A 513671-nucleotide genomic window follows, 5' to 3' on the forward strand; every position below is an offset into this window, starting at 1 on the left:
ATGTCTACAAAATAAAGACAACACACCAGACCTCAAAAGACAGTAGAATTAGAAACAAGACTGTCCAGTTGGTAATGTACCTTTAAAAACTAAACAAAATCTATTTTACAACAAAGAAGAAACAATAGGGTCAAAATGAAATAAAATGAATGCCTTGTTGTTAGCATGTCGGCCTCACAGTCAGGGAATCGAGGGTTTAAATCTCCATGCGTGGGTCTTTTCCGGGTTGTCCGGCTTCCTCCCACTTCCCGAAAACATGCACATTAAGCCAATTGGTTTGAATGAGAGTGTGAATGGTTGTTTGTCTATATGTTCCCTGTGATTGATTGGCGACCAGTTCAGGGTGTACCCCGCCTCTCTTGCACAGTCAGTCGGCTCCAGCTCACCCATGACCCTAATGAAGGAAGAGGGTATATAAAATGAATGAATGAATAAATAAATGAAAAGTCAGTTTGGAAGCACACAGCTTTAAAAGGTGTGTTTTTTAATGCAAAAAATATACATCAAGTTTGCAGAGCTCAATGCGTATGACAAATAGTTCCAGAGTCACATTTACAATCATAGTTATGTATTCACATTAAGTCCAATGTCCACTCAATGTTAGCATTAACACAAGAAAATGTAAAAAAAAAACAAAAAAAAAATAGACAGAATAAAACCATAGCAGAGTTGAGGCTGCTTTTCCATTGCATAGCACAGCTGCAGTGGAGACTCTTTAGTGCACAGAGGCACAGCAACAGGGTGAACTAACATTAACATGGGCATGATACTGCTTTTGACCCGCCCCTAGCTTGATGAGCCCACCCTGTGTATACACCCACCACTTCACGGAGGTCAGCTTTGTAAAAATAAAAAAAAGCAGGCTTCGCTATACATCTTAACAAGATATTCCAACATAAAGGCCAGATTTTGGGCCACACACTATTAATACACTGTTGTGAGACAGCTGATATTTATTTGAAATTGTGGAAAAAGAGTAATAGGAGATCTTTAACATTCTTATGTTTTCATTTTTGTTGTTTCTTGCAGTGTATCCTTAGATGTTACAATGATGCAGCCGTGACAGATCTACCAATAAACAACTGGCAATGGTTTTGGTACCATTCTTTATTAATGGCTGTGTTCTTCAGCAAAATTGTGAGTGAGCCCACTCCCTTGGCTGAGAAGCAACCCCACAGATGAATGATTTCAGGATAATTTACTGTTGGCGTGACACAGGACTGATGGTAGCACTCACCTTTACTTCTCCGGGCAAGCTTTTTTCTGGATGCCCCAAACAGGAAAGGGGGTTAATCGGAAAAATGCCTTTACCCCAGTCTTCCGGAGCCCAATCCCTGTACCTTTTGCCAATTCCAGTCTGTCCCTGATGTTTTTCCTGTACAGAAGTCCAAAAGTCTTCGCCCCACTGTACGTGCAGATGCACTCACACCTGCCTGCTACCATTCCTGAGCAAGCGCTGTACTGATGGTACCCCAATCAGCTGAATCAACTTTCAATGGCTGTCCTGATGCTTGCCGGACTTTCTTGGGCACCCTGAAGCCTTCTTCACAACAATTAAATCTCTTTCCTGGAAGTTCTTGATGATCTGATAAATGGTTGATTTAGTTGCAATCCTATCAGCAGCATTATCCTTGCCTGTGAATCCCTTTTTGTGCTAAGCAATGATGACGGCACCTGTTGCAGGTAACCGTGGTTAACAGGGGAAAAACAATGATTTCAAGCACAACCTTCCTTTTAAAGCTTCCAGTCTGTTTTTCTCACTCAATCGGGATGGCGGAGTCATGTCAACACTCTCACCTGTGTTAACCAAAAATCACTGACATGTCAGCTGCTCCTTTTGTGGCAGGGCTGAAATGCAGTGGAAATGGGTCCACTTTCATGACTAAGAGGGACTACCTTATTGAGGAATGCAACCTCAAGTCAGTGAGAGTGGCTGAATTTAAATATTTATTCGGATTGTAAAGATTGCGAACACGGACAAAGTGTTTTTTAAGCACTTTACAATGTTTCTGCAGTGAAAAAGCTTTAGGGATAACTGAGTTATTCAAGCAGGCAGCTCAGGTTACTGATTGCACTCAAGAGAGCAGAGAGCAAGCACTGGTTCTGACCACACCACCTGATCCTGCGTGCTGTGGATGTGTCACAGGAGGGATGTCTGTATTATTGGTTTGGAAAGAGAAATGTGTGTGTAAGGCAGCTGAATTACCTACGAATGTTTCCCCTGAGTTCATCACACAGTCTAGCTTTCAATGGGTTTCAAAGGCCTACTGTGCCATTAGAAATGGTTGTTTTGGTCTTACTAATATGAAAAGATTGGCCTCACTTACCATGTGAAAAGCCCCTGGACAAGCCTGCTCACGATCCCACGCTGAAACACTAACACATTGATTAGCTTTGCAGTTCACATCCACTTCAGGCTTGCTCAACTGTAAGTTCTCATGGGAACTGGTTTTTATAGATAGTAGAATATGCTGGAGTACAAAGGCTACGCTTAATTTCTTGTTGAGTGTGTATTATAACATTGTTGCGATGAAGCACTCGAAGATGGGTAAATATAAATGGCACAGAACCTTAAAGAGGCTTAAATAAAGCACCTTCATCTCTGCATACATAACTACATCCAAACTTGCTTTGCATATCGCGCTCACTGACTTTTTTTAATGAGCCAGATTAGTCTTTGCTGTCATGATTTGACTAGACAGTGCACAGTCTGAGCAGCTTGGGCTGAAAGCACAGAGAATATTAAATAAACTTGCACATGCCTGTTTGCTGCGGCTGTTTTGCTCTGTTTTTTTTTTTTTTTTATTCATGCACTATTAATGCGCTTGTGTTTGGCAAGAAGAACAAATATTTCCAGTGAGCAGGGCGACTGATCATGCAGAGAACGTTCTATTTGTCCTTGACTATACAGAAAGTCTAAGCTACACTTGGGAGGAAAGAAGTATACAATACTCTGTAAACAACTTTTACTTTGTGTGTATTGACAGTGCATCCATCCACATACAAAGCACAGCGTAACAGCGTAACAATATATGATGAGCTCATTTAGAATTGTTGTTTCATAAGGAAAATGTGGGAAGTGAATTCATGCATTCCAGAGTTTAACTGCCACCTTCATAAAAAAAAACTTGAGAGTAAAAAGAAGTTAACCCCTCCATTGCTCGGTCGCAACCACGTGACCTAGAGGCAATTTGCCTCACCACTTCCGGGTTTGGTACAGGTCAGACAGTCAAGAAGGCCACCGTTCAGTTACCACAGAGACGTGCAGATGTCAGAGTTTTATAAAGGCTTCGAGCTGAATATACAAGCTAGATACCTTCCAAAAGTAGCTGAATGTGATGGAGTGGATACATAAACTCCTAAGACGAAATCATTTTCTGATCATTTCAACAATTTTCCCAAAAACACCGAAGTCGACATTTCAAACTACAGTCAAACCTGTCTTAGCGGCCACCTGTGTAGAACGGCCACCTGCCTATAGCGACCACTGAAAAATCCCCCGCAAAAAATTTGCGTGTTATAGACCCTGTGTATAGCGGTCACCTGTCTAACGCGGCCAGCGGCTACCCATTTTGTATCCCTTGGTCGATATCTGACCGCATATAGCGGCCAAAATGCCGACTCATGCAGAAGCTTCATGCACGAAAAAGTTTTGTTTTTTAAGCAATGAAGCCGCCGTGTGTAGATTTTAATTACTGAGTCCTAGCTCAGTCACAATCATTCACAAGATCCACACGTCAGTTGTTCCACATAAAAAAAGCCGTCTTCTTTGGAGCTTGCTACTACAGTGACACCGTTTATTTCCTGGTGTGAGACAATGTGCATTGGTCAATACTGTAACGCCGCTTGTTGTGGGGAAGAGACTCACGTCGCCGATGCACTTTAATTGCTTTATTAACAGCGGTTTATTAACCTAATAGTTCTTTACAACTTTTATCCAAAGTCCCACAGTGCCCTCTACTGGTCAACATGTAACAGTATAATTATATGTATCTGCAAACACAACAAGCTTCTAATCACAGACATGTTATTATGTGCGCGCACAAATTCAAAATGGCCGCCAACCTGTCTATAATGGCCACCTGCCTATCGCGGCCACATTAGCCGTTTCCCTTTAGTGGCCGCTATAGACAGGTTTGACTGTATTTGGTGACCCACACATTCTTCTACAAGTACAACAGTATGAAGGCACATCCTTTCTCTGGTTTTAAGGCCATGAAAGACAATGTTGGACTTGTTGGGTACATGTGCGAGTACTGTTGATTCATGCCGTGAGATCTTTGTTCATCAGAGTGTGTTTCTTGCCTAGGATGAGTTGATAAGTCTTCGCAGAAATTTCAAAGCCTTCAGTTGCTTGTTGCTGACAAGCATTTTTGCTGTCACATAAACCGGGTTTATAGTTTGTTATTGTGAGACAATTCTTACTGCATTTACCCTCTCCCATTGCCATGATCATTTTCATGTGCCTACAATATTTTCACTTTGGTTTTAGTATAAATTTTGCTTGTTGTTGGTCCCTGCAAACATGAGCATGTTTATGCACGGCTCCAGTCGACGAGAGCGACAGGTTCAGCAGCGAACTTTCTCTGCATTTTTTTGCAGATGCAGCATTTTTGCTCTGATTTCACTAATAATTGTGAAAGTATGAAATTGTGTACACACAAAGGTTAAAGGGATGGTTGGTATTTTTGACATGAAGTTGTATGGCATCCCCATCATCACTGTAGTCCATTAACAGAGACTTACCATCCACTTGGTCTCCTAAGTGTCACAATCTGGTAAGCACTGGTTGCTGTCGGAGGCTTGACCCCCAGTATGCAGAGACGAGGCGGTGGCATGCAAATAAAAATCTTTAATAATGCAGGTGCAAGTACTCACAGTTGTGCAAGGATTAACAAAAGGCGACAGAGGAAAAAGGCTCTGTGACACAACACTCGTGCTGTAGTTGCAGCAGGTATTCTCTCAAGTGACAGCGCATGCGAGGTGACTAGAGGCAATGAACCAGCGCCGTACTCGAGGCGGCGCTGGGCTTTTAAACCCCACAAATGTTAAACGCACACAGCTGCGTAGCAACCGCCTGGGGTGAAGCGCCTGCAGTTTCCTACCAGCCGGAAGTGCCGCCCGCCAAAGTAAGAGCGCAGGACAGGAAGTGCTCGCTCCTGTCCTGCGGAACATGACACTAAGTCCAGTTCTGGTCAGATTTCTTTGATGAAGAACGTAGTTCCACTTTGTTGCTGGGGACAATTAAGTAAAGATTTTGGCTTCTCAAAACAATACGCGTTCAAAAGATGAACCACGTTCTTCATCACAGAAATCTGACCAGAACTGGACTTAGCAGATCAAGTGGGGGGAAAGTCCCGGTTAATGGACTACATTGCTGATGGGGATGTCATACAACTTCATGTCAAAAAATACAAACTATCCCTTTAATCTCTTCAGACAAAGACAACTTATTACAGATAACTTTAGCCATATTGGACTGAGCAGCCTGCATGCCTATTTAGTAATCATTTCCATTTTTGGTTCATAAATTTCCTAGCTTCAAGTTCAGATTACACTTAGGTTTTGTGGTTGTCATCACACTCAGTCTTTACCAGGGGTGTCGCACAATGTTGTGTCACAAAATGTCACAAGACTTCTCATTTAGATTTCTGGTACATAAATTGATCACACAATAAATGAAACTGAACTTGATCATTTTGCCGGTCTCAATATATTGCCACGTGCATGCGTGTCTGTTTTCCTCGTCGCTCGCCTGCAAACAGGCAGGAAGAGAGTTCACACTGTGCATTGCTAAGCCCCCAGGTGCGTTTGTTTCATAGAACAAAGGCATGAACCCTTTTGTCAGTCATAGAGGCTCTTTATCTGTGTGGAGGCGGGGCCGGTAGCATATGCACAGAGCGCAGGAGAGTGTAGCCTCGTGAGGAGCAATGCAAGGTCAAATAAATTAGTAGATTGCAATATATAGTATTTTTTTTTTTATCATTGTACTTTTCTTAAAAGTAATGTTAAAATTTTGTGTCGTCTCGTTCTCGTAGACCTGATCTTGTGTATCGTCTCGTCTAGTGAACTGAGTGCCTCATGACGTGCGTAGTAGTTACTCTTTTATCACTGCTACTCTCCAGCCGTGGCATCAGAGAAAAACGAGAAGAAGTCAAAGAAACAGAAAAACATACCTGCCACATTAATCCTTCGGTTTCTCGCTGAGCTTGAATACTCGCAAGATATGTGGAGGTCCTGTGAGACACACTGAGGTCTCATATGAAGTTTTGTGCGACTTTAGCCTTATTTTTCCAGAAAATTGCGGTCACATTCAGAGTGTTATGGCACTATGGGGTTGATTTTAGAGACTCCACTGGACGAAACAAGCTTATCATATGTAAGCAAGAAAAAAGCTAATTTTCCAGCATCATTTAATTCCCCATAGAATTTAACAGTTAAAGCAATACAAAATAAATTTAAAACAATCATGATCTGTGCCAATTAGTTAAAACGACTCAGATTTGAAACAGCGGGTGAAGAGCAGATTTGCTGCTCTTGTAACCTGAGGTGGCGCCGTGCAGACTAACCAGTTAATGAGTCATTAATGGACTAACAATAAGATGGTAGCCTGGTGACTGGATATCATCCGACTAAACCTGTCTGATCTCTCCAATCCCATTTCAACCTGCTGACATTCTGCACCCACAGCATGCTGCCAGATAGACACAGAGATGCTGCTTGCACTCCTGATATACAAGACATTGATAAGCCTGTTTCCTCTGCACCTCTCACTGGACAACATGCATAATAACAAGACAACAGTAATCATTCTGTTCTCTATGAATAATGCAATCTCCCTTTAGGCCAGTCAGTGTCTGTTGTCCGTACTGTATTACGCAGCATATGGATGGACATATCGGTAAGCACAAACATGATATGAGGATGGATCGATTACATTCACATACCTCTTATCTTAAATAAATAATAGCGTCCTGAAATACTACACATTTTGTTTTTAACTTTGAAATCTCAACCGTCGAATACAATACTATAGAAATGAAACTTCGATATACTTTAGAGTAGTGGTTCTCAACCGGTTTGGTTGGGTCACTCTTCAATGACAAGAGGAGACCAACATTGCGGAATTTTTTTAAACGTAATCTGAAATATGTCTATCTAATATGATATATCTAATATGAGCCCAAGTATATCTCAAACGGACCTGAACCCAACTGAGCACCTGTGGTGTGTCCTCAAGCAAGACGTGCAGGAAAATCCACCATCCCAGTGTTGTCATCATTGAAGAGTGGAAGAGGATTCCAGCAACAATAACAATAACAATAACAATAACAATAACAATGGCTGTGGGTTGGTTATTTTCAGAAGACATTAAAGCTGAATCCAAATTCTATTCCTCACCCCAGTGGTCCCCAACCCATGGGTCATTTGGTACTTGGCCGCACAGGAAAAAAATAATTTCCATTATTTAATTTTTTATGTTTTATTTTGAAAAGTGGCCGGTTTCTCTCTGTTACATCCGTCTCACTTGACGCATGTCCATTGTGCGTGCGCTAACTTTCTCTCCTGCCGCACAGATAGACTACTACTGTATTTTTACCATTTTTCTTTCACCTCATATTTGGTGTCAAATGCTGATACTATGTGGGAATGCGTAAAGGTAAGTTTGATGACTTATTGAGTGCTAATGTGCACATTTGTCTCAAGTTAATTCATGCTAGCGATGTAATCATCTCTCTGGAAAAACTTGGCTGGAACTTAAACTGGTGGATGGTGGGTGGGCATTCATTTTGTGCTTATAATTTGATGTTATTCATGTTTTAGTTTTACACAATACATAACAAATAAGATAAATTAGATCGCTATAATGTAGGAACCCCCTCCCCGCCACCCCAAGCCGGTCCACGGGTCAAAAAAGGTTGGGGACCACTGCCTTACCCCTTACCTTAGCCCTCAACCCTAGATTTTGCGTGTTCATCACAACCAAGCGGTGTCCCAATTCTCCTTAAATCAAGGGTTAAAGGGTAAGTGGTGTACAGTAATAGAAACCAAGTGTGCTTGGGAACCAGACTTGAAAAGTGCGGGAAGGAGGGGTCTACTCGGATACCACACTCCAGTGCCACAGCGGAGACCGAAAGAAGCATATAAATGTAAGTAATTAAGCATAATTATTGATTTTCACAGCAACGTCACATGTTTTATTAGATATTCACTCATTTGCCACTCCACCTAAATATTCATCATGTTTTGAATTGTTGGCTGTCGCTAGTTACTGTATAACTAGCTAACACCGATATCTAACTTCATTGCAATCTACTGCATTTCATAAATGATTCGATAGCGACCACATCAGCCTTTTAATTGTAGGTTGTGTTTTAAAAGTTGTATTTTTAAACGTTGCCGTTTTATATTAGCTATCTAATCGCTCATGTAACGCAGCGCATCGTAGTGTGAAGTCTGTTTGCTGTGAATTATAGTCATCCTAGCCCACCAACAATTCTCATGGTGAGGTGTGTTTATTGTAGTCAGTATGGATGGTCAGGAAGTGAGCTGAATAAACAACATGGCCATGTGTGGACAACACAGCAGATGATCAAAGTTGATTCAACTTTTGGAATTAATGTTGTCCCATCTATCTTTTTTTTTTTTTTTGTTTTACCATAACTCTATATTTGTTTTCAGCACACTATTACTATTGATGATTGTATTTACAATGACTTCATAGCTGTAGCCCATCAGTCATGCATGTGTGTGATTCCTGCAGGAGATGCTGAGCCAACTGAAGTTGCCCATCTGCTACACCACACAGCATTCCAGGACCTTTCAAAAGCTGCAAAGGACAAGTCAAATGCAACAAAATGCCATTCTGGACTTTCTCACACAAGAATCTGAGAGAGAACATCAATGACAGAGAGAGAGAGACCGAGGCCAAAACAGGGAGTGTCACACTATGGTGACACAGGTTCGTTCCCTTTTAAGTTTGTCTGCATTATGCTGTTTCACAACACTGTCTTGTCCCCTCATGCCTCGTATGCTGGTCTTGCAGAAGCAGACACCTGAGCTGGGCGGAGCTACTGGAATCCTGCAGCTGTTCTTCATTAGCACCCTTTATTAGCCTCTCCGCTTCTCCTGGCCAGCGCTGGATTATTCCTTCTATCAGCTCCTTCTGCCGCATGTTTGTTCTGTGTTCTGGACTCACCTCTGTTCAGGTACTTCAGCTGCCGTCCTGCGGCCCAGTAGCCCGTCCAGCTCCTACGGTGAAACCAGCCGAAGATAGTTTTGTGTCTCTAGAACAGGGGTGTCAAAGTCGTGCCATGGAGGGCCGAGACACTGCAGGTTTTCTTTCCAGCCAGTCGCTAAAGCAGGTGATTTTAATGATCAACACCTTCAGTTTGAGGGAAGGAGCTCATCAATTAAATCACCTGCTGAAGAAACTGGTTGGAGAGAAAACCTGCAGCGTCTCGGCCCTCCATGGCACCAGTTTGACACACGTGTTCTAGAATATCCACGGCGCCTTTCCTGCTTTGTGCGCCGTCACCTTCAGTTGCTGTTTTTTTTATCATCTGTTTGGACTTATTATTAACCCGCTCTCACTGCTGGAATTCTCCTGTGTCTGCATCCTCGGATTCACCCACATCGCCTTTCCCCGGCGTGACAGCGAGGTTTTTAAACCTTGAAATAATGCTTGATAAGGTTTAGACATTTGTTGATGTTCACCAAGTTTGTTTTATTATTTCTATTTCATATTTAGGTATATTTGATACATTTTCTATTTTTATAAATGTTGCTGCAGTGCATCTGATTGTGAGCTGTTATTTATTCGAGTTTTTTGGTTGCCTTGCAATAAATGTCAGAGTTTGTAAAAACGTTTGCCTTTTATTTAAAAAAAAAAAAAAAAAGGTGTCTGGGGTCGGCTATATAACAATAAAATAATGTAGAAATGTATGCACCTTACTTTATGGTACAAAAGATTTATTATGAATAACTTCATTATCTCATCTGCTTATGTCACAGCCAGGAAGCAGTGGAGGGTGACGACGTAATGAGAATCAAGTGATGTCCCATTTCTTAGTGGCTTCTTCCCCTTGGCCCTCGGTTTTAAAAGGTAGGGGAAAACATTAGGATTTAGTCTATAGTCTGTACTGCTATACAAGCTGTCCATCCATCCATCCATTTTCTATACCGCTTCTCGTCTTTAGGGTCACTGGGGTATGCTAGACAGCTGACTTAGGGCGACAGGCGGGATACACCCTGGACGGGTCGCAGGGCACATATAGACAAACAACCATTCACACTCACATTCAATCGCCAATTAACCTAACATGCATGTTTTTGGAATGTGGGAGGAAACCGGAGTACCCGGAGAAAACCAACGCACGCACGGGGAGAACATGTAAACTCCACACAGAAAAGGGAGAATCAAACCCACGTTTTCCCGATCTCCAGACTATTACTGTGTTGCCCAACATGCTAACCACTAGACCACCGTGCGGCCCTATACAAGCTGTATTACTCTAAATTTCTATAGTCTTGTCTAAAATGTTTGCTGAAATGTGAGGGGTATACTCACTTTTGCGATATACTGTATATATTTAATGTACAGTATGCTATGTGATGCAACCTAGCATGTCACGCTTCAATTTGAACACCTCATTTGTGACGTTGCATACACCTACACACAGTGTGATGCAAGTCAATTCGACACGTTACCTCGTCAAATTCAATTCAATTCTGACACCAAACATTTTTTCCCCTTTAATGATGATAGGCAATGTCCAATAAGTGTTCCGTGGCTTAATTAAAGTGTGTCAAAGAAGCGCTTAAGCAAAGCAATCACAAGAAAGCCATAAAGTTTCTAAAAAAATGAGTAAGCAACCTTGATATGATTTGGTAATGTAGCACTGCGTATATAAAATTGCAAGGTATTAGCAGTTAATAATAATTCTGCCTTAATTATTCAGCAGAGTGCCTTTCAGTTGTGGGAAACCTTAAGAGACTCTGGAGACTTGTTCTCGAAATGGCTGCAACCTTAAATGCGTGCTGACTGACTATGATTTAGTGTGCATCTTTTCATTGAGCTCGCTGATCAATTAAGTGTGACTGTGGACCACAGGGGAATATTCTCACTTGTGTCCGCCGCATTAACAGCCACTGCAAGTTAATCACCTTTTGGCAAAAGGGCTACTTAGCTACTTGATGTCCTATAATCCTTCATACTGCGAGTCAAAAAAATACTGTTAGGATCATCATTTCAGATAGCTGGGAACCATTTTAGGTGACTTACATATCTGAAAATCAATTTGTGTCTTAGCGATTTGATTGGTAAGCCTGAAGGCTGCTTCCTCTAATTAGGTAGAGTAGCTGCACAGGAAAAGAAAATACATTTGTGATGTCATGTTGTCTTTGATGGACATCGTTAAATATTAATGATAGTAATATGCTGTGGGTATCATGGAAGAACAGGATTATCTTAGATCTTTTAGATCAAACAACGCTGCTCAAACTTGAAGCTATCCATCTCAGTTAACAGGAGATATTCCAAGATGCCATAATGATGAGTATAAAGATGTCTTTACGCAGATGCATGATTGGAAATATGCCGCATAACACCTCCAGTAATGCACTATAAAACGTCACTCTTCCACCACGGGAGCCTTTTGTTGATTGGGGAGGCCATGAGTCGACTTCATTACACTCAACTAGTTTGTTAGTCAGCTCACGAGTGTGAAAGTCCCCTTGAAATTTGGTGGGGAAACATTTGAAGTACCCAATCATGATTCCACTCTTGGTAAAGCGAATAGCACATAATCAGCTACAAACAACCTCTTTGTAGTCTCACGGCTGCGATCAAACACATTGCGCAGCCGTTCTTTGCCAGCTTGTGATGCATGTGCCACGGGGTGTGCAGGGTCTGGAGGCCAACGCACGCTCAGCCTTTGAGGAAACACACATTTCATTATGATCCAATTAGTGGATTTTATGCTGTAACTTTCTTTTCCTGCCTGCATTATTCCACACACAATCAGAGGACAATGACAATTCAGAAAGGGAAATAAAGGAGACGTTTTGGATCTTGTTTTTATTTATTTATTTATTCCCAAAAGAGGTTATATTCATCATGGAGCTCAACAAAATACATAATCTGCAGAACTGAATCCCACACAAAAAAGAACAAGAAAATAAATATTACAGTGCGTAAAAATATGCATTTTAATCAGGTAAGTATGTTATATACAGGTAAAACATGAATTCACAACAATAAATAAACATAATTAATGTATGCTTGCCTCTTGTATCGCCAATATTATCAGTGATGTATTCATTGTATTGTATGTATTATTGAAATATCTGCTTCTAATTGAACTGACAAACCGTCAAATTACACACGTGCGTGTTTTCTGTGCTCTTAACAAGGTGCTGTGCATGTGCGGCGATAATAGCTAAAGTTGTGTACAAAAGGTCGTACTTATACTAGGCCAGTGGTTCCCCATTACTTTATGTCATGCCCCCACCGGGGGACATAAATGTTTTTCGGTTACCGATTTATTTATCTGTACTGTACAGACTGAACTCGAAAGTGAAACCAGCGAAAATGCAACAAAGTGGAGAGCAGTGAAGCACACAAGCGTATTTAAGAGTCAAATTGCATGCTGAGTACAACAAATTCATACATGTTGGCAGGTCTGCACTGATATTGAAAGTAGTAAGTAGCCAAAGTAAGTATAATACATTCTGCTGTTTCACAACACACAATTCAGTGATCACTCTTGATGAGCATAAAGGTTTGTGTCATCATGTCACGCAACACAATGCTTCTTCCCTGGTTCAGGGGCTGTCCACATGGAAACGTTTCCAGTTCAGGTGAAAACGGCAAAGTATTTGACCATTTCAGCCTTTCATCCATACGGAACCGGCGCTCTGGGTGGCTTGACAAAGTATTTTTTGAAAACGGCTTCCAGAGTGGGAAAATCTGAAAACGCCGGCTTGTTGTTGCCGTGTAGACAAGCAAACCGCTACTTTTTGAAAACGATGACGTCACCGTCATGTGACCAAAAGTGACAAGCCGACAAAATATCTGAATACTTCGACAGGCATGACTCACCCCAGTTGACAATCTTCTGATATTTTTTAGTTTTATACTCCAAAATGACTTGCAGAAGTAATTCCGCTTCGTCGTCAGCCTAGACGAGCTTGGGAAAGTGGAAGACGATGGACTTTATGCGCATGCGTTCTTTCTTCTTCTATAGTTTTGGTGTCACATGGTTGTGTCAACCCAGTAAAAAGTCTCAGTCAGCAGACTAAAGCAGCGTGGCTGAAAGCTTCCCCTTGTGGCGTCTGCAGGCATTACTAGTCAGTCATGAGCGACTTCTCTAAGACTCAACAGACGGATGAAAGTTAAGCTCCAATGAGTTTAATTGAAACTTTTTCAGCCATGTCAACCTTTCACCGCACTTTTCAACCATTTTAGCCTCTTACATACAGTATAAAATGTTACTTATACCATATGGATGATTTCAATTGTGTTTTATCTGTGTGTGTTTTTAATCAACTGATTTTGACTGTTGACTGTTTTTAGCTCACATTTAGATACTTCGTGACTTTAAAATTGCGTCATAGGTTTCTTCACAGTTCACATTTTATGCAATATTGATGCTAAACTAAATAGAACTAAATATGCTTTTCCATTTGCAGCAGTAACAGTTCGATAATAACACTTAACTTAATGAGTAACATGCAACTCAACGTTAGAATAACACTTCCATTCTTTTGAGACGTCGTCTTGGAATGTCTTGAGTGTCGATGGGAATTTTTCTCCATTCATCCAGAAGAAAATTTGCTAGGTCGGCGTTGACAGATGTTGGCTTCCAATCTCCGTCCAAGTTCTACATTCTATTCTTGCAAACATGTGAATCTGTTTTCCACCACATGCAAAAGAAGAAAGAACTGTCCATACCAGTAGGTGGCAGTAGTCTATTTGCCCCAAAGCACTTTAGGATAATGACTTAGGGTACCTATGGCTGCACGAGCTATTTTTTTAGTTATAATATATGCAGTGGTTGTTGATTATTTCCAAATAATCTTTTATATAGCAGGCTGATCATTATTTTGGACAGTATTTCCGACAGTGCGACAGTAAAGTAAGGGAATGAGACCGTTAAGGACACTGCTTAGAGCCGAGCACCATGGGAGACTGCTTGTCAGAACATACTTTTAATGACTGCCTTACTACTCACTTTAAACCCACAGACTCATGCCAAGCTGTTAGCTATGCCAGATTTTGTGACAGTAAAAGTTTTAGTCATTTCTTGGCAGGTATGCATATGTAGAAAGTTGCGCTGAACAGGAAGTTTGGCTGGTCTGTATTTACGGAGGCCGTCATCTCACACATGCTCTGCTAAACACAAATGGACGGTGTTGCCTTTAGGCCACTTAGAATTTGCTGTACAATAACAAAACCCATGAATTGAGTGTTGTGAACGTACATGTTGATTCACTTTCAAAGTTTAAAAATAAAGAATAATTACAATAAGTTCGTGCTGATTACATACTTAGAGTGGACGTGCATCATCATATACTTGTACAATTCATGGAGACAAGATCAACATGTATCAAAATGATATAAAGAGAAGCTCACGTTACAAATCCTACCAGCGGTCCGATGTCAAACCAAAGCACCAGGCTCCGTAAGGCAGCAAGACCCACAAACAAGAAGCAGTTGAAGGTGGCTGCAGCGAAGAGCTGCTGAAATTGGTGCCCGCCAGAGTGGTTGTGCAGACGAACCATGGTCTGTAGCTAGCCATCGAGCTAAAAGCCTCAAGTGCAAAACGCTGGACTGGCTGAACAAAGTAAGTTGCAAAAGCATCTCCAGAGAGGAAATTCAGAATTTGGACATGGATTCCAGACTGCGACCCACCACCGCCTTGTCACGTCGAAAAGCCAACATGATATCTGAATATTTCGACGGACATGACTCGCCTCAGCCAACGTTCTCCTGATATCTTGTTGTCTTATACACCATAATGACTCGCAGAGGTTATTTCACAAAGACGACGGACTTATGTGCATCCGTTCGATCTTCTATGATTTGGAGTGTCATATGGTTCCATCTGCGTGCCTGTTCACAGCGCCACACTTCGGTGTGCCTTGTGTATTGCATTGTTTTCACTCAGTGATGCGTTCCTGTGTGATGCAACTATCTACTAATCCGGCACAGTGTGGACGCGACTTTTTTTCAACCCGCCCAAAAAAAAAAAAAAAATCCCAACAACGTTCCCGTGTGGACAGGGCCTTAGTTTTTCCAAAACAACCAAAAAAAAGGCAAAACATACATCATGCACAAAGTTAATCAATCAATCAATCAATCAATCATTTATGTAGCACAACAACAGTTATCTCATGGCACTTTACACGCGGAGATCACATTCATAAATGAAAAACAGAACCAACTGAAACCCCCCTTGAGCAAGCACTTGGCGACGGAGCCAAGGAAAAACTCCCTCTGGGGAAGGAATCTTGAACAGAACCCAGGCTCTGTGGGGCGGCCGTCTGCCTTGAACGGTTGGGTTGAGATATAAAAATAGAGTCGAGGGATAGACAGTAGATCAAGCCAGAAGTCTTAGTCTTAGTCCAAGGAGTGTCATAGAGGAGTGTCTCTGATAGTTAACCGTCTGATGCTGGTCGAGTTGAAGTCTCGTAAAATGGGGAAGCTCACGCACCGTGGCGTTTTTGTCAAGTTTTTGTGACTTTAGAGGGCCCCGTTAGTGGTTACTTTCCAAAACTTAACAAGCGTTTGACCTCAGGTTCCTGTGTCGTTCTGTTTTCGGAATCATTTCCGTAATGGTTTTTAAACGTTCTTCCTGTGGAATTGGTGTCGTTGGTTTTAGATAGTATTTCTTTCCATACATAGAAGGCATACTTTAAATGTTTTGAAATTATAACACATCTTTGAGTCATCATTTGAGCATCGCCAGGCCGAGTGTGCTGGACAAACGTGCTTTCATTTTGATATATTCCATACATTCTGGTTGTAAAAGTGCAAAAAACACAATTATTGTTTTCGTTGTGTGTCAAATGCAACTATATGAGCTTTTTACTTGAAAAGATGTCATAGTGAATGTGTTTCTCAACGGTCCCTTTCAAATGCACACAGTAGACTTTAGTTTGTCTATTTGATGGTAACCTTGAGGTTTGTATGAGGGTTTTTTTTTCCATCAAGGGCTGTACCTTTTCTTGACAATTGCAGGACACACACAAGCATACAAGAGAATATAGAGTACGGTATATATTTTTCCTCTTGACTTGGACTGTCCTCCGCATGGGAAGCCATTAGAGAGAAAAGCTGACAAGTCGGAGTAACAGAGGATGGCAGGCCTCAGTTCAGTGCATCTGATTCCATCCCTGACAGAGCAGCGAGTGGCCCTCACTCACAGTTGCCCCCAACTCAGTCAGCCAAGCACGGCTCCAACCTGAGCAACAACACAATATGCTCGGATGCTAAGATGCACCCACAACAGTGCAATCTTATCCTAGAGGGGACAGGGAGTTATATAAATGCTAAACATCGCTACCTGTCACTGAAACGCCGGGACAGCTTCCTGATAATTTCCTGGTTGGATCGATCATGTAGCATTTGATGAATGAGACTAGCAGAGAAATCCTTAGAGGTCTACGGCCTAAAGTTGATATCTTGCCAATTTGATGCATACAACTCATCACTAGAATGTGACGCTGGGGTGTTTCCTCTGGGAATATACAGTGGCTTTGTACGTAAGTATACAGTACATAAACGTAATTAGGCTATGATCAGATGCATTTGAAATGGAAATGTTGTATTTCACCACCTTTGAATAACTGTTGGGCTGTCTGCGGAGATCAAATACATTGGTTTTGGTGCCTTACTGTTTCCCAAGTGTATTAGCGCGTGTGTAAATGTATAAACGAGAGGCATTAACTTAAATTTCTTTGTAGAAAGACGCCTTGTATTCACTTACAGCGCAGCCTTGCCACTTCCAATATGGCGGGAACGTTGACGTAAGGTTTACGTGTATGGTTTTGACAACACTTCCTGTTTCCCAGCGTGCTTTGATGTACTGTTGTTGTAAATGGCTGCTAAGTTACACGTTTAGGGGTCCCATAGTTGTTGATTATTCAGCATTGTTTGTTGGTAGTGTCTTGTCTGTTGTTATCTACCTACTACGTTGCTGTGTGATGATTTTTTTTTTAGCTCTTTCTTAGCTATTCCCCCGCGATTTCTATAGAGCAACGTTGGTGCTAAAAGGTCTATGTCAGCCTTCAATGTAGGTAAAAAAAACGATACTGATGTTGGCCGGTACACATTTTTATACCAATATCAGGCCGATACTTATCGGTGGCCATTATTATCGGACAACCCTAATAAATATGTATATACGCTCACTAGAAGGCGATTACACTTTTCCAACAAGCTATCAGAGCTTTTTCCTGAGGAAGGATATGGCGCATGTACTTCATATAGGCTACAAATAAAAGGTAAGCGTAAATTTTCTTTTCTGTTAGTGAAATAAATGGGACGAAGAAGTATTAGGGAAAGGGAACCGCTTCTTGAGACGTCATCTGTACTTCTGTGAAGAAGGTGTCGGACGTTTCGCGCCTCATCCGAAGAGCTTCGTCAGCGAACTAATAAGTGCTGGTAGCCTAGGCCTTAAATACAGTAAGAGTGGGCGGAATTGGTGTGCCAACACCCTCCTCCTATTGGTTCCTTACACTAAGCCTGGGCGGAGTAGTGGTATAATCCTCTCCTGCTATTAGCACCTGTGATAAAAGGGAAGTGTCGCTCCCTGAGTTGGGTATGAACGACTCTGATACTGGCTCGTTAGCATCTATTGTTCTGGCTCGGCCCTGGCTCTACCTCATTTGCAAGACTAAGAGCTGTGGGTTTTGGTCTCAGTAACCTGCTGAACACAGGGTCCAAATTAAACCTCAAACCACCATTCTGATTCAATGATGGGTTCTGTTGTTTGACAAAAATAGCTTCCTTTACTCCTCTTTCAAACCATCTGTTTTCTTTGGCCAAAATCTTTACATCACTGTCCTGAAAAGAGTGATTGGTTGTTTTAAGGTGTAGATGTACTGCTGATTGAGGACCACTCGAATTGTCCCTGCGATGTTGATAAAGCCTTTTTTGGAGCATTTGCTTAGTTTCCCCAATGTAGTGCTCTTTGCATTCCTCATCTTTACAGTGGATGGAATAGACCACATTGCTCTGTTTTTGGTTTGGACCCTTGTCTTTAATGAGCAACCTTTATTAACTAATCTTTGAATGCAACTGCTCATTTCTCATAACGACACAGTTAAAAGTTTGATTCAAATATTCTGCTATTCGAGAAACCAGTGTTAGGTAAATAGATTTTCAGACGTGTAAATATATATATGATCTTGCCCTGTCATTTATCTTTCTTTCAATAAAATACTGTAAAAATTGGCATATTTCAGACTTAGTGTGACATGGTGACTAATCATGATTAATTAATTTGAAAACTGTGATTAATCTGATAAAAAAAACATTTTAATCATTTGACAGCCTGAATTAAAAGGCATCACACATTTCCTACAGCTCATCCTATCTGCTCCAAAAACAGAAAAAACAGAAAACACCGGGCTTCCTGCTTTGAGCGCACAGTGCTAACTAACAAATCACCAAACACAAATCAAAAGCCATAAATGATCAGTACTGGACTATTCTTGCCAGGATGCCGACACCTTAGTGTGAGTAAAAGACGCCAGTTTATTATTGCCCAGAGTTCATGAATCGGGGCAGTGCAGGGACGGCTGGGCAGCGAACGCACCAGCAGGGTCAGGCAGGGAAGAAGATGAAACCCACAGCAAAAAGTGCACACAAACAGATGGTCAAAAAGAGTGGCAAAAACACGAAGAAAACATTTGACTTGAACATTGAAGAGAACCGGTGTTACCACGAGAGAGCTGTTAGCAATCTGGTGACAATTCCACCTCCAGGTGGGCCTTTAAGGGATGCCATCAAAGATGATGCAGTGATGAAGAGCCACCAAAGGTGTTATACAACAGGGTGCTGCCATAAAGGAATGAAAGGGAGGAAGGAGGAGGAGGGTAAGGAGGGATCTGGGGGGGGATCCTGACAATACTTATATTTAGTGTTTAGATTAACTACACTCTTCACTTCAACTATGCGACACAGAGCACAACTAACGCCTGTGTGCACAACTTCATCAAACACGACAGGCCGCATGTTGCCATATGGAGGGAAAGAAGGTAGTGAAAAGATTATTAAATGAGGGAAAATGTCTGTCGAGATGGGTAAAGACACATGGTTGGATTGCTTTTTTTAAGCTAAGCTCCTTCTGCTGTCAACATGTTTACAGCCTTATCACCTCGGATGCATAAAATGTATTATTTTCTTAAATTTGTCATCAGCTCCATTCATAATAAAAAACTGTTTTGCATTCAGTCTTTCCACTACTATTGCACAAAAACAACCACATCAGAATAATAGAGAATGTTTTTCATAAATAAATAATATGCAGCATTCGGGGCAGCGGCGAGTGTACGTGCGAGGCGAGACTGCCTCCGCTAACTGCTTCATAGAATAAAAATCATAGCAAAATTGCTTCTCGATTCATTTCTCCAAAGTGGATGCAATTACGGCAAGTGTGACAAGCTGCACATGGTGTAATCCCAAATGTTATTAAGCAATGCATACCGGTAATCAAGACAAAGGGAGCACACAACACATTACTGTTTCATGTTCAAGTCCATTTGGCTGAAAGGAGCTCATGCTTGCATTCCTAACACACACACACGCACACACACAGACACACACATCACCTAAAGCGCCACAGCTTGGCACATACTTATCTAATGACCTTGTACATGTAGGTAAGATATATCCCCATTTGACACAGCTAATTGGTGGACGTGTCAGCCGATGTTTAGCGGCTTAGGAAATCACATGTGCCCATTGATTTCCCACCGCCACCACCCCCCCATCAGACAGTATACGGCTTAATCCAGTCTACAGCCCCATTGTTGTAAATCCTCAATAGGTTTTCAAGCAGAAGAGGAGGAGGAAGAGGAGGGGAAGAAATAGAGAGGACACGCGAGGCAAAGACAGGAGAGAGAAAAGCGATTAAAAGACACTTGGGACTCGGAAGGTAAATTTAAAGAATGCTGGTTTGGGAGTGTTGATACAAATAGAGCCTTTACAGCTGTGATCCTCCTGTGGTGTTGTAGCATACAGTATATAATGGCAGGAGGCTGTCATGGAGCCAAATGCCTTCACACGCGACCGTGTCATGTGACATGAGGTGCTGCGGTGGCAGCGCATCTGCTCGTCTTCCCTCAATGAGCAAGATAAGAGTTGTGTGCTGCCATAACACGTGTTCTATTGCTAAGCATGCTAACTTTTGATGGCCACAGCATGTACGTACACTATATCAATGAAAAATGCACTCACTGGACAAAGTATGCCATCAATAATAAACATGCATCAGCTACAGTGTCAAGCTTTAAGGAAGAAGTTGAGAGCAAGAAGCTGAGTTTGAGCCAAAACAAGAGAAGAGTGCAGCAACAAAAAAAAGCTAGACAGAATGAGAACTGAAAGAAACTGCAGTAAAGACTGCAAAGGACAGTGAGGGCTATGGAGACTACAAAGACCATACCTGCCAACGTTTGCATTTGAAAATAAGGAATCCTTTCCAGAAAATAAGGGAAATTCCACCGTTGCACCATTAAAAAAAAAAAAAAGTTAAAATATGGGAAATTTAGGGGAAACTAACAGGAAAAGAATGGCAAAGTTTCACGGGGAAACGGGAGGGTTGGCAGAGCTACGGGGTGGCCGTGGCCACCCTTGGTCACTCTCCGGCCACCCCAGGGGCCACCTCCACAGCTGGGGGACAATTTTGACAAACGTGGTTCTGTGGTGCAGAACAACAGTTCAGCCTAACCGCCGTTTCTGCTTGGACGCATTTCACTGCAGCACACAACTTTTCGAGGCAGAGCAGAAGAGAGCTGCCTATTTTGTTTTGTTTGAGCTGTCAATAAAACCACGTCTTGCATGAACCGCAAGTGGTGGGTAAGTTTTCCATGTAACTTTGGTCGGTTCCGGTCAGGTTTTCTCACTATGAGAAACTTAAATATGACTTAAATACTGAAGCGTGATTCAGCACATAAATCTGTTAATATTGGAAGCTCTCTGTAGCAGCATGAGTGGGCATGTAAACCAAGGAGTCTAGTGTTTAAACAGGAGTGCCGATCGGCATCCACTGAATTGAATTAGGAATTATTTGTGAATTATATTAACTACTTTGTAAACTTTGAGTACAGCACTGGCCACTGTTTTCGTCCCAACCAACCGACTGTCGTGACCATCGTTAAGGACAAAAATGACCGAATGCTAATGAAGGCTAGAGGGGTCATGGATTCCGTGTGCTGTTACAAGAAGACCTGGGAGGAAAGAGGAGGTTATCCTTCCAGACTAGCCAGGGGCAATATTTGAAGAGGGCAGGACAACCGTAGGGATAAAATGAAGATGTTTTCTTGTATTTAATCTTTGTATTACTGTGTTTGATATGTCCTTCATGCCTTCTGTGTACAGTATGAGTGACTTAGTAGTTAATTTAGGTATAATTCAGATATAAGTTCTGACTTACACCAAAACTCAATAATCGCTTGTTTATCGTGGTAAATTGGTTCCAGACCCGACCGTGATAAGCCAATTTCTGCAAAGTAGAATTCCTTCCTTATAAATGGAATGTTTTTGTAGTTAGAGGATAGAAAACCTGTTTACTACCCTCTAAATATGGGTTTTAACAATATTAGAGCCTGCTAGACATGAAATAACACCCCTATAGTCACCGTTACACTCATTTACCCAATATAGTGGATATAATCAGAGGAAATAAGCCATTTAAGACATAAACTAAACTTGTGTGTGTCGCAATAAATGTATTCCGGACGTGTGAACAGGAAGTGATGTCCGAGGGTTCAGAGTTGATTTTGAGCTGGATTACGGCTCAAACTCAAATCAGTTGTTATTGTTCCTGCGGTGAAATAATTCAAACCTAGAATAAAAACCTTTAAAAAGCTGCTCCGGCACTCAAGTCTGGTGCTTGTAGATTTCACCTACTGACCGGAATTTGTGTGCAACCCGAGGACCACCTGTATAGAGAATAATCACACATAAATTTCCTTGTTTACTTTTGCAACATGCAGGTAAAAGAGTTTAATTGGCCCCTGTGCATTTAAACAAAGTCCGCGCTTCGACTGGCAATGATTGGATTTCACCACTTTGAAATATAGCTGTGTGTCACTGTGGGGGGAAAAAAATGCACCAATTAAATAAAATCATCACTGTCATCATTTGACAAGCCCGAGTAATGATGCTCCCAGGTGAAACTTTATTTCAGTGTTGTATTCAGGCACACAAGGCACCCCGTGTAGGCGACACAGCGACTGCTCCAACATTGAATTAGTCTCATCAATAGCAGACACACTCATCTATCTATTCATAACACCACGCTGCTGCAAACAAACACTGGACTTTGTTTTGTTTGTCAGAAGTTTGTCCTTGGCAACAAGACCATAAATTGTCGCTACATATTCACTTAAGATAGAAAGAGTTAGCATCAGTAATAAAGGAAATGGTTATTTTAAAAGGGAAATAATAGGTTCATTAAATGTAGCTATAATTTTACGTTTTTTTTACCTGTATATAGTCGTCCCTCGTCACTTGCGCTTCAAATTTTGCGACTTCACTCTATCGTGATTTTTCTAAAATATATTAATAAATCCTGCTGTTTCGTGGTTGAATATGGCCTATTATTAGTAAAAAAATATGCACATTGAAGCAAATGTTACATATTTTTTTGCCAAAATGAAGCATTTTCAAACATAACAATGGCTAAATGAAGTAAAATAAAAATATAAAGCATTCAGAAGACACATTAAAAGTCGTTGTGAATGATATGTAGTATTCTACACTGGTCACTATGAGTCAGTAATGTTAATGTAATGTTATTTTCTGTACTATATTGGGTAATATGAGTGTCAAAGTGACTATAGGGTTGTTATTTCATCTCTTGAGGGCTCTAATAATGTTAAAAACTGTATTTAGGAGTTTTTCTATGCTCTAACTAAGAAAATATTTCATTTATAAATAAGGAACCCTACTTTGTGGAAATTCACTTATCGCAGTCGGGCCTGGAACCAATTAACCACCATAAAACGAGGGATAGGAGTAGAAATAGTAAATAGTAACGAGTTGAGTAATGAGTAATGAGTTGAGTAATGATAAAAAATATCAAGCTAAACCTACAGGGTGAGGGCGTGTAGCATTTTGAAACAATATTTTTGCGGCAATGGTTTTAGCATTTGTGGAGCCACCTATTAGTTACGTTCAAAATGCTTTCGGGAACATTTCTCTACATGTTTTAGGAAGATATCCTCAAATTTGTACGGTGATTGGATGAATGTTACAGCAAAATAGCTGCTAAGCTTCACTCCTGCAAAGATTTTTTGTTCCTTGACTTTCATGACTATTTTTTTTATCAGCATCTGTTTATCCATCCCTTATGTTTCCTGTTGTTATGGATGAGCTGAAACCGTGAGACATTTCAAGTCAATCAAATTTAGGGAGTTAGTGGTGTGGTCTGTCAAACGTTGTAAATTTGGGGCTTAATAAGAGCGCCACCATGTGGTGCATTGCATGGAAAGGTACAGTAGTAGCGCCGCTCAAACAGTTGGGATCTATGTTTTTCCACATTTTTATATTTCAGGAAGAGTATTACATAGAAAATTGGCAGAAGAAGAAGATTAGGCCTCTTGGAGAATAATGTGTTGTCTTTCAGCAAACACATAATAACAGCCTTTTCCACACTGAGTCTATCAGCTCTTCCCCAGATGGATACGTGAAACTACGTCTTTTTGCAGTAGATATAAGCCTCATTGTGAGAGTTTTTAATATCAGATGATCCCCTAAAAGAATGCATTGATTGTGTGCTATTTCTGCAGGGAACTAGTTGCCCTTTCTGAGAAACACGATTCCTTTTTCAAAACACATGTATCACTGCTTGGGATAGTGGCACCGGGACAATGCCTCAGTGTTATTAAGAGTGGCAGTGGTTATTTCAAAAACTGGACAAGTACCAAGAAAGCCTGGCTGCCAACCAAGCTAGATATTTCTTTTGTTGAGTAATTTAAGTGAATAAACCTTTTAGGACATTGTGTACAAGGTGTGATGGAAATTCCTCTTTGCAGCCGCTCAGACACACTTTCTGCAATATCCCTACGATGCTAGTGTCGTTGCCATGGAAACAAACTTTTGCCCAGTTCTTGTACAAAAAAAAGTGGCCGCACTTGTCAGTCTTCACACTCCAACCCCCGCCAATGCACAGCATCGCATGCAACTTAAAAAGCTCCAGTTGCTCTGTCAAGTTTAAGGCTTTAGTTGTAGTCTCGCAGCTGCATGAAAACCATGCCTACATGCCTTTTTGCCACATTTACATGTGTTACATACATTTAGTGTGATCATCACCGGAGGAGTCCGCCATCTATGGAACTTGAGGTTCATCTCTCCTTGTGTTAAACACAATTGTGAAACACATTTACGTTCTTCTCACGATCGAGAGTGCCAAGAAGGAATTCCAGTACTTACACATACTGACTAACTGACTAAAAGTAGACTAAAATGTTTTTAGTTTTCTTTGGCTAAAACTGGACTAAAACTATCGCATCTAGAAAAGACTAAAATGTGACTAAAACAAGAAGCATTTTCATCCAAAAGACTAAAGCGGTCTTTAGAAATTTTGCCTCTGCATTGTCCCGCAATTTGCTGTGGCAACGCGTGTCATTTATTTATTTAGTTATGGTACACCTGAAAAGCATAAAGACTAGCTTGCGCACTGTTTACGCTGTGTTTACACACTTGGCCCGTGACCAAATGTGGTGCGAATTGGCACAAAATGACCACGCTCCCGTACGACTTATTCTGACCTTGTCAAGTATTGTTTACATTTAGTGCACAACAATAGCACGCACGACGTGCATTGTTGTCCATGGGTATGCTTTGTCACCACCACTTCCCGCATCCGTGAAGCAGTCGTGGCATTATTTGGTTTGGCTGTGTCCCACGTGATGTCACGCAACAGCAGGTATCAACCCCAGCTTCATCAATTCCTCTATTTGCAAGGGACCAACAAGGTGCTGAACTCCAGAGAAGAAACTCTCATTGCAGAAAAGAAAGGTAAGTCTATAGAAAGAGAATGCGCGAAGAGCAGGAAGGAGGCAAAAACTAGTAAGAAAGAGGCACTGACAATGTGGGAGAGAGAATTGCTGACTAGACGACATCACTTTGGGCATTATGATTACTGATCAACAGAAATTCACAGGGAAGATCTAGGAGGCGACAGAAGTTACTTGAGAATTCCCCCAGACTTACTCTAAGAGCTGGTGTGTCTCATGTTAATAGACACACTTTGATGCACCCCCCCCGCATTGTTTAGGCATAGGCTGCGGTGCGTTCACGTTGTGCTCATGGCTAGTTCACGGAAATTATACGTGACACAATTTTGAACATTTCTACATTTTTTTGCGCACTGGCACGTAGCCCTGCACAGTTTACACATACAGTACTTAACAACTGTTTACAACCAATTTACTCAACGGCACGCCATTAGCACGCAAGATTGCGTACCACTGCGGGGACAAAATGCGTGTAGTGTAAACCAGGCTTAAGACTAAGACTAAGGGTTTACCATTTCAACCTGAGCTACTTTAAGAAAATGTGGTTAGAATGCGTTGAGGTGGCTGTAATGTGTTGTTGGAAGCAGTGTTCACACATCTGGCTCAGGTGGAGCGCACGTCCAGCTTTAATCCTCTACCAACTGCAAAGCCTGGCCTCACCAGTGCACTGCCTGGAACAGCATGTCGCTGTGCGTTTGTGTGAGTGTGTGGCCGAGCAGCTTAGACACATTCCTCAGCTGCCTGTCGGTGTGAGCGGCGTCAAGTCATAGTGCATCAATCAGCAAGCCACACAGCGACATCTTCTATGCACAGCCTGTTGAAAACAGCTGAGAGAGCATCTCTAACCCTTGAAATAAACAATCATTTCATAAATGTCATCTGAAAACAAGCTTGGCGCTCTTGCATCCATCTCTTAGCCCACATACTGTTTTCATTCGTCTATAGTTGTATAGTTTCCAAATATATATATATATATATATATATATATATATATATATAGGACAAGTGTAAATAGTCCAGCGCGAGAGTGAATAATTACACTCTGCGTGTGTCCTTTTAGAGAACACGTCATGCTGATAACACAAATTGATTGTCTTTTGAAGAGGCAGACAAGGGGGAGGAAGAAATAAACTCTAATTTAAAAATGCATTCATTTGCATAGGGCTAATTTCAGGGTGGAACATACAGAAAATAGTCTTGCTCATGCGAAGAGTGCATGAATTTGTTGTGCATCTGCTTCCTCCACCTTAAAAAAAAATGACAGCCTTCCAGAGGCTTTTATCCTTTTGATCTTTGATCTGAAATATATTGTCTGGTATAATAAAAAGAGGCACGCACGTGATTGATAATGCATGCATGCTCTGCTGGCTGCTGGCGTGTTGCTTTGATCTCAGTCAACAGTGAATGAGAAGCGCTGATAAAATGTAGGCCAAGCGTCGCTGTGCTGGGTTTTAAAGGGAGCGAGTGGAGACTGTGACACAAACACACACACACACACACACACACGGACATTAACAGAGATCACAAGACAGATTCAAATGATGCTGTCAGTCAAAGTCTTAGCACCTGCATCGGCCGCCCTTTGAACCCATTGGGGAAAGACCAGAAGAGGCCACATAGATGTTATAGGACTTGAGGGTCCAATGCAAACATCTCCTTTAGTAGATACTACAGTATATAGAGATGAGCTATAGTTCTTTGACAGCGATGGCCTTTCCATATACTGGGCCTTGAGACCAAACAGTCCTTGACACACATAAACACACACACACACACACACACACACACACACACACACACACACACACACACAGGATCTCGCTTGAGCTCACTCTTCCTCACACTGCACTACTAGAACATGAATGTATTATTCATTTAGCAACGAGCAGGATGTGGGGCCTTGTCAAGAAGTGAACCCACCACAGAGTGGAGCACAGGGAGTGCAGCTGAAGGGGGAGGGAAAGGAGTTATAGTTGGAGATTACAGTCACCCCTCGCCACTTCGGGCTTCAGATTTCACGGTTTCACGCTATCACAATTTTTTAAAAATATATTCATAAATCATGCTGTTTTGTGGTTGAATACGGCCTATTATTAGTCCAAAAATATGCATATTTCAGAAAATGTTAATACTTTTTTGTCTAAATTAAGTATTATCAAGCATAAAAATGGCTAAATGAACTAAAATCCAATCGTAAGGCATTCAAATGACGCATTCAAAGACGTTGATGGTATGTAGTATTGGGTCACCATCAGTAATGTTACTGTTATGTTCGGTGAGACGCACAAGCACCAGACTTGATCGCTGGAACAACAGGCTATTACTGCAGGTTTGAATTTTCTCACAACTGCAGCCGTAACCCATGCCAAGCTGAAACTCAACGTGGATTGGTGTCCGCCCTTTACTCTGCTCCCCTAGGGAACGCATTAATAGCAACACACACAAGCACAAGTCTTATTTATGTCTTAAATGGCTTATTTACTCTGATTATGTCTACTATATTAGGTAACGTATGGACAAAGATGAGTGTAAAGGTGACTATTGGACGTTATTTCATGGCTAGAGGGCTCTAGTAATGTTAAAAAACGTATTTAGAAGGTTGTTCAGTTTTTTATGCTTTAATTATGGAAATATTCAATTTATAAATAAGGAATCTTACTTCGAGGAAATTCACGTATCACAGTTGGGTCTGCAACCAATTAATTGCAATAAACGAGTAATTACTGTACATCATAGATACACCTTTTAATCAATCAATCAATCAATCAATAAGTCAGACTCTTTTGTTCCTCTTCAATCTTTAGTCTCCATCTTACATTTTGAAACACAGCCATGTTGTTCTGTTCAAGCAAGACTCTATCAAGGTATGGTTGGATGAGTTTTGGTATGGAAGAACATGAGAACCCTGACCCCAACTCTATCAAACACCTTTGGGATGAAGGAGAAGAGAGATTGTGAGCCAACATTAGTGATCTTTCTTCTGGATGAATGGGCAAAAATCCCTACAGACATTCTGTCAGAGTGGAAGATGATAGAGCTGCATAGGGGGCCACCTCATATTTTCTTTTATTTTCTCCCCATCTCTGGTACAATAGACACCATCCCATACTTTTGCGTGTGTGAGGTCAGTGGTTCCCAACCCCGGCTGCAAAAACCCTTGTCACTAATACACCTGACCTACATTACTGCTAAGAACTTTGAATTAGTGAGTAATTTCCACAGGTGATCGGCGGTACACTGGTGCTTGTAAAGTTGGACTCAGCCAAATGTGCGAGTGTAAATAGCACGGCTCGGTAATTATCTACATTTCAACAACATGAATTTCTAGCAGATATGGCATGAAGGAACGGCGCATTCACGATGCTGGTGAAAGTTTAGCAACAATCCGGTAATGGTCTGACTAGCCAGCACTGCTTAAGAAGAGGCTGATTGGTGATAGGCTGCAGCTGCTAGTCAAGGAGCTGGTGAGAGAGTTCCTCTGCAGAGCTGAAACGAGACAGCAGAGGGCAGCAAACCAGGCAGAATGCAAATCATGACAGATTTAGAGTGCATGAGAAAGTGGAAAGGAACATTTATAGTATGGTCATATGCTGTATATAGCATAGTGCCCGGCAGCAACAGAACCAATGTTGTAATAACGAGGAAACTGCTTTTTCACAGCCAACCGTGTGTACGATAAATTTTTAAACAATACATAGAAGGCTTCATTAATTCCGGCAATACTTATAAAGCACCACTAGCGATGTCTGTCATGTGTTTTCAAAGGGTGAGTAGTTTTACTTTATTTTGGTTTTATTATACAGTGGTTTTCATCGCTTTATACTTGCATGACAGGAATGTTCAACTGTCACTTTAAAAGTTACTAAATATTTTATGATGGTGACGGTTTAAATTAATTCATTATTTATGGGGAACCAAATATTTTTATATTAGAACACCTTGCAAGTGAACTATCGTGGACTGACGTAATGTACTTCTTTCCAGTGGGCAATCCAACCAACATCTTCTCTCGATCTTTCACCAGAACCTCCTCAGCTCTCCACGGGAGACCATTGCTACTAAAGTAAGGCTCTTTCACAGTTCTTCCACCAGCTCAACATTTCAACTCTCATCTAGAAGAAATTGGCTCCTGTCGCCAATCTTCAACAGCAATCTGACTATCATTTTGCGCTCTCTCAGGCTGTCACTTTGAGGCATTTGTAGATGAAAGTGCTGAAACATTTGGTCAGAATGACGCATTACTCGGGAGCTGAACTGAAGAATCCTTGTGGGAAGGGGAGCACGAGTGAGCATGGGAGTGAAGGGAGGGATGAGGACGTTTGGAGGGGGAGCTACGGAAGAGGAGCGTGGAGAATGTAGAGAAAGTTCTATCCATTTTCTATACCGCTTCTCCTCACTAGGGTCGTGGGTATGCTGGAGCCTATCCCAGCTGACTTCGGGCGAGAGGCGGGGTACACCCTGGACTGGTCGCCAGCCAATGGCAGGGCACATATAGACAAACAACCACACACACTCACATTCATACCTATGGGCAATTTAGAGTCGCCAATTAACCTGACATGCATGTTTTTGGAATGTGGGAGGAAACCGGAGTACCCGGAGAAAACGCACGCACGCACGGGGAGAACATGCAAACTCCACACAGAAATGCCCAACGGAGATTCAAACCCAGGTGTTCCTGATCTCCAGACTGTGACTGTGTGGCCAACATGCTAACCACCAGACCACCGTTCAGCCGAAATGTAAAGTTGTAGTTGAAAAGGAAACTAAAGATGGCCTTTACACTATAAATGAGCTGAACCCGAAGGCACAGTTGAGTATCCAAGCTACTGTATGTGTCGGTGGACCAAATCATGGACCAGAAGTCTTAGACATTTTATGTTACTGTTGTTGAGCTACACTGAATATTCGCATTTAATATTTTGCATTTGGATTGTCTCTTCTGCATACAAAATCATATTAAATCCCGAATTCCCCAGCACTAAAATATGCTGTATGTGGAATACAAACATTATACCAGTGGCATGCGGTCTTGGGAGGCATAAATATTAGTATTAGTATTATGTCAGACTGCTGGGAAGTAGCACATATCCCACTTTTTATAGGATGATCATACTTTTGTTTGTAAAGAAACAATATGACCATCAAATTTGCTACATTTGACGATACAACAATACGCCAATTTCAGCTTATAACAATGCATGCAATCAACATGCTCTTCTTTGAAATTTTGCACCAGATCTGATCTGCTTAGTTCCGTTTTTTTTTTAATTGACAGTTTCTAATGACTACCAGTCTCCAGCCAGTGTGTTTAAAGTGACATGGATTGAGTTCCATCATGTAAAATAGTTGTCCACATTACAGTGCAGCCAGTGAAGACAAAGAGGAAAAGAAATAGGAAGAGAAGCATCGCTTAAACTTTGAGGCTTCACTTTCAATCAGGCCTGCTCCTCTGACGCCTGACATTTGGGCTAACAATGGCCAGCCCTACTGTGAGTAAAAACAGGGCCCGCAGGAGAGCCTGGCCCCTAACCATGTGGCCACCCTGACCCATCGCCACTGAGAGCGAGGGCATGTCAGCACAATCACATTATGTTAGATAAATGCCCAGCCACCACCCAAATGTGTATGGCTCCTTTATAAAAGAAGGCTGCCACATGGCCCAATTTGGGAAAACTTGTGAGTGTGAAGATAACACTGTGTGTGTGTGTGTGTGTGTGTGTGTATTAACACATGCATACAATGCCCTTGAGCAAGGCGAAAGACAGCTGCACAGTGGTAAGTTTGAGAAAAGGCCGAGTGAGCATGACTTGTCCACAGTGCAGGCTTATGAAACACTGGCTGTTGGCCAGAGAACGCCTTGAACTATTACACCACACAACTTTTATAGCCTCTTGTTATTTGACCACAAATGAGAAGGACGTCAGCAGGCTTAGCTCTGTTACTGTTCATGCTTTTCAATATATCACTGTAATGGATTTACAGTGTTCCCTCGTTTGTTGTGGGGGATAGGTTCCCAAAATAGCCCACACTAAGTGAAATCCGTGAATTAGCCAACTATATTTCTGTACAATGATTGCACACGTTTTAAGGCTGTAAAACCCCTCACCGTACACTTTATACACTTTATACACTTTTCTCAGACAGGCATTAACATTTTAGCACATTTCTCTCTTCTTTAACACTCTAAAAGTTCAAATTTCGTTTGAATTTTAATGATCAATTTACAAAATTGGACACAAGAAATTAAGTGACTCACGTGTATTTCACTCCTCTGATCGTGGCTTGTCCTGGCGCTGTTCGGCTGAAGCGTTTTTGTATCCTAGTTAAAACATATTCCCCCTCATCATCCTCCATGAACCGAAGATTAATTAACAGTATTCCAGGTGCCCTACAGCCGCGTCACTTCTGCCTTCATTCAGCATGTATGATCGCTAGCAGACAATGGTCTTCAGCCAATCAGAACACAGTGGGCGGGTTTTCCCTTAGCCAATCAGGCTATCTACTGTGGCTCTATATTTGCTGAGACAAACTGGAACTCTCACATGAGTATACAACACCCTCTACTGGTAGCAGTAGTAAACACAACAACAGACTCACCGCTAGATCACTCTAATACACCACAAGGACGCAGAACACAATGCGCGTTCATAGGCTGTTACAAAAAACGTGCACAATTACTAAAAATCTGCGAAAGGTGAACCGCGATGTAGCGAGGGAACTCTTTGTTACTGTCCGGTATGTTCTACTTCACTTGGCAATGGCCACAAATACAGGGACAAAAGAGGAGCGGCTTGCTCATCTATACGGAAACGACGAGCCGCCATTTTTTACACAATACTACGTTATCCTGTAAGGCTCATTAAGTTGGCAAACTCAAATGATTTGTCGCCTTATCATTCCGTCCCCAAACAAAGAATCCCAAGTGTTGGTGATTCAGTCTTGTCATGTTATTAACTGTTCAACTGTGTTCCTAATGTGTCTTTATTACAAAACGGCCTTGTTTGCTAGTCTCAATTCCTAACCAAAAGTCATTATCCCCCAGTTGTCGCCACCAGTTGACTCTGGAGTTCTTTGCAAACTAAAGTCTGCTTTTTTCATTGAGTACGGATGCAAAATAAACCACCATGGGGCCAGAGAAAGTTGCAAGAGCCAGCGCTTTGCTAAAGCTGGGGACAGACTATTGAATTCAAGAAATAACTCATAGCAAAGTACGAAGGCCTTTTCTCCTCCCTCTCCGGTCCTCGCCAACAAAGCGTCTTCAATTAAAGTAAAAGTGATGTTGAATGTTCAATTATCTCTTTCATTTCTCATTTATACGCATTTCGCATTGTTTTGTGGATGTAATTGTTCTACATTAAAAGTGTTAATATTTTCGAGTGTCTGGAACAGCTTACTGAATTTACATTGTTTCCCACAAGAAAAATTATTTCAGTTTTCGTACGATTCGGTTTTAGATGGACCCTTTAGAACGGATTAATAATGAAAACAGAGGTTCCACTGTAATGGAAATACAATTAATCTGTTTCAAGGTCAAACTGTCACCAATATAAAGCCTGTATTATGTGTAGAGGTCATTTTCAATACCAGTCATACGAACCAGACAATGCACCAGTCCTGTCCTCTGTTTGCTGTGTTACATGTCTCTTGAATATACTAAACTGTGTCACACGTCTGTAGTGCCATCAGCATCTTGACTACACAGTATATACACACCACACTGTGGATCCGGATCAAGGTTTAACGTTATAAAACTGTACAATAGTGAGCCGAATAAAAGCACACTGCCGGGTGTAAAAGTAGCTTAAGGTGACTGTTAATGCCTGTAACAGTCAAAGCAGGCTTTTTGACAAACTCCAGGTATAAGCACAAATGGAAAAGCATTATCAAGCCTCCAAAGGCTGTTTGACAGACTTTTGCCTTCAGAGCAAACTGCGACTATTAATCTCACTGTGAGAGAGAGAGTTGTTGCTGTTGTTGGCAGGTGTCATAAGCCAAAGCCTGCAGGTTGGAGGCTTTCACAACTATGACTCTGCCACCCTCCCCAGGCCGCAGATTTCTATCTTTGCCAGCGCTGTTATTAGCTCGTTATAACTATATGCATTTAAAAGCTAATCCTGAATACAACAGGATTTCATATTTCATATTTGCTTGAGGTGGGCACACTTAGGTAGTGACTCCCCCGCAGGACAAACTTCTGTTTGATTCCTTCAGCTAGATGTGTGGTGCTCCATGGAAGACATCCCTACTCTGGGAATAACTTCATCCCATAATGACTTCCTGTATTGGTAGAGTCCGACTGGATTTCTTAGTTTGTGGCAAGGCATAGAAAGCCTGCATAGTCCCCTGAAGCAGTGTAATTATATCTGAGGATGACATAAATGTCCTTTTAAACACACACACACACACGGTAACATATACGTATATGTTCCAAACCTGAGGCATTTCAAACCAAGCCCCCAACCGAGTGAGCGATTTCTCTAAACTGCACCCTTGGGCCAGTGAATGACTGGAAGATGACCTGTCAAGAAGCGTTGGTTCACTTCCCACTGCACAAGCAATCCGTGGGCCCACAAGCATGTGAGTGGGGAAATGGGTGATAAAATCCTCATTTTCCTGCATTGCTCAGTCATTTGTCTCCGTCGTGCAGGGGGACGGCAGGGGGGGTTTGCCAGTCCTACCAAAGGCAGTGGACAATAGAGCTGAGTCACGTCATACCTTCATCCATCATTTCCCTGTTATTCTCACAGGATGCTTCCTTCTTTTTTACACTTTGCCTCTTATTTCGTATTCACACTATTTGTACCTCGCTGGACTTGGGCGCAATTCCCCCTTCCTCTCCTGGTCCCCGCTGGACTGCGCTCACACTCAGCATTCATGCTTCAGCATGTTTACTTGTTGCATCGTATCTGTACTGCTACATTACTGCAATTTTCCTGACTTTGTGGACTATTTCCAGTCTTAGTTTGACTTGTTTGGATTATTTTTATTGTGCAAGATGATCACTGTCATTAATTACTTGCGAGCGGAGCAATCGCATAATTTTTTTTATTGAAATTTTGTTAATTAATTGAATAATTTCATTTAGTTTACTGAGTCGCCCACATGTTCACGTGCCTGTTTTACAGACGCCAGCTGATGCAGGTGCGCAAAAGTACGTTGGTAAACCTCACTCCCTGACACCTTAAGAGACACGCTGGACATCATGTTGACAGGTCTGGATTTTAGCTTGATGCCTAGCTCTCTCGACTCGTTCGTTGGACCCTGGTTTGAGCCTTGGGCATGCGCGGGGCGGACCAGACAGGTCACACATAGAAACGTGTCATGCCCTGTCCCACCTCGTCATACCGTACCACACCGGATCGAGTGCCTTGCTTGAGCACAGATCAGAGTACACCAGCCAAACTTGGGCTGCTTTACGTGTAAAGTGGGGCCTAGCAGGGTACGATTGGCGTAGTGTAGTGGTTCTCAATTATTTTCTGTCATGCCCCCACTCGGGGACAGAAAGGTTTTCGCGCCCCCCACAACTTGAAATACGAATGACAAACTGATAATATTGATTTTTTCATCTGTACAGTACAGACTGAACTCGAAAGTGAAACTAGCGAAATGCAACAAAATGGAGAGCAGTGAAGCATACAAGCATATTCAAGAGTCAGATTGCATTCCAGGTACGACAAATTCATACATGTTGGCAGGTTTGCACTGATATTGAAAGTCCTCCCTGCCTCTCAGGCCCCCCCGCCCAAGGGGGCGCGTCCCACTATTTGAGAAGCACTGGCCTACTGTGAGTATGTCCTTACAATTTGACCACAGCCAGTAACGTAGGTGATGTCAGAAGAAGGAAACACTCAGCCGACATATGCAGAGGAATAAACTACGTGAAGCAACGTCTACACAAAGCTGCATGCTCAGCTCCCCACACTTTCTTACTTCATTATTTCTTTTGGCCACATGCTGATCCTCTTCCCAATTTCCAGTCGGGAGTTGGCAGCGCTAGACATGCAAAATGAGAGGATGTTGACTTGTGTCAACACACCTCGAACTCACTCACAGAAGAACTGTACTGCACAAAAATCCTAACTAATATAACCCAAATTACAACATGTTCAACAATTGTATTTACGTAAAACATGAATTTCAAAATGGGATGCAAACACAGAATGATGATGGCGTTGACATCAGCATTATGTTGCATTCTCACAATTGAATAGCACTCTGGAGAGAACAGACCTCTGCCAACGTCTAACAATCTTAATTTGGATCAGCACCAAATTGTACACCTTCATCCTGCTTATGCTTGACTACATCATTAAGATCCATGCATTATTCACTAGTGTGGCTAATTCTGAATAAATAAGGGAGGCAGCATGATGGTGGGATCAATTTGACAACTTTCTCTTTAGAGTAGGGTTTACATGACAATAGTCACGTAAACTGGAAAAGAGTAGTCCAGTGGTCTGCCATTTTTGTCCAATCAGACTTCAGTTTTTATGTGTTGCCATATCAATGCAATGCTCAGGGCCTTCAGAATCAGAAGTGCTGGCCAATGTCACTTAAACACTATTAGTAATGGGGCTGTTCACATCTATTGCTCAACATGGGCACCTGCAGTTCAACACCTTGAGGAGAAACCGGAGTACCCGGAAAAAACACATGCACGCACGGGGAGAACATGCAAACACCACACGGAGCTGCCCAATGGAAATCCGAACCCAGATCTTCCCGATCTCCTGACTATGTGGCCAACATGCTAAACATGCATGGCAAATATTGCCTCATCATTACTTTTTTGCTTTTGACACTGGCTCTCAAGGTGTCCAATGAAAAAAATCTGTCCGGTCCACTGAAGGCCGAGGCACCAAATGCACCACGTGCCACTGCCAAACGGTGCCTTCACTCACCAACGTACGTCTTTCACCATGAAGAAGATGCTTTAAAAGAGAAAAAAATACATTTCTTTCAACCTGCTAAAGAAGATGGACAGTTGCCAACACATTTCTCATGAGGAAGAGGTTGGTTCCTGATATGAAAACCATATCAGGGAGTGGGTTCTTCCCTCAGAACTGTCCATTAGTGTAAGTCCGTTTCTGAAAGTCAACGCTTGGCTGGAGGAAGAGCTGTCAGTTATTTTGCTCTCACACTTCATCAGGTGATGGAAAAGAAGCTCCAGGTAAAATCCTCAACATCTCTGCTTCCTTCTACACAGCCTGAGACACCTACACGGATCTGAATCTAGTAAAGCGTAAAGCTCATTCACTAAGTATGTGTGTGTGCGTGTGGATGACTCAGCAGCATTCAGAGCTCCATGGAGACACAGGCTGCCTGTTGGCGCTCTGCTACCTGCCTGAGTCGATGCGTCACTATCCCACCTGAATGCTGCAGACAGGATGAGACCAAGGATAGGAGAGAGAGAGACTGCAATTGTCTCCAAGCACAAACTGTTGCTCTGTATTGTCTTTGTCCATTTTAGTCCTTTTAGCAAAAAGAGCATCCTGACATCTTGGGCTGTTCTCCAATATCTCATCGGGGTACAACAAGTTATATTGCCAAAAAAACATGTTATTGACTGGGGTGAACAGACATCCTTGTTTGCCCCCAGGATGTTATAAAAGATCATGGCTGGGATCATTTCAGTCAGCATTTATTCTTCCATTGGACCCTGACTTGTGTTTCTCTTTTGGTCTTGTTTCCCTTTGTTGCATCTCATTCACCGTTCCTGCAGTTAGTGAGTCCCTTTCATCTCCATCCACCTTCTTTTCCTCACTAGGGTCACGGGTATGCTGGAGCCACCCTGAACTGGTCGCCAACCAATCGCAGGGCACATATAGACAAATAAGAGGAGGAAACCGGGTACTCCGGAAAACCCACACATGCAAACTCCACACAGAGCTGCCCAACGGAGATTCAAACCCAGATCTTCCCGATCTCCTGACTGTGTGGCCAACATGCTAACCACTAAGCCAACGTTCGACCGTTTTCATCTCCCAGTCTTCAAACACTTATCACCCAGTTTTCATGCGATCATGCGGCCAGGTTTATAAAGCAGTCATTATGGGCAGAATCACTGATTAGTCACTTTTGTTACTCGCCCAGTTTTAATGTAGTGATTGACTGGTCAATATGTGGCGTATGAAGGGCAGCGCCCCTGAATATTCACTGGTGTCACCTAGTCTTCATGCAGTCATTGGCCAGTGTACATGTCATTCATTACGGACAGCACCACTGATTAGCCACTTTGGTCATAATTTTAATGCAGTCATTGTCCCGTCTACTGTTCATGTCACTCTAAGACAGCGGTGTCCAAACTACGGCCCGCGGGCCAAATGAGGTTCGCTATCCATTTTTAACTCGCCCACATCAGTCTAAAAATATAATTGACTATGGCCCGCGCATAATGTGTACTTAATAGTTTTGTACTTCTTAGTTTAAACACTATGTGGAGCTACTGTCATGACGAAGACGGAGCCTCCACGAGAAAAGCGATCAAGGAATGCAAATTGTTCAGGTTAACCAGAAATGGAGGAACCAAAATGACGCAAGATTGCAAGCGAGAGCTATGCGTGCATATGCATCCTTGAGGCTGAATCAGTGGGCGACATTGCTCCCCTTGAATCGGGCGATGGCTCAAGCCGGGAGAAGGTGTGCCGAGGCCGGACGCAGGCTGGTAGGTGCGATGACATCGTTAGCCTGAACACAGGGGCTTTGCTTGGAGCTAATTAGCGAAGCGTTCTCACCGCAGGTCAAGTTCGTTTTTTTTTTAACTCATGCGACTCATGCCTCGTTCACGTCTGAACGGTTAGCTCACATACAGTATATCCCACCTATTCGTCATGAAAAGGCGTGTTTTGGCAAGACATAGGGAAAGGTACTCACAGGTGTAGGCAAAATTTGAAATCTGTTCGTGACACTGCTCAGGTCAATATCCTGGCACTCCTGGCTCCGACATCCACCCACACGCTCCTCGGAAAGATGCAGCCAGTTCCCCGCAAACCGCCATAGCCAACGCATGTGATGCCGTGTTTTGCGTGCATGTGCCTCACTTCCCTACCCTGCAGTAGTTGTTGCTGTAGTAGTACTGTAGTAGTCGTAGTAACACTGGCAGTGTAAAACACTGACAAGCTGCATGCTTTCAGGAACAAAAGCACCACATGTCCACTTTTTTATGTACAGTAAAATGCAAATCATTCAATGACTCATACATTAATAATCAGTTAGTACCCGGATGCTTTACAGTTACAAACCAACGGTTTATAGTAGAACACGTCTTCATTCTTCATTTAGACCAGACGTGTCCAAATTGTGGTCTGGGGGCCATTGTTGGCCTGCGGCTCATTTTTTTATTGGGCCGCAGCAAATGGTACAAATAAAAATAAACAAAAAAACACCGCAAAAATGGGAAAAATAGCGCTAGTGGCACTATGTAAAGAGAAAAGGTTTGAATGTTGACACTTAACAAAAAATAACACAAAGCTTTCTCTCTAATACGGTACATTTTGTTTAACATTTTTGCAAAATATAACAAAAATATATAAATACATCAAAGTGGCCCACCATCCTTTGACTTTTCAGTATGTTTGGACACCCCCGTTCTAAGGGCTGCATGACTGATTAGTCACTTTCATTACCCAGTCTTCATGCAGCCATTGGTATAATCCACTGCTGGTCACTCATAAATATAAATTCTTACAGCAAACCAATAACACTTCCTGTGAAGGACACTGTTCATTAGAGGTCAACTTTATCACATTATTCATCAATCCAAATTTCTATTACCAAAAGAAACAGCCAAACAATTGTGTCACATTGGATTTGTGATCGCAGCAAAGGAAGGACAAATAGCTCTATTCCAGTCCAGCTGTGAAACTATTAAACTTATTAGACAGCAGATTGCACGAACTGAAAACCTCAGAAATGAATGAGGGATGAAGGCGGAGCACAGTCATGATGCAAGGAACGTCGCCTTTATCCAAGCCTGAGTAACACAAGTGAGAGAAGCCATGGACATCTGGCCTCGACTTTCCCCTTGACAGAGATGTCACAGGGACTTATCCTAAATCAATGCAGAGGACAGTATGCACTAAATAATATCCTTGGAATCAAACACCTGCCTTTCATGCTCTACCGTGTTTTCTACTTCCTAATCAGCAGCACTACCACTATTACTGTTAGTTAAACAAGTCAGAAAAGTAATCTGTGGTTTGGATCATTATGCATAAGTTCTCATTAGGTTTAGGAAAAAAAGCATAGTATATACACTGATCAAAACTTTAAGACTACTTGAAAAATTGCAAGAATTTACATTTTGCACTGTTGGATATTAAGGAGGTTCGAAGTAGAGCTTCAAAACGCAAAAAGAAGAAATTGGAGTGAGACAAAGTTTTTTCTGAGTAAGCAGTTTATTAAACAACCATACTGAAATAAGCTTTTCATCAGCTGATCAAAAGAGACCATAGCGGAAAAAAAAAAAATCCCCAACTTCCCCTAAAATAAAAATCAAATGTTCAAAAAAGGGCCCAGTAAAGAATAGCTGCACCATTCTTGTTAATCACTTGGTTTGGGCATTCTTGATGCCAGTGTTTCCAGGAGGCTTGTGGAAATGTTTCCTCAGGTGGTGAAGATGGCTTCATGGAGGGCATCCACTATCTGGAACTGATATCTATTTTAGTAAACTTCCCTTGCCATCCATCGTCAAAATGTTCTCAATTGGATTTAGATCAGGGGAACACACAGGATGGTCCAAAAGAGTGACATTATTCCAATGGAAGAAGACCTCTGTCAGGCGGGTAGCGTTGTCCTGTTGAAAAACCCAGCAATTACCACACAAACAAGGGCCATTTGACACCCCTGCACAATCTGACGCTCCATTGTTCTACTGAAAGAAAAAGTACCCCAGATCATGATGGCACCCCCTCCTCTGTGCCGTGTGGAAAACGTGGGATCTCCCTGGTATGCCAGTAATGTTGGAAGCCATCAGGACCGTCAAGGTTAAAAATGTTTTCATTAGGAGATTAAAACTTTCTGTGTCCCATGTTTGGTGCTCTCGTGCAAACTCCAATCGGGCAATTTTGTGGCATTGAAGAGGCCTTTGAAGACGTTTGTTCTTAAAACCCTTCTCTCGCAGCTGCCTTCTGATGGTTATTGGACTGCCCTCGCACCAGTAACAACCTTCATTTGGGCCAAGGATCGTCCTGAGTCCTGACAGACAGCCAATCTGATTCTGCTAAGGGCCGGTGACATTTTTTAGGGTCTACCACTTGACATTTTTGTTCCATAACCCTCTTTTAATACATTTAAAATGTGTCCAACCTCAGCAGCAATGGCGTGTTGTGAGAGGCCTTGCTTATGCAGCTCAACAATCCAACCCCGTTCAAAGAGAGAAATCTTTTTTGCCTTTACCATGAAGAGACATCAAAACGACACTGAATACACATTTTTACCGACATTTTGGCTTTTAAAGGCTGTGGTCTTTAACTTTTGATCAGCCTATTTCAGTTTAATGGTTGTTTGCATTAAATTCCTTACTCAAAAACTCCCATTTTTTCTGTTTGCATTTTGAAGCTCTACTTAGAACCTCCTGAAGATCCAACAGTGCAAAATGAAAATTCCAGCAATTTTTCAACTGATCTCAAAATTTTGATTGGGAGAGTGAAGTTATTAGTTTCTTACCTAAGTGACCTTTGCTGTCATGGATGCAACACATGGTAGAGATGTAATCATGATTATTTGTGTAATGTCTCAGAGATGTAAATATGTAATTAAGAGTGACTCTGAGGGTCAAAGCTCTGTCCTATGTGGACTTCATCACTTGTGACACTATGGCCACTAGAGGGCACATTGAGGTCACCTTGGTGGAGATGGACATGAGCATAATTAGCATTGGGTCCCAAAAAGAGTGATGGAATACACAGAAGTGCAAAAGTTTGATACAACTGATTGGTATTAGGTACATGTAAGCTTGTTTTGCCTTGTCTAAAGTAAAAGTCTAAGTAAAACTATTTCATTTGAACCACAGCAGGGTGCCTGAAGACTGAGGCCAGCTCAGTTTGTGGTCCTGCACCCCTGCAGCTGCTGAGACAAAGTACACCTGCCACTGACTTCAGTCCAATTTAGTTGTTTTTTCGACAGCAAACAATAACTCTTGTGACCGTCTGACTTTTGCTTGCTTGTGATGACCATAACATACAAGGTCAAACGATTTGGAGACCAATGAATGGCGCTATTGTTACTTACTTGAGGATGAAAACGACACGCCGGGAAGCAAGATGGCTGCAGGGCTTCTTTTGCCACTGTGTTTGTATACTTGGAGATGAAGGCATTGAAAGTTCTCTGCTGTGTTGACAAGCACCAAAGGTTAAATATGGTGCGTGTGTGTGTGCGCGTGTGTGTGTGTGTATGTGTGTTTCAGAGGGGGCTCATGAATTATAATGTGAGCTGTCAGAGTGAGCTTGTCCTCAGGATAATAAGTGGCCAGTTCATGTCAGGACAAGGTATCTTGGTGCTTTATTACAATCCTGCTAAGATAAAAGCACACAACACATACGTGAGTTGAACTGGCCCCCCCCCCCGCAGTAAAGCACAGTGAGGCAATACCATATTAAAGTCACAATATGCGTCGTCTGAATACCTCAAATAGATAAAGCGTCAGTCAGCACAAGACCACAGTACACCCAAAAAGGGAACATGATGTTGGGGGGAGGTGAGAAACAGAGATGGAAAGAAAGGTGCAGGGGGAGGGGCAGTTCACCCTGGGGGCTTGGCGTGGTGCAGGGCAAGACGTGAAGGTCATGTCGCTAAGCATCAGATCAGTTGGGCCGCTAGTCTGGGTGGGGTTATGTGATCAGGTATGTCATCTTTGTTTGTGTACAATTTATGGTCCACAGCAAGTACTGTGCATAGTTTCACTTCTATCAGAAATACTGTAATGAGAATTGAATTAGTCTGTTCCAGGGTCAAGCTATGAACATTATTTACTCACAAGACGATGCACGAGATTGGGTCCTCGAGAACGAGACGAGAAAAGATTTTAACATTCATTTAAAGAAAAGTACAATGAAAAAATATGACTGGACAAAAATGTTTTTATTTAACCGAGTCACAAAACAGTGCAGGTGCATTTTTTAAAAGTTTATTATCCCACAGATTGACTCTCAAAGTTATTATCATCAACATTTTTTGAGACTATTAGTTATTAGTATCAACATTTTAACTTTTTCTAGTTACATTATGCCTTTTTGATCTATTTTTCCACTTTTGCTGGGTTTTGTTTATTTTATTTCTTTAAAAGAGCCATGTTCCACAGATGGCCCCTGTGCCACACTTTGGACACCCATGCGTGTTTTGCTGGAAGGCGAGGTGCTGCCAGGCTACTGAGACGTGTGTCCAAGCTTTGTTGGTCAAGGGCTGGGTTGCATTGAGGAGGGGTTTTTACAGCTTTCAGGCGTGCATTGCAAGGTGTTACGGGGTGGAGCTCACACCCGCTCGTCTGCTCGGCATATACTTGACCTTGGTTGATGGCTGGTATTTAATTACCGAACAAAAGCATGATGCAAGAAACACTTAAATGGCACCCTTACTCGCTAAATATAGCGACCGTGTCGGATCTCTTCTATGTAGGAGGTGTGTTATGAAGCAGAACCAGTGATCCCCGGTGCTTGAAAGTTGACTCTCAGCCAAATGCAACGACCGTCAATAGAACCACTCTGTGACTAAGGGTGCAGACAAATCCGAACGTGGGTCTATGTGGGTTGATCTGACAAATCTTAAGTAAAATTGATCAAATGTAGACTTACTACAGCTTCTGCCTGGATATCAACAAGTAGCAAGCAGCTGTCCAACTCCGATGGAAAAAACAGCCACACGTCACTCGCTGACGCTGTAAACAACGTAGGTTTTATTGCAAGGTATGCCTAAAGCATTTCTTGTGTGCTTCCAATAATGCCTTACACACTGCCACTTCCATACTACCTTATTATTATCATTCATAGTAGCAATGCCACAGCTCAGTCTGATTGGCTTCTGGCTGCCATGTTCTCGCGATACAGCTTTTCTCCAAACGAGAAATCGGGTCATATTTTAATCACGCCTAATCTTTACTGTGTTAAGTGTTTGCTGCTGTATAATAAAGGACGGGCATTGTAAAGGTGAACTAAGTTCATGCATTGTGCAATTAACATAACATTATATGAGTACAAGAAGTGTAAAGAGACGTTTACTGCAATAAACTGTACTCACCAGAGACAGCAGAGGGAGACTCTTCACATTATATGTAAAAATAGCTTTTATTCTGGTGAATATTCATTTAGACTTTTTCCAGATCAGGCACATTCAAATTTAGAGGTTTTATTGGAAATATGTTTTTATCCTGGGTGAAATACTACACACTCTTGTAACGTGTTCTTTGAGTGTGTGTGAAATAAAAAGTACAATAGTCTAATCACATTACAGAGAGCTAGAGTTACTAGAGTGGATCATATTGAACCATCAGAAAGTTCTGCTGTGACTCAGAGAACAAGTGGGATGCGAGGAAAACAACAACATTGATGGCAGAGCAAAGCAAATAGATTCTCTCTGGTTGCTTGACATCTCAAGGCTTAACGCAATATAGAAAAAAAACATTTATGATTGTGTCCACGCTGGTGTGTGTCTTTCAGTATGTGTATATATGCGTGTGTGTCTGTGTGAGACTAAACCTGTCAGTCCTCTATTCCACCATTTCAATATATAACCATTCCCCAAAATGCCCGCTTTACTCACAGGTCAATTTCCCTGCAGTGTGAGTGAGAAGACTCCCAGGGGAGAAGAGAATGAGTCAAGGCGTGCAGGCGGCTAGCCAATATCCACTCAAGAACCATGCAGAGACTCAATACCTGCTCACACAAATACTTCACCTCCTTACCTGAGGGATACCTTGCACCTCACGTCAACCGCTTTCCAATTGTGTCTCCCGAAATACACTACATGCTTTGCATTCTTTATCATTTTATAGTGTTGTAATTTTTCTGGCTCCGCTCTAAGTGTGTGAGAAGTCAGATACGAAGAACTTTTATGAGCAATACTGCTTCCTGCGGAGGCTCACAGGGGTACAAAAGTCAAGCATGGTTAGCATGGAAGGTTTGAGCCAACACATTTGTAACAGAAAAGTTGCACACGGAGAAGCTGAATAAAATGTGAATTTAAATACACTGCAGAGTAGACCACCAGCAAATGTCAAGTAATTGACAGACCCATAAAAATGTCTATTTTTGACCCCACCCCCAACCCTCCTGCTAGCGTGATGTTGACATTCTCCTCCGATTTTGGATCAACTGTTGGAATTATTAGGTTAGATTCATCTCCAGAACCCTTCTCTTCAATTGCCATTGTTCACTCGCAACACAGTCTAGGTTTAAACCCTAAATATGCCTCACATACTTGTTATACACATTTAAAGTTAAATTTATAAAATGTATAGGTACTCACCACTCTGGTTTGTGCAAGTATCGCACAGTGGAAGGGTGCACCAGCGCTCGTCCGTTTGCTAATTCTTCCTGCAGGTCTGACCAGGCTGAGAGCTGTTCTCTCAGAGAGTTTTGGTGGTCTTCCTGATCTCATCTTGACCTCTACAGGTCCCCTCATCTGTTAATTACACCTCGCACTGTGAAAACTGCAAGCTGAAAGCGCTTTGCTATCTTCTTGTAGCCCTCCCTGGCATTGTGGGCATCAACAACTTACACAGCTTGAGGAGAGGAACCCATGGCTGCTGAATGTTTGCACAAGGTTTGTGGAGTCGCCGTGTTTAAGAAAACATGAAATTGGCAACAGCTGGCACTCCCTAATGATAATTGTTGACACATGCTGATAATTGTTGACACTAATGAGCAGGTAAAGGTCTGCGATTTTAAAAAGAATCTGACACTTTGGAACTTTCAGGGTGCCCCGACTTTTGCACATGCCAAAATGATATTTTTTTATTTTTGTAGTTTTGTTCAAATGAAACCAAATGTAACTATGCATGAATGTTTCCTCATAATAATGTCTTTTTTCGCATATACCTGAGAAACTATAGATATGAATACAATTTTTTCAATATATAAATATGCTGTTTTTAAAGGGGTGCCCTGACTTTTGCACACAAAACTACTACACTAAATACTAATGATTAGAATTTATCATTCACAGTTTCAAAGTTTACAAGTAATCAAAGTAGTTTATGTCATTCAATAATTCACAATTCAATTGAATATGGCAATAAACATAATTACACATAATTCCTCAATAGTTGTGCACATAACCTGAGTACCAGTAATGTCAGTCAAAATAGCTACGTAACGTTCATTAGACACACAGTTCATGCATTACGTCCAGTTAGCATTTGCTAGCAAACATTAAAGATATTGTATACAAGAAATGAAAATGATTATGCAGAAGCCAATCCAGCCTGACTCAAGGCAACATATTAAAAAGGTTTCAGCAGTGGATATCGTTTATTCTAGTCTGACGATGGCGTTCTTCCGTTTGAAAGGCTTGAATTTGAGCATCACTTTTCTGTCCACTGACGATGGCTGTGGTTTAAATCTACATACGGTAATAATTTATTACCAAATTTAAGGGGAAAGTTTAACAACCACAATAAAGCAGTATCCGAAGTACAAAAACACATACAACCAACGATAAAGCCCCACTCACAGTGACAGGTTGTCACCGCTGCGCCGAGCGGGGATTGGAACACCAGTAAAATTAAAATCTCTGAGATTAAACACTATTAATGCACAAAATAATTTGCCTAATTTGAGGGGGGGGGCATAATGTATGCTAACTGATGTCATATGACATCTACAAAATGACGTTTACGTGATCAACAGGTAACTTGCACTGGCACCCTTATAGACTAGCAGGCTGGAGAAGGCGTGTACTTAATCAATCACTGCTAGCCCAGAACCAAACCTTGTGGTATCCCTCCCCAAGACCTCTAGGTCTGCATGCGCCATTTTACGTTCTCTTCTAATGGGAAAGGTAAGTGATAAGAGATAAAAGTATGGTAATGCACATTTGTAGCACATAGTAAAACAGCTGTCACATGTGTTTCGGGAGCACTGACCTACCACAGGGCGTCATGTGCCTTCCAGGACCAGAGCTAGTCATGTTCACACATTAGCGTGTGTGACCTCCGCTAGATGACAATGTGAGATTGAGCCTCAGATCAAACAACATGTCTTCCTTGCAGCCCATGGCTCACACACAAGTGGATCTATTTTTGAAGCACTGTCCTAAAACGCACGCATAGCAACACACAAAGCTGACACTTGCCCTCAAAGCCTGACGACGACATAACCATGCACACAAAACTATGATGAGTATGTCGATGTTTGGGAACAAATAAGGTAGTCACTGCCACATAATAACACAAGTCAAAAGGCAGCCCAATGAATTCATTGGGTTTAAGGAAAGGACAATGATTACAAATGACTCATTTGCAATACATACATCCATCTGCTTCGATTCACTTGGCTGCACGTCTTCTCATTCACTACGCATTACGTGAAGGAGTCACGTAAGAATAATTTCACAACATAGTTTCCGAACAGCGGCCTTGCTGACGTCCTTAACACAAGTGGAAAAAGTCTTCTCAAGCTCATGAAACCTTTTTTTTTAACATAGCCATCACAAACCTACGGGACATGGACAGTGATGGATCGATAAAAGGCAGTAAGCAGCAGCCCTTCCGTATTGATGACATGAACTTCAATAGAACGTCTGATGAAGTGATTTGAAACAAAGTGATGGCGAAAATGGTAATGAATTTGACGACGCTGATGAGCAGGGCGCCACACCTAATCCCACCGAGGCGCTGGCAACAAGGGCTGGTGTTTATTAACGATGCTCATGAGGCGACAAATGAAGCATGAAATGACTATGTTGCACACTGTAGACATGTTGTAGGTAGCAAGTAGCACACGGCGAGGGACTGGACATGAAGAACAAATAGCTTCATGGTGAATGAATGTTCATATTCTAAATAAAAATAAGCAATTTCATGGCTGATGGTGGTAAACAGTGCGTAGAAAGATGTTTCTTTACAATGAAGAGTAGTGGCCAATAGGATTACTATTTTGCACATTATTTTGTGCCGGTAGTGCTGCACGACTAAACTTTATGCGCACTTTCATTCTTGTAATGCCAGCCAATGCAGCCTCATCCATGGCTGTATGACTGCATGTAGCATACAGACAAGTTGTGATTGCGTGCATTCCACTAGTTCAAGTGCTGTAACCTTTACTGCAAATCATTAATTCATGACACAAAAATGAACACTGGAGCAGTGACGTGCGGTGAGGTTCACGGCTGGTGAGGCAATTACTCCTTTGGAGGGTTTTTTTTAACGTTACAATACAGGTTGCTAACTAGGATAAAAAGAAAAAACAGACAATAATTCACTTTTCTTAAAAGATTTAGTTTTAAAATACAGCAATCCCTCGTTTATTGTGGTAAATTAGTCCCAGACCTGACCGTGATAAGTAAATGTCCTTATTTATAAATGGAATATTTTTGCAGGTAGAGCATAGAAAACCTGTTTATGACCGTCTAAATAACTTTTTTTATTTGAGCCCCCACAGTCACATTTATACTCATATTATACAATATAGTAGACATAAGAAAAAATAAGCCATTTAGGACATAAATAAGACTCGTGCTCGGGTATGTTGCTATAAATATGTTCTCTAGGGGAGCAGAGTGAGTGGCGGACAGGAAGTGACGTCGAGGGGTCAGAGTTGGGGTTCATCTTACGGCCGCAACAGTAGCACGTGTTTTTATTAGGGATTATTGTGCCTGTTGTGAAATAATTCAAACCTGCAGTAAAAGCCTGTTGTTTCAGCAATCGAGTCTGGTGGGTAATTGTGTCCCAATCTCCTGACTTTGTGGTAAACATGCTAACCACTAGGCCACCGTGCGGCCCTCGTCCCATTTATTTAGTTTTTAATAAACATTTGTGGTGTGTGAAGTACATGCACGCTGTCCTTCTCCAGGAGAAGCCCTGATACTTTGTTGTAAAAGTCTGATCATTGTTTGTTTTGTCTGAAAGTCCAGTTTGGAGCCGTTTTAGAGCTTGACTGTATAATCCTCCATCTTGGCAGTCAAATTCATTCATTCATTCAGCAAAGCATAAAAATATCTTTATTACACTTGACTTGCTGCTAAATCCACTCTAGCTTGTGGCGCTGGCTTTTCCTCTCTAAAGAACAGGGATGTCCAAACTTTTTCCATCGAGGTCCACAGACTGAAAAATGAAAGGATGCGAGAACCATTTTGATATATATGTTAAGATGTTATATATATTTCAAGAAAAAAACTGCATCTCAGCTTTATGATATAGGTGAAAAAGTGTATGACAGTAGTAGTACGAACTTGCTCTTTTTTCACATATTTGCTGTTGTTGTTTTGTTTTTTAATCTTCCAAATATTTCAAATTTCTTCTTAAATAATCTTCATACATTTTCTTCTTGTAATATTATGATTACTCCCATAATATTTTGATTTTAATCCCATGATATAAGATTTTCCACAACCTAATTTTCCAAAATTCACAACTTTAGTTTGTTTTGTTTGCTTCTCATAATATTATGTTAAAAAAGTATTTTTTCTTTAACATTTCAACTCCATGCTACTAAAATGACATTATTTTTTTTTATTATATTACAAGTTTATTCTCAGAAACTTTTTACTTTTTTTCTCACTTTTCTGCTGTTATGTTTTATTTTCCAACTTTCTTTCTCATAATTAAGACTTTATTCTCATAACATTTCATGGGAATATTATCATAGTATCATTACTGCAACCTACGTTTCCAAAAATTACAACTTGGTTAGGTTTGGTTTTTCAGACTGTATTACATCTTTTTCAATATTTTTTACTTTAATATTTTATATATCTTTACGCTACTAAAATTACATAATTTTTCCTAATAATATTAGGATGTTATTCTGGCAAAATTACAACCTTTTCTAATTAGATTACAACTCTTAATATTTTCACTTTATTCTTGTAAAATTACTGCTTTTTGTTCCCATTTTCGCTGTTGTTGTTTCTTTCGTTTTCTTGCTAAATTATATTTTTAGACTGTGCCGTGAGCCCCAGCCACACTTTGGACATTCCTGCTATAGAAGGATGGCAGCGACAAGCACCTTCCAGCTCACATACGCCCCCGCCCCTTCACGGTAACGCGGAGTACTGTGCACCTCAGCGTGAGACAGTTCTGTGTCATTTATTGTCCGATTAGCAAGAATAATGATGTTACACTTACATTGAAGACATCACACAGGCTGTAGAAAGTCCTGGTGTATAATTAATGTTTCTGCAGAAAATGTCATTCAACTCTGATGGTAGGCTTGGCTCTCGCACTAAGATGAGAGGAGAGACTCACCGCCTCATCTTAGGTTTCTGCTCTGGATTTCATCAGGAAATGTGAAAATTGACAAATTTTTACTTATGAAAATGTTGAAAACAAAAAAAAACTAAAGTGAATATTTATTGTATGTTATGGTCATTGTTTTTTTTTCCCATAATGACACCTCCACTGACCACACGTCCCGGCACTGGAGTCTTTACCCCTTGGTAATTGCTGTGCTGCAGTGCTGAAGTCAGAAGGACAAAGACTGAGAGTAATGCTGCCATCTATGGGCAAGAAAAGGCTCCCTTTCCTCCATAAGAGTGCACTACAAGCCTCGGAACACAAATGTGCTGCTCATTATGAATTCGGAGCACATTCAGACGCCTCCTATAACACAAGTAGACCTAGGTGACCTCCAGGCCACAGCTGATTGGCATTATGCTGCCCTGATGCCACTGGCCGCCTCACCTGGCAGCAGGTAAAAAGGCAGTGGGCATCATTCAGAGGCCCCCGCATCCTGTCACACACAAACACACACACACGCAAGTCGTTCTTTTCTTGCTTTCAGGGGCATGACAACACAAACTCGTGCAATCAAAGCAAGGTGTGCTTGATGAAGATGATGGCCACATGGCTCAAGGTGTGGCTGAAGAGCCTGATTGCTTGAGTGAAAGCAGCTAATTGGAAGTTTAAGGTGAAATCACACAGGAAATTGCCTGTGTTTAATTTATGCTCTTAATGATTTGAGACTGCAGAGTATCAATCTCAGGTACCGTAATGGAAAACACACAGGCAATTTTCAGCATTACATGATGTATTAAGTCAAATATTACATTTAGCGCATTCATGCTGACACATTGTGTCAGTATTGTCAAGTTTCACTCAAAAGCACCATCTGAGGCTGCGTTTGTGACAGTGATATAAAGGCCAGTCCCCATTCCTAGTTAATAAAAGCCACTGTTGACACAGGAAGTCTATCAGAGGGCACCGTGATAGAGGTTTAGTGTGCGTTCGGGTGATCCACTCATACTCACGCTTCCTCTTCTCTCTTTGTGTGACAGACAAAGCTGATAGTACGCCATCTTTCTGTTGAGATAGCATCATTATACAAACGGCACCCTGCCATTATTGACACTGCGTTTGTGTCAGTGTGCGAGTGACAAAGACGGAAAAAAATACAGAGAAGGGAAATGGAGTGTGTGTAAAACCACTGTGTGCACCACATCTGCATTACTACCTCGACCCTCACAATGAAGCCTTCACCAGGAAGCCCTGCCAGGATGCCATTCACGCTATGCTACACCAGTTGGTACAGTTCAGTTTGCCATAGTATGGTTGTCAGGCTAGCAGGCCTGAGAAGGTGTTTCTATAAGGCCAGATCTACATAATCCATACTGCTTGCCTGTAATTCCAGTAATGACTAACAATCATTAACTTGTGTTCACCTCGCTTAAAGTTTTGAAGCCCGATTGACTGTCGAAGTTTCCGTTGCCAGACAAACTTTTGCATCTCACAGCACAAAATGATGTTGGGTTCTAGACCGCAAAACAAAGTGCAAAATCTCAATGCTTGATGAAAAAACATTATCAGTGAAACATAAAGACATAAACTAGGGATGTCCCCATCCTGAAGATCGGCTGCCGATCCGCTGTGTTTGTGAAGACTGGATAATGTCGGCTTCTGCTGTGAGATCGGGTTGATCCGGTTGCCACATCACGTTCGTAACTCTGAGCCACACTCCAACATGGTAGGAGCTGTAATGCGCCTCAAAGCTGGTTGCCACTCGACTCGGGCCACCCGCAAGAAGAAGAAAACACAACACCAACATGCAGACTCGTCCGCATGTTTAGCACGCCCATTCTTTCCAATTTTATCTTTTATTGGATGGACTTTTATTGGATCAGGGATCTGACTCACAGAGGTTTGTTAGAAAGGCCAAACAATATTGTTGGTTATGCTGTATAATAAAAAAAGTAAATACAGCAATACTTTGGTTGCATTATTTGTAATGCTTTGAAGAGCTATTTTCATAACCATATTCAATGCCACGAATGTATGTTTGTAACAAAAGCTTATTATTAAAAAAAAAATAAATAAAAAAAAATCAGTATCGGATCGGCAAGACTATAAAAAAAAATCCGATTGCATCAGAAGCCAAAAAATGTGGATTGGGACATCCCTCACATAAACATGTACAAATTGTGGGTAAAAATGGTGGTACTCACGGTGGTTATCATGTATCATGGACATCTGGTGAATGAGATGTGTTGAGATGAGGTACATTCAGAATGCACTGAGTCTATAATACAATACTTAATATAATTAAAAGGAATCAAGACATCCACCTGGAGTTGTGATATATGCTTATTCCATTTAAAAGCTGCAAAATACTCAAGATACATTTTTCCAACTTCAGTCCTAACATGTGAGATATTAAGAACTAAGATATTAAGCACACGTGGAGTGACTGAAGAACTTAAAATTTCATAAACGTATTAAATAGGCAACTAATTTATGAAGAAGGGCCTTATAAATAAAGCCTAAGCAATGATGCTCTCTTCCCAGGGCTAATGAAGTCCAGCTGACATTCTGGTATCGTTGACAACGGTGGGTCATAAAGCCATCACTCGTAATAAACCTACAGTATAATGTGTTGGAGGAAGCATGCATATAAATCACATCTCCATCTAGTTTATATTACAACGTTCCTCTCTGTCTGCATTTTCAATAAAACTGCCCAACTTAAACTCGGTCTTTAACTTAAAGACAACAATGCCAAAACAACAAAACACAAATGATACTAATCTTAAAGGACCTTTGTCCACTGATGCATCAACAGTCACTGAACATTCAACCCTGAAGGAAACAAACAAACCCATCGTAGCGAGTAATTGTTATAGAGTTAATGAAATAGCAATTTTAAAATCCCAGCATGATGCTTTTTATAGGCCAGAAAAAGTGGACATGTTGGAGAAATACCAGGCATAATATCACAAAAACAGTTCAGTTCGGTAGTGGCCAATTTATATTACGTTTCCACTGTAATTTCCATTACTGGTCCCAATGTAATTTTTACACACTGTCTAGTCACTATAGCTGTACCGTACCATACCCAACTGCAGTGGACTGCTCGGTATGCTATTTTTCATAAACTCAAACTTGCTCCTTCACTACAGCTAGATGTAGTGACACTTCCTGCCATGATATCACCTTGCTCAGAGCTGAGAGCACTACCAAATCTGAAGCACAGGCGTGCACCGAAGAACCATAAAGCCACACAGAACACATGTTTGCCCCTTCTGCTGGTCACAAGAGAAGAATTCCAGAGCCTAAAGACAGAATAATAAGGCATTAAGTCTGGGCTGAGAAGTGTAATAATAGGACTGACAGAGGGAGGGGGTGTGGTGACGGGCAATGCTACAATAGTTTCCAGAGGAAAAAGGAGAGCGGGGACATATGAGGGGAAGGAACAGATGATAAGACTGGTGGCTTATCCTGGTTAGTGGGGCAGGATTAAGTCATGTGCTACTTTGGTGAATGTGCTCACATCATCATACAGTCACCCTCTAAGAAACACCCATGAAAGGGCTGAGAGGGGTTAAGGGGTTGTGTTGCCCCCTGAGAGATTCTTACTTGGATTCAGTGAATTTATAGGATGTTGAATACAATCGACCAACACTATAATAAATCAGAAAGTAGAGTTCACACAGTGACACTTTTTCTGTGCCTTCATCAAACAGTGGCTATATTGAGGCATCTTGCTTTGCTTTTTATGGCCGTAGTTCTCAAGTGCTCACCCCCTCCTCTGGTGTCAACCATGACAGTGTAGGGTCCATGCACTGGCCCACCTTGGCTCACGTGCAGTGACAGGCACAGATTCAGACCCGACACCTAGGTCAGGCCAGCCTGCTGTTATCTCTACCCTTTGGATGCCCACTCTCTGTCTACAGTCTGTGGATGCTGGATGAAGAGCAAGTGGATCACTCACATGGGAGGGGCCAAACAAGTGCAGGAAGTCAAATAAAAATCAAACATATTCATTTTCTACTGCGTATCCTGTTCAGGATCACGAGAGGCGGGGTTCATGCTGGGCTGGTCATCAGTCAATCACAGGGCACATATAGACATACAACAATTCACATTCACATTCCTTCCAAGGGCAATTTAGAGTCTCATATTTTCCCTAATTTGTGTAAATTCTGGTGGAAAGACCAGAATTTGTTTTATTTTTGCAAAATTTTCGCACAGAACGATGTCAACAAAGAACCAAACAAAGAATAATAGGAGTGTAAAGGTAACTACAGGCGTGTTATTTCATGTCTACAGAGCTCCAATAATGGTAAAGACTGTATTTATAAAGGTTTTCTGTGCTGTAACTACAAATATGTTCTATTCATTAATATTGAAACCTACTTTGCAATTCACGGGGGGTCTGGAATTGATTAACCGTGATAAACAAGGGCAAACTGTATTAGCAGAAGAAATGTGGATTGACTTACTGCCAGTTTGGGAACTTCTGGTGTAAACGTCACCGCCTCCTCCCCCCAGGAGAAGTGACAAAAATTGTAAAAAAAAAGGTAAATATTTCAACATTCGAGTACATGTCTAAAACAGGAAATATGCCTGTCAATGTTATTTTTCCCAGCAAAAATAAGATTAACATGTGTTTTGGTGTCATGAGCATTTGAATCTAATTGTGACATCATTATTCTTGCTAATCGGACAATAAAATGCAGGTAAAGGTCACTAAGACGCTACCGTACTCCACCTCACTGAGAGCCTGAGCTGGAAGGTGCTTGTCACTGTCACAAATTGCCACAACAGTAGTGCTAGCTACAACTAGCCAGCAAAAAGTCTAATGCAATTATTCTCTTCTTATGCTTGTTGTCTTCGTCGGGAGCAACCTGTATGATCACCAAAAAAAATCCAAAAAAGGAGTCAGTGCCTCACTAACCATGAACTTCACCACACGCCAGAGGCACACACACACAGGGTACATAAAGGACAAGTATTTGATCATTTCAGCCTTTCATCCACACGGCGTACTAGTTACCCTGAAAAAGCATTTTTTTGAGAATAGCTTCCAGAGAGGGATTTGACAACTGCGCCTTGCCGTGTGGACATGCAAATCACTACTTTCTGAGAATGATTTTGCCGCCCCGTCACATGGACAGGAGGGACTGGTTGTGTACTGCTGCTGAAAAGCCAACATAATATCTGAATACTTCGACTGGCCTGACACCCAGTAGACATTCTCCTTATATTTTTTGGTATTTTACATCAAAGTGATTAGCAGAAGTAATTCCACTTTGTCATCAGTCCCGACAAACCGGACCTCGCCAAGCGCATGTGTTCTTTCTTCTTCTATAGTGTTAGTGTGTCACGTGGTTCTGTCTGTGTTTACAGCACCACATGTAGGTGTGCTTTTTGTATTACATCGTTTTCACCCAGTGATCCGTTGCCGTGTAGATGTGACTATTTATTTATTTGACACCGTGGACGAATTTTTTTTCAGCCCGCCAAAAAAACCAGCAAAAAACCGAGGCGCGTACTTGTGTGGACAGGGCCAAAGACAACCATTTGCACTCACATGCATACCTATGGACTATTTAATCTCCAATTAGTATAACATTCTCATTTTTGTGATGGGAGAGGAAGCTGGAGTATGAGAAGAAAACCCATGCAAGCACGAGGAGAACATACAAACTCCACACAGAGATGTTCCAACAGACATTCTAATCCTGATCTCCAATCTGTGAGGCCGACTTGCTAACCACTAGACCATCATGTGGCCCACCAAGCAAATATTTAATATTATATATTAAAAACTGACCTTTTACTTTTCCCCCCCGTCTTCAGGATGTCTTGTCAATGTGTCCATCCTTCCTCAGGAAGCTGTCTGTGTATGTGTGTTCCAGTTCACGTTAACTTTGTTTGATAGCAGCCTAATCAATTAGTGAAGGAGCTCTGTGGGAGTTTGTGCAGAAACGGAATGGCAACTGTCATTAAGGGAGTCACACACTCCAATTAGCCTCACTGGCAAGTTCTCACATCCACAAAGCCAAGTTGGCTCAGGAGGGAGAAAAGGGGAAAAAGGAATACAGAAAGAGAAATGGAAAGAGGCGCAGGTTGATGTGTGGGAACGTCTTCCAACTTTTATCTGACTGCATGTGTCTTACTTTACGTGAATTGATCCCCATTAAGTCTTTCCAAAGGGCAGTGCTTTGTCAAAGTCTGACACCTCCTCTCACTGCCTGACACATCCTCAGCTGGAAGGGAAAGAGCGGACGCTAAAGAGCGTGGGGCAGAGCTGCTAAAGCATATACAACATTAGACGACATGACATCTGAGAAGTTAAAACTCACACATCAACTCGAACAATTACCTCTTAGACAGCTGGATTTAAATCAAATGAAAAACACGTGATAATTACACTATGTGGGCTGCAAGAGGGAGGGAGCATTAAGGTAACCCCCTCTTCCAACAGTTGTATTTAACTATTGCTGTCAACTGGCCCAATAAATAGACTGGAAATCAATAGTGGCGCTTATGGAAGCATGAGTAGCAATTTTCTAACCTCCACTATGCTGTTGATTCCCCCAATCAAAGCTGTGCTGGTCACCATGACAACCACAATCCTAGGTCTTTCACAGCAACAAGGCGGAGGTGCAAGGTTGAGAATGGAGCAAAAATCTTTTTCAAAGTCCGATGAGGAAAAAAAAATAAGATGACAAGCACGTGATGTGCACAAAGAAATCCTAATTGTCTGGCTGGAATAAAGCTAAGCTTCCTTGAGACACCAACCACCACCACCGCATCAGGCCTGTGTTTATCTCATTTCACACCCATACTGCATTCAATAAGGGACGCTCTTCTTATTTGCTTTTCACCCATTGTGCTCCCCTATCTGATATATTGGCGAAATATCCCTCATATTTCGCGAAATCAGCCAATTTAATTAAAGGGTGTGTCTTTCTAATAAAAGCCAAATGGCAGACAGCAGTGGCTGGGCTTTTCAGGAGCTTGTTTAATCAGTGGAGGACTGAATGGGTGAAAGCAATAACAGAATGAATAGAGGCTGGTATTTGTAAAGAAATGTCAAGGAGGGAGAAGAGATATGAGAGTCAGTGGCTGAAAAAACTCAAATATGGTACGGGGTTCAACATAGCCAATATGTGCATCATGGCCGTTGGGTCAGAGACGACTAATCCCTGGTGAGGAAGTGGAGTTAAGAGTGGGAGGTGTTGACTGAGTCACACATACACACACAAGTTGACTGATGGGAGTGAGAAGATATACACTTGCCTGAATCCATCCTCATAATTACATCACTGGACGAGCGGTCAATGGCATTTTTTTGTAGCTTTTGATGTATTTATCAGCAAAAATTTGTCAAAAGACCTAAGCTATTGATCTGAGGGTCAAAACATGTCTCACTGCCTTCATCACCAGGTACATTACACTACAACTCACGACGACTGCCACTTAGGACTGTATTTGCACCAGACACAACTGTCATGTGATAATGCTCACTTTCGGCACTAAAAGAGAAGTGTAAATCTAACATAATGTTCATTATTGCACTTGTAGTTGGTGTCCAAATGCATTGCATCATACTGCAATCAACAAGAAAAGCTTACCTGTCCCAGCTTCGACAACCATTTTAATTTCTGCTAAACTAGTTGACGATGGTACTGCGGGATGTGTGAAAAAGCAGCAGAAGAATAATAAGTGAAGGAGAAAAAGTAAGTAAGACAAGGTTTCAAAGCGTACCCCACCCATACCATTGGAGTGCAGTGGCGGCTTCTGGTCTCTGAAACAAGGAGAGCTCATTGGGGTCTGACATATTTAATATGATTTTAGCAACAGTCTGCTGCCATTGTGGCTGGGCTAGCTGGAAAGCTACTCCTCCCACAAAGGTAATATGATTTAATGAACCAACAAACGAACAAAATTCAGTAACACTGGGATTATGTAGTTTACTTACAATGTAGTATGTACAAAGAGAGAAAATGGCAATAATTCACTCCGGAAGAGACTGCTTTGACTGGACCACGGCAAAACTTACTTTCTTGTTGTGAGCTTCAATGGAGACTTACAATGGGCAGCGTCTGTGCTGGTGCCGATGGACGAGAGACCACGTCAGAGAGCAAACTCACTCAACAACTGTGATCAGTGAATTTCTGTGAAGTAGGATTCAATATTTATAAATGGAATATGCTCAAAGTTGGAGCATAGAAAATCTGTTTTATACCATTATTAGAGACATGAAATAACACCCCTATTGCATCCAACTTATTTATTCTAAACTAGAGAAAGGGTTTCAAACGGAGTGAGGAAAGAAAGTAAGAAGCCAAAAACATACCACTTCCACACAGAATGAGAGGATAACTTTTTTTTCCACTGTATCAGGTCAGGCATACCATGGCTGACTACATGCAATGTTAAAGTATTGTTATGTAATGTCATGTCTCATCAATGTTTTGTGTCATTACTGACTACATATGACTTTCATCCATCCTTCTTCTATGCCGCTTATCCTCAGGGTCGCTGGTATGCTGGAGCCTACCCCAGCTGACTTCGGGCGAGAGGCGGGGTACACCCTGGACTGGTCGCCAGCCAATCGCAGGGCACATACAAACAATCATTCACGCTCACATTCATACCTATGGACAATTTTAGAGTCTCCAATGAACCTAACATGCGTGTTTTTGGAATGTGGGAGGAAACCAGAGTACCCGGAGAAAACCCACGCACGCACGGGGAGAACATGCAAAATCCACACAGTGATGCCAAAGCAGAACCCAGGTCTTCCCGATCTCCTGACTGTGTGGCCAACATGCTAACCAGCCACCGTGCGGCCATATATTTATATTTATATTTATATTTATATTTATATTTATATAAGGGGGGAAAGGGAAAGGGTTTGATCGCCACATTCAAACAGGGTGGAAGGGTTAAGTGTGTGAGTACTGTGATGCTGTGAGCTGTACCTCTATGCGCTGACCTCAGGGGTTATCTGGAAGGTTCCTCTACACCTTGCTGCTCGTGCAAACCAAAGCCATCACCATGGTAACAGTAGCAGGGACAATATGCAGCCTGTATTGCTTGTGTGCATTCGCACACGCACCTTCACATGACCACGCGGATGGACATGGGTTCACTAAGCAGAACGGCATGAGAATCAGAGGAATGAACACACACACACATAAACACATTAATACATGCTCACTTCACTATTCATCTGTCCTCCACTTCATTTATACCTCATTTCCTTCGTTTCCCTCTCTTAATGAAATCACAAGCACGACACAAAATCAAGCCTCTGGGCCTGTGTAGCTTTGGAAGAAGGACACACACGAACCCATTTTCAGTCGTTATTAGCATGCTGTGACAAGAGACAGCAATCGCACACACTCAGTCACATCACAAAGACACTCATGCCAAACACAAAGACACACAACCTGCAGTCTCATCACCACCGGATCACCTGGATTTATTTCCGCGATGGCAGGGGTGTGCCTGTGCAACTTGACAATAAATCAAGGCATCAGATGCTCCAGAGACAAATCAAGATAATACACTCAAAAACCCAGAAGGACGATGAGTGGAGAAGATGAGGGAGAGGCTCTTCAGTGGTGGCGGCTAAATAAATAAATGGATGGATGGCTAACAGAAGCACAGAGGGGAGCAAAAATTGGATGGATTTGACATGCTCCCTCTTCTTCACTTCTGCTCCTCATGCTTTCTTGCTCGGGGCTTCTCATCCGTGATTGGTCAGTGAGCTCTGCAAGAGACAAGGAGGGACAGGCGAGAAGAGACGCTCAGTTCAAAACTTTACATCACGACAGTGTAAGAAATCATCAAATCAAGAACTCGATGCGGTTCTGTAAAGGAAGTCTGGAGAACTGAACAGAATTGCTACAGCAGCACACTTCTATGTAAAACGTGAATGACTGTAGATGGCAAATAGTTCTTAAGGATTTGATTTAAGTCTGTTTGCTAAATGGACCACAAAACCCAAGGGCTTCTAACTGTCTTTACTTGTTATCTGTCGTTGGCAGCAAAGTGATGTGACAGCACCAGACAAAGGTAAATAATGCAGACTAAGTAGGGTGAAAGAGAGTGAGTGTTAAAACGTTATTTTGTAAGATGCACTCCTTATCTTTGTTTTATGCATATTACAATTTAGAATCAACTGAAGTGGCATTCTGTTTTTGTTCCTTACTCTTGTGAATTATAATTTACTTTCAGTAAACTGTTGTAAATACGAGTCGACAACAGTAAATGTGCATTTGTTAACCTCCAAGGACATGATCAGAAGCTAAGGAATCCAACATGATTCCTTGAAATAAACATTGTCTCATCATGTTAGCGAACTGGAAAAGCAAAGTAAGTGCTAACACGAGAGGTGTCGAGGTTGGTCCACAGATATTAAGGAGACAAATAAGAATGGTTGCTATATGCTGTGATAAATACGGCTGTCCTTATTACAAGCCAGTGTCCCATCCCAATAATATTGAGGCTGGTAAAATTGCACATTGTTTGAAACTCCAACCCATCAAGTTGGTGGTCAACCAGTGTCCAGAAACCGACCTCAGATGTGCCACCGTGAGCAATAACCATTAAGAACTGTTTGCGCTAGTTAGTGTAGAATTTTAGACTTTCCGAGGTAATGAGAGCTGAGCCGGTCCCTGCAGGGTACGACGAGGCACCGTCTGTGTCAATACACATACAAACATACAATCACAGAAGGAGACACAGGGTGACAAGGTTAGTGAAGCATTAGCTTGTGGCTGCTGGGTAGGCAAGTTAGTATGCAAACTACCTCGATGCTCTGCTGGCAAGCAGATATGCTGGCGGGCAGGTTAGCTGCTTACTTGCCAAGTGCATCCGAGGGCATCACAGCCTGTGCCGCTGAATTGGAGATGAGCGGCAAATGTGACAAGGGGATTTAGCTTTACTGTTCCACTCACGTTCTGAAACATAAAAGGGGAACAGTGCATGTTTGCATACGTGCTCGCAACAGTGTTTGTGAGAAGGCGACTCTGTTTGAGGGTGGGTGTGCACAAACGTGTGTGCATGCGCCTGTGAGTCAGGATGTGTTGCTGTTGCCACGCTCATCCGCAGCAATTTGATGGGACATTATGCCTCATGCATAGTGTATGAAGTCGTTCCAGAATTTCAAACTGACCCCAAGCACCTCCCACAGTACCCACAGCTCAATATGATTCCTCGGGACCACATTTGGACCGTCGCCAGCCACACTTGGATAATTTAATGACAGGAGAAGCTTTTTATGCTCGACACCTCGGGCAGGGAGGGCAGCCAAATATTCTAGCTCAAGGTGTGCCCTGGATTTAAGACTACACTGCTCTTCTATGTACATACTAACACACTCCAAAAGAACTGCAGTGACGCTATAATAATAATAAAAAAGTTTAGTTGAAATGGACTTGAGGTCATTTTAATTCAACTAAACATTCATTTTAGACACAGTTTGCGAAAGGAAGGTGGCAGAACACATGACATTCTATAGATGCACATACACTACAGCGAGAAGCCTTTGCTCAACCCAAGGCCACGGTCCTCATTGAATTGTACAATGGAGCAATTGAAGAGCAGTGGCAATGATAAGTCAGTTGATGTGTGGTATGACAGTTCAGTGAGGTCATTTTACAGGCCTTTTCTTATTCCTTTACATTGGTAGGTTGACCATATTTAGGCTTCCAAAAGGGAGGGGTGAATATAGTGCACTGAATGATGGTGTTACATTACCACTATACAAGACAATAAATTATGTCTTTCAAGTCAAGGTAAACTGATGCAGATGCTTGCAATGATTAATGTGTAATTCAGCCAATGACGATATCAATTTTACAGACAATATGCTAAAAAAAGATATCAAAATACCAAAATGCATACTGTGGTAATAAGGTTAAGTGGTCATCTGGTCACCCTGGTCACCACAGGGTTAAAAAAAAAAATCGACATACTAATTTTTATGCAACTCGTTTTAGAATGGAGTTCTAAGATCTCTTATTGATGAACCCTTCACCCCAGTAGTGTAATGGTACGCAGCTGTCTCACGTGGATTTCTGGCCAGGATGCCACCACCCAGCCGTTGGACATGTCCAGTGCCAGTCCCAAGCCCGGATAAATGGGAGGGTTGTGTCAGGAAGGGCATCTGGTGTAAAAACTAAGCCAAATCAAACATGTGATTGGCAAAAGAAAACGCCAAAAAAACAAACCCCTCCTTCCTGATTTTATGTGATATTACTAACTTGGCATGGCAGCACAGAGTGTGTTTGTTTGTCAAAAATAATGCTTCTTCTTTCATGACGCATTTACAAAAGGCTGCCAGGTTAATAATGGTTATTATTTTCATCATAACTACATATTATGGGCTACCGGGACCACCAATTGGCCGTGTTGAAGGTCAACCAAGCCATTTGGTGTTTCCTGTTGTACTGGTCACGATTAGTGCAGCCACGCAGCTTGTTTAAATGGTCTGAGGTGCATGACAAAGAGTTCAAGGTGTTGACTTGGCCTTTAGTTTTCCTAGATCGCCATCTGATCACGGATCTGGAATGTGCCAGATAAACAAGGACACCTTCAGAAGGCCATGCTAAGACCTGGACTCCAGATGGTTAGGGTAGCATAAGTGGGATGTGTGCAAGATCAGCTATGTTAAATCCACCAGCTCTTGTGTATTGTTTAGTATAATTTACTGTAAGAAATGTCTATATTATTTGTAAAAAGGACAGTCAGTCGGAATATTATTTTTCAGACACGTTTAAGGAGTTGCATGTGACAGTATAAGTACATTGATATGCATCATTTTATCATCAGCTTTACGTGATTTACTATGGAATATTCCATTTCTATCTGTTCACTTTCGGACACATTTGAGAAAAAAAGTGAACATAAAATTTTACTTTGATATCTTTCCCTGAAATACAAAGTTTGGGCTACTGTTAGATATAAACAGAACACCTTTTCCTCCCACGCACACAAAATAGACACAGCAAAGAAGGATCTTTTCCACCTGCTAGTTTCTATCCAATTAGCGAGCAGCGTGAGGCGTCGGTGGATTGTTGCGTTGGTTGACTAGAAATCTAATTCAAACGGCAGACAGTGTCAAAGCAACAGGATGCACACACAGGCTGTGTTCACACTTCCCCAGTCATCAGCTAATAGGCAGCATACAGACAGCTCAACCGCACCTGAACACACAACTGACGACATATAAAGAGACACTGACTCACATATACACACACAAACATGATAAAAAAAAAAAACACTTGCTCGCTTGGCCCTTTCTTGGTGAAAAACAAAAATAATAGACAACTAGAAAATCAATAACTGTCTTCTCTGCTCAGCGCAAACGGCACTCAGTTCACCTTTCTCTTGGGAGGCCAGGAGACAGTTGCCAGGCAAAGACTGTCAATCTGACATAATTGTGGAGTTATGGATGCCTTTTTAAAAACACAAACACACAAGGTCACTTGTTACTCTCCCATCTCGTGGGTCAACTAGCCAGTCACTCTCCTGTTCAGTGAGTAGGTTACATGCACGGGACTAACTTGTTTTTTTTTACAATACAATAAAAAGAACATCCATCCATCCATTTTCTATACCGCTTCTCCTCATTAGGGTGGCGGGGGTATGCTGGAGCCTATCCCAGCTGACTTCGGGCGACAGGTGGGGTACACCCTGGACTGGTCGCCAGCCAATCGCAGGGCACATATAGACAAACAACCATTCACACTCACATCCATACCTATGGACAATTGAGAGTCTCCAATTAACCTAACATGCATGTTTTTGGAATGTGGGAGGAAACCGGAGTACTCGGAGAAAACCCACACACGCACGGGGAGAACATGCAAACACCACACAGAAATGCCCAGGGGAGAATCGAACTCCTCTTCCCGATCTCCAGGCTGTGACTGTGTGGCCAACATGTTAACCACTAGACCACTGTGCGGCCCTAAAAAGAACATATATTTTAAAAACAACGATTCCATACGATTCGATACAGTGTACAAACAATATAATTTTATACAGTGTACAAATGATCTATGAATTCTATGTAAGTGGCATTCCTACAGTATTTTCAAATGTGTACAAGAGCACATCATATCCCCAAGCATGCTGTAAGGCACTGGTAAAAATAAACAAACAACAGAATAACATGTCAAATGTATTTATTTTTAGATATGAATCAAATAAAGACTGAAAGAACATCTTGTTGTTTATGGGATCAATATAAAATATGCAAATAAAAAACAGAAGTTTCAGCTTTCAGTCAAATCAATAATAAAAAAATAAAAAATACAAATCCCTTGTTTATCACGGTGAATTGGTTCCAGACTCGACCACAAGAAGTGAATTTCCGCAAAGTAGGATTCCTTTATAAATAGTTTTTTGTAGTTATGGCATAGAAAACCTGTTTCTTCTAAATATGTTTTTTTAACATGATTAGAGCCATCCAGACATGAAATAACACTCTTACATTTGTATTACCCAATACAGTCGATACAGTATAATCAGCCTCTTAAGACAGTTTACCTTGTAGGGGAGCAGAATCATCATGGTATATTACCAACTATCGTGGGATCACACCCCTCAGTGTGGTTTTCGTCCTGTTCATAGAACTGTGGACCAACTCTACACTCTCAGCAGGGTCCTACCAGTCATCCTACCAGTCAACATGTGTTTTGTGGACTTGGAGAAGGCATTTGAGTGGATTTGTTCCACATTGCTGAGAGTAAGTCGGACTCGATTCCAGTGAGGGTTGGACACCAGGGCTCCCCGTTGTCACTGAATCTGGTCATTACTTTTATGGACAGAATTTCTAGGTGCAGCCAGGGCATTGAGGAGATTGGTGGCTTCAGGATTGGGTCTCTGCTTTTTGCAGATGATGTGATCCTGCTGGCTTCATCGGGCCGTGATCTTCAGCTCTCACCGGATCGGTTCGTAGCAGAGTGTGAAGTAGCTGGCATGAGAATCTGCACCTCCAAGTCTATGATTCTCACCCGGAAAAGGGTGAGAGTGCCATATCTGGGTCGAGGATGAGATCATGCTTTGGGGTCTTGTCACGAGTGAGGGAAGGATGGAATGCAAGATCGACAGGCGGATTGGTGTGGCGTCTGCACTGATGTGGACTCTGCATCGGCCCATTGTGGTGAAGAGGGAGCTGAGCCGAAAGGCAAAGTTCTCAATTTACGGGTCAATCTATGTTCTTACCCTCACTTATGGTCATGAGCTTTGGGTAGTGACCAAAAGGACAAGATTAGGGGTGCAAGTGTCCAGAATGAGTTTTCTCCATAGGGTGGCTGGGCTCTCCCTTAGAGATAAGGTGAAAAGCACTGTCATCCGGGAGAAACTCGGAATAGCATCGCTGCTCCTCCGCATTGAGAGGAGCCAGATTAGGTGGCTTTCGCATCTGGTCAGGATGCTTCCCCGAAGGGAAGTCTGGGCTTCCCTGCTTAGGCTGCTGCCCACGCGACCCGACCTTGGATAAGCGGTGGAAGATGGATGGATGGATTATTATTATGTTATTAATATTGTGCCTGTTGTGGGATAATTTAAACCTGCAATAAAAGCAGGTTGTTTAAGTCTGGTGCTTCGGTGGTGGTCTCACCAAACAATTACTGACACCTAGTGGCCAATGTAGAATACTACACAAATTGTGCTCTTAATGGCTTATACTGTATTTGTATTTTAGTGCCTTTAGCCATTTTATTCTTTAAAATGCTTAATTTGGTCAAAAAATATCTACAATTTGCTTACATATGCATTTTTTGACTAATATTACGCCGGAGTCAAACACGAAACAGCAATCGTTTATTCATTAATTAATGTTTAAAAAAACAAGATAAGTGTGAGGGAGTGATGTTCGAACCGCGATGTAGCAAGGGACGACTGCAGTGCAAAGCTTCCCAAACAATGACATATACTGTGTTAACTCGGAAAAGTAAACAATCCCATACTCAAAATGTCATAACAACAGTAAGCGTGCACCATTTCAGCCTGAGCATAGTGTTTTAAATAAACAAGTTACAAACCAAAAAAGGTAAGCAGCAGCCCTAGAAAAACGGCTCAAATATTCATCTCTGTTGACCTCGCTACCAGTGGACTTCAGCGCTGCACTGCACTTTACAAATGGCGTGGCTTTCGTCAGGTTTTACGTCCTTCTTGTAAAATCCAAACATGCTCCAACCTTTAGATTTTTGTTTTGTTGATGTGTTGAAAATCTTTTGCGATGACTAACTAGTGCAAGTTCTGGCGCGCTGCTACTATTTACAGTACATCCACTCTTGTATTCAGCCAAGGTAAGCTACAATCATTTTGCCAGCAGCCCAGGCTCTCGCATTGTTTAAGAGACGTACTGTCAACCGATTTCTTGTCTCGCGACACCCAGTGCATGTCTCTACAATCGATTAATCTAAGGATTTATGGCTGATTCTCATCGATCCAGGAGGCTGCTCCCGACGCAGCCGTATCTCTCGCCTGTCAAACCGGATATCCGGTTGCATCAGTTTATCATTCACAACCCTAGTTGAAACCTAACCTGTTTTTTTTCTTCTGACTGTAGTCCACTTAAAAGTAGTCATTACCTGAGCTTGTGTATGAATGACACTGCTGATAAATTACTGCCAATGAACATGAACTATAAATATTTTTGCCTTAGTCATGACTATGGTTGGTGTCATCACTGAAGTCATCACTTGCCTGTGACATTACTGTGCTTGGTGACACGTACAGTAGAATAGTGAAATATGCAAGCATGTGTGAATATCAGTATACACATGCATTCATGCACAGACTAGCTCAGACATTTCTGTCTCTATCTCTCTGGGTTCCATTCCACCTTGCTTTGTCATCCATCATCTCCAAGGCGACCATCCTGTGAAGGCACAGGCCACATAAAGATTAGCTGTTCTCTCCTCCGTGTGCGCCCCCATCCTCAACAACACGCTGGTTGAAATCTATACAATACTCCCAGCTAAACATCTCATCCCTGCTGATACTTTCCACTTCCATGTATTGTGTGATCAATTCCCTCCTGCCAGCTTTGAACTGCTATGCGTCATTCTTCAATTCTTCCTCTACACGCTTTATTGGTGAAATGTGACTCAGCAGGTGAAGTTGTTCATTTACTCGCACAGGTCGGATTGGATTAGTGATTATCAACATCACTATCATTAACACGGTAGCTGCTTAGGCATGCTTGCATGCAACATTGTATGGTTTCTTAATAAAAATCCTTGAGGTATTTGGCCCTGGCAACTTCAAGTAAGCACTTTCAACAGTGATGACATGATCTAAGGGAGCAATATTGACTACAGAAAAAACAAACAATAATAAAGTGAATGCCTTTAAGCCGCTGTTCGTTTCCCAAAAAACACCTCTATTGAATATTGCCACTTTCAACACAAGAAAAAATGAATATATTCATTGTTGTCGGTTTCAAGAGAAAAAAACAAATGTGGAAATGGTTTTGAAATCAAACAAACAAAATTGGGAAAATTTGCAAAGAAAATTATGTAATGTAAACCATTCCACAATTGTATTGGTAAGTGACTGCTCTAAAAAAAGTTTTGATTTCCAATTGAATATTCAATAGTAACAGTGTTCACAATAAAGGCAACTGATGCGAGGCAGACAAAGTGGTCAAATAGAGGTATTCTCTCGTGCAACGTTTTTTGTCTTGTGTACCCCCGGAGCCTTTTTGTCATACCATGAGTACCCCCTCACTCATACATGTTGATAATTCTCCAAAAGTAAAATGTAACACCATGCCACAGGTTATTGTTTCCCTTGGGAAACTAGTTGTAGTGCACACGTGCCATTTCATTGGCTGGTTTAATATAAAATGACTGAGAATATTTACTATCTTGGAAATTAAATATTTCCACGTACCCTGAACAATTTGCCCGCATGATTCCTTTTGCATCATTGCTCTAGTGTAAGGTCCGAACCTCATTTTGCCTTAAACTGCATCAAATAGACAAGCTTATATGAATATCAAGTGTAATGAAACCCTGCACATCACCCTATTGTTTCAATACAACACAATCATCTTGGCACCTAAATTGCATATAAAAGAAAACTGGACCAAATTTCACATAAATAATAAAAGGTTTGTTTGACTGTACAAACAATGAAACAAACACAAGAGGCTTATTTTTAAGTTAAACAAAACTACACCGGTTTCTCTGAAAATAAAATAAATAGTAACAATTTAATAAGTGTCTCTTTGAAAGACAAGCTGCAACTGTACATCCTTTAAAGTTTCAGATTTTCTTGTTATGGTTGTAGCTAACATTGGGGTTTGCCTGAATTTGTCAGAATCTGAATTTGTCATATATATATATACATATATATATATATATATACTATATATATACATATATATATAAAGGGCTGCTCTAGTGTATGATTACAGAGCTACACTACCAACTACTGGTATGAAATGAAAACAGTGTTTTACATATACAGGAGGGTCATTCTTGCAACGTTGCAGTGTAAACGCAACTGCCGCCAAGGACGTCACCACACTCAAATGTAGATTCATAATTTGAACAGTGCGTAGGCTTCTACCTTTAGAAATAACACTATATATTCATGTAGAATTCCACCTGTTCCACTCACTTGTTGCAGCAATATATTCTGTAATTATTGTAAAACCAGAGTGGTACTTAATGGAGCTTCTCTGTGGCCAGAACACACTCACACACAGGGGCGGACAAATGCTTCCTCCAGGAGACTGATGGGTTTAAGTGGGTTAAGTGTGTGGAATAAAATGGCAAGTGTCTCTCACATGCTGTAGGCCCCAATGGATGATTTTTAAAAGGCACAGCAACAGCATTTGCCTGCCGCAAATGGTGGGCAGTCGAGCCTCGTTGAGTGTTGTGGAGGAGGGTGATGACACTTGCAGTAAGTGGTGGTCTGAGAAACATTTATTCTTCAATGTGACTTTGACAATAGGGGCTTTTGTTAGAAGTTGCAAGAGAATAGATGAGGAGAGGAAATGCCTTGTAGTCTTTCACTTTCGATGAAAATTGCTTTGCTGCAGAAACAATTTCTCAATGTAATATATAATTTCTGCAATATATGTGTGAATGTCTGGTCCGTGTCTGTTTTCAGTAGAAACTAAAACAGGTACAAAAATGTCCCAAGAACATTCAGGCTCTCTCAAAGTATGCTTTATGTGTAGCAAAGGCAATTTGAAATTTGAAATTGTGTTTGCTGAGAGGAACCAATAAACACGTTGCTATATTTGAATACTGTTTTGTGTTTCCATTATCTTGTACTGTTGAGAACAACATAAACTCTGTTGGCTTACCATTCAATTTAAGTTATTTGGTGATTGGTAAAAAATATCAAAACAATTTAGCAATTTATTTACTAGTATTTTTATATTAAGACTGCAATGGAAGACAAAACATGATGTGTACTATACTTAAGTCTGTATTAAAATCAGCATACTGATAAAATAGGGTTGCCAAATTTGAACTTTTACAGCCACTTGTTTTCCCTTGTAGTGTCCTTGGGCTCCGCTAGCTGACTAATCTTTATGTCAATGGAAATGTTTGCTTATGGTATCACAAGGCCAAATATGCAAGTGCACAAAAACATAGTATACACTTTCACAATAATGCACACAATAATATGCATACTGTATAAGGTGTGGTAGTCCGTCTAATGTCACACTGAAGACACTAAATGCCAATCACAACCTCCCGATAAGAGAGCCTTTACCCTGCATCCTTAAGCACACCACACACACATACAGTATAAGGTCCCATATGCATGACAATGACCCAGACTGGCACTGACGGTGAGGGATGGGGGTGATAGCAGAGAGCAGGTTCAAGGCCTGTTTGCATATATATGTGTGTGTGTGTGTGTGTGTGTGTGTGTATGCAGGACTCACAAAACATAAAAGAACTGTTGAGTGACATAAGGATGGCCGGGCTGCTGTAGATAGTGAATTGGGTGAAATTCAAGTGACAGAAAGAAAAAGTGTGATAGATAAAGTCTAGTGATGCTCAAATCAAGACAGTGTCAGAAAACAGCAGATAAGCAGTATGCTGGTTCCATTGGCAGATTTTTTGACAAATGCAGAGTGACTTACAGAATTGCTGGGTTGCACGTGACGTCACATTCGGTTGCAGTCATTACGGGCTCAAGCAGATGGGGGCGTCAAACAAGTGTATTCGTAGGTAGATGTCAAGTGAAGTCAAAGTGGAAATGCCACATACATGCGCTGTTCTCGCATGTGAGAATCGTTCAAATAAGGATCTTGGAAAAGGTTATTACTAAGATTGTCCATCATAAAGGGAAAAAGTTAAAGAAACAACCAAAAAAAAAATACATTCTGAGAAAAGTGGCTGCTGAAACCGTCTCTCATTGAGTGGAGCCCAGTATGAGCACACTCGAGTTTGCAGTGAGTAACAGCAAGCAAAATTTATTCTAAAACCAAAGTTAAAGTATTGTTGGAACTCCAAAATGCTCATGAAAAGAGGAAAAAAGAAGCATGACATCACTATAGATCCATAATTTCCTTATACCGCTTCATCTGAATTCTCCAACTACAGTATATAAGTGCCCAATTATTCAGAAACAGTAATAAAGTTACACCCACAACATTCTTGTCATTTACACTGGTGAACAACGTAACAGGGTCGTGATCATGCTGTTTATAACAAACCATCCATCTGTTTTCTATGCCGATTATCCTCACTAGTGTCGCGGGTATGCTGGAGCCTATCCCAGCTGGCGGGGTACACCCTGGTTGCCAGCCAATCACAGAGCACATATAGACAATCATTCACACTCACATTCATAACTATGGACAATTTAGAGGCGCCAATTAACCTAACATGCATGTTTTTGGAATGTGTGACGAAACCCACGCCCAAACGGAGTGAACATGCAAACTCCACACACACGGAGATACGAACCCAGATCTTCCCGATCTCCTGACTGTGTGGCCAACATGCTAACCACTAGGCCACCGTGCCTTTATAACAAACCAATTATTATTCATGTTTATACACTACGACCCCTTTGAATAACAGCGAAATGATGGCGAACACAAGAATATATTTCAGACTTACTGATTTGGTGTAAGAACGCATGTGTAAGAACCTCAACCACACATAACAACCACAAGTATCACCTTGAAAGACAAAGAAAATAATTATGACATTTTCATTTTCATAACTGTCTGCTTTGGAAAATACTTCAAAGCATGCACAAGAACAGAACCTTTAAACTGTCAAGAGGGTTTAGCAAAGCGATGAGCTTTTGTGTCGACTTAACATTCAAATTACTGCTGTGAAATAGCTATAATTTATTTATATATTATATAATAATTTAAATAACAGATCTGCTATGTGATTTGTACAGTCTGCCTATTTAGTGTCTCAGGATAAAAACCGTTGGGTTTCCTGCAAGGTAATAATACTTCCGTTGACTTACAATGACAGTATCATAAAGGGAATGTGTGTCCTTTCAATGCTATCAATCCAACAGTCACTGTAAAGCAGCTCAATTAATAAGGTTCTAGAGTCAAACAGAACTCCTGGACTTACTGCCAAGGATTGCTGTTAGACTAAACCTGCATTGACCCTCCAGTGATCAAAACTGCATGTTCAAAGAAAAGCCAAAACATTACACTGGTCCGAAGTGATGGGAAAACTACACATTTATAATATAGTTTTTGGTTATATTTCTACGGCTATATCCATAGGAGGCAAATAAAATATTATGGAATTAATGAGGAGCTACACACTGAGGATAAAGGCAACTTCATTGGAGCAGAGAAAATTATACTTCATTATTGAGTCCAAAGATTGAGCGCTCGTCATGTATAGTGGAGCTTAAGTGCTCCATCTTGACCCCACCTGAAGCAATACTGAAACTTTTATAAGTTTGCAAGTGTTAAGCAGCTGGCTCAGTATGATCTATTAATAGACTGGCCAGCTTTGTACGTGTCCAGAGGGGTCTTGAGACCCATTGAATCTAATATTACACTAAGGCCATGTCCACACGAATACGGATATTTAAAAAATGCATGACGTCGGTTTTTGAAAACTCTGGCCATAGTGGAGATTTTCAAAAACTCCATGGCTTCATGGTTTGTGTGTGGACTGGTAAAACTAAAGTAAGCTTTTTGGTTTGTATCGTAAAAAATGTGCAACGTTATCTCCTGTTTGTAAACCTTATTTAACAACAGAACATAAAGTTAGTGACTCATGGGTGTTGGGTGTCATTTCGTGCAGCGGTAGACATGCATGCGTGCGCCCTCTAACACCGGTGTTTGATAACAAACATTCATGGCCTTTCCTGGACTACAGGTAAGTGCGGGCTGATTTTTAAGATAATGTACATGTCATTGTACATCTAATATATCACTATATTGATGAACACAGGTGTTAATATAATGCACAACCAATCAGTTGGTAGCTTTTTGAGGCTTCTGGTGAATGTGTTTTGATGTGGATTTTTTTCCCACTCATGTTGATAGAGATCTTTTGAGATCTTTTGAAGTACCGGAGTGGGGGAAATGCCTGTTTTTGTTTTTTCTGCCCAAAAGAGCTTAAAACTATGTGTTGACTAAAATCTTTGCAGTTCCTCTTTAGCGCTAATCAAGTGTCAGATGCACTGATGTGGATGTCAACAATTAAAGCAAGAAGATACAAATACTAACCATTGTGAGATGTTTCAACTGTCTGATGAGGTAAGCTTTATTTGTTTATTTTTGCTTACCTTGTATAGGGTCACAGGTGACTGGGAGCCAATGTTAGCTGACCTTGGGCCAGAGGCGGAGTAGAGTTCCAGCCAAGCTTTTTTGTACGCTTTGTTGCAATATGTGAAGTCTTATTCTAGGCTGTGTGATTGTATGTGTGCGGGGCACAGCACCTGTCATGTTTGCCAAATCAAGTCCTGACAGAGCACCATGACCAGCAGTGCAGATCAGAACTAATGCACTGGCTAATGTGACAAAGTATGCATTGACAGGCTGTGGAAGAAGTCTTAATAGGCTAGATGGATGCGTGGAGGATGGGAAGTGAGAGAAAAAATATATCAACAGTGACAGCAGCAAGAACATTCTAAGGATGAGTGGATGACATGCAGGGTGATGTTGGACAGGTAGACAAGAAAGAAAGAGATATAATTTAATAGGAACCACAAATAGTGACCATTTTATATTTACTCGGTTATATCTTAAGTCGAGCAACATTTTTGCCTTTTTTAGTTTGAGCCCGGGATAGAGCACTCTTCAGAAGTCTAAAGGTCAACTTGAAAATCCAACCATTTTCAAAAGATTAGTGTGAGCCAGTCTTGAAAAGAGCGATATCATCTCATAGATTATCCTCATATAGAAAGGTTGAAAAGTTTTAAAGGATAAAATGTTTCAGATTTGGCTTCCCAGACCTTTGAAATTTTTAATGGAACTTTAATCATTTATCATATTTATCATATGTATATAACAATACAATGTCCGACAGCCACAACAAATACAGCCACAAGACAATTCCTGGAAAATATCAGGAATATAGTTTGGTACAGTATTTGTGATGAAGGGTAACTTAATGTGACAGCTGCAGTCTTGTTTCCGCCAAGCAGTTCAGTTTCTGCACATTTATTCTATAGGGTCCCAACATTTCTGACCTGTACTGCCCCACATAGTAGTGCAATATGCTTTGCTGATGGAGCTGGACACACTGCTTTGCGTTGATTGGTTGAACCATACCAAGGAACTGAACTGAACTGTACTGCTCGGTGGATATGAGGCCAATCACCATACTGTAGGCTACTTCTGTGCCGTATGGACAAAAATATATACATCTGTTTTTTTTATGTTTTTTTTTTTTAAAGCTCTTGACATGCCGATTACAATGTTAAATACTCTTGAGAAATTAAAGTTTATTGCTTTTTATATGATGTACTTGCATTATTATGCCATATCATTAACGAAAAAATTGTCCCAAAAAACGTTGTCAATAACGTTGATTATCGATAATAATTTGGAGGACAATTATCGTCCAGCAAAATTTGTTATCGTGACAGGCCTACATACAATAGATATGTTTATGTCACACTACAATATATTTCGCAATATCTAAATAGTGGAATGGAAAGGACATAAAAGGCTGTACTGTGACAAATTGAAAAGAAACTATTTTTGGTAGAAACGCAGCAAAACAGACAACTGCTTGCCTTTTTCAAATCTCAATCTGAATGAATCGAAAACCCTCACAAAAAAAAATTGCTTCACTAAACATTTACGAGAGCTTTATCACAAAGAACCATTCCAGCGGCAAATGGATCTTTTAAAGAACTTTGAAAAGACTGCTTTTATTGTGTTTGCCATGATTTTACGGGCTATTTAAACAGCCAAATTCACCAACTATTTTTTTGTTCCTTTTAACCACTCCTTATCAGTGGGTCCTGCCATTGTTATTGTCAGTTTGATGGAAAAATGGGTTAAAATAAGCACTTTGTAGATAAGCTGTGGGTAGGAACACTAACAGTAAAAGCATCAACAGAGAGAAGAATGCTTCTTGAAGCTTTGAATTGCAAAATTGATTTCAATAGACTAATAAGGGTGTAATCTTCCTATCAAAGTGCAAACAATGGACGGCTTGAGATTTTTAAATCTGTCCAATGCTCAATTCCCCTTAAAACTAACACAGACTCTTCATCAAAAGATTTGCAGCAAAGATTGGAGGGATTTTCACCTTGTTCAGATATCAGTGTCACTCTTTTCATTCTGGTTTGAGTAATCACCTGCTTTCTTTCTGTGCCCTTCAACAAGTAGTTGGAAAGAGAATAAAGCTCCAAACAATCCTACACTAGCTAAATGTAGTACAAGGAGTGAAAGGTGTTTTTTTATGGATTTGTTTTAATATTAACAGTGATTAACTTACTGTTACACTTGTATAAGTTAAAAAAAGAATTGTTTATGCCATTAATAAAGGTTTATAATGGTGACAATTTGATATTTCCATTGTTTCTATGGAAAAAATGCTTTGAAATTCTAACAAATCGAACAAATCAGTGTCTCAAAGGGAATTGTGTGCTACCTCAGTATACTAAACCACAATATACCTTTATGTGTACTAAACTATCATGTTTGTCTATATGTGCCATGTGTTTGACTAGCAACCAGTCCAGGATGTACCCCCAATAGGGACAGGCTCCGGCTTCCCTTTGACTCTGATGAAGTTGTAGTAAATGAATGAATGGACAAACACGAACACTGAAGTAGGTGGCAAGTTTTCTTTGTTTTGCTCACACCTTGACACCCACACAGAAAGATTTCACCTACCTTCTTGGCTTGCTGAACGCAAGTCATGTACTGTTTGGCCAAGCTGGAGCAATGCAGAGTCTGCTGAGGATTTTCTCTGTAACACTGGAGCACCTTGGCCTCCAGCTCAGTGCACACTGACGCAGTATGCCGGGGCCTGCACACATATACAGACACATCCATAGAAGGTAAATGTGTGATTCCATGACCGCTGCCAACAGAGAAGGAGTCCTTTCAATATTTCAACCTCCACAGTCCCAAAGTTGGTTCACTGATTGTCTTAGAAAAAGTTTCAGACACCAATGAACATTCTTAACTCAAACTTTGATTTTTACACAAGGAATGCACAAGCACAAAAATATTCAGAGCGGCTAACCAACAAATAAAAACACACATAATGTCCAATATGTACCCTGCGATTGGTTGGCGACTAGTCCAGGGTATACCCTGCCTCTCGCCCACACTCAGCTGGGATAGGCTTCAGCATACCCCCGCGACTCTAGTGAGTATAAGCGGCACTGAAAATGGATAGATGTGGATAATGTTCAATACATAATCATTATCTGCTAGGGCTTTCATGATACCACTTGCATATGTCCGAAACCGAAACATTGTGTATTGGCCAATATCAATCTGATACCTTTTTTTTTCCAACTTTCCTGTTATAATCATACATTTATATGCATGTACTTGACTTAATATAAACATCTAAAAAAAAACCATGTCCAAACATGTTAAAATAAATTCTCTGCTCAAGTTATTCAACAATACTGCTGCCGCTATATATTTCAACTTTAAACAGACATAGATTTTACTAGTACTTTTGATTGGTCACCAGACCCAGCAGCACTTTTCTAAAAGTCCAAATAAAAGTGAGTGACGTGAGTCTTAAAACACATTAATAAGAAATTATAATCCCAGTATATGAGATGCTTTACACAGAATGTAGCCTTTACATCGGTGACATCACAAAAAAAAATGAGTTGCAATGATGACCATAACTTTAATCATTATACTGTAATTTACCAGCAGTGGATTGTCTTAACATTGAATAGTTGGCTCACTGAGGAAGGTCTGAATTTGACACATAGGACTGTAGCGCACGTTTCAAAATTCTTCATACTCCTTACCGTGATGCTTAATGCAAATGTTTTATCAAACTGAAATGTCCAATGCTGCCGCCTGCGACACTGGTGGTCTTCTTTGCACAAAAACTAGCTGACTCAGCTGTGTTAGCTAGCTCCTGCGCTACAGTGCGTTGCAGCTGCTACGTCTTGTGCTAGAGCAGCGGTGTCAAACTCAATTGCAACGGGGCCCAAAACAGCCGACTTCAGGTCGTGGGCCAAACAAGACTGCTTGAAATGCTCTGAGGCCGTCAGTGTATCCTGACTGATGATTGGATGAGCCAGGAAAGAGAGGGGGAAATGAATGCGGATATACGACTATGATTGTTTTACCGTGGTTGTTACTGATTGGTAACTGATTGGTGGTTGATGTGATTCTTGATAGACCACCTTTTCGTCATTATTTCAAGGTCTGGGCAAAAGCTACAGTATTTTATATCCACACAAAAACATCACAATCCACAAGATGTGTAACCTGGAAGAGTTTGCAGCTGTGGAATGGGCGGATTATGCATTTCCCAGCATGCTTTGTTGTAGTTAATATGATGATTTTTGACTGTCTTATGCCTCTTTAAGGTGTTCATTTGTACAGACAGGGTGTAATAGTTTTAAAGTGGTGTTGTTATTAGTCGTGTACAGTTAAACTATTGTTACTTTGAGTCTGAATCTGGCACTTTTACCAACAATGGTTGTGCAATTAGTGCTATACATAAAACCGTGGCCACTTCAAGGCTAGGATGCTGCAGGAAAAGCTGAAATTATTTTATTGCGCAGATCATCATAGCACGTTGTTTGATGAGGTCCACGATATGGGTCAACTTAATGGTGTTTTCCAAACAGCTCTGTGATGTGGCGCCATGGGCCTTGAGTTTGACACGTGGGCTATAGAGCTAGCAGGTCCCACACTCTGGAACGCTCTCCCTCTGAAGAGTTTAAAATCTATGCTCAAAACACATTTGTTTGCACTGGCTTTTAACACAAGCTAAGCTGGACATTTTTATGTTTTCATTTGTACTTTTTACTGTTTTTAAGCTATTTTTTGGTTGCTTATTTTTGTTTTGGCCCCTTATGTTTTAAAATTTGTATTTATTATGACATTTTTATTACCATACTGTTTCTGTTACACTTGTACAGCACTTTGCAGCTTTAGTGGCTGTCCTAAAGTATGTGCTCTATAGATAAACTTGACCTTGTTAAACTGAACTTTTAGTTTGGGCTTTTGGATGAGCTCAATAGGGTTATCTATTTTTTTTCCAATATCCAATTCAGTAAATTTGGCCAATTTCGGATATATGCCGATAAAAAGTATCAGATCAGACCATTCTTATTATCCAATGTACATTATGGTACTCTGTTTGTTGCTTGTCATCTTTTCCCTTGTTATGGACATACAGGACAGACAATGGTGGGGGCAAGTATATATACCAACCTTTAATACAACGGTTCTGCAATGAATCTTTATTTGATGAGATTTATGTTTGCCTTTTTATTTGAATTGGTTTGTGATATGTGTTGATTTCTGTTAATGGTCATTTATAAGGCAATCATTTTAGCTGTGCTGTCCTGAGTCATACATAGATGGGTTGCTAATGCCTCTTGGATTAAGGCTTGTGTAAGTACAAACCTTGGTAAAACATCTATTAGGGAAGGGCGTGTCAGCAAACATGTCATTTCCTAAAAGGTGTTCTGCTTTCTCAGCTTGTGTGAAGCACTGTCCAGTTAAAAAGACAGGAAGCACACTGAGTGTTTAATTTGAACTAGAGGTGCATGGCTTCATTTGATGTGACAGGAAAGCGTTATTTCATTTTAGCCAACATTTCTTTCCATGCTGAACAAACACGCACATGCAACGTAAAAGGAAGCTCGACTCATGCCGTCACATAAAGCAATTTCTAAATTATACATCCTTCACATATGAAAGAGCTCAGGTCTCCCTGCATCCACTGACAAATACACACAATTAATTTGTTAGCATGCATCCGTGAATTGTGAATTATGTCTGTGTGTGCTTGTGCGCAAGATAAAGTATACGCACGGAGAACTAGACGAAATTGCTCTGCAGTGGCATGTGTGTTGTATAGTCTTGAGTGTTGGTGTGCATCTGCAGGTGTGTGTGTGAGTGTGCAGTGGAGGGTAGCGAAACAGGATTAAATTAATCATTGGAGGAGAGAATATTCATGAAAAGAAAAGTGAATGCAACCTGAGTGAGGGTGAGGGAGGAGGAAGTGGATGGAGGTAATGTGACAGTGACGTATTAAATGACAAAGCTTACAGCTTGCTCAGCTCATAGAAAATGTTGCCTCTGCTACATTGGTTGCATTCTTTCATACAGCTCAAGACATCAAGACAGTTAATTTTTTTTTTGCGTATTCTCACAAGGTCATCAAGGACACTGGTCTGGTGCTATGCCATACAGTTATATATGACTTGCCTTTGCATGCTTCTGCGATGTTGGACAATCTATGAAATAAAGAATCAGACATTCAGGTAAATATTTCTGAATAAATGATGCTGATGATTTTTACATACCAAACGGTAATAAAATGGTTGGGTTTGCAACAAAATAGTCTCACAGTCTCCAGATCTGAATTTAATGTAACACTCATGGGAGCACTGATGTTTAAGACAGTACTGTCATCATCAAAAAGCCAAATGATGAAATGTAGAATTAAGCATTCACACTTGAAAGCCAAGAACAGGCGAGAAGGTAATAGCTATAACGGTGTAAAACTTAACCCCTTAGCGCTCCAGAATTTTTGGGCGAAAATTCCAACATTTTTCTTTTTAGGGACGTATTCACAGTTATGGATATCTCACCGTGGGGGTAGCACACGCGCAAGATGTCTTTTTCGCATCTCACTGCACACACTGGCCCCCCTGCCCCTTCCACTGTTCATCCAATCAGCAATCAGAACACAATGTAGTGTAACTTTTCTCAAAAATGAGAAGATGAAAAAATGACAGAGCTCGGCATGGAAACCGCAAGAAGGAGGCTGAAGAGCGCTTAGAAGCCGCGGGTTGCTGACTCTTGGTCTAAGTGGTACTGACACTGAGAAATAGCAGTTTGAATACACTTGAATGCACATTTTAGGTTTGCTTATATTTTTTAAACTACTTTTTTTAAACTACTTTTTTAAACTACTGGAAGACACAGTGGGGCGATAGCTTAGAGTCTTTACCAAATAATTTGCCAAATCTTGTGAAGTGAAATTTACACAGCTATAGCAGCTCACAGACGGCGTGGCTAAATATGTCGCTCCCTTTTTCAGTACAAACTCATCATCACCTGAGGCTGACACGCTGCTGAGCTCACTCTCAGACTTCTGTTGAAGTTTGAATGTTTGTTGTGCATGCGAGAGAATGAACGTGTAGGTACACACAGTATGCTACACTCCCAATACATCAATAACACAATACTACAGTACTGTGAATGTTGTTCCTCTGGCAGAAATCCAAATGATTTGAGACTCACCTCAAAGGCAAATACAATAGGCATGTGATTGACCAAATAAAAGGTTACGCCGTGATAACTAATGTTGCATAAACTGACAATTATGACAGTTAGCTTTCCAAGAGTTTATATACCACATGACTATAATTACACTGCTGCTTGATGTTTGACTTTAAACGCTGACAGTTGTTCAGCATTCTGAATGAATCACTAAGAAGAGGAGATAACGGTAACAATAGCCCCAAGGTAATAATCCAAGCTCAAGCAGAAAAAAAACCTAATTCTTTTCTTTATTCATGAAGAGAAACTTTCTGATAGCAGGAGTGTTCTAATAATGGAATCTGAAGCAGAAAATTGCCTCTGCTAATCTTCACCAACTGCCTCGTTTGACTGAAATTAAAGGTGAGCTCTTATTAGAAAACTATTAGCCACCCCGGCTTGTTTGACAGCAACAATTTTGCATCAAAAAGAAGAAAAACAACACTCAAAATGGCTCTCTGCCTATGACGCTTTGCATAAATATGTGCAGAGTTGGGGAAGAAAGATTAGGCTCAAATCATTAAAGTTTCCCATTCTTATTTGTCTCACCTTGGCAGCGTGTGGTTTTTGTGAAGAAAGCTCATGTTCTAAGTTGCCACAAAGCGTGACATTGGGGAATAAAGCAATAAGAGGAAAAGGCAAAGACTGTTAAGGCATAACATTTTATTATTCTCTCTCTGTCTAAGTTGGTGTTGTTTGTGTATGAACGGTTATTAATGTAAGAAGACAAGGATTTGCTCTCCTTAAAGCAGAAACCATGGCTTTATATTTGGAGTTTTTAATATTACACTGAGTGGAGGGGAAGAAAAGAGAGGATCAAAGATGTCATGGCTCGGGTGAGATTAAAAGGGATTATGGTGCGTGCATCTTTTATTGTTAGAAGCTTTGTATAGAAGTTAGATGATAGCGCCATAAGTATAACATTTGCAACAATACATGTCAGTTATCACAAACTATACTTGCCAAAACCACATAACATCTAAAGCTAATATTTCGTAAAGCTAGAGAAGCCGCTAAGATACTGTTTGAGGACAGACATCCAGTACATTAGGTGTTGTGATTCCTCAGGTATAGTATTACTTCTCTTACTCTTGCCAAGATAATAAAGCAGTCCAAATTCCCAAACATGCAAAACTAAATAATTACTAAATCTAATGATGTGTTTCAAATAGAATACTTCAGTCCGTACACTTTAATACAGTATACTGATCACACTGTGTGCTATATACTGTAGATGAGATGGTGACTATTCAGGGTGGTAAGTGTCCAGCACTGGGCGCTCACCATTTTGACCGTTTTGAGTACAACATTTGGGTACTGACAGTGCACTGCATTTTGCTTCTCACTTCTGAGTGTGAACACAATCAAAAGACCGAAGTGCGTGACTTGAGACAGATAAATCTCAAATATATCTCATACACTCCTGGTCAAAAGCTTAAGACCAGTAGAAAAATTGCAAGCGGTGCATTGTTGGATCTTAAGAAGGTTCCAGATAGAGCTTCAAAATGCAAATGGGAGCCAGAGACAAAACATTTTGAGCAGGACTGAAATAGGCTCTTCACCAGCTGATCAAAAGTTTAAAACCATAGCTCCAAAAACCTCCACAAAACAAAAATAGAAGTGTCACTAAAGCACCAGGCATGCTAGATGCAAGTGTTTCCAGGACCCTTGTGGGAAAGTTGCTCCAAGTGGTGAAGATGGATTCATGAAGGGCATCCACCATCTGGAAGTGATACCATTTTTGTAAACTTCCCTTGCCATCCATCCCCAAATGTTCTCAGTTGGATCTAGATCAGGGTAACACACAGGGTAGTCCAAAAAAAAGGATGTTACTCTGAAGTCCTTAATCAGGCCTGTATTGTGAACTGCAGAGTTGCTCTGCTGAAAAACCCAGTCATTATCACACACACACACACACACGAGGGCCCTCAGTCTTCAGGCATGCCTACTACATCTTCACATCAGCATCCACCTTTTGGCCCCTGCGCATCCTGAAGCTCCATTGTTCCATTCAAGGAAAAAGCACCGTAGATCATGATGACGCCTCCTCCACTGTGTTGCGTCAAAAACATCTCAAGTGGGATCTACTTGTCATGCTAGTAACCTTGGAAGCCATCAGGGCCGTCAAGGTAAAAAAAATATCCTTGTCAAAGAATAAAACTTTCCTCCACTTTTCAATGTCCCATGTCCAAACCGAAAGGGACATTTTGTGGCATTGAAAGAGACTTGCCTGTGAAGACGTTATTGTTTGTTTTTGATGCCTTTCCCTCGCAGATGGCGTCTGACAATGCAAGTACGATTCCTCTGACTTGAAAATCTGACTTAACATGAAGCCAAAATAACGACCGTTTATGATTATGAATCTTGTGTTACCTTTGCCATTTTCTGTTCATAACTTTGTTTCATATGAATGAAGCTTTGTTTTTTTTTGTTAGTACATTGTTTGGGATTACACTAAAATAATTTCGACCAGAAACGATAACACTTTCCCTGTGATAGACCCATAAAGTGGGCATGTCTCATGTGTAACTTCTTGGGATGACTTCTTCAAAGTGAATTTCGATTGGCAAATTTGAAATTTGGAGGTGGAATCTCATTTTCAGTTTCCTTTGTCTGTAAGATCTCAAATGACAATGCCACTCCATCCAGATCAGACGTTGCATTCAAGACACAGTCAACCATGCGGCATTTATGAGGGGCAGCTCCAGAAATATCACTGTTGAACCTAAGTAATTTGTGCCAAAATGTGTTAGGTTTATTACATCATCATCGTCATCATCCTTTCAGTTCCATCGTCTCGCTGAAGGTTGGAGGTCATGGTTCGCCAGTAACACCGGTTTTTAGCGGCTAATTTGCAGTCCAGATGGCATTTATTGTTCCATGTAGTGATGTTATCAATCCATGTGCGTCTTGATCTAACTCTTTTCCTCTTTCCCTCTATTTTTCCCTCTAGGAGTTGAGTTTCAAAAAGGCTGTGTCTGACTGGGTGTCCAAAGAGCATGTTTTTCCTTTCCATAATCGCCATCAAAACTTTCTCTGTTGATTTACCATTTTTAGTACTTTCTTGTTGGTTTTTCTTTCTTTCTAGGATACCGTTACCATTTTATGTACACACATTTCAAAAGATTTCAATCTTTTTGCACTTGATTTAGTAGTGTCCTTGTTTCACAGCCATATAATTAAATATATATTATACAGCATTTAAGTATTCTAAACATTCGGTTTTAGGCTATTTTCCTTGACGTTAGCACCGAGTACATATTACTGAAAGCCCTTTTACAGTTCAGAAATCACTACGCAGCTTGAAGTGGCTAATAGATTTATGCTAACTAAATTCATGATCAACAATACGTGGAAAATATGCGCATCTGACGAAAATGATGGAAGTGTGCAGCAACAGTTAGTTTGTCTTTGTGGATGTAAGGCTTGAGGTGGACTAACTATTTACATTCACTGGCTCATTGCCAACACAACAGGACAATATTTATCAAATTTTAATGTGCATTTGGGATACTGGGAGGTTTGTGAAGGTGAGTTGCATTCTTGCTTATGTTTGTGACTAGTCTAACATTTGTCTTCATCAAGTCTGCAGCTATAACTGAACTCATAACTGAATGTTTATATCAGTGGAATCTCAGCAAAATAAGCTTTCTATTAATGTATAACACGTCGAGGCACGCAAATAGGGGGCAGCATAAAACCCTGGTTTCATCATGAAAATAGTAGACGGTCGGTAAGCCCTCAGAACACTAAGTGGTTAAGCAAAGTACATGCATACAAAGCTATTACTCTTACAATAAAGGAGAAAAGAAGGTTGGTATCGTTATCGGCTGATATAAAACATTACGGTACTGGACATGAAAAAGTGGTATTGGGTCGTCCCTAGTGCTACTAATGCCCTGACACTGATCTTAAAGGTTTGAGGCAGGAAACTTTCAGAAAGAGCAGTCAGATAGATTAGAGATGCAGTGGTATTGATGACAGGTCTGCTTATGAAACATGGCTCCAAGAGCTCAGCTTTACACAAGCAGCAGCACACTTTAATGTCGACAGGACATTTTGGATTTTGTTTTCTAGGCTATTATTTGGTCATTTGTTGTTGAGAAAGACAAAAACATCTCTAATGTTACTGTAACAGATAAAATGAATGAAAAAGTTGGTCTTATTTCAGGTTTTAAGTTAGCTAGTTCATTATTTAAATACAGTAATGTTTGATAGTTCCCGAAATTATAAGTGAAACAAGTCTAAACTAACTTTTGTTCTCAAACGGCAACGGCATTTAAAACTGGCAATATGAACAGAGAGCATTAAAAACTCCATACTACCGACTGGAGTGTAGAGCAGAGATAGGAATGCAGGAGGACAATTTGCACTGTTAGCCTTGCTGATTGATCCCCACCAAACTCACTTTGTGGGACTATGGGGAAGCGCGATGGAAGGGATAAGAGGAGGGTTTCATTAAAACAGGTGACATTCACGAACAAGATAAGGTGCACATGTGTTTGTGTGTGACATCCATTTGCTGATAACATTTCAATCAGCAGAACTTGCGGTCGGACGACTCACTCAAATTGTGGCTGACAGGAGGGCGAGACTATCTGGCATCACTTATCATCACTCGCCTTTTTATTGTCAGTATTTCAATTTCAGGTGCCTTACATTGAATTTAAAAGAAAAACTTACTGCTTCCTGTAGAAAGTTTCTTAAACCCCAAATATAGTATACAGTATATTGGAACGTTTGCCATAAATGTACTGTACAGAGATGGTCTGTTGATGTATTAGTTAAGCTGCAAAATATGAAGTCTAAGTTGACCTATATTGGACCATTTTTCTTGCTTTAAACAAGAAAATCAAAGTTTATTTTTCTCTTGGCAGATTACAGTATTTTGCACATATGAAGAAATATATGAGATTTTAGTGCATACTGTATTACTTAAGATCGGCAAATTGGTTGAACATATGTGTATTCTTGACTTGTCAGATATTTAATCTTGCTTGAGTATTTGCCCTATTATTATTGTCAATATATACAGTTTAGTGTTTATGCTATGCTTTTGCAGGAGCGTGCAGGTTATAGACAGCAGACCTTGAGTCAGTTGAGGGGAAAAAAAATACATATCCGTTGTTACTGCAGGACCATAATAAAACCTCCATTTCCTGCACCAATTGATGAAAACTTGTGTTTTTACTGTCGTGGTTCTGTGAAAACCACACAAAACATTAACTCTGACCTTCCTTTAACTACAAAAACCTGTGCATGTGTGTGTCTGTGCGTTTCTTCTTTCCAAGGCAAAGTGGTGAGAGAGTGTGCACCATGCTGCAGCTTTCTGTCTCCATAGCAAACTTGACCAGTGTCTTCCAGTGACTAACCATCTTTACTTTGGGGAGGGCGAGAACAGGGCAAAGCTTATATTATATGTGTACTTGCACGGTTCAGACCTGAACTGCTCAAGAACATATTCATCAAACACACAAAATAAAGTTGATATAAATTCACATGAAAGTGCCTTTTGTAAGTACTGGCTGCCAGTGGTTACTTAATGTTAAACCTCACTCAAGACACCCACCCTTGGTGTATTTGCGTTCTGTCGTTAGAGAAGTCACTTCAAGGCACTTCAGAAGTCAAAACAAGTATTTTTAAGAGGATTTGTGAATTTTGCGATCTCCAGGTAAGCCAAGATGCAGGTCTGGTACTGTGTGTTGGGGGAATAATCTGACACCACAATAAAGACACTGGATTAAGTACTTTGGAATATTACACATTCTTTACCATGGAGGGTACAATATGACAACAGAGTTTAATATTCCTTGTCTTTACATCAGGCAGAGTCCGTAGTCATCTTGTTGTGCTGTTCTAAAGGGTTTACTGTAACGCTCACCGGACAGTACCACCTCATCTCAGGTGCGTGTATGTGACTTGATTGGGGGCAATTGGTTTTCCACTTCAAAATAGTATGCCGAGAATCTATGAAAACCACACTGCACTAAAGGATCATTTGTAAACAGACACACAAACAACTAGGCATAGTCCGTATTGGTCCGATACTGGCCAAATTTACTGGATTGGAAATTGGGAAAAAAATATACAAACTCTCCTTCGTGAATCACCACCTTATCGTGGTGGAGGGGTTTGAGTGCCCGAGTGATCCTTGCGTCTCCCAAGGCAAACAGGTCCTAGGTGACGGACCAGACAAAGAGTGATTCAGAGGACCCTATGAATAAAAACAAGAGGAGGGACCACACCTCGCTTGAACGTGGGACACTGGGGCCTCACCCTTCTCGCATGCGAGCGCCTGGTGGTCTGGCCATCAAAAAACACACTAACCAGGGTAAACGCTAACCAATGTTCCACTGTATTTACTTCTCAGCACATGGCTGTTGGCCACGGTAAGAAGAGGAGATTTGAGAGGTAACTGAGGCCAGCAAAAACGCGGAACACTGCAGCAAAGGGGATGGTGGAGTATAATTGCGTCCAGCGCAAAGGCACGATAACAGTAAGATAACGTGTTTATTTTGGTCTTTTGTAGCCATGCACCCTCAAACGTTACATGTGATACAACACTGACAAATCTGCTAGTTTACAGTTTTACGTCACTCATACACTATCAGTTCAGCTGTTGAGCAAAACTTCTTACTTACACAACAACTTACACAAACATGCTTTTATATATTTTCTTCTAATAAACACAAAACAGATGCTCTGAAAAGTCTAGGCAGACAAAAATAAAGACAAACATCTAGAACATTTGACAAAGAAAACAGAGCAAAATAAAAAAATAATTGGGAAGTGAAAATGACAGGAGTATAAATTGGAGTTGGCACCAACATAATGCGAGATAAAAAAAACTATAGTTACACATATAATACGGTAGCCTCTTCTTAGCCTTCCACAACTTGCTCATCCTTCAGCACCGAGTAAATAGAATAATTACTGGCTGGTCAGTGTACTGTGAAATGACAGTGACCACAGCACAATGAAACGCTGCCCAAACGCTGACAGAACATGACAAGCACACAGCCACCTGAATACAAAGCATGTCTGTATGTGTGGATGGGATTGTCAAAGTTTGTGTGCGAGCGCTGCAAAATAATAAATAATCATAAACAGCAGATTGTGCTCTTCCTTCAGCAAAATTGTGCTGAACTGATCTTGTAACCTCTTCCATACAACAGTTGACAGTAAGCAACAAAACCTGCTTAACGTAATCATGTGGACAAAATTTAGGCTTGAATTGGATTCAATTGACTGCAGTGGAACACACTCACGAATAGTAGAGGATATCAATACAATGCAAAAATGGCAAAATAAACTTCCTGTTACAGTTTTTTTTTTTCTAGCTATACATTGTGTACAACTAGATGGAACTAGAACATTATGAAAAAAGATTTTACATTTATTAGCCATGTGATCATTATTGTCATATAAGGGAAAGGGGAACATGAGCTGGATTGGCCTGTCTCTCATTCCAAATGATGGTGAGACAAGGCGTTACAACACGGTGTAAATTGGCAGAGCTTGCAGACTGTGGCAGCGCCAGTTTGGCATCATTTCAGTGTTGAATGAAACTCACATGCTTTTTTTTGTCAGCAGGTGAGCTTTGAGCTCTGCCATCCCAGAGGAAAACATGTTCTTTTTGGGACATCATGCTGCTTCTATTTTCCCATCAGCAGACTGTAGCCTCTGTCTGATTCAACCATTAAAAGAAAGGACCAAGACTGTTGGTGCTGCTGCTGCTTACAGCTATAATTACGAGATATGAATGGGAATGATAATGATCCCAAAATCAAAATAATGACTGTTGAAATGAGAAAGGGTTCAATATGTATGTATACATTTTGGCACATGGATTTGGGAATCATGTCAGCTTCTATTCACAGAAAAGAAAGAATATTCTTCCCCAGCTAATCAGCTTTGCTTTCTCTGAACAGCGAAAAGAAGACAATGGTACTCTCGTAATGTTCATCATTTCAACCCCAACCCCAACCTATTAATTTTTTTTTTACTTAATTATTCTCCAAAGAAAAGTGAAAAGTAATATTCTTAGTGTGATTGTGATTATAATTACCATTTTTGTTTTGTTTTCATGCTCAGATAAGTGTCCAATATAATCATTGATCATGGGGGATTTGGGGATGTTGGGCTTTTTGGGTGGAGGCGGGATGCAATGTGGCCTCTGCGGGTGGGCTTGGCTTGGACTTCTCTGGGTTCTGGATGGGCACGTCCGGCTATTTGGTGTCTCAGCGCTTTTACATGGCCCGCTGTGTCGCTCTGCTGGAGAACTGTTCGGTAGGGATCCCAATGGCCTACTGGTGGCACTCTGGGCTTGTGGCTGCTTCCCTCTGGGAGCAATCTGTTGGTGCCATGCAATGTGGTGGTAGCCATATTGATGGTTGATGCACCGTTGGGTGTCATTCTGGTCTCATGATGTCGTGATGTGTGTGGCATGATGAAGAGGACTGTGTGAATTTCAGTTATAATTGAACCAGCACATTTATTGGTACGTGCATTAATCACATGTCTTTATGAGTTTTGCCACTCGGCTCCTTGTTGGAGCGCGCCGGGGGGTGCTGGGACATTGGTTGATGGACGTGTGCATTAGCGGGTTGGGGAGGGATAGTCGGGTTCACCTGCGTGGTGCGCTTTGGCTTTGCCCTGGGAGTTTGCCTGGAGGCCGGGTGCCCCTTGCTCTTTGTGAATAATGTATATTGAATAAAGGAAGTGAACAAATTCATTAGTGATTGCTGTGATATGGAAAGGGGGTATAATTGGATATGCTCTGATTCTTCCTACTGCTTTCAGACATACTGAATTGTGGAACTGTCAATATAAGATGTATTCCAACGTAACGTTGTATGCATGTTTGAAATAAACCAGACTAAACTAAAGGTCCCCTGACTGCCAGGGGGTTAAAAAAATAGGTAATTCTAAAACAATTAAAAAGGAGAGGCCTAACATGATTTTTTTTTCATAGGGTCCAGAATTCCTGGCTGCACCCTTGCCTAGCAATCAAGCTAAGGCTAAAGCTAAAGCTCACGGAAGCAAAGAGCCAGACAGCAGCCTGCTGTTAGCGCTTGTGAACAGTGAAAGAGCAAAGCAACTACAAGGAAAATGATGGCGTTCCAGCCATTTTCGGTCGCTGTGCCATTTATTGTCGGTCAGTGGCTCAAATCAGATCTGCAGTATAACCTGTTGTGAAAGTTTTGTTTGTTTTTAAAATGTGAAAAATAACAGATAAAAAGGAACTGATATAATTATAGTTTGGACAGCAATTTTCTAAACTTTTCATTTATATTTGAGAGAACTACATCACGTACAACACGTTTATGTTGTTCCACTGATATTGTTTGATGTTTTTAAAACAAAATAAGACTGGAACATTGTATGCTGTCAGTAATTTTTTTAAATATCAGTATCGGCAAAAATCAACAGGTCAGGCTTTTTTAAGATCAGTGATCGGCCAGAAAAATGTAATCGGTGCACCCCTAGTTTTAACAGCCACGGAAGCTATGAATTTGCCTCAACATGTTTTGCAAATAATGAAACCTAAAATGTTAAAAAGTACAAGTTACCGCATTTACCTGACTTTAGCCTCAGCTTTGGTGGCTGCCTGGTTGTACTGGTCAGCTGTCTGTTGGTAAGTGTCAAGGTTCTGCAGGAGAAGATATAGGCAAAGAAATATGAGACAAACTATATTCTGATGCAATGTACAATTCTTTTGACTACTTCTTAGGCGTCAGACTCTTGTGTAAATTAAAATGACCACATTTACATGTGTTTTATATAATGACATTTTTTACCGCTTTTATATTTAAGTAAAGATGATAACAAAAATGCATTAAGCATCCTCGAAAATGTCACGCTCCCTAAATTAGGGACCTTTGAATTCTCAGCAAACCTGAATGCTGATGGCCAGCTGATATGCCTCAATGCTTTATTTCATGTGAGGAGAGTGGCATTTAAACAGCAATTACTGCACAGAAAGAGCCCATGTCATGAGGGTGAGGTCATATGCAGGCCTCCTCTACGCTACTAATCGGTGGTTACAGTGCTTAGTATACTCCATTGTGAAGAGGATGCAATAACAAGGAAAAAGTCAAAGTAATTTCCCATCTACTATAGGATTTCAAAGGCTATATTTAGCACGGACTGACTAAAATAATACAGCCAATATTTGATCATGTTTATTGTGCATTTCAGCTGAGCTTAACACAGCAGACGTCCCATTCAAACATTTCTAATCTTGCTATTTCTCTTACAAAAAAATTACACTGTTATCGAGAGACCATGCCAAATGATCGAGATGCACACATTTCTGAAAACGACTGTTTGAATACAGTAAATAGAATACACATGCATGAATTTGGGACAGAAGGCCAATGCCATCGCAGCAATCATCTTCTGCTCGTTGGAGCCCCATTAGGACGTCACCTTAATAAGCTGCTTTTTTGATCTAACAGGCTTTGGTTTAAACTAGAATGAAGTTTGTCTAAAACGCTCCCAACACAAAGCAAATCTCTCGTCACCCTTTCATACACAGTCTCTGTGCAGTAGTCACCATTTTAAACCGAAAGCTGTAGAGCTAGTGCTTTTACTTAATTATTCTCCATACTCCAATAGAAGGGGTGATAGCGGAGAAAGATAATTGAAGTAAGTGAGCAGGGAAAGAGATGGGATCAACATAAACTGCTTCCACTATCCCCTGCCCTCCATTCTTCTCGTGCCCCCGAGTCATTCTCATACCTCTTTATTTCACACTGATCCACATGCTTCTCCTGATCCCAATGTCTGGTGTTGTATAAAAGTGAAGTCATTTCACAGATATATTTTCCTTAATCCTACATGCAGGTAGGCACTGCCGTGTAATAATCTGGCCTTGACTATTGTAGAATGACCCTAGTATCACGATAATACTGCTCTTCAAAGAAAAGACAGAAATCCCAAATCCAATGGGAAGGAAGGAGTACTGACAATACAGAGGATGATCAATACAGATGTTTCTATCATACACCTGTAATAATGTTGTGATGTGGTGTTGCTGATTGGTGGCACTACATGCAAAACAGAGGACAAGAAAAAAATAACCCAGAGGAGAAAATAAATGAGCTGAAAACACTTAACAATAACCATCAGTGTGAGCAGCAAATCACTTAATTCTCTGACATTCAGCAAGATGGATTTCTCTTTGGCAGATAATTCACTAATACATAGGGTGGGCTCTTTGAACAAAAATGGTTAGCCAGGTTTTAATGACTTACCCTTTAACCTCAGGTCAATTTCGGGACTATAGAGCGCGGCATTTAAGCCACACCCACTAAACTGAAAGAGAAAAAAAGATTTGTACATAGGCCACACCGATCTACAAGCTGCAGGTGTCCAAGTCAGAAGACGGAGTATTTCGTACACAGAAAGATGTTAAACAAAAAGATTTTTTTAAGCTTTTAAGTAAATAAATTCTTTTTTTCAAACAGTGCGTGTAACACAGCTGGTTAAACAGTAGCCTACCAGAAAAGTCATTCATCGCTGTCCTCGCCCTCCTCCTGGGAGCTAAAACCACTAAAGTCGTCCTCTTCAAGTGTTGAAACCGAGCAACCCCACAACTCCCTCAGCACACACGCCACCGGTCTCTCTCCTACTTTCATTGTCGCTACCAGCATCACCCCCGCCCTGAGGCAAATCAGCCCCCAAGCCCGTGCTACCCTCCCCAGCACACAGCAGTCCAGCCCCCCAAAACCCGCCGGCGACAGTGGACCTCATGACACCACTCCACGCTGTTAAGATCCACTGGCAGACCAGAGAAAAGCCACTAGATCAATCGCCTTCAACCTGAAAGCCGCGCATCACTTGCACCTCTACACGCGTTCTCCATGATGAGTAGTGATGTGCGATCAATACTGAAATACTGATACCTCCGACACCAGATATTTAGACTCTAAAATCGATTCTCACATCAAAATATCGCTACTTTGATACGTCAGTCATTTGAGGACATGTATATCATTAACAGGAACACAGTGGAAAGTAACTAAATTATTGAGACCTTGAGGTATGCTATGATTTCAAATACACTACTTTTTAAATTTACCTGACACGTTAGGTGTATTTGTACAAAGTATCGTTATCATTATTGCTGATACCAGCCAGAATTTTACTCAGTATCACTGTATAAGCCACAGGGTTCAAAACGTGAGAAAAAAGTAGCAGCTTACACACAGGAAATTATGATACTCAATTGCTACCCTTGACGGGGGAAAGCTTAGCTGAACTTGAAAAGCTGTGGACGCTCTGGGACATCCAATTTTCAAAAATTAAAAAAAAAAAAAAAAAAAAAAAGATACCAAGGGAACTTAAACCCATGGGTACCTCACATCATTGAGGGTATTCATGTGAGTGGGTCACTTGGAAAGAAAAGAAAGCAGATGAGTTCAAGCTGAAAGGAAGTTTGTATTTAACAAAAATGACTAATAACTAATATTTTGCCGTTTTGAAAGGCTTAAAGTACAGCTGGATATAGTGTTTGACTGTAGCAAAAATTTTTTAATCTATTTCAAGGACAGAGTAACAACCTGTGCTCCACTCTTTGACATCAGAGGAGTGGCAACGCTATCAGTGGCACACACACACACACACACACACTGAGCCCTTCATTTGCACATGTGGAGACAAAAGCCCAATGAGGAGAAACAGCAAGAGGGAATGATAACCCTCAAAAGGGGCGAAGCAATAATTTTGGGGTTGTTGGATAGGCGTCATGAAGGGGATTAGTGTGGGTGCATGGGAGAAGAGTGTGTGGCTGTAATCTTGCATACATGCAGGTGTGTGACTAAAACGGTGTTTGTGTGTGAATAGTTGTGTTCAGATGACGCTTGCATGCATCTCCAGGAGACACTCCAGCGACTGTGGATTGAGATGAGCGATGTCAGGATGCGGAGGGAGGGGCTGTTTCACGCTCCTCAAATGGACGAAGGCAGATTCATTTTTTACAGAGGCAGCAGCCGACAAAAGAAGGGAAGAGAGGATTAAAAGAGAAGTGAGACTTGTTTACAGAGTCACAGGGTTGTTGCCACAGGAAGACATGGTGCACCTTTTAGACAGATTAGCGAGTCTTCCACGCATACACATGGAGGAGCTCCAGTAGGGATTGTGTCGTTATGTTTTGGGGGTGTTTCGTTCCTGGGGTGTCTATTAGTGAGTAAGCCTGTATGTGCTGGGGAGAAACTGATTGGTCACTCTGTTACAATTACTTCTGAAGGAACAGTTTACACACACGCATGCCACAATCAACACAAATATACATACTCATTTGTGTTTGCTGCAGATCCAAAGCCCATCTTTCACCTTTAAGCAAACCAACAAATCTACTACGATCATTCATTGCTTTGGCAAACTCAACCCACAGTGTATTTGTTTCTCATTCACACACACGCACGCACGCGCGCGCGCACACACACGCACGTTGCAACTGTTAACACAATGTTGATTAAGGGGATCCTCTACGAATCTAGCTCCTCTTACTTTTGACCAAGTAAATATGCAATGTGTGCCTATGCGGAAAAAGAGCTGCAAAGTGTTGTTGCTGAAATGTGGATGCTATCACTGGAAATATGCATGGGTACAAGAAAAAAAAAAATGTTTAGCTGGTTTTTTTTGGCATTTTAGCATTTATGTATGTGACCTGAGAAAGTACATCACACTTCAATTTATAGATGGCCATTAATTTCAGCTAAATGGAAATTATGAACAGCAATGATAGGTGGGGAAAGGCGGCAAGGGCAGTAAAGAAGGCCTGGATGAATTAAGTGCTGGATTGGAAAGAGAAGGGAAGGGAAGAAGGGGGATAGATAGATGCCTGTTCAGAAGAGACTGCCTGTTTAATGCACAGTCCATATAGGCTTTTTATCTCTCACATTCAGTCCTTCTCTTTCTCACTCCCTCATCCGCATGCAGGTCAGCTGCAAGTAAGTAAGGGGTGAAAAAAATGTCTAGGAAAGGGGATGGTGCCAGCAAATGCAGAAAGATAGAGCATCCTCCACTCTTCTGCCAATCATTCTCGCCCGTCAAGCACTGCAGGTTGCATGCGGGGGCCCTTCCATTTAACTTGACTGTGTAGAAGGTTTTTCTTCGTGGCCTAAAGGAGGCTAGTGCCAGGGACCAGATAAGGTCCACTCTCCACCTGATGAGCCCTGCTGGAGGGAGGGACGAACAGATGGGGAGTGTGGTGGTGGTGGGGGTAGGGGTCATAATTCAATATGGCAAAAAGGATTGAGAATTTAAGCAACTCACCGTTTAATGCGCTTAAAATAAAATAATAAATTGTGGTCAAAGCACAATTAGTAAAATGACTTCATTTCTTAGTTATTCGGCAGGTAAACATAACAGCAATAGCAATAATACTTGTAATAACACTAAAATGTACGAGTATAGCTCACCCTCTTTGTTTATCATTTTCTGTGCTTCTGTGCATTCTTGTTACTTGTCCACTTTTTTCTTCTTTTTTTTTTGCTTCACTTGCACTGATTTTAGCCTCCTGCATCTTTTCCTTTCCTTTGGTTTCCATCCATCACTAAGAGCATAAAATCACACACCAGTCCCAACCTTGCACCTCACAGTCTTAACAAATGTACCCGGTAAAATGGAAGCAACATTATTAAAACCACTGTGGCTTGTACTCTGGCTTTTACCGGGTGCAAAATATGAATGACGCATTAGTGTTCAGGTAAAAAGACACAGGTCATAATTTTTTAAAAGCACCCAACAAAGCATGCCTTTTATTTTTTATCCCATCTAAGTGAAAATACTTCAGGGTCACTGGCAAAAGGACATAAAAAAACAGTAGATGTGATTAGGCAAGCAGGCTCTCCCAGACGGTGCTATGAAATGTCTCCGGAGTTGTGGTCTATCAGCATTGAGTCAAGATTCATTTAGCTACTAAAACTTTCAGTTCATTTACATTTGTACATTGCTATGTAGGCTTGACATTTCTAGGAGAGTAAAGAGTGTCTTGTGTCTTTGTGAGATTTTACTCTCCAGGGAGTGTGAATAATGTCCCTTTAAATATTGTTTTGACACTCCTGAGGTGTGAAGACATCTGCTATGTGAATGCATGCACTATCTTGTCTGCCTGTTACACATGTCAACATTTCATACAGCTATGGTCTTGCTCTAATAACACAAACTGACTTTTTAAATGAACCATCTATCGAACGTTTGTAAATTTTGAAAATAAACAAAATGTACAATAGGGGTTGAATCATTACCTCTGGCTAGCTAGGTTATGTTTTAGTGTTTATCTCTTTGTTTGTATTAAAAAAAACTTCAAAACTTCTGAATGGATTTGGATGAAATTTCCAGGAATTGTCGGAAATGGGATATGGAAGAACTGATTACATTTTGGGGGTGATGCGGATCACCGTCTGGATCCAAGAATTTGTTATTGTTTCTTTAACATTGCGAGATAGCACCATTTTGTGCATATACACTATCGGTTTTAGAACACTCCAATTTCTCTGGAGGAAAAACCTACTTTTTAAGTGTTAAGATGGTCTGTCTCTCTTCCATTGTAATTCCATTTTTTTCTTGCCATTTTTGTAGCAACAAATTACTTTCTCCAGTACAATGCTGTTCAACTAATGTTCACGAGGTTATCGTACCACAGTGTGTTATGAAGACTGTTTTTATGCAGAGGAGGTAGTAAAGTACTCCAGAACTTGGAACACCTGTAGGAATTAGTTGCACCAACTGCCAAGGCTTGATCAACCTCCAATTTCTGCAGAACAGCTTTAAAATGCCGACCCATTGTGTGGTCCCTGAAACAGGCCTTTTTGAATAATTCTAATATACACATTATTTTTCAGTTTTGGGTAATCTTAACTTTTCTCTGTAACCTCGAGCACTTCACTACCTACCTTTGTACCATTTCAAGCTATTCATTGGACTTGAACAACTTGAATTTCAGCAAATACTATAACTGGAAAAATTGGGGTGTTCTAAAACTTTTGATCAGTAGTGTAACTCCACAAAAAATGGTTAGAGCACTTAGAAAAAAAAACAGGACAAGTTTCCAACAGGATCAACAAAATATCGACTGATCCAAAAATAGGATAAGCAGCATAGAAAAATGGCTGGATGGATGGAAGATCTAAAAAATGAAGTATTATTATTTTGGTGTGAATCACAATATGGGGGAACTATGGCGTTTGACAGAGGTCTGCGCTCTCCGAGTGCTTCTCTAGTTTTAAATGCAACTGTATGTCATGTGTAGCGCACTATTTATCTGATAGTTTTGCTTAAACAACCTGACTGTTTTGTTTCCAGGTATATGTAGCTAGACCTTTTTTTCCTGAACAGGCACATATTAGCAGTAAGACGAAAAACATATGTATTATAATACGGATGTGTTAAGTGAAACAAGAGTTCAAAACAAAAGAAATTGAATTATTGCAGAGAAAACACACAGGAATGTGGATTACAACATTGATGTATTAAGAAGGTAAGACTCCTCACATTAACAATCTGAGAGACCGCTCATGTGCATTGGTAGGTGCTGCTGTTTTGGACAGCAACAAAAGCTCTTTAGTGTATGTGAACAAACGTTATTGCTACTTTTGTCCTGAGGGGTAAAAGGAAACATCTTGTACCCGGAAATTAATTCAGACAGTGTCTGTGAGAGTGGAGGCCACAAGCTGAGGAAGAATGGATGGAATGGAAGCAGCGGACTTAAATTTCTTACCTTCTTTTCCAGTATCTCAAGTTGATCTTTGTAGAAGCTGGAAATGCTGGCCAATTCTTGTTCTTTCCTCTCCAATTGTCTGGCCTGTGAAAAAAAGCAGGGCAAAGACAACAAGTAAGAACCTGAATCCTTGAATAATAAGCTGAGATGGGTAAATGTTTACTATTTTCACGATTCTGAGGCTCTCTGACACTCAAAAAACAACAACAAAAATTCTTCTGTAACACATTAATCCTAATCCTACATTAATGGGTAAAATTACACTACACAATGCATTCTCTCTTAAACACATCATGGGTAAAGCCTAGGTCACAAACGGACGTACGACTTTTTGGCCGTGCGATTTTTGCCGTTCCCCAGATCTCTGCATTTCGTTTTGTTCGTGGAGAACATAGTCGTGATGACCGTGAAAGAGTAAGATCTCGACATGCGTTGGCCGCACTAATTACCTGTGTGGGCTGCATGTGTGGCGCAAAACACACATAGTCCGCAAGTGCGACGTACAAAAAGATTTACATTTTGCCCAAACCTGAAACCAGCAAAACATACGAAAGACACACGTTGGCCATACGGATGACGCACAAAGACGTACGAAGTGCGTAAGTTTGTCTTGCAACTTGAAATAAAAGTAAGCGCCCGTAGAGTTTGTTTGACATGACAAAGAGCCTCTGCAGCCGGTCTACAGCCAGGCTACGGCTCGAAAATCAACACGCCACACGAGCACTCTCCGTGCATTTCTTGCATTTGTTTGCACGTAGACCGGTCGTAGGAGCCCATACGACCGGTTGTGACCTAGGCTTAAAATTACACCACACAATGCATTATTTCTTTGAAAAATCCCTCTCACCTACTAAAAGAAATGATATTTTAAATCTCAAACTCCTTACATGCTACCACAATTTATATATACATATTATATTTTACCTGACAAAAAAATCCCAAGCCCAAAAAGTACAGTAGTATGCCTGCAAGTTCTAAGGTATTTTACCAAATCCAACTTTCTTTTAGAAAATGTTTCTCGTTGCAATATGTTACAATTAATGTCATAATAGATACTATACTTTCCTAAGGCATAGCTCTTGCTGTTTTATATCTTGTGTGTACCACATACACTATATATGAAGATCAGTTTTCGGACAGACTTATATTAAATTATAACTCACATGGGCTAGATTCCTTAGTTACATGTACATCAAGTGCAATGATGGTTTGCTTGGATGACTTTATCTCAGAAGAACTCTATAGCCCTGCCCTCAACCCATCTAATACATTTGGGATAAAGTAAAACAGAGGAATGCAAGATAGGCCCTCTCGTCTACCAACGGTGACTTCTGACCTCACAAATGTTGATCCTACAGCTGTATTGTGTAGCTCTCTCAATATGAAATGAATAAATATGAGTGAATATGTGCATGTATTGAATGTTACAGAACTTACAAAACTACTCGCTCGACATGTAGCAGTGGCAGCAAAAGCTGTCAGGGTGATGTTGCCGTTAAGATGAGATGGAATGCTTTAACATGGTCGCTGAGCCCAGCTTTGACAGGCAGCATGATGGCTGAGGAAAGAGCTGTTGTTTTAGGCCATGGCATAGCAGCATGCAAGTGGAGCAAAATAGAGGGTCATTATTGTTCTCTGTGAAACACAGGCATAAGTCTGACTAAAGACAGAGTTGTGCATTCACAGGGGCATTTTAATCTGTCTTTTTCTATATGAAGCTACAACACACAAGGATAAACACTGATTTAGGATTGTTGGATACAACATACACAGAGAGAGAACATGGAGCTATGGGTGTTAGAAGAAATGCCAGAAAGACACTGCTAAAGTATATTTTTACATTTACATGAAAACTCACACAGCACCATATGGCCTATAGATACTTATTTTACCTATCCTCTGTATTTTATTTATGTTACATGGTTAAAAATAGTCTTCATTTTAAACCAATTAATCATGACTGTGTGATTTTAATGGCATAAACATTCAGAATTAAAATGTCCACTACTCATCTGTAAAGCTGTGTATTAATATGGTAATCATGCATACTCTGCCATTCCTGAACAAACTGGATGTAAACAAAGAAGATGATGGGGGAACCAATGTGGCAACAAGTGTACAGAATATTGTAATAAAACTTAAAATGTTTATAATAAATGACAACAGTAACTGGTGTGTGCACTCTACATGGCAATTGTGATATACATTCACATGGAGAGAAGGTGCTTTTTACTGATTTATCTGCTCTTTGCTGATAGGGTGAATACAAGCACATCCAGATTGACATTACACTTATTGTAATCCAGTCTTATCCTAACTTAACAGGCATATGCATCCCTAAAGAACACATCTGCAAATCCTCATCCTGTGCTGCTCACTGCACTTTTTTTTTTCTTACCGCAGCGGCTGTTTGATGCTCAAGGGCCGTGTGTGTATGTGTGTAAAATCACCTCTGCCAGCAGCACAGATGATGTGCAATTTTCTGGCTGAATACCTCCCAAAGTGTTGTTGTGTGGAATGGTGGTGGAAACACACTTACAGCCTCGCTTTAATGCACAATGAAAACATGACATTTGAATAGAGTGTGTGTGTGGGTGTCTGTGCGCATGAGAGAGAGTGAGCGACAGAAAGTGGTAGAGGGAAAGAACAAGAAAAGGTGAGATTAAAAAAAGAGAGCGACACCAGCAATGGCAATGTTGCTTACCCAGGCATCTAAATCGGCAGGCTAGGAGAGAAAGAAGGAACAGCATTGAGTGAGACAGCAAAGGGAAGGCATTGGGATGATAGAAATGGTGGAAAAAAAAGAGACAAGGGAGCATGAAAGAGAGGTACAGTTGTCCCTCGCTACTTCGTGCTTCACTCTCATGGTTTTTCAAAAATCCATTCATTAATACATCATGTTTGGTGGATGAATACGGCCTATTATTAGTCAAAACATACAGTATGTATATTTAAACAAATATTTGGTCTTTTTTGCCTAATTTAAGCATTTTCAAGCATAAAAATGGCTAAATGAGCTAAAATACAAATATCAGGCAATCAGAAGACACATTCAAAGACAACGATGTAGTATTCTACAGTGATCACTAGGTGTCAGTAATGTTAATGTGTAATGTTTGGTGAGCCACACAAGCACCAGACTTGATCGCTGGAACAAAAGGCTCACAGCAGGCACAGTAATCCCTAAAAAAAAACCACGAGCTACGGTTGTGGCCATAACACTCTGCAAGCGGAAAGTCAACTCTGAGCCCCCTACATCACATTAAACAAATTTATAGCAACACACACAAGCACGAGCATGTACTTTTATTTTATCTACTATATTGGGTAATATGAGTGTAAAGGTAACTATAGGGGTGTTATTTGGTGTCTAGAGGGCTCTACTAATGTTAAAAACATATATTTCAAAGATTGTAAGCAGGTTTTCTGTGCTCTAACTACAAAAAATATTAGATTTCTAAATAAGGAATCATATTTCCCAGAAATTCACTGATCAAAGTTGGGTCTGGAACCAACTAACTGCGATGAACAAGGGATTATACATTAAAAGTTGAGGAAGAAGTAAACATGAAGCCGGAAATGGCTAAGGTGATGAGAGAACACAGATTTTATGTTTGAAAGTGGTTAACTTTTATCTTTGAGATGGATGAAGCACATCTTTGACAAGAGTCCCCTTTGCATTCAGTGCTAAGAGTGTTTTATTGTTTTTACTTCTTAATAATAGCTTGTTTTCCCTTGTAAGAAAGTTTAGAAAGTTAAGTTAATTAGGAAAAGTCGAGATGCTTCTGTAGCACATAAGAAATATTATGTGACGCGGAGTGCGCAGGAAAACAGTATATAATGGATCCCCAGATGCAAAAGACAAAAGAAGTTGTAGGACAGGCTTTAATAGTCTCTGTTACCAGTAAGAACAAAAAACAACGGTGCGATAAGAAAAATCAAAAGGGCACCGTGACAAAAAGGGAATAACTGTACCAGGCTTGAAGGAGCTACGGGACATGTAGCAGAACTGCTCGGGAGATGACCTTGGAAGCGTGGTGTAGCATAGTGATCCAGAGGAATAGCTGAGTGCCGAAAACAGCAACAGGTGAGTATAAGTAGGTTAGTTAATTGATGAGCAGCTGCAGCACATCCCACAGCTCCGCCCCAGGCAGGAGGGACCAGGGTCTGAGTGCAAGACATCAGCATAAGTAAATGCACCATAAACAGAGTAACAGTCAACAATGACCAAAACATACCAGTATTGTCACAGCAAGGTGTGACATATTATCTCAAACTACACAGCAAATCAGAAGACATCAGAAGTCCTCAGAAGTCCTCTTCTTATGTCAAACAGCAACATGTTATACTTGGTTTCCAGATATCTGATGTCTGTCTAACCTTCCAAAATTTTACACTGAATCTTCATTGCATGCACACATACATGCACACATAATGCCACGTTAATAAAAGAACAAAATAATTTGTCACATTAATTCTTAATGTGGCCATCTCGTTGGCAAATCGGTTCCATTACCACCCACACACGCAAGATGTTGTGGGTCTGAGTCTGGCTTTGCAGCATGTCAACCACCTACAACCCCACCACGTTTAACCTTCTGTCTTGCTTCTCTTTGATAATCAGCTTTGAACTAAACCCTCACATGTGGGAGAACAATCCTATCCTTTTAAGTCTGCATACTTTAGAGACAAGTAAAATTCAAGTAATACAAAGTTAACAGGATCAAATAAACAGCCCAGACTTGATACTCAATATGTTGCCCTTACAACACACCTGTTAAATGGAGGCAAGTAAAGCCAGTGTTGACTATTGAACTAATTTATGGATCAACTGTATAGCTAAAAGGCCAAACATCTAGCAATAAAAAAAAAATCCCTGTGCTATTACCATCTATGTGCATACACAGCTAACAAGCCCCAAGACAGTTGCTGGTGATTGAACGTCCACAGCGCTTTGTATCTTTGTATCGACTTACATATTCTGTATACACTGTGCATCACTTCATTTTGTACAGGCACAATGCCACTGGCCTGAGAACTATTCTTCAAGAACTGTTATGCAGGTCTTACCATATAATGCAATAAAAAGAAATTAAAAAGGTCTGGGTTAATGATCTTGTTTATATACCTGCTTTGCTTACAATACTTATAACAAAAAAAGCAAATAAGAGGAAAAATTAGACGAGTACAGCACTACCACACGTTGGCCACACACACAAAGTGCTCCCAGTCCAGCTGTACACATGGAACCAGAGGGGACAGAATGGAGCAGAATGTGACTTTAATGTTGCCATGCCTCATAAAATTACCATTGTATTAAATGTAAATGCACACAGCCAGGATATGTGTGAGGCATCTGTGTCACTGTCTACGCCAGTCCAATTCAATTAGCGGCCGTTGGGCCACATGTGGCCCAGCAGTCATGCCCAAGTGGCCTAGAATGTGGGTCATCCAGAACAGCAAAACAAACCTGAGAAAAAATTTATTTCATGAGCCCTCAGACCATTTCTGTGAAAATTCCCGCCGTAGTGTATGACCATGAATGCAACACGCTGCATAGCCTAGCAACAGTCAACCTACAATGCGCTGCTGTGTTGTGAAAGTGAGTAGTTTTCAGAATAGGGCAGCGTAACTGCAGAGTTTGCTAGCAACACCAACTTCCCTTCATGTTTCTGGGGTTTTATCAAAGAACAAAACTGAAACTGTGAAAGAATGTATGCTGGCCGTCATAGACAAGGTGATAAATCCGTCCTTTTTCTATGCCGCTTATCCTCACTAAGGTCGCGAGGGTATGCTGGAGCCTATCCGCAGCTGACTTCGGGCAAGAGGTGGGGTACACCCTGGACTGGTCACCAGCCATCACAGGAGGTGATAAATGACAACAAAATTAAAGCGGGTGTGACAGTAGCACTTAAAAACGTACCCCGGTCAGACACTTCAAACATTCATTTGGTGGGTTGAAATTCTTGCTACAGATTAGGGATGTCCCGACCGATCTTCAACATCGGGATTGGCTGCCGATCCGCTGAATTTTGAAGATCAGCTCCGTAGCTCGAGAGGTAGTTCCCCCTCACTGTGCCTGGACTGGTGTGCCATTGTGCGGGGAGCTCGCAACGGAAATGCTGCTCTAACCGCTGGCTGTTTATACTAGGGACCGTCAATAAATTACTGTTGTGTTGAAGAGAGTTTGTAAAAAAAAAAAAAAAGACATATTCTAAATCATACCACAAATTGATCTACAACCATGTCAAATGATTAGTTTCCAAAAAAATCAGATCGGATTGGAAGCCAAAAAATGTGGATCAGGAAATCCATACTGCAGATTGTGTTTGAAATGCAGTTAAAAGACCCAAAGAAAGCTGATGTCATGTCCAGAGCAGTGGATTAATCCATAGACAGAACTGATACTGCATATATGTCTGTTTTTTGACAGGAAAGGTTTCTGAGAGGACATGGCAAATATTTAAAGACATTTGTCTGATACGAGAAGGGGAAACAATTATTAAATTTTGTTTGCTTTTTCATTAGATTACATTTTGTTCATTTACTATTTGTCATTACCACCCGATTACTCAACGGTGGAAATTTCTGGCCCAGCCAGAGTAGATGTGGGCATTTGTTGATTTATTTGTGAATATTCTGCTAATCTTAAACATGTTGAATTCTGGTATATTTTCTGGTTGGTTGTTTACTACAGTACAATTACAACAAATGCTGAGCCAAATGAGCATTTTAGATTTGTGAGGCTTAGCCTCTACCCAGTGCTATTCATTTTCCTTACCTAATGGTAATGCTTTTGTAATGATGAGGGCAAATTCACACAACATGAGATGGACGCTCTATCAATAACTGAGAAAGGGACATACAGTATACATTATTTTCTAACGTCTTACAGATGAGGGCAAGTTAATGGATGCACTTTCTGTTTTGCTAAGGTTGCAACATCAGAGTCACTGGATGCACTCTCGTGTCAACAAACTTGTGCAGTTTCCCAACCCAATGTGTGTGTTTGTTTCTGTGTGTGTGTGTGTGTGTGTGTGTGTGTGTGTGTGTGTGTGTGTGTGTGTGTGTGTGTGTGTGTGTGTGAGAGAGAGAGAGAGAAAGAGCGAGAGAGAGGCAATGAGAGGGATACAAGATTGGATGTTTTCCTCCCCAACGCTAGCTCACATGGTGACAAATCTATTATCTAAATACTGAATTATGCAAATGTTACATTTGAATAAATGTTTACATTGGGGAGATTTTGGTTTGGTTCTCTACTGGGGAGTCAGGGAAGCACAGATGAGGAAAAATGGCCGGAATGATGATTAGCCAGGAGAATGTCACTGGCAGCACAGTTTGTGATGTCAAACCCTGCTTTGGCTTTTTAATTATTTTCCCTACTGTGTTCTTCGTCTACTGTATACAGGATGTACACATAATTCCGCAGTCAACACGTGTGATTAAGTACTAAATACTGAAAAAGACATCGATGATTCCAAAATGTCATTCAAACTGGCTATGAGTGAAATTGAGTTATGGGGGGGGGGCATTTTAAGACATTTTTTTGTCCAAAAAAAACCATTACTTGAACAGTGTTTGATATGACTATTCTGAAAAAAATTATGAGAGAAGTGTATTTTTGGAAGTACTTTTCTATTAGACTATTATTTATTGATTTTTTTTTAGAAAAACTCAGACGTTGGAAATTAAAGGAAACACAACAAAAACAATTATAGTATAGAATCAGACAGTGACCGATGAGAAAAACAAAAACTGCAGGAACGCTGCCTTTTCCATTCATTACGACTTATCATTTCTACACAAAGGGCTGTTGTGCAAAATTATAGTTGTTACAACTCCACTCCTCCAACTCATGAATTTCAAATGGCTTTCGCTGTGCTAACTTATAGACTATAAACAGCAACAGACGGTCAAACTGTGATGTGTTAGGGTGAAGCCACTGAAAGCCACAAGCAGGCTGTGGTGACTAGAAAGACACACAAGACATGATCTCACATCCCAGACCACCAACCAGGGTAGTCGCCTACATTTGCTGGCTTGATTGTGCACTCTAACGACTTGACCGCTATTTGGTAAAGAAAAACAGCATGGGCTAAATCTAAAATGTAGGTAGATGAAGCAAAAAATGATTAAAATACTCATATTACTTAACTTTTAATGGGTGTTCTGGTATGCAACATTGCATGGCACCATGGCAATTTGCGTGCAAGCTTCTGGGAAACATTATTTTTCATCTGAACAATAGGTCTTGCCCTGCTGTCTCATTACATCACCACCGCTTACTGATGGGAGATGTATTCCACTCCTACGCGTTTGTCCTTTGAGCCGACAAGATTTGTGCCGGGGCGCTCCCTCCTCGTCACAGTGCCGCACCGATCGAAATCTCGTCAGCCGGTGAGGACTCTCCTCGTCAGCAAATAGCATGTGATAGAGTGTGTGCGTGTACAAAGGGCTTAGCGGCATTAACATGATGAAAAAATGTCACACCGGTGATTAAAAGAGATGATAACAAACGATTTAACCATGTGTGAATGTGTCTGGATTACTGTTAAATTTTATGTGTGCGTGCAAACGTCCCTACACAGTGTTAAACAGCACCATTACTGTGAATGGCAATGTCCTAAATGTGTACCTCAATCTCTGGCGCCGTCTTTACTAACAAGCAACACAGGGTATCTAGCTGAATGCCTGTCAGATTCAGCCATCCAAATCTATTATACGGTATAGCGTGCTAGATAGCCCATCCCTGACGGAGCCACTCTTTGAGCCCTCTTGCCAGATGCTTCCAAGTGCTTGCCGTTCCAGACACTGCTTACTATATGACGCTGCTATGTTCTCTCTATAAAGGCAAAATTAATGCATTTATTACCCTGCCCAAGTGTGGAAATATACTGTGCCATCCCTTTGTGTTAGCATGTACAGCCACATTCCCACCACGCAGTAGAGTTCAGTTGGGTTCAGGGTCAAATGTGAACTAGAAATAGGGATAATAACCATCAGATTGATTAACTGATTGATTGCGTGGAATTGATAGTTGAATTGAGGCAAAGGCCAACAGTGGCACTGTTAATTAAAGGGTTAGTTCAGATTGTTTGACATGAAGTTGTGTGACATCCCCATCAGCAGTGTAGTGTATCAACAGTCACTTACCCCCCACTTTGTTTGTCTTCCTCCACTGCGGAACACATACACAACAATGGACAGGCGAGAATGCGTCGTGATACAAACGGAGAGAAAATAACACCGAGCGACTAAGAGGTCTGACATTTTGTTAGCAACGGTTTTGTGATGCAATGTATACTCTTTTGAATGCATATTGTTTTGAGGTGCCAAACTCTTAACTTAAGAGACCCCAGCAAGTAACCGGAACTATGTTCCTCCTCACCAAAATCCGACCATGAACTCCGCTCACGGAACAAAGTGGGGGGGGGTAAGTCACTGTTGATACATTATACTGCTGATGGGGATGCCAGACAACTTCATGTCAAAAAATCCCAACTATCCCTTTAAGTCTAGTTTTGTCGACTAGTTTGTGGAAGAGGGGTAAGACGTCAGTCCATGCAATCAACCATTATGGTACAATTCATTTGGGCATTCATCAGCCTTCGATTTTTTGTAACAATGTCATCACTGCTTGTTGTAAAAATGACCATTCTTGAAATAAATATTTCTACTGTATACACGCTGAAAAACACACAAAATGTAAAAAAAAAATAGAATAATACTGAAATAACGTGAACAGTAAAAATGCTGGATATTGGCATTTCTTACAGATATCCAATATAACAATACTGTCCAGCACTAATTTCCTCTTCCAATATCAATTAATCTTGGTATAGGTAGCAGCTCTTCCCTCAAGCTAATGTCAGGTCACATGTGTAATGAATGAACACATTATGCTTCCTTTACTATGATGCTAATTTAGGCATTTCCCGAATAAACTGGACAAATAAGACAAATGCTGTGATATGCAATAAAAGTTAAAAAATGCCGTATTTATTTTAAACATTTTGCCTCAACATAATAGTCATGAAAGAATTATGACTAATAGTCAACTAAAATAACATGTTCTCCTACGATCAACAAGGACAGGTTTGTCGTAATAAATTCACCAATAAGAATCCAACTAAATAATGATGGCAACGATTCCATTTGGAAAGCTTCACATTTCTACGTGGCGCAAACATCTGTATAAGAACAAAGTAAAGTGTAAAGTATTCTGTCTAGTACTCTGGTCTACTACAATCAGTGAAATTATAAAGTGGGCACATTCAGCACGTCTCCGATCGCTTATTATTTTGCTGAAGGTACGCTCGTTGTGTGCAACTCAGTGATTCTTGCTGAGATGTGATATTAGAATATATGTATTAAAGGAAGACGCCTTACTCCCTCCTCACATCGCTTAACAGTCAATGCAAATTGCATGTTTACAATCCAAAGGCAAAACTTGGAAATAATTGCAGACTGCAAACATTCTGAGAGCTTGTTGCTGTGTGGAGTACAACATGACCACTCACGCACAGATACTGTATAATTATCAGGAGAAAAAAAATACTGATATGAACCAATATTTAATTTTTATGCCAATATCGTCCGATAATGTTAGTCACCCGATATTATTGAACATCTCTAATCAGCGGTTTTAAACAATCTTGGGAATTATGTCAAAAGCCCATCCTTAATCTGAACTGGTGTTTTTTCCTACCATGGGGTATGCAGATGGAAATAGCTGTGACAGCTACAGTATGTAAGTAGTGACATTATTCCAGTATGGCCAAGTGTAACTTGCAAATGAATGCAACAAAAACGTGACCCAATAAAACTACAAATACTGTAGCTTTATGATCTCTATCCATTCCATCAACCATTCTCCAAAGACCAAGGTATACTTAATAACACAGTATTCTTTCTATATTATTCCCATCACACAGAATACCAATCAACCAAATGGAGTGTTAAGTCCCAAACTGCTGTGCTTGACAACAGCAGGCTAAAATGTGCTATGGTAAGGATGGTTATTTTGGTTACAACTTTTGACACTGAAATTAAAAACAACAACAACACAAAAACATACTGCCTATTATGGGTATTCATCATCATTCTACCACTTATCCTGTTCATGGTCCGGAGCAAGATGGAGCCACTCCCAGCTGACTTTGGGTGAGAGGAGGGGTACATCCTGGACAGGTCACCAGAAAATTTGGAATCTCCAATCTCCAACATGTATTGGCGGTTCTAGCTTCAATGGAACACTGGTTATATTGCATTACCTATCAAGTAAGGTCATCCAATCAAACTATCACACTCACGGTGAGATGAGCACAAAACTGGGAAGCCCATGTGCACACTTCTCCAACATGCTCATGTTCTCATCTCACTCTCACTATCTCTCCCGAGACTGTGGTTCGTGTTGATGACCCTCTGTTCGTTTATGCTGTGTACATGAGTGTTTGCAAAGCTGCTATTAGCAAAAGTTAACAGAGCACTTCCTTAAAGCAAGTTCAAGTTCAACTCTGACCGTTTTCTGTGCAGCTCAGGCACGCCATACCATGTTTGAGACTGTTTAGTTAAGTCCACTTCATGTGAGCAGTAAAGGGGCGCCTGTTTCCCGCATGTAGAAGGCACTCATCTGACACACATACCATGAGCAAATGAGCAGTGACCAATATAAATATGAATTCCCCCCACCCCTCACGCTCCTTATCCTTGCAGCCCCCCATCGAGAATGCTGCCCTGGGCAATTACCCATGTGGCCCATAGCTAAACCGGTCACTGCTAACTTGCATGGACTGTGGGAGGAATCTCACACAGAGTGTCCAACCCAGATTCAAATCAGACATCATATTCAACCAAGAGAAAAAAAACATATCCACAGATATTTCTGAGATTGTCTGAGCACGGTTGAAGGAACACATCCATCTGGTACAAGAGAATGAACCCTCACTGCAGCTGAAGTAATCGAAGCAGACAAAACAGTCTGGTTCAGTGCATGAGATGGTGACTATTTATGCCAGATAATTCTAGTTTGTTGGTTTGCATGAATATGCACTCATTATTGAAAAATTTCAGTGTAACCAGCTGCACTCAAGTATGCTTTTCTTGTGTTTGTGCATTGCAGCAAACCTAAGACTTTTCAAATGTGTGGCGTCATCTCTATGCTTTCACCCAGCGTTTTATCATCTTTCTTTTGGACAGTGTTAAATGCTTTGATCTCAGGCATGGCTCAAAGACAAGGACACAAGGACAGGTTGGCAAAGGACAAATGAAAAGATGAGCCGAAGATGGGGAGAAATGAACGCCGGGGATAAGGCATTGTCAAGTAGCACATGTTGCTGGGCAGCGCAAGTTCCCAACCCCTTTATGACTATAACGTTTCAACAATGCCATCTAGTGTCTATGTAAGGCAACACATCATTAACAGCCATGCAGTGACCCCTCATAATGTAACTTTTTGCTAAATGTTGGGATGAGATGTGTTTGACTGCACAGCCAATTCATTTCCACCCCCATCTATACAAAGCTGTTTCCAACAACTAAAAATAAGCTGAGTGACACTGATATTTAGCAACTTAACACCGTGTGACAGAAGTATGACAGTATGCAATTTTTGTCAACTGCCCACACAACAGTATGGCTTACGTGTGTGTTAAAAGAAAATAGGATGAGCGAGAGAGAAGGTACAGGATGACCAAATGGGCATGTCACGTCTCATCACAAACTTCATCTCAGACCTGACATCTTTTTTTTTTTTTAAACGTCTGTAAACATGCTGCAATTTCAAGGATGTTTTGGCTTTTTGCCTTGTTTGCATTATGCAACATTTCATTAATGTTTACAGCTATATCACAGATCTTTCTCCTGCAATGAATTGCAACTCTTACATGTCAGAGTAAAGCTGTTATAAAAAGGGTCATTATTAAAAGACACTTCTTGGAGTTATACTTAAAACTATTCACACGCTTTGACACCATTTTTCATTTGTTGAATGGGTATATTTTAGCTGGTAATGACGAAGAGAAGTGGCAAAAGATGTGATCACGCAAATCCAGTCATCCCTCGCCAATTCGCGTTTTAAATTTTGTGTCTTCACTCTATCGTGGTTTTTAAAAAAATATATATACATTGAAAAAATATGTACATTGAAGCACATTTTATGTATTTTTTGCCTAAATTAATCATTTTCAAGCATAAAAATGGCTAAATGAAATAAAATACAAATATGCACTCCCCTCCAAAAGTTTGGGAACACATTAAAGCATTCAGAAGAAGTATTCAAAGTAGTGGTATTCTACACTGGTCACTAGATGTCAGTAATGTTACTGTAATGTTTGGTGAGACACACAAGCGCCAGGCCTGATAGCCTGAACAACGGGCTTTGATTGCAGGTTTGAATGATCTCACAACAGGCACAAGAATCCCTAATATAAATCCTTCATTAAAAACACAGGATACTGTTGCGGCCGTAACCCTTGCCAAGCTAAAACTCAACTCTAAACCCCCGACATTACTTCCTGTCCAACCGCCACTCAGCTCTCCTAGCACCGGGACACATTTACATAAGTATATAAGTATATATATATATATATATATATAGGATATATATAAGTCTTACAGTATAAATGTCTGAAATGGCTTATTTTCTGTTATTATGTCTACTATATTGGGTACAATGTGTGTAAATGTGAGTATGGGTGTTATTACATGTCTAGAGGGATCTAATAATGTTATAAACCATATTTCGAAGGCAGCAAACATGTTTTCTATGATCTAACTACAAAAATATTTAATTTATAAATAAGGAAACCTACTTTGCGGAAATTCACTTTTCATGTTCTGATCTGAACCAAATGACCGAGATAAACGAGGGATCACTGTAACAGACGATTGTGAGGGTGGGATTTACAGCAGTTATTACTCATTTATTTATTTAAATGAACACCAAGCAGGAAATATTTCTGCAAGATTTAGTCAAATTAACTAATTCTGAATGTTCCTTTCCATTTATGTAACTCGTAGAGCAGCAGAGAAGACAGAAATGTACGTATTTAAGTGGGTAGAATTTCCCTTTTAATTTTGCTATCACTTTAAATAACAAAATTCCATCGATAGATTAAAAAATGAACTTCACATCCAACATATGCATGCAGTACAAAAAATAATTACGAACCACAAGGTTCATAACAAGGGGGACTAACAACTCTTATCAACCTGTCAGGAACTGTAAAACAGATGCGTGTTATTTGCGTCTTTTCCTGTATAGGCCTACCGTATTTGTGAGAGTCGTTTCAATGCTGAATGCTAATTAAATTTTATTTGCAGAAAGAATGACACCTCTGAGAGGGAGAGAATAGTTGCGGGAGGACAGCAAACACGGGAGGTGTTAATGGAAGTGAAGAGAGGAGTTCGGTGTTGTTGTAACATGTCGTCTATTTAGGGATGTCAGTCATGAGGTAGCTTGTACAACTACAGGACGAACGGTGCAATCTCCACAGACTGTTAACGAGGCAGGGTGCTTTCTTCTAGAACTTATTATACATTAGGTGAACAGGTTTGGAATAATTCACCACTTATTGCAGAGAACTACCAAGAGCATAGTTTACACTTGTACGGTGTTGTTTATGACCGTTGTGCTCGCTTAATTAAAATGGTGGAGAGAAATCTTTGACCATTGTTCAGATTAAAACAATGATTTTGTTAGTCCAATTAAGTTACATTTATTCACAGAGCACATTTAAAAAGGCAGTATGCTTTGCAATGAAAATATTTACAAACATAAGCAGCGATGTAATTCTCCGTTCCAAGTGTTAATGTGAGATATCAAAATCTAGTTCAACTGCAAAGGCAACACTGTTTTCCACTGTGTACAAGTAAAGTAAAGTATAAATACTACTACAGTACACTAATCAATGTTGTGAATATATTGTGGATTTGACCGCATAAATCTGACATCTTATTCTTATTTACAATGGGACACTCCACAGTCCAGTGCCACTAAAGTTGTCCCATTCAAAATGTAATCATTTTCGCCCAGCCGGGTCCAGCCCGAAGAAGCCACACGGTATTTCTCCCCCATAGACCCACCACCCGCCAGGTCAAGCATAAGGGTCCGGTGCTATGTGCTTTGTGTGGTGATCGAGGGTGGGCGCCTGGGCGACCTGGTCTTTGGCGGCTAAATCTGGTTCTTGGGACATGATATGTCACTTCTCTGGTGGGCAAGGAGCCCAAGGTTGTGCGGGAGGTTGAGACATTCCAACCAGGCATACAGTAATTGGACTCACCACGACCCACAGTTTAGGTTCTGGAACCAAACTCCTCGAGAGGGGCTGGACTTTGTTCTACTCTGGAGTTGCTGTAGGGGAGAGGTGTCGAGCTGGTGTGGGCTTATTAATAGTCCCCTGGCTCGGTGCCTCCATGTTGGAGTCATCCCCGGAGAACGAGAGGGTCACTTCCCTAAGCCTTCGGGTTGGTGAAAGGGTCCTGACTGCCGTTTGGGGGTACGCACCAAACGGCAGTTCAGTGTACACAGCCTTCTTGGCGTCTATCAGAGGGGTGCTGTAGAGCACCCCACCTGGTGACTCTGATAAACTTATTGGGAGGAGTTCGGTGAGGCAATGGAGCACGACTTTTGGTCGGCCTCAAAGAGGTTCTGGCAAACCGTCCGACCCCTCAGAAAGGGGAAGCAGTGCTCGGTCCACACTGACGGAAGCCTGCTGACTCGACTGAGGATATAGTAGGACAGTGGATGGAATATATTGAGGCCCTTCTAAATCTCACTGACATACCTTCCATAGAGAAAGCACAGTCTGAGGACAAGAACGTGGACAGTTCCATCACCGTGGCTGAGGTATCTGGAGTAGTCAAAACACTCCCCAGTGGCAAAGCTTCGGGTGTGGACGGGTTTCGCCCTGAGTTCCTCAAGGCTCTGGATGTTGAGGAACTGTCTTGGTTGACACGTCTCTTCAACAGTCGGGAACAGTTCCCCTGAATTGGCAGACCGGGGTGGTGGTCTACCTTTTCAAGAAGGGTGAGCGGAGGGTGTTTTCCAACTATAGGGGGATCACACTCCTCACGCTCACCGTCTATTCCAGGGTGCTGGAGAGAAGGGTACGACCGTTAGTCGAACCTCAGCTGCAGGAGGTGCAATGTGGTTTTCGTCCCGGTCGCAGAACACTGGACCAGCTTTACACCCTTGCAAGGGTACTGTTCCTGACAACAATTAACCAATTGTGTGTATACTGTATACCTGTATATACACTAATGCATATATTGTTTTCATCTTTTTTGTTTATTTTTTCAGTTGCTACATTTGAAATATTTAAAAAACACATATATAACATATTTTCAATGATGATATATATTCATTACATAAATGGAAATCAACATCTATGAAAAATGAATAATAAGTCAATTTCTAAAATTGTCATTAAAAGTCTAAACAGCAGAGGGTGCTGTTGGTCAACAAAAGAGTTGGAGCAAACATAAAAATGTCCACTCTACCGATTTTAGAACGTTGCCTTAAAAGCATATGAAGATATGTAAAGTGTCTTCAGAAGTTTTATTACTAATGTATAAGTGAAGCCGTACTGTTAAATAAAACAGTTTTTTAAAGACATGTTTTGAAAGTGTCGGTAGTTTTGTCTGCAGTATTTAAGTTTTGGGGCTATTTAGCAGCGTAAGTCAAACTCATTGGGGAGCACGAGCCCTCCTCAATATTATGTTACAGACAGTGCGACTCACCAGCATCTTAGCCTTTTCGTGCTCTTCCCAAGCCTTCCCTTTCTCAATGATGAGCGAGGGGCTCAGGTCATCCAACCCCACGGTGGCTGCAGTCTCTCTCTCTCTCTGAGCAAGTCTGGCCAATTGCTCCTCCACCAAGGCCTGCTGGTTCTCAAAACTGAAATCAGAGAGATAAGAGTAGTGCAAGGTAAATGTCAAGTTTTATTAACTACTTGATTATTGTTCTACATAAATGCAGGAACACTAAAGATTTTTAAAGGATATCTGACTGATATTTGAGGTATCGGGAGGGGGCAAAAATTAAAACCATAGAGCGACACATTGTTTTCAGGTAATTACAGATCTGAATTATGGGAAGTTATTTTAATGAGAGCAGGTCACAACTCCAGTGGCCCAAGATAGCATATGAGGATATCTGACTGATATTTGAGGTATCGGGAGGGGGCAAAAATTAAAACCATAGAGCGACACATTGTTTTCAGGTAATTACAGATCTGAATTATGGGAAGTTATTTTAATGAGAGCAGGTCACAACTCCAGTGGCCCAAGATAGCATATGAGCCCCAAGCACAACTGATGTCATGGAATAAATGTTCATTAGCCAATGTTCTTCTTCATCCATCAACTTCACAAGTATCAAGATTCCACACAATTTACATTAAATTAAAACGGTGACAACAGCACTCACTTTCTACGGATTTCCTCTTGTACTTCTGTGGTAGAGGCTCTGGGTGATTTTAAACCTGGAAAACAAAACATACCAGGAATATAATAGTTCTTCCTATTATACAAGTAATACACTAGAAAGAACAACAAATGAACAAATGTAGTAAAGTTCATATCTTTGAAGGCAACATACTTGATGTTTTGTGGCTGTCTTGCTGAGACAGCGGTTTCTTGGAGCTGCCGGACCCCTGGGCGTCCCTCATTCGCCTGAGAACATCCTCTGAAAGCTAGAAAACCAATATGTGAGGTAATATACGCTCATCTAGCACAATAATGGCTACACAATATTAGGGAGGAAGTAGGTAAAGATGCAATTTCCCTTATTTTTTTCCCAACATTTTCATACATTTATAATGCAAATGTTGACATGTACAGTCCCAGGACGTATTCCCTGAGTTTGTAAACAATTGATAAAATACATGAATATATACAATATATTTTAACAAGACCACAAAAACACACATATACAGTATTTGTGAACATAAACATGGAATATAACTAAAAGGTATCAATCGCTTCACGCGAGTATCGATCCAATATCCAATACATCCTTGTATCAGTAATGTCTTAATTTGGATCGATCGGCCCACCTCTAATGTCCACTTTACTTTCATTACATTGTAAACTAGACACAGTAGTGGTGTCAATTACAATGTCATGCGTGTCAGTAAAGGGGTGTTTGTGTGCCTATGAGTAAGTTCAAGTGAGGACGCCCACTGGCCAACAGTTATTATTAACATGAGTAACGTAGCTGATCAACAGTTATTAACATCAGTTCAATAGCGTAGCTGACCGTTAAGTGCGGGCTAACAAAAAGACGACTTAAACGAAATAACGTTAACAGTTACCTTCACTCCTTCAATAACCGTGACCTTCTCCTCTTCGTCCAGTCCGAATGACACTTTCCTCGCCGCACTGCCATTCCCTCCCATGTCGAAAACGTTGTCTGTCCCACCTGGGTGTTTTTAGATTTAATTCAGCTTCGTTTTCTGGCAGTGAGACATTTGTTTGACAGCAGGCTGGACTCGCCGGCCGAGACCGCTGATCAAAACGGTCCAATCAAGGTCACTGTGACTGTGCAGTATTCTTAAAGCTGATTGGTTGTATGAAAGAAATGCTGACGTTATACGTGTTTAGTAGAAGTGGTCGATGGGAAATGTAGTCCAGCTTCAGTCTGATACTAGCACAGTATTGTAAAGCACAAAGCATGTGTTTATTTTAATTAAACATCGTATTCTATTTAAAGTTGTTTCCGAAAATGTCTCAATATCTTCCACAGCATTACTATGAAAACAAGATATTTTAAAAAAACATTAGCAGTTCATGAATTCTGATTTTTATTCTGTGTGTGTATGTGTATGTATATATATATATATATATATACACACACACACACATATATGTGTGTGTGTGTATTATATATATATATATACACATATACATCAGGGAATTAATACTTGTAATCAAATAAACAGATAAACACAAAATTCTTCACACATGTCAAAAGATGAGAAATAATGTGCAACACTAAAAGCTGACTTCCCAGTCTCTTAGTCATACAACACTGTTCAGCTGAATATAAAACACTATAAAGTATAATTAAGAATGCTGTGGGTTGTTGCTCCATAATAAATTCATCGAACATAATCTTGTGGTATGCCTTCCACATACAGGTTATGGTTTAATGCACTGATCTTGCACAACACAAACACTTTCCAAGCAAACACACCAATCCATGATAAGTTTTTGCTATGACTCATAATTACCCATCTTAGACAAAATAGCTGATTCATTTCCAGCTTGAATAAAGGAAGAAGTTTGGCATCAGTAAGACATTAAAACTGATTGACCGATATTTATACTTTCATTAGATCTGTACATCATGTACAAGTAGGAATGTCAGGTTTCAAAATAAATAGAAGAAAAAAGGATTAAGACCATGATTGAGAATTTGAGCATCGCTCAGTGGCGAGTCGCTACGAGTGGTGAATCTGTTCAGCTGACTTTCATTTTACACTGCAACACAGAACACCAACATTTTTACTTGTTAACACATCAGCAATTAGTTCAAAATATAAAATGTACCAGTCGACAGCACAAAACCTTGCCTTGTATATCGGGACATGACAACAAAGGGCAATACGCGGTAGCAATGTACTGAAACAGTTCAGTGGGAATGTACAGATGATAATTGTCTCTAAAATCATGTTAAGACTTAAAGACTTGGGCTCTTGAAATGAAAAAAATTTTCCTCACTGAGGACAAAGTGATTGCTGTTGACAAGCAGAATGAGAGAAGACGTGTTCCAGCAGCTTGAATGTGGAATACAGCAGCAGTACGCGCTGGAAACAGTGTTATAAAAGCGGTTGATAATCACAGCCCTCCACGTTGATGGAGAGAAAAAGTTCCCTCCTCCCTCGTCCACGTCAACACTCATCCACCCGGTCTCCTAAAAGAACCAACTTTACCTATTTCTGTGAGTCAAACTACTTTGGTCAAACACCATTTTTACACACGTTCAAGTCCAAATGCATGACGCTTCCCCCAAAAAAGGAAATTAGACGTTAATAGGTCTCCACCGATCAGCTTCGATGCTGTTGATGCTGCTGGACCCATAGGGTCCGGAAGCAACATCATCTAGGTATGCGCCAACCATTCCTGTACTGCTGGGACCAGACCCATCAAACTGGGTGGAGGAATAGTACAGGCCCTGGTCAGTGAGCTCCTTACGACCAAGAGTTGCAGCAACTGTCGGTGGTAGATTGACGTCAGTGTCATCTGGCTCGTCCACCTGTGACTTGTAGGAAAACAGGATCTTGGGTTCGGAGCTGCGAAGGGAAAGGGATAAGAGGGCTTAAATTAATTTGAATTAAACAATGGAACACCTTTCATTTCAGTGATTTTTCCTTACATACCCAAAGAATCCTTTGAGGAATGTGACATATATGAGTGGCGCAAAAGCAGAGAAGTACAGGAAGGTGGTGACATCCACACAGCTGGTTCACAAGGACACAAAGACTTATGATTCAACTGTAATTAGCAGCAACTTCAGTTACGATACACAAGTAAAATATAGACAGAGTATACACTTCCGCTAAAGAAGACCATTTAAAATGTATCCGATTTGTACAACTACAGTACCAGTTCCACTGTATGTATCAATTGTTAGTAGTAGTAGTAATATTAGTATACTGACCAGAGTCCCTCAATAATGTCTGCACACAGAAGAGCACTTCCCAGGCCTTGGATTAAGTTCAGTAACGACAAGATGGCAGCATACATATAGAAACTCCTCTTAGCTGGATAGAGGAAACATACACTGTAGCAATATTGCACTTCTACGCAGTAAAAAATAAATAAAACACTGACTGAAGTTACTTCACTTTATTAGTTAAAAACAACATTAAGCTGATGCAAAAGTATCGTAATTTAAATAGCATAGCGTCACATCTTTTGAGTGTAGAAAGTCCAGTTCATACTTAACGAAAAGAGGTACAGTACCCATAATGTTAGAGATAGTTGTCGATATGATGTAGCACAGTTGTATATTCAAGTATAATGTCTAATTTCTACTATATGTATTAAAACTTACATGGCAGAGATATCCTCTCCCTCACTGGCGTTTTAGGCAAGATCACAATCAGAGAGTACACCTGTAAAATACATTGTCAGTAAAGTATCAAGAATTATGTGTTTTTTCCCTTTTTAACTAATGGTACCACTGGTTACTAACCAAGAAGAAAAAGGAGGAGCTGGCCAACCAGAAGTGTCGTCCTCCATGGCCGTAGATGTTGAAGTCCTCAGCGGACAGGTGACTGTCAGGGTACAGGATCTCTAAAGCGCCCTATAAAAGGTCAAAGTTTTTAAGTTCTTGTACATTTGATTATTTTTGCTTATGAGGAAAATAAAATGTATGTGTCATTTAACAATGTCATTTCTTGCGCTTCTGAAATTACCTGTGTGATGGAGTATGCCAGTGCAAGCACAGCAGTGATAGCCAGAACGCGCTTTATACTGGATTTGCTCTCCAGGTGACCTGATACATGTGAAAGGAAAACTGCTTTTGAACGTTTTGGGGGAAAAAATGTGTGTTAAGATATGTACTATAAAAACAAACTATTAACTAACCGAAAGCCAGTCCAAGAATGACAACGCTGAGTTCAATTGCCAATAAGAAGAAGCGGGAGATTTCCCATAAGACCTAAGTAAGAAAAAAAAAAAAAATAATCATGGGACAGCAAAGATCAGGAGATCCCACTGTGACAAAACAAATATACTGTAAGTGAGAAAACATCATGTGTTTAACTTTTTCAAGAATTACATAACCAGTACTTTCCAGTGCAACCGTTTCACTGCTCACAGTAGTGTACATGGATCCATCTGGTATGTGAACAATGTCAACTATGCCTTTTTTCATTTTATGCATTGGCCTTACAAAGTCATGCTGAGGCTGACATCAGGCTCTCTGCTGAGTATTTCATAAAACAAGTGACTGTGTATATCGTAGCGGCTGCTTCTAATTCATATTAGAACAGTTCAGTTTTTCAAGAGATTGTTGGGGGAAGAAAAAACATGTTGTAAAAACTGCAACGTTCCACTCTAACATGTCGACAGATAATGCACAGTAAGTGCCAATGAGTGTATTTTTTTCTTTGCATTTTTGTGGTTATGGGACAAACACCTCATCCTGTTTTGATCATATATATTGCATTTCCTCATATAGTGGCCAGATTTGTTTATTTACATAACTGCAGAGAGTACAAGGTCTCTATTAGAGGTAAGGCATTAATTGGTGGTTGGTTAGTAGAATAAATCAATTTTTTATACTAATGTTAACTATTGATAATGATGAGAATATTGATATTTCCACATATAAAGACACTTAGTCAAAATAACATATTATAATATTATATTGCAATATTATGTTACAGCTTGCAGCAGCGCAGAACTGGAATGCATCATACTGACAGCGGTTTCTAGTATTTTGGCTGTCTCGGTATAGCTAAAACTATTGGATGTAATTGGCCAGCGTAGGCATGCCCGATCTTGTGGTGGGTTAGTGTTCAAAGCAACTTCGATTTAAACTTGCTTACTTTGTCAATAATGGTGGCAGAGCTGGATGAACTGACAGTCATTGATACAATGGCCCGGGTGATTCCGACTGCTGCTACAACAAATACCTGAGAAATACACAAACATGTTGGGAGACGTTAGAAATACTTTGCCATCAAGTAAGAGCAACATGTTCTTGAAACAGCGCGACGTGTGACCTTTGAAGGCCTAAAGAGGCAGATATCATGTAGAATGAAATGCGTTAAGAGTCTGCACGGTACATTATATTGTTAGGACACACCAATCGAAAGGGAATATGAGCAAAAGACAGCAGCCACTGTAAAGTAACTGACCGTTTCACGACTCATTCAAATTTACTGTTGATTGATTGAATGAATGAATGAATGAATGAATGAATGAATGAATGAATGAATAAATAAATAAATAGTCCTACCAGCAGGTAAAAGGTGATGAAGATAGGGCTTGAGGTGAGTCGAATCTTGGCCCTGGCTGAAGGCAGCTTCCACATCAGGAAAACAAAGAAGGCCACATTAGGCACAAGAAGGAGAAGGTCCCAGAAGCGCACCCTAGGAAAAAGGTGAGAATTTGAAGACAAACATGACTGGCATTGTCAGGACATTTGATTTTGTTTCACCTTCCCGTTACTGGCAATTACCTGGAGTCACCAACATCCTCATAAAGAACTTGGAGACATTTGTGAGGCTTGCTGATGTTGGCTTCCGAATCAGGAAGCCAGGTAGGGAATGCGGATGTGTTCTCCAGTGATGTGGATGTGACGCTGCCATTGTATTGAGCAAACCTAACCACAGCAGTCACTGTGGCTAGCATGTTTTTCCTCCTGGGAGAGGGGTTTGGGAAGGCAGGGAAAGAAATGACAAAATCTTAATTTCTTTAAGATCTGAGACAACTAGAAATTGGTTGTAAAATGCTAGAAATTCTACTAGAAAGCCACATTTAAAACAATATAAATACAACGAGGACTATCACGCTGGTTACCCCAGAGCATAAGAACACCATGCAATTTCGACATTGTGACCAAAACACATGCATGAACATATCTTGTACCTGGCAGGTACGTCACAATACTGTATCGGCTTTAAGACAAACATGTAACGACTCTGGTGACAGAGTATATAAGAAACGTGAGAGTTACAAACGTAAAAAGAAAAAATATCTTTTGCAGCATCACTGGGAGTACTTCCTGCGGTTAATATGGGTTTAATGCTACGGTAACTTGTTTATCATTCCAGGTATTATAGTTGCCCCCATGCGTCTGTTTATTTGTTATGTTTAGTTGGTGTAGTATTCTTACCCCACGCCGGTGGTTGGTGTTCCGCGTAGTGACACCACCCCTGCCATTTCAACTGCATGTTTCTTAATATGAAGTAGTCTCTATAAGTTATGTATATTAATGTGTGTACGAAATTTACACGACACGGAGCCGTTCCAAAAGCTTCACTAATAGTACGCTCAAAGTTACAATCATTTTACAAACAGTGAGTCCAACTGTTGCTGCATTCGCTGAGTTTTAACACAACACCTTTTCAGGGAACGTTACCTGTTAGCCGACGTTGCTAGCTATCCTATTGACCAATGTCAGTGTACTTTGCAAAGTGACATAAATCCCTTCAAAACGGTCTTTAAACATCCATAGATACACGAGGGGTTATGAATGTGATGATACCGACGGGAAACCACTGGTTTTGTTAGTACGGAAACAAAAGTGAAAATAGTCCAAACGTAGTGACGCTAATCAAGTACGTAATCCTACGAAATAAATACCTTCACAGAAGACTCGAATTCCCTTGTCCGACTGAAGGTGACTATACGTGGTAAAAATGTCAACGTATGACTCACATAGTGTCATACAAATGAGATGGGTCACTAAACTGTTCAATATCTCGAGACATCTCTGACGAGCTGCGTTAACAAATACCACGGATGGTCATCTGACATCTCGGCAGCCTTCCGGACGCGGAGCACATCTCGCGAGATTATATTATGTCTCCACTCGAGTGTTCTTGTGCGCATGCGTCACAATAAATAACAAAGCGGACACACTTTACATTATTTATTTTCCAGACATATAAATGCCTACATTTTGTTGTTTCTAATGTTACAAAAGGCAAACATGTAAAAATATAATTTCTGCACTATTTTTTAAGCCGTCAGGTATTTTTACATTTACTGAGTTGCATTGCGCCATATTGAAAGCGGTTTCTTTTCTTTTTTTTATTTAGCGACATGAGTCAAATTGTACATGCCAGTATGATGCGGTGCATTTCTACACCACTTCAAACTAGCATCATAAAAAACATGTGTTTAATTAATTTCATATTTACTGACCGTATTACTCTATTATATTTCAATATTATTAATTTACATTCATGCTTACTTCATTATATCATTTCTAGCTCTATTCTTGAACTATGTTTCAAAGAGAGGCGTATTCATTTAATATTCACTTCCTGTAATCACCTGACAGTATCATGTAATACAGTGTTATGTTACACCATTGAAATTAACAAGCATAATAATAAACATATTGTTCAATTAATTCCTCTATGTCAGTGTTTTTCAAATCTAATGAAATAATGTGGCAATAAGTTACATCTCTAATGTTTGCTTTAAATCTTTCTTCCCCCCCAAGAATAGCTGATTTAACTTGGGAATTCTTTACGTATCATCTTATAGTTTCATACTGTTCTGCTTTGATATGCAGGCCACATTTATGCAGGCACTCTTCTGATTTCCTGCTAGTTTTCTTGATGTAAACGTAATTTTTGACACAGCTCTTAGACCCTATTAGATTCTGCATTGTGTGTGTTGCGGATTTGCAAAGTCAATCGACAAGGTTGAAAAGAGATCATTATGAAATGATGGTGACACGTGCTTTGGGGTGTCCTGACATCATCCTATAGGCCAGGTGCACAGGTTCAGTCAAGTTTACCTCACAAGTGTGCACAAGCATCTTTCCGCCCGTGGAGCTGATGTTATAGAAGCTCAGTGTGTGGCTGCTGAAGCTCAGCCTGACCTCCAGCCTGCACGACACAGTGGTCCTCATCAGAGGCACATCTCGACCCTGCTCGAAGGCTGTCAGCAAGTTGTTGAACCACATGAGGCACCAGGAACCCTGGCTGCTTTCCAGAGCTGAGGAGATGCCACTTCGCTCCAGCTTCCCGCTGTAGCACAACCCGATGATCCAAGGAGCGCCGTCTAGCTCCACCTCCCAGCAGTGGTCGCCTTCGGAAAAGCTCTGGGAGCTGAGGACCTGGAAGAAGCTTGTGAATCTTTGAGGAGAAGGAGGGTAGGGCTGCTTCTTAGCACTGAACGTCACAGTCTTCAAGTCCTCCGAGAGGACAAGGTTAGGATGAGCTGTCGTTTGGTCAAAGGTCACCTCAGATGGGTTGAGAGTGTTGCGGAGGGAGCGCTGAATCACACCGAGTCTTTCCTTGATCTCAGAGTACATGTCTTCTAATTTAGGAACGACACGAGCCGGGTTGACTTTTGACTCCACACGGTCCTGCTCTTCTCCGATAGGTCTTCCAATCATGTGCACAATGTGTGGGTGAAGATCTTGAAGGTCTTCTGTGAACTCGGTTTCATCTTCTTCAGCTAAAAGAGACTGGGTTCTGAGCAGGACGTGTCTCAGCTGCATGGTCAGCTGAGAGGCCTGGCTGACTCTCTGCTTCATGCTAGCTTCACCTGGAGAAAGCTCCTCATCCATCAGCTGCATCACCTGCACACTATACTTCTGCAGCAAGTCATTCATCTGCTGCAGATGTTTGGATGCTTTTTCTCTTTGCAGCGCATTAGCAGCAGTCAGCTCAGCCTCCTGTTCCTTCTCTCTCTTCAACGCATCCTCCGCCATCTCCAACTGCACGGCTAACTCTGTGGCGTAAGACGCCAGTTTCAACTTCGTCAGTCCAGTCTGAGGTTTGGATTCATGTTCCTCACTCCCCGAGCTCTGCTCACTTATATTTAGTCGGCCTCTGGTGTTCCATTCCTCCCCAACTGGACACAAGTCATTTTCATAACATTTAGCCGGCTTGGCTTGAGCTGCAGCGGCTTTGTAGGACTCGACAATGCTGCACATCTTGGAGCTTGTCACAACTGCTTGCTTCCCTTGGTAGTCAGCCTGGCACTCTGGGCAGCTGTGATGGTCCAGCCCCTCTCCCATTGTCTGAATGCAGGCATGGCAGTAGATATGACCGCAGGGGAGGAACACTGGCTCAGAGTACATCTGCAAGCAGATAGGGCAGCTAAGAGCTAAAGCTAAGGCCTCTGTAGGATTCTTCACAGAAGGATTTGCGTCCGCTTGACTTGCCGACATGTTGACACACCCTGCAAAAAAACACACATTATTCAACTTCGGCAAGACTTCAATCCAATGAGCGTCTAAAGCAGCAGCCCCCAACTCATTTTTTCTACATTTTAAAATACAACCACTAAAAAAAAAAGATAACAGCAAAAGTGAAAAGAAGACCAAAAAGGCCATCACAACATAAAAAGTTGAAATGTTAATGCTAATAAGACAAAGCTGACATGCAGCATGTTTTTTTCTTTAAATATGCATGACTTCTTTGCATGTTAAATTGGTTTCAACCTATTTTACCGACCCTCGCATCCTTTGTTCTCCGGGGAAAACGTTTGGACACCCCTGATCTAAAGAATGAACTTCTCAAGGTTGATTTCTTTTTATGCCGCTACAAAAGTAGGCTTATGATGGCCAAGTGTGACAATAACCATAGAACCAGAAACGGTCGAATGACTTGGGTAAGTCTCTGTCTGTCTTGGCTGCTTAGTATAATACAGTCCAACCTCGGTTTTCATACGCTTCAGTTTTTGCATGATTCGGTTTTCGTCAAAAAGTTTCACAAAAAAATTTTGTGAAACAGACATATTGTAGAATACCAAACTAGGCATTTTCAGAGTTGTTTATGGGTCTGTCTATTATTTGCATTTTTTCGCGATTCGCGGGGATCTGGGAACATCACCGTATTCGCCATGATCGAATATCAACAAAGACACATGCTTATCATTTCAGGAGCAAGTCACCTTGCAGAAAAGGAAAAAGTGTTTGCATGCTTTGAATGGGAAAAAGCAGCGGCATTTAAAAAAAATGAAATCTTCATATAAAGTTTCTGGACCTTGACATTTGTTTCTGTTAAGACAAATGTGGGATCGGAAATGGCAGTTTCAATGAGACAAATACACGTGTCTGTTTTTTTTTTTGCCATTTGATGCTATTTTAAGGAACCAAGATAAAAAAAAAAAAAAAAAAATTACAGACGCGTCCACAGGCAAATGTTACCTAGTATGTCTATTCAGCACCTCCAAAATGTACTGAAACTAAAAACTAAAAGGCAGACTTTTTAATACAGCGCTGTATAAATCGGTCACTTAGTAGGAGGAAGTGCTTTTCGAGAAGGCACATTGCGTTTGTAGGTCTGCGTCTGATTACCTTGATAGTAAGTTTCGTTTTCCGCGCAAAAACTTGAGGCTAGCCTCAAGTCCAAACGTTTTTATTAAATCGGCATAAGTCATGTATAGTGGTCGTTTGAAGTATGTTTTGTGTTTTGCTTTCTTTCTCTTGTGTGCAATTTCCACTCGAAACTTAATATAGAAAACTTGATGATTTTATGATATGGAAACGCATGTGCGCGGGTTTTGACGTCACAAAAGACATTTTAAACAGCCCCCCCCCAAAAAAACAACAAAATCCACCTGAGCAATATCAGTAACTACAGCGCTGCTAGTAATTTAGCCTGAAATTCCCATGGACTTAACGAGTAAGTAAGACGAGTTAACCTGTTTGGATTTATTTCCTCTGCCTCGACGTCGCAGCACATCATTTCTTAAAAAACGGCTCTACATGACATCTACTGCATGTGTTGTTTAAATGTGTTTAAAATCCATAACGACCGATTTTAAAAGTGTTACTCACTGATTCAAAGAAGCCGGCCTGTAGTGTTGTCAAATGTTCTTGTAAACAAGGAAGTCTGCACTCATCTGTTCGACTCTCATATGCCCCCTGGTGGTCACTCCATAGTAAACCAATGAGCAATGTAATAGCTCATAACGTGCAAATTCACATAAAGCCTACAGAATAAAACGACAGTAATCCATTCATATTAAACCTTTGGGGTTCCACCGGAGGACAGAAGTGTACTCCCAAAAATTACCATAAAACAGATTAATTTTTTTCTACTTTTTTGCTTAACTCTCTCAATCAACTTGTGTTCTAATAAAATATTTTTACTATTTTAACCCTCTAAATTCCCATTTGATTCAATGATGTCCGTTTTTTCTGAGAAAAATCCAAACAAAGTGAGTTATTTTCACGAAGTGGAGCTCAAGTAGCGACAGCAGAGCAGCTTGTTTGTAGTTCCAAACAAATTTGCTTTGCTTTTTCATGGTGGTAATGATTTTTTGCCAATGCTTGATGGCCATCTGAGTCGTCATGGTCCATTGCGTCATTAAGCCCCGCCCCCACCGGAACCTACCAGACAAAACCCGGTAGGAAACACCTACAATGTGAAAATTGTCAAATTTCATTCTAAACAGTAAATATGACAAATTGGGCAATTTTTAAACAAAATTAAACCCTGAAATTAGAAAATGCATGTTTCTATTGGGATTTTATTCAATGGGTTTTTTAATAAGGTAAAAAATGGTACCCATAATGGAAGTCAGTGTTTTTTTTTTCCAGTAGGAAACACTACCACCTACAATTAGAAAATTATCCCATCTGTTCTAACCAGTAAATATGACAGATGGGACTATTTTTCAACAAAATGAAACCTTGAAATTAGAAAATGCATGTTTATATTGTCTGTGCCCTGCGATTGGCTAGCGACCATTCCGGGGTGTACCCCACCTCTCTCATAGTCAGTTGGGATAGGTTCCAGCATACCCCCGCAACCCTAGTGAGGACAAGCGGCATAGAAAACAGATGTTTATAGTTTGTAATTGCAATGCATTGAAAAATGGTGCTTATAATGGAAGTCAATGGGATTTTATTGCCTCTATAGGGACTCGAAAGGGTGGGAAATTTGGAATCTTGACTCTGCAAAAAAACTAACAAAACATCAAAATCAGTTTTATTACTAATTTTAGGTATTGTTAAGCCTGATCTTTGACATAGAGCCCCAACCCCCTAATATTTATTATATAGGAAATAACTTATTTTTCCAAGCAAAAACTGTGATATCATTAAATCGAATGGGCAATTAAGAGGGTTAAAATACATGTTTGGTATTTTTGATTAGGAGTCAAGTTGATTTAAGATATTTGAAAAAAAAAAAGTAGGGACTATTTTGTCCTTTAGGGACCCAAAAGGGTACAAAATTTGGCCTGGGTGTCTGGTTGACCAAGGAATAAATTTTAAATTTGAATTTTTGGATTTTTCATGGAAAAAAAAACAAAAAATCAAACCATATGGAGTAACACAACCAAAGTTGTAAGCAAAAAACAAGCAAAAATGTACCTGCAAAGAAAGAAAAGTCCTTGGGAACCCCTGATGGTTAAAACTGATTTTATTTTAGATGCATCCATTTTGTATGCAAAACCAAGTAACCATCTGCAGTGTAGTCGATGTACCTCTGTAGCATGCAAATTATGCAAAAAAATAAATATAACAGTGTCATTAAAGAATTGAAAAAAAACATTGCTGGTTAGTTAACTCTGTGTCAGCTGACAAGTCACTACATAACCACGTCCTCATTCACAGTGTACGAACATTTCTAAAGCTGGTAGTGCAGTACCTAAAAGGAAAACATGAAATGTGCTATTTAGTAGATCAGTAATGATCAGCATAGTATTTGTGTAACTTGTTATCACAGTCCTTTTGTATTAATTCAAAAAAATACCAGCACGATTTTACAGCTATTCCCCTGCATCCTGAATCAGCAATTCTCATGCATACAGTAAGTCCTTTACTAGCAGGGCATTGATGATAAAAACACATTCAATAACTCAAATGGAGTACAATAGTAAATGCCAAGACAAATATACAAAATAACATGTCGTATTTGCATCTTTACAAGCCTCCCAAACACACACACACACACACGCACGCATACAACAGGACGTGGTCACATCAAAGCTATGGGAAAGTGGTCCCATCACATAAAATACTCAATAGGAGTTAGATTTGGAACTTCCAGCATTCAGGGAAGAACTAAAGTTGATTCTTTATATATTTTTGGTCCACACTTTGAGCTGTCAAGCAAAAATAATTTCATTCAATGTCAGTGCTACATACAAAAATAAATGCAATATCTGACTTGAACAATTGCATATTTGCCTGTCACATTGGACTGATTGTAGGATTTGTTGTGTTTGAGCATCGGCCAGCCAGAGCAGTGTAATTCATGCTTTAGCACTCAAATGCAACATCTATGATTATCACTTATTTTGTCATAAGCAGGAAATATTGGCAGTTCATTCAGCACCCACACCACAGTTGCTAAAGTTAATCAATGGCATGATTAGGCATGCTGGGAAAAACATTAAGGCAGACAATGGCAATGCATTTGGGCAAAAGGTAAGGAGGTACGGTGTGTCTACAGTAGTGTGTCAAGGTCCAGTTCTGCCAGAGGTTCCTTCCAATAGGAGACACTGCTGAACTCAGGACAGACCAAAGCAGAAGGCCCGCTCCCGTCAAGCTCAGGGAAGAAATGATCCACCAACTCACCGAGGTGGCAATACCTGCATGAAAGATATAACAAACCAGATTCCATCGATAGCTGTTTCCTAGTTTTTAATGCTAACACAAGATTGAAAACCTACGAGGACTTGTTTGCTTTGGTCTTCTCTTGGATCATCTCTCCTTTTGGATTGACAGTAAATATCTTGCTGTCAGACACCCCGACCTGTGTGTAGGCGAAGGCATCCTGCAGAACCAAAGGGTTAGAGTTATGCAACATTTCAGCATGTAACTGCAGGATCACTTGAAACAATGTCTAAATATATCATATTCCCTTTTTTAGTGGCCCCCGTCTATTACATGGCTACTTAAGTCGATAAAGCCCCATGTGTCACACTAGCCATCATCACTACAGAACACATCATGTGCAGGCAGTGCAGAGTGACGTTCGTGTGCAGGCAGTGCAGAGTGACGTTCGGAGTTTTACAGGAAAGCGCTGCTATTGCGTGGGGCATTCTGGAGCGAAGACTACCAAACATTTCAACTCAAACTCGAATAGATTTAGCAAATGGAAAGACAAAAAGAACAAGCTAATGTCTGCCGACTCGAAGCAAACAAGCTTTAGAGGGGAGGGAAAAAAGTTAGCAATGGAGCATGGAGCTCTACCCTTCAGTGTTTCATGGAGGCCATAATATAAAATAATATCATTTATGCACTCTAATATTTCTGAATTAAATACAGTATATATTTTTAATGAATAAAATATGATTTTATATTATTAAAATGTAATCAAATGTATAAATAAAGGTCTCCCTCTAATTATAGCGTATCCCTAATTGAGTAAATAAACACCCATCGCCAATATGAGAGGAAATACAGAATTTCGACTAAATAAATCATTACTCCCTGTGACATATGAAGTTACTTGCCTCCAACATTCACATTTTCTCACATCCTGCATAAAGGAAGTGAGAAAATACCAACTAAAACCCCTGACCAAATGATATTTGTGACAACGGTGGACTTCGATTTCAAGTAACCGTAATTGTGAGAAACACTGGTGACTAAGAGAGCATGCGCAGGAGCACATACATTGGTCCTGTTGCCGAAGGCTGCATAGAAGGGTTGTCTCTTTGGGTTGAACAGGTCCCTGATGTCACTGAGACACGCAATTTTAAACACCTCTGGCTTCTTCTCAATCACCTCCCTGCACAACAGACAGATGACAGTTGATCATCACAATGACACATTGCGCAATACCTTCAGAATCAAATGGAATGAGCATCAAAAGAGAACTCAGGAGACCAAGAGAAGTGGTGCTGATGGTGCACGTTCTATTGGTAGGACACTATAAGAGCTAACGGTACCTGTGTAGTGCTGAAAACAGACTGCTCGGTGCTAGTAGTACTGGGCCTTTAGGGAGAACAGTGCCTTTGTCGTTGACCCACTGTAGGTAATCCTTAGTGATGGCGGCCATTCCTATAGCACGAGCTGAACAATACAGGAACTTGTAACCATTTCTGTAAAGATAGAACAGCCATTTGAACATGTATGTACTTCACGTCCACATGAAAAACACAGCTGAATGAAAGCGTTAATGTTTATATCATCTCGCTGTTTTTGGCTGAAGTACAGTAGATACCCGCTTTTCGCTATTCACGTTCTAATAAAGCCTGGCTATGTTGCTATGTCTGGGAGCTGCTGTACATAACATCGATTTGCTTGAGCTTGATAGTTCTACCCTTGCTCACCCAACACAAGCCAACAGGAGGTCATCAACCCCACCACCCCATTCAGCATGCAAGTAAAAAAAACACATGTGGAACACACAATGTAACCGCACCACACAGACTATGTGGGTATTGTAATAAACCTAACTCTTACATACTAATATATATATGCAAAGCAACACTGGCATTCATAACCCACAAGGCATGCTGGGTAACTTCATGATATACTGTATATGCAAAGCAACACTGGCATTCATAACCCACAAGGCATGCTGGGTAACTTCATGTTGGGGAAGTGTGCGCCTCCTTAAGCAGGTTTAAATTTGCCTCTAACTATGTCCTGTGCAACTCAACCTTGACCGTGTGCTGCCTTTCAATTTCTACCAAATAACGGCCTAATTGTGGAGATTAAAAGCTGAAAAGGCAGCTTTTCCCACAAATATAAACTTTTTTTTAATCAAAAATCCACATATACGAGATATGGCGGGATCCACTGTATTTCCAAAAACACATTTCACATACTGGTGAATTTTGTGGTAGAGTTTGGCAATGCCTTTGTGTGTCCAGTCTTTGCCAAACTGAGGCAGGATGTGACCTAGAGCATCAGACCTGCAGGAAACAAAGATGGTTTGAACACAAGTCACCTAGGGAGTCCATATATGTGCATCAAGCAAGTATTTACTTTGTGATGGTGCCATCTATGTCTGATATGACGATGCGATCATCCCAGTTCCACAAATAGATGGTGGCCTCACAGCGACAGGTGCCCTGGTACTGAGTGGTCACACTAAAAAGCACCTTATTGGCTCCGTCACGCAGATTCAAGTTCTCCTAGTTAGAGAAGTAAGCGTGAACAGGGGGGAGCAACGTGTACAGTATTTACTTAAAGTGTGTGTCTTCTTACAATCTGTTTGGAGGTCAGACGTAGAGACTTGCGGTACATCTGGCTGATACACTGAGCGGTGCGAAGGGTTTCTGTTGACAAGCTGGAAGGAAGGAAAGGTTTTCGACTAAGCCCTGCCACCTCATCACTGTCCGCATCATCCAGTGTGGCTCTGACGGAAAGAAATTCAGCAATATTGGCTGCACCATTTTCCTAATAGAAACACTCCTGATGATAAAGGGCTGCATCATAATAAACTACCTCAGTTAGAGATGCTCCGATAGATCGACCACCCATTCGTTTTGGACAATTTCTGTTATCGGCATATGCTGATAAATGCCTTTCAAAGCCGAAGTTGAAAAATGTACAGTTAATCTATGTGATCGGTTTCGGAATCGGCAGCATAAAACCCTGATCGGAGCATCCCTAACCTCATCACAATTTTGCAGTCGTACCTAATGAAGTGCCAAGTGCATAAATATATGATAAATAGCATAGAACGGTGTGAGGATTAACATACTTGGCAGTGGTCATATCTCCAACAATGATCTCCTGGCCTTCCTTTGAGCGCTGCTGCTATGAAAACAAAACAGTATCTTGAGAACAACCACAACGGTTGGGTGGTAGTGGCTTCAAAGAAGTCCAACACACACAAATAAAGTGTAACTGATTTTGTGCACTATCACATTTATTTTTAATGAAGATACAACTTTAGCATTAACAACCTTATTGATGTCGAAGTCTCGCCTCCTCCAGGAGAACCACCAGCGTCCTGACTTTTTGGGCATTTTGTCCTTCACCAGCCTCTCGACTGTACTCTAAGAATCAAAAACACAATGGAAACATTTATCCTGTGACTATTTTCCTCCTTTCAGTTTCATCAATGATGTGTTGTTGTGACACATTATTCAAGAGCTCAATGATCCATCCATCCATCCGTTTTCTATGCTGCTTATCCTTAGTAGTGTCATGGGTATGCTGGAGGCTATACCAGCTGACTTCGGGCGAACATTCACACTCACATTCATACCGATGGACATTGAGCTCAGTGATAAGCTTCATTAATTACATCAGGAACAAACCTTAGGTAGATTCTTTTGGAAAGCTGTCATAGACAAGACCATTGGAGCTGCCACTGCCCAATTATAATAGCTGTTAAGGATAAATGTAAGCAAGAGATTAAATATATATCAGTGAAGTGGGAAAAAAAAACATTTAAGTTTAAAAATCTTACTTGGAGTTGATGCAAATTACAAGACTTGGGTCCTCAATGATGCCTGGATTGTTGGCAAAGTCCTGGTATGACACAGAGTGCTCCAGAAACTTCTCTGAATAAGTAACACAACACTGATTTGACACCTTCCTTCCAATGCTCACTAGATCACTGACCTGAAGCATACCTTTTGTGATTTGGCTTGTGTCACCCACTTGTCCACAAAGGGACATGCTGACCTCTGTGGCGTGGGAGGCAGAATCGGAGTGGTATTCAGTACCGCTGTCTATCGCGCCCACAGACTGTGGTGACTGGCTTCCTGAGCAGGAGCCTTGATCTGCTACATGAGCAGAGGAACCCTCTGCTTCACTGCTGGGACAACACACACAAAGTCATGTAACTATTCATCACTTAGCGCGACCATAGATTGCGGTTTTGCTGCGGGGTAGGGGTATGAATGCTTGACTTATACCCATTAGTTGAAACCCACTTCGGGGGCTGCACCCATTCTACGCAGGCTATGGATGCAATGTCTTTGGAGGTACCAACAAAAGCTTCTTTTTTTTTTTAAATAGGCCTTTGTGACATTTCCCATTTGCGTCACTTGGATAAGAAAGCACACAAGGAAAGTAGTGGTGCATCTTCCAAAAAACAGAAAACAAGCTGCCATGGAATTGGGACAGCCATCACATGCTGTTTCCAAAAGGATGCAGCCCCGTCATTTGGACACAGCTATCATCTATCTAGTCTTCTTACCTCTTTGGGAAGTAGAGTGCTGCAACCTCAGGATCCAGCGAGGTCAGATCATCCAAGTAAATGTCTGTTGGTCCCAAATGGTGATTACGCCTGTCTGTGAAAGAACTCATAAACATGTAGTATTGTAGTTTAAGAAGAATATAAACGATCGTTTGGAGAATGGCTCACTCTTCTTCGGGTCTCGTTGCTCGTGTTTGGTGGATGTCTCTGGGCAGCTTGCTAACTCTTCGGCAGCCATCCAGCTGGCCCCGTTGTCTTTGGGCTCAGCTTTTGCCACCACGGGTCTGCCATCCTCCTCCCCTCCCTCGGCACAGGGGTCTATCCCACTGTCGCCATCACTGGCAGGAGCACTACCAGCGGAGCCTTGTTCACTTAACGGTGCGAGATTAGATGCTTCTGCACAATCTATGCTTCTGCTGTCTGCATCATTTGTTTGGATTATAGCATCTTCACCTTCTGTAATTGTTTGACTGTTATTTTTACTTATGTCATCCGGGCAAGCTGCTTCACTCACACTGCTGAGATGCTCAGTTATGACTGAAGCATCTTCCTGAGCAAGAGACGTAGGGGTCCCTACCTCTGTTGATGTACAAGACTTTGAAAGTTCACTATGGCTTGAACCGGCAAAGTGAAAAGGTGTGTCAAAGGTCAGAGGCATTTGTGAGGAGTAGCTCAAGCTCAAGTCTAGAGACTGAGTCCTGGGTTGTGGTCTGACCACAGTTACCCGGCCCACTTTGCCACAGCTGATCACAGGTTCATTGCCCAAGTCAATGGAGTCTTGTCTCTGAATAGTACGAAAATGACAAGAGCTGGAGTGCTCGATCTCCACTGGTGTCCTCTCAGGATGCCGTGGCTGTAAAGAGGGAAGGCAGCTAAAGAAACTTTACAATGACAGTTTCAAATGTAGGGCTTTTACGTGTGAGCCCTGCGTTATACCATGGGAAAGCCTCCCCAGTTCCACTGCATCGGCAGCCCAGGGGACTCTTGGCTTTTAACCAGAAGCTCAGAGTCACTCTTAGGAGAAGATGGCCGACTGTTAAACACACTGCTTGGATAAGAAGAAGTATGTATTAGTGACGTCCTGTCTACGTCAGTGGAGTCAAATACAAAGAGATACCGCACTTTTCTACAGGTGACTGGTCCCCGTCTGAGTGTGGATAGGCATCTCTGGCCTCCAGCTCCACTTCATTTGGCTCCTCTGACAGCGAGTAGTACACAGACTTACTTTAACACACATACAAAACACAGTGATCATCACAGTGAAAACAAGCATACAACCATGCAGACTGTAATTTTCAAACGCTTTCATTCTGGCATATTTCCTTCATTGGTTGTAGATTTCTTTTGCAACCAACTACACTAACTTCCTACTATACGTCCATCAAGTGTGAAGATGATCAGAAAAAAAATGCAGAACACTTTAAATGTTTTTGTGTGTTACATGTTAGACCATTGCCATTGACCATGATACTTAAAAGGCTCTCAAACCAACAACCTATGTAGCAAATAGCAAGGGTTTTTGCAAAAAGGAACAGACAGAGCACTGTTCCCAAGATGACTACAACCTTTGCAAAGGATGAACTGTTAACATGTTTCTGCAATCAGCAGTGTGTGCTCTGACAAGAACGAGTTAGTCAACACACTGACACAAAAGACAGATCTCTGTCATGCAAATAGTCCGCTAAAATTCAGTGCAACATAAACAGCACATATCATTACATGTAGTTAATAGAGAATGGCTAATAGGACGGGATCGTACCATGTGGTGGAAAACACATCCATCAGCAAAAAAAAAAGCAATTACTTTGCTTTAAAAAGTGAAAAAAATATGGAATTTGCTTTTCTGAGTTAGCTCACTAACCTGACTTGCAACGGTGTGACATGTTCATCTTTCGCCGGACTCTCCTGCCTGGTGGTCTGATCACTCTCCCACTCTTTGTCTTTCTCTCGCTCCTCTGAAGATGAGCTGGCCTCTTCTTTTCGGTGACTGTCTGAACGCATGCGTTTACGGCGGCGTTTCTTCTTGCGTGCGGTGGAGGATCCTTCAGGGTTCTCCTCTGTGCCCTCCGCGGTGGCAAAAGAGATCGGGGAGGTGCAAAGATGGGCCGGGACTTGGGACTGTGAGGGTTGGATGAAATTATACAAAAATAGCCAAGAATCCATACCTTCAATGATATTTAGGTCAAAGTCTCTCTATGTTTGCTGATCTTACCTCCATGTTTTCATGTTCTTCAACAAAAAAAGCTTCGCCGTTGTCTCCTAGTTTCATGTGCAAGTCCACTGATTCTCCATTTATCTCGATGTCCACCTACACAACAGCCAAGAGCATCATAAGGGATTAAAAGCAAGAAACAAGCTGTATATCAGAGAATATTAACGGACTCACAACTTTCTCCTTGGAGCGCAGCACGCCCAGCTTTCCAAAGCGGACATGAAAGGGTGAACACTGGAAAGACCTATCAGGCTGACGCACCACAATGACATCGATCCCCCCAGTGAGAGTGGCAGGGTTAAGGCCACGATACAGCTCCTTGACCGTCACGAAGACAGTCTCTGCCAACTGGCCCACAATATTCATGGTTTGAGACTACAAACCAAAAACAAGATGGAAAAAGAGTGAGGATGTTGTTTATGTTGTTTCACGTGTCTTTCATTTACAGTTAATAAAAGCTGCTTTCATAATCTCTCTGAACAAAGAGTCATCCCTCAAAAGGATGATACTTCTAAGCAATAAATACCTTTGGAATTCCATCATCATCATAATCATAAATAGTGATTTACTAAAGTTCAGGAAAGAATTAACTGTGCCTATAGTCCGATTACATACAGTACACTATAATTTAAAGTCTAATCTAAATCTAAACGGATATGTGAATTATAATAGGGCTGTCGATTAATCTGAAGCTTGTTGTTTCTATTAATCGAATGATCCATGTGGCCCATGACGGACCACATCAATATGAACCAACACAGTTAGACGTTTGGTCCACAACACATCAGAAAAGTGGGAAACTGTTTCCCAAGTCAAAGCCAATGTGTATGAATTACGGCTGTCAAAAATAACACGTTAACGGCGGTAACTAATTTATTTAGTTAATTCCGTTGCATTTTTATAGTGCATTTTTATAATTCATGCATGCGCACCAGAGCAAGCACGCTTCTGTTATGACGACGCACAGTGGAGCGTACAGTCACACTGTCTAACACTGTTTTATAACTTCCCGAATACATCCACAGCAGTACAATTCCAACACCATATACTGCATGTATCTCCAACTCACACACGTCTCTAGTCCGTTCATCCTGGGAACCACACTTCCACATTGTCATTACAAGAACGCGAGATGCATTCTGGGACTCTAGGACTGTGTGTGTGTAAATAAACAGGAAGTTAAAGAAAAACATGAAGTGGATATTCTTACCATTCACTTCGCAACTCTTAATTTGGATGCACAATTTGCTACATTTAAGCATGCTGGAAAATACACCGAGTACAAGCACATTTACCTTAAATTAGGTCATGTCTCTGAACGCAACCCCTCACTGCTCATAATAACACGGTTTAAAGTGTGATTCACATGTTCTACTACTATTAAAGGGACAAATAGATTTGTAGACTTGTGTGGTATCTTTTAGTTTGATTGACATATTCAGTTCATTTGGAGCTGTTAATACATACAAACATGTATAATTGTGTCCTATCATTTATCTTTCTGTTCAATAAATACAGCAACGATTGGTATATTTCACACTTAGTGGCAAATGGTGATTAACCATGATTAATTCATTTTAAAACTGTGATTAATTTTTTATTTAAGTAATATATCTCAGATTTCAGTACACCAGAAGGACCAACTCGCCTAATCCTGTCCTGTCCTGTATTTTCTGTTCATTAAACACAGTAAAAATGGCCATATTTGAGACAAAGTTGCAAATGGTGATTAATTACGATGAATTAATTTTAAAACTGTCATTAATCTGATTCGCGCAGCATGGCTCACGTGGTAGAGTGGTCGTAAAGTGGTCGTAAAGTGGTCGTAAAGTGGTCGTCTCCCAACCTGAAGGTTGCGGGTTCGATCTTCCACCCTCCCGTGATCTTGTTGATGTTGCGTCATCAGTAGAGAAATGTGCTAACAGTGTCAAAGTGTTTTGAGTGTCTTGGGGGTGGAAAACCGCTATACAAGAGAAAGACCATTTCAAATGTTTAATCATTTGACAGCACCTAGTATGACTTCGGGCGAGAGGCGGGTACACCATGGACTGGTCGCAGCTCACGAATATGAGGAAAGGAAATTAAAAATATTCACATTTGAGAGGCTGAAATCAGAGGACAGTTACATTTTTTAATTAGCTGTCAATTGGATAATCGATTCATCGATGAATTGTTGCAGCTCTAAATTATATTATTGAATACGTAAAAGTGGTCCTGTTCATCCATACAGTAACAACTCAAGACTGCAAATATGAAAAGAATGGCACATAAGTTCGTCTAACAATTGAAATTATAGACCACATTCTCCTCAACAAGTCACAGCGGGCCAAATAAGTGACTCCACAAATTTGCCAAAGGCTACTGAAGCTACTAGGACTGGGATCAGCACTTTGTCATCCATTACATGCTCAAGAACTTTTTTAATTAGCATTCATTCCATTAACACAGAAAGTGAATTTGATTCTGCAACAATGCATAACCCGAAACTAGCGCTTATAGAGACAGCTAGTTCACAAAACAAATGTAGATCTTCATCATGTAGATGTTCTGAAGAAGAACATGACAACAACAACCTGGAGGCAGTATTAGTCTGCTCAATAAACTCCAGCATTGAAACAGGAATTCAGAACATTCAAATTCCTTTAGTTTGTTATAATCCATCCATCCATGCATCCAATTTCTTCCGAATATCCGAGTCCGGGTCACGGGGGTAGCAGTCTCAGTAGGGAAGTCCAGACTTCCCAGTGTCCAGCCACCGCTTCCAGTTCCACCGGGAGGTCACCAAGGCGTTCCCAGGCCAGCTGTGAGATATGATCCCTCCAGCGAGTCCTAGGTCTGCTCTGGGGCCTCCTCCCGGCTGGGCATGCCCGGAACACCTCACCAGGGAGGTGTCCAGAAGGTATGTGTTATAATATTGTTAAAAAATATTATCAAGTGATTCCCTTCATATTGTCACCAAGACAATACCAAACTACAACAAACATTAACACGTTAGCATGATGTTTGGCGGGGACTAGAACACAAAAATATATTTCATTGTCAAATTATTCACAAATAATATTCCACATGCTAAGTGTCAGTACTCATATTGACAGGTATTACTTTACAGACCACTTTAGCGGCGATATACCATAAGAAATAACAGAAGCAACAAGGCAACCGTTTATACAGCATCACATGTCGTGAATGGCTAAAAGTCAAGTCTTACCCACAGTGAAGGGTGCAGATGTCCCTTCCTAGCCAAGCTGTTTTTCCTTGACCTTCCCTCTGCCATACCACTCCACCATTGAAGCCTCACACACACAAACACACGTTGTTTCTTGTGTGCACGCCAGGCTCTGGTTGCCCAGGCAACCCTCTTGTATATTTTACATATTACTCCTCAGTGGTAACTGTTTCTCCTCATCACCTACATCACTCCAAATTAAGACCTGTGGAATTAATTATATACCCCATTCACGTCACCACTTTGACAAATTTCAGTGGCAATCTATCGTCTATGGTCACATCGCTGATCCATCCTGTGCTGTGAGTTACACAGAGGCCAAATGAACCATCTATGCGACAGGGACCTGGCACATTCAAATACTCTCGCTTCCTCTATGTTGCACAATTCAACGCTGTCCAGTTCATACTTCCTCACTGGTGCGGCACATGACAGCCACTCCAGTAGTTTCTGAAAGGCTTAGAAAGGCTTAGATGGGCTATTCAAACACCCGACGCACACAACTGACTCAGTTTCTGGGCTCGACCACAGCTCTCCTGACCATCAGAGATGAAGGATCTACAGTATATAAGGTGTCAGGGTCCACCAAGTTGAAATGATTGTATATATATTTATTACAAAAAAATTGGGAGGAAGTCAAGCAAATAATCCACAAATTATAATGGATGCTGCTGGATGTGGAAGAACACCACTTCAAGAAGTAAGTCAGTCAATATACAACAATATAGTAATCTGGTCAAATGTACATTACTATGACAGACTGTTTTAGCTGTGGACCTAAATAATCGTGTAAGGGGCTCCTCTTCTTGCTCCTCTTTTGGGATTTTAGTGGTAATTGAGCTCAGTTTCTCACTTTTCCCATTTAGACTGATAGTCTACAGAAACTGCCAGGTCAGCAGTACTGTATTGTATTGTATTGTGGAAACAAAGCGAGCAACTGCCTACTTTAATAGTAATGAGAAGACGAAATGAAGTATCCTGAAAAGGTATGATCGGTTTCAAACTCTTAGCTGGTTACATTAAGCAACATCATGTGATTGCATGTGCACAAGTCAACCTGTGCAAAAAGGAGCAGGAAGAAGCCATATAAATATTAAATCATATCTTTGACATGCTGTCACAATATTTTCTTTGCTTACATTTTGCCATTTGAAGTTTGTTCACTGTTGTCTAATTAAAGAAAAGAGAATGGAATGTGTACAAATGGATTCTGCAGTGATGAAGGAAAGAAAAGAATGAAAAAGAATTGGAAAAAAAATATTAATAAGCTAATATGAGTTATAAAAAAGAAACAATAAAAGGGGTGTCCAAAGTGTGGCTCGTGGTGCATTCTAAAAATATAATTTAACAAGAAAACTAAAAAAAACAGCAGCAAAAATGGAAAAATCAGCTGTAATTTTACAAGAATTAAGTTAAAATATTAAGAGAAAAAAGTTTTCATCTAACAAGATAAAGTAATACTAAAATAATATCCATCCATCCATTTTCTATGCCGCTTATCCTCACTGGGGTCACGGGTATGCTGGAGCCTATCCCAGCTGACTTCGGGCGAGAGGCGGGTTACGCCCTGGACTGGTCACTAAAATTATTTTAAAAATGTAAATGTCGTAATATAATTTAAAAAAAATAATATTTTAGTAGCATAATGTTGAAATACTTTTTAAGTCACACACTATTATGAAAAACAAAACAACAAATACAGTTGACATTTTTGAAAAATTCAGTTGCGGGAAAAAATCTTAATAAAGTCATAATTACAATACAAAAATGTATACATATATATACACATACGTCTTAGCATATCGCTTACAAAATATCAAAGTGGCCCTTGAATCTTTTCATTTTTCAATATGTGGCCCTCTGTGGAAAAAGTTAGGACACCCCAGGTATACATCAGTAATAGTTGGACGTTCTACATATTATAGGATGAGACTATGCGAGTACCCAATTTACTGCCAATGTACTTCATAATCAAACTGGTTTTCGCGTAAATTAAAAAACAACAAAAACACGTACCGTACTACAATCTTGCTGACTGCGGTGGAGTTACACCCCCAGTGACTACACCTAAGCAAATGACACCCTATTACAACCGAGATATTTAAACTGTCCAAACTACACAACAAACTGGTGTACTGTTTGAAATAGTATAGTCATTAATATACGCCCTGCCTTTAAGAAAAGAACAATGTTATGACTACTTTACCACTTTTTCAAAGGTGAGGCAACGTCAACCTCGTCTTTCAACTGTAAAGAGCACCGAGACCAAATTGAAGACATTCTGAACACCGTCACTTTACCCTGTGACTATTTAACATCTTTAAAGTAGAATGAGCATGAAGCCGTAGATTAATAGCGCTAGGCAAATTGCAAAAGTGCAATAAAACTCACTTTTCGAAACGATTTTCAGAGTGCTACGCCGTCAGTCAACCATTCTGGACGCTTCCTGGTGTACTGCGCATGCGCGTGGTAGTAACAGCCAATGAAGAGCCAGGGAAGAGTGAAGGCCCGCCTACGCTTTAGATGTGTAAACAAAGCGCCTGTTTGAAGTTTGTCCTCTTGATTGACATTATCTCTGAAAATAATGACGTCTTCAAGATTAACGACGCAGATAAACTGTTTATGAGACCAAAGAAACCACTCTAACGAAAACAATCTGAAAACAATATAAAATTAAAAGAATATGCCTCTATCAAATTCATGTAAACATGTCGAAATGCTTGCTTTGTGTCACTTATAGCAAAGAAAGCAACACCACCTATAAAACTCACAGCAGACTGACTTTGATGGTGTCACAAAGCAATCGTTTGTATTAATAGTAAAGTATAATCATAAACAATATCACTTCGGAGCATCGTAAAATAATAATAAAGTGTGTAGAGAATTATCTACATAAATGCATGCCAAGAGATTTCCATTTTCAAAAAAGTAAGCGGTTTTAGTCAGCAGAGGGCGTTACTGCATCTGCAAAAACAGCCTTTTCTCTTCTCCATTAGGGGAATTTTCAAAAACAACGGAAAAAATCACACATATTGAACACTACACCACACGTGAATATACATGTCATTAAATTATGTAAAAATAAAATAGAAAAACATGCATAAAAAAATACATACATGAGTAACATTGTTTGGTAATAAATAATAATACCATAATAATCATAATAATACCCTCACTGAATATTAAAAGAATAAACCGTACAAATAGAACATACAAGAGTAAAAGATAAATACAGACGTGGCAAACATAGAGCGATGGCAAAAAATGAAACTAATAAACAAGCAATGAGTTTTTGAAAAGTGTAATATGTTTGTTGAACTTGCTAATGCTGCAACTAAAGTGTGGCTAACATTTCCCATCATGGAAAACGGAAAAGAGATGTTGCAGCCGCAGCATAAATCAAGGTGTTCCTTGCAAGCTCAGGTCCCAATGATGGCAAAGCAAAGTGCCTATTTAAGGACTCTCCTCATCTTCAAAGTCAAACACTGATGCTGTTACAAAGTCTCTGCATCTCCTCCGCTACAGTCCACCATCACACCACCTCCTCTAAATATTTAGGCCCTTTTCTCTAAATAAGGCAGCCGTATGGTAGTTCCTGTCGTGTCTGCCTGCTCCCCCCACAAACATCCCGGGTAGTGTCTCTGTGGCAGTAGCAGGCTACAGCCTGTGCATTCTTTTGCCTTGTATGGAGAAACCGCCTGGCCTGAGATGTCTTTGTACGCCACAGGGCAGCCTCTCCATTGGCCGGGCAAGAAAGGGGAGGGGCCTGATGAGAGACTGATTGTTGAAACTTTTTCAGTGGGACTGCCTGCTTCCCTTCCCGCACTACTGCTGTGTCAGGACTGGACTAAAAGAGTTTTGAGGGACTCACACATTTTTCTACCTGAAGACAAGGTGAGAAAAGTGGCTTTTTCTCCTGAAACATTAGGATCACGCATGGAAAAGTTGTGCCTGTGTTTACTTCCACCTCACTGGTAAATTACACAGGAATTCCTACTTGTCTTTTCAACCACTTGGTTTTGGAATTCGTTGACCTTTGGCCTGCAGAGCTGAAGTCACAGCAAGTGATGACAGGAAGGTAGTTTAGCAATATCAGCCGCGTGTGAGGGAGTGTGTGGGTGTGTTGGGATGAAAACTGGAGGAAATCTAGTAACAGTGGAAGCAAATACAAGATGAGGTGCATTGTTGCGCTTAGGGTTTACACAGCATAGCCGATGCATGATTGATCATACTGTGTTCTGAAAACAGTCTCCTACTGTGTTTCACTACAGACAAGCAGATAACTCAATTAGAGGGCCTCAAATTGGACTGTTTACATAGGAGCTGGCGTGCACACACACACACACACACACACACACACACACACACACACACAGGCGATGAAAGTCTATGCGGATGAGAGACAAGCTTATCTGATTGAGGCTTTTCATGGTTACTTACAGGATAACTTGGAAGTTAAATCTAGTTTGTCCTCCAGACTGTGAAATGGAGAGAGGAAGAAAGTCAAGAAACGCATGATTTTATTGACATGCATCATCACCCACCGTATTGCGACATTTCATGTGTTTACACAAACCGCGACTTTATGTTTACACAAACCGCGGCTTTACTTGAAGGCTACGTGCATGCCGTTACTTGCAACTGCTGTTATTACGTAGTTGCTGAAAGTCATTAGATAAGAACACCCTGCTTGCCAAATCGTGCAATTTACAGCTGGTCCCTGCATATTCCTGATTTAGCATTGGAAAATTAAAAATAGATCTTTTTTTTTTAACAAAATAGGCTGCTTTTCTTCCGCAGAAAACACATTTAATTCACCCTAAGTTGATAATACCTTAAATTCCGGTGTATAAGCCGCTACTTTTTTCTTAAACTTTGGACCCTGCAGCTTATACTTGCGGCTAATTTCTGGCTAAATTGTAATCTCGTGACAACTCTTTTACTTCAGAACTACTACTAATTGTTGAAATATTGTGCCACTCGCAAGTCAGTGAGGAAACGGTAGCTCTTTTTCTGGCAGGAGCCAATCACGAGCTTTCAGTGCACTCAAAACAAGCTTGTCAACACACTGGATATTGCAGGAGGTTAGTATATATAAGAGTATAACAATATAACAGTCTGACTCACGCTGTCGTCCTACAAATAACACTAAACTTATCACACAGCAACTTAACACCCAAAAGGTATACCTGACAAATATACATGCACCAATACGAGTTTAAAATGGAAAAAAACAACTTAAAGTTTTCCCATAATGCATTGGATCTGAGCAACGCAATAATTGGGGTGCTGCAATGACGTCAACCTACCTCTGGGCTCCAGGCTTCTTTGGCTCACTCTGGTGGAAAGAGACAGCAGTGCAGCGCCGTCCACCATTGTCTATGCCGCTTGTCCTCTCATGAAATGCTTTGCTCAAACAAAATGCATTATGGGAAAACTTTTTTAAAAATGTTCATTTTAAACCCGTATTGGTACATGTTTGTATATTTATTAGGTATACCTTTTGAGCGTTAAGTTGCTGTGTGATGACACCGTGAGTCAGACTGTTATATTGAGTGATGACCTCCTGCAATTTCCAACGGGTTGACAAGCTTGTTGTGAGTTTTTTCATAGCTTATGATTGGCTCCTGTTAAATAGAGAGCTACCTTGTCCTCACGGACTCGTGAGTGCCACAATATGCCATTTTATGATGTGAAAACGTGTGGCTTATACACCGGTACAGCTTATATATGTACAAATCTGTTTTTTCCTATAAATATAGTGGCTGCGGCTTATACACCGGAGTGGCTTATACACCAGAATTTACGGTAATTTATAAATGCGTAAAATGTACAGCAGAAATGCACCACTGTTTAAAAAATTTCACACATTTATGTCTTTATCCTTCAGTGATAATGTTTTTAATATTTTTCTGTCAAGCATTGAGATTTCACACTTTCTTCGGCGGTCCTTGAACGTACCATAGTTGCTGTGAGACTCAAAAGTGACATTTATAGACAGTGTAACCTTCTCTGACGCTGCCACATCTTAATAAATCCACCAAGGAGGAGACAAACTGCAGTGTTTTTTAACTTGAACACACAGCTATACCTTTTCCACTCTAAACCAGCTAAATCCCAGGAGACATGCAGACGTGGCTTAGAGCAACGCCTTCTCTAGCCCGCTAGCCTCCACTGCTAGGCTAAAATAGGCATTTTGAAGGGTGACTCAATTACTCGTTTGCAGGCGGTACTTGGAGCGTAACGTACTGTATTAGCTCATTGTGAAATGTGCCTTGGACTTTGCAATCGGGCTCATCAATACAAGCGGCTCAAAGTGACCGCAAAAAATCAGAGATTTATCATTTATGGCTACGAAGTGCACAAGTAGCTTGCCTCACTTATCCTTGGAAGCGGCGTAAAGTAGATAGAAAGAAATATAAATATAAAACAGTAACGGTTAATGTGACTTATTTACAAAAGTCAGTCGTTTCCACTTATATGTATTGATAATAATAAGTGAATTAATTCATCAAAAATAATATGCAAATCATGAAAATAAATAAATAATGAAGAATATGTGAATTAATACATCAACACTTTGTTTTTTGAGTGAAGAGTTTGTAATGCTATCCATAAAAAAATCATTTAGAAAGTGCTACACCAGTTAGCATCCCATTTGCTAGCTAGCAAAACGGCAACCAGAAGTTACGTCACCAGTGTATGATGTCATCAGTGGTTGACTCTCAAAAACACAAAACACGATTTTATAGTTTTTGAACGTATCATTTTACATGTATAAAACAATTCCAAATTCATACAAATGACGAATGAAAGGGCTAAATGAACATTTAAGGTTACTTTACTTTATTTAATGTTCACTGAAGACTACTGTTCCCAAAGACCCGATGAGGCAGCGAGACACCCCACGGACATCATTTTTCTGTTTTGCCATGAGTTATTTCTTCAATTCAATAGTGTTTCTCGCCTACTTCATAAAAATGCTGGCTCTTGCAGCTTTCTTTGGCTCCATTTTGGCTTGTTGAGGTAAGAAACTCTACTGAATTCAGGGAACAACTCAAAACAGGAAGATGGTGGTGGTGGTGGTGGTGGTGGTGGTGGTTGATCTCGCTGCCACATTGTGTCTTTGGGGACAGGATGTCAAAAATCACATCTTCTGTGGTGGTAAAAGTAACCTGAAATGTTCATTTATCCCTTTCATTCGTCATTTATATTTATTTATATGCATTCTGAATTGTGTCAACCTGTAATTGTAAAATTATACTAAACTTTGCTCTTAATATTTTTGGCTTTCAGGAACAGATTTATTGGATTTACATGATTTCTTACGGGAAAAACTGATTCGATTAGCGTCTGTTTCGGTTAGAGTCAGATCTTCCGGAACAAATTAATGATGGTAACCAAGTCTCCACTGTTTTTATTTCCTAGGCCACATGGTGCATGTTCTTTTCGGGTATGATGCCCAAGAACATCCATGTTAATTGTCGACTCTACATTGTGTGAATGTGAGTGGGAGTCATTCCTCATGTCCCTTGCTGTATTACTTTGCACGGTATAAAATAAAGAGAGAGTGCAGGGAAGATACGGAGATCAAAACAGGAAGGGCCTTTCTCGGACCAGTTGTGACTAACCTTTGTGGTATGTGTTTTGATGCCGTGGTTGTTATTATTGATGGTTATTCATGAAATAATAAGTGAATGTACTGCTTGCATGTTAAAATGAAGTATACATATTTTATCTTGAGGTGGACATTTAGAGAACGTGATCACTCCTTGGCTGTAATAAAAACGATTCGCTGTTTTCACAGATGATAAGGCACTTCACCACATATCGAGCACGTAACACGTATAGAGCTACGGCACTGGGGCGTGTTTCATTGTGCAGGCGTACCAAATGAAGCAGCCGGAAAGTGTAGGGAGTCCAAACACTAATATAATGCAGTAGTAATGCACACAATATGTGCAGTTAGTTAAAGCACTGGCAGTGTGGGCGTGTTTTGATTGATTTTTTTTTTAAACCAAAAATCTGTGAAAGCACTGTATAGATCAGGGGTAGGGAACCTATGGCTCGGGAGCCAGATGTGGCTCTTTTGATGACTGCATCTGGCTCTCAAACATGTCTTAACACGATAAAAATGTATTTTATTTTTTTTTTTGTTCGCTCACCTTTAAAGTACATTACAGAAATCCCAGTGTTAAAAATAATGCTCAAAATATAAAACTTTCTTATGCGTTTTAGTCCATCCATCCATTTTCTACCTCAATGCGGGGTGGCCAGTGCCAGCTGTCCTTCCGATATTTTCCGGGTCAGACACCAAAATTCGATTATGACTGGATAATGCGGTAGCCTACGCGCATCATTGAGATGTCAAGAAGTAGGTAATTCTGTAGAGCCGACCCTTTTGACGAAGAAGATGGTGGAAAGAAAAAGATACGGAGTACGGTGCAAAACCACGCAGCACCAGAAGTCGCAATAATGGTAAGAAGTATTTTATTTATTATTGGATAGCTTCAGTATAACAATGTTAATAAAAAGAATAACTTTAGAGACTTTAGAGATCTTGCTTAAAAATGCCCACATTTAGTTGTATTCAATGTTAAAAAATATTATGTGGCTCTCCCAGAAATACATTTTAAAATATGTGGCTTTTATGGCTCTCTTAGCCAAAAAGGTTCCCGACCCCTGGTATAGATCATTAATATTCCATTTTAATATCATAACATTAATATAATATTTCCCAATAAAATTGGATATTAATGTATTGTATTAATCATCATAGTCATTATTAGGTTTTTTTTTTTTACAAAAAAATTATTATCGATTTAATTTTATTTTGCAGCCATACTGTATCTTTTCGATGGAGTCACACAATCCATATTCTTACCAGAGCATGGATACGCACCTCTTGATGGGGTAGCCATCTTGTTCCAGCTTGAAATGGAACCCAGCAACGTAGCTCAGGGACACACAGGGCATGATGTCATCCTGGGGTGACTCATCTGCCGAACGGACCTGCATGCTCCATCCTGCACAAAACAGCCGCTGCCCCGAATTAGCCTTCTTGGTATCAACAACAATCACACTGAACACACACACACACACACACACAGTGTGACAGACATTATATGAGTGACAGGTCTATTTGTGGTGGCGTAGATACAGTGGTGACATGTCATTTTCACACCCATCTATGGAGCCCTCTTTTAGAGAGAAACTGAGAAGATTGCAGGCAAAAAAAAAAAAAATCAGAGAATATAAAGTACGACTAAGACTATTACTGTAATTTAAACTGTTTTTACACAACACGCCAAAATCCCACTTAAAGCAAATGCATATGAATGAAGCATCGCGCATGTCCGCAGGCCTCCAGCCAACTGCAGCCATGTCGAGCAAGCGTGCCAAGGGGAAGACGACGAAGAAGCGCCCCCAGAGGGCCACCTCCAACGTCTTTGCCATGTTTGACCAGTCTCAGATCCAGGAGTTCAAAGAAGCCTTCAACATGATCGACCAGAACAGGGACGGCTTCATCGACAAGGAGGATCTGCACGACATGCTTGCCTCTTTGGGTACAATTGCAACTCACCATTTTCCATTCGTAACACTCATGCAGTTCTTTCAAGAGGATGACTGTCATGTTGTTGGCATCAGGGAAGAACCCCTCTGATGAATACCTGGAGGGCATGATGAGTGAAGCGCCAGGACCTATAAACTTCACCATGTTTCTCACCATGTTTGGAGAGAGGCTCAACGGCACCGACCCCGAGGACGTCATTCGCAACGCTTTTGCCTGCTTTGATGAGGAAGGATCTGGTGAGTCTATACGTTGTAGATATTAGAAACAATAAAAAAAAGCATCACACATTATCACAATCATTTGCTCCAAATTGCTGCAACACCGTCTAAAGTACAGCAGTGGTTCTCAGTTATTGTCTTTTTTTGTCCTGTCCAGCCATTGGGGAAAATAGCATTTTTGATCTAAATGCCCATACATGCTAAACAGATATGCTCTGCCAAGGAAAAGTGAAGATACTCTTCTCCTATTACATAGATTTTACTTGACTTTATTTGATGTTTATTGCTGTACAAATTTGACTCCGGACCGGAGCAGGAGGGGATAGAGAAGAAGAGGAAAGAAGAGTGGGGAGTGCGGGCACAAGAGAGAGACAACAACAACAGCAACAACAACAATTGAGAATGTGGGGCGATATGCTCCTGAAAATCTATTTTTCAGGGAGTAGAGGTCGGCCCTAATTGTGTTATCACCTCAGATGTTCCCTTTTTCTCCAAGGTGTTATCCACGAGGACCATCTGAGGGAGCTGCTGACCACCATGGGCGACCGCTTCACGGATGAAGAAGTGGACGAGCTCTTCCGTGAAGCACCCATCGACAAGAAGGGCAACTTCAACTACGCAGAGTTCACCCGCATCCTCAAACACGGAGCCAAAGACAAGGATGACGAGTAGAGTGGAGAGAGGCGAGGATGCAAGAGCCTGCCCTCTGCACGCGCACCACAAATCAATTTCCAGTTCCTGCTTTTATGAAACCTGTCACATGTGCCAGAAAGGGAATACAGTGTTCCCTCGTTTACCGCAGGGGATGGGTTCACAAAATAGCCCGCAATAAGTGAAATCCGCAAAGTAGCCAACTTTATTTGTTTGCAATTATTATATATTTTTTAAGGCTGTAAAAGCCCTCACAATACACTTTATACACTTTTCTCAGACAGGCAGTAACTCTCTCCAAGTTCAAATTTCGTTTGAATTATAATGATCAATCTACTAGTTTGGACACAAGAAACTATTAAGGGACTCACGCGTATTCACTCTTCTGACCGTGCCTCACCCCGGCGCCATCCGGCTGTCGTGTTTTTGTATCCTTGTTAAAACATATCGCTCCTACCGTCGTCCCACTTCATTTAGCCGGTTAGCTTCTTCTTCTATTGTTTACTGGCGGTTAGCAAGCAGCTCACACAGTTAGCCAGCTTGCTAGCGACTATTGACCACAACAGGAAACGGCATGAAGGAGATTGATTGACAATGGTCTACAGCCAATCAAGACACAGAACACAATTGGTCTCCCTTAGCCAATAAGGACTGTTGTGGCTCTGTATTTAGCCAGCTATTGTCTACTGTGGGTTGCCAATATGCTTGTACAGGCATATAAACACATGGATGACGTGGAGCTCGTCTTCAACTCTCACATTAGTATGCAACACCCTCTACTGGTAGCAGTAGTAAATACAATAACAGACACACACAACAGAGCGCCAATAGATCGCTCAAATGCGCGTTCATACGCTGTTCAAAAAAATATGCAAAATAGCACTTTAAAAAAATCCGTGAAACGTGAACGGCAATGTAGCGAGGGAACACTGTACATGTAAGATTCATTGGCAAACACAGTATTCCCCAATGGACTTACTTTGTAGGTTATCATCATGAAGCGTTGCATCTCATGGATACAGGTCTACTGGCGGCCTTCAAGCAGCTTTGAGATGCACTTCACACCACGTGTGTGCAAGGACAATCAGATTCATTGCTCAATACCAGCTCGTTTACCTCTTCCTGCCATTTAGCTATACCACACTCCGTCAGAACGCGGAACCATGTGACATTTCAACGGATCGAGAAATGTTATTCCTATTGTGTATTCATTTATGACAATCAAACATCGGGGTGTGTCGTATGTGTGCTGGACGGGGTGGGTTCTAAGCCCATCAGCTGGCTGTGTGTATGTGTTCAGGATCAGCAATGTGTGTTGTGTGTTGCAAACTGCAAATTGCTCAGGTGAAAACAGTAGGTTTATTCGTCCCCTTGACCACAGCTTTGGTTTCTTCCTGCTCAAATGATTGTGAACTTTGTGTAGTCTAAATCCTAGCAATGGAAGCACGCATTGGCATTTCACATCTTATGCCGAAGGTTATTGTTAAATGTTACGTGCAGTGCAACTTTGTAGCTTTTATAAGGTAGAAAATAAAATGTTCCTGAGCTGAACATGTTTTCATCTTTTCATTCAGGATTGTTTGGGATTGCATTGATTGATGGCAGCAAAACCACCACATTCTCCATTGGAAAAAAAACATACTGAGAGAATATAAGTCGAGGGTTGAAGTATTTCATTTCCAAGGAAGTAGGGGAGCTGGCGGCAGACCAGAATTTCGTGGAAAATTTCCCTTACTTTCAAATGCAATTGTTGAGAGCTATGACAATAATGGCACATTGAAAGAATAAGAAGGTAACGCATTGTCTCCAAGTCAATCACACATTCGGGATTTATTCATAGCTGTTTTTCACAGTGACGCAGCATTTGCAGTTTACACAAGTTGCTGAGGTAGTGCAGCTCCTCCAGGCTGCCACATCCACGTTCGCTGTCTCCCAACCTGGGGCCCGTTGCACGAAAGTAGGATCCTGACATCCAGGATGAATGACTGAGCTGAGTTCAACCAACCCAAAAGAAGAGCGTCTCGGCTTAACTGGTTGAACAAAACCCAAGTCAGGATGAGCGGAAATTAATCAATCCAGGTGAAATCCCAGATCGGTGAGCATACGCAATTTCCTTAAAATAGACCCCACTATCAATGGCGGAGTCGCTGATTCACCACGGCAACGACAGCAGTGTACTTTCCCCCGAAGGAAGAGGAAATCCTCAGAGGTTTACGAGAACGTAAAAGAGCAAATAAAAAAAAAACAGAGAAAACACAGCAAACTATTGCAGAGGCGGTCTACGCTGATTTATGCTTAAGTAGCGCACAAATACACACTCACGGCTCCGCTGAAGACATAATTAAAATCCAAATAGTTAATTATGTTTGTTGATTGTTTAACAAATCGGGAGCAACAGTGTAGAGTAATATCTATGAACTCCTTATTGCTTTATTAGCACATCGCCATTACTCGCTGGGAACGTCAACAGCACGTATACTTCTGGTTTCCCCTCAAGCCTTCTGGGTAATGTAGAACACATGACCCCATTAACCCACACCTCCGAAAACGTCGCTGCGCTGTGATTATGAATCAGTTTAAATTTGAGGTGAAATTGACTGCAGATGTGAGTGAAATTGTTTAAATATGACTCCAGACTGTGCAACTCTTTTATTGTGTAGATGTGTATTTGTATTTATATTTATATGTGGGAGACTGTAAATGATCTAATAAATGATCTAATGATTGCAATATCATGTAAAATCATTTATCGACAATGATAGAAATGAATGACAAATGTTAAAATAATGAGTGGGTGTAGTTGAATGTGATAATGCGTAGTGGGCAGTGGAACAATTATTGGTTTCCGTTTATGTTGGCTGCTGACTGAGATAAGGGATGAGATGAAATGGATCCTGGACCTGAGCCTGGTCTGGAGCAGGCTAGCGTCACACAATACATTTCCATTGTACCTTATGCCAGAACATACCCAACTTTTGTACAACCGGATCACGGATAAGTTGAGCGAGGATAACCAAGATATCCCGGATGAATCCCTTATCCTATTCTTGTGCAACGGGCCTCTGGAAGAGATACCAGGAGACAGGCCAAAATAGATGGAAGAGGAGGGTAATAACCCAGCATCAGGACCCCTATTTTATGGTCAAACAGATCACCCAGGAACCCCTCCGTAACATCACCAGAGTGCCTTCCCAAAATGCTGTAGGGAGTCCATACAGGCAAGTGGAGGTCTTACACACTACGAATCCAGAATGCTTATTCTTTTTATTTTCTCAACAAATTTCACTTGGACATTAAGCTGGCAACCTAGAATTAGTCTGCTGCGAAAACAAGTCATCCAACAGTTACACAGAAGCAGTCAAACGTTTGGACACTAGCTCGTGCAAAAGTGAGTCCAAACATTTGACTGGTTCTGTTTCCTTTCAAGGACAACAAAAAACCAAAACATGCAGAATGTATGAAAAACTGAGCTTTTATTTCATTGAAATGCTTATACAAAACACACTTAAGTTTAAGGCGTATATTGCACAAACTATTAAGCTCATGTACAATACAAAAAAAACAAACAAACAAAAAAAAGGGCACATAATCCCTCACTCGAAGGTTTAAGGCACAGAAGCCCGTCATACTGCTAACGGTCAGTCATGGTTCACAACATGAAGATTTTGGAATGTTTGGCAGTGAAGAAATGACAATCTTTGAGATAAGTATCATGTCATTACCAAACTAAAAACATCTCAAACTTGAAAATATTTACAGACGTTACAATCTTAGCCAATTGGAATGTCAAGCATCTAAAACATACAAAATCATGCTACCTAAAAACATTCAGCCTATTTTTTCCATCTCGTCTCCAGAAACCACATAGTAGTAATTGTACAAAAATAGCACTTTCACTTTAATACTCAGTTCTCTACGTAAAACCTAAACCCGATGTGACCTGTGTAAAATGAGGTATACATGCACATCAGATGACAACGTCAACAAAACCTGAAAACGAGCGACAGTAATGAGATTTAAAGTGAACGTACTGGCGGAGAGGAGGACCAACGTCTAAAATAACATCTACACCCATGCGTACATCATCTCCGGCTCTTTGCATTTGCAACCTCAATGGGGACAAACTGGCCATGGTTCAAGGACTATGGTAAACAGGTTACAGACCTCACGCTCCTGCTACAGTATTTCTATGAAGTTCAGCCACACGCAAATATATTGCAGTTTTTCCTAAGACAGTTTCATGGAAACTACGATTTCATGAATGAGTTGACATTTCTAAAGCACAGATGAGGGGAAAAAAGACCCTTGTAAAGACATTTGGATTTCGAAAACAAGACCAATACTAAAGACTCCCTATTGGCTGGAAATATAAGATTTGACTTAAATGCGTCGCTTCAGTCAACCCCCCCTCCCAAAAAAACAGCATGATGTCATCGGGCGGCTCAATTTCACACCAACATTGATGTTGGTAAGATCCAATGTGACCTCCTTTTGTTCTACAAGCCCAGCAAACTGTACACTACAGATTAAGACAATAATACGGTTGAAAAAGAACCACAACAGTGTGGTTCGCAATGACAAATAATTGGAATCCCTTTGGCTAGAAAATAAAGACAAGGAGATGGTTGAGAGAGATGAACGGTAGCAAGAAAAAGCAGTCAAACTGCTTTGTTAAACAATTCTCTCCAGCTCAACCCCGTGGCAAAAAAAAAAAAAAAAAAAACATAAAATGAAAGCAAATCACTTGATTTGTAAAAATGAGGACTATGTTGTTAGTGTGATAAGGAATAAAAACTAATGTAACTAAAAAGGAAATAATACATTTTGTACATTCAAGAAAAGTTGCTACTGAAGATGCAAACTGTGCTGTTGGAGACCTTTACACGCAAAAATGCATAAAAACTGGTGCACTACAATGAACCTGGAATGTTCATTGAATGGCATGAAGGAGTTGCTACCAGCAGCTGCTTGATTCTAGAACACTTAAAACAAATACAAGTTGCATGAACCAGCAGCCTAAAATAAACCAAAACATTCAGAAATCTAAAACAAAGCCCTCTATTTCACAGGCACATGCTTCTTTTCATAAGGAGTGGTGATGAAAATACATTCCTTTTTTTTTTTTTTTTACAGCCATAAAAAAGGTAAGCACCCAGTTCCATTCACTGTGTGCAGGCCGTGTGTTGTGGGCCCCACACTGCGCTGGTGATGGGAGGCTTCACCACTTGGAGGCGACTGGGCTGCCTGGTGTCGGCATGGACCATGCTCCAAACGCTTGGCACCACCGCAGAACTCCTCTGTGTGCTACTGCTGCTTGTAGCGCTGGTGGGGAGGTGGGGAGAGAAGCCAAGGTGAGGCGGGACTGTTGACCTTGAGGACTGCAAGAGCTGAGGAGCTGCAGCTTGGCCGGAGGTAGAGACTGGGGAGGGACCAAGGGGGGGAGACACAGGCGGCTGAAAGGCCACTGGAAAAAATTGGGATTTGTGGAACGGCAGGTAAAGAGGGACAGTTCTTGGGGCTGTGAACGAGGCGATGGTTGGAGTGGGGGCAGATGGAACAAGCCGAACCTCTGGTGGTGATGCCTGGCTTGTGGCGGTGACGGAGGTAGAACTTATTGGTGATAGCACCGGAGCGGGCCTCGTCATGGGCAGTGATGCACTTTGAGGACTATTTGAGCCTGGAGTTGCATCTGGAGCAGCAAGATTTTCACAACTGAGCTGCCCAAACATCGAGTCGGGCACTGCAACCAAGGATGGCACGTGGGCTGGGATGACCTGCTTCGGGCTGGACGCCCGGACACCATCCTTTTCCAACGGACTCCAAATGACTTTGGTCATGGACAGGGGAGGCAGCCTCGGGGCAGAAACCAAGACTGAAGCTGGAGCTGGTACAGGTGTCACTGTAGTGACAGTTGGTACTGCCATAGCCTTCTCCATCAGACTCTGCACTCTGCAGGGATCCAAGACCTGCTGACTGTCCTCAGGTGGAGGTGTGGGGCCCATGTCACTTCGCGCCTCGACCTTGACAGTCTCTTTGAGGGTCTGACTCTCTTGGATCCTATGCAGGTTCTCCTGCTCTGCTGCCCTCTGTAGAGCTGCATCAACCAGAAGCCTCAGATCACTAAAGTCCTGGGTGGGAAAGAGCTCTGGGGGAGTCGGGGGAGGTGTGTTGAACAGCCCACCGGTTGGGCTAGCTGACGTGTTGGCCCCCTGCTCCTCCGCCTCCCTCAGCAGACTTTGCGTGTCCAGCCTCATCAGCGCCTGAACTGAGCCATCCTTCCCGGGATAGCCTGCTCCCGTCAGTATAGCAGTAGCGGTGTTCCCAAGAACACTGAGGTCCAAAGAAGGAGTAGAGCGAATGACAGACGGGCGCTGTTGAGAGGAGCCGGTGGAAGAGTGGCACTCGGGGGAGCTGCTGCCACCCCCAGTGGAGGAGTGGCCGTCACCCTTGGCGTTAAACTTGCGGGATATTGTGAACTTGGTGGGGTCTTTGCCATCTTTTCGAAGCAGGTCAGGAAGGAGGCGACGGCGTGCGTTGATGAACCAGTTACATATCTGAAATAGCGGAGGGATTTCACACATAAATACACGTGACATCATCTTACATTGAGCACCACATTCTTGGGATCTAAATAACGGACTAATCGATAAGAACTGTGCTGTGTCTTGAAGCAATTGAGGCTAAATGGTGTGTGACACTTGGCTGCAACCACCAGACGTGCTGATGCTTCGTCTCGGCTAGTTTGTGGTCATGACATACACTAGTTACGGGAAGTTGACTCCGCTATGGCACAACTCCCCCGAGCAGGATTATTCAGTTAAACATGACAAGCATTAAAAAGGAGTTCAGAAACCAATAATTGCAGTTCTTTTTTTGCCCCTTAGGTCAATCATGGAAATGTAGTCAAATGCCCATTCCATTTTACATTTCTATGCAAAATGTGCGGTACAACCTCCTGAGACAGATTGCAATGAAGAAGGCCTGAGCCACAGAGCGGCCAGGCAAAGACAGTACAGTGAACTGACTACGTAAGGAATACTGTACTTGTGGCTTGTGCATCTGTGTTGAGAGGAAATTTAAAAAAAACAACAACAACAACAACAAAAAAGTCTACTGATACCATAACACCTGGGAAAGGGCTGGATAAGCACTCATGGAGTCTGAAAAACATCAGGATATCCGTAGCGTTGTCTCTTACAGTACAGTAATTATACAAATACACATGAAGTCACTATACCATGTCTAAGCATGGACAGTTGAGTTTTAGATTCCAAACTGATTAAGCCGACCATTTGAAATCTTAAGCAAAAACAAACATTTCCAGCTGAAGCATATTTTATTTTTTCTATAAACATATTTTGAAAAATATTTTTTAAAAATGTATCTCATGACATGTGACAGGTATTACACACACACACACACACACACGTGTTTTGCCATGCAGATGCTAAGGTAAATGGCAGGTCACATTCAGCATAATGGCAAATGATTAAATAAAATATATTAAATAAAATAATTAGGCTGAAATTGTTTTTTTCCCCATTTTCGCCGAGCTGAAAACCTCCATTGCGGCCAAAGGATGAGTAGTTTTACTTATTTTAGTTTGAGTGAGTCATAACGTGGCTTCCTCTAAATGGTGTCTGGTTGACTTCCTGAGGTTTATTAAAACAAAAAATTCGGTAGGTTCCTGCCGATGCGAGTGCACGCACGTGTTTTCAAACTACATTTTAAGACCTACCATTCATTTTAACAACTTCAATAACTATGGTCGAATGAAATGGAATGAATAATTAAGATGGTTTTACGCTTGTGTGGCAGTTAAAATGTCACTTAAAACTTTTGCCTGTATACAGTTTTCCCTCGTTTATCATGTCAATCAATAAGCGAAATCTGCAAAGTAGCCAATTTAATATATATATTTTTAAGTCGGTAAAACCCCTCACCACACACACACACACATTTTCTCACATTTCTCCCTTGTTTAAACACACAACACCTTTGTTTGAATTTTAATGATCACCTTACAGGTCGGACACAAGAAATTCTTAAATGACTCACGCATATTTCACTACTGTGACCGTGCCTTTTAGTCCTGGTGCCGTTCCGCTGTACTGTAGCGTTTTTGTATCCTTAAAACATATTGCTGGAGTATTCCTCCTGTTGCAGTCCTCCTCCTTCGAAACGAAGATTCATTTACAAGCTAGCAATGACGCAGGAGACATGTCAGGGCGGCATGAAGGAGATTGATTGGCTGTAGGCCATTGTCCATCAGGACGCAGAACACAGTGTGGTGCAGACAGATGAAAGAGGGAAGAGAGACACTCAACTTCCCACAATGCAATTCTTCTTAAAAGGGTCAGGTTGTGTCTCTAACAGTTCAAAAGGTAATTAAAAAAATAAATCAGCGAAACAGCAAATCTACAAAAGGTGAACCGCGATAGTGAGGGAACACTGTACTGAATATTGGGGAAAAAAGGTGATTGTTTAGTTTCCATTGTCAATTTTTGTTAAACTGGAGGTTGATTTTCAAAATGAATCGTTTGGTTATAACACATATTACATATAACACATAGATAACACATATTCAAAAGGACATATGAGGGAACAAACAATATTTTTTTCCAAAAATAACAGTGACTGGAATAAATCAAACTGAAATTTCCTACCTGCAGCACGGAGAGGTTGGTCTGGCTGGAAAGACTGAGTTTCTCCTGCTCGGAGGGGTAGGCGTTGAAGCGGTGCTCGTACAGCCAGCTCCTGAGAATCTGCACCGCCTCTTTGGGCAGGTTGCCCCGACGACGGCGCTTCGCAAAGAGTCCCCTTCCTGACAGGTTGAGCGGGGAGCCGTCATCACTGTCCGACATGGCAGAAGAGTGCTCCTGCTCCATATGATGCTCTTCTTCCAATGCTGACACAAGGGACGGGAGATAAGATCAGTCAGCACAGCCATGTTTGTAGTGCTGCTTCCATGTGTAGTTGCTCTCATTTTGTAGTCCAATACAATGAAATGTACAACATTACGGTTAAATGGTGTACAACAGCGGGAGGTGAGGCAGCTTGAGAAAATGAAGAAAAACATTTTGCAAAGCTGCTAAGATGAATGCAAAAAAGCTCTGAAAAAAGTTTGGGTGAGTAGGAAAGTCCACAAAAAATCTGTGGTCTACAACTCTTGACAGCTTTTAAAATGATGCACAATTAGTCGAGTTTCATCTGTGTTGTTGGCAGTTTTGGGTGGCCAATGGAGGGGATCTTACAGTGGCCGACGGTCACAAACCCACAGCAATGTCCAAAAGCTCCCAACACAGAAATGGTCCACACCCAAAAGCACCATAAAAGGGAAAATACCATCACAAAAAACACACTCAAAATAAAAATTTGCTGTATAAATTGGTTGCTATATTTTAAAATATTACAGCCAGGTGTTTTCAAATTCCGCATCTTCCAAAGTCTGCCTGCTTTCTCCTGGGCAACCCTCACTTCGCAGCTTTTCCCTCATGTCTCATGCGGATGTTTTTTTTGGGGGGGGGGTCTTGGCCTTTTTGCAGCATTTTGCATCCTGTAGCGTTTATGTGAGTGCAAATTTTTTCTTTTGCAGCATTTCCCCGTACCATCGGTTTTATACAAAACAGCTAAGGGTATATGGAGGGGAAAAATGGATGGCTTTAAAAAAACAAAAACAATTATGGACAGAATTTTTGCAAAACTATGTGAGGGTACAGGACACACCTCCGGTCATAGCTAAAATCGGGTGGAAATGCATCATTTAATTCCCATCTTCAGCATTTGCGCATCCCTTACTGCACAAATGTAGAGGTATAAAGTGATACTGTAACTATAGGAACAAGTTTTCAATTCTGTGACGGTGTTTCGGCTGGTCTTTTGGAAATAAAATGCTAACATCCGGTCCTAGCTAGTGTTGCGGGAAACATGTTTTTCAGTATTGGTACCTGAAAATGAAATACATTGATTAGACATACATTGGATTCTTCCACTTGTGTGCACCGCTTGTCCTATAAGTAAACAGTCGTATCAGAAACCCAAATGTGCTGCTCTTAATTTGAAGTTTCAACGCAAACATCTGCTACTAGCTGATCTTGACACAGCACCACGTGCTTGCCAAAAGGTAGCTCACATATTTTTGACGACATCTAATCTAATTCCCAATCACAGTGTCACCATTGGGACTTAACAACTGATAATGGCCACTGAATCTGAGAAATGGTGTCATTAGTGTAACGACTTCCTGAATGGTGGAAGTAGCTTCAGTTTAGAAAGTTTCGCGAAATAACGCAAAACTTCTGCGAGATCTCGCAAAAGGTTCTCTGGCAAAAATTCGATTTTTTTTAAGCCATCATTTTTTTCTCCATGTCCTATCCGGGGCTCCGTGGTTTTAAGCTATTTGTGTGTTTTCTGTTTTTAATCATTTCTGTATTTGGACGTTGCTGGCGTTTGCCCCCGTCGGCCATGGTAGGATCTCCCTTGAAAATGGAACATGCCTGATCCCACGGGGTGGGCACCAGAATGCACTAAATGTCTTTCTCTGTGGCTGAGTGAAACCTGACCCCTGGGGCAGCGCCTGTCTTCACAAAGGAGATTGTGTGGTGTGTGCATATCAACATCACAGTAGCTGCTAGCCCAAGAGTCCATTGACCATGCGAAGAAGCAGCAGAAGAAGGTTGTTTTCACCTCATGCCAGTGACCGCAACGATAATAATAATTAAAAAAAACTCAGTGTAATGTTTTAGACTTAGAGTTTCCTTTTTCACCCCTTCGTGTTTTGGTGGATAAGTGTAACTCTTACATGTTCTGCTTCTTATTACTTCTTGTTGCAAGCAGTTTGCAATTGTAACACCTCATTGTCAACTTTTTGTTTACAAGCGCATGCTCCTTTCCAATGCGTCTGCGATTGGTAAATCTCCAGTCAATGAAAGCGTTATCTTTAAATAAAACGTTTGATGAAGATGAATAATAAAACCACACACAAAAATCTCAGCTTCGCGCGAGTCTTTTTGACCGTTAGCAGCACCAAGTTTGTGTGCTACCACGTTTCAAAGAAATAACAGTTTGACGGATAACGTTTGAAAATCACACACGGTTGGGTGGTTTTAGGCACAATGGAGGCAAATATGAATCCCCAAATAGACACCTTGTTTGTGTTTGCCTCTGGAGATAACTAGCTGGCTAGCTGTCCCTCCACAATCACACACAAACACGCTGCATTTTGGCTGGTGACGACAAAAAACTCGCATTCCAAGCAAAACCAACAGCAAAGACACATGATAGCTCACACAAACATACATATGGACAGTGTAAAGCGTTCAGATAAATGAAAAACATTTACTTCGCTTGAATGCTTTCATTCTTTGTTGATGGCTGTTGAGAGCACGCAGCTGTCCAAGTTGCTGCAGTGGCAAAGCGTGCCCGCGAGACAAACGACGGTTGACACAACGGCACTTTCTTCACACACGCTCAAGCCTTTCTTTCCTTCTTCTTCCACAAACTTAAATACCTCGCTGTTGTGGCTCTTCTTCCGCGCGAAAACCTTTGCCAGTTCCCATCCCAGTATCTGCTTTCTTCCGAGGATAAATGATTCCTTTTTGATGTGGCTTGGTCTTTTACCTGCGTTCAGCAACACCAGTCCTTTGCCAATCTTGACAGTCGCCGCTGGAATGATCCCGCCTTATCGACAGCTGTCAGCCAATCGCCACTCTCCATTTCGCCTCTTTCACGTCGGTCAGCCAATCACGGCGCTCATCTGGACAACAGCCAAGCTCTATGTCATTGTGACTGACGAAAGGACCATTCCATTCAAAACATGAAACACATGAGGTAGGAATTGCGTCTTGTTCAGCATAAAAGCCCGCTGCTAAATTAATACTGTTTATTTATAAAACCATTGCTGTGATTGCATTCATCTTCGGATGACACAGCCACACACTGGATGGCTTTACGTAACACTACCAAATGTTATATAAATAGTAAAAGACATCGACTGCACAATATCATTATATCGATTGGTGTAATATCTAGTGGACGTGTCTACTATGTTCAACCTTAAGTGTTAAGCGTGATTCCTTGTGATTTACAATAGGTTGATGACATAAAAAGTACCCTAATCTTTAACTTGCCTTTTCCTCAAGAAATTGATACTGGTATGGTATGGTTTCACTATACAGAAAAGTATCAACCATTTTTTGAATCAAAGCAATAAAAGCTTCAAACAAACAAATAAATGCAGCAATGACAGACCTTTTGAGAAAGTAATATTTTCATTTTATTGAACCTTATGCCTTTCCATCAAACATCTGAACAACCTTGAAATAGTATAAATAGATCTACAGCATTGTAAACAATTATATCCTTCTGTCTAACTTATATACAGTGTTACTTTAAGAAGCACGGGGGGAAATTGCAATATTAATTTTAATATCAAATTATGATTTCCATCTGCACGTACAGTATACTTTTATTAAGAGTAAGATTAGCGACATGGTTAATAGGCATTTTTAAGAAAAACACACCCACGCACGCAGACAACCCACATCCGACAGATTATAATACAGAACACTCAGTTTACTTAATTAAAAGTGCTTGCTTGATAAAATATGTCTTTAATGTGTTTCAGAAAGGTTTTTTTTTGTTTTTGCTACATCATCTCTTGTGGTGAGGCTCTCCCCCTCACCCCTCCAAAGCAAAGATGCTAATGAACTTTTAGTTGTTGCAAGCAGGCCTTTGCAATACTGTATGCAAGTGGTTGAGGTATACTATCGCTATATATGAGTGTGTTTTCTTATTAAATATGTGATGCAAACTGGAGTGGCGACAAAAAGACATATTAAAATTGAATGGATCGGAGAATGCGTTAAAATAAGAAAGCCCGGCTTCAGTCAAGCCTACGTGGGGTCATTATTAAAGTGATTATCAAGAGGACCAACGCACCCCAGAGTGCAGTTGTTTTGGAGCCTACTCAGGAAATAGATGTAGGTGTGTCCGACAGATATCTGCAGCCAGCCAATTGTGTATTGGAAAGAGTCCTTGTTGAAATGTATGAGATCTATTTCCCCCGCCACATTATGTGGTAATCTAACTAGTGTTGGGGAGTGCGGAAAATGGCAAAACAAGAAGATATAGTCGGTGCATATACAGTACAAGCTCTTACTGCACATTATAATGCCAACAAAGCTGGACTGTCACTGTTTTTCCTGTTGGATTTGCTCATACAGGATACAGCACAGTCCAGCACAGATGAAAGGTATAAGACAGCCACACTGTTTGCTTATTTCAAGAAAACTCATGTAACTTGACAGACATCTCTTTCCTAGCAGTCAGAAATCAAATCAAGTTGACGAGAGATTCAAAAGCGCACACAAACGATCGCTAGGTGCTAACGATGCTGTTCGCCTCAGTCAAAAGGAAGAGGCATTCACTCAGGAACAGGCAATTGACACCCTTGAGCCTTTGCCCTGCTCATCCCCAGCAGGCAAACAACAGCAAACAAAAGCCAACCATTAAATGGTGAGCTCTTACCAAGGAGAAAGAAAAGTGCTCATTGGGGCATTTCCAAGTCAAAGCCCCGGGCTGCATTTTTGGGCTAAAAGTGGCGGATGATCAAGAAAGTAAAGCATGAATTGACATTGCAGCAGTTTGACTGAACCCATTAGACAGAGGAAGTGTGGTTTGTATACCATTTGTGGAGATAAACTAGGACTGGAAGACATGTAAACAACTGTGGTGCTTTGTTTAAATGAGGGCTGTGTTGACTTGAGGGATGTCAACTGTATGAGTAGTGTGAAATTCTGCTGTGTAATTACAAGACGTGGAGCAATATTGATTGTAGTGTGACAGAAGATCAACTTTCGTGTTGTTTGATGGTGTGAATACAGTATCTTATCTACCTCAGCCAAAGATTATAATGACACTGGCTTTGAAAGAGCACCTCAAAATGATCTCAAACAAATCAGTCTTGTTTATTAAATAGTTAAATTAAATAGTTTTGGGCAAGTGACCATACACACCCTTTTATAAGCAAGCTTGCAGCAAGCACTACCTCCTGCTGACATTTAAGATGAATTTAACTAAGTGAATTCATCTTTGGCGTTGCAGTCTTCCTGCAATATGCAGCACTTCAATATATGATGCAAGCACATCTGCTCATGAATGTCATACTTTCATTAAGTAGGCTTTTTTTTTAAATTAATGCGTACAGGTACTTTAGATTTATATGTTTTTCATGAGGGGCCAGTAGTACTTGTTGCACAGAAATCTACCAACTAACCATGAGTGATAAAGTACGTCGCCAGGAAAGAGTATTATCCTTCATACTCATACTCTAAAAATCTGAACACAGATGGAGAAGCATTGTACAAATAATTGCAACCTGCTCAGTGCTTCAACACACGGACATGTGTGTTCATTGAAACTCATTAAGAAATCAACCTGTATAAATCCTTACCTCGCTCTTTGACACAAAACATCACGACAGACACATAAGCACTAGGAAATATATAAATACCCCTTCAGACCTGACTTTCATTTTCATCATATCACAGTTCAAAATACTCATAATAACCTGATCTGCAGTAAGTATGTAGGAGCTTTTACAAAAGAAAGGATGAATGAAGTAAACAAATCAATATAAGGAAGACATACATACATGTTTTTGTGTGTGCATGTAGTTTGTATGATGGCCACAAGGCGGTGTTGTGCAAAGCTACAAAATGGCCAGTCTGGGGACAACTGAACTGTGGCCTCTAAATACATCTTATAGCCAATGTAGAACACATTTTTGAAAATATTTAGAGGATGTGATAGTAATACAGTTGTTAAATGCATTGTCTATGATATATATTAGTAAGGACAAGGTTATTCATTGGCAGCTTTCATAATACTGTTTGTAAAGTACACAAAAGTTAATGTGTGTCATTTTCTGTTTGATATACAGTATATGAATGGAGTTGATGCCTTCAGGACCAGCCTACAAACTGTGCAAGTAAGCTAAAATCAACCCCCACTCTGGCCATGGGGAATTTGGCTTCTCCTCCCCCACTCTATCCCACTTTGTCATTTGCATTGCAAAAGTGTCCCTCTTCCCTTTGCAGGTATTTTTCAGCCACACGTATCCATCCTATGATCTGACCTTACATTCCTTTCTTACTGTCGCTCTCAAAGGCGAGTCTGTGCTTCTGGGACGTAGATTTCAATGCTGTCTGCACTCTCGGTGGCAGAGTTCTGGCGAAAAGAAGCGGCCTTCTTGGCAGCCAACAGACGCTTGCGAGCCTCTTGTCTCTGCTTCTCCGCCGAAACCGAAGAAGAGGTGGAAGAGGACTCTGTGCTCTTCTCGCGGCACAGCGAGGGCCGTCCTTTACCAGCCTTCTTTGGCGCCTTCTCTTCGTCCTGTAATGATGACACACAACAAATAAGGAGGAAGCGTGATGAGAAAAGAGAAAAATCACAAAAAAACACAGAGACAAAACATAAAGTGGGTAGACGGGACGTTGACGAAGAAGACAACAGTGCTGATCAACAGCTGGCAAAATAGGAGCGAAACAGTCAGTTTTTAGACATTAGGTGGTAACATGAACTGATATGGACATGAGATCAAACGTGAAGCACAAGACATACACAATGCAAAGCATCATAAAGGAAAGGCAGTACATACTGCACATACAAATTCAGGATGGCCATTCACACATTTCACATCACAGAACGGTCAAATGATTACTCATTTTGCAACCAACCTCACTGTGCTAATACAGTAAATACACTCTTTTTGCGCGGTCTACGTTCCAGGAGCACAAGTGAATGACGAAAAACTACAAGTAATTGAGGCGTCCAGTTGGAGGTGCCCATAAAAATGTCTGTTTCACACGTGGCTCGCTCCAACTCCTCCAAACATTCCCGCTAGCTTGACGTTGACATTCTCCTCCGATTTCAAGTGAACAGTTGCAATAAAAGTTCGATTAGATTCAACTCCAGAACCTCCCCTTTGCTCTTTAACTGTCATTGTTCACTCGTGACACAATCCAGGCTTAAGCTCTAATTATGCCTCAAACACTTATTAAACGCATTTAAAGTATAAAATGTAAAGGTGCTCATCACTAATAAATGAAATAAATAAAATTAGGACTGTCAAAGCAAGTGCTTCCGTAGCCAAACTTTTGCGTCTCATAGCACACAACTATGGTGCATTCAAGGACTACAAAACAAGGTGCAAAATCTCAATGCTTGAAGAAAAAAAAAACATTCAGTGAAGCATAAAGACATACTGTAAACCTGTAAAACTTGCGGCCTTTCTAACAGGGGTACATGTATGTTGTACATTTTAACCGTATTATCACGTATTTAAAACATATTGCAGACTTATAGTGAATGAGATGTCTTTTCTGTGGAAATAATGGCCTATTTTCAGAGGAAAAAAAAAAAAAATTGACCAATAAGCCTCTAATTTGCAGGAATGCTGAATCGCATATGTATGGGGATCCACTGTATACATTTTTGAAAACAGGAAACACCAGGAGTGTGCCTTCCACAATTGCAGCTTTATACAGTATATGCCCTGTGTGCTCTGCAGGTGATGTGTGCTGTGTGTTAATGAAGTACCATGACACCTAATGGTATCAGTCATAGCTAGAGTAATTACAGCCACCTACTGGCACCGCCTATTGTTTTTTTTCCCCCGACGGCAAATCGGAATCTATCAATTGGGCACAGTGTCTGCACCCATTTGAGAAAATATGGTATAAAGGTGTGGTAAGCACTTTAACTTTTCCATTTGGTTTAGCAGTTGCCATTTTAGGCAGTGAAGTAGCTGGGCCTGAATTACTTCTGCCCTCTGGTGGTTGTTGCCAAGTAGTGCATTAAATGTGCAAGACGCAGCGACAACGGAACATAACGTTTTGATACAAAGGCAAATTTGACGTGATAGACAGAATCACAAAACATTATGCCCATCCCGTATAATACAAACACACACCTGACTAAACAAGTAGTTACAAACAGTAACCAACACACGCACAAGCACACATATTTGACAGAGAAGGAGCAAGAGTGCATTCGGTGACCGGAGACAGTACATGTTAGCCATGCTCCACTGCAGCTGCAACACATGCATGCTCAAAGCAGGGCTTCACACTTAACACACACCAACAACTGCCCTCTTTGAGATGAATTGTTCCATGCATGCCTAAAGGGATCTCTGTCCAATTTCTATTGGACGTACACAGTATATCCCACAAAGTGACAGGGTGTCAAAGAAGAGGGGGGAAAAGAAAGTGGGAGAAATGGTGGTGGTGGTGGGAGGAGAGAGGCCGGTTTCGGCGGCTTTCCTACCCCAGCCAGGGCACTGGGCAGCAGGGGTGGGAAGTACCTTCCGCTCAGGGGGCGACTGGGCAGCCACAGACAGCACAGGGTGCCAGTCATTGGACTTGAGATGGTAGAGCTCATCAAACTTGAGGCTGATGTCCTCAATGGAGAGCTGCAGCAGGTCCCAGAAACCCGCCAGGTCCTGAGGTGTGGGCCGAGGATTGGCATTCACATTCTGTCCAAAAGAGGGGGAGGGGCATGGAATAAATGACCATCAGAAATAAGGAAGTTATATTAGTTTGTATGAAATAGATTAGAACACAGTGAACAGAAAACATATAAACTCAGTCCTGGCCTCCTTACACTGGCTACCTGTTAATTACAAGATCCAATTTCAAATTCTTCTTTTGGTTTTTAAATCACAGAATGGTCTGGCTCCTTTGTATTTATCCGACTTATTGTCTGTTTATGTTCCTGCGAGAACAATGAGGTCCAGCTCACAGTTGCTTTTAACCGCTTCAAGGTCTAAACTTAAATCTCAGGGTGATAGGGCTTTTTCTGTTGCAAGTCCTAGACTTTGGAATACCCTGCCCCTAAACATTAGATCTGCACAAACGCTGGAGCATTTTAAATCCTTATTGTTACCTAAGTGTTACCTTTATGGACTGGCTTTTAACACAGGTTAGCCTGAGCATTGTCTATACTGTTTTATTAGCATTATTTTTGTGTATCGTTTTACTGTGTTTTTAAAAAAAATTGTACTGTACTTTGGGGACCCTGTATAAATACTGGCACGACACAGAGACGGCCAGGTGGCTGGCCCACAGTGACATCAGCTCTTTTCCATCCTCTGACTGGTTGATCAGAGCACTGTTCAACTACGTAGCCAAGTTACGGCCACAATTACTGAGGAGGACAAATTGACATATTTGGTGAGTAGATGTATTTTATTTAAAAGTTTTAGGTTCGTCGGTTAAATAATGATTCTGAACTGCTCCGAATGATGTTTTAGTGTAGATGTTCGGACTTGTCTGCACCCTTAATCACCGAGCCATTCTGTTTACGGTCGTTGGAAGTCAACTTCATGGCACACCTCATGCTTAGAAGCGATCCGTGTTGACAATTTAGTGACTTTGTCTCTATATTTAATGAGTGGGGTGCACATTAAAAGTGTTTCTTGCGTCATGCTCTTATTCAATAATTAAATACAAGCGGTTGATAAAGGCGAAGTAAAACCCACTAAAAGTGGAAAAATAGAGAAAAAAGGCATAATGAAAGCAGAAAAGCCCAAAAATGTTGACGGTAATAACTAATAACAACACAAAGATTTGTCTTTAAAAATATGTATAACATTTTCTTTTAGCCTTTTTAGAACAATTATAAACATCAAAAGAAGCTCCCCTGGACATTCCTGATGTAAATAGACAAAGACAGGTAGATAAGCCAAAGCAGTGAGCTGGCGTTGTTCAACTACAAGCTGGAACTATTAATGCTGCACTTCAGCCAATAAGGAACTTACATGTACTACCTGGCAGCTATATAATGTAAAAGTTAGTTTTTCTAAGCAGCTAATTGGCATAAGTGGCAACGGATATTGGCACAGGGGGCTGTGGTTTGAATCGCAGTAAAAGTAAATGGCAACTTATGGCAATATATAGTATATTATTATTACCATTTTCAAAAAATACTAGCCCTCACAAGAAAAATTCTGTCTGGTCGAGTCCCCACTGAAAGCTCAAGTACCAAAAGCACCGCCCGCCACTGGATGCAACACACTTGAACTGTGATCCCACTCAGATATTTGGTACACCTTCCATACTTCGCACTAGAGGGAGCCATACTTACAGGCTGAAAAGGGTCTCAGCTCTTAATGGCCACACAACACACAGCTGTTGGCTTGAATTATTATTTTTTTGCTGCATGAACTGGCTGAGGACACTTGTGATCATGATCAGTGGTCTATGCCATCTGACATTGGGGTGAAGGAGAGGTACAATCAATCACAGGAGTGACAGCAGTCTTCAGTTAACCAGTTAACCCATGTTTTTGGGATGTGGAAAAGAACCCACACAAGCACAGAGAAGCCATTAGCTGACACAAAATTAAATCAAGAACATTCTAGCTATGAGATAGCGGTGTGGGATGCTGATTTAAGTATCATGAGTTGCAGTTGGCTTCGTTTTCCATAAGGCCGCCACGTCACTCGAAAAGAATGGCTTAATGGCTTATTATAAGCTACTTTTATTTTGTGCTGGTGAGCCACCAAGTGCCTCCCCACACAAAGTCCAAGCCTTTATATGTATCAGAACAATGCATGTTTGACAAAAATCGGAATAAATGTAATTCAACACTGAGTTGGCATTGGTTCAATAAGTACGGGCGTTGGTGCAAAGACAAAACCCACCAAGTTTTGTTCACAAAGCCCCCGGAACTGCTGGAACTTCTGGGAAATTAAGAGCTGGGCACTTCCGACTGCACTGCGGACCTTGCCCAGTACTACACAGACAAACATATAAAAGACAGATAAACACATATATGTAAGTATAAATGTTATAGACAATGTAGACAATACAATCAATAGTTACTGACAATGAATATTTCTGAATATTGAGGTCTGCCTATGCAATTCCCTGCTCAAGCGACCTCACTGGTGGGTGGGAAGGGAATATGTAATCGTATTTGAGCAATGTTATCCTCTTTGAAGTCATCTAAGCTTATATAGATACTCAAGGCCTTGGCCAATCAGCAGTGCTCTGTCAAAACTAGGACAAACATCTGCTCTGACAAAATTCTGACTGCAATCCAGTGATCGGTCAGGAAAGTTATGGCAATGTGAAAACAGATTTAAGACTCAACTTGGATGCACGGACTGCATGGCACGATCAAATGTGTTTTTGCGTTTGTAAAACAATAATGGGGAAAGACGATCTTGTCCCATGCTCACTGTACATTTGGTTAACTTTGTCATGTTTTGAAAGGCTGATGTTGACACACTAATTTAATCTGGAGGTTTAATCGGGTCCAGGGTAGATTTGTGTAATTCCGGGGATTATAGGCGTTCTTGTGTGTGGTAGCCCCAGGTATTACTGCTTCATCCCCTCCATGCTGTGTTTGTCTGATCGAGCGATTGTATGGTCTAAGGCCGAACTCGAGACCTGAGCCCTGACCCACGTGACAAGGTTAAACAGCAAGTGATCGCTGCAAGGGGGCTCAATATTTGGGTTAATTCAGAGGGTGTGCACGTGTTTGATTTTAATAGATTTTTGTTTTTACTGCAGTATTTATGATTTAAATTTCTCATGACACCAAAACGCACGTTAATCTTATTATTTTTGCCGTGCAAAATCATATTGAAAGGCATATTTCCTGTGTTAGATGTGTGCTCAAATGTTGCCATATTTAGCCTTTTTTCCATTTTTCACCAATGAAAATCAGTCCTGTTCCTGGAGACGAAGGAGGAAGTACTTTAATCACTTTGAGAACCCTCCCTCTCGGAAAGTACATTTTTTGTTGATTTTCTGTTGTTGTTACATATTTTTTGATATTCTACCATTCATTGTGCATTCTTTTGTTCGAACACTTGAGCAGGCGGCGTAAGTCTGTTCACATTTTCAAAAGATGCCATTCTCCGCGTCAGATTCTTCGGTATTATGTTGGGCACATTTTGACAACAGTTGTTTTGATAATGTGCCTCAGATAAAGGAAAGTTTGAGACTGTATGTGTATTACCGGAAGGTGCTTCTATCATCAGCTGTTCTGACTATCTTTCCTTGACCCAAACCGAGAAAAACACAAGCACTGGCGCAGAAGGAAATAAACAGTAAAAAATGTAGAAGATGTTCGACCGTGGAAAAGCATGCCAACCCAGAGCGACTTTGTATATACGTACCTAAAAGTCCATATGCTTATTTATCAAATACAGTACTAATCTAGCAACACAGGAACAGTGTACCGGTAAGTCTCGTATTGGAGGAAGTGTCCATGCTGTGTCAAAAAACATCCTCAGAGCTTTGTTTAACACACAAAAAAATAGTTTTGATGCAGCAAGGAGGACATTGAACAAACAAACCCACATTATCCTAGCCATGAATACAACATGTCGGGCCAGCCTTACCCTCCTCTGAGAGCTGGTTGTCTTTGGTCTCCTGATCCATCTGTTGGCACCATCCTTCCATGCGTCCCGTTTCTGCTTGCAGTAGTTTCAGGAACCAGTGGCCATCTCTTCGACATAACGTGCCCCCTCCACTAACACTTTGGGGGGTACTGCTGCTGCTACCATTCCCGCTCTCCAGCCAGGGTTCTGGGGGTGGTAGTGATGAGGGGTCCAGAGCTGGATCAAGGCTTTCTGAGAAAGAGGAAGAGCTACTTCGCGTGGTGGAGCGGTTGAGGATCTGCCTTGGAGGTGGCGGGGAGGAAGCTTCACCAGTGGTGTCGCCGTTGTCTAACGAGTCCTGTCCGGGAGGGGAGCTCAAAGACTGGCTGGCACTACTGACCATGACTTTCTTCTCAGTGGGTTTAGCCTGACTAACGTTGGGTTTGACAGGGATGTCCTGCGTATATGAGTCGGTGTCTTGTTTGGAGGCCATGCTAGAAGGATGAGTGGGTCTGAAACAAACGGCCAAGAAAAATGGTGAAAAGAAGCCCTGTAGAACTTAAGAATACAAAGATTAAGTATACAAAGTATACAAAAAAAAAAAAAAAATCAGTGGACAAAAAAAACAAGCACCAGTATTCAGAATTGTCTCTCTAGAGCGCTCATTAAGTGATCACTTTCCAAGAGAGCCATGCTTTTAAGTTTAAGATGCGTTCGAAGCTAGAAGGGCATGAATTATGTCATCGACATGAAAAGCTCTCCACCGGTAATTCAGTCAGATGATAAAAATGACTGAGAAAAAAATGAGAGAGAAAGCAGTGCAAAAGGCCATACTATGGGAAGTGTTGAAAGCAAAAACAGACACAGAAGGGAATGTCAAAATGCACAAACGTTACGGCATACAACACAAACTGGGTAAGAACAGTGTAACAGATGACAAAAAGAATGAACAGAATTCATATAGCAGCCTGTGCTGACGACAAGGGTCGCGTCACCAAAAGATTCATGCAAGACAGTAGCATCAGGCATTATTTAGAAAAGCATGCAAACTATAAGGTGGGATAATAAATGACACCATACTGACATGAAATCATACCACTGCATTCCTGTTACATAATATGGATAGTATTGAGACATTATCGCTTCAAAGGGACCGTAAGCAACTCGCTCCAAATTACATGCAAGCATGTTTAGATGAGTTGCACAGTAGGCTCAAAAGTTGATTTTCCCTTCCTCGAGATGTAATAGTGTCTCAATATTTATCCATATAATGCATAAAAGTCAGTTGTTCACAGGTGAATTGGATTTTTGTTCAATTTCAAATGCCAAATGTTATTAAAACATGGAACTGTTTATCACAAATGTAACCAAACCATACGCATACCAGGAATGTGTTTTATGAACAGACAGATTTGTGTGTGCAGCTATAATATAAATTCCTCACGTTGTTACAAGGACAGGAAGAGGACTTACTGCCACCCGTCCTCCACCTGTACTCCGATGGACTGAAACTTGGCAAGTGGTGGGGTCTCCTCGCGTGGAACTTCTTGTATACAGTCAACCTCAGAACAGAAAATTAACACAATTCAATTATGTGGAATCATGGCTTACTTAAATGCACAAAGACTGTGTTAAAATGAATTTTTCCATCTGTTACCAACTTCAAGCCTATTTCTGTTTGCTTTTCTTTGAAAATGTCAAGTTGAATTATTATTCTGGCTGCGTGTTGTTATTGTCAGACACTGGAAAATTGAGGGAGGGACTGTTGTTTTAGGACATGCAGAACAGGAAGAGCCAAATATGGATTGTCTACCCCCTACATCATAGTATTTGGACAGCTTACGTAAACATTTGAGCCGACTACATGAGATGAATATTAAGGATGATGGGGAATGTGTTAAAAATGTGACCTACCTGGATGCCAATGGACGAGAGTTTCCGTCTGGGCACTGGAACCACAAGAGCTTCGTCTGTGTCCGAGTTACTCAACCCTGACTTCATGGATTCATGCTGGACGATCGAGTTGCTTGTTTCAGTGGAAGCGTTGGCGGTGGTGGGGGCGAGCGGCTCTCTTGGGGTGGCGATAGGAGTGGGGATAATGTGTGGAGGGCGAGGTATTCCCCGTGCTAGGCTGTTGGCGCGGGTGCTGTCAAGGCTGTCGGATGAGTTGCTGTGTGCGTGGCTAGACTGGCTGTTGACCTCTGACCTTTGTTCCAAGTAATTGTCCTGTGCGGATTCCGTGCTGCTCTGTACTGTTACAGAGATGTACGGTTTGGAGGTTGTGCGTGGCGGCACTGGCGGGGGAGCGGCCTTCTTACAGGTTGTGATGCATGAGACTGGAGGACAAAAGAGGGGGGGAGAGACACAAGCAAAACACATTAAAGAGTGAAATCAGAACATTCAAAAGTCTACGTTAACATCTTCAATAATTCAATAACATTCTCAGGTGACGTCACAAATATATTTCTAGACAATGCACTTATTAAGGTGATAAAGCATGTTTGTTTTGTTTACTTTAGACTTTGTCCTACTTTCCACCAGTACGGAATGCAGCATATCAATAAGGGTAGGTTAACATGACAACAGCCTACTTCAGACTGGAAGGTTTTCCAATCCCTGTTCGCATTGACTTGAAAATTCAACTGAAAACAATGTAATGCACATTCCAGGCCAGTAGTTGGTGATATCACATTGTAAAAAAACATTAAGCTCATGTGTACCAATTTCTAGCTTTTTACTATGTATGGTATGAGTGTAACAAAATATCAATATAGCAAGCTATTGTGATATTTAACCTTATAATGACTTATCAATAGTCTCACTCAGAGTATTACAAAAAAATTAAAAATGGCCGCTATAAAAAAGTCTTTCACAGTTCGTCCTCAGTGAGTCGAGTCACCATTTTACATGTCATCTAGGTGGCGCTCCTTGCAAGAGTGGCAGAAAACTGGGCAGAAGTCCCAGAAGAAGAGAATGGTCATTGAAAGATTCACACTCACATTCATACCTATGGACAATTTAAATCTCCAATTAACCTAACATGCATGTTTTTGGAATGTGGGAGGAAACCGGAGTACCCGGAGAAAACCCACACATGCACGGGGAGAACATGCAACTCCACACAGAGCGGAGATCCGGTCTACCCAATCTCCTGACTGTGTGGCCAACATGCTAACCACTCGGTCACTAATACTATACTACACTAATTATTAGGGTTGGGTGATTAATTGAAAAATAACCAAACCGACATTTAGAGCTTGTAATCAACGTAAAACTGCTGTGTCGGTTATTTTGTTTTTTCCCCCTGAAGTTACACGACAGGCAGCCAGGGGACGCAAAGCATCAAGGCTGCCACAACCCCGACAGAAGAAGTAAACACGTGACACTACCCCATCCAGCCTGACTGCCAGTGTTGCCAACATGGCAACTTTGTCGCTAAATCCGGTGACATTCTAAAACCCCTTGACGACATATTTTCTCAAAAGCGACCAGCGACAAATCTAGCGACTTTTTCTGGCAGTTTTCTGGTATTTGGCGACGTAAAAGTGAAAGCACATATTGATCTGCTGTTTCTGTTCTCACTGAGCAGCAGCAGGTGCTGCTAAGCGGCCCGCCCCGCCCCAAAGCAGTCAGTGCACAATCAGCTCCTGTGGCACACTGACAGCATGTTTAGTAAAAGCATCGTTATGATTATGGGACATTTTTTGTCATCCAAAATATATACTTGAATGTCTGCTTGACACCTTGCATTCTCACTTCTCTTTTCATTTTCATCAAGGCAAGTTCTCCATCAAATTGTTAGTAAAACTATAATAATCACATGCATGGGAAATTGTGTAATAATACCATGAGGTTATATTCATATTTATATTCATATATATTGACAGTTACAAGTGTTATAACTGCAATGTGGCCCTCAATGAAAACGAGTTTGACACCCCTGCTTTAAGTGATTCCCAAAGCTTTCTTGATATCTACAGAGTTTGTATCCGTACCAGTAGATAAAGATAAGCAACCAATTGAAGTTATGCAACTGACACAGCATTGCTTTACATTCAGACACAAAAGGGAAAGACTGAAGAGTTATGCAGCGTCTGGGGAAAAAAGGGTCTGTAGTAGCCTACTTTCTTCCAAGTGGCCATAGAAATCCCATCATGCTCCACGCACACCAAGACCAAAGTGTGATGCTGCCAAGCTAAAACCACCAGCCCAAACGGGGAATTTTACAGCACCATTAGAAATGCTACAGTTCACACATGAACCCTCGGACCGAGTCTTTATGTGACACGGCAGTGGGAAAGTCATGGAAGCTGTACAAGACCACAGGAGCGTTATTACATTTAGGTTTTGTGTTATGTTAGACACACTGCTGTTCCCTGATATGGGTTTTGTGTCACATGTGAAAATAGGTTAACATTTACATTTATAAGTAGCTTTTTATTAACTGATATCCACTTTTCAAGATATTCCAGACTACATAACAGAGACAGAGACCGCCGCAGAACAAGTTGTCAATCGGGGCTGTCATAGCCTTAAAAATAGAAGTCTCTACCTCAATATAAAAAATAAGTACTGTGTATCTTGTGGCTGTTTTACTCCAGATTCCCACAAGTGCGAATGTCATCATTACCGCTGCTGCTGTCCTACATGTTTGCTGAGATACAGATACTGGTAGAGTGAAATTTTGTCTTCATGGACCTTGTGCCAGTAATGCTGGCACAGAAAAATATTTTGGAATGTACAGCTGACCAATGTGATGAGCTACACCCTTGAAACACAGCAGCAATGTCTCAATTACCACTTAAAAGTGGGGATGGGCTTTGGACGTTCTGAACACCTGCTTCCATGTCAGTGTAGTACTGATCAGAGTGATGCTGCCTGGAAGATTTGTCATAATGTGGTTGTAGCTCATATAGGCCTTCTTTAGACTACAGTTTGAAGATTCAACAAACAGAATCAAAAGCACGCAGACTCCAAGTGATCACAACAACGGCGGTTAGCAAGGAGCAGGAGTGATGTTGGCTGTGTGGCAGTATTTTTCATTCAAGCCTGAAAAAGAGGTTGCGGCTGAGCTGTGCAAAACTTGTCATGCACAAGTTTCCCGTGGTGGCACACAACTGGGAAAGTTTAATATCACAAACCTCATCGGGCATTAGAAACCAGCGTCACAAAAAAACGGCAAGATTTTTGCAAGTCCACGGCTCCTTCAAACATCCACCGCTGTTTGAAGCATTTGCAAAGCGCAAAAAAATGGTGAGTAATGTAGGGTTTTAACTGCTTTATTGAGCACCACAAGCCACTCTACATTATGCTTATTATGGGTCTGTTCTCATACCTACTGTTGCTGACTATTCTCTGAGTAATATCACTTGATCAAGCCTTTCTTTTCTAGCATTCCACATGACAAAACAAGTAATAAAAGTATGTATGATTCGTGCTGGTAACGGATTGTTGTCAGAACCAGCCAATATTCAAGGCTGCTATATCGGTATTGTGACGGAAGTGAAAACGTTGTAACGGGATATCCCTACCAGTCAGTGCGATACATCCCGCAGAACGCACAACCATTCACTGATCACAAATGCAAAAATAATACACATAAATCTAAGAAAATGCAATCAACGCATTTGGAAACACTTTTCCAAACTGTACAAGAAAACCCAACATGCAGTATTTCACAATTCCTTCAACCATAACTTTATTCCGAGCACTGCCACACCAACATATAAGTGGTAACACAGGTTTATTGAAAAGACATGAGATGCTGCTCCCACTAGGCTTGCTGCCCTCCAAAGATCAGCCAAGAAGCCAATGAGCGGAGACAGAATACCATTGTGTTGCAAAGCAGTTACAATAAAACATACTCGTCTGTGAAAAGCAAGAAAGTTGGCTGTAATTCAGACTGTGTCTTGTATAACTTAGCAACACAGACCTCAACTGCTGTGCAAACAAAACAAAAATGTCTGTTCCGATGACAGATCCGCTCGCTATGCTGGCAAAGCTTTACAAAATATTACCACAAAAAATAAAGCAAAAAGATGGACGTGTGGCTAAACACGGCTGCTTCTTATAGAGCAGAAGTCAGGACAAAGTAGAAGGAAATTCAAGAACCCCAACAACCAGATGCTTTGTGCCAAAATGAGTGGAATCTGCAGCACTGAGCAGTGCTGTAACACCAACTGGACAGTGGTGCTGTTGTCCACACTGTGCCCCAGATAAAAATGTCATTTTCAAGGCAGGAAAACAATTAGCAGACAGACACTTGAGCATTAAAAATGTCCAAAAACTCAACTGTTACTTAGCAGGGTTCCAGACCAACATTCTTTCTTGAGGAGCACAGTGACCCCTAACTTACAATTTTAGGAGCGCAAGCAGAAAATTTAGGGGCACACAGCAAAACACACTTACAAAGTAAATATTCCAATTTCCTCTCATTTTGAAAGTATTACTGGTAAATACTCAAACAATAAATGACAACTGTCTTCTGTATCCACCCTGTTTCTGTCCACAGCTTCTGGGAGGCTTCATTGGTGGCATCATATCCATTAGAACGCCAATACCACCCTCTTTCCTTCTTCTTTGGTGTTGGTCTCCTTTCTTCCTCTTTAGTAAATGTGGGTCGGCAAACTAGCTCATTTGCGCGTCACTGTCAACCGCTAGGCTGAAGTGTGGAGCACAAGTTTGTCAGCAAAAAAAATATTCAATAATAATAAAATAAAATCAGCAAACTAATTGGTAAGGTTGCCAACCTCTGGAAAAATAAATAAGGGACACCTTGATAGATACAGGCATCGTGTCCGAGTTGAACAGTTATAATAAATACTAAGTGGTGAAGCAAAAAATTCTTTGGTGGGCTACTCAACTGATCAGACGGCGAGCCAGTGGTAGTTCACAAGCTACCTGTTAAGATCCTGTGATAACGTCACTGTTTTAAAGCTGGACACACTACATGTTTATGTTGAACAACGAAGACACACAACGAGTGTTCTGAAGACAAGACATAATTATTATAATGGTGACGAGAGCGAGGTTGTCAAGTGACACTTTTAAAAAAGTAACTTAGCATGTGCCCCATTATGTGACAGCCGTCGTAAGTGACCTAAAATGTCACTGTGGTAAAAAAGCAAACAAACAAACAAAAAAAGTCACATTTGGAGTCCGTGGACCAGAGACTAGACGGATAACTATAGCTAGCTAGCTGCCGCCTGAGAGACAGTGGAGCCAGGCAAAATGTGTAATGGTAGAATAGTCGAACTTCAATACGAGTCAACATGAGCAATCACACACGCTGGCATCGACGGGCTTGGACTGTGACAAGCTGTCGGCAACTGACTACACATTTGACAGATTATTTTTCTTTTCTCACCGTAATAAGGGGCGTCCCTGGTCGACTCAATACGGAACGCGTACTTTTATCTGATTGCACATGCACGGGTAGATGAAAAATTTATTCGCAAAGTCTCATATTTCAGTCGCAGTCTGGAGCCCTGATTAGGCGTGTTGTCAGCAAAGTAATGACAGATTTTTTTTTTTTTTTTTTTTTACACATGCAGTATTAGCTACCAAGTGTACATACTGTAGTGTAGTGTATTTTAAAAAACTAAAAATTGCATGTGAATGTTGAAAAGTGAAAGTGAAATGCCCAAAAAATTACAAATGAAATACTGATTACATCACACAAATACGCCTCCAAGGGACTGTGAACAACATTGTTGATAACAGAAAAATCACATAAGTCTGACTTGATGCTTTGGAAGTGCTTGGATTTTCTGGTGACATTTCAGGATGCTTTCACTCAAAAGCTGAATATAGTGTATATAAAAACAACATTTTCCCAGTCCACTCTTTTTAGCTGCTATATCTCAAATGACTGTTGGGAATCTGACCTGTTATTCTTGTGCTATTAGAAAGTTTTGCATTCTTATGTTGTGCAAAACACTGGCACAAATGTTTGTCATTATCTCTCAAAGATATTTTTAAAATATGCAAACCAAGTTAATTTCAAACTTGTTTAAGACAACCGACAACAGTCCGCAAGTGTGGGCTCTTAAAAAAATCTTTATGGCAAAGGAAACTGACAATTTTGTCCATTCTCTGTACGTCCGTTGTCTGAAATGCCGCTGTCCTTATGTTAGCTGGTGTTGGACAAAACACACGAACAATGGAAGACAAAAGATTGATTGTGTCGCCCTATTTAACGGTTTAGCATTGCTTGCCAAGTTGTCTGCGTGCCTGTATTGTTTAATTTAATAGCAGCCACAAGACAAAGACCACCTTAGCTGAAAGTATGCCAAACTCCTTTGTCACCAACATGATCACCCCATTAGATAATAGCATTGTGTGTAAATCATACACACAAACAACCAAGCAATTAACACCAAACGGTAAATAAGGAAGTTAAAATCAGTGTATGAGGCGTATTAATATAGTCAATGAGCACTCTAGCTCAACAATAAATATTTCAGGGGACATAAAATTTGTGAAGTTGTAACTTTTTTCAGTTAAAAAAATGGATGAGTTGCATTATCTTACATTAGCAACATTAGCTTAAAATGTCAGGTTATGCTAGTAAATATAAATATAAATATCACAGCATGTTAACTAAAACGGATTAACAATCGTTTGCAAATGTAAAAGTGATAATACGGCGGTCAGACACATTCTTACCTTGGTGTCAAACAAATACGAAGCAGTTGTCTGTAGAATAAAGTTGACATTAATTTAGGTTAGAAGTGCCCGGAGTGACAGAAGACGTCTAGTTTGTGTGCCTTTTGTTTGAAGCCTGAATGTGTCGGAGGGGGCGTGGTGGCATTTGACTGGTGCATTCACTGCACCTCGGACAACTCTGTTTTCTGCGCGAAGGCGACAATGTAATGATCAATATGAGGACTTTTAACGTCAATAATCGCAACAATAGGAAATTTGTTTATTCCTTGTTGAAACAGTTATTTCAAAAAAACTCAAGCATAAGAAAGAGCCTGACTCATCCACCCTTGCTTTTTCGTATTTATTTCGTATTATTATTATTTCTTATCAGTTTATAATTTAATCTGAATAAATATGGAGGTAACAATTGCTCCAGTCGTTATTACGTGCGGTAGAGAGCGCCACTACGTGGATGATCTCTGCTACACTCTCAGTAATGTCAGGCTGTGGGTCAAACTGAATACAGTACACTTGAAGGCCACACTATTATGGAAGCAAATGAGATCCAACATGAGAGCAGCTTCAGATATTCCATCTTTAAAAAAAAATCATGATCCAATACGATTGACTCTCTTTATGTTTACTATTGTGGTTGGAGGTTGCAGCTGCAATACTGTACATTACACCGAGAGCTGTTTTCAATATTTTGCCACATTCCTTTACTTAAAATAGGAAGAAAAAAAATTCAAACACCTCTTAGCATGATGCAGAGCCAGTGCTAATCAGAATGTAGCATTATTTGTGCAAAGGCTTTTGTATTTTATGTCATTAAGGTGCACATGCATTGTTTTCCAGATTACTGTAGAGAAAATTCACATTCATATTGAAACTTTCATGTGGATTCCTAATAGACTGGGATTAAAAAACTACAATTCATATTGACATAAGATGTTTGAACATAAAATTAGTTAAGCTTTAGAAGGCTTTTTAAAAAATTAACGGTCACACGAGTGTAAAAAGAAGTTAACCATTAATGTTTAATGCTACAACAATACAAGTACTGATGACGTCTGATAATAACACAAATATTTAACTAAATACTTTTTTTTTTGTCTTTTTAAAAAAATATACTGTATACTATATATCATAGTGGGCCCCTGCATCCTTTGATATTTCAGTATGCAGTCCTCAGTGGACATAATTTGGACATTCCTGCTTTAAATGCTTAAAAATATGAATACCTTAATACATTTCACTTGATTAAGTCAAATGTAAAGTAGCCTACTTCAGAATCAGGCCTTGTAGTTCCCCATTAATGTCCACAAGAGGGAGCTCTCTCTATCTACTAGGCTGTATATTCCACTGTCCATGCATCACATTGATTAGTTGATGCAGATTATATGTTAAATAAAATAATGAATGTGAATAACACCAGAGAGAGCCACCGGGTGGCTAAGTGGAGGGGAATAGTGCTTGTGGGGAGCGCAGGGACAGGTTTGACATTGTTACCTGTGTGTGTGGGTATGATGCGTGGTCTGTCTGTTCCCAAACGCTGAAGAAATATTGCAAGCTGTTTCTCCTTTGGGGCTTTGTCCAAGCCATTGGCTATCAGGTAAGAGCCAAACTGTTCTTTCCATGTCTTCCACTGTGTAGAAAGGCCGTCTAGCATGGGCAAAAGAGGCTGCATTTGAGCTAAAATACTGGCGTGTGCATTTTATGGAACACTCTCCGAACCATGAACTGAAATCTAGTGTCATCAGTTCAAATAAAAATGGTTATATGATATCATCTCATCTTTATTCTGTCTTTATGATGGTTATCAGGATACCTTATTACCTTACTGGAAATGTACAGTCTGTTTTTGCAGCCAGTGACTCACCAGTGCTGGTGCTATAGGTGCGAACAGTGGTGTCAGTCGGAGGGAGCGAGCCTGAGTCTATGGAAGCCACATCATCATCTTGAGAGCAGCCCGCCTGGATGGCTCTCAGGTAGCTGTGGCTTCGGGAGCGGAAGCAAGTGGGCATGGGCAAGTCTGGAGGCTCCGGGTTATCCTGAGAGTGGGAACGTGAATCTCTGTATGTGGAGTCGGAGCTACGGTCCTCATAAGGATGACTCATGTCAAGGTCCCGTAGCTGCACAGAAGCAGATGGAAGAGACAGGTGTAAACATTTGGGTTATTTTAACCCTTTTAAAAAAGACTGACACAGGGCCAATTCAAATTATTTTATTCATTCATTCATTTTGGACAGCTTATCCTGTTCAGGGTCGCGGCTGAGCTGGAGACCATCCCAGCTTTTGGGTGTGGGGTGACGTGCACCCTGGACTGGTCACCAGTCAATCGAATAGAAACATATCCTCCATACAAACATTAAAATTCACATTCACATCTATGGACAATTTAGAGTCTCCAATTAACCTAACATGCATGTTTTTGAACTGTGGGAGAAGACCATTCAAGCATGGGGAGAACATGCAAGCTCCACCCAGATTAGAATTATTACAGATGCCTTACTCAACCCTTGCAGCGCTTTGCAATCATTCCATATTGCATATTTACAATCCCAAGGTGAAATTTGGAAATAAATCCAGACCGGAGACAGACTGAGCTAGCAAGATTGTTGCTGTGTGGAACACCACGTCATCGCAATATCATTATCGGCAGAAAACCCATACCGATATGAGTCAATATCTCATTTTTATGCCAACATCGGCCAATAGTATCGATCAGCCGATATTATCGGATATCCCTGTTTTTGTTCATAAAAATCTTTGTTGAGGACAGACAACGGAAACTTCAAAGCCAAACACTATTTGTTTTGTGATGCTGGTTGACTTTGAAGTTGTTTTATTGTCAAAGCAATTGTTCCCATAGCTAATAATGCAATGTGAATTCATTTTTTCCAGGCCGAAATTGTTGCCATGATAAAACCTTGATTAACTGTACAATGTTTTAAACAGGGCTGCAACTCACGATTATTTTAATAATTAATCGGTTGATTATTTTTTCGATCAATCAATGAATCGGATCAGAAAACCCCCAAGTGTTCAATTTCTGCCTCTTTATTCAGAAATAGAGGACTTGAACAGAGCAAATAAGTGCACAAACACCAGGTGGCCGCTTGACCATTCTGTTAAAATAATGTTAGATGATAAAAAAAATCTAAATATTTGTCAAATACCTTCAGTAAAACAATAAATGTACACAAAGATACAATCATGATGATTTTCTTCGTCGATTCATCTGAAGCTTGTTGTTTCAATTAATGGAGTAATCGGTGAGGCCGTAGACGGACCAAATTAATATGAAGCAAACGCCTACAGTTAGTGGTGGGGTCCGCAACATGAGAAAATATCACTGTTGTCCATAGTCAAAGCTGATATGTGTGAATATCTTGTTTTGGTGAAAACACAACGATAATAGGTCTGCTTTCATGGATGACTAAGGAAAACCACGTTCACATTTGAGAGGCTGAAATCAGAGTATACTTACATATTTAAATAAAAAACGATTAATCAAATCGTAGTTGTGGATTAATTGGGTAATCGATTAACCATAGATTAATCGATTCATTGTTGCATGACTAGTTTTAAGTAACAAGAAAATAACCATGATAAATGAAATGAAATAAAACAAAAAGTAAACCCACTCACACTTATACAGTTGGCAAGAAATGTACAGTTTCATGTCCGGTTGTGTGCTTATCACATTGCCCCTCTTCGCCATCACTGCTACCCTTCTGTGGTGGCACCACCAAAGCCAAAGAAAGGGCTAAATACTTGTGTAATTAATCCTTTGGAGCAACAAGCTGAAGTCTCATGAGACTTGCCGACGGCATGATGGTGTCTTGAACTAGTTTTGTTACATTTTGAGACATATTTTTCCACCAAATTTCGTTTGAACTCCAAATTGTACCACTTTTGACTCATTTCTGTTTGGAGGTTCCACGGTATTTCAAACAGCATATGAATACATGGAGATGTAAGCAAGAGATTCGCTTTAAGCATCTTTACAAACCACTTGATTTAGAGCAAGAAAGTCGGCATGGAGGTACGTTCATGAAATATTCATCTGGTACTTTTTATTAAGTAAGAAAAAATATCTCCTAAGCAAAGCAGAGAGAAAAAAAAAAGAGCCTCACGAATGCAATTTTGGTACTCACTTGGCTTGCTAAAAAACACATTAAATACACTCCTAAAATCATAAACCAGTTAAAAATTGCATGACTTTATATTTTGGATCTTAAGGAGGTTTCAAGTAGAGCTTCAAAATGTAAAAAGAAAAAATAGGAGTGTGACAAAAAAAATGGTAAGCAATTTATTGCAAACAACCCTTGTACTGAAACCGGCTGTTCATCAGCTGATCATAAGTTTAAGACCATAGCTCAAAACGCATCCCCGAACACCTTTTAAATAGAAATAAAATGATCAAAAAAGGACCGTCAAGGTTACATTTTTTCTCATCCGAGAGCAAAACTTTCTTCCACCTTTCAAAGTCCCATGTTTGGTGCTCTTGTGCAAATCCTAAACGGGCAATTTTGTGGCATTGAAGAAGACTTTGAAGATGTTTTTTGTTCTTAAAACTCTTCTCTTGCAGATGCCTTCTGATAGTTATTGGACTGCAGTCGGCACGGGTAACAACCATTTTGGCCGAGGATCGTCTTGATGGACAGCCAATCGGATCCTCCGGCGCATGGTCGGTCACATTTTTTTGGGTCGACCACTTGACTTTTTTGTTCCATAACCCTCAGAATCTTTGAAGAGGTTTCAAATGGCTGTCTTACTATGTCCAACCTCAGCAGCAATGGCGCGCTGCAAGAGGACTTGCTTATGCAGCTCAACAATCTGACTGCAATCAAAGAGAGAAAGCTTTTTTGCCTTTGCCATCAAGAGATCATGGCAGTGTGAATACCTGATAGAAAATGAATTTTTTTTTGCCAAGATTTTGGCTTGAAAAGGCTGTGACCTTAAATTTTTGATCAGATGATGAATAGCCTATTTCGGTTGTTGGCAATAAATTGCATCCAAATTTTTTTTGTCTCACTCCCATTTCAATTTTTGCAGTTTTAAAGCTCTACTCACAATCTTCTTAAGATCCAACAGTGCAAAATGTAAATCTGTGTAATTTTTCAACTGGTTTTAAAATTTAGATCAGCAGTGTATAGCAACCCACTATCCTTGTTTTGCTACGAGCACTTACCTGTCCCACGCAGCTACGTCTGCCCAAAGTGCTGCAGGCATGGCTAAAGTCATCATCATCCCAGTGTGGCACAGGCGAGCCCGTACCCCCAATGCAGTCTAGGTTGTCCACGCTGCGGTTATTGGCGAGCTCTCTGAGAGATGGAAGACAGCTGCAGAGCAAAAGAAAGGTACTAAAGTCAAATAGGAAGATGAGACAGTATAAGAGGAAATATTAAAGTAATGTTGATGTTAATATGCGATGGATGGAGAGGCAGTACTGGATATGTATCGGGGGAGAAAATCCTCGCCATATGGGAAATGGAAGAGAAATACAATGAGGATGTTATTGTTGAGGTGTCCCTTTCATTTCCTCTTAAAATGGCCTCCTTTTTCCATTTCATTTGCCCCTTGCAAACACATATACATCATTATATATATATATATACATCAGACATTGTAAGTTTTATTTGTAAATGTACTGTTACTTTACCCTAAAGCTCAGCTGTCACGATAACAAGTACACTAGGTTCCCAACTTACGAACACAATTGGTTCCAGACGACCGTTCGCAAGTCGATTTGTTCGTAAGTCCAACAAAAGGTAATTTACCAATGATATAGGTACTACATGTACGTGTATACATATACAGTATACGCGTATGTATGTAAATATGAGTTTGGATGTAGTAGTAATATTAAACGAGGATAATTCATGAAAAAAACAATAATAATAAAAATAATATAATAATACGTAATGATAAATGTAATTTACCTTTAAAGAGGCGTGGTCGAGCATACGTAGTTGGTGGTAGTGGAGGAGGAGGAGGAGGAGGAGTTATTGAAAAAAGGACAAATCATCGTCGTCGTTAGACTCTTCTAAAAGAGGTAGTTCAGGGGAAACTACTGAGGTGGAAGGAATTGGCGACGAAGGTGCAGACGAAGGTGTAGGCATTGGTGGCGAGTCACTTGGTGACGACGGTGCAGGAGTAGCGGATCTACGATAGAAGAAGCTTTCAATGGAAGTTTGTATGGTCTTCCTTTTCTTCTCCTCGTAGATGATACGGTAGCACTGTAGAGCGCCATTTTCGAACAAATTCAAATGACAAAATATCGCAATTTTTGACAAAAAACATGAAAATGTAGAGAACCCAGTGTACTATGCAGTGAATAGTATCGGCGAAAAATCATATGCTCCTCTTTTAAAAGAATGCAACTAAAATGAATTATTTTCAAAAATAAATGTTCAAACAATATTTATCAGACATGATGCATATTACAAATTAAATTAATTGCAATAATAATAAATTCAATAATGCATGTGAGTGCTCTTCACGGGGACTCAAAGATGCGTCACATGACTTTAAAAAAATCCAAAAGAAAAATATGAAAACACCAAATTTTGTATTAAAACTTTGAAGGTGGACCGTTTTTTTTTTTTGGGTTAAATTATAATATTCTTAAGTTAAAAAAAAAAAAAAAAAACGTGTCAACTATAAGCATACTTGTGTTTTTTGTTTAAAATAGGAATGTAAAGAGTGGACATGTTGTTACTGAATTCTCATGTCATTTCTCGCTTCCATCATAGCAGCAAGCTGCTATCAGTGCATGCAAAGCTGGTGATGTCAGGTGGTCGCATGGTCTGCTCGCTAGCCATCATGGTGCCAAAGAAGCAAAAGAAGACGGTTATGCTTAAACAAAAGATAACCATAAGAGTTTTTGACATAGTCTTTGTTCACATAAGCTGCACATTATGAGGACAAAAAGTCCCACATTGAACAAAGTACACCAATTTCCACCTAAAAGTGCTGGGTAGATGGTCTGAACAAGCTTGACGGCGGTGGGCAGTTGTGATTGTCAGCAGGGCTGATGTTACAAGTGCCTGACTGGGTGGGGAAGTGCAAAGCAATACCACACCCCTGAGATGTGTCTTATAAGGCCTATCACTGACCTGCTCATTGACCTGCCCAGCTGGTGGAGGGAGGACACACTGTGGAGGGGAGACCACAGGGTATCCAGCTCCCCGTGCAAAAAGGTATAATCCAGGGTTCTGCTGCTCACGCCACATTGGAGGGATCGGCAGGGGGAGTAGGGTTAGTCATTCATGCATGTTTACATTTCTATACAGGAGGGAATGAAGATACCTAATCCCCTTATCAGCATGGTATCTCCTGCCACTTTCTGTACACCAATAAAACACCATCGGATCTCATTTTGAGACTGCAAAGTCCCAAAATTGAGAACAATCAAAATATCAGATAAGTATATATGCAATATCGAATGTATACATACACAATACTGTATGTAAATGTTTTGTTGTGTATTGTATTTATTTACATTTACATGATTCAGCTGCATGAAAGGAGGAGGGAGGGATTCAATCGTGAAATTAATATGTAGAAATAAACATACTTCATAAACCTACAGGCAATTAGGTGGGAGCACAATTGTGCTCCACAAATTCTGCCTAGCAACAAGGGTCATGAGCAGGAAAAATAATGCAAAAAACACTGCAATTCTGTGTGTGCTAAGATTGTATTTCAGTTGTGCACTTTTATGATGAGTCATGCACAGCAGGGGTGTCCAAAGTGCGGCCCATGCGCCATCTTTATTTTTAACTTCATTTAGATATTACCGGTACACTAATTTGTTTTGTCACGCACAACACAAAGATAAGATGTTTTGTTCAGATAGCTTAGCACTTAGGTTCCCTAGGGGTACACCAAATCTTGCAGGGGGCATGTGAATAAAAATGAAAAACAGCGCGACTACAGTTGCGCTTCACACAGAGTTAGCTGATGCGCCTGAACGCCTCACGTGAACAGCCGTGAACAGCGTAGGGAGGACAGTGCAGAAAAACGGGGACAGAGCATGAAGTTGTTCAGTGTTCTGTGAGTGTTATATAAACAAATAAGTATGATTGATGATTATGTTTTGCATTAAAAGTGTTTAATCTTGTAGATTTAATTTGTATTGTGTGCTCATGTGTCCATTTAGCTCAGTAATAAGGCTCGTATTAAGCTAATTTCCTTAGATATTTTTGTTTGTTTTCATAATTATTTACTGTATAATTATTATGTTTATGTGTAATGCGAGTTGCATTATTCTTTGTATGCCAAAATAGCATAAAGATAACAGTTCACCACGTCTTGTCACCACTAAATAATAATTATTATTATTTTTCTAAAATATTCCTCATGTGGTGTATTTGTGGTTCAGTGCTTTTCCATTGGAAACAATATGAGTGGAAGTAATAACAGCAAATCACACTGTACTTTTGCTGGTAATGTTGCCTATTTAAGAAGTGATCAAGTGATTTTTCAAATGAAAACATTACTGATGCAGTGTAGTTCTAACTAACTAACTACAACTGCAATACTGTGATAAACATATTAACATAGTACATATTGATTCTTCAGCGATTCTATACAAAATTAGAATATATTATTCCACAATCATGTTCAGACTAAAAAAAACTATTTCATCTCAGCGGCAGATGTAGCTGGAGGCAAAATCACTTTCTACTTCAGAGGGTTGTTCATGTCCTCCGGCAAATGTTTTAAAATTCTGTGTGGACTTTACAAAACATGGCAGCGCTGTCTTGCTTCCATTTTCACAATATTGTCATTGCGATAAAAGATGTGTTCTCATCACACTCCACCGTTTTTCCAGTACTGTCCGACTGTGCCTTCATCACATACGGGGCAGCATGTCTGCTTTACCAACATGTATAGTAAGCACAATGACTTATCTCTGGTGGGGGTCTGTACAAGAGCAGCTCTTCTGTATGTTATCGGAGTTAATGCAGCATCTTTAACTGTGTGTGTGTGTGTGTGTGTGTGTGTGTGTGTGTGTGTGTGTGATGCCTGCATTTGTCACACAGTGCATGTGTGGATTGTGAATACATGATATCAGATGCTTGTTTCCAGCCTTCGAATTGTAAAGACGTGCTTATCAGTGTTAGATGCAAACCTCACTGCACTTTAGTTAATACAGTACGTCATGGTAAATTGATTTTTAAGTGCCCTTGCAGTATCATCCATTTTCCCAACAGACTTATCTTGAGTGTCTGCCTTTTGTCAAAAGGGCGTTTGCTATAAAGAGCTCATTAATTTGATGTTTTTTTAATTAAAATTCACAGCGGGACTTCATCGCAAATGTTTCAATGTCAAAATAAACCGAAATGCTGTTGTTAAACATGTAGAACAAAGAGCTTGTCAAATGCTGTTGATTGGGATATAAAATCTGCGTGTAACGGTGTGTTCAAAGTGCGCCCCGGGGGCCATTTGTGGCGCGACATATTCTAAAAATAACATTAAAGATTTAGGACCATGCTGATCAGCAAAAAATTATAAATGTATGGAGAAAAAAAGTTAGCATAGCTTAGCATTCAAATATTGAGCGACAATGGTTAACAAATAGAAAATATTATAGAGCACCACCCAACGTAAGATTTCTATCACCGCTGCATATTAATATAGATAATTACCAAAATAATTGTTTATGTTTCTGTAATAGTTACACCAGCATGTCGACGACACTTACTTCTTGTGTAAAAAGAACTATTTAGTTGTTCGTTTGCCAAATACATAACAATAATATATTTGTTTTTTTACATGTTTTTTTTATAGATTTATAAAATATTAATGTTTTTAAGACAGGTGGTCTAATAAATTGGCTAAGTGCTGCACAACGTGGCCCACGCATCCTTACAAGTTTGGACACCCCTGGTGTATACTGTACTGTGTAACAGTAGATCGTATTGTAACACTTGATGCCCAAGTGAGTTTTCTTACTTGCGTGGGGGTAGCTGGTCACTCAGAGAATGCTGCGTGGCCCTGAGGTAGCTCTGGCGGCGAGCGGCAGTCTTTGGTGAGGGTTTGGGGCTCCCCTCCGAGTCGTCGCTGTCCTCCATGTCCGCCATGGCTTTCACGTAGCTCCCGCTGCGCATCCGCCGACACGGAATTTCATTGGCACCCCCGCTGCGACCTAATGAGCTACTCCAATCCCCCTACAAGCAGCAATAAATGGATGAATTTCGTCTCATCGTTTACAACGCCCTTCTCTCATTCAGAAACGCTCCTTATCGTAAAGGTTTTTAGATAGTATCGTATTTTCCGGACTATAAGTCGATCCGGAGTATAAGTCACAGCAGCCAAAAATGTACGATGAAGAAGAAAAAAACATATGTAAGTCGCACTGGACTATAAGTCGCAATTTATTTTATGAAATCAGAGACCGAGAACAGACATCTTGAAAGGCAAGTTACAGTATAGTAATAACGATAAAATGGAGAAGGACTAAAAAGGCATCTGTTAATGTACCGTGAATAGGTGGTATGTTAACGTAACATTAACGGTTATTCAGATAAATATAGCCTAAACAACAAAACATAACTAGTTTACTTGCAGCTTGTACTATGATTTTCCTTTTGGGGGCATTTGTGTTCCGTCTTTCTCAGTTGTCTTTATCCGTTGATGTCTACATTGTAAATTTTCAGTGGTACACGCGTGATAGGAGTAGCAGATACTGGCAACCAAGCCTAGAGCGCCCTCGTGTAAAACAAAAACATATATAAGTCGCTCCGGAATGTAAGTCGCAGGACCAACCAAACCATGAAAAAAGTGCGACTTATAGTCCGGAAAATACAGTAATCGTGTTTAATGGGGGATTTCAGGCCTCACTCACCCGTCGTCCAACCTGCAGGTAGTTGCAGGTTAGCTCCTGTTGGCATGACCTGGATTTAAGCAAGGACCTGTCTAAAGTGGCTGAGCCCTTCTGGATCACTTGTCTTGGCTGGCCCATAGTCAGTGCAGACCAGGACCCTCCTTTCATGAAGTCATTATCATTCATAACCATATGTCCTATACCTCCAAGTCCGTTTCCTCCTCCACTTCCAGGTGTCTGATACTTCATGTCGCTGCTGCTCTTGGATGAGCTGATGGTGTTGTAGCCACTGGGAATATATCTGGTCTGGCTCTCATGCCCAGTGGGACGTCCCATGGTCATCATTGCCATGGTGTTGTGGAAGCTGCTTATGTCACTGCTGTCCAAATCATCTGAGCTCCAGTACCCTGACATGTTGGAGCGCGGTCGTCGTTTGGCGGTTGCTTCTGCTTTAGTTCCACGGTCTTTACTTTTGGACCTGCGGGTATGCTTTCCTCCATCGTCAGTGCTCGATGAGCCCCCACCACTGCCTGTGGAGCGTCCGTTGATGTTTCCTTTCATGTTGTGGCTCTCCAGTGACTGAGACTTGGCAAAGAGCTTCTGCACAGAGTGCAGCATGTAACGAATGCGGCCAGGACTGTCCGTACGCTGCTTGGCGGCTGCTAGCGCAGATGTTCGGTGGAACTGTAACGTGCTGAAGCCATCCCGGCCTCCAGGTAGCTGCTTGTCAAACTGCAGCAGGCTGGCTGGTGTTTGGTGCTTGGTCATGTGATGTGATATTGTAGCAGAACCGCTTGTAATCAGAGATCGCCCACTCAGCTCGGCCATGCCCATTCCTGCTCCCATGCCCATGGACATGGACGCACCCAAGGTCCCTGTTCCAATTCCACCGATACTCTCTGCAGGTGGAGAGAAGTCCGATGGGTCATAGGAGTTGTAGTGAATCCTAGGAAAGGTGCTGCTGTTTGACAGCTGGTTGTTGAGGGGCAGCAGGCATTCTGCTGGAAGGGAGCCTGGGTTAGCGGAAGGGTAGAGATGGGGGTCCATAGTTCCATAGTGGTCCATTGTAGGGCTCAGCAGGTAAGGACTGCGTGGCATGGTGCTGGTCTTCTGAGGGTAGAGGGCCTCTACGTGGCCAGAGGAAGGGTCACAGGAGTCAGACAGGTGTCTGCTATGGCTGGTCCCCAGCCCTTTCATGATGGCAAGGAGGCCCCACCCTCTAGTAGACCCCCAGACCTAGCAGTTGACTCCTAGACACAAAAAAGACACAGAGGTTAAAAATCAACACAGGACTGTACAAAACACAGTGAGACAGTCGCGCATTCAAACTTAATAGTGTCTATCAGCTCATCCTTGTGCTTAGTTGCACAACCCACCCACGAGCCAAACCGGGCCACAAACAAGCTATCTGTAGTGCTGCGAGGGAAATATTGTATGACGGATGTGCCAGCATTTCACTGCTTCCCACACTGAGCATCTGTGCCGAAAATGAACGGAACGACAATGTATGAAACAATGATCATCTTAATGGGTCAGGGCACAGCGTACAGTACCGTGGCAGTTGACATGAGACACGTGCATGTGTCACCTATGTGGGACTGACCAGTGAATCTCTACTTCCTTTAATCATCTATCATTTCTTCAATCAGTGTTCACATAATAAATGGATGGATTGTATCTTAAAGGAAAACAACTTGTCATTTTGCCCATCATCCACAATCCTTATGTGAGACATGAATACGTACATGTCTTTCTCTTTTCTGAGAAATTCTGCAAATTTAAGAGTTAAGTTAGTGAGAAATAGCAATATCCACACATACACACATAAAAAAGATGTTTTTGTGATTGTGTCAGTGAATGCACCTTGGTCTCTCGTGACAATGAGGATGTGTTGTCCCCACGACGAGCTGACTAGAGACGTGTTTGTGAGTTGGACATACATACTGTATATCAGGGGTCACCAACACAGTGTCCGTGGGCACCAGGTAGCCCCCCACGACCACATGAGGTGCCCGCAAGCCTGCTTTTCATTCAGGCTTTCAGTTAATAATGAAAGAACACTGGAGAGAAAAGTACTCTGAAACATGAAATGTGAGTTGTGGATACCAGCATTTTGTGAATGTTTTGGTAAAACAAGCATACACTGTATTTGCTTTGTTTGGCTTGAAATAAGGTATGAAAATCATTTCTACAAAAATGAGTAGCTCGTGGCCATTTTCATTTTCTAAAAGTAGCTCTCGCAAGAAAAAACGTTGGCGACCCCTGACGTATGTGTTGTTGGAATTATAGTGCTGTTGAAGTGTTCAGGTCAGGATAAAGTTGCGAAAGAGAGGCAGACCCTGTGTGATTCTGTGGGGACGCTATTGCGGCTCCTTCAGCCGTCATAACAAAGATGTGGTTTGACGTGATGCGCATGCATGAATGATTTTAACGTAATTAATTAAACACATTAATTACCACTGTTAACATGCTATTTTGGACAGCCCTAATAATAAATACTGTAAATATGACTTAAATAGTTGGTCTAACGTCTGATATTTCTGGGAAGAAAAAAAGGTCTTTTTAGTAAAAAAAAAATCACTTTTGACCCTAATTTCAGATAATTAATTCTGCTGAGGTTTCCACTTTTTGTAGTGTACTCATTCAGCAGTGAAGTAGCAAAATTATGCTATAAAAGAGAACAAGTGGACTGTTGCTACTAAAGAAGTCTTCACCAGTGGGTGGTAAGTGGCAGACTTGCCACTCCTGGACAAGGAGTGCAATGTCTTGTCTAGCACTGCACAGAGTTCTTATGATGCTTATCATAGTGGGTGTAGTTTGCAGTAGGATAGAATTGCACTGCATTACACTGAAAGATACGGTCTAATGTTTGAGCAATTTCATGTAAGTAATTCCATCCATCCATCCATTTTCTATGCCGCTTCTCCTCATTGGGGTCGCGGGGGTATGCTGGAGCCTATCCCAGCTGACTTCGGACGACAGGCGGGGTACACCCTGGACTGGTCGGCAGCCAATCGCAGGTAAGTAATTGCGGTACCCAAAATATTATTAGCCACTCTCTGTGTGATGCGGAACAATTCAACAAGATTCAACAATCTTTTACAGGTGTACCTAATGTTGTGGCTGGTCAGTATATTGAGTGTACACGCCACTGAATTAGTTTATTTATAATGAGCCTTCAAACAAAGTTGCTGTTAAGTCCTACTTAAAAAAAAAATTAATTCAATAAATTCCAGTGTATAAGCAGCTACTTTTTTCTTAAACTTTGAACCCTGCGGCTTACTGTATACGGCGGTGTGGCTAATTTATGGCTACATTCTAATCTCATGACATGTCCTTTACTTCAGAACAACTACAAATTGTTTAAAAAATTGTTTCAGAGTTTAAAATGGTAAAAAAACAACTCTTTTAACACTTCCCCATTATGCATTTGACCCTAATGAGGAGAAGCGGTATAGTAAATGGATGGATGGAACATACAGTATACTGTATACATTTGAGTGAAATGATGCTGCGTTAAAGCCTGCCTGACAACATCCTTCAGAACAGAACAGAATTTACAGGGTATGGGGACTAATTTTCCTGAATTGCTATGCTCCACCTTTACAGAAGAAGAAACCTAAAGGAATTGAGATAATTGCAAGCTGCAGTCCACCATTAGTCAGTCAATAAGTAATGAGACGCCAGAAAGCTCATTTACCAGAGTAGGCTTTATTCATGGCGTAAGGTGAATCATTTTTTCGGGTGAAGTAGCATTTGTCGCACCAGCTCCATCTTGCTAAAATAAATTGTGCCCACATTTCGTCTGTACATGTATAGCAATTAGCTATCCCCCCCCCCCCCCCCCCCCCCCGCAAAAAAAAAAAAAAAACTACTGTAAATTATATGCCTGGCTGTCAAGTCTCCATTATTAGCATGCTGCAGGCACACGCTCATTTGGTGTCATTAACACAGCTTCTCTGAGTGCCATCTCCACTGATAGGGTCAAATCCTCTAAATCCTTTTACACCACATTAGCTAACTGCCTCATATCTCATCGCAGCACGCCACTCCAATAGACTTAGGACACTTCAATGTGTCACATTGTGTGTGACTGGTGCACTACTGAGGGAGGCTGGGATCCAAACTGCACACTGCCAGTCAAGTTTGGACCACCTCAGACTAACTTCACTGTTTTGGAAACGCTGAATAAATGCAGATGTTATTTAAACATTTCGGCATGGGAAAGTAAAGCAAAATATATTATTTTCATTATCAGTTTTTGAATATATGCCATGAAAAAATATTCCAATTTAACAAGTTGCTGTATGAAACATCCCACTTCATGTAGCTAAATAATAATAACCATAATATTAGAAACATCTCTCAGAAGTGCAGTTAATTATATGCCACAGCAAACTACAAACCCAATAATAAAGATAAGAATAATTGAATATCTTCCTCTGGATATCATTAGGATGCTCATGTGTATGCAATGTTGTGGCGTGTATATTGTATTGCATGTAGGATACAAAGTGGGATTCCAAAGACTGTGGGACATTCATACTGTATAAACGATCGATTACCATAACATGGACATACTGTACACTGTAAGTTAATGATAAAGAACACATAAGATATGAATTTATTACAAGCAATATGATTAAAAAAACCTTTGCCAAGACATCTGCTTTTATACATCTGGCTGGTCCTTAAACTTATAGTCAGGTGTGACTTATTTATAAAAAATTTTACATAATTTCTTCCATGACTATATACTGTATATATATATATATATACACACACACACACACACACACCACACACACACACACACACACACACACACACACACACACACACACACTAGGTTCTCTACTTACGATCCGATTTGCGAACATTGGGAGACACGAACGCAAGCTGACTGGTCTATATTTTCATGTATTTTGCCTTGTAGTAACTCCATATTTATACTGCTACATGCTTGACCAGTAGAGGGCACTGTGACACTGTTAATGGGACCAACAGGAGAGGAAGACGGGAGAGAGAGGAAGGCTAAGTTGTAGTTGTATGATACAAGTACAACCCGGACAGAGCGTGTGATTAAAGTTTATGAAGGGTTAATAGGCCTGCTTAATTCTCTCGACCACGCCTCTTCAAAGGTAAATAACGTTTATCATTACGTATTATAATATCATTTTTATTATTGTTTTTTTCATTAATTATCCTCGTTTAATATTACTATTACATCCAAACTCATATTTACATACATACGCATATACTGTATATTTATACACGTACATGCAGTACCTATGTCATTGGTAAATTACCTTTTGTTCGACTTATGAACAAATCGACTCGCGAACGGTCGTCTGGAACCAATTGTGTTCCCAAGTTGGGAACCTAGTGTACTTTGAAAATTGGAGTATATATACACTACCGGTCAAAACTTTTAAAACACCCCGATTTTTCCAGTTATTTGTTTAAAATCAAGTGGTTCAAGTCCAATGAATATCTTGAAATGGTACAAAGGTAAGTGGTGAAGTTACCCAAAACTGAAAAGAAATGTGTATTTCAGAATTATCCAAAAAGGCCTGTTTTAGGGACCACAAAATGGGTCAACAATTTAAAGCTGTTCTGCAGAAATAGAAGTTGATCAAGCCTTGGCCGTTGCTGCAACTAATTCCTACACGGTTTCCAAGTTCTGGAGTACTTACTACCTCCTCTGTCTGCATAAAAACAGTGTTCGGAACATACTGTGGCACTATAACCTTGGGAACACCAGTTGAACAGCATTGTGCTGGAGAAAGTAATTTGTTGCTACAAAAATGGCAAGAAAAAGGGGAATTAACAATGGAAGAGAGACAGAGCATCTTAACACTTAAAAATGTGTTCTGAAACTTTTGACTGGTATTTTATATGTGCGGGTGAAAGGGCATATTTAATTAGAATCAATACGCTTTGTTTAAATTAGTATCTTAATATTTCCTTCTTAAAAAACATCACCGATTTAAAGTGCACTGAATAATCTTTTTTTTTCTTAAAAAAACAGTGCAAGAGCCACTATTCAGGCAGGTGGAGTCATGACGTCTCAGTGCCAACTTGAAATAGAAAGCAGTCACAGTGTCGGTGATGCCTGACAGAGACATGCAGACATCAGAAGGAAATAATCTAGGTCAAGCCTCTGCACACAAGAGTTTGAACTACTTTGTGTGTTCACGGCTCAATGTGCTTACAAATGCATGCAACAATGTGAGCGTGTGTGGTGTGTGTGATATTACACCCTGCGTGGAGCGTCTGGTGGCAGCCGTGTGCACTGGGAAGCTGCAATCTGTTCCTTCAAGGGGGTGGTGAGGGGCATTTGGCATAGTGTCCAATTCATGACCTTACAGTAGAACAATTCTCCCTGCTCACCAAAGGGGGGCGATCTCACTGAAGAAAAGCTAGACTGTTGGTTAGGTCACATTTCACCCCTTCCTGATGTGTCAAAGCAAGGTATCAGACACACTCAAGTGTATTTCCCTGATAGGAATTTGTTTGTTTCCAGTCCATTAACTGACAAACAGCATTACGGATGCTAATGATGAGAAGTGTGTGGATGTCACACGCTCACAGATTAGTTTCCTCCCAGTGAAATATCACCTCTGGATGTTCCCCGATAAAGCTCAGTGGCTCATAAATATGTAAATAACGAGTTTTCAGGCTGGAGTTGTGCAAGCTTGATGCTAATTTGTCCAACATCCTGCACTGTGGGAACGCTAAACCGGTTTAACCCTAATGAGAGCTGTTTAGCATCACCATCACCTGCTTAATGTGCCAGAAATAGATCACCTGATTTTACGTCTGCAATGTTTGGACTTGTCTCTTGGTTTTTGTTACATCAGTATGATTAAGATGTGAGCTTGCGCAAAGGACATCATTATCTCCTCTGAGGACTGGTGTACAGCTCCGTCAGCCAGAGTCGAGACCATCTGCTGCACATACTCACAAGCACTGCCCTGCATGGAACATAGGGGGCAAATCTGCATGTCTTTGTGTGGGCTCTGAATTATTGGTTTCAAACTTAGAGAAGAAGAGAGCGAGAAGCTGCCAGAGCGAGTTTGATGCCGGTGAAAATGAAAGCAACCTAGAGGGAATGAGGCGGTGTGAACAGCGGCGGAGGAAGATGAGAGACGTGTGCGGAGACATGCAGGATGAACAAAGGGAAAGGTTACAGAGTCGGGAGAGTTCAAGTCTTTGTAAACACGTTAAAGAAAGCAAAGTCTGAGATGGGAAGTCTTCTGATCGTACAAGAGAAGGAAAAGACGACACAATTAGTTACGCAGATTTTCATGTAAGAGGTGATCAATTGTCTTTTTTTTTTTTTTTTTTTTTTTTTTTTCCCCTGTCCTGTCCAGCCTTTAAAGCAGATAGAATTGTATACCTAAATGCCGTCAAGTGCTCAACAGATTTACTCTGCCAGAGAGAAGTGTGATATACACTTCCCCTGTCATACAAAATTTATTCGACCTTGATGCTTGTTATAAAGCAAATTTGGAGCGCCCGGACCGGAGCAGGAGGGGACAGAGAAGAAGAGAAAAGGAAACGGGGGGGGGGGGGGGGGGGGGGGGGGGCGAGAGGGGACAAAAACAAAAAAAAGAGAGACAAGAGACAAGGACAACAGCAGCAACAACAACAATTGTGACAGAACAACAGAAACATACAGAACGACATCAGCAAATAAATGTCCGTGACAACTATAAAGACGAACAAGGATAAAGGACAAATCAATATCAACAACCAGAATGACGAAGCTGTCAATGACAATCAGACATAATAGCAGTCATGAAATGATGACCTATGACAGTGATCACAATGACAATACTGCATTGAAACAGTCGCACACAATAGCAGTCATGAAATGATGAATTATGATAGTGATCACCATGATAATACCGCATTGAAACAGTCACACATAACTGTAGTAATGAAATGATTATCCATGATAGTGAATAGAATCAAAGTTACTGTAATGCACATCATTGTAAAAAAAAAAAAATACATATACACACATATATACATACATACACATACATACATACATATATACATATATATATATATATATCTATATATACACATATATACCGCACATACACACATATATATATATATAGTCATACTGCTGAAATCACCGTCGCTGTAATAAAACCAACAACATAATAACACCCTGGATAACTCAGTGAGTAATGTGGGGAAGTACGTATGTACTGTGAGTGTGCATATGTACAGGTATCTCTGTATGTAAGGAAGACTTCATATATATATAAAGGTGCAGGAATGTGTGGGCGTGTGATTGTCACTGAGAGTGCATGAAAGGAAAGGGGCCGCCTTCCACCTCCCAGAGAGCCCCGCCCCAAATAGCAAGGCCGGGCCCCGGCCGCCAGAAGGCCACCAGGCCCATAGGGGCAGGCAGCACAAAGATCAGTGCCCCAAGAGCCAGCCCAGAGAGCCCCCCCCCCCGGGAAGACCAGTAAGGGGCCGAAGAGAGGTAATCCCAGCCAAGGACAGGGCGCCAGCGGGCCGGAGGACTGCCAACCCCCGAGACCAGCGAGAGATCACACCCCACAAAGGCAGACGGGTACCGGGGGCCACAAACCGGCAGGCCCAGAGACGCCTCCACAGCCGGAAAGAAGCCCGCCCGCGCCGGAAGCGCCAATTCCCCCCCACCGCCACCCCCACCCCCAGGGAGCGGAGCCCGGCCCGCCCCGGGCCAACCCCCGCCCGACCCCCGACACAGGGCCGCCCCGCCAAGGGATGCAGGAGGCACACCCTCCACCCACCCGGCGGAGGCACGGGCGGCAGAGATGTATCGCCCAGCACCTGACCCCACGGAGCAAACCCCTGTATGCCCCCCCCCCCCCCCCCAAAAATAAATAACTAAAATAAATAAATAAATAAAAATACACACACGCACGCACATACACACTCCTACGCACCCACACACACGCACATAAACACTCCTACGCACAAACACACCCCTATGCGCACGCTCATACACACTCTTACTTACTCAAGCGCGCACACACACACACACACACACACACACACACACACACACACACACACACACACAGTGGTCGACTGCCCGACACCCGGAAGCCCCACCCTATCCCCCGTTGGTAACCCAAGGAGCAGCGGAGCCGGGGACCCCGGGGTCCCAGACATACGATTCAGAACCCAGGGGCGGAGAGCGCAGACCGCCGGGGAGCAGGAAGACACCCGGCCACACACCCCCAGCGGTAGGACGCCGCCAGCGAGGCAGACAGGGGAGTCAGCGAGGAGGAGAGCGGGAAACCGAGCAGGCAGGCGGGAAAACGGGCGAGCAGCCAGGCGAACCACCACACAGCGCCAACCGAGACCCGCGGGCCAGCAAACCCCGAAGAGAGAGCGGGAGCACCACACCCCAAGCCGCAGGGAGGCCAAGCACCAGCGCCGAGAAGGCGAGACCAGCAGCCGACCAGCCGACGGCCCCCACAAACCACCAGAAGCCAGACCAGCCACATGCCACCAGAGCCGACAGCGCACCACCCGCGCACCGGAGCCCCACCCCCGACAAGCCCACAGACAGACCGGGGGAGGCGAGGACACAGACAGCGGCCCGGCAGCGCACAAAGCGCAACGGCGACAGACGCCCAAGCGCCCGGCAGAGCACGACCCCCCCCAGCGAGCCCGGCCCCAGGGCACCCGCCCCCCCCACCCCCACCCCGCCACCCAGGCCCACAGTACCCGCAAGCATGACCAAGCCCCAACCCACCAGCCGGCCCGGCGCCCCAGCAGCCGCCACAGCGCAGCAACCACCGGCCGCCGCGACAGCACACGGGCCACCCGAAGCACCAGCACCGCCCCCCGGAGACCGCCGAACCCGCCCCAAGAGCGCAGAGGCGCCCGCGGCACGTGTCAGTCCAGGGGGGGCACCGCAAGCCGCCCCCCCCGGCGCAAGCCCCGGCATCAACAGGCCCCAGAGGGCCACCCCAGGGAAGGGCAGGCGAACCAGACAAGGGCACCCCACAGGCCAGGCCGCCCCGGGCGAGCCACCGCGACGGCCAGGCCCCCGGCCACACCGCCGACCCTGGCGGGCAGACGCCGAGGTGCACGAGGCACCCCAATCCAGCCCGCCCCACCCGTGTATGTGATAAGGTGTGATAGTGTCTATGATGCAATTAAAATAAATAAATAAATAAATAAAATAAAATAAAAGAGGATGGTGTATCTGTGTGCATGTATATGGAGTGTATGTGGATGATAGCTAATGATGCAATTAAAATCGGGGGACAGCTGCCGCTCGGAGGGCCCCTCACCTGGCCAGCCCCCCCAAACCCTAAGTGTCTACTCTGCGATTAAAATTGGGGGGCAACAGGTCAGTGGCACAGCAGGAGCAAAGGAGCCCCGCAAGGCAGCTCCCCTCCCCAATCACGCCCGACCGTAGGCCACCCCCCAATGTCCTATATATATGTGAGGTGGTGCAGTGGCACAGGAAGGACGGGTGCCCCACACCCCAACGCCGCCCAAACCGAGCAGGGGGGGGACCAAGGACACATGACCGACCGGCCGCCCACCACAGCCCAGGCTCGGGCGTGCCGCAGGACACACCACAGGCCCTACCCGGCCCGCCAGGATGCCCAGTCCGGCCCACCCAACCCCCCAGAGGCGATACCCCCAGCGCCCCCCCAACACCGGAGCCCCACCGGAGGTAGCGTCCACAGCGCCACCCCCAAACCGCCAAACACCACGGACAAGCCACACGCCCCCAAGGCAGATCCGACCGCCACCAGGACAGCGGGAGCCGCGCCCACGCGCCCCCCGCATACCACCACGGCCGGCAAGGGAGCAACACCACGACGACCACAAGAGCACCGGACCCCACATAGAGCGGAGCACGGCCGCACCCACGAAGCACGCAGGCCAGAGGCGCCAGGGAGGGACAGAGAAGCAAGCACCGCACGACCGGGCCCGCGAGAGGAGCGGCCCCCGCCCGGCGCCCAAGCAGATGCCCCCGCCCGCCCCGCCCACCGCCACGCCACAGACCGGCCACCGCCCCACCCCCCGCCCATCCACCAACACGCCAAGGGGGAAACCCCGGAGGGAGGGAGACAACCGCCGGCCCGGAAGCAAGGACCAGCCTGACACCAGCAGGCAGCAGGGACCGCCCGCCAGCCCCCCGCCAGCCCGACCCCCAAGCCCCCGGCCAAAGCCACCCCCCGACCGCCCCACCCCGGAGCAAGCATCCTCCCGCCGATCCCGGAAAGCACCACGCAGATGGACACCACGCCGCCCGCCCCCACGCGCAACCCGCCCACGGCCCCCACACGCCCCACCCACCGAGCCACAGCGGCCCCGTCCCTGAGGGGAGAAAGCAAGGGATCCCCCCCACCCCAGCACCACGCACCCCCCACCCCGAGCCCAAACCGCACATCCGCGACCCCCACCTCCGCGCCCCCCGTCACCCGGGGGACAGCCACAGGCGCCGGAGGATAACAGGCAGCTCCCACCTATCACACATACACCACACACATAAATCAGCAAAATAAAATAAAATAATTAAAAAAAAAAATAAAATAAAAATAAATAAATAAAAAGGGGCAACCCAAACCACCCTCCCACCCAGGGGAGATGGCTCCGCGGGGGCAGCTGGGCTCAGGCACCCGCGCCCCCACCAGGGGGAGAGGCCGGCCCCCACACCCCACACCGGACGGCCCCACGCGGCAGCCGAGCAGGAGGGCCCAGGGCAGTCCCCGCCCCACCCCCAGAGGCAAAGGAGGCGAGGGAGAGCCAGCGCCACCAGCCGCACACGGGCCCCCCCAGCAGCAGTAGGCGCCCGGCACCAGCAGGATGCAGCACCCCATCCACCCACCACCCCGGAGGCCAACCAACGCCGCCCCCTGGGCGACCCCCCCGACCCCGCCCCATCACCCAACCCGGACCCCTCCCCACCCCCACCCACCAGCCCCCCCAGGCAGGCAGCCCAGCAAAGAAGACCCGGGACACCAAGCCCGCCACCGCCCGCCCCCGAGGTACCAGGCCCACCCAGCGACCAGGACCACACCCCACGCCAGATGAACGAGACCCCCAGGGGCAGAGACAGATGCCCTCACCCCCCTGAGAGTCAGGTCAGGGAATTAATTATTGGTGCCCATATAGACTGAAATTCTGACATTTGTTCTTTAGATTCAGCAGACATTCTCTCCATAGCTATATGATCTAACAAAAGATTTTTGTAAAGAGCTATGTTCAGTTTCTTCCTTGATTTCCAATTGATGAGAATGGTTTTCTTGGCGATGCTTAATGCAGTGATGAGAAGCTGTGTTTGATTTGTTTCTACATCAATTGTGGAGAGATCGCCCAGCAGGCATAGTAAAGGAGAGGTAGGAATGGAGAACCCAAGTGCCAAAGATAGGTACTCACACACTCCGTGCCAAAAATTTTTAATGGGAGCACAGGTCCACATGGAGTGTAAGTAGTCATCTATTCTATGGTCTGAGCAGTGTGTACAGATGTTAGAGTCAGTTAAGCCCATTCTAAACATTCTATGTCCTGTGTAGTGTACTCTATGAAGGATTTTAAACTGAATCAGCTGTAGGTTGGGATTATTGATTAACCGGGAAGCATTAAGACATATTTGCTTCCAAAATTCAGGGTCACAGCTTGTAGATAAATCTGAGCTCCATTTGGAGATTGGTACTCCAATTGTGTTGTCATTTTTTGAAAGTAGAATATATAATTTAGATAATGTTTTAGGGGCAGATATTTTTAAAAATTGGTCAATAGTGGTATTGCTTTCCCATGATATGGTCCTGAAACTTGCTTTAATTATGGATTTAATTTGTATGTATTCAAGAAATTTGTCATGATTTATTCCATACTGTGTAACAAGGTCGTTAAATGAGATAAAGTTGTTTCCTATAATTATATTTTTCATACAACTTATTCCTTTTTCGTGCCATGTTGGGAAATTTAATGGTTTCTTTTTAAGCAAGATGTCAGGATTATTCCAGACGGGAGTGTATTGGCAAGGAGTGAGCGAGAATTTTGTTATTTTTAAAAATTCCCACCAAGCTGTCAGAGTGTTGCTTATATTTATACTTTTAAAACAATTATTTTTTCGGAGGATTTGGCTAATGAAGGGCAGGTTACAAATTGGGATTTCGTGGCTAAGTGATTGTTCTATGTCTAGCCATAAATAATCCAATGGGTTAGGGTTGATCCATTTTAAGATATACTGTAACCTGTTTGCAAGGAAGTAGTTGGAGAAGTTTGGGAGTTCTAAGCCCCCATATTCTTTAGATTTTTGTAATGTTTTGAGACTTATTCGTGCTGGCTTATTTTTCCAAAGAAATTTATTTATATATGAGTCTAATGACTTGAACCAAATTATAGATGGTTTAGTGGGGATCATGGAAAATAGATAATTAACCTTGGGTAAAATCATCATTTTCACGGTGGATACTCTGCCTGTAAGTGAGATGGGCAAGGTTCTCCAACGTGCAAGATCATCTTCTATTGACTTCAATAGTGGAGTATAATTCAAGCGGATCAGGTCTGACAGGTTGGAGGAAATGTTAATACCCAAATACTTAATGTTCCCTGAACACAGCGGTATAGAGGGGGTGCTCTGGAAACCAAAGTTAATGGGCAGTAGAGGTGATCAATTGTCACTACTGCAACATTCCATTATTTGCTTGAGCAAAGACACAAAGGCATGGGCAAGATTATCAATCAATCTAGTGTTCTTCTGGGTGGCACACATTCCCTTAGACACACCAAAACCTCGTACAAAAATGTTTCACAACAAAGAACAGGGTGGAAATATACTATACAATATACAATAATATAATATAAACTCCATCGTGTCTCCCATTTTCTCCTCTTGCAGGTGTGATGATCAAGAGTCCCAATACTTTAGTCCATATGCTGTACGTGTGACACATATTTAATAAATGATGTGAGACTGAAGCAGTCTAACCTTGTCCTAATTACACCCTATCTGCTCCTTCAGTGCGTTGCTCTGGCCTATTTTCACAGTTATAAATTTATCACCCTCCCCTTCTGTTGTGATAGATAACCCACACTCATTTTAGGCCATGTCTGAAAACTGCAAATCAGAAAGGAAGTCAGAAAAACATGGTGGCACAGTGTCACTACCATTGCCCCAAAACAATATCTGCTGTTCAAGTGAGCATTTAAAAAGCATGATAAGTTACTACCAAAGGAAATGAAATATTTCAAATGTGATATGATTTAGAGTGGAACTTCGGTTTTCGTGATTAATCCGTTCCAAAGGGTCCTTCTAAAATCTAATCACATGAATACAGAAAAAAAGGTTTCCCATAGGAAACAATGTGAATATTTAACCTGTTCCAGACACTCCAAAATGTAAAGACAAAACACTTTTAACAGAGAAGAGCAATATAGTTTTACATGCAGAAAACAATGCAAAATGCAGCTATCGAATATTTTAGTAATTGAGTGTCCTCTTTCGTGCCTTGTCGTTTTTTCTCGCCTCTTTAATCTTCCCACTCCTTCAAATAAACAGCCGCTTATTCTTCTACGTGGGTGACGTAAGTGCGTTACGATTCCTTGAAGCGGAATAAAAATTCTCTATTATTTTTTGTAATCGCGGTACTCAAATTAGTGGAGGAATTATTTCACCCCTACATATAAATCACAAATGATGTCACAGAGTCACCCAGCTGCCATTGTCTACAATTTGCAACCTTCTTTGGCTCCATGGTGGAGTTATTTAGCAGCCTCAATCAATAAAAAAAGCACAGAGATTGAACCCACAGAGTTACGTAGCGCTCTTGGACGCCTCATCACAGCCGCATTGATAAAACTGGGAGCGCAGTGATTGACAGATCCTGCTCCGACAAGAAGAAGATGATTTAAGAATTCCGCATGAAAACCGAGTTTTCCGCTGTGTTCTGTTTTGCAAGGTAAAAACAGCTATGTGTTGTTTGGGTAAATGATAAGTTTGAACCAGATTTGCATCACAATCCCTGACAGCAACAAAGAGAGACAGCACATTATGAAAGCACCAAATTACTATCAGAGTCTAAAGGTGAGAAAAGGAAACGTTATCTGGTCAAGGGGTATTAAATGCATTAAAAAATGTGTAAACCCCCAGGATGGGTATCTGGATTTTTTTCAAGATCCATGGCAAATCATAGGGATTCATTCAAACGGACATGAGCATGCACGTGCACTGCCACAAGCATATTCTTAGGAATGCACGTATAATACAATGCTTGAATGCACCATTCAAGATAATGTGCAGACACACACTTACACATGTGTGCCTCAAATGCTAAAAGAGTCATTTTTCTGAGGCAAAAGCAGGTGTTGTTCCATTTTAAAATGCAGCATTAACTCACACTTGATTGTAGTTGGAAGCAAAGACCGGCGAGGTGTTTCTCCAGCTGACCTTCACAGCACGTAAGAGTTAAATGAAGGTTTATGAACGGTGCCTGTGGTTTTATCAAGAGACCTTGAAGGTTTTCAACATGTAAGAAGCGCTCATGTCTTACTCCTAAGCCTGGGCTCAACGCGCCTTGCCTCTCATGTATATGAGCAGTCATCCACAGCCTGTTATGAACAACCAGGCTTTGACCCATCCCACTAGGATAAGCTTGAAACCTAATCCAGTTGAAAATGCCCTTGGAATGACACACCCAGGACTACAGACTGCGATGCGACTAAGGTCGACTAAAATATGAGACATTGCGAATGAAATTATTCATCTACTCGAGCATGTGCGACCAGGTAAAAGTACGTATCCCACATTGAGTTGACAAGGAACGTCCCTTATTAACGTGACAATCATAAATAGTCTGTGAAATCAACTGACGACAGCTCGTCACAGGCTAAGCCTATCGATGCCAGCGTGTGTGAACGCTCATGTTTGACTCACATTGTAGTTTGACTATTCTACCATCTTTGTTTACACATTTTGCCTGGCTCCACTGTCTCTCTGGCAGCAGCCACATAACTATCTAGCGAGCTAGGTATAATTATCCGCCGAGTCTCTGGTCCACAGATTCCAAATGTGAGTCTTTTTTTTTTTTTTTTAACCACAATGCCATTTTGTCTTTAAAACAAACCAGCAATGCGGTTCATTCGGAGCTCGTTCATGGGGTACGTGCTAACTTCCTTTTTGAAAGTGTCTCTTAACAACCTTGCTCTCTTGCCACAATTATAATGATTACGTCTTGTCTTAAAAACATGAGTTGTGTGTCTAAGTTGTTTAACATAAACACGTAGTGTGTCCAGCTTTAAAATGGTGATGCTATCATGGGATCTCAAACACAAATAGCTCACCTCTCCTTTGTTTTTGTCAAAGTAATTTTAATACTGTAGTGCTGGAAGTTGGATACAACTGCGCTATCATAAACCTGGACACTCAGTTTACACTGTTTTATCTTAAGAAGGACAGATTTATATAAGAATATTTTTTTAAGTGTTAGAATATTCTGTTACTTGTGTTTTTTCTTACTAAAAATATATATTATGAAACAATTAACTTCCCATGTATTACTTTTACTCTAAAACAGCCATGAAATTGCCAACAAGGTGTCCCTTATTATTACAGAAATTAGCAACCTTACCAGTTAATTTGCCAATTTTATAATATGATTATTGAATATTTTGGTTGCTGACAAACTTGTGCGCCACACTTCAGCCCCATAGTTGACAGTAACGCGCAGATGAGCTAGTTTGGCAACCCACACCAAAGAAGAAGGAAAGAGGGCGGTAGTTGTAATGCATATGATGCCACCAGTGAGGCCTTCCAGAAGCTAGGGAAAGAAACAGGGTTGCTAGAGATGACAGTTGTCATTTATTTTTTGAGTATTTATCAGTAATATAGTGGAAATGAGAGAAAATGTGAATATTTACATTGCAAGTCAATTTCGGTGTACCCGCCCTAAATTGTCTGCTTGCGTTCCTAAAATTTTAAGGGCCACTGTACTCCTAGTAAACAAAGTTAGTCTGGAGCCCTGACACCAAAGCCATAGTTCATTCCAAAAGATCTTCCAGGCTTCACCCCCACAGAGGAAGCAGTGACGCAATGAGATTGCCGTCTGCATGTGAGGGGTGACCATGTGACAGGAAATAGAGGACACCAAGTGGCTCATCCCCTGTATTCATGCCTTTCAAATCCCCATGTGACGTCACAATAATACCCTAATGGCCGTCTGTCAACCTATCAACCTGTCAGCTGCACAGGGTGGGGGCTGTTGCCATGACAACGGTAATAAAGCCAGCAGGACAGGTCAAGATGGCACATCAGATACGTTTAATATGACACAAAGAGCTGTCATATACGTTATCAGCTCTACAGTATAAACCTTCTGCTCGAATGGCTTTTCTCCCTTCTAATGTCATATGGAGGCTTACTATTGAGCACAGACACCTGCATTGTACTGTAAATATGTGGTTTTGTTACGTTTTGGATTTTACGTCTGTGTTGTGCTGCTATGCACCGTCCCCTGTGTCTTGTCATTTGTTTCTTGTTTTGCTCTTCCTGGGTCTGCCCTGCTCACTGTGTCTGCACCAATCAGGTTGCTTTGGTCTCTTTATTTATTACATTATATGAATTTATTTATTATATTTGATACACAGTATCCCTTGTTTGTCGCAGTTTATTGGTTCCAGAGATGACCGTGACAAGTGAATTCTTTAAATAGAAATGGAATATTTTCACAGAGCAAAAAAAAACCTGTTTATGACTTTCTAAATACGGGTTTTAACATTATTAGAGCCCTTTTTGAGATTATTTGCTTGAGGAGAATAATATCTGAGTGATGGACAGTCCACCTTACCAAAAAAAACCCACAATGTTTAATAAACAAAAATCTGCATAAAACAAACATATTACCTAGTCTCATGTTGATAGGTGTATTAAAAACTTTAAAATCATATTTCAAAGGTACACCTATTATTAGGGGTGTCAAGAGACACCCAACTCACGAGACGATGCACGAGATTGGGTCCACTAGAGCAAGATGAGACGAAATAGTAACATTGATTATCAGTAAAGTACAATGAAAAAAATATGACTGGGCAAAACAATGCAGGTTTGTTTTGAAATGGTAATCATCCCGCAAATTGATTTTTGAGACCAAATAAACCATTGTTATAATATACTGTATAATAATAATAATAATAATAATAATACAGCTCACTGTTTTTCTTTTATCTGCTTGTACATAATAACACACAACAGGAGGAGCAAAATAAAGTTCAACACAATGATATGTGGGCGTTTCGCTTGTGTGCAGGAAAAGTATAATGCATCAGTCACATCACTGCGGTCTCATTCAGAGGAGAACTCCACTTTGATCACCCTGTTGCTACAATTTCTGCCTTTACTGATCTGATGATCCCCCGGCAAATGTTGCCTGTCACACTCAAATTGTGAAGTATGAATTTTCCACGGTGAAAGTCGTGTGATTAATTTATCACTGGATTAATTACACAGCGTGGAAACAAAAGCCAGTGTCAAACGTAACCTCTGGATCCATTTCTAGCACCTCTAGCAGCGCCTATTGTGAGTGGGATTTCACTTCATCCACCATCCCAGGCAGGGAGACTCGTCCCAGGAGCCTCACCGGAGGCATGGAGAAGAGCGCTGTGATTGGAGCATTTTGTTATCGCTGAAACACAGCCACACAGCCGGCAGGACCCCCGTTTGTACAGGAAACTGAATGCGCACATAAGGGGGTGTGCATGTGTGTACACGTGAGAATTGTAATTTAATGCTAATTCTTTTGTAATGCTTCTTTTAGTGCGATGACAAGGACAGAATCACGTGTGTGTGTGTGTGTGTGTGTGTGTGTGAGGAAGGATCAACATGAAAGAATGAATGACCGTGGCTTGACATTAAAATGTATTTATTTATTGAGGGTTTTTTTTCTCAGGGATAATCCCTAAAGTAAAAGTCAAGCAGCGCCACTGATTCGGCTCAAAATGCAATCAAAGCATTCTCAAGAGAGCGATGCATTTCTTTATGTCTGTTTTTTTGTACAAGTTGACCATACTCATGTTTAAATATTCCGTTGGCCCTGAAAGCTTACTGTGAAGATATGCAAGAAAAATACTGAATGATGGATGCCTGTCGAGGACATGCATCCGACACACATATTCAGACCTGACGAGTAAATGAGTGCTGAGCACAAATAAATATGAATCATTTTTTCCCCCTCATTCTTGCAGCGCCCCCTCGAGGATGCGGCCATGTGGCCCATATCTAAATCTGCCACTGCATGCACAGCAAGCTAGTCTGTCCTCCTGTCCAACTTGTAGTTAAAACCGTCTTTTGACGCATGTAAGCAACATCGGTGGACACAGTACAGTCGTCCCTCACCACTTTGCGATTCAAATTTTGTGGTTTCACTTTATCAGTTACCACAGTTTTTCTAAATTATAGTAATAAATCATGCTGTTTCGTGGTAGAATACGGCCTATTATTAGTAAATAATAATAATAATAATAATAATAGGCATATTTAAAGGGATAGTCCGGATTTTTTGACATGACATTGGATGACATCCCCGTCAGCAGTGTAGTACATCAATGGTGTCTTATCCCCTCGTCCATTTAAGTAAAGAGTTTGGCTTCTCCAAACAAAATGCGTTTAAAAGAGTAATACATTTGCATCTTAAAAATGCCCCCCTGAAAAAAATCAGACCTCACAAATCGCTCTGCGTTATATTTGTCTCCCGCCGTGTCCCTGTGCACTGTCGCCTCTCCATTCTTGGGTATGTGATGAAGACGCTGGCATCTTCTTCTGCGACGGAGCGCCGCGGCCACCTTGTTTACATGTGTGTTCCAGAGCGGAAGAAGATATCACTGTTGATGGGGATGTCAGACGTGGTCATGTCAAAAAATCCGAACCGCCCCTTTAAGCAAATATTACGTGCTTTTTGTTACGTTTTTTATGCTTGAAAATGGTTAATTTTAAAAAACGTAACAAAAAATAGCTAAATTAACTAAACTAACTCGATACAGATCATGTGGACGGAAGAATCACACTTGACAGGAAGGAGGAAGTGGGAGAACGTGGAGGAGTGTAGTGTACAGAAGGTTGCACATTGTAGGGAAATTTGTTTTATTTGTTTAGATATTTGAGCTGTCACAAAAGCAAAAAATATTTGTGTCAAAGTGAAAGTTATGCTTTTAAAAAAAAGCTGTTTTTCTCCCTGTTCTAGTTGGGAACTGATATTTTCCAAAAACTTACCTATGTACTACTGCTGATTACTTAAAGAACAGAAAAAGGTAGGAACAAACTTTCTTTTCTGATGAAAGCCTAGTCTATCTTTTGGAAGGTTCCATGTTTCTATAAACATAGAACACAATAGTCTGTGTGCCTTGGAAGATCAGTAAAAATGGTCTAAAATGGCAGGTACTGAAGGGGCTGCCTTCTGAAAAATGGCTGGGATTGAACACCTTAATGTGTAATGTGTTTTTCCCATTTTCCTCGTAAAGTAATACAAATCTATACTCTCTTATTTCACCATGCCTTATAAAATGCATGCATTTTAAAGTCAAGTCGCCACAAGCTTCTCCAGAACCTGCTGAAAAATTCCCACATCCTCCTCAGTTATTGACATCGCCTCAAGCCCTCCTTGTGCTCGGGATGAAAAATTTCTAAAACAGGAAGCCGAGAGGAAGGTTATGTTTGAAATGTGAATTTGACTTTCTCATCCTAGCTTCTCATCCCCTTTGAAGTCCTGTCAGTGCGTTTGCAAGGAATTGCAATTAGCTACTGGAATATGATATACAGTTGAAGGTTACAAGGTGCAGGGCTGCCGCATTGTTCACTCATGTTTATGCATCATTAAAACAAAAAACAACACCAGCAAGTTAAGCTCAAGTGACGACTTACATTGGTAGCTCATTTCTCAGAAGCCTTGACGTGAGCGTGAGTGGAGGATCCCTGAAAGAGACAACATTGTGTTATGAACCTACACCACCTTGTCATGCTTTACTTACAAGAAAACACACATAGCTGAGGATAAAGCGTTGTCATGCACATTAGCAACTGTGCTCAAATAATCAGATCGTGGGCTCAAGTGCCTGAGGGTAAGCTGTGTTCAGGTTGAGGCCAGGATAAGTCTACTTTTACTCTTCTCTGACCTACTTTCTTGCACTCTTCTCCTTTCCCACATCCCACAAAGGCACCACCTCACTTTAGCACATTTCAATCACAGCAGGCTCCCACTCATCCATATTCTGGTCGCTTTTATAACACCTGCAGTGTTCTAGACGCTATGACAATGTTGAATGAGGACTGTCGTCACCCTGAGCCTCAGCAAACACTCCCACCATGTGTCCTGCATGATAACACCACTGTGCACACAAAGAGGTTAGCTCTCTGGTACAAGTTCATGTGTTTATGCATCGGTATCTGTGCGTGTGTATCTAGCTCTGGAAAAATCTAAGAGACCACTGCCAGGGTCCACTGTATTGTCATTTATTAGTATTTATTAGCAGAAAATGAAACATGGTAAAAAAAAAACCCAACAAAACAAGATCATGAACTTTTGATTTGCATTTTTACTTTTAATTACCGTAATTTCCGGTGTATAAGACGCACCGATGTTTAAGCCACACCCACTAAATTTAGAGAGAAAAACAGATTTGTACATATATTAGCAGCACCAGGCTATATGCTGCATATGTCCACGTAATAAGTCCGTAAGGACAAGTCCATGAGGACCAGGCAGCTCTTTACTCTGACAGGAGCCAATCACAAGCTCTGAAAAAAATGAAGACGAGCTTGTAAACCCATTGGAAATCGCAGGATGTCGTTACTCAGTCTGGCACACTGTGTCATCTTACAAAGAACGCTACAATCATCACACAGCAACTTAACACTAAAAAGGTAGCTAAGAAATATACAAGATACACGATACAAGTACCAATACGAGTTTAAAATAAAAAAACAACAGCTATTTTAACTTCATCCCAAAATGCATTTTGTCCCAGCAAAGCATTTCATTGGTTATTCGTTATTGCGCTGCTATGATGTCAGCCTTCCGCGTGGCTCTGGGGTCCTCTGGCTCCCTCTGGTGGACAGAGGCAGCATTGCAGCCAGTTTATGTTTTTAAAGCTTAAATAGAATGTCTTATTTTTTTTTAAAATTACTAAGACAATTTTGACTTGTTCCATTGGCAGAATTTTTTTGCTTGTATTTTTGTTTTTACTTGTGCTTAGAGGGGCACGTTTTCCAGTGCAGGGGTGTCATTTCATGTCGAGAGAGCTCTAATAATGTTAAAAAACCTATTTAGAAGGTCCTAAACAGGTTTTCTATTCTCTATGAAAATATTCCATTTATAAACGTTCAAACGCTAGAGCCCCTATTATACCAGCGAACCATGACAGACAGCACTTTAAAGAATTCACAAATAAATATTGGGAATGGCATAACCCTGATTTTTAATCTCTGCTTCCATGCGTCTTGGCACATAGTTTAAATTTGAGGTGGTCTCTTAGATTTTTCCAGAGCTGTATGAATATATATATAATATACGTATATCTGGCTATTCATCTAGTCGATCCGAAAGAACATACAGTGGGCCAAGTGTACATTGCATCCAAAGCAAAAGCAGAATATGAACCCAATCGTTACTACTCAGTACATCCAAAAGTAGAAAAGGCCCATACGTCAATAAAGGTCTCCTGCACAATCTAGCACAATAGCGCACCAAAATGCATAAGAATTCTTATTTTACATCATTCATCATTCCAAAGAGACATTAAAGTTGCTGAAAAGTATAACCTTGCTCTGGTTTGGTTTAATTTTATTTGAACATGCATGCAGGTTCGAATGGAATACATCTCATGAATCATTTCACAGTTCCACATGTCCAAATAATTGATAATTCTATTCAAATAAGCTGCTTTATCCTGCATGAAAATTGCTGGATACTCACTAACAGTAGTGTGGAAATCACCCAGGGCCACAGTAACACTATGGTCCATAAAAAAATGATGGGAAATAAACAACAAAAAGCAATGCAAATGGCACACAGGAACCACTTTGCCTAAAAATACCATGCGCAGCACAGCAGATTTAGAGATACTAGATGTAAATTATCTCACTACATGGAGATATGGAGACCTTTTGCACCTTTTATTATTATTCCATACTGGTCTTCTAACCTTGGGAAGCAAACAACGTGTGATGTACTTTTATTTACACAGCTAAATACCGTAAATTTTGATGTATAAGCCACGCGTATCCATGTATCCACGTCATAAAATGGCATATTGTGGTGCACACGAGTCCGTGAGGACCGGGCAGCTCTTTGACACTCAAAACGAGCTTGTCAACTCATTGGAAATCGCAGGAGGTCAGTATATATAACAATATAACAGTCTGACTTATTGTGTCATCTTAAAAACATTAAACTCATCACACAGCAACTTAAAACTCAAAAGGTATACCTCAGAAATATACAGACATGTACCAATACAAGCAAAACATTTCATTTAAGGACAAGCAGCATAGCTGCTTCTGTCCACCATAAGTAGCCAGAGGACCTGGAGCCCAGAACCCAGAGGGAGGCTGACGTCATTGCAGCATCCCAATGAATGTGTTGCTCAGACGCAATGCATTATGGGAAAACTTTTAAAAGATTCGTTTTTGTTATTTCAAACTCGGATTGGTACATGTTTGTATATTTCAGAGATATACTGTTATACATAATGACCTCCTGCGTTTTCCCGTGGGTTGACAAGCTTGTTGTGAGTGCACGAATAGCTTGTGATTGGCTCCTGCCTAAGAAAGCGCTACTGTTTTCTCACTGACTTGCGAGCCAAACAGTATTTAAACAATTGGTAGAAGTTCTGAAGCAATGGAGACGTCACAAGATTAGAATTCAGCCATAAATTAGCTGCACCACTGTATAAGCCCCTGGGTTCAAAGTTTAAGAAAAAGTAGCGGCTTATACAATGGAATTTATGGTATGTTTTGTCTAAACTGACTGATGAATACATTGCTGTTACTACAAGTCCCACAATGCACTGCAATACGTGGTTCATTGAAATGACACAAACCAGTGGTGGAAAATGCTAATTTTATACAAATTACAGTAATAGTTCATTTCTAAAAAAAAAGCTCTACCTGTATTTCATCAAAGTGCATTCCAGGTATCAGACCGACACACAACATGTTACCATATTTTTATTTGGTCTCTCAATTGTGTCTGTTAAAAATGCAGGCTAATTCGCTACAGGTTTCAAGCTTAGCCACTGGAAATATGGTGGCCTATAAAGGACAAAAAGCATCTCAAAAAGCGTTCATGAACTTGTTATGGATGGTCCAGTCTAAACAGGTTTATCCTATTTCTATGCCGCTTATCCTAATTAGGGTCGCGGGGATGAAGTAATTATTCGGTTTGAATTACACTTAAGACACCAAAAGACAATCCGACTCACCAGGTTGATTTTCAAAACAACTTCTGTAGGTTTTCGTTATTGATATTGTGTAGTTCAAATTAGTTTGTTAATTTTTTATCAATTAATTTTTTCAATGTATGCACTGAAGCTTTGGTAACTTTTGATGAGTCGGGCCTAAATATGCTTAGAAGCTGCCTTGTGTGAAAGTCTTGAGACATTTTCCTTAAACCAGTCAGAAGGCACCACCAATTTAAATAGAAAACAAAAAAAGAATCAAGAAAAATATAACTATACTGTATTAGAAAATGCCATATGTCTCTTGCCATATTGTCTCTTGACCACACCATTACATGTTTTAGAACCGCCTTACAATTTGCCTTGTACATCCAAAGCCAATTGTAGAGATTGTTCAAACACGTCCTCCTGCTTTCTGAGAGTGCTGTGACCTTTGAAACAAAATGTCAAGAAACACAAACACGTACACGATCCCCACCTCTTAGCTGTGTTAACAATGCTAAAGGTCAGCAGCTTCACAATCTATATTCAGAAAACAAAACTATTTAATATAAATACAGGCGGTCCTTGTTTTAAGGCGGTCCGTGTTATGGTGTTATGAACGCACTCCCATAAATTATTACTACAGGGCAAATAGAAAAAGAGAACTAGTTAGTTAAGAATACGTAGGCGTACACTGAGGACGGATGTCACTTTTGTTCTTTTTAGTTACATTTCTAACTTGAATGTCCATGATGTCTCCCAAGCGTGAGTCAGACTCTGCAGGAGGCAGCGTTCCATAGAAAAGTGAAAGTGAAAAATGAAGTGAATTATAATTTGTAAAATGCTTCGAGGAGAAGTGGAGAAATCTACAGTGTCTGCATGCCACTCAAGGATAAAGAAGGTATTCTTGAACATGTGAAAGGATCTTCTACTATGAAATGGACAGTGATAACTACTGTAAGCAGCGTAGCGGTCTCAATTCCTTGCAACATGCCTTCCAGTGTGCAAGACAATCACAGGTAAAAAAGTAAGGAAGTTTCATTTATCCATCCATCCATTTTCTGTACCGCTTGTCCTCACTAGGGTTGCGGGTATGCCGGAGCCTATCCCAGCTGTCTTTGGTCGATAGGCGGGGTACACCTTGGACTGGTCGCCAGCCAATCGCAGGGCACATATTGACAAACACGTTTCATTGAATTCTTATATTTCCTATTTTTTATTACTGTATTTCATATATCCTTTGTGTGTTCTGTGTACAGTGTGAGTGACTTAGATGTTAATTTAGGTATAAGTTCCGAATTACACCGAAACTCAACGTACATCGCAGTCGTAGGAATGGAACTCGTTCGTATCTACAAACTTACGTACACAGTACATACAAGTAGTTCATGAAAATATTCTAATAGGATTCTCCGTTCAGTTATTCCAAATTCTGTTGACCACTAGGATTTCTTCCCAGGAGAAGTGGGAACTCCAGCATTTCTAAACTCACTCACTCTTATAGTGCAGATGAAGAAATATGAAAGACACTTTAGGGACCTTGGGGGATTGAATTTGGAGTTGGCTTCAAGAAGCAGCCGCTCGCTTCATCACCCGCTGCAGATACGAAGTAATGTAAGGCTGCACTTCACAGCTCGGTTGGGCCAGAGGTAAATAAATTAGAAATGAGAGCAAGGAATCAGACTGGAAGGATCTGCTGATTGGACTTAAATCTTCTTTCATGGGCCAGGATGAGGAATATTTTGACTTTTTTAGGAGATGTTTCACTCCAGGAAACGCAAAGTCCAAAGTATGCTCTATTATTATCTGTTATCTTTATTATTGTTATGTTTAAATTAATGATACACCCTCACTCGACACAACATTCAGTATACCTGCACATTCTAATGAGATAAAATGCAATAATAAGTAATGCATTACATTATACTGTAAGGTATTTATTCCCTAATGTGGCTCAAGCAGGCAACTCAAGTATTATAAAAGCCTCTCAGAATGATGGAGTGCAATTCTACAATTTAGTGCACTCATTCTACACTTAACTCCAGACTATTTTAGGATAGCAATATATCCAAAATTGAACAAGTAATCAGGTTTTTGTTTAATAGAAATTCCTTGTAGTCAATTTTTAAGCATGGAATCCAATTACTCAATGACCTGAAGTCCACTGTGCCCACGTGCATGTTCAATTTCATATAGAATATAATAGTTAAAGGCTTCCTCCAACATGGGAAGAAAAAAAAAATCTGCAAAGAGTATTTTAGAAATCAGTCAGGGCTGCTCACCAAGATGAAGATGATAACGTCTCCTTTCAAGCAATTTATGGTGTTCAACGAGCAGATGGGAGGCGACTTGAGTGCGACCGAAGAGGGAGTCTCGCAATTAAGGCAGCGTGACAACGTTTTTGGAAGGAATCACATGCTCATTTAAAAAAATCTCAACATGTTATCATTATGCTAATGACCGAGGAGCTGGCGGCAGCTCCAGCAACTGGATTAATTGTAGCTACACTGCAATAATTGGATGTGTGTGTGTGTGTCTGTGTGTACGTGTAACATTGAAATATGTGTCCTGTAACATGTTATTACATGACAAGAAATAAATTGCTGGTTAGGCACTCATCAAAGGATGCAATACAGAATTGGATGAAGAAAAAACACAGCATGTTGTAGAATATATGCAACATTTTCATTTTTTGTGTGATTGAACAGTGGCCTAGTGGTTAGCATGTTGGCCACACAGTCAGGAGATCAGGAAGACCGTGGGTTCGAACCTAAGCTGGTCATCTCTGTATGGAGTTGGGCATGGGTTTTCTTCCTCCCACATTCCAAAAACATGCATGTTAGGTTAATTGGAGACTCTAAATTGTCCATAGGTATGAATGTGAGCGTGAATGATCGTTTGTCTATATGTGACCTGCGATTGGCTGGGTGTTACCGCCTCTCGCTGGGATAGGCTCCAGACTACCCCACCCTTAAGGATGTTTTGTGATGAAAAAAGCATTAACAATACAGTTGGAGTCATGTAGTGTATAAATAACACAACAAGACGCGAGCCATATTATACACTAACCGAGGCAAAATTTTGGCGTATTTTTTATATATTAACCAACAAACGACAGACGCTAAGCGAGGTTCCATTGTATATATAACCTTACATGGGTTTTAGCTTGTTTACAAATGTAAAAATATCAACATGGCCTCTGCATGCTTTGACTTTTCAGTGTGTGGCCTTCAGTGGAAAAAAAATGTGCACACTCCTGTTCTAAAGGATGAACTTGACATTTACGCTTTCTATGGTTTATCTTCTTAAATGTAAGCAGAGAACTCCTGCAGCTGATCTGACACCGGAGTTGAGCGTATGCTCTATGAACCTCTCGGTCTGACATCCACAGGGCTAAAAAGTTGCACAGCGGCATGAAATGAAAGCATATTTTTCCCCAAAGTTGCCAGTTTACAATCTCTCCCATCTTTAGAATTTTAATGAGCTCACGTGTTGCAGACATTAGAAACAAACCACCGAATCTCGAGAGCAGCAGTGCTGAAGCTGAAGATCATTTGATTTCTGATGGCAAACTGATTTTGTTATCATCTGTATGAGCCAAAAGTTTAATTCACATCACCACCATATTGATACAGCTGTGTATCATATACAATACTATGCAGAAGTATTGGGCCACTGCGAGCTTTCTTCTTTTTAATAACCTTTCTCACATCAGTAATGTTGCCGTTGTAAAACAGTAACAAGTACAAATACCAAACACAACATATTTCCACAATTTCAATGAAATGTAAAGCATCCTCACTAGGGTCGCGGTATGCTGGAGGCAATCCCAGCTAATTTCAGGCAAGAGGCGGGGTACATCCTGGACTGGTCGCCAGCCATGTAGACAAACAATCATTCACACTCACATTCACACCTATGGACAATTTGGAGTAACCTAACTTTTTGGAATGTGGGAAGAAACCGGAGTACCCGGAAAAAACCCAAGCATGCACGGGAAGAACATGCAAACTCCACACAAAGCGGAGATTTAAACGCAGGTCTTCCCGATCTCCTGACTGTGTGGCCAACATGCTAACCACTGGCCCAGGCTTTCATTATTTTACAATTATTTATCTCACAACAGGCAAAATAATAACATAACAGTCATCATCATCATAACATGGGCTACTGTTGTGGCCGTACTCCAGCTAAAACTCTGATTTCTGTCCACACTTTCGGAAGACATTTATTGAAACACACACAAGCGTGAGTTTTATGTCTTAAATGGCTTATTTTCTCTGATTATATCTGCTATATTGGGTAATGTCAGTGTGAAGGTGACAATAGGGGTGTTCTTTCATGTCTAGAGAGCTTTAATAATGGTAAAAATCGTATTTAGAAAGTCATAAACAGGTTTTCTATGCTCTAACTACGAAACTATCCAGTTTATTAATAATGAATCCTACTTCGTGGAAATTCAATTATTGCGGTCGAGTCTGGAAACAATTAACCGCGATAAATAAAGGATTACAGTAGTGCATTTGTACAATACATATCTGGAGCTTTTTTCCTGTGTATAAACATCCTCTTCAGCATGGCATTCTCAGTTGAAAGTGGACTTGTTAAAGAAAACTTTATCCTAAGCAGGGCTCTAGCAGGGCAAATTTAGCCCCCTTGATTTTCAGTCTGCTGTAATAAGCCGTGTTTCATTGTTTACTTCATATATTTTTTGACATTTAGGTATTACTTTTGTGTCACTTTCATTGCTTTCTTGAATCTAGGACTAGTAGTCATGGTGATGTGTTGCCATTGCCATTTATTTAAAGTAAAAAAAACAAACTATATGATGACGTTATGTGCAGTGTTGTGTTTGCTAAATGCTTCTTCACTGAATTTATTGTAGATCGGGGGTTCCAAAGTCCAGCACGGGGACATTTGTGGCCCTTAGCTAGTTTTTTCTTGGGTCGTGGCATATTCTAATAAAACAATTAAACATGGGCTACTGTAGAACATCACCAAATAGGCTGAAAACATGCTGTGGATCGGTCCAACTACACCACCTTTGGTTGGTGCAGCTCACATCTGTTTGTCCATCCACATACACACACACACAAATATATGCAGTCATTTTTCCCAAGAAAAAATCAGAATATTTGGTGTATAGTAAAAAATATACCAGCAGGTGGTGCCGAACAACTTCTCCTAAAGTGAGTCAAAGGTTTCCATCCTGTCACCCAGTACACCCAGCAGTGACCCGAGTCATCAAACAACTGTTGAGCAGCTATGAAATCCTTTTTATTGCAGTCTACCATCTGTCGTTTTAATAATATTGAAAACATGATTTAAAAAAGAAATTCATTTTGGCTTAAAAATATTTTTCCCGAAACATAGTTGTTTTGTATTCAGGCATTTTATATCATTATATTTGTGGCTTCAATCTATCATTTTTTTCCCAAAATATATTGCTAAATCATACTGTTCGCTGGTTGAATACGATCTACTATTAAAAAATATGCATATTCAAGCAAATTTGACATATTTTTTTGTCTAAATTAAGCATTTTCAAGTATAAAATTGGCTAAATTAACTAAAATACAAATATAAGGCATTCAGAAGATGCATTAAAAAAAATGCTGTGAATGATATGTAGTAGGCGTGCCACAAGATCTCGTGTCACGAGATCTCGTAAGATTAAAATGTGAAAAGATTTCTCGTTTAGAAAGAAAGTGTCCCGTGTAATAAATTAATTAATTCAAATGAACTCAATCATTTTATTGTGTGCTTGCGTGTCAACAGGCTTTTACTGCAGCTTTGAATGATCTCCAATAAAAATCTGTAATAAAAACACGGGCTACTGTTGTGGCCGCTAAAACTCAACTCTGAACCCCCGATGTCACCTCCTTCCGCCACTCAGCTCCCCTAGGGAGCCAATTTATAGCAACACACGAGCATGTGTCTTATTTATGTCTTAAATGGCTTATTTACTGCTGTTATGTCAACTATATGGGGTAATATGAATGTAAAGGTGACTATAGGGGTGTTAGTTCATGTCTAGAGGGCTCTAATAATGTTAAAGAATATATTTAGAGGGTCGTAAAAAGGATTCCTGTGCTCTAACTACGAAAATATCCGATTTATAAATGAGGTATCCTACTTTGCACAAATTCATTTATCACGGTCGGGTCTGGAACCAATTAAACGTGATAAACGAGGGATTAATGTATATGGTAATTCATTTTTGTGTGTTTGTGGAGTGTATTACAACCACTATTCGGACTGTGACGCAGAAGACCTTTGCACGTGCTCACTAACACTCACACTGATGGATGGAGCACAATATCTACATAATCTAGTGCTTTATTTCTCGCCAAGCCTCCAGCTAACTGAGATAATCGATGAAGCTGCTTTAATGTGGAGTGCCTCTGGAGGAAAGTGGTCATTGTGTTGTTTGTTTCTGGAGGTAGCAGTCTATTCATTATTTCAATTCATTCAAGTCTTAATAAGGATGAATTAGTCTAGCAACACTAGTCCCTTGTCTCATGCACTTAGGTTTGCAGCACTCACCCTAAGTGTGATCAATAAACTTACTTTGCATACTGTACAGTCGTCCCTCGCCGCTTTGTGGTTTTACGGTTTTTCAAAAATATATTCATTCATAAATCAGTTTTCATGTTTGAATACGGATCTATTATTAGCCAAAACATAGGTATTTTCAAGCTCATGATACCTATTTTTTGCATTCATTTTTTTTAAATTAAGCATTTTCAAGCATAAAAATGGCTCAGTGAAACAAAATGCAAACATAAGTCAATCAGAAGACAAGTCACTAGGTGTCAGGAATGTTAATGTGTAATGTCTGGTGAGCCAAACAAGTGCCAGACTTGATCGCCGGTTTGTATTGCAAGTTTGAATTATCTCACAGCAGGCACAACAATCCCCAATAAAAACACAGGCTACCGTTGCGTCCGTAACCCATGGCTCTGAACTCTGAACCCCCCGACGCCACTTCCCGTCCGCCAGTCACTCTGCTCCCCTAGGGAACACATTTATAGCAACACACACACGTGTTATTTATGTCTTAAATGCGTTATTTACGCTGATGTCTAGGGCTGTCTTCATTTGAGGATTTTCATCGTCAAATCTGATTTGTTATATTGTGCCACAGCTAATGGCGATGCCTGCAAATAAACAGGTCTCATCAGCGACATTTTCCACCTCAAAGAAAAAGGCACTCTGATAAACAAAAAACATGTCAGGTGTGCAACAACAGTACCTTAATTTATTTGGCGACACAGAAAGCAAGACGAACAAAACCAAAATTTACGGTCGCTGTCGTGTCTTCAAGTGCAAGTGGGCACACTACACATCAGAAAAGTGCACATGAAATAGGAACAACTTGGCTTGAAAAACAACAACCAATTAGCAAGCTAATTTCTTGGATTAAAATCCACAGTCAGGATATGTAATGTCGTTGGGGTAACAAGCTGTTTTAAAAGATACACTGTTGGTTGTTGATATATAAGAAGCTGCTGACACAAGCTGCACATCATTTTCTTGGTGCCATCTTTAACCTTTTCAAAATATTTCCACACTTTGGATGATTTGTATTAGCCCTCATGAGCCAATGTCGGCCATAATCACAGCGTTCAAAGCTAGCACTCACCTCAGCTCCTTTGGCTTGTGCCACTGAAGTGGGTGATTTTACTCACGCGCGGTAAGTACAGGTCTGCTTTCAAACACACACGTCATTTTCAATTCCTAACACAAATTTTGTATCAAAATAGGCAATTTATAACAAAAACAAAGACATTCCATGTAAAATGTATGCTCAGCAGCAGCCGCGGGCACCCCCATGTAGTCAGAACGGGCCAATCTTGATCACGTGACATTTTCATATTGTAAAGATGGCTGTAGAAAAGTCAGCCTTTTATTTGAAATAGACACGGGGGTCTTGCAGGCAGATGCTAAAACACCGCGTGAACACTTCCTATTTCTCTCCGTCTACAGACTACAATACGATTTGATAATCGAATCAGAATCAACTATTCTAAGACTTCGCTAATTATGTCTACTATATTTGGTAATATGAGTGTAAAGTTGACTATAGGGGTGTTAGTTCACGTCAGGGCTCTCATAATGTTAAAAGCCATACTGAGAAGTATGTTGTAACTGTAACTATGAGAATATTCCATTTATATATAAGGAATCCTATTCACAAAAATTTGCGAGTCATGGTCGGGTGTGAAACCAATTAACAGCGATAACCGAGGGATTACTGTCCAGTGCGACCCCTCCTACACACGAGTCACACAACATTAATCACTGTGTCTGTCATACCTGCTTGAATTCAGGCACAAATAGCCATTAGGTATATGCCATTCATGCATTCTGCAGTGTTACGTTTTAGCCACTCGAGAGAATCCACACGTCTCAGCTGTGGATAGCCAAGTGGCAGACGGTGTAAATAGAGACTGCTGCTAAAATACAGGCTGACAGTGAACGCAGCATGCTTGCTCTGCAGGACCTGGCTCCAAGGAGACAAGCACGTACACACAAACACACTGAGCATGCTGTTCATGCACGGATATTGCTTTGCACACACTCCTCGACACACCTTGCAGAGGAGCAAGTAGTCAGCACCTGTCACTCCCCGGTGTCGCTCTTGGACGTAGATGACTGTAAAAGTGAATTATATGTGAATTAGCTATATTCTGTGTGCACATAACAAAAATGTAGGACCCTGAGGTCTATAATGGAACAAGTGCAGTCGTGTGATATAGAAGCATTTAGCACCTGACAGTTTTTGTAACCGCTTTTGCATTGAAAGTGATCATGTGACATTGTGTGGATGAAGGTTGTCAGATGAAAATGATCATCTACTGTATATTTCATTTTTAGTTGATCGCATCTGTCTGCCAGTCATCTACTAAATATTTGCCCTCTAATTATAACAATTTCACATCATATCCAGGCTATTCTGGCTAATGCATTTGTTGGAAAATATGCCTCTAAAGTCTGTCTTGCAATTCTTTTGAGAATTTTACATATCTCAAGAGAGATCAGGCTGTGCTTTGCATTTTCATTGGCTTTTTGTGTATTTGTGAAGCCACCACAGAAGGCTATCATCCATGCATCCATCCATCCCAGTGGCGTTTTTAGATATGGGCCACATGGGCAATTGCCCAAGGCGTCGTTCTCTAAGGGACGCCTCAGGATTCATAATTTATTTGTGCTCAGCACTCATTTGCTCATCAGGTCAGGATATGTGTGTCAGATGGGCATCCTCTACAGTCGGGATACCGTCGTCCCCATACTACATAAAACCAAACCAATGAGAGACGATGGCATATTATCATCACAAGTCGACATCTCTGTCAGTGTAAACAAGGAAATGAGGATGCGAGTGCGCAATGCAGGACGCATTGGAATTATAATTGTAGGTACACCTTGGACTGGTCATCAGTCAGTCATACAAACAACCATTTGCAATAAAAAATGGATAATAAATAATCATTTAGCGTTTCCAATGAACCTATCCATCCATCTTCTACTGTATGCTGCTTATCATCACTAGGGTCACAGGGGTATGCAGGAGCCTATCCCAGCTGACTTCGGCGAGAGGCGGGGTACACCATGGACTGGTCGCCAGTCAGTCATACAAACAACCATTCGCACCTATGGACAATTTAGAGTCTCCATTTAACCCAATCAACATTGATTTCACATTTTGATTGGTATAGTCCAGTGATGCGCTCATGAAAGATTTGAAAAAAGAATAATAATATAAAATAAAAATTCATATGTGTCTACTGAACTGTGTTATAAATGTATGATTCCAATCGTTTTTAACATTTTGTTTAATAAAAATCGCTAAATTTGCACATTTCTTGATCAAAAAAAGGGCGATAAGCTGAGATGAGGCTGTGGCAAATCTCTCCTCTCGGCTTAAAAGAAAACTGCACTTTTTGGGGGAATTTTGCCCATCGTCCGCAATCCTTATGTGAAACACGAACACACGTCTTTCCATTTTCTGTGCGTCTGAAAGAGGGAAAAACCAGCTATCACGAGTCAGCTAATGGGACCCACCTATTTTGACGATAAAGCTCTCTAAAGAAAACCTCCAAAAATGCAGACAATGTTCCATTTCCATAACATGACCTGCATATTAACCAAGCTACAGTGTGGCATAACACCAAAGAATTACTTTTCATAGTGACACAGTGCCTCCCACATTCTAAGTGACTGTTTTTATGAAGCTCTTATTTTGTCCTTGAAACATTTAGCACGAGTGCTACATGCTAATGCCACGAGAATGGCTTAGTGTTTCACTGTCTGCCATGATTAGTGATAGCAAACGCTCTCTCTAAGTGGCTGTCGATGAAAGTAGCGTTCGTTGCCGTGGGCCCTTGAGAATCAATGCGCCCAGGAAGGAAGCTCCAGTAACGCTTAAAATGACCAAAATGCAGCAAAACCCAGCTTTTTTTGACAGCAGAACGAGCTAGATTTAATAAGTCAAACACATTAAATATATTTTATGCTATGCTGAATGAATGAATGAATTTGACTGTCAAGATGGAGGAGATTATATCCAAGCTCAACAGAAGGGGATCAGACTTTTACAACAAAGTATCAGAGATTTTCCTGGTGCGCTTACACTTGATATAAAAATAAAACATACAACCACAAATGTTTTTCCTGTTATAAAAATAAATAAATAAATGGCCACAAATATTAGCATGCCAAAGATGCTAATGTTTTTAAAACTCTGGCATCATTGGGATGCCAATATTTTTGGCCATGACTGCATTTGAAAGTTTTTAATGAAAGTGAATTATTATTAATTAATATAAAAATAACTCCAAAGGAATCAGTGCCTCACCAGCCATGAACCTCGCTGCACGCCACTGGTAAGTCGGTGGTTGGCTGACTTACTGTATAAGCTTCCCACATATCGGTCTGGATGCTACATGGCTGTGGGCCAATGCTCTCTTGTTATGTAACTGTCAGCAATGAGCCGAGCAACAACAGGTTACAGCTGCCAGCCGAGCCGAACGAGATGACTTCACGTCAGCGACGCTCCGTGGAATGATTTGGTCATTCTGCCCTCTAGCAAGGTTGCAGAATGGCAATGCGGGTAGTGTGGTAAATGAGCCTGAGGTTTACAAGTGGCACGTGAGCAGCAAGAAAACAAAGAACTGCAGCAAAGAGATTGGAGACTGTGGGGTATAATACTGCAAAGTGAAGAAGTAAGGCACAGCTCCAGTGTGAGCCAGGGCTTTTGAAATACTGTAGTAGCCCACTGGCCAAATTCAGCCCATGAAAGACATCACAACGACCTGTGAGTTCAGTTCCAAACATGGGAGAGACATTTATGATGTTTGACTAGCGCGTCGTATGTCCTTAAAAACAGTAAAAGCGATCCTGTCATATAACAGATCTTTGACTAGCTTTTTTGCTGTAAGTTCTTAAAAACAGGAGGGGATCCTGTGACATGAACAATCTGACTAGTGTCTTTGCAAGAGGTCCTAAAAAACAGCAGAGGGCTCATATCGATGATATTTGACTGTCATCGTTTTTTGCAGTAGCATCTTAATGTGTGTTTTCACACCTTAATGTGAAGACTTTCATTTACGTTATATACAAAACAAAAATAATAGTGAAGGGATTAATAGTAAAGTGAAACGTTTGGATCCCTCTGGTCCTTAGCTTACTGACGGAAGTTAGTTGAATAGGCCTGGTAAAAGCTAACATTACCATGTGTTAGTATAGTTACTTGTGTCATTTCAAACTGTGTATCTATTGACCAATGACTGACCAGCAGTGGTTTACTAGTATGTCAGCCAAATGGAATTGGCTCAGCACGAGTGGAACTTCAATACTGGAGATAGTACCTAGTATTACCTGGGTTTGGAAGTGGAAAATTGCCAATACAGTGCAATGGGAAAGGAGCAACAAAAGAGTGTGGAATTTTTGTTTTGAGAATCCGAATTCCACATGTGAAATATGACATCTAACATGTTTCCTTATACAATATATATTATACAGTATATACCATATATCATTCTTAATGGGTGTCATTAAACTCTCTCCTGTCTTCCGTGCAAAATGACTCTCAGGAGAGTTTTTTTTTTCAGAACTCCAGTGGGAGCAATAGATCTATACATGAAGCTGAGAAAGTCACATTCAATTATGGCCCGCCGAGACCCACGGCATTACCAATGATGCGATTACCGCTGTCTGGAATATGGCCGATGGTACTGTCAACAACCTGGCTATGGCAGTAATTCTCAATTTAGCATCGTGTTTATTAAGTTAGACCAGTCGCTTGCAGCAAAAAGTCAAACTTCATTCCCTCTCTGCCGCTGTGATATTGTTAACGTTGAACACAGCGTCAGCCGGCATGGGCTGTTCAAAAAGAGAACAGCGCAGAAAGGAAAGTGGGTTGGGGAGATAAAACTAACTGGAACAAATGGTATGCTGGCAGCACCTGGCCAGATGTCTCCAATTCACAGGTGGCAATAGATGGATGGATGTTGCTGGAGATGCTTTCATGAGACGAAGGAATTGGATTTTTTATCAAGCTAAAGAAGACGGATGGCCGCATAGCAGCATGTCTCATGACTGTGGCTAGCAGCCCTGTCAGTGAGCTACACGGAAAGAAGGCCAACCTGTCACATTTAACAGACAAGAAGGAAAGATGTGTTTGAAAGTGGAACAAGAACATGGTGGCCTACTGTAAAAGCCCATGGGATGTTCTCTGATGAAGAAGGACCACCTAAACTGACAGCAGTTTGCTGCACTCAGTCCTAACCCATCAGGTTAGCAATGAACTACATGTAAAGAATGTTACATTTTATTAAATTCCTGTGAAACTAGTATGACCCTTTGTGGCAAGAAAACCATTCACAATGGGACTGTTACCCTCGTTCTTATTACTAACGTCTTACTTCACCCTCCAGGAACCGGGAAGTAGCCTGCTATCAAACTAACCCCACAATTCTTTCACTTTTGTTAAAAGAAGGAAGGAATTACTTTAGAACTGAACTGAACTGTAAGAACAGTAAGACACAAATACAGCACTTTTGTTACAATACAGTGGAACCTTGGTCATCGTAACATTTAACAAATTTGTATTTTATCCTTTGGCACGTTGAATCTTGAGGTTAGCACGCTCACAACTAGAAACCGGAACCAGAGTCATTGTCTCCCCGCTCCATTGCTCATCTATGACGTCATAACCGGCTGACTCTGTAGTTCTTTGCCAACTAACACAGTTAGCTGCAAAATAACCCACCTCGGAGGCAAACAAAGTTGCAAGTGGTGAGAAACAATAATGAATTCAAGAAATTACTCATAGCAAAACACAAAGGGGTCGTCCGTGCGGCTCTCTCATCCCCTCGCCTTTGCCGCATCGCCGTCTTTATCAACAAGAATCTTCAGTCAAGGTAAAGGTGATGTTAAATGTTCCCCATCCCTTTCATTCGTCCCATGCATTTTGCATTGTTTTCTCTATGTAAAACTGGTGGTGTCTGGAAGAGATTAATTGGATTTATATTGTTTCAGTTTTCGTACGATTTGATTTGTGACGGACCTTTTGGAATGGATTAATCCCAAAAACTGAGCTTCTACTGTAATTTATTGACCTTTTGCTACTTGAGTTTCAATGGAACACACGCACACCACAATGGAACTCGTATAGTCCTGCCCATTTCAAATCTTGTGTTCCCCATAACCAGGAAATAGTCTGCTCATAAAAAAATGGGCTGATAAACAAACAATTGTTCAATTTTGTAATTTTTTTTAATCGTTTTTGCTATTTGAGTCACAATGGAACTTTTTTCCACACTAAGAATGTAAATGTTTGAGTCCTGCCTGTTTAAACATCTCACATCATTCCCTAACAACCAGGAAGTGGCCAGCCAACTAACAAATGGACGGAGAAACAAAACAATATGGCACTTCATTTTTTGTATTTGTATTACCCACAATTTCCTCCACCCCAGAATGCAAATGGTAGAGTCCTATTTGTCTATTCCATTCTCCATGAACCAGGAAGTAGTTAGCAAACTAACAAACAAAATGAGAAACAACAACACTAAAGCACTCCGTGATATTTTCATTTCCATGTTTGAAGATACTCTTTGCAAACAGGTAATGGCAGGTTATTTCAAGGGCGTTTGAAATGAATGAACAGTTCTGCATACATGCTATATTTATGCCCTGATATGCTATATACTGACATGCAATTAGCATAATAGCCTCAAGGTCGTCACGGCTCACAGTCCCTCAAGAAAAGCGGTGTCAGGAGTGGGTCTTTATGCTCAGTTGACCCAGAAAAGAGCATGGAGCTCCCATTGTAAGCACTATAATTCAATAAACACAGCAATCCAATTATATTTATATGCTCATTTTCACAGAGATAATGTCCACATAATACACAGCGGGAGTTATATACTATAATGGAGGAAATTGGGCTAGAAGGCCATGGAGGGGAATCAAGGCTACGCACAAAACGATCTCAATATGCTTTTTCCCCTCAGTGTGATTCTATAAATTCTGCACGCGTGCCCTGCAGTTAGCCGTGTTATCCCAGCCTCTGAAGAACTGCATGATAAAGACATCTGGACCGTCTTCAACCACTGGCACAAACATCTGCCAGAGCACTGTGGCAAGATTGTGTGTGTCCAACTGTGCATGTGTTCCTCCAAGAATACACAAACAAATATTAATGCATGCTGAAAAATGACCTAATTACCATTTGTTATCGTTTTCATATTGTGGGAAGAGACAGATACCATCTGCATCACTGCTGAATTTATGTATAAGCACATCAGTGTGCTCACTTCTGCCCCTACTCTTAAATATGCTTTTACAAACTAATAACCAATCACAGGACATATATAGACAAACACTCATTCACATCTATTGACAATTTAAAGTCACCAATTAGTAATGTTTTTGGAATGTGGGAGGATTACCTGGAGAAAACCCACGGACACACGGGGGAAAACATGCATGGAGATTCGAGGTTTTCGATCTCCTGACTGTGAGTCTAACAGGCCAGCCATTTTTGATAGCACCATATTGCAAACATGATATACAGTACAGTAGTCATGCGCTCTGCTCTTTGGCCTTACATGCGCACTGGTAAAGGCTGCAGTGCCCCGTGCCAACCTGCTCATCACAAGCATTTAGTGTCTCGCTCAAGGACATTTGCGTGTGGTCTCTGGAGGAGTCAGGTGATCTTTCCAGGTTAGCAAGCCAGTTCCATTTTTATTACAAGACGCCCATGATGGTGGTGTAGTATTTCTGTAGTCATTTAAATATGCATTAAAATGAAACCCACAGTGACTCTGTGGGGTTTTATTGTTTTGGTATAGCAGCGTGATATCATTTTTACCTTCTATGATGTTTTTATTAAACAACTAATTGTCCTCATAGAAAGTGTTGCAGTACGATTTACAATTGAAGCCATAACTTAGATTAATATGAATTTCTAACTTTAGGCAAGTGAAGTCATTTTTCTACATATTTTCATCTCTGGGTAAAAAAAAGTGGATTTTTGTGCCCATGATTTAAATAAATAGGACTGTTGTTGCTTGGGGCTCTCCTTTAATTTTCCACTTCACATCCTGAGTCAGGCCAAGCAAATAGCACAAAAAAACAACTGCAAGACGGCCTGTCGCTGCAAAATCCAGTGTCATTGCTATTACTTGTACCTGCAACTGTCACTGAATGTAATTTTGTAATTTTTGAAGTTGTGTACGACTTCACTGATTGAAGGAGAAAAAAATGCCTCTGTTCTCACTGGTTGATTAATGAGTAGTCATGTGCATTTTCCTGGGAGCTGAGGTTGATTTGCAGGTGAGGAACATGCAGTTACCATGAACACCAGCCTATTTGTGCTCCTGCAACAAACAAACCCATATTTGTGGACCATTTGGAGTGATCCCAAAGGGAGCTCAGTTGCAGCCCGCTGTATTGTTGTGACCCATGCTTTGTGTCAGCATGACGTGTACTCCTCCACTAAACAGGCAACACGTCAGCCTTGGGCTTGACATGATTGCTTTCTTTCAACACCCACTGAGACTTAACACATCACATTTAAAATGCAAAGTAGAACTGAATGTGTCAGCCATAACTACACAAACTCTACTAGTCCCTCTTTAATGTAAATCACAGAGGTGATGTGCTGTTTCTTTGAAGAGTGGGTCCGTGGAAGTAAGCCTAGTCATCTGTGACTTGTCGCTGGTGTGTGTAAGATGAGTGAAACACTTTTCCTCTCACATTTTCTCTCAATCTAACATTCCTCACTCCCCATTGCTGCTGTAAGTCTTGACCCTAATAAGATTTCTTCTTTTTTCTTCGCATTGTTTTGCTGGGGAAAAAAAAAGTCTCTCAGTCCGCCACTCTGTTCTTTCAATCTGTCTCACCGCCTCCTCCCGATCCCCTCGCTTTCACCCTGTGTGGCTGCTGAAAGCTCTTTAAAGACGCCCGGGGGCTTAACCACTTTAACATTATTACACGAGCCTGTCTCACTCAAACCAATCCCAAGCCAATTGAGAGGCTTACGACTTTGCCACAGTAGCTTTACTAAGAAGAGGGAAGCTGCTGGCCTACTGACGTGACCAAACACCACTTGGCTAAGTCATGGAATTGTGCCGTATTTTGAGGCTATGGACTTTAAATGAAGGCGGTGTGTAATTTCCATTTTCTGCATTTATTTCACTGCTTGAGGGCAGTCTTGTATAATCCTATGATTAAAAATTCTGTTTGTAGTCCACATAATCTATGCTTGCATGAGTCACCATGGTGTACACAACTTACATGCAAAGTTTGCGATTTTCAAACATCCCCCATACTTTGTCTTCAGGGTAGAATTTACTGAGGACTTTGTGTGGATTTTATTACACTAACTGCTTGTAATTTGCTTAGTAGGCATCGGCTGTTTTAAGTACAGTGGATCTCAAATTTAAAAGGAAACAGTCCAAAAGTTGAACATGAAAAGAGGCGAAACTGGACGAGATGTCATTCATCTTGGGTACTTGATGACTTATTTGAACTGTTCTGCCAAACTGTAATGATTACTTAACCTGCCTGATCCACCCAGCTCGATGTGAGTCGATAGCACTAGCCATCGAGCAAAAAACCTGAGCTGTCAACTCGCTTAAGGCGTCAGGGAGTGAGGTTTGCCAACGTTCCTTCACCAGCTGGCATCCATTCCAATTATACAACGTACGTAGTAAATGATTCTTAAAAACAAGAATTGGGTATAGGGGCGACACGGTGGCCTCGTGGTTAGTCAGGAGACTGGGAAGATCTGGGTTAGAATCTCCATTTGGGCATCTCTGTGTGGAGTTTGCATGTTCTCCCCGTGTGTGGGTTATCTCCGGGTACTCCGGTTTCCTCCCACATTCCAAAAATATGCATCTTAGGTTAACTGGAGACTTTAAATTGTCCATAGGTATGGATGTGAGTGTGAATGGTTGTTTGTCTATATGTGCCCTGCCATTGGCTGGCGACCAGTCCAGAGTGTACCCTGCTTCTCGCCCAAAGTCAGCTGGGATTCATTGGAAACAACGGAAACACGAACCCCCTCTTGGAAAACTGTTTTTGCCAATCTGTATTGCACAGGATTATATCAAGTCACTTTGAAACTCAATTAATGTTCATTTTGTAACTCTGGTCGTGCGTGCAACCTGGCTGTGCACAGTCATGGGCGGAAATAATTGGCAACATAAGAATGCACACATTTTGCCCGTGTGCTTCATTTCAAGTTAATGTTATAATGTGGTTCCCTTGATGATGGCGATGCACAGTTGACACGGTGGGAAAACAATCATGGAAAAACAGGAGGTACACAAATTAAGTTAATACTTTCCCTAAAACACCTACGCTAGAATAATTTTCCAGAGACTTGCAAGGAGCTCAATTAAGACATGTTGTGTTTTTTGTTTTTCATTGAAAGTGATGTGAGCGTCTTGCATCCCTGGCAATAACCCGTGCAAACTAAGTCAGTTTCAAGCTTGATTTTGAATTGACTGACTCTGAATCAGGGATTTGAAGCCTCAATTGGTGTTGCTGGTTGCAGAGTGTCCAAAGGAGGAACAAGGAGGGATAAGAACTTCCCATTGGTCAGCATGCACAATGGTGTTTGTCTATAGGCACCTGTGTCTCTTTAGGTTTTAAGGTACAGATAATAAGGGAGCCTTTGCTGTTGTTTTGACCACCAGCATTCAAAGTCTATAGACAGAAATGCTGTCTTCTTCTTGATTATGACAACCTGCGACAGTTTGAATCTGCAGGCCTTACATGAAACAGCAAACGTACCGTCTGATGAGTCAAGTCATGGCTCTGGCATGTAAGTTGTTAGCTTTTACTTGATTTTGTTGCAGCTGATTGTTATAGTGCTTCTAAAATTGTTCAGCGTATGCTTAGCTTTAATGTACAGCTCCAGTTTCATAGGCCGACTGCATCATCCCTTGTGTCGATGGATTCAACTTAGAAGGGAAACATCAATATATCACTCAAAAAGTTCTCAGCAGGCAAATGCCTATTAAAACTTCCAGGACAGTGCACTTTCATCATAAAAAAATGACAAAAATTGGTCAGAATAGACTGGGTCCAGTAGACATGTCAGCTCAATTTGTTTGCTGTTCAGCAACTCCATGCACTGGAACCAAATGCAAGTAAGAGGCAAAGGGCACAGTTCCAGCAACAACAGCCATACATTATTTTCGACACTGCAGATCCTGTTCAGGGTCACAGGTACGATGGAGCCTCTTTCAGCTGACCTTGGGTGAGAGGCGAGGTACACCCTGAACCGGTCACCAGTCAATCACAGAGCGCATACACACAGTCCTCTGGTTACGTACAAGTTCTGTGCCTAGACTGTGATGTAAGTTGACTTTTGTAAGTTTTATGCCTAAATGAACTCCTCAGTCACTCACACTGTACACAGGTACAGCCCGAAGAGTTCTGCGTTAAACAGAATCGTGGACGGAGTCGTGGAATTGGCCAATAAAAACGGAAGTTACTGTTAAACACGGAATCTCATGAAAATTGACATCCTGTGAATGAACAAGGAATGTTTGTGTGGGGAAGTATTTCCCGGCGGACCACTCGGTTGTGGCAGAATCTCATCACAAACACTAAGACCCTCCCCAAACTAAACACGTTGATACAGCGGCCCAAAAAAACTTTGAAACTCCTCTCTTACGGAGCGTGAATGGAAGCTGGATGGGTTAGCTCAGTTTAGCCGAGCATGCGGCTGTGCGTGCGTGTGTGTTTACACCGTATTGTCTTTTCCCGCTTGTTAATGTAAGCGAGCGTTTTACGATGCCCGCTAACGTTGTGCAAGTTATGGCTGAAATAAGACGAGAAGCACATTTCTTGCACCCAGCTCATCTTAACCAACAAAAATAAAATAAGTGTAAAAGGTAAATAAAAAAAAAAATTAAATTAAAAAAAAATTGATTTCATAGGGCCCTACACAGCGCACATGAAGGACATAAAATACAGTAATAAAACACTAAATACAAGTATTAAATTAAATGGTAATCAAAAATAAAAGTCAAAGTACTGATACTAACAAGTCCACTAAGCTGCTTGGTTTTCACTGTCACTTTCACAGGATCAGATCTAATTAATATACTCAAGGATACTGCGGCGACCTGGCAGTTATGTGTAGTGTTAGCGTTTTGTGATTTCCGACTGTCACGATGTGACAGGCTGAGTCCTGACAGTGTGTGTGTGGCGGAGGGTTGGGGGTTAGTAGGACGACGGCGTGCGGAGAAGACAGTTGAGTTTGCTGATGTTGTTTTGGCATGGTTGCGGTCAACGGTAGCAGTAAAGTCGTGTGGCGGTGTGTGAGCCGCACATGGTGTACTCTTACGCTGTATCTAGTTCTCGAGCGAGTCTTGCGTTTCCGTACCAAAATTAAGTAATTTATTGGTAACTACAGAACACCGTAACCAGAGGACCACCTGTGTAGACAACACAACCTTCACATTTACTTTCACACGTAGGGTAATTGTAGACTCTAAATTATCCATAACATGCATGTTTTTGGTACTATGGGAGGAGCCACCCGGCTGTGAGGCAAACATGCTAACTACAGCAATAAGAAAAGACAGATAAAGGAGCCAGAACTGCATTGTTTGCATAAAAGTATGGCTTGGACATATAAAGAAAGTGAGGACTGAGTGTTTAGAGATGTTTTGTGGAACGACACAGACCTTGTCTCCTGTTTTCATCAAAATCAGTGTTTGTGATGCTTGCTGTCAAACTAATATGCACAGAATGCTTTAAACTACTTGTAATCTTTTGGGCTGCATTCAACGACACCTGCTAATGATGTACACAGATGTACGCAGACCACTCACCAGTGTGGGAGTCAGGATGAGCCAGTTTCCTGCATCCTCTTGCTATTCTAGCTCTCCATCTCCACCCCCACCATACATACACACTACCTACTAAGCACAGAAAATAACACTAATGCAGTCAGTCCTCTTATTTGTGGGTAGAGGTGCAGTTGTTGGTTTTAAAAACAATGTCAAAACAGTATCTGGAGGTTTAGTAAGAAAACCAAATATACTGTTTATACAAACATGCCAGTTGTCATTCTTCTCTTTGTATTTACTGTATATGGTTCTCTCAAAGACGTGCTTTGAAAAAGTAAACTTTAAGGCAACATTTTTTTAAACTTCATACTTCCCACATCTATTTTACAGTTTCAGGATTCTCTCCGCCAACAGCCCAATTTAGAATTCTACTACTTGAAGTCATAATTCCTCTTTGACTTCTGAAAAATATTATACTGGGTTAGCTTGCGCTGGGATTTGCAGTTAAGTGAAAATAAAACATTAAACACAAACTCATCTTCAGGCCCTCCTGAAACGTTTAGGTCAGTGGTCGGCAACCCACGGCTCCGGAGCCGCATGCGGCTCTTCAGCCTCCTCCCATGACAAGCAATGTGAATTTTTTTAAACACCGAAACAGAGGAAATGTCCGTTGTCAAAAAGAGTTTGAAATATCAGACACACCGCTCGTCCGTGAATGCACCTACACTGCGTTCTGACGGCTGATTGGATGAGCAAGGGAAAGGGGAAGGGGGCGGTTTGTTCAGCCAGTGAGACACGAAAATGACGTCTTGACAGTGTGCTACCCACATGGGAAGCTATCCATAACCATGAATACGTCCCTAGAAAAAAAAATATGAGAAGAAAACTGAGAGTTTAATTCTGAATGGACATATTCCTTTGCCTTCATTGCCAAGGACGCTGGTCTACATGTGGCAAGAAATTAGCAAACAACAGAAAATGTAACGCTGAAAGACATTTTCAAAAAAAGCACTCAGCTTTTTCTGAAAAGTACCCACCTGTAGATGGGAGCGACTTTGGAACTACTACGGAAGACTGAGCATAGCAAACATACTTTGAAGAAGTGGATGAAGGCTCCGAACTGAACTGCAGCTGCTTGCGTTGTGACGGCACTGGAGATCGTAAGGAGGAGGAAGCCATTCACAGACGGAGAATAAATGAACGAATCGTTCATAAAAATATCACACCATCTATTCTCTGAATTTAAACATAAACATGAAATTATTATTAGGAATTATTCAGAAAATGAAAGAAGTGTACATCTACATGTAATGCAGGGGTGTACTCACTTTAGACAAAAATGGTTGTGTTTTGAGTTATTTTGAGGGGACAGTAAATTTACACTGCTATCCAAGTTACACACTGACTACTTTAAATTGTATTAATGTGTCGTTTGTTTAGTGTTGTCACATGAAAAGATACAATAAAATATTTGCAGAAATCTGAAGGCTGTACTCACTTTTGTGATATGCTGTATAATATTAGCAAAAGCATAAAAAACATATGTGAAATCAAATGTACTGCATATATTCAGGATGTACAAGACTGTATCAAGGCACAGATCTTGGGAGGGTACAAAAACATTGAAATAAATAATAATAATAATAATAATAATAAATAAACCTGCAAAGATGCATACTGAACTCCTTGGACTGAATGCCAAACATCAAATCTGGGGGAAAACATGCACCATTCATCACCTGACCGATGCCATCACCTACAATGAGGCATGGTGGCAGCATCATGATGTGATGATGTTTTTCAGCAGCTGGTCAGGACCAAAAGCAGGATAAATGGTGCAGACAGTGCAGACAGATCCTGCTCTGACCGGGGAAAAGGTTGTGCTTCTAACAGGTCAGCAACCCTGGGTCTGGGAATGTAATACTGTCATCATAATATGAGCTTAACAGGCACCCAGGAATGCCTCGTTCTGACAGTCGCTATTGTTTACAAGCTTTGACTTTTGTTCCAACTAAATCATGCCGCTAACGAAATGTGCTTTTGCTGTTTATTAACCTCCTTGTGAATTAGAAGACAAGAAACAGATAGCTTGCCATCACAGAAGTATGCGACAGCCCGCCCCCGGCTGCAATTATTTATTTATTTATTTTTTTACCAGGCCAGATGGGATACTCAGCTAACGAAAGGCAGACACACAAACATCTCAACACCAGATGTGCTCCTCCGTTCCCTCGCTACAGGCCACTGGACTGCACGGCTGCACGTAGAAAACGGCACGATCACATGCTGCAAACGCTCCACACGCCATCGTTTGTCCAGCACATCATTAGCACTGTTTCCATCCACTAAACACCCAGACATGAAGCAGACGACAGCTGGTTTAAAATGCTGAGCCTGAAACAGTCACCCATCACATTCCCGGAAAGGCTAAAGCGCACCAGGACTGTGGGTCCTTAATAGATACTGCACTTTACGGAAGGGATGAAACGTGAGGCTGTAACAAAAGAGATCCACAGATGGAGGAGACAACAACAAAAGAGGGAGACAGGCAGACAGAGAGTAAGTGGAACAAGGTCAGCTTGATGAGATGGCAACAGCAGGATGCTAGAGAAGCACATGAGGGACTAGGATAAAACTGGGATGTGACCCAATGACCTTAGGTGTGCTATTGCTGACGGTGCGCCACTAGATGGATGTGTTACTTTGTGACATATAGAGCAGGATCGCCAAAATTGGAGTGCTTTAATAAAGCTTTGGCTTGACGTGCTGCGGTGACGTGGTGATGATGCCAAAGCTCCAGTTGTGGCCAGATGACGTGGCCTTAATCTGCCCCTTGGGGTTTATTTACCATTTAGACACGTTAGCCTTATTGCAACGCACAACCACAGAGAAGAACCATTCAAATGTGTGCTTTTATTATATTTTGCATTTGGTGATAACACCACTTTGTTGGGTTTTAGCACATTTTAGGATAACATTTGCGGCAAAGGTTTAACTCGGCCAGAAGACACATTTTGTAGCATTAGTATTATAGCATTGCAGGCATTGGTGAAGACTTTATCTAAATCCGTTATTCCTTAAGGAAGATTAATGGCTTGAAAAGGTTTGTCAGTGTTATATTCTCAGAGGAAAACGTTTTGGTTGATTTTAAAAGAATGAGGAAAGGATAATATTATACAATGAATCCAATGTCTACACCGGTGTCATAAGAACATCATTATTGAATTGGGTTTATCTTTAAGCAGGTCTGAATCTTGTACAAGTAAAATATGAGTCGTACAAATGGTGTTGAAATATGTTGAAATGATTCCACCCACCATTGGAAATGACATTTATTTTCAAACTGTACAAACTTTGTCATTCCGTTGTGTCGAGTTATTTCGATTGTGTTGGTTTTGCAATAAATATATTTTGATTGTATGTTATGGTGAACTAAAACAATGTGATAATAGACATTTCCTGTGCACAGCTAGCTACTGTATCTTTCGTCGCTATGGTGACCCCAGATCACAGGCTTTAGGTGACATTGTAGCAACTACATACAGTATCTATACTACATACAGTATCTCTTGTGGTATTTTAGCAATAACACTGGTAACACGAGTCATTCATTTGTTCCAGAGGACTCCCAGCTCTAACCGAAATGGACCTTGACTTAACTTCCGGTTGCCTTTTTTTTTTTTTTTTAGCTAGCTAATAGGATGCTAACAAGGAAGGACATGGAGTGTATTAACCACATGACAAGACATGCTGCATCTTGTACGCTAACCGCTAACTGCTAATGGTAATGGTTGAACTTTATTTGAACATAATACACATACAGATAATACAATTCACAGTTCCACATGTCCAAAGCAAAGCTTATTTTAATCCTTCCCGCCATCCGTTTCACATCAACAGCAATACATTTATTCACTTCCTGTCTTTGCCAGGTACATACATAGGAAAATGATACAATAATGTAATTGTCAATTTTTTGTCACCATAAATAATTCATACAACCATCATAATAAATAACAATCAGTATAAAAGACATAACAGAACATAGTTACAATAATGGGTGAGTACTGACAATGAGCTCACAAGACTGAAGAGTAACGAGTGTTGTGGTTAGACGTAGCATCTTGCACACAGTGGTTCAAGACTCTTCTTCCTCGTATTTTGCAAACATCAACTGCTTGTATTGTTTGTTGAAATCGCTCATCTCGGTGCATTGTTTGAGCTCCTTACTCAACTCGTTCCGTAATTCCACATACTGAAATGCTGTAGGATTTAGCGTTGGTCTCGCGTGTAAGTGTTTTACGTTTAGTTTTTCCCTGAGGTCATATTTCTCCTCTCTTGTTGAAAGAAGAATGCACACAAACCGAAGAAAAATTGTGGTGTACATTTTTTATGTTAACTGAAAAACACGATAACCGGGGCGGACGCTAACTGGGGCGGACGCTAACCGAGGTTCTATAGCATACAAAAAAATCTGCTAGAAGAGGGGAAAAATAAACTAGAGGTCAATTAGGATGAAGCAAATGGTACTAGTGTAAAAGCACCAGAGGAATTCATTAGTTGAGAGCAGGGGTCGGCAACCCGCTGCTCTTTAGCCTACTTGTTGTGGGAGCGGAAGCCGGTGTGTGCTTGCCTGTGTGTAGTGAGCTACCAGCAAAATGTCTGTTTTCAACTATTTCATGTCTTAAAGCAACACACCATGCACACTCATTTCAACAGAATGCACCCCTGTTCGCATTAATCTGCCGACCATCGGACAAAGATTCTTAGCATGTATGTTGCCATATTCAATGTGCGCCCCCCATGCGAACTCTGGAAGTGATGTGGACTGCCTCTAGGTCACATGGTTGCAACCCAGCAATGGCCAAAAATATATAGTTGTTCCTTACTGCTACATTAAAAGCCAAATATTGCTTTCCCTTTCTCATGGGAGTAGTTTTTGGCACAACATCTAAAGGGAAACCATTCCGTACCTTTCAAACACTGACAGATGCAGACCAAAGCTCACTTCCTGCACATTCTTTTAAAAAACAAAAAACACAGGTGAGAGCCTTATGACGGATGACTCCCCTGCAGAGTCCTAAGCCACTGTCATTGTGAGGAGGATGCAATATTACGTCATGATTTTAAAATGATGTTATGCTATGTGGAATGGTTGCATACAGTGAATTTTCTGTAGATCACTTTGAATTACCTTGTGTACAAACTGGGATCTATAAATAAATTTGCCTTGCCTTTCCATGCTGAGGTTGCAGCAAAACGGGATAATATATTCATAGAACAATGTATTGTTACAAAAACATTTCAAGTCGAGTAGCAACACATTTGTGTATAATGCATTTCATGCACGGCAAGCAACTGCAGTCAATTAGCATTTGTTTCGCCAAGAAAGCGCTTCAGCCATCAGCCCACAATACTCTTTTTCTCAACAGTTTCTTCTGGGAAAAATGGGAAACAAATGCATATCCCCGCTGAGACTGATACAGGTTCATTTATATTTTCACTTATTTTTCTTCTTATGAAGTAAAACGGGCCACTTTAACCTCCTTAAGCTCCAACAGTGCAAATGTAAATTCTTGCAATTTTTCAACTGGTCTTAAAATTTGCATCAGGATCGCAGTGAGCTAGCAAACTTGTTACTGTGTGGAGCGCGTCATCCACTGATCTGTGCTAATAAATCTAGATAGACCATTGGTCAATGACTTGTGAAGCCACGCGGCCGCCATATTACCACTCGCAAGAAACACTTCTCGGACAATGACTTATGTGAGAACTTGTGAGTTGTTAAGTCTGTTGTTAGTTTGTTACCCACTCGCACTAAACGCAAGGTTAGTCTTCAGACTAACCTCGCACAACAGGTGTGCTTGAGCTTAGTCATAAGGACTCGGGTATGATCATTTTTTTTGCAATTCTGTCGATATCGTACCATACCTGAGTCATTACGGCTTTACATAGGAGGCCTTGGGGGATATGTAAACAAACAACCGTGACTAAACTACTAAATCATTTGCGGTTGCTTGCAAATATAAAAAAATACGGGTTTTTAAAAATGAACCCCCAAATGGAGACAATGTTTATTTATTATTACATATTATATTACATATTATTCCTGTGTTTTTTGTTAAAATATATTTCTATATCAGAAAAGATTTCTATTTCATAACACAAACAAAAAAAAAATCAGCAAAATGTTAAATGATTTTAAAACTTGTCCAAAGTCACTCTTTTATGATTCATATTTTGTACAGACGAGAGCATAGTGAATTGTATGAAAGTCAGAAAAAAAAAAGTAAAGGATGATGAACATGGATTTTAGTGGAAAAGAGGGACGGGATATGCAGTAAAAATTAAAATCTCTTTCTAGAGGAGCAAAACTATGCATTGCTATAGGGGAGTGCTGAGCCAGGGTGCAGAGTAGAATTTTGTCCCAAAGGCAATGAGAATTGGAAGGGGAAAAGTATATTTAATATAGCCAAAAGATAGAGAATAACGTATCAAATCGTTTTTAAGGGACAAAGGTTGCGGAACTTGAAGGAATGGGAGAATCTCCCCACTTTTGAATTTAAAATATAGATGTTCTGCGAGCCTCTTCATCTGCTTTGTACACTACGTACGCTGTGCCAATGTAGTCTGCTACGTACGAGATGTGAGTGGTAAGATGGCCTCTCTGTGGCTCTGTGGCGTGCGACGTATGGTCTATCCAGATTTATTAGTACCCATCAGTGACGTCATCACTTGCGCGCCAATATCATTATCGGCAGAAAAACCAATATGAGCCGATATCTCATTTTTATGCCAATACCGGCCGATAATATTATTTGGTTGATATTATTGGACAGCCAAAGCCAAAAAAGTATTTATTATTAATTATGTGAACTTAATTATGTCAAAACTGTATGTTAGCCTTATTTTCTTGCTACAAAAGAGATAATTATTTATTGGAGTGAATTTGGTATTGCCCCCACCAAGTTAGAAGAATACAAGAAGTCATACTAAGCGAAAACTGAGTGATATAATCCATCTGTGCGAGTGGGTGTGCACTGAACAGGAAGTGTCCATGAAAGACGGACGATTGTGAACCTTTCTGTATTTGTGTCCATTCCACATCTGATTTTCTCCTCTTAGTAAAGCTTTGCACAGCAGCAGTAATGACGGTTCCTAAGCCCGCTCATCAAAGCTAACCTTATTTTAGTAATAGGTCCTCATTGGAGACTCACAATGTGTCTATGATGTGTCTCATTTTGGGTTTTCCACATGGTCCAATTACTGCTCTAATTGAGGCCAGCCTTGTTAATTAGCACATATGATAAATTAGTTTCCTGGAAGAGGACGAGAATGCGAGTTGAGGGTGAGGAGGTTATGGTGCGATAGAAAAACAAAATGTGACTGAAGGGGAAGAAACTAAAATTAGGCAAGTAAACACCCCTCCAAAAGGAGTTAAACGTTCACATCACGCATGAATAATCACACTGGTATTGTGTGTAGCCTACCTCGGTGTCAGGCTAAGCCGAAGGGTGAGCGTTATGTTATTAATTAGAAGCGCTTGCACCCATTTGAATGTCAAACAGTCCTGCTCCCATAGCGAGGACGGTGCTGTATGTGTGATATCGTTGTAATCTTGTAAAAAGTCCTTTGGTTACAATCAATGTTTCAGAGAGTAAGAACAGACATGCAACATACCCAGTATGATGGGTTGAAATAAAGGTTACTAGATTAGAGAACTGGAGGAAATGGAACTTTTATTATTTTGTTAATTGTAAGTGTTTTAATTATTAGTTATTTTAATTGTTACTTAAATTATCCATTTTATTAGTCTTTTCTGAATTCAGTTGTGCAACATGTTGTTTGCTTAATGAAAACAAGCAAAGTCAGCATTAGCTCATCTTATAACAGGGATACTGTTTTCACCCACATTTGTTAGTTAGAAAACAACAGTTACATTTTTAATAGCAGTTGCAAAAGCACCCCAGTTATTAATGATAACTGTAACCCAAAGCAATATACTGTAAATAAACACAGTGACTCAAGATAATCCACTATGTCAGGTGAACTGCAAAAATGCACTGGTGAATCACAGAGTAAAGAGCATTTTTCGTGATCCATTTTCACTTTCATACTGAGCATAAATGGACAAAGAAATGGGTATTTTGAATGGGAAGTTCAACACCAAAGTTATTTGGATCTACTGTCGCTGTGAGTCGAGTTGTCACAGAGTATGTCGACTGCCAGAGAGAATTGAGAAGGTACTGAAGCACTGTCGGCATTTTTTTCATTGTCATTTATACAGTGGTACCTTGGCATACGAAAGTCCCAACTAACGAGTGTTTTTTTTAGATGCAAACCATCTCTTGACTGATTTTTTTGCTTTGAACTGCGAGCTAAAATTTGGGTTATGAGCTGCTAGTCAAAAGCAGGCATAGCAGAGGACACCTAATTGAGGGCTTGTGTCAGTGTGACCAGGACTGAAGACAAGAATGGGTCTAAATAGCATTAAGCAGCGTTAGCATTAGTAGCACCCTAGCTAGTCACAGGGAAAGATTTTCAACACATCATCACAACATCCGTACTTTATACCGATCAAATGTATCTTATTTTTTAACTTTGACAGGAGCAACATCAAATTTAAAAGTACTAAATGAATACAGACCATCCATCAGTACGAGCATGGAGAGGAAACCACACAAATATGCACATTAGCTCTCAATAACGTCGTCAAATCTTACCTTTTTGCATTCCCACATAGTATCCGCATTCGGGACCAGGAGGTGGGAAAAAAGAGGGCAAAATATAGTATAGTAGTCTCTCTGTGAAGCGTGGGAGAAAGATAGATGGAGCTTTCAAGGACCATCGAACACAGTGGGACAAGTCGCCGCTTGCATTAAACATGCAAAAACTAACTTGGATGTCAAACTCATTTTGCCAAAATTGATATTCTTTTACATACCATTTGATGTAACTATCCATCCATCCACCCATTTCCTATGCCGCTTCTCCTCATTAGGGCCGCGGGGGCATGCTGGAGCCTATTCCAGCTGACTTCGGGTACACCCTGGACTGGTCGCCAGCCAATCGCAGGGCACATATAGACAAACAACCATTCACACTCACATTCATACGTTTGAGCGTCTTTGTCACATACACGTGGACACACAGGCGACAGTGCGCAGGAATACGGCGGGAGACAAATATAACGCCAATGTTTTGTGAGGTCAGATTTTTTTGAGAAGGCATTTTTGTGCTACAATCTTTTGAACGCATGTTGTTTTGAGAAGCCAGAGTGACTTTATTGTCCCCAGCAACTAAGTGGAACTACGTTCTTGATCACGGAAATCTGACCAGAACTGGACTTAGATTCAAGATTCAAGAGTTTTATTGTCATATGCATAGTAAAACAGGCAGTTATACTATGCAATGAAATTCTTATTCTGTTCATTCTCCCAAGAAAAGAAAGAAAACACAAGAAAGAATAAGAACATAAGAAACATAAATACCAATAAATTAAGCAACAACAACAGAAGAGACATTAATACAAATAAATAAATAAATAAATAAATAATAAAGTGCTATGAGCGTGTGCGTGTGTTGCGTGCAGCGTGTGTGAGTGCTTTGTTGAGAAGCCTGATGGCCTGTCGGTAAAAGCTGTTTTCCAGCCTTGTGGTCCTGGACTTCAAACTCCTGTAGCGTCTGCCTGACGGTAGGAGTGTGAATAATGAGGAGACCAAGTGGGTGGTAAGTCGCTGTTATTGGACTACAATGCTGATGGGGACGTCATACAACCTCGTGTCAAAAAATACAAACTATCCCTTTAAAATGTCCATTTATACAGCATTTTTTAATATTGGCTTTCATTATCGGGGAAAAAAACCCATACCGATGTCTACCGACATATACCGATCTACATTTTTATGCAATATCGGGCTGACAAATCCATCACGCTCAGTGAATGCACTTGTGAGGTTGTTGAGTTCGTATCAAAAGTGTGTCAAGTGTTTTTTTCAAATTGTGATTTCTGATAGTATCTTATTTAGAGTCTAGGAAATAATTATGGTCATTATAGTGAAAGTACTGTACGGCATGCTCATGAAAATTAGGACTCAACTCTGTCTTAGCACATTTATCATGAGAAAAACACATAATTATGTGTCATTACAATTTTCTTAATCATTTCATCACTTTGTCCGAGCTCCCTTTGAGTGGACTTATAACATGAAGCAACGAATAAGAAGGCTATATGATTGCTGACTGCGATTTCTGTCAAAATGAGCTGCTTATATCTATTTGTCTTGTCCAACAGGCAAGGAAAGAAAGGCCCTGTGGACAACCCACTCAAGACTAAGCACCAGATGGTCTCGCAGGATGCGGAGCACAACACAGAGCTGTCCACTGCTATAAAGACAAGAAGGAAAGGAGAGATGATTCATCGATTTTAAGGGGAAAAGGAGAATGGGAGCGTGTCGGATTTGGAGAGAGAAGTATTTGCACCAGTGAGACATCATGCCGAGACGCGAAACAAAATTGAATGACTCGTAGATGCTTTTTCGTAGCACTTTTCTGCGCAACCTGCTGTCATTACATGTTGCACTCTGAGGAATTGCATTAGGGCTATCAAAATGACAGCAACTACAAATGTAGACCTAAATGGAAAAAAAAGAGATTTCTTCTAAGAGAGCACCACTATCACCACTAATCATGAGTGGGTTACCGTGCACCAAATGCATTTGACAGCTTGGTGCTGAGGTCATCTCTCAGCTAAATTTCACTGTGAAATACAACTCAGTGGTGCTAAAAATAACAGGGAAAGGCAGTCATATTGTGGGAATAACCATAAAAGTCTTTGACAGTGCGAGATAAGAGAGAGCTCATAAATAAATTACTTGAGAAGAATTAGAATTAGCTTCACACGATCTTTGTAATTATTCCACCGTAAAACCAGGTAGGAACATTTTTCTCTGGTCGCATGAGCGCTCGTTAACGTGAAGGGGGAAATGTGCAAGTTAGATGTTCGCAAAATGCAAACATAATAGTGCTTCAAAACAGTTAATTATTCACTTAATTATATGATGCCTAACTATGGTGAACATACTAAAATAGAAGCCACATCCACCATCATTTGGTTTCTAATCAGACGTTTCCAATAATGAGAAGAACAGAGGTGGGAGGGCACAATTAAATATCCTCTGTTCACTGAGTCATCATATTGTCAAAGAGCAGAAGCATAATTCATTACTCTGATGCATTGTGTTGTGTATTCTAGTTTGGGTTCCAGCTGCGGGCGATGTTGTTTGTGTGAAATGCTCAAATGAGTTACAAAGAGACATAATGTGCTTGGTTAAGTATCTACTGTAAAACTAATCCAGCTTTGGGTCCTCTGAGGATGTGCAGTTTTCCACTTGCTTAGCTTTGAAACGATGACATTAGTTGACAAAGAAAATGTGTTAGGTTTGGAAAATGTGTCAGAGAAATATAAACATCCAAGTCCAAATAAAGTCAACATAACTAGATGGCTCTCTACAATTTCGCAGCTTTACTCGATCACGGTTTTCAAAAATAAATCAATAAATCATGCTGTAGAATACTGCTTTATAATGGTCAACATACAGTATATGCATATTTAAGCAAATTTTATGAATTTGTTGCCTAAATTAAGCATTTTCAACCATAAAAATGGCTAAATTAAGTAAATTACATTATTAAGGCATTCTAAAGATGCATTCAAAGACTCTGCGAATTATATGTAGTATTCTACACGGGTCACTTGGTGTCAGTAAACGCATTGTAATGTTTGGTGAGACACACAACGCCAGATTGATCGCTGGAAGAAGAACAAGCTTTTGTTGCTGGTTTGAATTATCTCACAACAAGGACAATAATCATTTCAATAACTGATTAATCGGTCGATTATTTTTTCAATTAATCGATGAATTGGATTTTTTTTAACACATTTTTCCTCCTTTTTATTCAGAAATAGAAGATTCTGTGAAAATAATGTCAAATAATAAAAAATCTAAATGTTTGTCAAATAGCTTCAGTAAAACAATAAATGTACACAAAAATACAATCATGATCATTTTCTTAGTCAATTAATCTGAAGCTTGTTGTTTCAATTAATGGCGTAATCGGATATCTTGTTTTGGCAAAAACACAGATTATAGTTCTGTTTTCATGGATGACTAAGGGAATTTTAAAATATTCACATTTGAGAGGCTGAAATCAACGATATTTTGCATGTTTAATAAAAAGACGGTTAATCGATTACCAAAATAGTTGTCGATTAATTGGGTTATCAATTAACCATTGATTAACTGTTGCAGCTCTAATCCCTAACAAAAACATGACTGCTACTGCCGTAACCCTTGCCAAGTTAAAACTCAACTCCGAACCCCGGACGTCATTTCCTGTGCTCCCACCATTCAGCTCCCCTAAGGAACACATTTATAGCAACACACAAGCACGAGTTTTAGTTATGTCTTATTTAATCTTATTATATCTACTATACTGGGTAATACGAGTGTAAAGGTGACTGTAGTGGTGTTAGTTCATGTCTGGTGGGCTCTAATAATGTTAAAAAAACATATTTAGAAGGTTGTACACAGGTTTTCTATGCTCTCACGACGAAAATATTCCATTTATGAATAAGGAATCCTACTTTGCAGAAATTCACTTATCACGGTCAGGTATGGAACCATTTAAACGCAATAAACTAGGGATTACTGTAAACGTCTCGGATGAAAAAAGACAAGTAAAAGTGAGTTGTCGAGTGCCTTATTTGAGAATATGTAAATGCTGAGAATTCATGTTAATGTGCTTCAGCATTTTCACTCATCGTTTGTGTGTATTGCTATGATGTATTAACCAGGGTTACAGTCCTCGATTCATTTCTTGCTTTGACAGTGGTTCGCTCAGTATACACTACTACTCAAAAGTTTTAGAACACCCCAATTTTTTTAGTTATTTATTGAAATTCAAGTCGTTCAAGTCCAATGAATACTTTGAAATGGTACAAAGGTCAGTGGTGAAGTGCCAGCGGTTAACAAAAGGTAAGGTTACCCAGGACTGAAAAATAATGTGTATTTCAGAATTATACAAAAAAGCCTGTTTTGAGGACCACTAAATATGTCAACAATTAAAAGCTGTTCAGCAGAAATGGAGGTTGATCAAGCCTTGGAAGTTGGTGCAACTAATTCCTACAGGTTTTCCAAGTTTGGAGTACTTACTACCTCCTCTGTCTGCATAAAAACAGTGTTCGGAACATACTGTGGTACTATACCCTTGTGAACATCGGTTGAACAGCATTGTGCTGGAGAAAGTAATTTGTTTCTACAAACGTGGCAAGAAAAAGGGGAATTAACAATGGAAGAGAGACAGAGCATCTTAACACTTCAGAATAGGTAGGTAGGTTTTTCCTGAGAGTGTGTCAGTTTAAACCAGAAACTACAGCAAAAATATGTTAAAATGGCTTTTTTTTCCCATGACTACATGTGAGACAGCAGTTCAAAAAGCATCAACGGATTAACTCTGTGCCCTTTTTGTGGCTTTTTGCTGACATTTTCAAATCCAAAAGAAGCATCAGAGAACAACAAGAGAAGAGGTGGACTCACATCCAAGACACCAGCGTTTTTTTTTTTACTTTTTACTATTAACAATGCTTTTTTGTGTGGCCATTAACAATGTTAAAAACTTACAAGTGTGAGGTGCATCTGTGCCACAATCAGTTGAGAGTGTTTACAGTTTACAGTTGCGTTTTATATTGTTTTGGTACCGACAGTAGTTAATGTTTTATTACACTTGTATGACAATTAAGAATGTTACAGTGGTATCTAAAAACTCTATTATGACAGTTTGACGTTTTTTTTTCTATTGCAATTTACTTATTATGGGGGGAAAACATAATTTATTTATTTTATTTATTTTTATTTTCAAAATTGTATTTTGAATTAGGATATTTCCTGCACCCCAAATAGAACCAACTGTTTGTATCAAATATCAAAATAAATGTTTTACAACTGACCCCAAACTTGACAAACTATTTGTGTCGCATTCAGTGAACATGTGGTTTAAGTTGGAACGTGAAGGTAGCGACAGAAATAAAACAGCAGGAGCTTTAAAAGCTTTGGGAGGGATTTGTGTCCAATAAGCCATGCAGAGGATTAAAGCATGTTAATGCAATGCCAACACAAAGTGGACAAAGTGGACAGAAACACACACACACACACGTCAGCACAGTTTGGAGGGCAACGCATGTGAAACATAATAAAAGAAATACGCTACGTTACGATGAAGAATGAACCACATACCAAAGCAGACAGAACTAAAGACCTCCCCGGAAAACAAACTGTCAGCCTGCTGTTTGCAACAGTCAAAATATCACCACAGTGGCACATTTTATAATAGCTGGTTAGTAAGGTTACTTAAAGATGATAAGTAATGGTTCTTATGTTCCTTAGATAATAGTTAACTAAGCATTTAAGCTCTTAGTGGGAGCACTGTGACTGAGAGGTCATGTAATAAAAAGCCAATTAAGGTAACACAATGCTCCGTGCTGACCACATTCACTTAAAGACTGGAGAAAAAATGCAAGTCAGAATGTGTTTTGTACGGACTTATTTCCAATATGCACATCTCAGAGTGTATGATCATTGAAATAAGTCTGTGATGGCCTAATGCAGATAAAAAAACGGTGTGAGACAACAATTTAGATAAACTGTCTGCTATTTAACAAGATGGCACTTAGTTCCAATGTATTTTAACACAGTGAATTTTGTAGACATGTAATTGTTTTGCAATTGCAATGGCAATTGTACCAACCGATTTAGAGTCCAAACCAGATCTTATGGGATTACCTCACACAGGTAAGGCTACAAAATTTTTTTTCATTGTATTTGGCCACTATAACAGAATTTGCTGACTTTGTGGCGAATACTTTGAAGTCCCACGCATAGTACTGTGGATTTCCACGGTGAAACCAGCCGCCAAACAACAGAGAAGTCTATCCTATTGAACTAAATTGTCCTGAAGTAATTATTCCGATTGATGTTAGTTGCTCAGCTAACTTTTCACATACTATGTAGGTTTCTCAAAGATAAAGAGCCGAGGCAGCAGTGGGAAACAGCTATCAGATGTGCTATCAGATCCGAGCAAGTTTCATCAGTCCATGATCAAAGACCAGGTGGGCTACACACCAGTCAGACTAGATAGGACAGCTCTAGTCTGAGAGCTTGGTGCAAGATCCACTCAATTTATCCTCTAAAGGAGGAAGCAGGTCCAGACAGGTATCGCTGGTGGCTCTTCAGTGGTGTCAAATGACGACCGTTAGGATACAATGGAGTGGGGCCTTTGCCCACCAGTGATGTTGTTTGGGTGGTATCGCCTTCGTTAGCAACCCATTCAGATGCAATGATGCGTGTAAAACTATAATTGTAGAAATCTAAAAACGTTTTTTGTTGTAACATTTTCGGCTTTCTGGAAAGAATTCATTGGATTTACATTCTTTCTTATGGGAAACATTTATTTGGTTAGAGTATGTTTTGGTTTGAGTCGAACCTTCTGGAACAGGCTAATGACGCTAACCAAGGTTTCACTGTACTTTCATTTGATGACATTTTAAAAATTAAACAACTGGATTGAGAAACTACAAATGAAATGACATGCCAATGAATTGAAACCAAATGCTAGTTGCTGCCATGATGGCTCAAGCACACCCTTGTGCTTCCGGAGTGAGAATGTAAATCTGCTGTGAAATGATGAGCACTGAGGACAGAACACAGAGGACACTCATGATGTCGAACATTGCAAACTATGTTGTGCCAGCATTTACCCCTCTCCAGGCTACAATGTGCACGCCACGCTGCATAGCAAAAAATGCCCTTTCATCCATGCCACAAGTACTGAGCTTATATTGAATTCAAAATATTTATCATCAGATATGCTGACATTTTGTTTCCGATCAGTCCTTTTTGCCTCTGTACATAAAAGTCCTGAGAGATTTATTAGCCTGAACAAAGGACAAGTTGTGCCTGCCACAGCGTTTGTACATACTAGCATATTCAGTGTGGTGATGAGTCGAAAGCCTTTAGGTTCCATGCTAGTTCAATCTACACAAAACAAGGTCAAGATGAGCCTTCTCCCTGTGGTCAATGAGCTAATCCTCCTTACTGTATCTCATATCCTGCTCCAACGCTGAGCCGCCCACACTGTCATTTGCATGGTCCCATTCACAATGAAAAAGTGAAGAAAAGAATAATAATGTAGATTGGATATCACTTCCCAAAGGTGCAAACACACCATACCTTATTAGTCTGCTGCCCAGGTCAGAGAAGAGTTAGGTCAAAGAGGAATAAATCCTGCAACACACACAAAATAAAACATCTTTAGTAATCAAACTAAACACAATAGTGTGTACAACTACTGTATTCATCCATTCTCTACCGCTTTTGTACACAATTTGAATAAGGCTTTTTATAGCTTAGTCATTTTAATTTCCGCTCAATGTCCTATTGTGTTGGGGAAAAAAAAGCCATGTTTGATGTCATCTTAATTTGTACAAGTCAATTACCGACTTGAGATATGCCAGCTGTACATCAGCACTTTTAATTACATAACACGGATTGGAGTGTGCAATTTTCTTCTGAAGGTAGGTTGTAAGGCACTTTGTTAACCGGCAGCATTTTTTTTCACCACTTATATAACTTTTGATGTTACTAAGTGAAGTTAGATTGTCAAAGGAAGAAAAACAACAAAGGTCCTTTATCAGTGCCACCAAGGCTGGTAGGCTCTGTATTTTACAATTTATATGCATTAAAATCCACACTATTACGAAGTCACACTTAAAAAAAGATGTCACAACAACATTAAGAGAAGAAATGTACTGCATTTTACCATTTTATCGAAGTGTTTTGTTTGTTCAATATTCAAAATACTTCATTCAGCAATGTTCTTTTTGCAGTGCAGTGTATTGAGTGCAATGACTCCTACATTGGAAAGACCAAGAAACCCCTACACAAACGCATGGCATATAATAGGAGGGCAATTTCTTCGGGCCCAGTGTCAGCTGTTCCTTTGCGTCTCTACAAGACGAGCTAACAAACTGTTAGCGATGTCCAAATCCTGGATCGGGAGGACTGCTGGTTTGAAAGAGGTGTGAAAGGCCCTCTCTCAACAGAGGAGGTTTGTGCCGTCACTGTTCGTCTACTTTTAAGTGTCCCAACATCTCTCCCCAAGGTCGTCTCATTCCACTGGAAGTGTGGCCACTGACAAGCTGTTTTGACACCAGACAGGCGAACAATCTATTGTTATGCAGGACGGTCATTCACCAGCCACGCCCAGCAACAACCACAACAACAACCCTATTGTGACCAAGAGACACACCCACCACAGACATACAGTACAGTAAATAGGGAGACTCCACACTTAAACATGTTGAATTGAAGATGCCTTTTGGACAAAAGGTGAAACATTTTCAATAAAGAAGTGTCCAGTTGCCTTGACTCCCCAAGTCGATATTAATATCAACAGTCTCTTTTTATATGAGAGTGTCTTCAACACATCAAATGAAACAAGCAAAACCCCTGGGACCCCGCTGCAGCCTAAAGTGTAATTGGTTGCCTGCTGCCGCAATTGAAAGTGTGTGTTATCAAGAGAGTGAAGCAATAATGAGGCTTAATATACTAGAGCAGTATTGTACCGTCAGTGTAATCAACAAGACCAAAATCAACATTGCATTGAGACAAATTTTCACAGCTCAATTCAGATAAATTATACAGCACAGGTTTACTGCTAGGTTCATTCAACTGTCTAATGTCTATTTTGCCTCTTAATGCATTCTAAAAACCTAAAATCTACTGCTGTCGAATGACTGCGCTAGGATATAGGAGTATAAATCAATTTGATCAAGCTTTCAGCACTGCAAAGAAGCAATTTTGTTTCCTTGTACTTGCAGAGAAGCAACGAATGCCCCTTCCAAAAGGGAGTTTGGAGTCTCCATTGTGCATTAACAGCTTTGTGTTGCACGATTTCAACAAACACCGCAAGAAATGTTGATCCGTGCGCTAACAGAACATGAGTGGTGAGCAAACGGTCATAGTCCTAATATACATTCACTTGAGTTGCAATCAGTATCAGAACATCATCCATCCATCCATTTTCTATGCCGCTTATCCTCATTAGGGTCGCGGGTATGCTGGAGCCTATCCCAGCAGACTTCGGGCGACAGGCGGGGTACACTCTGGACTGGTCGCCAGCCAATCGCAGGGCACATATAGACAAACAACCATTCACACTCACATTCATACCTATGGACAACAATTAACCGAACCAGAGTACCCGGAGAAAACCCACGCACGCACGGAGACACGCAAACTCCACACAGAAATGCCCAACGGATGATTGCCAACGAAGATTAGAACCCAGGTTTTCCCGATCTCTTGACTGTGACTGTGTGGCCAAAATGCTAACCACAAGACCACCGTGCGGCCATCAGAACATCATGTTTTGCGTATTTTGTTGGCATGAACAGTAACGGTAGCCGTGACAAAGTGAGATGTTTGGCTGCTCTACAATATATGTAGAATGAATATGATGTCCTAAGGTACTTTCAGATGTGTAGTCAATCAACACAAGACACTTAAACAGAAAGACCTTGACAATTCACTCAGCCGGTGTGGTGCAAAGCCAAGGCTCAGTGCTGTCAATACCGCATTGATCCTTGAAAGGGCAATGTTTTTGTGTTCTGAAATTCACTTCATGACAGTCTTTTTTTGGGACTGTTTGAACTGGAACCCAGGGGAGCTGCTCCAGACAAGAAATGAAATTTAAAATAAGATTTCCTTCTTTTTCATCATTATTGGTTACGGGTACCGCTGGGCTCGCATCAATATTGTTGTTTGCCTGTTTATTCACAGTCATCCCATAGTCACCGCTGACAGCTGTTATTTTTGTAAAAAGACAGAATGTAAACAGAATTCTACATGGGAATTGCATAAACATTATTCTTATTGTGGTAGTGCTAATTATCAGGGGCCTAAGTAACACAGGAAGTTAAACACTAACATTTGTATGAGCCTACTCTCTCTCCCTGGCTGATTTCTCCTATTTTTTAAAAATATATTGCCCCTATTTTACTGCCTACAGTATTCGCCGTAGTTTGTGTGGTGCTGTAAAGTTGGGGACATTTATTTTTCCCATTTTCCCAGGAAATGTAAACTTTTTAAAACCTACTACAAGCGTGCAGCTTTACAAGTGCTTGAAAATCATTACCTCTGGCATATATTCTTGTGCTGCCATGTGACATATTTCCCTGCCTTATTGCATGGTCTGACCAATTTGTCATCATTGGCTGGCTTTTTAGTCACTGTTCATGCAATCATTGGACAGTTTTACATATCAATTGCTATAGCAGCATTGGTCGTAATATCACACAGTGGTCATTAGCACACGCTTGTGTTGCACCCCATTCTGCAGCAGATTTAGATCAAAAGGCTACAGTTTCCTCACTGACTCGCGAGCAGCACAGTATTTAAAGAATTAGTAGTAGTTCTGAAGTAAAGGAGACGTCACGACTGCGATTGGCTGGCGACCTGTCCAGGGTGTACCCCGCCTCTCGCCCAAAGTCAGCTGGGATAGGCTCCACCATAGCCCCGCGACCCTAGTGAGGATGAGCGCCATAGAAAATAGATTGATGGAGGAGATGTCACGAGATTAGAATTTAGCCATAAATTAGCCGCACCTTTGTATAACCATCAGGGTTCAAAGTTTAAGAAAAAAGCAGCGGCTTATACACTGGAATTACGAAGAAATCATAGATGTTCATAATTCCTAGCTGGTTACTCTCTACTGTAACGTGGTTCAAGAAAGATTCATGTTAAAGTGTACTAAGCACTTATTCTTCCGTTTTCACAGCTTTACATTTAAGATAGCTTTGTGGTTAGCATGGCTTCTCTGGCTAACTTAGCAATTCTTCGTCCTCCTCCAGGGATGATGATACTTGTTAGGAATTTAGTTTTTATTTGCCATCTTGCAGGCGAGGATTAGTAACATAAAAGAGTGGCTCTGCACTCTGGAAGAACATAGTTTAGCAGTGATAGCTACATTGCGCTCCATTACATTTTGTAGCCAGCTAACAGATAGCCAGTGGGGATTCCGGCTGGATCGGATTTCTCCGCAGTTGGCATCGGCAAATTTCGTATCGGCACTCGATATCGATACTGGATCGGCTCCATCCCTAATTTTAACAGCAACATCATGCTAGGTTCGCCTATTTGCTGAAGACAGGCCACGTAATAAAACTGTAAAAAAAAAAAAATACTACTATTTAAAAAAAGAATAAAAATGGATTGATGGCAGAGCTCTAGGATTTATTTTAGGAGGTGTAGCGAAGCCTGCTTTTTCTTTTTCGTATTTTTTTATTTTTTTTTTACAAATCTGAAATGGTGGGACGGGGCGGGTTCATCTAACAAGGGGTGGGTCGGAGGCCGTATCATGTTCACAAGGAAGAACGCTTTTCATTCATGACGTCATGAAAACCTGGAACTTCAAAACTGACTGTTTACACGCCTCTTCTCTCGTAGGAGGTGCAAGGGAAACAAGGGAGGGGGATTTTGGTGGTGGTTTGGTTGTCTCGGGACACATAGACTGTTATAATATAATTAAAAAGTATATTTTGCATAATAGGGAACCTTTACTCCATGTATAAATGCCATACAGCTAGAGTGAATACTGCACTATACGCTCCAACACAGCAATCATATCCACCTCATATCCACCCAAAGGAAGTCGTGTCACCATAATCCATTTAGGATGTATAGGATTTAACCCATTATCTTGCTTTTTCTATCCTTTCAGTAATGGAGTGCTGGAGAGCTTGGTGAGGCTTCCACTCAGAACATGCAAGCACCTAATATGATATAAAAGGACACTGTCTTTGGAAAGCACTGAAGATTCTCTGGTTTAGTCCTAGAGGACATAACCCCCGGCTCAGACATCACATAGCATCCTCTTATTCTGTCAGTGGTAAGAGACTGTAATTGCACATCCTTATCTTGTACAGATATCTTCCTGGTCATCATTCCGGGCAGCTGACGCTGACTCTAGAGGAATACTGCCAGACACTTGGTTTAGTTCAGCTTTGCTATCTGTGCCACTTTTCGCCGCTCTACTTCTTGCTCCACTTTTTGCCTCCTAAAAGTTTTTGCTGCGGCACACTTATCACAACATTACATTGTATTTACACAAATGTGGCCCTGAATTTACTGTTCACAAGACCTCTTGCTTCGTTCCTGTTTTGTATACAAAACCATAAAACGTTTCTGGAGTTTTTTGGAGGTGCGTTTTTTGGAGGTGGCGTTGTAGGCGGCATAGGTGGATCCCATTACGTGCAGTAAAAGAGACACCTCGAACTGTCTCTTTTTATCTCTTTTTATATCATTTGAACACAGACAAAAGAGAAAGACATACAGTATGTGTTCATGTCTCACATAAGGATTTTGGACAATGGGCAAAATTCCATAAAAAGTATTTTCCTTTAAAGCAGGGGTGTCAAACGCGTGCCCTGGAGGGCCGAGACGCTGCAGGTTTTCTCTCCAACCAGTTTCTTCAGCAGGTGATTTAATTGATGAGCTCCTTCCCTCAAACTGAAGGTGTTGATCATTAAAATCACCTGCTTTAGTGACTGGCTGGAAAGAAAACCTGCAGTGTCTCGGCCCTCCATGGCACGAGTTTGACACCCCTGCTTTAAAGGGACTGCATGCAGCGGGTTCCTCCAGCTGGCGCCAACATTCAAATGTACTGCCAGTATTACACACTGCCTTTAATGCTTTGAGTATGTATGCTGTGCCGACGTAACACAAGCATGTGCAAATGCTAATTCTAGCAGTTTGGCAAAGTTTAGCTACTAACGTAAGGTATGACTCCGAATTGTTGGTCGGTTCTCTAACACTGCTTTTGTGTATGCAAGCGCTACGGACGTGTACGTGTATACATGCATGTACAACAGTGAGTGACAGCCATGAACGCCGGTTATTTTATTCGGGCGGAAAGAAAATGTACGTTTTTTATGCAGTTTAATTCGTAATTGTGAAAAATATGCTTTTTTTTTGTACAATCTTTTTTTTTAAACCACTACTGGCAACACATAAGAACGATGTTGTTGTTGGTGTTATATTTTGTGTTTGAAAAAATTTTATTTGGAGCGAGTTGCATACCAGGGTGTACCCCGCCTGTCGCCCGAAGTCAGCTGGTATAGGCTCCAGCATGCCCCCGCGACCCTAAAGAGGAGAAGCGGTATAGAAAATGGATGGATGGATGGCTGGAGTTGCCTACCGTCCCGTTAATTATGGCCTTTTAATAAGCTATTCAAATTGTTCTTTTTTCATGGCGGAATGATTAACAGACATCTTTAATAACTTTTAAAAACAAGAATAGGGTGCACAAGTTTGATTTTGTAGTTTAAAATGAAAATTCTACTTAGAGGCTCATACATACAAATATATTGATCGTATTGCTGAATGTTCATTTGACAAAGCCATTAACATCGTCTTAGTGATCATGATTGACTGCAGCTGGGAGTTTCAAAAGGAAAAAGAACAGTTCAAAGAAATCATGAAAAGTCCCAAAGTGTTATAATTACAGTATATGACATTCATGCAAATGATGTGGATGAAATTTTTATTTTGCCCTCAGCCCTCTTTGTCATGGTGTCGTCCCCGATGATCCCTGATTGTGAGGACGGTTGCAGTCGCAGCAACAGTTTGTCAGCGCAGCTCTACCTCAGTGAGTGTTTCTGCCAAATATGCATATTTACATTTTACCATTCCCACAAACCCTGCTGCGATAAATCCACACGTAAAACACCCAGCCATCTTTTACTTACCCACTATGGTGCTTCCTTCATTGTCGTTTTCTGTTGACTTTTCTCCATCATATCCAGCCTCCCATTTCAGTGTGTCCAGTCAATAACTGTCCTTCCCTCCCTCGTAACTGTCTGTACACAGCTTGTCTTCCTCCCGCAAGGCCTCTCCATCAGCACCTCCCCCTGGGTTCTGAGTGGGCCGTGTTCCTCCCCCCAGGAGTCGGAGCGCTAAAATATTGATGTGGCGCAAAGAAGGCGACCCCCATCAGACTGTGGGGGGGCGGGGTGATGCTGGCCAGGACCGCAGCCAGGAGGAGTTGAAAGTGTCTGAACTTAAGTGAGAAGGATGGATTTAGTTTGGCTTGGCAGACACAAGTGAAATGATGTAGTGTGACGGCGTGCGGAAGCTTCACATGTACTGGACATTTAGCTTTTCTTCATCCGAATAGCAGCCAGTGCTGTTTATTATACACCCCTCCCCCGCGCCTTGCTCTCCTTCTTCTGCTTTCTATGCTCCTCTTTCATCTCGTTTGGCATCAGTTTTCCTCGTATCCAAGCACGCGCACACACACACACACACACACAAACACAAACACAAACACAAACACACATCTTCTTTTCCTTCTCCCTGTCTCTTGAAATGGAACTACCTAAGTGCGAGGGATGTTACTAATTCCACTGGGTGACTTTTAGTACTCTTTGGAAGGTGACCTTGCTAAAGAGAACTGTATAAATTGCCATGGAGACATAAATCCAGCTCAGGGATACTCTTGGAGAAACAGTGAAGGCTGGGGGAAGGGCGCACAGCAAAATAAAAAAGGCGAGACACGACTGCTTGCTTTGGTTAAGGTTAATCTCTACACCAGGGGTCGCCAACCCTTCAATAGTGAGCTACTAGTTGATCTTTGGGACTTTGACGGTCAATCGCGAGAACATTTAAAAAAAAAAAGTATTATCACTTTGACGGTCAATCGCGAGAACATTTAAAAAAAAAAAGGATTATCACATCACGGCCCTCACCTCCCGGAGAGCGAACAACAGGCACGCATTTTGTGCACTGAACACGCCCGTACGCCTCACCGCTATCCTGGCAGCAAACCCGCAAGCCCCAGCAAGGAGCCCAGTCCCCAAAACCCGGCCGGAGGTACACTAGTACACAGGCTTGCCTCATACACCGACTCGAGAGGAAGGGAGTGACAGAGCGCATGCAGCGATGTGCCTGCGCACAGAGCAGTAATTATTGCACATTGATAAGGAACAGTAATTATTGCACGTTAATAAGACTCAAAATCTGCCTTTTCTACCTCAAATTTAAGCCACAAATATGACTCCGTAGACCTGCACCTCCAAAAAAATCAGCCCCTCTCTGTCCTCAATCTGCATCGCTCGCTCACTACACAAAGCCAACAAGCCAGATAGTTGTGGTTTGCTCATGAAGCCGACGTCACAAGTCCAACCCTGACCAAGAGCCACAAAAGCAGGGGTGTGGGGATGCCCAAAGTGGAGATGCCCAAAGTGCGACTCAGGGGCCATCTGAGGCCCGTGGCTCATTTGTTATTGCATCACTGCAGAAACAAAATGAAATTTAAAAAACTGCAAAAATGATAATGAAACCAACAACCAATAATAACACAAAGCACATATTATATATATACTTTTTTTGGCATATATATATATATATACACAGTATATATATATATATATATATATATATCCCACTGGGGGGGGTAAATCTTCCGGTTTCCTCCCACATTCCCAAAAAATTGTCCATAGGTATGAATGTGAGTGTGAATGGTTATTTGTCTATATGTGCCCGTCGATTGGCTGGCGAACAGTCCAGGATGTACCCCACCCAAGGTCAGCTGGGATAGGCTGCGGCATACCCCCACGACCCTAATGAGGATTAAGCGGCATAGAAAATGAATGAATGAATGAATGAATCCAGACACTCTTATTCATCAGTTAATTTATCAATCAGGAGTTGGGCTTCACCCCGGAATCTTAATTGTATATCTTACAATTGTGTGTTCCAACTTTGGAAAAGGCATCTTTTACACTGGCGTTACCCAATATAGTAGGCATAACGACAGAAAATAAGACATAACACAAACTCACGTTAGCAGAGAGATCCTTGTTGTTTTTTTCTAGACAGCGTACTTCCTGGGGTGGCTAATGTCTCATCAAAGTAGTGACTAGTGTAGAATACGACATCTCACGTCTTTAAATGCATCTTGTGAATGCCATGTTCATTTCGCCATATTTATGCATGAAAATGCTTAATATAGGCCAATGATAAGTCAAATGTGCTAAAAAAAAATGCATATTTGTTTGCTAATACTAGGCCGTCAGCCATGAAACTGCGATAATTTATTAATTTGTCTATTTTGAAAAACCGTGATATAGTGAAGATGCGAAACTCGAACCGTGAAGTGGCGAGGGACAACGATAATAATAATAACGAATTGGATTTATACAGCGCTTTTCTAAACACCAAAGCGTGCACACACACTGGTGCAATAGCAATATTTATCGCTTTTCTATACTAAACAATTAGAATTATTCATTGTGCAGTGACGTGTGCTTGAAGACAGATGACTGAGCGACAGGTCTTATTTTGTATTTGTTTGTAGTTTCCGCATGTAGTAGACAGAAATAACAACACTCTAGTTATATTTATATTGCCAAAACCCTGAGGGATATAACTTAAAAAAAGGCCAATGCTAATGCTAATCCCCTGGCATTTTACATGATGCATACAAACCCCAGGCGTATCTTGTCTTTGTACTACTAAGCGTGTGATCTCCTTTTTCTAATGTATCTGTACATATCTATAATATGATTGATAAAAAAAAATGCAATGATTAATGTGGAAACAAACCAAACAAGAAACCAAATATTGCATTTTGCACGCTCAATGAAACAACAGAATCTTGTCGTTGGGGTGGATGACTCTCCAGATACGCAGAAGAAATGTTCCTTCACAAGCAAATTTTTCTGGCTTTCAGCCACGGAGGGAAGATGCAATCAGGCCTGCAATGCGTCACTCACGCAGCCCTAGGCAGAGATAATCACAGCTGCCTGTCAAAATTAGGGCCATGCAAGTTTCTGCGGGCACCGATTCAAAATGTATGTAGATGTGTAACATTTCAGCATAAATACAAATCTTTGTCGGCCCTCTTAGAGCAGTGAGCCCTGCTGCTTGTGTCCTCTAAATGCCACCATGAGGAGAGAGCATCTGGATGTTAACCGCTGTAGTATATCATTTACACTCAATTGGACCACACTTGTTATTGAAAACCAGATGGTACAGGAAAAAACAACTTTCTACTTTTGATTCACAACAAAACTTACCATTAATACATCCAAATACACTATTTTGCCATCTGTTTTAACACTAGGGTGCACATCCCTTTAAAATATACGGTAAACAGACAAGCCTTCGTATTTATTCAATTATAATTACTGGCTCTTTATGTCGGTACAATCGGCTCCAATGTGAGTTTTTTTTCAATCAAGTCATAACAGATCCTGTCATTAAAATGCTGACATGGTTGAGCCGTTGAGCAGGGTAAAAGGTAGAAACATGCTAATTAGCTTTTTCGCTGCAGGAAACTCCTCAGACCACACGGCTGGCACACAGCTGCATGCGACAGACAACGCTGGTGCCGCCATATAAATTGTGCTGCGACTTGCGTAGTTTTTGAGCCGTTTATACGCCTGGTGCGCTCGATTCAAAAACTGGTAATTTGCATGCATTACATAAGCAGTCCTCTTGTTCAATTTTATGTGCATAGTAAATGTCTAGAGTAAATTCATACCCTCAGCGTGAGACAGTTCATAATTAAATAGCACGAAACGGAAGTGTTTTTCGCAGGAAGATAAAAACATGAACAAATGATATTAAGTCTCCATAATAAATGCTTGAGGTGACTTCTAATAATAACTCTAATAATGCTTCACATTATTAGAAAGTGTTCAAAGTCATCCTGTCGGCAACTAAGCTACATATAGCAATGAATACTGGCAAACATCCCGTTTATTCCACTGATCTGACGCAATCTGACACTAACATGGTACGTCACTTCATAATGACTCTTCCTCATGAGCTGAATGGAGTTGACTCACAGGCCGAGAGCCGCACTTGTCGACTTTTGCAATGAGATGAATGAGCCTCAGTGTGACCTCTCTGTGACCTGAAGGCGCTGGCTACTGGGGCCACAGCTGATACGCAGCATTAGGACATCACGCGGAGGAAAGATTACTGCCTCATTAGAGAAATGGGTATTTAAAGCACTACCTGTCCAACTACTTTCCACTTGCAAAATAATGATATGGTTGACATTTTAAAAATGACCAAAGAGGATAATGTCTTAAAAAGGAGTGCTAATGCCACTTTTTCAATGCATGGTAGCTACTCTGACTTTCTACTTTTCCAGGTTTTATTTTTAGTACCTGCTCATCATTTTGTCATTACTGTGTCATTTTACTTTGATAGCATCCACTGCTAGAAATGCCAGTCACACGTGCTAATATTAGGTTACCCTTTTGCTGTGCCTTAGTTCTGGATGCTGCAGTATTATACTTCACAGAAGAGTCGGGTATCGTTTACATATCATCCAATACCGGTGCCCAGTCGCCACTTTTGAAACGGTGCCAATACTTATGTTTCCGGGTTTACAAAAAAGTAAAACCCATTTTGTCCAAAAACAATGCCTTTTTATTTTTACTGAATGTTGTGACATCTAAGTTGAACAGAATAGTGGAACCTTGGTTAGCATCATTAATTTGTTCCAGAAGTTCCAGCTCAGACCAAAACGGGCACTAACCGAGTGTTAGTGTCAGTTTTTCCTGTAAGAAATAAAGAAAATGTAAACACAATACATGTTTTATAGTTCTGCAATTATAGCTATGCATGCATAAAACAATTTGAAATGCATATAAATACACATAAATGATGAATGAAAGGGATAAATTAACATTTACCTTTGCTGAAGATGTGATTTGTGACGTGACGGTTTCTAAAGACACGATGTGGCGGCGAGGTCAAACACGGACACCACCTTCTTGTTTTGCCGTGGGTTAGTTCTTGAATTCAATCGTTTGTCAATAACCCAAAATGGAGCCAAAGAAAGTTGCCACCATTTGATAAAGAAGGTGAGAAACACTACTGAATTCAAGAAATAACTCGTGACAAAACACGAAGGTGGTGTCTGTGTTAATTTCGCTGCCACATTATGTGTTTGGGAGCAACTCACATCTTCACTGAAGGTAAACGTAACCTTAAACATAACATGTTCATTTATCCCTTTCATGCATCATTTATATGCATGTAGAACTAACTATAAAAATGTGTTTAGTGTTAACATTTTTGAGAGTCAACCTCTGATGACATCACAGACGGGCGACTAGTTAATAGGATGCTAACAAGACATTTGACGTTAAAACTAAGAACACAGTTGGACTTGCACTGTATTAACAACACGACAAGACGCGAGTCATATTCTATGCTAACCAGAAAATGTGCGCAAACCGAGGCAAAATTAATCTCAATGATATGTGTATCGTGGGAATTTGGTACGCCTCTGTAACGAACCGAAGGTTCCATATCGAAAATCCCCATTACGAATACCTGTACTGTTACACCTCTAGCGGCGACAGTAACTTTGTCTGAAACAACTTTGGCATTTCAGAGTCCCGGTTGCTCCAGACAAAAAGGAAATTGAAACTAGTTGTTGAAGAGCTGCTGGTTGGCTTCCTGACTACTGACAAGGTGCCCTTGCAAATGATCAAACACTTCCAACCTCAGCACCTGTGGTCACTGTTTGAGCTCCCCTTCACTCTGATACTGTATCTCTCCCTGCATTCCTGCATGTATGGTGCCTTCTGCTGTGTCGTGTGCAACACAATATACAGTACAGCGGATCCCCGCACCTTCGCCATTCAGCAATCACGGCTCGGCAATTTTTTTTTTTTTTATAAACCGTTTTTCTCGCAGACAAAACATCTCACTCACCCTAAATTGGGAATAATTTAGAAATACTTAATACAAGCGAAATGTACAGCATACATGAGGATAGTCTTTGTACTTCACTGATAATGTCTTTTTGTCGAGCGTTGAATTTCGCACTTTGTTCAGCAATCCTTGAATGCGCCATTGATGTGAGACGCAAAAGTGAAACTAATATTCTACACTTTGACCCCGATTCCATTTGATTAGCTTACATTATCATTCATTAGTGGCGAGTACCTATACAAGTAAGGATGTGAGGCACATTGACAAGAGACGGGGCAGGGTTCTGGAGCTGAATTTTTGATGTGTTGTTGATTCGAAATCGGAGAACATCAACATCAAGCTATTAGGAGGAGTAGAGGGAGCGAGGCGTGTGTCAAAAATAGGCATTTTTTAATCTAAATTACTTGCAAATTTTTACAATTTACTGGTGATCCCGCAAAAAGCTACTGTGTAAACAGTATACAGAGTTTAAAGTCAATTTCTCCTTATGGGATAATAAATAGTATAATAAAGATGTACATTTAATGTATTTTTTGGAAAAGCTGCAGGATTTTCAGTCCTGCTACTCACGCTCAACTTGGGTTCTGACTCCACTTGTGACGGTGTTTGTTGTTTGTGCACAAGAGCAAAGCATTGTCATATTCTCTACCGAAGACAACGTGGAACACGTAGGCAGACTACCCACTTATTCCACAGCCATGCATTTCAAATGTGAATGTTGCCCATTGTCTTATTTTCATGTAGTACAGTCTGCAGCAGGATATTCTGCTTCAAAAGCTTGACAAAATGCCTTCCTGAATAATTGTTTCCATATTTGCCAAGAGTAATGACTTTTTGTCTTTATTGCGGCATTTTTTATTTTTGTCCAAAATACCCTAAAGTGCCTGTGTGATTTCTCTTTCTAACTGCCGCTCAGAGATATGGACAGCACTTCCCAAAGGACTGTGATTTGCACAATAAATATTTATCCATCCTCTGTAAATATAACTAGAGAAGCACTCGGAGAGCGGCGACCTCCGGCAAGCGCCATAGTTCCCCCCATATTGTGATTCGCACCAAAATAATTATCTTACATTCTTCGGATCACTCTTTGATATTTTATAGAACTTGTTGGAAACTTGTCCTGTACTTTTTTCCCCAAGTGCTCTGGCCATTTTTTGTGGTGTTATATGCACCAATGCCGAAAATGGTCCTATCTCGCAATGTTAAAGAATCCAGGCGGTGATCCGGATCACCCCCGAAATTGAATCAGGTCTTCCATATCCCATTTCCGACAATTCCTGAACATTTCATCCAGATCTATTCAGAACTTTTCAAGTTATTTTGAACACACATAAACAAACAAACAGATAAACGCCATAAGCTGCACTTGCACAAAATCTTCTGCTCTACACAGAAGAAACATTAACTTATTGCTAACTTATTACCCACTCTACATACACTTGACAAATGAAACTAGTTTACTAGGTCACGTGTAAAAATATATAGGGTTTGCAGGGTTATAGAAGCAATTTGAATGCATGTGTACTCACTGACTTCTTTATACATTCATATCAAGTGAGTTGCATTTAAAGAATGCATTGCTTGCTCCAACAAGTGTAGTGCATCGGTGCTTTAACTAAAGTCAGCTGTTATCGCACAGCAACCCCTGGAGGATTAACCGCCAATCCCTCTTAAATCTGCCTTCCTCATAAAAACCGTGACACAAGCTCTTGCAGGGATACTGTTGGTTGCAGGACAAACATTTACAATAATACCAACGGGCACTGTCAGGGCCTCATCATCACTATCAACTATCAGCGGCGTAACTCCACTAGCTAGCTCTCTACCCAAGGGTTCAAATGTCAGACTGTCACAGCAATTTGCTTAATCCTGTTGCAGAAATCCCGCTGGAAGCTGGGATGATTTAAGCGTCTCTTTTGTTGTTACGGAATTTGCTTTTCTTTGTTACTTTTTTCCCCAGTATATGTGAAATATCATGTTCAAATCAATATTTTCAAGTGTTGCAGAAGGTATCTAATAATAATAATAATAATTATAATAATAATAATAATAATACATCCATCCACTCATCCATTTTCTATGCCACTTATCCTAGCAGGGGTATGCTGGAGCCTATCCCAGCTGACTTTGGGTGAGAGGCAGGGTACACCATGGATTGGTCACAATAATAATAATAATAATAACAACACAACAATCTCATGGAATTTTTCACAAAATTGGCCTAACTATCGTAGTTGTGGGGATAAAAAGAATGAAGCCCGACAAAAATAGACAGGAGCTGACCTCATAGCACTTTGCCGATAGATGATCATTTGATCATTTGTGCACATCGGCAAAATGAGTATGCTGCAAACGTGCGGCAGTTTCACAGCTGAAGCAACAAAATCCTGCTTTGTTTAATGGAGAAACAAAACATTCTTTCTCATCATCCATTGGTCTCCTCTCCTCCTCTCCTGTCCTCCGCCACTCCCATTCGGTCTGACAGCAGTGCAGGCAATGAGGTCGGCATTTGGCCTATTTTTAAAGCATGAGGAAACGCGGGACCTAGATTTGCTCTGTCACTTTAGAACATCAAGGACTGTCCTAAATCACATATAGGTGACTTTCCAAAACCATCTAGCGGGAAAGCACATAAAGTACTTGGCTGAGGGGATCACAGGGAGTGCTACTTTCTTTCTGTACTTTGGATAAGGTCAAGTGGGGTTTTGTATTAAATATGCAAGGGACATTGGGACATGTGGCCAATGAACGAGCCAGAATAAGTGCAGACCACAATGCCGCTAAGAAGGTCAAACGTTTTTTACAGCATATTTGATGTTGGCTGTTAGGGTGTTTTTAGACTGAGGTGTGTATGCACTTACTTGCAATGTCAATGATTTCTCCTACGGCCTCTCTGACCCACAACACAACCTGTTCGTCCACTTATTTATTTAAATCCAACATTATAGCTGACACGGGTTGTTCCTATCAATGTTAATGAATTCAATGTGGCATGCTTCTAATGGAATAATTATTACAAATTGAAGCTTAAATCCACAGCCAACATGACTGAGGATTACTGATTCATTTCATCCATCTGAGCATTTGATAGACACTTTATCAAGGTGTTACACTCGCCAACTATGCACATGATGATATGATCAAATCAAAAAAAGTGGACCAAACACAATGAAGTGTAAGCCCACGGATAAAAGAGGTGGGCATGGGCCCAGCACGATTACTCACGCACAAGCAATCAATGAGATTCCTCCTCCCACCAGCTATTAACGACAACACCCACCTTGCACAATAGAAATGAACAGCTTTGAAATGATGCGAAAGCATCGTAGCCCGAATAAGCGCAGAACAGTAGATATCCAGAGGATGGCGGGGTAGAATTGCCCGTGCGTGTTCCCTAAATGTCCTCACATGTCAAATGGAGTGGACAATGAAGACAAACACACACAAGAAACCATAAGATCAATCAGTTCAAGCTGTGTGCTTAATGTGCTTCCATTGTTAAGTCAATTTTCTCCCCTTCCGAAAGTCAAGTGGTTTTGTCTCACTTTGCAAGGTGCAACCAGTGACACCCTTACAGCAAAGAGACACCTTTTCACCAACAAGCACACACACACACCATATTTAACAATATATATTAACTGTGTGATGTACAGTACATTATTACAGTGGCAGTCAATACTTAGACCCAAAGTCCATTTGTCTTCTGTACAAACAAATAGACATTTGCCATTTAATCTTCTGTGTAATGACATTATCTTATGTGGGCCACATGCAAGCTGCTTGTATGCACATGATATGCTTGTAAGCCAGCACATACTATGAGTGAAATCAGGTCATGGCCATTAAATATATGACATGAGATTATAGTAATAGATATTGTAAAAATGAGTAATATAGTGTATTTGAATCAAAGTTAAGTGGTTCTGTGTATCTTAATGATCTATCAAGCCATAGGGGTTTAATATTCTTGTCTCCACAAGACTAAATCATATAGTACTAAAAGGAAAACTGCACTTTTTTGGAATTTTGCCATATCATCCTTATGTTTGACGTGAAAGCATGTATTTCCCTTTTCGACGTGTCCTAAGCACTGGAAAAACTGCTAACATTAGGAAGCTAAGAATGCCTGTAAGGGGGATTCGCCATTTGCAGGGTTTCACAGGACATCACATCCGGTTGTTGTCAGCCCTGCCTCAAAAGAGATGGGGGGCCTAGAAGTGAAGAAAACCGAGGCAGCATAAACATAATAATGTGGCATGTATTAGCTGTATGTTGGCATGTATTAGCTGTATGTTGGCATGTATTAGCTGTATGTTGGTGTAACCCTAATTGTCACCAGTCTTCCTTTCCTGTCATTTGCATGCAGGATACTTTTCAGGGCTACTAATTGACCCCGCGGAGAATACTGTATCAGTCGATATATACAATTCGAGAGAGAAAACCTTCCCGTTGCAAGAGGGCAGAGAGGCCTCGTGTCTCACATCGCCACACATTACATGTGGAAATAGTCTGCAGCGAAAACATGTTTGTCATTTCCTACATGCTGGGAATAAAAGCTATACACGCTAATGATTCTGTAGCCAGCTGTTCTCTCTCTGAACTTGCACGCATATTGCACTTATTGCTTGGAAGCTGGAAAGAAAAATAGGAAGAAGTGTTGAAAAGTATTTAATTGATCACAGAGGGATATTTGAATAATTTCACCAGAGGCCTGCATTATTGTGTGTGTGGTTTAAATGTGTTTTGCATATGAAATTAGACTTCTTGGATTGTGTACGTTACAAGGTTTTTAAATATGGTTTAATTGTATGTGATGTTGAAAGTTTCCAAAAATAAATTATAGTTGCATATGCAGTAATCCTTTGTCTATTGCAGACCCGACCACGATATGTGAATTTCCGCAAAGTAGTATTCCTTATTTATAAATCAAATATTTTCGTAGTTAGAGCATAAAAACCTATTTAGGACTTTTTAAATATATATTTTTTGACATTATTAGAGCCCTCTAGATATGAAATAACACTCCTATATTCACCTTTACACTTGTATTAACCAATATAGTAGACATAATAAGAGTAAATAAGCCATTTAAGACATGCTCGTGTGTGTTGCTATAAATATGTTCCATTGCTATAAATGCATTCCCGAGGGGAGCAGAGTGAGAGGCGAGAAATGACAAGAAATGACGTCGGGGGCAGTGGCGGAGCTACGGGGTGGCCCCGACGGCTGGGGGACAATTTTGACAAACGCGGCTCTGTGGTGCAGAACATTAGTTCACCCTAACCGCCGTTTCCACTTGGACGCATTTCACTGCAGCACACAATTTTCCGTGTGGGGGAGCTGTCAATAAAACCGCGTCTTGCATGACCTGCAAGCGGTAGGTAGGTTTTCCATGATTACTTAGGTCGGCCCCGGTCATGTCTTCTCACTATGTTAACTTTGACTTTAATTCTGAAACGTGATTCAGCACATACATCTGTTAATAATGGAAGCTCTCTGTAGCAGCATGAGAGGGCATGTGAAAGGAGTCTAGAGTTAACAGGGATGCCGATCGGCATCGCCATGATGGGCCACAGAATCCATAAACTATGTATTGGAAACATGTCCTTGGCACACTGCTCAGCTATTAACTGCTTTAATAGATGGTCCAAAAGCAGTGGTGGAGCTACGGGGTGGCCAGTGGTGGCCAGTGGCCACCCCTGGTCTCTCTCCGGCCACCCCACTGGCCATCTAGACAATTCAGGTATCAATTTATTGCCACCCCTATGTGAGTAATGGTCTCACTTTGGCCACCCCAACGAAAGATTTCTGGCTACGCCACTGCTTTGGGGGCCCAGAGTTGAGTTTCAATTTGCTGTGGGTCATGGCCGCAACAGTAACTCTCTTTTCATGAGGGATTTTTATTGGGGATTATTGTGCTTATTGTGGGATAATTCAACCTAATAAAACCAAGTCTGCCACTTGTGTGAATATTTGAGAACATTGCAGTAATATTACTGACACCTCGTGGCTGGTGTAGAATACTACGTCAACATCTTTGAATGTGTCTTTTAAATGCCGTATATTTGTATTTTAGTTAATATTGCCATTATTATGCTTGAAAATGCTTAGTTTAGGGAAACAAATATGTAACATTTGCTTACATTTCCATGTGTTTTGAATAATAATTGCCCACATTCCACCCCAAAACAGCATGATTTATTAATTAATATATTTTTGAAAAACTGTGTGTGAAGAGTAAAGGCGCAAAATTTAAACCGTGAAGTGGCGAGGGACGACTGTATATATCAGGAAATCTTGATTCATGGCTGTACAATATGATGTGGAAGTGAGACGGTGCACGCTCCACATCTAATAGAATCAGTCCAATTCATCTCAACACACTTCGGCTGTTATGTATTTGTGATTTGTGTAAAAGAGGGAGAGAAGGAAGATTAAAATGTAAAATTTTAAAAAAGCTTCTTCTTGCCTAATTATTTCATTTTTCAACCCGGTGGGGGAATGGTGGCTCTCACTGGGGTTGTTCATGGTGGTGTTACTTTGGACAGAATGAGTCTCAATCAGTTTAGGTTTTTTTCAGAGTAATGACTTCTACAAAAATGGGATTACAGTCGTCCCTCTCTACATTGGGGTTTGAACATTGCTCCCTCATTCTATTATGTTTTTTTAAAAAAATAATTAATACATGATTGCTGTTTCGTGGTTGGCTACGGCCTATTATTACTTAAAAAAAATATTCAAGGAAATTTTACATATCCTTTGCCTAAAATAAGCATTTTCAAGCATAAAAAATGTTCTAAATGAATTAAAATACAATTTAAGGCAATACAAGATGTTGAACTGCCACTATGTGTCACTTGCAACATGCACCAGACTTCATTGCCAGCGACAGGCTTTTATTGTCAGTTTGAATTATCTCACAACAGGCCCAATAATAACATAAAAATAATTATCATCGTAGTCATAATCATCATAATAATAAAGGCTACTGTTGTGGCCGTACTGACTCCAGCTACAACTCAACTCTGAATCCCCAACATGTCTTAAATGGCTTATTTTCTCTGATTATATATACACTAAGTCCCCAACCAACGAACACAATTGGTTCCAGACGACCGTTCTTAAGTCGAATTGTTCTTAAGTAGGGGAAAAGGTAATATTACCAATGATATAGGTACTACATGTACGTATATATATACAGTATATACGTATGTATGTAAATATGAGTTTGGACGTAGTAGTAATATTAAACGAGGATAATTAATGAAAAAAACAATAATAAAAATGATATAATAATATGTAATGATAAATGTTATTTACCTTTGAAGAGGAGTGGTCGAGCATACGTCGTTGTGGTGGAGTTGGAGGAGGGGTTATTGAAAAAAAAGGACAAGTCGTCGTCGTCGTTAGACTCTTCTAAAAGAGGTCGTGTTCTGTGGGTGGTGTAGAATTAAGCAGGCCTACTGACTCTTCATAACTTTAATCACAAGCTGTGCCGGGTTGCATGTACAGCTACAACTTAGCTTTTCTTCACGTCTCCTCCCCCTGGTCTTCATCGTCTGTTGGTCCCATTAGCAGTGTCACAGTGCCCTCTACTGGTCAAGCATGTGAAATATGGACTTAAATATACATAAATATGGGCTTATAAGGCAAAATAGATGAAAACATAGACCAGTCAGCTTGCGTTCGTATCTCCGAATGTTCACTAGTTGGATGTTCGTGAGTTGGGGACCTAGTGTACTGTATTGGATAATATTAGTGTAAAGGTGACTATAGGTGTGTTATTTCATCTCTAGATAGCTGTAATAATATTAAAAACCGTATGTAGGAGGTCGTAAACAGGTTTTCTATGCTTTAACTACAACAATATTTTATTTATAAATAATGGAAATTCACTTATCGTGGTTGGGTTAGGTACCAATTAACCGCGATAAACGAGGGATTACTGTACTGACATGAAATGAATGACAGGTCTCAGCCAGTCATGGTGTTACTGCCTTCAGAGTGCCCAAATAAAAAGCGCACAAGTAAATGCATCCCTGGGTGAAATAGGCAAAAAACGTTATTTCACCTATCAGATACTTAGTTTGTACACACACGCATTTTTTTTTATCATATTGACATACATGCTAGGAAAAATGAAACACTTTATGTAATATACTCTGAACTAATCCTATTTTTTTATTTTGCAAATCCCATCACCCCTCATCACTGAAAGTTAAATCTTAAAGTGAAAAACTGTGTAGTTAGGGTTTGTAGTTAGAGTTTGCCTTCCTGCGTGAAAATGACCTTATCTTAACCTCTCTACAGGCATCTGCTTGGAACATAATGATTGAGCAACTGACATCTTGATCTTCCCTCATTGAGAAACATCTTCTCATCCGAGCCGTGGTCTCATCATTATGTACAGCAATGGGCCTGCTGCATGCCATGAACAAGGGGGCTCGTTCCTGCCGCCATCATTCATAGCGGAGAAGGGAAGGATTAAGATCAATGAGGAAAAAGTCGACGAGAGTGTTCTGCATCTTAATGCAGGCCACAGTGTGGAACAGCCTTGTTGTTCGGATGCAACGGCTAAGCAAGCTGATGTGGGTGGAAAGAGGGGGGGGTAAAGGTTGACGTGACGAAAACCTTGTGTCGATTACACAGAAATACCACAAGGGCACAAATTTCCAACTCAATCATCTTCGCTTTTCAGTCAATATTAGCGTGTGAGGTTAATGTTATATCATCAGCATAAAGTAGAACAGCATATTTTGTCTGTCAAAATCATTCAAAATCAACAATAATCTGGTTTCTTAGTAGCTAAAAGGACATACTTGGTCATTATACGCACATTTTCCATGATACAGGAAAACAAAACATATTAAACTCCATAAATCTGATTTAATGAGATTTGACAGCGATATTAGTGCCCAGGCATCTTTACTTAGATGTGATGTTGAATTTAAATACGTGCTTAAAGGCTCCACCCCACATAAGGCACACACACACGTATTAGTTATGTGTTGTCAGCTAATGATAGTGATTTGGCAAAGTTTAGCTACTAACATTAGCTATCATTGAATGTATAGCCCATCATAACAAGAGCATGTCTGCAAATTGATTGTCGCTTCTCTGGTACTGCTTTTGTGTATGTGCACGAGACAGCCGTGAGTGACAGCCATAAACGCCAGTCATCTTATTCGGGTTGAACAACAATTTTTATTCCATTTTATTTGACAAGGCATCTGGAGAAGGCATTCGACCGTTTCCCTCGAGGAATGCCGGGAGTATCGCTCCCTGTGTGACAAGTATCTGAGCTAGGTCCGAATTAATTATGCAAAATTTCCTTTTTTGATGTTATAACAGTAAGATGTGTCCCTAGAACAGGGGCTGGCAACCTTTATGACCAAAAGAGCCATTTTGCCCCCTCGCCCACTAAAGAAAATACTCCAGAGCCACAAAACATCAGCTTAAAATATCTTTTAAATAAATAACTTTTAAAAGTTTGAATCTTTCTTTATTTTACCAATTACAGCAACGGAATGCAACAAATAGAAGTGCGGTGTGCATGTGTAACAGATTCCAACTAGTGGGGTTGTGTTAGTACCTTCCTTAAACCTCACCCCGTCTGAAATGTGCAGCACAGCCTGTTTCTTTTAGCTCGCTGGCTATGGCGAGGAGCACGACACTGGTGAGCGACGCTATCACATCCAGAACAAATTACGAGTCTCCCACGTATCTGACTGGCTGTCAGATTTGGAGGGAATTTTGGGGTGTCAATGTAGTTCAGAGGAGAAAAGGCGGACGGTGTCACTCAAGTACTCTTGCTAGTATCAAATCTTGCTAGTATCGCAGATGAACTTACATAAATATCTGTGTCAACTAATGTAAACCTACCTGGTACCAACAAGTTCCCATGCCACTGCTTTTTTGTTTACATCACTATATTCTTTTTTTTTTTAGAAATGTCAAATAGCTCCAGGAAATCTGACACGGCAGGTATAATTTTTTCCCTCCTTAAATGCGAGAGCGTACCGAATAGCATCCTGTCTTCTCATTGTTCGGTCAATGAAACTGATTGGTCCTCATCCGGGCGACAGCGATGAAAAGTTGAACATTTTTCAACATTCTGGGATCGCGTCGCAAGCCAGCGTGTGAACGATGACTTGCACGAGCACAACATTTAACACACACAAGTTCGGCGTGTCGCTTGCCAGGACAGAGACTCATTACAGTCTCATTAGAGACCATTATCACCCTGTCTCGCAGGTTCCATAAAAAATGAATGGACTGGAGGCGACGTCGCCACCCGTGTGTGGAGCCTATCAGTGGACCTACAGTACGTGGTCGCTCGTTCGAGCCCGTCGTGTGCATGGCTGAACTGCAGAGTTGACCATTGTTACACTGATAGGTCTAGTTTGAAATGAATGACTAGTTTTCAGAAAGTGTTGAGTGTTTGTTTTGAAAATGTCTTTCAGGGTTTTTTGTTGTTTTTTGCCACATATCAAGCATATAGGAAAGCCGGCATCATTGGCAAAGAAGACAAAGGAATCTGTCTGTGCGGAATTAAAAACTATTTTCTTCTGAGATGTTCCACTTTGGGGTGGTATATTGATGGTTCGTTTACTGCGGGGAGAAAAGACGCGTCTGTCACAACTCAACCAACGCATATGCAGGCAAACACTGGCTCCCCTCCCTTCCTTGCCCTCATTCGATCGCCAGCCAGAACTCAGCCAGAACAGTCTCACAGAAAGTCAAATTTAAAAAATGTGCATTTTCCCCACTCAGGTGTTTTATTAAAACAAAATATTCAAGCATTGAGATGGGAGCCACAAAAAAGAGGCTGAAGAGCATGCCGGTCCGGAGCTGCGGGTTTCTGACCGCGGCCCTAGAACCTGTTTATGATCACCAAACGTGAAAAGAATCTATCATCTCCCTCACTTGTTTGCTCCACTTTTGAAGAGGTGCTCAAATGTTCCGGGTTTTCATGACGCCATGAAGGAAAACCCTCTTATGTAACTCGATGACACTACCCCACCCCACTTAGACACAAGTCCATACAGTCCAATACAATATCTGCCATTATGAAAATAAAAATGGTTTGAAGTATTTTCTCTACCAGAAAAAAAAATCCAAGTCATATTGTTTTGAATGTAGATGTTCAGCATTCCATTACATTGTTAAGTAGGCCTTGGGAAAGCCCTTAAATACCTCAGGGGCTTCTTATTGTTAAAGCAATAAAGAATATAAAATGTGGATAAGTGCTTTTCTCTAAGTGCTTCTTAATGTGGAAAATTACATTGCAGTGAATTTGTTCCAGACCTGACCGTGATAAGTGAATTTCCACAAAGTAGGATTCCTTATTTGTAAATTGAATACTTTCATAGTAAGAGCATAGAAAACCAGTTTATGACCTTCTGAATACGATTTTAAACATTATTAGAGCCCTCTAGACATGAACTAACACCCCTATTGTCACATTTACACTTTTACTACCCAATACAGTAGACATAATAAGAGTAAGTAATGCATTTAAGACATAAAGACCTGTGCGCCTGTGTGTTGCTGTAAATGTGTTCCCTACTGGCGCTGAGTGGCAACCAGACAGGAAATGGTGTCAAAGATTCAGAGTTGACTTTTAGCTTGATGTGGGTTATGGCCTTAATAGTAGCCTGTGATTTTATTAGGGATTTTTATTATGTATTATTGTGCCTGTTGTGAGATAAACCTGCAATAAAATCCTGTTGTTCCGGTGATCAAGTCTGGTGTGTGTGTCTCAACATTACTGTGCAATACTATATATCATCATTCAGGTCTTTTAAATGTCCTATATTTGTATTTTTGGTAATTTAACCATTTGCATGCTTGAAAATGCATAATTTAGGGAAAGAAATATGTAAAATTTGCTTCAATCTGCATATTTTTTGGACTAATAATAGCTCGTATTCAACCATAAAACTGCATGATTTATTAATCAATATATTTTTGAAAAACTGTGATAAAGTGAAGCTGGGAAATTCGAGTCCCAAAGTGGCGAGGGATGAGTGTACATGTTCTTTTTCAATGGCTGAGATTATTGCTACAGGTAATGTTTTTAAAAGAAAAAAGAGGTAGAACATCTCAAACCAGGTATTAGCACATCTGCCAAAGTTTAATAACAACAGGAATGAAAGTGACACAGAAGTCAAGGGAGCAATGAAGGTTGCAGACAATGGCACTTTGGGTTGTGACAGAAACTAGACTTCTCTATCACCACAGATGCCTCAGTCCAAATTTTGCACCTGACGGCACCATGAAGGCATCTGTTGGTCAATTAGCAAATACTGTGTGGACTGCATACACTGCAGGACATGGCGTCAACTCACACTTCCAGGTTTCAGCACTACGTAGCTCTGTGCTGAGCCACTTGTGTTCTGTCAACCTTTTTACATGCAGTTATTTACATCTAGTGGACCCATTACAGGTACTGTTTGGCTGTTCCTACAATATTAGTTAGTAACCTACTTTCTGGTCAATTAATGATGTGTAACATTAGGACAAAAAGGACAAACTCCAGTGTCCTCTTTCTGTAATTTTATTTGGATCGCTATCAAAATTGGATAGGTTACTGCTCAGCACATGCATAACCCCTACACAAGGTTTAATCAGGTCTGTAATTTTGCCATAGCCAAATACGTTTCCAGCTTGACAGAAGTAACAGACAAGGATGATTACATAAGCAGTCTGGCTTGCAAAGGGAGAATAATGGTTCTGCCCCTCGATCACCTTCTTTATATTAATCATAATGTTAGTGGGCCACCTGGATTTAAATAATTCCGAAATCATGCAATAGTCACCACCCTTGTGACCAATCAATACAGTATATACACACAACACATAGCCAAAAAACACCATATCATTTATCATGTGCTACTTTGAATATGCCAACCTTATTATTACTATTCCATCGTAACGTCAGCTGCTGACGAGGTGAACCGAGCGTCCGTTCTTGATCCTGCCACCTTTGGTTCAAAGGAGGCATCAATTGATGTCATGGTGTCTACCTCATGCCAGCTATTAGTCAGTCTCCCTCCATTGTTTGCTTCAAATAAAACGGGAACATCTTGCAAGTAATAGGAATAGATAAAAGCAACCCAAAGAGCTGAAGAGAAAGAAAAGAAACAGTGACAATGACGGGGATCGTTCTCTAAAACAGGGGTCACCAACGTGGTGCCCGCGGGCACCAGGTAGCCCCCCACGACCACATGAGGTGCCCGCAGGCCTGCTTTTCATCCAGGTTTTCAGTTAATAATGAAAGAACAGTAGAAAGAAATGCATTCTGAAATACAAAATGTGAGTTGTGGACACCAGCATTTTGTTAAAGTTCTGGTAAAACAAGCATATTCGCTTTGTTTGGGTTTAAAATAAGATCTGAAAATAAATGTTACAAAAATGAGTAGCTCTTGGCCATTTTCATTTTGTAAAAGTAGCTCTCACAAGGAAAAATGTTGGTGACCCCTGCTCTAAAGCTACACATTGAATTGTGACATGATTTCATTTGACAAATATGACAAAAAATACTCGCAGTCAGTTCATTATTTATCATAAGCACGTTCAGACTTTACTTAACATAATCCGCTATACTGTATTTGTGATCCTATCGAGCTTATTTGAATTTTCATGTTGACCTTTTTTTTTTTTTTTTTTTTTTGCTATAAGTGCAAACTGCTGAACAGAACGGAACACTGTTCTTGTCGGTTTCTTTCCCGACATTGCTGATGATACACAGTAACTGCTCCGGAATGTTATTAAAAAAAGTAGTGCTATCAAATCAGTGAACAAACACCCTTCACCTGAAGCTACCTGCACCTGTCGAGAATACCAAGAAGCTGTGATCTAGTGCTATAAAAAGCTCAGAGAATGCGCAGTACAAAAAGGGTCTATGAAAATTTGGTTTCTCCGACAGACGCGGTGCTCCAATACGAGGGATGACGACATCTCCGGTGAGGATGTTTAAATATAGACGTCTGTTTGTGTCGCTTGAGAGTGTGTTCATTTATTACTTTTATTTGAGATGTTTTCATTCCCGGAGTATCTGCCTTTGTGATGCTACTTTAAAAAATATTTTCCATTAAAAAAATTTATCTGAGACGGCACAATATCTGCTATAATATGACAACCCTTCGGTATAAAAACCAGTGAGACGTTCATCTAATACCTTGATCTATCATGCCCTATGGTGGAATCGCCTGACAAATAGGAATACAACCTCCAATGCTGCAGATATTTAATACAGGACTACCCAATACATTATACATGCCCCTGTGGAATACAGCTTCCTTCTTAACCTAGTCAGGCCACAGATAAAAAAAAAAAGATTAGAAATGGCCCGGCCTTGAAATCCCACTGTGGCTCTGAGTTCTAATCTGGTGCTATTTCCTGTGATATGAAAAAATGGAAAACAAACCTCCATAACATAGCAAAAGACTACCGATTCCAACATCAGGCAGTATTTATTTCCTAAAATAAAATTCTCAATTCTTATTCTTATATTATTCTAAAAAAACACAGTGTTTCCCATATGTTCATTTAATGCCACAAATAAATTTGGACCACCACAAATAGATTTGGAGCTAACTGTTTTCCCTCGCTCATAAACATATCATAACGGGATTATCTGTGAATGTAGCTTGTCGTTAAAACTGCACAGTAGAGTAGTAGCATAATACATCGACACTCTGCTTCTGAAAACACCTCATACACACCTGGTTTGCCAGAGAATAAAAAGATGTAGCAGGAGGTATCAGTATTTAGTAGGTATTCAGGGTCTTCCAGACTGTTTTGTTCTTGTTGTCTTGTTCTTCTCAAAGACTAACCTCTCAAAGGACACAAAAAAACTACAAAAAGAAGCAACTTAAAAAGGTAATTTGTAGTTCTAAACATTTGTTTTGCTTTTCATGTTTTTTCCTCACTTTTTGTCTCACATTTTGCTATTACTGCTGCATTTAAAATGAATCTGCAAATAATACATCCATCCATTTTCTATGGCGCTTATGCTCATTAGGGTTGCGGGGTATGCTGGAGCCTATCCCAGCTGCCTTCGGGCGAGAGGCGGGGTACACCCTGGACTGGTCGCCAGCCAATCGCAGGGCACATATAGACAAATTCCCACTAACATTCCCACTAACAAATATGGACAATTTAGAGTCGCCAGGTCTTCCCGATCTCCTGACTGTGTGGCCAACATGCTAACCACTACACCACCATGCGGCCCGCAAATAATACAGTCATGCTGTATTAATTTAGCCTGTTTGTGGTTGTTGGATAATGCAGTAAAATACATTATGGTACTATGAGCTGTTCTTTTCCTTCTTCATACTTTTCTCTTCCCATCCCTCTCACACATATTGACTTTGTTTTCATCAGTCCAAAGACATATAAATACTTTCTGGCTAAATCTTACATGACGTTACTGTGCTTAAATTAGTTACCAGTGGTTTGTGCTTTGTTGCAGCTCTGTCTGTGTTATGTTGATATTAGGAAAGGGTAACAGTATTGGTCAAAGCCTTTGCACATGACTGGTTATTAGGGATGCTCCGATAAGGGTTTTACGCTGCCGATTCCATTACTGATCATTAGGAGTGTCACGAGATACGCAGCTCACAAGACGAGGCAATGGACGAGACGAAATTTTAACATTAATTTTAAGAAAAGTACAATGACAAACAAACTTTTTTTATTTAACCGCATCACAAAACAATGCAGGTGCGTTTGGAAATGTGTATTGTCCCACACATTGACACTCAACAATATTATTTGAGACCAAATAAACCAGCAATGTTATGATAAAATATAATAACAATAAATAATAATAATATATCCAGAAAATGCAATATTTCCTTTTATATGGCATCTTTTACTCTGTAAATTTGTGGAATTGCTGTCTAACGTTTGCAGCATTTCTTGAAATGCTGGCTTTTCAACGCTATTAAAGTGCAGCATTTCTTTCTGTGAGCACACACATTTTGTGCTGCTCCGTCTGTATTTCATTTGCTAACCAGATGTGTCAGTGTGTGCTGACTGTCGGGACGGAGGTTCTGCATCTCGTTTTGTAGTTTTTTTCCCAGACGGGAAAACTGGGTTGGGTGAGCAGGTTCGTTTTGTTGCCTTTGATGTTGCTACCACTTTTGAATAAATTCGGCATACTTGCTCCTTCGTGTTGATGGGCTCACCTTGCTCATTGTTAATATTCCCACACAGGCTTGTGGTATTTGGCTTTGCAAGCATCTTTTTCTCTACTGACTTCTGCTATGTTACCTTGCATTGCTCCTCACGAAGCTCCACTCTTTTGCTGCGTGTGTACTCTTGCAGTCCCACCTCCTCCCACAGATACAAAGCGACTGTATGACTGACAAGAGGTCCCACTTTGTTCGCCGTTGCTCTATGGAACGCTGTTGCTCTATGAAGCGTCTAGGTGCTGAACCAATGCACAGAATGAACTCTCTTCCTGCCTGTTTGGAAGCGAGAGACGAGGAACGTCACGTTTTAGTCTCGCAAGATCTCGTGACACCCCTACCGATCATCCATGAGTGAGATAGACTGAAACCGATACCGATCACCCAGAATTCCTGGCTACCCCCCTGCTATTGGCTATATGATCAGAAAAAGGAACTATAAAATCACCTTCATTTTGACAAAAACATATTTTACTTACTTTTTTCAAGAGAACACACTGAACAAGAGAACATACTGTATCACTTGTGAAACGCAGAGGATGAGACGCCATCTTTAAGGAGCTAATCGATGTGAGAGTACATTGTCTGGTGGAGCTTTTCATGCCGGACTTCCAGGTAGCACTAGAAATGCTCCAAGTGAGTCGGTGTCTTCCACCGCTAAGAAAGGCTGGTCATCTAGTCCGATGAGTTAATTATTTTTCGGGTTGCTTAGCCTTCTGGCTGTCACGCACATACGGGCGAGTGTTGACTAAGTTAGTCGCTGTTTGACTGACTGTTGCTTCACCGTGAGCCTCAAAAACTCACCATACTCTGTTAAGTGCCATATTAAATTAAAGCTTTATAATGTGCTACCCCGGTGAAATATTTTTTGTGGCATATGTTGCGGAATGCATACTTTACATCACTCTCACAGCACAGCAGACATGTCGGGTTTGCCGCTGCATGCCTGTGCAGTGTGAAGGAAAGGGGGACACTACCCAAGACATTAGAGCAGGACTCTACACTGCACACAGGGTTCTCACATGCTTTCCGACGAAAATCGGCTGATACTGATCGGTGGCTGATGGATCAGAGCATCCCTACTGGTTATGTCTATTACTGCATTCTGACATTATCACGGACAAAGAAAAGCTTCCGAAGTAGGGAAATGAAGCAAAAGTCAGTCACAAACAAGCATTTTATGACATGACCTATACATGAATATAGTATGAGAGGTGCAACTAGACATGGCTATGGGCCTTTGTGCATCTTTGTGTGCGTGCAAGAAAGACAAGCAGTTGAGGGCAGAGTGCTGCTTTGAGTGACGAGATGTGATGAGACACAGTCTGAGCGAGTGCATAGTGGCAGGACACAGAGAGAGAGAGAGAGAGAGAGAGAGAGAGAGAGAGTGTGCGTGCGTGTGTGTGTGTGTGTGTGTGTGTGTGTGTGAAATGGATGAGAGAGTGAGAACAAGAGAGGCAAGATGGACTTAAATGGCTATGAGTAAGCATAACCTGTTATTTTTTTCCTTCCTTTTTTTGGTAAGCAAATTGAGGCCACTAACACAGCCTGCTTTTCAGGTCACTCAAAAAGCTGTGCTAAAATGGAAGCAAGACCTAAATCCTTTATTAATTTGATGGAATGACAGATACTTAAAGGATCCTCCTGTTGAAAGTGACTACACTTTATTTTTATTATACCTGTGGGACAACCACAGCAATTAAACTGATTTAGTGTATTATTTATGGCTTGAAGTTGTGGTCTGACGGTTTGTAATCTGAAAATACCCCTTCTCCCTCTCCTCTTGAGCTAAATATCAGGATGCTCCAGTTGGCACAAGGCAGCCATTTTTTATTTGTAACACATGCAACATCGCATGCTTTGCTGAATTATTCACCTATCACTGGGCATAATGTTTACACGAGCTATACAACAGATGTCAGTTGTTATTGTCATCATTGTTGTGCCAATCTAGGTGAAGAGTCCAGCTGGTCCCATGGCTATTTAGAGAGGTGTCAATCAATACAATGATTGTTCTTCTTCTTGATGACCAACAACCAGACGGCCAATTCTCTTTTAAACTGCTGCTTCTTTTCAGATACAGCTTTGAAAACATACTGACTGACTGCATAACCTGCAAAGTGTCGTATCAGAAGAATTTAAAAACTCTAACAGTGCTTCGGCTTTTTGGTCTCCACAGCACAATCAGAAGCATTTTTAATAATGAAGTGCTGTACTATGATGTTTGAGGAATAAAGACTAGATTAAAGACTAGATTGGGTTTACAGTTGCCCTTGAAATCATTCAACCCATCCATCCATTTTCTATGCCGCTTATCCTCACTAGGGTCGCGGGGGTATGCTGGAGCCTATCCTAGCTGCCTTCGGGCGAGAGGCGGGATACACCCTGGACTGGTTGCCAGCCAATCGCGGGGCACCATTCACACTCACATTCATACCTATGGACAATCTAGAGTCTCCAGTGAACCTAACATGCATGTTTTGGAGTGTGGGAGGAAACCGGAGTACCCGGAGACAACATGCAAACTCCACACAGAGATGCCTAACGGAGATTCGAACCCAGATCTTCCCGATCTCATGACTGTGTGGCCAACATGCTAACCACTCAGCCCCCATTGTAAATTCTTACTTTTCAAAATTTACAAATTTACAATGGAGGGCCAATTAAAAAAAGATATATATAGCTGTGTCAAGCCATTCTAATTGATTGTTTTTTGTTGGGTTGTTGTAAACAACTGCAAGTTTATAAAGAATGCAGATCAAGGGTTTACAATGAGCGACTGTAAGGGATATTGTGTCAACATTAGATATCATATACTACTAGAAATAATTGCACTCCCCAAAATAATTAAAAATGTATATCTGCCAACATCATAAAAACATCGGTTGTCATTGTTGTAATTCATTCCTTCATATTCCTACAACATTTGGTATTAATCTAAGTAGCAGTATGCTTATTACTGTGTTGGTGGTTGCATTGGTGAAAAACCACATTGCATCATAGTGTAGATATTTTTGCATCATGACTAAATAGTATCACAAATTTCAGTTCTACATTACTGCAAACTACAACCACAATAATAAAAAAAACACTGTATTGATATTGTCATTCAAAACTGAGCGTTATTATCTTTCTTATTATATTTAACAGGCATTTGAACGCAACGTTTTCTCCTGTAATTATTTGCGCTTGAATGTAACAACTGTTTTACCTCGGCTGGAAGCGTCCTCAGATCCACTGGAGCGAAGACGACGACTTCAAGCAGCTTTTTTATCCTCGTACTGCAAATAACTTCCCTAGAGGCTGTGTCCAAGACGTGCTGGCACAATGATGAACGGCGGCCGCTTTTATGGCGAAAACCGGCATTTGTCCTTTACTCCTCCGCTGAGTTTCTGAGAGGTAAGAAGCGAGACCGGCGCTCCACAACGGACTCTTCTTCCATTAGCCACCTCACCGGAGACGGAGAGGTAAATGTGTGCTTTGGATGGAGAGAGAGGAGAGGAGAGGAGAGGAGGGCTGCCTCTGTCTGTCTCTGTGGATGCTGCTGCAACCTAATAACGAACTATACAGAGCGAGAGAGAGAGAGAAAGAGAGAGAGGATAGAGAGACCTTTAACAAAAAAATTATTGGCGCCATTTCCGGTTAAAGTCAAACTCGTATGTATGCTAATTCATTTCATGTTTTTCTTTTACAATTCAGCCACTTTATACTTAAATTAAAATGTATGGTTATGCATATGAGCAAAAAAATCCAAGTGATCCTCTAGGGCAGAGGTGGGCAAACTGCAACCCACGTGCCACATGAGGCCCTCCAAACGTCTTAATCAGGCTCACCTGGCATTTTCAAATTACTTTTTATTAGGGCTGTCAAATGATTAAAAAATTTAATCAGATTAATCACAGTTTTCATATTAATTAATCATGTTTAAACACCATGTCACACTATTTTACCTTATATTACCTTATCATATTATCATGTCACCTTATCATTTTCCCATGCATTTTAAACTAGCAAAGAGTACATTTGGAATACAGGAAATGAACAAATGTATTGCAATTGATGAGAAACGGACGTGGGGTAGGATTAAATAAGATTTGCTTCTTCCTACTCCTTTTTGTACATGTGGAACAGTAAATTGTACTATGTGATGTATTCCAATGTAACTTGTATGCATGTTCAAAATAAATTAAACTATTACCATTATCTTGTCTGAAATCTGCAGTTTTTACTGCATTTAACTGAAAGAAAGATAAATGACAGGCCAGGATTATACATATTTGTATGTATTAACAGCGCCAAATTCACTTATAATATAAATCAAGTCAAGAAATGGCCCACGTGTATGAAAATCTATTTACCTAACACTGATTTATTTAATGGAAGAATATTTGAATCAGACTTTAAAGGTGTTGTCATGGGCAATGAGGAGTTGCGTTCAAAGACACCACATCATTTAAGTTCAATTGAGATGTTTTGAGTGAATTTTCTGGGATTTCCCAGCACACTTAACTTCAGCAAATTGTACTTTTGCATTAAGAGTTACAAGGTGAGTGATAAGAATATCCACTTATTGATTTTCATTGCATTTCTGTTTATTTAGACCACACATACACTCATAATAAAGATGTTGTTGTGATGTTCTGAGTGTCAGTGAACTTCTCGCGCGCTTTCTCGAAGTGGTTTTGCAATGAATGGACTAGAGACGTGTTTGTTTGGAGTAGGATACATATATGGTGTTTGAATTGCATTGTGTTGATGTGTCTTATGGGTCAGACACTGTGTGACTCTGTGGGGAGCCACGCTGTGCCGCTGTCTGTCATCATAACAAAGATTTTAGAATAACTGTTTGCATTGATGTTTTTTGATGGAATTAATAATTGAGAGCCTTAATATAAGTTAAATTAATTATCGATTAATCTAATAATTGAGTGAGTGATTACAAGTCGTTTATAGAAATAGTGCTTTATTAAATAATTACTTGAATGAATGAACTGTTTGAAGCATGTCATAGGTCAAACAGAAATAGTACGAGCTCACACGTGGTACAATCAGCGAAGGCCACGCCGTACCAGAAGCTAGATAAGGGGCACAAAAACATAGTCTAAAGTTAAGCCTTGAGACAGATGGGGAGAAGCGTGTGCTGTTTGTGCAGGAAAAGTGTTTTCGAGTCAGTGAAGGTTCCCACTATCACCTGCTTGCGTCACACAGCTTCGTCTGTAGCTGCAGTGTGGTATCCGAGTAGACTCCGCCTTCCCCTATGTTTCAAGTCACACTTAGTTTCTAGAGCTGTACACCCCTTAGCACTTACCCTTTATCCCTTGATTTAAGGAGAACTGGGACACCACTTGATTCTCGTGAATGCGCAAAAGACTTTTGCGCATTTTTGCAGACTTTTTAATGTCACAAAATGACGATGCGCAAACGGGATGAAATTGACATTATATCGTCTTTTATACACAACAGGCACAAAGAAAGTATTCAATCGTGTAGCAAATGACACACACAGTTAGCGAGTGCACACTTGCTAGTGCCCCACCTGTCCCCACTGGGACAAAAAGACGGAATGACTGACAGGAGGGTTCACTCACTCCATTCATTCCGCGATAGAACCAACACGCCCAGGTGTTGAGACAAATGCACCGAGTGAAACCTCGTCATCCAGCTTGTGTGGCAGAGAGAGAGGAGGAAAACAACCATACAGTATATCGCCATTATATCGAGGCCAGCAAAATGATTGACTTCATTTCTATTACCGTGTGATTAATTGATTTATTGATTATCGTGATGCAAAAACTACACAACTGTTACCATAAAACCTGTGACAGACCTACCAAGCAAGAACCCTTTACATTTCGTGCAAATTCAGATGAAAATGTATTCAAATGTGTATTTTGTTTGTCGTACAGTGTGTTTTAAGGGAGGTGTGATATTTACATATACAGTGCATACCTGTCTGTATAGATTACTTTCCTATAGATTCCTAACCAACTGTGTTGAGTGAGTACTCATCAAGTGTGCCACGGGAAATTATTCATTTTCACTTAATGTGTCCAAAATGATTATTTATTTACTACAAATAATATCTTCCATTCAATGGCAGGAGGTGCATAATTAACCTGAGCATCCACTTGTTGCATACAACATGTTAGTTTGGTGGTGTGCCGTGAGATTTTTCTCAATAAAGGTTGGGAAACACTTAAATTATACTGGGTGATGTCAGAGTTGACAAAGATGATACCCATCTGTTCTTGTCAGGCTGCTCTCTCTCACTGCAACTCTTGTCCCCGTCTGCTTTAAAATCTTCATGACATGCCAACAACACTCTGAAACAGAGAATTATATCCAGGCCCATAGACAGCTCTCTGCGCAGCCTAACTAGGGCAGCCACTGCCCTTGTTCTTGCTGCCTACCTTTCTTTTATCATGCCAGGCCATCTCAATTCACTTTGGGACAGACTAAAGATGAGCTCCGATTAGTGTCATTGTGCTCCGATCATTGCCCCTAACTAGGCCGCTTGACAGCATATACAGGAAACATTCGTCTATGGACTAGAAAAGACAGCGAGGTATGTAAAGTGTACCGCAGTACCAACTAGATTTAGTCAAGTGAATGCAGCCAAACGACTGCAGGTGCATTTCTGTTTTATAGGCCTGTTTCCTCCTGTCACATTTGATCTCGCTCATCCCTGCAAGGTGAAGGCCAGGGAGAAAACACAAGCATTTCTCTGAATGGCGCCATTTACTTTGATGTTCCACATATATTCACTCAGGCAACTTCACTCGCATGTTCCAAAGCCATCACTCTCTCTGTCTAAATCAAATACCCGGCCAGCATTTTGGTGTTACACTGGTTGTGATGACTCCTTATGGAGTCAGTAGCTTCAGGTGAGAGGCAAGGACACTTAACACAGCTGAACACTTCATATTTCTTTTCCTTCCTTTGACACTATCTTGATCAATCTCGATAGAGAAGTAGCTAGCCTGATGGAAATGTCTGGAAGTGCCTTGTATTCAGATCATGTATGCTGCAACACGAATCCTGCAGATAAGCCCGGCTCGTTCTGCATTTGAATCAAAGCGTCTCTCTCGGCCCCTCTTCAGGCAGCATCTGTGCTGTGTGACAGTGGGATATGATGGAGGACTGACTGCTTAATTCAGAGGGAAGGTGTGTCTGTGTATTAGAAGGGGTTAAATGTACACAGAACACGCACACGACTGTATTCACAAGTGATCAAATAATTTAATAAGCTTACCTGTGTTCCTACATTATTTGCTTTACACAACTGATGTTCAATACTAGATCAGTAGAAAAGAAATTCAGAGAAGGACATTACAATGGGTGTACTGTGCAGTGCTATACAGTTTCACAGAGTCATAAAAAATACTAGTATGGTTTCTGATGGGATGCTGGCACTCTGTAACAATGACTGGGTGGCATAAACATCGGCATGACAGTGGCCTGGGCTAATTAATGCAATGTTTATGCATATAATTCCTGCACCTGCATGATCTACTTCTCTGACAACATGGATTAACAACATGCGGCTGGAAATAAAATAACAGGCACAGCAGCTCATTAACCATGAAAACAAAGTTACAAAAGTGACTCAGTATCTACTGTAAATGCAGTCAAATTTCGTTTTTTGTACACCCCAGTTTGCATAGCATTCAGTTTTTGTCAAAAATGATTGCCAAAATTGTGCCTCGATTTTCATACACTGTCTTCGTTGTAACATACAAGTAACATGTTGGCTTTTCCTCTCCGTGGAAGGACGACAGTGACAAGCACCATCCACGCCCCGAACCCTTCAGGATGAAGCAATTGCTGCAAGCGCCTCCATATATGACATTTCTCTGTATTTTATTGTCTAGAAGCTAGGCAGGGCTTGCGCAGTAAGCCGAGAAGAGGCAGCTTCATCTTAGGTTTCAGAAAATGTGCAAACTGAGCATTTTTTATTAAAGAAATGTGAAAAACATTTGGGATCATACAGACAATACATTTAGAATATAGTTATGGACAAATATTGATATTTATTTTATGGTATCATTCTTCATTTTTAATTTTTTTATAATGACAGATGAGCCAGAGCCTCATTTCCTATGCCTGACTGCATGTCGCTGAACTGGAATTATTATTCCCTGAGGTCTTGCCTATCAATAAGATCATGTATTTCAAACAGATGGCTACGCAGCTATTCTTGATTTATTTTGGGTATGTCATTCAGGCAACGCATATCTTTAAAACGTCTATGGTTCTCGCAGCTTACCGGTAATAAAAGTCCACAGATCAACATGCCTGTTTCTTTCTGTTAAACGTTACAATGGGAACAGCCTGTCCACCTGTGTCAGCTGCAAAGTGTTTTTCTCTACAGGTAATTGGATTTCAAATGTGGTGCTTCCCTGGAAGTGGTAGGGACATGGTCAAGCAATGAGCACACTACTCACAGATGAACTTAGCTGTGGAAATTGAACCATGGTTCCTTTGCTTTAGGAACAATCAAGCTGGAATGTCATCTCAACATTCAGAAAGGTGCAAAAGGCTTCATCATCTGTCTTGGTTATGCATCAGAAACATGGGCACATTAGTACAGTAGCCCACATAAGCTAAAGTCATTTTAAAAAGCTTATTTTCATGAATCTTTCACACATAACGAACAATCAGCACATTGCACCAGCACCTTACAGCGAGTGCAAGTTGAAAGTCACACTATACCACAGCGTGTTTTCTGCAGTGAGATGTTTGTGGTATATGTACAAGTAGTATTATCAAAACCTCTCACGAGTGGTACAAACAGGCTCGGAATGCGTCTTTATTTTTTTCTGTCAGCATCACAAGTGCTGCACTTGGTGGTAAATAAATCCGTTTTTGGTGCAGGTGTTTTACTTGATCGGCAATTGCCTGCAAACTCTTTCACAATGTATCACAATGTATCCAAATAGATGACGGTGTTTTTGAAAACACCTTGAAAAAAGTCTTAAAAGTACAGCTTGAAAATTGTCTCAAAGGTTGGGCAACTTTGCAAAAAGGAAGAGTTGTCATGCTAAATTGAAGATACAGCTGGTCCTTGTGTTACGATGTTCCGTGGTTATGAACGCGGTCCCATAACTTATTAGTGCTTTCCAAAAAGAAAAAGTGAAGAAGTTACATGCACGCGGGGGAATATGGAAGCAGAGTAATATGTAGTTGTGCGTTGCCATTTCAATTTGACCTCCATTATGTCTCCCAAGCGTGAGGCAGACTCTTCTGGAGACATCAACATTGGCTGCAAACGCTGCGATCATCAACAAGGATAAAGATGGGATTCTTGAACATGTGAAAGGATCTGCTCCTATGAAATGGACAATGATAACCTAGCAGGGTATTGATCTAATTAACGTCTACTACGTTACACTCTTCTGCACTCTGTGTGTATGCTAGTGGCCCCGCCTCCACCCACCGAGGCACAGAGACCATATGACTGACAAAATGGCTCACTCCATTCATGTCGTTGTTCTAAGGAACCCTCTTCCCGCCTGTTTGGAGGTGAGAGACAAGGAAAACAGGCACGTATGTACATGGCAATATATTGAGGCCAGCAAAACGATCAAGTTCATTTTCATTTATTGTGTGCTTAATTTATTTATTATCGTCCCCAGCCTAGTGCCCACGTGACTTTTTTTTCACGTTTTAATCTCGCGAGATCTTGTGACATCCCTATTTTTTGGTCATGCGACGCATATGTGCAATTTTTGTTGCTACAAAACTCATAGATTTTGTAGTTTGCACATGTTGTATATTTGCATGGTGTCACACTACCTGCTGTAACTCAGACTGAGCCCCAGATACCAATCCAGAAAAGTCTGTGGTCCCTTTTTATTGCCTTGAAAACGGTCAGAATACAGCATTTCTGTGCTCATTATATAAATAATGAGCAATGAGCAAGGAGGGAATTGGCAAAAAAATGGTCCAAAAGACTTGTTTAAACTGTGCTGTTCAAATTGACACAGTTGCATGTGAGCCAATTTCAACCGTAAACATATGCATGCCGCGTTCATATTTGAACAATTATAAACTCACTGACCGAGTGGTTAGCATTTTGGCCTCAGTGTCCAGAGAGTCAGGGTTTGAATTTTGAATTTCTCCTCTATGTGGAGTGTGCATGTTCTCCAAGGTACGTGCATGCATGAATATTCCCGGCTTCCTCCCACATCCTAAAAACATGTAAGTTAGTTTAATTAGACACTCTAAATTGTCCATCAGTATGAATGTGAGTGTCAATGGTTGTTTGTCTATACGTGCCCTGTGATTGGCTGGTGACCAGCCCAGGGTGTACCCCACCTTTCGCCTGAAGTTAGCTGGGATAAGCTTCACCTCACCCATCACCCTAATGAGGACATGTGGTATAGACAATAGATGGATGGATAAACTCACTATCTTCCAAAGCTGCCGCTAATATAATGACTTTGCCATTCAAAGCTGCTGTGTCTCTCAGGGCTGCTTTGTGCTGATTCTGGATTCTGGTTTTAGCCAGAGTTCTTTGTGATCCCTGGAGAGAATGTGAGCAAATGCGACTTGAAGCCAATGACAGGATCACAAAGGAATTTACAGGCCCTTGAGAAAAGCTGTTGGCAGAGAGAGGAGGTTACTGCCTCAGTCAAAACCAGGAGAGCTTTTAAACTGTATCGTGCTCCATTGTACATCTAAATGGAATTGGGCGCGATGTCTTTGTTTAGTCTGATAAAATGTTGTATTCGGCACAAATAAATACCCTATGTATTACGATTTGAGATAAACATAATGGGAAATGACACAGCATACTGTATCATTATAGTAGATTATGAATTGTACTCTATCCTGTGAGAAACCATTTTTCCGCCTCTATAGCTCAGCTACAAAGGGCAATTTCCAGTTTCAATCAAAGCAAATGGGAACAAACAGCAGATCATTTGTAAGAATAATTTTATTACAACAGTCACTAAACCAATTTCCCTCCTGCGGTGCTGTGAACAAAATTACCCGCCAAGTTTAATGTAACTAGTTTTATTTGTGCTGAGGTATCACTTCTGCCACCATGATCTATTTTTCTCTACAACATATTGCACAATTTATCTTCCAGCGCTGTATCGCTACATCTGTAAATGGCTTTCCATGCGACTTCAGTAAGCAACCATTTCAATTTCTTTGGTAACGAAACTGCAGTGGCCTTGTTACCACACAGACTGACAATAAACCCAACGCTGTGAATATATCTACAGTAATAAGCTATTCTGAACACTTGAATTCAACAAAGTGGGTCCAACCTGCACAATCATCTGCATCTCTGACATTTGCTGACAAGATAGCTTTGACACCAAAAAAAGAGGACCGACCTATGATAGGCTCCTCATGAAATTGTGTGAACAGCAGGCAAAGGACTATCAGCTCCTGAAATGCTGCATAAAACCTTGTTGACCTTTCTAGTTCTATTTATTTATTTATTTCAGGAATTGTCCAGAAATTAAACATGTTAACACAATTTCATGATGTACTATTCATCGTATCACCCACACAGGAAAACCACTATACTATACTGATTTCCCTGCTAAAAGATGCCCTAATTGTAAAGAACATGCATTTGCATGATGATCAGCATGCAAGATGTGGCAAAACGTCACTGCCCGATCCATTTTGTAGTTACAAAATAATGATAAAATAATTAATAATGTAATTTTGAAAACTAGTTACTGCCCGTGGAAGAACACATTATGTGCGGATTACCGCCCATGCGTACAGCGGGTTCTTCTGGTAGCAGTGCGCCGGAGAAAAGTAAAGCCACGACCGTGGAAGTGAAAATGAACATAATAAAAAGCTGAGTAGAAATGCCCACCAGTATTGGCCGCACGTTTGGTCTCAACACTCCACTGTCGCGATCATCATTAAGGTTAAAGACCGTATTGTAAGTCGAGGTCGATCAACAAAGAGACTACTGTCCATGCCAAAACAACATGAGCAAACCCAATTGTCCTCTCTGCATGCAGCCGTCCTCCTCGGCCCGCATCCGTGCACACACTGACAGGACTCAGCCTGTCATGTTCACGGCCTCACAGACAGTCGGAAATCACAAAACTCTTTAACACGCCAGGTCACTATAGTATCCTCGAGCATGTTAAAGGATCTGTTCCTCTGAAAGTGACAGTAATAACTAAGCAGCATAGTGGTCTTACTATTGAGATGGAAAAGTTGCTAATGCTTTGGCTGGAAGTCCAGACTCAACGCTCCTCCTGCCTCCTTTATTTCCTCCTCCTAATAAACCACAGGGAAAAAGGTAAGATATTGTTTTCTCTTTTTTATTACAATATCATTATATATCATATTTCATTTAATTCTTGTCTTAATGTATTTTACATACTTCATGTATTCTGTGTACAGTGTGAGAGTCTTAAGTCATAATTTAGGTATGAGTTTTTTAAGAGTTTTTATACTTCTGCTGTTGCTGTTTGGTGTTTGTCGAGCGGATGATTGAAGTCTTTTCAGTAATAAGGAAGAAGCAATTCATTTTACTTTTTTTTTTTTAACAAAGAGCCTCAGTAGTGTGTAGAAGAACCATACACAGCCACAACGGCCTGGTCACACAGTGCTGTGGGGTGACATTCCACTCTAAGTTGTTACTCTATCGATGCCGTTATCAGTGTTTCCCCCATTTTCTACACACTTTGACCCTGCCTTCTGTATGCAAAATCTGGCCAAACATTCCACCTGTTCTGCCTCCAGTTCCGGTGTTGCCGACGCCATGAGCCCGGATATTGGCTGTGTTCCTTACAAATTGGGCGTTTTTAAAAAATGAAAATAAACAGGCCTTCCAGTGGTATAAAATGTATCGTAAAAATAATTGTTTTGATGCAGAAATTATCTACCAAACATGTTTGTTTTATGTTTACATATTGGAATGGAAAAAAGGGAATTTGTGTAACGAGAAGCTTCAAAAGATGAAAACCTGTTGTCGAGTCTATACTGGTGTCAACATATGGTGACATGCAACATGCATTCATTCCAAGGAAGGTCTTCATATCACACATCATTAGTCAAACCCTTCCATTGCTTCTATTTAAAACACGCCCTTGAGCCAGTGGCCAATGTAACACAGCCACAGATGGTTCCTTAATGCTAGCATGGGCATTTAGAGATGACGGGGGGAGAAAATGAAATCAGTCAAATGGAAGCAACTGAAGGAGCTTTGTAGTGCGGTAGAGGTAGTGACTGAAAGATGAGCCTTCCTGCACGGAGATGCCATGACGACATTCTGAGGCCCATTGATGTGTTGTTCGTCTACAACTATCACCTCATGTTGCAGCAGGATAATGCATGGCCCCATGTTGGAGGGATCTGTAGTTCTTGCAAGGCCAGCATACTCACTGAACATGTCACCTACTGACCAATGGTGGTCACACCAGATACTGGTTTTCGGACCCACCCGGAACACCCCACCAATACAGTTAAACTGCACATTTTGTATTGGCCTTTTATTATGGTAATCCTAAGGCATACTTGTGCAATAATAATGTGGTCTAATTAGCATCATGATATGCCACACCTGAAAGGTGGATGAAATCTGAATTATGAACGCTCACTAGCACAGATTTAGTCGATTTGTGAACAAAATTTGACAGACATAGGGCTTTTGTGTAGACAGAAAACATCTTTTGATCTTTGAGTTCAGCTCATGAAAAACAGGAGCATAAGTAAAAGTGTTTAAACTTTTGTTGAGTATATATTCACTTCCAACAAATACAATGTGAATGCCTTGAAGACAGTGACACAGTTGCTAAACTGGGATAATTCTACCCTACACCAACTCGGTGTGATATGGCATGCTGGTCACCATAACACTGACACACATGAACAGTATGACCTTTTACTGTACTATATGTGTCCGCCTGGATATATGCCCTGTTAGCCAGGCTCATACATACACATACGCTATGAAAATAATGCAGGACATCATATGGACCTGCAGGCTCTTACAGACTTCAGTGCACATTGGCCATGCCACCTCCTGTCTACTTGTGTTAATGCTAAACATAGCATGCATACTGTGCACTATACCCATTATCACCCGTCTCAAACTGACTTGTATGTTCGCATTCCCTGTTTTTTTTTCCATTTTGACCTCAACATGACCGTGGAGCCACTTTACTGTAAAGAACATATCCACCCAGTTTTTCATCCTGCCAAAGGCACTAATTTCACGCAATGAGCAGGCAAGAGGCCAAACTAAGAGCTTGTAAAAGTGACGGCTTTGAAACTGTTTGGAGGAAACTCACTCCAGGGTCCCTGGCTTGCTCCACAAATACATACCTGTACATACAATACAATCCCATTTACCTGAGTACTGTGTGTTTGGCCATTTTGGTTGGCAAACCCTAAATTTTAGGGTTTAGCCAGGTTTTTGCAGTAGTATTGCACAAAAAGGATGTACGTAACTGCTGGAGGGCACCGTGACTTGATCCAGAAATGGTCTGAAATTACATTTTTGGCCAAGTTTTGTAATTGTTTCAGCATTGCCTCAAATTACACCCCCTTCAGGCACGCTTGGCATTGCCTGTCTTAGTACACTTGGCTTTCTGGTTCAATAGAGAAATTGCATAATATTCTGTTTTTCCCAGTCGTTTTTGGCTGTTTCAAATGAATGGTGACATCAAACTAGACAAACAACCTGAATATCATATTTATATATATTTTTAAAAAGCCCCCAAAGTATAATCTTTCTTTGCAGATTATACAGTATAATCTTTTATAATCTTTTCTATTGTAGAAGCTCTGAGATCGAACACAAAGCCCTCCAGGATGTTGATCTTCCTCTGATTTCAAAAGACCATAATTTCCGGTGGATAAGCAGCTACTTTTTTCTTAAACTTTAAACCCTGCGGCTTATACAGTGGTGCAGCTAATTTATGGCCATGTTCTTATCTCGTGACTTATCCTATCTTTCGCGTATACTTAAGTACTACTACGAAACGTGCCGCTCGCAAATCAGCGAGGAGATGGTGAGGAAACTCTTTCTATGGCAGGAGCCAATCATGAGCTACAGGGGATCTCACAACGAGCTTGTCAACCCATCAGAAATTGCAGGAGGTCATTACTCAATATAACAGTCTGACTCACGGTGTCATCTTAGATAGAAGGCTAAAATCATCACACTGCATCTCCACACTCAAAAGGTAGGTAAGAAATATAGAAGTACCAATACGAGTTTAGAATAAGAAACAACAACTATTGTACCAGCTTTCCATCATGCATTGCTTCCCAACAAATCAGTTCATTGAATTGCAATCCTCTGGTGGACACAGACAGCTGAATGAATCATTGCAGCGCCCCGGCAGCCATGGCCAATGAAATGCTTTGCTGGGAAGAAATGCATGACGGGAAACTGTTAAAATAATTCTATTTTAATTATTGTAAACTCACATTGGTACTTGTATTGTATATTTCTTACCTACCTTTTTGCTGTTAAGTTGCTGTGTGATGACTTTAGCATTCTTTCTAAGATTACACCGTGAGTCAGATTGTTATACTGAGTAATGACTTCTTGCAATTTCTGATGGGTTTGACATGACTGGCTCCTGTCACATAAAGAGCTACCTGGTCCTCACAAACTAGTGCGTGCCACAATATGCCATTTTATGACATGGACATCTGGAAGCTGATACTCCGGTGTGGCTCATATCTGTACATATCAGTTTTCCCCTGTAAATTTAGCGGCTTATACAGTGGAAATTACAGTATATTATATTGGACCAAGAGGACAGTACACTATAAAGAATGCGTCGTCTAGGCTGAAACATTTCAAAGACATACATTTAATGTTACCAACAGAAGTAATTGAGCAGAAACTGAACTTTTATTTCGAGCCAAGAATGGCATTGCATGCTGTTTCCCCAAAAGTGATGATCATATGGGAGACATTTATGTTCATGGAGCTATGTGTTTGTAGGAACAACATGAGTGTCAGGTTGCCTCTGGGCCCTTTTGCACTGAAGAAATGCACATTGTGCTTTAAATAACAAGGGGGTTTAAATGTTTGAAACGCATCTCAGTGGTGCAGTGTTGCTTGGGTCACCATTTATTGAGCAATTGTTTTGTAAGCACAACACCAAACTTCACTGTGCTGTTGCTAATGAAAGCACTGTGTTGTTGTTATGTTACTTATGAATAACATTGTTCATAAGTTTAAAACAACTAATGAAAGAGCACATTTTAAAAAGTCAAACTTCTACTCCTGAACCGCTGCACTCAAGAGTGTTAACATTTGGCAAAACAAGCACCCCTACCATGTTGCCTGTGCCATTATTATTTTCACAAAAAGACCACATGATGGTGCTGTTGTTATACCCCAGAATTTACTTGAAATTTCTCCCACAGCCGAATGCACTGTACAAAACACCCACTGTAACCGCCATCAAGCAAAATGTGTACTGATTATAAAACTTTGAGGATATCAGTATTACATGTATGGTAGCATGTCTTCTGGAGGATTTTTCGTATAACCCACAGGGCAGTAATTCTCAACTGGTGGGTCGGGACTAAAAAGTGGGTCCATTCTGGGTCAGTCGCAGACAGCTAGTCAAAAATTATGCATAATAATATTTAATATACAACCAATGTCTGACTTGTTTTTGTTCTTATTTTGAAGTAAAATTTAGCCATATTCTAGTCATCTTCCTCTTTGATGTATACTCACTGCAGTTATAAATGAAATATCTGATTTTGTGGTCTTATTTGATGTAATTCTGATATTTGATTTTAATTTATGCATCATGTTCATGCATGCAATTATCATGTTTCTCTTTTTCTTAACGACATGTATTTAAAAATCCTTTAAAATGTAATTTGGGCATGTAATTATGTGTACTAACGTTGAAAAAGATGTGATTTAAATAAATAAAAAGTGGATCGCGACTTAATGACTATTGCAAAATGTGGATCCCTGGTTGAGACCATTTGAGAAGCCCTGCCGTAAGGTTTGCCACAAATGTACAGTCACGTGAAAGAAATATTCACAGACTATGTATTATTCAATGTTGGTTTTATTGTGCGGTTTTGTGTAAAATGTAATTCGCTGAATAAACCAACTATTGAACAAGGAGACTTTGTGAGACAAGTCACACTGAGCATTGCCTGTTTGGTGTGCTTGTTTCATATCCTTGTATCATGACGAAATGAGGCATTTGTTTATATTTTTGGAACTTAGCAAACAAGTGTAACATCCTTAAAATAGACCATGTTCACTTGAATTCTTGAGAAACGTAGAACCTGATATTTAAATAGAAGCACAGATTTGTTTTCTGTCAATCAAGGTAATCACCCAAAAATAGCAATCAAAAGCAATTATTTTAACTGCAAAAGTTCAACCATGTATCACAATTGGCCACTGACATTGAGGTGTGTTTGAGTGATTATTGCTGTAGTACATTATTATCTCACAAAAAACCTTTGGATGTCTATGAGCAAACATGAATTGTTCATGTGTCACCAGTCTGGTGCTGCTCTGCTGCCCTCTGCTCTTTTCTTGTTGCAGCACACTGCCGACCTGAGCTCATGCACACCTGTATGCAATCAAGCCATGAGTACTTAATGCCTGCTTGAGTGTTTGTTCCTTGCCAGTTTGTCTTCCCATGTTTGCTCATGTTACCTTGTACCCTTGTACCCTTGTACTCTGGTCAACCCTGACTTGCTTCCTGTGAGTACCTTGTACTTCCTGTTGACGTTTTTGCAACAGTGATTCCTTGTTTGTACTTTGCTCCTGCTAGTTTTGTTGCAGTGATTTTTGGTTTGTGTTTTTGTATTTTTCCTGCTCTCCGTGTGTGCAGCGCTTTTCGTTCCTTTGTACTTTGTCTATTTCTGTTTTTTCCCATGGCTAGGCCCGGAGGTTTTTGTTCGGATTTACCCTGTGGACATTTTGTTATTGTCAGTTATTATGTCCGTTATTTTGTACCTATTTGTTAACACGGAAACGCGCGTCTCTCTGCATTTCGGGATTCTGCCAAACGGCTACACGCCGTCCGTGACATCATGTTTGTTAAAGAGTACTGGCTTTGTCCTTCTGATTTACATTGTATGTATTAGATTGGGTAGGTGTGCCTAATCTTGTATTCAGGAAGGTACAGTATAGCTAACTGATAAGCAGACTTTTGAAGAGCTAATGTAAATGAATGAGAAAACATTTGTTATAGTTCTTCTTTGGTGGCAGCCATGCTTTTGTGGATCTCTTATCCATGTAAGGAGAGTTATGCACTGTACACCAATACACACCAATAGGTCTTCTTGTGCTTTGAAGTCAGGAGATGATCTATAGATGCAAAACACTGCTTTTGTCCTGATCAAATTCAAAGCAGGGGCCTCAATATAGAGAAATCGTGACATCTAGTGGTCACATGTCTATTCTGCAACTAGTTGAATGGGACGAGCTGAGGACCGCGATCCACAGAGGCATCTAAAACAAGCAACTACATGAATAATTGGCATCCAATGCACTGGAATTATTATAAATTATGTATTAAATTATTATGAAATCACTTAAATCCTGCTGACCAAAAAGATGGTGTACTTAAATACAGACCTATATCTCTAAAAGTGATTTTCATTTCTAGAATTTCTTGAGGGAAGACCGCTGCGACGCGAAAGAACATTGCAACGGTTTCCGCGCATGTAAACACTGCAACACATACACAACAAAGGCCAAGCGGCAGTGATACGAATGGAGAAAAAACAGTGTGGCCATCATCTTCATGCTATTTTGTGGCCATTTGTCATGATATAAAGTCTGAATTGAACAGTTATAATAAAAAAAACTACTTGACCCTTTGGTGAGCTATTCAAAATCATCTGGCAAGCTAGGGGACCCCTGTGATGGTATCACCATCATAATGTGTTTATGTTCATTACCGGTAAACTACGACACACAAATAGTGTTTTGAGGACGAGACATAATTACTAGAATGACAACAAGAGAGCAAAGTTGTTCAATTACACTTGAAAAAGTTGGTACATGCCACATCCACTTGTAGCTTCCTTGTGGGACAAAAACTAGCTCTGAACTAACCGCATTGCTTGTTTGTTTTAAAAACAAAATGTCACTCTGGTGTCTGAACACCAGAAGCTAGATGTATAACTTTAGCTAGCTAACTGCTGCCAATGTAAGATACCACCAGTAAAAGCTAGGCAAAGCCTGTAACCAAAGATGCAGGACAAGTCGGACGGCAATATGTTTGCTAAGGGAGTGATCGAACACACTGGCATCAATTGGCGTAGCCTGTGGAAAGTGGTCAAACTGTTTTGCAGAATTGTTTTGATTCTCGCGGCAATTCGGGACCAAGTGCATCCCTTGCCGGCTCAACACAGGTGTTGGCAAAGCCTACGTGACACAGCAGACATATAGGGTTTGTCGCAGTGCGACAATCTTCTTTTGCGATCAGCTTAGCCATTTATTGGCAAATCCCGATCACGTTTTTTTCCTTGGTGTAAGGAACCAATAGAAGGAGGGTGTTGGCTGCCCACTCTTACTGTATTTAAGGCCTAGGCTACCAGCACTTATTAGTTCGCTGACGAAGCTCTTCGGATGAGGAGCGAAACGTCCGACACCTTCTTCACAGAAGTACAGATGACGTCTCAAGAAGCCTTTCCCTCGTTTTTTTTTTTTTTTTTACGGAAGTCAACCAGTACTGATCGGTGGCCGATCGATGGGAGCATTGCTAGTAGGGAGGAGCCAGATACTCGTTTTAGACAAGTACCCATTAAGGATAATGCCTTTTTGCAGAGTACCAACATGAAACGAGTACAGCTTGTCATTATCGTAATCGTGATGAAGGAAAATCCTCAATGGGTAACTATTGATGTATTCACGCTTTGTGGTTGGCCAGTCACACACAGCGACCGGACCTCCGTAGCCAACTTGTATCGTTACGTACGCGGTGCTTTTGACAAGAGAGAGCAGAAAACGGCTCGTGTCGCGTTGGTCTCTGCCTCCCCTCCGGACGGGTTTTTTTAAGATGTCCCTCAGCTTAGTTCGTATCTAAAGTTACTTGGTAAACTTGTTTTGTTACGTACGTGTTGCGTCATTCACTGCCGGTGGTTTTTTTTTTTTTTTTTTTTTTTCTCTCGTCTGCTTGCTTCTAATTTGGCTGGTGACATAAAGTCAGTTGAAAAACTTTGCTCGTAGTACTGAACGCAGTGCTTTTGAAAAAACTACAGTTAACAAGGCTGACAGATTATTTCCCTGTTTGCCATCACTGGATGTTTGCATGAATCACCAACTTCACACAGATCATTTAAAAATAACTCTTACAGAATCTTACAGAAAAAGTCTTACAGATCACTTGCACACATACACAGTACACATATATCTGAATAATAACCACATATAGCAACTTCTGATCAAGCTATGCCAATTTCAGACTTAAAATAATGTACTGATTTAAGCCCCACCCATTTTTGGTGAAACCACACCCAATTGCGGTGTATGCCCCGCCCACTCTTAGTACAGATATGGATACTGACACTTTAGATGGGTGAACAGATACAGATAGTGGTGTACTTGCTCATCCCTAATCCCTAGTTAATTAGTTTCTTCTATTCAACCCGTGATAATTTTGCTCAGTTACTGGCCTAGATAGAAAGAACATTTCTGTGGTTCAGCTTCTCTCTGTCTTGTCAACTCCTGGGACTTCAACACGTGCTTCTTATATCGTATGACCCACCGAGGTTTCAAACTCTCGCAATATGTGGTTCTCAGGAAAACACATCATGACCAAAACGGGACCAAACAAAACATGTGGAACTGTTCAGCGTGTCAGCCCTTTCAGCATTTTAACATGTGAGTGTAATCGGGGTCACATTTAACCAGCTTGCCAGACATGGAAAAAAAAAATATCCAAATATATAATTGGAAGAACAATTGCTCATTCAGATGTGCGCATTGTGTAATGATCAGCTATTATGATGATTGATGTGAAATCACGAAACCACAGAGAACACAAAGTTCTCCTTCTGGAAGAAGTTCTGACTTTGGCAATTCATTGTTGTGTCAACTGTGTTCAGCAGTGTGCAGGACATGTTTTTATATTTGATTCTCCACAGCCAGTCTGATAAGCGCTTACACACAATCAGTACCGCATACAGACAGCTTATATCCTACAGTACATTGCTGCTGACTGAGATTTACTGTGCAAGCACATTGTGCTCTAAAAAGATTGAAGATTTGTATTGTGGTTTTATGCTAAACAGGATTTCACGGCATAATATCATGAAAAGGGATAACCTAGACGATGCTTCACTAGAAGCATCAACAACGAGGGTATGCATTCACTGTAAAGGATGGCTTGCCAACAACATCATTTTATGCCATCGTTTTCTTGTTCATCATCAACTGAAGCCAAATGAGTCACGTCAACAAAACCGAGCAATATGGTTTAAGCGCTTTTTTACTTTTACGACTAATAAAATGACGTAAGCATGATGTGGGGGGGGGGGGGGGGGGATTTAAAAGAAGGATGGTTTTACAATTCCAAGGAAGTCAAACATTTGGGAACATGTAAAAAGTCACGCGGCATCACTCCAATCTGGCACGCTGATTTTACTGCACCTGAATAAACAATAAATGCTAAGCACAATCACACACTGTTGTGAGGTTGTATTTGCTGAGGCATGCTCGCATTAACCATCAAAGCCACATGCCGTACTGCAACAATCAACTTCATTCATGCGCTGTAACCATAACTACAACTTGTCTAAACATGAAACTAATATTAATACTGACCCAAAAATGTGGCCCAGAAATTCAAGACCACACACACAGGAGCACAAGCACGCACACAATGTCAGTCCCAGAGACCCTGCAGGAATGTCGCCAAATGGATAGCCTTTTTTTTTCTCCCCCTCAGAGTGACACGCAACTCAAAACAAGCCTTAAGTCCTCTCTTGAAAGACTCAGGAATATCTCATGCAAGAGAACATCTGCGGTGGAGACAGATGCCTCCGTTTGGTTAAGGTCGTTTATACAAGCAAACATCCAGATCACAAGCTCATCTTGAAAGGTTGCGTCGCTCAGGAAGTGATGTCACAGCGACAGATCTGCACGCTGATAAAGCCTGAGAAAGTCCAACAAGCCCTGCGTTGATTAGTGACCTCTTTCATTCTGTCACATAAGAACAGGAGTGATTATTCACACATTCATCACTAAGCCGGCACACTATGTCATGAAGCCCCTCACATGTGCTGAAAGTGTTTGGATGTGTTCCAGGAGAAAGAAAGAAAAGCCACATTAGTCACCAAAGTGAAAGTTGGTCCCTCCTTGTGATAACAAAAACAACCTGCAACTCACAAAGTGAATATAGGCTTGTGAGTCAGAGAGGTAGTTTGTGTTTTCCCATACTTTTAGAATGAGATTAGTGTGAGTGTTCACGATGAGTCATGGTGTATAGACTCAGCAGAGGTTCTGTGCGCCAGTGTTGGTCTGAAGTAAATCACAAAGGGGTCCGGTTTGCTCCCACTCACATGGATTTGGGGGCAGGAAGGGGGATATGTCTGCATTTCAGTGTCTGCAAGTGTGTTGTTGTACAGTATGTGCTTATGTCTACACATTATTTAAGGAACCGCGGCATGTTTATACGGCTGCTTAATGAACCCACTTGGGTGTGTTCTTCAAACTTCCTGGCTTGTGCAGTCTCACTCTCTATCTCTGTGTACATTTCCCTGTCTGGGTTGCTCTGTGTGTGTACCTATGTGTGTTTATGTCTGCATATTTTGAGTGCGCCATATCAAATCTCCAACATCACTGAGTCACAAGACACAGAGCAGCTCCCCATCTCTTTGTTGCTTTAGATGGACAGCCCATCTGGTTTCCATGAAAGGGGGATCAAAACAGAGACAACCCGCTGTGGCTCACTTTCATCCTTCCCATCAGCAACTTTACTGTCATAATTCTGGTCGAGAAACAGACTCAATGGGTCTGGACCTTGACAATGAGAAAAAACTATACAAACAGCAAGGAGAAACCATTTTTTCTCATAAATCAGCAAGTAAGTCTAAGTGATGTATCACCAAATTGTTAACATGTTTACATGACTGCCCTTCTCACATTGCAGTAATGCGTGAACACTCATGCAGAGTTCAGACACTGTATCAGCACCAAATTGTAAGCATTGGTTTGGCTTTTCTCATTTAGAATCACGTAATTAAGTGATGGAAGTTCATTTGTGATGTTATATCAAAAGTGCAAAAAATCCCATCTTAACAAGTTCATCGCTTGGCTCAGTAGTTTTTGTGTCCCTCGCCACATTGCGATTTGAATTTCCTGGCTTCACTCTATCATGGTTTTTCCTAAATATATTCATTAATAAATCACGTTGTTTAGTCAAAAAATATACATAGTTAAGCAAATGTTTGCCTAAATTAATCCTTTTCAAGCATAAAATTGTCTCAATGAACTCAAATACAAAAGACACTAGTAGTATTCTACCCTGGTCACAAGGTGTCAGTAGTGTTACCGCAATGCTCGGTGAGACACACAAGGATCCTAACTGATCAGAACAACAGGCTTTTATTGCATGTTTGAATTATCGCACAACAGGCACAATAATCCTTAATAAAAACACGGGCTACTTTTGCGGCTGTTACCGTTACAAAGCTGAAACTCAACTCTGAAACCCCGACGTCAGTTCATTCAGGTTCCTTAGGGAGCACATTTATCGTATCTTATTTATGTCTTAAATGGCTTATTTACTCTTATTTTGTCTACTATATTGGGTATTACGAGTGTAAAGGTGAATGTAGGGGTGTCATGTCTAGAGAGCTCTAATAATGCTAAAAAATGTATTTAGAAAGTTGTAAACAGCTTTTTTATGCTCTAACTATGGAAATATTCAATTTCTAAATAAGAAAACTTACCTCATGGAAATTTGCTTATCACGGTTGGGGTCTGGAACCAATTAACCCCGACAAACGAGGGATTACTGTAATCCTGTTCAATAACAGAAACATGTGGCAATTAATTTAAAACCTCCTTGGTGGAGATAACAGTAGTTGATATTAGTAACTGAGCTCAAAACAGGAAACTAATAACTTTTTTTTATGGCTGAAGTCAGCACTGCAGTGTAAACAACAGAAGGAAACAATAAGTCTGCAACCAAAGAAATGTCAGCACAGAATCTTGAACAACAGCACAATAGAGTAACTGAAACAATAGGAAGGAAGACTGAATATAAATGTTTTAAGTTTGAACATAAGTGCGCTACAAAAGGGGACGCCGTATTTAAAAGGGGTATGGGGCCAATGTTTACGTTTTGCGTAATAATTCGGTTTAGCGTTACTCCAGGATGTAAGGACGGTTAGGGGAGGTAGTTGAGGCATAGCCTCACTTGTCATGATGAAAAAAAAATGGCGCCTTAATGGCTAACTACACATCATGGCAAGCCACTCTCTATTATGATGACAGACGGCAGCACAGTTAAGCTCCCCTCAGTCACTCAGTGCCTGACCCTCTTTTTTTACCTCAGGTCAGAATAAATTCATCCTAACCTGCAACGGCAGTGCAATTCCAACACCGTATGTTTCTCCTGCTCCAAACAAACATGTCTGCAGTCCATTCATTACAACAACACTTCCTTATTGTCACGAGGCAGAGCGCGAGATGCGTTCATGGACAGTCCGAACATCACAACAACGTCTTTCTTATGCGCGTATGGGTGGTCTAAATAAACAGAAAGGCAATGAAAATCAGTAAGTGGATATCCTTATCACTCACTCTGTAACTTTTAATGAAGAACAATATGCTGAATTTAACTGTGCTCGGAAATCCCAGAAAATTCACTAAAAACATGTGAATTAACCTGAAATGACGTGGTGTCTTTGAACGCAACTCCTCATTGCTCATAACAACACCGTTAAAGTCTGATTCAAATATTCTGCTATTAAAGAAACCACTGTTAGGTAAACAGGTTTTTGGACATGTGTGCCATCTCTTAACTTGATTTAAATTTTAAGTTAATTTGGCGCTGTTAATACATCCAAATATATATAATCCTGACCTGTCATTTATCTTTCTTTCAATAAAATACAGTAAAAATGGGCATATTTCAGACATGATAATGGTAATAGTTTAATTTATTTTGAACATGTATCTAAGTTACATTGTAATACATCACATCCTAATTCACTAGCCCTACCCCCCATCTGTTTCACATTAATTGTAATACATTTGTTCACTTCCTGTATGCCAAAGGTACTCTTTGCTAGTTTAAAATGCATAGGAAAATGATAAGGTAATATGATAAGGTAAAATAAGGTAATATAGTGTAACATGGCAATTAATCATGAACAAATTTGACAACCATGATTAATCTGAAAAAAAAATAGTCATTTGACAGCCCTAATAATAACATAAAATAAATCGTACTATTTGTCCACTAAACTGTATTGTAGCATTCTTATAGAGCCACGCAGTTCGGCACTCTTTTAAAGTTTTATTGCCAATCTTAACCCAAACAGGAGTGCTCAATTCCCACACAGGTTAGCTCGCACACTCGTTTTCTCACACAACACACATCCTCTTTATGCACTCATAACATTAGCAGCATGGTGCGTTCACAAACATCAGAATCTAGAACATCACCACCACAACACCTACAGTTTGTTACACTATCATGAATGTATTTTCTGTAAGATTGCTCAATTTGCAGATTTCCTGATCAAATAGAGGGCATAAACCTTAGATGACGACGCCGTGAGCGTTGTTTCTTGGCTTCGTGCACAACGACTGAGTGCACCCTGACTTGGATCATGGCATCTGCGTGTTTCTATTTGTCAGCATGTTGCCAACAATATAATGTTGCAGAAACATTTATTATGCACCATGACTTTCTACAGCCTGTGTAATGTCTTTAATGTAAGTGTGACAATGTTATTGTTGCGAATCAGGAAATAAAATACACAGAAATGTCGTACGGGAGGCACTTGCACTACTGTTACATCCTGAAAAGGGCATGCATGCATAAGCTGGAAGGTGCTTGTCAGTCCCGTCCTTCCAGTGAGGAAAAGTCAGCATTTTGTTTTTTTTAACTTTACTGAAATACACAAACAGTAATGCCGGCTAGAGGTAGACTTACAAAAAAGTCAAGATATTTCTATTCTCTGCTGAATGAATGAATGGGTGATTTTGACTGTCAAGATGGAGGATTATATACCCAAGCTCACCAGGAGGTGGTCCGACTTTTACAACAAAGTATAAGAACTTTTCCTGGAAATAGGGTGAATGTACTTCATATGCAGATATAATGTAAAAAAAACGCAAATGTATTTAAGTTAATACAAAAATATCTGAGTAAAAGTATCTGAATAAAATCGCGGTCATTGCATACGTGTGTGCAGTAATGAGCTGTCTCTTTTTATCTGTTTTAATATTTTTAGAACGCAGAGAAATGAGAAAGGCATATGTGTTCATGTCTCACATAAGGATTGTGGATGATGGGCAAAATTCCAAAAAAGTGCGGTTTTCCTTTAAATGGTCAGACTGTTGAAGACATTCCTTTGAGGAATTCCGAATACATTGTGAGAACATAAAGATGAAGAACGCAAGAGTAATTGATTTTCAGCTGGAGTACCTGCTGGATTAAAAGAAATACAACGCACCCATCCCATCATAACAAAAATATTCATGGCACTCTCTTGAACTGAAATGAAGCAGCAGTATGAGGCCAGTCTAAACCACCCGACTGAAGCTCATTTTTTGGCAGTCAGCCGAGGGAAACAAGCAAAGGGCCTGTCAATCTTTTCGTTCAAAAATGTGATGCAGGCTGACGTCGGTTTCAAACACCATACGTTGTCCCAACTCCAGATGTTTCAAAGAAAAAAAAAAAAAAGAGTCTTGAGTGTATAGCACTACATTCCGCAGGTCAAATGTGAAGGCAGTTAGCCTTCTGCTTGGGGCAAGGAAGTCCCTCCTCCTGGCTCGTCTTTGATTTGAGTCAAAGGCTGGACTGTCTGCCTGAAGACAATCACTCAAGGAAGGAAATGAGAAACCCTGAAGCAGACTGGGGAACTCTACCAGGGACAGTGGGGAGGAGAAAGACACACTTCTTCTTCTAAAAGCTCCTGGTGTTTTAAAATAGAATGAAAGAGGCCGCATATGAGGGGCTGGATTTCTGTTGCTCTCTAATAATGGACTGCTGACATCTGCATGGATGTGCTTAAATGCATGACAAATTCCTTCGTTACAGCAACACATGCCATCGGTGTTTGTGCAGAGTGGGTTGCTCTCTTGGGCGATATTATGTCTGAGGGTGTGTTTGGGTGTGTGATAAAGCGGGCTTGGACTGTGTGAATGTGAGAGAGAAGAAATTGAAAAGCCTCCAGGGGGATTTCCTCCAAAAGGGAAAGCTTTTTTCCTCCTCCCCCTTCTCCAACAACTTCTCCTTCCCTCCCTTCTTGCCTCTCCCTCTCTCTCTATCGAGTTCACCCCCAACTTGCTTTATACACTCAGAGAAACCGGAGATACATGAACAAGGAGGCACAACAGGCAGCTTGACAACTTGTTTTTTTTCCTCCTTTTTTACTGTGCTGCACTCTCGCAGTTGTGGAATAGTTTATGAGGAAACAACGTGGCTTTTGTCAGCTTTCCATCAGGACTGTCATGTGGACATACTTGAACAGATGACAGCCTCTCTGTTGCTACACTAAACATGGCAAGACTCTCAGCGCAGATCTCAGGGAGCTTCTCTGGAGAGGATTATGATAAAAGTCGGTGCCTGACAGACGAGAAACTGCAGTGAAGATGGTAATGTATATGCACATGTTCATTGGGCTCTTTGTTGTTGAAGAATTTCAATGCTCCACTGACCTAGTGTGAGAAAGCATGAGTGTCTGGTTAGGGCATGTTTCTCTTTGTCTTTGTCAAGTGTGTGTTTGACCTTGTTTTTAGTCTTTAACACAAATGAAGCCCACCCAAGGACAACACCTATGTACAGTGCTGCAGAAAAGTTTATGTCACTTTACAGACTATCAAACTTTTTGTTGTCCTGAGCACAGTTGGTGGTTTCCCACCAGCAGCCCACAGCATCTCAAGCTGCTGGAGTGTGAGAGCACCGACAAAGACAACGGCACAGGCTCTGTTGTTAAGCTTCTTCAAGTCCTTCACTTTTAAAAGGCTTCAATTCATGCGGACGGGCCAAATTCTTCAGTGAGTGGAGAGAGGGCTTTTTTGTGTATGAATGCCTCTGCAGCTTTGCAGTTCAACAGTTCACACAGCAGAGGAAGAGAGGCATCTTATTCAAAACAACGCGCTGCAAATTTAAACAAAGTTGATTTCAGTAACATATTTCAGCACATATGTAAAAACGGCATCACGCATTTGCTCTTCTTTCACTAACAACCTTGCATTTGACTTTGATCGTTCACGTCAACCTTACTTTCAAAGTTTAATGTGGCCTCTTTTGAATTCATTTTGTATTATTACTGAGGCAGCAACTGTACAATCTTCGTACAAAGTCATATTTAACTTTAAAATATGTACTAAAGCCCCAATACAGAAAGCTTGCAGACCCATAACATCTGTCCAAGCATGGCAGGTAAATTATAGCTGTAGAGAGAGGTTGTTAAATAAAATGATGGTGTGGTTGTGAATTGTTGTCACTGCACTATGTCCTTCCTTTACATCTGCTGTGGCACCGGTTTGACCAGTTTTTACAGGCTCAACTGTTTATAGTAGTTGTTGTTTTACACTGACCACGTCTCAGTTGAGATGACAATAGTTGCACCAAGACCATGTTAGGAAAAATAGCTACCGTACACTAGTGAAACATATCTTTAATATGTTGGACATGCTTTCCTTCAGCAAACATCTGATTCCCAGTGTCCATGTCAGATGAAATATTCAAAGTGTATCCAAAGCTAATGCATATTATGAAAACGTGTGGTGAGAATGGCTTCTTTGCAAACATTTAAATCAGGGTTTTAGCTGCGTAATGCAAAGTGGTGACAATGGTAGATGCTAGTTACAACGACACTTTCTAGTGTCATTTCCAGCTCAGTTATGTACAGTATATTCTTTAAATGTGTAATAACTATCAACATTGGTAGATATTCAATATTCAACTACAAAAAACCTGAATATCACAGTCATGTTATTCGTGTTTTGTACAAAACACACTCCTTATACGGTGCAATACCTTATTCATAGGTGTCCATTGCTCATTAGTCAAGTGAATGCTACAGTATCTCACTCCCCTGCCAAGAGCCAGTCATCACCTCTTCACTCCTCATCATCTGAGCTCCCTTTGGCAGAAAAATAATACTTCCTTGCCACTACTCGGTTTGATTTTCGCCAAAACTACCTACTGACAAATCTGCTAGAAGCATCTGCTTGATTTTATTGACAAGCGATGTACCTTATGCAGCTGGATTCATTTTTTTTATTTCTTTCAGTAAGTAAAACAAACACAATCCTGGCGCTGCGGGCAATAGTTTCACTGTGTTTATTGTCTCGGTTTCACAAAAGTGGGTCAAGTGCTGCGCAGTGTTTTTTTCAAAACAGAGACATTGCTGAGTGCATAGATGATATATGTAGCAACTGGCTTTCTAAGTCTGTGTCCTGTGTCTGAAAGTTTCTGTTTGAAAACAAACACGACAACAGTATAATGGGGTCCCACAATCTTTGTAACTCTATGAATTGGTTGCTGGTTACAGTATGTAACAGGTGCCAGGTAGCTTAGATGTGCAATTAAGTAAACCTCAGTGCCCGACACCTTAACAGCCGTGCTGGTCAGCAGGTTGGGAGCCTGACCTTTTTTAGACTAACTGGATGGCGCCCTCGACTCTCAATCAATGGGGATGTGCGGTTGCGGGATCGAGCCCGCACATTGTCCACGCGCGTTGACCACTGTTACGGTTGCTTAAATCTCAAAACAGCAGAGCAAGTGAATCATCTCTGTTTGGCATGTCTTTGGAGCAGTGCCTTTTGTGTTACAGTGGGTTTGGTTTTGTGTGGAAAAACATCCCAGCAGAACTGATCTGCATTCGTCTTACTTGCATTTAGTTACGCTAAACAAATGCACACACATTGTTTGAAGTTGTGGAAAGTTTGGGAACTTCAGGAGTACACCACACAGTCCTGTCAAACACATGCTGAGCAAACAAAGCCGTTGAGCCTTAATGGATATCATAAGGATTTACAGAATGTTACGTTTGCTGTTCAGTTTCAAATGCTTGGGGCTTTTATCTTAGTTAAATACAAAGCAAGGATATACTGTGTAATGATAAAAGCCATGATTATTCCACCTCATTTTGCGTCTGTTCTACACCAACAGGGAATGTCAACTGGAGTTGACCTTAGAACAGGGGTGTCCAAACTTTCTCCACCAAGAAGAAAAATCATAGGATGCCAGGGGCCACTTTGATATTTTTATATATATTTTTTTGTTTTATAAAAAGACTAAGAAAAACTTATTTACGTATATTTTAAGCCAAAGCTTTATGTTATTAAGTATTGGTATCAGCATTTCAGCTTTTTTCTTTACATTGTGCCTGGCTCTATTTTTCCCATTTTTGCTGTTTTGGTGCTGCAAGCCAATAAGAAACAAGTCGCAAATAGCCCCGGGCTCCACTTTGGACACCCCTGCTTAGGCCTGTCACGATAACAAATTTTGCTGGACAGTCATTGTCCTACAGATTATTGTTGATAATCGATAGCATTGTCAGCATTTTTTGAGAAAATGTTTGCATTAATTATATGACATAATAATGAGTGTGCATCATATCAAAAGCAATAAACTTTAAGTTTTCACAAGTATATAACATTGTAATTGGAATGTCAAGAGCTTTTAAATAAATTAAACAAACAAAAAAGACAAAAAAAAACTCAATGAAAATAAAATGGACTCTCAGTCACTTAAATAAAAATCACAATCGTAACCAAAAACAATAAAAAATAGACTCTGTTCCTGTTAAACACTCCACACATGCAGTTGTGTAGCATATTGTTAATATTTGAGCTGGCCCACATATCTGTGGTGGCGGAGTAAAATCCAATGTTTCTGATGTCCTTCAACATGACTTCTTTCACTCGGTTATACAGTTCAGGAATTGCTGTTTGTGCCATGTACATGTACGTTCTCCCAGGCAATTCGTACTGTCTGTCAAATATTTCTAACATTTCCCAAAATGTTAGAAATTTGTCACACTGTCTGTGCACGCGCACCATTTTGCACTGTTTTTTTTTATATTTACTTTGCCGATCAAACGCCTCAGTCAGCGTTGACTGTCGGGACGAAGTCTTCCTCGTCACCACTTTCGAACAAATGTGACATATCGGTTCATCAGTGTTCATGCACTTACTTTGTTCTCCACTTACTGGGACAGAGATGCTGAATGGCTGAGAGGAGGGTTCACTCTCTCCGTTCATTCCAAAACACAAACAGATGCAGAGTGAAAACTCTTGTCCAGCCTTTGTGGTAAACGGAGGCGAGGAAACAAACACGCATGCATGCACATGTCAATTTATCGAAGCCGGCAAAATTATCGACTTTGTTTTTTAAATTATCGTTCCATTAATGAATTTCTCGATTATCGTGACAGGCCTATCCCTGCTTTAGATATAATATCACAGGCGTGACATAGGTGGGATGCCATTTGTGTGTAAAGGTATTTCACCATGCAGGTTTAACACCTGATGCTTGATTCTATTGCCCTGTTGTGTTATCATATTTGCCGGAAGTACCGTAATTTCCGGTGTATAAGCCGTTACTTTGTTCTCACGATGTGAATCCTGTGACTTGTACAGTGATGCGGCTAATTCATGGTTAAAAACTACATTATTTCCCACGATCCTTTAGAGTGCAGCTTCAGGACATAGTGTGTGGATGAGTGAAGTGGAAGCTAATATCACATTTTACAATCTTATGCGGCGATCGCTGACACATCTTGTGTAAGTTTGAAGAAGTGTGGAAGTACAACAGCTTCCGTTTGGACCACCAACAGTCCACTACGACCAACGGGTTTTGAAAGGCTGGACTACTGCGTGATGAAGAAGATAGCACAAGCTAAATGGCAAGTAACTTTCCTCGAGACAAAAGTGACACCAACAGCAACAGTGAAAGAGACAGAGTCTGTGACGAAGGAATTATGAGACTGTTCAATTGTGATGCTGAAGAAGACTACTTTAGTGGTTTTAATTCCCAGGAGGAGGAGGAGGACGGCATTGAATGACTTTTTCGGGAGGCTATGGTTTAACTAGCCATGTTACGACACACTGTTCGGCACAGTTTGAAAAAATATATAATCCAAAAGTTTTAAGTCTTTCTGTGTCTGTAGACTAAATAACCCCTGTTACGACACCTGTGGACATCTATGGCTTATAGACAGGTGTGGCCTATGTATGTACACTTTTTTTTTTCTCTTGAAATTTAGTGGGTGCTTCTTACATACAGGTATAGTCCAGAATTACGGTACTGCATTTACTCGATTATAAGACAGCATTTTTTCCCTATAAATCAGCCTGAAAAAGATGGCTCATCTGTGTTATACAGTACATATAAACAAACAGGTAGCGTCCAGCGACTTCTCCCTGTGCACAATCGCGCACTGATCTTGTGTTCTTAGTGCACAGCCAATCCTTGCAGCGCAACAAAATCAAATTCAACCTGAACTGTAAATATAATAAACACGGAACAATTTATTCTGTACCATTTTGCAATGAAACTCCGTGAGTGACAGGCGACACAAGTGGTAACAACACAATGACAAACACTGTCCAATCAATGATGAGATCCTGTTGGTATGTATTTACTTACGCAGTCAATCAATTCATTAACAGCGCATTACATGTTTGTTTTGCAGGTTAGCGTATAGCTACTGTTGCAGGGGAGTTATTATTCACTCTGTTATTACAGAGTGAATCTGAAATATAACACTGCAATAGATTGATGTGCAAGTGCGCACAGTTTTGGACACGTTAGGCCGCTGTTTCCCTGCACTGAAATTAAAGCATGAAATTGTTAAATTAATCTTTTTTTATCCTGACTTTGTTTTAAATAATATTTTCCTGTTTTTGTCTCATCACGGTCGTTTTTAATTCGGGAAGGTGCACAGTCATAGCAATATCCCGCTTCACTGGTTACTGTATAAAAGGCGCAAGCATATAAAGATTGGATGTAATGTTGTGGCACTGATGAGGCAATTTTGCAGGATCTCTGTGTGAAAGAAGCTATGGTCTTGGATGGGCTATTTATCACATATATGGATTTAAGTTGTCTTCTCTGAACCGAGTGCCTGTCGGCTGAGGTTAAAAAGAGTGGAACACACACACACACGCACACACCGTGACTCCCTTCCAGTCGGCACTTGTGTGTGGAGGAAAGAGTGGAGGAGGCAGGCTAACATGTTTACATGCTCATGCTCATGGACTGAGTAAAAACAAATAAATACTAGAGATGTCCGATAATATCGGACCACCGATTGGCATAAAACTGTAATCCATCCATCCATCCATTTTCTATGCCTCTTCTCCTCATTAGGGTTGCGGGGGTATGCTGGAGCCTATCCCAGCTGACTTCGAGCGACAGGCGGGGTACACCCTGGACTGGTCGCCAGCCAATCGCAGTGCTGTGCACAAAAGACGTCATCAAACCTCAAAACTGCCTCTCAAGTGCGTAAACAGACGTGGGTGGCTAGTAGCAAACTGGCTTGCTCCTTCCATCCGTCCATTTTCTAGATATGCCGCCTATCGTGGTTGATTTTGTCAATTTATCGAGGGCTCATAATTATCGACCTGTTTTTTTTTTTTTTAATTGTTCGATAAATTGATATATCCAATATCGTGACAGGCCTAAATACAGTTGAAAATTTGTCTGTGTAAACAGGTGTGAACGCGTTTGCAAGCTTGCTGTTCAGAAGTGATGGGAATTTCGGGGAGCCGGCTCACGAACAGAGCCAGCTTTTCCGCTCCTAAACAGCCTCTCGGATTTTTTTATTGCTTAAATTGATTTCTTCCCAAAATACATGAATTGAATTGAAATGAAATGAATTTCTAATGTAAAATATAATTGTATCACATGTTTACATTTATGTCTTTTATTTATATGCTCAACATGGAACAGATTGCTACAAAAAAGAAATGCTAAAATACAAAAACAAAGACGCATCTCAATTAGACAGTGTCGACACATACAGCACCACATATTTTAATTAATAATGTGTGGCTTTAACAGGAAAGAAGACACACAAAAAAGACATATTTTTCACTGCAAAGAGTCTCGTCGTCAAGTCGAGAGTCTAAGAGCTCTATTGTATGCGACTGACTGTTCAGTGAAGGCGTGCACATCACAACCAAAAGAATAATGGACGACCACAGTTGTTGTTTGTGTCTTGCAGTAAAGTGTACATTTCCTGCACCACAACTGCGACCAGCTGAGTATTAACTAATTAACTGCATGACTTACCTACATCATGTTTTCAACTCACGCACACAAAATGAATAGCATTCAACATAGTTCCATAATGACAAGCAGTTGGCGCCTGTACCGAGACCACGAACTACTGGCCTGGCATGTACATTGCAGCATGTTCATTCATGTTTTGCAGGTTTGTTCTGGAAAATTTTGTCTTTATATTACACTTTGCAAAAATGTGTTTTTGTTGTTTAAATCACAAAGGAAGCTACTGTATGTGATCACCTTCTTGACATAACAGCTTCTTGTGGGGTTTTTTTTTCGATATGTGCATGCATGTCAGTTTAGAAAACTCAACTGTCATATCCCATCAGCCCGTCGTTGCCATGCTGATAGTATCTGTCGTCACGGCTGAGTTGCTGGTGTTGTCATATTAGGCCCTTACACACATGGGCTTGTCCATACATGTAGACTGCACGGGCTTGTGTTCCTCACGAACATTACTTTGGAGTCCGTTTGTTACCAGGAATACTGAGGGGGGAAAAAATCCCCCAAAAAGTGATGACATCTGAGAATGCGTTGTGAGTCTCAAGCGCAGCATCCATTTAGTTAATCTCTGCAATCACAGCATGGCCAGCTTGCCTCTTCAAACCTTTTGTCTCTTTATGGCTGATGGCAGAGCAATACAAATCTTGACAACTTGTTTATACTGTGGCTCAAATCTGCTTCTTTGACCCAAAGCCAGAGGCAATATTGAGAAACAAAGACTAGCAAAGGCTCCAAGGGGGGCCTTAAATAGCAGACAAGACAAAGAGAGGGTGAACTTTTATTGCAAATAATTGTTGTCCGCACCAGCATGTTAAATCAGGTTACACAATGATCTTTGCGGGAGACTGAATGCCCTTTAGAACTAAATCACATGCTGCACGGGCGATAGTGGGCAGAGTGGGAATCCCCCTGTGTTGAATGTGTTGAGGAGGCGACTGTGGAATTTGACCATCAGCTTGCCAATCGCTGCTTTCCCGACAAACAAGATAACGGGCAGGGATAGAAGTCTAATGGAACGCTGTTCTCTGATTGTTTTGTGGGAGCGAAGCTGTGAGAAGTAGCAACTTTGTTTCTGTAAACCAAATGAAACTAAACGCTGCACAATGGTGTATTGCAATTTTCCCACAAGGCATTGATACAGGGCTGTATCAAGGGATGCTGGGAACTGTTTGTGTGTGGTTTCTAAAACATGCATCTAATTAAATTCAGGTTTATGTCACCCTCAGGTTTGTGTCAAATAGTACAAAAAATGTTTCACACAAATATGGGCAAGAAAGAGATAATCTGCCCAAAAGTTTATTTTTTAATAATTCGCTATTTGCCAGGAGCCCTAGGAACTGTCTAATGGCGGCCCTGGCCAATACAACTCATTACAAATACATTGAAAAATCTACAATTAATCCATGTGATCAGTATCGTATCAGTATTAGCTGATCTCATTCATGGATGATTGGTATCGGAATTGACAGCATAAAACTGTGATCGGAGCATCCCTAGTACTTACTTTAATTAATTACTTTAATTTATTAGTTGCTTTCTGTCAAACAAATTCACACACAAACCAGCCAACAGGGGTGCGCGAAGGAGAGGGGATGGTGCTTGGTTTCATGAAACAAAAAAGACGAATAATCCATCCATCCATTTTCTATACCGCTTCTCCTCATTAGGGTCGCGGGGGCATGCTGGAGCCTATCCCAGCTAACTTCGGGCGACAGGCGGGGTGCACCCTGGACTAGTCGCCAGCCAATCGCAGGGCACATATAGACAAACATTCACACCTATGAACAATTTAGAGTCGCCAATTAACCTAACATGCATGTTTTTGGAATGTGGTAGGAAACCGGAGTACCCGGAGAAAACCCACGCACACACGGGGAGAACATGCAAACTCCACACAAATGCCCAAGGGAGAATTGAACCCAGGTCTTCCCGATCTCCAGACTGTGACTGTGTGGCCAACATGCTAACCACTAGACCACCGTGCGGCCCAAAAGATGGATAATGACAGCACAAAATAAATATTAATATTTGCTTAGGTTAAAAAAATGCTGAATTTCCATGTTTCCTCATCAAACACAAGACCGAAAGCTAAGATGACGCTGCCGCGAGCGTCTCTTCTCAGTTTAGTGTGTAAGGCCTGCCTACCATCTGAGTGCACTCAGTAAGTGCACTGAGTTGGGTCATAGCACCTGCCAGCTTGTTTGTCAGCATGATGCCAATAACATAAAGTTGCAGAAACATTTATTATACCCCGTGACTTTCTACAGCGCGCAGGGTTTCCCCTAGGATTTTTTTAAGCTGTGGTGGTGGGCTGCGTGGGAGGGCGCACTGCCGTCGCTGTGTTGTGCTGCCGCTGCATCTGCAATTTTTTTTAAATCATGGCAAAAAAACATTTTTATTACTTACTTATTAACTTATATATTTACCTTCTTTCAACAACATTTTTTTTGTGGCAGCAGAAGCACCAGCTGGAGAGCAGCAAGTTAAATGCATTAAAGATATTTTTATGCTGTGCTGAATGAATGAATACATTTGACAGCCAAGATGGAGGATTACATATCCAAGCTCACCAGGAGGTGATCACACTGTTACAACAAAGTATGACAGCTTTTTCTCAATAAGAATAGAGTGCATTTACATCATATACATCATATAAAAAGTAAGACCACAAATGTTTTTCACTTAGCAAAAAATAAATAAATGGGACTAAGAAATATTGGAAAATATTCTTTTAACCAAAGCAAATTTTTCTCTTCTTTTTCTTGTTATCCTCTTAATGAACAAGCTGTATTAACATACAAAAAACTCCAAAGGAGTCATTGCCTCACCAGCCAAGAACCTCACCGCACGTCACTGCCTATCGAGGTCTATTATCACGCAAATTCACAAAGACAGCTCATCTAGAGGATTGTGCAGGTGTACCTAATGTTACGGCTAGTGTATATAAGGCCTTAACAAGTAACAATCCTTGCGCATACTTTGCATTGTCCACACTTGATTTGTAGTTCAGCATTGCACAGCCTTGTGTGATTATGATTAAATGATTATGGTGACTCAATACTGTATCAAGCACTTGGTCGTTAACGCTCAGAAGGGAAATGTTCAATAAGTTCAAGTTTTTTGGCATGTCTTGGGGAATTTTTCAAATTTGTTGTACAAAAAAAACACCAAGGCAACTCCCTTGGATGCCTGGGTGTGACCTGCATTCTAGCAAAGCTACCCTTACTAAATCTTAGTGACGGTCTTACTCATGTGAACATCACTAGCCAAACCACCCACAGAGACACAGAGAGGAGGTCCACTCTGCGGGGGAGAAACATCTCAGGTTTTAAACGTCTTCGTTTGAAGGCAAATCTGACCCACAAAGAAACTTTTAAGATGAAAGATTTAAGCTAAACAAAACAAAAGTGCAAATGCTTTAAAGAAATGTTATGACAACAGTAATGGTCAAGGCTGAGCCACGCTGAAGAGCTGATTTCACTTTGAAGCAGGTTTGAATACGTGTAGTACATTCATCTATATTGGTAAGAAAACGCGTGCCGAACAGTACTTTGATGAGAAAGAAGCTTCTGCAATGGGAAATACAGCAACATTATATTGTAATGTTTTATTACCTGTGACATCAGGCTCACATACTGTACATACAGTAGAGTCTAGCATCGAAAAGCTGCAGTCAGCCTTAAACAGCTGTGATGCATTACTGCTCAAGAGCGAGCCTCTGAGGCAATTAGTTCTCCTTTAGATAATCTATTGTTACAAAAATGTGCACAAAAAAGGAAACATTCTTTTCAACTGAGGACATGCACTGTCTACAAGAGATACCAAACCCTGGGAGATCAAACATCACTGTTAATTTTACATGCATGACTTTATGAAGCTTTTAAAACAAAAGCATAGATTATACAGATGGTAAAGCAAAACTGAATACTTTGCTGAACAGTTCCATGAAAACCAGTTATGACCTTTGCTCCCAGTGTGCCACGAATGTCCAACACGGTCACAGCATCATCAGTATGCCCCACAGTTTGAGGTCTTTGAAGCCGCTGTGCCGTGTTTATTCTGGTTCAGTCCCTGGTCTTGGTGTGGCTGTAAGGCTAAATGAGGAAGGGGGTGAAAACAGGCTCTTTTGTGGGGCTGGGAGATTAACACAGCAGGGCACTGTGAACTGATTGTATGAATAGCAGGCATGCTGCAGTCAGCGGGTAAACTGTGTTTAGATCCAAAAAGATTGTCAAGACCTAGTTTATAAAATGTAATTTTGATGTTGACATGAAATATGCACTTTGAGTGGTGACACATTTGACCAGACCAGAAGCTAGGCGGATACATTGTTGCCGACTCGTCAGTAGGAAAAGTAGCTGTTGGCTGTCTGAGAAGTCATTAGATGATGTAATCGGCTAGTTTGCATATTATTTGCATATGATATTGTAACAGATCCTGTAGGGAAAAAAAGCATAACCTCGTAGGAGAGACAAAAAAGTCAGTAAAAACACCTTAATTACTTTTAGAATTTTAACTTTTAGAACTTTAACAAAACAAAATGGAATATTTGTATAATATATGTCAGGGCCTCTTAAAGTCTCTCAAAGCATCGTGCCTTGCGCATGCTTGATTCATTTGCACTTTGGGTTGAAGAGCTCCCCAGTGTTGTGGGGGTGGACCTCTCGGCAGTACCCGCTACTGTCTCCAACGACGCAGGAAAGTCGCCAGATTTTTTTTATTATTATTTTTTTATTTCAAAAAACATAATTTGGAGCAAGTTGCATACAGTTCCTTTAATGCAGAGGCTTCCATGCTGTTTCATTGAATCTCCAATGGTACCCAGATGCAATAGTTTAGCTTTTGTGTGAAGGATTTTCTTCTTTAATGGATCAGCATTGCTTCTGTGAGATCTGATTATGTTATTACATACTTAGAGTAGTGTGACAGTAGTTGCAAGATTAATGCCATTGGCGCAGTGCAACACCTGTTTCAAATACAAACTTGCTTTGTAAAATTAACTCTGCAAATTAACTTCAAGACATTACAAATTAGAGATTGCAGGTCATCTGCGTTGTGTCGAGATAATTTTAGACATTATAATGAATCGCTAGCATGTGTTTTACGATTTCAATTGCTGCACAGATGGTCCAAAGGCCATTAAATAAGATCTGGAACAAGCTGCACATGCTCAGATTTAATCATCTCTAGATACTGTACAGTTAAAATGGTATTTATTAATGTTGTTTAAAAATAAAAATTAAGTTTTAGGGACTATGTAACTATCTGCTTTTAGACTTCTATTAGTTAGATATATGTTAGATCTGATCTTGAAGTATGAATTTATTTTGGGTTCCTGTTTTCTGTTCCTGTGTACTCATTCTTAGATGGAGACTTACAGTACATCACTGACCTCAATTTTGTTTTTGTTGTCCAGAACCCAGAATCTCTGGATTCATCCATCCAGAGTGCCCTCTCGGCCCTCTACCCCCCTTTTGAAGCCACAGCGCCCATCGTCCTCTGCCAGCTCTTCCGCACTATCGAGGAGCGTTACCATGGCGACGCCTTGCAGTGCCTGCTGGATTTTCTCATCCCCTCCAAACACTTGTTGGAAAGTGTACAGCAGGCAGCATGTGTAAGTATCAATACCTTCGTTTGTCTGTCTGTCAGGCGAGTCATCGGAGGACAAGAGTAACTCTAAAACTTTTACATTTCCAGGCTGGATACTCTGATGTGGTTTTCCGCTGTGAGGGCTGGCCTCTCTGTCTCCATGACAAAACTGTCGTCCAGTTAGCACCTGTGAATCCTTTGCTGCTGCGTCCTGGGGACTTCTATTTTCAAGTGGAACCTTTTGGCGATCAAGCAGCTCGTATTGTCCTCAAAAGTCTCCTGGAAGAAGGATGTCGGGAAGTGGAGGAGACCCCAATTCCTGAGACGTCCTACCCTTGCATCTTCACTGAAGACTGGCTGCAGGACATCAATGAAGGACGCCACGGGACTCCTCTGTCTCGCTGCTTACTTTGCACTGACCAAGGAGTAATCAAGCTGCCGTGGGAAGAAGTAGCCATCCCAGAGTTTTTAGACAAGCCAAAGGTTATGACCACTTATCGGGAAGCTCCCACTGAGCCAAAGGTCATGTCAGTTCCCTGCAGTTATGGAGCATCTACTCTGCCGTTGGAGGAGAGGATTATTCCTTTAAAGGGCAGGATGTCAGCATCTTTGAGGCCTGTGGACTGTTCTTCTAAAGTTGTCAGATTACATCATAAACGAATGCCCAAATCCTTTCCCAAACCTTTAGTCAAACCTGTGGGGTGGGTGTCACCTAATACCTGGGACAGCCGGAACTATCCAGAGAGTGAAGGTGATTATGTTGACTTGGTGGATGTTGCTAAGGAAAAGCAGTTTGTAGCGAAGCATGGAAACCATCCAAATCTACCAAATTCTGTTTTGATCAAACCGGTCAGAGCACCACCATCAGCTCTTCTTGGGAGTAGCCTTTTCTGTGGGCACACCCTTCAGTATGCAGAGGAGCCTTGTACACCATGCAGCCAAAGAAATCTGGGGGATGATCCCTCGGAGCACGACGTCAAGTGCCGGTATAGAGACTCTTACCTGGCAGCACTGAGTAACCCTGTTACTTTTGAGAAAGGGAATGTTGACCTCCTTGCAGCACTGGAGGAGGACAGCCTTTGTGAAGATTTAGACTTAAGATCCGAGGCTACATTTGAAGACCAAAACAATGTACTTGGACAGTTTAGTAACCACTGTAAAACACCCATGTCAGGCCAATACAGACACTTCTGTGAGCCAGCAACAGAATTCATTGGCTCCCATCACAAAAATCTTCCCACAACCTCTGAAGCAGAGGACATGGTGAAAGACTCTCCCATTATTCTGAAATCAAGCCCTGGCTTAAATAACTGTCATAAAGTTCACACCGAACATATCTCTCAGGAAACACAGCTCCCTGAGTTACCTCTGGATAACTGTGATCATCAGGACAATGAGCCACACCAGAAGGTGGATGTTGTGAAACCCCCGGGAAAACACAAATCTAGGTCTCTGTCTGCTGTGTCTGACACTCCACAAGGGAGTCCACTTTTCTATAAACACAAGAACAGGAGCCACAGTGATATTTGTTCAGAAACCGTTAACAGCATGATGCAGTGCAACAAAGGCGAACTGTTGGATCTGGTGACTCCAAAGACGAAATCGTCTATAAAAGGTGAGGGGTTAAAACCATGGAGTTCTTTTTCATTTTGGCAGTGTAAACACTAGAAATGCTCCTGAGCATTTGCTACAAATTGGTTAGATGCTCTTATATAAGGGGTATGAAAACACACAAGAGTGTCACATACAGAAATGAAAGAAAGATAAGGGGACCACTTTGATATTCTTCACCTTTTGTACAGTAAACACACTAAAACCAGAAAAAAACAGCCTAGCATTGTGTTACAGGTGAAAAAGTAAATATTAGCATATAAAACAAAGTATTTATTCCCTAGAAAACTGTCTGATATTGTTTACTGTGTATTCAAGAGATTTATACATCCAAACCAACAACTGCCACCTAATGATTGAGAAGAGAGCTCATCTTCCCGTCACTGATGCACACCAGTCACTTGGTGAAGTTCAGCTACTGTACAACACATTGACCTGCCTGAAATAAGTGGCTCAAAGGTCAGGCAAGTTCGCAAAGTTGAGATACTCATTTTAAGATAATGGTAGCTATGATTGCCCAAAATCAACTGGGGCAGGCCCCAGCTCATCCATGACTCTATCCTATAATCAGAGTTGACTTTTATTCGGGACATTATGGTAGTTGTTAGAATATGTGTGATGTTTTTAGAGCTGCAACAATTTGATTAAATCGATTAATTTGATTAGGAAAAAAGCTTCAATTTATATTCCGTCTTTGTTTAATGAGTGTAACAAATAAAAATGTATATTATCTGGACTGCACGGAATGACTGGAACTTAAATTCCGTGCAACTGCTGTGATCGAATAGATCCTTTTATTTTCCGCATTAATAGAATCGCGCAATTGTACAATAAAAACGGAATCTACTGTTAAACTCTGAATCTCATGGGAATTGAGATCATGTGAATGAAATGCTGTAGTTGTGAGGAATTCCCTAATTGCCTCCTGAATCCTGTTCTGAAAAACATGGGTTTTTTTGCTTATATTTTTCATTATTAATGCTCTCATGTTAGAAGTGCAATTTCAATGTTGATGATGTGCATTTAAAAGAAAAAAGCCTAAAGGTTCGGGCAAACAGGATAATATTTTCCCTAAAATACACATTGAGGTTATGAAGCAGTGATCCTCAATAGGTGGCCTGCGGGCCAATGCTTAACTTTGGTCCACCAAACATCACACAAATAATATAAACTACAAGTATTTCGTCTAACCAAAGAAGTGCTCGTTCATGCAGTACTTTCTCTTCTCTGCAGGGGGCATAGCAAGGCCAAGCATACTGTACGCGTCACAATGAAGCAGCAGAAGAAGACTACTCGCATTTTACAAACATGGCGCTATCATATAATATTAGTCTAACACCAAGAAAGGCTAAAAAATACTATATACATATACTGTATATTTCTTCCTGTTTGTTTTTTTTTCAATACCATTTGGTCCTCACAGTGTCTGCCAAGATAAATTCTGGCCATTGGACAAATGTAATTGAGGACCCCTGCGATAAAGTGTGTTTTATCCAATTACTTGATAATCAAATAAAAAAATCTATACATTACCCGATTACTAAACTAATCGATAGCTCTAGCACTAGATGTTTTATAACAGTCAACATTTCAACTTTTTCTCATTACATTTTTCTTGTGATCATTTACAGCATTTGTTTTTTTTCGGTGTGACGCTAATATCCCATCATAACGTTTTGACGTCGTGAAGTTAGAATATGCCTCAGACCAATAAAGAAACAAGCTGCGGCACGCAAATAGCGCCCGCCTGGGACTTTGCACACCGATTTCTTTCATGCGTCGCTAAAGGTCACATATCACAATCGAGGTTTAAATGCCACAAGCTATTGTCAACACATTTTCTCTAATCTTTTGTAATTCGGCTGCATTTACGTCATCATAATAACAGGAAATAGCCTGCTGCTACCCATTGAAATTGGAGGTCCCAAATGCACTGATGCTCTGCAATTTACTGCGCAGAGAGATAGCATAGCATGCCAAAAGAAAGATTCTGGGTCCTCCGCACCCACTGGCATGCACGATCCCTGACTTCCCGAGAGAAGGAGCATGCTCAGATCCTGACTGCAGATACGCATGTCATGGGCTATTAAAGTAGCAAAGAGAGAAAGCACAGACAAGCCTTTGTTGGCTCAGAGGAGAGGCCAATTAAGATGTTTGAAATCAAAGGCAGGCTTAGTAGCCAGGCCGCTGCGGTGTTTAGTTACAGAAACCATGTCCACATTTGAAGAGCATTACACATGTAGCTGGACAGGTGTCTGGAGTGGCTCTATGGTTAAAGAAGGCTTTCAAGGGTCATGCATGGTTTAGTAAGAAAGTGCACAATTCAGGTAATTGGTAGGGTAGTCGCACAGCTGGCCTTCATTCTTCTGGTGTGATCGATTGCAACTCAGTGCCATATTCTTAGAGTTCACGTTTGTACTAAAGCTGTATACTGAAGCTTGTTTTTAAATTACAACTCATGGTACATGTTTTTAGCCAGCGACGGAATTGAAGTTCTCACACAATACGGACTGACTGAGAGCCACGACTTGACTGCTCACACGGCGCCTTCAGATCATTGCTGCTCCACTTAAGTCCTTTAGATGTCAGTAGCGTGTCAGTATGCTCTTAACTGTGGATCAGTTGAAACTGCTAAAAACTTACACGGACAGTTTACACACAGCAACTCCTTTCATAAGTTTAGCCGGCCGTTTCCACATTTGGTACAAATTATGCCCTGATTCAAAAGTCAGTGCCCATCTCCCAATCAGACTTGAAAAGGACCGAATGGATAACGTTGAACATCCGGACATGACTTGTCCGACGTAAACTGCCAGATTGGTGTTTGAACACGGTGGGGTCTCTACTGTTTCTGTGTAAATTCCTTATCATTCATGTGATGGTAATCCTCAAAAGATGATTCAAAGGCAAATGATGCCTCTAGCAAGTGATTGTGGTTGATAATGATTGGTGGTTGACAAAAGGCTTGTCAAAACTAACCACTTCTGACCATTTTGTCTCTGGTGACAGTGTGGCTCCAGCTTAAGTCCTGGTTTAGATCTCAGCCTTTTCCAAAAAACAAAAATGGATAGAGTTATTGGTGCAAAACTGTGGGTTTTAATGTTTATTATTAACTGCTAATCTAGTGGCTTAAAAATACATATGTGTTTGTTTACTGACAGATTCCCAGTCAAGCGGAAGTGAAACTCCCTCCACTTCAGATGGACCGTATGTGAGACCTCAGAACCTAAAGACCCAAGATATGTCATCTTCTCAACTTCTATCTGTCAGTTCTAACTCAACTCCTCAAAGTCTGGGGTCCAGTGTCCAAAGCGTCAGTGGTTTGCTTGAGCTGGGTATTATTTGTTTGCCAGGTACTTTGCATTCATTATAGGTTCTCATAAATAAGAGCAGTATTTATCATTCCAACTCTTTATCCCTAAGGGGAGATTATGTTGGCACCTCCTATAAATTATTACATTTGTTTAACTTTTTTATGGATCTCTTCACCTCCAGGCAGTCGGGACAAGACTGGCAGGGCAGTAGTGGAGCTTTACTGTGACAAGGAGTGGACCTCAACTCAACTATCAGCACAGAATCTCTGCAGGTTACTGCTTTATCTCCACTCCATCCCCAGGTACTACACCCAGTATCATAGCGTGAACTAAAAAGGGGATAATAATAATAATAAAAGGGGAACTACACTTTTTTTTGTTATTTTGCCCATCATTCACAATCCTTATGTGAGACACGAACACACGCCTTTCCCTTTTCTGTGCTTTCCCTTTACTAAATTGTGGAAAAACTGCTAGCATAAGGCAGCTAACAATGCACCCACTGGGGATTCACCTATGCTGCCTGTAAACTTCAAACAACGGTTTATCGTTTTATATACCATACAAAACCATGTAGTAACAGGCACATTCATGATAACATGTAATGCTTATAGTATTTTGCCGTATTTTGGTCATTTTCAGCATTAACTGAACTTCCCTGGGTGCATTGATTTCACAGAGCCCACAGAACCACAACAATAGCATAGGAAGCATGTTTGCTACTGCTAATCATGACAGACTTTCTGAGAGCCACCACCGCCGACGGCTACTTTTTACTTTCACTCCCCCCAGGCAGAGAATAATGTTGCTGGGTGCTAGGCAGATCCAGCTATCGTGAAACACTAACCCAGTCTCATAGCGGTATCATGTAGCACAAGTGCTAAACTTTTCATTGGCAAAATAAGAACACAACAAAGCAGTCACTTACAATGTCCGCTCTCACTGCCGACTGATTGATGGCTGTGTCTTTCAGCACAACGCTCGTGCTCCCCGTTGAGCTGGTAAATTCAGCATAGTCCTCAGGTGAAAAAATACTGAGAGCAAACGAGCATTGTTTAGTTGGTAGCTTGTGGAATCTCAGAGTCGACCAACCTTTTGGTTTATTGCTACAGTACAATTAACCTTCTACGATACATGTGCGAGGCACGATTTATAACCAAGCATTACGTTTTCCAAACAAAATGAGTTTTTGAATTATCAGTTACAATATCAGCACTTCAAATGTCACATGAACATGGGTTCATGTGACATTACATGTTATTAGTGAATAACATGTAATGTTGACAACCTTTTCAGTGTTTGTCACGGGGTCCATCAGCTACTGTAAATGGTCTATGTGACTAATTAGGTTTATTTTTAAAGTGCCATTGTAGTGTGTAACAATTGAATTACAAGTACAAAGGTGAAAATGTGTGTTCTGTAAATGTGGAATACAAATCCCACTATTGAGTTTCTTTCAAATAAAATTGACTTCCAACTCATAAGTATTAAAGTATGACAGGCATTGTTGTGTTATTCAAATACTAACTGCAAGGCGCTGAATGCTTAACATTCTGATTGTAAGCGCATGAAGCCTGCTCTGCGTTGACTAATGTGGTGGTTTTGTAAGCGTTGATGAGACCAGAAGAGGGCAGTAGAATGTAAGGTATTGCATGTGCTGTAACTGCAGGCAGTGAGCCTTGGTGCATCAACTGTCCAATCACTGAAACATTCCATAAACTGAGGTTTTATGGCCAACCAATACAACAATAATTTATGCTGTCCTTTCTCCTTGTCAACTAACTGAGAGAGGTCTACTGACACTTCAACACTTTTATGTTGATGCTGGCATTCACAGTCTTTGAAGTTCAAGAACCAATTGCACTTGTCTGCTAGTCACCACTCCTCTGTTAGGAGCCATAGCACAACAGTATGCAGCCAGGCCAGCTGCCAACTGTCTGGTAAGCAGTCCCGTGACAGTCAGCAGACAAATCTAACTTTCTGTAAGCCTGCACAACAGTAAACCAAAACGGGTCCATTATGACGGCAGCGTGACGGCATCAATGTGTGGGATGTAAGAATGTTTGACAGAGATAAAAACATAAATACTCATTTGTGTGGCGACATGATGAAAGGTTCGAAGAGCCTCACACGCAAAGACCGCTGCGATAAAGAGAACGTGTTTAAATGTGCCCTCACTTGACTCATTGTTTTGTTAGGAAAGATGTGCGAGAACTTGGACTGACTTTGGTCATTGATGCCAGGAAGAAGACTCCCCCGCCTGACCTCTACAAGGCTCTCCTCATGGCTCAGGTTAAAATAACAACACAAAAGTGAAGCCTCACAAAACACAACAAGTTAATAGATTACGGTTACTGTCTGAATAAAAACATACTGTATTAACGTATTTCTGATTTGCTGTTTTGCAACATATTTACTCGGGAGTTTTATATTGCACTGAAGCACAATCAAAGAAAACATTCAGTCAAAGTTACACTTTAAAGACAAAAGTTCTGCAAATTGGTTTCCACTCCTGTATGAACGTTTTCTTAAAATATTTTTGTGTTTTCGGAATATATGTCTACATTTTTGTTGCAAAGCCTTTAGTTTAGATTAATTAGCATAAGAAGCTTTTGCTACAAAAATGAATTGGTGGAACTGAATGTGGTTATATGGAAAATAGCTTTTCAAAGCATTAAAAAAATCGCTAGCAAAGTATTGCTGAATTTACTTTTTTACTACACAGCATGACCAACAATGTTGTTTGGCTTTTGTAACAAACCTCTGTGAGTCAGGTCCCTAATCCAATAAAAGATCCAATAAAAGTCCATCAAATAAAAGATAAAATTGGACGAAATGGGCGTGCAAAATACTTTTAAGGTAGGACTAATCATTTTACATGGTTATAGATCAATTTGTGGTGTGATTTAGAATATGCAGGTATATTCCCCCTAAGGAAGGTCCCTAGTATAAACAACCAGCAGTTAGGGTAGCACTTCCTGTGCGAGCTCCACTCACAACACAGTGAGGAGGAACTACCGCTGTAGCTATGGAGTTGAATAACCAACCTCCAATATGAAACTAACCACGCACATGTCTGCATGCTGGTGTTTTCTTCTCCTTGCGGGTGGCGGGAGTCGAGTGGCATTACCGCACCTACCATGTTGGTGTGTGGCCCAGATTTACGAACGTTATACGGTGACCGGATCATCCCGATCTCGTGGCAGAAGCCGATATTATCCGGTCTTCAAAATACAGCGGATTGACAGCCGATCCCAATCCTGAAGATCGGATCATCTCTAATTAACACCAATTTAAAGATAATGAGACAACACAAGCCCCTTAGTCAATTAAATGGGTGTCCAAATACTTTTGGCCATATAATCAAAAAATAAACAAAGCAAGTTGTTTATTTGGCAGTTTCCTCAAATGTTTGCTCGTTTCTATTTACTACAGGAGCAAGCTCTCCACGCTGTCCACAGCATCTTGATGCTGGTGGACAAAGACACATCTCCACGTCCAGAAAAGCAGCCCGGTCTCCAGGTAGGAAACGTCCTCTCAGATGAGTATCTCTCCACCTGTTTGCCTAAATGTTCTTGTTGTCCTTTTTAGATGGACCTGGTGACGTCGATGAAAGCCCTCTACAAAACAGTGGAAGCTTGCCAGTTGACCCCTTACCTGGGAGGAACCTTCACCTACAGCCATACGGATTGGCTGCAGTTCCATCAAGTACGCATTATTCTTTTATGTCATTCTCAAAATATCTTAATGAGGACGAAGGTTTGTTGCTTCCTTATGTTTTCAAACAGTGTGTTGACCAAAAGTTGAAAGTAACAGGTGATTAACTAATATCATCCATTTCAAACACTTCCAAGAAATAAATAAGCAGAAAGAGGTCAGGGATTTATTACTTTGACAGAATGCAGATGATGAGGACATGCGGTATGGTTCTAAGGAATTCCACAAGGAAGTACAAACCAACATTTTGGATGGAGCTGATGGTGGCTGCTGTTGATACAATATAATTACTGTGTTATTTTCTACTAAATATTGATTTTATTCTACTCCAGAGACTGATGTCTTTCATAACTGACCTACAAGAGGCTGACAGTTTGTTGCAAAGAGCCATTTCTAAAGTGAATGAGAGCAACATCCTGGACACTGCCCAGGTAAAACATCCAAAAGCCTACTCTGGCATATTTTTTGGATGTGTGGCATCAACAAGTTTTCTTATTGCTGCAGGAAGTGCGGCGATGCATTCAGGAGCAGGGAGATTTGATGAGGGAGGTGCTGAAGGACACAGGATTGGTCACGCTGCAGAGAGAAGGAGGGGCGGTACTTGCCAGGCTGAGAAGGGAAGAGTTCAGATTTCCACAGTCTGAGGACTACAGGTATGACATTAGGGTTTGTGTCTGTGTCGCAGCTGCATTTCTTGAGGTCGAAGGTGTGTGTGTGTGAGTCACAGGAAGAAAAGCTCTGACTTTTGTGCCACCTTCTGGTTTACATGTACAAATCTCAAAATCCCAAATACCGGGTCAGCCAAAATGACCTGACACATTTGTAGGTTAAATAAAAGGCAAATAAAGTAAAGAAACAAGAAAGTGTTTATTTTCGAAAGGTACATATAATGCCATTCTGTTTCATTATGTTTTAAAAATTAAATCAGTCAGATGGGATCCATTATTGTCCACACACTCAATGCAGATCCAGTTGCTCTGAAGTTGGTAACCCAGAACAAGATCGTGTTTCGAGCTGGTACGGGATCATGTCTACCAAGATTGAAGTGTAAACGGAACGCTCGTTGTGTTGCAGTTACAGATTCGTTTTTTTTGATAAACGTTTCCACAATGAAAGCGCGATGCTCACCAGTCCAATTCATGGCAGCAACTGAAAAAGAAACGAAAAACAATTGCATTATAAAGAAACAAAGCAAAATGGCCTTATATGAAAAAAATGGCATTATGTGTACTTTTCGAAAATAAAAACACTTTTTTGTTTCTTTACTTTATTTGCCTTTTATTTAACCTACAAATGTGTCAGATCATTTTGCCTGACCCTGTATAAGACAACCCGTCTTTTTCAGAAAAAATATCGTCTATTACAGTGATTCAGAACTGTGCAGCTGCACATTAGTGTGCTGTAAGAGATCGTCAAGTGTGCCACAGAAAACTAAATCTAATTTCACGGCAGATAATTAACCTTCAACAGGTTCGTTTGTTGGTGTGCTGTGAGATTTTTTGAATGTAAAATACTGTATTTGCCTTGACTCAGTTTAAGTTGGTCTGGTCTAATATTCTGCACTGGATAGCCGCAAACAATGCACATGTATTTTTGCAGATATGCTCTGGAGTCAGTGACACTTCTGTACAACCAAGTGGAGGAGAAGCTCCACATGTTGGTGATGAGATCAAATGAGTCACTTCAGCAGTTGGAGTTTCTTTTCGTTGTCAGAGAGATGGAGGAGAAAATCAAAGAGGTACTGCCAGTAATGTTCACAGCATGTGGTAAAACGCCAGTGATACAATTAAGCTTAAAAGCAGTATTATGCCCATATTACGCCATCCAGGCTGCTATGTGGTTCAACGAAGAAGGTGAACATGGGCTGAAGGTCTTTGTCAAGAAGGATAACTTAGACACGGAGAACATCTTGCCGCAGTTTGACACGTTCTTCATTCAAGCAAAGGTATACAATAGATAGCTACCATTTACTGTTTTCTCTTCTATTTGCCTTATGCCAAAACATATATACATTTTTGGATTTTTATTCCAGGACAAGCAACAGTATGCATTGACTCTCGTGACTGAAGCAGAAAAAATTGTGAGCACCGGTGTCTGTAGTCCTGTGACAGACGTCTTTCGGACTCTCATCGATAGTTTCAAGTGCAATATGGATGACTTTATGTCACGGGTGGTGCAGACGCACAAAGAACTGGACACACTTGTGCAAGTGTACCGTTTCTGTGATGAGGTTTGTTGCTCTAACTGCTTTATTTCCTGTCTCTTATTTGAGTGACATGAACTACATTCACTTTGTTTTGCCACTCTTTCTAGGCATCTGCCTTGGCCAAGGAATGCAGTCAGTTTTTGGAACAGGTCGAGCAGGGGTGTTACTTGGCTCAGGCCAGTCTCAGCACACTTCAGATGTATGAAGAGAGATTAGGTGATGAATTCTCCACCCTGCATTTCCAGGCCTTGAAATCTAAGGCCTGTTCTTTAAGATCGGGGGCTTCGGGAGCGATGAGTGTGTGGAATGCAGCTTGGGTCCGGTGCCAAGAAGTCAGGCAGCGTCTTGAGAAGATGCAGAAGAAGAAGAAGACATGCAGAGATAAGAAGCAGAACCAACAGACTGCAGCCATGTGCACTCATGGGGAGGCTGGAGTAATGGAGAAAAAGACTCTGACCCAACAACCAACCTCTCAGAAGGATGTAGTTGATATCACTGAAACCGACAATGCTGCAGCTGTATGGTTTAAAAACAATTTGAAAGTGTCCTTGAAAGGGAATGAAAAAAGAGGACCTCACGCGCTGAAGTTGCTACCACTAAGAAATGAAGACTCGCATATTAGTCCCCATAATGGCAAGTGCCAACTAGACAATAAATGGGGAAAAAGAGGACATCAGAGCGAGATGGATCTGAGGAGCACAGTCTCAGTTCAAGGGGACGATGACATCCCAATGTGCCAGAGCTTGGGTCGGTCCCTGAGTGAGGGATCATGTGTGCGCACTCATATGCCATTTGCCGTTGGCTTTTCACCTTTAAATGGAAGACAACCACTCTGTCAGAGCAACAAGCAAGCACTGGAACTACATTTGGAGACTCTTCAACATCTGCCCACTCCCCTCACTGAGAGCATGTCGAAGAGTAATGGTAATAATGAGGAATGTCCCACCAAAGAACACGCAGCCTCTACCCAAAGCCCTGAAGATTTAAAGGAGACGTTACTCATCTCAACTGAACACAATGGCAGCAATGTTTTGTAAGTTATGCTTAATCCACCCTCGATTTAAAGTGTAACGGTCATATCCAGGAAACTTAAGTCATGGTTTTCATTGTTTCATTGACCGGAAACTTGATCTCTCTCTCTCTCTCTCTCTCCCTCTGGGTGGTAATAAAATACTTTATCTTTTCTGGTGTGCATCAGGAAGCTACGTAAGATTATGGAGGAGCTGCTGTCCACAGAGAGGGAATACGTAAAGGCTCTCGGCTACGTTCGAGAGCACTACTTCCCCGAATTGGAGAGGTGCGATGTCCCACAGGACCTCAGGGGCCAGAAGGGGAGCATCTTTGGGAACTTGGAAAAACTGCACGACTTTCACCACCATCATTTCTTGAGCGAGCTAGAGAACTGTTTGAACGAACCCTTCAGGGTGGGACGCTGCTTCCTACGACATGTAGGTGTCACGAAGGGAAAGAGTACAGTAGATACCTGCTTTTTTCTTGGGAGTTCTGTTCCGGACACACCAGCAATTAGCGAAAATCTGAGCGTAATTTAGACATCAATAATCTCCTGCCATTGTTCCCTTACAACATGATCCAGGTTTAAGCCCTAAATATGCCTCACACACTTATTAAACACATTTAAAGTATAAACTATATACTGTAGTGGGTACTCACCGCTACGGAATGATAATGTACACATGGTTTATTAAGCTGTGGCAGCATTAAAACGTTTTAGAAAGTTACAAATAAGTTTCACTTTTACTTTGCAGCACGCAACAAGGGTGCGTTCAAGGACTGCCGAACAAAATGCGGCATTGCAAAGTTTGGCGAAAAAACATTATCAGTGAAGCATTAAGACAAAAACATGTAAAAAATGTGTGCTGGTACATGTATGCTGCACATTTGACCTGTTTTATCATGTGTTTATGAATTACTTCTGGCTTACCGTGAATGAGATGTGTATTCCTTGGAAAAAAACGGCCTATTTTCGGAAAAAAATAAATTAAAAAGCGGGTATCCACTATCTATTTTTCACATAGGCCCTGTACAAACAAACATTCTCATTTCATCTGTCAGTGATGTGTTGTTTTGAGCCAAAACTGCAATAACTCAAGCATTTTACATCACCAACATTCTATTACTTGAGCTTGAGTGTTGCTATCATAAGATTGGAATGCCATAAAGTACACTGAGTAATGTGTCCGCGTGACGCACAGTGGTACAGTGATAACAGGTTTATCTAACAGGATTCATTTATTCTCCTTTTTTTTCCAGAGAGAAAATTTTGCTTTGTATGCCCTTTACAGCAAGAACAAACCACAGTCTGATAGTCTTCTCATCAATCATGGAAAGGCCTTCTTCAAGGTGAGTACCATTTTACTCTTAATTCTGTCCTTCTTTCAAACTGCACTGTTTTTTTTTAAACATGAGGGGGATAATGAATGAATTAACAATGTTATTTAAGGATTTGTGAAAGACTCAGGTTGCACCTGTTTCAGCTTATCCGCTCCATGATAGCATGCAAGCACAACATCATTTTCACCATCTGTTAACCGCTGCTTGTAAAGTATTGCTGGGATTATTTCATTGACTGATCAGTAATTCTTCATATTTTGTTACACTCAAATAGTTCACCTAAAGGCATTTCTAATATGATGCACGTTTTGGACTGCACTGCTTGGAATAATACCCAATAAATTCCCAGAACAGCGGGCACAGAGAGCACAGCACCTTGCCTGAATCATAACAGCACCTGATTTGTTGATGTAATAGTATATAATAGTAATATTGTCACGCTCCGCTTGACAACTTGGACTGTGTTGGTTGTGTTGGATTTCCTTATTGAAACAATCTCTGCCTCTCAGTCAACCAGGCAGTAAACATACATAACAATATTAATTGTTTGCATTATTATTTATTATTCATTTGTCAATTTGTATTTTTATTTTTGTCAGATTTAATCTTATTTTTATTCTTCCTATTTTGTTTTAATTTACCCTTTTTTTTAATACATACACATGCATTTTTTTCTTTTGTGACATATTTATCGACATCGTACAACCCTCCTTTCCTCTTATGTATTGTGTTTTATAACCTCCTCACATATGTAAATATGCACTCTATATGTCCATCACTGCTGTAAATACACACTCTGTTTAAAAAAAAGTAAAAAAAAAATAAAAATCTAATCTAAATCTAAATTGAGCATTTTTATCTGTATAATAATTTGCATTTCTCCAAGTTTGCCTCGAGTTTTGAGCGGGTCAATACCAAATATGTAATTATTTTATTTTTTTTAATCCTTTAAATGCCAATTTGATTCGATGATGGCACTGTTTTTATTTTGAAAAAAGCACATACAATAAGTGATTTTCCATACAATATAAATGTTAGGAGGCTGGGGATTTTTTTTAAGATCAGGCATGAATATACATGATTAGTAATAACATTGATTTTGATGCTTTGGTTTTTTTTTTTTGCAGTGTCATATTCTGAATTTACTACACTTTCAGGTCCCCAGAGTACAAAAAAGTCCAGTTGACTTCCATAATAACCACATTTTTTTAACACATTACCCAATTAATCATACATTTTCTAATTTCAGGGTTTCATTTTGTTGAATTTTTTTTTTTTTTTTTAATAAAATTGGCCCCAGCGTCTGGTTGTCATATGAACAAATTTCAATTTTATATTTGTTCATGAAAAAAAGCCTTCTTGGGAAAAATCATTCCATATGGAGTAACACAACCAAAATTGTGAGCAAAAAATGAGCCAAAATTTACCTGAAGGGACAAAAAAGTCCCTGGGGACCTCAGAGGGTTAATGCATTTTACACACTAGAGGTTCTTGTCAACTTAACATTAGCCTGCAGCCCCCAAATAAGTTACATCATGATAAAGATGCCTGTAAATTGTCAGCAGCTACTTCATTGACAGTTCTCTTTCCTTCTCTGTGTCTTTGTTTGCCAGCAAAAGCAGCTCAATCTCAGGGACAAAATGGACCTGTGGTCTTACTTACTAAAACCAGTCCAGCGGATCAGTAAGTACAGCCTGCTGCTGCAAGACATGATGAGGGAGTGCAGTCCAGTACAAGTCAGAGAGCTGGCCGAACTCAAGGCTGCCTTGGAGGTAGTTCACTTCCAGCTTCGTCATGGCAACAATCTGCTGGCCATGGATGCTGTTCATCAATGTGATGTAAGAAGAACCCCACTGTTTTTGCTTACATATCATTAATAAACAAATCTACAGAGTAATTGCATGAAAAATCTCGATTTATCTGGGATGTGGCAACTTTGATGAAAGACCTTACAATTGTTCCATCTGTGCAGTGAAACGTCAATAACATGTCCCATCACAAGTAATTTCATAGGACATTTTCCATCTGTTTCATGAATAAATGGTCTCTGTTCCAAAATAGAGAAATCCATTTTGATTGAATTTTGGTGTGATTCCATCAATGTCCTGCAGGTTAATCTCAAAGAGCAAGGGCAGCTCATACGCCAAGACGAGTTCTCAGTAACATTCCGAAAGAAAAAATGTTCCCGTCATATTTTCCTCTTTCAAGAACTCATCCTCTTCAGCAAGACCAGGAAGACGGATGTCGGGAATGATACATACATCTACAAACAGTCATTCAAGGTACAAGCACAAACACGTGGGCACTGATTTTAAAAAGGTGAAGTAATGGAATTTCACTGACAGGTGCCAGAATATACAGCTACTATAGAGTAACAGCAATAGAGCCACTTTGTTGCTACCACTTCCCCTATTGCAACAAGTTCTCCTCTATTACGTGTGTCTGTGTGCGTGCTCATGCTGCAATAACAAAACTTCTACTAAACTCATGCATATTGCCCGAAAGCAGGGCTGGGCATGACTAATGTCCTAGAACACCATGTCCACTCCATACATGTTGATATTTCAACATATGTAAATTCAATTCATTTTTAATAGCTGTTATTAGGAACACTGCTGTTCCATCCATGAATGCATCACTGCACTTTTTATGACATTGCCTAGTAAATCCAAACTTCACAGTTCTTCTCATAATAATGAGCTTCTTGTTTGTTTGTACTCAGACGTCAGATGTTGGCATGACCCAGAACACTGGGGACACTGGTCTCTGTTTTGAGATTTGGTTCCGAAAAAGAAAAACAGAAGACACATACACACTGCAAGCAGTTAGTCGGGAGGTGAAGGAGGCTTGGACCAAGGACCTGGAACGGATTCTCTGGGATCAGGCACTACACAACCGGGGTACTAACTATCATACATTCAGTACAGACTTCCATGACGTGCCAGTGCAATTATACAAGACTTAGTGTTATTCCTTCCATTTGCATGTAGAGGTCCGTATGCAGGAGAGAGTGTTTATGGGAATTGGAAATAAGCCCTTCAAGGACATCCAGCCCAGTGATGCAGCAATTAGTGATAGAGCCGTCGACTGTGGCCTCATAGGAAGAGGTAAGCTAACATTCAGTACAGTAGATCCCCACTTTGCACAGGAGTTACAATCCGGGACCACCAGAGAATAATGGTCTAAAAATAAAAATGTCTATTTTTAACACACGGACCTCTTGCTAGCTTCACATTCTTGTCCAATTTGGCATCAACATATAATAATAGTCAATAAAAGTGACTAATGCAATTATTAGATTAACATCCCCTTCTCTCTTTAATTACCATTGGTCACTCAACACAATCTAGGTTTAAGCCCGAAACCTGCCTCACAAATTTAGTAAACACATTTCCAGTATAAAATGTATATATTCTTACCACTAATGAATGATAATGTAAGATGACCGATGAGCAGATGGAATCAGGGTCACGGTGTAGCCTTTAGCCTGGTCGCCTGGCTAGCGCGAGAGGACAGCAGGCTAGAGAAGGCGGTTCTCTAAACCGAGTCTACATAATCCTCACTGTTTGCCTGGTGTAATTCCTAGTAATATATGATCATGTATTAACTTATGTTCAGGTTTATGTGCAGGTTTTAAGGCCGGATTGACGGTCAGGTCAGAGCAAGGGGTTTCGTAGCCAAACAAACACTTGCATCTCACCGCACAGAACTCTGCAGTGAATGAAGTGCAAAATCTCAATCAATGCTTGACACAAAAACATGATCAGTGAAGCATAAGGACATAAACATGTAAAGATTGTGGGCTTTCTAACAGTGGTGCGGTATACTAGGGGTGCAACGATACGCAGAATTTACGGTTCGGTTTGATATGTTTGTGTTACGGTTCGATATTTTTTCGATACAAAAAATAAATTACCTTGCCTTTTTTAATTTTATTTAAATTGCCAACATTTTTCACATGGTATGAATGTGGGAGGCGGAGCTCAGTGGCTCTGTGCTTGACAATGCAACCTAAGCCAGAGTAGTTGATCACAGATACACTGAGCTTTCGGCACAGAGCGGCGTCAGAAGTTGATAAAATAAATGTGAAACTGCGTATTGCTCGATACAGGGGTCACAGTTCAGTATGCATGTATATTGAACGGTTCCATACAGATACACGTATTGTTACACCCCTACTGTATACTGTACATTTTACCTGTTTTATCACGTATATTACTGACTTATGTTTTTTTCTGCAGATAAAAGGCCTATTTTTGGGTAACAAATAAAAATCATTTTTGAACAATATCCACACATTTTCTGGGCCCTGAATGCTGACTCGTGAATGGACAGGGATCCACCATAAATGCTTCAATGAACGCCTCTATTCACCCAAGTATTTCAGGCACAAGAGGCTACAAACTTATGAGTGGTATTAATGTTGGCTGAGCAGTTTGTTCCTTACTGCTGCTACAACATTATTTCTGGTGCTGATATACTTATTAAAACAAACTTAGTATCCCACGATGCAGGGTTGAGCAGGGCACAAAGTGCAAGGAGAGTCCACTTTCCCTTGCTGCTTGTCGAATTGACTTTTTCGGGCTGTGGGTAAACATTTCTTGAGCAACTTGCACAACCTCCGGGGCCGCTGGAATTGGATGGACGACCTCTTCTTTGAGTATCAGCCACAGATCCTGTAGCGATGGGTTTTGCGTGACAATTCTTGATCGTCTCAGCGTCAACTTGACCGCGTCTTCCTTTAATGGTCCTCCACCACCTTAGCACTTGAACAACGGACCTCGAAACTTCGTAACGTGCCGCTAGCTGGGCACGTTCATGTAGGGTAAGACGTCCAGCCATTTTTTTAAACAAAATCATTGATCTGAAATAATTCCCATACATCATGGAACATACACAAAAAAATTGAGAAGAATATTACAACATATGAATAAATGATACATATTTTAAAATGGGGAGATACTTTTCAATCACCCTGGATATGTTGAAAATCAGTACGTTTTTGGAAATACAGTCATCCCGCACTACACCACTCTATTGTGGTTTTTCAAAAATGAACTGCTCCGATTAGCAGACAATAACTGGAGTTGCAGTTGTTCCTTAGGTAAATAAAAGCCCCGGCTATAATTTGGCTGATTAAAACTCATGTGTTGCTTTCCATAGAAAACAAAGTGTTGTCCTATGTGGAACGATATGGACAACACAATGGCCTTCCTGGGGCACGACCAAAATCTGCTGGTTCAGGGAGTATTTCATCCTCCTCATCGTCCTCTGGAAGAGGTTCCCTGTCCCCTACGACATACCTTTGTGTGCCAAAGCGGAGGGGTCTTGCAAATAGCTTCGAGGGATACGTTTCGCCACCAGGGGTTCTAGCGGAAGACGATGTGGATCATGAGAGTGCGAGTCACAACTTATTGTGTAAGTTGTTTAATGCTTGTGTTGGGGAAGATTTACTCGCCACTCCCTTCATCATGTACTGACCCAGGTCTTCTCTTTCTGCAGTGGACAGCTCTGAGTCATCAGGTGAAAGTGTCAGCGGCCTTAGCAGTTCTGCTCACAGCTACCGCTCAGTTCATGAGAAGGAGTCTGAAGAAATGTCTTCAGTTTGCACTACCATGAATGTGAGGGAGGCAGGTGGGGCCCATCGAACAGGACTGTGCGCATCCCCTGCGAAAAAACAACCAACAGTTGCAGCTCAGGTCAAACCGCACAACAAGGCTGAGGACCTGCTCTGTGGCAATGTAGGTTATGTAAGTTATGTACGTTGTACATAAATATCAGAGGTGCACGCACTTTTTCAGCATGAAAGTTAGTTACAAGTCGACATGATCAATCTCTTACTATAAACCATACAATATATATATATAAAATCTAACTGGTAAACTTTGAAACTATTATACTAAATATTATTGATTAGTTTTTCACATTCACAGTTTCAAAGTTTACAGGAAATCAAAGTAGTTAATATCATTCAGTAATTCAGTAAAGAATCAAGAAGGGAGCTTGAAGGAAAATGTTCCTTATGTGAAACATGAACACATAAGAGGTGTGTCTGAAAAGTAACGGGACTGGTGTCACAAACAATTTCTTTGAAGTCCAAACAACAGTTTACATGGTTTCACCTTTAAAGTAATCCCCCTCAAGTCTAATGCACTTTTCCATCCTTCTCTGCCACGCTTCTATGCACTGCTGGAAGGATTCTTCTGGAATGCTCCTTAGCTCCGTTGTTACAGCCCTCTTGATGGCCTTCACGTCTTCAAAACGGGTCCCCTTGCTGACCCCCTTAAGCTTGGGGAAAAGAAAAAAGTCACACGGAGCAAGGTCAGGTGAATAGGGAGGTTGTTCCAGCACGGTGATGTTCTTGTGGGCCAAGGGCATTGTGAGCAGGGCATTGTCATGGTGAAGCAGCCACAAGTTGTCCTGCCACAACTCTCGTCTCCTCTCGCGAACTGAGGGAAGCAAACGCTGCAGGACCTCTCAGTGGACATGCTGATCGACCGTCTGGCCCCGTGGCAAGAACTCACGTTGGACGTTGCCTCTCACATCGAAGAATGTGATCAACATTACCTTGACTTTTGACTTTGACGGTCTTGCTTTGAGATGAGTTGTGTACAAAAAAATGCATGTAAAAAATGTAAAGGTTGCAGAAAGCTGAGATTAGTTACACACTCCAAAGATATCATGCTCGATGATAACACAATTTGCTAATCCCTCTTTTGCCCAAAGCCCACCAAGTCCCGTTACTTTCCAGACACACATCGTATTTCTAGAGTTCCTTCCTAGATGCTACTTAATTGTTGGTTAAAACCAGAACAAAAGCTGTCTGTTACATTTCCTTGTTATGCCAATTCATGTATGTTGGAATACGCTGCCATACTAATAAATTATTCTTTGTTACAGAACGTAAATGTTGCAAAGTCCACTGAGGTTTGAACAATCCCATAAGGTATAGTGCCACTACGAATTAAGTAAACAATTGACTCTGCAAGTGTGATTAACTCAACTCACTCTTTTCTCCAGACTGACAGGACCCAAAAGAAGTTTGAATCTATTTGGTAGCAGCGAACACTGCAAGCAATTCCACTTTGTAGATATTGTATATGTCTCTTTTAATCTCACCTTTATCAGTAGTGTAGTTTACACTAAATGTCTCATCATTGACAAGATATGGAATGCACTCCTTACACAGCGTTGTATAAATACAGTAAATGTTAACACGTTTGCAGAATCTTTGCAATATTTATGTTCTTGTGTTTGCTCTGTATCAGTAGTTGTTAACTAAACACCAATTGAAGAATACAGTTCAATAATAATAATTCAGACCCTTGTCACAAGCTACATTTATAGGTACTACTATTACAAAGACATATTGTTTTTTTTGCTAAATCTATTCACATGTACAGATGTATATCCAGCCTACATATGTCTTTACCACACTAATATGTTACTGATTTGAGAAGTATTGCTTTCTATTTGACACATTGTTTGCAATGATGATGTTTACTTTAACCTGTATTTTTATTCACATGTCAAATGTTTTTAGAATAAATCAAACTTACAAATGAACATAATGCGAATATTATTTGTAATGTTTATATCAAAGTTGATGTTGTATCTTTAATGTAAAATAGCATGCTTATTTCAGGGATTTTGGGCATTGACATACTGTTTGTGGGCATACCTTGAGGTCAAGGTAAAAAAAATTATGTGTTTTAGTTCTTGTGAAAGATATATACGGTAGATTATATCTACAAAAAACATATATTACCTAAGTAATATATTACCTATATAAATAAGTTTTATTATTATTATTATTATTATTCATCCATTTATTTTTACTGTAAGAAAAACTAATGCCCTATTTTGAACTAATTAGTAAACAAACATTCAGCATAACCACAATCAAAATAAATCATGTGGACATACTCCCAGTAGTTTGTTTTTTTGACACTACAATAAAAAACGCAGTACTTACTTCAATGGTAATCCTCCCTCGATTATTTTTTTGTTCATTTTTATTGATGTGGAAGTGAATCGTGATGATGGATGCTACACTAACCAGCCAAGCCTGCCTTGGCAAAAGCCTCCGGTCATTTCCACTGTGCGGGTTTGGACAGAAGCCCGGCTTTGCTTTCAGTGCACATCACTGAATTCACTTGTGTGATGTCATGCTGAGAGTGGAGCCAAGACTCATGATCTGTTACTACAAGTATACCCACACGGTGCCTCAAACCATTTCACTGCTCATTTCTACACAGTTGATTGTAAGTTCATGATCTTCAATTATGATGGCATGCCCTCTGCTGGCTCTCAACAAAGATGGTCGCATCTTTTCCCTCTCCTGTCTGTTATCGTCTCTGCTTTGCTCCTCATGTCTCCTTTTGTCCTGTCTCATACTTTTAAGAGCACTGTTCTCCAAATTTAAATCATGGTATTGATCAACTGGTCTCTCCGTGCAATTGACAAAATCTTCTTGACAAGAAGCTCGGGTTCCCGTCGGGTTTGACTTACACTAAAACTTAACTTACAGTCTAGGAACGGAACTGTTGTTTAACTAAAATCTTTGCCCGGTGCGTGATGATGAATCATGATCAACAAATTAAAGGCAGAATAGAATCACAAAAATCAGTCAATCATCTTCAACATCATCTTCAAAAAGTCAAAAGTGTTGGCAACACTGGTCCTAAATTTATTTGGTTGATACCACAATGTGCAGTACAGTATCGCCCACCCCTTAGCAAACAAAATATGGGGTGGGTCGTTTGGGAACGAGCGAGCTATTTGAGTTACGGTGGGATCCCTGAAGAGTTTTTTAAAAGTAAAATATTGAATCTTTTCAAGTGTCAAATTAATGCACTGATATCAATAATCGGTTTAAAAATAAACACAGTATACTTGGCTGAATTATAAAGGCGGTCCATGTTATCAAACGAAGAATGACTAAAAAGAGCCGGTATGCATATCAGACAACCACAACTAGTCTATGGCGCGGGTGACTGAAAAACGCATCCAGGGGAATGCGCTTTTTTGTGGGGGGGGGGGGGGGGGGGGGTCTCGTCACGCCCACAACACACTGGCATGAAGTGGAGGAGGACGAAGAGTACAAATAACACACAGATGACCGCAAACATCACTTCATTTCTCCTGAGCTGCTCCCCTCACGACACTCCTACCCACAAACACAGCCATGGCTCAAGGTAAGTCACAATGACAACCTGTTCTTCTAACTCATTAGCAGCTAAACCACCTAGCTATTTTGGAAATGAATATACTGCTGAAGTCTAATTGTGTTGATTGCAATAATTATTATTCTCTAACTTACACTCTGTAGCCTCACGATGAGTTGTTTCAGCTAATTTAGTTAGCAAGATAGATAAATAGGGTGATTATTGGGCGTTATTGCTGAACTACTTCAGCTCTGTCTGGGTGTCCCGCAGACATACATCACCTCTCGGAAGATTTGGGAATGTTAAAAAATGTTTCACCGTAATGTTTGAACTTTTTGCTCCCCTGGAACCTCAACTTATAATAGCAGCAGAGCAGCTGGAGCTTACTTCCCCCCTCCATCCTCCGTTAAGCACTGCTATCTTTGTGGACACAAGCTTAGAAACACTTGAAAAAAGCCCCTGGGAAGGATTCCAACCCTCACACTGACAAATCAGTCAAATCAGCAGCTGAAGATGAAGCAGCTTTCCCGTCACTAATATTTCATGCCAAACATATGTGGTTTTATTATATTTAATGGATGGATGTGGTATAAATTAGCAAACAATAGCATTGTAATGTAAGTGGTATAAACACCAACGTATAAATATAAATGCATACCACGTACACTAAGTTTGCAACGTCAGTTAAAAGTTAAGAGTATTTGTATTAAGTGAGTCCTTGAGTTCTATGCTGGGATGAGCGCCCTATTTGTGTAGTGCGTGTGTACTTGGCGAATATTTTTTTATTTACTCACTTTACTTTTTGAAGTGTGACACAGTGAGCCTCTGATTTCTTATTTTTTTTGCATGTTTGTCACACTTAAATGTTTCAGATTGTCAAACAAATTTAAATATTAGTCAAAGACAACACAACTGAACACAAAATAACATTTTGAAAGGACTCTTTCATTATTAAGGGAGAAAAAAAAAATCCAAACCTCCGTGGCCCTGTGTGAAAACGTGATTGCCCCCCATTAAAACAGAATTTAACTGAGATTAATTGAGATTTATCAGTCTGGAAAAGATTATAAAGCCATTTCTAAAGCTTTGGGACTCCAGCGAAAAACAGCCTGCATGGCAGAGTTCCAAAACAAAAATCACTGCTGAACAAAAAGAACATTAAGGCACGTCTCAATTTTGCCAGAAAAAAATTCCTCAAGACCTTTAGGACAATACTCTGTGGTCTGATGGAAGGTGTGTGTCCCATTACATCTGGCGTAAAAGTATTGCCGCATTTCAGAAAAAGAACATCAGACCAACAGTAAAATATGGTGGCGGTAGTGTGATGGTCTGGGGGCTCTTTTGCTGCTTTTTCCACCACCAAATTTTGTGAAAGAATTATTTTGTTTGTTTTTCATAATATTATGACTTTAAAAAAAAGTATGTTATGCTACTACAATGTCGTTATTTTTCCTCATAATACTACGTTATTGTTGTAAAATTACTAGTTTTTCTTGTTAGAGTCCAACTTTGTTTGGCTTAATATTTTGATTTTATTCTTGTAAAATTACTGCAAGTTTTTCAATTTTTTGCTGTTGTTGTCTTTGTTGTTGTTGTTGTTGTTGTTGTTGTTGTTAAATTATATTTTTAGAATGTGCCGTGGACCGCAAATGACATCCTTGGTTTTGATGATGACTGAGCTAATGTCTCTTGAGATTGATGATTAATTTTCTGGCTACTTTTCTGGTACTTTTAACTTCTGTTTGACTGTTTGGCTTCTTGTTTGACTTCTGAGGTATATATTACCAGTATATTTAGTATGAAATCCACTTATGGGTAGTTTCACTGCATAATGTCAACTGTTTTCCAGCAGTGGGTGATTGCATAAAGCTTCCAATTGAAATGTTTAATTGCATGGGTGCGACTCAAATAGAGGAATCTTCACAGCAGAGTTTGTGTATTTATTTTGCCCAAATTTCCCTAGCGTTTTGACTGTAGAGCTACAGAAGCTTGCTTGTTTGTTTTATTGCCTTATAAGGTGAATTTGGGCCTTGGCTGTTCCTAGTGAGGCTGGCTTCCTCATTGTGGGTAACGTCCCACAGATGATGTCCAGTGTCAGCCTGTCTATTTCATATTAGTGCTGCTGCTAGTGAGTGAGATGTATTTATTCTGGCTTTACTTGGGAGCTAATCAACATGACAGGTCTGTATCAAGTATGCAGACCTCCATTGAGGGGATGATGACTGTTTCCCATTTAATCATTAGCTTGCTGAATTTAGGTCAGACACATTCTTGTGATATTGATCTTTGTAATTGTTTCCACATCGTATGATCTTAGAATGTGCTTTATGGGATGCCTTAGACATGCTTTCACATCAATATAAGGGTATAGTTGAAGTCAGCCCAGAAAAGAAAGGGGCTACCTTTGTTGGACACAATAGATATAATCTTTTTATGAGAAGATGGCTTCACACGTCACAGTTGTTATAGTGCCAATGTACTGATCATTACTTTTATTCTTTATTATGATATTTGCACAGATCAAATAGATTGCCCTTCTGCCAAACAGCAGTGCCAACTCCATCCTAATTTTTCCCAGGATAAGTCCTGTTGTCATCTTTAAGGCATTTGCTCCAATTTGTTGCACTGATGTGTTCAATTAGGGAGCAAACCCAAGTCATTAAAAGTGAAAAGATTCCCCACAGGCTTCAGTTAAACCAGCAGGAAGTCGTCATGGCTTAGTCTGTGTTTTCTTTGGTCTCCTGTGACATCATGTTTGTGTCAAGAAGCTAAGACGAAAAATGAATGAGTGACCTTCCGACATGTCATGAAGCGGCCCGTTGTTACAGGAGACGAACGTTAAATAAGAGTACCTTCACTTCTTCAACAAACAGGAAATGGGAGGGTGGGATCGTCTTAGTCACAGCTCACCCTGGAGAGAAGGAACAGCTGTATGTGTGTCTGTGTGCTTCTCAGCATGAAAGTAAATGATCTCCACCTTCATGTCTGAAAGAGTCGTAAGACCACATAGTGATAAGGAGCTTTGGAAAGTCCCAACTAAACCTAACCTTTTTGTTTTTAGGTAATAGGGCCAGAAAAAAGTTGGAATGTAGTGAGAATAAAGTCATGATGCTACAAGACAAAAGTTGTAATGTTATGACAAAGTCACAATCTTGGGAAAATACAGTCAGAATCTCGGAATATTACAAAAAAGAAATAAACAGAAAAACAGTCATATTATTATGAGGGGAAAAGGGAGACTCTCATGAGAAAAAGTTTCTTTATTCCAAGAATAAAGTCATAATCTTGTGAGGAAGAAAATTGTAATAGAATTTTCCAGACAAAAAAAAAAATCACAATCTTCAGATAATAAAGTCTATCTACAAGAGTAAACTCTTGTAAGTCAAAAGTTGTCATGTTAGCAGAAAAAAGACATGTAAAAATATGAAAAAAGTACAAATGTTAAGAGAAAAAAGTCTGTTGCAATATTGCTGGAAAAAATATTCTTGGAGTAAAAAGTTGGATAAATTGTAATATGAGGAGAAAGACTAAATAGTAATAATAAAACCAAACCATTAGTATGATTTTCCTTCTGCTTGTTTGAAAAGACATGTAACAGCGGTCATCCAGCCCTGCACACCGCCCAGGCTCGATCCCCTGACCACACATCCCTACTGATAGATAGTTCAGCGCGCTAGCCAGTCGGCTAAGGGCCCAGGCTCTCCACCCACTGGCCAGCATGTCTATTAAACATTGAGGAGTGAGCACACTGCTGCACAGATACACGAGCTGGCATCTGTTACAGACACATGATCATTATTTCTCATTTAAAAGTTGTGATGGGTGAGGTCATGCTAATTCACAGCCAAAACACTTGTAGGCAACAAAATATTGTGCAAGAGCATTGAAAGCATGTTATGGAAGACTGGCAACGATATCATGACATTATTGGAATATCAACCATCAAGAGTACATACTAAGACAGATCACGGCCACTAGCAGGCAAAAATGCATGGGTTTGGTTTGTCATGATATGATATTATATGTTATGTTTGATCTCTTTTCAAGCGCTGGACATTGATCGCTGGAACTTGGAGTGTGAGTTCAACAACACAGACCACTATACTGAGCTCAACGGTGTGGACCGCCTGATAGTGAGGAGGGGCCAGCCATTCACCATCAGCCTGTACCTTCGCTCAGGAAGCTACCAACCAGGACTCAGCTCTCTGGACTGCATTGCAGAGACAGGTGGCCCACTTCAATGTTTTACTTTTTCTTTTAGTGTAAATGATCCTTTAGTCACTTGGTTGTGTAGGCTTCTTCATTCCTCTGCATGATGCTTGAATCGAGGTACTTTTGATCCCCTAATTCGGGGGTCAGCAACCTTTAGCATCAAAATAGCCATTTTGCCTCCTCTTCCAGTCAAGAAAAATGGTTTGGAGCCGCAAAACACGACACAGCTTTTGTACAAAGCTTTTGTACAATTGTACAAAAAAATTGAACTGACAGAAGTGCAGATTGCATGTGTAGTAAAATTAAAATAATTTAAACACTGAACAATGTAGGCTTTTTTGAGGCTTTCATGTGTTTGTGTCAAATTTTAAAAACAAACAAACAAACAAAAAAAAAACGTAGCCAACTTTAACATAAAAAAGCCCATCAGAGCTCATCCGTTTAATTTCTAGTCTATTTATTTATTTCTTTTTTTCATTCGTAGAATTAAATTGTGATATTTATTTCACACGATTCTTTCATTTACTCTCCATCTGCGATTGGCTTCCTCCTCCGTATGATCTCCAGTGCAGTCACAAAGCTAGCAGCTGTAGTTCAGTTTGGAGCCTTCATCCACTTCTTGAAAGTATGTTTTGCTCTGCTCAACCTTCTGTTGTACTTCCGAAATCGCTCCCTTACGCCCATCTGCAGTGGGATACTTTTCAGAAAAGGCCGAGTGCTTGTTTTGAAAATGTCTTTCTGTGTTACCTTTTCTGTTGTTTGCTAATTTAAGCACACGTGTGGGTAAGCCAGTGTCATTGTCAGTGAAGGCAAAGAGGGATGTTTTTTAGGGACGTATTTGTGGTTATAGCTTACCGCTATGTGTCTCACTGACTGAACAAACAGACCCCTTTCCCTTTCCCTTGCTCATCCAATCAGCAGCCAGAACGCAGTGTATATGCATTCACAGACTAGCGATGAGTCGGGTATTTCTAAATCTTTTCGAAAACGCACATTTCCTCTGCTTCGGTGTTGAAAAAAAACACAGAGCTCGGCGTGGGAGCCGCAACAAGGAGGCTGAAGAGGCGCGGGTTTCTGACCATTGCCCTAATTATTTGGTAGGCGCTAAATGCCCTTTGAAAACAGGCCAAAATGAGCATCTGAAATGAAAAGTGACCTATTGTGGCTGTGTCCTGTTAGGATGTCAGTGGAATGCTAGACACTCCCAATCCTTTAGCTACATGTTTCATGCTGACACATGTTTTTTTTTTTTTTGCATCCCATTGTTATTTGTAAGATGAAAAAGAGGAAATGAGATGTGGTGCTGATAGAATGGAAAAAGAAACACCGACCTTTTTATTTTGGATGTAGGGTGTTCTGTTAGGTATTCCATTGTTCACTTCATAAATGTCATTCATCAAATTCTACTTGTCATGTAACATACTTGACACTTCTCATGCCAAGAGAGATAAGACAGCTGTTTCTTGCCAACAAATCCAACAGTTTAAGCAGGAAGTGTTGTGTGCCAAGGGGTTGTGTGTAATTACTGATAACACAATCTACTACTTAAAGTCAAGTATGTTTTAATGTGTTCGTGATGGAACTTGATCCTATGATCCCATTGGTTTGTGGGCAGTGCTACGCGAAGGAGATGGTCTTTTGGACAGATAAAAGCACGGCCAGTTTGAGGTTACTCAAACTGACCAGAGCACATCCTGAGCATTGGCCATCTAGGGACACATGAGTCCCAAATCATTTGGATCATAATTAGGTTCCATTTCACTGGTAATGCAAAAGAAGATTCAAATTGAATGTGGCTGCTTTGAAAAAGTTATTTTGAGGTTTGTTGGCTAGACTCTCAAATATCAAAAAAATGTTGTGGCTTTAACTATAATCACTTTTCCAGGTCCACAACCTTCTGAGCAGTATGGCACCCGGGCCTCCTTCGGTCTGTCTGCCAGCATTGATACTTCTCGCTGGAGTGCCGCCGTCATTAGCCCCCCTGGAGACATGGTGGCCCTGTCTGTCTGCGCCGCCCCTGATGCACCCATAGGACACTACACCCTAAGCCTCGGGCAGTCAGCACGGATTGATTTTATCTTACTATTTAATCCCTGGTGCTCAGGTGGGTAACCAGAACAGCTATCAACTTGTATCAACTTCTTTCTAGTGTCCAGATAGATCAAATAGTTTGGACTTAAGACAAGAGGACTTAAAGGGATAGTTTGGATTTTTTGACATGAAGTTGTATAACATCCCCAGTGTAGTCCATCAACAGTGACTTACCCCGCACTCGGTCCCGTGAGACCAGTTCTGGTTTGGTGATGAGAAATGTAGTTCCGGTTAGTTGCTGGGGCCACTTAAATAAAGAGTTTGACTTCTCAGAACAATATGCGTTCAAAAGAGTAACACATTTGCATGGCAAAAATGCTTCCTCGAAACAAATCAGACCTCACAAATCACTCGGCTTTGCTTTCTCTAACGTCATATTAATGCGCGCTATCGGCTGTCCATTGTTCTGTGTGTAAATTTGCAAAATTTGCGTGCAACTAATTAGCGCAATCAATTGGAAATCTGACTATACTAGAGGGGAATGTTACAATGCAATAATACAATAAAAACTAAAATGATAATAAAAACTAATTTTGGTCACTGGTTGGCTGGTCACTAGTCCAGTTGCAGCACTAAAAGTCTACTTTAAAGAGGCAAACATAAAGGAGCATTTCCTTTTCAACTAAAAAATGTTGCAAAGTGGATGAGGTATTTAGTTAGAGTATTAGTGCATGAAAAGCACATGGAATGTGTTCTTTGTTTTATTTTGTGTTGTCTCTTGGCAACAGGAGATGTTGTATATATGAACAACAAGGAGAATTTGGAAGAATATGTTTTGTCCCAGGATGGAATTATCTTTCGAGGCGATGCCAAACATCCAATAGCGACTCCATGGAACTTTGGCCAGGTACCAACACTCACACAGAAGTCGCTAGCCGTACTTGACATGCGCATACCCTTGTAGGGCTCTACGATTTCCGCGTTAACGGAATCGTGGACGGAATCGCAGAGTCTCCTGGAAAGTGACATGAAATGAATGAAATGATGAAGGAACGTTCGTGTGGGAAAGCATTTGAATCGTGGCGGATTGTCATCACAAACTCTAATCCACCCCCTCCCGAGCTAAATATGTGAAAATGGTGGTGAAAAACTTGGAAAGTCCTCTCTTACGGAGCTTGAATGGATGCCAGCGGGATTAGCTTAGTTTAGCCGAGCATGCTAGTGCTGCTGTGAGTGTGTGACTCAGGCTGGATGACTGTTTACACCATTACCACTTTAATGTAAGCGAGCGTTTCACGTTTTTTCGTTTTGAGTGAAAAAGACAAGAGGCACGTTTATTCTTGCACCCAGCTTGTCTTAACCGTCAATAGACATTCTCTACACACAAAACACACTTCTGGCTTTCCAAATAAGAGCACTGCCGCTTCTTGTCTTAATTGTGTAAACAAAATAAGGATTGTCGTGTTCTTTTGGTGTAAGGTAAGGGTGTCGTGAAAAAATATTACATTAATAACGCGATTGGAATTACATCTGTGACTACATCTTCCTTAATCACAAGCACGGGCATTACAGTTTGTGGAAGATTTTGTAGCAATATGTGCAGAGGCTGACATCCCATTAGAAAAGTTAGCTAGGCTACATCCATTTATGAATTACTAGGCAAAAATGACCAATGATGTATTGCATCAATAAATGTAAGGATTTTTGCATTTAATTAATGGACATTTTATTCACTAACGCAAAAAACACACACTCTATGCTGGTAAAATAAGGGTAAAAGGTAAAAAATGGAATACAAAAAAATTAAAACAGAAAAAACGGAATGTGGGTCGCACGGTGGCCTAGTGGTTAGTCACACAGCCAGGAGATCGAGAAGACCTGGGTTCGAATCTCCGTTGGGCATCTCTGTGTGGCGTTTGCATGTATGTGGGTTTTCTCCGGGTACTCCGGTTTCCTCCCACATTCCAAAAACACGCATGTAAGGTTAATTGGAGACTCTAAATTGTCCATAGGTATGAATGTGAGTGTGAATGGTTGTTTGTCTATGTGTGCCCTGCGATTGACTGGCTTTTGCCCGAAGTCAGCTGGGATAGGCTCTAGCAGCGGCCCTAGTGAGGATAAGCGGCATAGAAAACGGATGGACGGAAAACTGAATGTGGGCAAAAATAAAACGGAATTCATAGGGCCCTAGCCTTGCTTACACCATATAAGTTCTGCAATATCACCCTTCAACGTAAAATAATTATTTTGTTGCGTGACATTATTGAAGACATCTCTGTATGATGCTGAAATATTTAATCGATGTTAATAAATCAGTTTGCATGTGATCCAGTTAGACCAGTGTATAATTCAGTGGTTTGATCCTGGCATGAGCAGCACGTAGCTCATGAGATTACTGAGGCTTCATGTGCTTCAACTGCATCTGTTCAAAGGTTTTCCCAAGCATGCTTCTCACATATGTTGTTCTTTGGGTATTCATGACCAACAGATGAAGGGCTGAAATAACTTTTGTATTTTTTTTTTATTTTGCAGTTTGAAACTGGAATCCTCGATGTGTGTCTGAGAATTCTGGATATGAATCCTAAATGTCTGCGTAATCCAGGCAAAGACTGCTCAGGCCGGAGAAATCCCATCTATGTGTCCAGAGTTCTCAGTGCCATGGTGACTAAGGAATTGCTTTTCCCCATCATTATTTCTTTCCATGCTTTGTGTTGACACTCCTTTTGCCTTTCAGGTGAATTGTAATGATGACAAAGGGGTTCTGCTGGGAAACTGGACAGATAACTTTGAGGGGGGTGTGAGCCCCATGCTCTGGAAGGGAAGCGTGGAGATTCTGCACAACTGGGACACACAAGCTTGTCAGCCTGTTCGCTTTGGACAGTGTTGGGTGTTTGCTGCAGTCGCCTGCTCAAGTAAGATAGGGCATTGTGGAGCTTGGTATCCTATCACAGGGAAACACACTTTTTCACTCTTGCCAGCTGTACATGTGAACAGTTGTGTTGTTTTGTAATACTCGTGTGGTTTCACCCTGTAGTTTCCAGAGCGCTTGGCATCCCCTGCAGAGTTGTCACCAACTACCACTCGGCTCATGACGTTAACAGCAACCTGGTGATCGAACGCTACATCAACGAAAATGGAGAACTCATTCGATCCAGAGAAATGATCTGGTATCCAATGAGGAAACTTGTATAATTAAAAAGAATGTTAGCTTGATAAATATAGTAAATACTGTACATGAAGTGTCATATTTTCTATTATTATGTCTACCATATTGGGTAATACGAGTGTAAAGGTGACTATAGTGGTCTTCTTTCCTGTCTACAGTAGAAGGCTCTAATAATGTTTAAAAAAACATACTTAGAAAGTCGTAAACAGGTGTTCTATGCTCAAACTACAAAAATATTCCATTTATAGTCAGGAATCCAACTTTGTGGAAATTTACTTATCGCCGTCAGGTCTGGAACCAATTGACCGTGATAAATGAGGGATAGCTATTGTTAAATGAATACCGGTGTCAATCAAAGCTGAATTTTAGATGGAATTCTTGACTATATACAGTACATACAGTAGAGTTTCCAATTTAAAATAAAAGTTATCTGTGTTATCTGTAGGAACTATCACTGCTGGGTGGAGAGCTGGATGATCCGACCCGACCTTACTGGTTCTGATTATGACGGCTGGCAGGCCAGTGACCCCACCCCACAAGAAAAAAGTGGCGGTAACCGAGTCCTTTGTTTACCGAACCTGTAAAATATTTTCCTATCAATGCAACGTGTCAGAATGCGCATGTTTGTCTTTGCCATGTGGTCATTCACTCAGGAGTGTACTGCTGCGGGCCCATCCCCGTCAGGGCCATCAAGGAGGGTGATCTCATGTTCAAGTATGACGCTCCCTTTGTCTTTGCTGAAGTCAATGCTGATGTTATCACCATTATGAAGAAAAAAGATGGCAGCACATCAGAGGTCACCTCTACTCAAGTGGTGGGAAAGAAGATCAGCACAAAGAGCGTTGGCAGCGACAACAGAGAAGACATTACTCATCTTTACAAGCATCCTGAAGGTAAGCAGCAGTCACACGTGTATGATGAATGAAGCCTATTCAATACATACACTTTTATGTGTCTGTCTTGGCAGGCTCTGATGAGGAGCGGGAGGCTTTTAAGAAGGCCAACCACCAAAACAAGCTGCTCCAGCAGAAGCAAAATGAAGGCCTGCACGTGACCATCAAAGTCTCTGCAGAGATGAAGAAGGGCTGCGACTTTGATGTGTTCGCTGTGGTGACTAACAACACGCAAAGCGAGAAGAAGTGCCGCCTCCTCTTTGGATCCTGCGCTGTATCTTATAATGGCTTTCAGGGAGGGAATTGCGGCTTCAAAGATTTGCTCAATGTCGAGCTCTCAGCCGGTGCAGGTGAGCAAGCATCGCCGCTGCAACTTTATACGCGCTGTCTTTTGAAAACAAAGCTGCTTAATGCAAAGACGTCTAATACAAGGGATGTAGCTAATATTCTGCTTATATATCGAGAATAGGAATGGTGCAGAACTCCACAAAAACCTGTAGGCGATGATAATATCTGCCTTCCTTCTGGAATCTATGAAGTTTGTACAGTGATGAATTATGATTTTTAAAATCAATCCATATCCACCATAAAATCTTTTTTTTTTTTTGCCAATTAATAATGCTTCAATTTGGTTGACGCTGTGCGAGAGATATTAATATAGCAGTATGTTTATATTGGTTGTAGTTTGGGTTGGTGTCGAACAGCGCTGCATCTTACTCAGACCTGTTTGTCCCATATTTAGACTAGGAGAGTATTACATACACATATGGCGCAAACTACAACCACAATAATAAACATACATACATTCATACATACATCAAACATACATTCTCCTGGGAGGGACAGTCCCAATATTAGTGCCTGCACCTCTTATATTGGATCTGGTAAGAGTTTGCAAGTGTACCTAATGCTAAATGTAAAATGACATTTTTAGAATGTGCTGAAGGCCAATAAAAAAAACTTCCACTGGCTGCAAATGGCCTCTGGCCTGCACTTTGGACACTCCCGATCTAGCGCATTCCAATGAAATATTTATTACTGAGAAAGTATGTAAATGATTGATTCATGTCTCTAACATAATGTCGTACATTTGTTGGCCACTTTATTGTGTCATTTCCAGCTTAAATATACTCAATCACCTAATCATTTTTTAAAAGTGGGTATATGAAGTGTATATGAATAAACCGTATACCGTAAATGCTGTAATTATACCTGCAAAGAGAACAGAGCATTAATTGAAACAGGCAAAATTAGAGGCTGTTATTTCTGAAATTTGAAAGCTCATTTTATACCGCATATATGCAACTTCATTTTTTTTTTACTTGAGAAAGAAAGTGCTTGAGAAAGTGGAAATGAAAACATAGCTTTCTTTGAACACTCAATCATTTATTAACAAGTACATATATTGCACAACACAGCAGCAACAGAACCAATGTTGCAATCACGGTAAGGCCAGCATGCGTACGGCTGATGAGTTAATTGTAAACAAGAGTACCACAAGTGTAACACACATTACGTTTCACACCAATGGCTGAATAACATTTTAAAGTGCATACAGAGGTAGATAAAACTGCTCGATGCTGACATGCATGATCCTACATGATACCTCAAATGCAGCTAATGCCATCTTGTGAATTTAATAAAAGCTACATCAGGTTGCCAACAACCACAGCTGGTAATGCCAGTGTTTTTTGACCAGGCACTAATTAGCGACTCCGAGAATTTACTTGTAGACCACACACCCGGCAACCATAAGAGACACTGTGGTTAACTGAATAAGAGGCGTCAATGAGAGGATTTATGGTATATTGTATGGTTCCCTTCCAGAGAGGAAGGTTCCACTCAGGCTCAACTATTCTAAATATGGCAACCTGCTCACTGAGGACAACCTGATCCGCCTGGCAGCTCTGTTGTTGGACTACTCCACCAGCAAAGCAACTCTGGCAGTGAGAAATATTGTGCTGGACAATCCAGAAATTAAAGTCAGAGTAAGTGTATGAATGTGTAGTAGTGCAGAAACAAACCCTTTGGATTGTAGTCATTACTTTGGAACACAGAACCCCTCTCAATCACTGCTGTCTTCTGCAGATCCTGGGTGAACCCAAGGAGAATCGTAAGCTGGCTGCTGAGATCACTCTAAAAAATCCTCTGCCGGAGCCGTTGGAGAATTGCTGCTTCAGCATCGAGGGAGCCAATCTGACTGGGGGTAGCGTCATCTCTGAGAGGTTGTATATGTTCCTCCATGTCCACACTCTGTCAGGAATCACTTTCATATTCCAATTTGAAATCTATAAAAAAACGTGATGAAAGTGTTTCTGTCCTCGTCCATCGTCAATTTGTGCTGTGGTCGCGTGGACACGTTTTCTTTTTAAGGATGTAAAGTAGGGAACAAATCTGCATAAGTGAACCAACATGCCAAACCATTCCTACCCCGCCCAAACTGTGAGTAGTGAATTAATATGGCAGAAGACTAAATTGTGTTAGAGTATTATAGGGGGCATACATAATTCATCATATGGATTAGTTGTGCAGATGTTGCATAGCCATGCGAGGGAGCTTCTTGTTAGCTGTGCGCTGTTCGGTGGTTGATTCAATCTGGATTGAGTACCAATTTTATGTTTTCAGAATCGTGTATATTGCTGTTTTGGTGACAATGACTTGATTCCGCCAATGTCACCATGCTGTCACTGCAATACTCTCTGAATGAGAAAAGGCAATTGAATTGAGGCAGTGGAATGATCGCGTATATAATATCATTTGTAGCTGCAGGGAATTAAATATTAAAACGATACTTTTATTAAGCAAAGTGCTGATGATGCGTTTGCTGGAAGACTGTTAATTACTTTCTGTGTATGTAAATATTGTAGGCATGGCAGCATTTTATGTATAGTTGTGTCATATGTAACATAAATGTCTTGATAATAGGAGAAAAACCACTAAATGTATTCATTTTCTATGCCTCTTGTAACTCACTAGGGTCGCAGGGGTATGCTGGAGCCTATCCCAGCTGACTTCAGGCGAGAGGCGGGACTGGTCATCTGCACATGTAGACAAACCAAGCGTTCACACTCGCATTCAAACGGAGATATGAACCCAGCTCTTCTTACTGTGTGGCCAACATGCTAACCACTAGGCCATCGTGCGTCTGAAAATGTGATAGTTAAGTCGAGCAGCGTTAGCCGGCGACCTAAAAAGAAAGAGACTGTCAAGTCACAGTGCAACACATTTCTTGAGGTGTCATTTTGAGGTTTTAACCAACGTACTACCACAACCTTACTACTGTAGTTGCCATCTGTTACACACGCACACTGCACTTACGTTTGTTTGAAGGGTATAAGCTGTTATGTTTTGCGGCTTTCCAGACTGTTTTTCTTTAGTGTGGAAGGAGGCAAAATGGCTCTTTTGACTAGTAAAGGGGTGGCGACCGCTGGTCCAGGCTGGAGAACGCATTTCTCCAACCCACGTCTACACACCACTTGCCCCTTGTAATTCCAGCCACGATGTAACAATCATACGTATATTAACTTTCGTTCAACTTGCTGCAACTTCAGTGAAGCATAAAGACACAAACTTGTATGCTGTACATTTTACATGTATTATCACAAATGTATAAATTAGCACTGACTTATGTGACAAAAACAACATATTCCATCCATCCATCTTCTATGCCGCTAATCGTCTCTAGCGTCGTGGGTATGCTGGAGTCTATCCCAGCTGACTTCGGGCGAGAGGCGGGGTACACCCTGGACTGGTCGCCAGCCAATCGCAGGGCACATATAGACAAACAACCATTCACACTCACATTCGTAAATATGGATGATTTAGAGTCGCCAAGCATGCATGTTTTTAGAATGTGGGAGGAAACCGGAGTACGAGGAGCAAACCCACGCATGCACGGGACTATGTGGCCAACATGCTAACCACTCGGCTACCGTGCGGCCGTATATTATATTATATTATATTATATTATATTATATTATATTATATTATATTATATTATATTATATTGAATCCTACTTCACAGAAATTCACTTATCGGAACTAATGCACTAGTCTAGAACTAATCCGGAGAAAACCCACGCATGGGGAGAACAAAACAACATATTTTTGGAGAAAAAAAATATAAAAACATTTTTTTACCATAAATGAAATGTGCGGGATCCACTGCGCTTTATGATGGCTGCTTTTTTGCTCTGATATGGGATACATTGTTAAAATGACTGAAGAAAAGACCATTTATGGTTATTTGTTTACCTTGAACACATTCAGTACTGTACATGATCAGTTTCCTAACATAAATGCAAGTTTCCTTCTTCACTAGATGAAGATTCAGGATAGAGTGTGTTTAGTTTCTCTTATAAATACTTCCTGCCTCTGCATTTTAAACACCATTGCAGTATAAAAAGTTTGATGTGCCATGAATGTTATGTTAATGCCGATTTGTCATCTAAATATTTTCGCTATGATAAGCCTCTAAGGAAGCCCTGAGGGTGTTTTTGGAACTAATATTTATACTTTGCCCCACAGGCTGAGCGACACAGTGGCACCTGGGGAAGACGCCAAAGTGAAGATGTACTTCACTCCCACCCACAGTGGGCTGAGAAAGCTGGTGGTGGACTTTGACAGTAGCAAGTTGTGTCACGTCAAGGGCTACAAAAATGTCATCATTGGAAAATAAGGACTTATGATTATTAAATAAGGAAGATGGGAGCGTGTGGCCTTATAGCTCTTCTTTGCATTTTCTTTATAGCATTGATGTTTTTTATTTTCATCTAGAGCAGTAAATGTTGCAATGTGACGAGCATAGTTGAACTTGTGTGAATATTTTTCTATCTGACCCACCACGTAACCACATACAGTACTTTCAAATGTTTGGCATTATTGGTCGTATGTATTGTGATTTTAATGATCTACAATGTACAAGTGTTCTAAAATGTATTTTCTAAATGTTAACATGCCGTGTGGGTCCAATTTTTATGAGCACAAAGTTTTGAAGGAAATAAAAATGAATTACAGTACACAACTATATATTAGCAGCATAATATTTCAATATTAAAGTTGTTCTTGGTAAGAAAGCATCCAATAATATACTATGACTCTACAGTGCTGGACCCCTGAACCAAAACAGTATTGTACATTACAACCAGGATACCCAAAGTGGGGTACGCCAGTTGTCATTATGGGTACGTGAATTAAAATGAAAAACAATTAGCGCGTAATTCTCACAATTACGAGCGCACCTGAATGCCTCACAGGACAGAGTGTACCGTCATAGCACAAAGGAGGAGACGCGGCATTAAGTTTTTCATTGCTCTGTATGAGTTACATGAATAAGTAAGTACGTTTGATGATTATGTTGTGTATTAAGAGTGTTTAATCTTAAAGGTTTGATTTATATTGATGTTCCAATTCCCGCACTGTGTCAGGACGAGAGAGTGCTGCTTGTATGCGGGTTTGTACTTTGGATACTGCTTTAGCACGTTTGCGCCACTCTCCCGTTCAATTTGGTATGAAATGAATATGCAGATTTAAGTCATAGCGATTGCAAGTGGACAAACGTGAAGCTCAAGTTCAACCCATTCAAAGGCTGAAATAGAAGATATGTAGGACGAATACTTAGATACTTTATTCATCTCCAAGAAAAATTCACATCTATTTATCAGTGCTCATGTAAAACTTGTATCAAAATATGACCATGGACAATGCGGTTTTTTTTAACCACAATTACTTACGATAAAATTAATTAACCGATTAATCATGTTCAATATTTCAATTTAATGAAATGTAAAAGTGGTTTATGTTGTTGAAGTGTGCAGCAGTAGGGGGGTACATGGCTTCAAGTCAGATGTCTGAAGGGGTACGCGACTGTAAAAAGTTTGGGAACCATTGCATTACAGTATACGTGTTGTATGTTAATAATGTGTGACAGGACCGCCCCCTATTGGTCGGGACTAATAATAAACAAAGAACAAATTTGATCACGTTTGCATTAACGGCTATCAAAGTTCTCATTAAGAGCTACATCAAACATTGCTCTTATGTTTGTAATAAAATAAACATGGCACTAATACTCAATGTATTGTTGCAGGTCTTTCGTGGAAAGCATGCGCAGATGACAAAACATGTAGAGAGATTGACACAAAGTGTTTTTTATTGTATTGACATGGACAAAATGCTTTGAAAACAAAGAGATATAATATCACAACACATACATTTTGACAAATATCCTAGGCGAGCTCTAAAAAGCTTGGAAGCCCTGCAGCATTGGTAGATACAGTGTCAGCTATTTGTTGCTCTTTTTAATACATTTATCTATCCATCAGATTTCCATACTACATATACTTTACCGCCAAATTTGTATGGGAAATGTAAAATCAAATAATGACCCTAAATTGACTCACTTTTAAGGGGCCCTATTCTATATATTTAACTTTTCAGACATATCTACTGTACATGTTTAAAATGTTGAAGTGTCATGACGTTCGTGTGTTTTTATGCCGCTCCTAAAACGGTTGGGCACGTCAACGTCACAAGATTCCCCCCATGACCGAAATTCTCATGTCACAACTTTACGAAGTCTATGTATGACAACTTGCCATTTGTCACTTTTTCGTGAAAAGTAAGGCAGCAATGGGAAGATATTTTGTTTTCTGGGGAGCTAAAGACCTACTGTACCTCATGGTCACTGCTCCTCCATCCAATTATATCCAATTTTTCTGTACTGTTTGCTGCGAATCATTAGCACGTAACCGATTTGAGGGTGGCGTGTCTATGCAGCTCTCAGCGGTGGCGGCGGGCTGGTGCCGACTCTCAACCCCTGAACAATCATCACAGAGTAGGAGTGGCCGGGGACCAGGCTGCAGAATTCGAGAGTTTCGGCCAAGAGAAGAAGAATGCAGATTTAGCTTGTACACCACTTGAGATTTATGGAGTATTTTGTTAAAAGAAACTTACTCAAGTGCCCCATTGGGATCCAATGTCATCTTAAAAGCCCCTGAAATGAGCATGATAGGGCCCCTTTCATCTCATTTCAGGGAGTATAATTATCATCATTAATATTTATTGTACATCGCCCTGCCCGTGTAGAGTAACAACACATCCCGTCACTTTAAAAACAATGCATGGCTACACCCATGTGCACGGTTAATAAAAATGTGTCCTTTCCTGGACTCTACAAAGCACATACAGTAGCACATACTGTACAAACAAATGGTGAAGTACAAAGAGCAGTAGTGGGCACTGCCTCACCTCACAGTGATGATGATGGCCTCTCCTCCTCAGTCATGAACATGCACACTAACTAGCAGACTTCTTCCTCTTACATAGAGCGGTCAGTCGTCTTCGGCTTCCTGTTTCCGATGATGGCGGTTGTGCTCGTGTCGGTGGACCGCGTCTCTATCTGACCGATGCCCCGATCCAGGGAATCGGATGTCTGACCCTTGACCGGGCTCCACGTGGAGGTGGGCGCGAACGCGATGGTGCTGCACCTCGGAGCCACTGAAGTCGATGACGCGGCACTCGTACGTGCCCTCATCTGACGGTTTGACGCTCGACAGGCACAGCTTGTGAGAAATGTTACTGCCGGCCACTTTCACGACCTACGGGGCACAGACAAATGTGAAAAAAAAGACTTTTCGTAGCTCCTGTTACAGGCACTGACTGGTACTGTTAAGCCTGTTTCCCCTGAGCAGTACATTACAGTTAATTTCATCTTTGCAGTACAGTGCATCACTTTTATGCAGGACAACAAATGATCTGTATCATTCTACTCTACTTGACATCCGTCCATTAAAGTAACAAAGGCAGGCTAGGGCTTTAACTGTGTATGCAGTGATATGCCATGCTGCAATCAGATAAATAGGCACATAACGATGTGTCTGGTGTTCGGTGTAAAATTCTTGTCAGATGGCGTCATTACTTCCAACACAACAGAATGCATGAAACCTCCCACCCCAGTCCCAGAATTGCGGCATTCCCTTTTCCCCAGGAGGCCTCCTGCCTCCGTTAGGGCTCTGATACTACATCCCAAGGCAGAATTTCAGCATGATAAATTCACCCTTCCCATTCCGTGCCAGTTTAGTTCATACAGAACCGCGACGTGGAAAAAAAGGCTGTGTAAAAGGGGATAGAGCAGTGCAGTGATTGGCTGTTGATTGGTCGACAGATAATTGTCACTTCCATGCAACAAGAAAGCAAAAAAAGTGCTTTTTCTCAGGCACAGAAAACAAAGTACTGAATATCGTCCATGGCCTTTGGTTACTGTGTCATATTCCTCTTCTTTGTAGAATTACACTGTCTCATGCTGCTATGGGCAATGGGCCTAATAATCGATTAATCAATGTTTGGAATTAATTGCTGATAATCCTGTCTTGAAGTTATTGAGGCACTAATTGTCTGCAACCAGGAGAAGAGCTATTGACTCAGTCCCAACTATAGTTTGCTGCTTAAAGAAGACAATATAATGTTCGAATATGATACAACATGATGTTCTGGGTTTGAATCCAAGCTCTGGTTTTTCGACGTGCAGTTTGCATGATCTCCCCGTGCTTACACGGGTTTACTCGAGATACTCTGGTGACCTCCCACAGACCAAAAGCATGCATGTTAGGCTAAGTGGAGACAGATGTGCCCATTGTGGCTTTATGTGGCTTTAATGTGGCATTATACTCACACTAATTTTAGTGGCGTCTTTGAACGTCTCCTCCAGAGGTACAACCTGCAGAGAAATATCGATAAAGTCAACGACAAAAGGCAGATTGAGGCTGAACACGATATGTTTGTGGCTTTTAGCTCAGATTGTTGCTTCTGCTGAACTTACAAGTATTTCTTCAAGCTGATCTTTTGGGTTTGTTTGCATTCCTACATTGCATAAGCTCTTTGCTCTCAATTGGGGTGAAGATACAGTATGTGCAATTGCATTATGAATTATGCATGGCTTAGACAGATATTTTCAAATTCTATTTCTTTCCACTGCCTCATATAGGGTCTGGAAGCACCGCAGGGGAGCACAAGTGCCCCCATCCTGGGGCGGGGGAAGTCAACCTGTTCTCCAGTACTGGCAAATGCTATTTAGCAATTATCCCTTCATTCCTGTGGCAAGGGGATTTTTGTAGATTTCCCTAAACCTCATATACATGACAGGCACTAACTTTAGAAAATGTGTTACAGTAATTCCACTTAATGGACTACACAGCATAACGTTGACATTCAAGCTCAGGTACAAGCTGCTTATTGAGTCTTTCATCTTTTTGCATTGTCATTTTGTGTTACATGCTTCTACATCAGTGCCCTCCAAAGTGTGGACCGGGGGCCAATTTTGGTCTACAGCTTGTTTTTCTTTGGCCCTACACATAATGTAAAACTACAATTACTTCATTCTTGATAATATTTATTACTGGATGATACAGTTATTTGCTTTGAGAGGCGACAGTGTGCAGGGATACGGCGGGGGACAAATATAACACGGAACGATTTGTGAGGTCCGATTTTTTCAAGGAGGCATTGTTGTGATGCAAATGTATTACTCTTTTGAAAGCGTATTGTTTTGAGAAGCCAAACTCTTTACTTAAATGACCCAGCAACTCAGCGGAATTACGTTCCTCGTCACGAAAATCCGACCAGAGCCGGAATTGCGGGACCAAGTTGGGTGTAAGTCACCGTTGATGTACTACACTGCTGATGGGGATCCCATACAACTTCATGTCAAAAAATTCGAACTATCCCTGTAAAACTACAGACACACAAAATGTGTTCCCAGTTGGGCTTACTAAAAGCACGTCTGAAGCAAGTCTAAATGCCAACATCAATGCTAGATTTTGGACAACCCCCTTCCTATAGACTATTTAAAATCATTGAAAAACAGCATAATACGGGTGCGCAAAAGTGTACAGTTAATAATGCTTTGACTGAACAAATTATTTTAACTATAATTGATCTTGATGTAGAAAAACTGTCATGAAAACACGACTGACTTTGGAGTTTCCACTGTAGTCGTAGTATTATTCCACCAGCAAAAAAAAAAAAAAAAAAGAATGCATTTGCATCTTACATCATTTGTGATCTGTGCAGGCTTCTCACGCCAGTCTCTGTGGTCCTTGACGTACCACCACTGGATCTCCAAGGAGGAAGGAGAACCGGCCCCGCGGAAAGAGCATGCCATCTCTACATCTTCACCGCTCCGTGTCGTGACGTCGTGAGGTACCTCTGTAAAAAGAGCTGGGAAAACAACGAAATAAATGCTTGGAAAAGTGAAGAGTAGGTCAAACTTTAGCAAAGGTAACAGCATTTGACAGAAGTACGGTACGAATAATAATAATAATAATAGCTTGGATTTATACTGTGCATTTCAAGTAAAAGTAAAAGTTAAGTAAAAGGTGTGTTTTGGGGAGAGACCATCAGAGAGGTGATACTAGATCTGAAATGTGGAACTACTGCTTATTTCCACATTTTTACAGTCCTTGCTAATTCAGTATGAGAGCTCTCGTAATCTTGCAGAACTACTCTTGAGTGCAAAGACCTCAGAATCTCTACAGCCGGCGAGTCACAGTATCTGCACTTGACATTCAGCACGGTGAACAGCTTATCCGGGGATGCGCACACGTTCCAAAAGCAAGTCGGAGAATGGAGAAGCTGTAGCGAGGGATTTGGTGTCGTCTGACCTACTCAACCCTGCAGAGTCACGTCCTTGATGGAGTGCAACTCGCAGCCTTCCTGAGGTCTCATTTGTCAGGACTAGTGGTGTTTTTTGGTGAAGTACAGGTGTGACAGGACGCCAGACAAGAGGGCTAAAGTGCGTCACATTATTTTACCCCAAAAATGTTGAGAGTATGTTAACAGATTAAACTGGATTGAAGGATAAATGAAAGAAAATTGAGACAACAAAGAAATAAGAAAATCAAATGACGACGGAGCCACTAGTAGGTAAAACCAGAGGGCAGACGAGGGACTGATTGATGGGATACAAGAAGAAAAGGCATGTAAGCAAGGACCTGATTGGTCAGATACATGGAATAGAACGATAGGATACAACAAACGGAGGGTAGGTACAAAAACAATCTGAAAAACCCTATGAATACCAAATACAGTATTGACCTGACATAAGACAGCCCCTCTTTTTCAGGAACTGTTTTTGGGACATAAACATTTAAAGACAGAATCACAGACAAAATTAATTTAAAATAATGTTTCAGGTCTCCACCAATGTACTCCGTCTCACATCCAAAGTTTCCTTAAGAAGTCATCTCATCCTCTGTAACCTTGGCGAGTATAATGTGTTTTTGCCTAAATTAAGGTGATTATATGGTTCCTTTTTTCATAAATGTAGGCCCGATAGGATGGGGAATTCTTTGGTTCCGGCAGCCATTGTTCTGCTGAATAACTCTTTGTAATTTTGGTGCTGTATGTATTGTTTTAGTTTCTAAAATTAATTTAGTTATTATTAGTATTATTATTATTAATTTAATTCATTAATTATTCATTTTTATTAGTAATTACCTATTTTTGGGCCCTCTAGCAGTCAGGAGACCTTGGAATTCTCCCGACTTTCCCCCTTATATGGCAACCCTGGCCAATAGCACTCATCATAAATAAATTGAAAAATGTATAATTAATCCATTATTATTGGTATCGGCTGACTTCACTCATGGATGATCAGTATCGGAATCACCATAAAACATAAAACCCTGAGCATCCTTAAGTTTTCCTCTGTTTGCTAACTTGCCCGACCATTTAGCTGGGGTGGATCTCTGTGTTTCCACGGCACTTGTGTGTGTGAGTGACAGGAAGAAAAGCACTACTCACTTCAAAAGTCGCTTGGCCACCCTAGATCTTTACAGCCCAAATATAAGACGACTCGAATAAAACTCCAGTATTTTCAGATGAAAACAGCAATTAATGTACATGATGTCAATATCTGTGTTCCTCTACTCCTCAAAATGTTGTTAAAATATTATTTCTTATTGAAGGCCTCCCATTAAGAGTTTTTTTGGTTTGTCTGTTTTATTAAAAGCTGCTTCAAGTTTGCCTTGAATTGTCACCTGGGGATAAATAAAGTTGTTTTGTATTTGAAAACCAAGAGTGGAAAAACCAACAATCAAATAATATTAAAATCAACCAAAAAAAACCCATCCAAACTCCAAAAAGAAACCATCAGTCTAAAATTAGACTGTGACAAAATGGCACAGCAGTGATGAGACAAGCACAAAAGGATCATTAGACAATGTAAACAAGGACTCTTTCTATATAAAACATCTGAGACTTCAATGACTTCGAACAATCTGACAGCCTATAAATAAACTCAACAAAAATATAAATGAAACACTTGTATTTGATCCCATCTTTGATGAGCTGAACTCAAAGATCTAAAGCTTCGTATGTACACAAAAGGCCTATTTCTCAGAAATATTGTTGACAAGTCTGTCTAAACCTGTGTTGAGATAATCCATCCACCTCACAGGTGTGGCATATCAAGACGCTAATCAGACAGCATGATTATTGCACTGGCGTGCCATAGGCCGGCCAAAAGACAAGGCTACTCCAAAACGTGCAGTGATATGGTACAATTTCACATATGTCGCAAGTGTTGAGGGAAGAATGTCCAACAGAGCTGTTGTCTGTGAATTGAATGAACAATAAGTCGTCTCCAAAGGTGTTTCAGAGAATCTGGCAGTGCATCCAACCGGCCTCACAACCACAGACCACGTGTAACCACACCCACACCAGCCCAGGACCTTCCCATCTACCGTCTTTACCTTCAAGATCGTCTAACACCAGTCACCCGGACAGCTGCTGCAACAATCGGTTTGCATAACCAAATAATTTCACTACAAACTGTCGAGAGAGCGTCTCAGGGAAGCTTATCTGCATGATCGTCAACCTCATCGCATTCTCGACCTGACTGTAGTTCGTCACCATAACCGACTTCAGTGGGCAAATGCTCACTTCCGATAGCACTGTGGAGAGGTGTGCTCTTCATGGATTCATTTTCACTCTACAGGGCATATGGCAGCCAGTATATATGGCATTGTGTGGGCGAGCGGTTTGCTGATGTCAGCTTTGTGGACTAAGTGGCCCATGGTGGGGTTATGATATGGGCAGGCGTACACAACAAACACAGGTGCATTTTTAATTTAAATGCAGAGAGATTCCTAGGCCTATTTTTAGCCAGCAGACTCACCGGACATGTCAGCCACTGAGTATGTTTGGGATGCTCTGGATCAGCGTATACGACAGCGTGTGCCAGTTCCGTCCAATATCCAGCAACTTCGCACAAGCATTGAAGAGGAGTGGACCAATATTCCACAGGCCACAATCAATAACCTGATCTACTCTATGAGAAGCAGATGTGTTGCACTGCCTGAGGCAAAAGGTGGTTAACCCCCTCACGCCCCCCTTTTGTTTTCTTTGCCAACGTCAGTGACATAACACCTAGCAGTAGTGCATATACTGTACTTGTATATTCATATTTCTTAGCTTCTACCGTTGTTACGGTATAATAATTCCACTTCCGTTGTTGCGCAACCTTTAATAAGTGTTTATGCGAGCGGGCCTGTGTCACGACTGCATCTCGCCAGCTCACTAAAGTGTGTGTGTGTGAAGAAAAAAAAACTGTTTGGCCTGGGGAGAAGTCGTTTGGTGCCCCATGTTGGTTTGCATGTATAAATCTCTATACCCCAAATGTAATACGATCTGTCATTTTCAGGCTTTTTTTTAGGTAAGTATATTCAGCTCAGTATAGTATTATTAATACAAACGCGGTATGTTACGTGTCTACTGTAGTCCTTGAATCGTGGCAACACCCATTGCACCTGCAGCATCTTTTGAGCTGTTGTTTCTTTAACTGATTCAGCTGTTTAAAGTTTAATTCCTGCAGCTTAATTGTTGTGCGCAAAAAAAAAAAAAAAAACCTTACCGTCTATAGCTCTGCTTGTCGGTTGTTTGTGTTAAACTGAAATTACTTTCTCCTCTTCAAGCCTAATCCCCGTGTGGCTGTATAGCAATTGCATGGCCTGGAAGCACAAACCCTCAGCTTTTCAGTTTACACTAACTTGTGTAGGGTTCAGACATAAGCAGAAGGTAAGCTAGGTTCAGTGTGGATGTGGCACGACTTCTGATATCTGGTCAGGTTTAGACACTTAACAAAAATGAATGCATTTTTATAGTCCACTGGTTTCTGTGCATCTGTGCAGATCATCCACTCGAATGGTCTATAACAGGACTTAATAATGCAAATAATGAGGCGGGCCTTCCTGGTGGGGCGTATTGAGGTGTTGGGGGGCAGTGAGTAAAGTTAACTTGGACATTGTTGTCATTTTTTGCAGTTTTCGCAGCTCATTTTATTCATTTATTTTGATAATTTTGTGATTGTATGAAGAATGCTGGTGCCAGCAACTCATACAGTGGTTTGTACAGACAAATACATAAATATGATCAGTTTCGCAATTGAATTTAAATTCAGGGGGCACGTGAAACAATTTCTCTCCCCTAGGGAACCACTGGTCTACAATAATGGGCCAGGACCTCGTCATCTCTCATGTTGTGCTAACATTACAGGTCACAATTATGCGTAGTGCTCGTACAAACTATTGACCGTGCAATGTTCATACAAACAAAAATATGGAACTCGTAGAAGTCAAGACATAAGCATTAAGATTTTTATATTTCTATTCTTAAATCTAATTTCTTTTATTTTTCTCTCTTTCCGCCACCTTGTTTTTTACTCCAGTCGATGGTCTTACGCCTTTAATTCCGTTCCTCTCCTCTCCCTGCCATCATCTCTGAGTGGGCAGTCTGTCTGTCGGATCTCTGATGTGTGACATTTAGAGATTCTTCCCGCACTCACATATATATATACAGTATATATCTGCTGGAGCATTGCCCAGTAGCACTGGCAAGTGTTGAGCACCCTGGGGAAGCGTGCGTGTGTATGTGCATGGTGCATATATTCAGCAAGCATGTAGCATGTTTGGCGTAATGCATACCAATTTCCTTTTCCACTGCAGTGTCACATTTTTCTGTAAGTTGTAATATTAGGAAGTAATGAGGTGATAGCAGCTCATGTAAGGAAAGGGCGTCCCTCTTAAATTACTGTATCATCCATGTAACAGTCAACCCATATGTGGTTTTACAAATGCATGCACTCTGTATATACATATTTGATAAATGCATTGACCTGGTGAAAATGGACGAAAACATGGGAAAAATAGCGCACCGACAAAATGTGTTCCGGAAAAGACTGCAAAAAGAAATCCTTCCAGTTCTTCTAGACTTGGTAGGGACGCTTCTTCTCACGTAAAATGTCTTGTGAGCCAGATACTGATGGTCAGAGGGAAAATTGCTTACTAAACAAGGTTGGCTAACCTGATGTGATCTCTTCTTACTGTGGTTGGCTGTGTCATTCACAGCAGAGAAACTGTTCCCCTGTCCCTGAACCGTTTCCTCCCTCATGGCAGGTACATTTAGTGTACGTCTTCCACCCCCACCGCCATCACAGAATCAGTCAGTCAATCTGTCTACAGACAACAGTGCAGTAATTGCAGCCGATTAGGTTGCTATCTGGTCGTCCTGCTGTGGATAGCCACAATCTAATCATCAGACTTGTTTTCTGTGTCTGTCTTCCCTCAGCTGTCACCATCATGAAATCTTTCTGAAGTGGAGCTCATCTCTTTCACAGTCGGGAAAAAATAAGGACACCCCTGGTGTGACTCTTCCACTCCTGAACCGCTGCACACAAAAAGGTGAAACCGCTGTAATTTTGGGCACAACTCATGAGGGGGACCAAAATATAAATTTCAGTCATGTGGAAAAAATTAGGGGGCACCAGCACAAGCATGATGAACACCATTGATAATGTTGCCTCTTAATCTCCACGGTTTGTTTCCTCTTTTGCATCCTACCATCACGCTCCGTGAAATGTGTGGCCTGTCAAGCCAGGCTAAATCCAAGTCTACTCTCCTGTGAACTGTGGCTTGCAGATACCTTAAATCTTTGTCATTATGGATTGTGTCGGGAACTATAAAGCTGCCATATAGGCTTGCTTGACTGACCTTTAAAGTATATATTTTATTTGCCAGAAGCTTCCTCTAACAGAGATGGAGGATGATTGTTCTATGCATTTTTAAAGTGGCCCTTTGCGGTATTTTTCGCTGCACTGCATATTGAGCTCTCACACTGAGCACCAGAAGAGACTGCTTGCTATCCAAAGACTCATTAAAAATGAAACACGGAGGAGCATATAAATATATAAACAAATACGCAACTCAAGCCCAAGAGAAATAAACCTTCAAATATTTTTTCTCTTAACCACCAAATGTGGTTAAAGTTCACGTCTTGGGCAAAATGAGTTGCTGAATCCAGATTCAGTGGCAGTGTGGGGGGGTCAAACGTTGTCGTTGGCTTCATGAGAGAAGACATATGTACCGTATATGTAGGTGTGATGCTTGTGCCTTTGCCACTTTGTGTGATTTTAAAAATAAGTCTGCTCAGAGTGGCGCTTCTAATATTTTGCTCTACTCGTGTCCGACTTGACATTCAATGCTCCACATACTGTAAGTATTTTGATACATTCGGGGATACACATTTGCTTCTACTTTCTAGACAAAAAGAAAAGGGATTTTTTTGTCAATAACATGGTACAGTGAAGGGGTTGCCAAGCAGGGGTTATTTGGTAATTTTATTAATCATACAATACACAGTTGTGTGAAAAAGTGTTTGCCCCCTTCCTGATTTTTTATTTTTTTGCATGTTTGTCACACTCAAATGTTTCAGATCATTAAACAAATTTAAATATTAGTCAATGACAACACAACTGAACACAAAATGCCGTTTTATTATTAAGGCAGAAAAAAAAATCCGAACCTACGTGGCCCCGTGTGAAAAACTGATTGCCCCCTCCAACTAATAACTGGTTGGGCCACCTTAGCAGCAACGACTGCAATCATGCGTTCGCGATAGCTTGCAATGCGTGTCTTACAGACAATGCAGAATTGCTGTAATTCAGCCACATTGGAGGGTTTTCAAGCATGAAGCGCCTTTTTAAGGTCATGCAACAGCATCTCAATAGGATTCGGGTCAGGACTTTGACTAGGCCACTCCAAAGTATTCATTTTGTTTTTCTTCAGCCATTCAGAGTTTGACTTTCTATCAGACAATTGGACGAGCAGAGAATTATTTCCATCTGCGGGGCAGTATTTGTCCCACAAAGTTTGCCGGTCATCTGCAAAGGCGAATGCTGTCTGTTAGAAATTAGAACAAGCTTGCTCCGTCTCCTTGAGTGCTCCAGCAAAAGCCTTCAACGCAATGAGCAGTTACGTGTAGTAGTTACATTGTGTGTTCCACATGCGTTACTTGAGTTATTTTTCTGTTGCATTTAATGGCCTTCTGTTTGTTTGTACAGTGTGAATAATATATATTGGCCTACAACGGGTTGGTTTTAATATCTTTAATGTACCAAAAATACGAAAATGGCCCCTGCATCCTTTAATATTATTGTATGCGGCTCTAACAGAGTAGTGCTAGCTGGAATAATTGTACAAATGCATCTTATAGTTAAATGCCAACATTTGTCATGTGAAAAGGTGCCACCTCACGGGGCCAGCTGGTAAAATAAGGATCATTAACTTAATGACTCCATTTCAGTATGCCTGTGGGGCACTGACGAAAAGAAACGATTCATTGAAAAGAAAAGAAAAAAACAGACATAAGCTAACACTGTAAGGTTCACCAAGGTGAGCGTAAATAACCCGTGAACAGAATACCTCTGTGAAGAGTTATTTCTCTAATTTGATGAATGACTTTAATAATCAGGGAAGGCCTGAGGGAAGTGTGGATGAAGTGGGAAACGTGTGTAATAAATAGACTCACTGTGGATATTTATCTCAATAGTAAAAAATTCAGCATAAATACAAATAGCAAGAGTGAGTTATTCAGTACCTGCATAAAGTAAACCTCTTTAGACATTTTCACCCAATGCTAATAAAAAAATATACTGGAGATATGGTATGAAGATGTTTCCAGTGTTGGCCCTCACTTACTGTCACTGTATGAAAACATTTTATCACCCTGGCTTACTGTGACAAGACTTTTTTTTCCTGCGCTGAAGGTACTGACAGCCCTTGCAAGGGAGGAAAACATTACTGATAAACAAAAATAAGTCTTGTGGGAATTTGCCAGAAAGTCAATAACATTGCATTAGGTTGAGATTCAACAGCAGGGCAAACAGACAGCAAGCTCCTTGGGGAAATAAATGGATGCTGTGAGCCCTTCAGCATGCATTCAAGGTGGAAGGTAAAAATAATGAAATAAGAGCGGAGGCGCTAATCATGCAAGCAGCTGTCTGCCTGTTGCTGCAGATATTCCAAGCCTGTGGGGTGAATTTTTCATTGCCCTGGGGACGCCATACACACAGGTTATTTCCGTTTCCTGTTGGTGTGAGAGAACATGTAGAGGCATACCTCGTTGACAACTCCTACCTGGGATGCAGTAGCATCAGCCCTTGAGAACTTTTAAAACAGCAATTTCCAACTGATGGGTAAGCCAAACGTAAGTTTACAATATTGAATATTTTGAAATGAATTTAATTTGAAAGTCATTCGTGTGAAATTAGCAGTAGCATTATACCTGCAATTTGCCCATCATCCACAATCCTTACGTGAAATAACAACACACATCTTTCCCTTTCCTGTGCATTCTACATAGTGAAAAACTGCTAGCACGAAGCAATCTAACAATGCACGCAACAGGATTTACCTGTTTCGCCAACAACATTTTATCCTTTCACATGCTGTGACCTTGTAGTAACTGTCATATTTATGTTAATATGTAATATTTACAGTATTTGGTCAGTTTAAGTATTATCGGAACTTCTATCCATGGATCAGAAACTGGGTGGTTACTATAGCTAGCTGCCTGTCCCCAGAGAGACAGTAGAGTCAGGCAAAGTGTGTAAACAAAGATGGTGGAATAGTCGAACTTCAATGTTAAGTGTGAGCGATCACACACGCTGGCATCGATAGGCTTAGACTGTGACAAACTGTTGTCAATTGACTACACAGTTCACAGATTATTTTTCATTCTCACCGTAATAAAGGATGTCCCCAGTCAACTCACTGGGGAACACGGACTTTTATCTGGTCGCACATGCACGAGTAGATGAAAATTATATTCATATTTTACTCACAAAATTCGACCATTTAGTTGCAGTCTGGAGCCCTGACGACAGATCAGTGCTGCCAACTTAGCGACTTTGTGTGAGTAATCAGACCCCTCTAGAAACTCTTTTTTTAAAAAGCGACTAGCGACAAATATACTGAAGAGATTTTTGGAGGCTCTCAAAAGGGTGCGATGTCTCCTGGCAAAGGTGTAGATGTGCGTGTTCAACGTATGAACACGGCACTTTTTTCTGCTGTTTAGTGGATTTATGAAGCTGTGGCATGTCTATTAGCGAGTTCAAGGACCACCGAACAAAGTGCAAAATCTTTATCCTTGATGATGAAAAACATGATCAATGAGACAAAAACAAACATGGTGGGCTTTCCAAGAGACACTCTCACATTAACGCACGTATCTCTTCTCAACGAGCAGTGGGTGCAGCTGTAGGCCCCTCCCCCATCTCAAACCACTCACAAGCGGCTCTGTCTTGTTTATGACATGAAAAAACTGTTGTGCTTTTGTTTGTTTTTTTTACTCAACGTTATTCCTCTCCCCTGCAGTGTCCATTACAATCACATGCAAATGCCTCATTATACAAATTACACGTCACGTCCTCACCCACTCAACCAATTACTGCCACAAATAGATTGCAGTCTTGTTGGATGTAATGCATTATGATATTTTGTATTTACGTTCAAATAAATATAGCTCGTCCTTCTCAGCATGCTAACAGGCCTCTGCACAGCCCCAGCACCATTGAACGGTGAAAGCAATGCAAAGTGCCTCGGTTGGCCGTCCTAATTAAGAGGACACCAAGCTGAGGACTGACAGAGAATCCCAGGCACTAATGAAGCGGTACAGGCCCCCACGCAGCGTGAGTGATACGTTCACAAGGGGATAACAAGATGAAAGCTGCCAGGGAGACCACTAGCGCCGCAGTTTCCTCCACTCAGAGAGGAAGGGCGACAAACCGAGACCTACCGTATCATCACTAAGCGTTTGCCTTCAAGTGCACCCTCTTGCAGAAGCTCAAACATACAAAAGGTTTCTTTGTACACCCTCCTGTCCATACTGACCAACCCATCCTGCTGATTTATCTTCACACAGGAGCAATAAGTTTTGTGTGGAGGCAATTTGATTTACACTTGAGCTGAAGTGGAAACTGAGCTGCAGGAGCTGAACGGTCCTCAGCTAGATGCATTTATCTGCAACAAATGAGCCTGGCCTGAATCTAACAAGCGCTCCAGAGAGCAGCCCTTTTTTTAGCCTCTGTATGACAGCCCCTCTGCTTTGGTGATTTATTACAAAACAGACTTTTTGGATGTTTTTTGTATTTGTACTATAAAAAAAACTCAGCAGCATCCCTTACGGGGGGATTCGAATCTTGGTGAGCCGCTGGCGGTCATGTCCTCCTTTATGAGCAGGTTGAGACACAGGAGAACGCGATGATTACAGCCAGTTACAATGGACTCCCTGAGGAAGAAATGTACCTAATTGATTTTCTAACCTGCCCACCACTGTGAATCTATTTGGAGCTGCTGCAACACTGCACTCTTTTATGGTGATTGAGCTAACAGGAGATGGTTATAAGCGGCCTCATATTTTACACACAATATATGCAACATACCACACCTAAATGTGCTCCAAGCTATCAGGACACAAACTAATGTGAACAAGCAACCAAGCAAAACTCTAGACTCTCGGTAAATACTGTATAGTTCATGTTTTCACCTATCTCAACAACAAGTTAAAAAAAACACATAGGACTTCTGAGTTTGTGTTGTGTACGTGTTTGTGTGCAAACATTTCTGTTAAAGCTGTAGTCTTGAAACAGTTTTTATTCTCCCACAGCTCATTCTAGAAAAAACCCCAGCAAAAATACAAAAAGCAAAGCAAAAAAGGCACCATGTTAAGAGAAAAGCCTGAAATGTTCATACTAATAAATAATAATAACACAAAGCTTTGTATTGAAATATATATTTTATATTACATTTCATTTATTATATTTTAGCCTTTTTAGTGGCCACCGGCATTCTTTCATTTTTCAATATGCAGCGCCTTGGTGGAAAAAAGTTTGGACACCACTGCTGTAAAAGAGTGCTGTTATTGTTACTATAAAAAAGTGAAACGTTATGCAAAATTAAACGTTTAAAATCAAGGTCAAGGTCATTTGTTTGACTAAAAATGCCCTTTTTGCTACCACGCACATCCAATGTTAGGCCAATTTGTTTATTTTAAGTCAAATTTATACTGAACTGTGAAATCTGGAAGCAGATTATTTTGCTTATTTTAAATAATACAACTCAGATATTAAAATTCAATCGTTTCCACTTTTTGTGGTGTAGGGTTTCATTACTTTGTTTGTAATGTGTTAACAGGAGAGTTGCACAGATTTGTTATCACTGGACTCATAATGTTTATATTTTAATTTAGCCAGTTATTATAGCAATGGCACAATCATTTTTCTCTTAAAATGATTTTTACATCATGGGATATTAGTCCTGACACAATATAAAACCACAAAATCCTTATGCATGAACAATGCGTGTGGTAGTCAGATTTTCATTAGTTATTAAAAGTTATTTAAGCTATTAGTCGTGGTGATTGAACATCAGCATACAAAACAACAACAAAATCCCAAAGCAGGCAATCAGAATCCTCATTAAGAGTGTATAATATGCATTCAACATTTACAGCTTGCACCAGCAATTAAAACCATGGAAACTTACCATTTCCAGATAAATGATTATCCAGCTCAACGTGTCCAACAATGAGAGCTACGTTAAGTTGAACATAAAGTCCCACGTAGTGTACCAGCCCCACTATGGCTCTCATTGCTTCAAATATGTCGTGCGGTGCCGTGGAAATGTCACATCAGGTGGAGTGCATCGATAGAAAAGCTCCGCGTAGCACAGCAACCGTCAACAACATGAAGCGACACGCTGCGGCACTACTGTGCTCTGGCGGTGGACGTGACGCGCACTGTGAGCGGAAGGAGACGCTGTCAGGAGACAGGTGCAGCGGCTCTCAGCGATAGCCAATTGAGCGGCAGGATCGCCTACCGTTTAGCCGCTGAAAGGAAGAGGAAACCAGAGATCTGTTGGCATATGCAAGAAATAAACTTTATATTTAAAGCAATGTATATATTTACATGCAAATCAGTTGACAAATCCACTTTGAAATGGAAACTACAACTACGAGGTACAATTTCACTGTCAAAATCAATGACACCTGATTTAGGCTGGACTAGTTAATGAAACCTGGGGCAAAGAAATTGGAGAATACATTGCAGTTTGATTTTGTTTTATTTATTTAGTTGAATCCCCCTAATGAATGACGCACTACTGTAACTCACAAGGTTTAACAACAAGAATGTTGACCCTTAGAGGCCACCATACTTGTTGCCAATTGGGACACATATTAAGCATGTTTACCTTTAGCATTGTTCCATTTGCCATTATATTGTACCAAATCAACATTGGTTACGTTTATTTTATTTTCTATATATTTGCAGAGAACAACAGAAGTCCATTTAAGGATACATTCTCCTTGTAGTATACAAAGTAAATATCCTTATTTACACAACGGCATGTCATTTCGATCTCATGGTTAATTATGTGACGCCTTTTTCTTTGAGTGAGCGCGCCACAGGTTTTGATTTTGTCTTTTTATTAGGGCTGCCAAAATAACGTGTTAACGGCGGTAACTAATTTATTTCATTAATTGCGTTAACACCATATACTATATGTATCTCCATTTGCCATACGTCTCTATCCAGTCATCTTGGGAACGACACTTCCTCATTCTCATTACAAGACCTCGAGATGCATTCAGGGACACTCCGAACACCACAAAAACGACTTTATAATGCAAATGTCTCTGTGTGTAAATAAAGAGGGTGATAAAGAAAAAGACTATTATTAAACATTTTATTCTTATCACTCACGTCGTAACTCTTAATTCGGATGTACAATTTGCCACATTTAATACACTGAAAAATACTCTGAAAACAAGTAAAGGTACCTTAAAGTACATGATGTCTTTGAATGCAACTCCTCATTGCTCATAATAACACGGTTGAAAGTGTGATTAAAATGTTCTGCTACTATTAAAGAGACTAGAGTCAGGCAAATACATTTTTAGACTTGTGTGGTATCTTTTAGCTTGACTTCAGTTCATTTGGAGCTGTTAATACATACAAATATATACACTATAATCCTGTCCTGTCCTTTATCTTTCTGTTAATTAAATACAGTAAAAAAAAATTGGCATATTTCAGATATAGTGACTGTTTATTGATTTATTTTAGAGAAGGCGATGGTTATCATATGAAACTGGCGAGGAGTGATTACATTACAGTCATTTGATTCCTCTCGTCTACAGTCATGGAAAAAATTATTAGACGACCCATGTTTCTTCAGTTTATGGATCCATTTCAATGCCAAGTACAACTAAAAGTACATTTGTTTGGACAAATATAATGATAATAACAAATATAGCTCATAAGAGTTTAATTTAAGAGCTGATATCTAGCAAATTCAATGGTTTTCTTGATAATAACCAAAATCACTTAAGTTCTTACATGAATAGTTATAGCATTGTACGGCCAAAAAATGTAATTCTTATGAGCTATTTTTGTTGTCATTGTTATATTTGTCCAAACAAAGGTACCTTTAGTTGTATCAGGCATTAAAATGAACAAGAAACTGAAGAAACAAGGGTGGTCTAATCATTTTTTTAATGACTGTACGTGTGCACCCCTCAATTAATAATACAAATATGCAGGGTAAAGGGTGTTTCAAATTTTAGCTGTAAAATTTAGCCCACAGTTACTTTGGACTGCAAAAGTAGTAAAATGTCAAAATCACTCCTACTTTCATATTGCCATTTGTATTCTGAAAGTATACTTTAAACAGGAAGGTGATTAGAGTGCTGTCACGTCCATTTTGATTTTGGTATTGGCCAGTCAGATAAATGAGTCAATGAAAAACTAAAACAAGACAAGGGATTATAATTGATCTCACTCGTTATGTGTATCCCAGTGGGAAAATGTATGTCTTCTAACTGCAGAGAGCACTCAGTAAAAGAAAACATCAAGACCGATTCAGACAATGAATAAAGAAGTATAAATAATAAATAACAGTTTTTGTCAACCTGGTGCATATGAACCAAACCACACGAGGCCATTAATCAGTTTGTTTGCTCACACGTAATGAGGTAATTACCTGTAAGCACCTGCTGTATTCTAGTCATGCAGCAAACAGCAAATGATTTGTTGTGCATGCCAGACGTTCACAGGTCCAAGTTCTTGCCTTTCCTATACAGTAGCCCCATTTGAAGTATGAACATTCCACTTGGTACTATTTTCATTGTCCTACCATACTTTGTCGAGACGTTACGAGGCATGATGATGATCGGACACCCCCCGTCCCTTGTAGGCAATATAGTCGCCTTGTGCTAATTATAAATCTTTATTGTCGAATATCTTAAAAACTTTAGCTGACCTTTATGACTGTTTTCTACCAGTGATATTCTTCAATAGCCAAGTCAGTAGCCTGATCTAACCCAAGTAGACCATGCTTTTCACGGAGAGGAGGCTAAAGTCAAGTCAACAAGACCCTCAAGGTGGCTGCAGTGAAGGCCTGGCAAAGAGAGGAAACTCAGAATTTTGTGATTTCCATGGACTTTAGACTTCAGTCATTGACTACAATTTTATTTTCAATCAAGTCTGAAGCATGTGGGTTATATTCACTATTATGTGACTAGTTCGCTGAAAATGACTTGTAATCTGCATAAAATGGATAATTCCCAAATTAATTAAAGCTGAAAGTCTACACTTCAGTCACACAGTGACTGTTTTATTTCAAGTCCATTGTGCTGGCATATTAAAACGTAATCATTTAACTTGCACTTACTGTAACTGTACTTAGTTGTAAGCGTAATTAACTATTCTCCCCACACAGAATTGTATAATTATAATAAAAAAGCTCGTGGGGACTGTGAGGTACCCTGCAGACGTGCCACGTTTGGACAAACTGTGCTGTCAGTAAAAGGAACAAAATACAGGAACAGCCTACCATCAACAATAAGATTCTCAGACAGACACAATCTTCAAAGCCAATCTCAAAAAGTGGATGAAACAAAACCAAGCCTGTGACCACTTTTAGCCTTTTTTATATTAGATATTTGAATTATGAAATATGCTATACAGTCGTCCCTCATTTGTTGTGGTTAATTGGCCAAAACAACCTTTTTAATCCAATGCCAGATCCTTTACATCCCCAAAAATTAGGGGTGTCCCAAATCCGATATTGATATAGAATATTGGTCCGATATCAGCATAAAATGAGTATCGGATTATGCTGGCCTGCATAAATTCTCCGATAATTAGCACACCGATATAAGCAGCCCATTCCAGACTCCGCTTCAGCGCTTCTATCTGGCATGCAGACCCCACGTGATCACAACAACAGTGCTGACAAGGAAGGAGCAGGACCGATGTCGGCCAAAGAAATTGCAACCGAGTGCAAAAACCACCATGCACAAGTCCCCTGCGGTGGCTGAGAACCAGGAAGTCCCAACCGACCAATCGAACAACTGCATTGCACATCCAAAGCAGCACCACAAAACAACGTCAGGATCCTCGCAAGACCACGGAGGCGAAAAAAAAACCCAACTCCGAAACATCCGCAAAGCGTGAGAAAGTGAGTTGTTTTTTTCATACCGAGTGTTGCGTGGGTTTAAGTAACATCACCTGATCAAGCTTTTTCTAACATTTCAAAGTGCGAATGATTCGTGTTGATATCAGATCAGATTGATATTGGCATCAATATACCGATAACACCAATATCATCCTTAGTGCGACCAAAAGACCAACCAAAAACAAGTAATTCATCATCTAACCAAGACAGTTTGGACAACCCCATGCTTTGTGGAAACAGGTCGTTAAAGATACGACTAGAGCATACCTCAACCCCACATAACACCTTTGAGACACGCACGGTGTCCTAGTGGTTAGCATGTTGGCCACACAGTCAGGACATCGGGAAGATCTCGAATCTCTGTGTGGAGTTTGCATGTGCTCCGGTTTCCTCGTTCCAGCGTTAGGTTCTTTGGCGACTCTAAATTGTCCATAGGTATGAATGTGAGTGTGCATGGTTGTTTGTTTGTCCTGCGATTGGCTGGCGACCAGTACCCCCGCCTCTCACCCGAAGTCAGCAGGGATAGGCTCCAGCATACCCGCTACACTAGTGAGGATAAGCGGCATAGATGGATAGAAACTAAAAATTGTGAACCAAATCCTCTCATTCAACATCATTAACCTCTCCTGGATTGGGCCCAAAAGAAGCCATAATATGTCCCAATACTTGCATCCCCACAGTGTGCCTTAGTTGTAAGACTGTCAGATGTCCAACGCTGTTGTACAATGTTGATGATGGACAGTGAAATAAACCGTCCATGATTTACACCAAAAGCACCAGACTGAAAACTGTTAAAGCAATCAATTGTTTTCACCTGATGAAATGTCATTTACCCACCCAAGATCATTTATGAACCCTGGACCTCAACCCTACAGTTCTCAAATGGACCAAAGTGTTTTCACACCCCACAGGATTCCTATCTTTGTGATGAGACAGGTGGTTGGCCAGCCACTCTCCTCTGTCTCAGTCATCTTGTCGACCGTTTAGGAAAAATTACATGACGGCCAAAAAACGCGGCGTCATTTCTTGGTTCACTGGATATGGCGTTGCGCGCCAGTAAATCTTCACTGTTCATTTCTGGCACAATTGGCACAGGCTGGGGATGAGAAGCGAAGATGTCAACTAGCACCAGCAGCAGCTGCGGCACATTAAGCATCTCTCTGCAGGCCACCTTCCTCCTGATGCTAATGTAGCCTGACAGAAACATGCAATGAATAGAGATAGATCAGGTTGTGGTGGTGATGAATGTTTTGGGTATAATATGTGATAAAATGCTAGAAGTGAAGTCATATGAGTCTACTACATACAAAGCAACATTTGGGTGATTTAATTATGGAAATAAAATGTAGTTTTCTCTTAAAGCAAATGGCTCAGCCTTCAGTAGCTTTGTGATTACATCTGCCTCCATGCCGTGTGCAGTCAATGGGGCACCAGACAAGCAGCTTCTATTCTTGCTGTCAAGCAAAGTGTTAATATGCCCTTTTTACAGCAAGCCTTTTCCACAGGAGGAAATTAAATTAATTCTTAGCAACCTTTGGCATTTCAGCACAGTGGCCACAGACCGTCGCCCACCATTTTTTTTTCATCTTCTCTCAATTTTCATCTGCACTGCAGGCTCAGGTGCTCTTAGTCCACTCTCCTTCCTAGACAGTTAAGTGACTAACCCTTGGAGGAGGCGTACAGTAGCCAGGTAATAAAAATGAGGCTTCATTTGGACTTGCAGGATTAAATACCCTATTCATTTGGATTATCTATGCTACTGACAGATTTGCCTATAAAACCACTTTTGATTTGTCCGTATGCATGCAAATAGATAACTGTCAAAAAGGCGTGATTTAGTCCATCAGAATATAAAAGAAGAAGCGTTCTTCGAAGGTGCGTGCATGGTAGTGGGTTCATTTCCACAGACTGTTGCAGCATCAGTCTTCTAACAGATGGGCTTTTATTACAGTTTCATGGGAAGTCGTGCAAGCTCACCCAATAAACCAGCATGCTCCCCTCTGGCAAATATGAACAAGTGCTCTGCTGCAGTGCGCCCAGATGTTAAAAATCTCAACATCATCAGGGCAAGAAGGATGATTAGTATTGTTTTGAACACAGGCAAGTCAAGCAGTAATGGGAATTTCTTGATATTGGAGCTGAAAGGTTTTATAAGAGCACAAATGCAAATCTTTTTACTTCTGTCATGTTTAAAATAGATTTCATTCACCTGACAAAAAGTCACAAAAAAGAGACATAACAAAGCTGTGCTGGAGTTGTGCAGCCTATTATTAGTCAAAGGATATCCATATAAACATATACATGTTTTATATACATACAAAAGTTGTTTATATACATTTAAACAACTTTTATGTGTGCCTAAATTAAGCATTTTCAAGCATAAAAATGTTTAAAGGAACTAAAATACAGATATAAGGCATTCAGAAGACGCATTCAAAGGCGTGATATGTAGTATTCTATATTGGTCACTTGGTGTCAGTAATGTTAATGTAATGTTTGGTGAGACACACAAGCACCAGGCTTGATTGCCAGAACAACAGGCTTTTATGGCAGGTTTGAATTATCTCAGGCACAATAATCCCTAATAAAAACACAAGCTACTGTTACGGCAGTAACCCATGCCAAGCTGAAACTGAACGCTGAACACCAGACATCACTTTGTGTCCGTCCCCCGCCGGGGGACATTTACAGCAACAGAGTCTTATTCTGGTCTTAAATGGCTTATTTACTCTTATCTTGACTATATTGGGTAATACGAGTTTAAGGGTGACTAAATGGGTGTTAGTTCATGACTAGAGGACTCTAATAATGTCAAAAAACATATTTAGAAGGTTGTAAACAGGTCAACTACAAAAATATTTGATTTATAAATAAGGAATCCTACTTCACGGAAATTCACTTTTCAACCAATGAACCGTGACAAACGAGGGATTACTGTACTGTATATGTGGAAAAGATCTGTTTGGTGCTTATGCTAATATGTATATTTTGATTACCAAAATGAACCTGCAATGAGATAATTGTCAAAGATGATTCTCGAAGCTTGCTCAAAGAAGCCTTGTAATTTCAATACATTTAAAGTATGCCTCGTCTGTATGGATAAAAAAATTGTTATATTTCAAAATACTATCTATAACCAAAGACACAGATTCAGGCTTCTCAGAGGATCAAGTTTACATTTAAATTGTTTTTGCCTGAGTCTCTGCTTTGGGGTCCTAATTCTCAACCTACTGACCCATGGCATTATGTCTACTATATTGGGAAATATGTGTGTAAAAGTGACTATAGGGGTGTTAGTTCATGTCTAGAGAGCTCTAATAATGGTAAATTAATTTAGAAGGTAGTTAGCAAGTTTTCTATGCTCTAACTACAAAAATATTTCATTTATAAATAAGGAATCCTACTTTGTGGAAATTCACTTATCACGTTTGGATCTGAAACCGATTAACCGTGATAAACGAGGGAATTACTGTATCGGTAAATTCAGCAGCCTCTCTGGGATTACAGTATGTCACATGCAGCCCTATGATGGTCAATTTAATGGCCCAATGAAAGCCAAGCCATTTTCATCACTTTATTTAAAATTAAAAAAAACAACAAAAAGATAAAACGGAAGACGGAAGGTCAGGAGAGGATGTGAAAACAGGACCCGTCCTGGGAAAACGGGACATTTGGTCACCCTAGGCTAATAAGCACAAACCATATCAGCCGACACATTATTCCCAAAATAGCCGCATCCATCATGTCAGTTGTACACATTCATCTTTCCCGAAGCACACTGGGGAAACTTTGAATTGTTGCCTTGTTGCCATGCTGCTGTGTTCCCGGCTAACACTGTTGCTTTGGCTGTCAAGCTGGCAGAAAGTAAGCCAACATGGGGCAGCTTGTCCACATCTGGCCTCAGGCCCAGGCAGGAGCATGACAGTTGGCATTTCTCTGGTTCCTTAATTGCTCCATTGTGGGTTCTATCATTCTGCTCTCCAGGATGAAAGCAACAGACAGCTGGGTGCATTGATGGAAAAAACTACCAGAAAGTACTGGATATCTCTGAGCATTGTAACACAGTCACACAGACAAATGCACATTACATTTACAAATTTGAAGGTGCGAATTATTATAGCTGCTATTTATATACAGTAGTAACATGGAACTAATCTATATTGACAGCAGGTTAGATGTAATTGTTAATTCTTTAAAAGTCATTTCACACTGCATAGATAACCTCCACAACAGTACTGTAGCACTGAAATGAATGCTCAGAAGACTCCAGGGAAATCTACAGTATTTAATGACTAGCATCATCGTGTGTCATTTTATATAAAGAAATATGCTGTTTGTTTTGTAGGCCACATCTACCCAAAATGTAACGGGCTCTTCATCACTTAGGATTGTTTTTTTCTTGGCTTAATCTGTCACGAGGGCAGACAGAAAGACAAACGAGGGGAGCCAAAATCATACCCTCACTGGTGGAGGTAATGATGCTACAAGCCCCAGCGCTATAACTCTTACATGCTAAAGTAAACACATTTCACCTTTAAAGATTTGCATTTCCTGTCATGGTGTGCTGAATGTGTACACCTTTGATGTAGCGCTGAATTATGGATACTCTCTCGTGGTGTTTGCATTTGCAATGGGCTGTAGGTGGTCATATAAATGCCAGCGCGGTGACAATACTATTAGGACAGATGAGCTTTGAAAGTTAAAACTGAGGTGATAATTTCCCGAGGCGTGCGGCTCTGCTGACATTCTGATTAGCCTGAGCTTCCAGGTATTTAATGACCTGTCACGGCTGCTAATCCATTGCACAGACCACACTAGGCTTTCCTCACTGGCCTACCAGATCCACTCAAGCTTAAAACGAATGTTCATGGTTCAAATTTTGCACCTTCCTTCTACCGCATTTTTTTTAAAATTATAGAAATTATTAAATCATGCTGTTTTGTGGTTGAATATGGCCTATTATTAGTCAAAACATATGCATATTTAAGCAAATGTTACATATTTCTGGCCTAAATTAAGCATTTTCAAGTATAAAAATAGCTAAATGAACTAAAACACAAATGTAAGGCATTCAAAAGATGTTGACATAGTATTCTACACTAGTCACTAGGTGTCAGTATTGTTACCGTGATGTTCAGTGAGACGCTAAACGCCAGAGTTGATCGATGGAACAACAGGCTTTTATGGCAGGTTTATCACACACAGGCACAATAATCCCTAATAAAAACATGGACCGCTGTAACCCAAGCCAAGTCTGAAAGACTCAAATCAAGACTCAAGCCAAGACTAGACAGGTTCAGTCAAGTTCAAAGTCACAGGTTTGAAAGTTTTGAGTTCTCACAAAGTGTAAGCACTGTTAAGTGTTTACCAAAAATACCATGACCTTGTAGTTTGGGAATGCAAACGAAGCCATCCTCGGTAGCATGTTGACACATCCGCTGCCACTCTCCAGAAGTCTGGCATTTGCAGAAATGTAAGCCACACCCTCGTTGTTTGTTCTTAAACCTGATTGGATGTCAATAGGTGCATTTAATGAGGCAGGTTCTGTGGGAAAATTTGGTGTCTGGCTTGAAAGGACATAATAACGGTCCCGTTCGTTGAACACTTTGAGTGGGGACACATTTTAGTCAACACGCTCATGGAAAAAAAATGTTAAAAAGTATTTTCAAGTCATCAGACTGAAGTTAAGTCCCGAGTCATTTATGTCAAAGTCCAAGTCTGGTTGCAAGTCTTTGATTATATTGTCAAGTCGAATCCAAAGTCATCAAAATTGACCGCTTGAGTGCCTCTCCTCTCAAAAGTGCAGCAAACAAGTGAGGGAGACCCATTCAGTTACATTTTTATTACACCGAAAACATGCTCTATGGTTGGATTTACAATTAAAATGTACAAAAATTTGATTGAATGGTTAACTCCTACTTTGCCTCAAAATGACAAGCTTCACTGTAGACTGCCAGACATGGCAACAAACAATACACAGCAAACCTTTTTTTATTTTATTTTCTGTGTGAGAGGCGTGTGATGAAAGTGAAGGGTGAGGCGACGTGAAGAAAGGTGGCACAACTGAGCGAAGATTATGAAAAGCTGGAATTCGGAGAGATGGAAAGGAAAGTGGAGAAAATCCCTTGGTGGGACTCAACATGGAGGTAAGCCCCTGTCTAGGAAAGCCTCTTGAAGCCTTTATGAGCTGCGCAATTAAATCGTCCAAGCTTTAATGTTGTGATGCCAGTGTGGTCTGACCGTATCACTTAAGTTGAGGTCCAGTTGAGGTCCAGTTGAGGTCTCCACATATATTGTCCATTATGGTGTCTTCCACAATTGAACTAACCTATCCACTACATTTACATACCACGCATAAGCTTTAGCATAAGCAACAATATAAACAACAGACCCTTGATAGATCGGTAGCGTCAGTAAATATACAGTACAACCTAAGATTACTAGAAGCGGTGTTACAGAAATAGGATCTATACAGTATTAAAGTGACGTCAAATTTCAAAATTCTCATCATTATTACTGGTATTCACTGTTGTGGGATTAGAGGAAACTATATGGTATATGTTACTTGATTTACAGCTCAAAGCCCTGGAGCTACGAAGAAGGTATGAAGAATTTTAAATCCCTTGCACTGCAGCAAGGTCAGTACAGCTGAGCTTCACCAGCCTTCATCTTGTGTGACACCTCAGCTGATTTGATCATGGAAATAAAAAGGCTCCATATTCCTTTTTACATGATAGAACTCCTGCGCATGACTAGACGTGAATCCCATCAGGGTTCATGAGATGATACCGAGAACGTAATGGCCGTGGTAGATCAGTTCTTGTCTGCGTGTGGGTTAGCTTTTTTACATTGGGCAAAAATGATTTGATGACAGGTGATATGGCACCATGAAACTATCTACAAATTGCGTTAGAAAGCCTTCAACGGTTCAGTAAGTTTGAGGTGTTTTTGAGAAAATGTGTTCATTAACCCCGTATAGGATTGACAGGTCTGTATAACTTTACGGTAACAAATGTGCAGAATGCTTTTTAAAACGCAGACGTGTGTGCGTTGTTCTTTTGCCACTTGTGCAAACTATGGCCCGGGGGCCACATCCGGCCCATCAAGCATTTGAATCAGGCCCACCAGATGCTTCCAAAGTATTTAATATAAACTTTTAACATACAACCTGATAATAAGCCGTGATTTATGAACTAATTTTATTAATTAGCATCATTTATTAACTCATTCAATACCAAAGATATAATTATATGTTTTTATAATATATATGTATATGTATATATGTCTAAGACAATATATCATATATATATTATATATATATATATATATATATATATATATATATATATATATATAATGTATGTCTTTTACGTTATTTTGCGCGAGAGACTAGAAGAGATGATGACACAACTCTCCACTAATGCATGTGGCTGTAGAGTAGTTTTAAGCCATACAAATGGCCACTAGATGGCAGAAGTGCATTTCATAAGCGCTCATGTAAATAGAAAAATCACATATGACAGGAAGGAGGAAGTGGAAGAGCGTGGAGGAGGGTAGCGTGCAGAATATTACGTACTGCGGGGAAATTATAACGCCTGCGCACTGACGCACGCTCACACACATACTTCCGTTCCAAATGTGAAAATTGTAAATAGTTCAGAGTGTTATATTTGTAAATAAATTGCTATTTTGAGCAATTTTTTGTGTTGTTTATGTTGTTATGTTGTGTTGGCAGACGTGCTAACCACTACTCCGTGGTTGAAATATTCTCCAATTCATGTAAACAACATCATCTAATATAGTCTTCTGAAATAAGGTCAATGTGATTTTGCTATCTAGAATTATACAATGTGTTAGTCTTATCACCCGCGACTCAAACTGTCATTTCACTCACGAAAGAAGTATGCATATTGGTACTGTTTTTATGTCGCAACTGTTGAATAAATGTTAATGTAGAGATAGCCTTCCGCCCGAGCTGACAAGTGTCAAAAGATGAGTAGGAATGATTCTGAGTGCTTGGAATAACACAGAAAATATGGTAGGTTTAAAAAAACACTTGTTCAGTTGTGATCACAGATCAGGGGCTGAGGGTTCGTGTGATGCCTCATTTACATGTGAAAGTGTTTGCCTATGAAGACTTAAGGGATTGTTCATTTGTACTAATTATGGCATGATTTATAATTACAGATGCTTGATGCTGGCTTTCTTAGACGGTCCATATACCGATATTGTTCAGCACTTCACTAGTGATACTGATGTCAACCGATACCGGTATAGGCAGCAGCTTTTCCCTCAAACTAATTTCAGTTCACAACTCGTGTAATGAGTGAACACATTATGCTTCTTCTACTGTGATGCCACTGGATGCATTTCACAAACCAACACTTGTTTTTGCAAAATAACTTCAATATGCAATGTAAATTACAGCAAAAGTGCCATATTTATTTTGTCTCAACAAAATAGTCATGAAGAAAAATCAGGACCAATAGTCAACAAAATAACATGTTCGGCTGCTAAGTAAGAAAGGTTAGTTAATAAAGTCACAAATAAGAATCCAATGAAATAATGCTGACATGACTCCATTTGGAAAGCTGCACTTTTCTGTGTGGCACAAGCATCCGCATAAAAACAAAGTGAAGTGCAAAATATGAAACTCTCGCTAATGCAGTCACTGAAATTATAAACTGGGCTCATTCAGTACGTCATCGCCGGTCGCTTATTACTTCGGCACATGATACTTATTCCCCCTTCACATAACCAGCGCTTTTATTGCAAAATGCATATTTGCAATCTGAGAGTAAAACGTGGTAATAATTCCAGGCAAGCTTGTTGCTGTGTGGTGCACGTCATCACTGGTGGTTGGTTTATAAGAGCCAGACAATTCAGGGACGGAAATTTGAGCGATAGTCAGTTTCTATTGTAATCCCTTTACTTGCTATTTTAGGTTATAGTTCTGCTTCTGATTTCAGTTTTTTTCTTAAATGTGTTCCTTCTTTACATTTTGAATATAATTCCCGAAACTCTGTCAGATTCCACGAGGACCGAGAAATGAATACCAGGCCTGTTGTGTGGCAGATAAGCCTAATCTGCTCAGGCAGTGATTGATGTTTGCAACTCATGTAGATATTAATAAGCAATTTCAAGCTATTCTCTTTTTGGCAAAGCTGACACCCTTGAAAATGGGGGAGGATTAGACTCTGTCAGTCTCGTATCTCCGAATATTTTTTACATTTTTAGTAAATATCCCTCTACACCCACTGCAGTTCTAGTTATAGCAATAATTGACACTAGTTGTGATATACAGTAAAAGCAGTCCAGCTTGTACAAAGCCAAGCATACCAGCTACTCGCTGTTCACCCACAAGAGCGGAAAATCTCTTCCATGTAGTCAGCAAACCATCAGCAGTCCTCCTATCTGCACATGTGAGATAAAAAAAAAAGCTGTTGCAGTCTCCCCTGGGTTTTAAGGAGAGTTAATACCTTACGACTCACAATTTCACCGCAAGAAATTCACATTCGTACATCAACAGAAGAGATCAACTTTGGTGACCATATTTGCATGTAGAATTTAAACCCTGGATTTGAGGACCTGCATAAACAGGAAATGGGGGAAATATATGACCCCTGCAGATTTTGTAGGGTTACAAAGACGTGGACAATCCATATTTTTGGTAGATAAGAGCAACAACAACAAAAATCCAGAATATAAAAAAAAATAGTAAAAAAAAATAGTAGCATATATTAAACATTATGAATAAAGTTGTATCTAATTGAGTGGAATACATACTGCATGTATTTCATCGCCTGCTGATTTAGTAAGTTTACTCCCTTACAAAGATATGCAAAGTCCCCATTTTGTATTGCAACAGAGAGGCAATTAAAAAAATCTAGAAAATCTGAAAAAACAATATTACATAATGGTTATACTGGGTATATCCCAGTATAACAACATGTCAGGCTGACTCACGGTGTCATCTTTCAAAGAACACCTTACTAACAGCACTAAATTCATCACACAGGGATTTAATACTCAAAAGGTGTATATGCAAATATACAAACATGTCCCAATATCTCTTTAAAATGTTTTTAAAAACCCAACATTTTATGCCATTTCACATAAGGCATTGCATCTGAGCAACGCATTCATTGGGGTGCTGCAATGACATCAGCTTCCCTCTCTTTGCTTTGGGCTCCGGGTTCTCTGGCTCCCTCTGGTGGACAGAAGCAGCATTACAGCGCCATTTTCTATGCTTTCTTAACGTTTGAGTGTTATTTGCTGTGTGATGAGTTTAATGTTGTTTGTAAGATGAAACCGTGAGTCAGACTGTTATATTGAGTAATGACCTGCAAATTTCAATGGGTTGACAAGCTCGTTGTGAGTTTATTCATCGCTCATGATTGGCTCCTGTCAAATAAAGAGCTGACTGGTCCTCACGGACTCATGCACGCCACAATATGCCACTGTATGACATGGACACATGCGGCTTGTAGACCAGTGCGGCTTATATAAGAATAAATCTGTTTTTCCTCTAAATTTTGTGGGTGCGGCTTATACACCAGAATTTACGGTATACTGACTTCCAATGGGTTGGCAAGCTTGTTGTGAGTGCACTGATAGCTCATGATTGCCTCGTGCCAAAGAAAGAGCTATCGTTTCCTCACTGACTTTTATTTAAACAATTAGTAGTAGTTCTGAAGTAAAGGAGATGTCACCATATTAGAATTTAGCCAAAAATGAGCCGCACCGCTGTATAAGGCAGGGTTCAAAGTTTAGCAAAAAAGGAGCGGCTTATACACCGGAATTTACGATAAGAGGAAAAACTCATTCAGGAAAATTAATGTCATTTTAGTAGCATAGAGTTGAAATACTAAAGAAAAATACATCATTATTAAGTTGTAATATTATGAGAAACTGTCAAAACAAAATTTTATTGAAATATTTGGAGGAAAAAAAAGAGCAGACAGAAGTTCATACTAATAATACATTTTTCACCTATGTCATGTAAATGTAGAAAATCAGCCATGGATCAAATCATTCTTTTTTTTCCACATACCCTAACCCTGGCAACCATAACTCCAATGTGGACTGCACAACCACATAGACTGTCAATTATAGCCTACCTGAAATATGACGTAAATAGCATGTATGAACATGAAAATGGAAACACCACAACATACAGTACCTGTACAGCCCCAGCTAGAGCAAATATGGCCTTCTCTGCATGCCTATGAGGGAGAGAAACTTGGCTATAGCATGGAATCTAATGTGAAAACAAGATGGTGAACAACTCATTTTCCTGGTAAAATATACTACATACATTTGCCATACAAGCATTGGTAGCTACCCCGTTATCTTAAAATTTTAAATTGCTTTTTTTTTGTTTGTTTTAAACCGAGCCCCTTCACTACAGACTGGAAAATAAGCCGTATGTCCCCTTAACGAACAGTAGAGGGTACTATAACACAATTTAATACAACCCAGTACTAATGCAGTCAATGGGAGATCATTGAAATAAGTAAAGGATGTTGACAAAATTAATACAGCTTATTGATATGACTTTCAAAAAATATGCTGAGTTCAAGTGCAAAATCGAATTATCTCTGTAAAGACAATTGTTTTGACCATGATTGTGATTGAGTCTGTACAATTAATATGTTTCAGATTACATATATAGCTGTAACATTGAATTTGATCTTCGTTAAAATATACATTAATTTGTCTCATTTATGATAGCCGTATAATAGTTGTGTAATTGTCTGACGTAGTGTTGTGGTACCACACCTGACCAGTGGATGTCCTCGGTGATTTTTCCTGAAACAAAGGATCTCTTCTAAGCTTCTACTCATGTTAAACAAATCATAAATTCCTTGTGCACAAATTACATAACTGGTACTGTATTGTCGTCGTCAAGCACATCGTGTAGTTTTTGTATTTGTGTTGCCGCCTGTTCATTCATGGGAGCCTATCCCAGCGGAGGTACACCCTTGGACTTGTCGCTAGTCAATCATAGGGCACATATAGACAAACAACACTCACATTCACACCCAAGGGCAATTTAATTTTTGGGATTGTGGGAGGTAATTGGAGTACTTGGAGAAACCCCGAACGTGCAACGTCATGCGGCATACAGTAGATGATGTTGTGTGTTGCCTCCAGTCCTGTGCGTACATTACCTCATTTCTGTCCAGGCCTTTTTCTTTTACCAGGGATGATCTTTCTCGCCAGTGCATGCCAACTCATCAACCTGTCAGCGTCTCTTTACTGCCCCATTCACAGCAAGCACATCCCTCCCTGTGACACTATCATTTTCCTCTCCAGTAGTTTTCAGTTTAAATTGATAAAAAACCGTCACGTTTTTAAACGACGGTGGTGGAGCAAATCTGAGAAGCTGCTGCGACAGCACAGAAGATTGTTCAGTTTGACCCCGGGAGAAGGACTTGGTTGAACCACAGGAGTGGACGCCTCAGTCTTGCATAACCGCACCAGTGCAACACAGTTGAATTAGAACTACTCCTTGTAGATCTACCCCGTGATATAAGATACAGTAATCCCTTTGGAAGGGAAGCGTACATATAGTTCTGGGGCTACACAAAACAAGTTGTAACGTGCAGTGAAAAGGTGGCTTATGCATATAGACACAGTCCAAGCATTTTCAAACAAGGCAAACAGGTTTCCCTTTGTTGCATGTCAGAACATTGCCACACTTTGGACTGCAAGGTGTTATGGCAGGAAGTTTAGGAAGAGGCAAAGACATAAATAAAGCCAGTTAAGCGAACCTGAAGATTTCTAAGGTGTTCTTTGCACTGCTTCTCGATACGAAATATTCGGTGGTTGAAACCTGCCAAAATTTCTATTTTACGGATGGAATGTTTGCTGTGTTCAAGTCATGGTTATGACTGCCCAGAGCACGTGTGTTTCACTTGTTCATGGTGGACACTGGGCCACGTCAAGGCTGAATTTTTCCGTTCATCATCTTCATGGACAGAATTTCTGCTGTTTGCTAATGTCTGAAATACAAAGCAAGCCTGGTAGAGTACCACAATGTTACATACAACAGATGGGGAGATAGCTAGTAAACCACCACAGAAAACAATGAACACTTGCCCATTTTTCCATTAGAACATATTTAGTACCTGATAAAATCAGGACTCATTCATCTTACTTAAAACTTAAGCCAGCTGTTGGCAAGTGAGCCAGCAAGTTAGGTTATGTTATGATAACCTAATACCAAGAGCTCCATCACTGTGACGGTCTAGAATCACCAGAGGTTTGATTGTGGGACACTTCTTTCACCGTGTCTGAATTAGTCTAAATAGCACACAAAAAACAAGAACCAACTGTAAGACGTTTGGATAGATATGTGTGAAATGAAGTCAAATGTTGTTTTTTCTTTGGCTTGGTGAGGTTGGCTGACATTGCACGACAATGTTTCTGATGATAAGCACCCAGCTTGGGCACCTGAGGCCATAGAAATAGACACATGCAGCCATTTCAGGCAAGGCCATAGAAATAGGGACACACAGCCAGTTTAAGGGTGCGACCGGTGATGGACAAGCCATTGCAATTTATATTGCAATATTTGATGTATTTGGTGACTTTGGCTGCCATTGCACGAGGAATAGTGCTAGTTTTTATATTATCCTATGAGAGACATAACGGAATTGACATATGTACATTTGACTGATGCGCCCATTTGAACTCCTTTGCTAATCCAAACAGCATCACCTATTGAGGCATGAAAACTCTTCAGACTCAACTCAGCTCTTCGAATTCCCTGCGCAGTATTGAAGATGATCTTACATCCTGTGGAGGGGGCAGCTTTTCTGCCAGGTGCCGTTCTTGTCGACTGTCATCCACTAACTTCACATTGTTGTGTGTTTATTTTTCAGGGAGGCAAGGGCTTTATGTCTCCCAGTCTGCCTCTGTTATTGCCATTTTGCTTTCTTTCACCACAATAGTGCTGAAAGGTCTCCCCCTGAATAGACATCTCTCCCCATCTACAACATGGCACCATTTTGCGGAAATATGGCATTTTGTCATCAAAAACACTTGTCACACATTCGGAGGCCCACACCTCAACAAAAGGTCTTTGATATATGAGGTACCCTTCACCTTCGACTGTCTACGTTAACCATTTGTGGAAGTGTAAAGGACAAAAATGGCATAGACACAAAGGTGAGAGTAGGTCTTATCTGGGGTGCCCAGCTGTGCTCCATTTATCTACTTTACTTCTTAGAGTTTATCATTATCTTGTACATTTATCATTTCCTACCTTGGTGTCAGTACCCCAGGCAAATACACTTTGTCTCTTCTTGTCTTCACCATCCCTCAAAGACTTGGCACAGAAGACACAGATGGCGCCTGAGCAAAAGAAGAGCTACTGTATGTTGTTCAACATAAAACGGAAAAACTTTGGGAGACTTTGCTAAAAAAAAATAAGCATTGATGATGGTAGAATATATCTGCATGCCGTGAGCACGGACTGTAATGCTCTGTTGTCCTTTTAACTTCAATTGCAATCATGAAGCACAAAACTTCAGATTTGAAAACAATACTCTACATAATAGGTGCACTGAGGCATCTCATCCCCAAAAAGAAAAGCAAAAGGGTTTTCAAATGTTTTTAATGGTATCGTTTCCACTCTCATTACTCATTTCTATGAGGGCCTTTCTATATATGTTTAGGTATTTGTGATGATTAACGACGAATGACATAATGCACTCAGTGATTCTTTAGGATAGCCGGTGTCCGTGTAAGGTATCTGACAGTTTTGCTAACGTGAAAGGGTGACTGCTGCTCTTCTTAAAGGTTAAATCTTCTGGAACTGGTGGTGGTGACTGAGGACTTGGTGACAGAATTGCCGTAGCCACCAGACGTGGCGCCACCGAAGCCAAATCCGCCGGCAGAGCTGGAGCTCGACATTCCTAGAGCAGAAGATCAACTGTTAGGAGTAGTTTTCAAATGATTTTGAAGGTGGAAAATGTCAAATTTACCGCCTGAGCTCTGCTGCACATGAATGGTTGCATTGGCGGGTCCAGAGGCCAGTCTAATTGTGAAACATTGTCGATTCATAGATTAATGCATGAAATCATGTAGCAATGAAATACCAATAGACAGAATTGAATGTTGGCCCTACCTGGTCTCCTCTCCTTCCAGCAGTTTCCTGTAGGTGGCGATTTCAATGTCCAGGGCCATCTTGACGTTCATCAGTTCCTGGTATTCACGCACCTGGCGGGCCATGTCCTGCTTGGCTCTCTGGAGAGCCTCCTCCAGATCCCTGATGCGGAGCTTGGCATCCTTCACTGCCAGCTCACCACGCTCCTCAGCCTCTGCGATCTGGGCCTCAAGGCTGGCCCTCTGTAGAAAGGTTACTACAAGTTATAAACGCTCTTTCATATTGTCTTCAGAAATGAAACCCCATGAAATATTCTGTACCTGTGCCTTGACGGCCTCAATCTCATTCTGAAGACGGGCAATCATGCGGTTCAGCTCAGCAATCTCAGCCTTGGTTGTGCGAAGGTCATCGCCGTACTGTCCAGCAGAGCTCTGCATCTCCTCAAACTATTGGGATGAACATTACATCATAGTATCTGAATAACATCATCTAAATAAAACACCAGAAATGCTCCTCAGCAATGTTTTCTTACCTTATGTTTGTACCAGGACTCTGCATCAGCCTTGCTGCGGTTAGCAATGTCCTCATACTGAGCACGCACTTCAGCCACAATGTTATCCATATCCAGGATACGGCTGTTGTCCATCTCCACAATGACAGAGGTGTCCTTGATCTGGGACTGCAGCTCACGAAGCTCCTACAGAACCACGGGTTGTTGCATAAGAGTCAAATCTTTGTCTAGATTAGAGGTAAGTGTAATATTGCTCTATTATGAAATCATTTGACATACGGCCTCATAGACGGCCCTGAGGAAGTTGATTTCATCCTGAAGAGCATCGCATTTGGCCTCCAACTCCACCTTGTTCATGTAGGCAGCGTCGACATCCTGCAGAGAAAGTTTTTTTTTTTTTTAATTGTGTTAATACACAAATAACACAATAAAAACATTAAAAACATAAAATCCATATATTTTATTACCATATCAAACTTATTGTGTGGAGATATGGGGAAATAAAAAAAGTACACTTCACTCGCTAAAGGTACTGCAAAAAAGATCAGTTAGGATAATCCATAATGTCGCTTATAGAGAACATACGAATCCTCTATTTCTAAAATTGCAATTATTAAAATTTGATGATCTGGTCAACTTTCGAACAGATAAAATGCATAAAGCAAACAATAATCCGCTACCCAAAAATGTCATACAATTCTTCTCAACACGGGAGGAGAAACACGACCTCAGGGAAAAATGTAACTTAAAACATTTATACGCGAGGACAACGTTAAAAACCTTCGGTGTTACAGTATGTGGAATCAAATTACGGAACGGATTGTGCAAGGAACTCAAACAATGCACTAAGATGAGCGATTTCAAGAAACAGTACAAGCAGTTGATGTTTGCAAAGTACAAAGAATAGGAGGCCTGACACACTGTGTACATACAATGCTATGTCCGATCACTACTACTACTACTACTACTCTTTATTCTTATGTGAGTACATTGCATTACATTACATTACATATTTTATATTGCAACACAACAGATGGGGGGTAGGATTAAATAAGCTTCACTTCTTCCTACTCCTTTTGGACATGTGGAATGGTGAATTGTAATATGTGATGTATTCCAATGTAACGTGCATGCATGTTCAAATAAATGAAACCATGACCATTACCATCTATTTATACCTTTTTCAAGAGCACAAACTCATTCTCTGCAGCTGCACGCTTGTTGATTTCATCTTCATACCTAAAGGGACACAATATATTGTAACACCAAAACCATCACCATATTCGCACTACATTCAATTCAAATTCGTATTTTTAAAAAGCATTTTAAATTCTAGTATAATAATTTTCAAATTGTAATAAAAGGTTCTGTTTATTTAATCATATATTAACATATTATTAACTAGATGTCAACACTTACTTTCTTTTGAAGTCCTCCACCTGGAGCTGCATGTTCTTCAGTTCTCCGTCCAGCTTGACTTTCTCGTTGCCCAGCCCATCGAGCTGTCTGCGCAGGTTGGCGATGTAGGCTTCGAACATGGCATCGATGTTAGAGCGGGTGGTGGTCTGGTCCTGCAGGAGGCTCCACTTGGTCTCGAGCATCTTGTTCTGCTGCTCCAGGAAACGAACCTGCGAAGGTACAAACACAAAAGGTTGTTAAAATGTAAAAAACAAGCCAAAAAAATAATAATTTGAATACTTTAAAATACGGTTTATAATACATTAGATTATAAATGATATGTTCCTGGAATATTTTCCTTTTAACTGCTTTGGGTTATTGTTAATCATTTAAAAGCTGTTTTATTTTCTAGAATATTTGGGATACTCAAAAAAGAGTAGTAGTAGTTTTGTTTGTTTTGTGCTCCATCAAGCGTTAAAGGCCCCACCCTTACAGGCATGTGTGGAATAGCCACACCCTACTCTCCCAACATGCTAACTCCTGGACGCTTCCTGAGACGACTTTTAATGACTTTGAATTGAGTTGAGTTGTCAGAAAAGTAAAGGGAACCAACCTTGTCAATGAAGGAAGCAAAGCGGTTGTTGAGGGTCTTGATCTGGTCCTTCTCCTGGGTGCGGACAGCCTGGATGGTGGGGTCGATAGCCAGGTTCAGGGGGGTCAGCAGACTCTGGTTGACAGTGACAGCAGTGATTGGGGGAGGCATGTAGCATCCTCCTGCAACACTACCACCCATCATTGAGCTAGAGCTCATGGATGAGCCAGAGCCAAAACCAGCACCAAAACCACCAGCAGAGGAACCAAGAGTATAGCTGGTTCTGAAGCCAACTTGGGGTCCTGCAAGGGACCTCCTGGAGTTGTTGCTGGAGCCAGAGACTGAGTAGGACTTCCTGGAAATCATGTTGAAGTTGTTGAGGCTCTCAAGGCTGAGCAGAGAACGGAAGATGTGCCGGCTTCAAAGGAGAGTCAAGTCCCTCTGAGTGTCTGACTGAAAGGTCTGCCTGCTTTTATGATCGAGCTGAGCTCATGGGGGAGGACCCTTTTCATTCCAACCTGTCTTTTCACTTTTACTGGCCAACCTCCCTCCCACCCAGGGTACATGCCTCTGGCTGTGAAGAGGAGTGGCCAATCCTGAAAAACACATCAAATTTACTTAGTTTTTTCAGTCAACACTGACCCCCACACTTTTTGTTAAGTATCATGAAAGAAAGGTTCTTGTCGCATTTCACGTTGCTGTTCATTGCTATTCAACCATGACACTCTACGAGTTGGGTCACTGAATGCAGAAAATGTCTGTTCTTTTCTTCAGTCACTTCACATGCAGGAATTCATTTTGACCAAGGATATGTTTCTCAGGCCCATATTAGTGTAGTGGTGCACACATCTGATTGACTGGGGACCAGTCCGCGTCCTAAAGTCTACTGGGACAGCTAGCAGCTTCCCTGTAACCCTGAAAAGGATAAACATGAGAAAGTGGATGGAATGATATACGGATGGTCCTCTTCTTGATGTAATGCACTGCTCCTCAGCCAGGAGACAGAAAGCACCAGGGTAGCCCCCAGGTGAGCCAAGCAGACCAGGCCAGTTAGTGACAAGGGAGCTTGGAATAAACTGACCTGGGGAAATATATCTATGGACTCGTCATTCATAGTTTATTGAACACAGGCTTGCAGGGAGAATGTCAGGACTACAGTGTACCACTATCAGACTTTGTTCTTTTCAATTTGAGGACGTAGATCAACTTCCAGTCACCCTAGAATGTTTTCTTCGTCACTGCGAACCGTGAAAAACGATGGTTGAAACTGTGTCCCCCCACATTCCAAAAACATGCATGTTAGGTTAATTGGCGACTCTAAATTGTCCATGGGTATGAATGTGAGTGTGAATAGTTGTTTGTTTATATGTGCCCTGCGATTGGCTGGCGACCAGTCCAGGGTGTACCCCGCCTCTCGCCCAAAGTCAGCTGGGATAGGCTCCAGCATACCCCCACGACCCTAGTGAGGATAAGCATCAGAGAAATGGATGAATGGTGTATCTCAACATGGGGCAAACGTTTAAGGGACAAGTTGGGAGGGACGGTGCTGGTTTTAGGGGTGTGTGTTATGGTTGAAGAGGTGCTGTGCTAACGGGATAGTTTGGATTTTGACATGAAGTTGTATGGCATCCCCATCAGCAGTGGGCTATTTCAACAGGGACTTATCCCCCCATTTGGTACTGCGAGTCCAGTTTTGGTCAGATTTCCGTGATGAGGAACGCAGTTCTGCTTAGTTGCTGGGTCATTTAAGTGAAGAGTTTGGCTTCTCAAAACAATATGCATTCAAAAAAATAATACATTGTATTACATTAAAAAAAAAAACCTCACAAATCGCTCTGCGTCGTATTCGTCTCCCGCCGTGTCCCTGCGCACTGTTGCCTCTCCGTTTGTGTGTATTTCATGAAGACGCTCGCAATTTCATCCGCGACGGAGCAGCCATCTTGTTTACCCGTGCTCTACAGAGGAACAGCTGACACAAAGACCTTGTGGCACCAAGGGAGCCATCCTCTTCTTGAAATGAACGACCACCAAGAAGAATCAGCACAGCATGCTGGATGCCCTTCATTGTTATCCTTGTGAGGTTCCTCTTCTCCATTCAAGTCAATGGCAGCTGACGCTGTTGTGCTGGTATGATGCCACACTATTTATGTAACTACTGCTCTCCTGCGCACGCACCCTGCAAGCCAGATTGGGTTTACTGTTCCACACAAGACTGTCTTGTAGTGATAATGAATTTCATCCGGAATCCCCCAAATCCTTAGTAAGCGACTTGAGGAGTTATCAATAGGATAAGGATTGACTCACAAACAATGCAAATATGAAGGGCAGACCATTTGTCAGTTGCGCAACTTTGCAAAACTTTAAAATTCCTTGCTTCTAATCAATGCAGAAAAACTAGTTCTCCGTCTGGTCCAGAATGCTGCTGCACAAGTGTTGCGTAGAAAAGGAATGACAGATCGCTCTTCTCTTGTAGCAGCTATCAGGTTCTTCCCCAATGTACCTGTCTTCAGTACAATTCCTGTTCCAATTAAATGCGTGCTTAAGCCAAAATGCATTAAAACAAATGTGCTAGATTGACGCTAATTTACATTGGAAATCCTATATAGCAAGCCATATGTGATTAGCATTAACGATTTGCATGCTGATTATAGATTTGTCCAATTTGTAGCGCAATAATACATAATAATATATACTAATAATCCATAATAATTATTATTTATGATAAGGTAATAAGTCCAGCCCTGTGTGTGTTCTTATCGCTACCCCTCTGTTGTGTTGAAAAGCCAGATGGCGTAGGGGAGTAATGATCTGCTCAGTCTTTCGCTTGAGCAGGGCAGTGATAGTAATCTGCCACTGAAACTGCTCTTCTGTTGGGAGATGATGTTGTGCATTGGAGGATGCTGGTTGTCCATGATGGAAAGGAGCCTCCTCAGTGTCCTTTGCTCTGCCACAGATGTCAGGCTGTCCAGCTCAGTGCCAATGACAGAGCCTGCCTTCCTCACCAGTTTGTCCAGGCGTGTGGCATCCTTCTTCTTGAGGCTGCTTCCCCAGCACACTACTGCATACAGGAGAGCACTAGCTACCACAGCCTGGTAGAAGGTCTGGAGCAGCTTCTTGCATACATTGAAGGACGACAGCCTTCTGAGGAAGTACAGACGGCTCTGCCCTTTCCTGCACAGAGCATCTATGTTGGCAGCCCAGTCCAGTTTATCATCCAGTTGCACTCCCAGGTATTTGTAGGTGTGAACCACTTCCACACAGTCACCTTTAATGACAACAGGTACTGGGTGTGTCCTGTTTCTCCTAAAGTCCACCACCATTTCCCTGGTCGTGGTGGTGTTGAGGTGTAGATGGTTTGCGTCGCACCAGTTGAGGAAGTCCTGGATCAGTTTCCTGTACTCATCCTCTTGTCCATCCTCAAATCATCTTGGAGGTGTGTTTGGGCTTGTTATCATATTGGAAAACAGCTACAGTAAGGGAGAGGATTGTGCTCTGCTTCAGAATGTCACATCACTTGATGGAATTTACCTCAATGAACCGCAGCTCTCCTGTGCTGGCAGCATTCATGCACACCAGGAATCATGCTTGAAATGTAGGGGAAACATCATTTTCCTGATACTCACTTGTGCTGCCAGCTATTCAGACAATAATGGCTGTGAATTCAGTCATTTTCAGTAGATGGTTCATCTACACTACAGTATAATTTGTCTCTTCACTGCTACTCATATCGCCTTATGTTGTAAATATGCACACTGATATCCTTGATATTGTGATTTTTTTGGGCTGTTTTTGATTATCTAATTATTCCTGTTTGCTGCGCACTAGGTCAAATAAAGACGATTTATATTCTACTCTACACTAAACATTAAGAGTCAAGAAATGCACTTGAGTGCAGTACGTGTTTTGTGAGCAGACATTCATTGCAGGGACATGTGAATGGTATGCACTGTTTTAACACCCAGGGGAGATTTTCGTATTTGTCATGTATCATCACGCTTCACCTAGTGGTGGAAAATTAGACACAATCTTTCTTGTATTTGGCATGAGCTTTGACAGCAGTTATTTTAAGTCAACCGAACTTTAATTCTATGAATCAAATTAGAAAAAGCCTCACTCATGTGTGGTTAAAAAAACAATATTACTGAAGAAAGCTGCTTTGATTGAGGTATGAATCAGCAAACAGAGGAAGACGTTTGGCTCCTACCAGTAAACATGTGGGAGCTTGCAGGCTTGACATAACATAACCTCCAATTGTAGGTCATTTGCTGTGTTGTGCTACCATAAAGCAGGGGTTTGCAATTATTTTCCGTGATTTTTTTTCACGCCCCTAAGTAGCTGGTATGTTCATTGTGGTCTTTGTTGATACTCTGCTTGTTTAAATATAGAGTTACCTCATTCTCACAGACTTGTGAGCAGCACAGTATTAACTTCATCATGCAGCAAGCTCAGCAGTGTTGAAAATTTGCGACCTTGGCGCTAAAAGCTCTGTATCGGCTTTTATTGTAGGGGAGAAAACCGATACCGATGTTGGCCGACATCACGTTTTTATGCCAGTATCGGTCCAATAATTATCGGTGGCCCATAATATTGGACATCCCTAATATATATATATATATATATATATATATACATATATATATATGAAATTTGCATGTGTTTGAATCTGCGTTGGGCATCTCTGTGTGGAGTTTGCATGTTCTCCCGTGCCTGTGTGGGTTTTCTCCTGTTACTCCGCATGTTAGGTTAATTGGCGACTCTAAATTGTCCATAGGTATGAATGTGAGCGTGAATGATTGTTTGTCTATATGTGCCCTGCGGTTGGGTGTACCCCGCCTCTCGCCCGAAGTCATACCCCAGCGACCCTAATTTGGATGAACGGCACAGAAAATGGATGGATGGATATTTAAAGACAAACCTTTGTGTTATTAGTTATTAGTATGAAACATTTCTATTTGTTCTTGTTACATTAAGCCTTCTGATCTATTTTTCCCATTTTTGCTTTTATTAGTAATTTTACTAGTACAGTGTGCCACGGGCCAATAAAAAAAGAGCCATGGGCTTCTGGGATGCCCTCTGGACATCATTCTTCGATTATTTAGCTTCTTAGCTTTCTTCGGCGCTAGGAAACGATGATAAGCTAAGAGAAAAGCGGAGAGTTACTGCAGCTAGAACTAACTGATTGTTTTTATTGCAAACGTTGATCCGAGACAAGAGAAGCCACTCACGGAGGTTTGCTGTACGCCTCTGAACAAGTCGTACGTACGCAGAAAATGTTCGACAAGATATCAAATAACAGACTTCCCAGTCCGTGAGGTTAGATTTTTTTTAGGTGCACAAGGGTTTGCAAGGCAGTGTAGCAGGCAGCTGGTGCCTCGACACAGGAGCGTTAGCCACGGTTCAGACAGTCTGAACTCAAAGCTGAAACAAAGAGCTGAAGCAAAGAGTACAAGCGTATTCAAGGGTCTTCATGCGTGAGTAAGAAAAATGCGTACATGTTGGCAGGTCTGCACGGTTCCCCCTGCCTCTTGTGTGTACATTCTGGGTAGCAAGCAGTGCATTTTGTGGCATCAAAGGACAGTGTTGTTGAAAGCAGGAAGTTTATGTGTGTGAAAAATGCAACACAATTGTCCTCTCTGGACATTCCATCTTGCTGTGGACACTTTCAATTGATGTCTTTTTGAGAGCTATTTCTCCACACACACAAAAAAACCAAGGGATTGGGTACTCAGATTTATTGCTGATGTTATTTGTGGCAACTGTCATTTGTCATTTTGCAAAGAGGACCTTTATAAAATCATCCTGGTGACAACATAGTGGAAGCATCATGGCAATGAAGTCTAAAACAAAGAAGGTAATTATTTGACTGATCCACAAAAACAAACAAGGCAGTAACCATTTCATTCAAAGCTTGCACCTTAGTTGTAAACATGTAATATTCACACTTACGGCTTGTCTCCATTGGTTAGATTTGGCAAGCGATGACCACAATTGCTCTTTTTACTAGAGAAAATTGGAGACTTTTTTTGAGAATCGGAGCATGGCTCTATCCGTCTATTTCAGAGCACTTCTTCTGTTGGACAAAATAGTGCGTGGATGTGCAAATGTTTCCCTTGCTTATTTTAAACGGCCATTGCCTCTTTTGCTATTCCAATGTCTCAATGTCAGTGCAGAAGGAAGTCACATATTGCGTTGCAACTGACGTGGCCACATTTACTTTCAGGAACTCTTAAATGACGATGAATGTTACCTACACGTTTTAAACGGACCCAGTTATTCTTGGAACACAACTGGTGGCAGCGTAACACAAGCCAATGTTTTTTTAACAGTTGTCATTTTTGGAAATCTCATGTTTTAGGGCTATTATGCCTGCTGTTTATTGATATTGCATTGCACCGAGATAGGGTACACAGATTTTGGTCAAATTTAAGAGTTTCAGAAAGACAAGAGGGACTGCTCTCCATCTTAAAGGTATCTTCTGGAACTGGTGGTGGTGACTGAGGATTTGGTGACAGTACTGCCATAACCACCAGACATGCTGCTGCTGCCACTGAAGCCAAATCCGCCAGCAGCAGAGCTGGAGCTGGAGTATCCTGCAGCAAAAGAACAGGTATTAGTAGATGTTTGTTTGTGATTTTTAATTCAGCTGATGAATGCAAATGCAGGAACTTACCACCGCCTGAGCTCTGCTGCACATGGATGGTTGCACTGGAGGGTCCACTGGCCAGTCTAATGGTGACACATGATATATTGATTCATTGTGTAATGATTCAGACTATTGATGTAGCATTTAAATAGTAAATAGTATTAAATAGAGTTGAATGTTGGCCCTACCTGGTCTCCTCTCCTTCCAGCAGTTTCCTGTAGGTGGCGATTTCAATGTCCAGGGCCATCTTGACGTTCATCAGTTCCTGGTATTCACGCACCTGGCGGGCCATGTCCTGCTTGGCTCTCTGGAGAGCCTCCTCCAGATCCTTGATGCGGAGCTTGGCATCCTTCACTGCCAGCTCACCACGCTCCTCAGCCTCTGCGATCTGGGCCTCAAGGCTGGCCCTCTGTAGAAAGGTTACTACAAGTTATAAACGCTCTTTCATATTGTCTTCAGAAATGAAACCCCATGAAATATTCTGTACCTGTGCCTTGACGGCCTCAATCTCATTCTGAAGACGGGCAATCATGCGGTTCAGCTCAGCAATCTCAGCCTTGGTCGTGCGAAGGTCATCGCCGTACTGTCCAGCAGAGCTCTGCATCTCCTCGTACTATTGGGATGAACATTACATCATAGTATCTGAATAACATCATCTAAATAAAACACCAGCAATGCTCCTCAGCAATGTTCTTACCTTCTGTTTGTACCAGGACTCTGCATCAGCCTTGCTGCGGTTAGCAATGTCCTCATACTGAGCACGCACTTCAGCCACAATGGAATCCATATCCAGGTTACGGCTGTTGTCCATCTCCACAATGACAGAGGTGTCCTTGATCTGGGACTGCAGCTCACGAAGCTCCTACAGAACCACGGGTTGTTGCATAAGAGTCAAATCTTTGTCTAGATTAGAGGTAAGTGTAATATTGCTCTATTATGAAATCATTTGACATACGGCCTCATAGACGGCCCTGAGGAAGTTGATTTCATCCTGAAGAGCATCGCATTTGGCCTCCAACTCCACCTTGTTCATGTAGGCAGCGTCGACATCCTGCAGAGAAAATGATTTCACATGATTTTTCGAATCTATTCAAATTAGAGTTACAGATTAGACCCAATTGATGTTAATAATGTTGATTCATTCCTACCTTCTTCAAGAGAACAAATTCATTCTCTGCAGCTGTGCGTTTCTGGATTTCGTCTTCATACCTAAAGCAACACAAGGCAACGTTGAATCAATTTCATATGCCCCCAAACATACCCACAATAACCAGATGTTATCAACGCCTACTTTCTCTTGAAGTCCTCCACCATGGCCTGCATGTTCTTCAGTTCTCCATCCAGCTTGACTTTCTCGTTGCCCAGCCCATCGAGCTGCCTGCGCAGGTTGGCGATGTAGGCTTCGAACATGGCATCGATGTTAGAGCGGGTGGTGGTCTGTTCCTGGAGGAGGCTCCACTTGGTCTCCAGCATCTTGTTCTGCTGCTCCAGGAAACGTACCTGAGAAGACAGAAAATGGTTAAAATGCATGTATAAAAAGTTGAAATCTTTTTGTCTCTTTTTCGTAAATTTTTCGTTTCGTTAACTGGGTTTATTTTTTTTTTCTGACGGATGAGCTGAAAAAGGATTTAAGGGGTGTTGCCTCGGCTACGCCACATGACTGTGACCCCATGTTTAACTAGCCACACCCTCCCACTCGTGCCTTCTAAAAAAATTGTAAAAGTTATCAGTGTTGTGTTCTTTGTGCACGGCATGTCATGTTTGGATTTGGCCAGCTATAAAAAAAAAAATAGGTGTGGCAGATAAAGCAAGGAAGGCAATGCAGCTGTCAGCGTGGGTGTGTGTTTTAGTGGCAGTTTTGTCTCTCATGCGAATTGGTGAATCGTAATGCATAAAATTGGACAACGGACTACAAAATAGTCAAGTAAAATTCAAGCTTTGCATCCCTTTTAACCAGAAGGTGTTACATGCAACCATTGCATGCTTTCCAGTCTCCCAGGAAAGGGAAATCAATTCTAGCTGGGACGAAGTTGCAAAACTAAGACTTCTAATATGTCCCATCCTACAAGCTGTTACTGATTGATGGATACAACACAAACAAGATAAGTGTCAGCTGTGCTATGCAGATTGCTGATGCTGTTAACAAGTTAAACCTACACAAACTGTGACAGTCAACATTATCGAGAAAAAGGGAACCAACCTTGTCAATGAAGGAGGCAAAGCGGTTGTTGAGGGTCTTGATCTGCTCTTTCTCCTGAGTGCGGACAGCCTGGATGGAGGGGTCGATATCCAGGTTCAAGGGGGCCAGCAGACTTTGGTTGATTGTGACATTGGTGATTGGGGTAGGGACGAAGCCTCCTGATCCATAACTACCACCCATTAATGAGCTTGAGCTCATGGAGGTGCCATAACCACCACCCATGCTAAGACCCATGGAACTTCCGTAACCACCAGCGGTGGAACCAAGATTGTAGGTGGTTCTCTTCATGGTGTAGCCGGTTGAGGGTCCTGCAAGGGACCTCCTAGACATTGAAGAGGCACCTGAGACCGAGTAGGACTTCTTGGAGGAAATCATTTTGAGGGTTGTTTATGTTGTCACGGCTGAGCAGAGAACTGAAGAAGTGGAGGCTTCAAAGGAGAGTCAAGTCCCTCTGAGTGTCTGACTGAGAGGTCTTCCTGCTTTTATGGTTGAGCTGAGCTCATGGGGGAGGACCTTCTCATTCCAACCTGTCTTTTCACTTTTACTGGCCAAGCTCCCTCCCTCCCAGCCTACATGCCTCTGGCTGTGAACAGGAGTGGCCTGTCCTGTAAAACAGGTAGGGAGGGATTGTCAGAAGATAAACTGGGACACACCCTACACTGGGAAAGGCTGAGGGGAAGGGAGTTAGAGGTTAACAGAGGGAAAACGTGGTTATGTAAGAGAACAAAGACTCATTGAGTGCTTTAAATGTATGTTTAGTGTCTGTCTGCTTAAAATGTAGGCAGACACTTTCTCCACTTGCACAATTAGGAATTGTTTACAAAACTGCTCTGCGGGACTCAGTACAGTCAAGGTCAAGGCATAGCAGTCCTAATTTGGGTCAGCGCCAAAAAACACATTATTAGGTAGCCCCTTTATGCATATGTTTGAATTTTGTCATTAGGAAGCATGCGTTATCCACGGGAGAATATCTGAAAAGAGCTCACCCTCCAACAGCGTGCAGGCGGAAATTCTTGTAAAAAGAGGATCAGGATTTCCCTTATTTTCCCGAAAATGTCCCTTATTTTATAATGCAAATGTTGACAGGTATGTGAAGGTCTAATCAAAGACACGGAACAATCCTCGGCCCACGTGAAGGTTGTTACTGGTGCTGAGTGCAGTCCATGGAAAACTGCACTTTTTAAAAAAAATTGCCCATCACGCACAGTCCTTATGTGAGACATGAACACATAAGTCATTCTCATTCCTATACGTTTTAAAGATATAAAAACATAAAAAGAGACAGCTCATTCCTGCACATGTGGGACTTACTTATTCCGCCTATAAAGTCATCTGAAAAAGTCTTCAAAAAGCGGCAACAACGCTCCATTTACATACAATATGGCGTGCATATTTACCAAGCTCCAGCGACATTGTTATTATTAGTATTAACATTGTTACACCGATCGAACTATACTTTACTGGCACCATAACACACCGAGTAGCTGCTAGCCGGCAAGCGACTTCACACAGATTTGCCCCAGACTAATACTTATTCGAGATGCCGCTAGTGCTGTTTTTTATTTCTGAGTTTGTTAAGTTAACGCTAGGTGTGGGGGTTCGTTTCTATGTTGCTGTGTGAAATCAATGCGCCGAGAAAATAAGTAAAAATGCCAAAAAAAACTACAAGTATTACATGTTATCAAGAATTTCCCTGTTACTACATGATCACAGCATGTATATAAAACCATCAAACCTTTTTGGAGGTTTTTGGAGGTGTTTTAATAGCAGTCCTTGTCGGCGGAATAGGTGGATCCCATTATGTGCACTAGAAGAGACAGCTCGAGCTGTCTCTTTTTGTATCTGTTTTTATATCTTTAGAATGAACAGAAAAGAGAAAAACATTTGTATTGATGTCTCACAGGAGGACTGTGGATGACGGGCAAAATTCCCAAAAAAGTGCAGTTTTCCTGCAAAGATCCTCATCTCTTTCAACGCCACAAAATTGCCCGTGTGGAATTTGCACGAGTTTTAGTTTTAGCGATGGTCTTAAACTTTTGAGCAGCTGATGAACAGCCTATTTCAGTTTAATGGCTGTTTGCATCAAATTGCCTACTGTGTTTTTTTGTTTGTTTTTTTTGTGGCTAGGGACGACCCTTTAGAGCTTGTACCAAGACACAAAACGTAATCATCCAGTCATGTTTGTATATCTGATTAAGTCAGACGCAATTACAGCTTAAGTTGACTTTGTCCTTATACTGCATGCATTAATTTAGATATATTTATCATTGTTGTATCTGTTGTATTCCCACATTTAGCTGTGACTTACGCCTAAGATCTTGCAGTGAATACAGAAAGTGTATGGCTGGATGGAAGGACGTAAGACAAGTCCGCCCTTCCTCCCATTTACTACAGTGCTTATTGTGTCCAGGCTAAGGGGGATCTCGAGCCCAGCATAGCTGATAAGTCGTGACAGGACAGGAACAGAGGTCAAGCATTGCATACTACAGTGAAGGCTGTTCAACTAGAAGTCTTCAGGCAAGTTATTTTCGCTGAAGGCATGTTGCAACAAGGAGCAAATGAATTGGTGCCAGGGAGTTGCCCCATAGACTTCAGGCTGACTGTATCGTGTGCAGGGGCACTGCCAGGAATTCTGGGGGACTTTGGCCTTCTTCACCGGGACAGGGAGGGGTGAAGTTAAGGGGAGACATGGCTGCTGCTGACTCATTTGTTGTTAAATCTGGTAAAGGGGGGAGGGACAACTGATTTAATAATACAGGCTAAACATTTACCTGCGCTGATTAAATGTTGGTTAAACAGGAGTGAGGTGAAGGCGAACACAACATGCTAACACTATGCTAGCTTATTTCATTGTGGTGGCTAGTCTACAAAAAAAACCTGCCACATATACTGTATTGACACCCATTTCGTTTGCCGCTCTTCTCTCACCTTTCTCGCGTTCCTTTTTCACTCCCAAACGTCATTTTACGAGGCACCAGCAGCATAGTTTAACGCCGCTCTTCCACAACTGCTGACTAAAGCACGTGAAGGTCGTAGTGGACCGAACCATTTCATGTAGCTAACGTGGGCTGGTCAGTGTGGATATTTAACTGATACTACCAAATACAAGAGATTGTTTTCATTGTTTTATGTCTGTATTAAGAAAAATCACAACCAGATGGCAAAACGATTGACCTATTTACTGCGGCCCCTGTCAGTCATGGGCCCTTGTCCTAAATTTCCACCCCCTTTACGGCACCCCTGATGGTGTGTCTTGTCTAATTTCATGCTCTTGTTCTCTGGCTCAAACAATCTTGCTCAAAAAAGAGTGAACTTCGGCTCTACTGGTTGCTCTACTTGACACTGAATGTAACCACACCCATTTGTTGGGTTCCCAAGCACTACCACATTTATTTCTTCCCTCTCCGCTGTTGGTGTACAGTAGGTGAGGCCGGCATTCTTTTTCATTCTTCCCTAACTTTTCACATGCACATGCCTTTAATTTCTACCATGGTGTGGAACTTTACCCCAAAGCTCAAATATCAGCTGTCCACCAACTATTTGGAGTAAATTTATGTGCAGATTTGCTTACTATACAAGTTAGAAATAATGCGTTGAACGCAATGTGAAACCAGGATGACGTGGAATTGCGAATGCGTTAATATGATAATCTGGTGCAGGACCAAACCAAAGCAGATCAATAAATAGTGTATGTTGCAGCCCACACCAGGGTGCCTGGATATCACTTTTAAATATCTGAAGAGCTGCTAACAATTCCTGAATACAAGGAATTAGGTAGATTTAAAGTAGAAGAAGGAAAGAGTGCTCTATTTAGCACATTTTCTGTCACACTGTGTGGCGTTTTTCTGGATGCAAACATGTGGCAGCCTGTCAAAATTGAAAGACCATCGTGCTCACTGCACATACTTGAGTGGCAATCAATCAAAGCAGGGTGCTGTTGCTGAGAAGCCATAATAAACATGGATTTACAGTCCTATGCTTTAATTGGAGCACAGACAAGGCCACTCATTAGGTGATAACCTGGGAAAAAATGTCCATGTTTATGATTGTCTAGCAATTTTTGCTTATGTTAGGTTAAAATATGTGATATGTGTGAGTTGGGAGCTCTTGTCTCTTGCGTCTCAACAGAGGGGCCTGATGCGATAAGATTGTGTACAATTTCACATGCATCTGTGTTTGTTACGGAACGTAAGTAAGCAATCATTCAGGACCACACAAAACTATGGCAATCATAATTTCATCATAGTACACCTAAGCCAGTACATGATTTTTTATTTTTAACAATTTGCATTGTTAAAAATGCTTTTTCTCATCTATTTTTTCTGATTGACAAGAAAGATACAGTAAGTACAGTATTGTGTAACATTAGCTTGCTTCGGTGCATTTCTCAAGAGGCCAAACTCCAAGCATGCCTTTAAAAGGGAACTCTGCAAGCACATACAACCTCTGTTGCTGCCTTTATGCACTCTCTGCTCTGACACTTCATCTGCAAATATGCACTAAACCAAGATGCACCGCATAAATTCCGGTTCGTTTACTGGCATATAGTTTTAACGAAACAAAACATCCGATGGGGTATTTTTTATAACTTGACTCGTTATCGAAAAACACAAGGCAAATACAAATTTGCAAGGTAGAGTTTGTTCCATTGCAGAATGTGTAAAGCGGGTGTGGACATTCCTCTGTGGTGTAGTTTGGCAGGCTTGGCTTCTTCATACTAAACAGCATTTATGGAAGGAAAAAAAAAAACTCGCATGATGCAAAGTGACATTTGTGATGGGTACGCAAAATGAATTTTTCATCCAATTCAAACACCATTTCCATGTGAATTTTGATCTGAAAAATAATAAATACTACTAAATAATAATTTTCAAAAAATTAAAACCCCCATTCTACATTTTATGTATTTGCAAAGTTCCTAAACTTGCGGTAGTTTGTATTAAACCAACAAAACATCTCTAATGTTATGTTTTTTTTTCATTTCACCTCATTAAAAATGTTCTTGAGTTGTGTGTTATTAATAGCGAGGCCATGAGCTGATGCAATGTTTTCTGATGGAGCTGCTGTGCCAAAAGAGTTTAAGCCCATTACTGAAGGTTGTGTCATGATTACCACAGCAGACAGTAGTAGAATAGAGAAAAACAAAGAAACGCCCACACAAATCTATCATCATGAAGCTTAGGGCATCTATCCACACTTGCTAATAATACCAACCATACTTTCCATATGGTAAACCCTGTCATTACTGCTTGTTTGAGTGATTTTTAGGACTAAAATGAGGCTTTGTTTAAGACAAATGCATATTTTAATCAGATGGGGTGTTTCTTATGGAAATAATATGCTTAACGGAGTCATACAGAATGCAAGCTATTGTGATTTATGCAGAACTATTGCCGCCGGTACTCTCGCTTGCTCCTTGTTGAGTGTTGTTTTCACTGAAGGGTGAAATGCACGGCTTCGCCCTCACAAAGAGACAGCTATGTTGTCAACTCTTACACACCCAAAGGCCTGAATTGCAGAATTCACAAAATAGACAATTCTACTTGTCATGTTCTACATGGTTGCAGCGCTGGCTTAAGGCGATATAAGCCTCCAGAAGCTTTTCTTTCACTGCTTCACCTGCGGGGAACAAAAACCTACCGAGCAACACCAGCTGTCCTTGCCTTGAGGAGATTTACATTTGTTTCTTGTTAGTATGAATTCAAATGTTTGGTGAGCAAACTAGACAAGCGCCCTGCAATGAATGATCGCTTCTTCTCACTGCACTGCTGCCGATGGAGATACGGTTACTGCGGATCCACAAGTAAAATGATGCATATTCTGAAAAACGTTGCAGATTCCAGTCTTGTTTTTGTAAATCCGCTTTGCCTCCATATCTACTACGCATGGGCGGGGTGCATTCTTGGCAATGCAAGCAACAGGTTGGGACTGTCACCAATGTAGAAAGTGTCTTAAATATTATTCAGTTCAATTTAATCATGATCGAGATGTGCATGGAGGAGATTTATGCTGGACCCCTTCTGTTCTATTTGATATTATTTCCAAAAATAACAAAAAATATGCAGGCATGCACCTGCTAAACTTTCAAATGAACGTTTATAGGCATGTATGTATTCATGTAAACGTAATAATCACAGATATAACCGTGCAAAATATTTAAAAAAAAACCACACATTTTCAATTGCAAAAAAGCAAAAAACAGGATCTTAAAAAAAGAATGTGAAGTATTCCGTTGTGTTGAAGAGTGGAACTGGTTAGACGGGTATGTGCCTTGCCAGTATGGAAAAACTGTTTGCAGAAATGAAAAAAAGATTCTACAACTCTGTAATGTGCATTCTAAAGAGGAAATGCAATCATTTTGTATTTGCACCAGACGTCATTTTCGCTCATGAATGAATGTGACTCACACTGTATCATAGTAAGTCTGGAGGGGATTCGAGTTTCTGCACGTTAACCGAAATGAAGTCATGTTCATTTGTGAACTCACCGAGTGGTTTCTTGTGTTCCGTGGAACTTTCTGTGCACTTTAAAGTGCAAAAAGTGAAAAGGGTGAGACGTGCTCATTTTATTGAAGTACTAATCAGTTTATTGACCAAGTGACTCATAATCAAAAATGGGTGAACTCACAAACACACCCATTCATACCTGTTTCGGCGTCCCAGAGTGGGTGTGTTGCTGGATTGTATAGTAATCTAAACTTCAGCGTTTCAACGCTTGCACAAAGGGTGACACACCCTTACACACAGCTGCAAGTCATACGTGGAACCAGCTTGTGAAGGCCAAGCGCGGAGAATGTGGTTACCCTGCAGGAATGTGAACAATAGGATAGTGGAACATGTCATAAAACTTTGTCACTAAAGCTCTTCAACCGACAAGCTGGGTTGCATTGCTGACTTGTCGCTTTTAACAGACTTTCACACATCTTGCAGAGTTGTCAATTCCACGGTGAGGCGCATGCCAACACAGTTCTTCGTGCGGGACTGGACTTTAACACCTTGTCAAAGCATCTACACCCCACCAACATACTGTGCATACAAACACACACACATGCACACACACTGTAACTGTACAAAAATCAAGCATGGGAACTGCAGTCAAACTGGATGACTCACTTTTCATCAGACAGGAAGCTCTCCTCTGATGTCTAGCCAATATAAAAAAGTAGTAATGAAATCTAGTGCTTGCTTGTACGAGCGGTATGCACCTGCGTTTGCATTTCACGCAGTATCGTTTTATCTCTTACCATCACCGACTTTGTCTATGATAACTTTTAAGGTGGTTCTGGGGTTGAATCGCAGGTCTGATCTCTCTGTTTAAAGTTTGCATGTTGTTGTGTGGGTTTCCTCCCACGGTCTAAAACATGCATGTCATGTTCATTGGAGACTGCCAGTTGTCCACAGGTGTGAATGTGGGTGTGAATGGTTGTTTGTCTCTATGTGCCCTGTGATTGGCTGGCGATTAGTCTAGGGCGCCCCCTGCTTCTCACCAAAAGTCAGCTGGGCTATGCTCCAGCTCACCCATCACTTAGGATCAAATTAATAAATTTGATGTTACGATCTGACAGATGGAAGTACTGTTCACTGATGACAAAATCGACTTCAGCCCGTGCAAGTCCATGCTGTTCACACTTGCAAAAAAATAAAATAAAATCGGGGTAAAACCCTGGGAATGTTCCCATATGTAGGGGATCAATGTTTTTTGCAGTACCTCCTTACGCACGTCTTTCCCTTTTCTGTGCGTTCTAGATAGTGAAAAACTGCTAGCACGAGGCAGCTCATAATGCACGTAATGGGATTCAGCTATTTCGCCTGTACACAGATCTAGCCGTGTCACTGTGCCAGACAAGTAGCTCGTCTGTGTTTGCGTCGTTACGTATTTTAGTTTATTTTTTTACTGATGACGATGCCAAAATTTGAATATAAACAAGATTAAATGCCTAAAATTCTTATTTTTTACTAACAATATATATTTTCTTTCCAGGCACTTATTATTATTATTATTATTATTATTATTATTATTATTACATTATTTATTTCATTTGTAATGGAGTTTACTTTTTTTTTTATCTAAAACAAATTTCAAAAATGCAACATAGAAGAGAATTTTAAATAAATAATACAGGTTCATAAAAAAAGAAAGTAGCGTAATTCCGGACTGTGAATCGCTCCAGAATATAAATTGCACCAGCCAAAAATGCACAATGAAGAAGAAGAATATATATAAGTCGCACGGGACTATAAGTCACATTTTTGGGTGGAAATGTATTTGATAAAATCAGAGACCAAGAACAGAACAGAAAGAATAAAATGGAGAACAATAGGACATCTGGAACAATAGGCGTCTGTTAGCGTAACGTGAATAGCCGGTATTTTAACATGACATCTAGTTATTTTTTTTGGTTTCTTCACTGCAGTTAGAGTATCCTCCTCTTTTCGACAGTCCCTCACAAGTTCCTCGTTCACTCCAAATTTTCTTTCTGCTACTCGATTGCCGTTTTCGGCTGCGTTTTTCACTACCTGCAGCTTGTAATCTGCAGAATATGATTTGCATTTTGTCTTTCTCAGTTGTCTTTATAAGTTGATGTTTACATTGTACATTTTTAGTGGTACCTGCGTGATAGGAGTAGCAGATACTGGCATACAAGCCAAGAGCGCCCTCTCGCGGCTTGAAAAAACATATATACTACAAGTCGCTCCAGAGTATAAGTCGCAAGACCAGCCAAACCATGACAAAAAGTGTGACTTATAATCTGGAAAATACGGTAAATGCTTAACAATATAAAAATACTAACTGGACAAATCATTATTTGATATATGCTTTCTGTAGCCCTTTTTTAAAAGCATCCGTGTGGCCAAAAGGTGGTCGAGCAACCCATATTTTGAAGGCCATTGAAGGGAGAAATATTCTGTTTGCATGCATGTATACAGAGAAACGACACCGGCCTTTCACTTGTAACCCTGAAAATGTACTGGCGTCTTTGGACATGTGTCTCTGGGCTGCCTGCTGCCCATTCACAATGACATGTAGACAACTTGTTTAAGCAGGTCCGTCTGCTCAACCAGCGGTGCACACATTCCGTTCGGACACCACCCAACCTATCAGTCAAGCCCTCAGAAACATCTCTGGCCTCGCATGGACTCAGAACAGCGTACTGCTATGCTGTCTTCTAATGTGCACGTCCATCACGAGTGTAAAAAGCCGGGGGTGGTGGACAAAAAAAAAAAAAAAACACAAACACAACCTTAACCTTCTTCAGTTGCCTGAAACCAGTAGACTTTACAAGCCAGGCAGTGAAGGGTGTGTCTGCTTCAAGCTGCTCAGTCAACACTGAAATTTGTTTGGCGTGGTTGGTGTTGCAACCAGGATGAGTTACAGCATATGCAGTTGTGATGAATTGTGGAGGAATATGCTGATATGAGGTTATGAAATGGCTGTATGTTGTCATGTTTAGTATGTCATGGGTTGTGGACTGCTCTGTTGGAGTACTCATCAGAAAGGGTTGATGGGAAGTTGAGTTATTTTAGTTGTTTATACAGCTCTGTGTGAAAATTACTAATGATACTGACTACATTCCCTTTCCACAATTCATCTCTGTGATTTTTTTCTGTTATTGCACTGACACCTAGCAACCACTGTTTTGTCGCTAAAATGCCTAGGTTTGGTGCTTATGCATGTACTGTACTACTAAACTGTGCACTAAAAGGAAAAATAGCCTTTTGTCTAATTCTGGTGCATTTGCAGCAATGCTATTTAACGTACACTGTTCCAGTCAAATAAAACCATTCAAATAAATAAAAACTACAATAGAAAATCACTCACTGGGACAGCGGGGTGCATTGCAACAGATCGGCGTGTTTGAACAAGTGAAAGTAAACCGAGTACATGCCATCACTCACCCCACCCAGTCGGTTCCGCCCCTTCTCAGCGTAATTTTGATAGTAGTGAATAATTAACATCTGCTCTTAGGCAGCCAACAGGAAGTCAGAGTACTGGTGACAGAAATGGTCCCAGGCCGCCTAACCGAGATGGCCTTGAACTACACGGACAGGCCAGTGTAACAAAAGCACAGCCCTATTGAAGACTTGCAGCAGAGCAGTTGCACAGCAGTGAACTCTTCTGATGACGTTCAGCAACACTGACGACTTTGTTTTATAGCGCATTTGTAAAAAGACCTGTTTTAAAAGTATGATAATTATATCAAGTGTGATTGGCTGGAGGTGAAGATTTATGGGAACCCTTGAGAGATTTATTGACAAGTGGACATTTATGGCCTCAAGCACAATGGTTGCAGGTTTTGTCATTTGCAGATGAGGCTCTGAAACCATTTGTATAAATATTTAGAATACCTCCACGGTAAAATGTAAGTAGAATCAACTGGACTGACAGAAGTAAACCTAATATTGCAAAATATTGGATGAAATGCAGTATGTATGATAGTGGGCAGCACTTATCTGCTTCACATCATGTTGTAAATTCCCTTGTAATTTCATGTTTTGTACAGGCACTGTTCAGGGCAGACTTCATTTGTGTTTTGTACCAGGCACCTTGCAGGGCAACTAAGGGGTCCTCAGTAGGACCACAGCCTAGCAATCCAGGCATGTTAGAAAGCTTGACCCACTGATCTAAAAAAAAGACTGGATCGAGCAACCTATTGTTTTCACACGCCAAAATTTGAAGCCAGATTTTTTCGATCGCCGCCATCTTGGTGAGACCACCTTACGCGCCACAGCTTTGTGATTGTGCTGGTATACAAACGCAGAATTAGTGAAAAATCATCAAAAACATCAGGAGTGCCAGTGAAGGAAGCGAGGATGAGGAAACACAACTTAAAAAGCACTTCCCAAGAACCTTCCACTCGTAAGTACTTTTACTTGGCACCTTTTTTTGACCTGATATATGTGCCACTACTTGAACGGCTTTGCTTTGAAAAGTTCTCGAAATGTAACCAAAAGTTAAAGTATGAACTTTGATGGGTGGTTTTGCAAGAATTTTCTAGTTACACCTTTCTGTAACAACTAGGCCTTTTTTTGGTGCCTAGCCTAGCAATCAATGATAAAATTATTTCTATGCAGTTTTTTACAGTAGGCTTTGAGTATTTGCACTTATCTAATGTCTTTTTGTACCAAAAAACAGCTTTTTTAAAAGCTACCACAACTACCAAGTTACATTAATTCTGATACCACACATGATTCACGCAAAGGTAGAAGACATGTGACAAAATTTCTGCTTTCTTCCTGCCTTAACCTTATCCTGAGATAAAAAAAATAATGGTTTACCGTAGGAAAATAATTAGACAAAGATAGACTTTAAATTCCGTACGTAAACAATGTTTGCAGGCTGCCACACAGCCAATTTTTCGTCCGTCTCGAAGCTAAAATACATCTTACTAGCTTGATAAATGACACAAAAGCGTATAAATCTGAGTAGTTATAACCTTTAGCAGTTGATTTTGGTGGCTATACGATCAATCGAAGTTTTACCAGTGCGTTGCCATACTGTTGTCTCGCAGCAAAGTGGTCTCACCAAGATGGCCACCGCAAATTTCCATTGGCTTCAAAAATAAAACAATAGAAGCTCGAGCGAGTCTTTTTTTTAGATCAGTGGCTTGACCTTGTACCGTATATGTCTGTCTGCTTTAGTGACAAAGGTGAGTCAATGTGCTGTTAACGATCGTTCGCGATCGTATTTATATGCAAATTAGGCGGCGAATATCGACTATTGTTGTGTGTGTGCCTGTGTGTTATGCAGACGTTTTGAAGTGCTAGCTAACCTGTTCGCGCCCAATATGTGGTGAAGCCAAGTTTATGTGTGTGTAAATTAGCATGTGCTCCTCTAAGCTAGCGATTTACATTTGTATGTTAATGTTCATTACAGAAACCAGACTCATTACAGTTTAACCTGTTGGATGGAAATTGGACTGTAGATAAATAAAGTCCATGTAGTTCTGTTGTTGTGTCCGGACTCACTCTCTGACCGGAGTTCTGGTGTGGATGAGGTTCTCCAGCGAACCCACCTAACACACATACAGTCCGCTCTCCTTCACACACCATATGATTCTTTGCCTTGACCTCTTTATGTGGTGTTTGCATATTCTGGCAGCGGCGGGGGGTGCATTTGATACTCGGGTCTTCAGTGGGGACTTAAGCGACCCAATCTACTTCTTAATACCACCACCATCACGTCGCAATTACACAAACCATCAATAATGTGCATAAATACAACAATGTGTGGCATTACAACAACAAACAAATCCAGTTAACTCTTTATCTTCAAATAAATCGTCTCTAAACAATTCCAAACCCCTACACTACAACATCATCTGGAGCAGTTCAGAATCAGTATTTATCTAAGCACTGTTCTGGAAGACTTCGAGTGGATGTGGCGAACAACCCCTTTCCCAGACGGACTTCCCATGGCAGCCAAGGGACATGCTACGAAATGACGATTAATACAAATTCATGAAACAAATACTAGAATTTAAGTTGTAAATGCAGGTCAGTGCTTCTGATAATGTTTAGGCCAGCAGAGCAGGCTTTGCTGGCCCTGGTGGCACACTTTTACTCCAAGGGCTCTGGTTCTTTCCTTAAAAACATGCATGTTGGTTTGATTGTAGACTCTAAATTGTCCATAGGTGTAAATGTGAACGGGTTTGTTTGTTTCATGTGATTGAACAGAATGAGTGGTAGAAAAAGACTGAATGACTCGTCGTATGGTTAACTCAAGCTGCAATGACAAAGTTGCTGTATCAGCTAAACCACAGTTATTCCCACCAAATCATCCATTGGCTCAGCTTCCACTTGCTAAATATCTGTTCTGTTCATCCTGACTATTTGGTCTCTCTGATGGATAGTTTACATTAGATAATTAATCTTCAGGTCAGGTAGCACCATCATGTTGCTCTTGCAGCTATATGTGGAACGAGTTTGAAATAACTTAGTTTTATATCGGGAATTTGAGTTAATGTGTTAAGTACAAATTAAAGCAAATAACGTTAATCACTTTCAAAGGTATATGATGGAGAAAACCCATACATGGAACATGGATATTCATCCATACGCAGGCTTCAAAGTTGGTTTAAGTTAAGCATGCAACATATTCTGTACAGTGGTCGTGAAGTGCAAAACACGTTCACAAAAAGCAAAACAAATTACAGTTACACCAGCCAGAAAGGGAACGTACCAAAATCCCAGTTATAGGAAGTGATAACGTTTGGACCAATCAGATCCGGGGAGTTGGTACATTCCTTGCACATACAGTATTATGAACCACAGCGGTAACAGTGCTTTTTCTTAAAGTGTTTTGCACTTCTCGGCTACCAACATAACCCGGAAAAGGAATGTACCAAATCCCAGGAGCTGATTGGTTCAAACATTATCACTTCCTATAAAGTGTTTTGCACTTCTCGGCCGCCGTAGTTCTGGCTAGATCTAGGAGAATAGATCGTTTTCATCTGTACAATAAAGCTGGAGAATGTGGTTGACAGCAGCACCGGTGACAGCCACATTTAGTAACAAGTCAAGTGCATTAAAGATATCTGTATGCTCTGCTGAATAAATCAATGAATTTGACTGCCAAGATGGAAGATTTTATACGGTATTTTTACAGTACAACTGTTTAACTATTTTGAGACACTAAATTCAGTTTTAGGCGTAAAGAAACAGTTACAGGCATATAGTATACACTTGTCAAACGTGCAGTAACACAACGTTGCGTCGCCTTGTCAAGGCGTCTTCCTGCTGGCGAATCTTGAGTAAACTGACGTGAGAGACCACGCCTTTTGCTGGTTTCATAGATGCAGCACTATTTTTCCCCTGCGCATCACGCCATTAAACCACTTTCTCTTTACAGTACCACAGAAAAACCATTTAAAGCAGAGAAAAAAATCTGCCAATATGCGGGGGAGCGAATTCCAAATCTAGTTTATTGAAAAAGGACAACACATTTTTGGATTTGCTGATGTCTTGGATGAGGTCACACATGGATGTTCATCCTCCAAATTTTGCTTCGTTTTAGAGTGATATTTTATTTTTAAAAATTGTTTGAAGTCCAAATTGTACAAGCTTCAAAAGCTTTCCAGTCTGGCTGTTTCACTGTATTCAAGTGCACATCTGTATAAATAAATAAAGCGTATAGGTTGTTGTCAATTAAGGATTTCCCATCATGCACCAGATCCACTCATTTCCACAAATGTGTTCACATTAATACGTTTACTACAGTATTTATGCTGTTGTACAAGTATTAGGTGCTCCTGCCTAGTAGTATAGTACAAAGCTTACAAGGTATAGTCTATATTCCCCAGTATTATTGCACATGTGTAGTTATATTAGTACAGAATAAGGTAGGGTGACCAAACGTCCTGTTTTACCACAACATGACCTGTTTTCATGTCTTATCCTGGCTGTTTATTTTTATTTTTGTGGAAAGTGATGAAAATCCTGGTTTTGGTTGTTTTTCATGAAATTGGCCGGCATTAGGGCAGTCTGCTACATGTGACGTAATTTTAAAGTTATCGCTGAACCATTGAAACGTATCATAGATATATTATTTTAGGCAAAATCAAACATGTTGAGGTTCTATCTGCGTTTGTGTGTCTGGTTATAGATAGTATTTTGTAATACAACAATTTTCTTTCCATACAGAGGAGGCATACTTTAAATGCACCGAAATTATATTTGGAGTGAACGAGAAAGTGTCAAGTAAAACATAGCATGTAAAATATAGCTTAATTAACCAGTACCCTGTATATTGTACAACACAGCAGCAACAGAACCAATGTTGCTGCTCGGCCAGCATTAATACTGATGAGTGCATTGTATACAACAGTACGGCAAGCGTAAGACACAGCGCATGGACGCTGAGCACTCATGGTACTTCAAATTCCGCTTTTGCCGTCTTGTGAAGTTACTAAAAATCCATGAGGAGGGCGCCTACAATCACAGATGTTGACACAGGTGTTCATTTCAGCATTTACGGCAAACGCAAGCTCGGGAATATTTACAATCCACCGCTGATGACTAATTGAATGGAATCTCTGTTACTACATTGCTACAATTATTTTCCATTCCAATACTAATTTGGTGAGGTGATGCATGCGAGCGTGTGTGCACACCCATCTCCTGCAGCTAGTGGCACAACATGACGATACTATCAATGTTGCTGTCTGAGTGATTTGCACACTGATCAGGTTTTGTCTCATGCACTTTTCTTCCCGGTGTCACCTGATATACTGCAGCTTTAAGCTGAATCCCGACACGTTTTGTTGACTCAGCGTTTCTGAACAATGCTGCTCACACATACAAGCAACATATTTGACATTGCAATAGGCAAACCCTCACGCTATCAGCCACGTAACTTCTTAATAACCGTGTTGATTAGGAAATAAATGTAGCATTTGTAATGATGCAAATCGTTTGGCTGAAGCAACAATGCATTATGCAACCTTGCTGCTTTACACGCTCACATGCTTGAGTCTAATGATATTTGATCACCTTCATTATCGCACTTGCAGCACAACTACGGTCTTGGATTGGACAGCAGCTCGCATTCAAAGCTACACACCCAACTGTAACAAGGCACTGCCCATGGGTGGGGCAGCTTTGCTTTGTCAGATCATACTTCAGATGCATAACTGGAAACAAACTGGTCCAGTTCACAGGTTGAAACTTTGAGCAGTCCCAGTGAGACGCCCTGCAGGGGCTTAACTACTTGTCAGTCAGTGTCAATGACAAATAATGATCCTTGAACCTGCCTGCAACAGAGGGAGACTCTGAATGCTTTAAATGACTCAAAGAGGTGCAGTTGGAAGGCATGAATAACGAAAGGTTTTCCCTTTTTAACCTTTTGCATGAATTCACTTTGCTTGTCAGGTGCGCCTGCTTGTGCTAGATGTGTGACGAGGGGGCTCCAAAATTGAGCAATGCAGCATTTACATTGCAAGTATTCCCTGCGAGCGTCACATGAGGAACATGACCTGAGGACTACTGCCCACTGTGTCATTCTTTCAGGCTGCAGCAGCGCACGCCGTAAAGCCTCCTTCAGAAGGACTGGTCATACAAGTTAATAACCGCTCCCAAAATAGTGCCGCAGTTTAGAGCATGGAAACACATCTGCACCATCGATTGATTGGATATTGGATATGCATTCATTTCCCAAAACCACAGAGGATTGGAAGGCAATTATTTAAGAGAGGCTGTTAATTACACAATTTTAAAACTCATCATATATTTTTTGTCCTGTCCAGCCATGAGGGCAGGTAGTATTGTTGATCTAAATGCCCTTACATTTTTTTTTTAACCTTAATAATGATTTGGAGTGCATGAGAAAGTGGAGGAAAAAAAAGGTAGCGCTCTGTAACCACACGGTAACTTATTAACAAGTATACACATGCACAACACAGGAACAGAACCGATACAGTAGTCCCTCGCTACTTCGCAGCTCGAGTTTTGCGGCTTCACTCTATCACGGTTTTTCAAACAAATTATCACTGTTTTGTGGGTGGCTATGGCCTATTACTGCTAAAAAAAAATGTATATTTAAGCAAATTTGACATATTCTTGGCCTAAATTAAGCATTTTTAAGCGTAAAGATGGCTAAACGAACAAAAATGCAAATATGAGGCATTCAGAAGACGCATTCAAAGACCTAATATGTAGTCACTAGATGTCAGTAATGTTACATTGGTGAGACAATGCTAACGTGTGAGTCTGTGTTTATGTCTAGTATGTCTTATTGTATGTCCCTGTATTATGTCAACTGTATTGAGTAATATGAGTGTAAAGGTGACTATAAGGGTATTATTTTGTGTGTATAAGGCTTTAATAATGTTTAAAAATGTTATTTAGAAAGTTGTAAGCAGGTTTTCTATGCTCTAACTACAAATATGTTCCATTTGTAAATAAGGAAGCCTACTTCATACAAATTCACTTATCATTAACCACGATAAATGAGGGATTACTGTACTATAAAACAGAAGAAAACAGCTCAACAAGCATGGATACCAGTGGTGAGTGCATTGTAAACAAAAAAAGTCACATGCATGAGTTTCACACCAACAGTTGACCAACCGACATTTTAAGGCACATGCAGAGGTAGATCAAGCTGCTGAATGTTGACCACTCATGATACTTTCTTATGGACCTCAGGAGGTTTCCTACAGCCACAGCTGTTAATGCCAGTGTTTTGTGACCTGGCGATTATTTGCTTTTATAGACCACACGGCACACGAAATCTATTGGAGACTCAAGAGAGATGTTAGTTGGCGCATTGATGATACATGCGCTATACTAACTGGCCTCTAAAGGCACGAAAAAAAATAGACCTGAGCGTGATAGTCATTACTATAACCAGTGATATGGTGTTTAAAAGTGTCTAAACATGCCAATATCTCCACTGCTAACATCAGCCCTACCTTGTTCCAACATTTAGCTGCACTCAGACACGCAGCAATAATTGAATAAAGGTATGAATATGTAGCAGTGGTTGTCTGAGAACATTTCTATGCACTATCCCTGCTGCCAAAAGTCAGAACCTCATAATGATGGCCTAATGATTAAACATAATAGATTTCCGCTCTCAAAGAATTTGTTAAGATTAATTTCAATGCATTTGGAAGGTTCGCAGGCTGCATGGTATTGTGGAGAGTTGGGGTGACAGTAACTCAGTCTGACACCCTCGGGTTCGAGTCATGCTGCAGACCAAAAGAAAATGCAATTACAGTCGTTGTTGCCTCAGCTCAGGGGCACAGTCACGGTTTGCTATCCTTGCAAGCCTGCATGTGTGTGTGGTCTGGTGCTACTCTTGGAGGATCTTAATCAGTATAATAAATAAAAAAAATAATTAGAAATAATGCAATCATCCCTAAACATAAAAATATGTCTTATCTCATTGTTGCAAACACAATATGGTGCACCGTGAACAATGTTTTACATGATTTTACGTTTGTTGCTTTGTGTTTTTGGCTGCTGGAGTGAAAGACGCCTGCAGAATCATTTATGTGACTCGAGGATACATTGTACTGTACAGTGCATGCCGCATATGCTCAGTATGTCCTTGCAAACATACTTTTTCACCACCAGAAACCTTTATTCAATTAGCAGAATGTGTTGAATAAATAACTTTACAATACACTTACGATAGCGTTATAATACACTTGTTTATGGCTGGCCCCCTTTTGAAATAAAAGGCACTCACTATAACACTTTCTTATTTCAATACCAACTTTACTAATGTGTTATGCGGCCTTTGCCGGAAAAAGTGTGCACGCCCCTGTGCTTCAGATTAGAAAAATATAAACAAAAACAAAAACAGCAGCCTGGACACAGACGTGAATGGACAACCACCTGGAGATGATGATTTAATTATTTTTGCACACGTAGATTTTAAATCAGCTCCTTTTTTTACTTCTACTTGTGTAAACTTTCAGCAAAGGAACTGTACTTTAGTAAAAAAAACATTTCAGTACTCGTTCCCCCTCTGATAACATGCTTTTAAATTGCCAGTTGTCTGAAACCACCCCTGATCTCAATTCAACTAAAAAGACAGTTTGTCTTTGCAGCTTTTTACCAAAGTTACAAAAAATAGGCTGAGCTTTATGATTTGTCTATGTCGTTATTCAGATCATCTATTATGACCGTTGTTTTACATGCGTGTGCACGTTTCTTGTATTATGTTAAACTCCATCAAGACTATGACGACTAGCAGTCACAGTTCTGCTACGGAACAATAAAACACAAAAGCTTTCCATTTCATCAGAAGTTGTATGGCCTTGGGTGCGGCACCACCACCCAGAATGCAGGTTGCAACCTGTTTCTCTGAAGTCATCCACTTGAGGTGGTGCATTCCTTCATACAACATTGTCTTGTTGAAATGACACTCTATTACACGGTGGTATGTAGAATTAAAATGTATATTTTCCTTTGCGAAAAAAACAATGACATTCTATGCATCTAAAAGAGAATTGATCGGGGTGGCAAGGGTAAAATTCACTGACAAACAACGAATGACGTCAGGATTCTAACACATATCCCACAGTGCCATCTGGTGGCCAAATACATGTACTGCAGCGATGAATGAACTTAAGGAGACTTAAAATTTGCTTTAATTGAAGGCTTTACCGAGCAGCATTTATTAATCACACATACTTGGCAGACTTCTTGTCAAAATGAGTGAACATTAACTCAAGAGGCTGTTTTTTCTTTTGCCGCAGAGCTCACTGTTCAGCCACAGCTTCCACTTTCTCCTGTTCTTTCTTCTCCTCAACAGGAGCCCCCTCGGTGGCTACAGGGCCCTCCCCCTCCGCCTTCTTCTCCTCACTCGTGGTCACCATCGTTTCTGACTGAGTGACTGTGGCGGTGCTCTTCACTGTCGCCCCCTCGTGGCCGGAGACAGGCCCACTGCTGGCCTTGACAGCACCAAATGAGCAGCTAGAATAGGATGGGGTGCGAGAGCTCTCCAGGCCATAAGCGTTGTAGTTCACAGCTGTGCGTTAAAAAAATAGAATAACATTCGGCACATATTTCAGAGATCAAAATATGTTTTTTAAAAATCATTCAAACTAATAAAATGCATACACGTCACTTTGGACACGTTGGTCTTGATTCCAGTAGCGAGCCTACAAAGGGAGACAGATGGCTTACTAAACGTTACATGACAGCATGATGAAGAAAGAGTGTCCACGCTCATCATCATACCTGTCCTCTTCTCCCTCAAGAAGCTTCCTGTAGGTGGCGATCTCAATGTCCAATGCAAGCTTCACATTCATCAGTTCCTGGTACTGGCGGACCTGCAGGGCCATGTCCTGCTTGGCCCTCTGAAGAGCCTCCTCCAGTTCTCGAATGCGGAGTTTGGCATCCTTCACTGCCAGCTCACCGCGCTCCTCGGCCTCGGCGATCTGAGCCTCCAAATTATTTATCTGAAAACAGAGGTAAAGTGGTTGGTGAGAGCTTCTGTTCAGGCTTCAGAGAAGGTCTGTGCTCTTCTGGGAATCATAGAATGATGATTAATGCTCACCTGGGATTTAACCATGTCTATTTCAGACTGCAGCCTCATGATCCTGCGGTTCATGTCCGCGATCTCCGCCTTGGTTAACTTGAGGTCGTCACCGCATCTGCCAGCTGACTCCTGCATCTCTGCATACTGGACACACACAAGAATTATATGAGATATTCCATTTTATATATATTTTGTTATTTATATGCATTCCCAATATAGCTTAGCCAGTGGTTAATATCTACAGTTGATTAGAAGGTTTTCAAAGTGTCTTAAAATGATTTTCTGGGGTATATTTTGTGGTTCCAGCTCAAGAAAAAAAAAAAAGCATGTTGCTTTTGACATAACTTTGCAAAAGACGTCTCAAGCTGCTGCACTTCCCCTGAAGTCGACTGGTGTCTCCCAGAACCCAAATAACTTTTAACTTGTTTGACTCTAGAAAACATACAACAGTCGTCCATCGCTACATCGCGGTTCGAACATTGTTCCCTCACTCTATCACAGTTCTTCAAAAATGTATTAACTAATAAATTATCTCTGTTTTGTGGCTGTCCAAAAATACTTAAAGTTAAATGTAGTATTCTGGTGACTAGATGTCAGTAATGTTACATTGACGAGACATGACATTATATTACATTACCTTCACACTGCATGTAGTCAGCAATGGCACGCCTGACATGATCGAAAGTTCTCCTCCCATTCTGTGTGGAAGTGGTAAGTGTTTGGCTTCTTACTTTGTCCTTCCTTCCCGCTCCGTTTGAAACACTTTCTTAATTTTTGAATAAGTAAATTGGAGAGGCTAACCAGTTAGCTCGGTCGCTTGCTATGCCTGCGGCGGCGTCTCTTATGTCCCGTAGCCTGCGCAAGGTGGTGTAAACAAAGAATAACAGGAGTGTAAAGGGGTGTTATTTCATGTCTACAGGGCTCTAATGATGTTAAAAAGCATATTTACAAAGCCATAAACATATTTTGTATGCTCTAACTAAGAAAATATTCAGTTTATAAATGATAAACATGATCAACAAGGGACGACTGTATAGATGAAAGAACCATCCAACACCACCAATGACATTAAACGAGAGAACACTGCAATGTGACCACACGTCAGTAGACTTTGTCACCTTGGACTGGTACCATGATTCAGCTTCCGCTCTGCTTCGATTGGCGATGTCTTCATACTGGGCGCGCACTTCAGCAACAATGGCATCCATGTCAAGGTTACGGCTGTTATCCATCTCCACGACCACGGATGTGTCCTTGATCTGACTCTGTAGCTCGTGGATTTCCTACACAAGGAAGACCAAAAGACATGAAGATCCTATAAAAGACACCAAAAAATAGCGACATATTCATTCATGTAAGACTAAACTATAAGATAAATTCATTACAGCGTCATAGATCTGCCTCAGGAAGTCGAGTTCATCAGAAAGTCCGTCCAGTTTGGCCTCCAGCTCTGCTTTGATCAAGTACGCCGCATCTGTGTCCTGCATGGTGACACACAGCGGCTCATTGTTGCATGAGGTCACAACCAACATGACAAGTGACGCTTTTCGGGTCTTCTAATTTCAGTGTGAACATCAAATATTGGTCGGTCGACCTGGACAAACCTTCTTCATGAGGACAAAGTTGTTCTCACAGTCATTGCGCTTGTTGATCTCATCCTCGTATCTAAAAAGCAGAGCCACATGCATTCACAGCAAACTGTAGGCGATATCTTGTAGTTGATGCTGAAATGAATACCTACGGAAGCAATTCATTGCACATTCCTACCAACATCACTCTATCTGTTGAGTTACAGTTCCAACTTCTGTTCCGTTACAGTCCGAGCCTGGCCCTTTAAGAATTGCATTGTGGGAAGTTGAGTGTCTACCTCTTCCCTCTTTTGTCTGTCTGCACCGCCCATTGTTTTCTGCCTCCTGATTGGCTGTAGACCAATCAGTCAACCAATCTCCTTTGTGCCACCCCTCCATGTCTCCTGTGTCGTCGCTAGCTTGCTTGCTTGCTAGCTTGTAAATGAATCTTCGGTTCTCTGCAACAATATGTTTTAACAAGGATAGAAAAACGCTACAGTACAGCGGAACGGTGCCAGGACGAAAAGGCACAGGACTGAAGTATGTGTGAGTGAATTAATAATTTCATCATTAAAATTCAAACAAAGGTTTGAACTTTTTTGATAGACAAGAGAGTAATGTGAGAGTATGTTATTGCCTGTCTGAGAAAAGTGTATAAAATGTATGGTGAGGGGTTTTACAGCCTTAAAACATCCATCCATCCATTTTCTATACCGCTTCATCCTCCTTAGGGTCGCGGGGGCATGCTGGAGCCTATCCCAGCTGACTTCGGGCGACAGGCGGGGTACACCCTGGACTGGTCGCCAGCCAATCACAGGGCACATATAGACAAACAACCATTCACACTCACATTCATACCTATGGACAATTTAGAGTCGCCAATTAACCTCACCTGCATGTTTTTGGGAATGTGGGAGGAAGCCGGAGTACCCGGAGAAAACCCACGCGCACACGGGGAGAACATGCAAACTCCACACAGAAATGCCCAGGGGAGAATCGAACCCAGGTCTTCCCGATCTCCAGGCTGTTCCTGTATTGGCCAATGTGCTAACCACTAGACCACCGTGCGGCCTGCCTTAAAACATATAAAACAATAATTGTAAAAAAATAAGAAGTTGGCTACTTCGTGGATTTCACTTATTGTGAGCTATTTTGGGAACCTGTCCCCCACGATAAACGAGGGAACACTGTACATTAACCAATGAAGGACGAAAGATGTGTTCCTATGCTGCCTGTCGACAAGCATCCACTTATTAATATCATCATACCTATAAAACGCCACTAGGTGACAGTATCCCGCAAGCAAGAGTCTTTAAAATGTATTTCTTTAAGTTGTATTCAATTGTATTAAACAGTGGTAGACTTATTTGTACACTTACATAACCAGGATGTTGTTGAATGCTAAATTATTAACTCTCAAAAGAGTTTTTGCCTCAAACCTGTTCATTCTTTCTCGGCAATTTATTAATTGTTCATTCACACAAATTATCTTAGGCCACGTCCACACAGGTTTTTTCCAAAACGCTAATTTTCCTCACTCTGGTGTGTGAAAACATTTCCGTCCACACCGGTGGCATTTGAAACAAATATGTCTACGTTACAACACATGTACTGGCTGTCAAGCGCATTTTCAGAAAGGGCAATCACAGCTGACTTGACCGCGCCTTATAGCAAAATAATGTAGTGCGATATGACATGCGCACAATGACGTGTACATTATATACTACTCACAGAACGTTTGGGATATGCAGAAGTGTTATGTTAGAGAACAGCATTAAATGCTAAGTTAAGCTAGTCTGTTGGATGCAATTTAAGGCAAAATAAGGTTCGGACCTTCGCTTTGTTTACATAAACGGACCTTAATCAGTTTCCATTCATTGAAGACCTCTGGTGTAGGCATCTACCAAGTAGGTATCTAGAAATTAAATAAAAAACAGCACACCAGCATCACTCACTTGGTCTTGAAGTCTTCAACCAGACCTGTCATGTGATGCAGGTCAGACTCCAGTTTCACTTTTTCATGACCGAGGTTGTCCAGCTGCTTGCGTAGGTTGGCCGTGTAGGCTTCAAACATGGCATCGATGCCGGAGGGTGATGTGGTTTGCTCTTGTAAAACTTTCCATTTCGTCTCGAGCATTTTGTTCTGCTGTTCCAGGAAGCGTACCTGCAAAAACAACAATTATTTAGTAATACCTCTCAGGAGAGCGCATTGTTTATCCTAAGATGCTTGCATTAATGGAGAGATCTTCACAAGGTAAAACACTAATAAATCAAGTGAATGGGATGCGTGTGTGTGTGTGCAAAGGGGAGGGGGTCTTGGAGAATGCATGAAGAGTGCAGGAATAGGTTCACTGTGTGGTTGGACCAGCGGCGCCGCCAGGAATTCTGAATTCTGAAAAAAAAATTCCCATTGGACGGCCTGGGCAGCTGTCGTTACTACATCTCCTTAAAAGTTATTTTTATGTTATTTGCCTCAAACCTGAATTTAGTTGATGATGCATGGAGTATTGTGATTACAGTGGAAACACAATGTTGAATAATGTATTTTTAGAACTAAATAACAGACAAAAGTGTCACCTTGTCACAGCCTGGGATCGACACCAATCTTCTGCCGCAGCAGGTTAACACACATCCTTTGATTCCACCGTGGCTTTGTTTCATTAAAACAGTTTGGTGTTAAAATTGATGCGAAGGGCCCCGTCAATCATGAATACCGTTGCCATTTTGCAGGCTATTTTAAATTCTCACTATAATAAAAAGACAAATTGCTTCCCTTTTGAACTCAAAACGAGACATGTACTTCTGTTTCAACGCGGCCCTAGTAGTACTATCCATTTTCCTTCTTTTGCCTTTGTTCCCTCTCCTTTCTCACTTTCCTTTTTGAAAAACGGATTTTTATTTTAGTACGAGACAACAGTGTATCTCTCTGGCGTCACCGTCACCGGTCTGTGCGCTACCTAGACAGGATCAAACCATTTCATGCAAATATAGGGGGTGGTTGGTCAATGTGGAGGTTTACTTGGACAATGTGGATTCCATTCTTCCATTTCCTATGCCGCTTATCCTAAAGCTGACATTGGGTGAGAGGCGGGGTACACCCTGGACTGGTCGCCAGCCAATCACAGGGCACGATCACATTCATACCTGTGGATAATTTAAAGTCGGCAATTAACCTAACATGCCAAAAACAAAATCTCGCAAAATCATTTGACAGAGGCCCTTGGAATCGTCCTATCTTTTTCCCCCTTTACGTGCCCCTGGGTGGGACCGGCAAATGCATGATTGACTGAGAGGAAAAAGACTAATTGACGCGCTCCTGTTACACTGTCTCATCAATTATTACTCATTCACGTCTGACCAACAATGCAGCTTTAAACACACTAGGGCATTGTTTCCCAACTGTGACACATTGTTGCCCCTTTACAACCTCTCCATTCAGTGTCCTCACCCTGGGTGGGGTCTTCTGCAAACACGACACGAAGAGTGCAGTGCGTGTGGTTTTACAACGGTATGTGAAGGAAGGAGTAGAGAGATTGTTTTTTTTTGTAACAATGTAAAGAATTAGCGTGATTGAGTCACAGCTTAACTTCTTGCCCACATTTCTCAGGGGGCCTCCTTAAACAAAAAACGCAACTCATGATAGATAACGGGGGTGTGGGTGGGGGGAGCAAGATAACATCTAATCAATCACAGGCCTGAGAGCAGTGTGCGCTTCTGTCTCATAACAAACCTCATCATGATTTTCAATGAGGTCTGTTTGAAAAAGGCTGCTGATTTCGATTGATTTATACTTTTTAGACTTTACTTTGTGATGCATTTCTGCTTTTTGTACGCCGTACCCATTGATTGTGATAATGAGTTCATGTTCACGCGCAATCAATTCTTGAATCTAATGGTCCTGACTTTTAGGAGACCTTTTTCTGTTGTCACTACCTTCATTGAGAGTTTGCACTTTTGGTTTGCACTGCACCAAATTCCTCTGTCTCTATGAGGAATATGATCTCATCATCCCAATGAGCCGACAATAAAACAGCAGTATTTTGTGGCATTTAAAAAAAGTGAAAATCTCCTTTTGGGCCACACGGTGGCCGAGTGGTTAGCATGTTGGCCACACAGTCAGGAGATCTGGAAGACCTGGGTTCGAATCTCCGTTGGGCGTCTCTGTATGGAGTTTGCATGTTCTCCCTGTTCGTGCGTCTCCGCGTACTCCGGTTTCCTCCCACATTCCAAAAACGTGCATGTTAGGTTAATTGGTGACTCTAAATTGCCCATAGGTATGAATGTGAGGGTGAATGGTTGTTTGTCTATATGTGCCATGTGATTGGCTGGCGACCAGTCCAGGGTGTACCCCGCCTCTTGCCCAAAGTCAGCTGGGATAGGCTCCAGCATACCCGCGACCCTAGTGAGGATGAGCGGCATAGAAAATAAATGGAAAATCTCCTTTAACACTGCTAATAAAAGCCAGCATTTTCCCACCTATTTCAGTGTTGCTGTTTTGTGTATAAAGCTGAGACTGGCAATTTTCTGCCTTGCATCTAGTGTGACGTACAATAGTTTTTGGACAGGATCAATTGCTTTTAACGTACCTGTCCTAGCACTGTGGAATGTCCTTACACACAGGCAACGCCCTGCCTCTGTTATAGTGTGGATACTATGTCCAAAAGGGGGAAAATTGCCAGCTTCATCCCCCCATTCCATGCCAGTGCAGTTTATAGAACACCAGCAAGGTAAAAAAAAAAGTGGCAATGTTAAAAGGAGCAATATTCCACTTGCTGGGTTCTGTATAAAAGGCAAAGAGGGATGAATGGCGCATCTACTTTACAATGCCATGCCCTGATGCCACCATGTTAAGGTATCTGTGTGTAAACGAGGCTGTATTTAATTGTTGGTTCATGTAAAGACTGACCTTGTCGATGAAAGAAGCGAAACGGTCGTTCAGGGTCTTGATCTGCTCCTTCTCCTGGATGCGGACCGCCTGGATGGAGGGGTCAAAGTCCAGGTTCAAGGGGGCCAGCAGGCTCTTGTTCACAGTCACTGTAGTGATGGGAGCCACCACTTCTTGGGCCATGCCGCCACCCATGCCTCCGCCAAAGCCCACATAGCCGTACTCCAATCCACCTGCTCTTTGGGTTGACCCCCCAGCAACATACCCACCAACTACCTTGAACCCCCCAGCGCCAACCCCAGCACCACTGCTGCCCACTCCACCATAAGAGCTGCGGACAGCGTAGCTCTGCCTGGCACCACCCACACCTCGGCCACCGTAGCCAGAGAAGGAGCGGCTACTGAAGCCCTGGCCTGGGCCCCTGGATGAGGACACAGTGGAGAAGGTGGTGGTCTTCACAGCTCTGATAGACATGGTCACCGAGGATTCTGGTAGCAGCGAGGTGGGGTGAGAGGAGGCTCAAAGACTCAACTGAGGGTCAGAGAGTCAGGCAGATAGACCGTCCCTGGGGTTTGGTGCTATTTATCTGAACATGGGAGGGTCTTTCCTTGTTCACGATTGGCTGATGGGAGTATGGCATGGGGAGTGGGGATGGGTGGTGGCGTCAGTGAAGAAAATCACATCTTGTTGCACATTTACAGCCTGTCAATTGTTCAGGAGAGTACAAGAATTACATAACTGGCAGGGGTCCCGTTTCTAAACCCGTTGAAGACATCTCTTAACTTCACACACCTTCGCAACGTTTCAACGATGACTGATTTCATATAAGTGACATCAACAGTGTCTGTTTTACGTTCATAAAACAACTATGGCAGAGTTGGCGCGCTATATCCTCTATGAAACATAGCAACAAGATCCGAAGTCAAACCACGGCTATAATGAAAAGACGCATCAATTTACGGCCTCCCCTAGTTGACCACACTTCTCATAGGCGTGACATATTGCAAGGCAAATTGTGTCCGCCCCGTGTGATGTGCTCCACGCGTTTGTGGCCAGCGACTGTATGTCTCAGAAATGTGACAAAACCATTTTTACCCATTAAGTTTTTCCGCTCACATGATGACTGTATTATTATATTCCATCCTATTCACATTTAAATCTCACCGATCAAGACTGCCAACAAAATGCAGGTGGACTTTTATGAGTGGTACAACATGGAAGCATGAACATTCTTTCTTTATCAGGCAGGTGAAGAGCAAACACTGTTCTTTTTTTTTTTTTTTTTTTTTGGTCCCACCTTAAGTCTTAAACCGCTTCCAAATAACCCATAAAATCCAACATAAGGAAAGATTATAAACCACGGTACCTAAAATGTCTTCAGGCCTTAAATCCGTTTAACTTCACTCGGCTGATCGTAAAAAGTGGTTCTTCACAGTGGAGTCACTTGGTTGCCATTTATAGGCTTTTCGCTGTCTCATAAGTCTAAACAAATAGTTGATCGGACTCTTTCTCCTTGAAGAAAGCGGGCTGAGATGCCAAACCTCTAATGGCAAGTCTATTAAGAGGGCGGTTTGTATGAAGTTGTGAAGTGACACACCAAGTGAGGAATGTGCTGAATGACACACATCCATGCTACAAGTCAAAGAGGATGACTGGAGAGATGAGCTAGGCGGTGTTAGAAGATAACTGGCGCAATGAGAAGCAAACGGTATTCCACTTATTTGAAATACTGGCTGAGATCATAAGGAAGAAAATCACTGAAACCATGAAGAATGTAATGACGAGGCTGAGCAATCCTCGTTCGGTTAAACGCCTCATTTCATTCTATTGCTGGGTTGCAGCCACATGACCTAAAGGCAGTTTACGTTACTTCCATGTGTTCGGATGGGGAACAAACATTTCAATACGGCTGTAAATGCTACGTATCTTTGTACAATGGTTGGCAGACTAATAGGAATAACAGTGCATGCCTTTGAAATGATTTGCCCCAAGTGTGTAAGTGTGCATGGTGTGTTGCATAAAAACACACGAAATAGCTGAAAACAAGATGATCAAACAGCGTTAAAAGCTTATCTTCCGTGTCAGACATAATCAATGTAGCAGATGAAAATAGGGCTTCTAATATGTCGATCTGCGTTCTAATATCAAGTGTATGTGTTGCATGCATGTCACATGTTTGTGTCTATTCTTTTGGCACTGTTTTACCAAGAGAAGGGTGTGTAGTGTTTGTAAACTAACACAATCGTGCCTCGTATACGGCTGGTATCCACTATCACCAATGGCAAGTGCGACTGGGTTTGCTTTGCAGCTAAGACGTGAGCAATTTAGCGAGCCATAGCAAAGCTCTTCGCCAAACTAAGCTGAATGAGAACACCCCGCACATGAGCGTATTTAGTGCTTGATACTGTATATTTTATTGTGTTCATGTCATTTTTCATCTAAAATCTAAAACTTTTCTGGTTCTATATTTGAGTTCTTTTTAATTAAATCCGTTTTTAGGCATTGGGATTCTTGTGCTTGAGTTGTTGGGAGTCGAAAAAAATGATCAGTCACACCCTAAAGTGTACATTGATTGGCTGTCATTGTGTTTGGGCTTGTTTAGCATCAGCATGTAGTTGGAGGGCACGGTGAGGAGCGGTGAGGAGTGGAGAGGAGATGTGAAAATGAAGCATGTGAGAGTTGTCGGTCCAATGAATAAGAAATTTACATTTCAAAAACAGCACCATTGATAAAAGTAGAGTGGTCGGGGGTATGCTTGAGCCTATCCCAGCTGACTTCGGGCGAGAGGCAGGGTGCACCCTGAGCTAGTCACCAGTTTTCAATATTTTAGAACTAATAATAGTCCATAGTCAACCACGAAGCAGCAGCCATTTATTTATTCATTACTTTTCAAAAACCGCAGTAAGCGTGAGGGAGCGATGCTCGAACCGCTATGTAGCGAGGGACAACTGTACAAAGTTTTGTTGCAATTTGTAGTTTTTGTGGTAGTATTTTTTGTGTAATGCTGCCAAGATGCATGGCCATGAATATTACCTCTTTAACAGAAAATAATATCAACCAGAAAGACAAATGCAATGCAAGAGGTGGTGATATTCATTGCAGCTTTGGTCTTGAGGCTGGACTTTGTTTTCAGGAGTATCCTGCCAAGCCTTAAAAGTTATAGCCTTAAAACATTCATAAAAACTCACATCCTGCCTTGCCTGTGACGCATTTTCACTGACAGCATTGTGTTTTTTTCATTCCTTCATTCATTCATTCATTTTCTATTGCTTATCCTAAGCAAGATCCATCAGATTTGGGGTACACCCTGGACTGGTCACCAGTCATGTTTCACTATTATTTGTTGTAGCGTTAACAATGGATGTAAAGACATGTCAGCTGGTGTAGTCAAAAAGATCTTTATTATCCAAAAATGAGCTCACAAGGAGTGGCACCGCTCACCAAGGCTGACACAACAAAATCTAAAAATGCAAAAGTCCAAAAGTAGGGAATGGTATAAACTCACCATTGAAATCACTTCTAATAATCCCATGCAAAAGTCATGATCCAGCACTAAAGAAGCCTGCTGGTTACTGAGGAACACCTGAAACCGGTAGCTGCCTCAGAACAAGGTAAACAGACTTCCAAAACCGTGCAAAACAGGAAATGATATACCAAAATAAGAGCACAACAAAAGGAATCGGTGAACAAAGGAAAACATAAGTCCAACTTGTATGTGGAACGTGACAAAACAACCATTAACACTCACATTCACGCCTATCGGTTATTTACCTTTTTACCTAAGCATGTTGTTGAGTACCCAGAGTGGACCCACGCAATCATGGGAAAAAGAGTCGTACCAGACACCAGTGATTCCCAACCGCTGTGCCGCGGCACATCAGTGTGACTTGAGAAATGTGCTGCGGAAAATGATCCAATTTCACTTAATTGGTCTGAAAATGATGATTTATTTACAACAAATAATATATATATGTTCATCTATCTATGACAGGCAAAACATTAAAATTCCTTTCCACTAGATAGCAGAAGGTACATGATGAACCCGAGTATCCATCTGTTGCCATTCAAACAATGTTGCTTTGCTTGTGTGCTGTGACATTTTTATCATGTAAAATATGTGCCTTGGCTCAATAAAAGGTTGGGAAAGTCTGCTCCACACCGAGAGGAAAAAGGCACAAGTGTGTGAATTCCCTCCCAAGTCGGTTTGTTTATTGTGTGACTAATTCTGCCCCCTGTGATTACAGAGGGAACGTGCATGTCACATGGTGACACTACACATAATGCAATGCGCAGTGGGATTTACTGCTGACCAGTCCTGGAACCAGTCATCGTCCACGTGCCTGGACAGGATACGCGCGCACCCAACGCCAATCAGATGCTGGTTGTACAAAATAGAAATCAGAAGGTGAGATGATGCAAACCTCTCACTCAACGCAGTAGAAATGTACCAAACGTCATCTTCTGTAATATTCTAAGTATATAAAAAAGAAAGTCAATACAGCATTCGTACAGTTGGCAAGCACCTTGCTGCTATCAATATCAAGTAGTGTGTGTGTGTGTGTGTGTGTGTGTTGGGCAAGAAATCTGTGTGGAGGCAAGCACACTTAGGGATGTCAAATTGATTTATTTTTTAACTATATTTTAAGTCCATAGTTGACACTTCATCGAGCCTCAAAAACTTGATAGTAAACATTTCAGTCACAACACCCCTAACGGATCCAGGAGATGGCGCTGTTGTGCGATAGAAACTGCACGGACTCCTTTTTTTTCTAGTGTGGAGGGATTTTCAGTGTGTATCACAGGCACTATAACACGACTCGGGCTTCTCCCACTCCCCACAAAACTTTGGTGGCGTTTTCTGCTCATCGCAGACTCCGTTTCGTCTCTCACCATAAGAATTAGTTTTTGACATATCTGACATTATATAGACGTTTATAAAATACAATCCAGTCAGGTTCATTGGGTGTAACCATTCTTTTTTTCAGTTAGTTTTTCGCGGCTGACCGTTTCGACTGCTCACTCTCCTGCCTCAGAGTGGTCACGTCGTGTTGTTGTGAGGTGTCTTGTCAGCTGACAAAACCAGAGGAAAAACATATTTTGGTAGATTTTCAACAATTGTGTTTTTTTCAGACGAGATTTACTTTTTCATAACTGACAGTATTGACAGTATCTTCGTCAGAGGGGTCACGAGCTATCGCTATGACGTCACAGACAAGCGCAAACACACACGGCAACGTCCAAACGCTCCAAGCCCAAAAAATGCGCCATACCATCATAAATAAAATGCTGCAATCACATAAATAAATACAGCAAGATTAAAAAAAAAAAAAAGCTAAAGAAAAATGCTGCAAATGTAAAAAATACACACAAACCCCACAAACAACTGCATGAGAGAAATGCTCCAAGTTGACTGAACAAAATGTAAATATGCCAGGCTACCAGAGGCCCACACCTGAGGGATGTCCATCTTTAAAGATATTAACAGGATGGCCAGAAGAAAAATGTTTGCCCTTTCAGGAGGCAGAATGAAAAGGTACATTTTTCTGTATGTTTTTAATTGGCAACCAATTTAAATAGCTAATGTTGAGTAGGATTTGCTCCCCTTGTTGCTTGTTTTTGGGGGTTTGTATGTGTTCTTTTGCAGCATTTTCCTTTTAGCATTTGCTTTTCATCTTGCAGTGTTTATGAGAATGCAGTGTGTTTTATGACATTTGTGTTATTTTTGGTCAGTTCTGTGTACGGAGCATTTTGGACCATACATTCCCATTTTCCCTGGGAAACTCCCTTATTTTGCCCTTCTTCCCCGGCGTCCTCCCTTTCACACATTTTACCATATTTTTTAACTTCCCTCCCTTATTTACTCCTATTTTCCAGGGAAATTTCCCGTATTTTCAAATGCAAATGCCGACAGGTATGGTCTGGACTTTGCTACGTGTTTACCCCTTTCAGCCACCATAGCTCTGATGGCTGAACCCCTGTACTCCCGTAACTGGTTTAAAGGTGTGAAACTCTTAGTATCTGTTGAGCATTAGTGTGGGATTAATCAAGGCAAAAACATGTATGCGTTATTTCTTGCGTAGCGTTTGCTGATGAGCTAACATGCTGCATACCGAGTTTGTACACAAGCAAGGGTATCCATTAGACAATGAAACTGCAGGGGAACTCGGAAAGCTGAAACAGTTAATTCAAGTATGAAGCATAAACTCCTGTCGTCATCTCCTGCTCTGACTAAGACACTGTTGCTGCTGTCTCCCTTTGTTCCTGTCATATCAGGATCAGAGCTGAGCAGCTCGGACTCTTGTTTGTTTGTTTAGGGGTTGTGATGGTGAAGCATTAATGTTGTCAGCATGTTTCCTAACAAACAAGACACAGTCACAACAGTCATGTGGTTTCAGTCATGCTGACTTAATTGATCATTCCTCTTTATATCTCTCTGGTCCTTTCGCAAACCAGATTTTTTCCACAGTTTTCTTCTTGGCTGTCTGCTCATTTTGCAGTGCTATCTGATCAAGTACAACTAAGGTTGTGTGCAAAGCCCTGGAGGGTGTTTGCAAAAAGGATCATTTGACTTTGCGATCCACTTTTGAAGCGCTGAATGCAAATATACTCACATCACAAGCTAGCTTCAGTTATGAGCTGTAAGAATTATGTATCTGGCTAATTATCTGAACATTTTGACAGTATTTAAGTCCATGGTGTATTCAAACGTTGGTGCCCATTCATCCTTAAAGTAGACCAGTTCAAAAGAGGAGTCATGTTCCCATATTGATCCTTGCAATGTGTTTCCTCGGACTTCTTTTAACCTTTTAAACCCAAGGGGTCTCTGAAGATAGGTCTGAAGTACAGTTTGCCCCTCACCAAAACTGACATAATCAGATATAATGTGATGAGTGAACAAAGGTGCTCTTTATTTTGTTTTTGATTGTATTATGGTATCAGGGTGTCAGCAAACAAGCCTCATGGATCTCACCCTTTCCATCATCTCCAGGGTATTTCAGAAGCTTGTGTGTCCCTGAGTTTTCTTTGTGAATATGGGAACAGTCATTGTCCTCACTGTTAACGTATTGTATGTTTTGAAATGTGATTACAGCTGTAGGTGTGGTTGTCAACATTCACTAGCTAACTCTAGCTAACTCTGGTAAACAAATACGCTTCATCTATAAAGCACACACACACACACACACGCACACACACACACACACACACACACACAACCAGACCTTATTCCTTTATCTCCTTTGGGCAAAAAGTGTTTTTCTTGTGTCTGTTTGACCAAACATGGAGTCTACAGCTAATAGCAGACATCATTCCTTTTATGAGCAAACCAAAGGTATTTTGATGCTTTTGCCAAAAATATTCTACCATTTCTGTTCTATTGCAGTTTGTAGTGTGAAAGCATGTACGGCTTAACTCATTTGCGTCTAATCTCAACCGCTCAACCAAATTGACTGATTTGCATTGTTCCTGTGTTTGTTTCATACATCTACGTTTCCATGGCAATGAAAGATATACTCGGTTAGAAAAGGAAACATGTGGGCAATGGAAAGCGTGAGAGAGAGAGCAGGAAAATAAAAAAATGGGGCGATGTTGAAGTGGGCAGGGTCTGAAAAGGCCGGCTGTGATTGAGGGAGAGAAAAAGGAGGAGTATAAGTTCCCCACTTCCCACTGCCATCGCCTCTTTTGAAGCCGACCAGCAGTGAGCCTCTACTTCTCATTTTCATCTCTGTAACGCAGAAACGTCTCCATCATGAGCTACAGGAGGACCACCATTCAGCAGATACCTGCTTCCCACATCTCACCCCGGTACTATTCTGCCAGCAGTTATGGTGGCGCCGGTGGCCGGGACACCCGCATCTCCTCTGTGGCTGTGTCTTCTTTGCGTTCTGGAGCTCCGATCACCTCCTCATCTAGTGCCTTCAAGCTGAGCAGTGGTATGGGTGCAGGTTTCGGCGGATCTGTGGCGACTGGTGGTGGCATGGGAGCTGGGATAACTGGCAACGAGAAGGGAGCCATGCAGAACCTCAACGACCGCCTGGCCAACTACATTGAGACGGTGAGGAACCTGGAACAAGCCAACCAGGAGCTGGAGATGAAGATCAGGGAGGCCTTGAAGGCAGGAGGGCCTGACATGAGAGACTACAGCAAGTATGAACCCATCATTGAAGACCTACGTAAACAGGTAGGTTTGGCAAAAAGGTGCTAATATACTTATAGCAGCAGGTCACATCAGTGGTTTTTTATTGATCTTTAGGTCCAACAATCCCCAAACTTTTCTCAGCTCAGTCCTCAAAGTTAGAAATTTGGTTCCTCCCCATGACTCAAACTTACATCACTCTATCATGTACTGCCATCACGTCGGCATAAACTGTGCATAAACCAATGATAACAGTAATTATGAATCAACAAAAGCTGCCTTGGCTGACAATGCAGCAAAGAAGGGTTCAACAAGTTATCAAATTTCTTGCATCTGAATGAAGGGTGTGGTGGCCTGATAGCTCCTACCCTCCCCCATAAATCTGTACTTCATGCCAGAAGCTGGTCAGAACTTCCTCCTGATGAGTCACCAACATGAGGGCAACTTCCACATTCAAAAGTTCTCCAAATGCTTGTAATTGAGATTCTGCACCACACCCCTGTATCTGTGGGCCTCAATGTGAAACAGATGTGTGGTAAAGAGACACACACAAAGGATCTTGTACTGCCAGCGAGAGCTCGTGTGAGCGTACTCGTTGCATAACAATCAGCTTCACTCAGCAAGAGTCAAATGTCACATACTTTTCCAAATGGCAAATATCTTTCAGTGTCTCTAATGCCACATTTTTTCTCTCAACTCATAAAGTGACATGTGTTTCCCCTTTCCTGCCAGACAGGATAACATGGATTAAAATCACACCCACTCACAAGGAATTTAGCCTTCGAATTCTGCCCACATAAACACACGCATATAAACAAATCAGGGAGAAACACATTCGAGTTATGCAGGATTCACTCTTTTCCAGGCAGGAGGATGGTGGGTTCCAGTGGAACATTCTTCCTGTTCTTCCGTGGCCCCTTTGTGTAATCTGACTCTTGAGAGCCCACACAGATGTGGAGATGTGCGGATTTCTTTCTCATTGTACATAACGATAAGAGCGGCGCCGTCAAAAAATGCATCATGTGAAAACGGCAACATGACTGTGAGCAGAGCACTTAGTGTCACCTACTAACATATGTCAACAACAACCTGTCACATTTTTCTAGATCTTTAACAAGATAACAGAAAATGCTCGTCTGGTGCTCCAGATTGACAACTCCCGTCTGGCTGCGGATGACTTCAAAGTAAAGTATGTCATTTTTACTTCATGCTCTCATTTATTTACTTCAAGTCACGTGAATGTGGAAAAATCAAGGTTGGCTCACACAAATGGCATTCGGCCTTGCTGAGGCAAGAGAAACATTGTCTTTAAACAGTTTTGATTACCCCAAGACTTAAAAAAATGCAACACAGTGTTTGTAATACAGTGTGTTTGTTTGTTTGTTTACAGGTTTGACACCGAGCTGGCTATACGCCAGTCTGTTGAGGCCGACATTGCCGGGCTGAAGAAAGTAATTGATGACACCAACATGAGCAGGATGAACATTGAGAGTGAGATTGAAGCCGTGAGGGAGGAGCTCGAGTTCCTTAAGAGGAACCATGAGAATGTGAGTGTGTCACGATTGGCTCAAGCAGCGTTTTGGATCCCGTGACGCAGAGAGAGGAGGACAATCCGTGATAACAAAAAAGTGTTTATAACAAAGAGAGGACTAAAAAAACAAAATACAAGAATAGCAAACGGTAATGAGTCCAACGCAAAAATACCAGGCCACGCCGCAGAAAAGAAATGACAAAAGGCGCTGCTAGAAAAAGTAGTAGCTGCTAGAAAAACAACCCACCAACAAAAGGCGCTGCTGAGAACCAAGCAGGAGATGAGAAACTAAAGGCGCTTCTGAAAATCAAGCAGGCAGGTAACTTTAGCGAAGATACTAATGCGGCACCGCTGGAGATGGCCAGGCAGGGAGAAAGTACACTCACAATGCAGGTGAGATTGACCAGAAAGCTAAACACACGATAGGTTAACACATAAAACATAGCAATACGGGAAGCAGGCGAGGAGCAGGGAACAATCTGGCAACGAGCTGTTGCGGATGACCAGCTTAAGAAGACCAGGAGCCCTAACGAGCTGCATGTGTACGGCGGTGGCTTCGCCTCTGCAGGGAACAGCATGCACTGCAAGAGACGGCAGATAGGCGGCAGCAGAGCGACAACACAGAGCACGACAGAGTGTGCAGTACATTTGTACCATGTGAATATTAGCTTTCCAAAATACTTTACAGTTCTGATTAGGGTTGAATCAAATAAAAAACGATATGCTTTGAAAGTACAAAAAGTAATAATTGGTATGATTTTTACAGCACTTTTTCAGCGGGGACCCGCATGGGGCCCAGGGGTCTTACTAATGCACCAAAATTAATGTTTTGATAATTTATTGACAGAAACGAGGCTCTAACAATTTCACCTATCCTCTCTGCACTTCACAATGTATAGTTTTTGTTTTTCTTGTTGACATAGAAAGTGTTATTCTGACAAAAAAATGGCATGAAAATCTAAAAAAAAAATTCTAATAATAACAAATACATTACAGTTTGGAGTTCTGATTAAAAATATATTAATTTTGTTATTGTAACAGCTCTTTTTCTGAAGGAACCTGTTTGGGTCCCGAGGATCTGAAGTGTTTTATTTTTTAGGGGCACTTGGGAGGGTTAAGATAGATAATAATGCACATTTTTGATTTTGATTAAAAACTCTATTAGTCATGCAGTTGTGTTCTTCACTAGTTTGAACTATTAGGTAGTATTGTTTATTCCACATTGGGTTATACAGCACAATGAGCATAGTGGCTCACCTAATGCTACATTTGTAAATGAACATTATACTGTGCGCTGTGCATCATCACTGTGATTTTTTCTGTGTGTCCTGCAGGAGGTGAGGGAGATGAGGAATCAGATCTCCCAATCAGGAGTGCAAGTTGATGTTGATGCTCCCAAAGGTCAAGACTTGGCCCAGATCATGGAGGATATGAGAGGAAACTATGAGAAGATTGCTGTTAAGAATGCAGAGGATCTGAAACGATGGCATGAAAATCAAGTAAGGCCACGCTACGAATCATGCATAAGGTTGAAAGTGTTCTGGTTTGATACTGTTCTTCATTCCCTCAACTTTAGACAGCAGATGTTCAGGCGCAGGTATCACAGAACACAGAGGCGCTCCAGGGTGCACAGACGGAGAGAAGTGACTTATCCAGACAGATACAGACTCTAGAAATCGAGCTTGCCTCTCAACAGAGCTTAGTAAGCATAAATCGCCGTATATGTTTTTATTTCCATCCATTTTTAGTGGAATAACAACTTCCCATCACTCCTTCATGACGTATCATTAGAAAGCCTCCCTTGAAGACACACTACGCAACACAGAGCTACGTAACAACATGGAAATGGAGAAGTACAACGCCATTATTATACGTCTGGAGGAGGAGCTTGCGCACCTGCGCGCAAACATTCACCAGCAGACCCAGGAGTATGAGGCGCTGCTCAACCTCAAGGTGAAACTGGAAGCTGAGATTGAGACCTACAAGAGCCTGCTGGATGGCGGTGATTTCAAGTAAGAGTTTTGTGGAGATGACCAATGTGCAACGAGAACAATAATAAAATCTTATTGACATGTCTCTTTTTGTTCTCTACAGGCTCCAGGATGCGCTTCAATGAGCTGCCAGAGTCCCTGTGAAAGAAGCTCCATGGCTCAATAAAGTATACTGATGTATACTGCCTCACTTGTTCAATTAATAAATGTCATTTCCAAACATAATTGCACCACATCTGATAAAGTCAATCAAGCTGTGTGTGTGTGTGTGTGTGTGTGACCTGGTGGCAATAAAACAATTTGTTAAAAATCATCCTTACTATTGGTGTATGTTTTTATTACAACACAACTGTTTTCATCATAGCTCTCGGAACTAAACTTAAACATGATTATTTCATTATTTAGATGATTATATTATGTTCATTAGCAATTGCTAAAGTATATTAATTGTAATTATGGTTGGGCATCGATGGGAACTGGGACTAACATTCCGATTCGTCCGGGATCGTTCGAATACAGCTTTTACCCACAGGCCATCAGGCTTCTCAACGAAGCACTCACACGCGCCGCACGTAACACACACTCATAACACTTTGTTTATTTATTTATTTATTGGTATTAACGTATCTTCTGCTTAATTTATTGGTGTTAATGTTTCTTTTGTTCTTATTCATGTTCTTGTGTTTTTCCTATTTGGGAGAATGAACAGAACAAGAATGTCATTGCATAGTATAACTACCTGTTTTACTGTGCATATGACAATAAAACTCTTGAATGATTTTATTTCAATTCCTAGATCCGATGCTCACTTCGCCGACCAAATATCCGTGAACACCAACGAAGAAGAAGCCGGTGAGCACCAGCGAAGAAGCAGCGGCTAAAAAGTTAGGCTTAACTTCATGAAAAAGAACGGTCGGCTCAGTGCAACATTTGCAACCCAATTATATCATGCAAAGGAGGGTGCGCGATCAACATGATTCATGTTCACACATTCATGGTGGAGAAATAACACAGAACCTCGTCTTTGATGTACTACATCGGACTTCCTGTAGGAAGTCCGTATCTGGGAAGTCAAACAATAAATGACGTCTGTCTTATGCCAATATAAGCCAGGGTTTCAGGATGTTAGCTGATGTGGAAGTTCGATGTAAATACAGGACGGCTCGGCAAGTTTACTCATGTGCACAGCAGTCTCCTGTTAGCAACAGTCGAGGGACCTTCTGAACTCACACAACACACTTCCGGCCTTCAAAATAAGAGCAGTTTCGGCTAAAATCCTGTTTACCTGTGTTCACAAGATAAGGGTTTCATAAAAAGAATTTACACCAGTGGTTCTCAGTTATTTTCTGTCATGCCCCAACTGGGGGGCCGAAATGTTTTCACGCTCCCCCGATTTGAAATACTATTGAGAAACTGATGATATCTATTTATTGATCTGTACTGTACAGACTGAACTCAAAACTGAAACCACCAAAATGCAACAAAATGGAGAGCAGTGAAGCAAACAAGCGTGTTCAAGAGTCAAAATGGATGCTGAGTACAATAAATTCATACATGTTGGCAGGTTTGGACTAACATTGAAAGGCTTCCCAGTCTCTCACGGCCCCCCTGACCCCTGGGACCCGCCCCACTATTTGAGAAGCAATGGCTTACACCATCATTGAGGCAACAAAGTATACTACTTTTCAAAAGTAAACATCTTTTGTGAAGGTGTACTCTTGTAAAAAAAAAACTTAATAACATTTATATTCAAGTTGAATGGTTTCATATTTACAGTATATGCTGGTTGAAAATAGCCCTGGAAGAAATTCATAGTAAAGTTTATGAAAAATGCTCATATCATTAAAGAAGTTATGGAGAAGTTCAGACATTCCTTCCAAAAAGAACTCTGGTTAGCACCCTCATTTAAACCATGCAAACTTTTATGACCCTGCCTCCAAAAAGCATCGGAATCGAGAATCATTAGAAATCTGAATCGTTCAAATTCAAATGATGCCAACCCTAATTGTGATAGATTATACTAGCATTATTTGAGGACTCTATAGAGCTTCCCTTTAATTGATACTGTTTATTTATCAATACTGTGTGCTACTGTGGTTTTAGTTTTCTATTTTGGCGTGGTGAAGAACCACTGTATCATACCTGATAGGCGTGTTTAATCATTTACCTTATTTGAATTGGTGGGGGTAGGGGTGTTAACAATAATAGACTTGAAACTAAATAACTCCTCAACAAGAGTTGTGCCTGCCCACTTTCAAGAAACCACTAACCCCTAGCGTTTTGGTGGGGAATTGCAAGTCTCTAACTCAGCCCTCTGCCTATTTCATCAAACTTCTCTCAATGGCACAGCCAGTACAAAATTCTAATTATTTTACATGTATGAAGGTTTTTTTTTTTTTTTTTTTTAAACAAACAAACAAAAAAAACTAACACAATAATTACTTGCCCAGGTAACTAATTCCATTTATGAATGAGTATTCCCGTTACTAATTAAATTCCTTTTGGGGATAGTAACCACTAACTATAACTAATTAGTTTTTTAAAGTAATTTGCCCAACACTGATTATTTTGTAATGCAATGCAGGGAACACTTCAGTATAACACAGTGCAGTTCCACAACATTGCACACTACAACACAAATAACATACCATAGCATATCTGGAAATGCAAAATCTACAATATAGCTCTCCGACTGGATCCGGTTAGTTTAGGCACACGTCCGCCGAGTGTCCTGTTGAAAAGAGCCACCGTGGCAGCTCTTCTTTGTGCATTCATTTGTCCACTAGAGGGCGCAGAACTAAAAAAAACAATACAAGACATACCCGTGTTCATTCAGAAAAACACCCGTTCGTGCGTTGGGTCCACAAAATGAATGATATGTTGTACAGTTTATTTTCATATATGTATGTGTGATCACCAATAGGTTGAGTTTATTGGTAGGTTAGCACCCGAAGTTAATGGTAGAAGTCATGAATGGAGAGGAGGCGAGCGCTATGGGAGGAGACGCTGAACTCGTGAACGCTGATGCGCGCTCCCGATAATAACCCGCTGACGCCTTCATCCGGGAACTACCGCGAACTCGCTCTTCAACATGGCGGCGTCAGGTGAGGTTTATGTCGGTGAACCCACAGGGTCGGTTGGGGTAAATTTCGGGCAGTTTAAGTCACGAATACTTTAGCAGTTCGAGTTTCGGAGTTGTATACGCGTTCTCGATTACGCCCCTGTTGTTGTCTAATGCCTAAAAAAAGATCTGCAGCTGTTTGGAGATGGTAAATATGGAACTGCAGAAGGAGGGCAAATGCACGAAGCAAAGGCTAGCTTAATTTTAACAGTTTAGTCACATATTACTGGTGCTCTTTTGTCAACAAGTATTAAGTATCGTGTTTGTTGTATGTACTTGTTAGTTAATGTAGTATTACAAGCCCTGGTTTCTATATGACGTGTTAGCAAACGGCTCTTTTAGCTAGCCGTAGTACTCGGAGCACAGTGAGCACCCGGTGCAAGCGCGTTCAATGGAGGAGTGGTTGGGCCGACCAGCCCGGGCTATCAGAGGAGTCACCCCACGTGTGCGACCGCACACCCTGCTGTCTAGGCATGGTCAAATATGGCCAGCTGTATAGCTTTTGTCTCATCCAAAACAGGCTTGCGGTTGCCTTTCGTCGTATAGGGTACCGTCTTTCTGGTCAAATGTTGCTACTATGCTTGCGCACTTGTGTCGTGTCGTGGCGTCGCGACGTGCACTAGGCCGTAAAACCTAGCCAGTTCAGCAGACACTCATCGTCAGCACGCCTTCTGCTGACTAAGATACAGATAGCATTAAGAGGCCTATAGGCTCTAATGGAATGCAGTCGACATGCATTCGACTGTTAACTGTCTCATGATACAGGACGATGATACATAAAAAAGTTTACACTGGAGTTATGGAGTAGCTTTCATGTCGCAACTGTCATATTGGTTCGTTGGCATAGACGATCTTATAAAAACAGCTATGGGGGGGCAAATAGTATATAACCAACAAAACAAGCGTTATTGTTATTCACTTAACACTCAGTATGCTTTCTATGTTTTTGTAAAGAATGTCATGACTGCTGGGATTTTCACCGAAAAAAAGATCCCAGTGAGCTTTGTGCTACGGTTTTCTGCCGCGGACCAAAACAAATTGGATAACACGTTGGCTTTCAGACAATGGAGAATGTTCCACAACAATTCATTGACACTACCTGAACATGTCACATTTGACTGTTCTACCTGGCTGAGTTTTACTGGAAGCCCATTCTAATCAGCTTTATGAATAGTCCACTCTGTTGCCTTTTTATGAAAATTGATGTCTACCAATCTTTGCAAATCAAGGCAGAATGTGTGGCAGTCACCCACAATATCTTTTAAGTAATGATACACTTGTACCCTTTTTTTAACCAAGGTAACACGCTAAAATGATTAAATGTGCGATATATTCAGTAACTCGGTTGTTCACACCCCAACCAAAAATGTGTAGCTGATGTAGTGATTGTGTGCATCTTCAATATCTGAAGGTGAACTCTCTTTTCTACCATTTAGCTAAGAAGAAGAATAAGAAGGGGAAGACCCTCACCCTGACAGATTTCTTGGCAGATGACAGTGGAGGCAGTGGTGTTGCCCCCAGCTACCCCATCAAAACCACTAGCTGGGCTGATGAAACAGATGATTTGGATGGAGATGGTGAGCCCATACAAAAATTGCAACTATAAAGTCTATTGTGCTATGCAGTGCTTTTTATCTACTAAGGTTTTAGTTGCTCTGGAGATAAAATGCTGTTGACAGCTTTGAAGAGCCTGAGATAACTGTGGTGGTAATCATGTACCTAGAGTGCTGCTGTTTTCACTTTAGTTGTTGCAACAGTGTATTGGCTGGTGGTTATATCTAAAACTAGAATTTACAACATTCTGTGTAGAAACATGCTTTAAATTGCTAATTTTTTTTACACCAAAAAAGCTTCACAATATCTGAAAATACATGTGCAATCAATTGAAGTGCATGCTTGAATAATTGTAGGACTGCTTCCAGCCATATTTTTTTGTCTGTGTGAGGAATTCAACAGCGTTCATGCTTATGTTAAATAATACTCCATACGTGCCCATCAAAAACAAATGTTATTTTGATGAAGCCCATCTAGTATGATTTTCTAAACATATTTACAATTTCTATCCAAAGCCATTGTATGCAGATGGCAAAAATGCATTAAAGGAATCAATTTAAAGACATAAATGGCTTGGCGCTACCATGGCCAACACAGTGATGAGTGTTATTCACCAGTGGAGAAAATTACACGACTAAGAAATTGATGCGTGTTCGGATAAACGATGAGAAGAAAACAGGTCATTTGCATTTGTATTGCAAATTGGCTAGAGCAACATTAAAGGAGATGCAGTCATTTCTAGTCAGCACTGCGGGTGCAAGACTGTCTCTGGCTCTTGGGTACAGTGGCAAGATTGAACGCTTGTCCAATTTCTGTCAATTTTTGTCTGCTGTTTCACATTTGATGTGCATGATGCTTTGTTTCACAAACTTATCTGAAAGGTCGAATTATATGCGTTTCTGAAATCCAAACATACAACTTGGTGGTTCTGTGACTGAAGGCGAATTCCAAATTTATAGTGATGCATTTCCCTCTGCTCAACTTTCCAGTTTCTACTTCATGGCACACAGAAGAGGATTCGTTCCGTGCACCACCCATTGACCGGTCCATCCTGCCCACGGCCCCCCGTTCAGCTCGTGAGCCCAATATTGACCGGTCTCGATTACCCCGCAGCCCGCCCTACACCGCCTTCCTTGGCAACCTACCCTATGATGTCTCTGAAGAATCCATTAAAGACTTCTTCCGTGGCTTGGCAGTAAGTAAATACGCACTAGCAGAGCTGGCCTTGCTGTTTCATCCCACCGTGTAAGCAGTGTTGTTTTTGGCAGACATTTTATTTTTAGTCTTAGTCTTTTGGACGAAAATTCTTCTTGTTTTAGTCACATTTTAATCAATTCTATATGTGATCATTTTAGTCCAGTTTTTGTTGACAAAAACTTAAAACATTTTAGTTAATAACTCAAAATGTAGTCTAGTTTTAGTCAGGTCAGTTGTTGTAAAATATTTTTTAAAAAGTAATTTTTGTGTAAATATTGGAAATTGGATTAGGGGAAAAAAACAATTACACTCTCTGTATAGAAAGTATACTGGTGTATACAAAGTACACCTGTAAAGGTCTAGTCAGGTCTAGGTCAGGTGAGTACAATCAAATGCAGATATAGCATATCTTTACATAATACACACGCTCGTGTGTATGGTTTTTATATATATCTGCTCATGTGTGTATCATTTTGACAAAATACTGTGTGTGTATATACATACATGTCTCTGTGTTTCAGCACATCATTTTGACAATACTAGCATGTTAAAAAATATAATAACCTTAACGATCAAACAAGTAAAACAAATACAAGACAACCCCTTCAGTACCGGCCATTTTAGACAATGTTGACTGACCTTTCAAGGCACACAGAATATTGTTGTGGCTTTACAGTGTTCCCTCGCTCTAGTCCAGTCATCTTTCGCGTATTCATTGTTTCATGGATTTTTTTTTAGTGTTTCTTTTTTTTTTTTTTTTTTTTACGGCGTATAAACGCTGTTACAGGCCATGCATGGCTCTTTAAGGAAAATTGCACCGTGGGAAGTTGAGTCTCTCTTTCCTGACTTGGAGTTGCATTCGCACATTTGGGCAAATAGCAGGATCTTGTGTTTTAGGTGCTACCCCAAATTACATAATATAGATGTCTGGTACTCATATGATTTGTGCTGCTTGTCTCCAGATCAGTGCAGTGCGTCTGCCTCGGGAACCCAGCAACCCTGAGAGGTTGAAGGGTTTTGGCTATGCTGAGTTTGACGATGTGGAATCTCTCCTGAGGGCCTTAAGTCTCAATGAGGAGGTGAGGCAGTGCAGTCTTTGCCAAATTTCATACAATAACACTGGTGGATCTTTTAATTTATTCAATCTGTAATACCTACAGAATCTGGGAAACCGAAGAATCCGTGTGGATATAGCAGACCAATCCAATGACAAAGGTACAAAGCGATTCTTCTGTAAAGCCTTTTTAAATGTTATTACTGTGCAGGGTTTCCCCTTGGATTTTTTTTTGAAGCTGTGGTGGTGGACTGCATGGGAAGGCGGACTGCCGCATCTGATGCATCTGCATCTGCAATTTTTAAAAATTATGGCTTATAACAATTTTTATTATTTATTAACTTATACATTTAACTTTTCAACAACTAGCAGAACATGAACAGAGAACAATGCAAAACTGTTAATTTAGTGGCAAAGTTGCTGAGAGCACTTAAAGTGAGTCTAAAATGTTGAACCTCCTTTGTTACCTGACCTGTTTAGCCCAGTAGTACTATGTGACTAGTACAAAAGTACAACGTTTTGTACTATGTGACACAAACCTAAATTTAATTTTATGCCTGTTTTAAGAGTGATACGAATACATGGGAAATGAATTGAATTGAATGAAATGAATTTTAGTTCAAAATAACAATTGAAATATTTTTGATATAGAAATCTGTCCTGTATAAATTCAGAGTCCGGGGTTATGATGGCACAGGTGTATCCAACTTGCAACACTATTAAAGCTACTTTGACAAAAAGAAAGGACAGGTGAGCTATTTGTGTTTTATGTGACTGCCAACATTTAAATTGCACTTTATTAAAAAGCACATCTCCACACAGTGTCCTCATTTGTCATTAAATACAAGTGTCATGTTTGAATAGAGCACTTATAAAAAATACTAAGAGGTGAAGCAATTATTCTTTGAACTACTCGGCATCATCCGGTGAGCTCGTGCTAGCTTACGAGCTACCTTTTGGAGACCCCTGTGATAGCGTCACTATCTTAAAGCTGGACACACTACGTGTTTATGTTGAACAACTTCGACACACATCTAGTGTTTTGACGATAAACCATAAGAATTATAAGAAGAGAGCAAGATTAAGTGACACTTTAAAAAAGTTAGCATGTACCGTATGAACGTGATAGCCGCTTGTAGCTCGCTTGTGGAACAGAAACGAGCTAGCTTTCTACCGCCAGAGAGGCAGTGAGAGCCAGGCAAAATGTGTAAACAGAGATGCCAAAAAGTTGAATGACATTGAAACGTTAGCAATCACACACGCTGGCATAGATGAGCTTTGCCTGTCGTCAATTGACTAGGTACACATTTTACGGACTATTTTTCATTCTCTTGATAACAAAAAAAGTGAACGTAAACATGCGACATGTCGCATACTTTTATCTGGTCTCACATGCGCGAGTGCCAACAGGGCAGCCAGGCGATTGCGGTGCATGTTTATCAAAATAAAGCGCAGTGAAACATTTTGGATATTTTAGTTTTCAAACTAATTGTGGTCAATATGTGCAGAAATAATAAGCTATATATTTATTTATATAGCATATATATCCATTCATACAATATATTCATATTTAAGTTTTTAAATGTTTTTAAAATAAAAATAAAAATCACTTTTTAAGGTGGCAGCTTTTATTTTGTAGTGACGCCGCGCCATGATCAAGTACATGTAGCGGAAACCCTGCTGTGGTGTTACAAGTATCTTTCAATCCTCAAATCTAATCATTTTGATTACTTTATATGCTATGTTGTAACATCACGGTGTGTTTTATATTTAAGAGAGAGACAGTGGGCCTATGGGAGGTCGCGACCGAGGTGGGAGAATGGCGGACATGGGGCCTGACAAGACAGACAGCGACTGGAGGGCTCGGCCGAGTGCAGATGTTGATGATGGACCTCCCAGGAGAGATGATGCCTTTGGAGAGAGTAAGTCACATCGTATATAACTTGTAATTGATTTATACGATTAACTCCTACATTTCCGCAGCAGATCTGTGGACTTTGAATTTTTGTATGCGACTGAATGGAGTCAAAATAGTTGGCACTTGTTGATGTTTCAAAAACCTTACCTTGGAAATTTACCCTTTGGTAATGTTTGTCAAACTAAATAGACAGTTGGAAGTGTAATCATGACTACTCACTGGCAAAACCAGATCATACAAGTTACTATTTGCAGTACAGTGTTTCCTCTCTACAAGGCGGTTCACTTTACGCTGACTTTTTATTAGACTTTTTTTTTGTGTGCAATTTTTTACAATGTAGCATGTTTTTTTTGTTGTTGTTTTTTTTAAAATTTGTTTTCAGCGCATGAACCACTGTGTTCTGCGTCTTGGTTCGCTAAGGGAGAACCCACGTTGTATTCTGTGTCCCCATTGGCTAAGGGACTGCAGACCATCAATCAATCTCCTCCATGCCATGTGTCCTGTACAGTACAGAATGTGTTCAGCTTGCCTAATTTACATAATTGTTCGATCGCTAGCAGTGTGGCTGTTAAGCACCATATGTTTTCTCCACGACTAAATGCTCTGCATTGACGGTTGCAGGGCGCCATTACTGAATAAAGGAATCTTTGGCCAGTACCATAAAGGAGAATATAACATAAGGACGACAGCAACAACACATTTTAACAAGGATGCAAAAAGGGCTTTAACTCGCCGCAGCAAGACCACGGAGAGGCCTCCTGTGCGGATGATGGCAGAGGCAAACATGAGCAAATTTAAAGCCATCATTGAGGAAGGGGGATATAAGCCTGAACAAGTTTTTATTATGGATGAGACAGGCTTATTTTGGAAACACTACGTCGCTGATTCAGCCCATGGACCACTGCATGGTCCTCGCTTTAAAGGCCCTCTATGCGCAACATATATATTTTCTCATGTCTGAGAAAAGTGTATAAAATGTGTGGTGAGGGGTTTTACAGCCTTAAAAGATATGTAAGAAACAAAACAAAAAAAACATAATAAAAAAAAATCCTGGAAATAAAACATGCACTGTAAATGGAAAAAAGCATATATTTACCTGATCAAAATGTTAAGACCAGTTGAAAAATTGCTAGAATTTGCATTTTGCACAATTGGATCTTAATGAGGTTTTAAGTAGAGCTACAATATGCAAAAGCAAGAAGGGGGAGTGAGACAAAAAATATTTGGAGCTTATAATTTAAACACACAAAAAAACTCAAATAGGCTGTTTATCACCTGATCAAAAGTTTAAGACCACAGGCTATAAAAGCCAAAATCTGCAAAAAAAAATTTCATTTTCTGTCAGGCATTCACACCGTCATGCCCTCCTGATGGCTAAAGCTAAAAAGCTTTTTCTTTTTGAACGTGGTCAGATTGTCGAGCTGCATAAGCAAGGCCTCCCGCAGGGTGCCATTGCTGCTGATGTTGGGTGCAGTAAGACAGTCATTCTACATTTTTTGGAAGATCCTGAGCATTATAGAGCAAAAAAGTCAAGTGGTAGACCCAAAAAAAAATCTCACTGAGCCGGAGGATCCGATTGGCTGTCCATCAAGACACAGGGCGGTGTTCAACCCAAATTAAGACCCTTACTGTTGCCGACTGCAGCGCAATAACCATCAGATGGCATCTGGGGGAAAAGGGTTTAAAAAACAAATTCAAAGAAGTCATCTCCTTCAACATCACAAAACTGCCCACTTTGCCAACAATGGACATCGAAAGGTGGAAAAAAAAGTTTTATTCTCTGATGAGAAAAAAGTGTAACCATGACGGTCCAGATGGCTTCTAACGTTACTGGCATGACAAGGAGATCCCACCTGAGATGTTTTCTACCCGGCACAGTGGAGGGGGGGGGGGGGGTCCATCATGATCTGAAGTGCTTTTTCATTCAGTGGAATACTGGAGCTTCAGGTGGTGCGGGGTCGTCAAACGTTTGTTCAAGTTTGGAGAGTTTTTTGTTATTTTTTTGATCGTTTTTTTTTATTTCAGTTTAATTGTTGTTTTCAATAAATTACTTTTTCAAAGTGCTTTTTGTCTCACTCCCCCTTCTTGCTTTTGCATATTGTAGCTCTACTTAAAACCTCATTAAGATCCAAATGTGCAGAATGCAAATTCTAGCACTTTTTCAACTTAAGATTTTGATCAGGTCTGTATAATAAATGCAAAAACATATCCTGTAAACTAAAAAATATATAATGAACGAAAAAAACATATCTAAAAAAAGGGAAAAAAATCAACTTCTACTACACGGATTTCACTTAACACTGGTATTTTTTGGAACCTAACTCCGCGTCAAATGAGGGAACACTGTACTGGTTAACCAAGGTTCCAGGCATGCAGAGCCAATGCCATATTGGGTGATGTAAACCGTTGGTGATCTCACATCCGTTGTCATTGCAAGATTCATAATGTCACTTTTTCAGTTTTTGACTAAAATTTGAAATAAATCCACACATTAGCTTACTCTGCTGCTGTGCTGTAGCTCTGTATGCTTTAGTAGTATATCCACAGTCTTCACCTGCCAAAGTGCACATTTTTGCACTCTGTAGGGGTTTTGACCCTTAATTACGCTTGTACGCTTTGCTGGTCGTTGGGACCTTGAGTTGCCACGGCAGTCTGTGTGGGTGGAGTTTCAAGTTCTCAGCGAATCAGAGCGCTCCCTTTTTTAAATAGTCTCATACAGTCTCCATTCCTAGCAAGCGCCACATCACCTCTATTCAGTCAATACCACATAACAAGCGGGAATTACTGATCACCTCTGGTGCTGTTTGGCTGCATGTGGATCCCTTGTTGTCCGACAATGCAAGCAGCATTTAAAAGGTAAAATGAAGATTTTTACCTGACAATATTAGCCACTCGGCAAAATCCCATTAATCTATTTGGTGTGTGTTGCAAAGTACTGTAGCGTCCTGATAGAATCACATAGAGACTGATGATCTTTAAATTTTATTGACTGAATTAACGCCAGCATAAGTGCTCAGTTCCAACACAGTATGCAGCTCAACTCGCAGATGCCTCTTCCTCACAATCCACACTTGCAACACTTTCTCCTTATTCATCAATAGCATTCGTAGTGAAATGCTTTCACAAACACCACAATTCAAAACATCAAAGTTACAGCATCAACGGGTCGTTCATAAAATTTCTCCAAGGTTGGCAGGTCTGCTACAGTGGTATGTTTTCTTTCTGACCTCAGTTTGCTCTCAAATAAAATTCTTCCTTAAAATCAGTGTACCGTAGCCAACAGCCACATGCTGAGTTGTCGTAAAAGACCCTTGTTTTCCTCCAATGTATGTCATTGTGACTGATGTTTAATAGGGATGTCCCGATCTGATATTGATATCGTATATCACTGCGATGCAAACAGTCTATTCCAGCCTGCACGTCTATCCAGCAGCGACCGGAATAGAGCCCATGTGATCACAACAGCAGAGTTCCCGCGACAAATGAAGTTGTACAATTTTGAAGTGAATAACCAACAGGCGCATATCAAGGAGAGCAGAGCCCAGCCGTTAGTGTGGAGTCGAAAGGGGGCATTACAGTATTACTGTGGACTTGTCTTCTAAAGGCAAAATGACTTGCATTGATCATTTTGAGCTATAGAACTCATTACATCCCTCTAAATTGAATGTCTTTGCTTTCTTGCAGGATCACGAGATCGCTACGAGTCAGATCGTTACAGAGATGGACCCCGACGGGACAACGACCGCTATGACGGTGGAAGAGACCGCTACCGGGAGCGCTATGATGACAGAGACCGGCGAGATTACGATAGAGGAGGTGAGTCTGCATCTAGCCATAGAGTAATACGAGTCTGGAGAGAAATAACATCTACACAGCCAAGCTTCACTGTGAACAGACATGTCTGAAATACGGAAATAACGCATTACATTATCGTATTCGTCAGCAGCCAAAGGCGCGAAGCCTTTGAAACCTGTAAACTGTTTTGAAATGCTTCTATAATAATTAGGTGTGCACTGATGGCAATTTTCTTGCTGATCACCGATCATTGTAAAGCCTGACAAGCCGATCCTGATTTTGACTGACAGATTTATTTATTTTTTTAATAACTGACAGCATACACCTTCAATATTCCAATGTTATTTTGTTGAAAAACATTGAACAATACCCATGAAACAATACAAAGTTGTTGTTTTAACTGTACATTAGGTCGTTCTCTCAAATATAAATGAAAAGTTTTAAAAATTGCTGTCCAAACTCCTAAGTTATATAAGTTCCCTTTTCCACATTTTTAAACAAATAAAAGTTGCACAGGTTACACTGCAGAACTGATTTGAGCCTCTTACCAAAAATAAAGTGAACAGCGACCGAAAATGGATATCCAATGCTATGAACTCCATAATTTTCCTTGTAGTAGTGTAAGCTTTTTTTTTTTTTAATGACACCCTTACTTTGTTACCACAAGTACAAAGAATGTGGTGTACAGCACGCTTATTTTGAAGGCCTAAAGTGTGTTGTATGTGTTGAGAAGGTTTCTTGACTGTTGCTAAAGAGACGAGCTGATTGTGAATTAACGTGCTTCCTGCAGCCATGTTAACAGGATTTTGTGTGTTTCTCACTTTCTTTTCTGACCGGTTACTTGACCTTTTGGGACATACATGAGTACATACATCATACATGCCTATAGAGAAGAGTATTTATTAAGGCCTCAGATCAAATTAACAATAGTAAGAATATTAAAGCAAACAGAGCTGTGGTGTCAGAATAGTATCAGTGTTGTCTTGATATCAAAATTCAGGTATCGGGATCACATCGAAAGTGAAAAAATATGGATTGGTGTGTGTCAACCTTCAACCCACCTATTGACTTTTTCCCTCTGCTTTCTAGGTTATGACTCTCGTGGTGGTGGTGGTGGTGGTGGTGGTGGTCGTCGTGCCTTTGGCAGTGGCTTCCGCCGGGATTATGATGATAGTCGAGGTAGCAACGACCGTTACGGAGACCGGGATCGCTACGGAGACCGGGATCGCTACGGAGACCGGGATCGCTACGGAGATGACCGATATGAAAGACGAGATGATAGACGTGAGGAGAGAAGTGTGTGACATTCACTGTTAAGAATTTGGTTGTCGTTTGTGTTTTAATAACTGCACCTCACAACTCACCACATACCTGACCCCTCCAGCTCCCCAGCAGAGACCCAAGTTGAATCTGAAGCCCCGCAGTGTTCCCAAGGAAGAAGAAGGTAGCAGTGGTGGTACTTCCCCAGCGGCTGCGCCGACCTCCAGCAGCAGGTCCTCCTCCATCTTTGGTGGTGCCAAACCAGTTGACACAGCAGCCAAGGAAAGGCAGGTGGAGGAGAGGCTGAAAAAAGAGGAAGAAAGGCTGCAGAGGCAGCTGGAGGAAGACAAGGGCCGAGGTTCTGACAGAAAGATGAGAGACAGGTTAGTTTGCCTTAAAATACATTCAATTGTTTAAAAAAATTCTAGTAGGCTAAATTGAAAATTATATATCTGCCTACGTATTCTTAAGCATGTTCCAGTAAATATTTGATTTACTATATTTAGAGACCCAAGCTGGCGTAATGAGGAATCTCATACTGAGAGATCTCGCACAGGAAGTGAGTCCTCTCAGCAAGGAAGTGGTTCTGGAAGAGGTGAGAGCTACTGTTCATGTACGTTTTCAGTAAGTAATCTCAGTCTGAAGAGGCATTTAAAATCCCTGTAATTACACTCAACAAAAATATAAACGGAACACTTGTTTTTGCTCAGATCTTTCGCGAGTTGAACTAAAAAATCTAAAACTTTTTCTATATACACAAAAGGCCTATTTGCCTCAAATACTATTCAGATGTCTGTCTAAATGTCTTTAGTGAGCACTTCTCCTTTGTCGATAATCTATTCACCTCACAGGTGTGGCTTATCAACAGGCTAAAAGCATGATTATTGTACAGATATGGCTTAGGCTGGCCCCAATAAAATGCCACTCCAAAATGTGCAGTTTTACTGTAATGAGGCGGGGTCAGAAGACCAGTCAGTATCTCCGTATGAATATCACTCAATATCTGGTCTGACCACGCAGTGCAAAACTTTTCCTTCGTGTAGAATTAATCAGTTTGTGATGCTGGCATGTGGAATGGTCGTCCACTCTTCTCATTGGCTGTGCGAAGTTGCTGGATATTGGCAGCACGCTGTCGTATCGGCCGATCCAGAGCATCCCAAACATGGTCAGTGGGTGACCTGCCCGGTGAAAAAGCTGGCCATGCAAGAACTGAGATGTTTTCAGCTTCCAAGAATTGTGTATGGATCCTTGCAACATGGGGCTGTCCATTGTCGTGCTGCAACATGAGATGATGGTTGTGGAAGAATGGCACAACAGTGCATCTCTTGGTATCGTCACGGTATCTCCGTGCATGCTAAATGCCAACAATAAAAAGCACCTGTGTTCGTTGTCTATAACATACGCCTATTTGCACTGCAACCCCACCGCCACCATGGGCCACTCAATCCACAACGCTGATATTAGCAAACCGCTTGCCCACACGAAGCTATACACGCTCTCTGCCATCGATCTGCCCTGTATGGCAAAAACCGGGATTCATTCATGAAGGAAACGCCTTCAAAAGTGCCAAACAAAACTGCACATTTTGGAGTGACCTTTTATTGTGGCCACCCTAAGGTGTATCTGTGCAATAATCATACTGTCTGACCAGCATCTTGATATAACACACCTCAGAGGTGGATGGATTATCTCAGCAAAGAAGTGCTCACTCATACCGATTTAGACAGATTTGTTGCTAAACAGCGTCCCGTCTTCTGTCAGGCTCACGGTGTCGAGACGGGGAGCGCTCCGGAGACAATGAGGTTTTCAGTGGGAGGGAAGATGACCCCTTATCTTCTGGGTCCTCCTCACATCCTCCCCCCTCCAAGGAGCCTCTGAAAGTGATGCCTGCACCTCCCCCCAAGGAAAATGCCTGGGCCAAGAGAAGTGCGGCCAGTGCGGGCTCTAATGAGGCTGACGGGCGATCCCCAGCCTCCCCAGTTGATTCAGCCCCGCACAAGTTGAGGTAAGTGTACAATTTTAGATGCATATCAAGTACATACATTTATTGTAGTGATGTGTATTTACCCGATTCATTGTCATTTTAGCTCAAGTTCTGCCGATGAAAGAGGACCTGGAAAGGGTAAGACGTAGTGATGAACACAGACATTTAAGGGGGGATTTCAACAAACCTCAACACTGATTAATAGTCGTCGAAGAGTTTGACTATACACTTGAAATATATAGTCATCACGATTGCAAAAGAACTGATGAATGGCATTTTTGAAAGCAGAGCTGTCACAAGTGCAACAATAAGCTGCTTAATCAACTCGGACAATCACGACTAAAACTGCGAATTGCTGAAAAAAAATAAGCAAGCGCAAGTTTTAACCAGATGGAGGATCCAGTAAAAATGAGCGCTTGTCATCAGACTTAGAGGTTCTGTCTGCCTGGGTTCGTACTGCATAGGGGACATTAACTTTCGAATGTGTATATTCAACCCTCTCCCTGCTCAAACGTTGCAAGCCACGCAACGCATGCCATTTTGCAAAGTTAGGTGCTAATGTTGACCATCATTGAATGTATAGCTTGTCATAACCACACAATGACTTATGGCTTATGTATGTGCATATATATATCTATATATATATATATATATATATATATATATATCTATATCAATATATATATATAAATATATATAGATAGATAGATAGATATAGATATATATATCTATATATATATATATATATCTATATCAATATATATATATAAATATATATAGATAGATAGATAGATATAGATATATCTTTTTTCAGTTTGAACACATTTTTTTACAAAAGTTTAAGTTGGAACTAGGGTTGTGAACGATAAACCGATGCGACCGGATATCTGGTTTGACAAGCGAGGGATGCGGCATCGGTAGCAGCCTCCTGGATTAATAAGAATCAGCCTTAGATCCTTAGGTTAATCGATTGTTGACATGTACCGGGTATCACAAGACTAGCAACTGGTTGACAGTCCGTCTCTTACGCAACGCAAGAGCCTGGACTGCCAGCGAAACGATTGTCGAGCATGCTCCGTAGCTTAGCATAACTGAAGACGAGAATGGACCTAAATAGCATTTAGCAGCCCCCTAGCTAGTCACCAGGAAAGATTCAGCAAAACATACGTACTTTATAGCAATGTAATTTATCTATAATGTATTGTGTGACACTAAGACCCACCAGTAAGAGCCTTGAGTTTGTTTTTCAGAGAGGTGCACCGAACAAATATGCACATTAGCACTCTGACGTCATCACATCTTACCTTTATGCATTCCCACATAGTATCAGCATTTGGGACCAAATATGAGGTGAAAGAAAAAACACAGGCTAATGGTCTATCTGTGTGGCGTGGGAAAAAGTTAGATGGTGCCTTCAAGGACTGTCGAACAAAGTGGGACAAGGTTCCACTGGCAACAAACATGCAAAAACTGGGGGAATTCTAACTGTATATTTGTTAAATAAAACAGTAGCCCATGTTTTCAAAATTTATATCTATTTACATACAATTTGATATAGTGATTTTTTTTTTTTAAATTTATGTATTTTTTTTAAACTTTTATTTCTGTATTTATTTATTTATTTTTAAATCAATGCTCCTGGATGTTTCCCGCAGCACGGTGGTTGGGGACCCCTGCTTAACAGCATGTTCTGGGGTTATGATGTGCTCTTTCACACATTTGAAAATACTGTAAAATGCCACTGTTATAGAATTGGCTTCTTTATTTTAGAATGTAAGATTAACGTCTACATCAACATATGTAACCTTTGAATCATATTGACTCGAATTGTACCGTTTGTACACTATCGAATCGTTCTGTTTTTTAAGATATATCAGTTTTCAATCTTAACCCGTGTATCTAGATGCTTCTTGATTCGTCTACCACAAAGAGATTTAAATCCCTACTTCCATCTGTGACAAATAATTTGTTTGTTCAATCGGTAATTTTTAATCACTGTTGGTAACAAATATGCTAGTCGGTGGTGGTGTTATTTTTTTGGTGAAAAGAGTAGTTTGGAGTTGGACGGACGGCACTTTCAACTTGAGAACCACCAATATTGCACCAATTCACTTTATTTTAAAGGGCGCATATCCTCTAATTCTAAAATGTGTAAGCATGCTTAGTTTGCATTGCTTTGCTTTCTTTGTGTACCAGCTTTTTGACCAAATGTTTTCTTGTTCATACAAAATGCTTAGAAAAATTAACAGCATCGTCAGCACCGATTGTATGTTGTAAGTGTAATAATTGAATGATCAGTGTCGCTGGGTTTGTTGAAAAGCTTTTTTTTGGACTTACCTCTGTTGTCTGTATCTGCTGAAAGCCCCTGAAGACATTTGCATTATGTTCGAATATCTTGCTGCTAGTCGTTTATCGTGGTGCCGTCTGTAATAACAAATATGAATCCGATTCAGGGGTTCCATGCAGTTCCTAAATGACTTTGGTCAGTGTTTGTACAGAGGCATATTGAAAATGCATAACACTTTGCTTTCTGAAATAATGATGTGGGATGCCTGAAACTGGAAGTAGAGGTGACTGAATCATAGTAATCAAAGAACACCTTACTGTAATGCAGTCTGAAAGCAGGACTGAGTGGGCCCAACCTTCCAACTTTTATCTAGTTATCAGCCACTCAATGCCCCTCCATCAGTCACTGAAGTTGATGCAGTGTGTTACAAGTGTAGTTGACAGTCTATAGTCCAACCATTCTCTCAACTGTTTGGCTTCTCCTTTAAGATGAGAACAAGGCTGATGGTGCACATCGAGACCGGGGGCCCCCACGGGCACGAGGTGGGCCTGCGGGGCCTGGAGCAGGGCGGGGGCGAGGAGAGGGGCCCAACAGAGACCGAAGAAAGGAGGCAGACAGGTCAGCCACCCAAAGCTTGGCAACTCTTTAAGTTGTTAAAAGACAGACAGGGAGCTAGAATGAGGGCATCTGCAAAGAGTGGCCCATGTTAAGCTACACAACTAATGATGCATTCATTGTTTCTAATGTTGTGCAATCCTTCAACTCTTAGGCAGCAAGACATTTCACGCCTTTGCTACCGAAAATGCTCACAGTACTTAATTGATAGTCTAGTACTAGACCAGCTACCGCACAGAACTAGTACTAGAAAGGAAGTTTTGATTATCATTGACTTGTTTTGTGGACATGGGCACCTATTGCACCGGGTGCCCGTCAGCTGGTTGATGAAAATGGTCAACATTGATCATTTGCCCACCTGTAGTGTTTAGGTTTTCAGTGTTAGAGTATACTTGGCAAGTGTTGTCTGTCCACTGGTGAGTCCTGTCGATGAATGTTAACCTTCGGGTTCATTCTGACTGTAGAAAGGATAACAGAAGAGACCGAGACTCCAGACCACCACCTGAGCCAAAGAAATACGAAGAAACCCCAACCCCTGTAAGTCCTTCACTGGGCATCTTAACAGCAGTTGTTAATAGTTGGTAAAAGGGTTTTCCCAAAGGTCTTGGGCTCCTCCACCACATTTTCGTTTTTTTGTTTTTTTTTTGTGAAAGAACAGCCCATCACCAGGGCACCATTTCATTTACTCGAGAGTTTTGCTGAGAGTGGTTGATTGGTTGTCTTTTTCAGAAGTTCAGCTCAGCCAGTAAATACGCTGCTTTGCTAATGGATGGAGATGGAGACGATGCTGGGGATGTGGAGTAGAGAAGACGCCAAGAAGAGGAGCAAATGAACACGCAAAATTTCACATAGCTTATATTCTCATGTGGAAGAGGTTCCTGGGAGGACAATCATCCCTCCCTCCTTTTTGTCCACCTTCAAACCTGTCCTTTTCCCCCTCAACCTCCTTCCCTCCTTCCTTCCTCTACTCAGCCCCACCTTGAGGACTTTTTCAGGTTCTATACAAGTGTCACCTACTGGACTTGTTTTAATTGGGAAAAAGAGTGTCTGACTCATGGAAAAGTGATGGAAATAATTATAATAAATAAATGAAAAAGTGGGGAAAATGAATTTGTACATTTGTGGATCAATGGTGCGGTCAGGAATGATCCTAGATAATGTAGCGCAATGAAAGACTTTTAAATCTGAATCAGTTGTTCATACCATGATTTGCATACTGCCAAAAAATGTTGCTTTTATTCGTTATACACCCTTTTTTATTAGTAATTTGAAAATTATTCTTTTAACTATAAATTTAAAGCACGAATCTTGTCTTCCAGTACTAACATTCACTATTAATTCTGGAACTAACTCGTGGAGCATTTTCTAGCCATGTGTATACTGTTCACAGAATGTTTTGAAATGATTCACTTTTAATCTGAATGACACAACTGAAAGTGCAGCAGCCACCACACGACTCAAGTGCCATTATTGTTCTCCCCCAGTCATTGTATAGACTTTGTTCTCTTTCTACATCACCTGATGGAAAACGAAACCGCTTCAATTAAAGTCTTATCTCCTCTCCTTCCTGGCTGTCTTCCCATCCTCCACTGCTGTCTGCAAATCATGTTCTCTTCCTCACGCGAAGACTGGTGTGTGGGACGTTTTCATGACATGGCCTTTTTTTCCTGCTTGCAATAAAAGGGGTGTCATTTAAGTATATCACGCATTCTCTGCCATTGTTTATTTTGCTGCTGTTTAATACTAGCAGTGAGCTCTTTGCAATTTAGATTTCATAATGACACCTGAAATAGAGTCTACGACTCCACGTTCTTTCACTTTGCCCATATTTCCTTTAAGAACCCTGGTATGCACAGATTTAACTTAAAAGGCTGTAAGATTTGGTCAAACCTTTAAAGCAAGGGCTCTGAAACGACACACTAAATGCCGTTTGTATTGGAAGCACACTACAGTATTTGCTGTTAGGGTAAAAAATATTAAGAGGTTACTGAATTTTTTTGTGCACATAACACAAAATAAATGTAGCCAATTTCTACCTATTTAATGTCATGTTTGACAAAAAGGAATGACATGTAAAAGTGGTTCCACTCATCTGACTTGCAAAATTAAGATAATGTTTGAGTAGCACAAAAGGCAGCAGATCCAGTTCACATATTTAAAGTCAACAGTGTGTACATCATATACTGCAGTAAAACACTGTACACACAACTCAAGACTCAAAATTGTGTGTCACGGAAACGATGCAATATTACATGTTGACAAGTTTAAAAACATATTCATTGCATGGTACTGACATATTGATCTAAGTCACAGGTTGCAAGAACCTCTAGACGTTCTCATGGTGTGGTCTGCAAGACAAGATATTTACAGTGTTTCTTCAGTCGGGGCCCCCCCACTGCAACAAGTACTCCTGGTGGCAGCTGGTAAGGATCCTGCTGAGCTTCATTACACACACACACAGACACACACCACGAGGCTGCAGTGACATGACTGAAGCTTTATGCTGATTTACAAGTGTCAAATGTGTTGGGGGCGTTTAATTTTGTTGCAAATGTTAAAGCATCTTGAGACGTCATCTGTACTTCTGTGTAGAAGGTGTCGGACGTTTCGCTCCTCATCCGAAGAGCTTCGTCAGCAAACTAATAAGTGCTGGTAGCTTAGGCCTTAAATACAGTAAGAGTGGGCGGAATTGGTGTGCCAACACCCTCCTCCTATTGGTTCGTTACACTAAGCCTGCATTCCTCATCTTTACAGTGGTATAATCCTATCCTGTTATTCACACCTACGATAAAAGGGAAGTGTCGCTCCCTGAATTGGGTATGAACGACTCTGATACTGGCTTGTTAGCATCTACAGGATAACAGGATAGGATTATACCACTGTAAAGATGAGGAATGCAGGCTTAGTGTAACGAACCAATAGGAGGAGGGTGTTGGCACACCAATTCCGCCCACTCTTACTGTATTTAAGGCCTAAGCTACCAGCACTTATTAGTTTGCTGACGAAGCTCTTCGGATGAGGAGCGAAACGTCCGACACCTTCTACACAGAAGTACAGATGACGTCTCAAGAAGCCTTTTCCTCGATGGACAACTCCTGTACGACTGAGAGCCTACACAGACGAAATGTTAAAGCAGTTTGAACTAAATTGCACAGTGTTTTTATTGAATGAATTGAGGTATACAAACATTTATTGAAGTGTACATGAGAATAAGCATCTGGTCTAAAAGAATTCTTTCAATTATGTGGGTTTTAATCTAGTTTTGAGGCAAAATTGAGTGCACTACTTGACTACAACCAGGAGAGGTGCTGTTGATTTAATCTCAGCTAGTTTGCTGTCTAAAGAAGTGGTTGCTCTAATGCAAAACTCCTCCAGGACTGATTTTTCTGGTCCATACAACACTGGCATGGAAACGATTCATTGGTTCTGATCTGTTCCCATGGTTGATTAGGAAAATTTAATCCAGTGCCCATAGTACTGCATCATCATGTTTGTTTTCATCAACATTGATGTCCCTAAAGAAGACCACCTCCTTGTCCATTGGGCTTCAGCCCCGCCTGTGTGTGTCAGCAGCTGGTCCACACAGGAGGGTCTTTCTCATCACGACTGCTTCTTGTGTCGTTCCCCTCTTTTGACCCTTGAAAGGCCTAAAGATGAAGCTCCCAGACCTTTTTAACAGCATGTGAACACATGTGAATAAGACTGTCCCCTAATTTAGCTTGCATCCAAAAATTTGTCCCGCCTAGAAATCCAAATACCGCCTTTTACGGCATAACTGGAGGCTTAAAACTCCCTCGTAGAAAGACCTTCTTGTCTGAAATGTTCCATCTCCCAACGCAACAGCTCGCTTAAAGAAGAGTTTTGTCTGAGGAAGTACAGTGCAGCGTGTGTGTGACATAGAGGGAGAGTTGTGTTGTAGTGGATATTTTTTAAGATTTAAGCACAGAGCCAATCATTGTTTTCATCTCAGTGGAGAGAAGGAATGAATATCAGCCTATATCTGCTTCTTCCTATCAAAGATGATTAACTCTTTCAAGCATATTGAGATATCCTGATTGCACACAAAAGAACAGTCTGTGCACAATTCCTTATTTGGCACATGCATTGTTATACACTTGCAGTAACATCGACCCTGATCTACGTCGGAAAGCATATTTGACTGAGAGTAATAATCTTTAACGATGCCTGTGAATATCCTCGTTCATCCAGGTCATTGTATTCTCAGGGCATTGAATAGATGGTAACTTGACGTTAGCCTCTCATCCGAGTAGGCTTCATCAGTCCATGCTTAAAGACTAGGTGGGACACACACTAAACTAGATAGTCTGAGAGCTTGGTACACGATCCAATCTATTTATCCTCTAAAGGAGGAGGCAGGTCCTGACAGGAATGGTTTGGCTCTTCCGTGGTGTCAAATGACAACTGTTCGGATACAATGTTTGGGTGGTGTTACCTTCGTCCGATTCCCATTCAGATGTAATCATGGCCGTGGAACCACCATGTTAATTGTCATTAACATAAATACAATTTAATACAGTACATTGTATTCTCTAAATACATGTATCACTTTTCATACATCAAAAGTTTAAATTAAAGACAAATATGACATAAAATAGAGCAGATATAAAATATGCCGATATGACAGGCAACTGATATACATGTAGCTGCAGAAATAAATAACATCAAAAAACCAAAAAATCTTTTAAGGGAAAAGGAGAAACAAAAAGATACTATTAGAATAAATAAGTTTAATAATCTTATGTAAGATTTTGAATACTGTATTGCGACTTTTTTATTCTTTAGTCTTACCCTTTTCTAGAAAAAAACACATTTATTCTTGATAATTTACAACTTTAATGTCATAAAATTATGACAGATTGTCAAAAAATGAGACTTCCTTCGATGAGGAATAAAAAAAACAATCCATGACTATCCTCATGAGATTAGATTAATTTTAGATTAGAATATATAACGCTTGATATATATTTTACTTTTGAAATACTGTAACTTTTTATGCAAGAAAATGAATCTCATAACATTACTACAAAAGAATGTTGCTTTAATCGAGTTAAATCATTCAAACTCTGTAATATTCTTGTCTCGGAAGAAAAAAAAAGACTTCTTGTTAGAGAATGACTAACTTTAATCTTGATCTTTTAATCTTAATCTTTAATCATACTTCCCTGACAGTGTCATCGTAAATCGAGCCTTGTTATCTTCTCACAATGTATCTCACAGTGAAATTAGAGGAGGCCTAAGACGGCTCCAGTCTGAGGTGTGTACTGTTGCTGTTGTGCACAGTAAAAAATGCAAAATAAAAAAAGAGCGTTGATGGAACTGCTTGTCTGACAGCAGCTCTAGCCACTCATTTGCTCACTGGTTGTGTGGACGGCGAGAGAGTGAGAGGACTTGAAGTGAAGCCAACAGGGGAAGCGGAAGGGCCAGAAACAGCTGCCCCCTTCTCCCCCATGGAGAGACAGCAAGAGGAGCCTGATGGAGTGAGAGGGCAGATGACAGGAGAGTCTGTGAGTACAGGAGTGCAAGACCTTTGAGGGTCTTGAGAAGCAAAGAACCAGCAAGTGGAAAGGGGGAAGGGAAGCGAAGAGGTGGCGAGTGTGTGCTTGCATGCTTTAAGAGTGAGGAAACCTCGAGTGCGGGAGAGGAGAAGTGGAGAAAGACCGGAGGGTGACAGGAAGAGTTGTAAGAGGAGAACGGAGAAGAAGTCATCTTAGGAGAAGAGTGACAAGACACCAGGAGGTCTGATCATGTTGGAGTGGACGCAGACATCAGATATGAAGCTTTGAGAGGAAGCCTTCAAGTGTGAACAATTCAGATGGTAACAGAATTGTTGACAGAGAGCGCCGAATGCTGGAAACATGGGGTGCATTCACAGCCTGACCACCAGAAGGATTAAGAACCACGAGACTGACACTGGAGGGATCGCTCTAGTCACAGACACTGAGGTACTCCCCGAGATCCTGCAGCTCGCTGAGGTGAGTGGAGGAACAGCGCTGCTGCATGCCTGTAGATATAGTTTTCCAGTGAAGAAACACTTTTAACCTTTAATGTCTCAAAAAGCTGTCATAAGACATACAAATAATAAATAATGGCATACTGACGACAACACGTAGCAGCCAGTGTTACACTCCAGCATGGTTTCCCAAAAATCATGTACTGAGCATAAACTAATGCGAAGAACACAAAAGACAAAACTTTTTGTCCAGCGTTGAAGGACCTGTTTGATGATCACTAAAACAGCTTGGCATTTTACGCTTACAACCAGAGACCCAAAACTGTATTTGCAATCCATTTGGGTTCAGATCCCAAGTTTGGGGAGCCTCGCACTACTGTGACAAAAGTATTGAGACACACCTCTAAAATGTTGGCTTTGACCAGTGGGGGGCAAACCTTTTGACTCGCAGGCCACATTGCCTTGAAAAATGTCTCTGCCGGTTTATATATATATTATATTATATTACTTTTTATATTTTTATATTTTATATTATATATATATATATAAGACAATAAAACTCTCTTGAATCTCTTGAATCTTGATATATATCTTTATGTATATGCTTGGGTCCCTTTTTCCAGGAGTGCTTTAACATCTGGAGGTTGTTTTGCATTACTGCATGTTAGGTATTATAATGGGTATAATGGCACACCCACTAAAAAAAATGAAATTGAATTTTACAGGACACCCAGAATGAAGGATTTATTAAGAGTATGGGGACGTCGCTCCTCTTTGCAGAATTTCTTGCTTATCGTGTTTAACTGGTTCCAGACCCGGCCGTGATAAGTGAATTTCAGCGAAGTAGGATTCCTGAATATTTTTGTAATTGGAGCATAGAAAACCTGTTTAGGACCTTCTAAATACTGTTTTTAACATTATTAGAGCCCTCTAGACATGAAATAACACCCCTGTAGTCACTTTTTCACCTCGTATTACCCAATACAGCAGACATAATAAGAGTAAATAAGATATTTAAGACATAAATAAGACTCATGTTTGTGTGGGGATTAGGCATTTTCATTCGGGATTATTGTGCTTGTTGTGAGATAATTCAAAACTGCAATAAAAACTTGTTGTTCCGGGAATCAAGTCTGGTGTGTGTCTCATCGAACATTACAGTCACATTACTGACACCTAGTGACCAGTGCAGAATACTACATATCTTTAGTGTCTTTGAATGCCTTATCCATCCATCCATCCGTTTTCTATGCCGCTAATCCTCGCTAGTGTCGCGGGGGTATGCTTGACACTATAATTTATTAATTTTTCAGACATTCTGTGGACAGTAGAAGCTGTTACAGCTGCAAAAAGTCTTAATGTACTGGCTGGGTGTCCCGATACCTTTGATCATATATATAATAAAGCTCACTGGTGATGATCGCAAGGTCAGGTGATAACTGTTAATCATGTCCCGTGGGGTCATGGGTGAAGAGGAAGCGGTGTAGGTTACTATCCAGGGTTCGACCCGTCGTCTGTCTGTCTGGTGGCTTTACTTTGGAATGACACACACACACACACACGCTGCAAATGGAAGCCTCTGGTGAAGTTTTATGAAGCCTATAATAAAAAAAAAGTGTGTCGGTTTTGCATTGGAGGTCACACAGCCGAGTGTGTGTGTGTTCTCACATAACAGCAAATCACTGTGACATACTGCATATGAGACACTTCAACTAATGTGTGACTTTTTAAAATCACAAATGACCACTAAAGCACATGTTCGGACACGTGGTAATCTATGACGCACTTGGGGATATTTGCGTGACAAAAACATTAGCGAGATCACATGCGGAATCAAATTCCATCAGCATGGTTTTGCGCGGATGTGAGTGTGAGTTTCTTTGCAAGTGCGTGTGCCTGACGCTGCCAAATTATGATAACATAGTCTCTGCAGAATGGGTGGACTCGGCAGTCTTTAATTGCATACTTATGTATAACCCTGATTTTTTTCCCCTCTGTTCACGCTCTCTCACGTGCACACAAACAAACATTCCTGCACCTATTTTCAGAATTTTTGTGGCTCTTTGGAGGTGACTGGCCTTCCTCGTGTTATAAATACCCTCCTAGAACTGGAGCATACTCCTGGCTTGCCACCTGCTCCCGTCCCTTCTGGGCTGTGTGTGTGTGAGTGGCTCCTGCATGTCATCACTAGTAAGGTGTCACGTAAAAAAAACCCATACCGGCAATTGCATTTAGGATCAAGTGGGTGTGTCACTCTACTCAAGTATTCATTTACAGTGTGTGTGCATGTGGCACAGCGATGTATTTATAGGACCCTCAGCACTGGCAGTGTGCAGGCCCTCTTTAAACTGCTTCATTTCAAAGGCATTGTTGTTATGATATAAAATGCATAGCCTTTTTGGCAGCTTCCCCATACTCAAAAATTGACACTCAGTCGCACCTCTGGAAGGTTTTAAAGACCCCAGCCAATTTCACTCAGCAACATGACATTTGGTAGGATTGTCTCTTATGAGTGAACCAACAAAAAGTCTCAAGAACCCATGCGTGAAAATGCACAGGAACTACACTGATCACGAGGTGCAGTGATGTCTGGTGAGATACACAAGCACCAGATTTGACAGCAGGTTTGAATGGTCTCACAACAGGCACAATAATCCCTAATAAAAACACGGGCTGCTGTTAAGGCCGCAACCCATGCCTTGCTAAAACTCAACTCTGAATCCCTGTCACGTCCTGTCCGCCCACCACTGGCCATCCATGGGGAACACATGTATAGCAACACACACGAGCATGAGTTTTATTTTTGTCTTAAATGGCTTTTTTCTATTATGTTCCCCATACTGGGTAACATCAGTCTAAAGGTGACTATAGGAGTTGTATTTCGTGTTTAGAGGTCGCTAATAATGTCAAAACCCATATTTAGAATGTAGTAAACAGGTTTTCCAACCACTAAGTGCAAAAATATTCCATTCATAAATGTACTACTTTGTGGAAATTCACTTATCACAGTCGGGTCTGGAACCAATTAACCGTGATAAACGAGGGATTACTGTAAAGGTGTTTTAAAAAAGAAACTCATCTTAGAGAATTTCTTCCATTACTACTAAATTTGACGAACATACAGTGTATACCAGGCAGGTAGGTGACTTTAAACTGTGGAAAAATGAGTTTTTCTCTCAGCATGTGGCGTACAAATGTGAGACAACCTTGCCCTAAAGACACCCCTCTGCCATTTCTTGTATCATTGTCAGAACACATAGTCGTGACAGGAAGTGGATAAAAATGACAAGAGTCACACCTTATTCTACTCCTTAGAGGTAGTTTACCTGATTAAATTTAAATTCTGACAAGGTGTATAAGATAAATTGACGTTAAACAAGCTTTTATTTTCGACAACTTGTGTGGGCAGAGCATGGCAGCAAATACTGGCTTTCACCATTGAGCATCAAACTGTCATAACTCTCTTCCAGAAGCTCAGATCGCCCTCAAATGTCTTAAACATGCATAATTGTTTTAGTACTTACTAACAGCAATGTATAAATCTTCCAAATGTATAATGTAATGTGTTTCTGGGTTATATATAGGTTGGATGGCTATTGCAGTCATAAGACTTTGTCACACATACTGCATGTTCAGTACTGTAATGCTAAAGAATACTTGACATCCGTAATGTTAATTCCATGTTAATGCTGAGAGATGTGACTGTGCCAAAAAGCTAAAAGAAGAATACATCTAGGCCTGTCACGATAAGACATTTTGCTGGTCGATAATTGTGCTACACATTATCGTCGATATTCAATATTATCGCAACATTTGTGTGCACATATTATCGCAACATTTCTTTAGGACGCCCCCCCCCACCACCACCACCACCACCACCACCACCACCACCACCTGTGTGATCCACATTAGCTTGACACAGAAGTTGCAGAAGTTGCCTGTATGTATGTTTTTGCAATGTAGCCAGCGACACTGTTTACTCTTTGGGTGTGCACCATTTTGAACTGTTTTGTTTATATTTGCCGAACCAACGCCCCAATACGCGTTGACTGTCAGGACGAAGGCTCCACTGCCCGCGCACCTCCATCACTGTTTTTTTTCCCCCAGTTGACAAAACTGTGTCGGTGTTCATGCGCTCACCATGTTCATTCTGTTTGAAACCAAAATATTCCAACACTGTGGCATTCGCTTTTGTGCCGTCATTCATGTTAGCGTATGCTGGCTCACGGAGCTAACTGCAGATCGGGTAGTAGCCATAAGCATATGCCATGAGCATAGAGTAGCTAGTAGCCCCGCCTCCACAAAGACAGTGAGTGAGATGAGCCCACTCTGTCCCTTCATAGCACTATAAAACAAATGCTACATACAGGTGCAGGGTGAACCCCCTTGTCATCCAGCCTGTGTTTCACAGATAGACGAGCAGACACGCATACATGCACATGTCAATTTATCACGAGCGTCGTAATTATCGATTATCGTGACAGGTTTAAATACATCACAGCATTACTGTACATGCTGCAGCTTCATAGTATAGCTTTGAATACAACAGTGGTCGTGGCTCTGCATGCTTGGAGAATGACATAGACTGGGGCTGTAAAAGTCCAAAGGGGTGGGGCCCTTTTTAGCTCTTAATACGTCAATATAAGACTGCTGCTGCTCCAGCACTGCTGATAGTCATGGGATGCCCTGGAGATTGGATGTCCCTTAGGTCTCCTTTCACTGTAACACAAACAGCATGGTTGAAAACATCCAGCCATCGATTTTCTATGCCGGTTATCCTAATTAGGGTCGCGGGGTATGCTGGAGCCTATCCCAGCTGACTTTGGGCGTGAGGCGGGGTACACCCTGGAATGGCTAGCCAATGGCAGGGCACATATAGACAAACAATCATTCACACTCACATTCATACCTATGGACAATTGAGAGCCACCAGTTAACCGAACATGCATGTTTTTGGAATGTGGGAGGAAACCGGAATTCCGGGAGAAAACCCACGCACGGGGAGATGCCCAAGCGGGGATTCGAAACCCAGTCTTCCCGGTCTCCTGACTGTGTGGCCAACATGCTAACCACTTAAACGCATGGTTGAAAACAACTGCAGCAAAATGGAAAAAATATCTACACTGTTGAATCTTTCATAGTTGTACTACAGTGTGTGATTTATTTTTGCATTTGTGCTTGTTTGACTGGCATTTTCAGCAACCAAACCCCAACACTACTATTCAGTAGTTTTCTTGACTTAAAAGGTTTGTTTATCTATGGACCAAAATATTGACGTTGAGATGCACTGTGAGAATTTGACCACTAGGGGGTACCCTTATCATGAAATATGCTGGTCTATCCTGACAGCAGCGGTACATTATACAGTATATACAGATACAGAGATATATATATATATATATATATATATATATATATATATATATATATATATTGAAAAATTGCTAGAATTTGCATTTTGCACATTTGGATCTTAATGAGGTTTTAAGTAGAGCTACAATATGCAAAAGCAAGAAGGGGGAGTAGGACAAAAAGCATTTTGGAAAAGTAATTTATTAAAAACAACAATTCAACTGAAATAGGCTGTTTATCAGCTGATCACAAGTTTAAGACCATCGATCAAAAAATAACAAAAAACTCTCCAAACCAGAACAAAAAAAGGACTCAGTAATTAGTAGCTCACCGTTCTTGTTAATCACTTCAAAAATAGGTTTGGGCATGCCTGATGCAAGTGTTACCAGGAGGCTAGTGGGAACATTGCTCCGAGTGGTGAAGATGGCTTCACGAAGGGCATCAACTGTCTGGAACTGATGGCCATTTTTATAAACTTCCCTTGCCATCCATCCCCTAATGTACAGTACTCTATGGGATTTTAAAGGGGAGGAACATGCAGGATGGTCCAAAAGAGTGATGTTATTCTCCCCGAAGAAGTCCTTGGTCAAGCGAGCATTGTGCACTGCAGCGTTGTCCCGTTGAATAACCCAGCTGTTACCACACAGACGAGGGCCCTCAGTCATGAGGGATGCCAGCTGCAACATCTGCACGTAAGCAGCCGCCCTTTGACGACCCCGCAGCACCTGAAACTCCAGTATTCCGCTGAATGAAAAAGCACCCCAGACCATGATGGACCCCCCTCCACTGTGGCGGGTAGAAAACATCTCAGGTGGGATCTCCTTGTCATGCCAGTAACGTTGGAAGCCATCTGGACCGTCATGGTTACATTTTTTAACAACAGAGAATAAAACTTTTTTCCACCTTTCAATGTCCATTGTTTGATGCTCTGTGGCAAAGTCTAAATGGGCAGTTTTGTGGCGTTGAAGCAGACGAGGTATTTGAATTTTTTTTTTTAACCCTTTTCCCGCAGATCTGATGGTTATTGCGCTGCAGTCGGCACCAGCAAGGGCCTCAATTTGGGTTGAAGACCGCCCTATGTCTTGATCTTTTTTTGGGTCTACCACTTGACTTTTTTGTTCTATAATGCTCAGGAACTTTCAAAAAATGTAGAATGACTGTCGCCCGAAGTCAGCTGGGATAGGCTCCAGCATGCCCCCGCAACCCTAATGAGGAAGAAGCGGTATAGAAAATGGATGGATGGATAGAATGACTGTCTTACTGCACCCAACCTCAGCAGCAATGGCACCCTGTGAGAGGCCTTGCTTGTGCAGCTCGACAATCCGACTACGTTCAAAAAGAGAAAGCTTCTTAGCTTTAGCCATCAGGAGGGCATGACAGTGTGAATGCCTGACAGAAAATGAACACTTTAAGCAGATTTTGGCTTGTATAGCCTGTGTTCTTAGTATTGATCAGGTGATAAACAACCTATTTCAGTTTTTTTTTGTTTAAATTACAAGTTCCAAATGTTTTTGTCTCACTCCCCCTTGTTGCTATAACATATTGTAGCTCTACTTACAACCTCCTTAAGATCCAAATGTGCAAAATGTAAATTCTAGCAATGTTTCAACTGGTCTTAACATTTTGATCAGGAGTGTATATAAACCACATTATATTATTAGGTGATGTTTTTGAAACAATACTGAACATATAGTACAGTGTAGTATGTGCTTAGTATATCTGCCACACAGTCACGTGGTTCTGGGTTCGAATCTCAGCATGTTCTCCCTGTGGGTTTTCTCCACACACTCCAGTGTGACCAGTTCAGGATGTACTCCGCCGAACCCAAAGTCACCTTGGATAGGCTCCAGCTTACCCGTGTGACCCCTGTTCAGGATAAGCTTGTTAAAGAGAATGTACAACATCCAACAAGTAGAGAGGTGAAAAACAAAGATGCTGAATACCTTAATTAGGTGTCATTTAAACATATTTTGCATTGCTGGTCCGACATAGAAATTTCAATGGCGATCAGTTGAAAATTGTGGGTTTGGAGGTTCTCTGAAAACAAAGGTGCACTCTCCGTTTGAAGAATTGTCTTGCACAACGAGTGCAAGAGTTTGATGCAAAGTAATAACAACCATCTGTTCTCGAAAAATTGGCATTCAGCGTGCAAACCTGAGATCTTTTCAATGAATGGTCAAAAACAAAACGTTTTCACAAGAATGTGCAGCTTTAAAACACTGACTTGTTGAGCGTTAAACTTATGAAATCCCGCCCCATGAACATACCGCTCTGAACCAGCGGGATTAAAAACACATGCATAATATTGGAGATTAAAAAAAAACAAAAAACATCCCCAGCATCATGTGCACTAAAGTCCACACGATGTAACCGAAAAAAGCTCAAGGTAGAAGTTGGTACTTGATGAATGATGCATATCTACTCATAATGAATTTATACTCCATTCACAACACATTAGGGAAAGTGCTCTTTTATAATGCATTGCAATGAACGAGCTGGTTTCACCCCCACAATTCAAGCGGGCGTGTGTGAAACTGTGCAGTGTTGGTATAATCAAAAGGTGCCTGTGTAGTACAGTTTGCAGTGAAACACCCCACCAGTAAGGTACGTTTTGGCGTTGGAAAAAGCCCCCCCCTCCCCCTGCCCACCCCCAACCCTCCCACCACCACCACACACACACACACACACACTTTTTTTTTCCATGGCATGGAGTCATTTTGTAAATAAACGTTAAGTGTGTACAGGTTGGATGGTAGGCAGCGCCTACACACACACACACACACACACACACACACACACACACACACACAATCCTATTCCTAATGTTTCCAGGCACCACCTCCTATACATCTGTGGAAACACTGAATGGTTTAAAATCATTCATTCCATTGGATTGGAGGGTGTGGCCACAATGTTCAACAAACTAATGCACTTAGTTGTAAAAATGCATTCATTAAGACCCCCCGACTTTAGTATATTAATATTTCTTTTGTTGTGGATATGCATCCTAATAGTCTTTTAACACTTTTACCTGAAACCAGACATAAGGTAAGATGCAGAGAGGAACCAAAATACTCTTTTGGGTGATGTTAAAAATTTTTGAAACCCATGTTTAAAAAAAAAAAAAAAAAAAAAAGCTGCAGTTGATCAGAAACCTTCCATCAGTTAAAGCAACAATGTGTTGTATGAGTCATTTTGACAGAACACAGGCTTATTATAACGGCAATACTGTTGCTGTTGTTGGCCTGGCTACACAAGCATCTACTACTCGAAATACTGCCGGACCAGCCAGGACACCTCTAATGCTGTGTTTGGGGTGGCCTCGATGCTTACGATAATATTGAGAGTTATGTGCCGTTCTAGTATTTCAACATATTGAAATTAAAATAGAGTCCAAATTTAGGTATAAATAGTTACGGGCTTAACAATATGTTCATTTATGTCTTAAGTTTCTTAGTATGGTTTAAAATCTTAACTGTGTCAGTTGCAAGAATTTACAAAATAATTGGAAATTATACGGGAACCCGGGATAGAAAAAAACAAAAACACTTTCTTCCTACTAATCAATAGTATTGCGTAAGGGTGGCACGAGACACCTAACTCACGAGACGAGGTGATGCATGAGATTGGGTCCACAAGAACTTTAATTTTCAGAAACGTACAGTGAAAAAATATGACTGGGCATTCAAACTTTATTCACATGCGTCAGAAAACAATGCAGGCGCCTTTTGAAATGTTATTGCCCCACAAATGGCACAAATGATATTATTGTCGAAACTATAAACTGCTAATGTTACGATAACATACTGTATGACAATACATAACAGTGATATATCACATTAATGCAATATTAATGCAATATTGATATGTCATCTTTCACTCTAAAGTTGTGGAATTACCGTTTGTGACATGTATTTTCTCACAGGCAATTCGTACTGTCAAACGTTTGCAGCAATTCTTGAAATGCTGAGGTGGGCAAGTTTGTTTAGTTGCCTTTTATGTGACTACCACTTTTGAATACATTTGGCATACTGGCTCGTTCGTGCTGATGGACTCACCTTGCTTGTTAATACAGTGTTCCCACATGGGTGCTGTGGCATTTGGCTTTGCAAGCACTGCTCCTCACAAAACTCCACTGTTTTGTTTTGTGTGTATGCTAGCGGCCCTGCCTCCCCCCACAGAGACAATGCAATTATCAGTCATACAGACTGACAAGAGTTCTCACTCTGTTCGCCGTTGTTCGATGAAGCGTCTGGGTGCTGAACCAATGCAGAGTGAATCCTGTTCCTGCCTGATGAGGAAATCAGACACGCATGCAAATGGCAATATATGGAAACCGGCAAAATTATTCCATCCGTACATTTTCTATGCTGTTTCATTAGGGTCGCGGAGGTATGCTGGAGCCTATCCCAGCTAACTTATGGGCGAGAGGTGGGGTACACCCTGGACTGGTCGACAGCCAATCACAGGGCACATTTAAACAAACAACCTTTCACACTCACACTCATACGTATGGGCAATTTAGAGTCGCCACTGAACCAAACATGCATGTTTTTGGAATGTGGGAGGAAACCAGAGTACCCGGAGGCAACCCACGCACGCACGGGGAGAACAATTATTAATTAATGAATAGTATAGCTGGCATCTCCGGCAAAATTATTGATGAATTAATTTATTATTGCAAAACTTTTTTACTGAGCAGAGTTGTGAGACAGTTGCATCGAGTCTGTCTGTGTCCAATGTACCTGAATGCTTTTCTTCTCTTGAGTCCAAACAAGGTCGTGTGGTGTGTTTACACAGCTGCCATGATGGCTTGCCGTGGTACCAACTAGTCTTGTTGAAAGGCAGATTTAGTCAGCTTGTCATCAGGGGTGAAGGCAAATTCAGACACAATGAAAAGAGAATCCAACCAAAACAGCTTAAGTCATATAAGTTAGTGTTGGAAAGGTGGATGAAAACAAAACAAGTGGTGTTAAAAAGGTTTGCATACAGTAGGTATTTGGGACAAGAGACACGTAGTGCAAGCTTTAGCTTACCCTTGTGTTTGCAGCAATCCAAAGCAGCGAGCCATGCCTTCACAGAGAGGAGCTTCAAGAGGAGGCGCATGTGTGACGTGTGCCAGCAGACCATAGACACCTCAGCTGCTTTCTGCAGGGGTGAGCTTATACCTCTCAGACACACACACACACAATAGATGATTTTACCTGTTCCTTAAATGCATCTCTCAGCTTTGCTTTTTCCATGCTGTTGTTTGCAGACTGCAAGGTGGCAGTTCACAAGACGTGTGAAGCCAAGGTAGGTCTCTCTCTTTATTTCACATAAGAGCAAATAATGTGTCCCCTGTTCGATTTGGGGCTTTTTGTAAGTAAGGAAGTAGGGTGAAAGTGGAAGAACCAAGTGCATTGACCTAGATGTCTGTTAAGATAAGGCCCGCCCTCTTCTTGAACAGCTAGGTTGCAATGAGTAATTCATTGTGGTAACCTACAGTGGTGATGTCTACTGGAGGTACTTTTAAACACAGCTGGGCTGAAATGCATTTGCAAACCTAAAATATATACCATCTTCTATAAGGTGACAAATCAATGCAGAGCTTATTATTACTTGCTTTACGTCCCCCTTGAGGTCTGGTGTAGGTCAGTGGTCAAAAAGAGTGTCGCCCCCTAAAGGGCAAGGAACCATATTTGTTAACTTAAACTTAAGTCAAAATGAACCGCGTAGACCTCATTACAGGCGCTAGAACCATGTGATTTTCTCTGCAAAGAAATGCAAATTTGAGAGCCCTGACCTCAACCCCATCAAACACCTTTGGGATGAACTAGAACAGTGATGGTGGGCCACCATCAGTGGATGAATGGAGGCTGATGTAGCTGCAAAAGTGCGACTCTATTTCCTCTTCCATCTACGCTTTCTCTAGGTGTTTGAAAACTTTTGCCCATAACAACGTGGGGTCGTAAAAAGTGTAAATGTCAATCATTTGAATTTGAGGCCTTTAAACGTCTAAAATTCTCTTAAAATCTCATAAAATGTCTTAAATTCGTTTTTGAAGGGTCTTCAAAATGAATTAACTTCACTCTTTCATTTCAAACAATTGCATAAACTTCAGTCTCGCTTTAAAATGTTTTGATGTTTGAGGACGCTTTATAACATAACTACAAAACAGAACTAAAGCGGGTGTGCAGCCCAGTCAGAATTGATCAAGCACAAGCAGCTCGTGTGCGTTACAGCAGAGAAAAGCTCACAGCAAAGCCAAATTACTCGTAGAAAATCAGTTAGTGCAGTGCTTGTCAAATAGCGGGGCGGGCCCCCCCTATTTGGGGGCCGCGGAGAACTGTCGGGGGGGGGGGCGTCAGAGGCAGGGAGGACTTTCAATATTAGTGCAGACCTGCCAACATGTATGAATATGTCGTACTCAGCATGCAATTAGACTCTTGAATACGCTTGCATGCTTCACTGCTCTCCGTTTTGTTGGTTTCAGTTTCGAGTTCAGTCTGTACAGTACAGATAAAGAAATATTTTCTCAGTTTCTCAATAGTATTTCAAATCGGTTATAATCAGTTAATCAGCCAGTATTGTTCATGAGGATCTGAGGCACCGAGGTCCACCGCGACCCAGTCTGTTGCAACTCCAGTTGACCTATGGACAGCGCTTGGGTCTACACCCTCACTAAAACGGAGGTGCTCTGGACTTTTCACACGGTAGCTAAGCACCAATAACATACTGGCAATCAGAACATTGATGAGCTGATGCACATTCCCGGATTCTGAGATAGTAAAAACCTTTAAGTGTGGAAAAGACAGGACAGCGTACATTGTGCAGTTTGGATTGGCCGATTTCATAAAGAGAGATGTCATCCTTGCAAGTAGTTCCGGCTCTGCGATTTACCGTCATGTCTTTTGTACTTTTTTGACGGCATGGATGTGAAATGGATCTTACATTGTATTCATTATGGTCTTAAAAAAGCCACAAAAAGTCGTAAATGTGATTGAAACCTGCAGAGACCCTGCAAGGTTTTGCAGTGTAGCGAAGCCTGTCCTTCATCTTGAAACCAAGATTTACTTTCTCATTTTTCATTTTTTTTAAGGACACAGACAGTACTTTTATATGCCCTTCAAAAATTGCATGAATTCTGTTGAAACCAGCTTTTAGAACAGAATGTTATTATCGGATCGGATTTACATACCTAGATATGCGATTGCATACGCTAACACCGACCAATCATCGGAGCATGGGTTCTCCACGGCAGGATATAACCCGGAAGCGGATCCCATTCAGTTCACAACAGAGGCAGACAATACTTTCAGCATGTCATCTGCAGGATCTCATGGTACCCATTTTAGGGGTGAAGACACCACCACAGTTTTGCTTCAGCAACTGAAAGAGCTCAACATTTTGAAGTGCCTCGATGTACATTCGTTGTCACTGATTAGCGACTAGCTGCCGAGTTGCCTTGTTTGGATGTTGCGGAGAAGGTCAACCGGAAAAGCCATACATTTACCCACGCTGAAAGGGGCATAAGCGCCATCCAGCGTTTCGCAGGCAGACATAGACATGTGTGGCCATTCATTAAATGTGAAATATGTCGTGGGTGCCATCCAGTGTGGCTGTGTAGAAGTACGTCGGTAGACCTCATACCCTGACTCCTTAAGAGTCGAGCCGAGACATCGAGTTGACAACTCCAGCTCCAGCTTCCAGCTCCAGCGTTCTCGTCTCTCATTCTGCGGACCCTGGACCCTGAGTGCGGACGCAACGCGTGGCCGGCTGGACCAGACTAGTTACACGTGTAAACAGGGACTTCACAGACACGTCTGAAAAGGGAAGACATCGATTTATTTGGGGAATCTGATTAATTTAGTGCATATAAACTTAGCGAGTGTGGTAAACCTTCAGTATCTTGGTGGCCACCTCATAAGCAGAACACAATACAGAAAGAGCACATTCACATCACTGCTCACGTCAAATCCTTGCGGGATTTCAAATCAGGAGACTTTGCCACACAGACTAAATGACCTAATAGTGTGCCACTGGACACTACCAGCTGTTGTGCCTTAGCAGCCTGCCCTAAAAGAGGATTATTGTTTTTGTCATAGCCGCCCTGCAGTTACCACGGAGATGGACAAATACAACTGCGTGTGGCTGCTGGAGAGACAGTAGGCCAGAGTGGTCATCATCACATATGACGATGATCAATGTGAATGGAAGAACAGTGTAAATATAGAAAATAACAAGAGTGCCATAGATGCTTGCCAGTGAGTGATTGGTGCAGGGGACGCAAATAGGTGAGAGGCAGCTGGTGGGGCTCTCTGTGAGTGTGTGTTTGTGTGTACGTGCGTGTGCACATGCTATTATTACTTTCTGGGAACATGAATCTGATAGCAGGGGACCAAAACAAAATGCTTGCAAACCAAAATGGGTGATTACAATTAAGGTGTATACCGAAAATGCTTTAATTATAGGCTGGGCATTTGTTTACCTAAAACACGAAGAGGACATTGTGTTTATTGGATGCAGGCAATAATTGGAGAAAAGCCATATTTGCAACTTAATTTTTGTAACTTTAATAATGATTTGGGGTGCTTGATAAAGTAGAAAGGAAAACGTAATTCATTAATTGGTTCCAGACTCGGCCGTGATAAGTGACTTTCCGCTCAAACAACTGCAGTCACATGACATCTTTGCGTGGTAAATTGGTGAATTTCCTCTAGTAGTCGCTATGACAGCTCACTTTTACGCTTAGCGTAATCCCTCGTTTTATCGCGTTTAAATGGCTCCAGACCCGACTGTGCGTGTGCCTGTGCACGTGTCTGCGTACCTGTGCAATATGTGCATGTGCATGAGTGTGTGTCTATGTGCATGCGAGTGTGCTGTGTAAACTGGGGTGGCGAGACCGAACTTTGCTTTGTGCAGAACTTCATGTCTATGCCATACAGTATGTCTGTAGTAGCATACTTCCACACACACTCACTTCCAAATAATCTTACACGCAGTACACACGTATGCAGGTGCGTGCACACTACCATGCGTTCATGCAGGCATACAGAACATGCGTAGACCTCATTGTTTCCCATTCACGGTCGCCTACTATACTGTATATAGCGAGTAATCTGAGAACTATAGATACACTTTTTCAAAAAAAGCAACTACCGACAACTCTAGGCTACTGCAGACTGTGCAAAGCATGCACAAATCACTTTCTATCATCACTGAGCACGAAGTGGAGCTGCAAGCTCCGCCCTCACTCCTCAGTCTCAACTGCAAAAAAACACCATATCGAGTAGCGGCAGCAGAGCAGCTTGTTTGTAGTTGTAAACACATTTGCTTTGCTTTTCATGGTGATAATGACTTTTTGCAAATGTTTCATCGTGGTTGTCATGGACGTCATTAAGCTTTTCGTAGTTTAGAAAAACAATATTAGGAGGTTGCCTGCAGCCACAGCCAATGTATGTTCGGGTTTTTGGTCCAATCAGATTTCACCTTCTGTGTGTTGTCATACCAATGTAATTTGCCCAGGGCCTTCAGAGGCAGGACGCTGGACTATGTCACATACATACGATCTGAAATGGGGCTGTTTCTTTAGCCATACAGATTTCCTATTCACTTCACAACGCCTGCTAGCTGGCCTACAGTGATGTCAGCATTTTCCCGTCCTCTGATTACGTAGTTGGTGTCTGAAAGCCTATTCCCGAACACTCAAAGTTACCAGTGCACTTGAATGCATCATCACATGAAGACATGAAGTTCCCACATAAAGAAAGGAGACAGGCATGGAGTTGTTTACCGTTCTGTGTGTTTTATATGAACATATCAGTGAGTTTATAAATATATATTTTACATATAAGTCAGCGCAGGAAAGGGTGCTTATGAGTTTTTTATGTTTTGGACACGTTATTAGATAAATAGACTCTGTACTGCTTCATTTAATGTTGTAGTGTAGATGTTTGTAATTGGAGTTGTTTAGAGATGATGTATGTAAAGATACAGGGTTAGCTGGTTTCACGCTTTAGTAATAATGGTATTCACACCCAATTCTGTAATGCCACGCATGGTTATATTGCCTTTATGTATATTATTGATTGTTTGTGTAACGGTGATGTGATAGTAGTGGTATTAAGGGGTGGAGTGGGTCACTTACAGTAAGTACCCACTGAAGGCCCGGGTGCCTCTGCATTTTTGGGATGTAAGTGTGTCCACATTAGCATTACTTCATGGGAACATACATCTGATGTTACATTTTCATTTTTTGCAAGGACCAAAACGCTGGTGGACTCCAAACAAAGCAAGTGATTTATCGATGTGTGCGTGTGAGTGCGTGTGCGCGCACATTAATATCACTTTCTGATAGCACAAATGTAGGGTGGGGACTAAATTATTTGCAGGGACCAAAGAGTTGGTGATCACCAAACAAACTGCGTGATAAGAATCAAGACACATTTTCAAGGGTTTGGGGGATTTTGTTTTGTTGTCATGTTTTTATTGAAGCGTTGTGCATTCGTGCTACCCCACTGCCATCAGACTCTTAAGCAGCTGATCAGAACATCACACTACAGACACTTTAATACCAACCTGAACACTCTTTTTGCACAGCACACAGCTCTTTCATTTTGTATGTACCATTTTTATGCCTTAATATTGATCTTGTATGTTTTACTTTTGTCTTATCGATTTTTACACATTTTTTTTACTATTCTTATACTACTTATACTATTTTTTATGCTAGTATTCTGAGTGGACAGCAAAGTAAGAATTTCATTGCACAGGGAAACGTGTTTCTTTACTGTGCACGTGACAATAAACACTTTGAATCTCTTTTGAATTGAATTTTGCTGCCCCACCTCATAACATAGCCTCTTTGTCCTGCCGATGTTTAGCATATTCCTTCACGGGAGAGGTCACTGGGCATATTATCTCCGCCCAGTGCGTGCATGCGGTGTACTGGTGTGTGTGCATGGAGGGAGGGGGGGGGTCCTTGCACACGGCAGACAGGGCAGTTTTACTCTTGCGCCACAAGCCGGGCGCAAGAGAGGGGGGAAAAAAGCTATGTGGTGACTGCTGCTGGCAATATGCGAGTGTGGATGTGCGAGAGAGGGAGAGTGTGCGTGAGGGGTAAAGTGAGTTGTACGTGAAAGAGGGAGGCACGCTGTGTATCCTCACTGTACGGACAGGACTGCTCAGAGGCGGAGGCAAAGACTGAAGCTGCTTTGTTGAGAGGTAAATAAAACAACGGCACCAGGTAGTGAACATGTGGTGTACTCTGTTGTCTACTAAATCTACCGTGTTGTCTCTTATGTTGAGTTGTCAACTTTAAAGCCTTTTTGCAGTGGGTGCTCTGTTCTAATTCCATGATTGCATATTGTTACCACAATAGCCAGTGTGCGCATACTTTGCTCCAAAAGACGATTTCTTTTGCCACAAGTGCGGAAATAGTGACCGACAAAAAAAAAATCTACTCTTTTGAATTTTTAATACTAGAGAGCTAATATGATTTTAATGACACTTGCTTCCTCTACATCGATGAATACAGATAAATAGAAATGTTCCCTATTCTCACATCCAGATGACACAAGGGGACAAAACTCCACCCAGTGATGTCAATCAGCTGTCCTAACAACATGTGATGGATGCTAATGTTGCGTAGTGATGTACAGATGGTTCCAATGTCTGCTCCTGCACAGCAGCTGTTCTGCTAAAACGTCTTGCTAATTTATGAAATGATATAGCGGTGATGAATTAAATCTCTGCAGATGTTGTAAACAACTGTGCTTTATCGCTGTTTTTGTGTTTATTGGTAAGGTTTGGTAAGATTTTTTTTTTTGTAAAGCTGTCATTGATATTTCACCACAGGTGACCGGATGGACAGGCTGTCCTATCATCATTATCATAGCAAATCATTGAGACGTGTACACAGATTAGATAGTCACTAGGATGGGAATGGATTTCGCTGACGAACATCTGTGTTACCAGATTAGGATGTTGACGTATCACCTCCTGCAGACAGTAGTCATAGTGGGTGCCTGGCAAACTAATATACTGTAACACTAATTTACCATACTTTTCTTAGCCTTATCTGAAGTGACACCGTGCACGCACACACACGGCGAACCACCTCTACTGTTTACCCATTTCTTTCATTTCCTGATATCAATCAACAAGCTAATAACTGTGCTGCATGGTTTGTTTAATATCTCATCGTGCTTATTCTTTCATTTCAGATGGATTTAATGTGACCTTTAATCAATCGCCATGTATTATAGCAGGGTATGTAATACAATGTAATGTTGTGAAAATGTAGTAGTAGTAGTGATATGTGTCCGTAGAACCAAACGTGATAAAAATGTACCTCACTTGTTTGCTCCACTTTTGAGAGAAGAGGCGCTCCAATGGTCGGTTGTGAAGTTGCAGTTTTTTTTATAACATTATGAGGGAAAAACCTCCTTCCTCATGGACACGGCCTCTGACCTGCCCCCAGCTAGTTGAGTCTACCCCGTATACTGTATATGGCCATCGGGTAGAGAAACGCAGGCTTCGCTACACATCTTAAAGACCTCTGCCAACTACCCCCGTCAGTCAGCTATAGACTTGGGAGATGCAAATATTAACAATTCGTTTTTCTTCAGCAAAGAAGCGAACCCAGCATGATGTTGCTGTTCTAATGTAACTTCATTGTTAGCACTGTAGCTCACATACTGTAGCTATGCTAGTGTTGCTAAATAGTTTGTGACCTCCATTCCTACTCGTTAATGTTATGTTGCTGTATGTGATATATACATACACAGTGCACGCAAAATAGGGTTTACTAAACTGAAGTCTAAAGCAAATCTTAATTCCAGCATCAATACTAGATTTTCGCCAACATATTTCCAATACAATATTGTGGGACCTCTAAGAATGTGTCAAACCTCAGTTTTCGTACACCCTCGTTTTAGTCTGATTCGGTTTTCGTCTGAAATTTTTGCCAAAATTTTGCCTCGGTTTTCGTACAGTCTTGGTTTTCATACAAGGTTGCGCGTAACAAACCAGTCGATTTGCCCGGTACTGTATCGTTCCGTGAAATCGAGTGCCCAAACAAAGCACGCTATGTGTCACTGTTTTTTTTATTGATTGCGGCTGTTAAAGAACCCACCACGGGGCCAAAGAATGTTGCGGATGCCAGTAATTTGATATAGGTGAGAAACACTATTGAACTGATCTTGCCGTAAAATACAGGAAAGTCCGCATCAACAAAGTTCCACCATTCTCATTGTTCTGCATTTTAAAACTATAAATATTCTGTATAAAATGTATTATTTTTTCATCTTTTTGTGTGTCTGGAACGGATTAATTGGATTTACATTATTTCCCATGGGAAAATTGCCTTGGTTTTCATACGTTTCCAAGGTTCCATGGGTACTATATTATGGGACCTTTAAGCATTTTACGTTACATTTGATCTGGATCTGGATCTGGATCTGATCTGGATTAAAATGTTGGCCGGGGGGGTTATGCATCCCTTAAAATCTATACATAGCAAAACAATTTGAAATACAGTTGGCTTATCATGATAAAAATGTATTATTTTAATTAATACACTTAGTTCCTATTATGTAGTAGTAATACAGTATATCTAGATAAATTACATCCAAGTATTTTTTGCCTGTATCTCCACTTCATGATGATTTGACCTTTTCAACATAATTCGAGTCTCCAGGTTTTCCTGCATGTCCTGTTAAAAGTGTGTCAGACGACATGTTTTATGACCCCTCCTTCATAAATGTCTCCATTCGCTGTCAAAACACAAACTTCCGCTTTGGACCGACCATACCTCCTTCGTGCACTTCAGCTGATGAATAATGTCATTAAATGATGAATTACACAGATTTCAACGTAAAATGTCCAAGCAGCTGATCGAAACATGAATGACTTTCACTAAACATACTATGTATATATAAACAATGGCTGAATTATCGTGGTATTTATGATAATCCTGTCATTGGAGGCCTGAAGCATACATACGAGACAACCACTGTTGCCATTGCTGGTGATGTTGCAACGAGAGCGAATGTAGCGATTAAGAATCTGAAATGAACCTTTAAGTGTTTCACAGAGACCTGTGGTCTATATTAAGGAGCCTGATCAAAATAGCTGTGTGACATCTTTGTGCTCTGGAGGCATGTTCAGCTGTTGACATGTCTCTCCATCCAGATCACTCGCTTTCTGTCTGCGTCTCCCTTTGCTTTCCCTTCCCTTTTTTTTTTTTTTCTTGCATTTTCCGTGTTTTCTTCTCTTACATTGATACCTGACCCCTGCCTGAGTCTGCAGGCCAGTCACTGTGTGGACTTACTCCTGCTCTGTGTGACGCTCTTCATGGTGTCCTTCACTGTCTGGTGTTGTTTATATGGGAAGCCCAGATTGTGGTGGCGATCCTGTCCTGAGGCGCTGCTTTATGTGGAGGTGGAGTGCAAGAGAGAGGAGGGGAGTGACAAACTGCAGGGGTTAGGAAGTAGAGAATCGAGGGGAAAAGAAGTATGCTAGAGCGATTCATTGCTTCCCACTGCTCCGTTGTCGTATGGATGAATGTGCATTTTTTTCTGTTGACTTTTTGTGGTTTTATTGTGCGATGAAGAATATGGAATATAAGCGCTTGCTATTTTTTGCCACTCCGGTTGCAAATAAGGAAGAGTTACTCACTTCTCCCTCTGTCTGATGTCAGCTTTCGCTCTTCCTGGATGGCATGCCATTTAGCAGCTCTAGCGGGTCCCTGTGTTGGCCTTCATTTTCTCTGGAATAGCAGTGGTAAAAGTTAAAACAGGGCGACAGAAGAGCAAGGGCAGCGCAAAATGCAAGGGCAGCGCGGAGTTTAGGTTTTTGCCGACGTTTATCTGTTGTTCAAAATAACTTGAAAAGTTCTGAATGGATTTCGATGACATTTTCAGGAACTGTGGGGAAAAGGGATATGGAAGAACTGGCTAAATTTTGGAGTTGATCCAAAATCCAAAATTCAAAATTTTCTCCAAATTCACCCTTGTCCCTACACTAATTATTATTAACTGCAACTACTGCCGAATTTTTCAACCATCCATCCATCCATCCATTTTCTATGCCGCTTCTCCTCATTAGGGTCGCGGGGGCATGCTGGAGCCTATCCCAGCTGACTTCGGACGACAGGCGGGGTACACCCTGGACTGGTCGCCAGCCAATCGCAGGGCACATACAGACAAACAACCATTCACACTCACATTCATCGGCAATTAACCTAACATTTTTCAACCGATTCAAGCCATTCCAACATCAAACTGTTGAACACGTTCAGGACATTCAGTCTACCTATAGTTATACTAAAACAAAAAATTACAAATTTTCCCAAAATTCACACTTTTCCATAAAACGGCTGTTACCTAGCATTACGACTTCCACATTTCTCAACCGATTCACCTCATTCCAACATCAACTCATTCAACAAAGTCAGGACATCATTCATGCTTTTAACCACAGCACAAAAATTCCCACATTTTTTCTCCCGGAATGCAAAATGCCTTTGATCTAAAGAGTTCTAGCGACTTCCACATTCAGACCGTCCTGACATCAAAGCATTCAACTAATTAAGGACATTCATGCCATTTTCCATATACCAGGAATTCCCACTTTTCGGAATGCAAAATGCCTTTGATCTAAAGAGTTCTAAATACTTCCGCATTTCTCAACCGATTCAAACCATTGCAAAGTCTAAATTCTCTACTTTTTTGGGACATTTAGCCTAATACTACCATATTTAGCTATTTTAATGGGTAGACACATATATAAACACTTAGCACTATCATTCTAGGTGTTAGCATGTTAGCATTTCCATCATGTTAACATTAGCATAGGAGCAGTTTTAACCATTTTCATAGGTAGGAATATATATAAAGACTGAGCACTATCATGCTAGGTGTTAGCATGCTAACATTAGCACGTTAGCATTGCTAGCATGCTAACAGCATAGTAGCATGTTTAGCCATTTTTATAGCTAGACACATACAGTATATAAACACTATTATGCTACATGTTAGCATGTTACCATTAGCACTTTAGCATTGCTGCATGTTAACATTAGCATAGTGGTATTTTTAGCCATTTCCATAGCTTGACACTTATATAAACACTTACTACTGTTATTCTACCTGTTACCACTGCTAGCATGCTAACATTAGCAGTCTAAATTTGTAGATAAAATACATTTAGGACTAATATTTATGGTGTAAGTCACAATATGGGGGGAACTATTGCGCTTGGTGGAGGTATGCGCTCTCCGAGTGCTTTTCTAGTTGTTAATTAATCTGTCCTTTTCCAAGTGTTTCTAGTAGTCAGAGAATAATTCATTTCAGTGAGTTCATCAACCACATTTTCTTAGGGGACAACACTGTAGAAATGAAACGTGGATGCACTTGGAGTAGTCAGTGTACACCTTATATAGGACTATAGATTTACTATCCACTGAAAACGACTCCGCACATAGCCATTATTTTCTAATTGGCTGGCAACGCAAGTGAGGAATAAGAAGTCAAGTGTAGTTATAGTGGTGCTAACATCATGGTGTGGGGCTGCATGAGTGCTGGAAACATCAATGTGGACATGTTCACCGTGGGGTGTAATCACTTGTGTTGCCAGCTATCCCCAAAAACATATTGGTCAAATTCAGAATCAAGCCTGTTGGGTGGAAGTTGTCCCTCGATTGCTTATTAAGAGTCTGTCTCCCTGTTTTTGTTCATATCATGTAGATAGGAAGACCGAGACAAACATACTTTGCTGAAAAAACGAAACATGTTGATTAATGAGGCAAGAGGTGCCACTAAACCAAATCCAGATCAGCTGGTGGGCACCTAGTCGGTCCCTTAGGCTGTGATGAAACACTGTCATTGGCGCCTCAGTAAAGCACACTGATGATCAAGACAAACTGAACCAGATGGCTCAGGCCCCCCATGGCTGCAGCATACAGTCTGCATGCATTAATGAAGAGCCTGCAGCTGGTTGCGCGACCAAACACGTGCATGCTCTCTGTATGTTCCTGTGTGTATTGTCTTTATCTTGTATGTCAAGGCCTTCTGCCTCTGGGTTAAACCCTGGTCTTCGTTTTTGCGCGCGTGTCGTTTTATGCGTGGTCATACACACGTGTGTGACTGTCTCCTACTGTTCCTTCCTGAAACCAAGCACTTCAACCACTTAACAACCATTATTAAACCTATTAGAGAGAACATGACTTCCCCAACGGCAGCATTTTCATGTCCTCTCATTTCCTACTGTGGGTTTTATATCGTGTTTCTCATCTCCGCACATCTCTGTGCACACTTAAAAGAAAGAATGATGTCTTCTTTCAGTAGAAGAACCGCACCTTCCCTACTATTTAGTAATATGTTTTGTCAAAGCGACAGCTGTGGAAAAAGGTCATGAAACAACAACAAAGCTGATTAAAAAGCCTTAGTCTGCATGCACGTTTGACAAAAACGTACAAGTGTCACATGCACAAACATTACTCGTCGGAGGGAACACTCATTTGTAAATAGCTGTGATCGTCAGGCATCCGACTTGTTAACTTGCTGCTTGACACCTGTCATCAACTGGCCGACCATCAGAGGCTCCAGCTCAGATGCCAATCACTCCAATGCAAGGGCTCCGAGGTCAAACGTTGACAAGGTGTCGCTTGTCAAGACGGTTGGAAGTTGATACAGTGGCCTGGATGTTTCTTGACTTCCTGTAGCTTATCGCGGGAGCCGTCGGAGAGCTTGGTGTGCTGTTTCTTGGTACAGTAATTATCGTGAGAAATCGGCGCAAAGATGGATGTGTAAGTCTGTCCATTGGTGTTGGCCCTCTTTGCTATAACAGCTTACGCTATTATGGGAAGACTGTTGGAGTGTGTCTGTGGGGAATTGATGTCCATTCATCCTGATGTTGTCTGGCAATCTCATCCCAAAGGTGTTTAACGGGGTTGATATAGTTTCCATACCTATAATGTATAACGCCGGTGGTTTGCAATTTTTTCTGTCATGCCCCCCGGGGGAACAGAAATTACTTCTCGCCCCCCTCCAACTTGAAATACTATTAAGAACCTGATAATATTGAGTTATCTGTATAAACCTGTATGAGTTGCCAGATCTGGTATCGTTCAAGCATGAATGAAGACACTAACAGACCTGCCAACCTTGATGAAACTTTACATGAAAAATGCGTACATGTTGGCAGGCCCTAATACTGAAAGTCCCCTCCTGCCTCTCTCTGTTTTCTGCAGAAAACCCATCTCACTCACCCCAAGTCGGTAATAATTTATAAAAAAACGTGATAACACAGGTCAAATGTACAGCATACATGAAAAAAACACCATTTGTACATGTTTGTCTTTATGCTTTACTGATAATGTTTTTTTGTCATGCATTGAGATTTCACACGTTGTTCGGCAGTCATTGAACACACCGTAGTTGCTGTGAGACGCAAAAGTGAAACTTGTATGTAACTTCTACATCGTGACTCTCATTCCATCTGTTCGTCCGTCATCTTATAAGTTAGTTATATTAGCTGGCATTAGTTAGTTCAGGGGTCACCAACGTGGTGCCCGCGGGCACCAGGTAGCCCCCCACGACCACATGAGGTGCCCGCAAACCTGCTTTTCATTCAGGTTTTCAGTTAATAATGAAAGAACAGTAGAAAGAAACGCATTCTGAAATACAAAATGTGAGTTGTGGACACCAGCATTTTATTAATGTTCTGGTAAAACAAGCGTATTCGCTTTGTTTGGGTTTAAAATAAGCTCTGAAAATAATTGCTACAAAAATGAGTAGCTCTTGGCCATTTTCATTTTGTAAAAGTAGCTCTCACAAGGAAAAACGTTGGTGACCCCTGAGTTAGTTACTCATGATACATTTTATCACTGGAAATGTGTGTGATGAGAGTTTGAGGCATATCAAAGAGAGAATGGGAGGCTTCTGGAGCCGAATCTGATCAAATAATAACAACAGTCGCTCTTTTGGCAAATGTAGATCCGAAATCGGAGGCGAAAGCCGACGTCACGCTCGCAGGAGGGCTCGGAGGGGGAGCAAATTGTGTCTGAAAAGTAGATATTTTTATGGGCTTCTCAATTACTCACGGATTTTTCTTCCTTAATACGCATGCAAGAGCTTGTCTGGCGTGTGATCAGGACCGTTCGAGCAGCTGCGGCACATGACAGAAGGAGATTTGGAATGAATCTTTCCGTCCACTCTCCCACCCTCTCATCCCTGCCTGTGACCATTCCCTTATCTGTGCCACTCGAGCAGGATCAAGATCATTAACACTACACATGACATGGCATGTGTGCCCTTATTACCTCACATGTGTTCCCAGTGTGTTTATTTTCATATGCTAATGTGCTTTCAGCATGAAGTAACCGTATGCATTTTCTTCCAGGTGTCTCCCACCTGTGCCTCGACTCCAAACCAGGTATGTGTCACCGTGCTTTCAGTGATTTTACAGTGAAATCAGCAAGACACGTTTCTTTACGGTTTTTCAGCACAATTCTATTAAATCTGCTTCACTGAGAAAAAGAGGCTCCATGCCGAGGTACGCTTAATGACACACGGAAAGCATTTCTATTTCAAAGTAAACAAGCAACGTTTAAATTCATATTATTTTCATGTCTAGAAGTCAAAGCGAGGAGCAAGGGATGGAGCATGTGATGGAGCGCCACTACGACTTTGACCTCACCTACATCACCGAGAGGATCATCTCAGTGTTCTTCATGCCCGAGCTTGAGGAGCAGCGGTACCGCAGGGATCTACAGGAAATGGTGTCCATGCTTAAATCCAAGCACCAAGACAAGTTCCTGGTGTGTCACACAAAAACAAGTTTAAAAGCTTAATTGATACATGAACCAAACCTCTCTCCTGGTAACTTAGCGTCCAAAACATTATGACCGCTTGTACAAGATGTGTATTAACACGGCGTACTGGATAATGTATTTATTACTGTTTTTGTATGCATTGCTGCAGATTGCTTAATGCTTCAATCACTTTTTTCTTATGTTTCTCTTCTAGCTTTTGAATTTATCAGAAAAGAGACATGACATCACAAGACTCAACCCAAAGGTTACTATTTGAGAGCATTTACATTAGCACAAGTATCCAGTCATTAAATACGTTATGTAATTTAATTTTTAGCTCCTCTTGCCCTGCAGGTGCAGGACTTTGGCTGGCCTGATCTTCACGCTCCACCTTTGGATGGGATTTGCACTGTATGTAAAGCAATGGAGACCTGGATGAGCGCTGATCCTAATAACGTGGTGGTTCTCCACTGTAAGGTCAGTGCAACCTGAACATACAGCTAGCCACAGTGAATAATGTAAGACAATCTAATAGTCATATTGTTCTCTGCTCTGACAGGGGAACAAAGGAAAGACAGGGGTCATAGTGGCAGCCTACATGCACTATAGCAAGATATCAGCAGGGTAAATTTGGTCGTTATAATTCAAAATGTGCGGTAATGGTAGTCTAGTCAAAATCAATTACACATTACACAACTTGCAGTCATACTTGACGGTCAGTAATTCATTTTCTGTGACAAAGTCTTCACCGCAGTGAATCCCAAATATTACTGTACACTTACTTAAATATTTTGCTTACACAACACTATAAATGTATTAATGAGTTGTGACTGTGTGTCTACAGAGTGGACCAGGCACTCACCACATTAGCAATGAGGAAGTTCTGTGAGGACAAAGTTTCGTTTTCCCTTCAGCCTTCTCAGAACAGGTCTGAAAAACACACACACACATTTTACATCACTCACCTACACCTTGGTTTACATTACTTGCCTTGCAGTGACTCCAAGGGATTTCTGTTGTTTTGCACTCACATGCCACAACATTACATCCAATACAAGATGCATCAAAAATGATGGAAAAAATTGAGATAGATATGCTTGTTCTTAGAGCAGTGATCCCCAACCCCCGGGCCGCGGCCCGGTACCGGGCCGTGGGTCATTTGGTACCGGGCCGCACAGAAAGAAAAAATCATTTCCATTATTTCATTTTTTTTTGGATGTTTTATTTTGAAAGTGGCCGGATTTTCTCTGTTACATCCGTCTCACTTGACGCATGTCCATTGTGCGAGTGCTAACTTTATCTCCTGCCGCACAGATAGACTACCACTGTATTTTTACCATTTTTCTTTCACCTCATATTTGGTGTCAAATGCTGATACTATGTGGGAATGCATAAAGGTAAGTTTTGATGACTTATTGAGTGCTAATGTGCACATTTGTCTCAAGTTTAATTCATGCTAGCGCACTGCCTCTTACGACACACATCAAACAGCGATGTAATAATCTCTCTGGAAAAACTTGGCTGGAACTTGAACTGGTGGATGGTGGGTCGGCATTCATTTTGTGCTTTTAATTTGATGTTATTCATGTCTTAGTTTTACACAATACATAATAAATAAGATAAATTAGATCGCTACAGTATAATGTACGAACCCCCAAAGATTTGTGGGAACACAAGCCGGTCCGTGGGTCAAAAAAGGATGGGGACCACTGTCTTAGAGGACCACGATGTATACCACCGGGCATCTTCTCACAATTAAGAGTGCAGCAGCTCTACCCAGTGGGAAGTGTGGAATACATTAAATATTTTATTACTGTAATCACTAGTTTTGATACAGTTCTTGTGTTGTGCGTTAGCTTGTACAGGTGAAGTGTGCCTAAAGAAGGGTCTGTATCCCATATAACTCATTTTAACTTTTCCTCACCTCCCGTCCTCAGGTACATCTACTACTTTGGTGGTCTCCTGTCTGGTTCCATCAAAATGAATAGCAGTCCTCTATTCCTCCACCAGATCCTTATTCCATCGCTGCCAAATTTTCAGACTGGAGGAGGTCAGTTTTATGTAAAGAAATGTATGCATGTATGATAATAGCTTGTAGCTCTGTCATGTTTTGTCTCTACAGGTTACTTTCCGTTTGTGAAGATCTACCAGTCATTACAGCTGATCTACACCTCCTGTGTGTAGTAAGTAGTCACGAGTAGCCATCCAGTTGTCCCACCATATTTTCCGTCAACCGAAGGGAGTGCAACAGGGGTGTTGCGGCTGTTTTTTCATTGGCCCGTAGAACATTCCAAAAAGAACATTTAATAAGAAAGGTTTTTTTATTTTTTTTAAACAGAAAAAACGAAAAATCAGTAATTTTACAAAAAGAAGTAAAAATATTAAGAGAAAAAAGTCGTATTCTAATAAGAAAAAAGGCTGCATTTTTTTACGAGAATAAACTTGTAATCTTATGAGGTAAAATAATGTCATTTTAGTAGCATTGAGTTGAAATATTAAAGGAAAATGCTGTCATATTATGAGAAACAAACAAAACTAAGTAAAGTTGTCGTTTTCGGAAAATGAGGTGGAGGATATTATGGGGAATAAAGTCATAATATTACAAGAACATCATTTACGAAGATTATTTGAGAAGAAAGTTGAAATATTTGGAAAATCATTTTTAAAAAATGCACTGAAGTTAATGAAGAATAATACGCTTTTTCACCGATAAAATAAAGCTGGGATGAAGTTTATTCTTGTAATATATATCACTTTTTAGCATATCTTACAAAATATCCAAGTGTCCCTTGCATTTAGTTTTTTTAGTATGTGGCCCTCAGGGGAAAAAGGTTGGACACCCCCTTTTTATTGCAGACAGATGCAGCCTTCACTTATGTTTACATAGAGGGCCGCTGCCGTGCTTACGTTAAAGTTCACATTGTTTACCTCTAATTTACTCAATAGAGATGTTTGACTGGTTTTATGTGTGTTTTGTCGAACTCTCATTGGTACTTGTGTGTGTTTCTAGCAACCCTCAGTCCTCTCGGTCAAGGAAGCTGTGCGTGACAATGGAACCAGCATTATTGTTAAAGGGAGACATTATGGTGAGAAAATGTACATCAGTGACATACTGTACTTGTGTGTAACCCAGGCATTCAAAGCAACATAGCTTGAATTATTTCCACTTCAAATGAATCCATTATTGTTCTCTACTGTGTTGCCCTTTGTGCGGGTCAAACAGTTCAAGGTCTGTGAGCTTGACTTTCTCGCCTAACAGCAGCGACGTCTGACGTCACTCAATCCAACATGTTCCATTTCCATCAATGCGTTCGTTCATCAAGAATATTATTTTTTTCACGTGCTTCTCATCCTCACCTTGTAGGTTAAGTGCTATCATCGACGAAGCCAAGCAGCGGAGAGAGAGGTGGTATTCAGGATCCAGTTCCATACTTGCACCATTCATGGAGCCCAGCTCTGGTTTGGCAAGAAAGAACTAGACGTAGCGTGCTCAGGTATAAGAACAGTAGCCCAATAATGTAGTAGTCCATGGTGGCTAAACTGCATCCATGTCCAGTCTTTGGGAAAGAAAAGAAAGAGAATATGACCAGAACAGCTTATTGCCTCAGTGTTATTATATCATCATTGACTATACTAAAATATATTACAAATATAATGTAAATGTCCTGTTGTATACGCATGGTAGTATTTATAGCAGCCTCATGACATTAGAAAGTCGCTTTAAGTGCTCGCTACCCCATGTTACTTGTTGACAATGTATGTATTATATAACCACATTCCTGGATGAAAGTAAGACTATTATGAGATGAACAATACCTTTGATGCTTGATGCTGTTTACTCAAGACATTTGGAGTCTTTTATATTAATGACTTTGCTTTTCTGTCGTCACAGTGATATTTCAAAAGATTGTGTTTTACATAAGCGTATCTTTTTATAGATGACAGGTTTCCTCGTGATGCTGCAGTGGAATTTATCTTCTCTAGTGGACCGGAAAAAATAAAGGGTGAATATCTTTAGTGATGGAAGTCTCACGTTTTTTTTTTATGTGCTTTATCGTTTACTCGTTATTCTAATTTCATAATGTCTGCTTTCAAGAACACCAGAAGACTGACGCCTCCGTCAAAGTGAACTACAACACCTCAGATCCAGTGGTCAGATGGGATTCTTATGAAAACTTCAACCTCCACCATGAAGACAGCATAGAAAGTAAGATAACTGTATCCCGTGGCAATACATCTCGCTGGGCTTGCTTGTGTCTCTCAGATGTCACGTGCAATACATTGTAGTTGGCTGCAGCCATGCACTTTTACTTACCAGTGTAAAGTGTTTTACCGTAACAAGGTGAGTTATACAATCTTGTTTCCGCCAGACATTTCTCATACGAGGGGCCCTCTGGATGGCAGCCTGTACGCTCAGGTGAGGAAGCGACGTGGCCCAGATCAGACGTCCTCATCCGACGGTTGCCTCACCAGCAGCCCGACAGTGAAGTCGCAACCTCTCACCAGAACTTCCAGCTGTGCCCCCTGTGATCATAAAGAGAACCACTCCACCTCCACAGCTCACCCTGAAAGAGAGAATACCGAATGTCCGATTGCGAGAGGCGGGGAAAATGAAACCAGACAGAAATTACGAGGGAAAGAAAAGGATGGCGAGACAGAGATTTTAGAAGACGGAGACCCATCAAGTCTGGGAGGATTAAGGCGAGAACACTCGTGTTGTGGTCGAGCAGGTGCAAAGTGTGGAGGAGGCATGGGACAGCAATGGGAGCGGGAGCCTTCCCTCTCTAATGGTCACTGTTCTGGATGTTGCAACAACATGAAAAAACATCCAAAGAGTCAAACTCTTCCGGCCGTACCATCCAAATCCATATCCCCCTCGCCACATTTGACTCATATGGACCTCTGCCAACGCCATAGTGTCCATCCTTTGCCAGAGTTACCATGGGAACGGACACCCCCATCTCTGTCTTGGCCCCACAGACCGTGCTTTCCTTATTCCCCTCCTGAACATGCACATCCACATAGTCACACCCTGCCAGCCTCGAACAGACACTACACTGATGAAGAATGCCAAGTCTTCCATTATTCCAGCCATGCCCCAACCTCTCATGTCTCCCACCAATCACTACCCTCAAGCCCATACAGAGAGATGTTCTTCGGTTCTCCAACTCCATCCCCTGGTTGTCCCTGCCGGGAATGCTCCAGCAGGCGAGAGCACCAGTCATCCTCGGTCAGGGCGTTCCATCCAATGCATCCGGAACAAGCAGTGGAATTACAACGAACTCGAGAGGCACTGTGGGAAAGTAAAAATCCATGGGAGATGCCAAGGGAGGCTGACTTTTGGCAGTGTAAATCAGCCATCCCGCCATTTCACATCTGCCACTCCGCCATGTTAGATCAGGGTACGAACCCAGAGCAGCTGCGTTTTGTCCTTGGACCTCACCGGAGCTTTCCCAGCCCCCAGTCTCTGATGGACATGCGGGATGGCGCCAGCAGTGGATACCATACGCCTCTGCTTCCACGCCACTCTTGCCCTTGTTCTCCTTATCAGTCATCTCCTGTTGAGAGCCATGAGAGTCGAGGTTATGCTTCTGGTTACCTCTCTGGGTCAGCATCTCCTCTACCTGCTAGTAGCCCGTCGCCTGGGAGAGGAAGACTTCAAGAGACCCCCCCACTATCTAGAGAACAGCAGCATCCTGATGTCAAAGGTAAAAGAGGATGGGGGCATCATAGCAAAGCTCAAATGTATGATATATTTAATTGTTCTACCTGGATTTAATCAGTTGCATCCCACTTTACATAGCAGGAACGGCCAAACCCAGTGCAGCGATTGACATATGTCAGGGTTCAAAGGGTAAACCTGACCGGTCGAGCACCCAGACTCTGGACTCTGATCATGACTATACAGTTATAAGTGGCGGCAGCCCCACACACACAGAAGACAGGTGGGTACATATTTGTTCTACTAACATGTTCTAATATTGAAATCATTCCAGTCTGGACAGTGGCTTTATGGTGGTCTGTCCACAAGTCACAGTTTTATTTGGAGTATCAGATTTTGTGTGTTTGAGATCTCAACATGGGACAAAAATAAAAGATTTTGTCAAAGGGGGTGGAGAAACCTGTAATTCACCAACTTTTACACTAGGTGGAGCAGCTCCTCTCTTCATTTTTCTTTTACACACTTTCAAAACAAGAATTTATTTCAATGGCAAGGGAATTTTCCAAGTCAGATGCCCTTTTGTTGCTGTTCAAAGGCACACATTTTCTTGGGAAATTGTTTTTTGAGTCATACTTGTAACAAAGTAATGTCTGTTGTGTTCTTGATCATTGATTTATAGTATAATATGTGTTTGAAGGTGTTATAGCAAAATATTTTTTACAAGATTAGGACACAGGACCAGGAAACATTGCACTACAGCAGGGCTGTCCAAGCTTGAGGGCCACATGCTGAAAAATGAAAGGATGCTTTATTTTGTGAACTAATATGCTAAGAAGTTCATAAACTTTATTCTCATAATATTTTGATTTAGTCCCTTAATATTATAACTTTTGGCCAACCTAATTTTGTTTTGTTTGTTTCTCATAATATTACATTACTGTTTTAAAAACAGTAATGTATTTGTTCTTTAATATTTCAAATCTATGCTACTAAAATGACATTCTTTTTTCTCATGCTATGATGACTTTCTTCTTGTAAAATTTTGACCTTTTTCTCCTTAGAATACGACTTTTTTTCTCTTAAAATGTTTTACTATATTCTCGTAAAAATTACAGCTGTATTTTCCATTCCTGCTGTTTTTTTTCCAACTATTTAAACTTTCTTCTTCCATTACGTATAAGTTTATTCCCATAATATTTTGACTTTATTCTCGTAGTATTCCAACTTTTTGTGCAACCTAGTTTTCCAAAAAATACAACTTTATTTGTTGTTTTGTGTATTTCTTATAATATTATGACATTTAAACATTTCTTTTTTCTTTAATATTTCAACTTTAAGCTACTTAATTAAATTATGTAATTTTCCTCATGTATTACTTACCACTTTTTTTGTTAGGTTACAACTTTTTTCTCTTAATATTTTCACTTTATTGTAAAAATACATTTCCATACACTATCTTAAACGATTAGAAGATGTCAGGGGTGTACACTGTGGTCATCGAAGACCATTTCTAGTTTAAACCGATGTTTTTGTTTTCCACGCTTGCAGTGTAAATGCTGTTATCACTCAAAGTGAAGAGGCAAAGACAGAAATCCAAAGCTCCAACATCACCCAACCTTCAAGTGAGCTCTCTCAGAGTTCACCATCTAATGGAAAGCTTGATGAAGCAAAGGTCAAAGGAAATGAAGAGGCTACTAATCAATCTCAGAGTACCACTATTATCATCACCCCTGTCGAAGACCAACTCAATGGCTCAGATCCTCCCGGTGAAGGCCCATCGGCGAACAGCAAAGGTGTATCAGTTAACCTTTCAGCTAGTATCAATCCGAGCCCTTCCAACACTTCTCAAAATTCTCCCATTGAGTCCCTGAACCATAATTCCTCACCAAAGCACTCCCCATCAGCTACAGATCCGCCAGGAAATAGACTAACACCTGAAAGAGACAGCTCAACTGACACCAAGCCACCATCACCTACCCCCGATGGCTATCACACACCAACATTCCCCATAGCATCCTATTACTATCCTATGCTAAGTGTCCCCCATGTCCCATACACTGGCTACACTGCAGTTACAATCCCAGCCATTCAGCCACCGCTCCCAGAGAAGAAACGAATTTCTCCAACACCAGGACCGCTTAACGGGCACACTTCTCTTCTCCAAGGCTCGCCAATCTCTTCACCCACGCACAGTGTGACTTTGTCTCCCTCTATGGGCGAGCTGAGAAAGGGGTCTACACAGTTTAGTAGTAGAGAGGATATGGACATCAGGGTCAATGCTAAGTTTGTCCAAGATAGCTCCAAGTACTGGTACAAACCAAGCATCTCTAGAGACCAAGGTGAGTTTTAATCAAACGACAGTTTATATTACATCCGCTCTCTCATGCATGTCTTCTCTGCCCACAGCCATTGCAGTGTTGAAGGACAAGGAACCAGGAACTTTCCTCATCAGGGACAGTAACTCCTTCCAAGGTGCATATGGTCTGGCCCTCAAGGTGGCCACTCCTCCTCTTAACGCCAACACCACAGGTAGCAAAGGTATCCATCAAACATTGTTTTAACATGTTGACTAAGAGTATGGCAGTCTGTTTTTATTTAAGTCCCAAAGCAAAAAATAATTAGTAGGGTACAGTATAGTCTGATAGCTAAATAAATGCACTGTACATTTTCACCACAATTAATTTATATTTTGAACCAAGCTCTGATACAGCATTTGTATTAAATAAAAAAAAATATATCAAAACTTTAAGACCAGTTGAAAAATTGCAAGAATTTACATGTTGCACTGTTGGATCTTAAGGAGCTGGCAACCAGTCCAGGGTGTATCGCTCCTCTCGCCCAAAGTCAGCTGGGATAGGCTCCAGCACACAAACTGCATAGAAAATGGATGGGTGGATCTTAAGGAGGTTCTAAGTAGAGCTTAAAAAGGAAAAAGGAAGGAAATGGAACTGAGACAAAAACATTTTTGAGTAGGCAATTTATTGCAAACAACCATTAAACTAAAAGAGGCTGTTCAAAAGTTTGACACCACAGCCTAAAAATTCAAAATCTTGGTAAAAATGTGTATTCAATGTCATTTTCTGTCAAGCCTTCACTATCAAGAAATCCTAATGGTAAAGGCAAAAAAAGCTTTCTTTGAATGTGGTCGGACTGTCCCAGTAAGGCAGTCATTTTAAACTTCTTCAACGATTCTGAGGGTTATGGAACAAAAAAGTAATGCTGTTGACCCAAAAAAATATTACTGGCCCTGAGCTGGAGGATCCAATTGGCTGTCCGTCAAGAAACAGGACCATCCTCTGCCCAAATGAAGGTTTCTACTGGTGCAGAGTGCAGTCCAATAACCATGAGACAGCATCTGCGAGAGAAGGGTTTTAAGAGCAAAAAACGTCTTCAAAGGCCTCATCTCCTTCAACGTCACAGAATTGCCTGTTTGAAATTTGCATGAGAGCACCAAACATGGGATATTGAAAGGTGGAAGAAACTTTTACTCTCTGATGAGAAAAAATGTAACCTTGACAGTCCTGATGGCTTCAAACGTTACTGGCATGACAAGGAGATCCCACCTAAGATTTTTTCCACACGGCACAGTTAAGGGGGCGCCATCATGATCTGGGCTGCTTTTATCTTCAATGGAACAATGGCGCTTCAGGTTGTCCAGGGGTGTCAAAAGGCAGCTGGCGGTGTTAATTCCACGACATACATATGTAGATAGATATATACTGTACATGGATGGATGGATGAGAGATAAGAAAAATAAGAAAATAGAATAAGAATAAATAAATAAATATGGAACAGATCACGTCAAATTTGTAGTGCAATATACTGTACATACATAATAATACATAAGGATAATAATACATAATAAGGTGATAAGTCCAGTCCTGTCCCATCCAGGCATTCGACGATCGGTTGATATCGGAATTGGAACAATATCGGCATATCGGTTATTGGCAAAAAAAGCCAATATCAGACATCCCTAGTTTTTATTATTAAGGTAGAAAAAAATCTAACCTACATGGCCCTGTGTGCAAAAGTGATTGCACCCTAAATCTAATAACTTTTTGGGCCACCCTTAGCAGCAACAACTGCAATAAAGCGTCTGCAATAACTTGCAATAAGTCTCTTAAAGCGCTGTGGAGGAATTTTGGTCAATTCATCCTTGCAGAATTGCCGTAATTCAGCCACAGTGGAGGGTTTTCCAGCATGAAGCGTTTTTTTTAAGGTCATGCCACAGCATCTCGATAGGATTCAGGTCAGGACTTTGACTAGGCCACTCCAAAGTCTTCATTTTGTTTTTCTTCAGCTATTCAGAGGTGGACTTGCTGGTGTGTTTTGGATCCTTGTTCTGCTGCAGAACCCAAGTTGGTTTCAGCTTGAGGTCACAAACAGATGGCCGGACATTCTGCTTCAGGATTTTTTGGTAGACAGCAGAATTCATGGTTCCATTTATCACAGCAATTCTTCCAGGTCCTGAAGCAGCAAAACAGCCCCAGACCATCACACTACCACCGCCATATTTTACTGTTGATATGGTGTTCTTTTTCTGAAATGCGCCATTACAGTTACGCCAGATGTAATGGGACACACACCTTCTAAAAAGTGAAACTTTTGTCTCGTCAGACCACAGAGTATTTTCCCGAAGGTCTTGGGGATCATCAAGATGTTTTCTGGCAAAATTGAAAGGAGCCTTAATGTTCTTTTTGTTCAGCAGTGGTTTTTGTCTTGGAACTCTGCCATGCAGGTTGTTTTTGCCCAGTGTCTTTCTTATGGTGGGCCATAAACCACAGTTAAGTTATGTTTTAACGGGGGTAATCACTTTTTCACACAGGGCCATATAGGTTTGGATTTTTTTTCTCCCTTAATAATAAAAAGTTTCATTTAAAAACTACATTTTGTATTCAGTGGTGTTGTCACATGACAATAAAACTCTCTTGAATCTCTTGAATCTCTTGAATCATTAACTGATGTTTACATTTTTTGATGATCTGAAACATTTAAGTGTGACAAACATGCAAAAAAATAAGAACTCAGGAAGGGGGCAAACACATTTTCTCGCACCTGTATATATGGTCATTAAAGCATTACTAAAACAGCAAGTATTAGTGGCCTCAGACTTTTTTTCACTGTACTGAATATATTTGTTATTGTGGTTGGAGTTTACAGTAGTGCAGAACTACCACTACTTTATTTTAGTTACCCTATTAAGCAACATGAGAGGGTCAAAATTAGAAGATGTATGTGAGGGTATACTTTTCACTATAGTTGTGTGTATTACACCCCATTGCATTGTAAAATGCACAGATTGGTTTGATACTATTAAAAGGTAAAAAAAAAAAAAAATTATTACATGCACTGTCTAATGAAGTGTGCTGAGCGTACTCCTTGACAGTCGGTAGTCATGGTTAATGTATTTTGTAAACATACAGTTCCCTTCCCCTCTTACACTATTGAACATCTCACAGCAGAGGTCCAGGAACAGCTAGTGAGACACTTCCTCATCGAGACTGGGCCACGGGGGGTCAAGATCAAGGGCTGTCAGAATGAGTCCTATTTTGGTAAGTTATGTGCTAGACTAGAGGCAACTTCCTCCATATAGTTAAAAAAGTTAGATATACTTGGCATTCTGTAAATAATATTTTTCTTCTACAGAATCCCTGTTCCCTCATTTTCTCTGTCTATTTTTTGCTTTAGGGAGTTTATCTGCGCTGGTGTACCAACATTCAATCACACCAATCTCTCTGCCCTGTGCTCTTCGCATCCCAGAAAGAGGTAACTATGCAAGCAGAAATCAACAACCTCTTTATGAGGTGATGCTATGTAACACAAGGATGCCATGTTTTAGATCTTGTTGGTGAGCTTCAGGGGACAAGAACTGTAACAAACACAAGCACGGCGGCTGACCTCCTCAAACAGGGAGCAGGTAACACAACTTGTATGACTGACCTTTGTTTCCACCAAGAAGAACAGTCCAGTTTTGGAAGAGCTTGCGTTTCCACAGTCAATACCAGTGTTCAGCACGAGGTTGTAGTCATTCAAAAATGTGTAACTGTGCTGTTTGGTGGAAACGGGGCTTCCAACATGAAATGGGGTGGTTGCAATTCTCATATTAGACCAGCAGAGATAATATGATAATAAAGCCTCATCACACACCACACATCCAACAGTACAAAATTGTTGTCTTCTCTCTAAAGCATGCAGCGTTCTCTACCTGAACTCCGTGGAGACTGAATCATTAACGGGACCCGAGGCGGTTTCTAAGGCAACCAAATGTACACTGGCTCTGACTCCACGTCCGTCTGCAACTGTGGTCCATTTCAAGGTTTCTTCTCAGGGCATCACCCTAACTGACAGCAAAAGAAGGTAAATCTTAGACAATGCTCCATATCATGAGTAAAAGGCGACATTTCGGATCCAATAATCGTATGCTGACACAGACCTATTAAACTGTGTTTTGCACAGGTTATTTTTCAGGAGGCACTATCCAATCAGCAGCGTGACTTTCAGCAGTCTTGATCCCCAAGACCAGAGGTAATACAGAAGACACACTACTGAGCATGCACTTGCACTTTTACTGGCAGTTGTCTCTAATAAAGGCAGAAACATCTGTGCTTGTTGCTGACACCCTCTTGCTGTCTTACTGAAATATACCGTAATTTCCGGTGTATAGGACACATCAGTGTTTAAGCCGCACCCACTAATTTGAGAGGAAAACAGATTTGTAAATATATAAGCTGCACATGTCCACGTCTTAAAAAGGCGTATCGTTGCACGCACGATTACGTGAGGACCAGGTAGCTCTTTATTTGACAGGAGCCAATCATTAGCTATGAAAATAAACTCATGACGAGCTTGTCAACCCATTGGAGATCGCAGGAGGTCATTACTCAATATAACTGCCTGACTCACCGTGTCATCTTACAAAGAACGTTAAAATCAACATACAGCAACTTAACACTCAAAAGGCAGCCAAGAAATATACAATACAAGTATCCATACAAGTTTAAAATTAAAAAAACAACTATTTTAACGGCTTCCAATGGTGCGTTTCGTCCCAGCATAGCATTTCATTGGACATGGCTGCCGGGTGGATTGAGGCAGCTGATGAACCATTGCATCATGTCCAATGAAAGGCTGTGCTGGGACGAAACGCATGATGGGAAGCCGTTAAAACAGTTGTTGTTAGGCCTGTCACGATAATCGATAAATCGAACGATTAAAAGAAAAGAGAGAAGAAAAAAAACAAAGTCGATAATTTTGCCACCTCGATAAATTGACATGTGCGTGTATGCTTGTTTGTTTTCGTCGTCTCTCCGTTCCTCCTCTCATTCAGCCTCTTTGTCCCCCAGTACGTGGAGGCGGGGCTACTTGTGAGTGCATACACAGACAGAGTGCTAGCAGTTAGCAAGTTAGCAAGCAACAACTAATATGAATGAAGGCAAAAAAGCCATGGTTTCTAAGCCGAATGCCACAACTCCAGTGTGGCAGTGCAGCAGAACCTTTGTCTCGGCAGTCAAAGCTTACAGAGGCATACTTGTATTGTATATTTCTAAGCTACCGCTTGAGTGTTAAGTTGCTGTATGATGATTTTAGCTTTGTTTGTAAGATGACACCATTCGTCAGACTGTTATATTGAGTAATGACTTCCTGTCATTTGCAATGGGTTGACAAGCTCGTCCACTTATAGCTCCTGATTGGCTCCTGCCAAAGAAAGAGCTACCGTTTCCTCACTGAGTCGTGAGCGACACAGTATTTAAACAATTAGTAGTTCTGAAGTAAAGGAGACGTCACGAGATTAGAACATAGCCATAAATTAGCCACACTGCTGTAAAAGCCACAGGGTTCAAAGTTTAAGACAAAAGTAGAGGCTTATGCACCGGAAATGGCGGTAATTATAATTAATTACAGATTTTTACGAGTTTGATCTCCTTATTCACATATTCCTGCAATTGTTCTCTGTTTCTGTTTGCGTGCCGTGCTTCAGATGGACTAACTGTGATAGCACGTCCAGCAAGTAAGTGCTTGAGTTCCTGTGTCATTTTCCCAACTTTGCATGGCAATTAACTATCTTGACATTGGCTGTTCATACATTTTAGGGCAAAAATGTATTCAGAGTTGAAATAATGTTGCTTACATTTTGGCCGCAGGATGTTTGGGTTTGTGGCGAGGCGCACCGGCAGCAGTACGGCGAATGTATGTCACCTTTTTGCAGAGATGGACCCGGAACAACCTGCTGTGGCTATTGTCAATTTCATCAACAAGGTTATGTTGGGGCCACAGCTACGCAGATGAAACATTGAACGACACTATGACATCACGTGAGGGTACACCTGCACTGTGCAAAAGTCTTTGGCCGTCACTAATCATCTTTTTCACAACAGTTATTTTCACATCGTCAAAACAGTGGTTGGGGGGGACACCCAACGGGGTTGGGTGTCATAATTGATTAGTCTGCTTTTGATTGTGTGGAATAGTATTATGGTCTTGAAGCGTCGAGGCAAATTGGAGTGCACTACTTGGATGCAACCAGCTGAGGCGCTGTTGATTCAATCGCAACTAGTTTATGGCCTGAGGAAGAACATTGGTTGCTTTTTTTTTTTGTTACAAAGGATTTAATTGTTGCATGATTACGCAACAAAAGATACAAAACTCAGGTGCAGACACATTAATTAGCTTTAACTGTTTGAGTCACTGATTGATACTGTATTATAATGGCACTGCCTATCTCTGGCATCCTCCCTGAACCACAACTATGAGGCTCCACAAATCACTTTGAACGGTGTGGCCTGAGCAGAGGCCTGTGCTCAATTGAGTGATATTCTACTTAAAAATGGGCATTATAGGATGGCTAAAGCAACAAATCTGTATGTGGTGTGTGATGGTCTGTGGTCAACTCCCCCCCCCTCCCCGGCTCTCTATTTAATGTATTTAATGACCACACGGCCAAGCTATTGAATCAGATTTCATAAAGTATAATTGCATCACAAATCAGCTTGCAAAGCAAACAATTACAGCGAGGTGTGTATAATTGTGTAAGACGGCGGGCCTTGTGTGGCATATTTCAAATAGTACAGCTTGATATTTAAAAAAAAAACTTTACATTTTGTATAACATTTGTTTTTTATTTCATAGTCTACGTTAATATTTACAGTGACAGGCAGAATGACAAAGAAAGAAATGATATGTAGAAGTAAAAGGAAGGCCAGTTATGAACAAATAAAACAAATTCAAGAGAGAACATCAATACTCATCTTTTTGCGGCTGGAAATAGGATTGCCTTACTTTCTAATGTTAGAATGTTTCACAATCGACGGAAAACAGCACGTAACACTGCTAAGGTCATTTTTAACAGAGACGTTACATCACTTTCTCCATGCCTCAGAATGACCACATGTTTGAAAACAACCAAGATCCTTGGTAACTAAATCAAACCAAATACTTCTTGTGTAAAGATATTTTTAAGTTTGATTTCTTTTTTTTCCATCATTAGCTTTTTGTTACTTTAGTTTTTTTTATATACTGTAAACCTGGACAGTATGACTTCATAATATGTGTTTGTATAAGAAGTAATATATTTTAGGCCTCCTAAGAAGAATTGTATGAAATAAAGTGCTACACAAAAAACACAATACTGTGTATCTCTCATCATTACTAAATGACACATGATCACATCTGGTGTTTCAGATCTGCTGCTGGGATCTTCTAATCATCCATATCTGTGCCATTTAATGGCAGAGGTGGTTAACTGGAATTTTATTTAAAAGCCAATTATATAGTGTGTTCACATTTTATTACATGATTACGTGATGTTAGATTGCACTGTTATGTTGAAAGTGTTAAACACTGGATCATACGTTCCACGACAACAAGCAAATGGCGACAAACCGTGAGCAACCCTATGACCATAAAAATGTCTATTTTTGACACACGGCTCACCCTCTTCCTGCTAGCTTGATGTTCGCGATCTCCTCCCATTTTGGATCGACGTTTGCAATAAAAGTGACTTGTCATTATTAGATTTGATTTAGCTCCATAACACACTTATTAAACGCATTTTTAATTAGAAAATGTACGGGTAATTGGTTCTATGCCCAATCCCGATAATTGTCTTTCCACAAAGTAGAATTCAGGATTAATAAATGAATATTTTCATAGTTCGAGCATAGAAAACCTCTTTATAACTTTCTAAATAACACTCTATAGTCATCTTTACACTCCTATTATTCTTTGTTTACACCACATTGTACAGCACAGCAGGGGCATAAGAGACGGCCGCCGCCAGCATAGCAAGCTACCAAGAACTTGAGGGTTTCAAATGGAGTGGGGCAGAAGGACAAACTAAGAAGTCAAAAACTTACCATTTCCACACAGAATGGGAGGTAAAAAAGTTTCACTCTATCATGTTGAGCATGCCATGGCTGACTACATACAGTGTGAAAGTAATGTAATATAATGTCATGTCTCATTAATGTAACATTACTCACACCAAGTGACCAGAATACTACAACTTATTTAGATATTTTTTGACTAATAGTAGTCCATAGACAACCACGAAAAATGTATTCATTCATTAATGTTTTTTAAAACTGCGAGGGAGCGATGACTTTATAGGTACTCACCACTAATGAACAGTATCAGTTAAACATAGACATAAATATGTCGTGCAATTGTGGGATTTTTATAACGGTGCTACATGTATGCTGTATATTTTGAAAAAAAACGGTCTATAGTAATAATTTTACTAAACTTAACTTATTTTCACCAAAACTCTTGAGTTTGCGAGCCGTGAATGCCGACTTGCGAATGTGCAGATGTAGTGTAGTGTTGTGTATACTTGAGATTTTCTAAGTGTGGTACAGTGAGCCTCTTCCACAAAACACAGTACAGTTATAGTCCCCGAAAAACTAAAGAAAACGAATTTTCTAGAACATATTTATTTTAGGTTTCTGACCATCTGAGATTTTGATTACTTTCGCACTCTATGAACTAAATATCTATTCATTTTGGTTTTAAATGGGTTACAATACTTGGCCGAGCAGGCTTAAAAAATGTTTTTTGACGAATGCCAGCATACAATATATGGCTTTATGTATAAATGTATCCTATTATGAATTTGCAAACGTACAAAAGGACGAGGTCCCGCCGAGATTTGAACTCGGATCGCTGGATTCAAAGTCCAGAGTGCTAACCATTACACCACGGGACCACTGTTGCCTCTGGACGAATCTTACGTTGTTGAAGTGAGACTGTCGTGCATTTTTTGAACGTATGTATCTACGAACTGGAGCTGGTGAAATGATCGACGACGACGTGTGAACAAACGTTGTTTCCTGACAGCTAATAACTGAGCTTCATTGCGCTAATCCAAGCCGACTAGTACGCTAACGTTAGCATGTTATTGTTGTGGAGAATGATGTCGCACATGCTAAATGTATCTCGATAAGGGACCCGCTTATAAACAACGATATTTTCCACAAAACAATACAACTAACAACTCATATGTTGCCAAGAAATGCGTCTACGAGAAGAGAATGTCAAGTCTATTACCCAGTTTGTCACGACTTCCAAGCTAGTTGTGATCATAAGCCATTCAAGCTGCTGAAAATAAAAGCGCTCTCTTCAAAGTAAAAGGGTCAGTGTTGCCAGATGAGAAATGATGAGAAATGATCCTACCAGAAACTTTCAATGTATTTTAAGGAGAATTATCATACAAACCGATTTGACGTTGCTCAGTAACACATTAACACAGACCCTGTATCTTATAATGCAGTTTTAACTTAGAAAAAATAAAGCGCTGTTGGAAAAAAGCTGCCACTGGCAGAACAGCACCCCCACCTGGCTGTAAAGAGGCACGTGAGACAACGCACAGCATCCGGTGCAGCGCAGGATGTATCCCGTTTGTGTCTGCTGATAGCCATGTAATGAAGGGGTCATATTGTCTTACATTATGGGGTTTGGGGAATTATTGATTGTACATACGGTGAAATTATTGTACAAATAGGATAACTATCATACGTCTGGCAACGCTGAAAAGGCTATTTTCATAATAACAATAATGATGTCATAATGAGAAACCATGGTCATATATTAAAAAGCAGACTTGAATTTCCGGTCAACCAAGACACATAAATAGGAAAATATTTCTCATATGAGAATGCCGTCGGTTACGGTTACACTCAGCTAACATACAGTGTAATATTAGGTGCTGCCATGCACGTAACAGCTAAGCAGATGCAGATGTTACTGAGGGCCAGCTGGTTTGTTTGCCTTCACTCCAGCTGCTCTCATAATGCAACCACAAGGCCAGGCTAAGAAATATAAAGTATGACGGTCATATGTGCAACATAACAAAGGTTCAGTTTGTACAATTGCTGGATTATTAACTGTTACATGGTGATATGCTTCCGCAAGGCCAGTATATACAGCCGTATACAGCAGCGTCCTACTATAATACTATACTGCTTGGTGGTTACAACACAGTAATCCATGTTTGATAATACGTGTACAGCCTTGGGCGATTAACGCTGTCTTTCATTCTCCCACCGGAGGAAACTAGAGGGGCAGACGAACGGTCCTCCCAGTCCTGGAAAGTCCATGTTGCAGCTGTGCCCGGCCGGGCCTCTGGAGGTAAACATTTAAGCACCGGTGTGAAGTGTAGGATTTCTTGGCCTGTAGATAAAAAATCCCAGTTGGCGTCTCAGCATCACATCTCGATCGTGTAACATGTAATGCTTCATGCCTTGTTTCAGTAAGTCTTGTTTGTGTGCATTTTCAATTCACATCTGAAGAGCTTCTAAACCAAAACTAACCAAAGATATACCATCATGTGAACCAACCAATTTTTCCCTACATGTTCTTGTCAGTCCCTTTATGGTGTGTAGCAAATTTTTTTGGCGATTCGCATAAGATAAATTTCAGCTAAATACCCTAAAGCGACGGTGGATGTGTGAGAAATTTCAAGTCATTTCTTCTTTGGGGTTTAATAGCAGCAGCGCCACCGTGTGGTGTATTTGTCAGTAGAATAATGGCACAGACAGCACAGTAAAGATGTATGTTCCTTTTGCGTGTAGCGGTTCAGGAGTTACACCTTGGGGTGTCTTCATTTTTCACATGACTGTAGATATAGGTGGCAATTTTCTTCGTAAAAAAAAAATCTTTCGCCCCCCCTAAATTAAACCCAATGAGGAAGATGAGTTGCGACACCAAAATTTGAAGACACATTTTAACCTAAAAATGCTCCTTAAATGATTATTTCTAGCATTAACTGACAGAGAAGTGAGGCAGCTTCGTCAAAACAAATTTGCATTGATAAGAAACGTCATAATAGATTATCCTTTTGTTGTGTTTTCACTGCATTTATTTAAAGTGTGCCACTCAAATCACTAATGTCACACAACATACGGAAGCGGTGCTGCTCCGACAGAGCAGGAAAAATATGGGAAACCATTAAAACGGGAGGGCGCAGGGAAAGAAGGACAAAATACCGTAGTTTCCCGGAGAAGACGGAAGAAACGACAGTTTGATAAATGTAAAGTAGCCAGTGTACAGCTTGGATGACAGTGTAAAAAAAACAACAACAACTCAACACACAGCCATTAACGTCTAAACCTCTGGCAATAAATGTGAGTACACCGTTTTGTTAAACGGTACTAATTGGGCCCCATTAGCCATTTTTTTTCTCCCTCCCCATGGTCATGTGACTGGCTAGTGTTACAAGGTCTTAGGTGTGACTATGGGTGTTATCATTTTCTCATACTGGTCACTGGAAGTTCAACTCTACAGAAAAATGCTCTAGGCTATGAGAAGATTGCCAACACCCTGAAACTGAGCTGCGGCACAGTGGCCAAGACCATACGGCGTTTTAGCAGGACAGCTTTCACTCAAAACAGGCCTCACCGTGGTCCACCAAGGAAGCTGAGCGCACATGCTCAGCGTCACTGTGTTTGCAAAATAGACGTATGAGTGCTGCCAGCATTGCTGCAGCGGTTGAAGGAGTGGGAGGGTCAGACCACACGGCGCTCTCTGCATCCGATTGGTCTGCATGGTTGTCATCTCAGAAGGAAGCCTCTTCTAAAGAGGATGTAAAAGAACGCCTGCATTATAGCGATCTAATTTATATTATTTATGATGTATTGTGTAAAACTAAGACATGACTAACATCAAATTAAAAGCACAAAATGAATTCTGACCCACCATCCACCAGTTGAAGCCTGGAGTTTTTCCACAGACATTATTACATTGCTTTTTGACGTGTGTGGTAAAAGGCAGTGCGCTAGCATGAATTAACTTGAGACAAATGTGCACATTAGCACTCAATAAGTCATCAAAACCTATCTTTATGCATTCCCACATAGTATCAGCATTTGACACCAAATATGAGGTGAAAGAAAAATGTTAAAAATACAGTAGAAAGTACAGAGAGAAAGATAGCACACGGACAATGGACATGCATCAAGTGAGACGGATGTAACAAAGCGAATCCGGACACTTTTCAAAATAAAACATAAAAAAATAATAATGGAAATTATTTTTTCTTTCTGTGCGGCCCGGTACCAAATGACCCACGGCCCGGGGGTCGGGGATCACTGATCTGGTGTATGTAGTGGTTCACATAGCTGACTTTCATGGCGCTGGCATTGTCCATTTGTATTGTTGATGTTAGATACGTGTGGAGTTTAGGTGAAGCTTCTGTGTGTTGTGTGTTAACTTATTGCTTTTTATGGCCTCACACCTGTAGCTCTGTATGATTTCACATTCCACACGATGACTTGTAATTCACAGCACCGTAAATCTGTTTGAACCCACAACACCGTACAAATACAGCATGTGAAGTATTTTTATGTCGTGTGCAGCCTTTCCGCGCTGTAGAAGAGTACAAAAGTCAACTCTGGCTGGCTTAACTTGGGCTGACCAAAAGCATGCGCCTCTCCATATGAGTTCCAGGCTATTCATGTCACAGGCACAAATGCCACGAATACAGATTCCCTCGGTTTAAGTGGGTCAAGTGTTTCTGATTTATGATTTCCACCCTCCTGGTTTTCAAACAGCAACCCAGTCTCTAAATGTGAGAGTCAGAGCATCTGAGGACACAAATCGGCTGAGCCAAAATACAAGCCCGACATGGATGTTACACAGCCAAATAAATCCCTGCCATGAGTTGCTTGAATCGGGCCCCTGGTGCCAGACTTGGACAAGGCCCAAGCCACAGGACAAGGATCGACAAACGACGAGCATGAACCTAACACCAGTACACACACACACACACACACACTACCAGCCACTGTGAGTGAATCAGCAGCTTCACATATTGGAGGCGGGGTGCGCTCCAAAATGTAATTCTGTGGTTCAGAGGGAGAACAAATGTGTATATACTATAAACAAGTGTGTAGTTGATTTATATGTGCTTGGATTGTGTGGTGTCACTGCTACTGACTGAATTCTGCAGCCACAGTGGGCACAAGATGTCGAGCTGAAGTGAAATTGACTGGAATATTTTAGGGAAAGTTGGTTGGAAACCAAATGGGTGACCAAATTACTGTTGCTTTAAAATGCACAGCTGTGCAATGTAGATGATTAATGGAGGGACTGCACATGAGCCTGTGAGAGCGCAAAAATACAGTCTGCATACTTAGTAGTATACCAGTACCTGTAATTTGCTTTGAATTTAGGTTTATGGTTGTAATTTTGCATTCAGTTGTTAGTTGTAGTAGTCAGTGGACTTATATCAATGGAACATGTCTGAGAGGAGTTAAATATGTGTAAAATGTGTGTTCCAGGAGCCTGTTTATGAGCACCAAATGTGAGAAAATGGACTACCTACCTCATTTGTTCGCTCCACTTTTGGGAGAAGAGGCAACGGTTGCTTTGAGAGTTCCAGGGTTCCATCGTGTCAGTTATATACAGACGTGGGAGCTGTAAGTTGGATTTGTTTCTCTTCAGCGAATAGGCTAACCAAGCATTTTAGCCTGTTATTAACATGTGACGGCTATGCCAGTGTTGCTAACGTCTGTGTCCGGTCCAGCTCCTTTATGTTACGTTGTTGTACGGTTTGTGATATATTACACCTGTTACATTGGACAAGTGCGGAGTTAGACTTACAGTGTGTATGTAAGAAGCAGAGGTGTGGACTCAAGTCAGACTCGAGTCACCATTTACCATATCATAAAAGACTTGCAATTCAAATTGGGATTTTCAGTGAATGCGTTAAGTAAAATGGTTCCCTATTCAAAGTATTTAACTAATGTGATTGTTATTATGTCATTTCCAGCAAGACAACATATTTTCCTTTTGAATCAGCCTCATTGAATGCATCTATTGACATCCAATCAGGTTTAAGAACAAACAGCGAACGTACCAAATCCTGAATGCTGTGTAAGCACTCTTCTTCTGTGA

General features: G+C 41.0%; 16 protein-coding genes, 2 long non-coding RNA genes and 1 other non-coding gene across 53 annotated transcripts; 8 read left to right on the top strand and 11 right to left on the bottom strand.

Moving 5' to 3' along the window:
- Positions 1–8000: 8000 nt before the first annotated feature.
- LOC129187067 (uncharacterized) lies at positions 8001–9184 on the top strand. Its single transcript, XR_008572345.1, has 3 exons — positions 8001–8150; positions 8765–8962; positions 9047–9184. It is a non-coding gene; the product is annotated as an uncharacterized LOC129187067 (long non-coding RNA).
- A 49904-nt stretch (positions 9185–59088) lies between these two features.
- On the bottom strand, positions 59089–114825 carry LOC129186917 (MICOS complex subunit mic25-b-like). Of its 4 annotated transcripts, none has more exons than XM_054785656.1 (10): positions 114609–114825; positions 113894–113987; positions 113723–113777; positions 113035–113191; positions 98999–99019; positions 96295–96378; positions 89147–89217; positions 74973–75108; positions 60499–60597; positions 59089–59405 (listed from the first exon to the last, which is right to left on the bottom strand). In XM_054785656.1, the coding sequence occupies exons 1-10, from the start codon at positions 114690–114692 to the stop codon at positions 59382–59384; spliced, it is 825 nt and encodes a 274-aa protein (XP_054641631.1). In that variant the 5' UTR covers positions 114693–114825; the 3' UTR covers positions 59089–59381. The 4 variants fall into 4 exon arrangements, with proteins under 4 accessions (XP_054641631.1, XP_054641633.1, XP_054641634.1 ...); XM_054785657.1 differs by lacking the exon at positions 59089–59405 and adding an exon at positions 59430–60336 and having other exon boundaries at positions 60447–60597; XM_054785658.1 differs by lacking the exon at positions 98999–99019.
- Positions 114826–115407: 582 nt separating this feature from the next.
- tpra1 (transmembrane protein, adipocyte asscociated 1) lies at positions 115408–120782 on the bottom strand. Of its 2 annotated transcripts, none has more exons than XM_054785769.1 (11): positions 120616–120782; positions 119489–119671; positions 119267–119399; positions 118854–118940; positions 117889–117961; positions 117717–117796; positions 117494–117604; positions 117353–117413; positions 116957–117059; positions 116676–116756; positions 115408–116588 (listed from the first exon to the last, which is right to left on the bottom strand). In XM_054785769.1, exons 2-11 carry the CDS (start codon positions 119659–119661, stop codon positions 116318–116320), a joined length of 1173 nt encoding a protein of 390 aa, XP_054641744.1. In that variant the 5' UTR covers positions 119662–119671; positions 120616–120782; the 3' UTR covers positions 115408–116317. The 2 variants fall into 2 exon arrangements, with proteins under 2 accessions (XP_054641744.1, XP_054641745.1); XM_054785770.1 differs by lacking the exon at positions 120616–120782 and adding an exon at positions 120392–120551.
- Positions 120783–120895: 113 nt separating this feature from the next.
- On the bottom strand, positions 120896–124858 carry trim107 (tripartite motif containing 107). The gene is made up of 2 exons (XM_054785768.1): positions 124781–124858; positions 120896–123177 (listed from the first exon to the last, which is right to left on the bottom strand). The coding sequence occupies exon 2, from the start codon at positions 123164–123166 to the stop codon at positions 121703–121705; it is 1464 nt and encodes a 487-aa protein (XP_054641743.1). The 5' UTR covers positions 123167–123177; positions 124781–124858; the 3' UTR covers positions 120896–121702.
- A 1506-nt stretch (positions 124859–126364) lies between these two features.
- LOC129186147 (phosphatidate phosphatase LPIN2-like) lies at positions 126365–139955 on the bottom strand. Of its 4 annotated transcripts, none has more exons than XM_054784112.1 (20): positions 139895–139955; positions 134452–134652; positions 134278–134373; positions 133927–134183; positions 133188–133289; positions 133002–133110; positions 132234–132918; positions 132066–132159; positions 131497–131681; positions 131331–131424; positions 131179–131248; positions 130822–130914; positions 130617–130672; positions 130118–130268; positions 129896–130044; positions 129736–129822; positions 128851–129003; positions 128576–128690; positions 127627–127730; positions 126365–127545 (listed from the first exon to the last, which is right to left on the bottom strand). In XM_054784112.1, exons 2-20 carry the CDS (start codon positions 134641–134643, stop codon positions 127401–127403), a joined length of 2937 nt encoding a protein of 978 aa, XP_054640087.1. In that variant the 5' UTR covers positions 134644–134652; positions 139895–139955; the 3' UTR covers positions 126365–127400. The 4 variants fall into 4 exon arrangements, with proteins under 4 accessions (XP_054640087.1, XP_054640084.1, XP_054640086.1 ...); XM_054784109.1 differs by lacking the exon at positions 139895–139955 and adding an exon at positions 137486–137949 and having other exon boundaries at positions 131497–131678; XM_054784111.1 differs by lacking the exon at positions 139895–139955 and adding an exon at positions 137486–137948 and having other exon boundaries at positions 130617–130669.
- On the top strand, positions 138185–149497 carry myl9b (myosin, light chain 9b, regulatory). Its single transcript, XM_054784115.1, has 5 exons — positions 138185–138203; positions 141303–141397; positions 146866–147069; positions 147152–147313; positions 147792–149497. Exons 3-5 carry the CDS (start codon positions 146886–146888, stop codon positions 147965–147967), a joined length of 522 nt encoding a protein of 173 aa, XP_054640090.1. The 5' UTR covers positions 138185–138203; positions 141303–141397; positions 146866–146885; the 3' UTR covers positions 147968–149497.
- A 1221-nt stretch (positions 149498–150718) lies between these two features.
- LOC129186148 (proline-rich protein 36) lies at positions 150719–159602 on the bottom strand. 2 transcript variants are annotated; one of them, XM_054784113.1, is made up of 3 exons: positions 159456–159602; positions 156613–156854; positions 150719–154500 (listed from the first exon to the last, which is right to left on the bottom strand). In XM_054784113.1, the coding sequence occupies exons 1-3, from the start codon at positions 159502–159504 to the stop codon at positions 153109–153111; spliced, it is 1683 nt and encodes a 560-aa protein (XP_054640088.1). In that variant the 5' UTR covers positions 159505–159602; the 3' UTR covers positions 150719–153108. The 2 variants fall into 2 exon arrangements, with proteins under 2 accessions (XP_054640088.1, XP_054640089.1); XM_054784114.1 differs by having other exon boundaries at positions 150950–154500; positions 159288–159602.
- A 594-nt stretch (positions 159603–160196) lies between these two features.
- On the bottom strand, positions 160197–303225 carry dlgap4b (discs, large (Drosophila) homolog-associated protein 4b). Of its 10 annotated transcripts, XM_054783322.1 has the most exons (18): positions 303148–303225; positions 302518–302590; positions 281831–282181; positions 278702–278895; positions 249851–249904; positions 209726–209776; positions 188848–190076; positions 187956–188170; positions 185111–185212; positions 183184–183334; positions 179866–180118; positions 179496–179648; positions 171255–171676; positions 170814–170902; positions 169362–169852; positions 167652–167743; positions 165312–165482; positions 160197–163339 (listed from the first exon to the last, which is right to left on the bottom strand). In XM_054783322.1, the coding sequence occupies exons 7-18, from the start codon at positions 190021–190023 to the stop codon at positions 163109–163111; spliced, it is 3546 nt and encodes a 1181-aa protein (XP_054639297.1). In that variant the 5' UTR covers positions 190024–190076; positions 209726–209776; positions 249851–249904; positions 278702–278895; positions 281831–282181; positions 302518–302590; positions 303148–303225; the 3' UTR covers positions 160197–163108. The 10 variants fall into 10 exon arrangements, with proteins under 10 accessions (XP_054639297.1, XP_054639296.1, XP_054639299.1 ...); XM_054783321.1 differs by lacking the exon at positions 278702–278895; XM_054783329.1 differs by lacking the exon at positions 278702–278895 and having other exon boundaries at positions 163148–163339; positions 165275–165482.
- Positions 303226–306013: 2788 nt separating this feature from the next.
- Positions 306014–339793, top strand: LOC129186829 (puratrophin-1-like). 2 transcript variants are annotated; one of them, XM_054785490.1, is made up of 24 exons: positions 306014–306400; positions 318469–318666; positions 318750–320256; positions 323414–323605; positions 323748–323868; positions 325765–325858; positions 327002–327088; positions 327158–327274; positions 327616–327714; positions 327788–327936; positions 328883–329021; positions 329112–329228; positions 329316–329513; positions 329597–330522; positions 330688–330937; positions 331761–331850; positions 333455–333679; positions 333953–334123; positions 334564–334741; positions 334832–334948; positions 337005–337259; positions 337344–337591; positions 338742–338787; positions 338862–339793. In XM_054785490.1, exons 1-23 carry the CDS (start codon positions 306398–306400, stop codon positions 338772–338774), a joined length of 5514 nt encoding a protein of 1837 aa, XP_054641465.1. In that variant the 5' UTR covers positions 306014–306397; the 3' UTR covers positions 338775–338787; positions 338862–339793. The 2 variants fall into 2 exon arrangements, with proteins under 2 accessions (XP_054641465.1, XP_054641466.1); XM_054785491.1 differs by having other exon boundaries at positions 306016–306400; positions 337344–337582; positions 338862–339790.
- Positions 339794–340894: 1101 nt separating this feature from the next.
- On the top strand, positions 340895–356333 carry tgm2b (transglutaminase 2b). 2 transcript variants are annotated; one of them, XM_054785090.1, is made up of 13 exons: positions 340895–341038; positions 345056–345235; positions 347106–347324; positions 348040–348158; positions 349784–349912; positions 349986–350163; positions 350286–350418; positions 350863–350969; positions 351071–351310; positions 351385–351660; positions 353138–353298; positions 353399–353535; positions 355838–356333. In XM_054785090.1, exons 1-13 carry the CDS (start codon positions 341029–341031, stop codon positions 355986–355988), a joined length of 2040 nt encoding a protein of 679 aa, XP_054641065.1. In that variant the 5' UTR covers positions 340895–341028; the 3' UTR covers positions 355989–356333. The 2 variants fall into 2 exon arrangements, with proteins under 2 accessions (XP_054641065.1, XP_054641066.1); XM_054785091.1 differs by lacking the exon at positions 347106–347324.
- Positions 356334–357452: 1119 nt separating this feature from the next.
- vstm2l (V-set and transmembrane domain containing 2 like) lies at positions 357453–373423 on the bottom strand. Of its 2 annotated transcripts, XM_054785092.1 has the most exons (4): positions 373186–373423; positions 361359–361525; positions 359982–360026; positions 357453–358908 (listed from the first exon to the last, which is right to left on the bottom strand). In XM_054785092.1, exons 1-4 carry the CDS (start codon positions 373289–373291, stop codon positions 358642–358644), a joined length of 585 nt encoding a protein of 194 aa, XP_054641067.1. In that variant the 5' UTR covers positions 373292–373423; the 3' UTR covers positions 357453–358641. The 2 variants fall into 2 exon arrangements, with proteins under 2 accessions (XP_054641067.1, XP_054641068.1); XM_054785093.1 differs by lacking the exon at positions 359982–360026.
- An 18339-nt stretch (positions 373424–391762) lies between these two features.
- On the bottom strand, positions 391763–395235 carry LOC129186879 (keratin, type II cytoskeletal 8-like). Its single transcript, XM_054785591.1, has 9 exons — positions 394795–395235; positions 394203–394411; positions 393962–394022; positions 393063–393158; positions 392805–392969; positions 392593–392718; positions 392294–392514; positions 392151–392203; positions 391763–392081 (listed from the first exon to the last, which is right to left on the bottom strand). The coding sequence occupies exons 1-9, from the start codon at positions 395137–395139 to the stop codon at positions 391960–391962; spliced, it is 1398 nt and encodes a 465-aa protein (XP_054641566.1). The 5' UTR covers positions 395140–395235; the 3' UTR covers positions 391763–391959.
- A 5255-nt stretch (positions 395236–400490) lies between these two features.
- On the bottom strand, positions 400491–404088 carry LOC129186835 (keratin, type II cytoskeletal 8-like). The gene is made up of 9 exons (XM_054785501.1): positions 403617–404088; positions 402708–402916; positions 402565–402625; positions 402372–402467; positions 402114–402278; positions 401904–402029; positions 401605–401825; positions 401444–401499; positions 400491–401363 (listed from the first exon to the last, which is right to left on the bottom strand). The coding sequence occupies exons 1-9, from the start codon at positions 403989–403991 to the stop codon at positions 401236–401238; spliced, it is 1437 nt and encodes a 478-aa protein (XP_054641476.1). The 5' UTR covers positions 403992–404088; the 3' UTR covers positions 400491–401235.
- Positions 404089–414198: 10110 nt separating this feature from the next.
- Positions 414199–434454, top strand: LOC129186637 (uncharacterized). 2 transcript variants are annotated; one of them, XR_008572270.1, is made up of 4 exons: positions 414199–414473; positions 422877–423537; positions 423650–425719; positions 434303–434454. It is a non-coding gene; the product is annotated as an uncharacterized LOC129186637 (long non-coding RNA). The 2 variants fall into 2 exon arrangements; XR_008572271.1 differs by having other exon boundaries at positions 423650–425713.
- On the bottom strand, positions 422494–433947 carry LOC129186636 (keratin, type II cytoskeletal 8-like). Of its 4 annotated transcripts, none has more exons than XM_054785081.1 (10): positions 433830–433947; positions 430080–430760; positions 427129–427337; positions 425210–425270; positions 424991–425086; positions 424724–424888; positions 423624–423749; positions 423305–423525; positions 423185–423225; positions 422494–423092 (listed from the first exon to the last, which is right to left on the bottom strand). In XM_054785081.1, the coding sequence occupies exons 2-10, from the start codon at positions 430530–430532 to the stop codon at positions 422824–422826; spliced, it is 1641 nt and encodes a 546-aa protein (XP_054641056.1). In that variant the 5' UTR covers positions 430533–430760; positions 433830–433947; the 3' UTR covers positions 422494–422823. The 4 variants fall into 4 exon arrangements, with proteins under 4 accessions (XP_054641056.1, XP_054641057.1, XP_054641059.1 ...); XM_054785082.1 differs by lacking the exon at positions 433830–433947 and adding an exon at positions 433564–433626; XM_054785084.1 differs by lacking the exon at positions 433830–433947 and adding an exon at positions 433564–433650 and having other exon boundaries at positions 422497–423092; positions 430080–430148.
- A 3266-nt stretch (positions 434455–437720) lies between the features above and the next one.
- On the top strand, positions 437721–442027 carry LOC129186315 (keratin, type I cytoskeletal 18-like). The gene is made up of 7 exons (XM_054784450.1): positions 437721–438237; positions 439299–439381; positions 439583–439739; positions 441058–441222; positions 441300–441425; positions 441515–441735; positions 441818–442027. Exons 1-7 carry the CDS (start codon positions 437806–437808, stop codon positions 441837–441839), a joined length of 1206 nt encoding a protein of 401 aa, XP_054640425.1. The 5' UTR covers positions 437721–437805; the 3' UTR covers positions 441840–442027.
- A 2643-nt stretch (positions 442028–444670) lies between these two features.
- eif4ba (eukaryotic translation initiation factor 4Ba) lies at positions 444671–462200 on the top strand. Of its 4 annotated transcripts, none has more exons than XM_054785566.1 (15): positions 444671–444818; positions 446272–446412; positions 447379–447584; positions 448549–448665; positions 448747–448801; positions 450416–450562; positions 454243–454374; positions 455443–455637; positions 455738–455996; positions 456120–456208; positions 457375–457618; positions 457701–457735; positions 460373–460502; positions 460964–461036; positions 461229–462200. In XM_054785566.1, exons 1-15 carry the CDS (start codon positions 444806–444808, stop codon positions 461301–461303), a joined length of 1911 nt encoding a protein of 636 aa, XP_054641541.1. In that variant the 5' UTR covers positions 444671–444805; the 3' UTR covers positions 461304–462200. The 4 variants fall into 4 exon arrangements, with proteins under 4 accessions (XP_054641541.1, XP_054641540.1, XP_054641543.1 ...); XM_054785565.1 differs by having other exon boundaries at positions 444672–444818; positions 455443–455649; XM_054785568.1 differs by lacking the exon at positions 460373–460502 and having other exon boundaries at positions 444672–444818; positions 455443–455649.
- A 1397-nt stretch (positions 462201–463597) lies between these two features.
- LOC129186368 (tensin-2-like) lies at positions 463598–506901 on the top strand. Of its 8 annotated transcripts, none has more exons than XM_054784577.1 (27): positions 463598–466492; positions 476873–476978; positions 477080–477117; positions 491209–491241; positions 491312–491361; positions 491443–491626; positions 491835–491885; positions 491975–492097; positions 492180–492244; positions 492465–492548; positions 493558–493670; positions 493743–493803; positions 494631–494706; positions 494985–495114; positions 495559–495624; positions 495717–495827; positions 495991–497328; positions 497424–497565; positions 498831–499621; positions 499689–499811; positions 502745–502837; positions 502974–503051; positions 503110–503202; positions 503474–503642; positions 503742–503810; positions 505264–505293; positions 505427–506901. In XM_054784577.1, the coding sequence occupies exons 1-27, from the start codon at positions 466376–466378 to the stop codon at positions 505569–505571; spliced, it is 4479 nt and encodes a 1492-aa protein (XP_054640552.1). In that variant the 5' UTR covers positions 463598–466375; the 3' UTR covers positions 505572–506901. The 8 variants fall into 8 exon arrangements, with proteins under 8 accessions (XP_054640552.1, XP_054640554.1, XP_054640549.1 ...); XM_054784574.1 differs by having other exon boundaries at positions 463599–466492; positions 499689–499820; XM_054784575.1 differs by having other exon boundaries at positions 463599–466492; positions 497427–497565; positions 499689–499820.
- A 1512-nt stretch (positions 506902–508413) lies between these two features.
- On the bottom strand, positions 508414–508485 carry trnaq-uug (transfer RNA glutamine (anticodon UUG)). Its single transcript has one exon. It is a non-coding gene; the product is annotated as a tRNA-Gln (tRNA).
- Positions 508486–513671: the final 5186 nt, after the last annotated feature.

Source organism: Dunckerocampus dactyliophorus, chromosome 8, assembly GCF_027744805.1.
Source record: "Dunckerocampus dactyliophorus isolate RoL2022-P2 chromosome 8, RoL_Ddac_1.1, whole genome shotgun sequence".
Lineage (NCBI taxonomy): Eukaryota > Metazoa > Chordata > Actinopteri > Syngnathiformes > Syngnathidae > Dunckerocampus > Dunckerocampus dactyliophorus.

Excerpts from the sequence above, each read along its gene's own strand:
- LOC129186917 (XM_054785656.1), bottom strand. The coding sequence starts at position 114,692 with ATGGGAGGGAATGGCAGTGCGGCGAGGAAAGTGTCATTCGGACTGGAC. Across the intron at positions 96,379-98,998 it reads CTGCCGATTTAGATGCCTGG|GCCAGACAATTGGAGAGGAA; the intron begins GTAAGCAACATT and ends TTTTTTTCACAG. Across the intron at positions 60,598-74,972 it reads GCGTTCAGCAAGCCAAGAAG|AACGTGAGTGGAACAGTAAA; the intron begins GTAGGTGAAATC and ends TTTATGTTTCAG.
- tpra1 (XM_054785769.1), bottom strand. The coding sequence starts at position 119,661 with ATGCTAGCCACAGTGACTGCTGTGGTTAGGTTTGCTCAATACAATGGC. Across the intron at positions 117,797-117,888 it reads CATTCTTGGACTGGCTTTCG|GTCACCTGGAGAGCAAATCC; the intron begins GTTAGTTAATAG and ends CACATGTATCAG. Across the intron at positions 116,589-116,675 it reads TTCCTCAAAGGATTCTTTGG|CTCCGAACCCAAGATCCTGT; the intron begins GTATGTAAGGAA and ends TTCCCTTCGCAG.
- trim107 (XM_054785768.1), bottom strand. The coding sequence starts at position 123,166 with ATGTCGGCAAGTCAAGCGGACGCAAATCCTTCTGTGAAGAATCCTACA.
- LOC129186147 (XM_054784108.1), bottom strand. The coding sequence starts at position 137,551 with ATGGCAGAGGGAAGGTCAAGGAAAAACAGCTTGGCTAGGAAGGGACAT. Across the intron at positions 131,682-132,065 it reads GCACTCTACTTCCCAAAGAG|CAGTGAAGCAGAGGGTTCCT; the intron begins GTAAGAAGACTA and ends GTGTTGTCCCAG. Across the intron at positions 130,045-130,117 it reads GTCTGACCTCCAAACAGATT|GAGAACTTGAATCTGCGTGA; the intron begins GTAAGAAGACAC and ends TTCTCTAACTAG.
- myl9b (XM_054784115.1), top strand. The coding sequence starts at position 146,886 with ATGTCGAGCAAGCGTGCCAAGGGGAAGACGACGAAGAAGCGCCCCCAG. Across the intron at positions 147,070-147,151 it reads CGACATGCTTGCCTCTTTGG|GGAAGAACCCCTCTGATGAA; the intron begins GTACAATTGCAA and ends TGTTGGCATCAG. Across the intron at positions 147,314-147,791 it reads CTTTGATGAGGAAGGATCTG|GTGTTATCCACGAGGACCAT; the intron begins GTGAGTCTATAC and ends TTTTTCTCCAAG.
- LOC129186148 (XM_054784113.1), bottom strand. The coding sequence starts at position 159,504 with ATGGGAACTGGCAAAGGTTTTCGCGCGGAAGAAGAGCCACAACAGCGA. Across the intron at positions 156,855-159,455 it reads AGAAGAGCCACAACAGCGAG|CATTGGAAGAAGAGCATCAT; the intron begins GTATTTAAGTTT and ends CCCTTGTGTCAG. Across the intron at positions 154,501-156,612 it reads CCAACCTCTCCGTGCTGCAG|ATATGTAACTGGTTCATCAA; the intron begins GTAGGAAATTTC and ends CCGCTATTTCAG.
- dlgap4b (XM_054783324.1), bottom strand. The coding sequence starts at position 190,023 with ATGAAAGGGCTGGGGACCAGCCATAGCAGACACCTGTCTGACTCCTGT. Across the intron at positions 179,649-179,865 it reads CACCTATAGCACCAGCACTG|ACGGCCTTTCTACACAGTGG; the intron begins GTGAGTCACTGG and ends TGCCCATGCTAG. Across the intron at positions 171,677-179,495 it reads CATCATACCCACACACACAG|TCTCATGCATCACAACCTGT; the intron begins GTAACAATGTCA and ends TTTGTCCTCCAG.
- LOC129186829 (XM_054785490.1), top strand. Across the intron at positions 320,257-323,413 it reads GACGAAATCGTCTATAAAAG|ATTCCCAGTCAAGCGGAAGT; the intron begins GTGAGGGGTTAA and ends GTTTACTGACAG. Across the intron at positions 337,592-338,741 it reads TCTGTGGCAATGTAGGTTAT|AACGTAAATGTTGCAAAGTC; the intron begins GTAAGTTATGTA and ends TCTTTGTTACAG.
- tgm2b (XM_054785090.1), top strand. Across the intron at positions 351,311-351,384 it reads TCTTTACAAGCATCCTGAAG|GCTCTGATGAGGAGCGGGAG; the intron begins GTAAGCAGCAGT and ends CTGTCTTGGCAG. Across the intron at positions 351,661-353,137 it reads CGAGCTCTCAGCCGGTGCAG|AGAGGAAGGTTCCACTCAGG; the intron begins GTGAGCAAGCAT and ends GTTCCCTTCCAG.
- vstm2l (XM_054785092.1), bottom strand. The coding sequence starts at position 373,291 with ATGAGAGCCATAGTGGGGCTGGTACACTACGTGGGACTTTATGTTCAA. Across the intron at positions 361,526-373,185 it reads TAATCATTTATCTGGAAATG|CTCTTTTTACAGAGGTACCT; the intron begins GTAAGTTTCCAT and ends TTGTTTTCCCAG. Across the intron at positions 358,909-359,981 it reads AAGACGCCACTAAAATTAGT|GTCGTGAAAGTGGCCGGCAG; the intron begins GTGAGTATAATG and ends TGTGCCCCGTAG.
- LOC129186879 (XM_054785591.1), bottom strand. The coding sequence starts at position 395,139 with ATGATTTCCAGGAAGTCCTACTCAGTCTCTGGCTCCAGCAACAACTCC. Across the intron at positions 393,159-393,961 it reads AGTTTGTGCTCTTGAAAAAG|GATGTCGACGCTGCCTACAT; the intron begins GTATAAATAGAT and ends CTTTCTCTGCAG. Across the intron at positions 392,082-392,150 it reads TGTGCAGCAGAGCTCAGGCG|GAATGTCGAGCTCCAGCTCT; the intron begins GTAAATTTGACA and ends CTTCTGCTCTAG.
- LOC129186835 (XM_054785501.1), bottom strand. The coding sequence starts at position 403,991 with ATGATTTCCTCCAAGAAGTCCTACTCGGTCTCAGGTGCCTCTTCAATG. Across the intron at positions 402,468-402,564 it reads AATTTGTTCTCTTGAAGAAG|GATGTCGACGCTGCCTACAT; the intron begins GTAGGAATGAAT and ends TTTTCTCTGCAG. Across the intron at positions 402,279-402,371 it reads TCAGGGCCGTCTATGAGGCC|GAGCTTCGTGAGCTGCAGTC; the intron begins GTATGTCAAATG and ends GTGGTTCTGTAG.
- LOC129186636 (XM_054785081.1), bottom strand. The coding sequence starts at position 430,532 with ATGTCTATCAGAGCTGTGAAGACCACCACCTTCTCCACTGTGTCCTCA. Across the intron at positions 424,889-424,990 it reads TGAGGCAGATCTATGACGCT|GAAATCCACGAGCTACAGAG; the intron begins GTAATGAATTTA and ends TTCCTTGTGTAG. Across the intron at positions 423,750-424,723 it reads AATCATGGTACCAGTCCAAG|TATGCAGAGATGCAGGAGTC; the intron begins GTGACAAAGTCT and ends GTGTGTGTCCAG.
- LOC129186315 (XM_054784450.1), top strand. The coding sequence starts at position 437,806 with ATGAGCTACAGGAGGACCACCATTCAGCAGATACCTGCTTCCCACATC. Across the intron at positions 438,238-439,298 it reads TTGAAGACCTACGTAAACAG|ATCTTTAACAAGATAACAGA; the intron begins GTAGGTTTGGCA and ends ACATTTTTCTAG. Across the intron at positions 439,382-439,582 it reads GCGGATGACTTCAAAGTAAA|GTTTGACACCGAGCTGGCTA; the intron begins GTATGTCATTTT and ends GTTTGTTTACAG.
- eif4ba (XM_054785565.1), top strand. Across the intron at positions 448,802-450,415 it reads AGACCAATCCAATGACAAAG|AGAGAGACAGTGGGCCTATG; the intron begins GTACAAAGCGAT and ends TTTATATTTAAG. Across the intron at positions 461,037-461,228 it reads ACGAAGAAACCCCAACCCCT|AAGTTCAGCTCAGCCAGTAA; the intron begins GTAAGTCCTTCA and ends TGTCTTTTTCAG.
- LOC129186368 (XM_054784574.1), top strand. The coding sequence starts at position 466,376 with ATGGGGTGCATTCACAGCCTGACCACCAGAAGGATTAAGAACCACGAG. Across the intron at positions 492,098-492,179 it reads TGGTGGTTCTCCACTGTAAG|GGGAACAAAGGAAAGACAGG; the intron begins GTCAGTGCAACC and ends CTGCTCTGACAG. Across the intron at positions 495,115-495,558 it reads ACTAGACGTAGCGTGCTCAG|ATGACAGGTTTCCTCGTGAT; the intron begins GTATAAGAACAG and ends ATCTTTTTATAG.